At 38.6% G+C, this 548,173-nt stretch overlaps 25 protein-coding genes and 3 long non-coding RNA genes across 54 annotated transcripts in view; 13 read left to right on the top strand and 15 right to left on the bottom strand.

The window, feature by feature from the left end:
- Window positions 1–27,032: 27,032 nt before the first annotated feature.
- kcng2 (potassium voltage-gated channel, subfamily G, member 2) lies at window positions 27,033–62,539 on the top strand. Of its 2 annotated transcripts, XM_079590879.1 has the most exons (3): window positions 27,033–27,451; window positions 37,841–38,721; window positions 59,910–62,539. In XM_079590879.1, exons 2-3 carry the CDS (start codon window positions 37,918–37,920, stop codon window positions 60,744–60,746), a joined length of 1,641 nt encoding a protein of 546 aa, XP_079447005.1. In that variant the 5' UTR covers window positions 27,033–27,451; window positions 37,841–37,917; the 3' UTR covers window positions 60,747–62,539. The 2 variants fall into 2 exon arrangements, with proteins under 2 accessions (XP_079447005.1, XP_079447006.1); XM_079590880.1 differs by lacking the exon at window positions 27,033–27,451 and having other exon boundaries at window positions 37,790–38,721; window positions 59,910–60,877.
- Window positions 62,540–63,510: 971 nt separating this feature from the next.
- slc66a2 (solute carrier family 66 member 2) lies at window positions 63,511–104,033 on the bottom strand. 5 transcript variants are annotated; one of them, XM_079590786.1, is made up of 6 exons: window positions 103,863–104,021; window positions 103,441–103,597; window positions 102,371–102,504; window positions 99,519–99,569; window positions 84,370–84,586; window positions 63,511–65,578 (listed from the first exon to the last, which is right to left on the bottom strand). In XM_079590786.1, coding segments are annotated over exons 1-6 (768 nt in total). In that variant the 5' UTR covers window positions 103,864–104,021; the 3' UTR covers window positions 63,511–65,370. The 5 variants fall into 5 exon arrangements, with proteins under 5 accessions (XP_079446912.1, XP_079446914.1, XP_079446910.1 ...); XM_079590788.1 differs by lacking the exon at window positions 99,519–99,569 and having other exon boundaries at window positions 103,863–104,033; XM_079590784.1 differs by having other exon boundaries at window positions 103,441–104,021.
- A 2,885-nt stretch (window positions 104,034–106,918) lies between these two features.
- septin7a (septin 7a) lies at window positions 106,919–162,893 on the top strand. Of its 2 annotated transcripts, XM_079590618.1 has the most exons (14): window positions 106,919–107,509; window positions 117,109–117,211; window positions 136,465–136,571; window positions 147,347–147,447; window positions 147,592–147,726; window positions 148,876–148,993; window positions 151,300–151,392; window positions 152,081–152,177; window positions 155,097–155,148; window positions 155,781–155,906; window positions 156,357–156,377; window positions 157,226–157,361; window positions 157,787–157,932; window positions 160,481–162,893. In XM_079590618.1, exons 2-14 carry the CDS (start codon window positions 117,202–117,204, stop codon window positions 160,515–160,517), a joined length of 1,179 nt encoding a protein of 392 aa, XP_079446744.1. In that variant the 5' UTR covers window positions 106,919–107,509; window positions 117,109–117,201; the 3' UTR covers window positions 160,518–162,893. The 2 variants fall into 2 exon arrangements, with proteins under 2 accessions (XP_079446744.1, XP_079446745.1); XM_079590619.1 differs by lacking the exon at window positions 156,357–156,377.
- A 6,549-nt stretch (window positions 162,894–169,442) lies between these two features.
- On the top strand, window positions 169,443–196,746 carry eepd1 (endonuclease/exonuclease/phosphatase family domain containing 1). Its single transcript, XM_079589867.1, has 7 exons — window positions 169,443–171,693; window positions 183,802–183,853; window positions 191,976–192,086; window positions 194,830–194,964; window positions 195,542–195,677; window positions 195,930–196,124; window positions 196,277–196,746. Exons 1-7 carry the CDS (start codon window positions 170,861–170,863, stop codon window positions 196,471–196,473), a joined length of 1,659 nt encoding a protein of 552 aa, XP_079445993.1. The 5' UTR covers window positions 169,443–170,860; the 3' UTR covers window positions 196,474–196,746.
- A 4,862-nt stretch (window positions 196,747–201,608) lies between these two features.
- matcap2 (microtubule associated tyrosine carboxypeptidase 2) lies at window positions 201,609–218,139 on the bottom strand. Its single transcript, XM_079591489.1, has 8 exons — window positions 217,853–218,139; window positions 209,848–210,515; window positions 206,146–206,289; window positions 205,432–205,564; window positions 203,213–203,518; window positions 203,025–203,122; window positions 202,663–202,909; window positions 201,609–202,312 (listed from the first exon to the last, which is right to left on the bottom strand). The coding sequence occupies exons 1-7, from the start codon at window positions 217,878–217,880 to the stop codon at window positions 202,709–202,711; spliced, it is 1,578 nt and encodes a 525-aa protein (XP_079447615.1). The 5' UTR covers window positions 217,881–218,139; the 3' UTR covers window positions 201,609–202,312; window positions 202,663–202,708.
- Window positions 209,429–423,695, top strand: LOC306987326 (uncharacterized protein). 3 transcript variants are annotated; one of them, XM_079591485.1, is made up of 15 exons: window positions 209,429–209,642; window positions 419,853–419,864; window positions 419,955–420,056; window positions 420,212–420,268; window positions 420,355–420,418; window positions 420,507–420,608; window positions 420,683–421,028; window positions 421,145–421,427; window positions 421,542–421,775; window positions 421,866–421,957; window positions 422,170–422,274; window positions 422,363–422,562; window positions 422,665–422,829; window positions 422,969–423,213; window positions 423,322–423,695. In XM_079591485.1, the coding sequence occupies exons 7-15, from the start codon at window positions 420,684–420,686 to the stop codon at window positions 423,363–423,365; spliced, it is 1,713 nt and encodes a 570-aa protein (XP_079447611.1). In that variant the 5' UTR covers window positions 209,429–209,642; window positions 419,853–419,864; window positions 419,955–420,056; window positions 420,212–420,268; window positions 420,355–420,418; window positions 420,507–420,608; window position 420,683; the 3' UTR covers window positions 423,366–423,695. The 3 variants fall into 3 exon arrangements, with proteins under 3 accessions (XP_079447611.1, XP_079447613.1, XP_079447612.1); XM_079591487.1 differs by having other exon boundaries at window positions 421,866–421,961; window positions 422,174–422,274; XM_079591486.1 differs by lacking the exons at window positions 209,429–209,642; window positions 419,853–419,864 and adding an exon at window positions 417,363–417,420.
- On the bottom strand, window positions 214,319–216,811 carry LOC306987318 (uncharacterized protein). Its single transcript, XM_079591475.1, has 2 exons — window positions 215,460–216,811; window positions 214,319–215,355 (listed from the first exon to the last, which is right to left on the bottom strand). The coding sequence occupies exons 1-2, from the start codon at window positions 216,615–216,617 to the stop codon at window positions 214,441–214,443; spliced, it is 2,073 nt and encodes a 690-aa protein (XP_079447601.1). The 5' UTR covers window positions 216,618–216,811; the 3' UTR covers window positions 214,319–214,440.
- chtopa (chromatin target of PRMT1a) lies at window positions 218,886–229,425 on the bottom strand. Of its 2 annotated transcripts, none has more exons than XM_079591503.1 (6): window positions 229,010–229,425; window positions 228,157–228,248; window positions 226,468–226,618; window positions 225,452–225,629; window positions 219,849–219,989; window positions 218,886–219,721 (listed from the first exon to the last, which is right to left on the bottom strand). In XM_079591503.1, exons 2-6 carry the CDS (start codon window positions 228,219–228,221, stop codon window positions 219,519–219,521), a joined length of 738 nt encoding a protein of 245 aa, XP_079447629.1. In that variant the 5' UTR covers window positions 228,222–228,248; window positions 229,010–229,425; the 3' UTR covers window positions 218,886–219,518. The 2 variants fall into 2 exon arrangements, with proteins under 2 accessions (XP_079447629.1, XP_079447630.1); XM_079591504.1 differs by having other exon boundaries at window positions 227,802–228,248; window positions 229,010–229,305.
- snapin (SNAP associated protein) lies at window positions 230,841–233,269 on the top strand. 3 transcript variants are annotated; one of them, XM_079590929.1, is made up of 5 exons: window positions 230,841–231,122; window positions 231,269–231,422; window positions 231,713–231,759; window positions 232,733–232,851; window positions 232,944–233,269. In XM_079590929.1, the coding sequence occupies exons 2-5, from the start codon at window positions 231,307–231,309 to the stop codon at window positions 233,049–233,051; spliced, it is 390 nt and encodes a 129-aa protein (XP_079447055.1). In that variant the 5' UTR covers window positions 230,841–231,122; window positions 231,269–231,306; the 3' UTR covers window positions 233,052–233,269. The 3 variants fall into 3 exon arrangements, with proteins under 3 accessions (XP_079447055.1, XP_079447054.1, XP_079447053.1); XM_079590928.1 differs by having other exon boundaries at window positions 230,859–231,164; XM_079590927.1 differs by lacking the exon at window positions 230,841–231,122 and having other exon boundaries at window positions 231,171–231,422.
- smad10a (SMAD family member 10a) lies at window positions 234,939–252,781 on the top strand. 2 transcript variants are annotated; one of them, XM_079591451.1, is made up of 12 exons: window positions 234,939–235,259; window positions 237,702–237,947; window positions 242,649–242,823; window positions 243,015–243,038; window positions 243,685–243,903; window positions 244,002–244,208; window positions 244,701–244,796; window positions 244,911–244,964; window positions 245,538–245,721; window positions 248,074–248,242; window positions 249,085–249,223; window positions 252,204–252,781. In XM_079591451.1, exons 2-12 carry the CDS (start codon window positions 237,711–237,713, stop codon window positions 252,413–252,415), a joined length of 1,716 nt encoding a protein of 571 aa, XP_079447577.1. In that variant the 5' UTR covers window positions 234,939–235,259; window positions 237,702–237,710; the 3' UTR covers window positions 252,416–252,781. The 2 variants fall into 2 exon arrangements, with proteins under 2 accessions (XP_079447577.1, XP_079447578.1); XM_079591452.1 differs by having other exon boundaries at window positions 237,707–237,947; window positions 252,204–252,673.
- On the top strand, window positions 258,639–306,610 carry syt11a (synaptotagmin XIa). The gene is made up of 4 exons (XM_079590988.1): window positions 258,639–258,896; window positions 293,168–294,057; window positions 302,638–302,758; window positions 303,104–306,610. Exons 1-4 carry the CDS (start codon window positions 258,851–258,853, stop codon window positions 303,412–303,414), a joined length of 1,368 nt encoding a protein of 455 aa, XP_079447114.1. The 5' UTR covers window positions 258,639–258,850; the 3' UTR covers window positions 303,415–306,610.
- On the top strand, window positions 310,237–327,069 carry rit1 (Ras-like without CAAX 1). Its single transcript, XM_079591512.1, has 6 exons — window positions 310,237–310,375; window positions 312,304–312,393; window positions 318,205–318,261; window positions 319,743–319,816; window positions 321,810–322,001; window positions 325,363–327,069. Exons 2-6 carry the CDS (start codon window positions 312,312–312,314, stop codon window positions 325,591–325,593), a joined length of 636 nt encoding a protein of 211 aa, XP_079447638.1. The 5' UTR covers window positions 310,237–310,375; window positions 312,304–312,311; the 3' UTR covers window positions 325,594–327,069.
- On the top strand, window positions 327,350–332,547 carry pex11b (peroxisomal biogenesis factor 11 beta). Its single transcript, XM_079591498.1, has 4 exons — window positions 327,350–327,670; window positions 329,226–329,341; window positions 330,080–330,281; window positions 330,998–332,547. Exons 1-4 carry the CDS (start codon window positions 327,615–327,617, stop codon window positions 331,422–331,424), a joined length of 801 nt encoding a protein of 266 aa, XP_079447624.1. The 5' UTR covers window positions 327,350–327,614; the 3' UTR covers window positions 331,425–332,547.
- On the bottom strand, window positions 359,511–362,907 carry LOC306987382 (ras-related and estrogen-regulated growth inhibitor-like protein). The gene is made up of 4 exons (XM_079591585.1): window positions 362,708–362,907; window positions 362,570–362,623; window positions 362,374–362,450; window positions 359,511–360,880 (listed from the first exon to the last, which is right to left on the bottom strand). The coding sequence occupies exons 1-4, from the start codon at window positions 362,820–362,822 to the stop codon at window positions 360,464–360,466; spliced, it is 663 nt and encodes a 220-aa protein (XP_079447711.1). The 5' UTR covers window positions 362,823–362,907; the 3' UTR covers window positions 359,511–360,463.
- thap7 (THAP domain containing 7) lies at window positions 364,756–369,195 on the bottom strand. Its single transcript, XM_079591476.1, has 5 exons — window positions 369,033–369,195; window positions 368,211–368,290; window positions 367,532–367,687; window positions 367,268–367,396; window positions 364,756–366,776 (listed from the first exon to the last, which is right to left on the bottom strand). The coding sequence occupies exons 2-5, from the start codon at window positions 368,288–368,290 to the stop codon at window positions 365,234–365,236; spliced, it is 1,908 nt and encodes a 635-aa protein (XP_079447602.1). The 5' UTR covers window positions 369,033–369,195; the 3' UTR covers window positions 364,756–365,233.
- LOC306987322 (perforin-1-like) lies at window positions 371,742–373,877 on the bottom strand. Its single transcript, XM_079591479.1, has 3 exons — window positions 373,811–373,877; window positions 373,119–373,639; window positions 371,742–373,001 (listed from the first exon to the last, which is right to left on the bottom strand). Exons 1-3 carry the CDS (start codon window positions 373,811–373,813, stop codon window positions 371,795–371,797), a joined length of 1,731 nt encoding a protein of 576 aa, XP_079447605.1. The 5' UTR covers window positions 373,814–373,877; the 3' UTR covers window positions 371,742–371,794.
- On the bottom strand, window positions 384,497–386,894 carry LOC306987323 (perforin-1-like). Of its 2 annotated transcripts, none has more exons than XM_079591481.1 (3): window positions 386,728–386,888; window positions 386,008–386,528; window positions 384,497–385,892 (listed from the first exon to the last, which is right to left on the bottom strand). In XM_079591481.1, exons 1-3 carry the CDS (start codon window positions 386,728–386,730, stop codon window positions 384,686–384,688), a joined length of 1,731 nt encoding a protein of 576 aa, XP_079447607.1. In that variant the 5' UTR covers window positions 386,731–386,888; the 3' UTR covers window positions 384,497–384,685. The 2 variants fall into 2 exon arrangements, with proteins under 2 accessions (XP_079447607.1, XP_079447606.1); XM_079591480.1 differs by having other exon boundaries at window positions 384,514–385,892; window positions 386,708–386,894.
- Window positions 402,344–405,271, bottom strand: LOC306987324 (perforin-1-like). 2 transcript variants are annotated; one of them, XM_079591483.1, is made up of 4 exons: window positions 405,181–405,271; window positions 404,605–404,799; window positions 403,820–404,340; window positions 402,344–403,706 (listed from the first exon to the last, which is right to left on the bottom strand). In XM_079591483.1, exons 2-4 carry the CDS (start codon window positions 404,605–404,607, stop codon window positions 402,506–402,508), a joined length of 1,725 nt encoding a protein of 574 aa, XP_079447609.1. In that variant the 5' UTR covers window positions 404,608–404,799; window positions 405,181–405,271; the 3' UTR covers window positions 402,344–402,505. The 2 variants fall into 2 exon arrangements, with proteins under 2 accessions (XP_079447609.1, XP_079447608.1); XM_079591482.1 differs by lacking the exon at window positions 405,181–405,271 and having other exon boundaries at window positions 404,601–404,638.
- LOC306987325 (perforin-1-like) lies at window positions 411,672–414,088 on the bottom strand. Its single transcript, XM_079591484.1, has 3 exons — window positions 413,899–414,088; window positions 413,147–413,667; window positions 411,672–413,032 (listed from the first exon to the last, which is right to left on the bottom strand). The coding sequence occupies exons 1-3, from the start codon at window positions 413,899–413,901 to the stop codon at window positions 411,835–411,837; spliced, it is 1,722 nt and encodes a 573-aa protein (XP_079447610.1). The 5' UTR covers window positions 413,902–414,088; the 3' UTR covers window positions 411,672–411,834.
- Window positions 423,696–434,610: 10,915 nt separating the features above from the next.
- On the top strand, window positions 434,611–438,387 carry LOC306987256. Of its 3 annotated transcripts, XR_013795125.1 has the most exons (5): window positions 434,611–435,008; window positions 435,719–435,820; window positions 436,579–436,701; window positions 436,844–436,959; window positions 437,935–438,387. It is a non-coding gene; the product is annotated as an uncharacterized lncRNA (long non-coding RNA). The 3 variants fall into 3 exon arrangements; XR_013795126.1 differs by having other exon boundaries at window positions 434,617–435,820; window positions 436,844–436,943; XR_013795127.1 differs by having other exon boundaries at window positions 434,617–435,820.
- Window positions 438,388–439,859: 1,472 nt separating this feature from the next.
- LOC306987528 lies at window positions 439,860–443,103 on the bottom strand. 2 transcript variants are annotated; one of them, XR_013795190.1, is made up of 3 exons: window positions 442,712–443,103; window positions 441,896–442,001; window positions 439,860–441,215 (listed from the first exon to the last, which is right to left on the bottom strand). It is a non-coding gene; the product is annotated as an uncharacterized lncRNA (long non-coding RNA). The 2 variants fall into 2 exon arrangements; XR_013795191.1 differs by having other exon boundaries at window positions 439,861–441,215; window positions 441,900–442,001.
- Window positions 443,104–449,745: 6,642 nt separating this feature from the next.
- LOC306987277 lies at window positions 449,746–451,556 on the top strand. The gene is made up of 3 exons (XR_013795137.1): window positions 449,746–450,134; window positions 450,652–450,725; window positions 451,000–451,556. It is a non-coding gene; the product is annotated as an uncharacterized lncRNA (long non-coding RNA).
- An 8,805-nt stretch (window positions 451,557–460,361) lies between these two features.
- LOC306987197 (uncharacterized protein) lies at window positions 460,362–471,404 on the bottom strand (the record flags this gene model as incomplete). The annotated part of the gene is made up of 6 exons (XM_079591274.1): window positions 460,362–461,556; window positions 461,674–462,194; window positions 462,432–462,500; window positions 467,659–468,796; window positions 468,914–469,434; window positions 471,204–471,404. 6 exons carry the CDS (start codon window positions 471,402–471,404, stop codon window positions 460,362–460,364), a joined length of 3,645 nt encoding a protein of 1,214 aa, XP_079447400.1.
- A 20,628-nt stretch (window positions 471,405–492,032) lies between these two features.
- Window positions 492,033–496,017, bottom strand: s100v2 (S100 calcium binding protein V2). 2 transcript variants are annotated; one of them, XM_079591517.1, is made up of 3 exons: window positions 495,242–496,017; window positions 493,515–493,646; window positions 492,033–492,325 (listed from the first exon to the last, which is right to left on the bottom strand). In XM_079591517.1, the coding sequence occupies exons 1-3, from the start codon at window positions 495,251–495,253 to the stop codon at window positions 492,167–492,169; spliced, it is 303 nt and encodes a 100-aa protein (XP_079447643.1). In that variant the 5' UTR covers window positions 495,254–496,017; the 3' UTR covers window positions 492,033–492,166. The 2 variants fall into 2 exon arrangements, with proteins under 2 accessions (XP_079447643.1, XP_079447642.1); XM_079591516.1 differs by having other exon boundaries at window positions 493,515–493,649; window positions 495,242–495,921.
- Window positions 496,018–506,120: 10,103 nt separating this feature from the next.
- LOC306987329 (uncharacterized protein) lies at window positions 506,121–512,670 on the top strand. The gene is made up of 6 exons (XM_079591490.1): window positions 506,121–506,240; window positions 506,886–507,221; window positions 507,933–508,226; window positions 511,545–511,862; window positions 511,975–512,277; window positions 512,436–512,670. Exons 1-6 carry the CDS (start codon window positions 506,192–506,194, stop codon window positions 512,540–512,542), a joined length of 1,407 nt encoding a protein of 468 aa, XP_079447616.1. The 5' UTR covers window positions 506,121–506,191; the 3' UTR covers window positions 512,543–512,670.
- A 15,291-nt stretch (window positions 512,671–527,961) lies between these two features.
- Window positions 527,962–548,173, top strand: part of sema4ab (sema domain, immunoglobulin domain (Ig), transmembrane domain (TM) and short cytoplasmic domain, (semaphorin) 4Ab) — a 52,915-nt gene continuing 32,703 nt past the window's right edge. For 2 of the 8 annotated variants that reach the window (XM_079591467.1, XM_079591463.1), the window contains exon 1: window positions 544,127–544,443. The gene's annotated coding sequence lies outside the window, so the exon portion shown is untranslated. Of the gene's footprint in view, window positions 528,280–531,436; window positions 531,614–537,206; window positions 537,384–542,272; window positions 542,965–544,126; window positions 544,444–548,173 lie in introns of those variants that run through there. The other 6 variants (XM_079591464.1, XM_079591469.1, XM_079591470.1 and 3 more) reach the window with 6 other exon arrangements.
- Window positions 528,575–532,371, bottom strand: LOC306987333 (uncharacterized protein). Of its 2 annotated transcripts, XM_079591496.1 has the most exons (7): window positions 532,170–532,371; window positions 531,744–532,061; window positions 531,350–531,655; window positions 530,804–530,893; window positions 529,896–529,936; window positions 529,692–529,748; window positions 528,575–528,788 (listed from the first exon to the last, which is right to left on the bottom strand). In XM_079591496.1, exons 1-7 carry the CDS (start codon window positions 532,222–532,224, stop codon window positions 528,762–528,764), a joined length of 894 nt encoding a protein of 297 aa, XP_079447622.1. In that variant the 5' UTR covers window positions 532,225–532,371; the 3' UTR covers window positions 528,575–528,761. The 2 variants fall into 2 exon arrangements, with proteins under 2 accessions (XP_079447622.1, XP_079447623.1); XM_079591497.1 differs by lacking the exon at window positions 532,170–532,371 and having other exon boundaries at window positions 528,618–528,788; window positions 529,679–529,748; window positions 531,744–532,099.
- LOC306987342 (uncharacterized protein) lies at window positions 532,851–542,332 on the bottom strand. Its single transcript, XM_079591513.1, has 10 exons — window positions 542,011–542,332; window positions 537,980–538,143; window positions 537,508–537,825; window positions 537,120–537,419; window positions 536,682–536,780; window positions 536,149–536,176; window positions 536,009–536,046; window positions 535,816–535,856; window positions 535,033–535,094; window positions 532,851–534,928 (listed from the first exon to the last, which is right to left on the bottom strand). Exons 2-9 carry the CDS (start codon window positions 538,035–538,037, stop codon window positions 535,044–535,046), a joined length of 933 nt encoding a protein of 310 aa, XP_079447639.1. The 5' UTR covers window positions 538,038–538,143; window positions 542,011–542,332; the 3' UTR covers window positions 532,851–534,928; window positions 535,033–535,043.

The following is a 548,173-nucleotide window of genomic DNA, read 5'->3' as shown; positions in this document are numbered from 1 at the left end:
TTTTATGTAAATAATCTGTTATACTATATAAAGATCTCACTTATTTACATTACATTCTGTTATAATTTCATCTTAAAAATCGTCAAATTGAATAGTTTTGCTCAGTTTGAGCCTCTTGGCCTCGGATGGATTGATAGACGGACAGACAGACTGATAGGCGGATGGATAGATTACTGTAGAGACTTTTACGCTGCACCACTAAAAATGCTGCTCTGGTAACGTTCTCCTTGGAGGATTCTGTCAAAAACGTAAAACTCTTCCGATATATAGTAATCACATTTGAATATCGTAAGACACAGACGTGGCAGAAGACCCCACTACATGTTTTTCACATCACTAACATACAGTAACTCCTGCTCAATGTGTCTTGAGGCAGAACATTTTGAATGTATGCCATAGAGGTTGTTCGTAAACAGCAGTTAAAATTTTCAGTCTGTTCCTCACACGAAACTATAGGCTACACCAACCGAACGGACCATGGTTGACATATTTGGAGTCTAACAGTAAAAATCAGTGTCCCCTTTTAAATCCCAAAAAGAGAATCTCAGTCATGGTGGGAAGAGATTTTCTTTCATGCTCAATGGAAGACATTCCAAAATTTGTTCCAAAAATTGTAGTTCCAAAATTGTATGATTTTCTGAGTAAATGACAGAATGTTTAGTTCATTTTATCACATTGTTGAAATAGCTTTGGGTAAAGTATTGTTGCATATGATACCGAAATTACATTTTAGTGGTGCAGTATTAAAACCAGAGTCACGTCTTGTTATGAGAGTGTTATGAAAGTATCTGACATCAGTAGGCAAAGCCAGAGCCTGCTTATATATTTTTCAGAAGGTGGTTTAATTTTCATTTTAAAGATGTTTGATTCTGGGAGATTCTCTGCCTTGACTCCGGGGATTTGTGCAGTTATATTGCCTTCCATACTAAACTGTTAATCCAATCTGACAAGCAGAGACCAGTCGTCAGTATCATCAAAAATTATATCACTTATCTTGCACATAGGGCCTCAATCATATTTATGTCATATTTGTTATGCATTACTCCTGGGGCATAAGGTTTGTAAATTGGACTGAAATTCATCATTCAGACTGGAGGCAATGGGTTTATAAACCTATTAAATGTGGATACTGTTGATTACAGATTATTTGAATGACTTATAATGATTAATATTAATATCATTTTATATTACCCAGAGTTTTGTATTTATTTGTCTTTTTCACTGCGGATAAATTTGCTTCCAGCTTACATAAGAAACTTTTACAATTACATATTTTTTAATTATATATGTAAGATACACTAGTTTAAATATGTTTTAAGTACTTGCATCAAATACATTAGAGGGGTCATATGCACTTTTAATCGTTACTCTGAGGTGCACTTCCTCAAAATTTGACTCATATTATGATAGATTCATAACACAATTGACACTGAAATGTGCCATCCGGTTTATTAATAATGGTGTGAAATAATCAGACATCTTGTGAAAATAAGGCCATTTATTTCAGATAATTGCTGCCCCTGAACAACTCTGTGGTCACTTTGCATGTTGTCTAACGGTCTTTAATTGGGCAGTTTTTTAGGCCACAATAAGTTGTGATGACAACTCTCATTCTCATCACAGCTTATTGTTGAAAAATTGGGTTCTGCTGCGAGTCAAAAGTGTGGCAAGATTGGGGAAGGTTTGACAGGCTGTATGTTCATAGTTTCCATCCAATATAGCTCACTTTTAGCATCATTAGACCTTCCAAAAGGCTTTCAGGTTTTGGTCACATGGCTTTCGGCAAGCCCTAAAATGTAACTAACTCAAAGACATGTCCTTCTTTAAAGTGTCTTTCTTTTAGCCACTCAACCATAAAGGCCTTATGTGTGCAGCTCTATCAGCCTCTGTCACTTGTCTGTCAATTATTCGCTCTGCTCAATTTAGTCAGGCAGCCAGAACCTTATAGTGTCCTATTTTTACCATGTTTTCATCTTTTTTACCATGGACATCACCCCTAACAAGATGGTTCAAAGTTTGACCAGTTTTATAACTTTCTAAAACGTTTAAATTAATAACAAGTTCATCTTAAAACTACACTGGCACGATTGTAGCACATCCGACGTTCAAACCACGTTGGTCCAACTAATGACGTCACGCAGGTGGAGTAGTAATAACGACGTCTGCTAATGCCATAGTAACAAGAATCTATACTTCTAACAACAGGTTGAGAGGTGTAGTTCCAACCACACAACTTTTGAGAAGGGTTTGTCTGCGCCCCCAATACTACAAACCACGCCCCTGCAAGTTACCTACTACAACAAGTTCGGCTCCCGCGAAGAAACAGCGTGGATGTCATTGACACATTTTTTTAAATTTTTATTATCTTATATTGCTTTCAAATCTTATGAAGTATGAAACAACAGCTAGTAAAACATATAATAAATTATACTATCAAATTAATACAGACTCGTGGTTATAATAGCTAAAATCCTAATCTAAGCCTTACCGTAAACCTACCCTTTCCATAAAATTTAATAATTTCATAATTAAAATACTTTTAAAAACTGATGAAAACAAACAGGATGACTTTCGGCGTCTGGTGATCTATGTTACACGATCTCTATGCCTTATCAGGTAGTGAAGCTTAAAAAGCGAGCTAAGGGAAATAGAAGAAGAGCAGTAGTGACGACATCAGCGATTTCAGAGGCAGGGGCTCTGATGATATCCCAAATGGCCGTTTCATTGTAGGGGACGTGACTTCCTAGGGGGCGAAATTAGTAGGGGTGTGGTTTGTAGTACTGGGGAACGCAGTCTGACACACTTGGAATTTTCTGGAAACTCCGAATCATAAAACTGTGATGATAATGATAGAACCTTGCGACCATTGTTGGCTATCGATGCTTTTGGGAAATGCACTCCTCAACGGCTGTTTTACTTCAATTATGTGATACTTATCTTTTTAATATATCAATTTCATAACCAATGGTTTGCTGCTCAAGAAACATTTCTTATTATCAATGTTGAAGACAGTTGTGCTGCTTAATAGTTTTGTGGAAACTGTGATACATTTTTCCAAGATTCTTTGATGAATATAAAGTTAAAAATAACAGCGTTTATATATATTTAATCCACCCTTGCTGAATAAAAGTATCCAAACTTTTAAACGGTAGTGTAAATACAGTACACTACTACATACTTGCATAATTTCGTTGACCACTAATCACGAAAATGCGCTTTGATATGTCCACCTGATAACATGTAGGAGTTTATGGTTAAAGCGCCACTAGTGGTCAAAAGCTGTGAATGCATTTGCCTGGGATGGGCAGTACCCGAATGGGCAGTTTTCCTGAATAGAAGCATATGTGATGTTAAGTGTAAATAATGAGAAAAAACATGCTATTACTTTTATGTTTTGTGTTTATTTTGAAAGATTTCAGCAATATGCATCCCACCTTGGTATACTTCAAGTAAATACTAAGTGCACTGATATCTATATTGATTCAGCCGTGTCAAATATGATCGTTGTTTTTCTGAAGTAAACAAACTATAAATATGACATCCATGTAAGCATCTCAATTTTCTAGAACTTTCAATAACAGTTTGGTGCCGAAACCCAGGATAGCATCACAGGATAGCATCACGGAATAAGAATCTCGGATTTGGAAGTGAAAGTGAAAGTGAACTGAATGAAGAGGGCCGATCAGTTAGACGGATGAAAAGGAGGAGGAAAACAATCCACAGCTCAACAATGAAGCTGACTCATTTGGAAAAGGAGATTGGTAAAGAAGCACCAGACTGTGATCAGCTGCGCGAGTTGCTTTCAATGTTATCGACGAAAGAAGAAAGTTTAGTGGATCATGACGGAGGCATCGAAAACAAAACTCCCATGGACGATTTGGCGAGGGAAATGGCCAGCGTGCTGGATTATTAGGACCATATTACCATTTGGAAATCCCTTGTGAGACTGATTGAAAGACAGCGTGAACAAGAGAGTGAACGGTTACGAAATGCCAAAGCAAACAATGACAGTTTGACAAAAAAAGAGTCTGTCAAGCTACCCAAATTAGTTATTGACAAGTTTACTGGAGAAATAAGAAAATGGCAGGAGTTTTGGAGTTAGTATGAAGCCGCAATTCATTCTAATGAGAAATTTTCTTATTTGAAAATGTACTTCGCTGACAGCAGCAAATGCAGTATAAGGGGGTCACTCTAACTGACAGGAATTACGATGCAGCCATCGAATTGTTACAGATCCGATTTGGAAGGAAGGATATTGTTATCAGTGCTGCTCACATGCCTAAACTGCTTAATTTGACTCCTGTAAAGAGATCAGAGAGTCAGACATAAAGGCCGTCTCTGTTGTTCCATGTGACACTTATGGCAGTCTTTTGTGCCCAGTGTTATTGCAGTTGATACCACAGGACATTGATGTAGCATATACTCGTCAGTTGGATTCTGATGGTAAATGGAAAGTGCCCGAGCTTGTTCAATTTCTACAAAAGGAAGTGCAAAGCAGAGAAAGAGCACTGAAACGTACTAGACCAGAAAGCTAAAAAAAGGACAGACAGTTAAATAAGAGATCTTTCACGAAATCGGAAATGACTCACGAACCATGGCTCAAAAAACAGACAATTTCTTCTGCAGCCACCCTGCACACTGCTAGTCATGCTCCCAAGGCTTGTGTATGTTGTGAGAATCTGAATCCTAAAGCCTGAAAATTGCTCTGAACATTCAGTGTCTGCTCAGAAAGACAAGCTGAAAATATTTGGAAAATGTTTTGCTTGTTTGAGGCCTAAACACAGCAAAGTTCTGCAGGGTTAATGGAATTACCTGCTCCAAGTGTGGACGTAAGCATCATCAATCAATCTGTGACCAAAATGACAAGCAGCCTGATGTTAACAATGCCATTGTGGAAGATAGTAACACAAGCTCTGAAGCTGTAGAGTCATCTGTGTCAAGGCTGATGGGTAAACAACTGTGCTGCTTCAAACAGTTAAGGCATGGATAGTGGGTCCGGAAGGTACTGTAGAAAATGTTGCTTATTAGACGGAGGCAGCCAAAGACACTTTGTGCAAGAGAGTCTAGTGAAAACACTAGAATTACCAGTACTGAATAGAAAGACGCTGAATCTTCACACTTTCGGAATCCAACATTGTTAAATTGACACTTGAAAGTATATGGAATGCGAATCAAAGAATAGAAATCGCAGCAATAGGGACTCCTCAAATGTGTACCGCTGTTATGAAAATTCCTTGAGAACGTGCAAAAAAAGCTTGAAGCTAAAGATCTGCAACTTGTGTTTTTTTCTCTCTAAGGACACTAATGATTCTGAGATTTATTAGGAGCAGACTACTACTGGCAAGTAGTATAAGGTAGAGTTGAGAGATTAACTGAATCTGTTGTAGCCTTGGAAAGTATTTTTGGATGGGCTGTACAAAGACCAATTCCCATGTGTAACAGACACAACCTGCATGCACATTTGTTAAGAAGGATGTTTCAAAAAAGTTCTGTGCCTTTTGGGAAGTAGAGTCTTTGGGCATACTGAACAAGACGGTTCCACAAGACGGTGCACAAAATTGCATTTACTGCTGACATCACTAAAGCATTCTTGCAGATGGCTCTGGCAGAAAAGGAAAAGGATGCTGTCAGATTTTTGTGGCTACATGGTCATCCAACTGATGATAATAAAAATGAGCTGTGCATTATGCGCATGTGTAGAGTGGTTTTTGGAGTTTCCCCAAGTCCATTCCTGTTAGCTGCAACTATTAGGCATCACATTCAACAAAAGGAGTCACAACAGACCAAGGCAGAGATGTGCGAATCGCTCTATGTGGATGATTTCATAGTGAGTTCTCGAGAGGTGGATGAGGCGTACACTATCTCAACAGCTGGCAGAGACATCCTATTTGATGCAGGAATGAAATTGTGCGAATGGGTGACAAATTTACCAGAACTGAGAGCAAGATGGGCAGGAAGTGCAATGGAGCAAAACCTAGTATAGGATAGCAGTGGAAATATACTAATAGTATTAGGTTTAGTATGGAGACCAGAGAGTGATGACTTTGTGTTTGATTTCAAGCAACTGTTGAGTTTTTTGGAAGGGAAACGCAATGAGAAATATGTTGCAAACATCACCTTATCTTTGACCCCATAGGGTTCATTACGCCCTTTACTGTTAGAGTGAAATGTCTTATTCAGGAGATGTGAGAAGGGGAACTTAGTTGGAATAAACAGTCGCCTCCAGATTTGACAAAAATGTGGAATCAGTGGTGTTGTGAAGTGTCACAGCTTTGGTTGATAGCCATACCAAGATTGTAAAAAAATGAGATCCAAACTAACGTTCAATAGCACAAATTTCACGTGTTTTGTGACGCCAGTGAAAAGGTATACAGCGCAGTTGCATACCTGCAAGGAGAAAATTAAAGTGGAGAAACCTTAAGCAGTTTTGTTGCTTTAAAGACAAGAGTTAGTCCTTTGAAGAAGCTTACTTTCCCACTTTTAGAGTTAATGGGAGCTCTAATTGGAGCTAGAATAGGACATAATCTGCTTTGTCCCTTGAAGATGGAGAAAAATCAAATGCGCATGTGACCAGATTCAGTAATTGTCTTACGCTGTTCTGCACAGAAATAGAAACCATTTAAATGTGGGTACTTTTACTTTGACTCGAGTACATTTCTAATGAAAAAAATCTCTTGTTACTTTATTTCAATGCAATAAATGTTAAGAAATGCATTGTTTTTTTCCAAGCTCGCTGTCTCTTTTTCCTGGAATATGAACGATGCCCCATTTCACAAATGAATCACTCTTTTGAGTCGATTCTGTTCAAAGACTTAATCAAACAAGTTGGCAAAACTGTCTAAATTGTTTCGCGAATCAGTTTTAATAATTTATTCAGTTTCCTGCACGCACTGAATTATCTGAAGCTATTTCTCTCTGAGTCATAACAGGAAATTTAAGAACATTAAGAGCGTTAGATGACGTGGCCGTAGACCTACAGTGAATTAAAAGTAAATCTGTAAATGTATTCGATTGTTTGCTAGCGATGAAGATCTTTATGAGTTAAAAATCTGCGTATGCTGTATGTGCAGGTATAGCTTCGATTTCAATTCATTCAAGTAATACATTTTACAACCAAACAGAATATTACACCATGATACCACTACTACGAAGTATGACACTACCATTTTTTTGGCCCTTAATTTATACATTACGGTAAATAAGATACCATTGTTCACAGAGTATGAAATGAACACCCGCGGTCATTTGTGGGTATTGCACAGTGGCAGCGACCTGTCCGTCTTGAAAAGGAATTACTTTTCTTAGACACAGTAAACCAGTTTACATGCGCCTGCAGAAATATACATTTTATTACATTCTGGAGAGCAGACAGAAGAAGATCCCTCAATGTTCATTTGATTGTTGTTTGTGTTGAGGTGTTCGGTAGCGGTTATGAGCGCGAGCACACGTGACGTTTTCACTCTTCTTTGTGTCAGTGGTTCCAGTTGTTTCTGATACTGTTCAAATAGCACAAATAAGAGTCGGTGGGCAGTTCTTTTTGTTTACTGCACAATATGAATTACCAAACCCTGTGAACACAGAAGTTAACCCAGAGTTAATCTCTAGAGTGGCCAAACAGTGTTTATTCCTGAGTTTACAACTCAAATACACTACCGTTCCCTTTACATGTCTTTGAACCCAAAACTCTGCAGGTTCACTTTATTTTGACATGTTTTGACATCCAATTGTAGCTGTATACGTTGTTATTATTATTCAAAGCAACGGACATGCTTTCAGGTGTAAGGGTCACACTGTTTCAGATGAGAGAGAAATATTGGATGTCACGTGGCCAACAGCTTGTGAAGCAAATTGTAGGACACTGTTAGCCTGGCTAACACCAGAGCCAATTCTCGTTGAGGCTTGGGTCTGGGAACCACATGTGCATTTTCTCGTATTTGAGGCGTGGTTTACGAATGCCCGGCGCCGTTTATTGGGTGCTAAGAATGTCTATCAAATGCGCCTGTACGTAACTCATAGCCAATCGTTTCCATTATACCAGATGACGTATGTAGATGTAATGGTTTAACGCCAAAAGCTGCTCTTTTTTCAAAATAAACTTGCGTTCTAAACTACTTAGAACAATATCTAAGGCTGCATCAAAAGGTAGCTTCGCGTCTGCTGCCATGTTGAATCCATAGATATAAACAAACTGCTTAGTTGTGTCGCATAGATGTCGTCATCGTCTTGCTGCTCCCTCCCCGTTCTGTGATTGGTTCCCTAGATGAGGCGAAAATCTGGTCCATGGTATCCAGACTGCCTTTCAGCGTGAATAATATCGCGCTGCGCAAAGGCAGTATGGGGAAACCCAGGCTAGGACACTGTCATGATTGACAGCAAATCATCTCAGCAAACTACTGCACCTCTGCCAGTAGTTTGCTGAGTTACTGAAGCACCATGCTTTGAAGGCACTGGGGTAGATTTTGCTGGCCCATTGTGTCAAATCAAATGGTGCATCAAAAAAAAAGGCATACAGTTGCACTCTTTACATGTGCTGTTACGGCGGTACATTAAGAGTTAGTATCAGATCAGACCACAGAGACAAGATTTATAGAAAGAAGAGGTCTTTGCAAAATAATATACTCAGACTTCTGGGTGGCCCTATGGTCGAGATGCACGTGTAGTCGAGAGCTCTGTCTCAGGTCTTATTTTAATTTTTTGCTTTAATCCGACCGATTTTACTGCTTAACTCAAAAGATAATGGCTTCTGAAAACAAGAAAACAAGCGCGGGCACACAAATGAATCAAAAATCGTACACTATCAGCCTTAGAAATAAAATAAAATAAAAACGGCAAAAGACCCATCGGAAGAACAAACGGACCGGGCTGTGTTATTGGCGCTAAAACAGCAAGAGACGTCGATCTGTGATATGATGAAGCAAGTGGTAAAGGAAACTGTTCAGGAAATTTTGTCAGGTGTATTTAAGCAGATGAAAGATGTTCAAGACGTCTATTGCAGCCATCAAACAGCTTACAAAGGAGGGGGCCGAAGTCTTCGACACTTTAAAGATGCAACAAAACGCCATGGATGTCTCGCTCCGCACTGTGAAGAAGGATATGGCTGAACACAGCGGAGAAGTGAGTCAATTACGAGAATGAATTATAAGCCAAGAGGACAGAGCCAGACGTCTTAACTTACTTAACGTCTTAATTTACTGAAGGTAAATCTAACGGAAGGTTCTGACCCAACTGGCTTTGGATAAAAGTTTCAGCTAAATGATTGAATGTAAATGTAAATTACTTTATCCGATGATGGTAAAATACAGAGTGAACCATAAATGGAAAACAGGTTTTCCAAATACACCCTTCCAGCCCACCCCCATTTTGCCATCATGTTTATATACTAACCCATGTTATGCAAATCTTGTGAACCCTAACCATAACCTTTAGTGGAAATTCACTCTCAGAATTAAGTGTTTCAATGTAGCCTGATATAATAACATGGGAAATGAGCAGCGGTGTTGACCGTCTCTTGACTCAGGATGAACTGAAGCTTAAGACCAAGATATTCAGTGGGCCAAAAAACCCTGGCCATTGGCCCAGCGGAAGCCCCGATGAGGCCCGATCAATCCCCAGAACTGACAGTGGAAGCGCGACTGGTCCTGTCATGCACTAGCATGCTCACTTTTGGCCCGACAGTGGAAACACAGCTACTGAAGGAGTGTTAACTTGTTCAGTCATGCTTGTATAATGAGCACGTGTTTCATTTTCTGTGCCTAATGTGATGGAATAATAGTTCTGTCATGTTCAAGACAAATGCCACAGGAACTAGGGGTCTGATTTTGCACAATACCCATGTCTTAAAAGGAGAACAATATGAAATTAAATCATTATCTAACAGTTATTTAGAATGATCGCACTCATTAAAATGTCATAACAACATAATAACAATGTAATACACCATAATTGGAAGTTTTTAATATTATTTTATTTTTTAAATAGATTTTTATTTCAGTCTCCCATAATATTATTGTTGTTTATTTTACAGCACGTGTACTTATAGTGTTCTTGCAGTGTACTTACCCAGGAAAGTGCGTCGGGTAATATAAGGCAACTACATGAGTTGCGATTAGGTTTAGGTTCAGGGTTAATACCTAGTTATAACCCAGTTATTGTAATTCCAGTTATTGTAATAAGTACATAGTATGTACAGAACAGGACTGTAAAATAAAGTGCTACCCTATTTTTTTATGCATCTGGTGAGCAAAGCATTAAAGTGACTCATTCACTTTACAATGTCAATCACTCCACATTTCCATCCACTGCTCAATTTAGCTCCATCAAGACGTCTGTTAAAGAGCGGAAATCAGTCGTCAACTCACCCTCAAGACCTCCGACAAAAGACTAAGAAACAGCTTCATGAAAGCACTCAAGCGCCGAGTCATTATGAATATGACATTTCCCAAGAGTGGAATGAAAAGGAGTGAAATGCTATCACATGGCGAGGCCTAAATGGCCATTGTGTTGCATTACTGCATTATGCTGATAAATTGCACGTTAAAACATCTTTATCTAATAGTTTTGGAAATCTCACACTGTGCCATTGTATACAACTGAAAATGGAAATGAAGCAAGAAAGATAATGTTTGTTGCTAGTATTTGTGTTTGTCAACACACCATTTAAAAGGAATATACATCATCATCATGGTCAAACAAATAGCATTTTTGCTGAAGACAGCATGTGTGTGTTTGCTTTTGCATGTTTATATGTGCACTCCTGCATATAAACATGCATTTACTGTATATGCTTTGTTTACATGTATGCAATTAGCAAAAACGTTTATCAAAAGCTGCGTTTCCACCACAATTACCCGGAACAATTTGTCCCGGAACCTTTTTTTCCCCCAGACCTGTTGCTGTCTGCGCAAGACTGCGCGCGACTTTCCAGTTCCTGCTAGATTCTGTCCTTCGCATATCAACTTAATAAAGCCTGAACCTCGTCGTCAGTCCATCGTATTTTTTAGATGTCGTTGATTCCATTGTTGATTCAAATAGCAAACAAATCTTAATGCATGCGCTGCAACAGACTTTTAAAAATGGTGGTTGAAACAAAATGCTGCGTGGAGTCAACCAATCAAAATGCTGCATGAACTCAACCAATCAGCATGTTCAGTGCCCAAGTCCCACCCCGGAAAGTTCTTGAACTTTGAAAAGTACTACCTCGCGAGCAGGGACTTTCTGAGGGGGACATTTTTACCCGGAACTTCATTTAGACCCCGGTCCCTGCGGTTGAAACACACAGAGTACCACCCCAAAGTTCCTAGATCCTGGAGAAAGTTCCTGCAGTGGAAACATGGCTTAAATTGACTTACATTGCATCCAAGGTACATTTTTCATCAGTTCATTCATTCCCTTATAATCAAACCAATGGCATTGGCGTTGCTACAGTAGTTCCATGCTCTGCTTTTTGAGCTACAGAAAGGCATACAGCAGTTCATGGAAAAATTAACTGGCAAAAATTCCCACATCTGACATTTGAGCTAGCAGTCCATTCCAACAGGAAACTAACCAATGTGATGAAGTTACATAAGAGCTAATTATTCATTAGTGCTCTTTTAAGTAAAATAAAATCTAATTATGTGACTAATTAGAATTTTTTTAGAGCAGACGCTGAATCAGAGATGTTCAGGACAAGGCAAGGGGGGAGCTGAGTCATATAGAGAACAGAATATCATAGAGACTTGGGGGTGGCCTCTGTTGACCACTTAGAGCACCGTAAAAACCACCATAAAAACCACCCACAGCACCTCAGCATTGTTGTAGAGAATTATGCATGTGTAAACACCATTTATATTCTCCAGAAAATGTCAAAATGTAGTTCTATCAGCCATCACTGTAAAGATAAAATAAAGTCTTGCTGTATAGATGACTGCCCAAAAATGAAAATTCTGTCATCATTTACTCGCCATCATGTCATATCAGACCTAATGATTTTCTTCCTTTAGTGGACCATTAAAGAAGGTATTTTGAAGAATGTTGGTAACCAAACAATTTTGTAAGAGTCATTTCTCAAAATATCTTCTTTTATGTTCCACAAAAGAAAAAAGTCATATACTGTATGGTTTAAACAACATGATGGTGTGTAAATTAAATGTATTTATTTTTGGGTGAACTCTCCCTTTAATGAAGGCATCTTTTATGAGCACACAAGCAAGTTTTAAAGTTGGCAAGATACAAGTGTATAACCTTTAAATTGCAACCCAACCCCATACAGTAATCAAAATTATTCAACACCCATTGCAAATCAGGTTTATTGGGAAAATGTACAGACTTTCAGCTTATTGCAATGAACAAATAAAACAAAAGTAATTGAAATAGCTCAACACAACAAATAGTTCAAGTGGTTTCCCCAAACTTAACTGAAAATGCAACTTTTAATGCCTTCTGCAGTCTTAAAATTATTCAACCCCTTCATGGAAAGCATCTTTAGTACTTAGTAGAACACTCATTTGCTGTTATGACCTGCTGCCAACAAGATGTATAACTAGACACCAGCTTCTGGCAGTGCTTCTGAGGAATCTCAGCCCATTCATCATGAGCAATGGCCTCCAGTTCAGTAATATTCTTGGGTTCATTCTGCAACCGCTCTCTTCAAATCCCACCAGACATTTTCTATGGGGTTCAAGTCAGTTGACTGTGATGGCACTGTAGAATCTTTCAGGACTTCTTCAAACAAGCCTTGGTGAAATTTGAGGTCATTGTCCTGTTGGAAGGTCCAATGACTCCCAAGCTTCAGCTTCCTCACTGATGGTATGACGTTTTCTCCCTATTTCCTGATACTTCAATGAATCTATCTTGCATTCCACACAATGCAGGTTTCCAGTGCCAGAGGATGCAAAGCAGCCCCAGAGCATCACAAGCACCACCATGCTTAACTATAGACAGTGTTCTTTTCAGCATATGCTTCATTCTTCTTCCTTCAGACATTCCGCTGATCCATAGGGACTACAAGCTGAAACTTCAGTGCCTGCTGCCACCAAGTCTTGCTGCAGGTCTTTTGCAGTCACTCAAGGGTTTTTCTGAATCTGCCTTCTCAAAAAAAATCTGGTTCCAGCCGTTGATGGCTTCCTTTTTCTGCCCCGTCCAGGTAGTGTAACCGTTGTTCTTTTAACTTTGAACTTGCAAACTTTGCTTCCAACGGTGTCTCTAGGAACATTTAGTGTCTTCGCTATATTTTTGTATCCTGTTCCCTGTTTGTGAAGGGCTATGATATCTTCTCTTAACTTTTTGGACCATTCTTTTGACTTAGCCATACAGTATTTCTAACATGCAATCAAACGTGACACTCAACAAACCTAGCCAGTTCAGATATTTCATGTGTTCTAGCTCAAGCACACCTGGTGCGACTAATGAACCTCTTGATTGGTTGCATCAGGTGTGCTTGAGACAACACCTGTTTTGCAGATTTGTACTGATATTCTTTTCAGGGGGTTATATAATGTTGAGACTACAGAAGTCTTTAAAAGTTGCATTTTCAGCTGAATTTTGGGGAAACCACATTTCAGTTACTTTTGTTTGATTTGTTCATTGCAAACAGCTGAAAGTCTGTAAATTTTGCCAATAAACCTGATTTGCAATGGGGGCTGAATAATTTTGATTACAACTGTATGTAAACCCATATGTGTGCTGAATTGATGGTTTCATGTAGGAACTGCACTATGACCAGTAACTATAAAGGTCGCCTACATCGCTGGCTCTCCATTTGTCGGTCTTCTTGATGGGAGGCAAAGCAATTGACATTAATTACAGTGTACAAGCATCAGAGTACTTGATAAAGATTTTATCTAAACGTTTGTACCCACTTCTTCACATAAATCTGAGGTTATCTGAGTGGACTCATTCCGCTGAAGTAAACATGAAACACAGAGGCACTTAATGCATGAATGCTAATGCTAAATTTGTTAATGCTAATGGAAAAGTGGCCTAAATCAGATTTTGTTGCTCATATATGACACGTCTTATTTGTTTTATAGCCTAACAATGTGAACAGCACAAACCAAATTGAATCTGATCTTTTAAATTTTAATCTGGGCCACTTCCATATGTGGTACTAAAGATAAAGGTCTTATATTTTGCAGTACGACCTTAGTCTGAACAGTCATATCAGAATTCATGCAACTTTTATGTCACTCTTGATCGAATAATTCTGCCCCGATGGACATCACTCCCAAGATTTTACATACCGGTAGTTCTTTGAATATGGAAGACGTCAGGGGAGGGACGGTGAGCTGTTATACTCATAAGTATTTTGTATGACAGCTCTATACAAGCAAAACTTTGCTCTCTTTCTCCTCATACTCGTCTGCGTCCTCCTTATCGCCTGCACATAAATTCGCATGGCTTCCGCGGCACATAACCTTACAAATGAACGCGTAAATGTTGACTTCAGTACCCTCCATGTTTATTGTACTTCCATATGAAAGCATGCTGTGTGCCGTCTTTGTTCTAATTCTTTTGCTCATGCGGGTCAGTTCAGGGTCATAACCAGTTCACACTCAAATCTGATTTTATCCACATTTCAATGATGTGAACAGCCAAACAATGGCTGCGTTTACACTAGGCATTAACATGCGATCACCGTGATTCGATCAAGCCAACCAGGACAAGGTGCGTTTACACCTCAAGTGGCTTCTGTATCTGGATAACAGTAACTATACGAACCGCATTGGCATTTATCTTACATCATCACAAACATGCACAGCGCATGATTAAAAACAGAACGCGGGTCAATATATTGTGTGTTTTTTAATTAATTTGGTGCTTTTATGCGCAGCTGAGTAAACGACACGTTTACTGTATGTGTGTCGCATAAGGCGGCTTTCTGCTGCTTTCTGCTCCTTTTTTCGAGGAGACTGATTGCTATTAATTTGCTGCCCTGATTGCACTCGCTATATGCACGAATACACTGCAGGCTCACTCTCGCTCGTATACAAGGTAAATCATCAACACTTTATCCCTTACATGTGTTTTATTGAAATAAATACATCGTAATTGGCTAAAACGCATGTGCAGGTTACTTTACTTCAGGAAAAAAGTGCGCACCCGAATCTGTGTTGCCTTTACATTCTTACAAATCGCAGCACAGTTTGAGTGCAACCGAACTCAGACCACCTCCTCCAGGTAATCTCTGGTTCGGTACTTTGGTGCACACCCGGGTCAGCATGACAGATTTCATATTAGCAGTTTTTCATGCGGACCGGGGCCCTTTCCGAACTAAACTGCCAATGCAAAGACGCCCTTAGTGTGGTTCATTTGAATAAGTGTGAACGCTGCCATCCGAACCCTCTTGCGCACCAAACAAGAGGACCGAGACCCCTGACAAAGTGGGTCTCGGTCTGCTTCCAAATGAACTTCGACAGGAACATGAACGCAGCAACACTGACCAAAGACATCTAAACGAACCAAAATCAGGATGTGATGTCACCAAATGCGACCCTAAAAAAGGGCAGAATGCTGAGACACACCAGTTTTTTCTCGTCATAGGAGCGGAGTTGCCCATTACAGTTCGGTGCAAGCGTCAGAATTGCAGTCTGCTTGCAGCAGTTCGTCTGTGTGCAACAGAGAAATTCATGCCGCTGTTTTGACTCCTTTACACATTTTATAAACTCTTCACGATTTCTCACCTGATCAAAATGCCATCACACGCACTTTTAACGAGCGCATTTAGCCAGCACACAGCATTCTTTTGGATGTTTGTTATGGTAAGTTCTGTTGCAAAACAAGTTTTGATGTTGTTGTTGAGTCTTAAACATGACAGTGTGAACGCTAAGTGAACCAGAAATAAATGTGTTATTTTCTTTTTTTTAGTACGGATCAAAAGAACCAAGTGAACCGAAGTACAAGTGTGAATGTCAGATTTTTCACTCCGAGTTGAGGTCAGTTTGCTCTATCAGAATGTGTCCTGCACATACACACGAACATGATTTTTGACATGCTATTTCTCCACTTTGACAGTGTAGATATCCACTGCAAGTTTCTCTGGGGTTGACACACAAATGAGACGATAAGCTCATTATAGCTGAAGTTCCCTTCGGCACTGGACTTCAATTTCATAATCAGTCAACGGCATGAGTTTTCCTAGAAAGGCAGACAATTAAACAGCTACACATTCACAGTTCAACAGAGAAGCAGGACAAAAAGATTTTTAAATACAAAAATATATGCTATACATAGGATATTATTATGCACTAATATACTTAGTGTGATGCACAGTAGGATAAAATTGTATATTTACACAGCAATTAAATTGTTTTAAGAAAAATGTTTAAACATTTAAAATAATTGCTCTTATGCAATACACACAGATCATAGCTGAAAATCAAAGCTGAATGACCTCAATTCATCCACATTCACCTTTTGATGTGAAATACACATTTATTGACTGTTTGAAAGTAGTTTTTATTATTATTAAACCTACTGGCAACAACCTTACACTAAAAAACCTTACACTTGTGTCAACATGGTTGGGACTAACTGAACTGTTGGGTTTGTATGATCAAATAATATAATCTGAATATTCTGTCTGTGTGTCGAGCACAAGCTCTGTGCAAATTTTATATTAAGGACTGTCTTCTTGTTTCAAAGCATTCGTGTTGCTTCTGTGTGTCCAGTGAAGCATACAATGGTCTGTGTAGCTGTCGTGCGCACAGTGACTGTTCAGAGGACGCTGTTATGCCACCACCGAAAAAACATTTGACAAGCTGAGAGCAAAAGGAGACGCTGTACAATACATTAAAACTGCACAACATCACATAACCAAGGGTTGGACATTGTGATCAGACCATGAAGCACATGACAGCATTACAAAACACTTCATCAGCTTCTCCACAGCTTCTCGCCCACTTACAGGACAGCACACTACATTAAACTAACTGTATGACTTGTCCAGTGGCAGAACTTGATTTTTCATTATGTGGATGCAAATGAGAAAGGGTAAAGTGCAAGCTCAAGGGACGAGCTAAAGCAATTTTCTCCCAAATAAAATCACCCTCAGAATTTTTTCCTTTCGGTAAACCGTTCTTAAATTAGCCATTTTTTTCTAAATGCGAAGAACACTTTAATAATCCTTTTTCCACTATAAAGAACTTTTTGTGGAATGGAAATATTCCATGAATATTAAACATTCTTCATGGAGCCATTGATGCCAATATTTATTTTTCAGTGTGCGACTTAGCTGTTCTCCAACTTTGATCTCAAGGCATCAGAACTTGAACAAATTGTCAAAAGTTATCAGAAGAAATGATCAAGCAAAAAAGTTTAAGACAAGTTGGCAGGAACTATGGCACTGATACAAAAAAGATTAAAACTCTTGACAAACAAAACATTTGAGTCAACATGTAAATTTGATTAAAAACTGGATTGGAGCGTGAAACAGCTCACATAGCTCTGGCTGTGAATTGTTCAGTGCAGTCAGTAACCTTGGCAATGTTTCTGTCAAACAAGACACATTATTAATTTGTTCACTCACAGGCAATGGTTTATGGAAACACAATGTGTCAGCCGTGCTTACACCCACAACATGCAACAAAAGGCACAATTTATTTTTACTAATTCTGGGGTAGAAAAATAGTTTAACAACAGATCTAAATTATTTACTTGCACTGTAATAAATATAGGCTTGAAAAGAATACAATGTTTCGAATGCTAATCAAATCATGGGTTCCTGTCACGTCACATATCACTTCACATAATCCTCACTGTGACGCTTGATGTATTCTGAGTTCACTTTAATTGAACAAGGTTACAGCCCTAAAGAAAAGCAGCAGAATACTGATATGTATCAGTACATCAGTACTGATATGTACTGATAGTCAGAGTACACACACACACACACACACACACACACACACACACACATACACACTCAGTAGTCGTTCATGTTTACTAGCATAAACCATCACTAATGGGAAGAGAAACCAGCAATATCGCTAATCCCAGATGCAAGAACAGTACCATAATGTCCTGTTCCTCACAAAAATAGTACAGTAGGCAGAGGCTCTCCCAACTGTTGCCCTTTGTGAATAGATTTTAAAATATTTTCACAAAATATTTGTAGCATTTGCTGGTTTTTTTTCACAATCTGATGCCCCACTCATCAGTCACCACAACACAGTCTTTGACAAAGACTAGTCCACATTTTATAAACATTAAAAAGAGAGACGAATTTGACTGTAAAATGTCATACAACTATAAAAACAGCTGTATAATTTATTTTAGTCAACAGATTCACACATTAAACTTAGTTAAATTACAGTAAATTTGCTGGACTGACTTTTCCAGTAAATCTACAGTATCGCATCTACTGTTGACACAATGACTTTCCATGTTTTACCATTACTGTAAGATTCAGCACAAAAAAAAAAAAAACTTTAAACACAACTCCGCTTTCTTCATCAGCTCAGATGAGGAGAAACATTTTAGTGTCAATATCTGTCTAATTTGACAACTTTTTTTATTATTATTATTATTTGAGTGACTGGTGTAAACAGTGAAAAGTAATCGTGTCATCCCCGTCATCACTTCATGATTGGCCAAAAGCAGATTTCTTGCGCCATTTCTTATGTGAAAGCCCCTGTTGGCAGGACATTGAGCACTTGTACATTGTACATGTGCATTCTTAAACTGATTATGCTTAATAAACAGATGACGTGCATAGTCATGTTTTAATTTATCTGTTTAAAATCATAAACATAAATTGATCGACTGAACTAGATTTTTAATCATTACTCTGATTTCACCTTAACCCTCATTCTTTCAGCTTATTGAAGTGTGTGTGTGTGTGATATGTGATAGGAAGGTGTTCTTACTGTGGTTTTAAAATTGCAATGAAACAGACGTATAGGCAAGGCAGGGCAAGGCAAATTTATTTATACAGCACATTTCATACACATGGTAATTCAAAGTGCTGTACAAGGAAACAAATACATTGGAATAAAAATGGAATGCATAAGAAATAAAAATAACAATAAAAGCAGAGAATACCCCTATCTGGATGGAAAAGTTTCAGCTGCTTGTTTTACTTTGAGATTTTCCCATGGTGAGTGTACTGTGTCTGTGGTGTTTTCTCGGTGCCTAAATAATCTATTGGATGTCTTCATCTCTCAATTTCCCAATTAATATTTCAGAATAATTTATGTTTGTTTCTTACATACTTCCCAAGTCTCCCAGCTCTTCCAAATATCCAAAAAATAAAGAATAAAATAAAAACAAGGATAATTAAAACAATTTTAAAAGGAATTAAAAGAGTAATAAGATGATAGATCAAATAAAGTGCAATCAGTTTTGATGTATCACAGTGCCCATTCAGTAAATGCACAGCTAAACAGATGTTTGAGTCTGGATTTGAATGTAGGAGCACACCTGATCTCTTCTGGAAGCTGGTTCCAGCTGCAACTGGCATAACAACTAAAAGCAGACTCACCTTGCTTTGAGTGAACCCTTGGTGTTTCTAGCTGATGTGATCCTAATGATCTTAGTGATCTGTTAGGTTTATATTTAGTGAGCATATCTGCAATGTTTTAAGGTCCTAGGCCATTGAGTGATTATATACCAGTAATAATACTTTAAAATCAATCCTAAATGTAACTGGGGGCCAGTGTAAAGACCTGAGGACTGGTGTGATATGTTCATATTTTCTAGTTCTGCTCAGTAGCCTGGCGGCAGTGTTCTTAATGAGCTGCAACTATCTTATTGACTTTTTGGGAAGGCCACTGAGGAGTCCATTACAATAGTCCACCCTGCTGGTGATGAAAGCATGAACAAGTTTCTCCAAATCTTGACTGGAAACAATGCATCTAATTCTTGCAATATTTTTGAGATGATCGTAAGCTGATTTAGTTATTGCTTTGACATGACTACTGAAACTAAGGTCGGACTCCAGAATCACACCAAGATTCCTGACTTGATTTTTAGTTTGACCCCTAGAGTTATCCATTCACCTTGAGAACTTCATCTTGGTTTCCAAATGCAATGACTTCAGTTTTGTTTAGTTTAACTGAAGAAAGTCTTGGCACATCCAATTGTTAATTTCATCAATGCATTGGTACAGAGAGTTAATGGGGTTGTAGTCGTTAGGCGATAGGGCTAAGTAGATCTGTGTGTCATCTGCATAGCTGTGGTAAGCAATTTGGTTCTTTCTCATTATTTGGTTCAGTGGAAGCATATAGAATAGTTGTGGCCCAAGAATTGAGCCTTGTGGGACTCCGCATGCCATGGATGTCCACTCAGACTTATTGTCACCTATACTCACATAATAACCTCTCCCTTCTCCCTTCTAAGTATGACCTGAACCATTTAAGGACCATCCCAGAAATCTCGACCCAGTTCTTCAGCCTGTCAAGAAGTATGTTAGGATTGACAGTGTCAAATGCAGCAATGAGGTCGAGTACCAGCACTGATAATTTGCCTGTATCCGTATTTAATATCAATACTATATATATAGTAGCAAATATAATTTATATTTTATATTTATGAGCATAAAGATAATAAATTAGAATAGATGCATAACTCTAGGGGCCCTATTTTAACGATCTGAAACACAAGTATCAAACGCGAAACGTAGGTAACTTTGTGGGCGGATCTCGGGCCCTGTACTCTTACGGGGTCGGAAACCAGATTGAAAATAGTCAAAATATCCATTCGAGCTTAAGAATTTGTTCAGCTGATTTCAATGATCTTGCCTAAGGAAGATTTTGGTATATAGCTTAATATCGTCTTTCTCAGGAGGGGCTTAACAACTGCAGTTTTCAAGGAGTTTGGAAAAGTTCCAGAGAGAAGTGAGGCATTTACCACTTCTAGGAGATCTGCTTCTAAACAGTTAAACACACTTTTGAAAAAAGATGTGGGAAGTGTGTCAAGGGCGCAGGTTGATGTTTTAAGGTGCTGTACGGTTTCTTTCAAAATGTTGCCATCAATTTCTTCGAAATCAGACATAACTACTTTCTGAGGTTGTGGTCTGATCTGTCTGAACCCAGTGCAACTCAAGGATGTGCTGATCGCCTTTGTGATATTATTGATTTTCTCAGAGAAGAAGGAAGCAAACTCACTGCATTTGCTGACTGAGAGCATTTCACTGGGAATGTGGCTTGGGGATTTTGTTAGTCTCTCGACTGTAGCGAAAAGAGAGTGTGTGTTTAAGTTGCTGTTTATAATAATTGAGAAGAAGCTCTGTGTAGCTTTGCCTAGTTCCAAATTGAAAGCACGAATGCTGTCTTTATAGATTTTATAATGGACTACAAGTTTCATCTTCCGCCATATGCACTTTGCTTTTCTGCATTGTCCTTTCATATTTTGCACTGTTTCTCCATGCTTTTTGTCTGCTACTCTTCTTCCTGACTTTTACAGGAGCAATATCATCAATTACACTCTTAACTTTTGAGTTAAAGGAATTAAGGAGAAAATCAACAGAGTCTGCAGATATGCTTGGTGTAAAAGATATAGCCTTCATAAATAGCACACAAGTGTTCTCCCTTTAAGCATCTCTTTTTTGACAGACACAGATCTTGCTTCAATAGCAGGAGAGATCAATATATCAAAGAAAATACAGAAATGATCAGAAAGTACATAATAACAATCGATGAAATGTTTAACTTTAGACCCTTACTGATAAGTAAATCTAGAGTGTGTCCACAATTGTGTGTGGGTCCATGTACATGCTGAGTCAGATCAAAAGTATTTAAAACAGTTTTGATTTCATTGCCGTATTGATTTCTGCATTATCTAAGTGAATATTAAAATCTCCAGCAATGGCAAAACGGTCAAACTCTGAGGTAATTGTTGATAACAGTTCTGTAAAGTCCTCAGCAAAGGCTGAAGAGTATTTTGGAGGCCTGTAAATAATGCTAAGTAAAATGCGTGGAGCACCTTTTAACACAATACCAAGATATTTGAAAGACAGGTAATTCCAAATGACACTTGCTTGCATTGATAGACATCTTTAAATAGAGGAGCTACACCCTCATCTCCCCTATCCGCTCTGCAGACACTCATAAAAGTAAAGTTAGGAGGGGCTGTTTCATTCACAGTAAGACTGTTGCTCTGCAGCTGTCTTAGCCATTTTTCATTTAGAAGCATAAAATCCAGGTTGACATAAAATTAAGTCATTGACTAGAAGTGATTTAATTTTAAGTGAGCCGATGTTAAAAAGAGCTAACTTGACAGTATTACACCCCCCTCCAGAAATCTTAGTTTGACGTGTAATAGGCAACAGATTAGATGGGTTTGCTATACGGCTTGAGAAGACCTTAGACTTTCTATCAGTTAATATAACAGAAATAGAGAAAGCTACAGGCACATTGGGTTCCCGCTTGTTCTGTAAACACTTGAGAAAGTTACTGTTATCATAGCGGGCACTCGACACATCACTGAGAGGTGTTTATCAGTTGTTTTTGGTTTACCTCGAGCAGATGGAGGAGGGTGTGGGCCCTGGCGTTGTGGCAGAGGCCAAAGAGCTCTCACAGGAGGAGGGGGAAGGCGAGCTGGGCCCACAGGCTTTGGTGGTTGCAGGGCTCGCCGCTTTTTGGTTGATATCTGGGGGCTCGCAACAATAGAGTGGGATAGCATAGTTCCTGCATACACCAGTTCTTCCATTTTCTCTGAGCACAAAAGTGGAGATGCTGGAGAGAGGGATAACATGTGTGGTGAGAGGGGCTGTTGCTCTGGTGTTACCGGAGGCTGTAATATGTTGTCCTGGCTTCCCTGGCTGTTTTCCAGAAAGTCGTCCTTGGGTGCTGAATCTTGGAGCAGTTCTAATATGTCACAGTCTGTCTGTGGTGAGCTCTGTGGGCAGGGCTCAGCTGAGATTGTGTCCGTGAGCAGAGGTTGTTGTGGCTGCGTGGTGTTATCATTGTCCTTGTCAACCGTATGTCCATTCAGGTGCTGAAATGCAGTCCTGTGTTCATTCGTTCTCTGTCCAGGTGTGTGTGTGCCATTTAGGTTGAGTGGATTGGCACACACGTCAGAAGGATGACGGAGGGAGAAGTAGATATTGTCCTTTAGCACTCTTGCACCAAGTTTGTCTGGGTGGAGGCCATCCTGTTCAAACAGTTGTCTCTGACTCCAGAAAAGATTGAAGTTGCCAATGAAGTTCACTCCTTTTATGTCGCCGGTTTTTTGCAGCCATTTTATTAAGGCCAAGCAACCGTGAAAACCTATTTGTTCCTCTTGCTGGGAGTGGTCCACTGATGAACGGCTGAACTTTCAGTCTTAAGTGTTTCAAAAGGTTACTTCAATTCCCTCTTAAGGAGTTCTGACTGCTCTTTGCGAACACCATTCTTCCCCACATGAATAAGTCGATTTACAATCTTATGTTTCATCAGAATGTTCTGAAATTCCCTGTTTACATCAGAAACTGTAGCATGTGGATGGCAGCACGTAGCTGTAGTCCTGCTACTAATGTTTCTGATTGTGGAGTCATCCACTATCAGAGTCCTGGGCTCGGCTGCGCTCTGAGCTGAGTGCCACTGTCTGCTCGACCCTGAGCGCCAGTTATCATCAGTGTTAGCTACTGGCTGATTCAGTCTGTGTTCGATCACATTTGGGGATTCCTCACCCACATTCATTAATACTTCAAATCTGTTCTCAAGATGTATAGGCGGTGGTAGGAAACCAGTGTTTGAAATCTTTGTCATAGCCGTATCTGGGGTAGAGGATGCTACTGCGGCAATAAGTGATGCTCGTGACAATCTGATGTCACGAGTGCCTTTGGGTCTCACTCCCTGTTTGTGCCATCGATTAGTATGTTGATCAGTTACGGCTTGTTTCACTCAGTATGGCCTGTCGAGGACCACTAGATTCATGGGACTCACCAGCTGTATGCTGAGGGCGTCCATGACGGAGCTCTGTTGTTCCGTCTGGTTTGGTGGTCACGCAAGTTACTTTGTTTCAAGAACTGCAATCCTTTGTAAAAGTCGGTGGCAGTTTTTGCAGCAAGTAGATTCTTGAACCAGAAAGGGCATTTTCTTGCATATCCTTTTGAATGTAGGCAGTTGTGTGTTCCCTTCTCCTTCTCAAGCTGATGGCTTTCAGTGGGAGGCTGGTCGGATAAAAAATTCTGCTAAAATTAGGAGATAAAAGGAGATCAAATATAAGAGCGATAGAGCAAAGCGCGGAGCAGTAAGCAAGAGCATACGAACAGTAGCTAAGCAGGAAGTGCTTTTTTGTAGGGGCATATCTTTTCTTTTGTATTGTGATAGACATCCGAGTGAAACAGATTATCGAAAAGGAAACAAAAATATAGGGCAGGTCAGTTGTTGATTGGATTTTGAGATGTCTGAGGTAAAAAAATATATTAAAAAAATGAAACATACCCTGATGAATTGTTCACAGTAAGACCTATTGCTGTGTTCACGCCATGTCGTGATTACGAGATGACAACCTGTGACATTCTACCCTGAGCTGTTAAAGTCCTTGGACTGTAATCTATGAATCTGCAACGATCAGGTGGAAGTCAGAGCTTTTAGAAAATTCAGAGTTTATAAGTTGTAATTACAACCTGGCGTGAACGTACACTCCCAATCTTTCATGACCCACCAAATCCAGGCTGCTGTAGTCTATGGAAATGTAATGGTTCAGCCATGAAACCCGCAAAGCATCCCTGCAAGAGCTGGGGAATGAGAAATGAGTTCAGCTGTAGGGCTTTAAAGCCTTTTTCATCCAGCTGCGGTACATTTTGAAGTCCTCAAAAAATGCCACTGTGTTGTGCTTACGGGTAGCAGACACTGAAGAGACATGACGCTTACACACGAACACCATTCGGCAGCTATAGTAGATAGTTGATGATCAAACAGTCTCTGCAGAACTGCTACTGTGTGTAATCATGTGCGGAATCACATTTACTCGAATGCACGGCTGTCTAAACATCACATGTGTTTTTCTGTTTCACATGCATGAACGTACACCATTATCGTCTCCGCGAGGATGTTAAGACGGCTACGCCATCCACAGTGCGGTCCGCCAGCAGGACTCACTCGATTGACGATATATGTTTGGACATAACTCTTGCTTTCTCCGTGTATCATTAGCTTGTGTATCTAACATAAGTGATCCCCTCCAACCCACAGCATTGCTGCTCATTATGACACTGTCAGCTGTATCCATCGCCATCGGGACATCAGGAGCAACACTCGGGAGAAAATACTGCATTTGCGTCACTTGTGTTTGTGGGGGCTAGTGCAGTACAGCTTCCAAACATCACTTCAGCTGGGCTCGTACTGTACATGTGCCACTGCAGAACTTACGAGACAGCTTCTGCTTAATCCATTTTCCATTACAAACCTCAGAAATACTGTCCATGTACATTAAAGTGCCCCTATTATGCTATTTTAAAGGTTCCTATAGTTTTGGAGTCTCCTGCAATATGCAATTTTCTCATAATATTCATTGCAGCATCACCTCTTTTCTCACAGAGTCTTTGATCAAGTATCCAGTCTCTCTAAATACCTCCCTTCCTCAGAGGATACTCTGCTCTGATTGGTCACAGTCCAGTCTGTTGTGATTGGTCTACACGCTTACAGCGCATGTCAAAAAACTAAACGCGGGCATTCAATGAAGACCATTGGTATTATGCTATTTTTTTCAAACCAGCAAAATTTGTTCGTGCAGGAAGAAAGACAGACATGACTAAATCAGAAGTTCAGAATCGGTTCTTTCTTTTGGGAGACAATACCTACATTTGTCACTTTGAATATTTGAAACTTGGCAGACCTTTTACATCAATAAACAGCTATAATACACACTACATGAAAGGTATACCATCCAAAAAAGCATAATAAGGGCACTTTACAGGATGTTAGTTTATCAGCACATCACTGTAAGCTCACAAGGATGATGGTTAGTGATTCTGAACAAACGACAGACTTGTTTTTTTCTGCCCAAAAATAATACCAGAATGACTGTTGAGTCACTTTAGAGACTTTAAACTTGCATACAAAAACAATGAAATATTTATAGGCCATCCAATTCTCATCAAAAATTTGTATGGTCACATAACATCCTCTTTGCAGATACAAGAGAAAACAGACAACTTTCGACTTCACAATTAAAATATACAACCAGTTCGCGCTCATTAAACTCAGATGATTTACATAATGTTCAGAGTTTGTTTGGTGTGCAGAAAACAATAATGAACAGTATGATGCTGAGCATCTGACACGCAGACGTGCTTCTACACATCAGCTCTCAGCCTTAATTACAAACCTCTCCTGATACATTGTTAATTTTGATTTCTCTCAGAGCAACGCAACATGATTGTAAACAGGAAATACAGTTTATTCTGAGCTGGTCGTGGGAATCATTATTTCATTCTTTAAGTGCATTGCAGGAGCAAAATGTTTATTAACTGTGCCTTTGAGTCTGTCATTAAAGGCGCTGTAAGGGATGTTTTAAAACCATTTAAAATGTCCCTAGGTTTCTTCCCAGGTTATTCTCAGGTAATTTATAGCCGAATGGATATGTTTCGGTCATGAGACCTTAATCAGGAATTGTTTCCAAGGTGTCATGACGAAAATTTGAGGTAATGGGCACAAAAAGAAAGATGTGAACCTGAGGGGACAAATTGACATTACAGGCCATTGACAGTCTGTGACTGTGATGGAAGAATCGACTTCTCTGTCTCCCCTCAGTGGTCAGACTGTGTCCATTTCAGAAGATCGGACTCACAGAAAAATATGAGAGTGACTGAGATTTTATAATGCTCTTATTCATGTTTTGTAATGTATGCAATCTAATGGTATATGTTTTTTCCAAACCATTTTGGTCAAAACTAGTCTTGAGCTGCGCTCACATTATTTGAAACAGTAGTTTTGTTATTATTTATAAAATGAATAGCCTACTATAATGATATAATTAGATATGCTATATTTATTGATGAATTACCTACACACACCCATGAAAGCTGCTAAAATCTACACCAATGAGACATGATGTGTGTGTAATGCGAAACCAGTGACACAAAAAGTTAAATAACTAGGCTAATGTGTTGAAACTCATGGAAAGACCTTCTATTCCGTCCACATTCACGCGCAAATGAGCTGTTCAACAGGATGGGTTATAATGTCGATAACTTAATGAGTAAACTCGTAAAATTAAATAGAGAGAGAAGTGTTTTATCGTATTTCTGCATGGTAATGCTCTGTTATTACTAAGCAAGCAGACTCGGGGTGAGATGGGGACTCGAGTGTGCGCGCGAGAGCAGCAGTAACACCCATTAACAGATCCGGTGTTCTGACACGAAGACTGAGGAACTTTAGCAGTTGTGAAGGAGCTATGAGCTGGAGTCAGTCTAATGCTGGTATCAAATCATCCAGCAATACGGATAACGGAATAAAAGTATCCTAAATGTGCAAATGCATCGCAGCACAACTTACATGTCCAAGCTGAAAATGAGCAGGGCAGCGCAAAATCAATGGGCTTAAAACGGGTAAGTCGACTGTTCATTTTGTATTTTTTTCGAGTTTGTATTTGTTTGCAATTAGTCTGTTCATATCTGCGGCTCTTGTATGTTTGTTTCTGTATGCGTTATCGCAATAGCAGGTAAATAAAGCAGAGCTTATCCAAAGCTTACGGTGCTCTTCTGACTTCCAAAACGCTATGTTTGGAAATCGCTTGGCTTTAATACAAAACCTTTATTTCATATCTACTGCGTTTCATTAGTAGCCTATTACACTCCTCTGTTTCTCTGTAGATGATATTATAACATGGAATATAGGAGTTTACGATTTCAGGCAAATCAAGATGGCAAACTATAAAGTTACATAACTGAGAATTAATATTAATTTAATAAAACATGGCTTCATTTTACCAGCACATTCATGAATCCATTTCATATCAGCTGTGGGAAAACAATATGATTAGATCATTTTTAAAGCTGCAAACTAAAACCAGGATGACTAAAACACTGTGAGTTTTAATGGCCACTCTATTTTAATATGATTGTATTATAATGCTTTCCAAATTAGTATTTGTACATTTAAGTAACAAGTTAGGGTTGTCATGAAACTTTGACATCATATATTTATATTAATTTAGGCTATATATTCATAAATATCGCTGTTAGCCTATATTATAAATGACTAAGCAAATACAAGTTAAAAGTGTTAGAAAAAGACAACTTAATTAGATGGTTGTGGACAACTGCAATTCATTGCAATGTGTGTTTGATAAAGAAAAGAATGAGGTGATATGCAAGCCACCTATTATTGAAGTGACAATTAACATGTTTTTTTTTGTGTGTGTGTGTGGAATGGATAGTATAAGTCCTTTGGATATTACATGACATTTAGGTTTTAATGGTGCATGTATCATTTGGGTGAGTTGGTGACACAATAGATTACCATCTAACTCATCAGTTAAAGTACATTTGGTACAATGGCTATTAACACAGTCGTTTAAGCATAAAAAAACCTAATAATGTCAGTTTGAAGTATGTCTGAAAAGACATGCATAAATGTGATCTCTTTCTAGATAGTGTGTATTACTTTTTATTGTCACTTAAAACTTATTGACAGTCTTGGTTTTTTGTCCAACTTAAATTCATTCATAAATGTGTTTTTAATACTGAGGATCTGACAGTTTTGTCTGTATTGCTGCTTCTGAGAGAAATGACCCCTTAATGAGAAATGAAACAGACCCCAAACCTGTCGCAGTTATCCAGCAGAGATTTATTTAAATGACTCAATTTGTAGTGTCTGAATGACACTTTAATCTGAGTATGATGTGCACATCTTTTTTTCTTCAATTCTTTTCCAAGCTATGGAGTTATATATATCCTGGTCCTGTCTCTAGCAACACTTTGGTCATAGGTTCCATTCCCAGGGAATTAACTGATAAAAAGAAAATCAACATCTAAGTTTGTTTGATCTAAGTAAGCATTTTGCAAATGCCTAATTTGCATATTAATATCAATTGATTCATTTTAATCAACACTTAAAACCAAACAATCTTAATGTTTAAGATAATATGTTTTTGGTTTGAAACAGCGCACAGTTAATCTGTGTGTTTTGTTGAATGAGAGGACTTGCGGTTTTATCATAAACTTTAAGGGTTGCCTAGCAGCGTAACCCATCACTGGAGACAGAAAAACTGACAGAAAAACAATCCACTTATTGTCTTCCCGTTCGTTTTACAGCACAGCGGCGTGAATAACGTCGCCATATGAAGAACAAATACCTCATGTTGATTCATGAGTGCCTTAATCAGCCTCTACCTCAAAGTGCCGTAGCAGAAATCTCCCCATCAGCACTATTGAATACGCGGGAACACACAGTACAGCACCGCAACACTCATCATCAGCACCATCACCCATACAGACTCCTGTACGCCGTTCCTTTTCATCTCTCACCGCCCCATAGGACCTCAGCTGTCTGTCTGTGCTGGAGAGTTTGTGTGGCTGTGCTTTAATATGTCTATACGGGGACCTTGATGAAGTAGTTCACAAAAAGGAAATCAATGTTACAGGCGTCTTAGAATGGATCTGTGCCGATTGCTAATTGTCATGACAGTCTCCAAGGCAGGGGCAAATTAACGCAAAGGCTGCAGTCTAGGGGCCTACGTGATCAGGGGGCCTCTGTTCAGCGGTTTTTACAAATATTTTATCATGAATCTATTTCTACAGTACTAGTAGCTTAATTACAGTAGTTACTGGGCGGAGGTTTTAAAATTTCAGGCAATTGACGAGCGCACATTGCGGATTTTAGGGGTAGTTCTCATGTCGCGTCTGAAAACGCCTTACTCCTTATTTTCAAAGTGCTCGGGCTTGCAAGCTTACGCTCCCGCTCTCTCCATGACGAAGAGGAAGTTTCAGCAAAGGATAAATGGATTTACAGCACTGAAAAGCGAAACGCTCGTTTTCTAAACTGGCAAGAACAGGTAGGCCTAAGGTAGGACTATGCCCAATGCCTCTAGCTTAGAGCGCTGTCAATCACTGCCTCATTCGATGCCCATTGTTGCCTGTAAATTTGACAACGCTCAACACAATTGCTTCAGAGCCCTGTCAATGCTTTAGCAATGTAAAGACTTTTTACCATGGCAATAAAGCTACTTGAATCTGAATTTATCGATCACTGACCGATTAGCTGACCGATTTTCAAACAGGAGAGACCACACACCAGATCTCGCATTGTGTCAATATTCTTATTACATTCGTCTGACTGATCAAGCTATAAACTAGTATGATGACGAGTAACAAAATGCTTTCTCTGTGTCTAGATTTGAATGTAAATGATGCCAAAACTGACACTTCAAATTAACAAAAAACAAAAACAATCTCAAGTTTGACAAAAAGTAGTCTCTAATAATGTATGCATATAAGCTATATCCAATATATATATATATATATATATATATATACATATATATTTATTTATTTATATACTGTAGGGCTATACAGTTTTCTAGTGGTTACTTTTTGGCAGTACAGATGATAAATGGTTCATAATTTAGAGTTAAATATTAGTATAGGCTACCGTAAAATCCCCTTATATAGCACTTATTTCTGTTTTCCTCTATTAAAAACCAGCGATTGAATCGCCTCACTCAAATAGCCATTAACCTATTAGTGATATTTATTTTTATCACTAATTAGTGATTAGTAATATTTAAGATGATTATTAGTGATACATCATACAAGTCATGCCCATGTGTTGTGTAAACCCTGCAAAAGCACATTTCCAGGAGATGGCACAATAAAAAAAAATAAAAAAATAAATAAATATATATATATATATTATATGCCACTATTATTTGCATAAGTGTCCTAACACAGGTTCATTCATTCAATAGCATTTGTGCGCCGAAAGTGAAAGTGATGTATAGTTGAGTGTGACGAAAAAAGAGTGGTCACAGAAGACGCATTAGAAATGTGTGATAATACCAGGTGTTACAGTCTTGGCTGACCACTTGTGATCGGATCACCGAAAACGCATCTTTCCAGGTGGAAAAAGGCTCTCTCTCACTCACTCGATTTCCGGGATATTGTATATAATTTGGGGGGTCTTCCAGGTCTTTAACTATCGGTCACACAGACCAGCTTCAAAACCAACTTCTTCAATACAGACCCACAGGACTAAAGGAATAGACATTGAAAAAGAAAGAAAGAAAGAAAGAAAGAAAGAAAGAAAGAAAGAAAGAAAGAAAGAAAGAAAGAAAGAAAGAAAGAAAGAAAGAAAGAAAGAAAGAAAGATAGATAGCCGACATACAGCTCTGCCCACACTGTCTCAGTCTGAACACCCTCTTACACTCTTTGCCTTTAGGGAATCTCATCTCAATGTTTTATGTTTTCTCTCCTTTTGTGCATGTATGTGTGTGCATGTTTTCATATTATACACAACAATAGATCTGTATAAAAATTCAGGGTTTGTAAGATTTTTTCAATGTTTTTTAAAGTCTCTTTACATTATAGGTTGATTGAAAAGACAGTAAAAACAGTAACATTGCAAAATGTTAAAACTATATAATAACTGTTTTCTATTGTAATATATTTTAAAATGCATTTTATATTTTATTCCCGTGATGGCAAAGCTGAATTTTAAGCAGCCATTACTCCCCTGCAATCATTTGGACGTTTAATGATCGTTGAAAAGTTATATAACATTATATAAATGTTTTCCTGTAGCTCAAACAGTAGTGAGTTGGCACTTGCAACGCCAAGGTCATGGGTTTGATTCCCAGGGAAAGCAAGAACGAATAAGATTGTAAAATGTGTACCTTGAAATGCAATGTAAGTCGCTTTGGATAAAAGTGTCTGTGAAATGCATAAATGTAAATGTAAATATGTTCTGTGTTACATATTTTTACCGATTTATGCCGTCCTACCTATTTTCCGATGAATAGAAAGTTAAAAAGAACAGCATTTATTTGAAATAGAAATGTTTTGTTGCATTATAAATGTCTTTACTGTCACAAGGAAAAAAAACAGTCTGTCTGGGGAGAGAGACTTGCATTCAATTCAGAGAAGCATTGAGACATAACTGTCTGATCACAGAATGATCCTCAGAGGCCACCGCAGTTTGAGCTTCTCCTTTGAGCGCTAGCTGCCATGAAGAAGTGAATACTCGTTCAGACATTCTCTCAGTTTTTGACCTCTCTGTTACCCCCTATAATTCACAGACCTCGCTTTAATAAAGCAGTGTCCTCAGCACTTCCGGCAGAACCAGAAAAACGCCACTTCTGTGAAGTTGTACCATTTTTATGGACTTTACTAAATAAATTACCATGTGCCATATGGCATTAAATTATCATAATAAATCTATTAATAGTTGCAAGTTACTGTAAAATAACACATGCAATAATGTATGCCGCTGTATAAAACAATATTTATATTACTATATAAAATAATATGTATTATACTACAATACAATACTGTTCAAAAAGTTTGGGATCAGTCATTTTGCTTTGTTTGGTACTGCGCTCACTTGAGCCCCATTCACACAGCACTTTGAACCCGGCAAATTGCCGGCAAATTGCCGGAACGCCTTCTGTGTGAACGCAAACACGACCCGGGTTTAATGCCGGGATCGATGCCGGGTTGGGGACCTAGTAACATTGCCGTGTTCAGACCCGGAACGCGCGCTGTGTGAACAAAAGCCAGGACAAATGCCGTAAGGGGTGTGTCGTAGTGATGATGCACGAGCCTTCGCAATGACGTAGTTATCGTGCGACTCTGTTACTCTGTTAGAAGAAAGTTTGTGTTCGTCATCGATACAAGAAAGAACGAAAAGATGTCTGCAAACTGGACTGAAGCAGAGACCCGAGAGCTCCTTGCAATCCGCGCCGAAGCTGAGATCGTTCGCCAGCTTTGTGGAACGGTACGTGATGCGTTAGTGTACGACCGAATGCCTGATCAGCTGCCATGTTGTTCAAAGCAATGCAAACACTTCCGCTTTTCGACGCGTACCTTATACGTCACATCATAACGTCACGCGTCTATCCGGGACATACCCGGGTTGTGTGTGAACGCGCTCTCTGATTCCGGCAAATCACTGGCAGTGTGAATGAACCATTTTCAAACGAACCCGGGTCAAATCCCGGGTCACTTTATCCGTGTATTTTCCAGAATCTCTGTGTGAAAGGGGCTTTGATGAAAGTCAGATGTTGGAAAGATCTGTCATTCACCTACATTGCTTTACTTTCCTCAAACATATTGAGTAAAAATCATTCATCATCGTACACGTAGCTTCCCAGTGTCATCTTTGGACAAGAGCAAAGTCTGCCTCATTTGCATTTTTCAAAATGCCTTGGTGCCTACTTCAACTGGCACATTATGTGCAGTTTGAGCTCATTCACAGTATGAGCTTCATGCAGGAAATGCTGGGTCATATATTGACTCATTGAGCGGTAACACATGGCATGTTTCAGTTAGACACTGATTCATTTGGATTGACAGAGGCCTCGGTGCTCAGGCAATATGTTGAGCAATAAAATGAAAGCCCAGACTAGACAGAATCATGTATGACGTTCCAAAGTTTCTTTAATTGCTTCTTATATCATAACTTAGAGGAGTCACTCTAAAAGAGATTTCATTTATAATATAAATTAAATTCAAATCGGGATTGGAATAAAAACTTGATTTGATTGAAGTGAGCTTTAAAATTCTGCCTGCTGCTTTTTGAAGTTCAGTAATACTCACCATGATAGCACCGCCTTTCATTATTCATTTCTGACGTCTTAATAAATATAACGAGCGAGACGACAGTCTGAGATTCCTTTCTGCTCAGATATGCTGTTTGAATACACCATGCTTTAATTTAACAAAAGGCTGACTAGCCTTTGTGAGACCGATGGCTTTTTCCCAGAATTACAGATTGAATCCTCTGGCGTGAGAAGGTCTGTTTCATAAATCTCTTATTGCAGTTGCACTAATTACCGTACACCCATGTTCGTTTGAGCGCATTGGACCTTACTCTGCCATTGTGTAGAGAACATGGCTCATTTAGGAACTTATCCATGAATAGAAAAGAAAACATCATAATTAATTCCTCTGCTTTGGGATTCAACTTGTGTTGTGACATGAATTTACTGCATCCCGAGACTCGTGAGCAATTATGACTTCCAAAGCCATGGGACAGATGGAAGAACCTATATTCACTGTTTGGAAAAATATATATGCAAATATAGAGTCAGGAGAATGCGATGTATTAGGAGACAAAGACGGCGAATATATTATTCCCTCTATGCGTTCATTACATATTTTTGAGTATTTTCCCCTTGAGACAGTCAACGTGCTGAAGCTACTTATTCTTAATCCAAAGTTCATGGAATGATGGATTGGAAAGGCTAAATTTTGCACCCGTGCAAAAGTGTACTCATTTTCACTCAAAATCTTCAGCAGGGCAGAGAAAACTGGAAATAATATCATTTAAAAGAATGTACTTGCATGCGAACAAAATTTAATGTTTTCAGAGACTTAATTCCATATTAATTGCAATTAAATGAAAATGTATTATAGTTTAAATGTATTTTAAATGTATTTATCTGAAAGTGTTTTTTAAATAAGACTCAAGAACATTTTTGTATGACATTTTATATATGTTTCTATTGTCATTGTAATATGATTAAGCTGAATGTACTGACAAGAAATTATGGTCAACTAAAATATACTTTTAATGTAATTTATTTTGAAACCTATATGTCATGTATTGAAATATATTTGTAGTAAGGAAGCAATTTAGTACATTTTCCAAACATTAACTTTAAGGCCTGGTTTCACAGACGAGGCTTAGATTAAGCCAGGAGTTGGCCTTTCAATTGACCTATGGCTAAGCCACGCCCCCTCCACTCACTTGGACAAACAGTCAACATTCGGTGACAGGCGCTATGCCAGCTGTCACAGTAGGAGACGTTTCACAGGAGGCAATTGATGATTTTTGGAGACAGAAAGATTATAAATCATCTCGAAGTTCCCCAATTGTAATTAATGGTTCATGATCAAATTAAATATGTACAGGTCTAAGTTGCATACGTTTCCAGGACAAGCCTTTTTACCATCTTTACCGAGAGTAGCCTACCTCTCCGTTAGTTTGATGTTACAGTATTTACATGAATCGTTCAGCACAACATTGCTAACATTTGTTATCTCGGTTATTTACAGATACATTAATGAAGCTAAGTGACATGATGTACAATACAGCTAGAAGCTAACGTTACCGTTTTCTAATGTTAGGCTAATTTTAGCCTAACGTTACGTTAGAGATGTTAAAGATAACGTTCAAATACATTGTTGACTTTCCTTAGAACAGATGTAGACATCCTTGTTAAATTTACCTACGTTTAGTTGGTGTTGTGGTCTACCGCATAACTTAATCCAGAGCAGACACTTATCTCGGTTGAGATGTGGCTTGGGAAAGGGTAAAAAATACACACCGTCAACCAGCCTCTCGGGATACCTAGTGTCGGAGTTGCATGTACCCCATGCACACCGTTTGACGATTTTAAACTTAAAATTACAAGAAAAAACATAAAAATGAATGAAAAGTGACTAACTGCAATGCATTTCAATGGACGTGGAAGCAGAGAATGTCCGAGTGTATTGGGGTAGCTATGCGCACTGTGATTGGCTCATCGCGTTTGGGGGCGTGGCTTAGTCATAGGTCAATTAGGGAATTTAAGTAACTTTTATAAACGTGCCCTGGAGAGAAAAACATTTTTTTGGTTTGCATCTTGAGACAAAACATCGGCACTGACCAATTTTAAGATATGTCAGTGCAAGTTGCTTTCAGTTACGGTAAAACAGCTCAAACATGCATTTTAGTCTAGGACTAGGCTTAAAGGATTAGTTCACTTTTTAAAAAAAATTGCTGATAATTTACTCACCCCGATGTCATCGCATCCAAGATGTCCATGTCTTTCTTCAGTCGAAAAAGAAATTAAGGTTTTTGAGGAAAACATTCCAGGCTTTTTCTATACAGAATGGACTTCAATGGCAACCATCTATCCCAATGTTCAAAAGAAGATTCAAATGTCCGTCTCAATGCAGCTTCAAAGTCTCTACACGATCCCAGTCGAGAAATAGGGGTATTATCTAGCGAAACGATCGGTCATTTTCTAAAAAAATAAATAAATGTATATACTTTTTAACCACAATTGTTTGTCTTGTGCTGGTCTGCAACGTGCCACGTAGTACGTCATCACGTTGGAAAGGTCACGAAAAATAAAAATAAATTAAAACAAAGATGTCGGACGATTTTGAAGTTGGAGGAGAAAATGAGATGGAGTTTTTCGGCCTTCCCTACTTTTTTGATCCGGAGTACACAGACAAATAACATATAGATGACGTGAACGTGACCTTTCCAACGTGATTACGTAATGCGTAGCACGTCACAGACCAGCACAAGACGAACAATTGTGGTTAAAAAGTATATAAATGTAAAAAAAAAAATTAAATGACCGATTGTTTTGCTAGATAAGACCCTTATTTCCTGACTGGGATTGTGTAGAAGCTTTGAAGCTGCATTGAGACGGACATTTGAACCTTCTTTTGAACATCGGGATAGATGGTTGCCATTGAAGTCCATTCTGTGTAGAAAAAGCCTGGAATGTTTTCCTCAAAAACCTTAAATTCTTTTCGACTAAAGAAAGAAAGACATGGAGATCTTGTATGACATCGAGGTGAATAAATTATCAGCACAATTTTTTTTGAAAGTGAACTAATACTTTAAGACTTTTAAGACAAAATGTGATAGTGAACCGGGCATAAATAACACACAATAGTTACACTTAAGTTATATTCAAATACATTAGTCTGTTAGTCAACACGTTAAAATAAGTGTAGGCCTACTTGTGTACGTAAAGTTTTCTGTCAAAGACATAATTTTAAAGTGTGTTAAGAAACAGTCATGAAGGTGTACTCTTATACAGGTGTAAACTTAAAGATTTGAAGTACACTACAAGTGCACATAAAATAATGGGTGCTAATGTGGCTGTCATTATCGTGACTGAATAACGATTCATTTTATTCTGATCCTCACAAAGCTTTTATATGGCTTCAGAAGACATGGAATATACCTCAAGCACAGTTCTTTTGTGTCCGTTTTTGAAGCTTGAAAGGACTAGTCCATATTAATTGTAATTACACAGGGAAAAATAACAACCAGATATATTCCTTTAAGACACAACACAATTGAAGTTGTGCACAGTCCCCTTGTGGTATGTCTAGCTCTGATTGTGTTGTGTCTCATAATGTTGTTGTTTTTGTGGCTTATAGGGTCTGCAAGGGTGATTTTAAACATAAAGGGGGACATTAAACATCTGAAAAAAGAATACAGGGATAAACAGGAAAGTGATGATCAATGATGCAAACATAATTCTATTCTGCAGTAAAGACAATAGTAGTATTATTTAGCTGAAGACAGTTCGGTGTTGATTCAGTTCAGAAGAAAATAGTGCATTATTCACTGTAAGTGAGTTCAATGTTGATTCAGTTCAGTTCAATAACAGTGTAACAGTGCAAAATTTGCCAATTATGAAACAAATTCGAATCCGCTATAAAGCAGCACTGAAATAGTGTTGTTATCATCCAGCTCAATTCAGTTCAAGTTTTGTTCTCATCTAATAGTGTCAGCGCAGTCAAAACAATAATATTATTGAATGTTTTGTGTTCCTAAGCAAGCCAATGTCGACAGTCGCAAAGAACTTCAACTCCATCAAGTGACAGAAATGTTTCTAACTCAGACATTCAGGGAAAAAGTCTAAATAACTGAAAGAGTTATCAAAGCTTGGCCGGCAGACGCAGTAGAAACACATTTATTTTCCTGCACCCTGGAGCAGGAACTATAGCGTCTTCATTATTAATATCTGCCTCTTTTATCTCTCAAAGCTCCGCCATGATGACCGCCGTGACCTGGTAGACTGTGTATTTGTGGAGTGTACGACCTGCACAGCCACGTGGCAGAGATGTACCAAGAGGTGGCTTTCCTAGCAGGCAGCACTGATCATCAGTTTACCTCCTTCCACTTTAAAACTGTGGAGAACCCCCATGAAATCAGCAGCAAAAAGGGTTTGTTCTACAAACGTGTGCAAATTCAGCGCAAGCCCGGCGTGCAGGAGGACGAGGTTCACCGGAATCGAGGGGCTGGAGCAGACGAGGGTGTTTTAGCTGACCGGATCGCCATCATCAATGTGGGCGGCATCCGTTATCGCATACCATGGTCCACTCTTGAGGAATTCCCACTGACGCGCCTGGGGAAGTTACGTAGCTGCAGCAATGCCGAGGAAATCCTCGACCTATGTGATGACTACGACGCGCACTGCAATGAGTTCTTCTTCGACCGAAGCCCCAGCGCCTTCCGCTCCATCGTTACGTTCCTGGCGGCCGGGAAACTCCGTCTTCTGCGGGAGATGTGCGTGTTGTCCTTTCAGGAGGAGCTGTTGTATTGGGGTGTGGAGGAGGCCAGCCTGGAGTGGTGTTGCTTGAGAAAACTGCGTCTTCGGCAGGAGGAGCAGCGGCAGAGGCTCCGGCAGGAGGAGGAGGAGGTCGAGCTGACCTCACCCCAGTCGTATGAGGAGGCGCCGGGTGTCGGGGGCCCAGAGGAGGGTCGTCTGGCGGGGTGCATGCACAGCCTCAGAGACATGGTGGAGAACCCTCACTCTGGGATTCCTGGGAAGATCTTTGCCTGCCTCTCGGTGGTGTTTGTGGCCATCACGGCGGTTACACTGTGTGTCAGCACCATGCCTGACATGAGGGAGGAGGAGGAGAGGGTGAGTGTACACTTACATGATGCAGACTAGGGCTTGTGTGACTCAAGTCACACTGAAAAAAATTACTTTTTTTATTCTTCAGTATTTTTGTCTAATTTTCCAGTTATCTAAACATCCTTAAAAATATTTTCAGGCAATACATATTGATTTTTTTAAGGGTAGCTTAAAGGGATACAAAAATTCTTTCATCATTTGCTTACCCACATGTATATGACTTTCTTACACCAGAAGAACACAAACAAAGATTTTTAAAAAAATAATCCATATCATGCAAGTGAATAGATCCCTCAAAGTTGAGGCTTCAAAAAACACACAAAGTGAACATGACTAATCCATACGTCCCCAGTTTATCAATGTCTTCTGAAGCTAAATGATAGCTACTATAACAATACACACACACATATATATATATATATATATATATATATATATATATATATATACGTTTGCTTGTCATGAATGTCAGCATGCTGTCAAGCATTCACATTACTCTTCTCAAAATCCTGATGACGGCGTTTGAAAGTTGACTGGAAGTGTGTGTTTTTTTAAGCATCAAATTGGGAGGTCCCATACACTTGCATTATATGGAGATGGATTATTTTTTTAAAAAGTAAATGACGAAATCATTTTTATTTCTGGGTGGACTATACCTTTTAAATGTCTAAATTGGGGTCAGTGTGGGGTCTTATGCATTTTTTATTTTTATTTCATTTTTGTGTGTGTGTGTGTGTGTGTGTGTGTGTGTGTGTGTGTGTGTGTGTGTGTGTGTGTGTGTGTGTGTGTGTGTGTGTGTGTGTGTGTGTGTGTGTGTGTGTGTGTGTGTGTGTGTGTGTGTGTGTGTGTGTGTGTGTGTGTGTGGCTAAGGAATGAAATCTTGCATAGCTCCAAAGGTGTGGGTTGCATTGACATATATGGTGAAAAACAGACATGTCCCACTCACTTATAGTTTCTGTCAACCTCAGAGTCACACATGGTTAGTTTCAGGAGTCTTCCAAAAAGTTTTGACTGGTTTTGGACTGTGAACAGTCTAAACAGAAGTTAGGACGCCATAAAGATATAGATGATATATTAAAATATATGTTGGGCTCATACGCTCATTTTATTACACTTTTTGATGGTTGAAAGCTTCAATACTGATTCATTGCTTGGAAAATGAACAACCAGTACATTCTTTAAAATGTCTCATTTTGTTGTTCTATGCAAGAAGGAAAATCAAATGGATTTGGAATGGCATGATGCCTGGATGTTCATTAATGGGTGAACTATCCTTTTAAACGTTAAACTGTAGAGAATTATACTGGACATCAAATTTTGATGCAGACTTCAGTGAACTTACATGAACTTTTCACTTAAAGGAGAACTCCAGCGCAAAATTAACCTTTGGTCTAATTACACATTGTTATCTGAGATTTGTTTTCATGATTATCGAATGTAAATAGTTTTATCTCTAAAAACAGTTCAGCCTATAACGCTATAACCTAAACAGACTCGATCAGTCGATCAACGAAACGCCGATCCAAATGCGCTGAACTGTGTAGAATCTCATATGGTCCAGCGCATTTAGATCAGCGTTTCGTTGATTGACTGATCGAGTCTGTTTTTCAAAGATGGCTTCTGCTTGTATACGTGAAGTTGACTGTATGTATAAAATATCTTCTTATTAAACTGTCTGGACACTGTCAAAGTTCTCAATGCTTCGGTTTGAAGGTAGGGACCCTCATTATGCTACCGTGTTAGTGTGGGGCTATTTTGAGCCTTGTTAGTGGTATTAACAAGCGATTTTTATTTGTCATTACTCTATGCCCCCGTGCGTGCGTGCGTGCGTGCGTGCGTGCGTGCGTGCGTGTGTGCGTGCGTGCGTGCGTGTGTGTGTGCGTGTGTGTGTGTGTGTGTGTGTGTGTGTGTGTGTTTATTGTTTATTGTAAAAAGGATCCCCATTAGCTGTCACCAAAGTAAACAAGCTAGTCTTCCTGGGGTCCACAAAAAAATAAAAATAAAATCACAACAATGTCAAGACAAAAACAGCACAAAATTATAAACATCATTACCACATCATAAATTAATTTAAACAATTCAATACAACCATTATTACACTCATAAAGTAAATAGGTCCTTTCCTTACAATTTTAAAAAATGCATTCTTAGATGGTACCTAAAAGAGTCTTTGCCATTAATTTTTCGTATATTCAATGGGCAATTATTCCAATGAGTGATGGCGCGATAAATAACAGTTTTTTTTAAAGCATTTGATGTTGGGCATGGTAACATCATCAGGCCATCATTTGCAGACCTAGTCAAATGTGAATGTACCTGATCACACCTAACAATTTGGTTATATAAAATAAATGGTTGAGAAGAAAAGACAATGTTTCTAAAAAACTTAGTGGTATTAAAAACCAGCCTTTTCTCCACCATTAACCATGAGAGCTGACAGTGCATACTAATAATATTTGTACTAATGGGACAATGTAAAACCAACCTGGCCGCTCTGTTTTGGACTGTTTGTAATTTCTTTAGTTGACCTTTAGATATAGATGACCATACGGGGGCACAATAATCCAAATGGCATAAAATTAAAGATTTGGCCACCTGCTCAACAATGTGTGTAGGGACATAAGAAAGACATTTCCTCACTATAGCAATACCACTACCCATCTTCTTCACGATGATATTAATATGTTCTACCCATAATAGGTGACTATCCACTATTGTGCCCAGTAATTTTACTTTATCTAACTGTTCTATAGGTTCTCCAGACAAGTTCAAATTCATCTTTGGTATTAATGACAATTTATGACTCGATCCGAAGATAATTGATTTGGTTTTTGAGATATTCAGCACCAACTTATTTTGTTTTATCCAATCAGAAACCATATTTAACTCAGCTGACAAAACATAATCCAGTTCACTGACAGTTTTTGCAGCATAATACAATGTGGAATCATCAGCATACATTTGTACAGTTGCTTTACACAAAACTGATGGCAAATCATTTGTGAAGATGGAATATAAAAGTGGTCCCAGGCAGCTCCCTTGCGGGACCCCGCAGTCCAAAACCTTAGAATGAGACCAGCTGCCAGTATAGTAGACCTGTTGCGTCCTACATGTAAGATAACTCTTCATAAAATCAATGGCAGTTGGACTAAATCCATAGCATTCTAGTTTACCAATGAGTAAATTGTGATCTATGACATCAAATGCCGCACTAAAATCAAGTAAAACAGCACCAGTCATCTTTAAATTATCCATTTCCTTTAGCCAGTCATCTGTCATTACTGTGAGGGCAGAACAAGTTGAATGGTTATGTCTATAAGCATGTTGGAAATCTGTGTTCAAGCCATTTGATTCAAAGTATTCCTGTACTTGTGCATGAACTATTCTCTCCATCAGCTTACTAAGAACTGGTAAAATAGTAATAGGTCTACTGTTCTTCCCAGTAAGTGCTAGTCTCCCATCTTTAGGTAAGGGAATAATTTTACCTTTTTTCCAAATAGTGGGAAAAACTCCTTTCATTAAACAGGCATTTAATATTTGACATAACGGACCGCAAACATAATCAGCTGCCAAGCCAAGTACTTTACTGTCCAGCATGTCAGTACCCACTGAGCTGTGTTCGGGCAGGGACTTCAACAACTTTCTTACTTCCTGCTCCTCTACACCATTAAACTGGAAAGTGCAACTTTTATTTAACATCACATCATCATTTATGAACTTTAGGTAATTAGAATCAATATTGTCCATATTCTGCCTTAAGGCATGTACCTTATTTATATAAAAATCATTAAAATAATTCGCTATATCAGATGGTTTGGTCAAAAACTTGCCTTCTGACTCCACATAGGAAGCCCTTCCAGATGTCCGCCTCCCCATTATTTCATTAAGGGTTTTCCATAGCTCTTTACCATCTTGCTTTACAGCATTGTGTGTGTGTGTGTGTGTGTGTGTGTGTGTGTGTGTGTGTGTGTGTGTGTGTGTGTGTGTGTGTGTGTGTGTGTGTGTGTGTGTGTGTGTGTGTGTGTGTGTGTGTGTGTGTGTGTGTGTGTGTGTGTGTGTGTGTGTGTGTGTGTGTGTGTGTGTGTGTGTGTGTGTGTGTGTGTGTGTGTGTGTGTGTGAAAGAGAGTCTCAGTAGCTAGACTGTGTAGAATGATTTTTTTTTGGACAGAAACAGGCATGACAGCCTGGGGGACAGCATCTCAAGTCCAGGGCCCAATCTCATGAATACCAAATTAGCCATATTCCACAGAACTATTGTAAAAGCCTGGCAGCTGTTCCTCTATCACTAACACACATGTGCTTACTCACTCACTCACACATACACGCCAACACTCATCATTAACACAACTTTGTTTCATTGTATTCCTGAGGACATCTCAGTGACTTCTATTGTTTAAAGCTAATTATAATTACTATTGACCAAATCAACCCCTAAAACACTAACATTTCAGGCTTTTAAACATCAGTGTTTTCTTTATTTATGAATCAGTTTAGCAATTGAAGACATTTCCAATGAGAGTTGTTGTCACTTTCAGGGACTATCCGAGCCCCTAAAAGAACACTGGAATTGTAGACTGCTAAACAAAAGTATTTCTTTATTTAGAAAAGATTTAATAATTTAGAATGTCCTTGAATAGGGAGGTTTTGTCAGATTTAGTAAGCTCTGTTTCTGGGACAAAATCAGATTTATAGTTTCCTCAAACTATAGATACACAGTACACACACTAACACACAAAACTTCTATGGACACATCCTAACATAGATAGAGTCACATATGTTTCAGATTTGAAATACTTTACATAAGCAACAACTCAAATCATGGCTGATTTAAATAGAGTTTGGTGTTAGCATCATGCTAAGCTAATGATCAGCATGTCTCGTTTCTGGAATTACACAAAAAATACACACAAATACTCTGTAAAATTACATTTTATTTCAAACTTATGGCAACAATTTATTTTTACAGTTATGCATGTTACATGTATTTTATTACAGAGTAAATTATGCATAATTACAACAACTAACCCTAACCCTAAACCTACATGTTATTAAATAATATTACTGAGTAGTTGCTTATATAATTACACTATAACAATGACCCTTAACCCTTTCATGCATTCATTATTTTATTTTATTTTTTACACATTTTTCAAAGAGGGGGACCTCTATGCATGAAAGGGTTAAAATAAAGTGTAACAAACTTTTTTACAGTATCAATAATACTAGAATTTTGAATAAGCGTATTAAATACATGTACAGTATAAGTCTCCCACTTCATCCATCATCTTGGATTTATTTTTGACTCAGCTTGTGGTTCTTAGTTTTTCTCAGTGCATTTTGGGATTGCCTTACCTATGAAGCATGCAATGCCACATTATAACTTTAGAGCTTATATTATGATGGAGACTTCTGTTGCTTTTATATATAGCACACTATTATATTCGCCCTAAACCCCACAAAAACATCAAAATCTGTTCCCAGCACACATTCATTGAAAGTTTTTTTTATCTTTGCTTTTTGGTCTGTATTACAAGGAGCTTATTTTCCTAAGCGGTTTAATATTTAATGATGTTTTATTAACAAAGTTCGTGAGGATCACGGTCATATAATCAACCTAATTAGCACAGGAGGAGCACATTCAGTTAATCAACTCAATTAGCGTGACAGGAGGTATATATACAGCAGACTTACCTCTGTCCCACGACAGTTTTCCAGCATCCCTCCACCACCCCATCACCTCACTCATAACTATTCCTATCCCAACCTGGGATGGGTGGAGTACATGGGCTCGGAGCCCTCCCCTCGGACAGCACGCCAAATACGCATAACCTTTACTCAATCTGATTATATGTAAATGTGACCTCGTGAAATTCATTAAAACTGCAACAGTAGAAGAGAATTTATTATCTTCAGTGAACTTCAAATACACTATATATAATGTGCTAATCAAGCCAAGACGTGTAATAACACCAGTTATACGAGCCTATATCTGAAATGCCTTGACTATTAGTGATAATATTAACATCAGATGTAATTAGAGTTGAAGGGAAAACTCAACAACAACATTGATAATCCTATTCCCAGGGCTTGTCGTAGCACTTCTCAACCATTCCAAGTTAAGAGTGTTTGTGTACTGGAGCACAGGCCTCCGCATGACATCAATAAAGACGGTGGAAATTGAAGCGAAGTGAGAGAGAGAGAGAGAAAGAGAGAGAGAAAGAGAGAGAGAGGTGTCTTCCACAATCAAAGGGCCACACTGAAGAACAGCAGGAGGAATCCAGGGAGCTCTTTATCTTCAAAGAGACAATCAATCACTGCCAGCAATGAATTCTGCTCCGGAACCCTCCGCACACACACACACACACACACACACACACACACACACACACACACACACACACACACACACACACACACACACACACACACACACACACACACACACACACACACACACACACACACACACACTGTAACAGACATGAATATTCATGTGAACACATGCATAGTCACCATGTTTTTATGTTTTAGGGGAACTATCAATAGACATAATGATTTTTATACTGTACAAACTGTATATTCTATGCCCTAAACCTACCTAATCACAGAAAACCTTCTGCATTGTTACAATAAAAAAAAAAAACATAATTTAGTACGATTTATATGCTGTTTTCCTCATGGAAAAAATTTCCACATTTCTGATATTGCCATCTTTGTGGGGACATTTTGTCCCCATGATGTATAGGGTTTACCAGGAAACACACACACACGTTGGGTTTCCATGTTCCATTTTTACATTTTCAAAAAACATCATATAATATATAAGCTGATTTCCTCATTAGGACCAAAAAATATCCACACAAAGTCAAAGATATCTGGTATTGCTATCCTTGTGGTGGCATTTTATCCTTACAATGAACACACACACTTGTTTCGTATTAACCTATGGGTCTGACTGAGAGGCATATGACTGAGAGAGATTGTGTCTTCATGTCTGAAAATGGCTAATATACTGTATAACCACTGTACTGCCATAAGTCCAATATTAATAATCACCTAACAAACATTTAAAAGCATCTTTGGAAAAAGAGCAAACCCTTGTGAAAAAGAAGTGCACTTAATTCTGTTGAATGTGATTCAAATCTTAAAAATAAAAAGCTATTATTTTGGATAAAAGTGCACTTTGTAATCATGTCAAATGAGAGCAGCCTAGGAACTGATAAACAACTTGGTGGGAAGTCCGTTTGCCATAGGGTAATGTAGCATTTGAGGCTATAATCTCAGACACAATAAGTGTACAAACTCAACTCAAAGCCTGACCTAACTCTCAATTCATACATTATACAACAGCAAACAATTACATTATCACACAGACACATTATCTGTGGCCTCTGAGGAAACCTGCTGTTATCTATAATGAGTTTGTGGATGCACTAAAATGCCTCAATTAGAGAATTAGTTGAGCAACTCGGAGACAGACTGAAAAGAGAAAACACTTGATGAGTTCTGTGAGTTGCTTTTCTCGCACGGGAGACGATGATGAATGATTATTTCACAGATGCAGTGGCCCTTGTCAAACAGAAGTGCACATGTACACAGCGTACTTCACATCTTAAAAAGTTTTTTTTTTAAACTGTATTTGCAGATAATATAATATGGATGAAATAGAAGGCCACTAAAGGATACTTTAAGAAAGTACACTTTCATGACAATATTTTTAACACACTGAAGTACACTTTAAAACAGTGCATTTTTGTAATGTCAAGTTCCCTTTCGAGAACGGTCACTTCGTATTGTGTAGCTATACGCAGTGGGGAAACTCCTTTCCTCGAGAAATATTGAAGAAAATCATTTAAAACGCAGTGTATATATATATATATATATATATATATATATATATATATATATATATATATATATATATATAATGTACACCAATCACAGGTCAGGATTGTCATAAACATTCGTTATGTAAATGTTTATGTGAATGTGCTTGTATTCTAGAAGCATTTCATAATTTTGCTTTAGGAGATGCTTTAGTTTGGGAAAATGTATTAAAAAAGTATTTTTGACCCCACTGCATGTATGATATCATAATCATTCATTATGCAATTTGTAGTGATCTCTGAGTGCAACCTAGTTTTGCAAGTGTTAGTCCCCCTGTGGTGAAAATCAAGCTTTTAATGTTGTTTATATGTCAATGTGCTGTTTTTAATATGCTTTAAGACAAACCATTGCTGAGTATTTTCTCCATAAAACTGCAGTGAACCAAAGACAGTCTCAAAAACGCGGTTTGAAATCGTTGGTGGTTCTGACGTCACAAACTACCTTGTAACCAATCACGTCGCCTGTAGCATATCATTAACAGCAAAGCCTCGAGAGAAGCCAGGTTATCCTGATATATTTTCAGTTGATATGAACAATACATTTCGGGTACATTTAACAATATAGCGGGTTTATGATGTATATTACAATGTTAAGATGAACTATATGCCTTTCTCCACAGACGTTCTGAGTTATTCAAAGCGTTTGGGATGATTGTTAGAAGACTGACTGAGATGGCAAACAGGAACATGGTTTGTGTAACATAGCAACACATTATTAGCTGTTTGATAACATCGTCAAGAAAAGGCTAATCATATTAATTGAATTAATCACCATACTGTTATGTGTCCGACGTTGTAAAGAGCAATACCATCGTGCAGCGTTTACCTCAGTAAGTTGGCCGAGTGAATCAGTGAGCTGGTGTGAGCGAGTGGAGGCGTGGCTAATTTGCATATTCATGAATCCACATATACTAAATGAAGCAAGGGTGTAGAGTTACATTCAAGCTATTTTAAGGCATTATTCACAGGAAAAAAAACGTTTAAATATGTCGTTTTGATGATCAAAGATGAGTTTTAAGGGATCAAATGATTGACTTTAAGACATAAACAGTTATTGACAAAAAGAATGATTTTACACACACACACACACACACACACACACACACACACACACACACACACACACACACACACACACACACACACACACACACACACACACACACACACACACACACACACACACACACACACACACACACACACACACACACACACACACACACACACACACACACACACACACACACACACACACACACAGGCAACTTGTCCCATCCATCAGCTCTAATGCCCCTCTGAGATCCTGAGCAAGCTCTGACAAAGAGATGAGGGCAATATCATAGTTGTCACTGTCAGTCTATATAGCATCTAACAGAGCACTTGACCCTGAGTTATGATGTCTTGCAGCTGCTGGGACTAAGCTTGAGGGTCCAGTGGGAGAAAGGAGGACAGAAGGTCTCACAAAACATTTTGATCTCATGTGATTCGAAATGAATATTGACAGAATGACACAAGTGAAGCAGTCATGTATGGTGAAAATTAAAAAAATATTGATAATATCATTAAAGCTAGATGATAAAATGGCTCCTGTCGCTCAGCTGTATAGGGTTTTACAGTTAATATATCAAAGCCGTCGGCAACTATAGGACAGGCCAATTATGTGCTGTTGGATTGGAGCTCCAAAATCCAGCTGAAGCACTCAGACGTGCCCACACACTCAGACAGAAGAGCACTGGAAACATTTGACCCTGACTGAGAGAAGGAGAGAAAGTCAAAGATGATTGCCGAATTGCTGCCCGATTTAGAAGGAAATAAACTGATGATGGACAGAAGGCATTTCATCCTGAGAACAGTTACGCAACCAACAGTACCAAAGCAGATTGGGACTGTAAAAACTTTTATAATTGTGAATTCGATACAACATTTAAATGAAACAATTATAAAGTCAATCTCACCAGCAGCACATTGTAAGGGTGAGCATATTTGTTTGACCACTTTGATCAATTTAGGAAACGCAGTTAAAATGCTATGCTATTATTCATAGCTTTGTAACTAGATTGACTGTTATTTGAAACTTTATTTAAAGATTGGGTCATCAAATGTACATGACATTGCCTTTCAAAATGGCAAGAATCTTGGAAAGTTGATCGTCATTGTATTGTACACGCATTTCAGAATATTGCTTTTGGAGATCATTTAGTTTGGGACCATTCAATATTTGTCTTTTTTGACACTTTTATGTTGCTGTTTCCAGTATCCTTTTTCACTAAATGTAAATGTATTGTTTAAACTAAGAAGTGTTATGTTGGACTAATTTGTGCAAAAAAAACATTCTTCCAACAGTCTTCTGGTTCTCTGACAAGCTTTAGATGGGAGCCATGTTGTTTTTGGAGAGCATTGGCTTCCTCCTTGCCATCCTGCCATGCACACCATTCATATTCATTGTTTGTCTGATAGTGGACTCATAAACACTAATCTTAGCCAATAGACCTTATTCAGAGCAGCGCCATGACATGTATGAAAGGAACCGAGGCTGTGAGGGATGGACCATATTTTCAATGGCATCCGCTGTAAAAAGCCGTATACAGCTACTAGCTCACTTATAATTTTCCACAGTTCATGTTGTCTTGAAGTTTTTGTCTACTGAAATGTCTTGAAAATATATTTCTGCAGTGTTTCTTCATTAGAACAATCCAAATCTATCCATCACAGTCATACTTTCATTCGTTTAAAATCAAAGATGGCGCTGCTGTGAATAAGGTCTATGCAAGAGAGTCCTAGCCTATCCTTAGATGTTGGTGTTTTTTCTGAATTTTATACATCTAGATTTTGGTTGATGACCACTTTTAGATTTATCCCATTTTCACACTGATGGCAGACTTTTGTGAACTTTTCAAGAAATCTCTTGAGAAAAAGGGATGTGTGTTCATTTTATGTTTAGGTTTATGTTCTTCAATAGGGATAGGTCTGCTAAATTAATTACAAAAACTGACTTCAGTTACCTTTTTATGAACTGATTATCCTTGAGGTTACTAGAATACACATAGTTTCTCCAGCAAAGACATGTACTCAGATGGATTTCCAGCACAGGGAAGCATCTCTAGTACAAATCCATATGAATGCAGACTTTCAGATATCAGGGTTCAGCGACACACTGACAAGCTAGATGACTTCAATTTATGCAAAAAGTCTTTATTCATAACAAATTAAAAGCAAAGGCAGTGTGCAAATTCACTTGAAATTTGGAAATGAAATCCAAAGAAGCTGTTAGCAGGCAGCTCTTTGAGTTCTGTAGATGACAGGCTTCAGAAAGCGTGGGGAATGTGAGAGGGTCATGTGATTTTTTTCCGCTGTATGGTGAATAACAGTTATTAAAACACTGCAGGGCCAAGCTCTTACTTCTACTAAAAAATAATAGCCTACTCTTACTAAAACTGCATTTGATTCATTGTTACTGTCTTACAACACAGTTAACTGACGTGTAGGTGGTACTGGGACTTTTACTCCAGTGAATATTTCTCTTTTTGTTTTGTACAGATAGGCCTACCTAAAAATATATATATAACCAAAGAAAAAGTTACAGGTTATTTAACAAATGTCAACCTATAACAGGGTAAAATGGTCACAATAGAAACCACAGACACATTTAAAAGAATAAGTATTATAAGCCATATTACACAATATGTATTTAAATTGTATTCAATACATAATTGTTATTTATCCAGAATTTTTAGCACATTTTAACTGATCTTTTTTTATTTTGTAAATGTGGTGTGTAGGTAAATTATGTGTAGGTAAATCATGTTATGTGTTATGTATATTGTGTTGCATCTGTTATCTCGAATGCCCAAGATGAATTTCTCTGTCAGGAGACAATAAAGGCTAATCTAATCTAATCTAATCTAATATTTATATAAAAAATCCTGAGAAGTTCATAAAATTGATCTTCATTATAAAGTTGACTGTTGTCTGAATGTATGTCAGTTTTGATGTGCTTATAATAACCAACAGCTATAGCAAAAATATATTTTTTAGATAAGTGACAACTAGCCCGGTGTTGCTTATGTACTGTAGATTGCAATTTTTTTGATAGTTGGTACCTGGTTTGGCAAACTTTCTGTGCTTATGATCCACAACTGTTATTGTATGGGGGAGAGATAGGTGAGCTAGTAAATCTCTCAGTGAAGTGAATTAACTGAACATATGCTAAATAATATTGATGAAATGCATACAGGCGTCTTTCCCTCTATTTGTTGGGGAAAATGCTGGATCAGCGTATTTCCGATCAGTCTTGTTGAATGATGGCAGCTCATCCTGCAGCGTGATTAAGCCATGTCTTGAGCTTAGAGCGGATCAGGGCTCTGTGTTCGCTCAAATGGGTAATTGTCTGGTTTTAATTTGAATTACTGCGCAAAAGAGGAAAAACAAGCCCTAGCACTCGTCCAAAAAGCTTCCCATCAAAGCAAAACAATAAAACCACATAAGAGCATTTCAGAGAATTGACCTAATGGATTGTAAATTAATTAACACACACACACACACACGCACACACACATGTGTTTTCATGTTTTATGTGGACTTTCCATAGACATAATGATTTTTATACTGTAGAAATGGTATATTTTATCCCCTAAACCTATCCCTGCACGCACGCACGCACACATTTAATTAAACACTACAAAAACAAAATAGACATAACATAATATCTTTGGACAGAACACAATGTAAATGGAAAAAATGGAAAATATAAGAAACACAAATACACATTGAATTACAGATTTCTGATTTGGCCAAATTACGTGCCAAATGTGCCTGGAGGAAACTCAGAGTAAAAGCACTTCTGTATGAGAACATTCCCCTATATACATGTACATATTATGTACACAGTAAAACTTATCCATGCCTTTCCAACACTGATAAAAATGATTTTGTGGTGAAGTAAATACTACAGAAAAAAACGATGTAATTTTCGAACTAGGCAATAATTTAAAAAACGACATGTAGAAATAAAAGCGTACAACATTATAAAATTAAGTAAAATTACTAAACTTTTCTGATACTGGTGTTCCCATCATGCACTGGGCCTTGAATAATTAATGAGGTTGATTTTTCACTGATTTCCAGGTGTATTTACACTGTTTTATCATTGCTTTTGTTGTTAGGATTTGTAACTTGGCATTTTTTAGAGTTCATTTTCTACTCAAAATGACACATCCATCAAATGTTACCGTCATTGTGTATTGTGTACCAAGTAATGAGTTCTCTATTTGGATGTTTCTAAGTAAAGTATATTCTTTAAATGTGTGTCAATGTAATATTGTTTAAGTGAAATATATTGCAAAGGAAGCTCAAACTAAATAGATATTACTCAAACTTTTACTGGCAAAGTTGAAATTACTTATTTTCTTTGTTAATCTTACTTAACTTTGTTAAGTAGAGTTACCTTAATTCATATGTGAAATTTTATAATTTTTTCTTAGTCAAGTGTTTGCACGTATATATTTTAAGTAAATTTTACTTATTTTTTTCAGTGTATTGTTATATATTGTTATAATTGAACCACCCCTCCGAACTTTCTTTGACTTTCTTTTGTGGAACATAAAGTTAGCCAGAAGAATGTGTGTTCTGTTAATCTTTTTCACACAATGAAAGTGAATGGTGACCACATGAAGCTTTCAAGATTTTAGACTCAAATTTCAGTCTGATCACCACTCAAAGCCATCATATTGCTTCAGAAGACTTGAAATATAATCATATGGACCACTTTCATGATGAAATATCCAGCTATTCACTTTCATTGTATGGAAACAAGCAACATGGACGTTCTGCTAAGAATCTCATTTTGTGTAAAATGTCATATAAATATGGCAAATTTAAACTATGCACTTTACCTTGGGGAAACTCCACGAATAACAACTAATTCTCTTCATCAACTCTTTTCATTATTAGGCAATAATCACATTTAATTATACCTTTAAATATTAATGCAGTTCATTAACTGCATGCAAAACCTGATTGTTTTAGAGGAAGCCGGGGATCATGCAGGGCTCGTAAGGAAAATGAAACCTTTTATAAATTAGAAATAGTTTTCTAAACTGCCTGCCTGATCTGTGACGGGAAAACATATTTGTCTGGATGAAGCTCATTAATACATTTCAATCAGGGCTTCAGAGTGGATTGATTATTTTTTCCCCCAGAGTAATTTGTAATTAAACATGGCCTGCAGGATTGTACAAGTCTGTTCCCTCAGAAACAGCATCATGCGTCAAACAGCTCAAGTATGACTTTAAGGTCTGCTGTGTAATTCTTGACATGACCATTAAGCAGAAATGTCAGTTTGATACACTAATCAGTTTGCAGTATCTGTGTCAGTAATATCATATGAATAAGTTATTAAATTGCAAAGGGTTAGTCGCATATGTGGCATATGCATTTCTGTTAATTAGCATTATAAAATAGACATCAGATTATACTCTGTAACTTTACAGATGTTGCAGAGACATTATTATATTTAATCATAATTTTTAAAAAAATCGAGACAGGGTTCTGATATCAGTGTTTGCTATATACGTCTAGACTGATGATTCTGTAGCTGTGATGGCTTTAATAAATATGCACCTTGTGGAATTTTCAAAATTTTGTTTTAGAAAATAAAACCATGAGAATATTTGCAAATGTTGTACATATATAATACCGGTAATCTAAAATGACTAACATCCGTACTTAACAGTAACTCTAAAACATCCAGACACATTTTGTTTATATCCACATGAATTTTATGTACTTTTGTGCCTTCATTTATAGCACCGAAAAAGAAAGAGTGGTAATAAAAGCACCACACGAAAAAGGCAAGACTTGAGATAACTCATCTAAATAAACTTGGACCCCATTTCACCCTAAAAAATGCTGGGTTGTTTCAACCCAAATTTGGGTCAAATATGGACAAACCCAGCCGCTGGGTTAAATTTTTTATTTAAAAATGTTAACCCGACGGTTGGGTTTGTCCATATCTGACCCAAATTTGGGTTGAAACAACCCAGCATTTTTTAGAGTGTTACTTCCACTATATGGGAAAAAAAATAACTAAATATCTAATTTAGTGTTCAACAGGAATGGGAGAGTCAAAAATACTTGAGGGTGATAAATTACAGACTTCATTTCTGGGTGAATTATCCCTTAAAGCCACATTTTAAAATGCATGAATTGCATTATATAACATATAGAAATGCATTATATAACAAAAATTTCAAACCTATTTGCAAAAAATACCACAAGCAGTTTGAGGTAACCTGATCTAATACATCCACTTAAAAACACACCAGCTGATTAGAAGTCATCGTCAAATTGAAGTTGTGAGAAAACCGTTAACAGCATTTGTTTGCAGATGCCACTTGATTTAGTATTTTGTATTTAATGCAATGACATTTAGACATTTTAAATATCCAAAAAGTCTCCACATTTTTGTGGCCACTTTATATTAATACTTGAAAGTGGAAACTGCTGGCAGTAATTTGGGTAAGTTATAAGGTTATAACGTCATTCCACTGTTGCTCAACCGGTCATTTTCTGGGCCATTTTTTAAAGCCTTTTAAGCCTCCCTCTACAATTTCCCCCCATTTTTCAGTCCTGCCGCATAGACACATGTGTGCCAGCGCTGCTCTTCATTGAGGGGGTGTTCTCAGTCTATTGTGTTGTGTGTTTTAGCATGTAGCACTGAAGACAGACTAATCTAAATTGTGGAGTAAGATGCCTTTGGGCAAATTTAAGGCTTAAAGCCTTTCCTCTCTCCAGCCGTCTATTCAGGCTAGATTTCTGTGCATGTATATTATTGCTTCATGTTGTAGAATTATAACTCCTTTAGAGATATATAAACCCTTCGGTATTGTTCATTTGGGAGTCACACTCATGTTGTTCGTGGTCAACAATGTTTAAAGGATAATTCCGGTATTTAACACCTTGAGTCTATATTGTAGTTTGTTTTGGATGAACAAGAGTGGTGGACAACATTTTTTTGACAATGGTTCCTCTCTCGAGTTTTTGACTATAATAGAATTGGCCATGGACCCATTTAACATTGGAGTCAATGGGCATGTCCGAAAATGTCATTAAAACAGCCAATAATGTTCGTTTACAAAACTGTTAAACTCACCGAGTGGTTAGTGGTGTTCGTTGATGATTATAAACAATATATCGTCGCAATATATGATTCCAAACCGTTTATTTTGCTATAGTGGAACTATTTTTTCAGACACTTCACAACCGTGTAACTTCCACTCAATATTTGAATCTGAAGCGTTAGCACACTCACGACCACTTGATGGCGATAACCGATGTTTATGTCTCGCGGGACACTCACGGTCACAGTCGAGTTCAACTTCATATTGCACTGGTCAGTGGTCACGTCTTTCAATATTTTCAAGGTTTTGTTTGTTTATTTCGCTGACTCTCCCGGAGCACAGTTGCTCTGCTCGCTAGCCTTATGAGAAACGGAAGCGAGCAAAAAGATTACATCGACCAAATGTAAACAGCCCCCTTTCAGTTTCCGGTAGCGCATTTATATTAACGAGCACTCAGTCCTTCAACAGAATTCAATGGGATTTTACAAAATGACGAATAAAACACGACAGAAACTGTTTTTCGCAACACTTTTTGTTTCTGGAACATCAACTAACATCACTAATCACTGGGTGAGTTGCACAGTTTCGAAAACTAATGTTAAAGGTTGTTTTAATTACATTTTCGGACATGCCCATTGACTCCAATGTTAAATGGGTCCATGGCCAATTCTTTTATAGTCAAAAACTCGAGAGAGGAACCATTGTCAAAAAAATGTTGTCCACCACTCTTGTTCATCCAAAACAAACTACAATATAGACTCAAGGTGTTAAATACCGGAATTATCCTTTAAATTTCAATGTTTTTTCTTCAATATCTGTTATTTTGTGTTATGAAACAATATTTATATTTAAATTATGGACCATTTATTTCTATATAAAATATTTTTAAAATGATGTTAAAAACACACTTTATATGTAGATAGCCTGGGGGAACAACTTTTCTTGTGCTCTTCCGTGCTTTGTAGCGTCGACCGGGTGCCAACAGTTCAAAGAGAAAGTGACTTGGATGTGAGGGATCCAGAGTGATATTCTGAGCCCTTTTCCTCACTCTGGATGTATACAGTTCTTGGAAGGTAGGCAGGGGAGCACCAATAATCCTCTGATTTTGTAGCTGAGCCAAACCAGACAGTTATGAAAGTGCAGAGGACACTCTCAGTGACTGCAGAGTAGAACTGCATCAGAAGCTCCTGTGGCAGGTTGAACTTCTTCTGCCTTTTTAGCAATAGAGCAAATATGATTTTCCCACTTCAGGTCCTGAGAGATGGTATGCCCAGCAACCTAAATGACTCCACTGCTGCCATGATGGTGAGTGGGGCTAATGCTGGGGTGGAGGCCACAATCATCTCCACTGTTTTAAAGTGTGTTCAGCTCCTGTTTGTAATGACTGCACCAGACAGCCAGCTGTCTTGTTCGTGTACAGGGGGAAGAGCCGTGGGGAAAGCCCACATCCCTGCGAGGCACCCGTGCTGATTGTGCAGGTGTTGGATTTGAATTTCCCCACTCTCACTAGAGCCCCTTTCACACAGCGCGTTGATCCCGGGAAATTGCCATAAAATTGGAGAATACTTGTGTTTCAGATCGTTAAAATAGGGACTTTGGTCCACTGTGCTTTATTAAATCCAGAGTCAATGCAGTCGTCTACCAGGACATTTTCAGAGCACTTCATGCTTTCTTCATTTTCCAGCAGGATTTGCACCTGCGCACACTGCCAAAAGAACCAAAACCTGGTTCAATGACCATGGTATTACTGTGTAATTACTGTGTGATTTCATGTAATATTCAAATTTTCTGGGATTTTGATTTTGTGGGTTTCATAAGCTGTAAGCCATAATCATCAAAATTATAAAAAATAAAGGCTTGAAATATCTCACTTTACATGTAATGAGTCTATATAATATATTACTTTCACCTGTTAAGTTGAATTCTTGAAATAAATCATGACATTCTAATTATATGACCAGCACCTGTATATTTAGAGATGATCAAAAACTATTTTTTTGGCAAAGTTGAAATTTTTTTAAATCTTGATTTGAAGTGTTTTTTTCATCACGATTACAGTCAAACCAGAATATAGAGAAAGCTTTTTGTTACCCATAATTTAATTCAAACATCAGAATTCAATAAAAAATTTAACAAAAATGAACAGGAATCCAGGAATCAGAACTCGATTCATCTGGTTTTGATCTGATTTCAACCTCTTCTGGATCAACTTACTGGTAAATAGCCTCAAACTCCTGTCTGTGTGTGTGTGTGTGTGTGTGTGTACTGTACAGTATAAGTGTGTATACTTATATCCAGAGTGGGTATGTCTTTTTTGCACTTTTGATGTTTTAGAGTTTCACCTCTACTGCTGTGTGCTTTATTTTTTGCATTGTGGCAGTCATTTCCAATGGCGGTAATTTTTAACCGCGAATGTGACAATTTATTTATTTATTTTTTACGACCATTTAGCTTTTCGAAACCAAGAACACCATTTTTTTGTAATCACATAGCAGGTGCCGCAAAAATCAACAAGTTTCATACCATTCCAGTGAAGTAAAAATTTGTAAAAATTCAATATTTTTTTTTTTTTGGGGGGGGGGGGTCGGGTCTAAATTGACCAAGTAAAATCAGGGGGTTAATTTTCTTTTTGTCCTGACACTGGTGGGTTGCCGGTTCTGGGCACATTCACTGTAGTTCCATTTTCTCTCACACATTTACTGATGACCTTCACTGCTTTTCAAAGTATATTCAGTGTGTTAAAAATGTTATTAAATCTTTCTGGTTTCTAAGAACCTTGAGCATTCATGGAACATTTGTTTTTGTCTTTATGATTAAAAATTAGAAAGTAGAATGTTTCTTAGACTCAAGAGTATTTATGAAATTAAATGCAATGCCTCAGCTGCAGACTTCAAGTGGACTCTTGTCAAGTAATTACAAGTCACTGAAGTTATGCAATAGCTTTTGAATTCTATAATTTTTTATTAAAAAAAGCTTGTGTTATAATTTAAGAAATTCTTTTCAGAAACATGCTCTGGTCAAAATGATGTTACTTCGTAAAAGATGATGTCATTATGGAACTGGCTTTTGTTAGTTAAAGGGAGAGTTCACCCTAAAATTCTGTCATCATTTACTAACCCTCATGTCATTCCAAACCTGATAGACTTTTGTTTGTCTTCGGACAAACTAAAGATATCAATATGTAAATCACTTCATTACATTTTTATTAAACCACTGGAGTCAATCAGTAATTTTATGAAAAAAGGTTGAACAAATTGCAACAGAAGCAAACTCAACTGATTTTGTATTCTCAATATGTTCTGAGTAAGGAAAAAAAAGCCCCGAATAATCCCATTAGGGGAAATTTTAGAAAAAGACCCAAATATATCCTAATTATACGCCTATTCATTATTTTTCTCACGTGAATATAGGGTAAAAATTTTAACCTTTAGATATCACCATGAAAATTACTGTTCATTACTTGCATCAAGACAATCAAACAATGTATTACACATTTTTTGAAATAGTTTGTTAACATGGGAAAACGAAGCATAATTAATCATGTATGCGCTAATTTGCATAAATACCAGAACAGATCTAAACATTGGGTATAGCAAGGTGAAAATGTCTTGTTGAATCTTGTTGACATATAACAGTAAAAGACTTAATGTTAAGGTATGAATGGAACCCATTCAGGCTACCCATGAGCATAATACATAGAGGCAGGAAGAAATACTTTAAACCAGTATTGGTTATTGAGTGTATTAAACATTATTATTGCAGAGATGGGGTTTGGGGCTGGGTCCGTGGGACTGTTTCTGGGGGATGAGTCTGAGGGAAGAACAAGGGTAAGGAGAATGCAGAAGACAAAAGGTAGGTAAAATAAAAAAGTGAACCCCCAGAAACAGTCCCACGGACCCAGCCCCAAACCCCATCTCTGCAATAATAATTAATAAAGGCTGTTTAAAGTACTTCTTCCTGCCTCTATGTATTATGCTCATGGGTAACCTAAATGGGTTCCATTCAGGCCTTAACAATAAGTATTTTACTGTTATATGTCAACAAGATTCAACAAGACATTTTCACCTGGCTATACACAATGTTTAGATCTGTTGTGGTATTTATGCAAATCAGCATGTTAACGAACAATTTCGAACAATTTGTATTGATGCAAGTAATGAACAGTAATTTTCATGGTGATATCTAAAGGTTAAAAGTTTTACCCTATTCACGTGAGAAAAAGAATGAATAGGCGTTTGAATAGGCGATATTTGTTTTTTTTCCCAAAACTAATGGGATTCTTCTGGGCTTTTTTTCCCCCTCACTCAGGACATATTGAGGATACAACATCAGTTGAGTTTGCTTCTGTTGCAATTTGTTCTAGATTGACCCCCATTTTGGCTTAAAATTACTGGACTACAAATAGGTTACTTTTCTATGATTCCTTTATGAACTATACTTGGTGCTTGAAAGTTTTGATTATCTAGACTTCCGATGGATGAATAGAAATCTCTTAGGTTATATTAGAATATTTATTCTGAAAACGACGAAAGTCTTGAGGGTTTGTAACATTTGCGTAAGTATTTAATGACAGAATTTAAATTTTAGGTAAACCCATCCTTGACAGAAAAGACAGTGACACTTTATTTTACGGTGTTTGTGATACAGAGTAATTACTTAATTACTTAGTAGTAGACTTTGTAATAACATGTAATAAAATGTAATCAACATGTAACTAAGTTATGGAACAGCCTGTACTTACAGATTGTAACTATGCACATGTAATAGGCAGCTACTGTTACACATATGTAACAAGCCAAGATGGATAAGGTTCATAGATACACATGAAGTACACTTAAGTACATTCTTGATACACTTTATTTTACGAGTAAATCAATTAACTACATGTACTTACTATAGAGTTACGAGTTTGGTTTAGGGTTACTTGTAATTATGCATAATTTACTGTTATTACTACAGTACGTACTAAGTATATGTAGTAACGTGTAACTACTTTACCTTAAAATAAAGTGTTACTTAACACGGTGATGAAGGAAAACTAGAATTTTTTTCTTTTAGAATATAGGGTATAATATTTATCCAATATATTGAGACTGCATAATGACCCTCACATGAAGACTCTAAATGACTCGATGGTTCAACAGAATGTGAAACCCAGACTTCAACTAACATGTGTTTCCTCTATCAGGGTGAGTGCTCCCAGAGGTGCTTCAACATCTTTGTGCTGGAAACGGTGTGTGTGGGCTGGTTCTCCCTGGAGTTCCTGCTCCGTTTCATCCAGACACAGAGCAAGTGCGTGTTCTTGCGCACACCCCTCAACATCATCGATGTGGTGGCCATCCTGCCCTATTACATAACTTTGATAGTGGACTCACTGTCTGTAGGCGACCGTCCCACCGGCTCAGGAAACAACTACCTGGAGAAAGTGGGATTGGTCCTGCGAGTTCTTCGAGCACTGCGGATCTTCTACGTGATGCGTTTAGCACGTCACTCTTTGGGGTTGCAGACGTTGGGGTTGACCGTACGCCGATGCACTCGAGAGTTCGGACTGCTCCTGCTGTTCCTGTGCGTCGCCATGGCACTGTTCTCCCCTCTGGTCTTCCTGGCCGAGAGCGAGTTGGGCGCCAAGCAGGAGTTCACCAGTATCCCTGGAAGCTACTGGTGGGCCGTCATTTCCATGACCACAGTTGGATACGGTGATATGGTTCCACGCAGCATTCCTGGCCAGGTGGTGGCACTCAGCAGCATCCTGAGTGGAATCCTTCTCATGGCATTCCCAGTCACATCCATATTTCACACTTTTTCACGCTCCTACCTGGAACTAAAAGCGGAACAGTGTCGGGCCGCACGGCACAAGCCTGATTCACAAGACAGCACCAAGTCCCAAAACAGTGAGGATTCACAGGATACTGACAGCTCGTTACATGGAATCGCAGAGACCACTGCAGTCAGTGCGCACCATCGCAGATCTGTGGTTGTGGCAAGTCAAGGAGTCCCACAGGTCAGGCGATCTCTAAAGTCATAATGCAAACAATTAACTAAGACTAAAGAAAAATCCCACGTACAAAGACATGCTACAGGTGAGCGGCCATATAGTACCTGTTTAAGCAGGTGACTTGACAATAATAGACACTGGGAAAGGAACATTAAAATGGACAGGTTTGTAGTCCAAAGCACAATTCTTTAAGGAGTTAGTTCACCCTAAAATGAATATTCTGTCATCATTTACTCACCATCATGTTCCAAATGCATGACTTTCTTTCCATGGAACACAAACGGAACTGTTGAAAGTGAAGGAAGACTGGGTCTATAAATTCCAAAAACAATTAAAAAAACACCATATGACTCATGGCACCCTTATTAAAAGCCTTCTGAAGCCATATGATAACTTAGTGTGAGAAAATATGCAAAATTTAAGTTATTTTCCCCCTACTTAGTAGCTCTTAAATCTCACTTTTGATTCAGAATTAAAATGTGTCATGCCAGGTTTGACATCAGTGACACGAAGCAGCATGTTGTTGCGTGTATCATAAACCATCATGTCAAGCCATTTGAATAGGTGTAACTACTGGTCCTACTCATTCAACTCTGGTTTTTCGAACTAGCGTCAACCGGGATGGGTGGCAGGTCCATTAACAAAGACACTAAAGACTGCAGGTCTTGAGGCCAGGGGAGTGAGGTTTACTTGCACAGCTGACTCCGTTACATTCACCTTCCTAAACCTCACACCCATTCATTCATGGCGCCAATGTAATTGGTCTAACTCACGCCACTTCAGAGCGGGATTTAAACCAGCATCAACTGCCATAGGAGGCAGGTGTCCTAAAAAGGCTGAAAGCTTCTGCCCCTACAGTAGCTTGCCTCTTGTGGCCAAGTGAGTGAGATTAACCTGCAAAGCTATCTATTAGCTGGTCTCCCTTATATGTACCTGTATAAACCTCAAATCCATTGGGGTCACAGCAACAATGTAACTGGTCTTACTCCCAGTTTCAAAGCGGGATTCGAACCAGTGTCAACTGGCATGGGAGGTGGGTGCGTTAACAAGTAAACTCAAAGCTACTACCCCTAGCAAGCCCCTTGAGGCTAGAAAAGTTTACCTGCACGGCTATCTACCACCAGCCTAAATCTCACTCTCATACGGGTCACGGCACCAATGCAACTGGTCCTACTTGTACCATTCCGAGTGGGATTCAACCAGCGTTAACCGGCACGGGAGAAGGGCTAGCTAACAAGGTTTTTAAAACTAGTAGCACATAAAAAATGTGTCTAAGGTCAGGGAAGTGAGGTTTACCTGCACATCTCTTAATAGCTGGCCTCATATGCAGCAGTTCTAATGAGATTTGAGAGCTCAACTGCGTTTGTCCCCATTCACTTTAATTGTATAGAAAAAAACTGCATGAACATTCGGTTACACGTCTCCTTTTGTGTTCCACCGAAGAAAGAAAATCATAATGGGTTTGGAATGGCATGAGAGTGAGTGATGATTGATTTTTATTTAAGCTCGTGTACCTGGTAGATGGATGCTCCTACCTGTGAAAACTGTAAGACTGTGAAGATTGACATTTTATTTTGCATCCACCTTTAAGGTAAAATTAGCTTTTCTCTGGTGTAAGAGCATACATTGTTACACTGCTCAAAACAGGCTATTGACCTTTAATTTATGCTCCTATATAGCTGGTTTGCAATAACTATGTTTATGAAAACACATTTAAACATATTTCTGTATAATTCTGCTTTTAGATGCCATAGTCTCAGGATCTGCTGGTTGTAATAAACACAGTGAAATACCCTTTAAAAGAATAAAGGTTTCTTATTTTCAAATTGTCTTGAGTGATAGCTGGTTTTGTAGGATATACGGTACATGTCATTTTTAATTAGAAAGGAAAGTGTTCTCAAACTGAAACCGACTTTCCATATTAGGACAGATGGAATTACTCAACTTATAATGTCAATGTGAAGCAAAATAATTTCACTACTAAAAACTATAAGTACCGGTATTACTATAAGTAACTTACTGTATGTTTTGGACATGGTACCATGGTATTTCTGAAGTACCTTGGACTGCCATGTACCATGGTATATGATTATGGTAATCCTTCGGTAGCATGGTATTACCATCTGATACCGTCAGATTGTCATGGCTGGGTGTTGAAATATTCCTGAGATAAGAATTTAGTGTGTTTAATTTAGTGAGTCCAGAATTGAGTCCTGTACAAACGGAGACCAGCACATCCATTCCTATAAGCGATTAAAAGTATGTTTCAGATTGTTGTGAAGACCTCATAACATTGATCAGTGGTAGATACATCTATATTGATTCCGCTGAGAGCCCTGTGCTCATAAAGGCATTGAGAGATCTGCCAGTACAAACACTGCTATAATGACCACAGCCATAATGAATGCACTCTCAGGTTTCCATTTGAATGAAACTCGTTCAATGCCTGTATTTTGTAAATACAGGCTTAAATGTTCACAGCCTGCGTGACTATATGCTGACTACAGAGAAATAACGCTCAAATCATTATACACCACAGCCACTTGATTAGAAACTTGATTTTTAAACTGTCATTCATGTCAACACACACACAAAAATTCCATTCGATTTTTGAGATTTTTCGTATTGGTGTTGTTCAATGTGAATATGGATTAACATTTTTAAATGTCTGAATTTACAATAGCTTGATAATGGAAAATCAAATACATCTTTGGAGGAACATGACGGAAAAATATTTTAAATTTTTATTTTTGAAATAAATAACTAAACATCTATTAATTTAAATGCATATAAATGAAATGGCAATATCCAAACAGACCTCGTTTAAAAAAAAATGTTTATTAACAAAACTCGCTATAAAAAGTTGCATTGCATTGAAAATATGTGGAGTGACCAACAGTATCCATCATAACACTAACAGAACATTTGGCCAGACAGACACTGAACACCCCCGCCACCCCCCTCCAAAAAAACAGCAATCAATAACTGAGTATCAATACTGTATAGAATGATAGAGTAAACCTATATATGGCTATGGGAACCACCAGTGTACATCAGTTACTTTCATTCAATGGCAAGAACCTTTAACAGAAGACCTTTAAAATAATGGCAATGTAGATACAAAAACGAAATAATATAAACCAGCTATAGTATCAAAATACAGCACAAAGAGAAACAATATATATATATTTAAATGAAGTTGAAGTCAAACACATTTTAGAATCAACCAGGTAATAAAAAAAAAAGACAGAATAATATAGAAAATAGAAATAAATAACAGCAATAGTAATAAAAAGGGATTTTGATCTAAATTGGGAGAGTTTTTAATCATGGATAGTCTTTCATGTTTTTTTGTGATTAAGGAATCTGGATAAAAAAATAATGTCATGACCTTTGGAGGAAGCAAGAGTGGAAATATCACGCCAAAAGGCCATCAATTGTGCTAAACTAATCCCCATTAAACAATTAAACCCGTTTACCTATATAACATTTATAAGCAGCATCTCACTCATAACACAAGAATTGTTTTACTGGCATGTGACATTCCGGACTAGAACTACTGAACCAGTACTAATCTGCAAAATAATCATTTTCTTAAAAAAGTATTTGTCAAATTTTCTAGTAAGACAAAACTGAAGAAAAAAAAGAGATAAAAAAAATACAAAAAATGTTTTTATTTTTTTAAAAGCATAAATCTTTAAGCATAAGCAAAATATAATAATGAGTAAAAAAATCTTTAGGTAATTTTACTGGAAAATTACAAAATATTTGTTTCAGTTAATTGTCATATTCAGGTTTGAAGAACCCCCAAAATGCCACAAATACAAGTTTTATTTAGAGGGTCAAGGGTCAGTATATCTGGTAATTTCCTAATTTGTCGTGCTAACTAAAATGATTGCACGCAAATGAACTTGGACTGCTATTCATATATCTAAAAATAACATTTGGGGAATATGTTTCATCAAGTCTGGTAGATTTGTGAATTGTATGAGGACCGTCTCCTACTACCAAAAGGAGAGTGTTTTTTTTTTTTTTGGTTCAAACACAGGGCTCTTCCTGTTATCTTCATTTGGCCTTAACTGCATGAAACACTACAGCAGGCTAACAGGTAAAAACTTATCCAAATAAAACTACACTAACTGTATTAATCTCTTATAACAAAAGCTTTGTACAATCATCCATCTAATGTCAGATACAATTCTGGTTATTCCGAAAGTCTGTAAGGCAAAAGTTTTCATAAGCATGAATGTTACCCTGGGCTGGGGTGTGTATACAGTATATGTAAATATGTAAATAGAACTGCATATCTTTATGATATTGCATGTAAAGGTTGGTTCTACTAATAGTTTTACAGTGGCACCAAAAATAGTCAGAACACTTAAGCAACACTTACTGTATGAATGTCACTTCATTGCATAAAATATAAAAAAGGTGGCTTTCATTTTATGAAAAGATAACAGAAATTGTGAGAAAAGCTTTAGCATCATAGTTTGATGTTTTGTATTAGAATGCAAGGACATTCAAACATATTTAAGTGTGACTTAAGTACCCAAATGTTTTTAGGGGAGACTGTACAAATATCTTGTATGTATGGTATGCATACATATACATTGTAATATAGATTTGAGCACATTCCTTAATACGTGCGGGCGTTTCATAGGGCCTTGGCGCTGGTGGTATGTGTGGTGTGTGAGATGGGTTTCTGTGGGAAGAGGCTGTAATAGTACACTTGGAAGAGAATTGTGAAGTCCACGCACACCTGAAGGAGGCCGCAGATCCAGAACTGCATGGGAGCCTGAGTCAACAGGAAGTAGCCTGTCTTGAAAGTGTCTCCACTGGTCCACATCAACACCATCTTAATGCTGGAGGCACAGGAAGTGAGAGAGAGTTAGAGTCAGAGAGTGTTATTAAAGTCTGGAGATGTGAGAAAGAGCGGCAGCTTGATCAAAATCACTGAAAATGAGAGAACTGGCAAGTGCAGGATGAGTTACTCTCAAAGGTTAATGCTATAGGGTTTGTTAACCTCAGCATTGAGGTTATAATGAGCAATAATGATTGATGAGGTTGTCGCATCTAATTAATATACATAATCTGTCACAATTGTGAGAGAACATTAGAGCAACACTAGAGTGATATGGGTTTGGACTTTAGAACCATCTCTCTTAAAGCTGAATATTAAGTTTTTAATATGTCATTTGTTGGGAAAGGACAGATGTAACATGGAGCCTGGACAATAACTGTGTTCTCACAGACTGGCTCCATCTGCTCCACATGTGGGTCTCGTGCTCTCCTCCACGCTTTGTTTAGAGGGGAAAAAAAAGCATAAGATCACATTGTCCAGTTTTGAAATTATTTACTCAACATCGTCCTTTCATGGAACACAAAAGGAGAAATTTGAAGAATGTGTTGGTCGCACATTTCCATTGAACTCGTTCTACTATATTCCTACTCTTCTGAAGGCATGCAATTGCTTTGTGTGAGGAACAGACAGACATTTTGGTTCGTTATTTAAATAGATAACCATTGTGAAAAGTATATATTTAATAAATTGTACTTGCAGATAATATATTAATGAAATAAAAGGGGACTTAAAGGCAGGGTAGGCGATTTGTTCCAGAATTGTTTTTTTTTAATGCTGGTTGAAAGTCTCTTCACATCCTGATAGCAATCACTAAGTTAAGTGGTCTAAATGTATTTATATATACACTACACTGGATCATCTGTGGAAGGTGTTAGGCCATAAAATGTTCATCCACTCATTGCATTTGGTCCGAATGTAATGATACGATGTCCTATCTGCCAGTCAATGTATTTTCATACCTCCACGCACCCTGCTCACGCAGACATCACATGACATCAGCGCGTTTCATGCTATGCAGAGTTAGACAGACGTCAGTCACAGAGCACCGCAACTGAAACACCAGTCACCCTTTTACAGTTCCTCTTGAGCTAAAACAAAGAGCTTATACTGCATTCACGTCATAACTACTGTAATACAGAAGAGGTGGAAACCCGTGACGTTATACTCGGAGCGATTCGTGACTCGCATTTATGCATTTCAATGGCAACACTATCAACGGCGAATAAATCTACAGACATTTTTAAAAAGTGCACTTTGTAAAGTACTTGATTATAATTTTAACTGCAGTGTGTTATACAATATTACATTTAAAATTAATTGCATCATTACAAATGTGTAAATGCAAACATATTTAAATACAATTTCTAAAGAAATTACATTAAAATACATTTTAGTTTACAGCAGTATACTGTTTACACCATATTTCAAAGGGTAAACAGCACTAAGTTCAACTAATTGCATTTAATATAAATTTGAACTTTTATATGTTTTATTTAATTGCAATTATGTTTTCTAAAACATTACATCCAGTTCACACTTAAAGGTGCTGTATGTAAGAATGACAAGAGTACCACATCGAAATAAGTACTGCAGTCCAAATTCAAAATACCGTTGTTTCCCCCGCCCCCTCAAACTCGACGCTCACGGGGGTTGCCAGTTTGACAACACGCAACAGAAGCGAGCGCAATTGATGACAAAAACCGTGGAGACTTACAGACTGTAAGTTCATGAGTTGATTTATCCGCGTTTTAATATGCAATCTCTGACCAGTTTGTTTGCTCGTTTCTAAAGCTGTGACACGCTGTGTTTCCTGCCAACTGGCAACCCGGGGTGTCGAAATACTATTGGGTGACAAAACAAAAACAGACATTCAAACACGGAACGCACATTTCAAAGTAGAATAACTGGCTGTAGAAGTGTTTTTCAGAGAAACATGTGAACTCGGCATGTTTAAAATATCTGCAAACATGTTATGGTATTTTTATGCTTTAGTAGAGTAAAAAAAGTTACATACAGCATCTTTAAATATATTATTTTAAAGCATATAATTTTCATAAAAAGATCTTTTAAAATGTATTTTAAACTGTACTTCTTTTTCACAAGGGAATCTTCCCTGAAACTGGATCACTGAGTTGGTGGGTTGAGATTCAGATCAGTCTGATTCAGTTTTGTGAAAAGCATTATTAAGAGTGAATTATTGGAAAAAAAAACCCAGCTCAAAAGCATGATTTGTTCACAAATTGGACATTGCTACTTCTCACATGCTTGTGCCCAAGGAAAACTAACTCATTGTAAATTTTGTAAATCAATGCCATCATATGACATCAGAATACTTGGTTTCTGTCAGGACCACTATCGTCAAATACGATTAACAATTAGCATATAGTTTGGATTGGCGGTGAATCAACATGAATGTATTACAGATATAATTTATTCAAGATTTTAAAGTACAAAATAATTCGGGAATTTATTCTGATTGAAGGGGAATCAGAATGCCAAATCCTGACCGGGCGAGAGGAGGAGCTGGGGATGGAGGAGGGTAATTGGCTCCTGAGAAACGTGATAGCTGCTGATAATACGGAAGGAGCTTATATATGTATACAGTGATAGGCGTCGCATTCCTATAGGTAGACGTGGATCAGCTGAGAGTCAGCTGATGCGAGCTTGACTAACGTGACCTGCCAGAACTAACACTACGTTTGATATATAGCGCATGAGTTATGCAGATTACTTTTTTGGTGATTTGTCATTTTGAAGCTTGACATCCTAAGTCAGTGACCACGATATTCTTCAAAACGTTATCTTCTGTGTTCCACTGAAGAAAGAAAGTCATATGGAATTCATGAGGGAGGGTCATTTTCAGTGTTGGGTGAACCATTTTTAAGATTGCTCCTCAAGTGCAGAAGCCCTGTGTAAACCTCAAGCACTAAGAACAGCTCACATTTTAGGCAGGAGAACAAACAAACTTCCTTTGTGCGGCCATATTTGGTGCATCAGCATCTTCACGCACAACTGCACAGAATTACAGAACTGTAATTCCACCTGAATAAAGCTTTTCCACCATCTTAATAAACAAATAAATTATTCAAGACGTGCATTTTTTTTTTTGACTACCCAAAATAAAGCACTCCACTCTACACCAATTATTCATTTCAGAAAAGGCTTTTATGATGTACTAAAGGACTTTTGCTGCGAATCATAAACGTATGTAAACAAATGATCAGGTTATGCTGCAGTAAGACACACAGCCTGGAATAAAAGGGAATATAACATTAACAGCATCATTATAATAGTGTGTGTCGATTTTAACATGAGTGACTGATTTAGAAAAGTAGGATAAGTTACTGAAACAATATTCCGGTTGCACTACCTTGCTTACCTAAGAAAGTACTGGTTAATATAAGGTAACTACATGGGTTAAAGGGGCTATATGGAACTTTTTTCCCAAAATAAACGAAACAATAGCCTTTTTATTTTACCATTTATGACTCAAACATCTCCTGATGAGCATACTGACACCTTGTCTGCTCACAGTGGGTGCACCTATAAGCCTGTATCCTATTTTTCCTATTTTCTGTCGGGTCGGATTTTTCCCGCGCTGTCTGCGGATGTGACGTCAAGCGCATTCGTGTTAAATGTTTCAGATCACTCAGAACACTATCTCAGACAATATATGTATTTGACTGTTCTTACCTCTGTAAACATAATGTTGACCTGACCTCCTTGCAGCAGATGACTTGTGAAGTGTGCACGTACGAGCGAGCAGAAAGGAAGAGAAGTTCTGTTTTTTGGCCACAGGTGTCAGTCGCAAGTTTAAATTTCAGAAAAACGCATATAGCCTCTTTAAGGATAGGTTTAGGTATAGGTACAGGATTAGTACTGTAGTTATAATAATAATAATAATAACTATAATAAGTACATAACGGGGTCAAAGTTTGTGGGTCAGGATTAGAGGCAGGTTTAGGGATGTAGTTGATTTTAGAGACAGATGTTAGGACTATGTTTTTGGTTGACTGGAATATTGGAATATTCAAAATTATTTAAACATTTTACCAACCTCTAGTCTAAACTCACTGAAACCTAGTTGAGTTTGAAATCTTAAATCAAATTGAATGCAAACACTCAGTGAGGATTGATTTTGTGGAAAGCGAGTTGTAGACACTGGACATGTTGTGATAGGAACGCATTGATTGAGATTATCCTGATGCGTCTTTCGGGCGACTGTCTCAAAAGGATGAGTAAACAACTGGTTGTGAAAAGCAGAGCAAAGCTGGAGAAAAGGAAACAGAGAATACAGACAAATCTTTTCTTGCCCAAAAGAAATTGAGTCAGGTGGGGGGTGCGGGAGGAGAGCTGAGGTAAACAGGGTTTTCTGTTCTTTGTTTGGCTCAGTGTTACACTCAAAGCAAAACTGAGAGGCGGCTTGATCCATGGCATCTGATAAAAGGCCACTCTGAAAGCTTATTAGAGCAGCACGTCCTAAAGAGATGAAAGAGCGCTCTTACTGCCGCCGGGACACACCGATCAGCCTCTGTGCCAGAGCAATAAAGCACTCCACACTCCACACAACAGAAGAGTTTAATGAGTGTGAGCTATGACGAGGACGGGGCCATGATCGGATCATTAAAGCTAAAATAAAAGTTTCCCCACTAGCGACAACAAACCACTGGAATAAAATAAAGATTGTTTCCCGACATGTTTCCCAAACAAGCCCATTGTCTTGTTCAGACAGCTTTTTCAGCACTAGTCGCATGCCTTAACTGTAACCAATCCCATAATGCACTGCAATAAGCTTTTCCACTTCCACTAAAGGATTAGTTCACTTCAGAATTAAAATTTCCGTATAATTTACTCACCCCCACGTCATCTAAGATGTTCATGTCTTTCTTCAGTCGAAAAGACTGAAAGGTTTTGAGGAAAATATTCCAGGATTTTTCTCCATATTGTGGACTTGCAGTGTCAATGCAGCTTCAAAGGGCTCTACAAGATCCCAGCCGAGGAATAAGGGTCTTATCTAGCGAAACGATCGGTCATTTAAAAAACAACATCAACAAAAAAACATTATTTTTAACCACAAATGCTCGTCTTGCACTAGCTCTGCGATGCGCCACACATTACGTACTCGCGTTGAAAGGCCACGCGTGTTCCCATTCCAAAAGATAGGGTAGTGCGAAAAACTCCAACTTCAAAATCATCCGACATCGTTGTTTTACCTTTTATTTTTTGTAAATGGCATTTTACTTGGTCTTTGCACGTTCGCTTTGTAAACACTAGGTCGGTACTTCCACCTAGTTGCATGACCTTTCAACGTTTTTTTTTATTAATTAATTTATTTTTAGAAAATGACCCTTGTTCCTCGGCTGGGATCGTGTAGAGCACTTTGAAGCTGCATTAAAACTGCAAATTGGATCTTCAAACCGTTGCACCCCAGTGAAGTCCACTATATGGAGAAGAATCCTGGAATGTTTTCCTCAGAAACCTTAATTTGTTTTCGACTAAAGAAAGAAAGACATGAACATTTTGGATGACGTGGGGACGAGTAAATTATCAGGACATTTTTATTCTGAAGTGAACTAATCCTTTAGCTCTTTCTCGGCCACTGACGGAATTTTACGTCATTTTTCAGACAACAAAGTAGCGCTTTCTATGAAGCCTATATAATGCATTATTAGGGTATTCTTAATGCATTATAATACATATATGATGCCTTATAAACAACATTATAATGTGTTGTCTCATCTGATAAATAATCATAACAACAGTTAATAATACTTACCTATTTGTGGTAATAACTTTTAAGAGTACAATGTATTATAACACCAGATGAAGCCTGCATTAACAATAAGGGTATTCGGTTACATTTTATTTTAAGGTGTCTGTTACACTGTAATTATACATTCAAGTACTGAGTGATATTAAGTAACTAACTACATGTACTTACTAGGGTTAGAATTAGGGTTTGATTTGGTTTAGTTGCATGTAATTATGCATGATTTATAGTTATTACTATAGTAACTACATGTAACATATGTAACAATGACAGCATAAAATAAAGAGTTATCCGGTATTCTTGATGCATTATAATGCACGCATAATGCCTTAACCTTATAAACAACATACACATCACAACATTTAGAGCGTGCATGTAAGACTTACAAAATGGATAAATGAAACCACCGTGGCAACAAGACAACTGCAATTTTGAAAGAGCACCTGAAGGTCAATGAATGGGAAAACTGGCATGCCAGGAACAAGCCCTGACACATTCTTGGCCACCTATTCCTAACATTAGAAAATACAACCTACATGAATGTGGTTAATAACCAGACTGTAAAAGAACATATTTTTGTGTACTTTTGTGCACCGCACAACTGTAGGCTATTTAACGGTTTATATTGTATATTATAATGTAGCTTTAGAAAGAACAAACATAACCAAGAAGCTGGACATAAATACAAATAACAGCTGCCTTATGTTATAACACTTCTAAATATCAATTGATCAAACATGATTTGCATTGTGAATGTATTGTTCCTTTGTACTTTGCCACACAACTTTGATTTTACCTTGAGGAAAATGTCTTCTATCTTATGGCTGTTTTAAAGAAGACTTAACTTTTGTTACTTTACATAAAGCAGACAAAAGCCACTTATAAATATTATGACCACATTATAAACTTTAAGCAGTAAAATACCACTCAAAAGATGTTGTATGATACTCTGCAGACGTTAAGTAAACAATGTCAAGATTTGAGACTTGTGAAAGTAAAATATATGAATCTATCCGGTTGTTAAGTCGTGACGTAACCACTCTCCGATAATACCGTTTCCGGGTCAAAAGGCCGGGACCTCTCTACCTACCTACCGCTTTCGCCCGAGTTTTACCATGCCGCAGTGCTGTGTCCCGTGTTGTTTAAATAGATTGGAGTTTTAAAAAAACGCTTTCCCTGTGACGAGAAAGAGAAGAGGAAATGGCTGCAGTTGATAAGGTAAGTTACAAATCTTAAACGAATGGAGAAACTTGGCACCAGTGGGCAAAACCAGCCCTTTGAGAAAAAGGCTTACCGGTATGTAGTCTATGTGTTTTATATGTTGTTTGTTGCTATAAACCCAAATCTTGCATCATGTTTCGGTTGTCAGGCCTTGTTCTGTGCCGCCTAGTTAAGATGAAACTAGCTAGCTAAGGCTAACTAGCTACAGTTAGCTTTGGCTATAACATTATGCGTCCATTATAATGCACAAATACCCTTATGATGCATTGTAAAGGCAGGCTTTATCTGATGTTATAATGCATTGTAGTCTTAAAAGTTATAACCACAAATATGTAAGTATTATAATGTATTGTAACTGTTATGATAATTTATCAGATGATACAGCATATTATAAGGTTGTATAGTGCATTGTATAGTCCTTATAATGCATTCATAGAAAGTGTTACCGACAGCGCTTCCCTGCCGTTGACGGAATTTCCGGTGTTTTTACTGTTATACAGTATGGAGGCGCTATTGCAAATCTTCGGATCAAAACACAGGAAAAAAAGGAACAGAAACAAGCGATTAAAGCATTGTATGTTGTATGCATGTGGTATTCTATGAAAAACAAACAAACATGCTTTTCTCAACTTTTTGTTTACAAACATTGTTTTTATATATTTAACTTACCCACATTCAAGTGTTCATAAAAAAAGAATGCATGAAGCGAGAATAAAATGTTTTGCTGTTTAAAAGCAGACGCTCTATTGTTTCTTTTGATATATTGCATGTTCAGATATTCATAGAACAAAATATTCTGAGGCAATTACATTTTTGACAAAAAACTCTGGTAGTGGCAGGTAACTTTTTTTTTCTTTCTTTTTTTTTTAATGCTGCCGGGAGAAAGAGTTAAAGTTTCTATCAAAGATGGAAATACTGAAAGAAAATTGGATTGCAATCCAATGCAATTACAAATAATTACAATTTCATGCACATTAATTCACTTAGGAAGTAACCGTGTAATAAGTGTGATAAAGGTACACTCAGCTTATGATGTTATAATAAAATAAACCCCTTCAGGGTGAAAACAGCCTCTGTGTTGTGTCACAATGTGGTTTCATAAGACGTACTGTACTAGCACTATGAAATACAGAATATTCTGTTTCTCTGGCTGATGAAAACTTTTTTTTGTATATTAACCATCAGATTAATCAAAAACTTGCTATAAATATTTGCTTTTTATATATATAAAATCTGCACTTTGATGTAAAGAACAGGTGGAATGTTTTGGAGATGAAATTGGAGTGTGCCATCATACTCATTGTGGTAAAATGAAGAAAAGAGAGAGAGAGAGAGAGAGAGAGCAGTGATCAATCTTAACAGCTGCCATGGAAACCATCAGGATTCAATGAGGCTGACGGTTGCCATGGGTTCCATGATAGAGTATAAACAAATTCCTCTTTTCATCCTCACTTTGAGCCACAAAGCCAGACTCCGGCAACAGTTACCAGAGAGCAAGGACTAACACAAAAATCAAAAACAAGTAAGTATAGCAGCACTGCAACACTATGTTGGTTGCCACTACAAACAATGATTGGTTGCTTTATTTCACAGACCGAGGCTTGTAATGCCACACTAACACCCACACATTAACAGCCATGAGAGAGCCGAGATGAGGACATGAAAGATAAATATTATTCATATTTAGTGAATGGGATGGCTTTTGTTACTTATTTCTGTTATTTTGAGAAACTAAGATTTTCTATTTGTATTCAGTTCCTGTGTGTAATTATTGGGGTTGGCATTTTATGTGGATGACACTCATAGCATAATATATGTGTTATAATATATGTCTATAAAGGCACTGGACAGAGGTGGATTTCTGCAAAGCTCTTTACTCATATCTCTCTCTGGAATCTCCATATGCGTAATGGTTTTTATACTGTACAAACTATATATTCTATCCCCCTACACTAACCTTACCCCAAACCTAAGCATCACAGAAAACTTTTGGCTTATTTTGACTTTCAAATATATTTAGTTTAGCATGTCCTGCCATAAACAATATTTACGTTGTAAACCATTGTACTCATAAACCATACAGCACACAGACTTTTTTTTTTTTTCATTTTTCAAATGTATTCGTATGTTTTTTTAACAGCTAGTCTTCAGCTAATGTTTTACTAGTGGGCAATATTCACGTTTCACGCATTAGAGATGATTAAAAAAAAAATCACAATACACCCAGTGCAAAATTTCTTACCTTTTGTAAAACGTCCCATCTAGGGATTATTTTTCATTTAGTCAGATCTCATTCCCCCTCTCTCCCTAGTTTTGCAAAGCCAGACTTTTGACTCCTTTTCTGATCACAATTAAAGGATTAGTTCACTTTAAAAAAAAACTTTTTTTTTTACTCACCCCCATGTCATCCAAGTCTTGGTCCAGTCTTTTCAACGTAATTGCGTATTACGTGACGTCACGAACGCGCATCACAGAACAGAGCAAGGCGAGCATTTGTGCTTATAAAACTTTAACTTTTTTATTTTATTTTTAAATGACAGAGCGTTTCGCTAGATAAGACCCTTATTCATCGTCTGGTATCGTTTAAAGCCCGTTGAAGCGGCACTGACACTGTCATTTGGACCTTGAACCATTTGGTCCCCAGTGAAGTACATTATATGAAGAAATATTTTCATCAAAAACCTTAATTTCTTTTCGACTGAAGAAAGAAAGACATGGACATCTTGGATGACATCGGGGTGAGTAAATTATCAGCAAAAGTTTTTTTTAAAGTGAACTAATCCTTTAAGTTTTGTCCACTTTGAACCTTATGCTGCCCAAAAATTACACACTTAAACCATACTGATATGTAAAGTTAACCAACCACAGTACAACAACAAAAAAGTGACAATGGAGGGTAATTATGAAAATATATGAATGTTATATTAGTATAAAATATTAATGCTTCACATACAACTGAATATCTTTCAAAGATTTGCAAACATTATAGTATTTAGTCATGCGCACTGAATTCACTCTCTTCACCCCAAAATGCTGTTTCTCTTCAGTCTTTCAAACAAAACAGTTAAAAATAAACCAAAATAAAGTGAATTTAAGTAAACAAACTCTGAAGAACTGAATCTATTCTTTCCCCAATTCCCCCCCCCCATTTCAGTCTTTCAAACAAAACAATAAAAATGAACAAAACACCAAAACTTCACAAAAATAAATCAAGTAAACAAACTTTGCGAACAGTCTTCCAAACAAAACAGAACATTAAAAAAAAAATATATATATATATATATATATATATATATATATATAAAAAAATAATAATGTGAAGATTAGTAAAAAAAAGAATAGTAAAAATATACTTTGTGTTGTGTGCCTCGGACTGTGGGCAATCAAATGCAGAAGCCGGGCGTACAACAGAAGGCGGTCAAAGCCTCTCTAGCTGAGAGGATGTGTTAGATGTCAACGGCATTAACATGCCACCAAGAGCCTGAGAAACAGGGCGTTCAGCATAAAGCAGTCAACACAAACACACCGCTGTGAAATACTGCTGTCCCGCACAGCTTCTCCTGACAGAAGCACGGAGGGCAACTTCCTTTTGTGGGAGCGTTCAATTCACCCAGCACCTGACTCACGGCTCAAATCTACAGGAACGCACAACTTAATGAATGGTTTGTTTGCAGCCTGTGGATACAAACCAGCTTGCTGCTCAGTAAACACATATATATATATATATAACATTGAGAGTTGCGTAGAATTTCAAGGTGGCCGTGAGATAATTCAGATGACTAAATAAGGCACTGAGGGTTCTCAAACTAACTAACAGGACTCTGGCAATGAACTTGGCTGTGGTGGTCACCACTTTCCCTCCCATTCATTAACGTTCGACTGATGGACAGCAAAATAGATTCACATGAGGTTAGAGGTTCATTCACAGCAACAGTTACCAGGCAAACAATGAAGCAACTAACAATGGCTGAAGAGCTAAACAAAACAAACTAACAATGGCTGAAGAGCTAAACAAAACAAAACAAACTAACAATGGCTGAAGAGCTAAACAAAACAAAACAACTAACAATGGCTGAAGAGCTAAACAAAACAAAACAAACTAACAATGGCTGAAGAGCTAAACAAAACAAAACAAACTAACAATGGCTGAAGAGCTAAACAAAACAAAACAAATAACAATGGCTGAAGAGCTAAACAAAAACTAACAATGGCTGAAGAGCTAAACAAAACAAACTAACAATGGCTGAAGAGCTAAACAAAACAAACTAACAATGGCTGAAGAGCTAAACAAAACAAACTAACAATGGCTGAAGAGCTAAACAAAAACTAACAATGGCTGAAGAGCCAAACAAAACAAACTAACAATGGCTGAAGAGCTAAACAAAACAAACTAACAATGGATGAAGAGCTAAACAAAACAAACTAACAATGGCTGAAGAGCCAAACAAAACAAACTAACAATGGCTGAAGAGCTAAACAAAACAAACTAACAATGGATGAAGAGCTAAACAAAACAAACTAACAATGGCTGAAGAGCCAAACAAAACAAACTAACAATGGCTGAAGAGCTAAACAAAAACTAACAATGGCTGAAGAGCTAAACAAAACAAAATAAAAAAATAACTTTTTATTCCTCAAAAACTTTGTTTTCCTTCAGTCTTTCAAACTAAACCATTCAAAATTGAACAAACCCAAACAAAAGCAAAGCAAAACAACAACTAAAAAATAAATGGCTGAAGAATTGAATAGCTACGGAAAAAAAGAGAACAAAATAGATTAATGAAAAATAACAAGACTGGGAATAAGATGGAAAATGTACCATATGTTTTGATCAGTGCAGCAACAATGACGAGAAAAAAAAGAAAGAAAAAAAACGTAATTCAATTTAGTCTTGTAATTCAAGGCTGTCTCCAGGAGATGAATCATCTGTGATAGTGGTAGGTCTGCACAGAACACGGCGTAGATCTGAATCTGATACGAACGTTTCCCATGCACTGCAAGTAACATAAATTACTCGATGTGACATTCGGGGAACGTAAACCAGATAGAGCAGCACAAGAGTGCAATAAAAGTTGTCCTTAAGTCAGACGGAAGATTCTGAAGATCTCTGGCCTCAACGAAGCAAAGGCAAATCTGTACAACTGTTCACAGCAGTAGCTCATTATTACCACTTACAGATGAATGTGCGTACATGCTTCATTCGAAAATGTACTGTCATATGTGCCATAATAAAGTCATGTGAAAAAGAAAGTACATCCTTTTGAATTCTATGGTTTTACGTGTCAGGACATAATGAAAAATCATCGGGTCCTTCAGATGAACACCAACACATGTCATTATTTTATTGTGCAAAAATAAAGCCAAAATTGAGAAGTCATGTGTGAAAAACTAAGCACACCCTTACTGCTTTCATAAGAATTAAGAGGGTAAGTGGCAGTCAGGTGCTGCTAATCAAATGTCCTTGATTCATTGATCAACAGCAAGCGTGACCAACTCTATAAAAGCAGAAGTTTTGGCAGTTTGCTGGTCTAGAGTATTCAGTTGTGCGTTAACACAATGCCAAGGAGGAAATACATCAGCAACGATCTTCGAGAATCAATTTTTACAAGAGGAAGAAGGCCATTTCCAAACAACTTGAAGTCCATCATTCTACAGTAAGAAGATTATTCACAAGTGGAAAACATTCAAGTCAGTCGCCAATCTTCCCAGGAGTGGACATCCCAGCAAATCCCCCTCTCTAGGTGAGACCGTGCACTGCTCCAAAAAAAAATCCAAGACCAACACATCAGACTCTACAGGCCTCAGTTAACATGTTAAATGTTAAAGTTCATGACAGTACAATCGGAAAAAGACGTGACAAATATGGCTTGTTGGAATGGCTGCCAGGAGAAAGCATATTCTCTCTAAAAAGAACATGCCAGCATGGCTTTGGTTTGCCAAATTGCATCTGAACAAACCTCAAGACTTCTGGAACAATGTCCTTTAGACAGATGAGACCAAAATGGAAATGTTTGGCCATAATGAATGGCCAAAACCAAAACTAAACACCTCATATCATCACAAACACCTCATATCAAATGTCCATCATGATTTTGATGATTTTTGAGAACTTGGGCACCTTGCGGTCATTGATTCGACCATGATCTCCTCTGTATACCAAAGTATTCTGTCAAATGTGAGGCCATCTGTCCGACAGCTAAAGCTTGGCCGAAACTGGGTCATGCAACAGAACGTTCAAACTGTAAACTCTATAACAAGTGTAGCCTATTGCAAGACAAAGATTGCACCAGTCAAGGAGAATGCATTTTGAATTATTTACATTTTTATTAATTCGATTATACACATTTAGTTGCAGTTGTGACAGTAATGTGCTTGCAGATGTACTCATTATTTGGCTAGTAGTCGGGTAAAAACAGAATGATGCGCACCCAGTCAGCCATTACCGCGAGATAAACACTGACAAGATAATACAACAGGCAGATCCCAATAAACCCAAACAGGGAGACTTGAATGATTGTATTATGGGTGAGCTGAAATTGTTTTACCGTATTATTTTAGTAGGTTGTTTTATTATGTTTGAAATTACTTTAGTATGCAGTGTGGAGTGATATGAGAGACATGGAACTAAAATAATGCAAGATCTAACAATTAATTATTCATTTCGAATCAAGCTTTCCAGGGATACCATTTAAAAGTTTAGAATGAAAATATAATTTTTTTTAATTGATCAAGTGACAGTAAAAATATTTATAATGTTATAAATATTTGTTATTTTCAAAAATGTTTTTTTTTAAACATCCTATTCATCTTAGAAATTATTGTTTCCACAAATTTTCTGTCTATTTTAATTTCCACAAAACTATTAACACAACTGTTTTCAACATTAATGATAATTTAAAAAAGTTTCTTGAGCATCAAATCAGCAGATTAGAATGATTTCTGAAGGATCATGTGAAATTGAATAAAGATACTGAAAATTCAGCTTTGCCATCACAAGAATGAATTACATTTGAAAATACATTCAAATAGAAAACTGTTATTTGAAATTGAAATAATACTTTACAATATTACAGTTTTTACAGTTATTTTATCATAATAAATGCATCCTTGGTGAACATAAAACTTCTTTCAAAGAATTTTCTAAACTTTTGATGTATATATTTATATACATGTATACAGTTTTCTTTTCTTCTCCGTTTTAATCCCTCTTTCTAAAACACCCCCACAGCCAAACCTACATACACTACTGTCAACCAAAGCAGCAAACTTTAATTTAAAAATACATAAGCATATACAAATAACCCTGCTTGCATACACACAGATACATACAATACAGACTCTATCGGCAGGTTTGCACAGATGTTTAAATACACACACCCACAGTCGCACACACACAGCAAGCAGCCCTCATCTTGTCAGGTTGGCATGATGCCAGTGGCAGCTCCCCGCCTGTGCCATCAAATCAGTGCGGGTGAATGGACACACACACACACACACACACACACGCACACACACGCACACACACGCGCACCAAAAAACAGAGCACAGGATGGCATCTCACAGTGTGAGATGTTACCAAATACACAAAGTCACACTGACAGGACGTGTCTTTACAGCACACACACTGCCTCTCTCAAAAGGTTATGCAAGATAATACACCTCTTACACGCATACAACGCATCTTAAACAATCTAACAATCACTATGAAAAATTACCTGATCACTATTTTTGTCTGATTCATTTACATTACTGAGTTCAGTTTCTGCCATTGTGACTTGTTTTATTACTTAATTTGCTCTTTGTTTAATTTGTGGTCATACAATCTATACAGCGAAATACAAAATTGAATTAAATTAAAAAGTCCACTTTTCCAGCTAATGTATAAGGTATCTACTGTATATCGGATTCCCGTAGCTTAGCAACAGTGTTTCATAAACCAGTTGAGCAGGAAGTCTGACTAGGAGACATCAAGGAATGACTGTGCCGCCACGTTTCACTTCCCATGTTCCTCTGTTCAAGCACTAGAGCAGTGGAGGGTTCTGTGCTCACTCACTGGCGCAAGATAGAGTGAAAAATAAAATGTCAAAGTGGTCATATCAGAATTTTTTTAAGCAACTTATTTCTTTCCCTCCTAAAGGTCCACCAATAGTGTTAATCAAGGTTTGTCACCATTTTTTTTCATTTCCACTGTCTTTGAGCCTTAGAATTTAAAATTGCGTTAAAATGGAAATAGTGACAGATTTTGTTATTCTGTATTGTGACATATATCCAAGTGTAACATTATCCAAAAATAAAAAAATGTAGGGTGGGACTTGGCTTTATGCATAAGTTGTTGATTGGATGGAGGCAGACCTGAACGCCTGCTTGCAGTTGGTTATAAGAAAGGGGCGGGATTTAAGTGGACACAAAATCATTGAAGAAGTCCAGCATATGTCATCAGCAAGTCTGCAATTTGACCAGAAGATCCAGTTGACATTTTGATTTAAAGGTGCATAGCGCACGATTCTGAGTTTTTGCAGAACTATGCCACCTCTGGCGGCAAGCGAAACTGCAGCCAGAGATGTGCACGCACTAGACAAAAGTTCTTTTTTTTATCTTACGTGGAGTTTGCGTTGGTGTTTGAAATGAACTACAAGCAGGTCTCTTACAATCCATCTTCTACGGAGAATGCCGGCGAATACACAAACCTGCCAGACATAGCTATGTGAGCGTGCCGTGAACGCGCATGACGTCACGCCCAGTCTCAAATTCCGGCCCGAATCCGTCTTATTTATTTTACTTTACAGGATTATAGAGACAATCTCAGTGATCAGAGAAGGGCTCATTCAGTCCATCAGGCAATTGTTTAAGCATGTATGGGTTAGAAAAACGGGTATTTTTAACATGAAAAGTTGCTTGATGCACCTTTAAAAGATTTTTTTTTAAAAAGAAGAAAAAACAAACTTTGGATAGATCAATTGTTTTGTTCATAGTAAATGAGTATATGTAGTAAAAGTAAAATGAGCCTCTTAATTCAGTGCCTTTAAGAGTATGTAAAAACTCGCTTTGTATATGAAATGTAACAATGCTTTGCTGTATGTACATACTGGTTTGTCCCAATAGCCACAGTACGTAAGCCATTAAAGGGTTTGTTCATCAAAAATGAAAAAAATCGATCATAATTTACTCACCCTCACGTCGTTCCAAACCCATAAACCTGTGCTTTGTGTGTGCAAAAAAAACACAAATTAAAGGTATAATATGATTTTCTGCCACTAGAGGGCGCTAAATTCCAAACAACAACAACAACAACAACAACAGCGTAGCTTGATGACGATGTGAAGGAGCGTGGAATGATGGGAACTGTCGTTTTTAACTCCACTGTGAATCAGTCAGACGGGAATCGAAAAATCATGTTCATGGATGAGGTAAAGTTCTATTTTTATAAATGTTGCATTTAATGACATGCTTTTATTTAATTAAAACGAATTAACCGCAAGAAAAGTAAGGTTTAATACTAAATTGGTTATCATAGATGTTACTGTATTTGTCGAATTCATTGTTGTGATAACGCTGCCCAGTTTTACGTGTTCTAAACAATTGTTGTAAAAGTACATTCGAACATACCCACATCATTTGCCAAAAGACTGATTAATCTTTATGTATAACACATGCTATATTTATTTACATGGCCATAAACACCAGACGTGATAAACAATGTCAATAAACTAAACACAAACCTAAAGCAATAATACTTTCCTTACATAAACATAACTATTACCGAATGCTACATTTGGAATATATAAAATTGACCTATACGTTTATGGGACTTGTCTTTGTCGACAGAACCAGCTGCAATCGGTAAAGAATAATTGTGTTCCATAACAACTGCGCGAAACAAGCTAACGTTTGTTGTTTGATAGAGGCTACAACTACAACTTCCGCATTTGTCCAGGACTCCACGCAGTACGAGCAGAAACCGAGGGTAACGCGGATATGACACCATTGACTGGCGACTCCCAGCTCACCCCTGCTCACATGCGCCGTTTCCTTGGTCAAAATCACAATTTTCTCACGATTTAAAAATGGTTGGAAACATTTGGGATATTGTAAGTAATCAACTTAACAAAATATATATAACACTGGCCTTGTGATTTTGGGATATTTTAATGCAAAAACCTTACATATTGTACCTTTAAGGTTTTTTTTTTTTTCAAAATATGAATCTAGCTTTCTGGGGCTTGAAAGTGGTAGTTGCGTAGGCTGCCAATGGAGGAACGGAAAGCTCTCAGATTTCATTAAAAAGATCTTCCTTTGTGTTCCAAAGATGAACAAATGTCTTATGGGTTTGGATCAACATGAGGGTGAACTAACCCTTTAACTCTTTGAGAATTTAACTGCGCAAAATTGGAATATTGCAAAAAAGAAATAAAGCAGTGTTTCCATCCAGTCGAAGAGAGCCAAATCGTCATGTCCCGATAAACTGCCGCTAAATATCACTAAGAAATGTAAGAGAAGCCACTGTATATAAAAATATAACATTTTTGCATATAACAAATTACTTGTGTCTAAAAGCGAGCAGATGAAACACAATACATGCGTTATCTTGCTTTCTGAGGTGGATGCCTGCTGTTTGGGAACGCAGTCGTGTAAGACAGTTCTGGAACGTACCGGTAATTCTACCAAACCACTTTGACGACAGACTTTTCTCAGACGTTTCAGAACAACCAAAACATCATTTCAGATGCTGTGCAAAAAGATTGTTCCGCTGGTTAGTTAAGTTATGCTGTCCTATCGCGCAGTCACATGATTTTTTTGATGCGAATTGAGGAATTTATTTGGTAAATGTGTTCCCATCGTAGTTTAAGCGCATGTTTTCTGATGGATAAAAAAAAAGCACATATGTTTTTTATGCACGCTTTTACAATTTATGCGCTTCTTGGCGTTTCCATCCAGCAGTTTATTATGCGATATCCCCAAATGCGCACCCATAAAAATAGGTGGAAAGGGAATCCAGATTTTCACTGTAATATGGTAGGGGCGCTGTTACGGACCTTCTGAAATAGTAGAGCATATCTGGATCCAAAAACAAGTCCATAAACTGATCTGCATAAACGAGGAGGAGTGATATTGCTTGTGCACAAGTAAGCTAACATGATCATCAAACATTCAACAGCATATCATTTAAAACGGTCTAATGTTATAGTGGAAAAAAAAATGTAAACCAACAAATGTGCAAACATTGATGGACTCGATCTACTCTGTCTATGTTGATTATATGCTCGGAATCTGATCTGAACGAGGCCTTTGACAAAACCTTTTTTTTGTACGAAATGTACCCATATTCACGTATTGATAAAAAAGAATGAAGCTAGGAGCGTTTTTTTAAAGCAGAGGCTCTGTTCTTTCTTTAGATATATTTACGTATTCATACATCAAAATATTCTGGGGGCCATAAAAGTTTTATGAAATGTCGGCTCTGGCTGGCAACTTACAAACAAAATGCGTTAAGGTTAATTAAAATCTTAAAGTATAAAAAAAAAACTCCTGCACAATATTGCTCTGTTGGAGCATCCCAACTTTCCCAACACAGGAAAATTGGCTAAACCAATGGAATAAGTTTGGGGCATAATGTTCAGGAAACCATCTTATTTGTTTCTTTAATTTATTAGTACTAGCGAAAAGAATGTTAAACCCAAACACCAATTCATAATAAATGTGATCTTCAGGAAGACAAACATCTAGATTAAACTATTAATATCACTGAAGAACCTCTGATGAACCTCTGATGATTTTAGGGTAAGAACATTAGCAAAACAAACCTCATTCCTTCAGTGGATTTGTTCTGGTAGTTGCAATAAAGCTGTGGTGTTCCCAGCATGGCCTCCGTGAATACGGCAAGGAAACCCAGGCTCTCTACGAACAGAACCGAGTCCAGAAGCAGGTACGTCACGTAGGTGGCCAGCACAGTGAACGCCAGCACACACTGCAGGTAATCCACAAAATGACTCCAAAACCAGAAGTGGCTCCAGTCGAAGTCTAGAATTCAGAAAGAAAGAGAGCAAGTATTAAAAAGTAATCAGTGCATGAAATACTTCAATTCGTATTGGTTGAAAGAAGTCGACTTGACAACGATAGAAGAGGTTTAGTGGAACTTTCTGGAAGTATTTTGGGAGATCATTTTGAGTTCTGAAAGGTAGTATTTTCAAAATACTCAGATCAACTATTTCAAAAGTTTATGAAAATCTGGATTTAATTCCCCCCCAAATTTTTACCAATGAATGAAATCATTTTGGAATGATTTCCAAACCACAGACCACAATGAAATGGTCTGTTTTTATCAAGTTCCTCTTTCAGCAATACGTTTTATACAACATTGAAAACAATGGAGATGAATGATTATGTTAGTATGGATGGAGGGTTGAATCAATGTCAGATCAAGTTCAGACCAGAGATCCTCTAAGACCCCCTCAAAAACGTAAAGGAAGAGCTTTTTCATGATCATCCAATTGGGAACTCAGCAGGGTTGAGTCTGACTGGTCTCTGACCCCAAATAATCCACTTTCTGCAATTATTTTGGCCTTGTGTTGACGGAGGTTGAACTCAAAAGCCTGCAAGTCATCTCTCCGCACATCTGCTGGTGGACGAGAAGAGCATATCTAATAAAAGCACACTGGGAGCTTCAACAACAGTTACTCTCATAAAGCGGCAATTGAAATGTCGAAGCAACAAAGTGCAAGCGGAGGCCAAAATGGAAGCATGAGGACCACAGAGACAACAAGAGTGTCATGAAAATGTCAGGGCAAGCTAAAGCGAAGAGAATGACAAAAGAAAAGCACTGCTGGGTTTAGACTGGACTGAAGCAAGGGAAAACACATTCAGTGAATAACTGTAGGGCTGGATTAGGAAAACATGATTCCAGCAATTCATTGCTTGGTGCGCATCTCTTCGGATGCCAGCTGTGCTCACAAAACACGATGAAGAGGGGGCGGCACGGCTTAAATACAAGTGTGTTTGGGGAAACTGTTTTGGTAAAGCATTTTACATCCAAATCTCTGCCTCAGTATCTACAATCTTTGTTTACTCCATTACTAAGTGGTGTTCGCTAAAGTTTTTATTAACAAAGTTTGAACAAACTACTAACCCTAAAAACTTAAGTACACAGCGTAGCGATGTATACGAAGCACCACCTACACAGAGGACGCTGCCAAAAACAAATTCATGTGCCAAAGATCAATAAAACAGAACAGAGTGGAAAATCCGCATAGGGAGAAATTCTTCGCCACTATTGAGACTTTATATACCTTAGGAACTGCATAGCAATGCCCCGACTAACATTCAAAGCATTAGATTAGTTATCTACAGCTTTTTGGAAAACTTAGCTTTAAGTTAACTACCATTGGTCCTTGAGATTACGTATTAGGTAGACGCGTTATGTGGCTCTACCTCCTTTGACGTGGAAACATTTTCCAGTTAATTTCTTCTGTTCAGTCCAGCTAGGTCAGACACAAGTAAAAATATGAACACACTGGAGAGCTGCTTTATAATAGAAATCGCAATTGTACTTATTCAAAGCGACACTGACCATGTTTTTTCATGTTTAATACAAAGCTGCCTGCTTTCAGGCAATCTGATGTGTATAAGTGCTATAAATAAACTTGACAAGAGTACTTAATTGCAGAGCTGATGCAAACATATCCACACCGCCAGGGCTTGACATTAGCTTTTTTGCTCACCAGCCACTGTGGCTAGTGGTTTTCCAAAGTTACTAGCCACTCAGCATTTTCACTGGCCACAATTTTGACATCGATACCATGGGGGAAAACTGTAATATCAATATTTTTTATGTTTTTCTATAATTTGGTAGCAGGTCTATTAGGCTGCTGTCACTTTAATACCTGGCGCACAGACCCATTATGCGTTCTCTCTCTCAACTGTTTTCGTTCTCTTAAAAACATAACTGACTGTTTACGTGAATACTCACCAATACATTTTGACATTATTTTGTGTGTAAAAATAAGGGAAAAAGAACTCAATTTAGTAGTTTAGGCAGCTTTATGTGCACGCACTTTGGGTGTGAGCACAAAATCTCTGGGAATGAGTAAAATTATGTGCAATGCACGCAATCCCACACCGAAATTCAAACCCTGTGTAACACCAACAATATTCACACGGAGAAAATGAAATGTGCATTTGGTCTTAAAGTGACATCAAATAAGAAAAGAAAACGAATTTAATAAGAATCAATCTAGGCCTACATTTTATTCATACAGTGAGGAAGACTGTGCAGTGTTTTATTTTTTTATATATTTGATTACTTCAATTCAATTTCTGTATAGTATACTATTGTTGTTATTAAATTGTTTCTTTCATTTGTATCTTTTTTTATTGTATTTTTGTTCGTAATTTAATTATTTTTACTGACTCTTTCAACTCACTGTTGTTTGTTGACAGTGAAACTGCTCTGAAAGAACAAATGAAGAAGTTGAGGGTCATTTTGGGGTTTTTATGAACGCACTGAGAGGGACCACAACACAAAGTTTTGCTTAGGGCCCCCAGAAGTCGAGTGGCGGCACTCAATGCGGCTACATTTGAAATTTTAAAGATTTTCTGTTGTTTAAATTTTTGTGGTTACAATTCGCCTTTGGCTAAGCCACGCCCTAGAATGTAGATTGACCAATCACAGCGCAGCCAAGAACGAGCTCCACAGAGGCTCCGACACTTTTTCACGGCGCTCCATTGACTTCAACGCAGGAGGCTCATATTTTTGGTCTCGGCAGGCTATTACGTCGTCGTTTTATAAAAAATATGGTTAAACGTTGTGCCTGGGGCATTTGTAACACAGATACGCGTTTCCCAGAGAGGTTGGAGGAGGTGTCCGTTTTTTCCCCTTCCCAAAACCGAAGTTAAATACTGACAAGTGTCGTCTTTGGATTAAACTGTGTGGACGTCCTCTCAGTCAGCGAAACCCCTCAAGGATCAACAAACACACTTTTGTGCTCTAAGATACATTTAGCTTTTAACCTTACTGTGAAGTTATACTAGTTAGACATTTTTATGCTGGTTTAGGTTATGATTTCGGTTCTCTGCCCTAATTGTTGATACGCTAGCACACGCTGCTAATAAATACAACTTTATACTCGCGTAGTCCGTTTGCTTTGTAAATAATAACGATTATAGAAGTGAATAGAGACCTACCCAGCTTTGTATGAACAGTGTTTCTCCTGATATTGTTAGTCACAGCCTCCGTCTCGATTAGGATATTCGGTGGTTCATTTTTTGACTGTGACCGTTATGCTTTTCCCTCTATTTGGATGCCTTGTTGCTGCTTGCGTTTCACCGTATGTCTTGAATAAAGCCCTCAAACGCACACTGCAGACACTTTTGCCTACTTCTATCGGACACTTTATTTGCTGCTTTATAAAAGTTTGATAAAATTCCAGCAGGAAGAGCCGTCACAGCATAAGCCATGTTGATACCAAACCAGAGCCCAGATGAAGTTGTCGGAGGTAGCAACAGTAACTAAGGGGGGCGGGGCTTAGCCAAAGGTGAATTGTGCTGAAAAGCAGTGCTCGTGGTTAGGCTACATTGAGCAAGGACTGTGTTAATGCCAGTGACAAGAATACATCGAACTTGTTCATTAATATTCATAAATAAGTTACAATATATATATAGCAGGTACTATGCTAGCTGTTAATTTGAATTGAAGTTGATCAGATTAATTGGTTCATTTGTGTAATCAACTTAAACAATTAAGTTTATGTCACAAATTATGTTCCTCTAACTCAATATAGTTTGTTGAAAATAATTTTGTTGAGCCAGAACATTTGTAGTGTGATCAGTTGCTTAAGCTAAAGGGCAGCATGGAAATAGTAAACAATAAGGAGACACACACACCTGTAGGAAGCATTTAGAGAAGGCATGACTGAGTATGAGCTTTGCATTGAGTATGAGGTCAGCCGTATTACACTAATGAATGTGGCCGATGTGGGACTCTCAGTGAGCCGGTCGTGTCATCACAACCCACACAGAGAACAGCGTGACTGTCGAGCACAGACAGCGCATTGTGATGCCAGAGATTTTCAAATGAGTAACTTTACCACTCTCTGTCATGACTTATTATCTTAACCGCTCTTCACAAGCAATTCTGGAAAATCAACTCGACATTAATTCCCATAATGCAACACTGGAAAACATTTCGAATATTTGATGCGGAGACAATGATAAATGGATAATGAGAGAGAAAGTGAGGTCAATGCTTTTCCAGTCTAAATGTGCATTTATCGTAAACAAAAAAGCAAATCGGATCTCCATAAAGTGTAAGAAATGACACATTCAATATTGAAAAGGATTTATAAAGCATCTCATGATTCTGAATTTATTCATTCTTTGAGAAAGTTTATGCCTGTCCGGCGAGAGAAATATTGCAAAAGTTTAATCATGTTAAAAGAGTTAGAAATGCACATTAATATGAATCTCATGAAAATGAAGCTAATGTCCAGGTCATACTTCACCCTAAAATCAAAATAAATAAGAAAGGATATATATTTTTTAATTTCGCATTGTGATTATTTGTTTAACTATTAGGTCTTATTGTGAATCTAGAGACCTTTAACTTAAGTATTTTGTATGTTTTCCATTATTCTCAATGATGCCACTCATTAAGATTAAGAATGACTATGATACAATTATTTTCTATTCAATTCAATTCAGAAAAAAGGCAGTACAACAAATACTACCATAACAAAAAAAACTACCATTTTGTTTCGAGTTTAAATACTTGTTAGAGGTCACTTTGAAGTAGGTATGTATGTATGCATGTATGTATGTATGTATGTATGTATACAGTATGTGTATGTATATATATGTATATATAGGTATGTATATGTGTATAGATGCAGATAACAAAATAATAATAACATAAAAATTGTTAATTAAAGGAATGTAAGAATTAAAGGGGTAGGAGTACATAAGTTTTACTTCTTCCTACTCCTTTTTGCACATGAGATAGAAGTATGTTCAAACAGGAAAGTAATGATACTTTGTTTGCTGCTTTTTATATTTTTTCTTTTCTTAATGTTTTGGACATTATTGCATCTTTTTTTTCTTTCTTCTTTTCTAATGTTTGAAATAAAGATTTCAATCAATCAATCAATCAATCAAATAATCTTTATAAATATATATTTTTTATTTTAGTGCTGAATTGTCATGAGAATTATGTCAAAAAATCCAAATGTTACAAATTTTTTTCTTTTAAAGATTCTAATATGTTCTTGACAGGTTTTATGAGATTAATCTGTAAAGGTCTAAGATGGAACTGCGATTAAATCAGCAGTTATCTGAGTCGTAAAATGTTATCGTGCTGGCAAACTCAGTTTGACAACATGAGAGACGTTGATTTGGTTATCTAACAAACACACTATCAGAGGAGAACGATAGCCAGTTTATGACATTTCAAACAGATTTATTGAAGTATTGATAATTAACGACACTGACATTTGAGATGACATTTTAAAATCAGATCAATTACTGTGCTTTTGTCTGCGGCCTGACAGACAAGACAGGTGCAGGGAGTGTCTGTGTGTGAGAACATTTTTTTCATGCGAACAAATTAACACATTTTTGTTCATTACCCAACAATTCCACAAAACATAACTTAAGGTCCCATGACTTGAAATTTTCACTTTCTGAGTTTTTTTTACATTAATATGAGTTCCCCTAGCCTGTATATGGTCCCCCAGTGGCTAAAAATTTCAATCGGTGTAAACCGAGCTTTGGATATCTTTCTCTGCCTTTGAGAAAATTAAATCTCAGACGGGCTTATCTTGAATCTTCCCCGTATGACGTCATACAGGGGAAAGGTTATACCTCCCCTTTCTCTGCTTTGCCTGCCCGGAGAATTTGGCCCGCCCATGAGAAAATGAGCTACGCGAGCGCGATATTGGTTTTTCCTCGAAGAGAGATCACGGCTTGCAAACGAGCGAAGCATGGCAGTTGCTCAGTGTTTGGATGTACAAATGAACTCAAAATTATCTTTTAGTTCCTTCATCTGAGCCTCTTATTTAATTAATTTAGTTAATTTTATTTTCTCTGGAAATGCGGCGACAACTTCCCAAAGTTTTGTATGGTCCAAACATTTCACCGACGACTGTTTCCTCAACTTGGGCCAATACAGAGCTGGCCTCGATGAACGTCTGAAAATAAATCGATCGAGCTACCAAGCAACAATTTCTGCTGTGTAATTGTTCCAGTTCAGACAGATAATCTTTCTCTCAAAATCGTTCAATACTGTTTATGCATCAGTAAGACAAGCCAGTGACTAAAATATCAACTTCACATCGTTTCTTTTAGTAGGATGAAAATAATCTTATTTAAATTGTGAATAAATTATATACAGAAAGCAATCAAAGAACAATCTTTCCACACAGCGCGAGTTTATCTGGACACTTGCCAAACTCGTTATGAAATCAATGACGCACGTTACACTGCACATGAAGCTCTTACTGTATTTACATCATCGTGTTTGCATTGGTGAAAGCATTAGTGAGAGTGCAGAAACTGCGCTGCAATGATAAGATCTTCATTCTCGCGATCAACAGACTGTCATCTGCTTGCTCAATGCTCATCACGGCAACATTTTATGTGATGGGAATAGATTTAAATACTTTAAAACTTCTAACGATTCGTTAATCTCGATAGCGGAAATAGTAAAAACGTATAATAGCTGTAATAGTAAAACTATTCGAGAGAGTTTCACATGTAATAAGTATCCATTTCATATGCAAGCATGTCAGCCAATCACAGCAGTGGCCGGTTACACTGAATCTCACACAGACACGCCCCTTCAAACAGAGCGTTCAAATCAGAGGCTAAATCAGGCTAGGAAAAATGCCTTTTATTTCTAAATTATGACTATTCTTGATCTAAAAAACATACTAACATTATAAGGGCAACCCAGGAAACATTATAAAATAATAAAATAACCCCATGTCATGGGACCTTTAATAACTTAGTATGACTTAAAAAAACGTCCTTAGTTGCTGCAGTATTTGCAATACTTTGCATCAACATTATTATTGATTGATGCGTTACATCTTGTCTCTGTAAGGAGCATTGACACCCTTGAGGAAAACCTGACGAAAGAATCACACAATCTCACGCTGACCATTTCACACTGTCTTTTCACAGGAAGCGGCAACTCTTTTCAAAGAAAAGCCTTTGGCAGGATATTTATAGACTTCCTTCAAAATGTGCCAAGCGCTCTGTGTCTGTATCATGTCTGTCATGGTATACCTTCTCCAGTCTCAAGCCCTAATATAAAGGAAACACACATCACATCACTGTCTCTCACCCATCAGTGGGCAATGGCACACAGTACTTGTGTATGTATGGAATTTTGGGCCTGGAAATAGCTTTCCGTGTGGCAGGCATCACTGTAGGAGACAGGATCGTCTGGAACACACAGATAACAGGAGCAACCTGGAAGAAAAGAAAAACCCCTACAGTACACCTGGGCTTAGATGCGTCCATGATACTACCGACACGACACCAGCACATGCCAGACGCCAATCAGCAGGTCTGAGACGGCCAGTGCTGAACTCATCCAACTTCTGAGATGTGAAATACTGTAGGACATTCAACAAGACAATACAAAATTGAAGTTGAATAGAAACTTACATTTTATTCATGGGGAACTGACCAGATCAAAGTGGTGCGAAGTAAATACAAATGAGATCTATTTTGAATTCGTGTTAACTTAACAAGTTTTTTTGTTTTTACACATATCCTGAAAAATTGTTTATATTACATTTTTGGAGAGTCGAACCACATGGCATTTTACAATCGAACAAAGTGACATTTTACAACCTGAACTAACATCATATTTTTTTACAATTATCCTCAATTACCATTTTATAATTATAATTAAATTTTTACAGTCAAACATGACATTTTATATCTTAAACTAACTAACTTTAAAACTAATTAGTTTTTTTAAACAATTATCCTGAATTACCATTTTATAATTATGATTACATTTTTAGGGAGTCGAACCACATAACATTGTATAATCTCCCCTAAACTAATATCAGTATTTTTTATATATATATCATGAATTTACTTATTTTATAAATATCATGACGTTTTCGAGGAGTCGTTCGATCACATTTTACGATGAACATTTCACACCATGAACTTTTATTACTTTTTTTTTACCATTACAAATATAATGTACTATTAGTTTTTTGGGGAGTTAAACCACATGCCATTTTATAACCGAAGCTAATGACATTTGATAACATGAACTAACTTTGCCTTGTCATAAAAATATTATCTGATATTTTAAGAGACTTATTGACCTTAACACGCAGTCAAGAGTTTATATTTAAAAAATATATAATTATTACTGTTATGTTCCTTTTTTTCCATCATAGAAGGGGTGTATTCAAGTGACTTGATGTATGAATTGCATTATGTATTTTTAAAATAAAAGATCAAGAAAACAAAAATGAGTGTCATTGCCAGTTGTAGCTGTAATACTGTAAATAACAAAATTATCTGAATGCAATGAAAATGTGTGTGTGTGTGTGTGTGTGTACGCACAGGGCTCAGGTAAAGGGCTCTTTAACGCTGTAGGCTGTGCGTGTGGAGAGGGCTGGATCAAAGTGGCAGTTGTGCGTGCCACACTGTATCGTGCCTATTGAGCGTTATGCCACTGCTTTACCCCGCTGTGCATGTGCGTATCGCTTCTGCCAGCGGGGCAGTGTGTGGGAATAGACTGCCACGGTTTTTAAACAGCAACCCCACCAAGCTCGTCCTCTATTTCATCTCACCCCCACAGTCCTACATGCACAACGACAACTGCAAAACACAGATACTATACAGCAAACATAGGAGAACGCTGAAAATATGCTGTGAAATTTCTGCCACTCTTTTAATGTATTCTTGGGCAAGCTGGCCAACTAACCGACAATTTAGAGCAACTAAGCACCAATATAGCTGTCAAGACATGGCTATAGAGTTGTTAAGAACTTAAGATGCTGCTATGTGGTTTCTAAGGTGTTCTGAGTGGTTTCAAGCATGTTGCTATGCTGTTATCTGTAGTTGCCCACCTACAAGTCTCTATGATATTCTGGTTTCTATACATATAGCCCAGGTCCCTTCTTCAAATGTAAGTTTATAGGATTTTAAACTCAGTTTATGCACAGATTTCTTGCTGAGTTTGTTGAATATACGGTAATAACAGCACACCTCATCTCAACAAGTCACATGATTTGATGCATTATTCATCTTGACAGCACAAATGGGGTGAATTGATTGCAAAGTTTAATACTTGTTCAAATGCCTAACTCTAGGTATGAGCAAAACTGATGTTTTCCTTAGTAAACACCACAGTCCCTTTCAGAAGATTGAAGTCAAACTTTTTTGAGGTGAAAGAAATCCATACTTTAATTCAGAAAGGACACATTCGTGTTTTCCCAAAAAATATTAAGCAGCGATAAGGATACAAGTAATTTTTTGAGCAGCAAATCAACATTACAATGATTTCTGAAGGATCATGTGACACCGAAGAATGGAGTAAAGGCTGCTGAAAATTCAGCTTTGCCATCACAGGAATAAATTACATTATATTTAGAAAACAGTTTAAATTGTAATAATATTTCACAATATTACTGTTTTTACTGTATTTTATTAAAATAAACGCAGCTTTAATGACCATAAGAAACTTTGTTAAAAAAAACAATAAAAAAAATCTTTCTAACCCCAAACTTTTGAATGACAATGTAAATTGTATGGGAATGTAGGAAGCCAATGGTCACCAGTCATATACTTACAGGAATGATGGCACATGACTATTTATCTTCATAAGCATTACACACACAAATCTTTCTACATGGGTTTCCAAATGGAACAAATAACCTCTTTCCTCTAAAACCTTAATTTTCCCCAGGGTCCGTCCATCTTTTTGTGCTGTCTTCCCCTAGGCCAACAATGAAGTTTCACTCTGTCCATTTATAAATGAATAAAAAAAAATGGCATTCAGGCCAGGGGGCGATAATGATTGACATACAACAGAGTGGCACTATTATTTGTCCATTGCTTCTTTCAGCACAGCTTCAGCCCACATGCCAAGAGAAATCTGTCAGTCCCCTGCTCTAACTACAGCTAAGTGAATAGAAAAGATGTGTCAAAGAGGCCTTTGGATGCTTAAATGAATGACAGTTCTGGTTCTGAAGAGTGCGCTGGTCTTCATCCAAATCCACACAATCTGTTCAATCGCTACTCTATCCAGTATAGACTGCTGCTCAATCCGCAGAACAGTCGACTGACTGTAGCTAACGGCAGTCACCATCAAACGCTGGATTAAGATGTTATCGGGCTTGTATACACCAGACTGAATTCACTTACCAGAACAGGAAACAAGCAATTTGTCTTGCTGTAACAGCATTTACAGTTTGATAAAGTGATTTTCTTGTGCTTTGTGATGTGAAAATGTTTTGATAATTTGTTAGCATTGATAATACATGTAATTAGGGACGTCCTGAACCGATCTCAAGCATTTTTAAACTGACCGGTATCGGCTATCATTAGCCCGACCCTTTATTTTTTGTCAGCTGTCACGCAGGGAGCAGTAGGTGGCGATATGCACCTTCAAGTGGGTTTGATAACCGCTATTAAACACTCTATAAATGCCATAAATGTACTTAATATAAAAGCAGTAAATTATTCACAATTATAAGCAACTAACCCTAAACCAGACTCCAACCTTATTGTAATTAATATTACCAAGTGCATATTTGTGTAATTAAAGTGTAACAACGACACCTTGAAATAAACTTAATTTGATATGTTAATACTCATGATATATATATTGTATTATTAATAAATAAATAAAATTTTATAAGTCAACATAAAATTTATATATCGAACAATATTCACAACTGAAAATGAGAAGTCATGTGCACATCTTAATGTTAAATCTCTCTCTCTCTCTCTCTCTCTCTCTCTCTCTCTCTCTCTCTCTCTCTCTCTCTCTCTCTCTCTCTCTCTCTCTCTCTCTCTCTCTCTCTCTCTCTCTCTCTCTCTCTCTCTCTCTCTCTCTCTCTCTCTCTCTCTCTATATATATATATATATATACACATCTAGATGTATACACACACCATAGCATGCAGAAATTGTGCACTGTAGCTTTAAGAAAACTAATTTTGTGAAAAGCTACTGTTAATCACAGTTTTTCTTACCATGCCTGTTGATTCGTTTTTACCATTTTATTGCACAACGTGATAGACAGAACTGGATCATAAGTTCTTTCAGAGGAGTCTACAGTGGATTATTGTATTAAAAAAAAAAATCTTCCCAAAAATTAACAGTCAGCAAATTTTGGTCAATTTACTGTTTACAGTAACACAGACTGAGCAGTTTTGGGGAAGTTTAAGAATTCATATTTATTTGAAACACACCATTCTCCGATAGTAGTGATTGGATGCTAATTGAGGCGGCTGCGGTCCCCTGTAGGGATAATGTAGCGGAGCCGAGACTGTGTGTGGGAGGGCCGCCCATTTACCTCCATTACCGCACAACCACAAGGACCCCAGCAGTCTGCCCTACATGAAATGCATTTAGAAATCTCTGCCAGCGCCTGGACTGGATTACAGGCAATAGAGCCATCAGCAGTGAACCACCACCACCTGCTTCAGGCTTCAACGACGGACATCACCAGCATGACAAATACGAACGGATAAATTGCGATCTGAACGTATGGACATAAAAACTCATGACTTATTGAGTGCTCGGATGTCATTCAGGAGCACTATTTGTACTGCCCCTCAACAAGCAAACTGCTCATTCCAGCTCGACCTTTGACCTTTGTATGGATTAGAGCACACCTCCATTATTCAGATCCATTCAATCAATGAGCTTGTGAGCAAAGCAGCAATTAGCAAACACCTCTCAGCCTCTCTGTTGAACACACTTCTAATGAGGTGTGTGAGGGGCCGCTGGGCATATTTGATCAATAGAGCGAGCCATGTGAGAGAGAAAACAACAAATCTACTTTTCCATCAACTGCTAGTTACAGCTAGATTTAAAAAGTCCTCTAGCAGACAATTAATAAATCCTCAATGCTGATTTAAACTGACTAGGTACAAATACTAATAAAGTCTAGATAAAGTGTACTATACAGTTGTGCTGGTTTTAACTAAGGGTACATTTAAATTACCATGTGCTAAAAAAAATTATGTTTTTCCTGTGCGTTATTTGCATTCAGACGACAACGATGTTGTTCCCCTTTCATGCAGATCTGCGAAAACTACTAAAAACGCTGTATTATGCTGCAAGGCCAGTAGTTGGCGATGTCACTTTGTAAAGAAAATAGACTGAACATGGAATACGCATGCACATGAAGTCACTGTATTCACAAATCCGTGTTTTTGTAGTTTACACAGAGACAATGGGCCTCATTCACAAACCGTTCTTACGAAGAAATGTGTTCTTAAACCCCACTTACGCACTTTTTACGAAGATTCTGACATTCACTAATACTTTCTTATCTTGGATTTGTTCTCAGCTAAGAACAAAATCTACACACACTCAAGAGCACTCTTACGCACATTTGAGTGATGACAGTTTGCTCCAAATCATTGGTTAAGCATTTTATTTTATTCTACAGTAGGTTTCAATTATAGTATTTCTGATAATTTGTTGAAAAAAAATCATAGTATACAAAGAAACACTAACACTGCAATTTACAGCAGCAATTATGCCGATTAAATAAAATAATATGCCTCGTTTGGCATTTACAGTACCTATTGCAGTAGAATTTCTATTTCAGAATTACTGAAGTTCTTTTTTCGTTTGATGATCGGTGGACCTCCACCGTCTGTGCGTCTTTTGGACATTCTCCAACTTTTTTTTGCACACGGCCCTGAAGTGTCATGTCCTTATATGGGAATTTGCGGGGCGTTTTCTTATGCTAAGGCACAACTGGCACGCGCTTTCAATTACGAAGACGTGGGATTCATCCATCCTAAGAACACGGGTGCGAACAATTCTGCTGTTTAAGAACATGTCATGAATCCAACGTAGACTTTTCTTCGGAAGTTTATTAAGTACAAAGTTAAGAAAATTTGTTAACACTTTATTTTACAGTGTCCTTGTTACTTACCATAGTAATAACTGTAAATTATGTATATAATTACATGCAACTAACCCTCAAACAAATCCTAATCGCCCTAACCCTATAGTAAGTACATGTAGTTGCTTAATATTACTCAGTACTTAAATATATAATTATACTGTAACAATGACACCTTTTAAATAAAGTGAAACCGAAAATTCTTAGGAAGATATTGGTGAATGAGGCCCAATAACGCTATCATTTTCAGAAACTTTCACTTTGAAACCCATTTTTAATACTTTGCATTTTCAGGTAAACAGCCAAAACGCATGAAATCTGTAAAACAGATTTAAATCCCACATGATTTTCAGATAGTAATTTATTTCACTTGGTCACAACACAAAACTGACTTAACTGAAAAATAGACAAGTTCAAGCATAATCATAATTCTTGGGGTTTTATATAGAACCTTAGTGTTATTGACTCTTTTTTAAAGAACCCTTAGTGCTAAAAAGGTTTTATATAAAGAGAAATTTATTAAAATGACAGCATACTTTAATATTTAACAGATTATTTCAACTTTTGTTTGTATGTTTACGACCGTTTAATTCATAACATTTAATTATAATCAATACAATTATGGAAACCCCTAAAAGGTTCTACATGAAGCCGCTGAAAGAACCCTTCAAAGTTCTATATAGAACCTTTCTTGTAAAAGTGTGTTGTCTCATAATAACAGTTCAGGCCAGCAAGTTTGAATGGAAAACAGTAAAAAAATAGACAAATTGCATGTGCTGCTGCTCATTTTCACTTGCGAATCTAAGAGAGATGGTCATGCTCTATTCAAGTATGGAAATTCTTAAATGACTGAACCTAAAACTGGACTGTCGACCCTCACAGATGCTCAGAGAGAGGAGACAACATTAACAGCTGGCCGACCAGCACAGGAACTGAACTTGAAACAAGTGCATCTTTAATAATAACTCCCCCTAATAACACCTGACATATGGCACCTTGTCAATAACAAGATTATTTCTTCTGCAAACTTTTGAATTCTCTCCAAAACACTCAGATGGAGGCCATACTTAAAATAGAAAAACAATCTAAGCGCATGTGTGCCGAAAGTCAGCAGATATGGAAGTTTATGCAAAAGAGTTAGCAGATCTCAGGTGTAAACCACTAGCGCCACCTGCTGTTCACGTGGAACAACGGAAACCAAGGGTGCTGTAGGGCTGTGAACACACTAAGATGCTTTCAATGAAAACATGCCTGTTGGTTAACCGTCATGTGACATTGCAGTTGTTATCAGCTCAGTACCCAAAGCCATGCGACACTCTTCTGAGCGTTAAAGGGTTAAGTCAAAATTCCACAAAGTAGAATACAGCAGTATAAAATAGTACAATACGCAGCAGTGTAACATATTATTGAATTACTGATTTGGCAATCAGATAAACAAGCTGTTAGAATCATGTTAGGTCTTCTTGACTGGATAGGTCATGCAAGCCATACAAAAACTAATATCATTTGAAAAGCAGTTCATGATCATCTAGACTATCTGCATGCAATACTAAAATGTTGGCATCCAACAACAACAAAAACATGCAAAACTGCCTCTATCACTAAACATGCGTTTGTAATTCATTGTTATGCGTCACATGTCTGTTTCAGGTACATGCAAGTGAAACATTAGGGTTAATAGAGAGTTGTGAATTAATGACAGGATTAGATGAGTATATGGTTCAGACGGGTCATTCTGGGAGGAAATGACTGGGGTGGATGATGGGGAAAAAATCTCTCTCTCTCTATATTATATATAATAAAAACTGGTGTTTTGTGGGGAAACACATCAGTACATACCCAGAAACAGCCTCTTAGGAACTTTGATTTCTTCGTCCTTACTGTCTGTTGCTTCAGACAAATAAGACAAATAAACAAAAAATAAGAACATGGGAGAGCAGGAGGAAAAATAGATTGCATCGCTCCATCTTCATGGAGACACAAAAAGCCCTGAAGAGATGGAACTCACGAAAACATGTCCAAGTCATATTCCACCCTAAAATCAAACGTTAAGATACTAAATTTTGCATTAAGTAAACAAAGCATATTTTTTAGAATCACTATTATACTTTGCATTGTGCATTAAAGGGATAGTTCACCCAAAAATGAAAATGTTGTCATCATTTATTCACCCACATGTTGTTCCAAACCCGGAGGAGAAGACACTATGGAAGTCAATGGGTGCCGTCAACTGTTTGGTTACAAACATTCTTTAAAAGATCTTCTTTTGTGTTCAACAGAAGAAAGAAACTCATACGGGTTTGAAACAAAATGAGGGTAAGTGTAATGACAAAATGTTAGTTTTTGGGTGAAGCATATATTTTCCCAACACATTCTCATTATAGGTTTGACTGCATAGTACTAACTAAATAAATAAACATGATTTAAAGGGATACTCCACTTTTTTTGAAAATAGGCTCATTTTACAACTCCCCCAGAGTTAAACAGTTGAGTTTTACCGTTTTCGAATCCATTCAGCCGAACTCCGGGTCTGACGGTACCACTTTTAGCATAGCTTAGCATAGATCATTGATTCTGATGAGTCCAGTAGCATTTCTTTCAAAATGACCAACGAGTTTCAATATTTTTCCTATTTAAAACTTGACTCTTCTGTAGTTAAACCGTGTACTAAGATCGACGGATAATTAAAAGTTGCGATTTTCCAAGCCTATATGGCTAGGAACTACTCTCATTCCGGCGTAAGAATCAAGGAACTGTGCGGCCGTACCATGGGTGCAGCAGGCGTAATGATATGATGAAGCACCTGAAAATAGTCCCCAGCTCGGTAACTTCCAACATGACCGGGACTAAGTTTGTGTAGTTTTTAGGCGGCAAATTAGATTTCCTGTGCGATTAGTTTCCTGTACGGTTCGGGATCAGCACCAAAGTAAATGTCATCTAAATCGTCTCTCACAAATGTCTCCATGCTACAAGGCACGCTCCCTGTGCAAGCAGGTTGTCACGTTGGTTTGTTGACGGCAAGTGCTTCGTCATATCATTACGCCTGCTGCACCCATGGTACGGCCGCAAAGTTACTTGATTCTTACACCGGAATGAGAGTAGTTCCTAGCCATATAGGCTTGGAAAATCGCAGCTTTTCATTTTCCGTTGATCTTAGTACACGGTTTAACTACAGAAGAGTCAAGGTTTAAATAGGAAAAATATTGAAACTCGTTGGTCATTTTGAAAGAAATGCTACTGGACTCATCAGAATCAATGATCTATGCTAAGCTATGCTAAAAGTGGTACCGTCAGACCCGGAGTTTGGCTGAATGGATTCGAAAACGGTAACTCAACTGTTTAACTCTGGGGGAGTTGTAAAATGAGCCTATTTCCAAAAAAAGTGGAGTATCCCTTTAAATAATAATAATAATCACATTACAGTAAATAAGAATGTCCAAAAACAAAACCCTTTTAATTTTAGCAAAATATTATGTCACTTTGTATCTGATTTTGAGTTGAAACTGACTGGTAGTGTATCTGGGTCATAATATTGGGATTTGAATTCCAATAATGGGTCATCTTATCTTGATTCAAATATTTATATAGAAGTGACAACGTCAGCGCTGTGAAGTTAACACTGAGATGTCGTGTCAGTCTTAAGACAACAGTCAACCCATAAAGACAGAGAGGGCTGCAGTACTACTTCACACCAAAAGATAAAAACTGTTTAAACAGGATGTCCTGTGTAAACAGACAACTATTAAGGCTTCATCGAATTTGTTCAAGGAGCGTTTCTAAAGTCAGAATATGTCTGTACCTTTATGCACCGTGTGGTTTGTTCTCTCATAGTTATTGGTTATGTTCGGAACAGCATACTACCATACTCCAATAACTTCAGCAGTATGCATAATGCATTTTCTGTATGCATGGAATACCCACGATCACTCAAAGAAAGTAAAGTAATGTATGACAACAATCATACCACCAGTTTGAACCATATAGGTCTGGTTCCACAAACAGGGTTTAGACTAAACCAGGATTAAGCCTTAGTTCATTTAGGTAGGGCATTTAAGTAGCTTTTATAAATGTGCCTTTGAATTTTTTTTTAGGATTGTCAGTGCAAATTGCTTTCAGTTAAAACAGCTCAAACATGCATTTCAGTCTGGGACTAGGCTTAAGCATGGTCTGTGAAACCAGGGGTTAATTTACACTGCATCACATACTGTTATTAAAAATTAGTATGCAGTATACAGTACATACGTATTCCATTCCGAACATAAAGTTCAGTGTTTGGGCTCATTTATATACAAAATGGCAGTTTGAGTGAAGAACACAACTCAAGTATAAATAAACCTGAGACTGATGTTTACCAAGCAGTCAGCCGGTCAAAGTTCATCCACTTCAAAGGCCCTCCTTGTATGATAATCTTGTGAAACGTGTTTGAAGACAGACCCTGACCATGTGACTATCTACTGTAATTCAATAGCCTGTAAACTCAAGTACCAAACTCAACTAAACAGACTGATTGGGAAAACCAAGAATTAGAGAATTTAGTGGAAAAACAATAAAATAAAGAAAGAAACCAGAAAAAAAGTAAATGATTCATTCATTTGGAAATAAAAAAAATAGTGTTACACAAAAGCTCTCTTCAATATAATGCTGAAAACAACACACATTCGGAGGCTGTAAAGAGTCATAAAGATTCCCACCTGTGAACGAGCGGCGTTTGGTGTTGAGTTCAGTGACCATGCGGACGCTGGTGCACAGGTTCAGCATGATCAACATTGTGATGATCATGATTATACTCTGCCAAAGCAGCGGAGTCTCAAAGTAACGTCCAAACCTGGAAAAAATAAATAAATAACAACACACATACATATATTGGTCAGAGCTTTATCCATGCTTCAAATTGTTACTGATAAATGGATGAGGATTTTTAAAAATCATTGTGCAGATTTTGTTAGGCCAGATTTTATATACTTATTTTGTTGTTGTTGTATTATTAGTGCACAAACCAGACACAATATTTGTGCACCAATAATACATTTAAGCACCTCTCAATATTTAAAGGGTTAGTTCACCCAAAAATGAAAATTCTGTCATTAATTACCCTCATGTCGTTCCGAACCCGTAAGACCTTCATTCATCTATCTATATGATCATTATGTTTCTAGCATGTTATATAATGATGCACCTCTTGATGGAAATAAATGTTGTTTTGTAATTTCCATCAAGAGGTGCATCATTTTTTTGGTCAAGACCTGGTGCAAGAGTCAACTCCTCCAGCACAAAGACTTTCAATGAATTTAAGATCTGGACTCAGAGGTGCCAATTCATGTGTGAAAATTATTCTTCATCTTCATACTCTCTCCCAACCATTCTTTCACAGTTTGAGCCTGATGAATCCTGACATTGTCATCCTGAAATATGGCCATGATGTGTCTTCCTACATGAAAAGCTACACACTCCATCAATTAGGATTTGAAGAACTGCTGCCAAACATATAACATGCTAGAAAAATAATAATCACTCTTAATCACAAATGTGCCTATTTAAATCCAAACAGTGACATTCTTTGGCCAGGCAGTGTATACATATGTGAATAACTGCCTTTAAAAAATAGATTAAAAAAAGAACATTTAGCAAGCGTGTTTCATGCAAAAATCTGAGGACAGATACATATCTCTTTGTAAATACGCATTAAAGTGAATTTAGGCAGTTGAGTGGTAATGTAGGCTATTTACATTGTTTCCTCATATAGCTGTCGTGCATAACTTACCTAAATAGTATTCTTAATATGTTGGCTACCAGCAGCACCAGGCAAACATATGTGGAGAATCCTTCAGCATTCTGAGTCCTGCGGATATCCCTGTACTGAGGGATGTATGGCACAACTCCTCCAAATATGATGGCAACAGATGCGATCCAAGACACCACTTGATGAACAACATACATGATCTGATCCATAACCACTTCATCCATTTTTGAGTGATGTATCTATCTGTCCTTTATAGTTAAATCAACTGAATGCAATTACAAGCTCACTACTTTAATGAAACATAAATCATTACTACTTTGCTATTTTGTTCACATATTAAAATGCAATTTTACAGTAAATGTACTTTCATTGTCCCAGTCACCATCCACTGACTCTTAGAACTAATTCATTCAAGTGTTTCCCTTTTTCCAGGAAATAAATACTTGCTAAATCGATGGGAACGGTTCCTCGGCGTTAGTCCATATTAGATGGTGTGTATCTTCTCTCTTGTGATCTGCGCAAAGATGAATGGAGTGCTGTAAATCATTTTAATGCCGCTGTGATCCTCTCTGCTACATCTGGCTAACGCTCATAACAGTACTTCCGTGTTGCACTACGTCACGAGATGCTCATTAGTATTCATGAGACGCACGGTCCTAATGTCAGTCGTTTTATTTTTCTGACGAGTGATGAAAAAATCAATGATTCGGCAAATGATTAGCCATTAACGCCAGTGTTTCAGCATTTCTAAATGTAAGCAATGAATTTACCATCACATATTAGAAGCACACTTGAAACGGCCTGATCTTAAACTGCTTTATACTTAATTATGACACAAGATTTGTCTCGTTTAATCCCCTCGAAATCCGAATAAAGTTGCCATGTGCCAAATCGACGTTACATAATTCATGAAAACAGATCAAGATTATCAGAACTGTAAATCAAAATAAATTTTCATTAGTGGACTGTAAACAACAAAAAATAATAAAAGGGTTAAATGTGGATGAAAAGGGTTAAATGTGGATATGCCCCCTCCCATACGAACGAGGAAGTCCTTATTCGAGTGAAAAGTTGAAAAGTTATAACGTTAGATTCCTTTTATTCTGATGGATATATTTATGACTGACCAAATATTTCTGAGGTTAAAGCACATAGCCTACTTATTTTTTTTCACACTGGTTCTTTTTTAGTCCAGACAACGTTGCCTGGAGCTGAAACGAACAACTTCCACAACATAAACCAACTCAACAACAAACCTCATGGCAGGATCCGAGTCAAAAGCCGCCAAAGATTTGTCTGCAATGGCAAGTGTACATTGTAATAATTTTTTTTATTTTACAATAAGACAAGACGAGAAAATTGTATAGCCTAATTCAATTGCAGCTTTATAATGTTATTTCACAAATCTGCTCAATTCGTTTCCTCAAACAGGTGGAGACGACAATGCAACAACTTCAGAGCAGGTTTCAGAACTTATCTGACCAGATCATCTCCAAAAATATCTTTTCAGATGCATAATTAAACTTTGTAGAAGTAAGAGATTAGCTTTCCCCCCGCTGTCATAGCACTAGAATGAAATATATTTGTATTTGAGATGTTACCATAGCAATATCATGTTTTGATCACAGACTGTTGGGTAATTGAGTATAGGCCTATCTCCAATCAAAATTCAATCAATGATATAAAATAGCCTAATTCAGTTACCATTGAACTATACCATGGTTTTGCCATATAAGAAATCAATACTTTTATCAAGGATGCATTAAACTGATCAAAAGTGGCAGTAAGGATTTATAGTGTTACAGAAGGTTTCTTTCAAATAAATGCTGTTCTTTTGAACTTTCTATTCAAACACATATTAATGGTTTCACAAAAGTATCAAGCAGCACAGCTGTTTTTAACACTGATAATAAGAAGAAATGTTTCTTGAGCAGGAAATCATCATATTAGAATATTTCTGAAAATTCAGCTTTACCACCATGAAATGTATTAAAGTAAGAAAACACTTATTTTAAATGGTAATTTAAATTTTTTTTTTTTTTTTAAGTATTAGGGCCTACTCCTTTTTGATCAAATAAATTCAGCCAAAATACAAAAAAAAAAATCTCACCAACCCCAAACTTTTAAATGGTAGTACGTACATAATAGTTTAAAAAACATATCTAACATTAGAGTATCATGTTCTTGATAAATGCATTTAGTTTGTCCTTAATGCCTGAACTGGATGAGATGGGAACACGTATAGATGACCTGGAGAACAATGTCGCTGATCTCATGACACAAGCAGGAGGAATGGAAGATCATCACAAATCAAAGCAAGTGCATTGGTTTTATTTCATCTCCAAATTAAAGTTTGCTCAATACTTAGAGACAATTAAAACAACAAATCATGATATATATAATTTAATATTTCTGTTTTTCTGCACAGTGACTTTGAAGAGAGAACAAGCTGGCCAAAACACTGAGCTGAAATGTGCCAAATCAACGTAACTTAATTCATGAAAACAAAATTAAATATTATCAGCACTGTGTAAATCAAAATAATTTTTCATCAGTGGACTGAAAATGACAAAAAAAGTCTTCTCTGCTACTAAAAGGGTTAAATGTGGATATGCCTTCACGAGGAAGTCCTTATATGCAAACAATGAATGAGAGTGAAAAGTTATAGAATCCTTTTTATTATGATGGATATAAAGCTGGCCAAAGAACTGAGTGAAAATATTGCAGAAGCTTGAGATCAACAGTATATTTGTGTATTAAGCTTTGCGTGTATTGTTCACATGTGCCTTATTTTCTATTTCTTTAAGCTTATATGTGATGTGGATCTTGTACATAAAACAATAAACAAACTTGTTTATCTTTTTGTGTAAGATCTTTTCCAGGATACAATAAATATATGTATATAAAAAATAATTAAATGTTACAATATATTCATATAAAGGACCTCTCAACATTAGCAATATTTGAAAACTGTCATAATTGGGACATTAGGCCAAAAGTACTGGTCCCTTTTTAATGTGAAATAGTTCCAAAGGACATTGTAGCAACATATAATTGAATTTAAGGAAATATTAGCTGACTTTTAGTTTCATTTTGCTTGTATTTTGCATTATACAATAAATAGTATAGTGTTTATTAAGGTTTTGTTCAAAATTATCATTATGCGATACTGCATGTGCAACATGAACTTATGTTTGCTGGCAATTAAAAGTAGGCCACATTTGGTATAGACTAATTCACAATTTGTATTTATTTAATTTGCTTTGTCTATAATATTATAATTTTTCACATTAACAAAGTGTCTTTGCAATTTGGAAAAACGTGTGTGAATGTAGGCTACATGTAAATCTGCTTGTATACTTTTTGGCCAACACGTGGCAGCGTTGCTCTCTTCTCACAGCTCTTTCCATAGCAGTAAATTATCAAGGTAACTAAATCTAGGGAATCGGAGTCAGATGTGGGTCTTCATTATAATAAATGGAATTTACTGTGTATCTGTGCATCTTCTCATGACTAGATAAAAGAAAAAGAGCGAGCCTTTTCAGTAAAGGTCCCTTAGACTATTGAACCGCATCCCCATATATACTATTTATAATTTTTCGTTTATAAACATATTTGTATAGACTTGTATTTACTAATATTTAGGTATCGGCTTTGTCAGTGACTTTTTTGTTGCTTTACTGTGGATTTTTTATTTGTTTTATTTTACCCTAGATAATATGTATGTCTATTTTCGTTATTATTATCAGTGAACTTAAAAAAAGGTATCAAACCTTCCGAAATGTGTTTGCAAACACCAACATGCAGTGACATATTCCGCTTAAATGCAATGACAAACTACTCCCCAACCCGCATTTGAATAATAAAAAATCTTCCCCCCCCCCGTGGCTTACATGAAATATCGCGAGATTTGTACGGACGCTATTCACCAAAGATACGCCAATACCGTCGCCCCTGTAGCCGCAAGGGAGATTACGCAAGAAATGTGACGTACGCTTGTCGCGCGTGGGCTGGACCGTGAGTTGGAGAAAGGGAATGTCGGACGGTGAGAGATCGGTTACAGAGGCGTCCGGGAGCGTCAACAGAATGGGTAAGAATTTAGTCCCTGTCGCTTTATTAAACTCAAACTGTCAAACTCTTCTGTAAGTAGGTTTATAGGTTCATGTGGGCAGTGTGTTTTTAATACGCGTGCTTTGTTGCGCGCGGTAGATGCGTTTCCTGAGCGCGTTAATAGACAAATAGATCTGCTCAAGCTCTCGGTTTGTAACGTTAATCTTGACTCTTTCTGTCATATCCTGACATTTACTGTCTCTTTTCTCAAATAAGGCAATTAATTGAGAGGTTTCACTTACGATATACTGTGAGTGGTAAGACAACATGATCGTATCAGATAGTAATGCAATGGAACTGAATCATAAGCATATTCCTGTGCCATGGTATTTTCATTGTTTCTAAGGTACCTCAAAGAATGTCATGATGAACAAAACATCGTGTTAACATAATCATTTGTTCAGAAAACCATGAAAATACTAGCTAGGGTCAACGCTACGACCAGACATTTGTAGCTCTAGTGTTTCCATTTGGAGGAACACCTTCTTGTGTTTGTCACTCTCAGCTTTATAGAAATAACGTTACTCCAATGAGTATGTTGCAGTAGGTCAGGGTCTGGTCCTGCTCCTGGAGCCTGCCTTCCAGCAGAGTTTAGCTCCAGCCCCGACTAAACGCACATGAACCAGCTAATCAAGGTCTTCAGGATCACTAGAAACTTCCAGACAGGTGTGTTGGAGTTAAACACCTGAAAGTGGCCCTCCAGGAGCAGGATTGGACACCCTAGCTGATGTAGAGAATTGATCACTTGCTATTGGATGAATGGAAGTATAGATACTAGATTAAAGGATGAAAGAACGGATAGAGAGATGGATTGACAAATGGGTGGATTGATGGATGGATGCATAGATAGATAGATAGATAGATATATCCACAGATACAAATAATTCACTATACAGATACAATATGTACATTGATTAATCACAAAATTATTTGTTGTTTCATTTAACATTAATTGCACGAACAACTTTTCTTCTTCTTCCCAATTGTCGTTTGGTGACGATTAAGCTAAGTTTGCGTGAACCAGAAGTTGCAGCCGACTTCAGTAATGTGACATTATATTAAATAGAGGGCAGGGCTTGATTTTGGGGCACCTCCTCACCATCTCTAGCTGGCAGCAGACTGACGCTTACAGGTGTTTGGTTAAGGACGTTTTGCTCAAGCCGTCAAACTGATGTCATCAGAGAAGGAATGCCGTTTCACAGGGAAGCACGTCTTCAGATTCTGACCTTAGATTACGAAGACAAACACATTTTCTTTTGTGGATTAACTTGCATGGATTAATTGTTCATTACAAGACTAGTACTGTGTGCTAACAAAGTAAATATGGGAAATTGGGAATCAATTATGATTTCATGCTGACTTTAAGGGGGATCCAGTAATGTAGATTGTCAAGCACAAACCACCCGCAATACACTTTTACTGTACTGAAGGTTAGTCATACTAAACATTCTCCCTTGCTATTGTCTAGTTCGTATTTAAGATGTTGCATCATGTGAATTACTTGATTTTACCTTTAATTTTAAACAACATAACGTCTTGTATGAAGCCTCAGTCTTCATACAGAAGAACTGTTCTATAAATTTGTCTTCTTAGCAACACACAGCAGGATCGTATATGAGTTAGATCTCATGAGATCTCTGGTGGGGTGAAGACCCTGTTGGGCTCTTGTTCAGTGAGAAGAATTCGCTCTTTATTTATTCCCATCATGTTTGGATCACATGGCTACTGCTTGAATCGTTCTTGTCCATTCACATGTGACTCTGTATTTTTTCCCATGGTTAGTCCTGAGGCCTCATTTATAAAACGCAGCCAGATACAATCAAATTTTATTTGATCCTAAATTCCGTGGATTTTATCTTGGCTCAAAAGGGAATAAATCAAGATATAGGCAACTAAGCCAACTGAAGAGCATTTGTAGAAACGTTTTGAGGTCAAATACCAGTAATTAAATTAATAATCTTTTATGAAAATATAAAAATGAATAGCAATCACAATATGCACAAATTATTATGCCTACATGCACATGTTGAACAGAAGTTTATGAAGAGGTAGCATTTATTTTATTTAAAAAATAAAATGTTATTTTTTTGTGTGCAAATCGCTCGGCTCTGTTGGGTTGTTTCCTCTACTTCAATGGTGTCCACACCATACAATTTTATGTAACATTGTTCCCCTGTATTAATTGCTGAATTTGCCAAATTTGTCAAGATATTTGACTGTTTTATTTCAGACATTCTATATAGCTAACAGGATAGCTAATTCACCCAAAAATTAGAATTCTGTCATCATTTACTCATCCTCAGTCATTTCAAACCTGCTTGACTAAATTCTATGGGACGCAAAATAAGATATTTTGAAGAATGTTGGTATGTAATAGTGATGTGACGAGACACTTGTCTCATGAAACGAAACACGAGATTGGGTTCACGAGAACGAGAAAAGATTTTTGCACAAGATTTTATAGAAATCGTCAATGACAAAATTCATGACTGGAGTCTGCAGGTGCATGTTGACATTTTTTAACTAGGGCTGGGAATCGATTAAAAAAGTTAACTAGGCTAATTGCACAATTAGCTGTAATTAATCGCAATTAATTGCATTTCCCCCATGCTTGTAATCATCAATATTTAAACGTAGAATCACCTAGGCCTAATTAAATACAGAAAAAAAGGAACAGAAAATAGCACTATATTCAAATAATATTAAACTTCAATATATCAATATATTATTCTTCATTCAGTTCTATGCAACATACTCCGATTTAACAGATTTTTTTTGTTGTACTTATCAAAATTAAGTGCCTATAGTCCTACAAAGCTATTATTACCAGAGCATGTGATCAGAGCAGGTCATTTTACCATTGTTGCCCAGCATGGCTATACCAGCTCAGTAGGGCTATTTCAAACAGAAGGTACTGAGAAATTTCACGTTATTTGAGCGGACTTTGCTTTTCCAGTGTGTGATCGATACATGATTGGAGTGTTTGGGACGTGAACGACAGAGCAGAACGCGCAGCTCAAACATAGAGCGGAACATTGAGCAGAGAGCGCAGCTCGCCCACACACACACACACACATAACGGACAGGAGCGGAAAAGACCCGCTCGTGAAACCTGATCACCGAACATGGAGAGGCGGGGCGGCATAATTACGGCTTGTATTTTCTGCCTTTTTTCTCTTTTGACCAAAAAACGAAAATGCCATTTTCGGCGGCCGAAAATACGGTGCATCCAGCTTCTATGGTATTTGAATTCAGCTTTGCTAATTGTACACAGCATCCTTGTTTTGTCAAATGCGCCATCAGGCAACTTTTGCTTTCCTCCTAAAACTCCATCCTTGTCCTTCTCCATCATGACAGGGTGACTTGGTCCGGCACATTCGCAATAGCAGCCAACAGGAAGTCATTAAAACAAGCCAAAAAAAGTGCTGCGTCAATTGCGTAATTTAAAAAAAAAAAATGCGTTAAACATCTAAAATGAATCGCAAAGATTAACCCGTTAATTCCCCCAGCCCTAGTTTTAACTAATAATCTTGTAATGAATGTAATTTCAGTTCTACTTTATGAGTATGAATTATCAAATGCATTGAAAGACAGCAATATACAAGCACTGTAAAATGTTTTGCCACAAACTCAACTGACTGGCTTCTATCTTGTATGATTTCATGAGTCTCTTCAGACCTTACTGTACATGAATTCTGCTTTGTGATCAGTTTTTTTTTTCATAGTCTTATTAAGTGCAAACAATAGTGCAACCATAATCCGAGTACTCTCTCAATATTCAAAGTGCAAACAGACCAGAGCCACAAACACAGTCCAAAGATAGGTTTGATATTGGGAGACAGGCTGATTTGATATTGTATGTAGCCTAATTTGCGCGCATCAGGGAGATTGTTACTTTCACTCTCGGATTTGTGATCGCACGTACTCTGTGTATAGGGAGCAGCGATGCTGAGCACGCATTCTACAAGATTAGACATTTATCAGACGTAAATCCTCCGCCATCGTCACGCGATCAGTAAACTGTGATTCCTGCTGCTCTGTGTGGATGAGCAGATGTTTACAATAGTTTACAATGGTTTTTATTTTTATAAAAATAGCAAAACGACACTCAAGGCGCTAATGTGAATATAGCGGCATATTCTATGCTAATTTCACCCTCACACTCTATCATGGCGATATCATGAGACGGATTTTCACTCAACGAGAAATCTCGTCCCATTTTGTGGGTCACACCCATAGTATGCAAGTATGTAACCAAGTTTTTGTGACCATAGACTTCCATTGGACAAAAGTTGGACAAAATAATAGCATGAGGGTTTTTGGATGAACTTCAACTACCCCTTTAATGGCAACTTTGGCAAGTAATCAAGATATTGATTGGTTTACCCACCTCTAAACATAACAGTGTTTGTTTAATAGCCTATATCGATTAGATGGTTTACGTGGGTGGTTCCTGAATAAAAAAAAGATGCTGTGTGGACCAGGTCCTTTGTCAGTAGTCAAAAGTCTGGCTGTGTGGGACCAGCTGAGCTTATGGCTCAGGGTCTGCCATTCTTGTGGATATAAACCTATTTTGGTCCTGAATGCAGATGTGGTAGTGACTTTATTGTGTCTTTGAGTAGGATGTAAAGTGAATAGTTTACAGAATGTTTGTCTGACTCTGAACTGTGGGTGGTCAGAATAGCCTTTATGGAGCGGATTGTCTGACCGGTTTCATTGAGTGTGTGATGAGAAAACCAGGCAGAGGCAGTTGCTGTTGCGATGAGTTGACAAGATCCTGGTTTTCTATGATTTCTGCGAAACATGGACGGAATCGCGTAAGCCAGTCATAAAAATGGAATTTACTGTAGAATATCATGGAATTTGAAAAATGTTGTATAAATAAATAAAAAAACTTTACAGTTAATTGGATCATGATATAGACCAGTGTCTGTGAATAAGAGGTTTTGTCTATTTGTCTATCCTATCTTTAAAGAAATAAAAAATTTTTTTATCCATTTATTAACAGTAAACTCCTTTTGCACAGCATTTGCATCAGTAATTGTTTAATTTTCATTTGGTTACATTTTGTGAAATTATTTGATTATTTATTATTGCATTTAAAATTAACCACTAAAACAGAAATTAAATGGAAAACAGATTTTGGAAAATAAAATGAAATTTACAAAAAATGGCATAGAAATTAAAATGAAAATGGATTTCAATTGGGCCCTCCTTTTTTTGCCTAAATACATGCACAATCTATGGTTTAGTTAAGGTCATTATCATTTTTCTTATATACTGTATGAACTGCAGTTTGCATTTAATTGTGAAGTTCTGGTCCAAAATGTTTTATGTAAAAAAGGGATATCATAACCGTTTCTTAGACCATACTCATTTTCATTGCACTGTCTATCTGCCTTTCTTTTTTTACTGCTTTAGTTTTAGGCTACCACATCTCTTCCGGCAGTTAAGCCACATACAAAAACATGTCATTGTCGCTCTCTCTCTTTCTCTCTCACTCTCTCTCTCTCTTCCCTTTTGATCTCTGCAAGATGAAGCTTTTGGTTAGGTGTCATCTAAAAATTCCTTCTAAGTTGCTGTTCACGTCACTTATTTTGCACACTCAAGTTTCTTATTTTAAAATTAGACGCACGACAAGCAGATGAGCGTTGTGACGACCCAGCTAGATGAAAAATTTCCAACTTTTCAGAATGCTGCAAGCGCAGCGCAGGTAATGTGACAAGAGCCAACCAATCTGTTAGAAGAATTTAAAAGTTATTATCAGTTAGTAATGGTTATTCTACATTGCCTTTTCAGTTCAAATGGTAGTCTAATTACCTCAGACAAATCCAGAGCCGTTGTGCAGGAGAGATGGTTTCACAGCAGAAGCTCTGTTTGCTGATGCTTGGGCCAACACTTTTTAGAAGATCATCAGACTGTTCTTTGTCCACTCTGAAATAGGCCTTGAATCTCTCATCGTCCAGGTGGAGCTCTTGGATTGGTTGGTGAAATTCTCAGTGTTTTCTTGCCGTTTTCCTTCTTTTAGACGCAACATGTGAACTTCCCCTAAGAGGAATAGTTCTCCCAAAAATGCAAGTTCTGCCATCATTTACTCACCCTCATTATGTTCCAAACCTTTATGCCTTGATTCTGTGGCACGTTTTGATTAACTGTTTACATTTATTTCCATGTACTGTATGAAGGCATTCATCTGTCCAATAATAACCCACTTCAGTGACCCAGAATGTAACCTTGAGGTACAGTCGTCATGTATATCATATGTGTGAGCCTTGACATGATTTATTTTTGGTTGTGTTACTCCTTGTGGACCATTTCTGTCAATGCTACACCACAGGAAAATCCAGTTGGGCTTTTTTTGGGTCTCTGGCATGTTCCTCATGGCGGTCTGAGGTTCTTTTTGTTGGTGTGTGTGTGGTTGAGACCATCAACATTTGCATGGGTTCATTTGTTTAGGTTAATTCAGATGTTCCCCTTCAAACATGCTGAGCATCTAATTTTTTATAGTTTTTTAGCCTTGAAGAAGGAACATAATTTACGCCCTCCCCGTTTACCCCGTGAGATCAGACAGCGTGCATGTGTGTACTTGAGTGTTTCTCACACCTCAACACCTGCCCTTGAACACCAAACGGTTACATCAGCAAGAAGTGGTCCAGGACATTCATATCTAGGGATGCAACGGTACACGGTAAAATCCCGGACCGTTCGGTCAGCCCTGAACGGGACAATCTACCCTCGTGTCCCGCGGGACTTCGGTTTTGCCATTGAGTTCGCGCTGATCCTTTTAGTTTTTGCTTTACACGCCATCAGGTGCGTGCGTTTGCCTGTCCAGGCAGACGAAAGCCCGCCACAGTTGCCAACTCTCGCAATGTGTGTGTTTATTTGCGTCTATCATAGCTTACAGCGTCGCGCGCGCCTGCACGTTGAACGTGATTTTTCCTCCAATGAGGGGGATTTGGGGGCGGATTCGGCGGAATGTTTTGACGAATTATGCCACAGCACTTATATTATTGCACTGATTGGCTATAGCTGTGAGCAGACAGTGTCAATCAATGTATTGGAGATTGTGAAAACGGCAACCGTGACCATAGATGTAAAGAAAACGAAGTTGCTTGTCAGATTTTCCTAAAAAGCAACCATATTTTTTTAATAAGCCCAAAAAAAACGCTTGAATATTCTAAAGTGTGTTTGTTTACATTTTGTATTTCATAAGTGATAGTTGAAGAGGTTGTATTACTTGGTGTTGTTCAGTACAGACTAGAGTGTTAATTTATTCCATACCCATTGATGTTCTTCCTACTGTGGCATTCTGTTTATGCTCATAAGAAAAATAAAATATTTTTTGGATGAAATAGCCTCTTTCTGCACAAAACATGTACCGAAACCGAACCGAGACCGTGGTCCAAAAACCGAGGTACGGACCGTACCGTGGGCTATCTGTACCGTTGCACCCCTATTCATATCAGTCTTTCATATTTGGTTTTGAGAAAGAGCATTGCTTATCCATTGTGTGGATGGGTAAAATGGAGTAAGGCCGTGTGTCCAACAAAGCTTTTTTTCACGCGGCTGGCATGTTTTTTCAATTGTTTTCAATAGGAGCGCCGCGTTTTTAAAACACCTACATGAAAAACATTAAAAGCACTGTTTATTTATTTTGTATGTTTGTTCTGTTGTATTTATTTGTGCTATTGCTCGTATTTAATTATTTGTTCTTATTTTATTACTTGTCTTTAACAATATTTGAAATTAATTTATATGAGTTAGGCTAGTAGTTTTTGGTGGCATAAGCTTATTTGTTAAGGTTATGGGTCAAAAACAATGAAAACAATAACCAGGCCTATTTAATTAAATTTGATTTATGTATTACATTTTTGTGTTAGTGCCAGTGAAAATTTTGGCAGGGCTATTGAAAATTTAAACCGCCTTCCTGACCGGGCCAGTAGAAAAAAATCCTTAGCGTTGAATCCTGAATATATTCCGTAGATAGCCTTTTGGTTTTTATTGCTGGATTCTTTATTCTGTTCGCGCAAATTTGTATTCGCAAATTTTATAGAAGTGATTCTCACTTTCTCAAAAATTTTGCTCCATTCCTATCACAAAGCTAACTTAATACTTCAGGAGATATTGAATCTAATGCATGAGTCGTCTGAGCTACCGTAACCTTTACAGTACGTTGCAGCATACTTTCTGAATCATCATCAAACTTGCATCTATTCAGCTGCATACGTGTCCCTCCCTTCAGGACGTTTCCTTTTGTAGTGTAAGCAGAATGAAATGAAGGTTTTGATAGTCAAATGAGTTGGGGGTTTTATGTGCTGCAATCACAGATATTTGATGATTTTCAGTTTCAGAAGAAAGCAATTCTATTCAGAGAAGGCCTGATTTATTCAGTGAGATGATTTTTACTGGCAGCGTAAGCGCTGTGGAAGTCTAGTTCTGAAGCCCAATTGCTGTCCTTCCTGTAATTCTGTATGTTTAGAGAAGTGGTTTAGTTGTTCAGCACTAGGCAAACACTATGTGCTGTACATTTTTGTGGTTTGTATCAGAACTAAAATAGGTTGGGTATTAACAGAAGCTTCCACAGATGTGTTTTGTTCTCAAACTTATTTCATTGATTTGGCATCAGCACAGTAATAGGTCATTAGTCATTTTACACCTGGTATTAACATCTTGTTTTAACTGGTAATAATGTGACCATTGAAGGTGGTTTGGAGACTGTTCACAGATGTGTATCCACTTGAGATTGGATCACCTGAGATTGATGTTTATACCTGGTGTTCTATAATTTATTATTCATTGGCTGTCAATTAAACCTGAGCCAATGATTGTGGTGAAGCTCTTAGTGAATCGCAGACCAGCAGTTTCAGATGAAAACCTCTTAATGCACTTTAGCGGTTATCTATATTTTCTCATTTTCTCTCTTTCTGTTTTATTTTGTGTATGTGGATACCTCTTTCCCTTCCTGGTGGAATCTGATCCGCTTGTCCATCCATTCATCCATCAATCTGTGGAACAACACGATCTGAATGCTCTCCAAAGTAGCAGTAAGTATGCATACAATCATTTCAAACACCTTGACAAAACACAAAAAACATGTCGGTTCAAAAGGGCAGCTGTGTGCAACTTGTTATTTTTTGACACCCACTTGTCAGAGTAGAAAGGAAGTCATACTGTATTCACATGTTTTCACGATGGCAGAGAAAACTCTGCTCTGCTATTCACTGTTACTTAGCAAAATACTCTGTTCATAGGCTCCACCAAGTCGTGGTTATCCATGTGGTTACTATAAAGACATGGGGTGGACTTTTTGTTTTGTTTTGCACAAGCAAGCATTGACATTTTCTTCAGAAAATGTAAACGAATATCGGTTTTAAATGATAATTTGTCTTAAAGCCCTTGCTTTTAACTAATTACATTGTTATAGCCAAATTTCTATGATATTGTTTAAGTGTCAAACCCAATCTTTCTGTTTTTGAAGATTAATCTTGTTAACAGTAATCATGTGTAGTCATGGATTATTTGTAGTGTTTTGTCAGACTAGCATGACAAAGCCGTTGACTGTTTGGTTTTGGTCTACAGCAACAGAAGAACCTTGAGGGGTACGTGGGATTCGCAAATCTCCCCAACCAAGTGTACAGAAAGTCCGTGAAGAGGGGCTTTGAGTTCACTCTCATGGTCGTCGGTGAGTACCTCCTGTCCAGTTCATCCCACTGCTGTCCACAGAATTCCTCTCTTTTTTTTTCTTTTTTTTCTTAAATTAAAGCTCATTTGTTATTTGAGGAGAATTATAACTAAATTCTGCACCAACCTTTTTGGAATATCTGCTAGACCTTTTCTTTAATTTAAAAGTCATTTTTGATAAACCTTAAAAATGGATAGTTCACCTGAAAAAGAGCTTGACATTTCTAATTCACTGGAATTAGAACAGTCTGTTAGATTTCTTCTTTTATGTTTCACAGAAAACAAGGTAATATGGTTTGGTACAACTTTTCATTTATGGGTGAATTATCCTTTAAAAAAAAAAAACGTTGCATGTCCTTTTGAGGTTTGCGACATATGGAAAAAAAGTTATTGAATGAAACTTTAATAAAAGCAGTGTCAAAAATAGAGGGCTGGTGACCCAGCTTGCAGTGCTATGTGGATTATATGCACTCATGTGTCTAGAGGTATACGGTTTCACACGGGCCGCTTCATGCCGGGCGCTGGCAGCTGTGCGCTGAAATGCATTAGTGATGGATTTCACATGGAAGAACAGAACGAGAGACCAGGGCTCAAAGAAACTTGCATTCGAAACAAATGTGCTTCCCATTCTCCCATGGACCTGGGGTTTTTCCCCTCCCTTGGAATGTGTGTGTGAGCGTGGCCTTGTGGGTGGGAAGTTTCCTGTAATCTCATTCATTCAGCCTGGCCTTAGGACTAGTATCTACCTCCACCTTCAGCTCTTCAGACTCCAAACACAACACAACCTGAAACTGTCACTGACGCCCACCTGGGGTCACCTCACGTCCTGCTCATAATGGAAGTAATCCAGAGCAGAAGCTGTTTCTCTGACAGTTTTTCAGGAATCCATCTCCACAGGATTTCGGGAGGAGTGTTGGTGCAGCTACGCCCTGGAGTTTCCCCCTCTGCTGCACACTGGGCAGGAAACTAGCTTTTAGATGGCAATTTGGTGTACAGCGTGTAATTAGAATCGCAGGATAATTGGAAGAAATGCAGCGCTGTCAAACACTTCCAGCTCTTTCTTTGGATGATGAAGACACAGATGTTGTTGTTCAGACCATTCGTCTGTTCTCAGTGGGTCGTACAATGTGGTCTTCTATGGTTTTAGACCTGTCTGTTGACTGGCATTGGGGTAGAGTCATGAGTCTGGTGAAAGTCAATATTTACCAATCATTAACACATTTACCAGCCATTTGTAAGGATTGAAATTGACCTTGATCTTGACTTGTGTAGAAGCATTTCTCCTTCTTCTCCTCCTCCTTATTTATTTTAAGTGCTAAGTATTATGAGCTCTGTAAAGCTTTACTTGCCTATGATTGCTGAAAAATAATAGTTGGATTTGTATTCCAGATTTTTAATTTTCCAGGTTTTTAACTGTTAGACAGGAAGATGTTTTTTTTTACAGTGGTTGTAAATCAATAATCATATTTATATCTAGAGGCAAAAGCGCTTCATTCAAGCTCTTCCGTTCCGTGCGCAGTTTCTTTCTCGCTAAATACGCCAAAGCGCTACAGATGCATTTTTTTCATTTATCATTTATTTTTCATTTATTTTTATAACAAAAGTAGCAGAAACACGGTGAGCAGTAAAATAGATGGATACTTTCGATGATACACTGCAGAAAACAGCAGTGCTGCAAATATAGTTATTTTTTATTTACAACCCTGAACCCACACTATATTTTCTGTCACATAAATATAAAAATAATGATAGCTTGATAAAACCTCTGATCTTACCTTTTAATATTCATATAATGGGGCTCAACTGATAAAAAATAAAAAAAAATAAAAAAGATGGAACCGGAAGTTCTAAAATGCAACTCGCTTTTATATCTATATCTATCTATCTAAATCTATATATCTCTATCCATCTATCTATCTATATCTATATATATATATATATATATATAGTTCACTAAAAGATTCTGTAGTAAACGCTGCATAAATGAATCACTCTTTACAACTTTGGACACATTACGGTAATTAATGTGATTAGCCTTTTGCTTGACTACGTTATCAAACGGCTAATAATGTGTTGCTAATGTTAAATGAACTATGTTCCTGTTTGCCACCTCAGAGTCAGCCTTCTAAAAATCTGCATCCTTAGAAACGCTTTGAACATCAGACAGCAGTGGAGAAAGGCATATAGTTCATCATGACATAACATCAGAATATACATCATATACATAATTTACCCTCTATATCTATACCCTCATATCAACAGAAAAATACTGGGATAACCTGGCTTCTCTTGAGACTCCCCTGCTTCGCAGCATAGTGATGACGATATGCTAAAGCCCGCCTGCATGTTGACGTGATTGGCTACAAATCGCGTTTTTGGTTCACTGATCTTTTAAAATGAAAATACTCAACAATGGTGTTGACTTATGAATTTGCTCATAGTTTGTCTGAAAGCATGCTAAAAAACTCACATAGGCATATAAACAGCATTAAAAATTAGATTTTCACCACAGGGGGTCTTTAAGTATGCGCTTTTACTAAAGCTTTTTTTATTTATTCACAAAATATCTTCACTTGTGCATAGCTCTCTGAATTTTCTTTTTTGAGCGAACTATCCCTTTAAATGTCTCTTTCTGACAGCACACATAAACGGATCTTCTTTCCTGCTTTCTGGTTTTGTCCGAGCCAGTGAAAGTTCTTTGGAAGTTTGTGGTAAACTCTTTCCCTGCCAGCACAGGCCTAAAGCTTTTCCTGCTTCCCAGCTTCCCCCACCCCTATCATTCGATGGGGAGTTCCTCTGGAATAAGCCCCCTGGTTTACACAGCTGTGGGATATTTCCTTTAAAGGAAGCGTGTTGGACCCTTACCCGTCCGCCTGGTGGTCTGTGGGTTGAACTGCTCCAGTGGCACGACTCTCACCCCGCTCTTCTCTGGCTTTCCGTAACACTTAACATCTCTTGTTTAGATTGTCTCCATTGAAATTGTTCGGACTTATTGTAGTGTTTGCCGTGTCTGAGAAGTGTTCTGTAATGGTTAATGTTGTGAAATACAGGAGGCCTGATGGATGCTTGTTGAGTGTTGTTTTTCATCTGCTCAAAGCAGGCCTGTTAGGATCTGACACCGCACAAACAGTGAATTTCGTAATGCACAGAGACAGGGCGGGTTACAGATACCGCAGTTTTGCATTTTTGGGCGGCTGACAGGAAAGCCCTGATCTATCATCATTGTTGACACAGAGTTCAATGAAGGACTCTGTAATTAGCTCTAGTGTTAACATGGTAAACCTTCTGCCCATAGTCACCTTTTTGTTCATTTATCAATGTCTTTCTCTCCTTCCTCAAGGCTAAACTCTGTCTGCATGTACACTTACATCTCTTGCATGGAGCGATTCAGAGTTTAACTGAAAGGAAAAGTTGACATTTAAAATGTTGTCAAAAAAATGTTGTCATTTACTCACCGTCATGTTGTTCAAAACCTATATGGCTTTCTTCCTACAATGGAACTAGAATGTACCTTTTTGTACATTCTGTCAATTGCAAGTAAATGGAGAAAACTGACCAACCATAAACTTTCACATTATTTTCTTAATAACATGTCTCCGTTATGTTATTTTTGCTACAAATATGCAAGAAAAAAACAAAACAAATAATGTAACTAGAACGTACATTTCCAGAAGAAAATGTGAATGGTGCTTGCAGTGGCAAAAAACACGACCCGGTTGCTAGAGTGTGGTAGGCTACATGATTGCATACGAGCCAACAACCATGTCTGTACGATGTTCTGCTGCTGAGATATGGCTTATTCATGTTGTTCGGTTGGTTGCTAGGGTGTTCTGGGTGGTTGCTAGGTGGTTGCTAGGGTGTTCTGGGTGGTTGCTAGGGCGTTGCTAGGTGGTTGCTAGGGTATTCTGGGTGGTTGCTATGCGGTTGCTAGGGTGTTCTGGGTGGTTACTATGGTGTTCTGGGTGGTTGCTAGGGTGTTATGGATGGTTGCTATGGTGTTGCTAGGGAGTTCTTAGGTATTTTGGGTGGTTGCTATGGTGTTGCTAGGGAGTTCTAAGGTATTTTGGGTGGTTGCTATGGTGTTGCTAGGGAGTTCTGAGGTATTTTGGGTGGTTGTTAGGGTGTTATGTGTGGTTCCTAGGGTGTTCTAAGGTGTTGGGTGGTTGCTATGGTGTTGCTAGGGAGTTCTAAGGTATTTTGGGTGGTTGCTAGGGTGTTGCTAGGGAGTTCTAAGGTATTTTGGGTGGTTGCTATGGTGTTGCTAGGGAGTTCTGAGGTATTTTGGGTGGTTGCTAGGGTGTTATGAGTGTTTAAAATCTCTATTAAACGAGTGCATTATAATGAGTGCACGAGGCCTGCGGCCTCGTGCCTATGAGTGAGTTTTTATAGAGTATTTAAAATCTCTATTAAACGAGTGCATTATAATAAGTGCACGAGGCCTGCGGCCTCGTGCCTATAGCCTATGGTTGCTAGGGTGCTGTAACTGGTTGCTATGATGTGGCTATGAAGATTTTAGGCCATTACTTATTGGCTGCTGGATAATATAAATCCTCTGAGGGAGAGAGAGGGGGAGACATGCAGGGGTGTCAGGCCCTTTGTGTCTGTGTGTGTGAAAAATGACAGTTGGGATTTGAATTTCTGAAAATTCCGCAATGTTAAGTCAATGGGACTTTTTTGGCCGCTTTTTCGTCCGCTGTGCGAACATCGTACACCCGATCGCTTAGAAAAGATATAGCACACCTCTCCTCAATGAGCCGGTCGTTTTGACACCTCACTCAGGGGTCTGTGACAAACGGTGCGGGGCGAGTTTCGCGCCAAACTTTGTCCAGAATAAAAAGAAGAAGAAGAACTAGATTAAAAAGTTCGTTGAAACAAACTTTAAGTTGGCTTGTGAAAGTTTGGACCAGATAGTTTGAAAAAGTTTAAAGTTTAAAGCAGTTTAAAATAGTTTGAAGTTTAAATTAGTTTGAAGTTTAAAGTAGTTTGAAGTTTAAATTAGTGTAAAGTTTAAAATAGTTTAAAGTTTAAAGTAGTTTAAAGTTTAAAGTAGTTTACAGTTAAAAATAGTTTAAACTTTAAAGTAGTTTGAAGTTTAAATTAGTTTAAATTAGTTTAAAGTAGTTTGAAGTTTAAAGTAGTTTACAGTTAAAAGTAGTTTACAGTTAAAAATAGTTTAAACTTTAAAGTAGTTTGAAGTTTAAATTAGTTTAAAGTAGTTTAAAGTTTAAAGTAGTTTAAAGTTTAAAGTAGTTTACAGTTAAAAATAGTTTAAACTTTAAAGTAGTTTGAAGTTTAAATTAGTTTAAAGTAGATTAAAGTTTAAATTAGTTTGAAGTTTAAATTAGTTTAAAGTGATTTGAAGTTTGAAGTAGTTTAAAGTTTAAAATAGTTTAAAGTATAGTTTGAAGTAGTTTAAAGTTACTAGGGTGTTTCTAGAGGGTTGCTAAGGTGTTCTGAGTGGTTGCTAGGCGGTTGCTAGGGTATTTTGGGTGGTTGCTAGGGTGTTATGGATGGTTGCTATGGTGTTGCTAGGGAGTTCTGAGGTATTTTTGGTGGTTGCTAGGGAGTTCTGAGGTATTTTGGGTGGTTGCTAGGGTGTTGCTAGGGAGTTCTGAGGTATTTTGGGTGGTTGCTAGGGTGTTGCTAGGGAGTTCTGAGGTATTTTGGGTGGTTGCTAGGGTGTTGCTAGGGAGTTCTGAGGTATTTTGGGTGGTTGCTAGGGTGTTGCTAGGGAGTTCTGAGGTATTTTGGGTGGTTGCTAGGGTGTTGCTAGGGAGTTCTAAGGTGTTTTGGGTGGTTGCTATGGTGTTGCTAGGGAGTTCTGAGGTATTTTGGGTGGTTGCTAGGGTGTTGCTAGGGAGTTCTAAGGTATTTTGGGTGGTTGCTATGGTGTTGCTAGGGAGTTCTTATGTATTTTGGGTGGTTGCTATGGTGTTGCTAGGGAGTTCTGAGGTATTTTGGGTGGTTGCTATGGTGTTGCTAGGGAGTTCTGAGGTATTTTGGGTGGTTGCTAGGGTGTTATGGGTGGTTGCTAGGGTGTTCTAAGGTGTTTTGGGTGGTTGCTATGGTGTTGCTAGGGTGTTCTAAGGTATTTTGGGTGGTTGCTAGGGTGTTATAGGTGGTTGCTATGGTGTTGCTAGGGAGTTCTAAGGTATTTTAGGCAGTTTCTAGGGTGTTATGGGTGGTTGCTATGGTGTTGCTAGGGTGTTATAACACACTAACTTGCTCTCTCACACACACACACACACACACTCAAGAGTTTTTGAGTTTAGAGTTTAGTGAATGCATGAGTTTATGAGTTTAAAGTTTAAAGTAGTTTGAAGTTTACATGAGTCTAAGAGTTCAGAGTTCAGTGTATATTAGCATCCTGGAGTTAGGGCTAAGGTGAGGCACAAGGCCTGCGGCCTTGTGCCTACGAGTGAGTTGTAGTTTGAAGTTTAAATTAGTTCAAAGTTTAAATTAGTTTGAAGTGGATAGAATAGATGAGTTTACATGAGTCTAAGAGTTCAGAGTTTAGTGTATATTAGCATCCTGGAGTTAGGGCTAATGTGAGGCACAAGGCCTGCGGCCTTGTGCCTACGAGCGAGTTTTTATAGTTTTTATTCATAAAAAGTTTAAATTAGTTTGAAGTTTAAATTAGTTTGAAGTTTAAAATAGTTTGAGGTGGATAGATAGATGAGTTTAATGAGTCTCAATGGCTCATATAGTGTATAGAATGGCAGTTTGATTTAGTCTAGGCTTTCAAGGGATTTTGATTTGAATTTTTGGCAGTTGGGGAGTTTGAAAATCTGAACATTCCGCAATGTTAAGTCAATGGGATTTTTTCCGAGTTTGATCGTCATTTATAGGAAAACCGTAAGTCCGATCAGTCTAAAAAGATATAGCAACGCGAGTCAGAACAGTTTGAGTGTCTGGGCCGAGTTTGAAGTATGTAGAGTTAAAGCTCTAGGACGAGTTTGATATAGAAATTTTAGTCTCATAAAAAGAATAATAATAACTAGATTAAAAAGTTCGTTGAAACAAACTTTAAGTTGGCTTGTGAAAGTTTGGACAAGATAGTTTGAAAAAGTTTGAAGTTTAAAGTAGTTTAAAGTAGATTTAAGTTTAAAGTGGTTTAAAGTTTAAAGTAGTTTAAAGTAGTTTGAAGTTTAAATTAGTTTGAAATTTAAAGTAGTTTAAATTAGTTTAAATTTAAAGTAGTTTACAGTTTAAAGTAGTTTAAAGTAGATTGAAGTTTAAATTAGTTTACAGTTTAAATTAGTTTGAAGTTTAAAGTAGTTTGAAGTTTAAATTAGTGTAAAGTTTAAAATAGTTTAAAGTTTAAAGTAGTTTAAAGTTTAAAGTAGTTTACAGTTAAAAATAGTTTGAACTTTTAAGTAATTTGAAGTTTAAATTAGTGTAAAGTTTAAATTAGTTTAAAGTAGTTTAAAGTTTAAAGTAGTTTACAGTTAAAATAGTTTAAAGTAGATTAAAGTTTAAATTAGTTTGAAGTTTAAATGAGTTTAAAGTGATTTGAAGTTTGAAGTAGTTTAAAGTTTAAAATAGTTTAAAGCATAGTTTGAAGTAGTTTAAAGTTACTAGGGTGTTTCTAGAGGGTTGCTAAGGTGTTCTGAGTGGTTGCTAGGGTATTTTGGGTGGTTGCTAGGGTGTTATGGATGGTTGCTATGGTGTTGCTAGGGAATTCTGAGGTATTTTGGGTGGTTGCTAGGGAGTTCTGAGGTATTTTGGGTGGTTGCTAGGGTGTTGCTAGGGAGTTCTGAGGTATTTTGGGTGGTTGCTAGGGTGTTGCTAGGGAGTTCTGAGGTATTTTGGGTGGTTGCCAGGGTGTTGCTAGGGAGTTCTGAGGTATTTTGGGTGGTTGCTAGGGTGTTGCTAGGGAGTTCTGAGGTATTTTGGGTGGTTGCTAGGGTGTTGCTAGGGAGTTCTGAGGTATTTTGGGTGGTTGCTAGGGTGTTGCTAGGGAGTTCTGAGGTATTTTGGGTGGTTGCTAGGGTGTTATGGGTGGTTGCTAGGGTGTTATGGGTGGTTGCTAGGGTGTTATAAGGTATTTTGGGTGGTTGCTAGGGTGTTATGGGTGGTTGCTAGGGTGTTCTAAGGTATTTTGGGTGGTTGCTAGGGTGTCATGTGTGGTTGCTATGGTGTTGCTAGGGAGTTCTAACACACACTAACTTGCTCACACACACACAAGAGTTTTTGAGTTTAGAGTTTAGTGAATGCATGAGTTTATGAGTTTAAAGTAGTTTGAAGTTTACATGAGTCTAAGAGTTCAGAGTTCAGTGTATATTAGCATCCTGGAGTTAGGGCTAAGGTGAGGCACAAGGCCTGCGGCCTTGTGCCTACGAGCGAGTTTTTATAGTTTTTATTCATAAAAAGTTTAAATTAGTTTGAAGTTTAAATTAGTTTGAAGTTTAAAATAGTTTGAGTTGGATAGATAGATGAGTTTAATGAGTTTACATGAGTCTAAGAGTTCAGAGTTTAGTGTATATTAGCATCCTGGAGTTAGGGCTAAGGTGAGGCACAAGGCCTGCGGCCTTGTGCCTACGAGCGAGTTTTTATAGTTTTTATTCATAAAAAGTTTAAATTAGTTTAAAGTTTAAATTAGTTTGAAGTTTAAAATAGTTTGAGGTGGATAGATAGATGAGTTTAATGAGTTTAAATGAGTCTCAATGGCTCACATAGTGTATAGAATGGCAGTTTGATTTGGTCTAGGGTTTCAAGGGATTTTGATTTGAATTTTTGGCAGTTGGGGAGTTTGAAAATCTGAACATTCCGCAATGTTAAGTCAATGGGAGTTTTTTCCGAGTTTGATCGTCATTTATAGGAAAACCGTAAGTCCGATCAGTCTGAAAAGATATAGCACACTAAGTCAGAATAGTTTGAGTGTCTGAGCCGAGTTTGGAGTATGTAGAGTTAAAGCTCTAGGAGGAGTTTGAGTCAGATTTTTTCCGCTCAGAAAAAGAAGAATAACTAGAACGTACATTTCCAGAAGAAAATGTGAATGGTGCTTGCAGTGGCAAAACTCACCACTCGGTTGCTAGAGTGTGGTACATGATTGCATACGAGCCAACAACCATGTCTGTACGATGTTCTGCTGCTGAGATATGACTTATTCATGTTTTGGGTTGGTTGCTAGGGTGTTCTGGGTGGTTACTAGGGTGTTTTGGGTGGTTGCTAGGCAGTTGCTAGGGTGTTCTAGGTGGTTACTAGGCAGTTGCTAGGGTGTTCTGGGTGGTTGCTAGGCGGTTGCTAGGGTGTTCTGGGTGGTTGCTAGGCAGTTGCTAGGGTGTTCTGGGTGGTTGCTAGGGAGTTCTGAGGTATTTTGGGTGGTTGCTAGGGTGTTGCTAGGGAGTTCTAAGGTATTTTGGGTGGTTGCTATGGTGTTACTAGGGAGTTCTGAGGTATTTTGGGTGGTTGCTAGGGAGTTATGAGGTATTTTGGGTGGTTGCTATGGTGTTGCTAGGGAGTTCTAAGGTATTTTGGGTGGTTGCTAGGGTGTTATGGGTGGTTCCTAGGGTGTTTTAAGGTGTTTTGGGTGGTTGCTATGGTGTTGCTAGGGAGTTCTAAGGTATTTTGGGTGGTTCCTAGGGTGTTGCTAGGGAGTTCTAAGGTATTTTGAGTGGTTGTGTTATTAAACGAGTGCATTATAATGAGTGCACGAGGCCTGCGGCCTCGTGCCTATAGCCTATGGTTGCTAGGGTGCTGTAACTGGTTGCTATGGTGTTACTAGGTGGTTGGTAGTTTTCACAGATGGTTACTATGGGGTTAGGGCTAAGGTTAGGCACGAGGCCTGCGGCCTCGTGCCTACGAGTGAGTTTTTATAGAGTATTTAAAATCTCTATTAAACGAGTGCATTATAATGAGTGCACGAGGCCTGCGGCCTCGTGCCTATAGCCTATGGTTGCTAGGGTGCTGTAACTGGTTGCTATGGTGTGGCTATGAAGATTTTAGGCCATTACTTATGGGCTGCTTGATAATATAAATCCTCTGAGGGAGAGAGAGGGGGAGACATGCAGGGGTGTCAGGCCCTTTGTGTCTGTGTGTGTGAAAAATGACAGTTGGGATTTGAATTTCTGAAAATTCCGCAATGTTAAGTCAATGGGACTTTTTTGGCCGCTTTTTCGTCCGCTGTGCGAACATCGTACACCCGATCGCTTAGAAAAGATATAGCACACCTCTCCTCAATGAGCCGGTCGATTTGACACCTCACTCAGGGGTCTGTGACAAACGGTGCGGGGCAAGTTACGCGCCAAAAAAGTGGCAGAATAAAAAGAAGAATAATAACTAGAACGTACATTTCCAGAAGAAAATGTGAATGGTGCTTGCAGTGGCAAAACTCACCACTCGGTTGCTAGAGTGTGGTACACGATTGCATACGAGCCAACAACCATGTCTGTACGATGTTCTGCTGCTGAGATATGGCTTATTCATGTTGTTCAGGTGGTTGCTAGGGTGTTCTGGGTGGTTGCTAGGGTGTTGCTAGGCGGTTGCTAGGGTGTTCTGGGTGGTTACTATGGTGTTCTGGGTGGTTGCTAGGGTGTTATGGATGGTTGCTATGGTGTTGCTAGGGAGTTCTTAGGTATTTTGGGTGGTTGCTATGGTGTTGCTAGGGAGTTCTAAGGTATTTTGGGTGGTTGCTAGGGTGTTATGTGAGGTTCCTAGGGTGTTCTAATGTGTTTTGGGTGGTTGCTATGGTGTTGCTAGGGAGTTCTAAGGTATTTTGGGTGGTTGCTAGGGTGTTGCTAGGGAGTTCTAAGGTATTTTGAGTGGTTGCTATGGTGTTGCTAGGGAGTTCTGAGGTATTTTGGGTGGTTGTTAGGGTGTTATGGGTGGTTGCTATGGTGTTCTAAGGTGTTTTGGGTGGTTGCTATGGTGTTGCTAGGGAGTTCTAAGGTATTTTGGGTGGTTGCTAGGGTGTTCCGGGTGGTTTCTAGGCAATTGCTAAGGTTTTCTGGGTGGTTGTTAGGGTATTTGGGTGATTGCTAGGACATTTCTAGGCGGTTGCTAAGGTGTTCAGGGCGGTTGCTAAGGTATTTTTGGTGGTTGCTATGGTGTTACTAGGTGGTTGGTAGTTTTCACAGATGGTTACTATGGGGTTAGGGCTAAGGTTAGGCACTCGGCCGCAGTATTTAAAATCTCTATTAAACGAGTGCATTATAATGAGTGCACGAGGCCTGCGGCCTCGTGCCTATGAGTGAGTTTTTATAAAGTATTTAAAATCTCTATTAAACAAGTGCATTATAATGAGTGCACGAGGCCTGCGGCCTCGTGCCTATAGCCTATGGTTGCTAGGGTGCTGTAACTGGTTGCTATGATGTGGCTATGAAGATTTTAGGCCATTACTTATTGGCTGCTGGATAATATAAATCCTCTGAGGGAGAGAGAGGGGGAGACATGCAGGGGTGTCAGGCCCTTTGTGTCTGTGTGTGTGAAAAATGACAGTTGGGATTTGAATTTCTGAAAATTCCGCAATGTTAAGTCAATGGGACTTTTTTGGCCGCTTTTTCGTCCGCTGTGCGAACATCGTACACCCGATCGCTTAGAAAAGATATAGCACACCTCTCCTCAATGAGCCGGTCGATTTGACTCCTCACCCAGGGGTCTGTGACAAACGGTGCGGGGCGAGTTACGCGCCAAACTTTGTGTGGAAGAATAAAAATAATAAGTATGCAAGATAACACTAATGTTGCTTTGCCTATAGGCAAGCACCATTAATAAGTATGCAAGAGAACACTAATGTTGCTTTGCCTATAGGCAAGCACCATTAATAATAAGTTTAAGTACAATATCAGTAAGTTGGCTCTCACAAGCCAACTTAATAAGTTTAAATAGGATTTCAGTAAATTGGCTTTCACAAGCCAACTTAATAATAAGTATGAGCAATAACAATACTGTTGCCTTGCTAAAGCAAGCACCAGTAATAACTGTTTCAGACACAGAAAGTTAACCTGCACCACTCACAATTGCTTTGCAATGTGGTTCCTGATATTTTCATTTTGGAGGCTTAAAGTCGGCATGAAATCAAAATTGACCCTATTTACTTTGTTAGCGGATATTACTAGTCTTGTGGTGAACAATTAATCCGTGCAAGTTAATACATGGAAATTTTTTTGCCGAAGTTATCTTTAATCAAAGTCTGAAAAGTTACTTCCGGGTCTGGAATGGTTCTTTTTCTGATGAGATAGGTTTGACGGCTTGGGTTGGTTAATCGCTTAACCACCCCCCTCAAACCGTTACTCTGCTACGGGCGAGAGATGGAGAGGAGGAGCGCTAAAGTAAAACCCTGCCCTCTGTTCAATATTCCGTTTCACTCAGAAATGCGTCACAACACTTGAGAAAAGTCGTTTGCAACTTCCGGTTCACGCGGACTTTAATATCACGTATGGATCACCGGAAGATCCATGAAAAAAAATATTCAGACATCTTATAGAGTATATGCTTTTGATGGTAAAAATTCAGCTCAATCAGATATTTTCTTTACTTGTAGACACAAATTTGCACACATCAGCATTGGTCAGACTATTATTCTTCAAATCTGCGGATTCTGATTGGGTGTGAGGGTTTTTATTCATCAGCTGAAAAAAAAAAAAAAACGTTCTGAAAGTTATTCCAACAATTTCATTATAGCTATTGTGGACTTTGCTGCTCTGATCAGGCTTTTATATTACCACTGTGTATCAAGTTTTGTTAAGGTTGTGTTCAGTACATTCATGAATAACAAGTGACACCAGGCCATTTAATTCACTAATAACTTCGCTTCTGTGAATCAGAATTAATTTGATCACTTTTTGCCACCACTATCCCTTGCTGCTGTGTGCCTAATTTGGTGAAGATCTAACCAGCCTAGGAGGAGTTTGAAAAAAAATTCAAATAGTCCGAAAATGTAATGGCGTGAAATAAAGTTATGATCCAAATTGCAGATCGCCTTATAGTGCCTTTAGTGTCAGGTGGGTGTCTGTCTGTGCTACTGAGTAGTGGTGCATGATTAGAACCTTCCTGCCAAGTTTGGGGGTCTCAATGATTTGTAGTCTCTGATACCCATTAGGGCTGTCAATCTTCCTCTATAATACTATTCGAATTTCATTCCTTATTTTATTTAATATTCGAATAATATTCGAATAGTAAATGCTCAAATTCATCCTATTATTAATATTTGCGACATTACACAGGCTTGATTTGGTTGTTGTTACACGTTCTGTCCACTAGAGGGACAGCTAACATTACAATAAACATTTAGAAACGGATGATCGCGTTTTTTTTATTAACAATAAAACAGCGGAAAAAATGAATGACTTTAATTTGGCAACTTTAATGGACATTTTTCCACTGATCAGTTGTCTGCTGTTGTGTCAGAGTTTCACAACTCTGTCAGTGATTGTTGCGCGGCTAGGAACCGTGTAGCCTAACCATTGCTCAAGCTCGTGAATAAAATCTTTTTTTTATGTTGATCGGTCTCATATCTTTACAGATAAACCGTGTCAGTTTGTCTGTAATCGCCTTTTGGCAGACAGCTGGTAAGCCCCGTGATGAAGAGAGAGGCAGAAAAGAAGTAGCCTAATTCTTGCCTGTTTTAGCAGCGGTTCCTTGGACAGATCGCCTAGTTTGTCAGGGTGTAGCGTTGTCAGATGTGCCGTTAATGGTGCGTTCACACCGGACGCGAATAGCGCGTCAGGCGCGAGTGATTTCAATGTTAAGTCAATGCAAAGACGCCTGGGTTCACACCGGACCAGGGACGTGCAGAGAGTTCCTCAGGGGCAGGGGCTCAAATATAAAAAGGGGCATATATATAAATATGTGCTTTGTATCACAGAAATAAATTATATTTTTAAAGTTAAAAAATTCTGTATTTTTGATCAAATAAATGCAGGCTTAAAGCGCATTAGGGACTTCTTTTTAAAAAAAAATAGTAATTTGTGTGTGCAAAAATGTTAAAATAATAAAGTCACCATTTCGCGTGTTGTTGTCAGGCAGCCTACACCTCACATAATAGGCCTACACTGTAGGCCTGGGCTTCATTTAACAAACTAGTTTCATAATGTAAACGGTGTATCAATATATAGACTAGGCCTAAATTCAAGTGACTTGAATACTATACTTACCATTAATGCTACTTTTGGTGCTGGTTTGTAGTCAATTAACATCCATTAGTTCAACGACGGAGATTCAGATCACTTCAATGTAAATTCGTCTGTCCATGTAATTTTCAAATGATTTATTTATAAATGACCGTCCAATGATATTTGAACTTCTTGTGCCAGATGACGATTGGTCGGTGTATTATGCATGACAAACAGGCTTCAGCGAATTAAGTAATATTTTAAAATATGTGTTATGTGGATTTTTAATTGAATCGACACACAACCTTTTATTATAAAAAATAATAATAGTAATAAAAAAAAAGTTTTTTTTTTTTTTTTTCCTGCCGTCGAGCATAACGTTACTCACTGAAAGACGCTCGAGAGCATCGGTTCCCAAGCAGACTGTGTGGGATACCTACGTGTACACTAATACATTTTCATTTTAAAACGCATAACTTTTGCTACGGTTATGCCTGCCGCCCACACACTACTCCGGAGTATTAGAGCCTCGAAAATGGAGACCGTCAGTCAAGACCGAAGCAAGACACGCACAACTTGACGCAAGTGACGCAACCCATAGCAACGCATTATAGCAACGACACCTCAGACTGACAGAAACGTAAAAATAAACGTGAATTTAGGCTACTTTAGTCTTGTACACATTGTCATGTAAATTATAAGCAAATGCATTTTGTTTTATTGACCACAATATTATCATTGATATATGTTTGAGAAGGGCACTTTTGATTAATTTTGAAAAAGGGCAGGGGCTCGAGCACCCAAAGCCCCCCCCTCTGCACGTGCCTGCACCGGACGCGGGAGCGGCGCGGAACGGAAAATCACGCGCGGCCCGGCGCGTGCCTGTTCACACCAGACGCGTATTCTTCGCCGAGGTCGACAAGCGCTTCTGCTCAGTTGTTGTTAATTCAGAGCTATTTTTTACATCATGGTTAAGTAAATAACCTCATAAAATGAATACACCATGTTTCTGTAACCAAGAAGTTTGTACACATCTTTTATTAATCCGTTGTCGAGACACACACGCAGCCAGAGAGAGAATATGGTAGACAGTAGTGTAGATATAGCCTACCGTTGAAATATAGTCTACATCCTCTCTTCAAATTTTTTAAATCTATTTTCCTGTTTCCCAGTGCGAGTAATTTGACATCATCCATTTTCACTTATCAACTCCTGTCTGCATCTCTCTCTCTCTCGCTGTTTCCCTGTTTGTTTGTGTGTTCTCGCAATATTTTAATTAGAAAATTGACGCGGATCACTCGCGGCTCGCGCAAAAAATAGACCAGACGCCGAAACTGGCGCTTCACGGCGCGGGCCGGCCGCGGCGCTCCGCGTCTGGTGTGAACGACACCATAGGTTAACATGGGCGCCGAAAGGAAGCGGCCTCCGTTCCGCGCCGCTTCCGCGTCGCTCCTGCGTGCGGTGTGAACCCGGCGTCTCTTGACGCGCGAATGGACAGTGGTCAAGCGTATAACTAGACGCGGCAGGCTAGAATTTGACGCGCTATTCGCGTCCGGTGTGAACGCACAGTAAGGTTGCAAGTTGAGGAGTGATATTTCATTCAGATTTAGCATATTCTGCAAATTGCCAGTCTTCTTTATTTGTGATTTTCCCATTTATGATTTGAAATCCAAATACCTTCTCCACACATCGCTTCTCAAATTGTCAGGAGTGGTGATCTCCGTTTCCATGGAGACATTCCTCGCCGCCATTATTGACAGTTATTGTTATGACGATGCAGCGTGGATAACGCGCACAATTGTGTTACGATAAAAAAATGTATTGTTTATCAGACGAAACAAAAGCATTTCATTTTCACATGCGTGTGTAAGCCAAGTTGGCGAGAAAGGCTAGATTGCATATTAATAAAAAAAAATAAAAAAAAGCAATATTCGAATAGTAACTTCAGCATTCGAATAGTATTGATTTTTTAAATATTCGAATTATATTCGAATTTCGGAATTCGTTCCAACAGCCCTAATACCCATACACTTTTGGGGCAGAAAAATAAAGGAAAAACTCAGTAGGGTACCAGTGTGTTCTGTGCTTGGACCACTAAATATACAATCTACTCCTGCAACGCTGCCAACCTGCATGAGCTTGTGTTTCCGGTCTCTCGCATTCACATGCATATGAATGGAAGTCAATGGAGTGAAAAGTGTAGTGTGGTTGCCCTTTACAGACTAAAGCCAATTGTTAATCTTATCTGATGTTTGCTTTTTTTATTTTGAACCCTGCATGGATCACAGAAGCAGCAGCAGAATTTTTACATCGTTCCTTTCCATACAATAAAAATGAATGTTAATGGCTTCTGTTGAATGCCAAAAAGGACAATGAACTCATGGATGCAGCTCTCAAATCTTATTTACACATTACTCAAATCTTACTGACACAATATTCAAAAACAACATATTTTTACACTTTTTTTGTTGTTGTTGTTGTTGTTGGGAGAAACAACGTAGTTTAGCGTAATTGCTGCAGCATTTATCCTTTTTGGAGCTTGGAAGCACTTGTCAACTATCATTGAATGGAAATGAACAACGTGAAGAACATACTTTTTGTGTGGTAGAAAGTGAGTAATACAGATTTGAAGTGACATGAGGATGAGTTATTCAAGTATAATGTTTATTTTTGGTAAACTATCTGTTTGAAGATTTTGTACTAAATTAGTGTCCTTAAACAGCTGCAAGTTACGATACCATAACTCCTACAAGGCACATTTCCATAAAATCTTCTGCTTTTTATGTGGATTTCTTGTAGCAAGGAAATTCTTCACTCTGGCAGCCCTATTATTCAGTATTATGTGTTTTCCAGCAGTAACTCCACCATTGTGGCTGTTTTTCTGGTCTCTCAGCTGCACTGGTTCCAGTGCAGAGAAGGGCAGAAGTGCATCCCAGTACCCGCTTCGCTCCGCCACTCGCTGCCTGCTTTTATTGTTTCCCTAATTCATTATGACATTTTAAAGAAGACCATATTTCACTCACTGTTTTCAAAGACCACATTCAGAGAGCAAAATAAATCCTGTTGGGTTTGCCCTCGTTCTGCTCAAAGACAGCAGTTGGTTTTTGCATCCCTCCAGGCTGTGAGTGGAAGATGTTTCCTTCACAATGGTGAGGTCACTGTTGTTCTGCCCTTCTGGAAAACATTTAGGATTAGAAAAGAAGCTTTTCTTTGTTTGAAGGTTCTCCCTGTTTTACGTGCTGCTTTGGCTGGCTGTGGAAGTGGCACAGGGTTGGGCACTTGTTAAAGGTCAGGAGAGAAGCCCAGCGCTGCTCTGTGCCAGCATGCACCCAGTTTCCTTCACACTGTCCTCTTTGTTCCAGGCCTTACAGGAACCACGTTGCCACGCATCCAGTTGATGGATTGCTCACGGATGCTTGGAGGAATTGTTCTGTGAAAAAGTCAATTGTTGTTGGAGACGTGCATTGTGGGGAAGCACTTGAAGTGTGTGGAAATCAAATGCCATCAATATTTTTGTTTAACACAGAGTGGGATGTTACCTTTTTGGGACATCACAAACTACATTTATACATTTGCTCTGAGTAATTTTTGGGTTAGTCCAGGTGGTTGCTGAGGCATTTCTAGGTGCGTGCTACTGCTAGGCTGTTTTGTGTAGTTGCTTGTTGACATACACTACCGTTCAAAAGTTTGGGGTCAGTATTATTATTATTTGAAAGAAATTAACACTTTTATTCAACAAGGATGCATTAAATTGATTAAAAGTACAAGACATTTGTAATGTTACAAAAGATTTCTATTACAAATACATGTTGTTCTTTTGAACATTCTATTCATCAAAGAATCCTGAAAAAAAATTATGGTTTCCACAAAAATGTTGTAGCATAACGGTTTTCAACATTGAAAATAATAAGAAAGGTTTCTTGAGCTGCTAATCAGCTAATTGGAATGTGAGACTGGAGTAATGGCTGCAGAAAATTCAGCTTTGCCATCACAGAAATGTATTACATTTTAAAATATATTCAAATAGAATACCATTATTTTAAATTATAATAATATTTCACAATATTGCAGCCTTGGTGAACACAAGATCATTCTTTTAAAAAACACTTAAGTCTTACGGACCCCAAACTTTTGAACAATAGTGCAAGTCAAAAGAGTTCACCCTCGTGATGGGTTTATTGTCTACTAGGTGAAAAATCATAAGTCTGGTTGGTTAGAAAAGATACCGTGTACCTTTTCTAAACAACCAAGGTAATTTTAGTTATTCTTATCCATAGCACACACTTTAGCATTCAACTAATCCAGCACAGTTTAACACTTAGGGTTAAAGGTTAAGTATGAAACACCACTTGAAAAGTTTGTCTAGTTTTTTTGCACATTCTCTGTTTTTCTTGGTTCTCGGCACACCCTCTGGTTCTTCTCCTGGTTTGTACTTTATCATGTTGAGTCTGAGTTTCAGACTGTTTAAAATTTCTCCCCATCTATCCAGATAAATAGTTGTATTCTCTTGTGGTTCATGGAATTTCACAAATCTCAGATGCTCTATGCGATTCTCAGACTCAAGCTGGGAACAACCCCATATAAGTTCATGTCAAAGCTGATTACATTCTGCCACTCCTCTAGACTGATTTCCTGTTTTTGGAGTTAAGTTTAAAAAGCTGAAACATCTCAGACATTCCATGTGCTGAGTTTTGGTAGATTTGCAATGATGTGCCTTATAGGGCCCTATGATTTCCGTCAAAGCGGAAAATGCAGACAGAATCGTGGAATCCAGTTCTTAAAATAGATTTTATTGTATAATTTATTGTGTATTAATAATCAAACCTCCATTGTGCAGTACTTAATTTGATACAAAGTATTTTGTTAAAGGAATTGGTTTATTATTTTATTTAATTACATTTTAAAAGATTGATGCAAGTGAATTAAAACTTAATTAAACCATTAAAACGGAAAATGGAATTTGTGAATAAACAAATAAAACATATGTAATTGGACCCTAGCTTTAGCAAGCACCTTAAGTTGCTCAAAATATTAAATCAAACAGGCATGTAAGAGGAGAATGTGTAGAACATTGTGAATGAGGGCTGTACATATTGTGTGAAAATCTGCAGACTCAAATTCCACACAGTCCTTGTTCACAAACAACAGAAGTGATGAGTGAGTCACGTCCTGACGTAATGTCTTATTCTCTGTCCTGCAGGAGAATCAGGTTTGGGAAAGTCTACACTCATCAACTCCCTGTTCCTGACAGACTTGTATTCACCAGAGTATCCCGGACCCTCTCACAGAATCAAGAAAACTGTTCAGGTAAGATCCACTCAGTATATGAATATAAAGCGCTACACTGGTGACATTTTGTTGGGCAATCTAAAGCATGATTATAAACACAATGAGGCTGTGAAAGTGGATTTGTTAGTAGATGAGTTTAACTGTTCGGTGTGATGCTGTTTAATGTCCCAGACAACCTCTGTAGTCCCATTTAGACACTTCTTAGCACTAGCAGCCATGCTATTACTTATATATTTTATGTCATAGAATAAAATGGGAAAATATCTCTAGCATTAGTCGAACACAGACCTTATTTCAGGCATTTAACCAAAAACCCATTCAAAAAACCCATTGACTTCAGGACAATGAATTCAGAAGTGCTAAAATGTGTTTGGGTTTTGGCCTACACAAATATGTCATCCTGCAGCATTCTGTAGAGCCGTTTCTCACATCTGGATCACATATGCCTCAGTCTGCCATATGTAGGGCTGAATCTTTTTCAGAATCAGCAGTATTCTAGCATCAGCCTAGTATTAAACTTTTACTTAGGAGCTCATGCTAAAGACAGCTTCCCATTTCTCTAAAGGCGCTATTCCACTGCAAGGTACGGGTCGGTACGGCTCACTTTTTGGTGCTCTTCCATTGCTTGGTACGGCTCACTTAAATGGTACCACCTCGGTTGATGTTCCAAACGAGCCGATAATAAAATGTGATGTGTAAACACTACAGATCACTGATTGGTCTGAGAGAATTGTCACTACTAGCGTTATTGGATTTGCGACACGAGACGCCAAACCCAAACGAACAAATAAAACAAACTTCTTCGTCTTGCAGTGAAAAACATCCACATGCCGAGAATCAAGAAAACCATTCCATATATATGCTCCATTGCTTCTGTGTTGTATGTTTGTTTGTCTCGTTTACGATTATGTCACGGCAGTTGAGGTGGCGCAACTATAACGATTAGTCTATACTCTTTGATGCCGAACCGTACGATACAGTGGAAATGCACCATAAAGCAGGGGTTTCCAATTCCGGTCCTCGCGCCTCCCCGCTCTGCACAGTTTGTATGTCTCTTATCTGACACCTGATTCAGATCATGAGCTCTTTAGAAGAGAGCTCCAACTTGGGTGCGTCCCTATTGAAGGGGTTCCCTACACAGTGTTCACTGCTCACTACTCACTTAGCATGGGATATCTGTTGCAGTTCAATTCACTAAACAAAATCTAAATTCACTAAAAAAAGCAAAACTCTGCGTTCATCAAACACAGACGAAACTCAAAGTTACGCATATTAGAAGTTAGTTAGGATTAGTTAGCTTCAGAATTAAAATTTCCTGATAATTTACTCACTGCCGTGTCATCCAAAATGTCTGTTTTTCTTTCTTCAGTTAAAAATAAATTAAAGTTTTTGGGGAAAACATTTCAGGATTTTTCTTCATACTGTTGATTTCACTGGGGTGCAACGGTTTGAAGGTCCAAATAGCAGTTTCAAAGCAGCTTCAAAGGGCTCTACATGATCCCAGCTGAGGAATAAGGGTCTTATCTAGCGAAACGATCTGTCATTTTCACACAATTTTTTAAAAAAATTGATATACTTAAAAACCACAAATGCTCGTCTTGCACTAGCTCTGCGATGCGCCACGTATTGCGTAATCACATTGCAAAGCTCATGCGTAATATAGGCGGAAAACTCAATCAAATTTTCTCCTCCAACTTCCAAATCGTCCGACATCGTTGTTACCTTTTTTTTTGTAAAGGGCGTTTGTAGTCTTTGCACGTTCACTTTGTAATCACTAGGTCGGTACTTCCACCTGTCACGCGTGACCTTTCCAAGGTGATTTACGTAATGCGTGGCACATCGCAGAGCTAGTGCAAGACGAGCATTTGTGGTTAAAGTATATAAATGTTTATTTTTTTAAATGACCTGCCGCATACAAACGCCTGCTTTGGATTGTAATCTCCCTTAATGCTAAAATACTCTTTAAAGTTCCCTTCGCAGCACATATATGGTTGAATGAAACCCACCCCTCAACTGAGAGTATTAGATAAGAGAGACATGCAAAATGAAGAGCGGGGAGGAACAAGGACTTGAATTGGGAGCCCCTGCTCTAAAGGAAGGAATATGTGATGTGGCCTGCTGCTAAAATAGCAAACAGCATCTGTCAATCCAGTGAGCATTAGAACTGGATTGACAGGCATTGGCAATCTCTATCAAACAAAGGTGTGACCCATGATCCCTCATATGCTTGTGTGGTATGTGGTTTTTCAGCTATTGTAAAGAATGTAGTGATTACAGTGCCACACTCTTCACACATTTCTGGTGTTTTTGCAGTCAACTAGACATGGTCCAGGTCTTAGTGGGTGTGTGGACCAATTTCATGAGGTCTTTTATTTTATTTTATTTTAATCTTAAACATTATAGATTAGTACATCTGCGAGGAACACTATGCAAAAGATTGAGATGATGTTGCATTATGCAAAAGATTGAGATGATTGTTGCATTATGTAACTGTGTCATCATATGACTGTCATGACAAAGATCGGTTTGCACATGATGTACTGAAATCTTTTGCAGTCTCACAGAAATCAACCCCATTTACTTAATGTTCAGGCAGTTAACTGTCCCAAATAGCATTACTCTATATAATGTAATGTGGCTAAACCACTGGATTTTTCTGATTAAAACTGCGACTGCAGTAAAAAAAAAAAAAAAATACTCCAGGTTTGCCGTGCTTGTTTACAGGGCTTTATAATTTGGCCAAAATGTTGTGTTATTATATATCAATGGCTAAATGGTAGTAGTAATAATAATAATAACACTGGCAGATAACACGCTGCTCACATGTAAACGAACACAGTGCTGCGCTTCACTCTGAAACATATATTTAAATAATGAAATCGCAGTCTTTGAGATTTGGTAATCGCACTAAGCCATATCACGATTTCAGTTTTATTTCAATTAATTGGGCAGCCCTAGGCTAAACAAATTGATCTCTAATCAGAATGTTTCCATTGAGTCTGATCATGTCTGTGCTGATAGATCAGGAAATGATACTTTAGTAGAAATGGGTCAGTTTTGATATCATACTGCTCTTGGCTCATGTCAGGTGAAGGATTAGGTTTATATCTGGATTAATTTGAGGGAAACATGGTTTCCATTTAGATGCCCTTTTAATCTAGTCACCACTGCCACACATCTGATGAGATGTTCATATCTACAGTGTAACGACATGTCATGTTATTCAATCAGTATGTTCAAGTAGATTATGCATTAGCAACTGTTGCTAATTGCTGTGATACATCAGTGTGTCTGCCACAATGGAAAGGTCAAATTCTGCCCATAAATGCGTGCAAGTAAATTGACAGATGCAGTGTGTTATTAATGCTTCCCCCCATAAAAACGTGTAACCATGGCAACCACATCATTGGTCTGATTACAGAATGTGCAGTTTGATGGAGAATAATACAGCCTTGAGTTTTAACTTGATTTTTCTTAACTAAAAAAACGTATCACTACATAACAGAAATCTTATGTACAGTAATTACTTTAATTAAATACTGGGCCGATTTAAAAAGTATTTGTACTTGGAAATCGATCATAATAATATAAATATATATATATTACAAGCATAATTACAACAGAAGTAAAAATCTACTGTAAATCTGTTTTTTGTTTCTTGAGCAGCAAATCAGCATATTATAATGATTTCTGAAGGATCATGTGAGTGAAGAATGTGTAATGTGAGTAATGGCTGCTGAAAATTCAGTTTATTACAAGAAATGAGTTTACATGCTGATAAAATACCAGTCTAAGAATCTGAAGCCTCTGCTGTCAGATGAAACTGATCGTGTATCTGTTCTATCCTGCACAATGAACTTGTGTGTGTGGTTGTTGTTTGCCTTAGAGAATTCTGGGAAGTGAGTCAGAAAATCAGCATGTGAGTGATTTGTGCAGGAAGAGAAGCTTCATCACTGACGTTTCACACTGTTGCGTCACTCTTGTCAAACTGAAGAGCTCAAGATATCTGTGTGTGTGTGTTGTGTGTGTAATAGCTGTGATTATGATAGCACACGTTAACCACTGGCATTAGTGTCCTGACTATTTCAGACCTGTGTGTGTTTATTTGGCAGCACTCATTGAGACTAGTTATGTTGTTAATGTTAAGTGTTGGCAGCTCTAAATGGATATGTTTGCCATTGAGATGTGAATACATCGTGACAGGCTGAAAGATGAGTGTGTGTGTGTGTGTCTGTTCAATCCCTCAATACAACAGTTTGTCTGTTTATTTTAAACTCAAGTAGTATGTCAATACTGCTAATCGACAGTGAGTGAACATGTCTGGCAACATTTGGAAGGAAATACTAGTGGATAAAAAGTACTGCAGACTTTTGTGGTCAGATATATGAGTGTGTTGAAAGCTGAGGGTTTGGCAGAGCAGTGATGTGTCCAGACCTTCATACCTGCGGACATCTGAACCGTGTTTTTTTTTTGCCCTCTGTGATATCAGACTCTGACGAGATGCTTGAAGGAGCAGTGAAGCTCTTCATCACGTCTTTATCCTTCATTCTGCTCCACCTTTTCTGTGGAGCATGGATAACTTAAGTACTGACCTCTTTGAAAGACAAAACAATGACATCTAGTTCATTTTTGTTGTGACTTTAAATGCACCAGTTTTACTCTTTCAAATGAGAAGTCCTGAAATGCATTGCAAATGTTTTTTTTTTTTACTTTAAACCACACCCCAAATTACTAACTTCATTGGGGCTGGTGTTGATTTCTGACACCATGTGTCAGACAATTGCTTGAGATATTTATCCAGACTATCTCACCACCTCAATTGCCTGCGTCAGGTCAGGTGAGAAGAGGACAGCCCACGCCAGCTGCTGACAATTTGTGGCTTGGCGAAAACAATCACTTTTTCATCAACAAAGGAAGTACAAAGACCAATCAAAATCTGCGGATTTGGTTTCCCACTCTAGTCCAGTCACAGACGGAATTTTAGACGGTTATGAAGCCAGTCAAGATGTTCTCACCATTTGTGCTCCGTCGCTGAGTGATTACACTGGTGTGGTGCAATTATCAGGATGATATCATTGATGTGGAATTGTTTCATAAGACAGAAGACATGGGCTGGGTGATCACACCTCAGATTATTGTGATGCTTTTTTCAGGAATGCACAGCTAACGTTCTAGGCAGATCTTGACCACAATTCAATATTACTTTGCCATATTATTATATACATATAAGTTATTTCAAAGGTCCCTACAGACTACAGCAGCAGAAGAACCAAAACCTACAAAGACCTTTATTTGAGCAAATAAATATAACGCATAATATAGGAAAATTACAAACTATTTCCTTGATTTTCCAACTAAATCCCCTTTTATTATCTATGAAAAGCAGGTTTTCTCCCGCTCTCACTCTCAAACGCACACTCATGCAGTACAGACACACGGAAACTTGTTGTGTGCTGTTAGTCCTGCACACATGAGCATTTTATGGAAAAAACCTGACAAATGTCTCAAAATAAAGTATATCTGAACAATGTCTTGAGTTATGATAACTGTAGTATAAACGGAATAATTGACTGGGTCGTTGACTACCGTGACCGCATTACTACCTCGGCTGTGCATTATTTTTTTAATAATTCAACATTCCGTCGTCAATTACTCTTTACAAATTTCACAGTTCTGGCTCCTTTAAGTCATTTTGAGGACTAGAAAATGTATCATTTTGGAAAATAATTTCAGATTTCAACAAACAAATTAGAAACAAATTTAGTTAATTTCTTAAAGATAAAACAACAGATTTAACTGTTTAGATATATTATAGTTTGCCAGTTTGCTGTCTATCTTAACATACGTTGTATTTAGTTTTATTTCTCTTATGTCATTTGCCACGTCTATGAAACTGGATATATACATGAAAAGGCGTGTTTACAAAGACTTTTAATCTTAAGAATCAATCACATGCTTGTTTGTTGAGTCACATGCTCAGACAGTCTTGAAAATTGACTGGTAACCGGTAACTCAGTAACATTGTGATTTCCAGGCCTTTAAAAGTCATTAAGATGAGTTAACCATGAACTACCGTACACATTTCTTTTCACTTTTTTTCTATTTTTCTGTAATGGTTCATCAGCTAGTACAATCTATATAAAATTCTTGTCTAGTAATCTAAACGACAAGAAAAGTTAAGGGAAATCATGGAAATTCTCTGGTCAAAGGGTGAATGTTTTTAAAGCTCACTTCACAGTGAGCAAGTCCAGCTGCTTTCTTGAGTTACAAAGTCGAGTGTTGTTTCAGGCTGCCAGGTCTTAAGACGGGCAGCTCTCAGAGGTGTGATAAAAATCATAAGACAGAAAGTATCATGAGGAAGTACCATTGACTGTGTTAGACTTGCGGTTTCTTGGCAAAGGCAGGTTATGACATGGCATGGTGAATATCGAGCCCATGCAGTTATTTATGTTCTTTTTCCTTTTCCAAACATTGTCACCGTAACGTGAATAAACAGTTGAAGTCTTCAGATGTTAAAACACCAGCTCATGTTTGAATAGACGTCACAGCTCCACAGTTTCTCTGTCAGAGCCTTCTTTAGCGTCAAGCCCAGGCAAATGTTTTTTTCAGTGGTTGCCTGTAGCATGTGTCTTTACTCATCTTCACTCATTTGCAGAGGAATCAGAGGGTTGCAGAGGAAACGCTGTCTTTCTGGTTTCTCAGCATAGCTAAATAACACCGGTGCTATATCATCTACATGTCACTGCATGCTCATTTTTGCTCTTCCAATTCGTACAGGACCCATATCACTCCATAACTTCTACTTAAATTCATCAGAACAAAATGTGATGTCTGCAGTGTATTCGTACTGAGCGTAAGAATGTGTGCGATCCTTTTTAAAGGGCGTGGAAAGGGCATTACAATTTCCAAAAGGACAACTGGACCCGCCTGTCTGAAATTCTCATTGCTCAAAAAAATACCAAACTGAATTGGAGCAAAACTTTGGTTACCCTTTTTATTTTTCTCTCTGCACCCTTGCAATGCCTTAATCAACGGATTTGCTAAATGTCTTACTGAGCATAATGCTAGTAGGCACTCTTAGGGGCCTTTCTCACTGAATGCGTTGGTTCAGAGTTGCTGGAAGTAAATGGGGAAAATGGTGTGAGGTCTTGAGACTTGTTGGACTTATTTTAACTTGAGCACTGCTTTATTTATTTTTAATTGGATGCCACAAAATACACAAGCACAATGGTCAGACATGCATCTAGCCATGTAGAAAAACAATGTAAACATGCACTAAATTAACGAATTTTACCATTGCTCTTGCGTTCAACTTTCAAAAAGACCTTTTTCCGTTACACAGCTGGCATCTTGCAAAAATGTGTTCTGTGTGAATGGCCTCCTACGGTGTTGCCAGCCATATTGAGAGCACTTTACTTCAACCAAAATACCTAATTTGTTGAAATGAGTCAGTTAGGCTCAATTTATCGAAAGGAATTAGACTGTTCTCAGGGAAGTGAACCCTTTTTGAAATGTGTACCCTCTAGCTTGGACCACAGCTTCTGCTTTGATGTTTACTTCAGTGCCAAGGGATATTAGCCCTGCGTAGGATGCCATCTTCAACCACTTCTCTTAAATATCTCAATGCTGTGCTAGATTCAATGCTTTGAACTTCAGAAGCTTCATAAAATTCAATGACTTTTTTTTTTTACCTCTCACTTGGTTACTGCCAACAAAACTTGTAAACACTGGACTAATATAAATGTATGCATTAGTCAGATTGTCAGTCAGTTAGAGGAAGTGCAAGGGGGAAAACTTTACCCCGTTTCTCAGACCGTTAGCTACTTTTTATTGTGGTTTGTATTGCTTTTTTTTTTCTTTTCTGAGAGACGAATGGTTGTGATGAAATGTAGTGGTATGCGTCTCATGGTGGTCAATGTGGTCAGCTGTACAGACGGAAGACGTTAGTGAAGACTTTATTGGTTTGTTACTGGAGCAAGGTGTCTCGTTTGCACTGTTTTACAGGCAGGTGGAGAGCCTTACTAGGTGATAAATCACAATTAAAAAGCTGTCTGTCTTTGCATGTGCCATTATTAGCTCAAATGTTTTACGTGCCAACCCAAACTTCACCCCAAATGTTCTGCGGTACACCTCCGTGAGTGCCTGTTTTAGTGCCATGTCAGCACCCCCCCAAAAAAGAAAATATATATATTTTTTTTTAATGTTCATGTCCAGCCAAAGAAATATGTGCTTTTAGTTTTAAATGGTAATGCTAGTGATGGACTGATATACATTTTTCAATTTAATCACTGTAACAAAGGTTTATTGATAAGGGAAGAAGGAGGTGGGGACCAGCGAACGTTCAACGTAACTTTAAACGCAAAATAAACAAACAACAAAACAAAAGTAAAGTGGCAGCCCCTCACGGACGACTGCCGCATAAACTAAAACAAAACAACAACAAAAGTCCAGGCCTGGTCCTCTCTCATCCTTCACTGTCACTCCTCCTTTTATCCTTCCGGAGATCCTCTGTGGGACTTACTTGTTGAATTTTATAGATGCACAGTTCTCTGCATTTTTATCAGCATTAAAGGTCAGAGGTCAGCAGTATGATGTATGTTGGTGAGTGCTCATGGAGATCACCGTGAGACATGAGTTGAAAGCTCACCAGAACAGTGTAGTTTGATGAATCTGAGGTCACCTGCTGACCACAGACAGTAAAGCGCTCAGGAATCCGCCACACGCCCAGCAGCAGGTGTGCGGCAGCAGCCATCGTCACGCTCGCCTGGAAAAAAACACTGTTTGCATTCCAGAGCCGTCGACCTCCTGAGAGCAATTTCTCCTAAATTCCTAGCCCCTAAAATCATTTCTACATGTTTTTTTCTTTCCCTGGTTTTGAGGAGTTGGTAATTTACTGAATGACAGATCTTTGGTGGCTGCACGTACGCCTTAGCGCATCGTGTTTCTCATGTTTCCAAAACATCCCCATGGCCTCTCAGATAGTGCTAAAGGGTTCGAAAACAACACCTCGACTGAGAAGAAAGAAACTTAGCCAATGTGCTCTCATGTTGTGTGTTTTTTTTCCTCGGTAGGCTACTACGTTGCCTGAGGGAGTGAGAGTGTGTTTAGCAAGAGGATATTCACCCAAATTGTCTGTCTTCCGTGGAAAACAAAAATATATTTTGAAGAATGTTCACGCTGCCCTTTTCCTTTCTAATTCTTTCAAATAAGCCATTCAGTGCTTTTGTGAGGATTTACGTGGAATCAGATTATAGTTGTTGTTTTGTTTTTATGGCCGATGCCAATATCTTGAAGAGCAGTGTGGCCGATGGACCATATAAAGATGGCATACATCACAATATTTAATCCAATTACCTGATAGTTGTTGAAAATTGGCAATAGATCATTTTAAAATCAATCAACTTTAAAAAATCTGTAAAATATTTTACTTCACACAGTCTTAACACACAACATTAAGGACGGATGTCATCAGTTTAAACTTGCACACTCTCTAAAAACAGCCTCGGTTCAGAATAAGTGTAGATCCTCCATCCCAGTTGCTTGGAAGACGACGTTGGCCACATTTCTTTTTTGGGGGTTGTGCTTCATGAAATGAATGTCCTGCACTTGGCTTAGTGGTGTCCGTCCGAGCTGTGGAATGTGGAGGGCTGTTTAGGAGGAAATCATAAAATGCAGCCCTGAAAAACCCAAACCCAGAAGCCACAGTCTCAGACCACAGTCGCTTTATGGTGCACATGGAAAGGTGTGGGCTTGAGCTTGTTTTAGCTGAGGTTACACACATGGGCTGAATCTGTTGAGCTCGGACTGTTTGAGAATGTTTATAGGGCTTAGAATTTCCTATCATTGATGGAAGAGTAAGACTAGATTTCTCAACTTTATTTGAGGTATCATTCTTGTCCATAGAGCAAGTTATGCCAAAGTTGAATGACTTTGGGTTAAGGTTAGGGTCAGGCTTAATGCCAATCAGCTGTTCCACACTCGTACCAGAAGCAGAAAATCATTGCTTTCCCTTTTTTGTGGCTCTTAATTGTGCATCTAAAAACCTCTGAATGGTTGTTTTGAGCCCTGCAGACCCTGATATTGACTTCATGATTGAATGGAAACCTGAGCATATGTGCTCATCACGAGTTGTGGCCCTCATGCTGTTTGCATAACTGCTTCAAATCCATTCTCTGAAAATAGCTTTTTCATGTAGATCTATTTGGGGTTTTCTTTATTTTGTGTCAAATATCATTCAGAAACAGTGCTATGTTTAAGGACTAGTTTTAGCATCATGATTGTAAGCTAAAGGTCTGTTTACGTCAAGTCTGATTTTCATATCCATTTTCATTACAACTTTTTAAAACAAAAAATAACCTCTTATAACTAGTACAAAAACATGTCAGATTTCAGATCATGAGTCCAAAACCGTCATTCATACATTCATTCAAGAAAGAAAGACATTGTGCTGAACATGTTGGTTTTTGAGTACATTGAGGCTATAAACAATTGAAGTGAAAATAAGAGATATGACAGTATGACAAGCAATTGCTGACTATTTTTAAAAGAATATAATAAATGCAAAAAAATACTGATTTCACTTGCATAAGAGTGTGAATGCAAACTTTTCCCCGAGAATAATTAATAAATTTGCATCATAATTAGCGTGTGTTTTGGTGACATTGGATTTGGTGTGAACAGTCCTTAAGTTGTATGATTTTGTGCTTTTTATTTATTTATGGGTTTTGCTAATAGTGATTTAATTTATTGTTGCTTTGTGGTCACGTGACTTATGTTGTCATGTTTTTTGTCAGGTGGAGCAGTCCAAGGTGCTGATTAAAGAAGGTGGAGTTCAACTGCTGCTCACCATCGTGGACACGCCAGGCTTCGGAGATGCCGTTGATAACAGTAACTGGTACGTGTGATTTTGTGTATTTTCTGCATCTCACGTTTAAACAGCTGAGAGCCCCCTCATATTGTCGTTAATGAATGAGGGATGGCTAATTTGTTTATATTACATTTCCATGTTAACTCTCAATGTTGATTATGTGTTCTGTAGCTGGCAGCCTGTCACCGACCACATTGACAGCAAATTTGAGGATTACCTCAACGCGGAGTCACGCGTCAATAGACGCCAGATGCCCGACAGCCGAGTGCACTGCTGTCTGTACTTCATCGCTCCCTCTGGTCATGGGTAGGCACTCCGTTTCAAGCCTTAGACGCACACAAATTCTGTATATTCTTTTGCTTTGGAGGGGCTTTTAGAAGTGAGCTCTAAAGTGATGCCAAGTACAATAGGATTTATTGCACTGTCAGCGTTTTCAGACTAATTTGTCGTCAGATTACTTGAGTAGATTTTACTTGTACAACATCCAAAACATAACCTGGCCTAAACCTTTCCCTGGCTTAGTCGTGCGCTGACTGTTTTTGTCTGCTCATCCAAGAAGTCAGAAAAAACTGATGAGTCAGGAAAACACAAGTATATTTATCAGTGTTTGTCAGGCAGGCTACTGTTGCCCTTACTTGAAGTCCCTAAGTTTTATGTCTCAAAATGATGAACATTTTGTTTTGTTGTTGTTGGTTTGTTTGTTGGTTTGCCTAGTGTTTTGTTTGATGTATTATTTTTTGTTTTTGTTTAGTTTAGTTTTGTTTGGATTAAATGTCCTCTTTTGGGCCATTTCACAACCACATAGCAAAGTGCTACAACCCACCTTAGCACACTTAAACACTACTCTGAACACCCTAGAAACCACATAGCAACGACCTTAACCATCAGTCAGAACACCTTAGCAAACCCATAGCAATGTCTTGGCAACCAATCCGATCTCCCCAGTACCTTAGTGGTTGGTTTTGCATGGAAAGGCACCATATGTCGCACACAAGCGTTTCTCAGAGAATGAAATGGCAAAAATCACTAATCCTTCCTTTGAAATCCTACCCCCAGTTCCTCAGAATGTCAATCTGGAAAAATGTCACAGTGCCCTCTCCTATTGAAACTCTAATTTAATCAAGAGACCAAAAAAAACACCATTTCACCTGCTGATAAGAATCCAGCGTGCATTTGTGTGTGTGTAATGGCTAAAGCTGTGAAAGTTATACTGGCCTGAGTGGACAAGCACAAATGAATTTCCTGCCATTTATTTATTGCTCTTCTTGCAGCACATGTGGCTTTACTACGAGCCGAGTTACAAGTTCAGCCAAGCTGCCAAACAGCAGTGTAAATGTGATACCTCACTACTGCACTACAGAGGAGACCTTTGCGGCTGTTTTTGGACTCATTCTCAGTGTTTAGTTTGAAACGTTAAACCCTCATGTTCTTTTTCTCTCTCTCTCTGTCTGTCAGACTGAAACCACTGGATATTGAGTTCATGAAACGGTTACATGAAAAAGTGAACATCATCCCGCTCATCGCAAAAGCAGACACACTGACTCCAGAGGAGTGCCAACAGTTCAAGAAGCAGGTGAGTGTGCTAATGCCAAACACTGTACCAGACACTTACTGTATAACAAGGCTTCTTGTCCTAAAAACATAACATTATAACTGTTTTTTAGAAACATTTTCCACCCACTCTATGAGTCTTAGACATAAACTGGTTGTAAACCGAGTTTAACGTCTTTGCCATGTTACTGAATCTTGAATAGGTGCTGGGTTCAGTGCTGCACAATTATTGTGCAGGTGAATAATTTCAATTAATGTGCATAATTTCATAATTAGTTTCTTTTTTTTTCTTTGTTGTTAAGGTGGAGGCTTTAAATAAGCCCTTTTTGTTTTTCTGCCTCTCCCTGCACAGTATATGGATTCTACTTTCTTGTTTTATTGTATATATTTTATATTTGTGTAAAAAAAAAAAACTGAACAATTATTTTAATGAATTGTTCAATATTAAACAATAGATGAAATGGAATTGAATTTTTTTTTTAGATTTTCAGCTGGCTCAGAACGGTTTGCTTTAATTCTGAGGTGCAGGTCACTAAATAATGTGCATTGGAAAATGCAAGGCACTCCAGGTTCACATTTTACAAATGTGGCATCGGAACATATTGAGGAACATAATACAAAAATGTTGCCAACTGCAAACAGAAACACAAGGATTTTCCTTCAGTTATCCGCCAAAACTCAAAGGTAAAGGTTTAATGAGATCACCTAAGAATTCTGTGTTAAAGTGAAGCATCAGGGTTCCTACAGGGTTTGGAAAAGTATGGAATTTGATTTGAGTAATTTCCAGGTCTGGAAAAGTATGGAAAAAAGAAAGCGGAGTATGGAAAATATTTGCATTTCCAGACTATTGCCCCCGTTTAGTTTTCTATAATAGAAAATCTAATGAATTTCAAAATAAAATAAAAATGCTGTGCATTCACGAGTTCACTCACACCTACATGAAATCAGATATAGTAATTTATCCCCCCTTTGACTGGGATAGAAAACCAGCCAAGAGTGAGGTGATGGGGTGGTGGAGGGATGCTGTGAAACTGCCATGATGGGACACGGGTGATACCGGCTTAAATACACTTTTTGGGGTGAAAATACTGACATGCCTAAGACTTTTGCACAGTAGTGTATGATAAACTTTTTTGTGCCCTCGAGAAACTATTCACATGTGCACGGGAATTGTTTTGCATGCTTGCGCATTACAATTTCTAGTTTTATATATAACCTATGTCTACTGACACTACAGCAGAATAAAATAACTGGCTTAAAACCATTTTTTTGGGGACTGAAAATACTAATTTTGCTAACATAACTCTACACTCATTTAGTATATGCTGATTCATGAATATGCAAATTAGCCCTGCCTCCACTCACTTGCACCAGCTCAGAGATCCACTCGTTGATGATCACACGTTGACGTGATTGGTTACAAGGTTTGAGACTGCCTTTGGTTCATTGCAGTTTTAAGGAGAAAATACTCCGCAATAGTGTTGACTTATGAATTTGCTCATGGTTTGTCTTAAAGCATATTAAAAACAGCACATGGACACATAAACATTTAACAGCTAGATTTTCACCACAGGGGGACTTTAAACATTTAATCACACACACACACACACACACATTAAAGGGGTATATACTACGAAAAGGTGCGTTATAGCTCAATCTGCGAGATTCCTCTGCTTAAAGACACAGATATGCATATGTACAGCTGGCTAATCAGAGGTCTTTAATCTGGGTCTGCATTAAAGGTGTTTGAATATGTTTCAATGCATGGATCATGCTGTGCGTGCTATCAGGTGAGCAGCTATTGAACCTGTCTGTGAGATAACTTAAAATGCTTGGCAGGTTTTGAAACAGATCCCATGTGTACATACATAGTACATTTAAATGTATTTATTTTAAAAAAGCAAAGAAAATCTTGTTGTTTTCTTTATATAATCCCTTTTGCATGTGCATGAACAGACATTCAGCCTCTGTTCAGTTTGGTATTGACTGACCTCACTGATGAACAGCCCTACATAGAGATGCAGGAGTTATGTCAGATCATAGCACCATGAAAGCATTCCCAGCGTCTCAAATGATGCATGTGGGACAGTTTAACATCTGCAAAACATCTGAAGTGACTGGTGTGCTTGTCACAGCGGCGGCAGTGAGAACGCATCATAACACGAGCGATAAATCTGTCCACACATGGTTTTTGCTGACTCCTTTGAGAGTATATGCGATCACAAACCAGTGACACTGAGAGCCTTCAGAGCCTGCTGGGAGATTCCAAGTCTTTTTACTTGTCAGCACCAATTTCATTCTTTATTTTTCATCCTGTCCTTTTTCCAGATAATGAGAGAGATCCAGGAACATAAGATCAAAATCTATGAGTTTCCAGAGACTGATGATGAGGAGGAGAGCAAGCTGGTGAAGAAGATTAAGGTTTGTGTGTTCACGATTGATGATGAATGATTATTTCCGCTCTGACACTGAAATTGGCTAAATAGTGGGTTGTTTGAATAATTAGATACTGTTAAGGCCCTGATATACTGGCCGAAACGAAGATGTCTTGGAGTTTGTTTTAGTGGTTTGAAATAGTTTGCTAGCACGAGTAAAAGCATGAATTGTGTAGTCTTTTTATTTAAGTTAAATTTCAATATGTGTTGTTTTATATAGTTTTAGTTAACTATAATAACCCTGTTCAGGTTGCACGTACTACTCAAATATTGACTCCCTAATTCAGCCCATCAGGGAAATAGGTCAAACATAGACACTCACTCACACTCTCTCTCTCTCTCTTTCACACACACACACACACACACACACACACACACACACACACACACACACACACACACACACACACACACACACACACACACACACCCATTAAGAGTCGATATCAGCCATCTGACGTTCCCATTCTCTCTCTCTCTCTCTCTCTCTCTCTCTCTCTCTCTCTCTCTCTCTCTCTCTCTCTCTCTCTCTCTCTCTCTCTCTCTCTCTCTCTCTCTCTCTCTCTCTCTCTCTCTCTCTCTCTCTCTCTCTCTCTCTGTCTCTCTGTCTCTCTCTCTCTCTCACTCTCTAAACATGTCTGTATGTTACATGTATGTGTGTTTTTGTCCCTCAGGACCGTCTGCCCCTGGCTGTGGTCGGCAGTAACACCATCATCGAGGTCAATGGGAAGCGTGTACGAGGGAGGCAGTACCCCTGGGGCGTGGCAGAAGGTAGGGGGTGAAAGGTCACCTCCCCGTGTGTGTGTGGGAAGGACAGACCCTGAGGGTTGTTGATCTACTCTAGTACACAGCAGATCTTTCCCATAACACAGTGATGCTGAGTCTGAGAGATGTGTGTATGAGCTAAATGTAGTTGTTTGGCTTCATTAGTGTTGTTTGCCAAGGCTTTTGTTGCCGTTCTGTACAGTTTGCGCTATGGACAGTAATGGACCTCTTATTGTGCAGTTTGAATATGATAAAGCAGTCCATTTGATCAATGACAGCACAGAAAGCTTTAACTTGTCTATGTCTATCCTCCAATGAATCATTCTGGATGGACTCTGCCAGTGACAAATATAAATCATTTCATTGTCATAAGTAACTTGTAACTTGTTAAAGTAACTTGTAATTATCAATGAAGACCAGCAATAATGATTTTCTTTTTGATGGCATCGTAATAGCATTATATACACATCATAGTCAGATGTGTGTGATGCCTGATAACTGTATTTTAAGAATATTGGGTCATAATTTTATTTATAATAATTTTATTTATAATTCAATTCTGGGCTTTCCAAATTGGACTGGAACTTTAATGATTAATTACCTTGATAATTAATGAAATCATAACAATGTAAAATTAAAACATAATTTAAAAAATATTTATTTTTAAATAAACCACACATTTTTTGTATTTGATGTAATTTAATTATCACATGACATTAAACTATTGAAACTATTACTTCATATTAATATAAACAAATGTAGTTTAGAGATAATTTATAATATTATTTGTGTACTATTCGTTTTTTATTGATGTTTTGAATTAGCGTTTTGAATTTTTAAATATTTCTAAATAATTGTAAGCCTAGACATTTTTATTTCACTTATTAATTTTAGTACTACAACGTAAACTTGACAAGGCAACGTTTCAAAACATTTTTAATCAAATATTTATATTTTTCAGCTTCATTTTAATTAGCAAAGTTTCAGTTAAAGCTGCAGTCCGGCACTTTTTTGGGTTTAAAAATATCAAAAAAGACATTTTTGGAAAAAAACGTAACCAGCCAGTGTTCAAAACTATCTGCTTGCCTTACCTCGATTCAAAACGGTAAGCTTGTAATAATGATTTTAATTCCAGTGGTACTGGTGGATTTCCGCGGGAATTTCGAGCATGTCTTTGCGTCATTACGTCACTTCTGTACACATAGAGAAGGAGTCCCCGGCTAGTCGGCTATATAGCGTGTGTGTGGATGATGGTGGAGATTTAACTTAGCACTTGGTATGGCGGATCCCGAAAGTTTAAAGCGACAATCACCAGTGACAACTGGAGATTCACCAGTTGTAAAACCCAAGACTTCAGACTTCAGAGTGGCTACAGAAAAAATATATTTTTCACGTTTTGATGTGATATAAGCAATCGTTAGATTTAATCAGCATGATATAGCCTAACGTTACTGCAATGCTTCCCCCCACCCCCCGAATTTGGTCAGAACAAACGTGAATGTTACTTACTTGTTCAGATGACATTTTCCGATGAAAATTCTAATGTTGACACTTTCAAAAAGTATACTCTGAGATTGCTGATGACAGTAGGCTACAGTATCCACAGCGACGCGGCAGCCTCAATACATTGTGTTCATCCGCGCTGTTTCATGCCGATTTACTACCCACGCACAGTTAATAATTCCGCGAATAACTGCAATTGCAGATTTCTAACAGAGATGGCGACAAAGAGGAAAAACGACGGACTGCAGCTTTAACATACACTGTACAACAATAGTATAACTACATTGGTGCAAGTTAATTAACTAAAGTCCTCTTACTGAAATGAAAGAATAAACAAGTGACATTTAAAAATGTAAGACAATGAAGTGATTGTCTTCATGGTGTGTTCAGGGTCATCAACTCTCGCTAGGCTACGCAGTGGGTTGGGCAGTAAAGTGAAAGCCTGCTGATCTGCAAACAGGAAGTGTGTGTCTTTTGATGTTTCATCAAGAGCTCCTGTAGGGCCTGTCACGTGTTACGCCGCAAACATAGTATTACATATGAGCATGAATGAAGCTTTGTAGATGAAGTTCCAGCTCATGCATTTCAAGCAGAAGATCGTATGCTGATTTGACTGTCTGTTCGCTCATCAAAGCAGTTTGGCTGGAGTTGATGTGAGGGCGGACTTCCTCTTCTTTTTTAAACCCTTAAATCTCTGATAACACCAGAGTTGTCAGGCCAAATCCTCTCAAGCGACCCGTACTGCGAGCAGGGTTATTGTGTCTGAGCTCAGAGTTTGTCAGCTCTAGACAGTGTGAGTGGGAAGGCCATGGGTTTGATTACTGTATTTGAAAGCAAGGGTTATCTGTTTTAAGAGGGTGAGTTTTGAATGCCTGAGATACTTTCAGCAGCATGTAAGCACACAGATGGCATGTGGTTTGGAAGGAAGGAGAGGTCTGCTTCATTCATTCGATAAGTGACGCACACGCAGCAGGAGACACAAGTCAGTGCCAGATCGGGTGCCACCTGCTGGTCAGTTTATACATTACAGTAGCAGGAATGATGAATGCCAGTTTGTGCCCATCAGTGTCAGAACTTATCAAAGGATTTTGTTTGGTTTACTTGTTGTTGTTATTGTTGGTGTTTAAATTAGTGGGTTATTTTAGTTAATTTTTGTTTAGTTTGGTATGTTTGTTTTTTTGGTTTTGTCTTTTGTTTTTGGTTTATCTTTTAGTTTTTTTTTGTTTTTGGTTTATCTTTTAGTTTTATTTGTTTTTAAAGCATGTAAAAACATGCATTTTTCCTTACATCTGTGTATAACTTTTTTTAGAGACTGAGTGTGTGGTTTTTGATCCATATATTTCGCATTAGAAAGTGGTGGATATTGTAGTGTGATGTTGTCAATGTTTCTGTATTCACTTTTAATACTTTTTTTGTTTTTAGTGGAGAATGGGGAGCACTGTGACTTCACAATCCTACGAAACATGCTCATCAGGTATATAATAAATCTACACCAGCACTAATACCTGATGATGGAGGTTGGATTCTTATTTCTCTAAACTGTCTTTTCAAAAACATCATCGTCCATATTAGAGTGATTCATCTGTTGCCTTCTGTAATACACTAGTGTTCAAAAGTTTTGGGTCTGTAAGATTTAAAACATTTTTTAAAGAAGTATCTTATCACCAAAGCAGCATTTATTTGATCAAAACTACAGTAAAAACATAATCTTGTGAAATATTATTACTATTTTAAAAAACTGTATTTCCTATTTGAATATATTTAAAAATGTAGTTAATTCCTATGATATCAAAGCTGAATTTTCATGAGTGATATTAGAAATCATTCTAATATGTGGTTTAGATATGTTATGTTATTATATTCTTATTATCAATGTTGAAAACACTTGTGCTGCTTAATATTTTTGTGGAAACCATGATAAAAAAAATCAGGATTGAACAGAAAGTTCAAAAGGACAACATTAAATGTCTAATGCATTTTAATGCATCCTTGCTAAATAAAAGTATTCAATAAAAAAAATCTTACCTAAAACTATTGAACAGTAGTGTATATGTCTGAGATATGTATCTGTTATTTATTTGTTTTCTTGTATCTCCTCAATCACAGAACTCACATGCAGGATCTGAAGGACGTGACCAACAATGTCCATTATGAGAACTATCGCAGTAGGAAGCTGGCTGCCGTTACTTACAACGGCGTAGACAACAACAAGAACAAAGGCCAACTCACAAAGTGAGTGTTTCTCACTAATACAAGCTCGAGAGCCTATTTTAAGCCATTCTTGAAGTGTACATCAACATCAGCAGCACTGTTGTCTGAGGTCAGTTTACTGTACATGAAACCTGGAGTGTTAACCTGGACCCCAGAGCTAGACTAACACACGCTGATAGTGCGGAAGTCAGTGCTGTGACACTGATGATCAACACATCCAGGCTTCCTAACAGCCACAGCTGTTCACTCCCAACACAAGCCTGCCACTAACCCTCAAATACAGTCCAAACGCTCGCTAACGTCCATTCACATCCACCCTCACGCGTACACAGCTCTGTCTAAACTAAGAGTCCCCATCTTAACCAAAGCATAAGAGTGGCTAAAAAAGTACAGCTGCTAACATTGTTTTTCTAACACATGATGCACTGTGAGCATGCTAAGTGTGTGTGTGTGTGTATGTTTTTATTTTAGATCTGATTCAGTTGAAGGCATGTAAGTGTCACGCACAAGTTCACATTTGTCTTGTCCTCTTCTCTGCTCTCGGTTTTCCTCCTTTCTCCTTGTTTGTTCACGTTCGGAGTCGGGCATCCTGCTCAGTGTTCCTTTCTGTCGGCAGCCCCAGCTTTGTGTTAGGAACCTGTAGTGTGGTACCTCTATGTCCTCCTTTATTTAGCCGTTTAAGGAGGTTTATCCTGCTTTCCATTAGCTTGGCAGTCTTGATACAAAATTAAAAGGATTTATTAAGTGTGTATAAGTGTGTATTTGAGTAATTTCCAGGTCTGGATGAGTATGGTTAAAAAAAGAAATAAAAGAAAAGGCTACTACCCCCTTTTTTTTAGTTTTCTAAATAAATACATTTATGATTTCATGATAAATCAGTGATTTCATGCCAAAAGTTCAGTGATCATTAATTTTGGCAAACCTTTGCTCCATTTATTCGCATTAGACTTGGTATACAGGCTTTCAGTCCTCCGTAATTCAGCTCTGGATTATCTGTTTGTAATCTTGACTAGTTATTTGTATGTAATTTTGCAGGCCCATGTTAATTAGCAGGTTAATTTGCTCATATTGTTTGATAAGTGACTTTGTGGCTCCCTGTGCTATCTGAGCGGTGTTGATCTTGCGGCCTCACACTAACACAGCCGCGATTCAGCCTACTAACTCCCATTCCTCACGACTGCACCGCACTGGGTCCTACAACCTCTCCCTCCAGGGTCCTCTCTTCCACTGCTGCTCCTTTGCTTTTAATACTCAAAAGTGTTGGATTAAACTGTCTAACGAATGTGCTTTTGTGCATCTGCCCGTGCGTTGCTTTTGCGCGTGTGTGTGGGTGTAAGTAGGAGCCCCCTGGCACAGATGGAGGAGGAGAGGAGAGATCATGTGACAAAGATGAAGAAGATGGAAATGGAGATGGAGCAGGTGTTTGAGATGAAGGTCAAGGAGAAGATCCAGAAACTCCGAGACTCTGAGGGAGAGGTACCACCTCACGTGCACACACACAACAAAACCAATCCTGTGTTTGTCTCCTAAAGATGAGCTCAAGTGTATTTGTACTTGTATATACTTCATATGTTTCTGAGCTACTGAAAACTGTTACTGCAGTATGCATATTGTGCACCTTTTTTTTTTGGGATGAAATACTGGGTGTACTACATTATCCCTCAATGTAATAGGTTTCAATTTTACATTTCCTGTATGATGAATGAATGAAATCAGACCATTTTAGCATTATTTGATCTGACAAAATGTCATTAATATTGTAGAGTTATTGTGTTTTCAGAATGATATGGGCTTAATGAGGTCATATGACAACAATGTACTGTAGCATGTCACAGTTTATGTCATATGCTGAATACATCATGAATGATTCTTAGTAAATTTGTTTTGTTTGGTCTGTTCAGCTGCAGCGGCGTCATGAACAGATGAAGAAGAACCTGGAGGCCCAGCACAAGGAGCTGGAGGAGAAGAGACGTCAGTTGGAGGAGGAGAAGGTCAGCTGGGAGTCCCAACAACGCATGCTGGAGCAGCAGAAACTGGACTCTTCCAGGTACACACACTTTTACTAAACTAGTGAGCTGCATAAGGGAAAAGGACTGCATGCATCCTTCATGAACAAGGACATTCTAGAATGCATTGGGTCAAGCTTATTATTATTTTTGACATTAGGTAACACTTTATTTCATTGTGCTGTTGTTACACGTTACATGCATTTATTATAGTTATAACAGTTAATTATGTATAATTATAAGCAACTAACACTAAACCAAACCTTAACCTTAAAATAAGTACATGCTGTTAATGAAAGTGCTCTATTGTGCTTTTCAGATATTACTTTAATGTAGTGTGTTTTATAGCTGTTTGTGAATGTAAAATGTCTGCAAAGTTTCAAAGATCAAAGTGCGCAACAAATGGAGTTATTACGGGCGTGCGGATCGGAGGAACCTTTTCATAGTTCCTGTAACTAATTGTGGAAGTACCCGCTTTTTGGCGTGTTCGCACCGCAGGAACTGGGAACGATTTTAGTTCTAGGAACTCATTTAGCTCCTACTTCAGAGTAGGGTCTAAACCAGCACTATAGGAACTACCAGTGACGTAAGTGTATGCTGATTGGCCGAACGCACACGAAACACCAGCACCCGCCATTTAAACAAAAACTGTGTAAACGCGCAGATTATAGCCTATATATTTACTCCAGAAACGTACTCCACGAACATGGAAAACTGTGATAGATGGGCCTCTGAAACTTTACGCTGAAGAGAAAATCCAACGCAAGTTTGAGGGGACCAAGCGAAGCAGGATTATGTATTTCTGCTCAGCAAGCGACGTTGGACATCATCCACACAGCAAACGCTAATACTTTTTCATATACTGTCTACTTTCTTTGTATTACAGTTCTATCTGTTAAACGGATCATAAACTAACGAAGACTGAGAATGGGAGCTCTGGCATTCTCAGCGCCTTCAAAATAAATGTCCGCCGCGCCGTCAAAATAAGTCCCAACAAACGTGGCATGAGTTCCTATTGGCGATGCGAATGCAACCAGGAAAATGGCTCTAGGGAAACATTTAGTTCTCGAGGAACTGCCCCGTAGCGAAAGCCCCTATGGAAAACCGTGATAGATGGACCAACGCCGATGTCCAGGCACTTCTTAACCTTTACGCTAGAGAGGAAATTATTATGTATTTCTGCTCAGCTAGTGATAATGGGCATCAACCACACGACATACCCAGATCATAAACTAATGAAGCTGAAGAAGTGTGCTCTGGCTAAATCATTCTTCGCACCGTCAAAATCCCGCACAACAACCAGAGCGGCAGGACGTAAGTGACACCACTTGCGTCACTTCTAAGTACCAAATGCGGGTAACAGGTTCTCGGGGGACTGCTCTGGTGGCTAGTTCCTATAATTTAGTACCTATAACTACCCGAGGCGAAAGCCCCTTAATGTCTCCCAAAATAAAGAAACTATTCTGAACTGCCTGAAACAAGTCATCAGTAATTTTAATCTTACTTCCTATACAAACCTACGTAGGTTTGTAACAAATTAGCATAATGCCAGCCTGTGATCTTCATTGGCTGCCCAGGAATAATGATTACTTTGACCTGCCCTCAAATGCTGTAGTTGTAGCTGAGGCCTGGAGGAGTTTTGTTTGTGTTTTCAACATGAGAAGATTCTATTTTCAAGTCCACTTAGAATGCATTTCCTAAGGATGAGGACTCGAGCACAAATAGACCTTAGTCAGGTTAGACGACATTTTGAATTTAACGCAGATGAAAACGAGAATATGAGGGGTAGATGTACAGTCTTTACAATGACACGCGCTGTATAAAGGTCCTGGGTCACGTCATTTTCACAACTTTTAAAACGGATTAATGGAATTTTCGTATTCAGAAGAAAAAAAATATCTGAAATATATATCGTCAGGTGAACATTTAGGATTGTTGTTGAACAACAGTACAATCCATTGAATGTACTTTATTCTGTCCCTCACAACTCTTGTTCTCATCCTGAGAACTGTCAAAAATGTAAAATGGCACGACCATTACTGAGGTCTGTTGATACGGTAAAACCAATGACACTGTGGATACAAGCACTGAAGAAGCCTCCAGAGCTGAAATTCAGATATGGTAATGGACATTTAGTTTTTCTGACACACACTGAAAGTGGTAGACCAATCACAACAGACTGGACCATCTGACCAATCAGAGCAGAGTTGGCTCTTTTGGAAAGAAGGGATTTAGAGAGACTAAATTTCAGAAACTGTGAGAAAATAGGTGATGCTGCAGTGTATATTATGTGTTTTACAGTGTGTGTGTTTTTTTTTGTCCTTGGATGCATGTCTCCCTGAACCTTTAAAATAGCACAATAGGGGCACTTGAATATTACTCAGTGCTTATGTGTAATTACACTGTAACAACAGCACATTAAAACAAAGTGGCTTATTTTTATTAAATGCATGTTATATTCAGTTGTAAAAAAGCAAGTTCCATCTAATTAAAACATTGTGCAATCCTTGATATTTTAAACTGTTATAAAGTGTGAATGGCAATGTTTAATTTCTCTAATTTCCTTTTTTCTCATTTTCAATCCTAAAGGACCTTGGAAAAGAACAAAAAGAAAAAGATCTTTTAAACCACTTGGACCATCACCACATTCTAGTTGCCAATTATACCAGCCTGGACCCTCAGTCAGTCTGTCGACCAAAATCATACATTTATATAAAGCCCCGTTTAGTTTTGTTTAGTTTTTTGTGGGGACAGTGTGCCTCTGTACTCCCCGCTGACCTGGAAACATTTAACACTGTCCACACATTATGCTCTTTTTACGCATCGGTTCATTTGCCAGACCTCACAGAAGCTGAGAGCGCAAAAGCGCACTTAATCTATAATAAACAAAAGCATAAAAACTTCTCAGAGATATGCAATATTGTACGAAAGGTTGTTTTGAATTTGTAATACATCATATTCCCCTCCTGCATCATGTGTTTGTTTAGTGTTTTTAGATCCAGAGGTCACTTCCTCCTCTCCAACTGCATATTGATTGGCCACATCAATAAAACCTAAAGGCTGAATCTTACCTCAGGCATTTCTGTCCTTTAAACAACTTTTTGTGTGGCTTCTTTTCCCTTCCTGAAATGTTAAGCTCTTCCAATATTTGTGTAAATTAAATTATTTAGCCATGGACCTTAGCCATTCATGAAATGTTACTTCGGTTACTATCATTTTGTCATGTTTAATTTGTTTCTCATATAATGTTCCAGTTCACTGTTTGTTTGAAGCGGTAGCAGATTGTCATCTACAGAGCCTTTATGAACGTCACATGATTTGTCTATGGATCCTCCTATTATGAAGTGCTGTACGACATTATCAACATTATGCAAAATCTACCAAAAGGATACATCACACATTATGTGACTGATTTGTTTATGTCTGTTGGCTACCGTCGGGTGCGTTTCATGTAAACTGACCCGGAAGCAGTGCGCTGGCGTTCTTGGCCAGTGTTTTTTTTCTTCTTTTTTTTCTCTCTCTCTCTCTATAGGCACAGAGTTCCACCAGAGCTGGCCTCCCCCAATACCACACTTAGCTTTCAGTCATGTACCTCTGCAGCTCCTTTTTATAATTTTGTTTCTCTTTGTTTTGCTTTTTCATTTTTACTGTACAAAATCACATAATAAACTTGTGATGATGCCATTTGAATAGTACAAGTTGTTTTGTTTTGATGTATTCAGTGGAGTTTGTAAGCATCAAATGAGATGCATTAAGTTATAAAACAGCATATGTATGTCTATGAGGTAAAAATACAATGACTGGGCCATTAGTGGCTATTATAAGTGCATTTCATTTCACACTGAGGAGTCCAATGTATTGTTATGATATCTGACAACATGCCACAGATGCTGCTCATTGAGCTCAGTGAATGCATATTATATTCTAAACCTTGAACACAGACACAGTGTCTTGTTAAGAAACCGATTTGACAGGAAGGGGGCAGCAAAGACTGCATGAACTGTTGGTCTGCCTTGGTGTCAAACTCTTATTGCTGTCTTGTGACTGAATTCTTCATTTGTACATTCATGATCTTCCATACACACACACACACATATATATTTATATTCAGCATTATACTAATAACTTAAACCAATCTGTGGACTATCACTTTAAAATCAAAATCTTTTTTAAAAAGTGGTTTTGTTGTGGGTTTATATGTCTATATAACCATATTTACTAATGAAAATGAAATTGACTAATGCTGCCTCTAACTGAAATAAGTGGGTTTTGTTAAATTTGTTCTATTTAATTTCAGTTCAAGTTTATTTCTAATGTACTTAAAACATTTTTTAAAAATGTGTGCTTTAATTTAATGAAAATAATCCTGGACAGAAGGAGTGTACTAGATTCAATAAAAGTTAAGCTCTGTGGACAGTATCTGTGGCATACTGTCACGGAAAAATATTGATTTTAATAAGTCTTTAAATAAACAGAAGTACCAAAGGTACATATCAGCTTAGACCCGAGGGCCTTCAAATACTGTCTTCAACAATGGAGTCAAACTGCCAGACTTACATATGCGTTAACATCAGATTAGTGTGATTCTTTACTTCTTCTTTACGGCAAAGTTTTATACGAAATCTTTAAATGCATGTAAAGAGGAACTTAAAAATATATATGCAAAAGTAACCGTTTACATGAAACAAAGTTATTACGTTACGTTAGTGGTGCATAAGTTCATAGAAAAATAGTTCCACTGCTAAAAGGATGATTTAGATTTCAAATAGCATCATTTTTTGATTGAAGAATTCATTCATGTTTTGTTATGAAAATAGGACGTCCTATTTTTTTAATCTATTTTTTTTAGGACGTCCTATATGTGCTTTCCTGTTCACTGTTGGTTGTTTTTTATAAACTGAGAGTCCAGTGGTAATCAGTGTGTTTAACTCGTATTATCATGGTCTGTCTGATGATTCTGATTGGCTGGAAGGTGTGCAATAAAACCGTTTAATGCACAGGTATTTCTGTCACCGAGTCAGTTTAATCACTGTTATTAATGCGCTGCTTTCAAATTTCTGTTATCACTGTAAAGCTGCTTTGAAATAATCTATAAACCACATATTGTTAAAAGGGCTATAAGACTTGACTTGCACACAGTGGAGATAGTGCTGTGCACACAGAAACATTCAAGCACAGAAACGTATCAATGCTGCCGAAAAAAACTTCGCTACTGAATCGCTACATTATATTGATCAGCAAGAGGGTAACATCGCTGGTTTTGAAGTAATTCAGTCAAATATTGTGCTGCAAACATCAATGACAACTTTAAGTTGTCAATTCTGTCAAATGACCATGGTATAAGTCATAAGTGGGATAATCCACATTCCCAGTACTAGTATTTTCACCCAGAAATGGTTTAATTGCAGTCATGTGATCTCGTCAGGCTTGACAACACAACACAGTCTTGAGGTCTCTGCTCTTCGAGAAGCTCCTCCAATACAGTAGCCTACATGACATTTGTGTGCGTTTGATCGTTCCTATCACGTATGACCTCTGTCCCCGTTCTAAGTGTAACGTTAACTCTCAAACAAATGGAGAACTTTGAACTAATGGAGTCTTGCAATAATCGGCGGGAGGATTCGCTCATCAGGTGATGTGACTTATCCTGATTCTGTGATTGGCCCACCATTATCCCGGATCATCAAGATAGATGTTGTTTCAGCCAATCAGCGCTGACTCTCATTTTTTACATCATAGGGTAACTGGAGAGAGCAGTGTGGACAGTGACTGAACGCTTCTCAGCAGTCTGATAATACATAGAGGTGCTCTCTGAAGACATGTGGGGTAAAGATTTCCTAGTAAAATCAATGCGCCTGTAAATAAAATCTGTGTTACAGTAAGACAGTGTGAGCTCAAACTGATATGAGATGTTGCAGCTTTTCACACTAAAATTTTCACACTAAAATGTCAAAAGTCACAGTGAATCAGTAATTATCTATTAATCAGATAATTTGTTTAGTCAGTGCTACCTGGTCAAACTCATGTATACGGACCAGAAAGATTTCACAAAGGGAAAGACAGAAAAAAGACCAACCATGCAAAACAGAAAAGTGGTTCCATCAAAATATGTTTAATTCTGATGTAGTACTGGGTCCAGTCAAGGTAATATTGGCACATAAAAGTAATGTTTATTTAGATTTAAACTTATATTAAATGCCTGGACAAACTCTTGCAGAATCACACAGTTTCAAGTTTGCCTTGAAATAAATTACACATATTTAAAAAAAAATATTGCCAACCCCGTAATATTCCATGTTTAGAGGTTGAAAGAGAAAAACATTTTCTAAAAAATAAAATAAAAACTACAAAAATGAAAATACAATTTAAAATTTTTATGTGAAATATATATTTTTTCAAAACATGTTTTACTCCAAAACTGGGAGAAAAATCAAAGCCATAAATCTAAACAAGCTGTGTTCAAAATTTGAGATTGATATGTCAAAAAATTTGCTTTCAGTAAAAATTAGTTTGTGCTCGCATTTCCAATAAATTCATCTCCCATTCATTTCCAATGCGGTCATTTTTGACCGCGAACAATACAAGTGTGAATATTTTTTTTTCATGACCTTTTAACCTTTTTGAATCAGGTCCATGATTTTTTTTTCTCACATAGCAAGTCCCAAAACCTTTATCAAGTTTTGTACCATTCTGATGAAGTAAAAAATTCAACAACAAAAAATAACAACGTAACATTTGACCGACCAGCACCAGAGGGTTAAGTAGAAAATAAGATACACAAACAATTAAATAATTGTGTTCCTGTAGCTTAAGCAATAAATACCACTAACAGTGCCAAAATACACAGACCGGTTTGAATCCCAGGGAATGCATAAACTGATCAAATGTACACCTTGAATGCAATATAACTTGCAGTGGATAGGTCAGGGAGACAAATGTCACTGTGTCCTGAGAATGACCCACAGTAAATTACATTATTTTAAACAGCTACACTGATGGAAGCCATATCATTTACTGGCCCCATGCTTGCCTCTTGCACACAGAGTGTGTGGTAATATAGGCCTACTCTATAAAGTTCACCTTAATGTCTGATTAAGCTTGTGTCCATGTTGGCAGCTGTGTTAGTCTGGAGGCTGTACTATGTGAGAGGTTGTTAATGTGTTCCCTCAGCGCTCTAAAGCCCTCTGGCTGATCACTCTTATGTAACCAACACAACGCTCTTTATTTCATGCCAAGGCTGGACACCTCCTGCCAAATACAAGCCCTTACCATGACATCTCACTGAGCAGGACAGACAATGGCTTCTGCCTGCCGCTGTGGTTTGTCCAATCCTAATGTCCTGCTTAATGGTGACCTCATTCTCATCAGGCTCGGTGCAACATGACTGGCTGGCAGAAAAATCTGCAGACTCATCAACCATTGATTCAGATCTACTTACTTTTTACAGACACCACAAACTTTATATTTGTGTAACTACTAACAGTTACTGTAGCATGAAGTCTTTATTTGCATATTAACTCCATGCTGTATAATATGAAACGCTCTAACATCCAAAGGTCTGAATCCACAAGGATCAGTTATGTCATATTCATGCCTGTCTAAATTAGGTTGCACCACCTGTAGTCTCTCACCATGGATACAGTCCCTTTTGTTACCAAGAAATATCATTACATCACCTAGTTACATTCATTTCACTTGTTTCTGAACCCCCTGAACTCAACTCACACAAACCCAGAACCTCAAGTACACTTGGAAGTCTATACAAGGATTTAGTTGGTAAATATTTGCTTGCAGACACAGAGCCACGCAGTGGATTGTTTATAGTTTATAGAATGCGAAAAACAGTTTGCCAACAGAGTAGTATGTCCAAATACATAGTATTCAACAAACAGCAGAAAAGTAACCGGATGATCTATTACTTCCGCCGAGATTCTGATGCGTCAGATGGACTTTACTATCTCATGTACTCTCACAAATTGTGAATGGCGGTGAAGTGAAGCAATTGATGCGGAAGATCACATGACAGTAACAACATTGTGGATGTAGTATGCCTGAATTTCATTCAAGCTACACACATTCACTCCATATAGACCATACTTTTTCAAAACAAATGTAGCACATACTACTCGGTATGCGCTTTTGGACAGAGCGATAGTGTAGGATAGTATGCTCACTGATTATTGGATAAATCTCTCTTATGCCAATAGATGAATTAATATTATTATGATATTTCCTAAAATTTGTAAAATTATATATTACATTACATATATATATATATGCCATTTTGTAGTATAAATAGTGCGAGTAGAGTGTGCACTTTAAATACCCGGATGATGAATTTAATTAACTAATTAATTAGTTTTGTGTCCCAAATTCAATTCAATTCAATTCAAGTTTATTTGTATAGCGCTTTTCACAATACATATTGTTTCAAAGCAGCTTTACAGAAAAGTATAGTGCAAATGATGCACTATACACTATAACTTATACTTTACACCATGTACGCAACTGTTTAGTGTATAAATAAGGCTATTTTGTCGACGTCTGAGTTCTATAGCCCTTCCCACTCTAAAGCTACGACAGTTGTGAGCATGTGTAACGGCCAGTAAGAACTGTGCATGTAAACCTCACTCCCCTGATCTCAAGAGTCGTGCTAGCGACTGATGCTAATGACTGTGGTCTTTAGTGTTCTTGTTAGTGTGCCCGCTGGTTTGAATCCCGCTCAGGGCGGATCGAGTAGTTTATCGAGTACACATAAAGTGTAATTATTAATTCGGTTAATTAACTGCATCATCTGGGTATTTAAAGTACAGGGATTGGGACTCACCTATGATCTTATTATTGGGCGATGCCAAGGTACGCGGCTTTATTGGAGAAAGCAAATGGCTAAATTGGATCAAATGTGACTTGATAACCAATCACATTACAGCCTTGACTCCATTGAATTTCTGTCAGAGTCGTGCGACATTCACGCTGCATCTGAAATCAAATACTTCTCTGTATTCTATGGGGAAAACATCAACAGAGTATATCTGAATACATAGTATTCGTAGTATAAAACAGTAGGCAAAAAGTACCCGGATGACCTACTACTTCCGCCGAGATTCTGAAGTGCACATTTGATGGACACTTTACTACCATAGGTCACGACAATGACAACAACATGGCAGAAGTAATACGTTCGAATTTCATTCATACTGCACTCATTCAGAATATATATTAATATGAATGAGTATAAAATAGTCTTTTAATAGTCATGAAGTAAGATTCAAAACATGTAGTACCTGCTATATAGTATGTGATTTGGGACGCAGCGTAATTGTTTGTGGATTTCATATAAATGAATGAATAAACTGAATCCTATCTGTTGATTCAATAAGTGATAACCTATTTCCTCACAAAAGCAGCTTATTCAGCGTGATGAAGCCTCCCCTCCATTGACATCTATTCAAAAAATGGCCTCTGGTCTGCTTGCCTGTGTACCGCTGCATCACATTATTCTTTTTTTCCTTCTTTTTTTGATAACATTGGAGGCTTGGCTTACGCAGCTTTGACTTCATGCACTCAACTATCACCGATTTATTTGCGTAGCGGAGGGACTATCAGACTCTGGTGGATGACAAAATATTATAACATTCATACACTAGACGGTAGAGTACTTGGTACATAAGTGCATAGTGTATAATCACACATAGTGTGTGTGCGACACAACTACAGTCTTGCCTACTGGGGATTTTGCCAGTATGCCGGTTATGCCAGTAGATGGCGAGAAATGACACAAGTGTCTTTATGGTTGAAAAAGTAACGAATCTTTTACTAAACTGATTCGGTGAAAAACATTGATTCATTCAGGGACACAATCAATGACTAATGAGATAATAAGATTTAGGCAATATAGCGAATAAACTTAACCTCATGTATAAACACAATACTTAGATCAAATTGATGTGATTAACTCATAATTGGAACCAAAATCTTAGTAAAATATGGGGTGTATGGTGATTTAAATCACAATAAACATGTAAACACGAATCGCATCTATTCCACTCTGAAAAAGTATGCATGCTTGACATAAATATGCGGATGGATGATGTTCATAAACAGCCCTAAAGGCATCCGATTTTTTGGATTGCTGAAGAAACTGAGTTCATGTTGACAACATTGCACGACATAAATATATTTCAGTATATCGATGGTCGAAAACATCGAAATGAAGACATTTTTTAGCTGTGTCACCATTAAATCCCATACGTCCAGAAATGTGTTTTGTATTTGACATAAGTCGATTAAAATAGATTAATAATAGCCAGTAACACATACTACTGTGAGTTCATCATTTGTGCTGTGCATTGGGGTATATGAATAATGGTGGTTAAAAGAAAATTCTTTGTGTATAGAATAAAGAAAATTGCATGTAAATGGGAGTGAAGATGTTTGCTTGTGTTCAATAAAAAATATGGCTCTAAGTTGGACTAAAGGTCATTTGTCTTGACACTTCATAACACATATCTCAGTAGCCTAGTTGAGGAATTGGGATCATTGTCACATTACCTAAACTAGTCAACATAGAGAATGCCAGAAATGCGAGCTTAACACATGATCACCAATGTCTGTCTAACCCCAAGCACACCTTGTTCCAGAAATAGTTTAGCAGGGAACATTTACACAATAGGCAATTTGTGCAACAGAATGCAAAGTAATATATTAAAATTCATATCTATAGCACAAATAATTAGTCAAATAATTAGAATCAAATAAGCACAATAGCTCCGTGTCATATTGGGAGAGTCACAGACAATAACCAACAATAAAGACAGGAGGAAACGCCCCCATCAGGTTTGATGAGTGCTTTGAAAAAGCTTTGGGAAGTGCGATTCATTTAGAGAGTCGATTCGTTCGAACAAGCTGGTCCGTTGAGTCATCGCTCGAAAGCGCTTATCACTGTGTTTTTATTATTATTTATCATTATTAAGTTGCATAAATTCTAAATATATTGTGCGTATAAGTCTAAATGTTCCAGTTTGATTATATAACCCTGTCTCTGTGAGTGTGTGTGTGTGTGTCTGTGTTCCCCAACCCCCTATCCTACCTTTGAGACTATTATGTTGATCACGGTTCATTTATTTTTTCTCACAGAAAGTTCATACCAAGAACAATAAGATAATTAACTCGATAACATTTTAACTCGACATTTTAACTCGATAACTGCGCTGCAGTTTTGTCGTGGATTCTGATTGGCTGTGAATGTTTTTATAGTTCAAAAGCTGGTCAAATCGCTCAGAAAGTGATTCCAACGAAATTATTCCTCTGTGTAGTTATATACCTGTGCAGCTGTCGTGTGCACTTTCCTAATTTCTTAGAATTAGAACGATTATTAAAACGTTATATATTAATTCTTGTCCACTTGAACTAGCATTTAAAGTCCAGTGATTCATGAATCCTTCTTTAATTGATTCGATCGAATCATTAAAAAGAGTCGGTTCTGGTTCAAAAGAACAATTCGTTCGCGAATCGGACAGTACGACATAGAAATCGCGCTAGGGTTCACTTCAGTTCAGTCTGCCTGGATGCGCGTTGACATGGACGCTATTCGTTCTGCTCCGAGACTGAGAAAACATGGGGATTTCTGCAAGTACTGACACAGATAAGAGAGATTACAGCGATATCTGTTCGTGTATGTTTAACGAGAAGTCGTTAAAGAAATTACAGCTTTAAACAGGGACGTGCAGAGAGTTCCTCAGGGGCAGGGGCTCAAATATAAAAAGGGGCATATATATAAATATGTGCTTTGTATCACAGAAATAAATTATATTTTTAAAGTTAAAAAATTCTGTATTTTTGATCAAATAAATGCAGGCTTAAAGCGCATTAGGGACTTCTTTTTAAAAAAAAATAGTAATTTGTGTGTGCAAAAATGTTAAAATAATAAAGTCACCATTTCGCGTGTTGTTGTCAGGCAGCCTACACCTCACATAATAGGCCTACACTGTAGGCCTGGGCTTCATTTAACAAACTAGTTTCATAATGTAAACGGTGTATCAATATATAGACTAGGCCTAAATTCAAGTGACTTGAATACTATACTTACCATTAATGCTACTTTTGGTGCTGGTTTGTAGTCAATTAACATCCATTAGTTCAACGACGGAGATTCAGATCACTTCAATGTAAATTCGTCTGTCCATGTAATTTTCAAATGATTTATTTATAAATGACCGTCCAATGATATTTGAACTTCTTGTGCCAGATGACGATTGGTCGGTGTATTATGCATGACAAACAGGCTTCAGCGAATTAAGTAATATTTTAAAATATGTGTTATGTGGATTTTTAATTGAATCGACACACAACCTTTTATTATAAAAAATAATAATAGTAATAAAAAAAAAGTTTTTTTTTTTTTTTTTTCCTGCCGTCGAGCATAACGTTACTCACTGAAAGACGCTCGAGAGCATCGGTTCCCAAGCAGACTGTGTGGGATACCTACGTGTACACTAATACATTTTCATTTTAAAACGCATAACTTTTGCTACGGTTATGCCTGCCGCCCACACACTACTCCGGAGTATTAGAGCCTCGAAAATGGAGACCGTCAGTCAAGACCGAAGCAAGACACGCACAACTTGACGCAAGTGACGCAACCCATAGCAACGCATTATAGCAACGACACCTCAGACTGACAGAAACGTAAAAATAAACGTGAATTTAGGCTACTTTAGTCTTGTACACATTGTCATGTAAATTATAAGCAAATGCATTTTGTTTTATTGACCACAATATTATCATTGATATATGTTTGAGAAGGGCACTTTTGATTAATTTTGAAAAAGGGCAGGGGCTCGAGCACCCAAAGCCCCCCCCTCTGCACGTGCCTGGCTTTAAATATCAAGTTCAATCAAAATTAGTCTATGTGCCACCCGGATCCGGACGGGTTTCATTCTCAGTTCCCGAACTGAATCACCGAGACACATGGGTGGGAATCTCGGATGCCACCGGTCCATTCCCAAGGACCCCACGGATTTCTGCCAGGGCAAACGCAAGTTCAGCGCGGCATGCAACTTCAGCCACATACTAGTGAATCAGGAGCGGCTGAACATCAACACCGCGACCGAAGAGGAGCTCATGACTCTGCCGGGCGTGAACCGCGGGGTGGCTCAGAACATCGTGGAGTACCGGGAATGCATCGGCGGATTCAAGAAAGTAGAAGACCTGGCGTTAGTCAGTGGAGTCGGTGCAACTAAATTAGAGGCGATTAAACTAGAGATCTGTGTGTCGAGCAAGAACAGCTCGTCTAATCACTCTCCTTCATCCCTGCGCAAAGAGCACGAGCACCTGCCGTGCACCGGCGTGAACATAAACACGGCCACGCCGCCGCAGCTCATGAGCGTCCGCGGCATCACCGAGAAAATCGCCAAGAACGTCGTAGAGTTCCGTTCCGTGCACGGCCCGTTCAGAAGCATCGAAGACCTGGTCAAAGTGGCCAACATAAATTCATCCTTGCTGGACAGGATCCGTTTCCAGGTGTTCGTGGAGCGGTCCAGGACTCATTCCACGAACACGAACGGAGGGTTCACGCACCCGAGCCCCACGTCCTTCAGTGTTCGCAGCGATGAGATGGACGTTCCACTCGGAGGACCACCGCTCGTCACATCTGTCCGGCCCTGCGTGGAGCCTCCAGCGGGCACGCGTGATGGAAAGCCCGTGGTGCGAGTGGCCACCTGGAACCTGCAGCGATGCTCCAGTGAGAAGGCCAACAACCCTGGGGTCAAAGAGGTCGTCTGTATGACCCTACTAGAAAATGAGTGAGTAAACTATTAAGTTGCAACACTAATGTCTTTTTTAGACAAGTAATAATACCATCATTTTTTCACACTACCTTATTATTCTTTGAAGTAGCCTACCTTTATGAGTCATGATACCATTTTGTACCATCATATAATCATATTTTGACACTACCATGGCAATAGCTTGTGGGCATGCATGTTTCATGGTAATACCATGTTTTTGGATGTGTACCATCCAAATAGCTTGGACTTGTAGTACACTCATATTACCATGTTTTCGGACATGCACAATGTGTTTTGGACATGGTCTATATTATATATATTTTTAAAGACCATTGATTACCATGCAAACTACAATGATAGGCTACATGAGTATGGTAGTCATTCAGTACAGTTACATATTAAAGGACCATGGTATTATTATCTGATACCATCACAGTACTTCTTTGTAAAGGTATTTGGACATTTGGACCTGTTTACAAGTGAATAATAGTGTAAAACATTTAACTAGGGATGTCCCGATCAATTATTTTGTGACTCTAATTCGAGTCATTGAGTATACCGAGTACATTTTAAGTTATTAAAATCAATATATATTGTAAAATTGGAAATTTGGTTAGATTTAATTCATTCAAATGATAATTTCTGAAGTCACAATTTAGTGAAATTGAAAAAAGAACAGAAAATGGCAATTATCCATTGAAGAAGTAACCAGAAAAAAAAAATGAAATTAACTTTTGGTTTTTTTTTTTTTGTTGCATTTGCACTGTATGGTCTGAAAACTAATTTGTGAAGCGTTACAACCTCTGAGGATTTCTTTATCCTCAAATCACATACTTAGTTTTTTGCAAGTGCTGAAGAAACGGTGTGTCAGGTTATTGCTGTACTGTAGTGGATATAGGCAGTCCAGCTGGCGTGTGTTGCAGTGCTGGATCACATGCAGTGAGGCACTGAGGTCTTTAGTGGATGTTCATGATAATCTGACTGCACGTTAGAATTCAGCACTGCCCATGTTTTATTACGTTTTATCGATTCTAGAAGATAAATGTTTATACTGTTGGTTGTTTTATGGTCCATGGCATGCACACACACATATTGTAGGCTAATTCACTCAGGGTGTTGCTGAGGTACATGCCCTCATTCTTGTCATGACTCTGGGAGGGTTGTTGTATAGTGTGTGTGTGTGTGTGTGTGTGTGTGTGTGTGTGTGTTAAAGGGGTTTGAAATAGTAGTAGTATCGGCAAGGAGAATATAGTGTTAGTGTTGTGAATTACATCAGTGCTGAAAGCTGTACACTGTTACAGCAATGCATGTATAATAAAGCAGGGATTCTCAACCAAGAGGCTCATAATATGTTCAAGATTTTTTGATTTTGCTTTGTTTCATTAATAAATTAAAATAATTATTTGTGATTGCTAATGTTTGTTTGTTTTCTTTTTCAACAAAGAAATCAAAACGTGAGTAAATTGTGTGTAGAGAACACTGGTAGCAAAATGTTTGTGATATTTCAACTATCAATAATTGTTTTGCTTGTTATAAAATTGACTAAATTATATCTATTGAGTTAAGAAAAAACTTTCTGGTTTGGTGTTGAGGAAGCAGTGCTGATATCATTAACTAAAAAAAACATGACATGGATTTTTATTTTATTTTAATAAGTTCCTTGAGATTCACTTATGTTAATTCACTTATGTTTATTAATGTTAATAAAGTTTTTTGCTCAAATAAAAATATATTTGTGGAAAAGGTCTGTCTGAGGGGGCCTTTACACAGTGTCTCCTTTAAGTCTTGTCAGTAAATGGCCACTGTTATGATTGACTTACACCATTGCATAGGAAACGGTATCAACGCCCTCTCACTATTGCACGTGAGTTTAAAAAACATTAAAGCATAATTTACGGACAAAGCATTGTGAAATCATTTACTTACAGTTTGCGACAGCTGCTGTCAGATCCAATACAGCTGACTGCTTCATCTGTCAACAAAAGTACTTGGCCAACTCTCCATTACACTGTGCCTCGTTTACAAAACAATCTGCAGGAAAAATTCTCAGAACAAACACATAATCCTCCGTCCCGGGACCAGGACGCCATTCAAAATAAACCATCCACTTACTCATGACTCTGGTATCCTTCTGGAGTCTCTGCAGAAATTAGCAAATAAGCTGTTTAAAGGATTAGTTCACCTCAAAATGAAAATTTCCTAATAATTTACTCACCCCAATGCCATCAAATATATCCATGTCTTTCTTTCCCCAGTGGAAGAGAAATTAAGTTTTTTGAGGAAAACAACTAATCCTTTAAACGGCAAATGTTTAATTTTACGCTTAAATTTTTCTCTTCCGTTTGTCTTCTTGTCGGCAGACTCAAGCGCCTGGAGTGCGTCAGAGTGAACGGGCATCTGTATGCTGTATCCATCTAGTGTAGACAGCGTCAGTAATTGTAATGGGTAATTTGCTTTTGATGAGATGCGATGCTCGCATCCTGTGTAGACATTAGACAAGTGTCAGCCATAAGGTGACTGAACTCCAGTGGGTTCATACAAATACAAACATGTATTCGCCAGTGTGTGATGTCATAAATCCCACAATATCCAAACGAGCTGTTTTTGGAGCTTGATTAAATAGACGCTTTGTTTATATCAAGAAGGACGTTTTAAGCTATGCAACTTGCAGGATATGTCAAAAGATCAAGGATTTGATTTGTCATGTCATGACCCCTTTAAAAGGTTTTTTTGGAAATTGAAATAAAGCTGAAATAAAATACAAATATTAGATGAAAAACTTAAGTCAAATCGTAAATGAAAATTTAGAAATAAAGCAATTAAAAATAAATAAATGATAATAAATTAATTAAAGCCAAATGGAATTAATAAAACAACGTAAACTACTAAAAAAGACAGAAGTACATAACGATAAAACAATATATAATAAAACCTCATTCAGACGAGTAATAAATAGAATAGTTAAATAATACTAAAATAACAATGTGATGAAGCGGTATTTGAGCCTTACACAGGGCAGAAAAGGTTGGGAAACACTGTTCTACAGAACCTGATTCTACCGGTGCAAGGTCATATGCAGATACTTAACTAGTATTGCTGTGGTAGATTTTTTTTTTGATGCTCCAGCATATTGCGGCATTTAAAAACTCGTCAGCTTGCAAAACTGCAACAAGAATCTCTCGAGGTTGGTTTATCACTGTTGTGTGGATTTTGGTGGAACATCTTTACAAAATTACAAATTCCATATTTTGAGAACTCACATGGGGTTGTAATGTCAATAAAACTGTATGAAAAATTCAGTTAGATCCAAACAAACCTTGAATAGGAAATGACTATACTTTCTCGAAACCCTAAATCAAACGTCCTATCAGATGTTTATTTCTGCAGGAACCACAGCGCACTGCGCACATGACTCGTAACACTGAGCTGAGATCAGCCACTTTTCTGCTGTCTGTGGAAAATCCAGGTCTCTAGTGATAGAACAATGGTTGGAGGGAGAAGACGTGAGATTTAACATGAAGTAAATATTGATACCAATAGTAATGATTTAAAGCAAAAGTGTCATTATCTGTTGATACATATACGGTCTAGTATAGTGTATAAATCGCTTGAGAATCTCTACAACCATTCTGGTGCTTTGACCTATTGACTAGATAACCATGAAAACTCACTTTACTGTCTGATTGGATTTGGGGCTTTTGAACAGATAAGTGAAGGTCATGAGGGATGTCATGAGTTTTCTTGCCAGTGCCATTCCCTAAAATATTACATGAAATGGTCAAATATTCTCCACAATCGTTTGCAGCTACATCAGCACGGAAAGGTTAGGGTCAGTAAGTTTTTCTGAAAAAACGTTCGTTTTAAGTTTCACTTAAAACTGAAGAATTGGCTGATGAAAATGTAGCTTTGCCACCACAGAAATAAATTGCCTTTAAAATATATTAAAATAGAAAAGATTTACTTCAAATTAGATTTTTCGCCCATTTTGTCACATTCCGTAGAAAAGTAATGGCCTAACTCTTCTCAACAAGCTGCATGATTTGCAATATCATTCATTTTCATAGCCAACTGGCACCAAAGCATAATACTTAGTGTAAACATCTCAGACAAACATCTCTATCTAGGAGTCACTGCAGGTCACCCAATGCCACCAGTCTCCAGTCATCACAACTGAGCCAGCCGCCAGTGTGCTCACCACTGCTGTGTAACACAACAAACTCCTTTAGCTACTTATCTGGTCTCCAGTTTGAGTTGTTTTTGTAAATTTAACGCTACCTGGTAGACGTCTGATCTGCTATCAGGGTAAAAGGACATATTAAAACCCTCTCGTCTCTTAAACACACAGGGTGGAGGAAGCCATCAGACTGCTTGATCAGAGGTTACTATAGTTCGTGCAAAAGTGTAGGCAGAGACGGCCTGTAGTAACCTCACTGTACACGCACCAAGCCAAACAATCCGACTCATCTGACTAATCTGTCAACTTTGTGACTGTGGCACACGTCACGTGTTTAGTCTCCATGGTGCTGTACTACATTATGATGACCTATCTACAAAAAGACAGTTTCAGATCTCTAATCTCCTGTCCTGAATGTGTAATTTTGGTTTGACTGGAATATCAGACTGACACTATATTTATTGGAGCAAAAGAGTAATGCTTGTCTGTGCAAAAGCTCCTCATTTGACTTAATTCTGCTTCCCTCTCTCTTTCAGTTTCTGCTTTTTTTTTTTCTACTTCTGACATTATTCTGTAGTTGTAATTTTTTTTTCTATTTTTGAAAGCAGCATCTATAAACGTGGAGCAAATATACCCGATACTCTGTACTACCAGTACTACTGAAATGCTGGTACCGGCAATTTTTATTTTTTATTTTATTTGTACCGACTGGTACCTGTAGTACCAGTACATTTGACAACCCTAATTCAGGTACAGAGATGTAAATAAAGTAATCTATGCAAGTAAAATAACACATGAATAAATTAAATGCAGGTTAATCCTTACAACTAAAGTTATTAAATCAAGAGCAGTGAGTGATTTTTCTCTTTGTCTTTTGTTGTTTGATTAACATTTATTGGCACAGACAACAGCAGGTATATTAGGCTGCTGCCACTTTAAGAGCTCGGATCCAATATCCTGTCTGTTCACATGCGTTTTCTTTTTCAATTGTTTATCACTAAGGTATTACAACTGTTTTTACGTGAATACTCGCCGAGGCGCCGAGGGCGGGCATTTTGACATAATTTTGTAAGTATGTGATTGTTTAAGTGCAATAATCTGCAAAAACAAACTCAATTTTGTACTCTCAGGCTTTTTGAGAGGCGGCTTTATGTGCGGCTACTAAATGGTTTTAAATCAATCGCAAGTGAGAGAGACGCGGTAGCTGGTTTGTGAAATTACATCACGCATAGTTTTCAAATTACTGATTTGATCTGACAATCTGTGTGTTTTTAATGTTCTCATTCAACCTACACTGAATATGTTTGTGGGAATTTCCCGCATCATAAGTGCGGAACCTGTGGGAGTTAGTAAAATGATGTGCAATACCCACAATCCTGCACCAAAATTCAGGCCCTGCCACACTACATAGGATGTTGAGTGTCACAGTCAGTTTTGCAAGAGCTTTCATTTTTATTGCAAAATAAATTGGGTTTTGAAAGGTTTACTTGCAACAAAAACAAGGTGTTGACTGACATGTTTGGGTTGTGGAGAGTTTGACAAGAATGAGAGACTGTGTGAAAGAAGCAGTTGCTGTTGATTTATTTCCAAGACTGACCTCAGGGACACACGCGTTCGGATCAAAGTCGTCATTTTCAATTCTCTGGAAACCTTTCCATTTCTGCTGACACAAAACGGCTTAGCAGCATTATTAAAACAAGTACTGGAAGAGGCACAATGTGACAGGATGTGTAGACCTATTTGTTGGTGTGTGTGTGTGTGTATCATAGCATAGGACTTTTTCCATGCTTTTCCTTTAGTGCTGTAATGAACTGCCAAACACGTTAGGAACTGCAGACTCGCCAGTTACATTTTGACAGAGTTGAACCTTGTCTGAGTCGTGCTCTTATTGATTGAACTGTCACTATTGTTGTATTAGCACTGAGCAGTTCATTTGCTGCTTCGGTTATACTTGTAGTCTTGAGAATGGTCTATAATACCTGGAGAAACTGAAAGCTATCCGTTAACATTACATTACCATTCTTTCTCAATGGCAGATGCTCGACTTGTATTGGAACCCTTGGATAAATTTGATTTGGAATCTGCTGTCTTTCCCATACAGGATTTTTAATGTCAAACTTGACGCAGAAATACCATGTGACTAATCATTTTAGAGCCTCAGTAAAAAATAAAGTAATTACTGTCTGATTGGTGGGTTTATCTGACAGATTATACAACACAAATAGGTCGCCGTTGAAAACGACTAGTGATCTCTCAATTTTTTATAATGTCTCTTGGTTTACCAAAGTCTTTTTTTTTAATGTTGTACAGCTTTACATACTCTACACCTGAAATAGCATCGTACTGTTTGATTAGGACCAGGCTGTTGCGCTATATGCTGCACAGCCACGGGTAACCTTTGACCCGGTCTATAACATGCAAAGATTTGAGGAACAGGGTTGTTTGCTTATGTGAAAATATGCTAATTTGTCAATATATGTAAATAAAGACTCAAGAAAACAGAAGAATGTGTTGGAAGGTTTAGATGACAAACTGGCCGAACAAGACCAGCTCAGTCCAAGTGTCATTTTAGTATTATTTATATATTATATTTATTTTAAAAAATCAGTTTCAGTTCCATTTTAGTAATTTTGTTATAAGCATTTGTCATTTGTAATTAGTTTTTTCTTCTTCTTTTTTGGTAGTTTTAGCACTTCAACTTTTTAAGAAATGCAATTTTATTCACCAAAAGCAACAGTTCTAATTTTTGTTTACGTTTTGAAGTTTATTAATATTTCATTTCAATTGACGAAAAAAACAAAAATTAACAATAATAGCACTGCTCAGAACAGTGACTGCATCTACAATAGAACATTCTTTTAATTTTAATTTTAATTTAAATAAGAATCTGAGTAGTTTTACATGGCTGTGTGACCTTTTGAATGGAATGAGATGAGTTTTGCTTCTATGTAAACACCTTCTTTGCATGTGAATTTGTGAAATGAGAAACAATGCTTTCCGAACTTCCCATTTCCTCCTTATTACGTCACTTTGAGTGAACGGGCAAAGATGCTGGCCAGCAAACAGGCACTGCATGCTGTCAGAATGAAATCCAGTAACTTTGGAACAAGATGTTTTTTGCATGTAGTTTAACAAATCGTCCCCTTGGAATGATAAGGTTCTATCTGACATTTTTGTAAAAATTTAGTTATTCACATATTCTTATTCTGTGACCACTTTATATTATGTGATGTTGTTTTTTAAGTTGTGTACAATTTGGAACTTTTTATTTAGAAAATAAAAAGCTTCTTTCTACACAGTCAAATGGAATGCAAAAACTTTAAAGCTCAATATCTCAAAACCAGTCAGAATGCAGATAGAACCTTATAATTCCAAGGTGGCGAAATGCTGTTTTTAGACAGGAATATTTAAGAAAAATATATGCAACTCTTATTGAGTAGATTGTAGATTCTTCTTTTTTACAGGTGACAAATTATACCAATAGAGAAGGTCATTTACAAAGTTTTTCTCAGATCTATCTCTGCAAATGCTTGTTAAACAGATTTTATCATCATAAGAACTGCAACTCATTGATACATTTTATTTGCTTAAGAGGAATTGTTTACCATTAACTGTGTAACTTGCTTTGTGTGCCACCGTGTCCGCATGATGTAATGCACGTGCACATCAGATTGTGCACTAATGCCAAGAGGTGCTCTATTGCACTTTTCCAAGTGGAAAATTCTGAGTTGAATAGAATGCAATATTTGATGCAACAAGACCACAAACAAGATGAAGAATTATGTGAGGGAACATATGACTCAACTGGCATGGAAAGAGAATATACTGTAGATTATCATACAGTAATACAGACCAAGTTAGGCAGAGGAGTAACATGAACCAGTAGCCCACTGGGGTTTGACCTCTGCAGGGAAACACCAATAAACCACTAATAAACACCACCACGTTCTCCATTATCTGGCTAAAATCTCATGAATCTGTTTGACATTGTGATGTAATTGTGATTACATTGAATGAGAAGTTTGGCCGCATAATTTCATCATACTCAATTGTATTTGACAATTAACAAGCAGAATAAAACGCTGTTCTTCAATTTATCTGATGTGGTATTTTATTTAATTTTTTAATAAAACTAAATGATTTTTGGTGAAAGGAGCATTGCCTTGGTAGCACTTTGTAATGATGTTATATACATTAACATTATTTAATGCAATAACTAACATGAATAGCTAACTAAAGATTAAAAAGTACCTTTACAACATTCATTAATCTTGGTTAATGTCCATATACATATGATATACTTTAGTTCATAATACATTAATGTGAATTTGTACAACTTGAAATGTAAAAAAAAAATAGTATTTTTAAATGTACATTAATCTAGACTAATACATGCTGCAAAGTTAATTGTAACTGTGGTTCGTGATCCATAAGTCATTAACAATTGTAACAAATTATTTTAAAAGAACAATTCCATGGAAAAAATAAAATGCTAAATGCATGGATTTATGTTTTATAACATAGCTGTATTTGGCTGAAAAGGTACGCCAGTCCTATATTATCAACAGACAAGTTATGTCATGAAACAAACAATTGTGTTGTGCAAACAAAAATCAAGTCATTTTACTAAATCAAAAATAAAATCAGAAAACAATTGAATTCATACTGTAGGCACTCACTCCCTCCTCAGAGTCGTATAGACCGTACAAATAAGTTAATGCCATTTATGCCTTGTACACATGATGGTTCGTGATCATTTTAAAATGTTGTCTTTGTTAGTTATATAATAATTTTACTGCTTAATGTCCATCAATGTTTATGAGATTTTATTATTATTATTTTATGAGTGAGCAGCTGCTTTGTTTTCAATGTTGAAGTTTATTGAACCGAGTTTTGATAACTGGGCAAGGTATGAAAAGATCATAAACTTTTTATAACACACGTAAATACCAAATAAACACACACACACACACACACACACACACGTCTGGTTCGCTATCTCTGTGGGGACCCTCCATAGACACTGACACTAAACGTACCTATCACAGAAAACTTTCTGCATTTTTACATTTTCAAAAAACCTCATTATGTATGATTTATAAGCTTGTTTCCAAATGGGGACCTCAATTTAGTGACTGTCTGTGTGCATTCAGGGTAAAGTCCCCACCGGGATAGCAAAACACACACACACACGCACACAAACACACCGTGTGCTCACCTATGAGGGAACTGGGTGTTGTCTGTCTGACTGTTTGTTCTCAAAACAGGATCTGAGTTATCAGCTCCAGCATTGGCTGGAAAATAAAGATGGACTTTCTCCTGTCGTATTGCTTTATTTTCTCTGTTTCTCTTTCTTGATCAGTCACCATTTTACAAAAGGACAATTTTAGGAGAGTATTATCAGAGGTAAAGCATGCTGTAATTTACAGTGGTGGAAAGTTAAGAAGTATTTTGCCTTTGTTACTGTACTTAAGTAAAACATTTCAAGTCTCTGTACTTAATCTGAGTATTTTTATTTTGGGAAACTTTTACTTCACTACTTTCCAAAGCATAATATTGTACTTTTTACTCAACTACATCTGCTTAGTTTTGAACTGAAGAAATCGTCACCCGTTCAGTGATGCGATAGCGCTGTCCGAATAGTGAACGAGCTGATTCTTTTCATTTAATCTGTTCTCAAATTGCACTGAACGATTCATTCATGAATTGCACCGATCCGATTTTCATCCGTTCTCAATTCAACAACTCACTGATTCAATGATCTGTTCAGAGTGAGTCTCCAGTTAACATTTCACTGAATTCACAAATCTGACTTAAAATGAGGCAAGATCCCCGGAGCTTGAGTGCGTGCCTCTGATGCCGCGAAAAGTAAGTTACTAATGCCGATTTTTATTTTATTTTTTTGTAAATGAAAATCATTTAGGTCACGACTGTCAGTTGTTTGTGAACTAAATTCTCTGTAAAAGAAAGATTTGTTTAAGCTCACTGTATGAAATGCTTGAATGTGCACATGTCCACATTTGTGTATAACTGAATGAGGTTTTAGAGTAAAAACAAAAATCATAGGGCGGTATTACTGATGTATTTCATGCCGTTAAATAAAACGTAAAATATTTTTAACTTGTGATATCCACAGACCTTAGTTAAGACCTTATGCTAACTGCATAAGTTGTGATTGGAACAGTGTTTTAACATCGAAAAAATTAAATGCTTTAGGATAAATGTTGCACTTGTATTTGACAATGTAATGAATTGCTGTGACAGTGAATGCAGTGAACTCGGGTAAAGCCTGCAGGAGTGTTCTGTGCATCATGACCGTACAGTACAGTATAATTGATTTGTGTATAGTTGGTTTCTGAGCTCTGCTTTGTGGCTCCAATTTGAAGTTCTAAATGGCTTCAGTGTAGATAAACATTCCTGTAGAGACAGGGACCTCAGAAGAGGTCTAAATGAAGTTATGCATATGCACTGTAGTATTCCGTTGGAATAAAATGGACAATGAATGTGTAGACTATGTGTCTTAAAAATTTGACCAGCATGTCATTTATATTGTGTGTCCGGTGTCAGTGGACCTGAATCGTGTGTGTGTGTGTATGCGTGCCAGTCCCTGAATCTTGGGTATATCTACCACGAGCCGAATTCCAGTCAGTCGTGCCATCTGCTCATGAATATTAATGAGTGTTAGGCAAAGCAGTTAAAGTGAATGGAGTGGGAATGATGGTTTAGTGGACAATAAAGGAACTAAACTAAACTAAAACTGAAATAAAAATAAATGAAATCTAAAAAAAAGACCAAATTACTAAAACCTCAACTAAAATTAAAGTGGAAACATAAAAATATGAAAATTCATTCAAAGTTTTGATAAATGCTATAATAGTGCATAATTAATACTAAAATAACACTGTCCTGGGCAAATTCTCAGAAAGGCTTTAAAAAAATCACAAGGCAGTGTTGTACTGCATAAAATGCAACGTGCTAAAATGTAACTTGGTGTCTAAAATATGTCTAAATGCTGATATAGAAATGCATCTCTGACTGCATAAGTTGCAATTGGAACAGTATTATAACATTGAAAAAATTAAACAATTCTTTAGGGTAAAAATATAACAAAAGTGCAGTTAAAGGCCGAAGTTTGTCCTGGAAGTGCTGTCTAATCCATATGGCATGAAAAAAAAAAACTTCTCAATATGACGTTCTCAATATGTCTGACTCTGGGCAGAGACAGTTGGGTTTGGGGGACCGTGAGTTCTTAAATATGTAAAAGGTGTGTCCGGTAATAAAGCGGACTTTCCTAAACGTTTTGTGAACAACAGCACATCTGAGGGATGTAATAGCCATAGACATTGAGATTTAGTGTTCATTCACTGTGCTGTTTTCAATGGCAGATTGTCACAATTTTACTTTTGGTCCCACCAATTTTGCATGTACATGCCCTTTTTTGTGTGTGTTTGACAGTTTATAATATGCAATCTTAACTTCCAACACTTGTTTAATGAAAAGCACAGCTTTGAAATTTTTGCTTGTGTGTTTTGAGTAATTATTTCTGAAATATTCATTCACAGAACCATCTGCTGTTTGCTGTATTATATTGTTTGAGCAATAACCAGGAGAATTACCTTCGAAAACAAACGGCTCAGTGGTTATTAGGGCTGTAAACATCAACACTGCTTCCAGAGCTTTGTCATTACCTCCACTGTCGTCACCTTGAGTTTGTTCTTGTGTTTGCAAGATATATAATTTATGCTGATGGGATCCGGCACACAGCAGGAGGTAAAAGTGCTAGCCGGCGGATTTAAATGATGCAGTTGAAGACGTTATTGATCTGTTTGTGGGGTGGGCACCACACCTTGAATACAAACAATCTTATTGTTAATTTGTTTGATTAAATATTCAATTATGTTGATATACTAGTGGTCTCACATGCCTTGTTTTTCTCTCCCTCTCTCCAGCATTAAGCTGCTAGCGGTTCAAGACTTGGCCGATCGGGAGGCTCTAGACAAGGTAGTGTTACAATTTAACAGACAACACACACCTCTTCCTTTTATCACAACATTATCTCATTATCATAACTATAATACCCATCGTCAAAAGCAACGCTGTATAAAGACACTCGTCTGTGTATTTAAGGCCGGCGCTTATTTTAATGTCTCTCGTATCACACCGCGGAAGTGCTCGCTCTCGTTTCATTCAAACAAAGCTGGTGTATTTTGCGGCCCAGTTACCAACTGAATTTACTGTAAAATAAAACACTGTAATGGATTATGAGATAATAAACAAGATTTTAAAACATTTTCTTCTCGAATCTGTATTTCATGTCCCAATCACCATTAATGCTCGTTGGTTTGTCTTGGCTTGGCTTGGCTTTTTTCTTTTGTGGAAGCTTTGCATTTATTGAGCTGGTAAAATATTTAAACTCAAATCAATATTTTGTGTCCATTTACTTACTTATATGGCAAGTAGCCATGTAATAAGCGGGATACTGTCCATCCAACTGGTTGTTATTGCAAAATAAACCCCTTCAGGGTGGTTCGAGACTCCTGCTGGGGGTTTATTTTACGATAACAACTGGCTGGATGTACATTATCCCTTATGTGTAGGATTTTGTTGAAGCTATCAGCCCGCATTATTTCATTTACTTAAAAAATAAGTTATTTAACTGCGGAATTCCTGGGGAAGAACTACATTATGATTTTGCAGAGAATTCTTATCCAATCAACGAATTGTGACAAGTAAATCACGCCAAAATAGATCTCAGGATCTGTCCCCTCCCATGAAGCCAAATGTCGAAAAAAGTAAAGAAAATCATGTATGGTCAAACCAACGTATGGTCTTTTTGTTCAATTTTCGAAAAGACCATTATGACCATGTACACAAATAGCTATGTGTGTTGTGTGTTTGAGGTCTTCTCCGCAGTGTCTGACGCTGGGAATAGAGTAGTAAAGTAGGTTAGCAGGGCAGCAGTTTGTCAGTGAGAGGACAAGGGCAAAGTCAACCAATATTTCTCCCATATCCTCTTTCACTGCAGACTGGAGAGGTTCTTACTCTCCTACTTGTCTTTCTTGGACACATCATGTTTATTTGGTATGGCATAATGGGAATATCGGGGCTGGTGATTGGAAGGTTGCTGGTTCAATCCCAGCAGTGTGTGAGCTATGACCTGATCACCATTGCGCCCTTGAGGTCCAGACTAAATATTCATGCAAAGAGGCGTACACACTGACAGTGATTATCAATGACAATGTGACCTGAAATAATTATTTTTCAATAAGAGTGGGTGGTTTAAGACAACACGAGTGACCTTTAGCTATGCTGCAAAGCTGAGTTTAACTTAATATAAATGCGCAGTAATTTAATCGCTCAATTGTTGTGACAACAAGAGACAGTAAAAATTGGTTAACGGTAAGTTCCCTTACTCTATATGAAAAACTGTAATAGATCTGATGGGACATTTTATGTAATTATACAGTAAATCACTGTTAAATGTACATCTTTTGGAAGTGAAAAAGAACCAAGTCATCTTATATTTTACAATAAATAAAACGTAAAGTGACATTCCCAGCATTCTCTGTTACACTACATTTGTTGGTTTTTAATATTTATGTTTCTAATTAGCTTTTAGATACAAGTTATTTGCATTAGGGATTTGTTACATTTTATGTTGTTAAATGAATGTATGTTGCTTTATTTTAGTGTTACATGTGTCCGTGATAGTGGTTTGTATGTATGTGAATGACACGGAGCATGACACTGTGAAAGCAACTTCTATATATTAGTATTTACCTCGGAAAAGCTACTTATGAATGTTGAACTTTTGATTCATCATGTGACTTTCTTTTTACCAAGGTGGATGTCAATATATTATAAAGGTAAAAAAAAAAGATTTAAGTAATTGGATATTAGCATAATTTCAAATAAATATTGCTATTTAACAATAAATATCTGGCAACCACAACTTGTTCATGGATTGGAATTCATGGATTGTACTGTAGAATGCGTTATAAAAGTGTCTGGTAATGAACTACTTTACTCAATTCTCTGTTTGCAGTCTTTATTTGTGTTCCTTCTCCTTGAGTTTATTCTTGATGCCATTACTGTGTAACTGGGAGTCATATGGGCCATGAATGACTGATTTTAACAGCGCTACTCTCTGCTGGTGTCATGCCGCAGTGAACCCGAAGTGCCGTTCGCAAGTGCTGACTGGACAGACCGAGATGGGAAGGCATGCTTATTTGACTTTTGGCTCAGAATGAAATGACATCGTGTTCTGAATGTCTCTCTGAACTCCGGCTTAGTCTGAGATTAACACTGTTTAGACAATGTCTGGAATTCCATCATTCCCTAAATGATATTCATGGAATCCTGACACTTCTAATTCATATTATGACTTCAAAGACAGCATATTATCTTAAATTTAATTGATTTGTCACATTTTTAAAAACGTTGAGCAGAAAGTAGTAGATTAAAACCCCAATTTCCTTTGCTGACAGATTTCTTGTTGAAACAGTAAGTTGTGCTCGCATTTGTATTAATAGCCAGTAGCCTCGTTTTAGGACACAGCCCAGCAAAATCATCATCTTGCTACAGCTATTGCTAGTCAGTTGTGGGTGGTATGATGGTAAGGACATTTGTATTTTGAAGTGCGTTTTATATGCGCGAGCAGATTTCAACAATATATTCGGTCTGTTTGCCCTGAGGAAAAACGGTAAAAGTTGTGATGTAACGCAAGTAGCAACAGATCTTTTCTTGCGTATTGTGACGCCCATCTGAGTGTAACATATTATTAAAATATATATATATATATAGGCCAGGACTTGGTTTTATTAAAATCAGTTTGAAGGAATTAATTCAATGACTCGCTCATAAATACTTCACTGTTTTCATTACTGGATGAATCTGCGTGTTTGAACAAATCTCTTCAATGAATGATTCAATGACATTTTTTTTTTTTTAACCGCTTGATTTGTATAACGCTTTGTACAATACAATCGGTGTTTAGTTTAAGCAAACTACATGATTGCAGAAGTCCAGCATAAGTCACAAAAGAGAAGTCTGTGCTTTCTGTTTACACAACATTGTTTTCAACTAAAATTGAAAAAAAAAAATGTGTGCGTTTTGGCTGTTCATTTACACGATAACTGCGCTTTGCGGCGCCTGAAAACGCAAACTTGAAAACAGGCTTCAAAGTGCAGGTTTTTGAAAACGATACAATCATCACTGTGTAAACTACAAATTGTGAATTTTTTAAAACCCTGACGTCATGCACATGCGTGTTATGTGTTCAGTCTATAGTTGCATAGTTCTTCTTTACAAAGTGACCTCGCCAACTACTGGTTTGGCAGCATTATAAAACATTTTAGTTGTCATCTGCACACAAAAAAACGCAATGGAAAAAAACTTTCTGTTTTTAGTATATCGTTGTCGTGTAAACATGCCCTAATAATAACATGACTTTAGAAAATAGAGTGAATTTCATGTCTACTGTTGGTCTGGTGAATTTTTTTGTTGAGTACACTGGCATATACATTGGGGAGAACAAGTATTTGATACACTGCCGATTTAGCAGGTTTTCCCACTTACAAAGTATGTAGAAGTCTGTAATTTTATCATAGGTAACTCTTCAACTGTGAGTGACGGAATCTAAAACAAAAATCCAGAAAATAACATTGTATGATTTTTAAGTAATTAATTTGCATTTTATTGCATGACATAAGAATTTGTTTCATCAGAAAAGAACTTAATATTTGGTACAGAAACCTTTGCAATTACAGAGATCATACGTTTCCTGTAGTTCTTGACCAGGTTTGCACACACTGCAGAAGGGATTTTGGCCCACTCCTCCATACAGACCTTCTCCAGATCCTTCAGGTTTCGGGGCTGTCGCTGGGCAATACGGACTTTCAGCTCCCTCCAAAGATTTTCTATTGGGTTCAGGTCTGGAGACTGACTAGGCCACTCCAGGACCTTGATATGCTTCTTACGGAGCCACTCCTTAGTTGCCCTGGCTGTGTGTTTCGGGTCGTTGTCATGCTGGAAGACCCAGTCACGACCCATCTTCAATGCTCTTACTGAGGGAAGGAGGTTGTTGGCCAAGATCTCGCGATTCATGGCCCCAGCCATCCTCCCCTCAATACGGTGCAGTCGTCCTGTCCCCTTTGCAGAAAACCATCCCCAAAGAATTATGTTTCCACCTCCATGCTTCACGTTTGGGATGGTGTTCTTGGGGTTGTATCCTCCTTCTTCCTCCAAACACGGCGAATGGAGTTTAGAACAAAAAACTCTATTTTTGTCTCATCAGACCACATGACCTTCTCTCATTCCTCCTCTGGATCATCCAGATGGTCATTGGCAAACTTCAGACGGGCCTGGATATGCGCTGGCTTGAGCAGGGGGACCTTGCGTGCGCTGCAGGATTTTAATCCATGACGGCCTAGTGTGTTACTAATGGTTTTCTTTGAGACTGTGGTCCCAGCTCTCTTCAGGTCATTGACCAGGTCCTGCCGTGTAGTTCTGGGCTGATCTTCACCTTCCTCATGCTCATTGATGCCCCACGAGGTGAGATCTTGCACGGTGCCCCAGACCGAGGGAGATTGACCGTCATCTTGAACTAATTCCATTTTCTAATAATTGCGCCAACAGTTGTTGCTTATACTTATGCCTACTTATGCATACTTATGTCATGCAATAAAATGCAAATTAATTATTTAAAAATCATACAATGTGATTTTCTGGATTTTTGTTTTATATTCCGTCTCTCACAGTTGAAGTGTACCTATGATAAAAATTGCTGACCTCTACATGCTTTGTAAGTAGGAAAACCTGCAAAATCGGCAGTGTATCAAATACTTGTTCTCCCCCCTGTAGATCTTCATAAAGCTAATAGACATGGACAAAAAGCCACGACACTTGGACTAAGATTTGAAGAACGCAGAGTGAGTGTTGGGCTGTTTGTTTATAGCTTGTCTTGGTTTCCATGGAGTTTGTGGTTTAGCTGTTCCTCTGTTATAATGCATATTTCCACTGAACTCCTCAGAACCAAAGCGACTTCCCTTAGACACCAGAGCTGTGCTGTGCGTCACCGCAGTTTATTAGCGGGCAAAAGAACCTCTCGAAAGTATATAAAGGCACTCCCTCTAACGTCTCCTCCTCATCTTGCTAAATTTCTGTTTGTCACCCTCAGAGCACATTGCATGCTCTCATGGAAATTGTCAGTCAATCGCCTAGTGAAGCTAAGCATTCTTTGTGTTTGCCACATACTGTACCTGTAGAGTGAGCAACTCCGTAAAGTCTATGGCTCAGGTTCACTCCTTCAATGTAAATATGTGGGGGGGGGGGGGGGGGGGGGGGGGGGGGGGGTTTATCAATAATGCATGTAAATATAGAATTCTGAAAAAAAAAAATAATAATAATCTGAAAAAAACTGTACTTACATTTTCCCAGGAGTGAATGAACTACTAATTTCTTGAAACATAATAAATATTATTATTTTGTCATTCAGAATACGTATTATATAATATTATTGATTCAATAACCTATTTCACAAGGCCTTAATAGTAGTGGCTGATTCCTGCTGAGCTCTTTTGCATTGATTTTACCATTAGTAACAGCAGCGTTTCTGCATTGTTAAAATAAAAACTGTTGAACATTTTTGGTAATGAAATAAATAAAGTTGAAATAAGATGATAAAATGGAAAACAAACAAACAAATAAAATTAGATAAAAACAAACTTGAAACATTTAAATGAAAATTAGAATTGTTGCCTTGGCAACTAATTAAAATAATTTTGTTGAAGTACTAAAAAGCAGCATAAAAGGACATAAAATTACTACAACTTGAACTAAAATTAAAATAAAACTTAAAATTGTAAAATAAAAGCTATATAGTATAATGGTATATAGATTCTGGGTAAATTGAGAATCACTGGTTTCAACCCCCAAAAAGAGATCACGATTCTGAACAAACTGTTTAACAAAATAATGTAATTTACTAGAGGTTCTGACAAAATGTTAATTGCTGCCATCTATTTAAAAATGTTTAATTAATTTGAAATAATTTTTTTTTATTAAATCGGTTTTATTGAATGATTCAACGACTCACTCATTAATACTTCTCTTGTTTCAATACTGGATGAATCGGCGTTTTTGAATGAATCTCTTTAATGAATGATTCAATGACAAATAGTCACTCGTCGCCACCTACTGGTGTAACAATACAATCTATATTTAATGCGTCAAGTTCTTTTAAAAAGGTGATTTACTCGATTTTGATAACTTCTGTGGACAACAGTGTTTATATCTGAACTATAAACTTTTATGTCAGTACTTCTGTGATAATTGAAATATTTGTAACACAGAAAGAACAATACTGTGTGGTTGAAAAGAGGCAGTGCAAATGAAGATTTCAATGTTTCTGGTTTGATTGTCAAAAGTTTTAATAGACACAGGTGAATCATTTATGAATGATATTAATCGTGAAGCTCTAGTATATAGTAGTATATAAATACTAAAATAACACTGCTTCTCTGGTATATCTCTCTTTAAGATTATAGGTGATGGTTCTTCGCCAAGAATTCAGCTATTACATTTTTTTTTTTGAATGTCTAGGACATCATTTTTTGAAGTGTTGCAGATCAATCACTTATGAGGGTTAGGATGCTAGACAGCTGCCAGTGAATACAGTAATTGTTCATGATCAACAGCTCAGTGCTCACGGTTCACCATCATTTCCGTCATCATGTGTGGGAATCCTCTGCTCGACTTCCACAAGTGGTTTGATCTTGTGGTAAATTAGATTGTACAGACCTTAGCGAATCCATTGACAAACACAATGCCAAAGTCCTCTTTGACGTCATCACCTGTATTTAGTTACAGTGACTACTGGGCGCTTGTTCCTCATTGTGCTATTCACACTGTCTCCACTTCCCTCTAGAGTTGCATTATTCTGGATTAACTTTTTTTTTGGTTCAAATAACGATTCTCCCACGATTCTGACTGAATCTCTTGAATGAATGATTCAATGAGAAATCTTTTTTTTTTAAAGTCAATCAATGCGATCGATACTATAGTTATTTGAAGCGCCATGTTACTTTCAAAAGGTGATTTTGCTCTATTTTGATCGCTTCCGTAGACATCAGTGTTTATATCCGAACTATAAACTTTTATTCCAGTACTTCTGTGATAATTTGAATATTTGTAACATGGAAATAACGATACTGTGTGGTTGAAAATACATAATTGTACATAAATGATAACTGCTTTCTCTTGGTCAACGTGCAAAAAAAAATGCAGATTTGAATGCTCCAGTGTAATTTTGTCAAAGGTTTAATAGACACAGGCGAATTGTTGTCATTTAGGAATGAGATCGTGTGGATTTGAATCGAGATTGCATTGTTTTTTTAGTGATTAATTGTGCAGCTCTATTACCCACAAGCCAAGACATATTTGGCACCAGGACTGAGGTATTTTGGGGGGAGTTTGTTTTAACGTCAATAGAGAGGTTTGTTGCATTAAACGTCTCTCTGTCCTGCCCACATTCCTCAAGCGCTCTTTACAGATCAGCTGATGCTAGCGCAGCTTCTGGTTCTGTCCCCTGGTACCCTGCAGGAAACTCTCCCCTACTGCTCCTGGTTAATTATAGGACCTAACTGGGGAGGGGTCTGAGGTAATGGGAATGACACATGTAGTTATCAGATTTCCCAGCTCCAGTGAGCATGCTCAGCACGTACTTGGATAAGGCCAGGTTTTGTTTACTAGAAGATTCAGAGGTCTATCTGCAAACTTACAGATGCTTTGGTTTGTCTGCTTTGAGGAAATCAAAATGTAAAACGCACGACAGCATCAGAAAGTTGCATCTCCATCAAAGGCATTGTGTTTTAGTAGGAAAGATGACCCTAAACTCTTCGAAAAGCACCCTTTTTCTGCATTTGACTGAGGTGGCAAGCAATAAAGTGCAGATCTAAATCCCACTGAAAGGGATAGTTAACCCAAAAATCAAATATTGTTAGGTTTCCAATATCTGACTCCGTTTTAAACAATTAAACAATTCCTGCCATCCCCAAAACAAAGTGTAATACTTTTTTTAATTTTTCACTGCTAATCAGCTATCCTTTGTGTTTGTTTGTGTCAGTTTTGTGCAGAGCTGAATCAGCCCACTCTCTGCAGCGTACGCAAGTGGAAGAGTGCCAGAGGCCTGTGGAAATGTGCCGTTTCAGACTGTCCCACCGGACAGTCCAGTAATGTAAGTTTAGACCCCTGCACCACACATATGCAAACGTTAAAAATGTTCAGGGTTAAATGATATGGGGTTAAAGGTCCAAAATGTTTACCAACTGCCTTACCTAGCAAATATCTGCTGTTGCATCATACAGAAAGCTGTCCACTGATTCGTTCTCCTTTAAGGCAACACACTAAAGGTGAAATAGCAGATGTCACCATACTTTCCCAGTTGATTAATCACTGTACTTTAAGAAGTTTTCTGAAAAGTAATATTTAGAGGGTTAGTTCGCCTAAAAATTAAAAAAATTTGTAGTAAAGGCATCATAAAAGTAATTACTTTTACTCTGTGGATTACTGTGGATAACATAAATCTGAATATCGGATAAAGCCAGGTTCAACTCTCTTGTTTCGTTTTATTGATTATTATAGGTTTTTTTTATAGGGTAGGGATTTTTATTGAGTTATACATTTTTACAAAGGGGGTTTTGGATATCTCTTTTTTTTTTTCCTCTCTCTCGCTCTATAAATCAGACAATACCATCAACAGGCAGTAAACATAATCACCATGTTTTTAGAGATAACGTTACATAAATCAGGCAAATGTTATATGAACAAACTTTCAGAATATACAGATAGGAACAAAACTGGTGCAAGTGCTACTGAAGTGGAGATTTTGGGCTCAGTAAATGAGAAAACCTTTCAATATATTTATTGTAGTTAAAATCTACAGACGCAAATAGACAGTGTAATAAAATAAAACTAGTCTGAAAAATGACAATATGTAGGCAAAAGGCCAAAATCTTGAAAAAACAAATGTCTTGCCTGTAATGTCTCGCCTTCAAACAGGTAAATGATTCAATAAATAAATGAAATACAGAGTTCATGTTTCATCTGAAACTGCATTTTAAGGATTGAGAACATGAATTTGAAATAAAAGCCTTACACAATAGTTAAAGACCTTGACCATGTCTAGAAGTGTCTGGCCGAACACAAGATGTTCTCTGGATAGCGCTGTTTACACACACAGGAAACATCTTACCGGTGACATGTGGCAGATTTAAACTCCACAGAGACTGTGCCTTCACGTAGGACAAATGAATGAGATTACGCAGGAGAAATGTCACAGAGGTCTGCTCTTCATCATGGAGCATTACTGTAAATATTAATATTAATCGATGTATTAGAGCAGATTTTTTTCCTATAGTGGAGCTATCTGTGAAATCTGATTACTGCAGTGTGCTTTTGGAGAGAGAAAGTGTCTATAAGCCCTCATGTGCTTTTACATTTCACATTAGGAATTTTCTTATAATTCAGGTTCCTGTTTTTAGAAGTACATGTAAGCTGAATCCTGGTTCTCATTTGCACCTCAATAAGTACAATCACCATACACTTTCAGTTCAAACTCTATTAAAGCCACATCTGAAGACACTTTCAGAAGACATGTGTGTGATGCACACATACCTTTCCCCTGATCTCTTAGCTGTGCTTCCTCTGTGCATATAAATTGGACATCAGGCACATAAATTGGACATCAGGCACAAAGGCTGTTAAACCAAACTAACACACTCCAGTCATGATGATGCAGTGGCCTTTAGTTAAACACACAGCTCACACAAACAATCCACAATTCATGCACTCTTTTTATCTATGCAAATATGGAGTCGCCGTGTCTTGTTGTGCTGCAAAGAAACACTTCACTTGTCCTATGCAGCAGCCATTGTTATAAAGGTTAATGGACCAGTGTTATTTTACTGTTATTATTTACTATTATAGTAATTATTTATATTTTGAATTGGCTTTTATTTTTGTATTTTCAGTATTCATTGTAATTTAAGTTTTAGTAATTTGTGTTTTGTGGTGGGTTTTTTTTCTTCAATCTAGCTTTAAATTTATTTATTTTAATAATTTTAGTTCTTATTTAATTTGTAATTTTGCTGTTATTTTGTAGTTTTTCATCTAATACTTATTTTTTTCGGCTTTATTTTTTCAATAAATGAATTTTTTTTTAATAGTTTTAGTTCATTTAGTTCATTTTAGTGGACAACACTGTTTTGGATCAATTTAATTCAGAAAATTTTGTAATTACCTCAAACCTGTATATTTGTTAATATTCTCTGGAACACAAAAGATGTTTTGCTAAATGTCTTGGCTGTGCTTTTTCATACTTGTGTTCTTAGGGAAGTAATACTTACATTTCAGCCTTTTCCTCACACAAAACTTGAAAATAAAGTGCAAGAGTTGTATTATATATTTAGTTCAGTCATGAAACTCTAGATGGCGCAGGCTGATGGGTACTTTACATGCAATATGCAAGCAATCACATCATTACGGCATGTCACAAGCTGATTGGCCTCTGCTGGCCTTGCAGCCAATGAGATTGCTTACTCAACATTTAAATGGTGTAGTTCATTGTTTGCTATAAGCTAGTCCTGCAGCGTGGTATCAGATTTACTCTGGAACCTTCCACCTCCCCCAGTTCCACTTGTCTAGATCTGCTATGGGATTTATGTACGTCTATTTATGCAGCAACAGCAGCATATTTTACACACTCACAAAGCGTGTCTGTGTATGTTGTAACAGTAGCGAGTCAATGCTCACTTGACAAAATACATTAACATTAATATATTTAATAAAATGCTCAAATATTCTGAGACTTGAGTTGTCATGATTAAAATGCCTTTTCTCTTTAATAATGGGTATGGTTGTTGGGTTATGAATGTTACTTGGCAGATCCTGGTCATTATGGTTTTGCTGTAATTTTGTAGGTTGCCGAGTACTCCGGTTTCCTGTGGGACAGCTCTTCTGGGATTGAAATGAAGGATGCCACTGTCTTGGAAAATTCTGCATCTAATGGTAATGGGAAGCATCCTCATCCTCTGCCATACCTGGGACATTTTTATGTAAGTAAACTTGGAATACAGCTTTATCTGTTACCAAACAATTTGTTTTATGCAGTTAGTTCATGTAGTTCACATACAGAAACGTCTGCGGTCAGTAAAAATAAATGATGGAAATGAATACTTTTATTCAGAAAGTTGAATAAAATAATTTTAAATAAATACTTTTGAACTTTATATTCATCAAATAATCCTGAAGAAATGTGTCATGGTTTCAACAAAAATATTAAGAAGCACAACTATTTTTAACATTCTTGTGCAACGAAGCGGAATATTAGAATGATTTCTGAAGGATCATGTGACACTGAAGACTGGAGTAATGATGCTGAACATTCAGCTTAGTCATCACAGGAATAAATTACATTTTAAAATGTATGAAATAGAAAACATGTATTTTGAATTGAAATGATATTTAACATTATGAAAGTTTTTTTCTGTATTTTTGATCAAATAAACAGTTAAATATAGTTCTTTAAAAACAGAAATGAGAGAACTTTATTGACTCTTTCATCTCATCTAATTGTATAACAGGTAATGTTCACATTTGAATGATTTCTCACCCAATTTTCTCTGTAAACAGATTGGATCTTCTGAGCTCACGCTGATCAATTTGCACATGACAGCAGCACCATCGCCGACAGAACAGAGAGGAAAAAACACTTGTGATGAGCTCAAGGCTTACAGGCTGAGCTCTGGTATCCAGGAAACTCTCAAAGGTCTGTTTTAACATGATACTTAGTGCATCATTGCAGGAGTCACTCTTACAAGAGCTCCTTATCTGTTATGTGTCCGTGTCAGCGAGCTCCATGGTGCTATCAGGTGGAATCGTAGTCTTTATGGTCGTATGTTTGTGCTGTGTATTGACTGATACTGTGTGTTCTAGTGCAAGGAGAGAAATGAACAAGGCTTGAGGACATGAATGATGCCAACACCCCCTCAATATTTCTCTGTTGGTGTTGCTGGTGTAGGTGAGAGAGAGCTGCTGGTGCTGGGTCACTTTGGCATGGCTCCCGACAGCCCTGAGATGGAGTGCCTGAGGAAAGAAAAACTCTCTGCCCTCCTCGCGCCATCCATCTTTACGAACATCAGCACTCGCACACCGCAGGGTTCACACTGTCTGGACAACATCTGGGCCAGTCGCTCCCTCAAAAAGATCTACACAGGTGGGTGGTGTAAGATTTAACATTAGATAATATTTACTCTTAAAACAAGTCGGCTCTGCCTCTTTGGAAAGCATGAGACTTTCAAAAACAACTTTGATTCCACACTTTTGACTGAAAGTGTTATGCGTATGTGTTTGTGCTGCCCCCTTCAGGTCATTGCTCGGTGGTGCGGAAGGGCCTGACCAATCCATGGATTCCCGATAACTGGTCGTGGGGCGGGGTGGCGTCCGAGCACTGTCCTATAGTTGCTGAGTTCTTCGTGAACATCATCCTGAAGGAGCACCTGTGCAGTGGCAATGGCGTGGCAGTGGTGGAGAGAGGAGACACCATGTCCAAACATGAGCGATGACCTTTTACACGCGTCTGGACTAACACAATGACTGACTGAATATAAATGAAAGAATGAGAGAAGTGCACCATGATTGCCTTTTGTTTTGTTTGTTCAATGTACAGTAGAGATTCTAAAGCAACAAACATTAGATTTTAATATAGAACAATATAATGAGAGAGATATTTAAACAGATTTATTAAACATGTACATAAAATTAAGTGAAATGAAGAAGCAAATGTCAAGTGTGCCAAAACTTTTTAAGTGCAAATAATAAATCAATATTTACAACCTAAGTTTGTCTCATATGCGGTGATTTAGGTACAGTAACATGAGCCGTTAGGAATGGCATAATAAGTTTCAAAAGTTTGAGGGTTTTCTTTATTTATGTTTTGATAGAAATTAATACTTTTATTCAGAAAGAATGCATTAAATTCACATATTAACATTGATCAGCGAACATAAACAGAAGCTCAACCGAACCTGCTTGGTGCACGAGAACAAACATCTCGCGGAAGCTCAAACATGCAGCGTAGCACATGAGAAGTGAACAAACCGCATTGGTTCTTGCGGAAGTTCAAACGTGCTGCGTAATGTGAGAATTAACCTTATTGGTTCTTTCGGAAGCTCAAACTTGCTGCGTAACACGAGAATGAACCTCATTGGTTCTTGCAGAAGCTCAAACATGCTGCGTAACACGAGAACGAACCTCATTGGTTCTTGCAGAAGCTCAAACATGCTGCGTAACACGAGAACGAACCTCATTGGTCCTTGCGGAAGCTAAAACATGCTGCGTAACACGAGAACGAACCTCATTGGTCCTTGCAGAAGCTAAAACATGCTGCGTAACACGAGAACGAACCTCATTGGTTCTTGCAGAAGCTCAAACATGCTGCGTAACACGAGAATGAACCTCATTGGTCTTTGCAGAAGCTAAAACATGCTGCGTAACACGAGAACGAACCTCATTGGTCCTTGCAGAAGCTAAAACATGCTGCGTAACACGAGAACGAACCTCATTGGTTCTTGCAGAAGCTCAAACATGCTGCGTAACACGAGAATGAACCTCATTGGTCTTTGCAGAAGCTCAAACATGCTGCGTAACACGAGAACGAACCTCATTGGTTCTTGCAGAAGCTCAAATGTGCTGCGTAACACGAGAACGAACCTCATTGGTTCTTGCAGAAGCTCAAACATGCTGCGTAACACGAGAACGAACCTCATTGGTTCTTGCAGAAGCTCAAATGTGCTGCGTAACACGAGAATGAACCTCATTGGTTATTGCAGAAGCTCAAACGCACTGCGTAACACGAGAATGAACCTCATTGGTTCTTGCAGAAGCTAAAACGCACTGCGTAACACGAGAATGAACCTCATTGGTCTTTGCAGAAGCTCAAACGCACTGCGTAACACGAGAATGAACCTTATTGGTTATTGCAGAAGCTAAAACACACTGCGTAACACGAGAATGAACCTCATTGGTTATTGCAGAAGCTCAAACATGCTGCGTAACACGAGAATGAACCTTATTGGTTATTGCAGAAGCTAAAACACACTGCGTAACACGAGAATGAACCTCATTGGTTAAGCTCAAACATGCTGCGTAACACAAGAATGAACCTCATTGGTCCTTGCAGAAGCTCAAACATGCTGCGTAACACGAGAATGAACCTCATTGGTCCTTGCAGAAGCTAAAACATGCTGCGTAACACGAGAACGAACCTCATTGGTCCTTGCAGAAGCTAAAACATGCTGCGTAACACGAGAATGAACCTCATTGGTCCTTGCAGAAGCTAAAACATGCTGCGTAAAACGAGAATGAACCTTATTGGTTATTGCAGAAGCTCAAACATGCTGCGTAACACGAGAATGAACCTCATTGGTCCTTGCAGAAGCTAAAACATGCTGCGTAACACGAGAATGAACCTTATTGGTTCTTGCAGAAGCTCAAACGCACTGCGTAACACGAGAACGAACCTCATTGGTTCTTGCAGAAGCTCAAATGTGCTGCGTAACACGAGAATGAACCTCATTGGTTCTTGCAGAAGCTAAAACATGCTGCGTAACACGAGAATGAACCTCATTGGTTATTGCAGAAGCTCAAACGCACTGCGTAACACGAGAATGAACCTCATTGGTTCTTGCAGAAGCTAAAACGCACTGCGTAACACGAGAATGAACCTCATTGGTTCTTGCAGAAGCTAAAACATGCTGCGTAACACGAGAATGAACCTCATTGGTCCTTGCAGAAGCTCAAACGCACTGCGTAACACGAGAACGAACCTCATTGGTTATTGCAGAAGCTCAAACGCACTGCGTAACACAAGAACGAACCTCATTGGTCCTTGCAGAAGCTAAAACATGCTGCGTAACACGAGAACGAACCTCATTGGTTATTGCAGAAGCTCAAACGCACTGCGTAACACAAGAACGAACCTCATTGGTTCTCCCACGTCAAGCTTCTGGTCAATGTATTTGCATCTTGTTGGAGGCTAATGGAGTTGTGTAAACTGAATGCGTCTCCTTTTAATAGATATGATGACAATCATTCTGTTCCTCTTTACAGTGGTTCTCTTCACTCACATTGGTCACATCATGACTCACTTCATAGGGTTTTAGCAAAAAAACAAAAGTAGAAGCATGTAGAAGTTGAAAAATTGCCTAAAGATTAAAGTCCTCTGCCATACTGTCTATCTGCTTTTAGACTTCCGCTATTTATCTAGCAAACATTCACCTGTTTGCTGAACGGCAGGTTCTGACACACATGATCAGTGAACTTTACTCACTCAGCAGAAGATTTTGTGTTGTAAAGCATGTAAAATGCAAGCCCTTGTTTTATTTAAACAATGTTATTACCTATATAAATTAAAATATTAACAAGTATATATTCCCCTTCATATTTGCAAATTTTAGCACACCAATAACATGAAAATGTCCAGCCTTGACTACTTGTTTCACAGGAGTATAAATATGAGTTACAAATTCCCTTAATCATCCATCACAAAAGGTAAAACCAGAGAATAATGGTTCTGTGATGTGCAGCAAAAGATTGTTGAGCTTCACAAAAAGTGGCAGTAAGAAAATAGCTAAAGCATTGAAAATTCCCATGTCGACCATCAAGGCTATAATTTAGAAGTTCCAATCAATGGATATTTTTACGAATCTGCATGTTAGAGGACGTGTGTCTATATTGTCTTCTGTGAGGAGGATATTTCAGCAGCCAAAGACTCTCCAAGGATCACAGCTGGAGAAAATATTCTGGGGTCAGAAAGCCTAAAAAAAAAAAATCAAACAACGCCTACATCCCCACAAGCTGTTTGGGAGGGTTTCAAGAAAATCCTCTGCTCTCATCCAAAAACAAAAAAACTATTCAGTTGTCGGACATTACTGGACCTTCAAACAGGACTGGTTTCTATGGCCAAATACCAACAGATAAAAAACATTTTGAAACTTGACAGCCTCTGCTCATCTTAAAATAGGCCATGGTTGGATCTGCTATCAGGACAGTGATCCAAAACAAACATCAAAATCAACACAGAAATGGGTCGCTGAGCACAAAATGAAGGTTCTGCCAAGGAAGTTCTAGTCCCCTGACCTGAACCCTATTGAAAACTAAAGAGGAGAGTGTATCAATATGGACTCTGGAATTTGAAGGATCTGGAGAAATTCCGAATGGAGGAATTGTCTCTGAACTCTTGCCAGGTGTTCTCCAAACTCACCAGGCATTATAGAAGAACACTCAGGGCTGTTATCTTGGCAAAATGAGGTTGCAATAAAGTGTTGATTAAAATAAATAAATAAAATTGATTTCATGAGATCTATATATCTATCTATCAACACACGAAGATAACATTGATCAGCAGCTATCCTGTTTTATAAAGTTATAAAGACAAAACAATGATAAAATCAGTTGTTAAAAGTATATTTAAAATAATTTGAATTGTACACAAGGAAACTATTTGAAAAATATTTAAAATCATTTAATTTCAATTTAAAATCTGCTTGGGGCATGTCTGAATATTTATTGCACGATCATAACATAGATTAGCAGCTATCCTGCTATATGGACATAAAAACATGTATGGGGTTTTGTTTCTTGCAGTGCAGTGAGGCTGTCCAGTGTGTGTCCTCTAGTGGCCACTTACCTGTACTGCCTAAACTGACGTTTCAGAACTGAATGGCAAATGGATACAAAAAAGCAGCTGTCAAAATAAAACGTGATTTATTAATGTAGTATTTAAATCTGAATATTTTTAACATGATTTAAATAACTTTAATTGTAAATTTGTAAAATTCCTAATTTATTTACATTTTAATTTCAAATGAATACATAATCGATTATTTTTTAAATTGGTACTCGTCCTTTATTCAATTGTGTCCCTGTGAGTGTTTTGAGTGCCTGTGATTTGCATGTTTATACAATATTAATCTGTGCTGATATAACAAGGACAGGATGATTTTATAGTCTGATTATTATGTGATTATGAAGATAACCCATCTGCACGCAGAACAGCAGTGGCAGATATATATAAGCCTCGGATTTCCACACACACCACCATCATCAAGTTCTTTTAAATCCCAGTAAAAATATATTGCATTTCAACATTTATAATGTTTATATGTTTATCATAAGCATCATGAACGTCCACATGATCACACACAATCCCAGTTTAATCCCACAGATTGCAGGAAGTGTGAAAGCTAAAACTTCAGAGAGATTAATCAGCCTTGACATGTGTGTGTGTGTCGGTCGTGAAGCGCAGCTGAAAACAAACCCTTTGTCCGTCCTTGTAGGTGTCAATCCGCAGGATCTGCTTACAAAGACATGTGAGAACAAGACACCCGTGGAAAGAGTTTGCCAAAAGATCACTTACAGTGTGTTTGAGAGGGCATTGTGGGAATGGAGATTGATCATTGCTCACTTGTAAACAATGACCATTCTTTGGCAATATTACATCCTGTAATCAATGATCGAATGTCCTATGGTCACATGCAGTGTGATGCTCATTAAACAGATGATTTATAAGTAAAGAATTATAAATCATAAACAATCAGGAAGACACAAAGTAGAAAGAACAAACTGAATCTGCTTCCCATGACCCAGACAAACACCCAATCTGTAACGTGCTTTAAAGTGAACACTTGAGCAGGGCATTCTGAATTAATACATTTATTTTATTAATTTAAATATAGTAAAATCATATTGAGAGGACGTTTTCATTGGTTATAAAGCGTTTTATAGACAACTGCTATAGTGCTTTTTTGATCTATAGGAAAATGGCAGGAACAGAGCAAGGTCAAAGGTCAACAAAACAGTCAAGGTAGAGCAGCTGTGTGCTAGTGAGAAGTTATTCATATACTGTATATTTAGTATGTGACATTTAGGACACATACTGTAGGATTGTCTACTTCCACAGAGGACACTTTTAAACAAAGGTTAACATCTTGGCACCCAGATTTGTAATCATCAACTTTTCGATTATTGTTAACATTTGATTATAAGTTATATTGTCAAACACATGCCATCGGAAAGATATAAACATTTATATCACACAAGGAGCTTATAACTCAGGGAATCAGGAAATAAACAGTTTAAGGAACTTGTAGTACATATAAACATACGGTATATTTGGCAATTTTTAAGTGATGTAATTTGGCTTCTCTTTTCAATATCCCCTCAAAGGAGAACACACACGTCCTGACTGAGAACTTTCAGAAGGGTCTTAATGCTCTGCACTGGCTAAAATTGACCCGAGAAAAACAAATACAGCTCTATAGCCCCTTATATAGACGGATCACTTTATTTTCCAATCCTCCTCAGAGTGAAAGTCACGAAAACATGTCAGGGTCACATTTCACCCTAAAAGAAATAAAAAAAAGCTAAATTAATTAATTAAATAAAATAGAACAAATTACATTTTGCTTTTAGAGAGAAAGTTAAGTCTACTATTCAGATTTTTTTTCATTGTAACTTTGCCACAATGTAATTTTGCCATATATATATTTAAAAAAATGATTTACATTTTGTAATTAATTTTCGCATTACAGTAATCAGAATGAGATTTTTGTACATTTACACTAATTGGGATATAGGAATTACACGAATTGGAGGCCGGAAAGGGCCTTAATTGTCATGAAAACAATATAAAAATACAAAATATTGAATTTTGTCTTTCTTTCTTTAGTAAAAAAAAAAAAGTGAAATATTACCTTGACAGGTTTCGTTAGATTCACCCGTTACCACGCCAGCTTTTTCCTATCTAACAACACAACCGTCCATGCCGGAGGTCACATGTTCAGGAATAAGCGCGCACAGCTCCTCATCGGTTAACTGGTTGACCTCCATGATTTTATGAAGCTGCTCCGTGTAGCGCGCTTGATCCTGCAGGAAGTGAGGGATACGCACATGATCCATCAGAGCCAAACCCTTCAGACGCTCCACATCCTCATAGGACACCTGCACAACCACACACACACACACAAGTCTGTCGATTTTGTGCGTTCTGAATAAAGTGTGTGCACTGTTCATCTTATAATTAAAGGTTAGTTTTGAATGTTGACTCCAAACTAACCTTTCCCAGAGCCAATAGCAGCTGGAAGTCAATCTTGTCTCTGTGTCTGAGGATCTTCAGGATGCCATCTAGATAAACCTGGTCCTTACTGAAACAACCTTAATAGCAAACATATTTTATTATTAACATGAATAGAAACAATGATAGTTATTTGAGACGTCATATTTCTGAGAATCAGGATGTGGCACCTGGAAGTGCCGTGTCCGTCTGTCCCCGTTTGGCTCTGACGCAGTAGTCCCATCGTGTGTTGGGGTCGTGGACGAATCGGCCCAGGTTGTGGAACAGCTGTGAGAAGGACATGCGGCTTGCCTGGTAGACGGTGTAGTAGAGCAGGGCGGCGCGCCACAGGGTGGGGTCCTTGCGGAAGAGCACGCTGTGGATACTTGCCAGACCCTCCTCCGTGGGGTTGATGGGACGCAGACCATGTTTCTTTCTGCCCCCGCCGCTGCTCCACGGCTGGTGACTGTTGTTGATGCCGCGGAAGTAGTGCGTACCTGAGCCAAAGATGTAGAGAGGTTTACTTTACCAATCAAATCAGAACAATCTGGAACTTGATCAAAATTAAAGATCAAATGAAGATCAAAAGTAATAGTAATAGTTACCAAGACCCTAGATTAAGCTCATTGTTGTATACCCTTGTGAGAAATAAATGTGCTTAATTGTATTAAATGTACACTTGTAGTGTAATTGAAATCTTAAAAGTATATTTTTTAAAAAGTATACTTGCAGATAATATATTATATTAAGTAAAAGTCCACTTAAAGGTACTCATTTTCATGACTTTCTTAACACACATACGTACACTTAAAAAAAAGTGTACTTTGTAATAATGTCAAATAAAAAGTGTACTTTGTAATAATGTCAAATTAAAAGTATAACTATAAAGTTCATTTTAAATAATGTTTTAAACATCTTTTGTCGTGCTGTAAAGTACACTTATTTGGATGTGTGGACTTACATACTATAAGCACATGTAAAGTACTTGACTACAATTGTAGTGTGTTATTCATACATACATTTTGATTATTATTACATTTGATGAATATTATTACGTTCGACAGTACACTTAACCATATTTCAAAGACAATATATGAAATTACAAATAAAGATTATTTAAGTTCTACTTAAGTGGGTCAAAAAAGGTCAGCTTATTGGATGTAATACATTTTAATTGAATTGCTATAAACATGTAATTAAGAGTCTGAAAACAATACATTTAGTTAGTTAGTCATTAGTTATTACTTATACTTAAGTCAAGTCACCTTCATTTATATAGCGCTTTTAACAATTAATATTACTTCTATTTTGTCTTTGAAATGGGGTTAAAGGTTCCAAAAGGGCTGAAACTTCCTCTAAATGTTATATCTATGGAAACTTGTATGTCATGTATTTGAAATGACATTTTAATGATGAAGTTGCAGTTTAGTACATTTAAAATATATTAACTTTAAATATTTCTGAATCAATCGTTAGAATTATAATCAAGTACTTTACATGAGCTTCAGTGCAGTGGCGTAGGTTTGATTTTGAAATTGGTGGGGACGGGGACATCAATATATAATATATTTTAAGTTTTGATCGAAATTATTGCTAGGGATATATCAGTGTCACTGCTAAAGGATACGCCCCTATTCGGGTCAACACATTAAAATAAGCGTATTTAAAGTGTATTCAAAATAATTCTGTTTTAATATTCTTTAAAAGTACAACTTTTAATTTTACATTATTACTTTTTTTTAAAAGTGTACTTAAGGAAAGTTCATTTTCTTGACTGTTTCTTAACACACTTAAGTACACTTAAAGGGATAGTTCACACAATTTCGGTCATCATTTACTCACCCTCATGTTGTTCCAAACCCAAAACCAAATGAAATGGGTGAGCTATCCCTTTAAGTGGTCTTTTATTTTAACAATGTCATATTATCTACATGTACAGTTTTTTAAAAGTATACTTTTAAGATTTTAGGTACAGTACAAGTGCATATTTAATACAATTAGTCACACATTTTCACAAGTGACTCTCTTGTGACTAAAAATGTCTTAACAAAAACATTATAAACAGCGCTAACCCCTAGGCTAGGCCATGTCTCCAGCAGCCGAACCCTGAATTGTGTGCAGAGAAAGTGAAGGCGAGAGAGAACACACAGCGTGGGAGTGTAATTACTGTGTTCCTGACACTGAGCTCTGATACGCTCTGGGTGTAATAGTCCCTGACAGCAGGAACACAAGCTGTGGCCGACACGGATCGCTGATTTTCATGGGGTGACCGTGACATGATCCAAAGCACAGAACACAAGTGAGTGGAGCTGGTGGATCATGAAAGTCTAGAATGGGTCTTACTATTCTATTCAGTTATTTAATATGAGCCTCAACTGGCTATCAGACGCTCTCACACACAAACACACACCGATTTCATGCCTCAGCATCCCCTCCAGCCACTGCTCTCTGGCAGTAGAGATGTTAATGGTGAGTGTAGGTCTGCTGTTCACCACAGTCATAGACGCTCTGGACAGGAGGTCATCAGTAAGATGAACCACAATCTACAGAGAAAGACATTTCTAGATTTAAACTTCATAAAGCTCTCAAGATGAGAAAAAAAAAAAAATCAATAAACTACACTATCGTTCAAGTCAGTAAGATTTGTTTTGAAGGAAATTAAATGAACACGCCAACTTTTTGGGACTTTAGCTTATTCACCATATCCCCCAGAGTTAGATAAGTCCATACATACAGTTTTCATCTCCGTGCGTGCCGTAACTCTGTCTGGCGCACCCACCGCTATCAAAGAATCTTGAAAAAATTCCACAAAAATATAATAGTAACTGTTTTCAACTGTTTTGAGCAGCAAATCGGAAGATTAGAATGGTTTCTATAGGATCATGAAGTTATTTTAAATTGTAATAATATTTAACAATTTTACTGTATTTTGATCAAATGGTGAACATTATAACTTATTTCAAAAACAACTTACTGACCGCAGGCTTTTGAACATAAGTGCATATTGTTGTGTATTTTTCTCAAATTTTTGAGGTTAGTATGCTTTTTAGGGTTAAATTAAAAGTGCAGTTAACAAACTGAATATCCATCTAAACGTTTCTTTCTAAGTACCTCACTCTCTCACCTCTCCTATACATCCTTCCTTCTCCATGTATTTCTTGACGTGGTACCAGATGCGGCTCTTGGTGAGGAGGTTTCCTCCTGTAGCCTGCTCAAACTTCTCATAGGAACCGTACTTCTGTAGGGCCAACTCCATGATCCTCACAGCCTGAGACATCAGCAAGCACTCAGTCATGGGCAATAAAAGAGAACTTATAGAAGATTTTAGAACAAAGATAAATACACCAAAAGCAAGGCTTCACTGATGATCAAAATGGTTCCATGTCTATGCCAGAGGTCATTCTGTTAAAAAAACAGGTACCCACTTATCATTTTGAGAAGTGATTCTAATGTAAATGATTAATTTTACAAAACTTCAGACTATTATTTAGAAGATTTTTTTTAACGCATATAATTAATTTGTATATTAATGTATATTATTGTATAGCCTAGGCTAGTATTTATATGATAGGATAAAATGTTGCCTTGGGTAGCAGGGGGCCGGGACCCACTAGGGGGCCTTAGCAAACTTACAAGGGGCCGCAAGTGCCACAAAAGTATTTAAATGAATGAATTTTAAATATAACTTTAATCTAAATTACAATACTGTTAATATATAAATGCATTAAATCAAGATGTAAACTGAAATAATATACATTTTCATTTACCCTCAATAAACATACAGATCTAGAACATAACTTCTAGAATCACAAAAAGAATTGTGGTTAATTTTATATTAATTGAATATATTAAATTAACCATGTTAATTAATTTGATGTATCAGGAAAAAAATGGATAGGTTTAGAATAGAATATATTTCAGAAATATCTGTATTTAGAGGGGGGGGGGGGCTTTGAATATTGTGTTGGATAATAGGGGGCCTTTGAGTCAAAAAGGCTGAGAACCAATAGAGTAAGACAGTCTTGTGTTCAAGGTTATGAAGCTACTGATATTTTCTTTAAATACATTTATCCATTTTTCAATAAGCATAGTAACAAAGGTTGAAACTGTAAGATCAACTTTTGTAGCCTAAGTGAGCCTAAGTAAACTAAAATTCCCGTTTTAGCTTTCAGAATTATAGTTGGGCTGATATTTGGGTGTGCTGTTTGGGCTTTGAGATGAAACACTGGCTGCAAATAAGACATGCTTGCAGAAGCATGACTCAAAATGATTCTCAATTGTTATGTCATGAATGTATAGACCTCAGTAAATAACTAGGCCACAGTTGGGGACTTTTGGTGCTGAGTGTGGATTTATGAGAACTGATTTGTGAACCGTCAGGATCAGCCTGAGGGTGATCCACAGTGAGCTCAGCACTCTGAGACAATCAATATAATGCTCTGAAATGACTCTGCTCCAGCACATAGAGCCCTAATACAGACACTTCTATACTTTCTTTTAAACATTATCTAACCTGTAACATATAACTTGATATGTTGTTGTTATCTGCTGGTTGAGTCAGGAACACTATTGTGGGATCTCTTAGGCTACGCCGTATACAAAGTGCTCTGTAATCCCTTTCCAAACTCCCCTCGCAGTGTAGTTTTGGCCTTGTTAATAGCTAGTGGGAAACTGAATTAAATTGAATTAAATTAACTCTTTATCTTTCAAAAAAGGGTTTATTAGTCTGATTGTGTTGTTGGTAACATGTTGCTTTTGAGCTGCTGGATCCAGGTTTGTAGTACAGAACTAAAGAGTCAGAAAGTTTCTTTTCAAGAGTAATTCCATTTAATCTCATTTATAGGGCTGTGACCTTGCGGGACGTGAATAAGAGTAACTAGCACAAAACCTTACAGAAGATATCAGGATAAAAGAATGAGGGGGAATGAATGCAGGTGCTAAATGCGGCAGATCGTGGGAGAGAGTGAAATAAAGACCTTGACGTCAGATTTGCTGTGACTTCTGGCACACTGCAGCACTTTAACCAAGTTAAGACGAGGTCAGCTCAGAGATCTCAGACAAACATGGCAGAGTCCTTATGTACATCTGCTAATTCTCTCCCAAATACTTCTTAAAGGGGTCATCGGATGCAAAATTCACTATTATATGGTGTTTGCATATAAATGTGTCTTTGCAGTGTGGACACAACCACTATACAATAAAACAAAAAAATCCATTCACTCCTTTTTTTATCCTCAAAGAGTCTAAACACTCTCAATAATCAAGCCATTTGGATTTTCTGAGCAATATGATGTCATATTGCTCATGCTCCGCCCACGACCGCTGACGGACTGTCCCGTATTAGCATATTTCCTGTATTAGCATATTTCCCGTATTAGCAAATTTCCGCTCTCAGCCATTTGTATAGCCTACTGTCCGCCAAGGCATCACTTTACGTGTCTTGTGTCGAGGCGCCCCATGGAAGAGAGGGGTGGGGTGAGCTCATTATCATTTAAAGAGACATGCACCGAAATGTGTCACAGTGAACAGAGCTGTTTTTGAGGAGGTAAAAAGGGTGTTGCTTTACACAACCATTGAGGAATTTTAACCAAAGTATGTTACAAACTTTACATGAAGATACATTTCTTCCACTGTCATTGTTGCTGTATTGTTGTGTGCTTATGTTGTTATTGAGAGGAAAGTGCGCAGCACATATACATATTTATCTAAACGCCGCTCCCAGCAGCGTGGGCGGTGTCAGGATGTGCAGTACTTCAATTAAATTTTTCCTCTAAGCGAAGATCAAAAATGATCTTGATATGATTCGCCTTAATTGCTGGTCAACACATAAGGAAAACAATTGGAGAAAATGCTATTGACCCCTTGAGGCATTGGACACACCTTTGTTGTAGCTATATAAAGGTGCGGTCACAATAGTGAAATCTTACCAAAATTTTGTGGACAAAAAAGGTACATTGTGTAGTGATGCATTACTGTACATTCACACCGCCGCCGGCGAGAGCGCATTTTGCCCCTCTCGCCGGCGGCGCCGTGAGATTCAGGGACTTTCTAGTGCTCTGACGTAGATTTTAGAATGCGTGATTTTTTAAAAACTTTATTTAAAGGAGCCGCAAAGCAAATAAGAACTGAACATAAATCAGTATCCTATTTTGTGCATACTGGCCACACGTAGGGTATAAGTTAACCTATTAAAATCTTTTAAATGTGAAAGTAACAAAACACCAACAATTTCAGACACCTTTTTCCATTCGTCGTTCTTTTTATTAATGTCCCTGTATGTAAACAGGGACACGTCGTACAATAACGGGAAACCCGCAACAGAAATAATTAACTTTTCCTCCATTTTGCTTAGGAACTAATGTGGTCGGAACCAAAGTTTACAGGATTGTGTTCTCTGGTATCCTCTCAGGCGGAGGACTTCTACATTCCGATTGGTTGCCGCTGGTTGCCGCCGAACCGCGTCATAGCTTATTACCATAAAGTGGACAAATTTCAACTCTTCTCGCCGTCCAAGACGCGCCGCGCCGCCCTCGCCGGAGGTCGCCGCTGGCTCTCATTGAAAATGAATGGCTTCCGGCCAATTTGACGCTCTCGCCGCCGGCGGTGTGAACGTACAGTTAGGCTAAGCTCACACAGAAATCCCTCTCAAGCATTGTTGGTCAACACAGCAAATTTGTGTGACAGACTTGAACCTGAAAAGCGGAATCCTCACACAAAATAGTTTGTGACTATTATGATGAATACCACAGGTTACAGTATACACATTTTTTTTTATTAATATGAAAAAGGTTCTTAATATGATATTTATGAGAGTATTGGCACTTACCTGTGTGAGGAAGCGGTCTGAAGCATTGCTGTGCTTTGCTAGTACTTGTGGTGGCAAAGGATTGCTGTACTCAAACTGAGGGTTGTATTTAAAGTCTGATTTGAAAAACCTGGCCTTCTCCTTCTCCACGTTGGATGGCTTTATGGCAGTGAGGATGCACAGCTTCTTGATTGAGTTCTCTCCATCACGTGCAGTAGAGAGCACTCTGGAAAGCTGCGGGAGTTTTGTGCCGGCTGGGCAACTGTTTTTGGGCCTGGGGATGGGGCAAGGGGACAGACGGATGGCACTGCCCAGCACAGTGATGCTGTTCGTTTGCTTGGAACTGTTGGTGGAGAAACAGGAGAACACAGACTGAGCGTGCCTGGTGTCTCTGCAACCAAAAGCCAGCCCACTCATTGTGAGAGGTGCAAGGGTCGGCAGGGATTTGTCGCGATGCGTTGCCGTGGAGACTCTTTTCGGGAACTTGTAAGATGAGCTCTTAGGGATCTCCTGAGCATCTGACTCTTTCTGCAGCAGTGTGTTGTAGCTGCTGGTGGTCGTGTTAAACAGGTCCTTTAGAACGCCAGAGGATACGTGCTCCAGACGCAGCTGACTGGGGCTCACAGGCTTCTCCAAGGGGCTCAGGACACAACTCTTAGATGTTTCCAGCCCTGGCCAATGGAGCAGTTCTGGAAGGAAATATCACAAGATGGAATACTACAATAGTCTCTAGTGGCTCTTTGAAAAGGAGGCATAACAGGACTATGTCTTGAAGAAACAAACATATGTGGTTCATACTTCTTTTATATTTTCTAGAAACCATTTAAATAATATATACTGAAGGTGTGCTACAATATATTTCAGTGTTGTAGTAGTCAAGACCAGCACACTCAAGTACAGGCACAGACTTGAGTGAGTCAGAGTCAAGAGCGAGACTAGAAGAGGGTCACATCTGAGTCAGGACAGAGACCAGAGTCCACATTAAAACGACTGAAAACGCGGATCATGTGACCATTCACCAACACTGGGCATGCGCGTGCCGGTGTAAACAGGCGCATGTAGACAGTTATAGCACTGTAAAATGCAGAATTTACTTGCACAACAGCTGCTAGCAAAGACATCAACGTCAGTAACACTTGTAATTCGTTATCCATGTTGCAGTCACTAACGTTACGTAGTCCAGGCTGTTTTTGTATGTTTTCTTCCCGGGGACGGGTCATGTGATGGGTGGCTGACGAATCAGGGAAGGATACGCCAGGACTGATGAAATCCAATTATCCTGGGGCCTCATTTATAAAAAGTGCATAAACACAGATTTGAACAGAGTACGCTAAAATCCACACAAATGTTCAAATTTATAAAAACAGTGTTTGACGTGGAAAAGTGCTTAGAGCCACGTCAGGGTCTATGCAGACGTACGCAGTACGCTCTTTTCCTTGTGGCAGAGAGTCGAGGTACTGCAAGTATTTGGAAATCTAAGCAATTTTTGCCGCTCGCGATTCTAAAGGATTTGGACATTGACTGGTGGCCTTTTATGTTAATGACATTAACTGGGCTGATTACAAGATGCAGATCTGAAACCATTAATTTATGATTTATACATTTCATATCTGGAAGAGAGGTGTACGCACATTTTTTGTGCGTACGTTCGTTCTCTGAATCAATCGTACAGATATTTCTCGTACAATGAATGTAAGATTAAATGGACGGTTTCTAAGCAACATTTTAGAAATGAGGCCCCTGGTCTCGAGTACTATATGGCTTTACTTTGCGAACGAAGAATTAGGAAGGGTGTTGTCTGTGTTTGTGTATGTGTATGACGAGGCCAATGCGAGACAAGCACATCCGGCCACAGAGGCTACAATAGAAAGACTGTAGTTCAGAGTTGCAGTGACATGATTTTTGCAAAAGGGATTTGTCTTCACGACTGACTCAAAGCAGCTCAAAGCAGTTGACAGCCTGATGAATGGTATGTCTCCAGGTTACCTGATCGGAGGCTAACTGAGACCATTGGTGTTTGTCAATTTGACACGCACCAGGAGATTTCTTCAAAGAGTCTTTAAACTTCTTTATTGGTGCTCCTTTGTTGCGATGACCAGTAGCAAGTTCACTATAGAGCACGATCTTGGGTAGGCGATAGTCCTCCATCCTGGAGATTTGACCTACCCAGCACAGCTAAGTCATCAACAGCATGGCCTTGATGCTGGAGACTTCCACCAGTTCGAAAAAATAAATAATAATAATCGAACCAGTGGATGATTTGGAGACAGCACACTAATCTTTGTACTCTTCTCCAGGTGTTTGTTTTTTCAGACTCTTTTGTACAGTCTGCCAAATGCGCTGTTGGCCTTTGACAGCCTATTCTCAATCTCTTTTTCAACCATGGCATCCAAGTAAAGTGATAAACTGTTTTCAACTCTGTCCCATCTATGGTGATCTGAGGAGGATGGTTGACTTCCTGTGGTGTGGGCTAATAGAGAAATCTGGTCTTTTTCAGTAAAACTACTAGGCTATATTGTGAATCTTAGTTGTGCCTAACAAAGGTTTAGCTGTTACCATAGTCAAAGTATCACAGCCTCTTGTAGTGTGAAATATATTATGAGGTCCGAGAGCAGAGAACACCAGGTGGAATTTCAAGTAAAGGAATCTTGAATCTACTCTTGAATTTGAGACCAGTCGCGCCATTGTCAGTTCAGTGTTGTGTCCCCATTTCCCTGGAAATAAAATCTCCTTTGCCCATTTACCCTTGACTTCAACAAAAGACAAGAAACAGATCCGAACAGCATAGTGAAATTAAGCTTGTTGAAAGCAGCTCTTTCACTGTCTAATGAAGGCTGATTTATACTTCTGCGTCGGACCTGTGCCGTAGCCTCTACGCGTCGGTTTTCATAATTCTGCGTCGCAATTCCACATGCAGAGGGAGAATATGTAACCCATGAGAGAGGGGTTCTAGCAGACCAATCACAGCGTTTGCGGTCCACGTAGAATTGACGCGTTGTTACATTTTTGGAGAGCTGCACGTCAAGCTACGCCATAGGCTACGACGTAGCTACGGCGTGGGTTCGACGCAGAAGTATAAATCAGCCTCGAGTTGATTTCATAGACCAGGTTAATCCTATTAGAACACAAAACAAAAACAATTTACCATTCAGCATGAAAGGTACTGCTGGATAATCCTGCCCTGCCTCCATTCAATGATCCTGCAGGCTTTTATTTGTTGCTTTGGATAAAAGAATCTGCTAAATCATTAAATATCAGTGTTTGAACTGTTTGTTACTCTATCAGCTCAGGAGGATAGACTAAGGATACATCAGTTACGTCAAGCAACTCTGTGGCACACGCCTCTGTAAAATACGCTTCATCAGAGAACAGGCCTGACAGGTGCACTGAAGTAGAAGGACCACCGCCTCCTCAGCATCAAAGAGCCAAACTAGCCAAGAAGCAAAACTGTCTGTGTATGTTTAGATCTGTGGGGCTTCATTGGCTGATGTAGCATGCATAAGTGAAATTGAAAAGCCCATTTAACCACACTAAACATGAATGTCAGTGCATTAGATACAAAAAAGTGATAAACCATTGCATCAGAACAAAATTTTCCTTTCAGAGTCTTTATTGCAATTAACGGTGTATCAGTAATTTTAGTGAACGTATCAAAGCAGGTTCCTTTCAAGTTCACGGGTAGTTCAAAAGGAATTATGTTTTAATTAAATGCACTTCAGTTCCTTAAAGCAGTGGGTCATTGAAATTCATTGAAAAACATTGTGTTGTAACATTAGCGTAAACTGACAGATTTAGCAGTTCCGCATCAACTTCCGTACACTAAAACTCGCTTCCGGGCACGTAAAAACGTCAGAGTGACTCTTAACAGATTCAACCAATGAACTTTTGATGTGTCATTTACTGGAGGAGGGTGTTATCTTCGTTTCTTAGCTTTGATTGGTTTATTTTTGGCCTATGAAATGCTCGTAAAAGGCAATTTCCTTGAGGCGGCGCGGTGTGGGGAACTATGTTACATGTCACAAGATTCCGTACAGTCATTGTTTGGAGCGTAACATGAAACCGTACAACGGGCCATCATGATTTCGACGACGTGAAGGTATCGTTTTTATATAAATTTATGTGAATTACCTTAACTTTTGCTGTTTGTTACGTCATATGCTGTGTATATTATCTGTTGTCAGGCCGAAATAACCGATTTGGATGTGTATTTAGTTTCAGTATAAACTAAATACAATAAACTTCACGATCTAAACTTCTTCTGCTGTTTATTATTTGATAGGCTGTGTGTGTATTATGAAAGATTGTATCCTCCACCAAAAGTCCTTCATTTAGATCATTATTATTATTTTTTTTAAAACAATAAGGTAAACCCGTCAATGATGGTTAATGTATCAAACATGGCTTTAGGTTTTAGGAAACCGTGTAGCTACAAGAAAACACTGATGCACTTTTGATTTTGATATATGTTTTAGGAACATGAACATATTTATTAAAACAAATAAACAAAGAATGCAGTACATATATAAAATAGAACATATAATTGATATATATATATATAAAATAGAACATATAATTGGTATATATATATATATACAAAACTATTTATTAACCTATTTATATATCATGGCTCATGGCACACTCCCTGCACAGCCATGCCTCCTCTGGTACCACATGAGCGACACACTCAGTGTGGTACCAGAGGGTGCAATTTTCGCATTCTACCCACTCCACTATCTCCGTTGCAGAACCTGGAGGACTTGGCTGCTTGCAAGCGGCGCAGATGTCTTTCTGGAGCCGCTCCTGCTCCCTCTCTCTCCGTAGTCTTTCTCTCTCTTGTTCCCTCTCCCTCTGCTTCTCTCTCTCTCTCTGCTCCTTCCCCCTCTCTCTCTCCCTCTCTCTCTGTTCCTTCTCCCTCTCTCTCTGCTCCCTCTCTCTCTGCTTCCTCTTCTTCTCTTCCTCCATCAATGCTCTCCTTTCCTTGACTTCCTCCATCCTCCTTCTCTTCGCCTCCTGCTTCTCCGTCTCTTCCCTCTCCTTCTCAGCTTGGTGAGCTGCAAACTCGTCACTGGTTATGCAGCGTGCTCCGGCAGGAACCTGCTGCCGCCGCCTCCGGGCTGACTGGTCAAACCGTGGCGGGACCAGGATGTGGGCGAGCCCCTCTGGGATAATTCCAGCCGCGACTAAAGGATTTGGCGGCCGATGGCAGGTGGGGCACTCTACACAGCCAGCAACAACTGGCACTGAGATGTCAGGAGGAGCCATGGCGATGGTGGTGCCAGGCGGGGCTTGGTGGAACTGGGCCGTGGCGATGGTGGTGCCAGGCGGGGCTTGGTGGAACTGGGCCGTGGCGATGGTGGTGCCAGGAGGAGCTGGATGGATCTGGGCCATGGCGATGGAGGTGCCAGGAGGAGCTGGATGGATCTGGGCCATGGCGATGGTGGTGCCAAGAGGAGCTGGAGGGATCTGGGCCGTGGTGATGGTGGTGCTAGAAGGAGCTGGATGGACTGACACTGGAGGGATGATCATCATCTGAAATGTAAGTTAGAGGAGATAAAGTGAATTAAGTAAATTATTGTTTGCATTGTTTCTATTGTATCTATGCAGTGTCTATTGTTTTGTTGTTTTGTTTGTACCTGATCACTGTCCTCCAGTGCGTGCCTGTTCAGGGGGAACAAGCCTGTCAGCCGGAACCCCTTCTTTATGTTCTCCACGGTGGCCGCCTTTGGGTAAGCAAATTTTATGATTGATGAAAAATGCTTTTTCCCCAGGACAAGGTCCCCCCTGACCAGGCCCATATTTGTAGCCAGCTTGGTGAAGGCCTCTTTCAGTGGCCCGAAGAGGGACACATCGAGGGGCTGAAGGGCATGGGTGGTGTGGCTTGGCAGGCACACCACCTCCACACCATTGCCCCGACAGAGGTCCACCACGTCCTTGGACATATGGGTCTCGTGTTGGTCACAAGTTAGCAGGAGTGGACGCTCTGCCGGAGCATGCTTCAGGAAATGCTCGATCCACCTCACGAACAGGGGCCCGTCCATGTAGCCCTTCTCGCTGATGGCGTACAGGGCGTTGGGGGGGCCATCTAGCGCATAGCTATTACTGGGCAGGCATTGGGCATATATTATCATTGGAGGGATGCTCACACCTGCCGCGCTAGCACAGCAGTGGACGCTGATGTGCTCCCTTGTTAGGACTGTTTGTCGATACACATGTTTTTGTCCCCTCTGTGCATACACCTTCTCCTTCCTGCTCTTTTGTTTATCCCCAAAGCCTGTTTCGTCACAATTGAATACCAGGTGGGGACGATCATGCCAGCTCTTCTCACCAAACATGGGCTCCAGTATGTTGAAGAGTGCCTCCACCCGAGGCACCGTCACACCGAAGACCCTCTGCCGGTCCAGGGAGTCGGGGGTCCTGGCCGACAGCTCCGGGTGGCGCTCCCGGAAACGGCACCACCACATACGGCTCAGCCCATGTTCGAAGTTCACCGTTGTCTGGCGTCCCGAGGCCTTGACGATACCAGTGGCCATCAACGTCGCTACGGCCCTTGTCACGGGGAAGCCGTGCCTGCCCATCCAAATGATATAGGTAACTAAAGAGGCCTCTTCCTCCGGGAGGAGGGCGCGGCTGGGGTGGGGCTGGTAGGTGTAGCGGCCTCGCCGATGGTCCTGAAGAGTGTTGTGGGGGATGTCGTAGCGGGCCCCCACCGTTCTCAGGCTCCCCCCTGCCTCCAGCTCCTCCAGGGCCGCCTTCATGTCTTCTTTGGACCATTTTTTGTTGTGTTTTGGCATTTTCTGAAAACACACACACAAAAGACTTTGCGTTTTCTGTTTTGTTTGATTTTAAAAAATAAATAATAAATGGTTCATTAATTCTCCTGTTCATTAGTTCTTTGAGATCACTGGATTGAAGCAAAATGTTTATTTTTGTCCTGGGTGGCTTACATTATAACTATGTATATAAACTTAATAAAATGTGTATAATACTGTTCATTCATGTATTTATTAGCTAGTTCTTTGAGATCACTGGGTTGAAGCAAAATGTTTACATTTGTCCTGGGTGGCTTACATTATAACTATGTATATAAACTTAATAAAATGGGTATAATACTGTTCTTTAATTTATTCATTAGCACTAGCTAGTTCTTTGAGATCACTGGGTTGAAGCAAAATGTTTACATTTGTCCTGGGTGGCTTACGTTATAACTATAAACTTAATAAAATGGGTATAATACTGTTCATTCATGTATTCATTAGCACTAGCTAGTCCTTTGAGATCACTGGGTTGAAGCAAAATGTTTACATTTGTCCTGGGTGGCTTACATTAATGTTCATTCAAGTGTTCAAAATAGCGCACGTCAAAGTGCCCGTCAAAGTGCAGCTTCTTCTGCTTAGTTCTGCTTAGCTTACTTACTTCGTTTATGGACACCCTGCCTCATCGTGCAGGGTGTCTTATAGTAGTTATATTTCATTATGACACAATTTACCTCACATTTGAGTATTTGGTTGACTTTAATGACCTTATATCGCTGATCTGCAAAATATTGTTCATTAAGAAAAATGGCGCGTTCAGTCACCGCAGGTCGTTTTCCAAGACCATCGTTTTTAAACCGCCGTTTAAAAGGGGGTTTTATTAACCTTATAACACACATTTTAGGTTAAAAATATTCAACACGAATAACCATAACGTTTAACTTCAATACTATAGACCACATGACCAAAACTTCATTCATTTCATTCGCTGACTCTTTTCCCTCCTTCACTGGAGTCAACGCGAGATCTCCGCCCACCGCCATTTTTAAATGTCACTCGGGTGTCACTGTACTTACCGGTGAAATGTCGTCTTCAAAGGGCGTGGACTTCGACGATGTGTGAAGAATATAAAAGAGGACAAAACACAGTTTCCAAAGGTATATATAACTTTATTTGACCCGGAAGGGATTCATTGTACATTTGATTCAAAGCGTCACTGTACGGATTCATGTTACGGAAGCGCCGCTGTACGGAAGTTGATGCGGAACTGCTACCTGTAACTTCAATGGATTCAAGCATCATCTCGCTCGCGCTGTGAACCTCAACTTTTCACCCGTAAAGCAAACGTTTTTATCTAAACCAATGAAGCTCCCAAACGACACGACGAATATTCAGTGACGCTGTGATAATATCCTGCATATGTCCAGCACAGAGAAATGCTGTAGTTTGCAAATCTCCGCTTGTAAGATCTGACCGCGCGCAATCTCCGACTGCACTGCCGCTCCGGTCTGGACACTGAAGCAAGCGCATAAGAGGGTTGCCATGGTGCGCTGTCAACGTCACCCAACCCAAAACGTCAGTTCCGTTTTGAAGAGGCTTCTGTCGTGTATAATTTGTAAATGAGTATTTTATTGAAATACTTTTTAGTAAAAGGTTAATTTAATAGCATATTTCACAGTACTGACCCAACTGTAAATATATTTTAAGATAATTTACAAATAATTTAATTGTAAATACTTAATACAGAAGTCCAAATGCCTTCAAGTATGTTTAACGTTTTAGTTGCCATTTGTCATACAGTAACTCTTCAAATTCACTGTGTCAGTCATTTATTTTTATAAAGCATAAGTCATCTTCATTTATATAGTGCTTTTAACAATGCAGATTGTTTCAAAGCTGCTATAAAGAGATACACGTATAATTTAAAATAAGGACCTTGTTTTATGCTTTAAGGAAATTTATAAAAAATGTAGGTTGTAAGTTCTGATCTCATTTTGACGCTACAACACTCCTGTGTACTGTATATTGACACGATATTTAATATTTCTGTGAGACCACTGAACACATTTAGACACTTGACCCACCGAAATAACCCCAGTTCTCATTACAAATGCACGCATTCATACTCCCCAAAACATTACATTGTGCTTTAGAGAGAAAAAAGCAGCATTTTACCTCCATCTAGTGGAGATACTGAACATATGAAGGTGTTAAGACAGTAAAAAAAAAAACACGAACTTGAATTTTAGAAAATGCCTAGCAAGGTAGTGTTGGTTAAATTGTTTGGGAAGTCACTGCAAGCACATGTCTCATTGGCAAAGATTTATTTGAAACCAAAAAAAAAGAAAGAAAAAAAAAGTGGGTTACAATATACTTTTAAAACATCTTATGACATTGACAAAAAAAACAAAAAAAAAACATATCAAGATTGCGTATACCAAGTAAAAGTTCTACTTTTTAAAACGTAATAAAAATACAATAATAAAAAGGTAAATGACATTTGTAAGAACATTGCTGTAATTAATGTTCATCTATATAAACCATGTTTTACCACCAGATCATTCACACAGTTCCTCATACATTGGGTCATTTTCAGAATTTTGGCCAACAAATAGCAAGTACAAACTCTTATTATAGTTCAATGGAAAACATTTTTTTCCTTCACTTCACGGCCAAAACTTTACTAAGAGGACCTGCGTTTTAGAACCATAAATTGTTGTGAGGCTTTATGGATGGTACAGCATTCAGTTTAGGAAATGCGAGTAGCGACTCAGATGTTTGAACATAACTGGGATGGATACATAACTTTGTACAAACTTCAAGTTTAAATGTCTCATCAGGGAGTGTCCAAGAGCAACAGCATTTATGGTTCTGTATGTTGTCAGTCAGTCTATTATCTGCAGATCTTTGGGGAGCTGCTCTCTCTCAGCTCAGCTGCGGTTACTCCATGCTCTCGGGGTCGGCCTGGGCCATATATGCATCTAACTCGGCATCCAGGTGGCCCTTGGTCTTGGACATGTAAGCATCAAGCTGGTTGTCCAACTGCTCACGTGTGACGATGGCACGACCTACTCCTCCTCGGCCTCTGCCGCGTCCACGACCTCTTCCAGCAAATCCTCCCCGACCTCTCAGACCCCCACGGCCTAAGAGAGAACCATTGAGACAAACACTTAAGCATGCAAGAGAAATACAAAAAACACTAATCGGCAAAAATGTGTATTTAACTCCACTTAGACAATCCAGCAAGAATCTACTAATATTATACATTACCTATGCCTCTTCCTCCAGCTGCTCCACGAGCTGCACCTCGGCCACCAAAAGCTCCTCGTCCTGTAGGTCCTCCGCGCTGACGCATGCCTCGACGGAGACCGATACGCCCAGGACCACCCCTACCTCTCATCGGACCTGCACCTAAGAAATAACAACAACAGTTTTATTTAATTAAAGGTAAAAATACTTCCAGAATGCACAAGGGACTGCTTGCAGTTAAGTATAGCTAATTAGTATTATAAGTTGAGAATGCAAAGATCAATATTGGCTGGTTGGTGTTTTAATGCGTTCAAGAAGAATACAGTGTTGCAGCCTAACCACCATTAATCGCAGTCTTGCTACTTTTGATGAGACCGTCATTTCAAATTATGTCCATTTTATCACAAAATAAACAAATGCTGTTTTGACGCCCTTTAATGTGGCGTGAACGATCACTATATAGGCGCCTCAGTTTAAGCAGTGCGAGTGAACGCGATCAGATGTTCATTCATGTTTATTAGGAAGAGATGAAGGCATGTTGAACGATACAGTACAATTTACTGAAACGTATTATATCTCGTCTAATCGCTCATTCAGTATTTCAACGGCGGAATATCCCATGCAGCATTACATTAGGGCTGCAACGATTAGTCGACATTGTCGACAAATATCTTTGTTGTCGAGTAGTCGTTTGATCTCACGTGACCAATGTATGAGCCTGCAATGTCGCATTTTGACCGCTACGACGCTGTAGCGCTTGAGTGTAATGCAGCCGTTAAATGCTTTTGCGGTAGAAGAAAAAACAGCGCGAATTACATAGACAGTAAATAAACGGCGAATTATGGCGGAGTGTAAACTAGTTCGGACCAGTAAGGTGTGGGAAAGTTTCACAAAACTGCCAACTAAAAATGCTGTCATGTGCAATACATGCAAGGCTGAGCTTGCGTTTCACGGGAGCACAACATATGTTGGAGCACTTAAGAGAAAGCATCCCGGATCAAAAGGAGCCGGTGAGTGTTCAATCTCCAGGTGAAGCTAACTAACTAGTTGTAAATCTCTTTATTAAGAGAATGCAAAACTACCATTAATAAAAGTAATATTAAAAATTATAATATAAATACAGTAATGTGATTATTTATTTTGCATAGAATAAAGCTTGATTGAGCTTAGGAGTCAGGGCTGTTTTTATTATTGTAACACTATTAGGTAAATACGTTAGCTATTACATTAATATAAACAATGAACTAACATGAACAAAAATGTTAACAAAAATGAATAATGTTACAAATGTGCTGCTCATATTAGTTAGTTCATGTTAGTAAATACATTAATGTTTACAAATTAAACTGTTACCTTAGTGTGAATTGCTTCTAGATTTCAAACTAAACACCCAGTAAAGATGATGACTAAACAACAGTTTAACCACTAAGAGAGTTAAAATAAAATGTTTTTTCTTTGCAAAAAAGATCTTTTCTTTGCATTCCTGCAACATCCACTCCAGCTGAACGGATCTTCTCAGCTGCAGGAAACATTTGCTCACAAAAAAAGAGCAAGCTTGTCACGTGAACATGTTGATATGCTGACCTTCATTTTAATTCAGCACTTATTTGAAAATCCAAAAAAGCCAGTGCAGAAAGGACACGTGTTACTTACTGCTTTTCATTAAACTAACTGAACACTTGGTTTTAGAAATAAAGCTCTTAATACTGCTGCCAAGAGATATTTACATTCACATATTCAACATATTTTTGTCTGCAATGCAGCTGATTTATTTTTGTTGACCTGTTTAGTTGGAGGTACATTAAAGTTCATTAAAACACCATTTCAAAAGCTGAAGTGATTTTTTTTTTCTTTTTGATTATAATATGTATAACTCAATGTTTTAACTTATTGAAAAGGCTGAATAATCATTCCAAACTTACTGATTAGTCGTCAATATAATCGGTGATTAGTCGATTAATCGGTCCAATAATCGTTAGATTAATCGATTATCAAAATAATCGTTTGTTGCAGCCCTAAACCTCAGGCAAGTCATTCAGTGTCCACAGCTTGTTAATCAGCAAGAGAAATTAACTCTTTCGCTAAATATATGCAATATATCAGCCTATATATTCATTATATTTTACTTAACCTGTTAGTGATGTCTTGATTATTTAACGTACGTTTAAAATATCGGTCATGAGAATGACAGCCAGGGTGTAAATTATTACATTAACAACGAATTTGAGAAGTTAATGCAAAAACTGCCGTAGTTAATAGTTTGGGCTCTGTTGTGAACCTTTAATATTATAGTAATGTGCAAGTAAGGGCTCCCTATATAGTTAACACCATTAGCAGATATCATTTTATCCTTAAATTACAACTGAATTAATTTAAAAGACACCATTTGTTCAGTAATCCACTGTCTAATAATAAAAAGAAAAGCAGCAATTTAGGTTCTCTCATGGCTCCTCGAGGTGGCGCTCAACACATGAATGAGGGAAACTTGAACATAAGTTAACTAGCCCAACTTGCACAAACCACGTTTAAGTCTAAAGTCTGGATGCACTTCGGCTTTTATACCATTTATAGGACGAACATGTTGTAATGGTAAAGCTTTGACGCTCAACACAGAGTGCTCTGTGAAGGATTTTTTTTTTTTAATTAATCATAACTAACATTCCTTTTTATGCAGAATGCTTTTGAAACCTAAAATGTCCCCTAACACTTTGGCCTAAATCAGTGTGTGTCTGAAGAGGACATGAAACTAGACATTTAAAAACTTGTGACTTTTGAGTAACAAAGTGAAGTAATTAAGAAATCAGGATTTGCTTTTACCTAGTAAAAAAAGGGTTTGCTGAATTATACATATGATGAACCAATCATATTGTAGAAAAATTATGTAATGAATCATTTCACTATTGCCATGCTCCTATTTTATAAAAACTGTTGTACTCTTTATGCTGGTGGGCTTCTCTCTGAAATTGGTCTGAGGTCCTCCGGCCGTGATTAAAGCATATTCGAAGGCATTGTCAAGGTGTGCGACATCACGTTTTTTGATCGTGGACGATTCAAATGGCTCCACAATCTGCTTTTGAAGAAATATAGTATATATAGTACAGTGCATTTTGTCAGTTCAGTTCTGGCGCCTCCATCTCAACGCGACATACATTCACACATCACATGTTAATGCAGCGGTAGAGTTACACTCACGGGACACTGCAGTACATAAAAGTTCATTATTTGCCTGTACATTAAAGCTTTGCCTGTTAAACATTTAATTTGCGTGCTGTTGCGCAGTTCTAACTAACTTGCGCTTTTCTGAGCAACATGAAAGAATCGTGATAAAATCGTTAATCTCCAAAAAAAAAAAAAAACTAGATATATTTTTGCCATATCGCCCACCCCTGGTCTGGAGTAGAGCCCGACCAATATATCGGCAGGCCAATATTAGGCATTTTCTAAACTATCGGTATCGGCATTTATAATGGCATTTATAAATAAAAAAAGACGAAACAGCCTTCAACCATGTCATGAGTGTTGGCGTTGTATAGTTTGTCCACCAGAGGGCATATTACATGCGCTTCATGCGGTCTATTGCTCTCTCTCCCTCTCTGCCGTGCACACGCTACCTCGCGGGCGCGCTCGCTCTAGATTCCGGAGATTTTAACTAATTCGCGGGCATCAGTGAGCCGCTATCAATATGTGGGAGACTCCCGGGAGGCAATTTTTTTGGTGCCCCCTCAGCTCTTGGTGCCCTACGCACAGCGCGTGATGGGAGCGGCGGCACTGGTTAAGCGAGTTCATGGTGAGTTGGTCACGAGACATACATTGCTTGAACAACAATTAAAAGAACATCCCCATCAGTTGTCTTAACTCAAATAAGCATGACAAAATTTGTGACCATCATGTCCAGTTTTGCTGCTGTTAAATAAGCCGAGAGTGAAGCGGAATTAGCTAGTAACGTTACGTTGTTACAGTGTAGTTGACCGACTGTCCTTTTAACTTTTGACAATGTGACTGAAGTATTTCTTTAATAGCGTGACAGTTATAGCAATGAGACGCATCATCGCTCCTTGGCCTGTTATATTGAAAATGTATGTTTTACAATTTGCAGTATGGCGTTATCCATTGCTAAATTATGGCTCATCATAGACTAGCTAATGCCACTATCAGTGGAAGACCGCTAACGTTAACGAGCTTGGAAACCACAACGAACTTATTCTGCCTAAATAAAGTAATGAATAATGTATTTATAACTAGCATATCTCTAGTTAGAGGCCCTGCATTGTAAAATGTAAGTTAGACTTGCGAGGAGTGAACATTTAGACAGAGAAAAAGTCTCAAACGTGTTTGTGCATAAAAGTTAGCTTTTCTTTTACACGTGTGTGAAATGCAATGACGCCAAGTGTGCGTTGCAAACTGTCGTTCAGCCGCAGCATTAACGAGTCACATAATGGATTTAGATCGCTAAATAGTAGGTTTTAGAAGGCAGGCAGCAACTGATGATTGAAAATGGTTTGATGTAGCTTGATGGAAATAATTTAAAAAGTGCAGGTAAAGGGATAAGCAAGCTGACATTGTAGTACAGTACACAGACTGTTAAAACCAGCTTCAACTGGAAGTAAGTAAAAGTGTTAAATGTTTAAAACCAGACTGTTTTTAGATCATTAAAAAAATATATACTTTTGAGCCTAATGGAAATGCAGATACTTATGCTTAGATTGTTAATGCATAATGTTTTTGAACGGGTGACATTTTGTGTTTTGGCCCTTTAGTTGAGTTCAAAATAAAATGGACAACGAAATAAACACTTGATTTTGTTATTATTAGTCGTTTAGACTAACCGAAAAATGTGTCGTTAGAAAATTAGTCATTAGTGGCAGCACTAATCATTATAGGATTATCTAGCAATATATTGAATATCTCAGAATTGCTGTATCGTGATATCATCGGTATCGTGAGCCATTTATCGTGTATATTGTATCGTATCCTGTGATTCCCACCCCTACTATTGGTAACATAGATGCACTTCTCTCAATACCTAAAAGAGAATTTAGGGGAGGCAATGAGTCAACTGGATAAAATTAGTAGATACTCTTTAAACTTCATTATAGCTAAAAAAAAAAAAAAAAAAAAAAAAAAAGCTCGTTTGGTCATCTACACTCCCTTATGGCAACAGTAGAGCAGGCTCAGCTGTCTCCTCCTGTTACCACCTAGAGACTGAACAACAGGTGCAGGAACTATAAATCTAGTAGCACACCAGGGGTCTCCTAACAGCCATATAATGACAGTTTAGCCCAATCAGCACGACGCAAAGTTTAAAGAGAGGGTGGCTAAACGGCTGAAAAACATTACCACTGTAAAACATCATCTCAGCTGTACTGCAATGATTGACAGTTCCAGATGAAGAACAGATTTCTTTTGACATGTTAAGAAGCTCACACAGCACTTACAGCAAAGAAAGCTTTATTCTGAAAACGCGTGGATGCATCTCTTCCTCAGATTTAAAACTACAGCGAGCCAGAATAAATGTATAAATAGGATGTGTGGCTTTTTATTAAATTAATGCAGGACAGCATCTGATAAGCTCACTGTAAAATGGGAAATAAAAGCAGTAGTGTCATGTAAAGACTGTTTGTCACCTCTAAGAGAGAGCGCTCCTCTCATGGAACCGCCTCTCACTCTTCCTCGCAGTCCTCGTCCAGCTCCACGCAATCCTCCAGGAAAACCCCGTCCTCTGCCACCGCCCGGCATTAATGAGCCGATGGGCCGACCCAGTCTGGCCTGGATGTTGCTCTTCCCAAGTCGCTGCTTCAGGCTCTACAGGTGATATAATGGATTGTTCCTTTACTAGGCACATCACATTTATTAACATTTAAAGCCAAAATGAAATGGCTTTCGTAATCTATCTGTAATGCATTACAGAATACAGAAACAGGGAAGGAAAAAAAGGCGAAGGTTTTATATTAGAATGACCGAACACAATACAAGCCTGCAATTAAACTTGGTTTCCTTTGAATACTAGTCATTTGTGCAGAACAAGAAGAATATTTCTTAAGTGTATTACAAAAGTAAAAAAAGACCGTTTTGATTACTTTCATGATGACTTTAATTGTACACTACCGTTTACTACGGGGAATTTTTTTTCTCTTATTTCGTCTTTTTGCTCACCAAGACACAATTTTATAAAAAACACAGAAATATTATTAAATTATATTACAATTTAAAATATTTTTTTATTTTAATATTTTCAAATGCAATTTATTCTTGTAATGGTAAAGCTGAATTATCAGCATCATTACTCCAGTTTTCAGCATCACTCATTTGCTGCTCAAGAAACATTTCTTATTTGAAAACTATTGTGATGTTTTTGTGGAAACTGTGATAATTTTCAGAATTCTTTGATGAATAGAAAGTATAAAGAACTTCCTATTTGCATGATAAATGTCTTTACTATCACTTTTGATAAATTTAATGCATCCTTGCAGAATAAACCTAAATATTATAAAAAAAAAAAAAAAAAAAAATCTTACTGACCCCCAACCTTTTAACAGAAGTGTACATATTAAATACATTTCGTTTTCAAATACGGCGATGCAGCCATCAGTCGATTTGCGACTCCAGCTATATAACCTGAATGTCCCATTTCATCTCGTACCTGTTTGTGTTGCAGGGCAGCCTGCACAGAGGGCCTGTTCTCCATCTGCTGAGCGAGCCGGCGGTTGCGCGCACTGGCCATGTGCTGCTGCTGCATGGTCGCCCGGATGCTACTCGCTGTCGGCTGCTTGTTCTTCAGCATGTTTGTGAAGCTTGTGGAACAACAGAAGGAGGAGACAGAGAGAGAGAAAGAGGAGGGAAAGGGGGATACGAGGAAAGGAGGGTTCCAAATCAAATCATTTCACACAGCATGGACGCAGCTACAGCGGCTCGTGTAGCAATATAGTGAATGCCCTTTTTAGACCACACGCGCTTTTATTTACTCTCTCTCTCGGATACATGTGGAGACACCCCAACAAATCAGTAGTTTGGTTTAAACTGAATGCTTATAGTATGGTTTTGAGAATATAGGGATGGCAGAAGAGAAGACAAGAGGCTACATCAATATTAATACAGATACTTTTGAAAACAGCTTTTCCCTCAACATTTCAGTTTTCCTTCCACACCGATACAGATAGTTTGTCCTGTAAAAATGGAGACTTTTGAAAACCCTTTCACAAATGGATAAATTTGAAAATGCTGTTTTTTGCCACATTGTAGTGCGGACGATGAAAAGCGTGGTATTCAAAGACTCATGTGACCCATTGTACCCGTGGATATCTAGGATTATACCGGCAAAGCTGTGCCTTCTATTAATTTTCATAGTGTTGATAAAAATAAAGTTACTTTGTACAATCTTCATACTACATTCCTGTTAAGATGAAAGAATTTCTTTCCGGTGGTAAAGCATCAGGGCAATAGCGTTTTAGACTATACACGGAACAGCGATTGAGTGCGACACCAGTGGGGAGATATATCATAATGTGCCAGAAGATGCTTCTGCAATAAGATGATTGCAGTGTACTTTTGGAAACACTAGTTTTGAAATGAAAACGCCATTTTCAAATGTATCTGGATTAATGTAGATGCAGCCGGAGACAGAAAAGAGGCAGGTAGATTTATTTCAGAGTGATTGCCACTTACAGGCCTCCATCAACCTACTGTGATGTCATCAGTCCGAGACACCACACGGTGAGTTGGCCCAGGGCTAGAGGGGTGTCTGGCCACCCAGCCACTTACAACCAAGACCGTGACCTGGTACATTGCTCTGTATGCTTCTTCTGAGAAGAAGGGAAGGGGGTTGGGGGACAGGTCACGTCTTAAGTATGGACTGGGCACCTTTAATTCGTAGACAGAGAGAAATTGAGAAATGCAAAGGAGCAGAAAAAGGCCATCTAAGAGAGAGAGAGTGTGTTTTGTGTGAGAGAGGGCAAGAAATATGGATGGCACACATACCATCCTGCACTATCAACTCATTCCCATGGTCGAGGATGCTCTTCTGCAGAGAACTCAAGTGCAGTCGGCTTACCTCACCACCATTACCCTCTCACCTCCAGGTGTGCGCTGCTTACACAAGAGACGCCTCGCCAAACATGGCACATTATTAGATCTTATACATAATCAAGTAACCGACGTCTTGTTGGGTAAGCAGAGCACACCGTGCGGGCAGTCTAGCGTCCACGTCAGATCTGATGTCTCCCCCTCAATGACCTCCATAGTACACGCGTCTTGAGGCTTCATGCCTTAGTTATCTCTGTATGCTTTTCCCCCCGGCCTTGAGATAATGCTGTCAGGATGCGTAGCGCCTCACCGCTCATTCAGGGACACCTTGGTGGTGCTTTTCAGCACGACTTTTTGAGAAGAAGGGGCGCTCATGTTTCTTCAGACTTGCAGGGATCTCTCCTGTAGAGGAAACACAGCAGAATAAAGATGTAAGATAGCTTTACTGCATGAAAGTTTTAGACAGACATAAGGACGTCATTGGGGACTTGACATCATATACAAATTGGCTGTATTTTAAAACCTAGCAATTTGACTTTTAGATGCCATTAACTCACAAATGTGATCATCCTCGTGTGAGGGACCCCCATCCTCGAATTTAAATGAAATCTATATGGGTTCTTGTATAAAATACGAATTTATACCGTGAACATTTATATTATGAACGGGTTTGGTTTAAATATTAATTGGAAAATATTTAGTTTCTATTAAGCCATTGTATCTATTTATTTTTGTTTGCTCTTTTTTTTTTTTTAAACAATCCCCGGACCCGCGTAAGTTAGTCTGAAACCCCCAACCTAACTTAGGCATCATTTTTGTAGTTATTTGCAGTTTGTAACATGATGGTGTAAATGATTACCAAAGATCTTGTGTAGCAGAAGCATTGGTTTGAAAACACTTTTTAATTCATACCAAACGTCAACATAATGAAAAAACAACAACGAGTTTTACCGGTTTTATGTAACGTTAAACCAATGCAACGTTAACGTTACTTAACGTTACATAGCTAGCCTAACTGACTGTGCACCACCCATAGTAATATCACCGTAACTCACACAAAACTTATTAGTATAACGTTACACATATCAACCAATTCAATAACACACTCATTCATGTTTAAGGCATATTTAATATGCATAAATGTTTAAAATATATTAACTTACCTTTTCTCTGGACGACTCGTGCAGTTGAGTCAGGGCAGATCTGTTAGCTGTGAGGCTAGCGCGTCGCTGAAGCAGCAGACTGACTCGACAAAATCCCTAGTCAAAACTTAATTTGACGGCCGGAAATTGTATAACGTTAACTATCGCCCCTCTTCTAAATATATTTAAGAACTAAAAACAAAGCAATATCCCACAGAATAGGTTATTTAACACCAGTCTACTTAAATCTGCAACTCTATCTGCCTACCCTCCCCTCATTCATCACAAAATGGTGCTAACAACTGCGCGACTTCGGAAAATGGAGCACTACTTACTACGTCATATATCGCGAGATTTAACCGTGAAAGGCTGTGTCTCAAATAGCAGCCTACTTCCATGCTAGTCGGCCTTTATGCATGCACAAACCTTAGGAGGCCTACTAGTATGGAAGTATGCTGCTATTTGAGACATAACGTTAAAGGGTTAGTTCACCCAAAAATGAAAATAATGTCATTAATGACTCACCCTCATGTCGTTCTAAGCCCGTAAGACCTCCGTTCATCTTCGGAACACAGTTTAAGATATTTTAGATTTAGTCCGAGAGCTTTCTGTCCCTCCATTGAAACTGTATATACAGTCTACTGGCCATGTCCATAAAGTTAATAAAAAGATCATCAAAGTAGTCCATGTGACATCAGTGGGTTAGTTAGAATTTTTTGAAGCATCGAAAATACTTTTTGGTCCAAAAATAACACAAAATAAGACTTTATTCCGCATTGTATTCTCTCCCGGGTTTGTTGTCAATCCTTCACAGTTACGCTGCTGGCGTAAGACGCTGATGACGTGTTATCTGGTGCGCCCGAGCTTCGTTTACAGTCTGAGGGAAACGCACGCTGTAAAAGTGTCTCATCCGCGACATGCACATTTACGCACCATTAAAAAAATGATATCCACGCAAACAATGTAGAATAGCTTGAATATAGCGTGCGTCTCCCTCAGACTGTAAACGAAGCTCGGGCGCACCAGATAACACGTCATCAGCGTCTTCCGTCAGCAGCGTCACTGCGGAGTCCTGAACGCAGATTGACAACAAACCCGGGAGAGAATACAATGCGGAATAAAGTCTTATTTTGTGTTATTTTTGGACCAAAAAGTATTTTCGATGCTTCAAAAAATTCTAACTAACCCACTGATGTCACATGGACTACTTTGATGATCTTTTTATTAACTTTATGGACATGGCCAGTAGACTGTATATACAGTTTCAATGGAGGGACAGAAAGCTCTCGGACTAAATCTAAAATATCTTAAACTGTGTTCCGAAGATGAACGGATGTCTTACGGGCTTAGAACGACATGAGGGTGAGTCATTAATGACATTATTTTCATTTTTGGGTGAACTAACCCTTTAACGTTTGTAACGTTATACTGATAAGTTTTGTGTTTTAAGTTTTGTGTGGTTAATTTTTCTGTGGTAAGACAACATTTTAAGAATGAAAAATTACAGATATTGCATGTATGTATAATCTCTAGGATGATAGGACCCCCGACCCCGCCAAATATGATCATCTTTGTGTGAGGGACAGGACTAAAAAAAACAAACAAAAAAACAAAGGCAGCCACTGTACATATTGTATAATGTATGCTGTGATATTTTGTTTAGTCTATGGCTGTGATATGAAATATTATGTTGAAAAAAATTAGTTTCTATTACATTAATTTTTTTTCTTTCGTACTGTACTTTTTGATGTATTATTCATTTAAATATAACTTTATTTATTTATTTTAATCATTATTATTATTATTATTTTCATTTTTTTTTCTAAACTGACCCCCTGGTAGTAGTACTAGCGGATCCTAGTATGGACTCACTGACTGACTGACTGACTGACTGACTGACTGACTGACTGTATCGATATCATTGATTAAAAAGTGTATAAAGTGAGCCTAGTCATTTAATTCACTGCTTGAAATTTCAAGTCAGTTACACACTATTTCTACAGTATACGGCACATCATACAATGTATACTGCGTCGTCGTATGTACAGCAGTAGGCCTACGCTATTTGAACCATAGTCGATGAATTGCAGACTGCTGCAGTTTCCCGTGTTGGTTTCAAGAGAGAGACAAGAAGGTGACCGCTGATTTGAACACAGCCATATGTGTGACGCAGAATGTACGGAAACTTGGAGATTCGCTGATTTACAAATCATCACACAGGCCATATGGCTCATGTGCGGTCGGTTGCTGTTTTTATATATGTCATAATATGTGTTAAAGGCGCAGTGACTGTTGTATCAAATTAAAGCGCAGTAAAGATGGCAGCGTTAGCAGTTGTGGAAACCCCATCAGGGAAAGATGCTCTCGCGGAGGGAATGTTGGACCTCTTGAGACCCGCTGTACAGCAGCTTGACTTACATGTGCACTCAGTCAGGTAGTATATTTTGGGAAACCAAAACCCTTTTAAACCCTATAAATGTTTAATTTACAATAAGCAGTTCTGTTTGCTAGCATGCTAATCACTGTCAACATGACAGGTCTTGTGACTCAGAGATGCTGCGACCATATTACATGTAAAACAGTGACAGGTCATTTATTCGTTTGTTACTGTAAGCAGTTTCGCACGATTTATGCTAAGATATGATTCATTGTCATTTATTTTAAAGCGTGCATAAATATGGACAGCTATATCGTTTACTATATACTGCAAATTTATCTTCACAGAGAAAGCCAAGTGGAACTCAGGGAACACATTGATAATTTGGCATCTGGTAAGTTATGACGTGATTATGCATTTGCAGTTTTTCTCGGTCGCTTTGGTTTAATTCTCAAATTAGATTAATTTTTTTCCCAAAAATGAAAATAATAAATTCAGATCTCTGACCAATTAGTAAATGTTAGTTAACACCAGATTTGAATTTCTTATCCATTTAAGACAATTAAATTGCATGTGTTTTGACACTAAATGCACATGGAGTTGATTCTCTGTGAAATTGTCACAATCTGCACAACTTCTAAACCTTAATTTATTGTGTGAGCCATCAAATGCAAAATTATCCATTGAGTTATCAAAAATTGGTCAATCATACATGTATATTCTGTAAATATTTATAACATGTTTTTTTTTTTGTTCAGTTTATAGTAGGTTACATCTAGGAAATGTGTGAAAATGGAACAATTTTGTTTACATACATTGCTACAAAAATAAATGTACTGTATACATACAAATGTGCATATTTTTTTTTTTAGTGTACTTCAATATTGACTTTTCCCAGTAAACTTTTACTTAGGCCACTGTTGATATCTGTTGAAAAGCTTAATGTGATACAGAATAGCATTCAGTTAGACAAAACGTACATAGTATAGAAATATTGTATAATAAGTGGCCATTGTCAACAAAAGATGAAATTTCCATGGTGAAAAAACATACAAACATTTTGACCAGTATGGCTTACATGATGATACATAAAGGTTCATTTTGGTGGCTTTGTTCAATTTCCTTTGAAGCATGAATTAAATGTTTTGGGTGAGTTACTACATTTTGCAGACATGCGATCGAGTTGTGATGTCCAGTTGTGACAATTTCACTTACAGTTTAGAGAAAGGTATGACTGTTTAAAAAAATTAGTCAATGCAACTTATGATTATGACTGACTCTTTTGTCATAATGTAAGAACGATTTCTGCAGAATTCATGAATATTGTATCATCTCATGAATGCTGTGTGTGCACATTTCATCTGCAGAGTTGTGTAGGATCAACGAACACCAGAAGGTGGCACTAGACTTAGACCCATATGTTAAAAAACTTCTTAACGCCAGGAGAAGAGTGGTGCTTGTCAATAACATACTCCAGAATGCACAGGTGAAAGACACAGAGACGTTGAATATAAAACATCAGTCAAGCACATTATTGTCCTGTGTTTTCTACTTCATCTTCTCAAATGTTTGTTTCAGGAACGTTTGCGGAGGTTGAACCATAATGTTGCTAAGGAGACAGCCCGAAGGAAGACCATGCTTGAGGCATCAGGAGCATTTACCCCACGCTCTCCCAGCAAACCATGATGTCCTGTTGCTCACATTTTGAGAATGCACCATTACACTGTGCTCAATGCCAAGGACCAACACCGTAGATTCACAGAATCTTCCTCACATTGTTAAAGGGCACTGGGCTATGCAAAGCATCTTCATTTAAGTCGGGGAGACAGCAGTGTATATATGTACTCATTTCTTTGTTCAACATGTGACTTTTTGAATAAAAAGATTTGTCTGTATGAATGTAACTGGTACTGAAAAATGCTCTTATTGCAGTGCTCTGGATTTCCTAATTATTTGCAAATTTATACAATTATTTATCATTAATGTCAGAGATAGAATCCAGTTTAATGTACCAGATAAGGAAATCTCCTCCTCCCAGTCTTGATCTAATCAGTGGAAGCAGATTATAGTTTAAAGTTTTTGCTCACATGTGGAAAGCAATTATTTTCTTACCATATATATATATACATATATATTAGTATTATTTTTTATATATATATATATATATATATATATATATATGCAAGCTTGTTTCTGTCTAATAATAATAAAAAATGTTTTTGGGACTTTTTATCTTACAATTCTATTTTGTTCTAGTTTATACTTCACAATTCTGACGTTATAACTCGCAATTGCCAGTTTATGCCACAATTATGAGAAAAAAGTCATAATTGGGAGAAAAAACAGTCAGACTTGTGAGATAAAGTCACAATTTGGGTGAACTATCCCTTTAAAAAAACAGAAAACAATTTAAACATTTAAAACTTGTACAATTTAAAATAGACTTTGCTAATAGCCTTCAGTAGACTAAACACTTTGTTGATGTTTATTATTAATTTTATTATAAAAAATAATAAACTGGAGTGTCATAATTTACATGATTGAGGTTACAAATCATAGACCAAGCGTTAAGTGTTTAGAAATACAATTTGATGGAAAAAATGAACTTCCCCAGAATCCATAGCATTGCATTGCATTATAATTGAATCAGCAGTAAAATCTTAGGTATGCACATGTCGTTATAGTGGATGCTTTGTAAGAGGATATCAGAAAGGGCAGATGAAGGTGACCTCTTGTTTTAGCTGAAAGGGAGAGGGTTAGGAAAAGATTTCAGGACAGGTGAAAGGTCAAGGGAGGGAATCTATCAAGGAGGAAGTTGGAATTACACGAGGGGCCTCCTAAAAGTCGCTTTGTTGATGAGAGATTAAACACAGATTGCTGGAAATCAAGTAAAACGAAAGAGTAAAGGCCATTTGGAGTCTGTTTATATTTAATGGTGACTGCAGGCAAACTAGACTTAAAGATTATACTGCATGCTACTGTATGTTGTTCCTGAAAAATATATGGGGGGAAAAAACGCTGGATCATCTGACCTTTTGTACAAGTGTCTTCACATGCTTAATGTTACAAATTTATACATACATATTTATAATATTAAATTTACAGTATAAATTTAGTCTTTACAGCCTATATGAAATATATATATATAGATGCCTTTTAAATTTTAGGATGGGGGGCCCTCGGACCAGGATGATCTGGGGGCCCGTGGCATCGGAACCCCCCCAGATATAAGTCTTTATATTTTATTTCTTTGTTTTATAATCCCTACCATTTTTTTTTTCAGGTTTAAATGAACGAAATCAGGGATTTTCAATATGGTCTCAAACCATTGGGCCCCATTGCATATAGTTTAGTCTTTTATTAAAGCTGACTAAAGAATATGATACAAGTGTTCTACTGCCTATTACATGCGCCACTGGGGAGCTAGTCTAAAAGTAGCCATCACTGGCTGTTGTAAATTTCAATCATCGATGGAAACTGAGCAGGGATGAATGGGGCGGGGTGAGTTGATATGGGGCGGAGTAATCTCAGCGGCGCCACCTTAAAAAAACAGTCGCGCCGATATGTCAATCCAGACGCGACCCAGACAGACCTCGGCCCGGGGGCCCAGCCGTGAGAGCCGCGCCGCGATTGGATGAGCGCCGCCATCCTTTTGAGACTCGGCCTCCTATTGGTTTGAGCCGGACGAGACGCTCACGCGCACAATGTCTACCCGCTTTTGTTATTGTAGCGAGCGCGAGGAGAGCGGCAGGATGCGCGGACGGAGACAGCGAGCCTGATAGTCCGGTATCGACTCAAATTAGATGTTGGAGGGGGAAGGGGACGCGGATTTCTACCTCTCCGTCCTTGTTCAGAAGACTGCTTTTTGCAATTCTCTAACAATACGACCGATGTGTGAGTATTTTTTTTGTACATGTATGTGCTTATTTATAAAATTTTAAACGCACGCTGCACCATTCGAGACCTTATTGGAAACTGATCAGGACTGTCGATTTGGCGATACATTTCCCTCGTTTTAAACATATTACGTCAAAGATGTGCCTTCTCGTGTCGTAATAATTCATATTTGCCCTTGTCTGAGCTTTGAAATATATCGTTACTGTCTAGCATTTGAATACTGCCTCGAGCCACTGACATATGTCCACCTTCTCACTGCAAGTTCTCGACCAAGAGTCTGTTCCTTCAGCAGTTCACCTTGATTTTATTGATCCGAATTCCGACTAGTTAGTTGGAATGCACAAACGGGTTGCATGTCATCTCAACTGTGCTCATATCCAACGGGAGCTCGTGAAATGTTTAGACGGCGGACTCGATGACGTCATGTGACCAAATATGGCATCTGCGCCGCTGCATTTGTTTGCCCGCAGAGCAGTCAACAGTTTGGCTTTAACTTTGAATGACATTTTTATGAATACTAACTGTTATTCTACAGTAAGGGGGGATGTCTTGGCGAATGTCTTGTAGTTTAAGCATTAGGGCTCTGTTGTTCATCTCCCCTTAGAATTAGGCCTGCTATCATTCTTATTTCATGTAATACAGATCTTTTTGTATGTTAAATCTGTTGATCAGAATCAGTATCTCATGATGGGATCATAAACCTTAGGGTTTCATCATACTATAGCTGATATATAAAGCAATGACTGGGTTTGAATGTCCTCTAATCAGGCCGCCATGCATGCTTTACTCAAGCACACTGTTCTATATATGATGAAATAACAGAGTAATACTCCCAGAAGAAAGGAATAATGCATGACTGTGTCAGTCAAGACTAAGAAGCCCCTTTCTCAAATATTACAGTGCATGAAATCCGTTACTTCATCTAGTATTGTACATTCTGTCTTAATGCAAAGTGGTTCCTCTGGCGCTCATGCCTCAAGGGCCACTTGCGCAGACACGGAGAGCATCACTGAGTCTGATAATAAGGGTCTCAGAGAAGCTCCCCCCAGATTAGAGTTGATGATGCTCAGAGATCTGAAGTGCCAGGATCCGTCAGCGCTCCACCAGCTCTCAATTACTGCACTCCAGAAATCTTACACTTCTGCACTTGCAACATCTTATGCTAAGATCACAGGGGTTTTTAGCAGCTCCATGAAGTTTTGCTTCTTATGTACAAAATACGAATTTAAATTGATCTTACTTCAGTAGCTAATGCATAAGCATAAAGTGTTTTTGGATATTAAAACGCTTTCTGCTATCCCAGTTTATTGTGGATAGAGAATATAAGTAAGCTATTTGTTGGTTGGATGGCTCCCCGCTACAAATGCTGTTGCTTTTTGGCTCTTTCAAACATTGGCCTGCTATTTTTGGACATGCATACTAATCTACGACTACTCCTACTATTTCTGCTGTATACAGTATGTATACAGTGCAAAGTATGCACTTTTTCTTTATGTATACATGAAGCAGATAACCTATTATGTTGTCAAACATGTGCAGTAATATGACAAAGCACACTGCATTATGGAATACTGTATCCCGTAGTCCAATACACTCGACTTGGTCTTCCATAACAAATTATCTCTTTTTTGATCAGACTGATAGAAGTAAAGACATTTTACAAATTGTAATTTAAAAGACAAAATTACAGAGCCTTGCACATGACACATGTGCAAGGCTCACGAACTAAACAAGAAAACAAGAACTAAAACGAGGGAAAAAATAAGTCAAACTTGGCCTCAATTTAACATGAAAACAAGGAAACAAGTACAGTACAGTACGATTTAATTAAATCGAGGGAACGAATTTGTACAAGGAGCCCATGTTTTAACTAAAATGAGGTAACAAATTATTACAACATGACCACTATTTATTTAAAACGAGGGAACAAATGTGTACAAGGGGGGCACGTTTTAACTCAAATGAGGGAACAAATTGTTAGTTACTTACAACGTGACTACTATTTATTTAAAACGAGGGAACAAGGTCGCTACAGTTTAACCAAATGAAAAAGAAGGGGGAACACATTCATAATTTGTGGCCATGTTCTTGGCTCTGTATAAAATAACCTAATAATCTATTTCCAAGATGAAAACACAATGTCACTTACATGCAAGGCAATGATCATTTAACATAAATTTTATCTATTGTTTGACAGGTTTACCGTGGTTTAATTCCCACTGTTTCGTAATCTATATTGAGCAAATAGTTGCAGTATTACGTGTATACTATACGTGTATTATTTATATTACAAGGGATTTATAATGGATATATTATAAGGCATCGTACCGTTAATTTCCATGAAGCATTACTACAGTACTGACTGTGTGTTAGCATACGTCATGCAGTGTGTAAGAGTATTGTGTATTGATGCTGCTGTTCTGTTTTCCCATCTGTCAGAGCAGCAGGATGTCCGTGAACCCTCCCAACAGTAATGACGCCTGCCTCAGTATCGTGCACAGTCTCATGTGCCACAGGCAAGGCGGTGAAAACGAAGGCTTCGCCAAGCGAGCCATCGAGAGCCTGGTCAAGAAACTGAAGGAGAAGAAGGACGAGCTGGACTCCCTCATCACCGCCATCACCACCAACGGAGTCCACCCCAGCAAGTGCGTGACCATCCAGAGGACGCTGGACGGACGCCTACAGGTGAACCGCAGTTACAGTAATTGACGTTGAACCATTAACATTTGCTTTAATGCTCTTAGAAGTGAATTACAGGAATCCCTCCAAATGTTAATGCTGAATGTACTGAACGGATGAGTCATTTCCTCATTTGGCAGATTTTGTTTTTGTCTGCTTTACTTGGTGTTAGATCGGTTCTTCAGACATGGACGAATCGCTGTTTGTCATTCTGTTATTGTGTTTGATTGGACATGACACAGTGGTAAAGGTGTTTTTAGAGTTTCATGGGACCGGTTCAGTGAGCGTGTGTGTGTATTTGTCACAAGGCAAAACTAGCAATAGACTTAATAGAACAATAATAGATTTCCCAAGCTGATTATTTGATAAGCAAATAACCTTGCCCTCTTCCCTGCTGGTTTCCGCTTGTGTCTGTTACGAGAGTACTGTCAATAAATAATGCACACTTCTTGTTTTAGATTTGATATAGCCTATAACATAATAATAAATAAACATCCCATACACACCCATATTTCATGGAGATCAACGTTTCGGTCAAGCTTCCTTTGTTTCATTAATTCTTAATTGTTTTCTATAGCAAATTGTTTCTCATTTGAGTAAATATTAAATATCAAACTGTATAACATTACCATTCAAAAGTTTGGGGTCGACAAGTCTGCATTTATTTGATGAAAAATACAGTAAAACAGTAATATTGTGAAATATAAAAAAAAAATTCTACTGTATTTGAATCGAATTTGGTGGCAAAGCTGAATTTTCAGCATCATACCTCCAGTGTCACATGATCCTTCAGAAATCAATCTAATTTTTTTTTCAGTTATGCTGCTTAATATTTTTTGTGGAAACCATGATACATCTCTTTCAGGATTATTTGATGAATAGAAAGTCCAAAAAAACTGTGTTTAATTGAAATAGAAATCTACAAATGTAAAATAATAAATGTCTTTACTGTCACTTTTGATCAATTTAATGCATCAAAGTATTAATTTCTTAATTTCTAGCATCTAACCAATCCTGAATTTTTAAATGGCAGTGTATGTTGGTATTATATTGGTCATCAGCAGCACACAGAACCACACATAAAACTTATTTTGATAGATAATGCAAGTTATCATCGTTAGAAGTGTTTAAATCTATACCACACAGACCCCCCCCCCCCTCCCCCTCAAAAAAGGATGGCACAGAAAATGAGAGAAAGTTTGTAGATTGTCTAAGATTCATCGCCGGTCCTGCTCTCTAGATATCGTTTTTTGGCATCGGCCGTTTAAAAAACCCATATCGGTCAACCACTGTATAAACTCTTCCCTCTGCCTAGACAAACGTTCAACATTGTTCACACAATTGTGTTCCCCCCAATCTATTTGTGAATCCTGCGATAAATAAAGCTAGACAATGTAAATAATCAAGGCATTGTCCATTGAATAAACTTGTGATTGGGTGTTGCTTTGGGGCCCAATGCTAATCAAATCCACACCACCCACATGTGAACATACGGCTTTCATATGGGAGACTGATGCGGTCGAAGCTTCAACAATTCTAATAGCTTCCTGCCTGTAGCGTCAGTGTCCATGGATACTAGATGATTGACAGCAGCTACAAAGAGAGACATTCATCACAAGGCCTTTTGACTGTAAACCTCAACAACCTCAAAGTTAAAGTGGTGGTTTATATGGAGTAAGGACGATGTCTGCGCAGTTTCCCCACCCTTTCGTATGGGCAGATTTAGAGGGAGGGCTGGAGGAGAGGTTGTGAAGGTTGTTTTGTCTAAAACACAGGAAAGGGGCTGGGTTAACTTAAGGCCGTTTATTTTTTCCTCTGTGTAGAAGGGCTGCTGGTTGATAGTACGCTTTATTCTTTACACACAAGATGTGATGATATTCAGGCAACACAAGTGAAGAAACTGTGTGTGCGCAGTAATAGAAAACCTAATGCTATAAAACCAAACTACTGAGCGAGACGTAATGTGTTACCTTTTTTGACCTTGCCAGAGACAGTGGGCCTCATTTATAAACTGTCCTACATGCGTGTGATTCAGAGAACGAACGTACGCACACAAAAAACTTGCATACGCCTCTCTTCCAGATGTGAAATCTATAAATCGCAAATGATCTTGAAATTGTGCGCAGCTGAATGGTTTCAGATCTCCGCCTTGTAAACACCGCCTAATTGATGTCATTAACATTTAAAAGAGCACCAGTCAAAGTCAAAATCCTTTACTTGAGAATGGCAAATACCTGCAGTACTCCAACTATTTGCCTCAAGGAAAAGTGTGTACGTCTGCACTATTTCATGTCTAAGACCGTTTTTATAAATTTGAACGTTTGCATGGATTTTAGCGTAAACGCACTCTAAGATCAAATGTGTGCATCCGCACGTTTTATAAATGAGGCCCAGTGGGAGCAAAAAAGAGAGACATTTAATTTACAATTGTAAAATAGCTATACTATGTACGCATAACATCCTAAACCACATACAAAGTCCTTGATTATAAGTTTAGTGTGTCTGATATTCCATTTAAAGGAAATATAATACCGGTATATTTTAAATGTACTAAATTGAAACTTAATCTTTAAAAAAAGGTGTGATTACAAATATATTTAAATCCATGACAAAAGACATACATGACATTAGTTTAATTAGAAATTACATTAAAATTTATTTTAGTTTACCATAAATGCTTGTCAGTACATTCGGCAGTACACTTGTTTCAAAGACAATAGAAGTAATTATGAAATTGCATATAAAGATGTACTTAAGTCCTACGTGGGACCCCTTAAGTGGGTCAAAAACACTTTAAAGGTCAGTTAAATGCATTCAACATAGGTCTAAACTGTAATACATTGTCTTGCAATTAAGTGTCTTAAAAAAACATTACATTCAGTTCACACTTAAGTATATTTTTTTTAAACTTCATAATTTCTGTAATAAGTACTGTTTTTATTTTAAAAGTAGGCTAAAGTCTACTTCTTTTTTGCAAGGGGCTGTTGACACAATAAAAGTCATAAGTCATGATGTTTTACACAGATTTGATCACATTAAGGTCTCTTTCTCATGTCCTATTGTTTGACATTGATATTTATCAAGATATTTCATACCATTAATTGGGAATGAAATGCATTCCACATGTTTGTTCCACACAGAATGAATGTAATGACTTTTATTAACTATACATTTATTAATTAACTATACTGCCCGATACATGGCTATCAATGTTGTTTTATCACCCAGCCCTGTGTTAAGGGGATTTTAGGCACTCTGTAAAGCATCATGCCTAACAACATCCTATAACCGCAGTAAAATCACTAACATAAGAACGTGTAGGTTTTCTAAACACAAATTATAGTATTTAATAACTTAAATGTTTTTCTGAAATCCTGTTGTGTAAAGGAGGTCCACCTGGACCTCAGCAGCTCTCTTGTCCCCTCTGGGGTTTGAACCCTGGCCCTTTTGATTACCAGCCCCACCACATTTCTGTCTTTGTTTCAGCCCGTCTTCAGTCCTAAATGGCACTGACAGCTGGATTTATCCCTCTCCTCAGCTCTAGTATCATGCTGCTAGCGCACAACTGTAGTGTCATGCCTTTAGTGTTAATCTACAACGGATTATCATATCACACACACGTCCTCCCTGCTGTTCTACTACACTAAACAAGCACAGGCAGCTGTGATACGCACTCAAAACTCAACACATGACCTTACGCTCACTGTGTTTTCAGGATCATGTGATGCTCTTTTGTCATACTACTGCATACCTGTCAAATAGCTGCTATGGTAAAACGTTTTGGTCATGTTGCTGTGTCCTTAGCAGAAATATGACCGGCAGTGGCATCACAGTAGGTCATGTGATCCAATGCTCAGTAGCTGATCTCGGTTTCAGTCTCTCTAGCCATTCAATAGACATAAAGGCCAAAAATACAATTTAAAACGATGCTTATGCTAAGGCGTATGAGGAATCCATTGTTAGCCAAAACTGCATTATATAAATTGCAATGTATTTCACACAGTTTGAATATGCTACTGAACCAAATATGCACTGAAACATGCTAATGTGTATTCAATACTTGAGGTTAAAAATTCATAAATCTGACATTAAAATTAAATGCGTTGAACCAGTTGTTGTTGTTGTTAACTAGAACTAAAAAATACACAAAAATTAGAAATTTTAACTGAAATAAATGCTTTTAAGTTAAATTACTAAATTACTACAACTGAAATAAAAATTAAAGCTATATATATATATATATAATAAAATAGAATAACAACATTTTCTGAACTGAAAATACAGAAATAAAATAAATACTATAATTAGTATATAAAAATACTAATATAATGCTGTACTGATCAGAATTTAGTAATTCTTATTATTACTAGTGTTGCTAAAGCATTTTTTTATAATTATGAAATGTATCAAATAATCAAATTAAACCAAATCATGACCCGATTTCAGATATCATTATGTATCGCTGCATCATTTAATTAATAGTTTAGAAAATCAACTCAATTGATTTGTGTCAGTGTCAGTCAATTATATTATAATAATGATTGGAACATTTTAAAGTTTAATATTTGACTGGTGACTGGTTAATATCTATGTTGTTATTTGTGAAGTATTAGAGATTGTGCTGTTTTCCTTTAGTATTATTACACTATGTTGTACTCCTCATGAACATTTCTTTTACTCTTCTCTTCTTATTTTGTCTTTCTGCAGGTTGCCGGTCGTAAAGGTTTTCCTCATGTAATCTACGCACGGTTGTGGCGCTGGCCCGACCTTCACAAGAATGAGCTCAAGCATGTGAAATTCTGCCAGTACGCATTTGACCTCAAATACGATAATGTCTGTGTCAACCCTTACCATTATGAGAGAGTGGTGTCACCAGGCATCGGTGAGTCTGCTATCCTTTTATTCATCACCATGAACAAAGACATTACTGAGCTGTGTGCAGCACATTCTGTGTCTCTAAACTACAGTGTTATGCTTTTTTTTTTTTTTATCAGTGCAGGAAAACGTTGTTTGGTCAATTTGCAATATGATTTTCTCTTGTTTTCTCTCTTTTTTTTTTTTTTGCTCCTCAAGTTGGTCTCAGTCTTCAAAACACGGGTAAGTTAATGCAGATATTTGTCACTATTTTATTTGAAATAGTTGTTTTTTCCATAACAATATAAACATCTTTTAAATGTTAGTATATATAATGCTAACATTCAGAGATATTTACATTGTTACAAAAAATACTGTTTAAAATAAATGCTTGTTCTTTTGAACTTTCTATTTATCAAAGAATCCTGATTTTATTTTTTTTAAGGTGGTTTCCACCAAATCAACATGTTAAAATAACTTCTGGAGGATCATGTGATACTGTTGAAAATTCAGTTTTGCACAGGAATAAATGTTTTCAAATATAATAAAATTGAAAACTTCTAATGAATTATAATAATATTTCACAATATTTTTATACTGTATGATCAAATAAATGCAGTTTGGTGAGCACAAGAGGCTTCTTTAAAAAACATAAAAAAAACTCACTGACCCCTTTTTATTAACAGTATACATATTATGATTTAATTTGGATAATTGGTATCTTAAGAATGACAGCATTACTCTTAAATAAACAGTGAACAATTCCTTACTGTTCCGCACAGTTTCAAAAAAGGTTTACTGATTTGATTAAGCCCCAAATGGATCAGTGAATTGTTAACTGAACCGATTCAGTAAAAAGAGCATAATTTGTCCTCTGGCTGGTGTCTAGGTCCCACTGGGAGACTGATAAAGGAAGAGTACAGCCACGACTGCATTCAGATGGACATTCCCCCATGCCTGCCTCCCCAGCAGGACCACCAGGGGGTGATGAAACTCCCCCCTCCAGACCACTACGGCCAGCCACTGCCTCCTCTACAGCTGCCTTCAGAACCCACCCGCGCACCCCCACCGGTCACCCTTTACTCTAATATGCCCCTCTCCCCCACCGGTAAGTGCTGACCTTTGGCCATAGAGGACTCTGGGAGGTTAAATTGTGCAGTTGTAATAGCGTTGTTGTGTCATCTTCCAAACTCTCATGTCTTTCAGCTTCAGGCTCTATGATGCCGATGCAGGGAGGTCATGGTGAAGGCTTACTACAGATTGCATCTCCTCAGGGTCAAGTCATGACCCCTACACCTCCCCCCTCTACCCCCACACATGGACCCCCACAGACCCCCGTCCCACCCCAGCCTCCACCAAACCAAAATGGCTACAATGGCTCCAAACACTCCCAGACACAAAGCTCCTTTCACAGTAAATCACACTTCTCATTACCAGTCACAATATCAAATGATAAATCATGTTTATTTTAATGTGTTATTTTTTGATCCGTGTTATTTATATACTATTATAGTGTTAATCTAATATTAAATCAGCTTTAATTGTAGTTTTTTTATACTTCTATTTAATTTACATTTATTTTGTTCATTTTTGTAATTTCACCTAACGTTTATATTTTATATAAAATATTTATTTCAGCTTTATTTTAATTAATGACAATTTGTAATAGTTTTAGTATTATTAACAACTTTACAAAATGTCTGTTTTTGTAGTCCTGCCCACAGTGAAATCCAATCAGTCTAAATCCCACAAAGCTGTATATTAATAACCTTCATTCAATATATTCTAATTGGCTGTGGTTTTGGAATGTTGCTTGGTATTTTCTTTTTTGGTGTAGACATAAAATTCTTGTCACATTTTCACTGCTTCATATACAAAACATTTTGAATCTCTATATTGCTGCAGCAACCTGGACAGGCAGCAGCACAGCCTCCTACACTCCTGTAGGACCCCAGCAAAATGGACGTGGCCACCAACCTCCTCTCCACCACCCACACTACTGTACGTTTGCCTTAAACATTACAACGAACACTTCACTTAAATGTGCATGTATGCAAATATACCATTATTTCATATATAACTAATTTAATCCATTATAATATCTTCCTCTATCAGGGTCTCAACATCACAGTACAGCATCTTTCCCTCCTCCAGTCTCCAACCATCCAGGTTTCTACTTTATATAATCTCCACTTTATGTAAACAAAAAAGTTAGATTTTGCTTGAAAGAAATTAATACATCTATTCAGCAAGGATGCATTAAATTGATCAAAAGTAACAGTAATTAATAAAACATTTATAATGTTACAAAAGATTTCTGTTTCAAATTAAAGCTATTCATCTGAGGATCCTGAAAATAAATGAATCACGGTTTCCACAGAAATATTAAGCAGCTCAACTGTTTTCAACATTAATAATAAGAAATGTTTCTTGAGCAGCAAATCTACATATAAGAATGAGTTCTGAAGGATCATGTGACACTCAGCTGAAAATTCAGCTTTGCATCACAGGAATAAATCTTAAAATGTATTACAATAGAAACCAGTTCTTTTAAATTGTAATCATATTTTACTGTTTTACTATATTTTGATCAAATAAATACATTTTGGTTAGCATAAGTGACTTTTTTCAAAAGCATTAAAACATCTCTCTGACCCCAAACATTTGAACGGTCTTGTACACTTTAATTTCTACTGTATCTATGCTCTCAGACTTACAGTTCAATATGCAATGCATCAACAGGTCCTGAGTTTTGGTGCTCCATCTCTTACTTTGAGATGGACGTGCAGGTTGGAGAGATGTTTAAAGTGCTGTCCAGCTGTCCGGTGGTGACGATTGACGGGTATGTGGACCCCTCAGGAGGTGACCGCTTCTGCCTGGGTCAGCTTAGTAACGTGCACCGCACAGACGCCAGTGAGCGGGCCAGGTATGTGTGCCGCAATCCAACAACTGTTCCAGTGAACAAAATATCTTAGTGTGGTTGTCAGAGCTGGGTGATATACTCTATATTTATGATTTGTGCAGTATTATTTTGTTGCAGGTATAAAACCTGCATTGTGAATATGACAATTTTAATGTGCTTTTTATTTAGCTATGAAGTTTTCTAAAAGACCAGTGCCAGTAGATTATTTCCATATTTCTTCTTTTAGTCAAGTAACTTTTATTTATATAGCGCTTTTTACAATACAGATTGTATCAAAGCAGCTTCACAGTCATTTTATCACAACTTTAGAGTGTGAAAGTGCTAAAAATTGAGATTTAATGGCAAGAATGGGTGTTAGTATATACAGACAGTTGTCAGCTATTAAAGAAAGACATTTTTGGACGAGAAGGAGACACGCGCTGCATCCGAAATGGCATGCTGTTGAGTAGGTACTGCTGCATTGGGATTGGGATCTTAGTGGAGGCGGGGCTCATTTGCATATTCATGGTTCGGCGTAAACTAAATGAAGCAAGGGTGTAGTGACAAGCTATTTTAAGCTGTGAATAAATAATGTTCACAGGAAAAACCTTTTTAAATATGCCTTTTTGGTGATCAAAGGTGAGTTTTGAGGGATACAATTATTGAATACAGGGGGACTTTAAATATATTTTAAGGCTCCACTAGATGGGATGTTTTGTTTTAATAAAAAGCTGGCTGAATGTGTTTGTCATTTGTGGTGCTACCGTGCTAGCATTACTTTATCTTGTGCTCAGTGTAAACGCAATTTCTGTTATTCTGAATGTTTAGCATAGCCCTAATGTTGGTGTAATTTTTTTCACAATTTCTACAAGCTGTAACAGAATGTTTGAGGGTGCGGGCGGGAGTGGAACACACACGTTGCGGGAGTGGGCGGTAATGGTCAGAAATTCAGCGGGAGCGGGATTAAGAAAACAGTCCCGTGCAGGGCTCTAGTAGGTACTACATTTGAATTTGAATTTACTTCGCGACCATTAAGAAACTATGTTCTATATAGTATGAATGTGGGTACTAGTATGGATGAAATCCGGACGTACTACATCCGCTATGTACTATGTTACTGTCATGTGACCTACCAGCGTCAGTTGCATCACTTCACTGCCATTCAAAAAATGACCTCACGGGATAGTAAAGTATCCATTAAATGAATAATGGAATCTTCAGAATCTCGCCAGAAGTAGTAAGTCATCCGGGGACTTTTTGCTTACTGTTTTCGAATACTATTCATTCTGATACTTTATACTCCGTTGGCGTACTGTTTTTTACATACTAGCCTATGTAGTAGCGGAGTATTTGATTTTGGGCACAACAACGATTCATTTTTTTTTTATTGCTTTCGTGTTTTTTAGTACTTAATCTTATTTATTTAAGCTAGTTGTCAAGGCAATATTTCTAAACATTTCAAAATTTTAATTTAAGTTAAAAAATTTCATGTAATATTTATACTTAATTTGATTTCAGCTTTATTTCAATTATTTTTTTTAATAGTTTAATTTTTACTTAATGACAAAACAGCTTGAATTAAATAACTAACAGTGGTGTTATTGTTTACTAAAACTATTACAAATAATTTTAGTTACGTAATTGAAATAAAGCTGAATTAAAATGAAATATAAATATTAGATGAAAAGGTTCAAATTTATTATTAAAATTCAGTTAGTTGCCAAAGTACTAAAATTACTAAAAACTAATAAAAATGACAAAAGCACATACAAAATATTAAAACTTAAAAAGCATAAATCTTTTTTTTTTTAAATAAAATATATGAACCATAATTAGAAAATGATGTGCATGTAAACATGATATTGTTTATGGTGGTTAATCTATTTGGCAGCTATGGCCAAGGTTGAAATTTTGTTTCTTCTGTGGGAAATGTATGTTTTTTTTTTTTTTTTTTTTGCTGTAAATATTGCCATAAAACTCCTAATATCGTCAAGAGGCTGAACAATATTAATATTACTGTCCAGACCAAATGGCTATATATATATGTGTGTGTGTGTGTGAGTCTTTGTTTTGTGTATAGATGAATTTCACAGGTTTGATGTTTACCTTAACACGCACTTGCAAAATCTGCTTACTGTGCCAGAACGACACTGTGATGAACAATAATAAACAAACAGATTACTCAAGGACAACAATCGGGAAATTACTGTTTTTAACAACCTGACAAAATAGAATGCAAGCATGTCAACGAAAGGCGCATCTGGTTTTGGTTATGACACTCGGTGGGATGTGTTAAATTGTGTTATGTAACTATTTGATGTTTGATTTGATGTTCCAGTCATTGATTCTGCAGCTGTCTCCTCATCCTGTCTGCAGGTTGCACATAGGTAAAGGCGTGCAGCTAGAGTGTCGTGGAGAAGGCGACGTGTGGATGCGCTGCATGAGCGATCACGCCGTCTTTGTGCAGAGTTACTACCTGGACAGAGAAGCAGGCCGAGCGCCAGGAGATGCGGTGCACAAAATCTACCCAGGGGCCTACATAAAGGTAAAAGCTTCGAACCCACAAATACTGCGGATGTCACAAATGAAAAGCTTAAAGGGGGTCATCATCCTGTTTTATAAATGATTTACGAGCGGAAATAGTGCAACGTTATGATTAGAATTTACTTTTTGTAGAAAACTCAATTGTGGGCGATTAGGAGTTTATTCGATTTATGTTTTGCTTTTAAGAAGTAAAAAAAAAAATACAATTAAAAAAGCGTGTTTATTTTATTGTGACATGTAGCTATATTTTAAATTTTGATAATAAAAAAACAATAATTCAAAAGAATAAATAAATCACTTTTCAAATTTAACTACATCTTGTCAAAATATATCTGTTATTTTGAAAAGCAATTAATTTCATTTTTTTTAATGTTTTTTGTTGTTAAAATGTAGTTACATGTAACAAAAAAATATAATTAAAAAGCATATAATTAAAAATTTTAATAAATCACTTTTCAAATTGATAAATAAATGGATAAATTTAGACAAGTTGCTTTAATTTTTGAAATACCTCTTTTGTGCTGCAGTGTTTAATATTATCATGTATATAATTTTCTTAAAACTACATGTTATTATTAAATTAAAGATCAAAGAAAAGTCCTCATAATATGACCCCGTTAATGCCAGACCCGATGGGCAGTAAATACCTTTGTACACTTGAGAGCTCTGTGTGTATTTTTGCTTCCTGTCACATTAGATTTGCTTGATCCAGAGCTTGACTTTTTTCAAGCCTGTCTAAATGATTTCTCATCAGCCATTGTTTTAGGACACGGCAGCGAGGTCTGTGTGCATCAATACTGTGCTGGAAGCAGAAAGAGTTATTGTGGTGTTTTGTTCCTGCAGGTCTTTGACCTCAGGCAGTGCCACAGGCAGATGCAGCAACAGGCGGCCACGGCTCAGGCGGCAGCGGCAGCGCAGGCGGCAGCAGTAGCAGGGAATATTCCAGGACCAGGAAGTGTTGGTGGAATAGCGCCTGCAGTCAGTGAGTGTCTGCCTCATTCACTGCAAACCCATGAGGTCAAAATGAGATGTCTGTTAGCTTTGAGGTCATCAGGTAAGGAATAATGTACATCCAGCTGGTTGTTATCGCAAAATAAATCCTGTCAGGGTGATCAGGTCCCTGCCATTTATTTTGCAGTAACGACTGACTGGATGCACATTATCCTTATTACACAGACACTTGCCACAAAAGTAAATCACACGAAATATTGATTTGAGTTGAAATATTTTATTAGCACATTAAACGCAAAGCTTCTGCTCAGAAAAACAGTTCCTAGCTGCAGCTTTGAGCCTAGAGGAACAAAAACATTTGAGGGATAATGTACAGTCCTATTACTTAGTACACAGCTTTTCACCACATAAATAATGACTGGGTCATGAAATATTGATTTGAGAAGAAACTGTTTTAAAATCGTAACTCTTTATTATATTATAATACCGTAGTAGGCCTATTATTGGAGGCCTACTATTAATACTGAAGTCCTGTTATTTTACAGTTAATACAGTCGATTGCTGATACGCAAGATGCACCAGCTGCATTTAAATGAAATGAGAGGGAGAGTGTAATACGAGAGACATGAAAGAATCACCGGCCTCAAATAACTGGATGACCGACATTATACAGCGATGCTATTGTATTGACCACAGCAGAGATTGTCTTATTATCCACCTTATTTTTCAATGCGGAACTAAGCTATTTTCTGTGGATGTGCGATACTTCCAATTCATTAGCCGGTAGCCGCTATAGGGAAATAACGAGAAGAATAACAAAGTACAGTAAATGGTAAAACTGTTTGTGCTAAAAAACAGCATGTTTATAATTAAGCCACTACATTTAAATAATAGGGTAAGAGATACCAGTTTGCTATATCTAGCAGCATAACAATTTTTTTGTGCATCTAAAAATAACTGGAAGCGGATGATACCGGAAGCCAGACACATTAAATTTACAAATGGCCGCTCCTGCTCTTACCTAAAAAATGAGGTGGATAGGGAGATGAGAGGGTCTGTATCTCTTACCATTGGAGAAAGCGTAACGGCTAACTTGGATAACGTGAGGTGCCTCAGCCTATCGTATAAAGGCAGTGACGTCAGTGCCCGCCGTTCAAAGTGTTATGACAGTCAGTTACAGTTTACGTTTATCAGTTTCTTGTGGGTTGTTAGCGTGTCGTCTTGTGAATAAATGTTCTATATTTGGTGTTATATTGCTAGTAAACATACAGTAGGATTGCATTGTTTATGGAATGTGCTTTACTGTGGGAAAATGGAGCGTGAATATTTCTATTAGCTGCAAAGTAGTCACTCCAGGGCGCATAAAACTACATTTAAGTGTACACTAAACTCTAACTTAATTGTAATTTAATACATATTTAATTCATTAAAATTATATGTATTTTTACCTTTATTCATTAAAAAACATATTAGACACAGCAGTCATAAATCATTGCAATTGTTGTAATAGTTATAAAAGTCATTACAATTCAAGTCTGATCATAACTGGTAAAACCTGAAAGACAAAGAAAGAAAGAATTAGTATTTTTTACTTTCTTTAAACAATACAATATCATTCAATATTACTTTTAAAGTCCACATGATATCAAAATTGACCATATTTACTTTGTTTGCCTACATTGATCGGTTTGTGGTGAACAAATTATCCATGCAAGTCATTCCACAAAAAAATTTTTTTTTGGCTTCGTAATCCTTAATCAAAATCTGAAAATGCCCCTCCCCTCTGCATTGGAGGACCTTCCCTGATGACGTAGGTTTGACGGTTTTGGTGTCTGCTTAACATCCGTAACCACGCCCTTCCAACTGACAGTAGACAGGCTGAATGAAACACCTATTTTTCTAGATCCAATCAGGTGCTAGTTGGGGAAAAAAGCGATGCCCACTATTTTTTCCTCATGTAGTATTCCGTTTCTCTCGGAAATGCGTCACAACACTGAGATTAAAGTCGGTTGCAACTTCCGGTTCACGCGGACTTTAAATGCTATGGTAATGCCGTAAATGAGACCAACTTGTCGCAACATTCCCTTCGATGCCTTCTCTTATAAAATAACCTTTTTTATCATAGTAAAATCTACATATTGCTCCCAACAAAAGTATTGTTTAGCATAAAACATGTTGAAGACTAGCGGACAGGCAGTCGATTCATCAAGTGATAAGCTATTTCCTCACAAACGTGTTTCATTCAGTGTAGTGAAGCTTTTTCTCCATTAACATCCATTAAAAAAAAAACGGCCTCTGCTTTCCTTCCCTGCGTACTGCCGTAGCGCAGCGGTAGCATTAGCTGTTAAGCTTTTTTGGCTAAAGGTTGCAAGGCTTGCCTTCTAGTGGCTTTTCAGGGAATAACTGACCTCAGAATGTTGTGACGGACCAGCTAGAATCTACCATTTCAGAGAGCAGTAATAAACTATGCCAAGCCTCCAAGGTTAGCAAAAAAAAAAAGCACAACACCGCAATACATGGGAAAGCAGAACCCATTTTTTTAAAATGGGTGTCAATGGAGGAGAGGCTTCAGTATATTCTGCTTTTGTGAGGAAATGGCTTATCACTTAATGAATTGACAGCCTGTCTGCTAATCTTTAACATTTTGGTCTATTAAACATTTGTTTTGGATTGATCTGTGTTAAGAGTTTACAATGAAAAAATTGCTGTTTTATTAGAGGGGAAATTCAATGAGGTCAAAGCTGTAATGTGATTAGTTATCAAATCACAAGTGATCCAAGTTGGCCATTACGCTTTCTCCAACGGTAGAGCCGCGGACCATCGTATCTCCCAATAATAAGACCATCTCTGTAATAAATGCATCTAACTTACTGTTTCAACAGGAAATAAGTCAACATAGGATAGAAAACCGCGTATAATGGGGTATAATGTATTATTAGATAAAGTTTTTGTAGAATCAGTGCAAATTCAAAAACTGAGTGGTTGGTGAATTTACGAATGTTTATTTCCAGGCCTCTCAGCGGCAGCAGGGATTGGTGTGGATGACCTCAGGAGGCTGTGCATCCTGCGCCTGAGCTTCGTGAAGGGCTGGGGCCCTGATTACCCCCGGCAGAGCATCAAGCACACCCCCTGCTGGGTGGAGGTGCATTTGCACCGCGCACTGCAGCTGCTGGATGAGGTGCTGCACACTATGCCACTGGCAGACCCTGGACCAGCTAACTGAGAGGGAACAATACACAGAAAACACTCACAACACAGATACTGGACTCACTACAGTAAGCGTGCAAGCCACATTACGTGCTACAGTGTGGTTTGCTCTTTTATCAGTCATTAGAATCCCAATGAAAACAACACACAAATTCACTACTCTAAAATTCATGTTTTTGAAAGATATTTCAGTGCATTTTATTGTTCTATAGTGAAATGTTGCATTTCTTTTCGGGTGAATCTCACAAAAACATGTCTAGGTCATATTTCATTCAAATATAAAAAATTATATTTTGCTTAAAGGGTTAAATATTTTTATTTCTGTCATTAATTACTCACCCTTATGTCGTTCCAAACCCCCAAGACCTTCGTTCATCTTCGGAACACAAATGAAGATACATTTTTATGATATCCGAGAGCTTTCTGAACCAGCCATAGGCAGCCCAGAAAGAGACATTGCTAAAATAGTCAATGTGACTAAGAGTGGTTCAACCTTAATATTATGAAGCGATGAGAATACTTTTTGTGTGCAAATAAAACTAACAAAAACTACTTTATTCAACTATTTCTTCTCGTCTGCGTCAGTCTTCTATGCTGTTTATGTTATAAATACAGCGCAGCGCTTCCAGGTTCTACGTCAGAACGACTGCTCCGTATTATAGAAAAATGTCTTACGGGTTTGGAACGACATGAGCGCGAGTAATTTTTCAGACAGAATTTTAAATTTTTGGGTGAACTAAACCTGTAAAGAGAATGAAGCCTGTTTTCATGATTTTTATTATTATTGTGACATTATTTTTAATTATGCATTTCCCCCAAAATTTACATTATTGAAATGTTTCCAGACGTTTTATTTTTGAGTTTATGCAATGGTGATTCTGATGAGAGTACTGCATATTTTATTTTATTTTATTTTTTTAAACTAATGCAGTGATTCTGTTTTATTAAAATCATCATAAATTTAAAGGCAATCCAACATATTCTACAATGATGTACAAATACTTAATTTAAATATATATATATATATATACCGGTATGTATATATATATGATTTTTTTTAAATAACTTTTAATGAGAATCATATGGGAAATGCTTGATTATCATGAAAATAATGTTGTAATGACAAAATCTAAAATAAGCAGAGGTGTCCAGGTTCAGAAAGTAAAAGTCTTCCTCAGTATTTTGTTCCAATCACCTGGATTTGCTAATTAGCACAGTTTTTCAGCCAGGAGATAGAATGGCAGGACTTTACTTTCTGACCCCTGGACTTTTCACCTCTGGAAATAAGTAACTTTCACTTTATACAAAATATGTTTCTATTACGTTCTCTTGACTTTATGGTGAAATATGATCTGAACATATTCTTGATGGGATTTGTGAGATTTATCCATTCAAATTAGATGTATATACCTTAGCGCTACAGGTCTACTAATGAATGCAAGTTTACACAGGGTTGATTGCAGATTAAGTTCAGGGAAATAGCTTTATTGTTCATATGCCTTTCTAGCTTTGCACATCATGCAGTTATACTAAGAATATTAGAGCCTAATAGTTTTGCAATACTGGTATAAAATGCTTACACTCTGTCCTTGCAAGAAATTAATTTATGGGTCAGTGTCTGAACATAAAACAAAGCACGAAAAACTGCCGTTTTTGCAATGGCCTTGGTTCCGGAAGTATTTTTTCCATTCACTTACTCCATAAAGTGTTCTGATCCTTGAACCAAACCAAATAGCTACATGATGGAACATTACAAAAAAAAAAATGCATTGTGAATTTAAATCAGCTTGCATACTATATATTTGAAGTTTGTTCTAAAATATTTGTTCAAATGTTCAATTACTTACTGTATTGAGAGTGCAGCAAGATTGACTCTAATTCTTTGTGAAGAAAATGAATGGTATTTTTACTTGCGGAACATTGTGTTGTGCTCTATTAGACTCTGGTATCACACAAACACACACATACACACAACACGACACAAGTGAGGAAGAGACTGTTCAACCTCCAACCAAGTTTATTGCATAAAAACTCAGAATATCTTGCGATCCACGGGTTTGGTAGCACTAAATGCCTCCGAGCATTATGTATATCGCTATGTTGGCGCTGGTCACTTCAGGAACCGTTCGAAAGGACCAGCTGATGTAGATGCAAACCTGCCTCTGGGAGACAAACTGTACCAGACAGATAACAGGACAAACTGTCAAAACAAAACGCTCCTCGTCTCTGTGCTTGTGCTGTGTTCCTCTACGTGTGGACCTCAACTCAGCTATTACGCGGCTTACTATCCAGGCATCTTATTAGTTAGACTTGCAATAGCCTTCCAGCTCCTTTATTTTCATACCAAAAAAAAAAAAAAGAAGAAAAAAAAAACCCAAGCCTGAATTGTTCAGCTTTAAAATGGTGGTATTAGTATTGTGACGCAGTTCGGTGTTTGTAACCAAATCATTTGCCATGTGGTGTAACTCACCAAAGCCAGAATACCTCATGATAATCAAGCATGAACCCAGTGGATTTTTCTTTATGCCAAAATGTGTCTGGAATCTTCTACTTTCCGGACGTCATGCTCACCTCATACTTTAACCAAATCAAAACAAGGCGCGTCTTGAACCGAATGTAGAGCCTTGATGCACCGACTGACCGATTTCAAACAACGGGTTTTTGCCAACACCAGTTGCTCAGCTTTAGCATTTATCTCGATTGGGAGCGGAATTCAGTCAGTCAGCCCCATACCACTATAACCTTTTGCAAACGGGTAGAACATCGAAACTTCGAGCATTAAATATCATTGTTTTGCTGCCTTCCCAAATTGAAATGTCTATATTTTACTGTACACTTACAGGAAATTATGCATTTACCGAAAGACCCTTTTTATTGGTTTATTTAGTACGTGTATCCAATACAAATGCAAATCTAATAATAAAAGTGGAACCTCATTATAGTATGTTAAAGTCAACATGAAATTAAAAACATTAAATTCTCTTACATAAGTTTTGCGTTTCTCCGAGAAACTTTGTGTTCATTCACAAAAGCACTGAAGTTTAGTTTTTCCTCCAGCATCGTATTATTTCCATCACAAAAGTTTTGTGAGCGAATGCTTTTCCAAAGCATTTGAAATATAATTTTTCCTCCCACCTTTTTTATTTTATTTTACCATAACCATGTCCCGTTTAGGGGCTCTGTAGGTTTTACTGTATTTTTGATCAAATGAATGCAGTCTAGGTGAGCATACAGTAAGAGACTTTTGCAACCCCCACTTATTACAGTATTACACTATTTGGCTGGGAAATATGTTACATTACAGAAGAAAATGAGTTGCGAATGCCATTTCATGTTGACTTTAATCAGATCCTCACTATTTTTAGTGCTTGACAAGTGTTCGCTGTGGTTAATGACAACTTAAGAGAAACGATTTAGTAGAGGATTGTATGATGTTCTGCGTTCCCAGTAAAGTAATAATCTTTGTGCCTTTCCCTTTGTGCTCCTTTGTTTGATAGATTTTGAAATAACTAAAAAGCCCATCCCAGTTATTCTCACATTGATTATAAACTTAGCAAACCTTCTATTGGTCTGAAATATTCCAGTAGTTTTAAGCAATGAATTACGTCAGGGATGTTTTAGTCGTCTTACAGTCAGTGTTTTTTTTCCGGGTTTCGTTTGGACCCTATATGACGTTTGTAAATTGGGCGATGCAAATTCTACATCTGCAGGATTGATCACATCGGCTCAGGTCACGTTGAGAATTATGAGCCTTTCGGGAAACTTTATTGTCAAGCATAATGCCTTGTTTTCTTTTCTTTTTCTTGAACGTCAGTTGCTATAAAACACATTCGATGTCAGGTACACTCATTGTTTTTCGATGAGTGCCTTTGTGCTGTATTTCAATGGATACGTGTTCCACATACTTACACTGCAGATTAAAGGCTAATTACAGTAAAGCTGTAGTTTTAATGCAAATTTCAAAGGCACTTTGGAATGTACGCAATCAGTGTTGACTTATCTTTAAACCGGTATGCTATCTTGAGGTCATTTTGGGTGAAATAGATTTAAGCTCTCGCATTACACATCCGATTAACATGATAACATATTTGTTGTATTTAAAGATAGGAACATTTATAAAAATAGACTTAGACAAGTATCTAAATGTCATTAGCAATTTCAGTGCATAGCTTGATTAGAATCACAGGTATGATTCGAAGCATTTTTGTTGGTTTAAAGAGTTTGCCAAAAAATATCACCAGTGTTGGGTACGGTACTCTAAAAAAGTAATTAGGCTACTAATTACATATTCAACAGTGTAATTAGATTACTGTACTAATTACTCTTTCCCCCCTCCAAAAAAATATCGTATTACTTTTTACTAATTACTTTCTAAATCCCATATCAACCTCCTTGAACAAAACAAGGACCGACATGAAACCTCTCTTTTAAATAAATATAAAATTGCATAAATTATTCTTGAACTGACTGAAGTATTTAAAGAGAGGTTACATTTTAACACCAGATGTTTCATTTTATTTGTATATAGAATTGTTACATAGTCTGTACAGTATTTAATGCAATTACATCAGAAGTAACTGTAATTAAATTACAGAAAAATTAAGAGTAATACATTACTTTACTTTTCAAAGGGAAAAAGTAATTAAATTACAGTAATTTATTACACGGTGCGAAGTTATCCGTTGACTTAACTTAAAAAAAAGTAAGGAAACCCATTGCCTTAATTATTAAGTTTATAAACTTCATGCGTAATTGAGAAAATGTATTTATGTGGGATTGTCAAGTTCACGTAACTTAATTTTTTCTATTAAGCACAAAGTGTATTAGCTTAATTATTTGAAGGCAATGGGTTTCCTCACTGTCAACTGATCACTTTTTACAGTGTACTAATGCATTTACACCCAACACTGAATATCACATGGTCCTCAGTCATTGGATGGTTATTTTGCCTTAAAAACAGAAAATATGTTACAATTGACCCCAAAGGTCATCGTGACATAGACGTGTGGTTACTATTGTCATTGAAGAGTAACTTCAATTTACTTCTCTTTCATTAGCTACTGTGTTCTGGTCTGTAATTTTAGATTTTCTTTCACTGTGTCAAAGGTTTAGAAAATTATTTTTGTTCAAATGATGCCCCCCCTCTCTCAAAAATATGTGGCCTAGTCCCTTGTAACACTTTAACTTCTAGAATTTGTGTGTTTTCACTGATGGGCATACTGTATTGTGTAAGGTTACTACATGATGAAGCCAACATGTGTGTCAGTAACATGACAATCACCCAACTGGAAGTCAATCAACAGCATTCCATATATGAAACCTATTTCTTACAAGTATTTATCAGTATGTTATCCAGTGTGAATATATTTGAATTGACTATTTTATTGATATTGTCATTTCAATTATTGTTGTTATTATAATTATTCTATTGTTAAAGGACATTCTGCTCCTGTATGTTGACTGTACACCAAAGTAAAAAAAAAAAAAATCGTTTTGATACATATATGTTTTGAGTTGTATTTTTTTGTGTGACATTTAGTCAAATGATGCCTATACAGAATCTGCAGTTATATCATCAAAGGTTATGAAGTCATGGAAAACCAGACATGAAAATATCCGACGATTTTAAAATAGTGCTTTTTGTCCATTTAAATAATAGAATATTGTGTCATACAATTCTATACATTTGCAGTCTCCATAAAATGAGTTTTAAAAATACGTATATAATAATTACAAACAGCTAAAAATGAATTAATTAGTGAAAAGGTTAATATTCAAATCAATATCAAATTCATATTTAATTTTATACAATAAAATCATTAGAATATAATTTTAATATAAAAACACAAATGCTATATAATTACACAATTGTATTTTTAAATTAAATATTAATGTTTATAATAATAGGCTATAATGTTCGAATAAAATATGCAGTGCAACACTTCAGGTTCATCATAGTGTTGTCTGTTTTTTGCACTGTAGGGGACGCTGAAGGGCTTATATTTAAATAAAAGTTCAGTCGGCGCTGCAGAGCCAAATTACGTCCAGCTCCCCCTCTCTGGTCGTCATGAGTGAAGCTTGACCTAGCCCAGCTCCATCTCTGTTGATTTAAAGCCTTATGTGTAGGGTTAGGGTGTGGTTGAACCTTCTAGCGCCACCCGTTACTCCCAGATTACATTCTAAGAGGGGGGGCTGGACGTCACGCTCCACCCATTGGCTCTGCAGTGAACAGCCTCTCCATCACACTCGCATCTGGAGCGGAGGAGGAGGAGGCGGGAGCGCGGGCGCGTCACCGAGCGCATCTATGAGGAGCGCGCAGGCACAGAAGAAAACATCCTACAGCTCGGCCACCCATTCAGCTGGAGGATCGGCCTGAAGAAATTCATGGAAATAAAATAGAATTTAATTCCCTTTGCTTTTTATTTTTTGTTTTCTGATCACACCCAAGACAATGGACTTCAAAATGGCCGAGATTACTAATTTAAAACCAACCTATGGTAAGTGAATGGGTCTATCTATATTTACGTAATGGGCTTTACTGAATCTGTATACTATAGGCTACGCTATTGAAACTGCGATGGTGTTACTAGGCTAAATGATTCGACATAATTATTATTTTGTTTTTAATTTATTTTGGAGTCAGATATTAGATTATGTTTTATTTTAAATAGCTTACATTCTGAGCAATGTTTTCTGGGTATAGTTTATTTAGCGTATAACCTGATTTACAACTTTATATTATGTATAGTGAGTTAGGGCAAGTTATTTAGGTAATAACTGATAATAAAATAGATAGGCTACTGAAATTTTTTATTTTCATCAAGCAAGAGTAAAGTGCAGCACCGGAAATAGGCTACGCACATGAAGCCTACATGATTCACCTGAGACAGATTAAGTGTGTTTATGTACACACACATGCTGCGTCATGTGATGGTTTATTTCATTTGAATAAGTCTCAAAGTAGCAATAAATGTACGCCTACTTATTTAAGGAAATGCACGTTTAGATACACTAAACTCTCGCATCCCTGAAGACACTGCGTGCATGACATCATGTCTGTTCACTGCGCGAGGCGTCAGCTGGATCAGTTTGTGCCCTTACACAATACATCATGTATTAGCTATATATTCATAATAATATAACACAATCTGTATTGCAATTAAGCCTACATGTTTTCAGAAGGGAAAACCACAGTCAAATTACAGTTAACCTATATATTAGGCCTACTTGCCTATTCATCATATAGCCTAACTATATCATATAACTATTTAAAGGTCTAACTATGTATGTGTAAATACAGTCCCTATTTTATTAAAATTGTGGTGATTATAGGCTGTGTTATAAGACATTATAGGCTATATTATAAGACATATATGTATAATGCACATTTGTATGCTCCAAGACTTCAAGTATAGGGTACCAGTGGCCTATGCTATTCCCATTATTATAACTATCAAATTTGTGACATGCCACAAAGAATTTATGCCCACATTTTATTAGTCATCACAGTATCATTATCGGCCCTATTTTTTTATACCACGGATCATAGGCTATATGATTTTAACATGATTGAATAGATATGAGTCTTAACTGTCAAAAACACCACTCATTTTTGAATAGCAAAAATTAATATTAAAATCTTCTGTCTATTTTATAAATAGTTGTTGTTACTTGCCCTGGTAGCCCAACTCACTAAAATATATACAATTATTAAAAATATATATATAAATAAATAACATACTGTCCAGAAAATACTGCTCAGAATATTTAGTGAAAAATAAACCACGATCCCATTAATAACTGAGTTCAAAATAAAATGTTAAGTTATTCAATGGTTTTGAAATCAATGGTTTTAAAATCATTAACCGTCAGATTGATCAGCTGTATATTAGGGGGATTATATCACACGGGGAGGTGGACAGTTTTGACGCGTTTCCTGGTGAATGCGTGTGATGTATTTTGGGTCAAGTATTTTAGGAACACGTCTGAGGCATCTTGGATCACAACCCACCACGTGGGAGTTGCTTGGAGACAGAATCAGCAGCAAGATGTGTGCTCGAGAAGAAAATAACCAGGACTAGTCCAGCCTGATAAACACAGATTTAGGGTTACTGAAGCCATGAAGGAAATAAAACCCTTTACTCCTTCAGTATTACAAGTTTCCAGGGATTTGTCTGTCCTCTCTCAAAGAGAAAATGCTATATGATGTGACAGGGCAATATAAAATCAGAACATGTTGTATGTGTGTGCATGTACGGTTGTGAAGTGGGATTTTAGACAGTTGAGATTAGATGGTGGGTGAGGCTATCAAACACAACACCACAGAAACAGAAACAAAGCCACTAAAACATATATTGTTGCTTGGAAATCCTGCTGATTACCTTTATGGAAAAGAAATGTGCATAATTGTATTGAATGTACACTTGTACTTTAGATATTAAAAGTATACTTAGAAATATATCATTGAAATAAAAGGCCACGTAAGTACTTAAAGAGAGTTCACTTGCATGACTATGTTTTAAAAAAGTGCACTTTGTATTAATGTCAAATGATGAGCTTTACTGTAAAGTACATTTTAAATCATTATGTTTTAATGATCTTTGATTTGTTGACTAAAATGTTAAGTCCTTAATAATAGCCTAATTTTAACTGTAGTGTGTAATGCGACATTATTTTGAAGTTAATATAATTTAATTTACTTTATCATTACAAATATATTTAAATACATGACATAATATTATGCAATTAAGTGTTGAAAACATTAGGCTACATTCAGTTCACCCTTAATTAGATTCTGTAAAAGTATAATTCTGTATAAGTACTTTTAAAAAGTATGTTTAAGTGCACTTTTCACTAGGACTGGTAGCTTTATATAGATTGCTGATATATGACATCAAACAAGCTTGTTTATCACTGTGTCTTAATCAGGTCCGACATGATAAATTGACGAACGATAACAGATATCGATGCCACAAACTACCAGATATATTGGAATATCATTGGTCCAAATCCCATTCTGCATAACTGTATATTACACTGCAACTATGTTCTGATTTTGTTGCTTCATATAGCATTGTTGGTTTCAGTGTGAAAAGACAAATCACACCTGGTCAACAGGGTGTAAATGATTGAACATAGTAAAACAAGAAACTGCATGGTTTCTGAATTCAAACTGAATACTGTCAGATTAAGGCTGTATCAATATTAATCTTATGTCAAGTCCTCTCAGATAATAACATTGCCTTCATTGATTAGGCAGAGAGTCGAATGACCTTGCAGGACATTATTTTAATGGGCAAATAGAATCAAGAAAGTGCTTTCAGGAAGGAAGGTGACCAGGTCAAGCCTCAAATGTTATAGCATCTCTCTTTTGCTTGTTTTATGGATATTCACAGTCTAGTTGGGATTATTACTATTGCAGCAAAAGTACATACTGTAACATAACATTCAGAAATAATTATCTCTAGTGCGCATTTCTGTTGGGTTAAAGTTAAACCCTTAAATTTAGTTTTTTTTTAGTGTCTATCCTAATGTTTTTATGTTGATTCTGTGATAATATTTTTTGCCTTGAATTAAATTAAATATATTATTAAATTATGTAATAATTATTACACTATTAAATATATAAATAATCATTTTGATGTTACCACATGAGGCACAATTTTAGGTGAACATTTTTGTAGTCAGATTTCAGTAGTTCAGAGAGTGTTGCAGGATTTCTTATGTGCTCAGACCCAGCCATGTGTGTGTGTAATGGAGAGGTATTTTATTTTATTTTGGAAAAATGAGATTTTTTATTTAATTAATTTTGGACTGCAATTAAAAAGAATCGTGTTCCAACTCCCTTTACTGCAAACCGTGCAAAGTAAAAAATCATTAATAATTCAATTCAAGAGTTGTTTTTGAAGACTAAGAGGCTTTGAAGTGATGTTCTAGCCTTGACTATACTTGATCTCAGCTTATCACACGTATCTGGTATCTAAGTGTATATGCTCTCCCTTTCTCTCTCTTGTGTGTGTAGGGTGTGTGAAGCTGCAGTGATTGAACAATGGGTTGATTTATGCGTGTGACTGGTGTCAGAGTGACAAGTCTTCTCTGTCCCTGCTGAAAACCAGCACACAGTGTCTCTACAACACGACTGCTGGTGATACTCATTTTCACCCTGCTGGTACTGACATACTACCACTGACAGCAGATATAGAAAGGGAACCGTCTTAATATCAGCTAACTAAACCTCTTTGTGGTCCTGTTGAACGGAGAGCAAAACTGTGGGTGGCGTATAAGCGTAAACAAAAGAAAGGGTGAAAACTGAGAATCCGGCAGTGCTGAGCATCATTATTCACACCTGTCCGCTTCGTGACCAGCACATCCTTTTTTCTCGACCTCATCATTTTCCTATCCTGCTTTCTCTTAATTTCCACTCATCACAAACCCCACCCTGCTGTAAAGCTCAGTGGTGACTACAGACAATGGGATCATTTCTCATTTGTGGGCAATTTTGTCCAGCTTATTAATCATGTGGGCTCACACGCACACACACTCATATTCAGCACACAGTCGTGTGTACTTGTGCAACTGACGCACATTATGGAGCGTGTCATAATCAGTCGTGTGTTTGGTGCAGGTAATGTATTGGTTTTTTGACAAATGAGCCGTGCTGACGTACATTCAAATCTGTTGAGATAAGCGCCACACATTTTAGAGCGTTAAAAAAAATGTCAGATTTAAAATTCTAATTTAATGGGGGAAAAATACACAGATTAGAATTTTTTTTTTAAAGAGATGTTTGCCTGTGAAAAAGTTGCCATCACTATGCTATGTGGTTGCTAAGGTGTTCTGAGTTATTTTAGCATGTTGCTAAGTAGTTGCTAGGGTGTTCTGGGTGGTTGCCAGGGCGTTGTTATGTTTAGAGTGATTTTAGTGTTTTACTAAGTGGTTGTTAGGGTGTTTGAGGTCTTCGACCACCCAGAAGACCTGATATTCTAGCTTGTAGAACCTTGTGAAAAGAAAGCACACTTTAGCATACATTTAAAAAGAGTATCTATTATGGAAATAATATATTTAAGGGATGGTTTACATGACACCGGTTTAAAAAACGTAAAACTTTTTATACGTTTTGGCCGTTCATTTACGACAATGCTGTTTGGGGGGCCCGAAAATGCAAACTTTTAAATTGGGTTTCAACGTGCAAGTTTTTGAAAACAATACCGTTATTGTATCTGTGTAATCTACAAACGTGAATTTGTGAAAACAGTGACTTCATGTGCATGTGTATTATCTGTTCAGTCTAGTTTCTTTTCAAAGTGACATCGCCAACTACTGGCCTGGCAGCATAATACAGGTTTTTGTAATCGTTTTGACGGATCCGTGTGAACGGGGATCGTTACTTTAGACACTAGAGTGTTGTCTGTACGTGAAAAATGCAAAGGAAAATGTTTCCGTTTTTGTACTTTACTATATCAGTCAACACATCAAAATAAGTGTACTTCTTTTAAGCATGACAAAAGATTATTAAAATATAATTGTACTTAATAGTAAAACTGTAATTTTTTTTCATTATTGCAAAGTGCACGTTTTGAAAGTGTGTTAAGAAACAGTAATGAAAGTGTGTTAAGTGCACTTAACTGGCCTTTTATTTCATTAATATTATATTATCTGCAAGTACAGTTTTTAAAAAAACACATAGCCTACTTTTAAGATTTGAAGTACACTACAAAAAGCCATTCATTACAATTTAGCGTCCTTCTTTTTCACAAGGGATTGGTTGAGTCCCTCCTTTAATGTAAATCTATGGGATTTTTGCACACATTGCGCACACGTTTGATGACATTACTATAACTGAAATGTAACAGCACATTTTTCAGTAATCTGCATAATTTGATGTCTCATTAACAGAAACGGTGCGGCGTAATACTCACGGTTAGGATTTTGTTCAATCCATTACTAAAATATGAGCAACAGTAATAGTATTAGCTTGAGCATCCACTGCTAATAGTTATTTCAGAGATCATTTAGATACTTATTACCTAGTATGTCAGATTTCAGCTTGAATAGTGACACCAATTTATCATTTATGAAGCAATTACCAGAGCGAGAGCTGAGTGTATCAGCTGGCAAAATGATTATTTTCCTGTGCTTCTTCTCTCGGAGGGGTCGTTCCTAAGCAACAGAAGCAGCTGGCTTTAAAACATGCAGCCAAAAGTGACATCATCTGGCCCGGAATCCCTCCGGGGTGGTTGAAGCGGCGAGGGGTGCAGCCTTTGTGTGGACAGAAAAAGGGCGGGGTCGACCGAGGCTGGCGGGTTGGTGGAAAAAAGACATGAATGATAAAGCAAGAATAATATAGGTAAAATGTCAGGAAATATAAAGCCAGCAGGGTCACATTATAGAAAAATGACAGATACAGTTTTGTATCAAAGATGCTGGATTCAATCAGGAGTTTCAAACATCTTATGTCTCCCTGTTCGTTTTAATCAACACCCTTCAAAAAGAGGTTCTTCTGGGGTTTATATGGTACCTGAAATGAACTTTAATGTGTAAGGCAAGCATTACTTCTGCTCATCCTTTACGGATTATTTAACCCTCAAATCATGTTACTTAAAAAGGGGAGGTGTAATGTTATTTTGTGCTGTTATTTTCCTAAGCGAATTGGTTTGATTTTTAAGAAGTACACCTCTGATGTGTTAACTAACATACTAAAAAGCACTTGTAAAGTCCTTGATTATAATTACAACTGTAGTTCATCCAAAAATGAAAATTCTCTCATTAATTACTCATGTTGTTCCAACGCGTAAGACCTTCGTTCATCTTTGGAACACAAATCTTTCTGATAGACTGCAACGTTATGACCACTTTTAAGGCCCAAAAAGCTAGTAAAGACATCGTTAAAATAGTCCATGTGACTACAGTGGTTCAACATTAATGTTATGAAGCGACGAGAATACTTTTTGTGTGCAAAAAAAACAACAAAATCACATGACCAGCATCAGCCAATACTGAGCCGGCGTTCTGATGTAGAACCCGGAAGCGCTGCACTGTGTTTACTACGTGAACAGCAGAGGATAAATTGTTGAATAAAGTCGTTACTTTTGTTGTTGTTTTTGCGCACAAGAAGTATTCTCGTTGCTTCATAACATTGTGTTCCGAAGATGAACGAAGGGTTTGGAACGACATGTTTATAATGTCAGAATTTAAATTTGTAGGTGACCCTTTAAGAGTAGGCTGTTTTGACCTAGCCCCATAATAAGTACCCAGAATACCCTAACAACCACCTAGCAATATGTTAACACCTCTTTCAGCTGTGCTGGTTCTGGAAGATATTTTTTTCCCATAAGGATATTAAAATGGTCTTCCCCCTCTGGTGCTCTTTGAATTTTGACCGCTCTTCGGTAAAATGTTTTTCTTCTTCATCGGAATGGTACGAAACTTAGTAAAGGTTTTGTCACTTGATGTGTGGACACACAAAAAAATCATGGACATGATTAGAACAGGTTAAATGGTCCTGAAAAAAATTGTCTCACTTGTACTCTTCACAGTCAAAAATGACTGCATAGGAAATGAATGGGAGACGAATTTCACCTAGTGAAAGCTTTTGGTACTGCGGCCAAATAAAATGTTACTGAAAGCTATTTTTTTTAGATATCAGGCTCTAGACTCTATAAACACTGCCTAGCAATGCCTTGGTAACCATGTTGACAAGCTTTTCATGAGCAGCCATCATTCTTTAACTAACAGCCGCCCTAAATGAAATCTTATTGTAATAGAGGTCTTAGGTTTTCATCCCTCATTTTCAGGAAACCATAGCGTCTTGGATGTGTCACTCTTGAGTGGTCGGTAAGCTGCAGTAATAGGCAAGTTCTTTGGTAATGCAGCACAATATCTTCCTCTCAGATTGAGGCCAGCAGAGCATTAGTGATGTTTTACATTAAAGCAACAACGCTGTCAGTAATCTTGTATGAAATGTGGGGAATGCTATGTGGGTGAAGGAGTGGGTGTGTGTTTGTACATGCTTGCTATAGTTTATAAAGGAGACTAGTGAGGCTTAATAAATGTTTTTTATGATAAACAGTTGAATAAATCTTAGCTATGGTGAAAAGTAAAATATTTTTCAGAAATCAGGTAATTTGTTTGCATATAATATAGGGGTCCACCAAAGTATTTTCCCCCCAAGGCTAGCGTATTTTCCCAATTGGTTTCAATGGGAGGGCCGCGCTTGTTAATGGGAGCGCTGCGTTTGGTAGCAGCATGACGATGCACTGAGTGTCTATTTCACGCTGAGCGCTCAGCGGTTTTTTCTGTTGGCCGAGAGTTGAAGCGATCATCGCTGTCACTCTTTACCCAGCCGTCCAATCCCAGTGGAGGAGGGACAGTGACCAACCGTTACATCCCGCTTGGACAAAGGCAACAGACAACAAACAACAGGCACAACAATGGAACAAAATCATTGAAAACAAGAGCCAGAGCAAATACTTTACATTGTATCGACGTTTTTATTTCCAGAAACAAACTATATGGGAAATCAGTAACACTTCGGCGGATATTTCATATATATTGCACATATAGCGTCTTAAAGCAACACTAAGGGAGATTTTTAACCTTAAAATAATGTTTCCAAAATCGTTTCAGTGGTTCATCAAGTAACAGGGTGAAAGGCATTTATGCCTCCGCTTTGCGGTCCTTTATCTGATAACCACATTATGTAAGATTGCCAGATTGGGTCGCGTTTCTGTAGTTCTAATGAGACATAAGAAAACTACAAATTTGACTTGCTTTACGTCAAGCGTTACAATAGTCATTATTTATTTTTTCTTCGTTTCTGATGTCGCAATACATCATACTTTCATGAAATCGTGCATCATACTCTACCTTGTCTGTGGACATTGTTCATTCCAAAGCCGGTGCTGGATAAACAGCGAGCGTGCCTGCGACGGTAGGCTAAATTATTTACGACAGCGGTAATGGACAATTCCGCTTCCAATCTGTAGGGCGACCGCAGAGGAATAGTTCCTTGGTGTTGCTTTAACTGGTAAAAAAAACTCCAACACTCTTCTGAAAACACTTAAGAGCGCTGGCCTCAAGGTTTGGTCACATTTACAGCTGTCCAGTCGAATTCCAATTGGAGTCCACGTGATCTGGAATTTTTCAATCAAAAATTGCGCACGTTGGTCACACAAATGGGCCATGTAGACCAACAGAAAGCTGATCGGTTATAAGGTTACTTCTGTGTGATTTATTATTATTTTAAATTACAAAGGACACATTTGACTGGGATATTTCGTGACATACACTCTATAAAGGTTCCAAAAGAGTTTTCAAAGCAATGCCACAGAAGAACCATTTTGAGTCCCTAAATAACCTTTCACTAAAAAACATTTTTTTTTTGCCATAAAGAACCTTTATTTTTTAAGATTGTACATTTTTAGCAGGTGGCTTGTCTCCCTAAACTTTATTGTTGTACTTTGTAGCTGGGGCATGTGGTTTGTTTTTGTGTTCCCATTGGCTGGCATTTCCTTAAGGAGGCTGTTGTGTGTAGCAGGAGAGCACATCCTGTTCTCATCAGCTCACTGAACCCGGGCCCAACTTAGAATTCCAATCAGCTCTGACCGGCATGACGAAAGAATGGGACCTGTTGTTGCCACGGCGACCTGAACACTTCACCACCCAGGCCTTTGGAGTTTGGCAAGAGGAAAGAAAAGATGAGAGAAGTGGAAGGGAGGAGAGAGGGGCAAAGAAAGAGGGGTGTAAGACTGTGAAATGAATATAACAAAAAAAAGATAGGGAAGAGTGTCAAGTAAGTAAATGGAGAAATGAAAGAGAATGAGTCAGACAAAGCAGACTGCAGAGGGAATGGCAAAGAAAATGGAGTCTGGCAGTGAATCTATCAAAGAAAGCTCTCTTAAAACTTACCGTGCTACACACAAAATGAACAAGTTAGTTTCCATAAGTTAACATGAAATGCTCCATCTATAAAGCAATAAGTAGTATCTCTCTAAAACAACAAATTTTCTGGTGATGTCATTTTTATAAAATTTTATGTTGGCAGCGTTGAGAACTCTGCGCCTGAGTGCAGATGCACATTAGCACCCATTGTCAGTCTTCATTATTTACTATCTTTGTTGAACAGTTCTGTCTAATAATAGAAAGGCAAACGCTATACCACTTTTTCATGTGCTGTCAGCATTCAGCAAATATGCATTTATATCATATAAACAAGCCTTTGAATATCTAATAAACATTTAATGCCACAAACCTCGCAAACTTCTGCGAATCCATCTATTATACTGTATCTTCGGGTGTGCGTCTATATTACAGATTTTTTTATCAAGTTCAAATTATTTTCTGAAGTTGATTTACAAATAATTGCAAATAATATATTTCTAATTATTTTAGTAAATATTATGTAAAATAAATGTGAATTTAAAGGTGCAGAAAGCGGTTTCTGTCAAACACACCCCTTACCTAAAAGAAACACACCCCTTCTTTCATTGCTCCGCCCCCAAAATAACGACCATGCAATGAAACACAGGCAACGACCAGCGCGTATAAATTAGAAGCAACCTCAGCTTTTGTTTTTTAAAGGAACACTCCGACTTTTTGGGACTTTAGCCTATTCAACGTATCCCCCAGAGTTAGATAAGTCCATACATACCTTTTTCATCTCCGTGCGTGCTATAAGTCTGTTTGATGCACCCACCGCTAGCCTAGCTTAGCACAAAGACTGGATGTAAATGGTTGCAGCTAGCATACTAATCCAAATAAGTGACAAAATAACGCAAACATTTTCCTATTTACATGTTGTGATTTATATAGTCACAGAGTGTGCAAAAAACAGTCACATGAAACACAGACATATTTTAACCGTATAAATACTGGGAACTATATTCCCTGAATATAGGGCGGAGTGATAACCGCAGCGCACCTGAGACGCGCTCTGAACGAACTCTCTGCTCCTCACCACGGCGCGTCTCAGGTGCTGCGGTTATCACTCCGCCCAAGTAGCAGTGCTTCGCCTTCAGAGAATATAGCTCCCAGTATTTATACGGTTAAAATATGTCTGTGTCTCATGTGACTTTGTTTTTTGTACACTCTGTGACTATACAAATCATAACATGTAAATAGGAAAATGTTTGCGTTATTTTGTCACTTATTTGGATTAGTATGCTAGCTGCAACCATTTACATCCAGTCTTTGTGCTAAGCTAGGCTAGCGGTGGGTGCGTCAAACAGACTCATAGCACACACGGAGATGAAAAAGGTATGTATGGATTTATCTAACTCTGGGGGATAAGTTGAATAGGATAAAGTCCCAAAAAGTCTGAGTGTTCCTTTAAGGCATTCTCGCAACATCTCTCCAGTGCTGTAAAGCTTAACCAATATTAACGCAGGTCCTTTCTCTTGTCTGATCAAAACCCTTCTTTTTCCAACTACATTTCTCAGATCTTTTCCTCTTTGGTCTAATCTCAGCCATCTCTCTTTCAACAGTCTTTCTCTCTTACAGTCTTTCTACTATTGTCCCGCTTGCTCACTCTCTCTCCTCCCCCATCTTGAGTGGACACGCCCCCTATTGCTGATTGGCTACAAGAGTGTTTTAGTGCTCCATGGACATCCACTCCATTTGTTTTTCTTCTCGTTTACACAGCCAGGACTATAAAAAAAATATTACAAAACACAAAATTCTGCACACACACAGAGCAGACATATAGCAAATATTCACACAATTGTTTGTTTGGGTGTTGTCTCACAATCTTAATATTTTTCTGTGTAATTAGGGCCCAAGCCTTGAAAAGGCGAAGGCCCTATTGTTTTTCTTCGGATTATTATTTATTATTATTATTAGGGCCCAAGCCTTGAAAAGGCGAAGGCCCTATTGTTTTCCTCCGGATTATTATTTATTCTTCTTCTTCTTCTTCTTTATTATTAGGGCCCAAGCCTTGAAAAGGCGAAGGCCCTATTGTTTTCCAAAGGATTATTCTTCTTAACTATTATTATTATATTACTACCTTTTGGGCACTTTTGGGGGCCTTAACGTGCTCAAAAACTCTTGAAACTTTGCACAAATGTCAGAACCCGCGGCCATTAGAGCCGGACTGAAGCTGGTACCCGGGCGTGGCAGGGGGGCTCGACAGCGCCCCCTGGAACGGGGTCCGAAAACTTGGTCCATAAATCAAACACGCTTGCGTGGAATAATATGAAACTCGGTACACTTATAGATCTCATCGGTTCATATATCCTTCATGCTCTGACTTTTTACCCCAGCCCAACAGGAAGTCGGCTATTTGGCGTAGTTTAAAAAACACATGCAATGGAATTTAAAATACTCCTCCTAGACGATTCAACCAATCGCCACGAAACTCGGTGTGCATGAAGTCAAGACATGGAGGATGAAAAATTGCCAGGGGATTTTTGATATCTCGAACGGTTTGGCCGTGGCGAGGAAACGAATTTATGGCGAATATTGGAAACAGGAAGTGTGTTATAACATCCTCATACATTAATTGATCTTGATGAAACTTCAGCAGTGTGTTCGTTGTAAGAGGCCGATCACATGGATGTGACTATTGTGAGTCAAAGTTATAGCGCCACCAACTGGCAGCAGGAAGTGTGTCACTTTCAAAATGCTTTGAATTCACCCTCTTATTTTTACCCGATTTGCTTCAAACTTTATGTGTATAATGTAAACACACGGCAGATGTAGACCTGTGAAAGAATCATTGATATCTTAAATACTGTTGCCATGGCAACGCTTTAAACTTTTATATTCTTTTTGGGTGCATTTGAGGCTCTTAACATGCTTCAAATTGCATGAAACTCAACATGCATATCAGATTTATTAGGTACTAGGTATGTGTGAAGTTTCAGAAACGGGCGTGGTAAGGGGCTCAGTAGCGCCACCTTTAGTCAAAAATGGAGTATTAGTTTTACCTACAGTAACAAAAATCGGTATTTATATGTATCTCCCCGAGCCGGACAACTTTCTAATTTACAGTCATTAGCTCCGACCAACAGGAAGTCAGATATTTTGGTTTGAATGTGATTTGATGGGAATTTTGCCAGTCTCTCTCAGGGCCCTATCTTGCACCCAGCGCAATTGACTTTGAACACCGACGCATGTATCATTCCTATTCTGCACCCGCGCACAGCGGACTTTTCCCTCCACAGACGCACGTCGGTAAATTAGGAAATGAACTTGCGCTCGCGGGGGCGGTTCAGCGCAAAGAGGAGGCGTGTTCCGGCGCAAAACTTCAATGGTGCTATTTTCCAGTTTTAGAAAGCAATTGCGCAACTGACCAGGGAAAAAACAGTCTAAAGACAGTGGCGCGTTGCGCGTTAGTGATGTAGTATTTTAAGGGCGCGTGCTTGCCATAATGTTAACCCGCATCCACTTTGATTCTCTAATATAAACAGATGCAGCAGTTTTCATTTTTGCAAATCATACATTATTACAAGGAAAAATATTAACACACGAGGGAAATCATTGTTGTGTCCGTGAAGATGTGAAAAAGATCTATCTAGATAAAAAAAAAAAAAAAAATCTAGATTAGGCTACACATTTACTACCCAAATTATATGCCTGTTTAACCGAAGCTAATTTGGGTGGGTTTCTCCCATCATCCCCAATGTCACTTCTCTGTTTTTTACGGCCCTGACGAGAACGTCGGTTTCCTCGGCTGTGAATCGCTCCTGCGTGCGCCTGGCAAATCCGCCGTTATAATAGCAATCCGCCATGGAACAAGCGCGTCTGCTCTTAAAGGGAATGTGAGAGGACGCTCTGATTGGTTTATTTCACGTTACGCCCAAACCACACCTATGAATAATGAAGCTACTTCAGACCAACCCCTTTTAGATTTGCGTCGGGCGCAAGAGTCGTTTATCCGCCGGGAAAATAGCAACAGCGCCGGGATCCGCCCACAAAGTTACTTGCGCTTTGCACTTTGACACTTGCGTTTCAGATCGTTAAAATAGGGCCCTCAGTGTCTGTGTGTGTGAGAGAGGAGGGGGGCTTTATTTTAACCCTTTCTCTGCTGTGTGGGACTTCTCGGGCACTTTTGGGGCCCTTAACGTGCTCGAAAACTCTTGAAACTTTGCACACAGGTCAGAACCTGCGGCCATCAGGGCCGGCCTGAAGCTGGTACCCGGGCGTGGCAGGGGAGCTCAACAGCGCCCCCTTGAACGTGGTCCGAAAAACTTGGTCCATATATCAAACACGTTTGCATGTAATAATATGAAACTCGGTACACATATAGATTTAATTATTCTTCTTCTTTATTAGGGCCCAAGCCTTGAAAAGGCGAAGGCCCTATTGTTTTTCTAAGGATTATTCTTCTTCTTCTTCTTCTTTATTATTATTATTATTATTATTATTATTTTACTACCTTTTGGGCACTTTTAGGGGCCTTAACGTGCTCAAAAACTCTTGAAACTTTGCACAAATGTCAGAACCCGCGGCCATTAGAGCCGGACTGAAGCTGGGACCCGGGCGTGGCAGGGGGGCTCGCCAGCGCCCCCTGGAATGGGATTCAAAAACATGTCCATATCTCAAACACGCTTGCATGTAATAATATGAAACTCGGTACACATATAGATCTCATCGGGCCGAACAACTTTCGTGCTCTAAGTTTTACGCCAGTCCAACAGGAAGTCGGTTATTATGGGTTGTATGGAAACGCATGTTCTGGCATTTGAAACACTTCTCCTAAAGAATTCATCGGATGACCACGCAACTCGGTGTGCATGAAGCCAAGACATGGAGGATGCTAAATTGCGAGGGGATTTTTGATATCTCGAACGGTTTGGCCGTGGCGAGGAAACAAATTTATGGCGAATATTGGAAACAGGAAGTGTGTTATAACATCCTCATACATTAACTGATCTTGATGAAACTTCAGCAGTGTGTTCACTTACAGCGAGTAAGAGGCCGATCACATGGATGTGACTATTGTGAGTCAAAGTTATAGCGCCACCAACTGGCAGCAGGAAGTGTGTCACTTTCAAAATGCTTTGAAATCACCCTCTTATTTTTACCGATTTGCTTCAAACTTCATCTGTATAATGTAAACACACGGCAGATGTAGACCTGTGAAAGGATTATTGATATCTTAAATACTGTTGCCATGGCAACGCATCAAACTTTAATATTCTTTTTTAAAGTTTTTGAGACTCTTAGCATACTTGAAATTGCATGAAACTCGACAGACACTTTACATTTATTGCCTAGTACACTTGTGCAAAGTTTCAGAAATGGGCGTGGTAAGGAGCTCAGTAGCGCCACCTTTAGTCAAAAAGGGGGTATTAGTTTTACCTACAGTAACAAAAAACGGTATCTATATTTATCTCCACGAGCCGGACAACTTTCTAATTTACAGTCATTAGCTCCGACCAACAGGAAGTCAGATATTTTGGTTTGAATGTGATTTGATGGGAATTTTGCCAGTCTCTCTCAGTGTCTGTGTGTGTGAGAGAGGAGGGGGGCTTTATTTTAACCCTTTCTCTGCTGTGTGGGACTTCTCGGGCACTTTTGGGGCCCTTAACGTGCTCGAAAACTCTTGAAACTTTGCACACAGGTCAGAACCTGCGGCCATCAGGGCCGGCCTGAAGCTGGTACCCGGGCGTGGCAGGGGAGCTCAACAGCGCCCCCTTGAACGTGGTCCGAAAACTTGGTCCATATATCAAACACGTTTGCATGTAATAATATGAAACTCGGTACACATATAGATTTAATCGGGCCGAACAACTTTCGTGCTCTAAGTTTTACGCCAGTCCAACAGGAAGTCGGCTATTATGGGCTGTATGAAAATGCATGCCCCTGGAATTTGATATACTCCTCCAAGAAAAATTATCCTATCGCCACCAAACTCGGTCAGCATGAAGTAAAGACATTGAGGACGCTAAATTGCGGACGGATTTTTGATATCTCGAACGGTTTGGCCGTGGCGAGGAAACGAAGTTATGGCGAGAAAAGAAAAACACAATGTGTTATAACGTCTTCATACATTTATTGATCTTGATGAAACTTCAGCAGTGTGTTTGTTGTAAGAGGGCGATCACATGGATGTGACTATTATGAGTCAAAGTTATAGCGCCACCAACTGGCAGCAGGAAGTGTGTTACTTTTAAGATACTTTTGACTAAAGTGGGGGGGGTATTTTTACCTACAGTCACAAAACTCGGTCTGTATATTGTGCTTATCGATCCGGACAACTTTCTCATTTACAGTCATTAGCTCCGGCCAACAAGAAGTCAGATATTTTGGTTTGAATGTGGTTTTGTCTCTCTCTGTGTGTAAGGAGGGAGGGAGGGCACACACACAGACAGCCCCCCCTTTTCTGTAGTGTGTTTGGAGGGGAGCAGAAATACTCACACTGATACAAGCTCTAAAGCAGACTTCTTCTCGACAGTCAAAGCGGGGTTACGTTATTGCCCGTCGTGCACAGGAACCCGAAAGACAACGGGGTGGCGGCTTTTTATATATATATATATATATATATATATATAAAAATAAATATAGCTGCAAGCAGCGATGGAGGGCCCAAGCCGGTGGCAGCGCCAGCCCGGTGCCTTTAGTGTAACTAAAGGCACCAGGGTGGCAGTGCCACCGGCTTGGGCCCGTAATCGCTGCTTGCAGCTATATTTATTTTTATATATATATATATTTAGGGCCCAAGCCCTGAAAAGGCGAAGGCCCTATTGTTTTCCTTCGGATTATTCTTCTTTATTAGGGCCCAAGCCTTGAAAAGGCGAAGGCCCTATTGTTTTTCTAAGGATTATTCTTCTTCTTCTTTATTATTAGGGCCCGAGCACCGATGGTGCGAGGACACTATTGGAATTGCTCTGTTTATTATTATTATTATTATTATTATTATTATTATTATTATTTTCCGCATTTAATCGCATTTTTGAGGGCCTAAACATGCACGAAAACTCACGAAAATTTGCACACGCGTCAGAACTGGCGAAAATTGACATCTGATATGCGTTTCACAATTGGGCGGGGCAAAATGGCTCGATAGCGCCACCTATAAAGGTTCAACGGAGTGCGCCTTCCGCTACGTTTCACGTATGTGTACGAAATTCGGTACATACATGTAATGACCCAATACCTACAAAAAAGTCTCTTGGAGCATAGCCTTAAACACAACAGGAAGTCAGCCATTTTGAACTTCCTCTCTGATTTTTGTGCAGTTTTTGCCATTTTCAGGCCTCGTACTTTAACGAACTCCTCCTACAGTTTTAATCTGATCATCTTCAAATTTGGTGAGTGTAATCTTAAGGCCTTTGCGACGTTAAATTGCGAAGATCTAGAGTTTTCGTCGAAGGGCGTGTCCTCGGCGGCCTGACAAATTTTGATGTTTCGCCATGAAACAGGAAGTTGCTGTAACTCAGGCAAACAATGTCCAATCTGCCCCAAACTTCACACGTTTGATAAGCGTTCTGTCCTGAACACATGACCATGCTCAAATTCAGTTACAGTCATAGCGCCACCTGCTGGCAACAGGAAGTGACATGTTTAACACTGTTTTGGACTCCTAATAACATATAAAAAATTGCCAGCAAGTGCTAAACATGTTAACAACATACTAGAAACATGCTAAAACATGCTAGCAAACATTAGCTAAGTGCTAAAGCATGCTATTACTGCAATTAAATAGGAATTTGCTGTAACTCAGGCATTGAATGCCCAATCTGCCCCAAACTTCACACGTTTGATAAGAGTTCTGGTCTGAACACATTTACATGAGAATATTCAGTTATAGTAATAGCGCCACCTATTGGCAACAGGAAGTGACATGTTTAACACTGTCATGCTGTACTAGCAACATATTAAATAAACCATTGAGTTATAAACATGTTAGAAACATGTTAAAACATGCTAGCAATTCTTAGCTAAGTGCTAAAGCATGCTAATGCAATGAAACAGGAAGTTGTTGTTACTCAAGTAGGCAATGTCCAATCTGCCCCAAACTTCACAGGTTTGATAAGAGTTCTGTCCTGAACACATTTACATGAGAATAATCAGTTAGAGTAATAGCGCCACCTGCTGGCAACAGGAAGTGACATGTTTAACACCATTTTGGACTCCTAATAACATAAAAAATTGCCAGCAAGTGCTAAACATGTTAACAACATACAGGAAACATGCTAAAACATGCTAACAAACATTAGCTGAGTGCTAAAGCATGCTATTACTGCAATTAAATAGGAATTTGCTGTAACTCAGGCATTGAATGTTCAATTTGCCCCAATTTCACACGTTTGATAAGAGTTCTGGTCTGAACACATTTACATGAGAGTATTCAGTTATAGTAATAGCGCCACCTACTGGCAACAGGAAGTGACATGTTCAACACTGTGATGTTGTACTAGCAACATATTAAATAAACCATTGAGTTATAAACATGTTAGAAACCTGTTAAAACATGCTAGCAATTCTTAGCTAAGTGCTAAAGCATGCTAATGCAATGAAACAGGAAGTTGTTGTTACTCAAGAAGGCAATGTCCAATCTGCCCCAAACTTCACACGTTTGATAAGAGTCCTGCCCTGAACACATTTACATGACACTTTTCAGTTATAGTAATAGCGCCACCTACTGGCAACAGGAAGTGACATGTTCAACACTGTGATGTTGTACTAGCAACATATTAAATAAACCATTGAGTTATAAACATGTTAGAAACATGTTAAAACATGCTAGCAATTCTTAGCTAAGTGCTAAAGCATGCTAATGCAATGAAACAGGAAGTTGTTGTTACTCAAGAAGGCAATGTCCAATCGGCCCCAAACTTCACACGTTTGATAAGAGTCCTGCCCTGAACACATCTACATGACACTTTTCAGTTATAGTAATAGCGCCACCTACTGGCAACAGGAAGTGACATGGTTAACACTGTGATGCAGTACTAGCAACATATTAAATATGCCATTGAGCAATAAACATGTTAGAAACATGTTAAAACATGCTAGCAATTCTTAGCTAAGTGCTAAAGCATGCTAATGCAATGAAAGAGGAAGTTGTTGTTACTCAAGAAGGCAATGTCCAATCTGCCCCAAACTTCACACGTTTGATAAGAGTCCTGCCCTGAACACATCTACATGACACTTTTCAGTTATAGTAATAGCGCCACCTACTGGCAACAGGAAGTGACATGTTTAACACTGCGATGCATTACTAGCAACATATTAAATATGCCATTGAGTTATATACATGTTAGAAACATGTTAAAACATGCTAGCAATTCTTAGCTAAGTGCTAAAGCACGCTAATGCAATGAAACGGGAAGTTGTTGTTACTGAAGAAGGCAATGTCAAATCTGCCCCAAACTTCACACGTTTGATAAGAGTCCTGCCCTGAACACATCTACATGACAATTTTAAGTTAAAGTAATTGCGCCACCTACTGTCGACAGGAAGTGACACGTTTTAAACTGTGATGCATTGCTAGCGACATATTTAATATGCCATTGAGTTCTAAACATGCTAGAAACATGCTAAAACATGCTAGCAACACTTATTTGAGTGATAACGCATGCTATTATCCCCATAATAAAGGACATTTTTGTAACTGACTTTGACATACTCCTATATTTACCTACTTAAATGCACAATGCCCACCGTGCTCTGTCTTCCTAAATCCACCGGGTGGCGGTTGGCACGGGTGCGAGGGCCCTTTCATCGCTGCTTGCAGCTTTAATTATTATTATTATTATTATTATTTTACTACCTTTTGGGCACTTTTGGGGGCCTTAACGTGCTCAAAAACTCTTGAAACTTTGCACAAATGTCAGAACCCGTGGCCATTAGAGCCGGACTGAAGCTGGGACCCGGGCGTGGCAGGGGGGCTCGCCAGCGCCCCCTGGAATGGGATTCAAAAACATGTCCATATCTCAAACACGCTTGCATGTAATAATATGAAACTCGGTACACATATAGATCTCATCGGGCCGAACAACTTTCGTGCTCTAAGTTTTACGCCACTCCAACAGGAAGTCGGTTATTATGGGTTGTATGGAAACGCATGTTCTGGCATTTGAAACACTTCTCCTAGAGAATTCATCGGATGACCACGCAACTCGGTGTGCATGAAACCAAGACATGGAGGATGATAAATTGCGAGGGGATTTTTGATATCTCGAACGGTTTGGCCGTGGCGAGGAAATAAATTTATGGCGAATATTGGAAACAGGAAGTGTGTTATAACATCCTCATACATTAACTGATCTTGATGAAACTTCAGCAGTGTGTTCGCTGTAAGAGGCCGATCACATGGATGTGACTATTGTGAGTCAAAGTTATAGCGCCACCAACTGGCAGCAGGAAGTGTGTCACTTTCAAAATGCTTTGAAATCACCCTCTTATTTTTACCGATTTGCTTCAAACTTCATCTGTATAATGTAAACACACGGCAGATGTAGACCTGTGAAAGGATTATTGATATCTTAAATACTGTTGCCATGGCAACGCATCAAACTTTAATATTTTTTTTTAAAGTTTTTGAGACTCTTAGCATACTTGAAATTGCATGAAACTCGACAGACACTTTACATTTATTGCCTAGTACACTTGTGCAAAGTTTCAGAAATGGGCGTGGTAAGGGGCTCAGTAGCGCCACCTTTAGTCAAAAAGGGGGTATTAGTTTTACCTACAGTAACAAAAATCAGTATGGATATTGTTCTCCTCGAGCCGGACAACTTTCTAATTTACACTCATTAGCTCCGACAAACAGGAAGTCAGATATTTTGGTTTGAATGTGATTTGATGGGAATTTTGCCAGTCTCTCTCAGTGTCTGTGTGTGTGAGAGAGGAGGGGGGCTTTATTTTAACCCTTTCTCTGCTGTGTGGGACTTCTCTGGCACTTTTGGGGCCCTTAACGTGCTCGAAAACTCTTGAAACTTTGCACACAGGTCAGAACCTGCGGCCATCAGGGCCGGCCTGAAGCTGGTACCCGGGCGTGGCAGGGGAGCTCATCAGCGCCCCCTTGAACGTGGTCCGAAAACTTGGTCCATATATCAAACACGTTTGCATGTAATAATATGAAACTCGGTACACATATAGATTTAATCGGGCCGAACAACTTTCGTGCTCTAAGTTTTACGCCAGTCCAACAGGAAGTCGGCTATTATGGGTTGTTTAAAAACGAATCCCCCTGGAATTTTATATACTCCTCCCAGAAAATTATTTCGATCGCCACCTAACTCGGTCAGCATGAAGTAAAGACATTGAGGACGCTAAATTGCGGACGGATTTTTGATATCTCGAACGGTTTGGCCGTGGCGAGGAAACGAAGTTATGGCGAGAAAAGAAAAACACAATGTGTTATAACGTCTTCATACATTTATTGATCTTGATGAAACTTCAGCAGTGTGTTTGTTGTAAAGAGGCCGATCACATGGATGTAACTAATGTGAGTCAAAGTTATAGCGCCACCAACTGGCAGCAGGAAGTGTGTTACTTTCAAGATACTTTTGACTAAAGTGGGGGGGTTATTTTTACCTACAGTCACAAAACTCGGTCTGTATATTGTGCTTATCGATCCGGACAACTTTCTGATTTACAGTCATTAGCTCCGACCAACAGGAAGTCAGATATTTTGGATTGAATGTGGTTTTGTCTCTCTCTGACAGAGTTCCCCCTGCCATTCTCTCTGTGTGTGTGGGGGGGGGGGGGGGGGGGGGGGGGGCACAAACACAGACAGCCCCCCCCCTTTTCTGTGTGTGTTTGGAGGGGAGCAGAAAGACTCACACTGATACAAGCTCTAAAGCAGACTTCTTCTCGACAGTCAAAGCGGGGTTACGTTATTGCCCGTCGTGCACAGGAACCCGAAAGGCAACGGGGTGGCGGCTTTATATATATATATATATATATAAATAAATATAGCTGCAAGCAGCGATGGAGGGCCCAAGCCGGTGGCAGCGCCAGCCCGGTGCCTTTAGTGTAACTAAAGGCACCAGGGTGGCGGTGCCACCGGCTTGGGCCCGTAATCGCTGCTTGCAGCTATATTTATTTATATATATATATATATATTTAGGGCCCAAGCCTTGAAAAGGCGAAGGCCCTATTGTTTTCCATGGGATTATTATTTATTCTTCTTCTTTATTATTATTATATTACTACCTTTTGGGCACTTTTGGGGGCCTTAACGTGCTCAAAAACTCTTGAAACTTTGCACAAATGTCAGAACCCGCGGCCATTAGGGCCCGACTGAAGCTGGGACCCGGGCGTGGCAGGGGGGCTCGCCAGCGCCCCCTGGAATGGGATTCAAAAACATGTCCATATCTCAAACACGCTTGCATGTAATAATATGAAACTCGGTACACGTATAGATCTCATCGGGCCGAACAACTTTCGTGCTCTAAGTTTTACGCCAGTCCAACAGGAAGTCGGTTATTATGGGCTGTATGGAAACGCATGTTCTGGCATTTGAAACACTTGTCCTAGAGAATTCATCGGATGACCACGAAACTCGGTGTGCATGAAGTCAAGACATGGAGGATGATAAATTGCGAGGGGATTTTTGATATCTCGAACGGTTTGGCCGTGGCGAGGAAACGAATTTATGGCGAATATTGGAAACAGGAAGTGTGTTATAACATCCTCATACATTAATTGATCTTGATGAAACTTCAGCAGTGTGTTTGCTGTAAGAGGCCGATCACATGGATGTGACTATTGTGAGTCAAAGTTATAGCGCCACCAACTGGCAGCAGGAAGTGTGTCACTTTCAAAATGCTTTGAATTCACCCTCTTATTTTTACCCGATTTGCTTCAAACTTTATGTGTATAATGTAAACACACGGCAGATGTAGACCTGTGAAAGAATTATTGATATCTTAAATACTGTTGCCATGGCAACGCTTTAAACTTTTATATTCTTTTTGGGTGCATTTGAGGCTCTTAACATGCTTCAAATTGCATGAAACTCAACATGCATATCAGATTTATTAGGTACTAGGCATGTGTGAAGTTTCAGAAATGGGCGCGGTGGAGGGGCTCAGTAGCGCCACCTTTAGTCAAAAATGGGGTATTAGTTTTACCTACAGTAACCAAACTCGGTACGTATATTCTTCTCTTCGATCCGGACAACTTTCTAATTTACAGTCATTAGCTCCGACCAACAGGAAGTCAGATATTTTGGTTTGAATGTGTACTGTTTGGAGCATTTTCCCTCTGCCCCTCTGTGTGTGTGAGTGTGTGTGAGGAGGGGGGCTTTATTTTAACCCTTTCTCTGCTGTGTGGGACTTCTCGGGCACTTTTGGGGCCCTTAACGTGCTCGAAAACTCTTGAAACTTTGCACACAGGTCAGAACCTGCGGCCATCAGGGCTGGGCTGAAGCTGGTACCCGGGCGTGGCAGGGGAGCTCAACAGCGCCCCCTTGAACGTGGTCCGAAAAACTTGGTCCATATATCAAACACGTTTGCATGTAATAATATGAAACTCGGTACACATATAGATTTAATCGGGCCGAACAACTTTCGTGCTCTAAGTTTTACGCCAGTCCAACAGGAAGTCGGCTATTATGGGCTGTATGAAAATGCATGCCCCTGGAATTTGATATACTCCTCCAAGAAAAATTATCCTATCGCCACCAAACTCGGTCAGCATGAAGTCAAGACATTGAGGACGCTAAATTGCGGACGGATTTTTGATATCTCGAACGGTTTGGCCGTGGCGAGGAAACGAAGTTATGGCGAGAAAAGAAAAACACAATGTGTTATAACGTCTTCATACATTAATTGATCTGGATGAAACTTCAGCAGTGTGTTTGTTGTAAGAGGGCGATCACATGGATGTGACTATTGTGAGTCAAAGTTATAGCGCCACCAGCTGGCAGCAGGAAGTGTGTTACTTTCAAGATACTTTTGACTAAAGTGGGTGGGTTATTTTTACCTACAGTCACAAAACTCGGTCTGTATATTGTGCTTATCGATCCGGACAACTTTCTCATTTACAGTCATTAGCTTCGACCAACAGGAAGTCAGATATTTTGGTTTGAATGTGGTCTTGTCTCTCTCTGACAGAGTTCCCCCTGCCATTCTCTCTGTGTGTGTGTGTGTGTGTGTGTGTGTGTGTGTGTGTGGAGTGGGCGGGAGGGGAGGGAGAGAGGGCACACACACAGACAGCCCCCCCCCCTTTCTGTGTGTGTTTGGAGGGGAGCAGAAAGACTCACACTGATACAAGCTCTAAAGCAGACTTCTTCTCGACAGTCAAAGCGGGGTTACGTTATTGCCCGTCGTGAACAGGAACCCGAAAGGCAACGGGGTGGCGGCTTTTTATATATATATATATATATATATATATATATATATATATATATATATATATATATAAATAAATATAGCTGCAAGCAGCGATGGAGGGCCCAAGCCGGTGGCAGCGCCAGCCCGGTGCCTTTAGTGTAACTAAAGGCACCAGGGTGGCGGTGCCACCGGCTTGGGCCCGTAATCGCTGCTTGCAGCTATATTTATTATTTATTATTATTATATTACTACCTTTTGGGCACTTTTGGGGGCCTTAACGTGCTCAAAAACTCTTGAAACTTTGCACAAATGTCAGAACCTGCGGCCATTAGAGCCGGACTGAAGCTGGGACCCGTGCGTGGCAGGGGGGTTCGACAGCGCCCCCTGGAACGCGGTCCGAAAACTTGGTCCATAAATCAAACACGCTTGCGTGTAATAATATGAAACTCGGTACACTTATAGATCTCATCGGTTCATATATCCTTCGTGCTCTGACTTTTTACCCCAGCCCAACAGGAAGTCGGCTATTTGGCGTAGTTTAAAAAACACATGCAATGGAATTTAAAATACTCCTCCTAGACGATTCAACCAATCACCACGAAACTCGGTGTGCATGAAGTCAAGACATGGAGGATGAAAAATTGCGAGGGGATTTTTGATATCTCGAACGGTTTGGCCGTGGCGAGGAAACGAATTTATGGCGAATATTGGAAACAGGAAGTGTGTTATAACATCCTCATACATTAATTGATCTTGATGAAACTTCAGCAGTGTGTTCGTTGTAAGAGGCCGATCACATGGATGTGACTATTGTGAGTCAAAGTTATAGCGCCACCAACTGGCAGCAGGAAGTGTGTCACTTTCAAAATGCTTTGAATTCACCCTCTTATTTTTACCCGATTTGCTTCAAACTTTATGTGTATAATGTAAACACACGGCAGATGTAGACCTGTGAAAGAATTATTGATATCTTAAATACTGTTGCCATGGCAACGCTTTAAACTGTTATATTCTTTTTGGGTGCATTTGAGGCTCTTAACATGCTTCAAATTGCATGAAACTCAACATGCATATCAGATTTATTAGGTACTAGGTATGTGTGAAGTTTCAGAAACGGGCGCGGTGGAGGGGCTCAGTAGCGCCACCTTTAGTCAAAAATGGGGTATTAGTTTTACCTACAGTAACAAAAATCGGTATATATATTTTTCTCCCCGAGCCGGACAACTTTCTAATTTACAGTCATTAGCTCCGACCAACAGGAAGTCAGATATTTTGGTTTGAATGTGATTTGATGGGAATTTTGCCAGTCTCTCTCAGTGTCTGTGTGTGTGAGAGAGGAGGGGGGCTTTATTTTAACCCTTTCTCTGCTGTGTGGGACTTCTCGGGCACTTTTGGGGCCCTTAACGTGCTCGAAAACTCTTGAAACTTTGCACACAGGTCAGAACCTGCGGCCATCAGGGCTGGGCTGAAGCTGGTACCCGGGCGTGGCAGGGGAGCTCAACAGCGCCCCCTTGAACGTGGTCCGAAAAACTTGGTCCATATATCAAACACGTTTGCATGTAATAATATGAAACTCGGTACACATATAGATTTAATCGGGCCGAACAACTTTCGTGCTCTAAGTTTTACGCCAGTCCAACAGGAAGTCGGCTATTATGGGCTGTATGAAAATGCATGCCCCTGGAATTTGATATACTCGTCCAAGAAAAATTATCCTATCGCCACCAAACTCGGTCAGCATGAAGTCAAGACATTGAGGACGGTAAATTGCGGACGGATTTTTGATATCTCGAACGGTTTGGCCGTGGCGAGGAAACGAAGTTATGGCGAGAAAAGAAAAACACAATGTGTTATAACGTCTTCATACATTTATTGATCTTGATGAAACTTCAGCAGTGTGTTTGTTGTAAGAGGGCGATCACATGGATGTGACTATTGTGAGTCAAAGTTATAGCGCCACCAACTGGCAGCAGGAAGTGTGTTACTTTCAAGATACTTTTGACTAAAGTGGGTGGGTTATTTTTACCTACAGTCACAAAACTCGGTATGTAAATTGTGCTTATCGATCCGGACAACTTTCTCATTTACAGTCATTAGCTCCGACCAACAGGAAGTCAGATATTTTGGTTTGAATGTGGTTTTGTCTCTCTCTGACAGAGTTCCCCCTGCCATTCTCTGTGTGTGTGTGTGTGTGTGTGTGTGTGTGTGTGTGTGTGTGTGTGTGTGTGGGAGGGAGGGAGGGCACACACACAGACAGCCCCCCCCCTTTTCTGTGTGTGTTTGGAGGGGAGCAGAAAGACTCACACTGATGCAATCTCTAAAGCAGACTTCTTCTCGACAGTCAAAGCGGGGTTACGTTATTGCCCGTCGTGCACAGGAACCCGAAAGGCAACGGGGGTGGCGGCTTTTTATATATATATATATATATATATATATATATATATATATATATATATATATATATATATATATATAAATAAATATAGCTGCAAGCAGCGATGGAGGGCCCAAGCCGGTGGCAGCGCCAGCCCGGTGCCTTTAGTGTAACTAAAGGCACCAGGGTGGCGGTGCCACCGGCTTGGGCCCGTAATCGCTGCTTGCAGCTATATTTAGGGCCCAAGCCTTGAAAAGGCGAAGGCCCTATTGTTTTCCTCCGGATTATTCTTCTTAACTATTATTTATTAGGGCCCAAGCCTTGAAAAGGCGAAGGCCCTATTGTTTTCCTCCGGATTATTCTTCTTAACTATTATTATTAGGGCCCAAGCCTTGAAAAGGCGAAGGCCCTATTGTTTTCCAAAGGATTATTCTTCTTAACTATTATTATTATTATTATTATATTACTACCTTTTGGGCACTTTTGGGGGCCTTAACGTGCTCAAAAACTCTTGAAACTTTGCACAAATGTCAGAACCCGCGGCCATTAGAGCCGGACTGAAGCTGGTACCCGGGCGTGGCAGGGGGGCTCGACAGCGCCCCCTGGAACGCGGTCCGAAAACTTGGTCCATAAATCAAACACGCTTGCGTGTAATAATATGAAACTCGGTACACTTATAGATCTCATCGGTTCATATATCCTTCGTGCTCTGACTTTTTACCCCAGCCCAACAGGAAGTCGGCTATTTGGCGTAGTTTAAAAAACACATGCAATGGAATTTAAAATACTCCTCCTAGACGATTCAACCAATCACCACGAAACTCGGTGTGCATGAAGTCAAGACATGGAGGATGATAAATTGCGAGGGGATTTTTGATATCTCGAACGGTTTGGCCGTGGCGAGGAAACGAATTCATGGCGAATATTGGAAACAGGAAGTGTGTTATAACATCCTCATACATTAATTGATCTTGATGAAACTTCAGCAGTGTGTTCGTTGTAAGAGGCCGATCGCATGGATGTGACTATTGTGAGTCAAAGTTATAGCGCCACCAACTGGCAGCAGGAAGTGTGTCACTTTCAAAATGCTTTGAATTCACCCTCTTATTTTTACCCGATTTGCTTCAAACTTTATGTGTATAATGTAAACACACGGCAGATGTAGACCTGTGAAAGAATTATTGATATCTTAAATACTGTTGCCATGGCAACGCTTTAAACTTTTATATTCTTTTTGGGTGCATTTGAGGCTCTTAACATGCTTCAAATTGCATGAAACTCAACATGCATATCAGATTTATTAGGTACTAGGCATGTGTGAAGTTTCAGAAACGGGCGTGGTAAGGGGCTCAGTAGCGCCACCTTTAGTCAAAAATGGGGTATTAGTTTTACCTACAGTAACAAAAATCGGTATTTATATTTATCTCCCCGAGCCGGACAACTTTCTAATTTACAGTCATTAGCTCCGACCAACAGGAAGTCAGATATTTTGGTTTGAATGTGATTTGATGGGAATTTTGCCAGTCTCTCTCAGTGTCTGTGTGTGTGAGAGAGGAGGGGGGCTTTATTTTAACCCTTTCTCTGCTGTGTGGGACTTCTCGGGCACTTTTGGGGCCCTTAACGTGCTCGAAAACTCTTGAAACTTTGCACACAGGTCAGAACCTGCGGCCATCAGGGCTGGGCTGAAGCTGGTACCCGGGCGTGGCAGGGGAGCTCAACAGCGCCCCCTTGAACGTGGTCCGAAAAACTTGGTCCATATATCAAACACGTTTGCATGTAATAATATGAAACTCGGTACACATATAGATTTAATCGGGCCGAACAACTTTCGTGCTCTAAGTTTTACGCCAGTCCAACAGGAAGTCGGCTATCATGGGCTGTATGAAAATGCATGCCCCTGGAATTTGATATACTCCTCCAAGAAAAATTATCCTATCGCCACCAAACTCGGTCAGCATGAAGTCAAGACATTGAGGACGCTAAATTGCGGACGGATTTTTGATATCTCGAACGGTTTGGCCGTGGCGAGGAAACGAAGTTATGGCGAGAAAAGAAAAACACAATGTGTTATAACGTCTTCATACATTTATTGATCTTGATGAAACTTCAGCAGTGTGTTTGTTGTAAGAGGGCGATCACATGGATGTGACTATTGTGAGTCAAAGTTATAGCGCCACCAACTGGCAGCAGGAAGTGTGTTACTTTCAAGATGCTTTTGACTAAAGTGGGTGGGTTATTTTTACCTACAGTCACAAAACTCGGTCTCTATATTGTGCTTATCGATCCGGACAACTTTCTCATTTACAGTCATAAGCTCCGACCAACAGGAAGTCAGATATTTTGGTTTGAATGTGGTTTTGTCTCTCTCTGACAGAGTTCCCCCTGCCATTCTCTGTGTGTGTGTGTGTGTGTGTGTGTGTGTGTGTGTGTGTGTGTGTGTGTGTGTGTGTGTGTGTGTGTGTGTGTGTGTGTGTGTGGGGAGGGAGGGAGGGAGGGAGGGCACACACACAGACAGCCCCCCCCCCCTTTTCTGTGTGTGTTTGGAGGGGAGCAGAAAGACTCACACTGATGCAAGCTCTAAAGCAGACTTCTTCTCGACAGTCAAAGCGGGGTTACGTTATTGCCCGTCGTGCACAGGAACCCGAAAGGCAACGGGGTGGCGGCTTTTTATATATATATATATATATATATATATAAATAAATATAGCTGCAAGCAGCGATGGAGGGCCCAAGCCGGTGGCAGCGCCAGCCCGGTGCCTTTAGTGTAACTAAAGGCACCAGGGTGGCGGTGCCACCGGCTTGGGCCCGTAATCGCTGCTTGCAGCTATATTTATTTATATATATATATATATATATATATATATATATATATTTATTATTATTTTACTACCTTTTGGGCACTTTTGGGGGCCTTAACGTGCTCAAAAACTCTTGAAACTTTGCACAAATGTCAGAACCTGCGGCCATCAGGGCCCGACTGAAGCTGGGACCCGGGCGTGGCAGGGGGGCTCGCCAGCGCCCCCTGGAATGGGATTCAAAAACATGTCCATATCTCAAACACGCTTGCATGTAATAATATGAAACTCGGTACACATATAGATCTCATCGGGCCGAACAACTTTCGTGCTCTAAGTTTTACGCCAGTCCAACAGGAAGTCGGTTATTATGGGCTGGATGGAAACGCATGTTCTGGCATTTGAAACACTTGTCCTAGAGAATTCATCGGATGACCACGAAACTCGGTGTGCATGAAGTCAAGACATGGAGGATGCTAAATTGCGAGGGGATTTTTGATATCTCGAACGGTTTGGCCGTGGCGAGGAAACGAATTTATGGCGAATATTGGAAACAGGAAGTGTGTTATAACATCCTCATACATTAACTGATCTTGATGAAACTTCAGCAGTGTGTTTGTTGTAAGAGGCCGATCACATGGATGTGACTATTGTGAGTCAAAGTTATAGCGCCACCAACTGGCAGCAGGAAGTGTGTCACTTTCAAAATGCTTTGAAATCACCCTCTTATTTTTACCCGATTTGCTTCAAACTTCATCTGTATAATGTAAACACACGGCAGATGTAGACCTGTGAAAGGATTATTGATATCTTAAATACTGTTGCCATGGCAACGCATCAAACTTTAATATTCTTTTTGGGTGCATTTGAGGCTCTTAACATGCTTCAAATTGCATGAAACTCAACATGCATATCAGATTTATTAGGTACTAGGCATGTGTGAAGTTTCAGAAACGGGCGCGGTGGAGGGGCTCAGTAGCGCCACCTTTAGTCAAAAATGGGGTATTAGTTTTACCTACAGTAACAAAAATCGGTATTTATATTTATCTCCCCGAGCCGGACAACTTTCTAATTTACAGTCATTAGCTCCGACCAACAGGAAGTCAGATATTTTGGTTTGAATGTGATTTGATGGGAATTTTGCCAGTCTCTCTCAGTGTCTGTGTGTGTGAGAGAGGAGGGGGGCTTTATTTTAACCCTTTCTCTGCTGTGTGGGACTTCTCGGGCACTTTTGGGGCCCTTAACGTGCTCGAAAACTCTTGAAACTTTGCACACAGGTCAGAACCTGCGGCCATTAGAGCCGGACTGAAGCTGGTACCCGGGCGTGGCAGGGGAGCTCAACAGCGCCCCCTTGAACGTGGTCCGAAAAACTTGGTCCATATATCAAACACGTTTGCATGTAATAATATGAAACTCGGTACACATTTAGATATCATCGGGCCGAACAACTTTCGTGCTCTAAGTTTTACGCCAGTCCAACAGGAAGTCGGCTATTATGGGTTGTATGAAAACGCATGCCCCTGGAATTTGATATACTCCTCCAAGAAAAATTATCCTATCGCCACCAAACTCAGTCAGCATGAAGTAAAGACATTGAGGACGCTAAATTGCGGACGGATTTTTGATATCTCGAACGGTTTGGCCGTGGCGAGGAAACAAAGTTATGGCGAGAAAAGAAAAACACAATGTGTTATAACGTCTTCATACATTTATTGATCTTGATGAAACTTCAGCAGTGTGTTTGTTGTAAGAGGGCGATCACATGGATGTGGCTATTGTGAGTCAAAGTTATAGCGCCACCAACTGGCAGCAGGAAGTGTGTTACTTTCAAGATACTTTTGACTAAAGTGGGGGGGTTATTTTTACCTACAGTCACAAAACTCGGTCTGTATATTGTGCTTATCGATCCGGACATCTTTCTCATTTACAGTCATTAGCTCCGACCAACAGGAAGTCAGATATTTTGGTTTGAATGTGGTTTTGTCTCTCTCTGACAGAGTTCCCCCTGCCATTCTCTCTGTGTGTGTGTGTGTGTGTGTGTGTGGAGTGGGGGGGAGGGGAGGGAGGGAGGGCACACACACAGACAGCCCCCCCCCCCTTTTCTGTGTGTGTTTGGAGGGGAGCAGAAAGACTCACACTGATACAAGCTCTAAAGCAGACTTCTTCTCGACAGTCAAAGCGGGGTTACGTTATTGCCCGTCGTGCACAGGAACCCGAAAGGCAACGGGGTGGCGGCTTTTTATATATATATATATATATATATAAATAAATATAGCTGCAAGCAGCGATGGAGGGCCCAAGCCGGTGGCAGCGCCAGCCCGGTGCCTTTAGTGTAACTAAAGGCACCAGGGTGGCGGTGCCACCGGCTTGGGCCCGTAATCGCTGCTTGCAGCTATATTTTTTACTTGTTATTTTAAAGAAGAAACAATGTCCAAAACAATCAACCTACTAACAAGACACTGCAACAATGCAACAATGACCGAAGTCTGCTCTTTCAAGTCCTCCTGGGATGTTCATGAGTTTGGAAGTTGTAATTATAACCTCAAATCATTCATATAAGTATTCAAATCATTTTAGTCAAAGCAAAATGGTGATGTATCTTTTCTACATAAAATAAATAAATACATTTCATCTACAAAATGATGAATAAAGCGCATTGGTTGCGTTTTTGCTATATGTTTTTATTCAATTTAAGAAGGTGCTGTAAATATAATTGCTATATTCTATTGAGCTTGTATGCGGTATTTTGTACATGCAACTTACTGTAGATGTCTTATTGTAAATGAAAAAAAAAAAAATTATTTTCAAAGATTTACCACTGCATCCATTCGGCCCCACGTTTTCTCACCGACTCTCCCCCAACTCGGAAACTCCAGATGAAGGGCGACAGCGCAATATTTGACCTCTGAATGCCATGGTTGACCTGTCGGAATCAGAGTCAGCATTCACAGGCCATTCTCCCACAAAATTAGATGTTGTGAAACACCAACGTTTGTAGAACTATCGATCCCAATTAAGAAAATATTATTGAAGTAAAATATGGTGATTGTTTAATTTTGTCCTAAAGCCATTGTGTAGAGCCCTCCGGCCAATGGCATGCTACTTTGTCTGTTATTAAAGCTGTTTGGGCAAAGGGAGCACACAGTGTGATGTTTCCTAATTGAATGCCCTGCAGCATAGGGCAAAAGAAGAACCTGCCAGCTCCGGTTAAGCTTGTTATGGTCTGTTTCTGACATTTGAAAGTTTCAGGGGAATTGTTTTAATGAGCCAGATATACAGCCATATAAATGACCAGATTCTGTTGGCAGTGTCCGTTTTGTCACCTTTAATGAAACAGAAGAGATGTCTGGGTGTTGAGATTAGGTCTGTGTGAATAACAGTAAATGCTCCAGCCAGGTGAATGTTACTGCTGTGCTGGATCTTCTCGTGGGCTGTAATAAAGAAACCGTGATCATAAATATAACCGCTGTGCTCAGCATCAGCCCCATTAGATAGCAAATGGTTGTGAAGCAAGCAAGAAATACAGTCATGAATTAAACAGGAAAGAATCCCAGCTGCAGCCAAGAGCAAGAATTATCCTGCAATATACCCAGAAAATTGTTTTTCATTACCACGGATCATTTCAATAGGCTACCCCTAGAAAGCTAATTGTTTAAATTGAGTGAGATTTTTCTCTCACAGAAACAAGTATTCCATAAATCTTTTTTTTGCTGTTTGTTTTTGCATTTGCCTGTACTGACCTGAAGCACTCCTGCTGTTTTTCTCTTGTGTTCTCTTCCCGGTTTCTCTCTTTTCTAACTGGGTCAGTCTCTCACGTACCTCAATTTGAGGCCATCGGTGTTGTTCTGTTTAATTCACTTTCAGACCAGATGATTTTCTCTAGAAACCTCATCCAACTCCACATCACCCACAGCTCTGTGTGAACGTGGGCCACAATTAAAATGAAACTATTATGAGTTATAAAGAAAAATTATTTGTGCACAGTATTTAGTTAGATTTAGTTACAGTCCTGCCGCAGTAATGCTGCTTTTTGGATCTATATTTTTCAATGTAAAAACGCTTTCAGCATAACATGAAGTTTGATAATGTTATTCATTCTTGTTAAAATTGTTCTCTGCACACTTATTTTGTATAAAGATTCATGAATAGACAAAAGGCAAGACAACATGGAAATATATTAAATAATAACAAATTGAAAATGATTTCTATAAATATCCAAAATGCATATTAAAAGTACAAACCAGTACAAATCAGTATGAATGATTGTTTTGCTCTGTTTCGGCAATATTCTGGCATCTTGTATCTGCAGTCTGATGGTAAAAACTGTTTCTGTGCTTTGCGATTTTTATTATTTTATTTATTTAGCCTATTCAAGGTCACAGAAGGTAGTTTGCTTTTAGTACTGTAGAAGCATATTTTATTACCATGAATGCAGACATGTTCATAGTACTCTGATATAGAGTCCAAGTCAGTATCAAATTCCCTGTGGTAATAGTTTTATAAATCTTTTCGCTCGCCAATTTCATGCACTTTTAGGAATTTCCTTGTTTATTACATAATTTATATAAAAGAAAGCATATCATGGTGAAAGATAATTTTCTTTAATACAAATTCAGATTGATAAATTAGTGTTTATTCATTATCTAGGTGCTATTCCCTTGAAAAAATGAACTTTTAGCTGTGTTTTTTCTTCTGTAGATGTTCACTAAACAGGAAAGTTATCTTTGTTATCCCTATAGTAAATGGGTGGGTAACTGAGGGGAGACTTATCCTTGTTAGTACCATTCTCTAAAACTGCCCTAAGTGTTTGACATGTGGTCACCTGTATTTATACCTTTCTGTGGCAAAATTTCCACAAGCAGTTTTTTAAAAACAGAGGCTGTGCTATTCTTGTCCAATCCTCCATCATCCTTGACATAGAGTGTCAAGAGACTCTCTTTTATTCTAAATGTCATGTTATTCAGAAAATTAATTTAACACTTTCTCTCGAGTCTCTAATTTGGTGTCCAAGTCAAATTTAGAGTCAGTCAAAGTGTCAAAGAGTCAAAAATGTGAATTTGAGACTCTCTTCTTGAATTTATTATCATGATGTCCTCTGTGTAAAATAAGGATACTTAATTGTATTGAATGTGCACTTGTAGTGTAAATTACGTCAACACATTGAATAATGCTGCACGCTTCAAGGCACTTTAGTAGGCCTTTAATATACATTTAACCTATAATACATTTCCATATAATTGCAGTCAACATGCAATTAAGTGCCCAAAACATTACATTCAATTTGCACTTATATAATTATAATAAAATATAATGCTAAAATGTATTTCTTTTCCACAAGAGGTGATCTAATTTCTTGTCTTTGTCTCTTTCAGATGTGTCCCCAGTGCTGGCAGGTTTTCTGGGTGCAGGGGTCTTGGTTGTTTCAGTGACAGTGGCCGTTTTCCTGTGGACGTGCTGTCAGCGGCGATATGGTCAAATGGCAGGTGCGTACAAGCTGACCAGTGGCCCCTACGACCCACCCGTTGACCCCCCCTACAAGTTCATCCACATGCTCAAAGGCATCAGCATCTACCCCGAGACCCTCAACAACAACAAGAAGATTGTACGGGTGGGCCAACGCTCAGGATCGAGTTCCTTGTTTAGAGAATGGAGTCGTGGATCCCGAAACGGTGACGTGCTCCTTGTGGATGCAGATCCTGAAGGTGGTACCACGCACCTACAGATGAACCACCTGGTCCCCCCTATGGGTCCTCCCAGACTGGAGAGGGCGCTGCCCATCCGGGCGGACTACTGCTGTATGGAGAGCAGCTCAGGAAGCAGCAGTGAAGCACCCAGTAAAACGGCATCACCCTACAGTCTCAACTCGCCCTCTCTGGGAACGCTCAGTCTGGCCATTGACTACAACTTCCCCAAGAAGGCCCTTGTTGTCACTATCGTAGGAGCGCAGGGACTCCCCGCGGTGGATGAACAGGCGGGCAGTTCTGACCCCTACGTGAAGATGACCATCCTACCCGAGAAGAAGCACCGGGTGAAGACACGTGTACTGAGGAAGACTCTGGAGCCCGTGTTTGACGAGACGTTCACCTTCTACGGCATCCCGTACAGCTTGCTGCCTGAGCTTACGCTGCACTTCCTGGTGCTCAGCTTTGATCGCTTTGCACGAGATGATGTCATTGGGGAGGCGGTCGTGCCGTTGGTGGGCGTAGACCCCAGCACGGGACGAGCCCATATCACCCAGCAAATCAGCAAGAGGAACACACAGGTGAGTGTTTCTTGACCTTGCACAGGATTGTGGGATATCTTAGGCCACGTACGTACACACTGTAAAGTTTCAGGAGTGACAACCGCATTTAAATATAGAAGTGAATCACCTAGGGTAACGGAACACGACTCAATCCTTAAATTGTGATGATTGACACTGTGGTAACCACAGGAAAGTTCTGGCGTCTTGTGTTTGGTATCTAGTATTTTTGACCAAAATAATAATTCAGCGACTATATAGTATACTTATTTTTTTGTTAGGAGGTGCAAGTTGCGATATTTTTGTCTTGTTTTCATATAAAACATTTGGATTTCTTACTGTTTATTTTGGGCTTATTCTTATTCGCTGTTTTTTTTTCTAACAAATTCAGGCCATGAGAGTCAAAGTTCATTCCTCGTGCCCTGTGATTTTTTTTTCCAGAATTTTTGTAGAATGCAATTGTTACTTCTGTAAATCACAAAACTTTGTGTGTACAGAACAGGATTAAGCACTAAAAGTTGAATTGACAACCGAATTTAGCTGCAGTATGTGTATGTGGCCTTAGATGTCTGTAATCTTCATAAAACCACACTTAAATCATTCGGAAGCATGAGAACATCAGTATTGGGTGCTGCTGGCCCTGCAAACGGCATCATATTCCTCGGCTGTTATTCGACGCAGCAATCGTTAAACTTGATCATTCCCATGAGATGGCTGCTGGAACCTTTATGGATCTCCCTAGATGTTTTACGGTTAGCGGCAGTCACTGTGGGTGAAAGGCTTTCTTTAGACATAAACCTGATATAGGAAATAAGGTAAAAGAAAAGATTTTGCCCCAGGTTAAGTGTGACTGTGATTGATACAAGGAGTTTCAGAGTGATAGCGCTGCCATCAATTCCAGTTAATTGAAGCTATTATCCCACAGCTTTCCTTGAGATCAAGTCCCAGAGGTGTTGATTTTATTGTGTTGACATTTTGAACCTTTTTTTTGTTTTGGCATTTTAAAGGATATATGACTTGTGATTTTTGAGACCTTTGTAGCTTCATTTGTACATTTATATTTATGTATTTAGCTGACGCTTTTATCCAAAGCAACTTACAAAAGAACAAAGCATTCATCTTAGAGCCAGCAATCCTTTTTGCAGAAGTGTGTGTTTGTAAGTGCATTGGTGCATAGGTGCGTCTTTAGCTGCTTCTTAAAAGATGTGATGTTCTCAGTAGTTCAACTGGAGATTGGCGGCTCATTCCACCAGAGAAGAACAGAGAGAGTGAAGTTTTGGAAAGTGACTTTTTGCCTCATTGTGAGGAAACAACAAGATGTCGCTCATTCAGTGAGCTGGCAGGAGGGAGCATACATTTTTAGTAGTGGGTTGAGGTAGGCCTGAAAGCCAGCTTTAGAACATTAAACTTGATTCTGGACTCAATTTGGGAGCCAGTGGAGTGAGATCAGGAGGGGTGTGACGTGGGTTCTCTTGGGCTGATTGAAGACTTGACGAGCTGCTGCATTCTGGATCATCTGCAGAGGCTTATGGTTGGGAAGACCAGCTAGTAGAGAAAAAAGTCCAGTTTCGAAATGACAAGCGCTTGGATGACTAGCTGTGTTGTATATTATGACATTAAGGGTCAATGAGTTTTTTTTTTAACAAAGTTCTGGAAAATTACATGGATAATCTACCCAATCAGCACGAGAGGAGGCTTATATATTGAGCCGACTTGCTTCTGTTCCATGACAGTTTTTCTAGCATCCTCCACCCCAACTCCTCACTCTTAATTATTCCTGGGGGGAGTGCTCTGGATTCAGGCCAAAATCCGAGCTCTGAGGCCTCTCCTTGAACAGCACGCCAAATACACATATTTTATTATTTATTCTAACTTAGATGTTAGTGTGAACTCGTGAAGTTTCCATTTGTTAACTGTCAGATTTTAAGGGGAAGCTTTTTTATTCAAGTTAGTGTGAAAAAGAAGTACCCTTAAAATGTACCAAGCACAATGTTCTCTCATCATTCCTGATTTCTAACATGCACTCACTTCATTCGCCATGGTCTCGCGGCTGTCAGAGCAGGAACGAAAGCTGCTGCTCTCTGTACGTTTTTCCATCGTCTCCTTTCGCGTTCAAATGTAAATTCGCACAAGCTTATTTCGTCCATTATATCAAAAGATCAGGAAAAAGCCCATACTTTTATATTATTATAAAATTATATCGAATTATAAATTTTAATATAATTTCTGATGAAACTTTTGTCATGTATGTATTTGTATGTTATGTTACATGTATTTTTAATCACACATTTGTAGCGATGAAGTTATAGTTTAGTCCATTTAAAATATATTAACTTGTAATATCGAATAACACTGAAAATGTTCATTAGTATGTTAACACATCAAAGTAAGTGTAGGCTACTTCTTTAAAAAATGACAAAATATGAAAACATTTATTTAAAATGTACTTTAAAAATAAAAGTTTAAATTTACAAAGTGCATTTTTTAAAAGTTAAGAGTCTTGCAAGTTTATTCTCTTTATGTACTATTATTTAATTAATATGACATTATCTACAAGTAAAGTTTTAAAATATATATTTTTAAGATTTGAAGTACACTACAAGTGTACATTCAATACAGTTAAGCACACTTTTTTTTGTTTCTTTTTTTTTTTACAAGGTTTGTTAAGTTGCTATTACTTTTGTAATTGATGATGGGAAGTTAGATGTGGGGGTGTGGAATTAGAAACCACTTAAAAATCACTCAGAACCACCTAGACAGTTTTGTGCGTACAAACATCAACCATATTTTCTTCTAAAATCATCCTGTGTTTCATCCTATAGATATTATATTATGTAGCTGTATACCATTGTGCTCCTTACATGTATGGGCTGGGCTTTATGGGTGGTGAGAGCGTCTATTGATCCACGGCCCATTAAAGTGGCATTATGCAGACAGAGAGTGTAGCCATAAAGGTTACAGACTGCAGGGGGGGCATCCATCAGTACAACCATTTGGAAACAAGCACTAATACTCACATCATTAGCAATGATACTCACAAACAAAACAACAAGCATCTTCAGTTCTTCACTTCATGAAAATTATTGATACTTTCTATGCTTCTGTAGTTTCCTACCCCTGTTTACAGATGGTATTGATGCCTTTTATTGATGGAAAATGCGTTTCCTGTAACCACTTGTGATTGTATTTTGAAGGGAGAGTCTCTGGTGTTTTAACTATACTGTATATACAGTTTGGGGTCAGTAAGATTTTTTTATGTTTTTGAAAGAAGTCTCTTGTGCTTTACCACGGCTGAACATCCCCCAAAATTATATTATAATATTGCAACAGCAATATTTTGAAATATTATTACAATTTAAAATAACTATTTTCTATTGTAATTTTTTTTTAATGTAATTTATTCCTGTGTTGATCATTTAGAAATCATTATAATATGCTGATTTGTTGCTCAAGAAACATTTTTTATTGTAAACAGCATAAATTTGAAATAGAAATCTTTTTTAACATTATACATGTCTTTACTGTCATTTGATCAATTTAGTGCATCCCTGATTAATAAATAAAAACTGTAAAATCTTACTGATGTCAAATCTTTTTAAACAGCATTGATTCGGCACACTATTGCTTAAAATATACCAGTTTCAAGTGGAATGCTCATTGTTATTTGAGTTATTAGTGATATTTTCTTAATATTGTCTGGCATCTGTGTTATGAACTTAGGTTGTGCTTTACATGATCTGTACAACTGTGTGTTGATGTGGAACTTCTCACCAGGCTTATATGTTTGGTTTTTCCCATATTTAGATTTTAATATGGGCTTTATGGGTAATGATAAAGAATGACATAAAATTTAAGTTTAAAATTTAAACCCTCTGTTTTAGTGTAATGGATGATTGAGAGGTGACTAGGCATTTACTGTAATGTCTGAGAGACATTAGAGCAGATCAGTGTTTACACTCCACTCCACTGTGATCACACGCATTTTTGACTACCTTGAAATATACTTAAATTTTTGATCACAAAATTTGTTGAACCTCTTTTACACCTATATTTAGAGCACTGATTTTCTGCCTGTGATGATCAGGTCACACAAGTCAGATAGCAGGTGTAAAAGAGGGCTTAGTGAACATCCATTGAAATAGAGAGAGAGAGCGCGATTGGGTTATGATGAAGGCTTTGCAACCATTTTCACTCAAACACAAGCAGAACACTGTTAAAAGTGGTTGCATAACACGTAATCATAGTCTAATACACTGCTGTATTTCCATCAAAACAGGAACAATAGCATTATACGCGATGTTCATAATCTCATTCTCTCTGGCCACAAGGAAATCTTAAGTGCTTGGAGGCAAATAAGTATTTGAGCTTGTGTTCCCGCTTTGTAAATCAGTACACAGAATATGCAGAGTAAGCTTGTTCAAATCAGAGAACTTCCTGTCTGCCTTCTTCTATAAAGAGAGTATCTTAAATTGAATCAGTGCCCATGGCTCCACAAGACAGGAGCATTAGGGTGTTGGCTGGGAGTGGTGGACAATCGATTCAGAGAGAGAGAGGGGGGGGATTATGGGAGAGAAGGAAGGAGAAAAAGCTCAGGAAACAGATGGGGTGCAGTTTGTGCAGTGAGAGAGAGATGGGTGATTATGAGGAGTGAGTGACATACTGCGGCAGCGCCATGCTCGTTACGCTCGCTTAGTTTCATGGAAGAGAAAAATAAAATGATTGTGAGCTAAGAGGAGCTAGGGTGACCTCAATCAAATTCATAGGTATCTGTTTTAAAATATTCATGTATATATTTGTATTTGATTAGACACTTAAATATACAATATCAATGTATTGACAGCATCTAAAGTGTAATCCCTTTTATGGAACTTCAACTAATCCTGAAATTAACAGAAAGCACCAAGTTCTCATTAGTTATTTGTCCAGTAATGTTTGTGTAAAGTTTACATGGGTTGTAAAGTCCAGGTTCAGAAAGTAACCATGACAAATGCTTATTAATAATTTATATATACAAATGAAATACAGCTATTTAGACTCCTTGCATGGATAAATTGGATTATCATAAAATCTCAACAATATAGCATACAAGTGAGACATGCTGTAACATTAACATGCACAAACTGTTAAATATTTCTGTGTAAAATTACAGTATATTCCAGGTTAATAATTGCTCCAGGATGCCTCCTAATTCAAGTTGCGATGGTGATGACCAGGAGCAGGACTGGAATCTTTACTCTCAAAGAAGAGAAAAACAAAGACGGAGACGGCAAGAGAAAAACAAGAAAAAGAAAAGGCAATGTTGTCTAGCGATAGAAGTCTCTGTATATGATGTGGAAGAAGGTCTGTGCCACAGAAAACAAATATCTTTACTTTTACATTTCTTTATTTAGCAGATGCTTGGATAAAAAAGTGACTGAGGAAAAACACGGATAAAGAAGCCAAAAATATTAGCAGTCACAATATGCTATTTAAAGAATATAACAGAAGAGCCCTAAACATTTAAATCTTCATCATTTTCTTTTTCAATCTGTATTTTTGTCTTGTTGTCCAGAAAAAAATATCTAAACATCCTAAAAACAAGATACATTTAGGCTACATGAGTCGAAAAATTGTATAAGACAATACAACTTTAAAGAAAATAGGTTGAATTATGTTCATTCTTCTTATTTAAACAGTTTAAAATAAATGTACATATTCTTGTTTTGAGCATAAATCTAACAGCAGGGTTAAACTTAAAATAAGGTCAAACTATTTGGCATATACTCTCTGAAAACCTTTTTGTTCATCAACAATTGTGCCCCTCAAATATATTTCGATATTTTTCCTGGAAAATAAGGCAACAATTATTTGTAGCAGTGTAGACCAGAAATAAATGTGAAGAACAGTACTGAAAAGGATTTCTTTTTATATGGCAATAAGTGGCTTTATTTATATCTAAAGTTGTTTTTTATGATCTCAGCAACCGGGTTAAGGCTGGATGCTTGTTCTACCATTGAGGGACAGTGAAAGTTCAGCACTGAAACTAAACACAGTGACTGTACTAAGTACCTAAACTCTTAATGAGGAAAGCATTAAGACAGTTTATATTTGGTTGCTTGTTGCTAAACAACTTGCCGTTACATTTAGGAACTGTTTTAGATTTGAAACTTGTATAACTGTAATCACAATTTTCTATTAACACTACCTTTACTATATGAGGGAGAGCTTAATAACTCATGATTAAAATTCTGGGTTAAAAGTCACCTTAAGCTGTTTTAGGTGGTTGTTGCTGAAGGTTTCAGTGCTCATAAGTGTCAGATTGCAAGACTGTATTCGCAGAGACAGGGTTAGAAATGAATGTCCTCTGGGAGTTGAAGCATGGCTTGCAGAGATGTCAATGCTCCTTGTCTCCTCTTCTCTTGTGACAATGGACAGGTGCCTTTGATTATTCCACCTTGCTTACCCACATGAACATATGATCACCATTGCCCAGGGAGAACTGACAGGTGCACAGATGGCTCACCAGTTCTCCCTCACACTTAGAGAATAAGGCCATTTAATATATCATGTGAGCAGGACAAGCTCTGGTGTATTTGCCGTGAATGCTCTCTCCTCCATTTCACTGCCTAGGATAGAGTTCTCAACGGGTCGGGTCGGCCCGACAAACCCGATGGGACCCGCGGGGTCGGGCCGGGTTCGGGTCGAAAATATAAGCAAATGACTCGGGTCGGGTCGGACCTCGGGCTTAATCTTTTCCGCTCAGTGAAAAAAAACAAACATTTATTAATCATCGCTGCTGTTCACCGTAAAAAGTCTGGCTGCTGCGTGTGCGTGTAACGTGGCGTGCATCATGGAGAGGGGTGCGGGCAGACCTGACGCCTGCGTGCGCGCTGCGTCTCCTTTAGCCAGGAGAAGAAGATGGAGTTGGTGAAAAGTAAACTTGCCGCAGGTGAATTCACCATCGCTACTACAGGAGTGGGAAATCAGAGGTCTGGAAAGTGTTTGGACTGGTGCTGGATTCTGATGGAAATTCTACAGGTTATGTAGCTACAGCCCGCCCACTGGCTGGGTACATGTTTGAGTTCTTTTTATTTATTATTGTGTGAAGATTTTTATTTAGACTAAGGCATATTTATATAGCCTATTTATATATTTAAAGTTTATTGTTTCAGTTGTTTGTATTGTTAAAAGGCGTGGACATTAAAGGTTGATTTGAATTCCCGTCTGCTGGTCAATACGTGTATGAGAAAAAAAAATACACGGCCGTCAGGCCGCGGGCCGGGTTCGGGCAGATAATTCATGTTGTTGATGTGTCGGGTTAGTTCGGGTCCGGGCTTTAAAAGCCACGGGCCGGGTCGGGTCGGGTTGTAATTTTCAGGCCCGTTGAGAACTCTAGCCTAGGAGATAAAGTAGGTTTTTCATCTAGCACCCAAGGTGGATAATGACTTCATCCAGGTTATCAGAGATGTAACATATGGGATAAGGTAGGGACCCCAATGCATACTGAAAGAAAAGCCCCTGTACACCCAATGCTCCCAGTTTTGGAGGACCCTGACTTGAGGTACTTGGCCAATATTTCTGAAGACTTGACACCAGCAGTGTTCATATGCAGTCATCCTTTTGGCCAGTTGAATCCCATTTCAGTTCCAGAGATCCTACAGAGTTTAGCTACAGTTTGTCTCAACATACCTTCCTGGAAATTTCTTATAAATGTTATTTACCTTGGTCCAGGTGTGTTCAATTGGGGCTAAACTCTGCAGGACAGTGGTTCTCAAGGATGAGGATTTGACCAGGGGACCCTCCAAAGACAATTTCCAAAAAAACATCTTACTTTTAGTCTGGTTTTGTCCCAGAGGTCAGGAGTGCCAGGAGAACACAGTGTTCCTGTATTGCAACACTTCCTTAGCTCTTAATATAACTTGCAAACCCTACCTTGTCCCAGAATCAGGGGTACCATTAGGTCTCTCAACAATCAGACACTGACTTGGCTATGATGGCCATGGGCATTGAAGCACTTGGACAAGGTTGTAGTACTCAACACCGGCCTCTGCCTGAAGTCTGAGCTCCAAGATCATATTTTCATGGTCTTGGCCTTGTCACAGACTTGGGAGCATTTGGATTTTGCCTTGAGTCAGACTCATTGGCAATTTGTGCATATGATGCACTCTATGGTGCTATCGTGTTTCTCCGCAGGAGTGACATAGTGTGACACTGATGCAAAACCAAGTTTTATTCACCCTGAACTTATTTACACTGTCTGAATCGTTCACACCCTCTTCAGGACTCTGTATGGTATCTGACTCAACCCTCTTCTAGTCTTGGTCTTGGCCTTGGACTCGAAAGAGCTGGTCTCGACCACAACACTGGGTGATAGGCATCCTCCTCTTGTTAGAACTGCTCTAGGAAGTATGGATAGTTGGACTAGGCTTACCTTACTATGGGACAGAGTCTGAAAGGGCTGAGTATCATGAGTCGTTGGGGCAATCCTTTTACATCAGTATTGTGTGATCACCGACAGGTCATTTCGGGTGGCTCATCACTATGATCCTTTGTCATTTATCTGATGGACTTTTGTGTATGCTTACAAGCATTTTTTTCAATTTCTGTTCTGTTTCTCCATAGTGTGAAAGTCGCGGGGAATTGCTGGTCTCACTGTCCTACCATCCTGTTACTCACAGGCTTAATGTGGTGGTCCTTAAGGCCAAACACCTGCCAACCATGGACATCAGTGGTCTTTCAGGCAGTAAGTGCACAGCACACATATACAGTACACAAAAATACACACTTGGTTTGCAAATATTGAATTTTGGGTTCCCCAAAGAACATTTTTTTTTTGCTTTTTTTCTTATTGTGAAGATTTTTAATAATTGTAATATTTATTTTAATAATCTGAAGAACTATTTCCACTATAAAGAAAAGATGGAATTGAAAGGTTCCATGGACGTGAAATGTTCTACATGGAACCAGGCACCAAAAAAACAACAACTTTATTTTTAAGAGTGAAGATACTCAAATAATCTCATTGATGATGCCAAAAAGGTATCAGTATCTAACCTCTCACATCATTATTTCTCTTCTCTACCTACAGACCCTTATGTTAAAGTGAACGTCTTCTACGGCCGCAAGCGCATAGCCAAGAAGAAGACGCATGTCAAGAAATGCACACTCAATCCCGTTTTCAATGAATCCTTTATCTACGATGTTCCCGCTGAGCTAATGCCGGACATCTCTGTGGAGTTTCTGGTCATTGATTTTGACCGCACCACGAAGAACGAGGTTGTGGGTCGCCTGGTTTTGGGTGGTCAGAGCCCCATTCCATCAGGGGTAACTCACTGGAGAGAAGTCTGTGACAACCCAAGGCGGCAGATTGCCAAATGGCATAACCTTACAGAGTACTAGTGTCTGGCTAAAACATTGGGAAAGCAAAGTGTATTATTCCACTTCCTTCCTGTCAGCCCCTCTATAGAAAGAAGCCCATTTAACAATCTCTCATTTTCCCTATATAGATAGGTGAATGAGTGGATGAGTATGTGTGTCAGTACAAAGGACCAGGAGCAGTCTAACGGAACCACTTAATAAGTTTTCTAATAAACTTATAGCAAAAAAGTCTCAGTCATAGAAAAAAGAAGAAGAAAAAAAGTAAATTATGGCTCTGAATACCTGTATGAGAGTTATACTACAGTATCCTCAGAGCCTTTCACCAGTATACAGGCATATTCACAATATACATACGCTACTTTCAATTAGCCGCATGCTAGAGATAATGGGACACTTTTATATTTAGCATAAAGGAGGGCGGTAAGAAAAAGTGAGCTTCTAGCCCACTTTTTATGAAAATAATGGGGTGAATTTTTTCATAGTAAATACGGATGTATGGTGATATAAACTGGACGCCATCATGAACATTTTTTTGCTAACATGCTAATATTTACCACAGAAGGAAAGGTAGAAATATGGCTATTATTTATATCCATTTAAAAGTTTTTATTAATGCTTAGTCTTTTGATGACGCTGAAATTGAGATGTAACTTCTCTGAAAAAAACGAAACAAACAAACAAAATAATAAAACTCTAAATATCTGTTAAACAATGCTTGGTTTTAAGGCAGAGTTTCCAGCCAACCACCAAATAAAAAAATAGTGATCGTCAGCTCAGGATTAAAAATGTATTTAATTTATGAAAACACTCTAATGTCCCATACAGTAAAGCTAGTCTACACTGCATCCATGCTGTAGCTGCTTTATTTATTTGTAGCTGTACTTATACTTTATTGTTTATTTCTCCATCTTGATGACAAAGCACTTCTATGACATATTTTCTGTTGCATATCTTAACATATCTACTATTCATTGACTGATTTTTATTTTCTTCAGGCATATCTATGCACATTTCCATTTTACTGCAAATTACTTTTTGACCCAGTTGCTGTGCTGCCATAACACAGAGATCAGGGAAGGTTCGTTCAAAAAAGTTGGAGGGAAATAAAGATTAATTAAACAGTCAAAGCCAAATGTGATAGATATTAGCATATTTGAGTATTGTCTGCAAATTTGTACATTTTAAGTGTACCTAACATCACAGTTTTAATTGCCATCAAACTTGTTTTTTTAAGGCCACACTTAATTCTTAAGGCAATGCAACTAATTCTTAATGTCTTTGGTCAAGATGTACATAATGTATCATAGAGTGTAACACATTTTTTTTATTTTCTTAGTACAATTGAATATCGCCAAATATACCGTAAAAGCTTTGACATATAAAGGGTGTCATGACAGAAATTAAATTTGGCAAGACTTTGAAATCTTAATAATTTTAGTAACCTGTTAGGTTATTCAGTAAGTTAGTCTATATGAATTAAAGCAGATATATGCAGATTCAGAACAATTTTTGCACTTTCGTAGAGTACTGTATTTATTTTTATTATTTGTTTTCAAAAGAAAGAATAAATATATATATATGGTTACCTTATCCCATGTATATGGTATATCAAAAACCTAACAACTATGATAACTAATAACTGACCATTTTAGGATTTTGGCATGAGCCAGTAACCATGAGTCAGCGCCAGCTGTCGAAAACTAACCAAAGTAGATGGACCGACGTTTTGTGGTGTGTATATCGCACCCCTGAGAAAATTGAGCGTTAGGGACCGCAATGAAGCATCTCACAATGCAGTCTCACTATAGGCCCAGAGTCTATGTTTGAAGGCATGCAATGTGGATGTGGATGTGTTCCTAATTATATCATTCGGTGCCCACAGCCCCTGAGGCAAATTTAAATGCCATTTTCCCAGTGCGAATGAGCGCATATTAAGTTAGTAAGGCAGAAAGTGGGAGGGTGAGAGGAGGAAAAAGAAATTGACTGGCTCATTAGAGATATTTCGTATTTAACATGTGAAATTAATATAGCAGTAAATTAGGCCCAAGCATTCTCTGCAGTCAAGCTCATTGTGAGTTTTAAAGACCACATCATGAGATTAACCGTTGGTTATTAGGAGAAAATGAATCACATTTCAATCACATTTTCATGCAAATCAAAAATCCATGTGCCCATCACCCTAGTCCAGACTTGCTATTTCACTTCCAGGCTATACATTTACAATAGAAGAATGAACTTTTCCACCTTCGATAGTGTTTTTTTTTTTTTTTAACCCTGCATGCATTCACTATTTAAATTTCTGCTTCAAAACTGGTGTATATATTACAGATTTAGTGGTTTATATATGACAGCAAAACCCACTTTTGTAAAAATAAAGCTACCCAAATTACACAATGCAACCTAAGTGAAATGATACATGCGTGATTTTCTTTACTTTAACCCTCAGCTCCTTGTGTTACTTGGGAACTTTTTTGATCTCTTGGGCATAAAAAGCTTGTTTTATATAAATAATTACATAAAGAAGAATATAACCAACTGTAAATGAGTGTTTGTTCCAATGCACTGGTGGGCAGTAGCACTTTCTGCTCTTCTTGTATCTAACTGTTTTACTTGGAATGGAAATGGTTTCTTTTTGTGTAAACCTCATCTTTTTATGGAGTACTATCTGCCCCTCTTTCTCTCTCTGCCACTGGTCCCTAACAATCCCTCAGTTTTTTGCTGTTGTGTGTTGTACAAATACATTGAAAGCTGAACAAAGAAGAAAATGAACTGAGAAGAAAATTATCGTAATACATATATTAGTCCATTTGGATTACCGCAATGTCGATATGTGAAGGTGGAGTGAAGTTAGTGATTCAGCTTTATTTTAGGTGTCCCTAAAACGACCTAGATGATAAACAGTGTTAGTTCACCACAACTGTAGTGTGATTCATGTTGTTACCTGGCCTTTTCAATATTTGTAAGTACAAGTTGTCTATGTATAACGTAAGTACAGTGTAATAACATGTACTTTACATATCTAGCTTAATACTGCTCATTTCACTATCTTCAGGGACATCTAACATAAAGTATAAAGTGTAATGCTTTTGAGGGCAAATGATCTGCATACTGCTGTGAGTTTATGCTAAATACAGTATGTTACACTAATGCTGACTTGTACTGTATGTTGAAGTTGTTAACACAATGGACGTGCAAATAAAATAAAAACTGATACACTAGATTTTCACCTCTTTCTCTGCTTTAAAGATGCATTGTCAAAATCACTTCAAGTTGTAATCTATCATCTACTCACCCCTTATTTTGCTCTATTTACAACAGCAAGTTTTCCATTATAAGGGAGTGGATCCACTGTAAAACCCAACAAGTTAAGCTAACTCATTTTATTTGAGGAAACCGATTGCCTCAATTAATTTAAGTTTATAAAAAACAATAGTTAGGAGTACTCTGAACTTATTTTAATCAAGTTCACTAAAACAATAATATTTCTTAATACACAAATAAATTTTACACTGCATTTAATACTGTATATAGCTGAAACTTTGTTTTCTTGAGTAAAACAATGAAATAACAAACTTTAAATGAACTCAGAGCACTTGCAGTTCCTGCTAGCTCACAATATCACACACAAAGTCAAATCCAATGAGTTAAGCTAACTCATTACATTTGAGGAAACCGATTGCCTCAATTAATTTAAGTTTATAAAAACAATAGTTATGAGTACTCTGCAATTATTTCAGTTGAGTTCATTAAAAGTAGATATTGCAGTCAAGAAATTAAGTGATTAATTAAGTGATTAATTAAGAGATGATTGAGCATTAGTGATGAACACCTGCTGTTAACAAGCAAAATCACTGAAGGAAAGAGGAACACAAGAACTACAACTGACTTCAGACACAGTCTTAAATGAAATCAACTGAAGATAAAAGAAGACATTAAATCTGTGAAGATCTCAGCAGAGGAGGATTGAACAACTCCACAAACAACATTACCAGCTTCACTTATTACTAACCAGATTGATTTGATTTCTACCATGCTTCTACAGAAGTTGTTATTGTGAATGAGCAGAGGTTTAGATGAAGATGATTTATTGAGTTTCATTTAAAGACACCATGATAGTGGTCAGTGTTTGCTTTAGTTGGGCTCTTGACCCTTGACTTTACAACACCAGTTTTTCCTCTGGCTGCTATAACAGTGTTTATATAACACATTTGTTATGGCACAAAAGCCAAAAGAAAATGTAAGTATTTGATTGTGTTTTGATGATGAATTATGAAATGATAAATCATCATTTGGTGTCTTGATTCTCTGACCTTTTCTAGAGACTCACTGATTAAACAGGTGAGATATAACTTGTTTTATTCATTATAAAATAACTGTGATTTGGCCGTAAGGCCCATTGTTACAATCAGATTTTAAAAAGCTCTATGTTATCATGCTGTCTTACACAGACATCAAGAATCAGTATATGAATCTCAACAATGGTGACCATTAAAAACGATTCATGCTGCAATGCATGCTGGGAGCCATGGATAATGTTTGTATTATGGTAGTACCCAGCATGCATTGCTGTATGAATATTTTTTTAATAGTCACCATTGTTGAGATTCATATGCTGATTCTTGATATCTGTGTTACTTTTGGTGATGAATTACATTTTCTGTAAAATCCTTCATACTCTGTAATAGTCATAACATTGCTAGTTCTTATGATGTAAAATTGTAGTTTCAAATACAACTAATAACATAATCAGAAATTAGACGCTGAATGAAATCAGTGAATCAAATCATTAGGTGATGATTGTCATCATCAAACCCTGACCATCATCACCCGAACATACTTTTCCTTGAATATGGTGCTATAAGAAATGTTTTATAAACACTCAATTACAGCAGCCAAAGAAAAAACTTGTACTCCAACATACAAGGGTCAAGAGCCCAACTAAAGTACACGCTGATCTCCATTCTCCATCATGGTGACCTTAAACCTTGTATTTCTTGTGTTTCTCTTTCCTTCAGTGATTCTGCTTGTTGACAGCAGGTGTTCATCACTAATGATCAATCACCACTTAATTGATGATTAATTAACTTAACTATACAATTATTATTCAATTATCATTCTGGGATCCAGAAATGTTCTATAACTCATTCAGTTTGAGTTCTGTTTCAGTCCTTCAAGCCACTTCAAGTTTCGGTATTATTTGAGAGCAGTGAACTGTTAATATTACTGTTTGGTTTTACAGTGTATCTTTCTTATGATACAGACTTACAGTCATCATGAAATCAAAATTGACAAATCTTTATTAATGGAATATTGCAGTATTTATTATAAACAATTTATCCATACATATCATTTATTTGTAATCAATTCTTCATATTCCTCATATTCTTCTAAATAACTTGCCCTCCATCTAGCAGCATCATCTCTTCTCTGATGTTTACTGGTGGGGGAACCTGTCACTCACATGAGATCACAGCAAAAGCAAACCACAACCATCCAGTCATTTCCCGATAGACCTTTTTTTTTCTTGTTTGAGAAGCTGTTTCACTTGGATATACATCACAATAGGGAAGAAAAAACTATGACAGCTTCAATTTCATGCTATCTTAAAATATAGGGTTCTACACACAAGGCCTTGATAATAACTACATTACAAGAAAACTGTTCACTAACCATGGGTTTTTTTTGGGGGGGGGGGGGGGGGGGTACTTATAAGTACATCCACGGACACGGTACTTATGAAATACATTTGAGCACCACTTAAAGGGATAGTTCACCCAAAAATGAAAATTCTGTCATTAATTACTCACCCTCATGTCGTTCAAATCCCATAAGACTTTTGTTCATCTTCAGAACACAAATAAATAAATTAAAGAAATCTGAGAGCTTTCTGTCCCTCTGTTGAAAGCTATGCAACTACCACTTTGATGCATCAAAAAGTTCATAAAGAGCTCGTAAAACTAATCCATATTAATTGAGCGGTTCAGTCAAAAGTTTCTCAAGAGAAATGATCACTTTATTTGATGAACATATTGAATTTAGCGTGCTTATGTGCAGCTGAATTAGTTGCTGATGAAGAAACTATAAAAAATTATTGTAATACTAATATGTTGCGCAGCTATCGACATATCACACGGTAATTTCGATCTTCAAAGTAGTCTACCAATAGAGACCAAACGTGAGGTTACATTGACCGTTGGTTTGATGATAAAATACACAGTATCTAAATAATAATAATAATATAATTAAAAGATACTACACAAGACAGTAAATCATTCACACAATGTTCTGGGATGCTTATTTATAGATCAGTTAGTCTATAAATGAATGCAGGAAGTCCGTTTTAAGGTCTCTTTCTGTCTTGACCACTTTTTTAACAGCAATAAAACCATCTTATCTGATGGTAGTCATGGTTCTTTCCATAGTTGGGGGGAAGGGACCATATATCCCAGAGTGAGTTTTAAAGATTATTTGTTAAATATAACAAATAATTGTGTCTGATTTGTCTCAGTCGTTACAGCTACATGACCAACACAGTATTTTAGCTACCACTGTCATCAAAACACAATTTATACAAGATAAAAATGTTTCATAAAGCTTTTTAAGATGGAGATTATATAGCCTACCATATATTTATTATACTGTATATATCTTTACTCATACACTTTTAATTTATTATAGTTTTACAGAAGTAAAAATAACTGTACTAACTAGCCTAGTCTTTAATTGATTTATGTATGTACATTTATTTATGATAATATTTCATTCTATAACTTATTATGTTAGGGTTCTACTTTGTCATTGTCAATGGCCTGTATGTAATTTGCGGGCTTTAGGACCCAGCATCTGCACGCTGCTCCAGTCGTCCATGGCTTTGTATGTTTACAGTGAGAATTGTATGGCAGGAATTTTCTAACATCAAATATTTAAACATAATTTGCATCGATACAAAAGTCCCAATGGAGACAGAGATACTGTGACACAGGTAAGCCACCAAGTAACTCACTCGGCTTCTAATCATTGTTTTATCATGTACAGAATCACACTTTTAAAAGCAAAATGACTGTAACGTCGGCGGCTAACGTTACTATGTTTCGTTAGTTTATTTTATTTTAACGACTCGCTTGCTTGTTTTGAATAAACTGTCGCTGCAGTATAAGCTTACTCACCGATGAATTGTGGGCTGTTCTTCAACAACTTCTAAAGAGTGTTAAAAGTTTCGCGGCGATTTTGATGATTACTAAAAGTTTATAAAATAAACGTTGAAATTATAACTAATAAAGTTATTTATACACATGATGCATTGTCAAAGGTTAACTCGATGAATGTCGTCGAGGCGTTCTGTCTATTAATATCACAAACTATTGCATTGCAGTTAATCCAGTTCTGTCGTGCTGTTCATTTCAAACTCGGTCATGGAATAATTACTAGCTAACATATTCATCTTTTGGTAGTTTTAAATACTCTTTTTTTCGTGGTTGTGCAAGTTTCCCTTTTAACTTGGACATATTTAACGCGGTGGATTCAAGGTTCATTTGTGCCACTCAATGACAAAAGGCCTTTATATTAAAGTTCCCTTTCAAACGTACTATAGTAACCATAGTTTCCGCCAACATACCTCGTTACACAGTTACAGTAATAAAGTAGCTACAATAAAACTGTCAGTTGATTTTGAAGCTCGAGGCAGAAACTAAGTAGCTGCTTTATTTCTGAAAAATTTCTGGGTTTATATTTTTTCCAACATTGTTACCAAAATTTGCATCATATCTGAATAGTTTAAAACTAATATTTTTGTGTTTTTGCAATTTTCAAACAATAAACATATTATAAAGTGTAAATACTATAAATTATATGTAATATATGGTACCCCAAAGTTCACTACGGTAAATAAGGGGCAACAGAATGTCCAATATAGCTACCAGCCAAAATTTGGAAACAATAGGTTGAATTTATGATTCTCATGACTGATCGAAATTACAATAATAGAGGGTGTAGAATAATGATTGTCATCTTAGATAATTGAAACCCTTTTTGGTATTTATTCGATAATAAATTGCTGAGCCATTTATTATCAACTAACAATGTTAAATCCAATGTTGGACACCACAAGAGCTGCTCAAAACTTTTTCTTTCATGAATAACATTTTAAATTGCTTTCCCATAAATAATCACAATCAATTATGACAGCAACACAAAAACTCAAACACACAACATATTATCAAACAAACATCATATACAAAATGAGAGTAAGGGGAGTTGCATTTAACAAATAGAGTTGCTCAAAACGTAAAAAATGCTACTCAGGTCTAGTGTTATTTCCACTGTTGGAAATCACATAGAAGGGCTGCCTGCTCTAAAGTAACTAATGCAACATCACAGTCAATATCAATGGAAAAATGCATCAGACAGGGGTACACTGGCAGATAATCTATTATTGACCGTGGTTAATGTAACACCCACCCTTTGGATGCTTCGCTTTGTCACATGAATAGCTCGACATAATGACTCACTTCCTCTTCTCCATCAAACAGAAGCTTGGGTGTCAAATGCAGCCTCGACAAGTGCTTTTTTTCTGGCTTTTTTTTAATGTTCCGCTACAGGGCCGCATTCATGCAGCAGTGCAGCTGTGGAACAAGATACTGAGTGTTCTATTGTTTATTATGATGACTTGACAAATCATCAAGGAACGTCTATCTATCTATCTATCTATCTATCTATCTATCTATCTATCTATCTATCTATCTATCTATCTATCTATCTATCTATCTATCTATCTATCTATCTATCTATCTGTCTGTCTGTCTGTCTGTCTGTCCGTTCGTCTCTAAAGCATACTTTAAACTTAAACCTTTAATCTTAAAGTTTTTCAAATTAATTTAAACAAGATTTTGTTTTGTGTGATGTGTGTTTCAGTGATTTGGATGGAGTCCTCACGGAGCACAGGGGGTCACTCCCGCGAGTACAAGTTGGTGATGTTAGGAGAGGGTGGTGTGGGCAAAAGTGGTAAGTAGCGTAGTTCTCTCCCCCTCTCTCTTCTTCTCTCTCTCTGTTGTTGATCTTTCTTTCTTTCTTTCTTTCTTTCTTTCTTTCTTTCTTTCTTTCTTTCTTTCTTTCTTTCTTTCTTTCTTTCTTTCTTTCTTTCTTTCTTTCTTTCTTTCTTTCTTTCTTTCTTTCTTTCTTTCTTTCTTTCTTTCTTTCTTTCTTGCAGCTTTACAAAAATGTATGCTGTTATGTCTAGGTAATGCATTAAAGTGATAGTAAAATAATAAAAATGGTCATCACTTACTCACCCTGAAGTTGTTCCAAACCTGAATGAGTTTGAGTTTGATTACCAACATCCTTCAAAATATATATATTTGTGTATGTTCAGCAGAAGAAAGAAACTCATACAGATTTGGAACAACTTGAGGAAAAGGGTGAACTATAATTTTTGGGTGAACTATCCCTTAAATCAGGGGTCACCAAACTCGGTCCTGGAGGGCCGCTGTCCTGCAGAGTTTAGCTCCAACCCCAATTAAACAATTAAACTTTTAAGTGATGTCTTGGTATAGAAATATTTTTAGAAATAATTTCTACATTGTGATTTCTTTCCGTACTGAGCTTGAAAATTTCTCATATTGTGTTAAAGATTTTGGTCAAATAGCCCACCTCTTTAAGTAGCTTAAATAGGGAGCTACTAGAAAGGCACTTGATAATGCTCAAATCCGCCAGTGATCGAGTCAGAGGTGACTGTGGCAAGGAATGACATTTTGGATTGTAGTGGCAGAAAAAAAATCTCTCCCCCACTTTATTGCTTTTTTTGAGCGTTGACCGACGACATCGTTTTTTCAGTGGGCTCTATTCGGATGCCATTGTTTGTTTGTTTTTGGCCGATTCAACATTTAGAATCGGCGTTGGGCCGTCGGTGAGAGCGAGAACTCTGATTGGCTGTTCAGTTTAGCAAACAAGTCAGTGCACGAGAATAAGAGCAAAAATTATGAAAGCGAGCACAGAAGTCATGACGGCCCAGACAGAAGGCTGTTCTAATTTTACGTCATCTTACTTGAGCATTCCACTGCACGAATATTTTCATAATAACACGAGCAGAGTGGAATAAAGAACGCGATCAGCATGATTGATATTCAAAACGGAGGCGCTGCTTTGTTTATGGTTTGTATACTGCAGTCTTAGTTTTGCTTTCCCTTTTTGAATGACGAATATATCTGCTTATATAGAGATATTTTCTTTACACGCAGGCATAGAACGCGCATGCTATAGCTCACAGTCGCCAGTAGTCCTTTCGGTGTGTTCAAGCACAGATTTTCCCCCAACGCGAGGCAGGAACAAAATTGGCTTTTATCAGCGCTAGTTCTTTGGTGTCTGTTTGGTCTCCCTACCTTTTGGAGCATTAGGCTAAAAATGTGAATTTTTTTTTTAAAGGGCACCTATTATGCCCCGTTTCACAGGCTGAGAAAAACGCACCGTTTTAGTGTGTCTCCTTTAAAAGTTAATGAGATGCGGTTCCACACACAGGGGGCGGAGCCTAACCTGCTCGCACACAGAGCCAGGACAATCTCATCTACATCTACATTTACATTTATTCATTTAGCAGATGCTTTTATCCAAAGCGACTTACAAATGAGAACAATAGAAGCAATTAAACTAGCAGTAGGACAACAGTATGTAAGTGCTATGACCCTTCGCAGTTCAATCTAACGTATTTTATTTTATTTTATTTATTTAGATAGAATAGAGGAGAAAGTGTTCGTATTACTTGATCAAGTGCTGCCGAAAAAGATACGTCTTCAGCAATTTCTTAAAAATTGGACTGGTTGAGTTAGGCAGACCATTCCACCAGCAGGGAACAGTCATAGTAAAGGTCAGAGAAAGAGATTTTGTGCCTCTTTTAGATGGCACCACAAGACGCCACTCGCTTGCAGAGCACAAGTTTCTGGATGGCACATAAGTCTGAAATAATGAGTTAAGGTACAAGGGAGCAGTGCCAGTGGTTGTTCTGTAGGCAACTGTCAGTGACTTGAATTTGATGCGAGCGGCAACCGGCAACCAGTGCAATTTTGTGAGGAGAGGAGTGACGTGTGCTCTCTTTGGCTCGTTGAAGACCACTCTAGCTGCAGCATTCTGGATCAGTTGCAGAGGTTTGACAGTGCAAGCTGGGAGACCGGCCAGGAGAGCATTACAATAGTCCAGTCTGGATAGAACAAGCGCCTGAACAAGGAGTTGTGTAGCATGCTCTGATAGGAAAGGCCTGATCCTTCTGATGTTGTACAAGGCAAATCTGCATGACCGGGCAGTGCTAGCAATGTGGTCTGTGAAGATCAATTGGTCATCGATTACAACTCCAAGGTTCCTGGCTGATCTTGATGGAGTTATGGATGACGAGCCTAGCTGAATGGTGAAGTTGTGATGAAGTGCTGGGTTAGCCGGGATTACAAGTAGCTCTGTCTTTGCAAGGTTTAGTTGAAGGTGGTGGTCTTTCATCCAGCCAGAAATGTCTGTCAGGCAGGCTGAGATGCGAGCGGCTACCGTCAGATCATCAGGCAGGAATGAGAGGTAGAGTTGTGTGTCATCAGCGTAGCAGTGATAGGAAAAGCCATGTTTCTGAATCACAGATCCTAGTGATGTCATGTAGATGGAGAAGAGAAGTGGTCCAAGCACTGAGCCCTGAGGCACACCAGTAGCTAGATGTTGGGTCTTAGACACCTCACCCCTCCACGACACTCTAAAGGACCTACCCGAGTGATAAGACTTGAACCACAGGAGTGCAGTTCCCGAGATGCCCTTCATCTTTAGGATTGACAGGAGGATCTGGTGGTTAACTGTGTCAAAGGCAGCAGACAGATCTAGCAGGATGAGGACTGAGGACTTGGAAGCTGCTCTTGCCAGTCTCAGAGCTTCAATTACTGAGAGCAGGGCAGTCATCTCACAGAAAGATGATGATATCAAAGCAGAAACTCACAGTAACGGTGTTCGAGTCGGACAATAATGCCCACAGAGCTAGAGAATATATGCTGAATAGAGATAGAACAGGTATGTTTATTTTAATTACGTTTATAAATAATTTATATGCCATCTGCTCCACTATTAATACAAGCCTGCTGTAGTACAACCCGTCTGAATGATGACCAAAATATACTGATGAGTTCAATTAAGTTTATTGTACATCACACAAAAGATGAAGCATTAGTTTTACTGCATAAAATCACTGTAAGAATAAACACAGTATAAGAAGTGTGCATTAAGTCTTATCTAAACTCTCTCTCTCTTCCTTTTTTTATCATGGAACATAAAGTTACAAAGCGAAGTACACAAAACACTCGTTACAACTAACCGTAAACAAATATATACACACCTTTTCAGTGGGTGCTTTATAAACTGGTAAACTGTATATCTATAAAACGACTCGATGAGCTTGAGCTGTCATAAAGTGCTCGCTCTCACTTTCATTTCTGCCGTGATCAGAAACGTTAGTCCTGTCGCTCCGGAGACTGTAAGCTGGATCACGAGAGCAGTTGTACTGATCAATCCTCGAGTAACAACGAGAGTAAATGAAGACTGCTATGTTTATTCTAACATCCAAAAAACAAAACACCTCAATCGCTTTCGGAGACATTCTACAGCTGCTCCAGCGTCAAAACAATGGTGGACTGTGTCCAGCTCACTCAGGGAGGGTCTATGCTCAAACTGCAGTGTCAATCAACAGTCGTGGGCGGGGCTTGTGCAATTCTACGTCACATTGCATTGATTCTAAGAACAGCTAGTTCTGAGACAGTGCTTATAATTTATGGGGATTTTAAAAAAAAAACACTGGTTGGATTTTTATCATTGTAGTAGAGTGGTTGTGTACACACACTGCCAACACACATTTATGTTCAAACACCATGTAAAAGTGAATTTTGCATAATAGGTGCCCTTTAAAGCCTTTTTTTCTGTGTCAATTTTGTGGAGGCTCTCAAAAGCATAATATTTTTCATTTTCTACTTCAGTGGGCGATGACCTTTGATTTAGCTTTGATTTTATATATATATATCACCAAACGGTGGGGTGAAGCTTATCTTCATTTCTAATTGATCTTTTTGTTTTAATTATTTCTTTGCACATACAAAAAGACCTGAACCGGAAGCGATGCAACCTGTCTTAGGGACTATGGAAGTTTTGTTGCGCATAACCCCCATTTATCACGGTTCTGCAAGAGAGAGAGAGACGACCCAGACGCAGAATGAGCAGTGATGTTTTATTGACAAGATTGTAGAAAGGGCACTACAAGGAGAGTGAGGCGTGACAGTTCAAACAGTAGGGCAGGGCAGGGTAGGGCAGGGCAGGGCAGGGCAGGGCAGACAACATGTTGACAGGCAGGGAGGGTGACCACTTAGACCAGTCCTGGCTGGGTGACAACAGGCTTTAGGACAGGAGAAGAAGAGTCAGAACACAAGGAACCAGAGGCTAAATGATCTCTTCAATGTAGCACTAATCTTACTGCCAGGCAGAGGCTCACAGAACCAGAGGTTTGACACTTAAAGGAGAACTCCGGTCAATTTTAACATTGAGCTCATTTTTTTGTAAATTTGGAGTGCTGTCAATACAGAGAACAACGACAAAAATCGGTGTTACCTACTCTGTGTTATCCTCTTTTTAAAATGTGCTCCCTGTTGACTTCAATGGGGCAAGTTTTAAACCTGCTTTTATCCTATTAACATCCTTGATGTGTCATACAAGTGTCCAGCCATGTTGAGGGATTCCTTCAGAGTGAACACGAGTGAATCTGACTGCAGTAGATGTGAAAGATATGATTAAAAATGATGTTATTTCAGCCAGCGCAAATACCTGTATTTACATCCTGTTTTCGGTCGAAGTCCAAAGTAGTCAATTGTCGAGTTCACGCGCGTGATCTAACTAAACCTATGCGCATGAACTCGACAACCGACTACTTCACTCGTGTTCACTCTGAAGGAATCACTCAACATGGCTGGGCACTTGTATGACACATCAAGGATGTTAATAGGATAAAATCAGGTTTAAAACTTGCCCCATTGAAGTCAACAGGGTGCAAATTTTAAAAAGAGGATAACACGGTGTAGGCAACACTGATTTTTGTCGTTGTTCTCTGTATTGACAGCACTCCAAATGTACAAAAAAATGAGCTCAATGTTAAAATTGACCGGAGTTCTCCTTTAAGAATCAGACTGCTGATTGTCTATGCTATATTACAGCATTGGCAAGTTAATATGATCATCATTTAAAATAATGGAAATTATGAAAAGAAATTTCATAATTCCTTTGAATTCAACATGAAACGTTTTTGTGCGATTGACCCTTGTGTCTAATTTCTTCATGCTCTTTTATTGGGATATTTTCCTCCGTTCTCTTTCACTGCAGCCCATTATTGTGGTCAGACAGTGGGCTGGTTTACAGTTGTAGACATACAGTCCCTGGCAGCCAGACAATAAAAGTGTGGGTGTTGGCTCAGTGCTTCAATCTGGTCGTTATGAAGGCGCAGGTGCCTAGCAACTTCCTTCGCCTCCAGGAGTCTGTTGCCTTGGAGATGAGCGGAGGTCACCTGGTGAGGATGCATGAGCTTTGCTCTCCTTGTTTGAGAGTGCACTGCAGAAGGTTCTTTAGGGTGACTGATACTCTCTCTTTATATCGCTGTCTCCATGGGAACAGAGCAGAGAGCGCATACAGAGCAAATACATGCCGACAGCAGGGTGTGTTTGCTCCGCATGAGGGAGAAGGGGGAGATGTTTACAATCCTTGTTGTATTTCATGATACCACAATTATATAAGAACTCTGCTTGTCTCTTTCTCTTTGTCTCATAGCCATCATCATGCAGTTCATAAGTCACAGATTTCCAGAGGATCATGACCCTACTATCGGTGAGGAAATATATAACATGTCGTCTTAACTTAACAGTTAGTTATTATATTACTTTTCATATTGATATTGTGTTACATTTTTGTGACCTCATATGTATAGATGAGCAAAGTATTTTCAGAAAGAATTATGGTGAATTCAGGATGACTGTCAAAAAGTGGCCCATTGATCCTTAGCCTAGATGGATGACATATTTAATTTGATGCAAATTAATGGAAATAATATAAATACACACATATATATACACATTTTTCTTTTTAAGGTTGTAATAATTTCTGCTATCCAAGTTGAATGAGCAACCTGAGCAATCAGTCATTTTCGGTAGTGTCACAGAAATTACACATTTTATGTTTGAGGTGATGTCAAATTTAGTTTTACAATGTAAATTGGGTATTTTACAAGCCAAATTTTTTTTTTTTTTGCTATGTTGAATCTATTTTGCTGTCTCTGTCTCATACACCATTCAAAAGTTTGGGGTCGGTAAGATTTTTTTACATTTTAGAAAGAAGTATCTAATGCTCACCAAGGCTGCATTAATCGCACACTTATCGTGGAATTAACCATACACTATTTATCTTTTTAACACGTTCATTTTGTCATAATTTGCTATATCCATCAAAGTTACTATATCCATCAAAGTAAACCATTAGATTGAAGGGGGATTCTCACAAAACTGTTCTCTGCAAGTTTTTTTTAGGTGTCTTTCCAAAAAAGGACACCTGGAGACTCCAAAAGGACACCAAATAACCAATATAAGGAGTTCAAATAATTCATAAATTTATGCACACACCAAAGCACCCATGAAAAAATACATTACAGAGAAAAAAACTTTTCAGAATTCACAGTATAGTATGTGTACAGTGCAACAGCAAAGAGCTTGTTTACATTTTAGACAAGTCAAGTTGCGATATCGAACAGAACCACATTGTCAAATAAAAACCTAAACCATCCGCCTTGACCTGACTGCATAATACAGTACATGGATCCATTCAGAATTACTAAACACAGCAACATACACATGACAAATCAAAACATTATACTGAATGTGTGTGGAAACAACATGAATGTACTGAAATGTGACACATAAATACAATGTGCGATCAGTGCGTCGATGTGCGTTGAAAACTTTAAGAGAGAAGAAAAATTTAAATTAAGAATAGAATAGAAATAGTTTATAATAAAAAAAATCCTCCTACCAAAGTTACAGGTGCTTGCGCCATTGTAGATGCTCAGTGTGATACACTCCTGACTTCTAAGATCATGTAACTGCGTGACATAAATTACGTTAAGTAATTTATATATATATATATATATATATATATATATATATATATATATATATATATATATATATATATTACTGACCCCAAATTTTTGAACAGTAGTGCATATTCTGTCTTTACTAAATGCACCTGTTTAATGTTGTTGTGATCTCTCATCAACCATTGCATTATGTTCATGCATGTGTTTTTACTGTTTTTAGAGGATGCCTATAAAACACAGATCCGCATTGATGATGAGCCAGCAAACCTGGACATCTTGGACACAGCAGGACAGGTAGGCGGGACGGGTGTTGTGATAAAGATGAGCACATGGAAAACGAAACAAGAATCAGACAGACAGTGAAGTGCAACAACCTCTGTTGTAAAGTTTAGAGAAGTCAAGTCAACTTAACACTCTATTTTGCAGACTATAAGAAGGTCGTTCTTCTTCAGCAATATGTCTCGCTTCCCTTTTTCTGTTTTCATCTTTGCGGCCGTCACTTCACAAGACACAAACGCACACAGGCACAATGTTTCTCTCTTGAGTCAGCTGCTTTTTCCTCATTGGATCACTCAACACTGTTATAAAATACATTAGTCATCTCATCACGAGTTTAATGAAATTTTGCCTACAGTATAATAATCTAGTTTACGTTCAATTGGTAACATTGTTGAAACATTCAAGGAAAATATATACAAAAATAAATTAGTATTTATTCTTTTATTTCCTTATTTATGTATAATTGTATTTTTTCCACAATTATTTATTTTTTCATTTATTTATTTCCCCATTTATGTATATTTGTTTTGATGTCTACATTTATTTATTTCCACATTTATTTATAGATTTATTTATTTCTACATTTCTTTGTTCGTATGGTAATGAGGGGGGCGTGGTTTACCTTAGACATAGCAATCAAGCTCAGAATGGCAATGCTGAAGCTTTGAGGCCACAGTGAAACCTTCGGTGTGACCAAACGAAACGTGAGCCTTTGCTAGTCACACAGGAAATGAATGACTTATGGGCAATATGGCCAAAATCTTATATCATGGTTTCAGTAATTTAATATCACCCTAACTGTATGTGTATTGGGTGACCATACATACTCTTCTTTATCCTGAACATGGCCGTAAAACGGTTGGGTTGGGATTTCTAAAATGGCTTGGCACACATGAACAGAGACCACATCTTCAACAGATCTTATAACAGATATTTCTACATGGAAGCATGTACATGTGAAATTATCCACTATGGAAATAAGTAAATGTAGACATAAATACAAATATACATAAATAAATGTGAAAAAAATATACAATTATACATAAATGTGGAAATAAATATATATTTTTTTACATTTCTTTGTATATTTCTTTATGTATATATTTATGTATTTTTGTTTTTTACATTTCTTCATATATTTACTTATGTATTTATTTATTATTATGTCAGCTTCGGAATTCGGAACACTAATGTGGTAAAATTGCTTAATAACCTCTGTGTCAAGTTATATACTGTATAAACTTTCAACTCCTGTCATCAGTGCTTGAAGTGGGCTGTACCCTATAAAGCAGGGATAGGCAACTCCGGTCCTGGAGGGCCACTGTCCTGCAGAGTTTAGCTCCAACCCTAATTAAACACACCTGAACTAGGCAATCAATGTTTTCAGGATTACTAGAATAGATACAGGCAGGTGTGTTGTTATCAGGGCTGAAGCTAAACTATATATATATTTTTTTTAAGTTTTATGAAAGTATCTCATTGATCTACATTATAAGCTATCAGAATTTCATCTTACTTTTTGGCCAAATAAATATCAGCAACTGCTGCAAATTGCATGGTAGAGCCTCTGAGCTCCCTATTTTCACTATATCATGCTATATTTTGATGCATGATGTGTCAAATATAATACTCAAAGAAAAGCAATATGACCAAACTTTTATTTTAACATGTTTTTATATTTTTTGTCTAAAGATTCAACAAATGGTTCCATTTAAATATAAAAAAGAAGATTTGTCTTATGTTAGGTTTACAGGGTTAATATTAGATGTATTTACTCAATAGACTTCTATTGTAAATTAATAACTATAAATATGATTTTTGTTGGTTTACAACTTGAGGGAGGAGTTGAAACTGTCTGTGGTAATTGACAACGTGCCATACATGCTATTGACTGAGCTGCATTGATGGATGCATTGATCTTTGGAATATTTCTATAATTTATCAACTGATGTTGTCATATTCATGGGTAGGTGGATGAGCAAGGCCTCATGTATTTGTCTTAAACCAGGCGGAGTTCACAGCGATGCGTGATCAGTACATGCGAGCAGGAGAAGGTTTCATCATCTCGTACTCCATCACGGATCGCCGCAGTTTCCAGGAGGCACGGCACTTTAAGCAGCTGATCTACCGTGTGAGACGCACCGTGGACACCCCCGTCGTTCTGGTGGGAAACAAGTCTGACCTGGTCCACCTCAGACAGGTGAGAAAATGCACCGGAGACCCCTGTACCTATAGAAATAGTGTTTATATAAATATTCACCCCCCTCAGATTCTGTTGCAGTGTTACGTTATGGAACCATGATGTATCACATCAACACAAAATTATATAGGCTTTAAAATGATAGATATTTTTGGCAGCAGTTATAGAGCACTGCAGTGATGACGTATTTTTGTAGGCCAACCTGTAAGTTCACCTGGGTTCCTCGACAAAAACCTGAAAATGCAACCAACATAAGTTTATGATTCTTGCACATTTTGTTAACCATGATAATCTTCACAAATGAACACAACTTTAATGAATCCTAAAGTAAAAAGCTAAACCTAGTCTCTGACAAACTACATTACGGTTGCATAACTTCAAAGTCACTCTCTTTTAGTCTTCATTTCAAACCATTTTCCCTAAAAGTGTGAATTGGAATATAACAAGAGCGTGATTATAAACACAACGAGGCTGTAAAAAGCGGACTAGTGAGTAAATGAGTTTAAGGTGTTCAACGTGATGATGTTTAATGTCCCAGACAACCTCTTTAGTCCCATTTGGACATTTGATAGCAACTGCCTTTTCCAAGACAAGTAAAATCACAAAGGGATATTACTGATGTATTTTATGTTGTAGAATTAAACATTAAAAAATCTTGCGCTTGTGTTAACCACATACCTTATTTCAGACATAGAAAAAAAAGAAAAAAAAAAGCATTAACTTCAGGACGATGGAACCGGAAGTGCTCAAATGCAACTCATTTACAGGTTTTGGCCAACAACAAAAAAACATCTGGGAGCATTTCTTATCCAGCTGGAAGGGTTCCATTTATGAGGAGCAATTTAAACTGTTCCACCAGTGCTCAGTATTGGATTATTTTATTTTGACTAGGACTTTAATCTTTTTCATTTTTAAGTCATCTTTCAAAGTCATTGCACTGAAGGCTATTTTTCTGTTCTCAGCTCCATCCATGTTCTTTCTGTCTTTATGATGTCTCCATTGCCTGCCAGAGGGAAGAATCCCTAATGCACAATGCTGCCACCTCCATGCTTCACTGTAGGGATGATGTGTCATTGTGATGTGCTCTGTTTGATATGCGCCAAACATAGTCTAGTATTGTGCTGTCTGAGAAGAACACATAATCTTCCTGGCCTCCACATTGCCTTTGGGCGAACTCTAGCCAAGATACCATGAGTTCTTCACTCTTTCGTACAAGCATCTCTGTCATGGAAGAGTCGCTGTAGGCTTCTTGATGGCCTCGCTTTCAAAGGTTCTTGTTGGCTGTATACATGATTTGGTAACACTTTAGTTTAGGGTCCAATTCTCACTATTAGTTTCTTATCAGCATGCATATTACTTGGATATTGCATGGCTGTTTTTTAGTACTTAAAAAAAAAAGCACATATTAATGCCTTGTTCTGCATGACCATATTCTACATCCCTTAATCATAATTCCTAAACTTAACAACTACCTTACTAACTATCAATAAGCAGCAATTAGTTTATTGAGGCAAAAGTTGTAGTTAATAGTTAGTTAACTTAATAGTGAGAATTGGATCCTAATCTAAAGTGTGACCCATGATTTTAAAGGATGTCTCAGTCTGTTCACATTCAGTTAAAAAGTACTACATTTTCTCAGCTTTTTACTATAGGCTGCATTGTGCATTTGGGATATATGAAGCCCTGGAAAGATTCTTACTCTACCTTAATATAACTGGTATATTTTCAAAACCACTGAACAACCAATTCTAGAATGACAATTCTAGAACCAATTCACCACAGTGGTTGTGAGGGCGTTGCTGTGTGGTTGCTAGATAGTGGTTGATTAACATTAACATTAAATTAACAGATTAAGAAATGCTGTGAAAATGTTTTATAGTACTCAATATATTTTTGGGTTACACTTTATTTCACAGTGTCCTTGTTACATATGTTACATGTACTTACCATATTAATAACAGTAATTTATTCATAATTACGTGCAACTAACCCTCAAACAAATCCTAATCCTACCCCCTATACAGTAAGTACATGTAGTTGCTTAATATTACTTAGTACTTAAATATATAATTACACTGTAGTACACACAGTGCTGAAGTGCCAACTAGCCTCTCCCTATGGAGGATCCTTTTGCCACTCTACAGATAAAGCGTTGTGGGAAAATTCGGTCCGCGTACCTACCCCGAAGTGATAAAATAAAATAAAATTCTGTATCAAAATTTATAGGCAAGACAAGTAGTTTGTTAAGGCTTGGTTTGTAGGGAATTACAAACCTGCACACATATATTCAAACGCACATAACTATAGAATTAATTCTTGATGCGCACGTGAGCGCCATCTGCGTTTATCACAGGTTCGTGTTTAAAGTCTGTTTAGAGAGAACGGTGTCTTCTTAGCGGCCCCTAATTTAATAACAAATTATCATTTTGACGGAAGTGAATCAATCAAAACTAACTTTAGCTGGAAAATAACATTATTCAAGAACCGCTATAAAGCCAAAACAATCTGTTACCTTAAATTATCCGTTTATCTCTGTAAAGCAGCTTTGAAACAATCTACATTGTTAAAAGCGCTATATAAATGAAGATGACTTGACTTGAAACAATGACATTTTAAAATAAAGTGTACCGTATTTTTGTACTTTTATGTATAGTATATATATATATATATATATATACAATGTATACCTTTCAAAAGTTTAAGGTCAGTGAGATTTTTTAAATAAATTAAGACATCAATAATGTTATGAAATCATCTTTCTGATTTCAATTAAATGCTGTTCTTTTTAGTTAAAAACTAATCAGTTTACACAAAAATACTAACCTGTTTTCAGTATTTTGTATTAATTTCTATGTTATTCAAATGAAGTTATTTCAAATTAAAATAAATAAATGTAATTACTATATTACAATATTACTGTTTTACTTTTTAAAAAAAATCAAATAAATGCAGTCTTGATGAGCAAAAGAGACTCTGAGCCCAAACATTTGTCATATATAACTTTTATAAACTTATATATATATATATTTACTCGGGTAAATCGAATGCAGTTAGTTTATTAAATGAATAAACTCTCAGGAATAACAGAAAACAATCAAGGACTTCAGAACACTACCTTATACCGACGACGACCAACAAACACTAAGGGAAAACACAGGGCTTAAAAGAACTGGGGTTAATGGGAAAATTAACAAGATGCAGGTGTCGGGAATTACTAATTAAACAGACAGGGAAAAACTAACAGGACTAAACCAAAAATCACAAAGACGGGGAAACAAGATCACAACACAGAACAAAACACATTAACAATGTGACACTATTGTTCTACATGTATTCATTTATTTTGCCCTTACACTTTCAGGTGTCTGTCGAAGAGGGCAAACAGTTGGCGAGAGAGTTCCAGTGCCCGTTTTTCGAGACCTCCGCAGCGTTCCGTTATTACATCGACGAGGTGTTTGCCGCACTGGTGCGTCAGATCCGCCAGCGCGAGGCCGAGATGGTGCGGGGAAGCGAGAGGAAAACCCGACGCAGCCATTCTTTCTGGAGTCGCCTTAAAGCCCCCTTCCATAAGAAACAGCAGTCCGAGCACTGAGAGTGCCACAGAGAAGAGCATGCTCGAAAACCGTGGCCTTCCGGATGATGGTTCTCTCACCTACAGCTGTATTAGTCCCACCTCTTTCAGATGGTTAGGGAACTGTATTTATAGTTCATATTTGATTGTTTGCAATGATGCGCTCCCAATCATTTTGGTTAGACTACAACCCTTACTGTGCAGGACACACTCACTCGTCAATGGGACGTGGGCTGATTTACTGATATTAGAGATTAAGAAAGAAATATTAAACTTGACAGTAGTTTTTTTCTTTTCTTTTTTAGACAGCATTATACTTTGTGAAAGTGAATGTCAGGGGGAATGTTGTACCTCTTTTTAACTGATGGGATGTAGAAAAAAACACGGCATGGAAGGATTTGCCACACGTGTTTTGAAAAGACTGAAGTGAATAGAGGTAAGGTCACGTCAGAGAGATTTGCTTGCAGGAAAATATGAAGGTCAAATGAGTTTAAGAGAGCAGAGAGCATGTGCAGAGTAGAAAGAAAGAGCGAAGTGTGTGCAGAGGTTGGTGAATAGGCAAGGGTTTATGGTAGAAATATGAATCTGCCAGTATATTGAGTACTGTAAACCATTCCTTTAACATGGCTGTAGTTCTGTTAGATGCTTTTAAAAACAATTGCTGTAGTTTTAAAATGAAAATGAGGGTTTAATTTGCAACTCTTATTTATAGCTTTTCAAAAACTACATCTTACAATAAAATGCCTGTCACATTTCACCCCCCAAAAAAGATTCTTATTAGATTCTAATTACTGTAATATTGTACAATTTAAATATAGATTTCATTCATATTACCGTAACAAGAATTATCTTTTTTTGGGGGGGGATTATGGGTAATGCAAATTAAAAAGGGGGAATTGCTTTATAGTCATGAAAATAACGTCCCAATGCAAAAATGCTCCTAAAAAGCCATAATCTTCTTGAATGAAAATATAATTTATTATCTGAAATATGACTTGGACATGTTATTGAAGGTTCTGTGAGATTCAGTGCGTTTGATGGAGACTGAGCTGTATGATGTAGCTGCAAAATACACTGTATGAATGACTTTGTGAAATCTTGCTGAGCGGAGCAAAATTCAGGTCCACCTTTTAGCACATTAACAGAATTACTAACTTGATTACGATGGAAAGCAAAAATGTTTCCTTTTTACACAGGGTCATTTTTATTCCAGTGGTTTCTGTAGTCAATGTCAGAAATGAAACACCTTATTGTGGCTTAAGAAGGTGAGTCCTTATCTGGATTTCCTCGTTCACATGCTGTGCACTTACTACGCATCAAATTTGAATGGTATGTCTGTTCATTTTGGCATTTCATGGAAAATTAATGTTATTACTTTTTTTGTGTGATTACCGGTATTAGATTTTATTTTAAATTTTTAACCAGAATGGTTTTACTATATGTTCCTTTATTTATTGTCATCTGAGATTCTCAAATAAAAATCACGTTACCAATCTATTAAATAGTCTGATTATTATTATTATTATTATTTCTACTAGTTATAGTTGTGATCTGTAATATTAAATCTATACCTTTTAATTTTGGCGACCCCTGGTGGCTAGTCGCCAGAAACTTATAGTAAATTCATAAAGCTTTTATTGTTTCATATTAAAGCTTAACTTGTCGTTACAAATTAAAGTTATCTAGTTTAATACAAAATAAATAGTCAGGTTATTTTCTTGCCCTCTCTGACTTCTCAACCCCATCTGTCAAAATGCGACTCGCCGTGTTATTCAATGACAAGTGCATGATGCGATTTTAATCCAAACGCGAACGGCGTGTCCCTCTTCAGCTGCCGTTCACGGACGAACTGTCAAAGCGACAAAAACATCAAGTGCAACAGAGCAAGTATGCAACATACCTCCAGCACCAGACTGCTCTCAAAAGTACGTATTGTCTGAAAACAACAAGGATCTTAACGGTCAGCTTGGTTAACCTGTATCTGGCGCCGGGAATATCAGTGCATACGCGCGTGAAGGACGCACAGGCCCTGTGTGTGCACGATGGAGTCATGGGTGAGATTCAGCTCGCAGAGTCAAGCCAAAGAACGCGTGTTCAGGTACACAAACACTCACTGCATGCATGCTTACATGCTTACAGCACTACCACTACATGTACGTACTACATGTTTCCTTGACTACGTGAACTTTGAAGCCTGTTAAGATACTTGAAAGTGTTGTATTGGAAGTTGGAGTCTATATTTTTTCCCCATCTACCTAACAATTAGTAAAACTAACAACAAAGCACGTGTTGAACAATGTTTTTGATTATGGTATTGTGCCTTTAAGTCCCGGTCCAACTCATTCATTTCAAAATTACCTCCGTAACTTTCATGTGTACTATAATTTTACTATAAAGGCATAATTTACAAAGAAAGAACGATCATATCACCAAGCAATCAGGCATTTGAGCGCAGACGCCACTTGTTATGGTTCCTAATCAGGCAGGGGTTTTCAAACTGGGGTCTCTCGGCCCCCAGGGGGTCCACAGAAAAGTTCAGTATTTTTTGTATAAAAAAAGCTGATAGTAATAATAAAAACAGGTTGCACTTTATTTTAGATGTCCTTGCAGTGCAATTATACATTGAAGTACTGAGTAATCTTAATTAACAACATGTATTTACGGTTGGGATTAGGATTAGGGTTTGGTTTAGGATTAGTAATTATGCATACATAGGCTATGTGTAACATGTTACAAGGAAACTGTAAAATAAAGTGTTACCTAAAACTAAATAATTATTACAAAATAAACTGTTACAGAATGACATTATTGCTGTTTTATTCAGATTTCTAATGACGGATTTCTAATTTTCTGAATTTTTTGAATGCTGATATTAATGGCTCTTTTTTAGTTTATTATATTTTATGTTTCTCTTTAGGTTCATATTTCTGGTGGGTAAAAAAAAAAGGATACAGTGTCAAATTAATTAAAAGTAAGAAAATAAAGTATTTTTCCAGACAATATTTTACGTATATTTCTTGCATTTTGTTTTTATAAATACATTTACAGTTCTGCTCATACCTTTTTAATATAGTTATGTATGAATCCCTCAATTGTCCTCAGTGTGCAGTCATACAGTCACTTATGGGAACGGGTTCAAATATACAGAAGATGGTAGAAACGGTGCTCAGTTTAACTGCTCTGGACTCATGAACAACTATCACAAAAAAACCAAACAAACAAGAAACAAGTCATGGATCATCCAGGTAAAAACTAACAGTATTTAGATTCAAGGGTATGTACACTTTTGAACAGGGTCATTTGTGTAAATTCAGCAATTATTTTATCTTGTGGACTACATTTTGACATCAGTTCTGTAAACCAGCTTATTCAGGATAATACAAAAAGAATATGACCCCTCTCATTTACAATAAAAAATATTATTAGCATCTTGCATATTCCGCAAGGGTAGCTATGTAAACTTATGAGCAGAACTGTATTTGAATACTTCCCTCACAAAGGGAACATAATTTTTAGGGGTCCGTTACATCAAAAAGTTTGAAAACCCCTGATCTAATGCAAAGATATTCAGACATTAGTAAGGATGTAACTGTCCAAATGAATGTTGGTGCAGTGCAAATGCTCATTTTCAATAATTGATTGTGTCTGAACAGGGCTGCCCAGTACGCCTGCACACTGCTGGGCTACACGCTGCAGAGAGGAGGAGCCAGAACAGAGCTGCTCAGCACCATTAAACAGCTGGAAGCCCACATGAGCCTTACCAGGAAGTGTACGTTTGAGAGGCAGTGGTCAGAAGTCTCTTTTGACTTTTGGGTTTTGATAAGAGAATTTGAATTGACAGAAGGCTGGATTGGAATGGCAGGGGTGGAATTTACTGAATTGCAAATTTTCGTAAGAGAAAGTCCAATGCGAGTCTGCTGTAAAATATAATTAATAACATTATTAACCCTGAGAGATGCAGAATAGCAGCGTTTGTAAAAAGCATTATAATACCCAATTTTGTATTAAATATGGGTAAAAACTACACATAAGAGTAGCTGACTCTTATCAAAATGGTTTGCATATAACAGTAACTGCCATTATGTAATTGATTATTTGGAATAGAAAAATAGTAATTGACATCGTGTGTAAGTGTGCGTGTGTGTGTGTGTGTGTGTGTGTGTGTGTGTGTGTATGTATGCATGCATGCATGTATGCGTCTGTGTGTGTGTATGTGTGTATGTATGTATGTGTATCAATGAAATTTTACAACCCTAAATTGCATACGTTTTTTCTACATTAAACCCCAATGTAATTTTTGCCTAAATTAAATATATCTAATATCTTCCTAAAGATATTAAAGGTTCTCTGAGGGTTAATTTAGATGTATTATGCCTACCAGTACTATTAATAAAGTGGTTCCATAAAGTGTCCCCTGTTGGCTAATGTCTTTTTAACTCACAGAATCTAGTTATGTTAATATGGCTCAGTGTTTGATTGATGGAGTCTGTCCGTGTGTTTGTCTCAGTGATGCGGTTGGGGAACTCCGCTGAAGCTCTGGAAGCAGCGAAACGCACTGTGCATCTGTCCGACTGCGTGCTGCGTCTCTGCATCACAGTGGCCCATCTCAACAGAGCTATGTATTTTGCCTGTGATAATGTACTGTGGGCCGGCAAAACAGGACTGCTGCCCGAACTGGACCAAAACAAATGGAGCCAGAGGTCGTTTAGGTGAGTGCTAGTTTCAGTTGTTTTCATTGCAAAATCAGCTTTTTAAAACTATTTCCTATTAAAATAATTAAATACACACACACACACACACACACACACACACACACACACACACACACACACACACTGTGTGTGTGTGTGTGCGTAATTTTAGTGTTTAGTGTTATTTTAGTGTTGATATACTGTTATAGTTTTTATTAATATTTTGCATTAGTTTTATATTTTCTGTTTTATTTCAATATTAGTTCGTTTTAAGGTCCTTGCACACTGAGTCCGAAATTCGCGTCTGATGCACATTAAAAAGTAAATGCAAAAATGTCGCACTCAGTGTGCAAGGACCTTTACTCATTTATTATTATTGTTATTTTTTTTTTAATATGCCTGTATAGTTTTTATACATTTTTATTTTGGTTTTAGTACATCAGGTAAACTTAATAATAATATAAATACGTTATATATATAATTTATTTCTTCTTTTTTTTCGGTTGAAGTTAATTGTATAATATTTAACAATCATAATGATAATACACATACACGCATTAAGTTAGGCTTTGCGTGTGAAAATTTGATTAACTTCTGTGAATTTGCATCACCCTGTTTTACTAAAATATATGGTTATGGTTGGATTTTTTATTTTTTTGAGCACAATGCGAAATGTTTTTATTTGTATTATGTTTAATTTAATAACCTGACTTTCTCTCACTTCCTGTAAACAGATACTATTTGTTCGCACTCATCCTCAATTTAACCCGAGACGCGTATGAAATCCGTCTGCTGATGGAGAGAGAGTCCCGCAGCAGTTCAGCTAAAAGCTTTAACTCCAGTCCGTCTTCCCTCACGCCGACCCCAGAGAACGGAGAGTTCCCTTTAAGCCCGTCTCCTTCCTCAGCGATGTCTCCCCTGCCTCCCCTCCCGATGCTCACGGCCAGGCTCAACAAGCAGTTCTGTCTCCTGATCACTGTGCTGCGCAACAACCCTCCGCTGCTCCTGGACCTCCTGAAGAACCTGTGTGACGTGTTCATACCGCTGGACCGGCTGGGTTTGTACCCCACGGGGTCAGGCTTTGTGGGAGCCTGTGGCCTCACGTCCTCTATCCTGTCCATTCTCACTATAGTTCACCCCTGGCTCAAACTCAAGCCCTGAGGGACACATCACAACTACATATCCTGTTGCTTTGTTTCTAAAGAGAACCTCTCTTGAGGTTGTGTTGATAATGGAAAGAAGAATGTGTGCTCCTTTATACCAGTTTAATTGCACATTCAAAACCGTTTTTCTTTGTGGAAAAACTGAAAACAAGATCTGGCCTAATCTGATTAAAACAAACAAAAAATCTTTGTTAAACAGATATTAAAGTCTGTTTAAAGGAATGTAAGTCTGAAAATGTCCTAGTCTGTCACCATAACGGTGTAGTTTTCAGTTCTAGTGTGGTAAAAGCACAGAACTACAAATGGTACGCTTACTATACTTACTATTCAGAATCATACGTTTCTCTGACTGAAGGGTGAATCACGTGAAGAAATGTCATGGTCACGTTTCATCCCAAAATGAAAAATGTTTTTGATTTAATATCTAGTACAATAAATACTATCATGACCTTTACAAATGTACAGCAAAAAAAAAAAGGATTAACCTTGAGTAAGACTTGGTGTTCATTCCCATGCCCCCCCCTTTAGATTTGTTAAAAAATCACCCAGCTAATTTTTTTAAAATATATTTTTTATACTGTTCTCATGAAATTCACCCTAAATTACAGAGCTTAAACCATTTGCAAACCCCTTTGTGTCAAAAACTGTGCTTACCAAACATTATTGTACAATGATAAAACGGTTACGGTTAAAAATAATTGTTTTGATCCAGTAGATTCTTTCTAAATCTGTATCTGTTTGAAGCTGTTTCTTGCTTTTCACTTCCTGCAGATGTGAACCTCGTCATTTTGTTATCAAAGTAATTTAAAAACTAGGAGTTTACTACTTTTTTGTTGTTGGTGTGATTAACGAAATATCAACCAAAAAAGATTTGGAAAATTATACAATAATTTGAAAAAACTACATCACTGACACTGCTGTTATATAGATGATTTTGTTTTTGTTTTGTTTTTTTAGCCTTGAGCCAGGAGCTTATGTATATGTGACTTATGGACTGTTTTCTTTTAAACTTAATATTTTGAAACTTCCTAAATGTTAATACTATGCACCACTGAATGTTGACATGATGGAGCTGTTTACCGGTAATCTAACTTTTGAAATAAATAATGCCTTGAATTTTATTCTTCTCTACTCTGACTTTCCCCTAGTTTTCATTGTGCATTAAATCTCAACCATTTTAAACATTCTATCGAATCAAAGTTCCTTGAACTTTCTGGCTAGAGTCATAGATTTGTTGCCAAAGTTATTTGAAGCCTGTCAATGATTAATCTGTTCTTGTGTTGAATCCTATTTTTTTACAGTCTATGGTTGAATCACTGCATTGTCGTTTCTTGCTATGCAGCATCTCACCAGTAGAGGGAAACATAACACAACATTTACTACCGGAAACCAGCAGCTTTCTGACAAGAAAATAAGATAAATAAACCATATAGCTGCGACCGAATAGTTTAAGTACTCAAATACTTTTTGTTTGAGAACACTGAGACGGCTTTGTTGATGTGAAATGAGTAAGATAAACATAGCTAAGTGTGAAAATATAGTCCTGAATTCATGAATTGCATAAAAATGTCCCAACTAAAACCATTTAAACTGAGTTTAAAACCGCTGTAGTGTTTAATGTTGATCGCATGCTTATGCATTGTCCTTATGGAAGTTTGTAATTGATGTGTTTAATGGCACAGACTGAAAGCACATTCCCTCCTGCTGTGAAAGCTGCAGTGGGGGTCTGTCCTCCTACTCTCTCATTAGTTACATCACACTGATTCAGATGCTGTGTCACTCCCACATGGCTGCATTTTCGCATTACCCCCCCAACCCTCTCGTTCTCTCTGTCAGGATCAAAATCACTTTTAATTATCCAGACCAGAAGCCTACATGTTTGCTATACTGGGCAGCGTGCAGATTCTCAAGAGAGGGCGTTGGTGGAACAGATATGAAATGCTAGGTACACGTGTCTTGATTTTTGTATTGATTTTGTGTGTTTTCAGTAGGAAGCTTATGACATAAATGATGACCAGGATGTGAAGGGGGTAAGAGTGGTCATCAAAACCACCCACACAGTCACCAATAACAGATGCTCTCTCGCTCTCTAGGTTTCTGTTTATATCTCATTCTACATCCTTGCCTATCAGGCTATACTCTTTATAGTTTTGTTTTTCTCTTTTACCTGGTCCATAAACAGACCCTCTTTATATTAAGTGTCTTTAACTCCTATATATTAACATTTAAATTAATCGTATGATATAGTGTGATTATATGATATTATTGTGTAGCCTACATGCTTGTTTCTATGTTGGACAAATATAAAATACTCTTAAAATAAGGGTTCACAAAGGTTCTTTTTTTTACAGTGATGCCATTGAAGAACTATTTGTGTACGACCGTTACCGCGGGAGACAGTGATTATAGTTTAAAATGTTATAAATATGGACATTTTTTCTTACACAAATGCATTGCTTCACTTCAGAAGGCCTTTATTGGCACCCTGGTGCCGTATGGATTCCTTTTATGATGGATGGATGTGCTTTTTGGAGCTTCAAAATCTCAGTTAGCCTACTATTCACTCCCATTATAAAGCTTGGAAGAGCCAGGATATATTTTTATATAACTCAGATTGTGTTTGACCGAAATAAGAAAGTCATACACACCTAGGATGGCTTAAGGGTGATTCAATTATGGGATCATTTTCACTTTTTGGTGAACTAACCCTAAAATATTTTTTTTCCACTATAAATAACCTTTTGAGGAATTAAAAGGTTCCATGGATTTGAAAGGTTCTTGGAATCATATATGCCAATAAAGAACCATTATGTTTAGGAGTATTACACTGTTGACCCCTTCCCTTCAACCCTTTAACCCAAACATTAAACCCTCTTAAACCTAACCATGCCACAAAACCTGTTACTAATCTTCTCTTCTGAGGCCTCTCCTTGCATAACACCTGCACACAATAATAAAAACCACATAAACTATTATCGTGTTAGGCTCCCAAAATGTGTTAGTCATAGAGACACTGAATGTGATTGAGATCAGCACAACAACTTCCAGTGAGGTCTAGGTCTGAGTCTCAGACATTTGCACCCCACCAGCAAAGATCTGGACACACACAGTGCCACAGACAGTAACATTAAACCAGGACACACACCATTTTTGATAAAGATGATGAGAGAGAGGATGAGTAATGTTTGGCTCGTCCCAGCAGTGCAAGTCTCACTTCATGAATCTGCGCCAAGAGCTTAATACTGTGTTAATAGACAACTGATTGTCTCTGAACTCCTTACATAAGCTCAAGTTTGACCTCTTAAACCAATCACGTTATCACCAAACAAGGTGGTCTATCCCCCCTAAATACTGTCTGTAGCAAATGGGCATTAAAAAGATGTTTTGATAGTGGTTAGAAATCGAACTGCAATTTTTAAATAATCTTACATTATTTTTAAAATCCTAATTAAAAAATAATAATGGAAAAGTTATGAATCAGCTAGAAATTGCTCTTCATCAGTGCAATATCTATAAAATGATTATTCATACATTCATTACATTCTTATGAATGTTATACATTCATTACATACATTCATATATATATATATATTTTTTTTTTTGGTTTGTTTGAAACCAAACAAACATTTGGTTTGTTGTTAACATTCAAATGAATGTTATACATTCATACATTCATTACATACATTCATATATATATATATATTTTTTTTTTTGGTTTGTTTGAAAAGGACTAAAAGGACTAAATTCATGGACAAGTCAAGGAAAACAAGTTATGGAAATCAATAACAATATTTTTTCTGCTAAATATTTCTAAATATTTTTCTACTAAAGCTCAGCTCGAAATTATACTATCATAGAAATTACTCTTTGTCAGTGCAATAAAATATGTATTTACTTTTATAGTTTTTCTATTATGCTCAGTTCTAAATTATTTAATAATCCATCCATCCATCCATCCATCCATCCGAGAACCCTAAATATTGTTTAACTAACTTTTCTGGAAAGATTTTCGGAGTCACTGTCCTTCCCATGAGTATTCCCTACACAGATCATTTTATGATACACTTGACTGGACTTCCCCACCACACACTGTACGTTGTATAACGTCATATTATCTCTCCCTCCTGAACAATAATCAGCCCTGAGGTCTGTGGTTTATCTTTTGTCGAGAGCTGATTCATACAGAAAGTGTTTCAGTGGATGGATCATGTGTCTTTATTATGCACACAATCCTATCAGATGTGTGAGATGATTCGGATCAGCCCTCATGTCCCGTGCTTGCATATGAACCGGATACGTGCTGCAGGGGGAGTGAAATACAGGGGAGGGCACGGGTCGTGCTTGACATCAGTCATCTCAATGCAGAAGATAAACACAGCGCTGTGGCATTATCAGGACGCCATTGTGCAAAACTCTGTATGACAGAGGGGACGTCAGGTGAAGTGATATGAAGACCTGCCACATTCAGCTGATCTAGATACATCAACAGTATCAGCATCGGAAAGGTCAACATGTCATTGTTTATGGTTTATATAATATAGTTTGTGCAGTTCAAATTGGACAAATCTGTTTTATATACTTTATAGTCCATTATAAGTCATTCATTATAAACACAAGGTTATTGTTTGTGTGCAAGGTTCATTATCGTTCAAAAGCTTGGGTTCAGTAGGATTTGTTGTTTTTAAAAGAAATTAATACTTTTATTCAGCAAGGACGCATTCAATTGGCCAAAGTGGCAAGACATTTATAATGTTACATTTGTAATGTTTATAAAGATTTATATTGCTGTTCTTTTGGACTTTTTATGCAAGGAATCTTTTAAAAAAATTATCGGTTTCCAAAATAATATTGAGCAGCATGACTGGTTTCAACATTGATATTAATATGAAATGTTTCTTGAGCAGCAAATCAACATTTTAGAATAATTTCTGGATTATTAGAGACTGGATTAATGATGCTGATAATTCAGCTTTGACATCACAGGAATAAATCACATTTTTAAAATAGATTACAATAGAAAACACTTACTTTAAAGAGTAATATTAATTCACAATATTACTGTTTTTACTATATTTTTGATCAAATAAATATAGCTTTGGTGAGCATGAGTGATTTCTGTAATAAAAAAAAAATAAAAAAAATATTTCTGTTCCCAAACTTTTGAATGGTTTTGATATCAAAGTAATATGATCTGAAACCCTAACTTTACCATGGTAAAGTCACAGTAACTTACAGTATGACTTGTTTCTAAACATGTGCTAGAGCTGCATGTTTGTCAGGGTTTTTTCTTTTTCTTCCTCTCCTTTTCTTCTCTGTCTTTTTTATAAAGCAGCAGCATCAGTTGAAAAAAAAAATTGGTGTAGGATTTACTTCGAAACAATTTACAGTAAAAAAAATTGCTATACATTTTACAAACAATTACAAAGAAAGGGCAAGTAATTAAACACATTATATTAATATTGGCTTTTTATATTGGCTATTAAATGTGAGATTTTAAAGTAGAAGGACTGAAATAGTATTTTCTTGTAAAACATACTCCAGTAATCTGTTTTATTATAACTTTGTAAAGTAAAATATCAAACCAAGTTGCATCTGCAATCAAAGCACGCTACGTGTTCCAAATACATTTTTTGGGGTCACATTTGAATTGCAAAACATGCAGGGTGACATGTTTAGACTGAAACAAGACGAACCGCTTAAGCTGTTTCCTATTTGAACGGATTCAACGGCTAATGTTATAAACCACTGCTTTTATCACCATAACAAGTGTTTCATTCATTTCCTGGACTACATCACAATCACTATGCTGAATATTTAAATTTCCTTATTTCCCACATGGTGAAATGAACTGCAGCTGAAACATTCAAATACTAACAATGCTGTTGTGGGCCGTGGGGTTTACAAGGGCAGCTGTTTGGTATGAGACGTACGAAATGGCCTCAGGTCCCTGTGTGGGCCTGGCCCGGCAGTAGAGATCCCTCTGGGACTGAAGAAGGGGAGTGAAGACCAAATATGCCCAACACTGCTTGACCTTCTGTCACGGGGGAGTAAAAATACTGCGGATACGTGCTGCCCGCCGAGCCTCCTTCTCCAATGCAGCGTGTCCCAGAATCCTCTGGGAGAGTTTGTGTATGGCTGGATGTAGTGTCTGCACTTTATAGGGCAGAGTAGGGGCATAAACACATAATGGAAATCAGCAAAGCAAAAACAATACACAATGCATGGATGCAATTAAATGAAAAACACATTCAAGCAAGTGTTAAAACAGATTAATTTTGGTATTGCTTTATTTAAATTAATTAATCATTTTTTATGAATTTCATTTGTAATTTGTAATTTAAATTCCATTTTTACTGTTTAATTTGAGTGGATTTAACCCTTAAATTTATGTATGTTTCACCAATAACTATGACATATTCGGGTCTTTAGCGACGCAGATCTATATCTAACACGGATGGATCTCTACCTTTTGTGATAATATAAAACTGTCCTGATATTAGAGTAACAGTTAAAGAAGAATAAAATAAAGCATATTTTGTTACCTTTTGGAGCCTATAAAAGAGTTCAGTTTGAGCAGATGTTTTATACCATAATCACTCTCCTTATCAGAGCTCATTTCCTAGTACATTCAGAATCTGGCTTATATTCGCGATCTCGAACATTCTCAAAACTATAATTTTCAACATCTTCCAAATCAATATTTTGATCGCTGACAGCTTCTTCACCAGATCCACCATCAAGTGACAGTGACACTAATATTTGATTGTGACTTGCTCTGCAGTAAATCGCTGAGCCATTTCTAGTTTTGCTGATGATACTTCCCATTCTTTTGTTTTCTGCCTGCAGTAACTATGAATGAGACATCACTTCATCATTGTGTATCAGACATTGCCACCTTGTGGAATAAAGGTGACTTGCACTTATTTAGTCGTCAAAGATTCAATTATTGTTGTACAGAAAAAATATATACTTGCACTGTTACACACCTCGGGTCGTTAGCGATCCTATACAATTTATACAAAAAATTAATGGGAAAACAGGCATTCTATTATAATTTTTTTTATTTTATAATGAATTGATTGAAGAATATTAAAAAAGATTGATGTCTAACTTAAAAAAATGAATAAGGAGTGTAGTGAATGACGTCCCGGGGCAAGGGTTAATTAATTTTAAATTAAATAATTTCTAAAAAGAATTGTTATTAACTTGTGAATATTTTTTTAAATAAGTATTAAGAGTTTATACATATTGGCTTGGTATGAAAAAACAGATCAGAATACAACATATAAATATCAAATGTTCCATGTGCTTCACTGCAGATTTTAATAAAGAGCATTTTTCAAAGGATGTTCTGGTGTTCTGTGCATCCAGCTGGCCTTTGTCACTAATCTTGATAAACAACGTATCCTTCTTTGAGGTCTGTGAGGGTGAAGAATGATATACTGCTTGATATAAAAGCCTGGCTTTGCCTACGTGAGGTCTGAGGCTCAGCGCTGTCATACAGAGACTCAGAGATAAAGCAGGAGAGGAGAAACGTGGAGATAACAGACGGACTGCCAATGACACTTTGACTGCTGTTGGCAATGGTGCCACTGAGCTGAAACTCTGTATAGATGCTTAGTGACTGTTGATTTAACATCAGCTTAACTCTCTGGATCATACTAGGAAAATATACATGCAGTGCAATATAGTAGATGCCCACATTAGAGCAAAGAAAACGAAATATACAATCTCAAATACTGAGGATGTGGCCTAGAGTAACCGATAGTCAACCCGCTCCAAGTAGGATTCAAACTTGGGTCGCCAGCAAGGACGCTAAAGATCGCAGGTGCATCTTGGGGTCAGAAGAGTGAGATTTACACACACAGCTCTTACTGACCTACGTACAATACACTCAACCCCCTAAGCCTAACTCCCATCCGGGTCACGGCACCAAATGTAACCGGTCCTACTCGACCTGCACTGAGCGGGAATCGTACCCGGGTTGGCGGCATGGAAGGCGGACGTGCTAACAAGGACGCTAAAGACTGCAGGCGCTTTGATGTTTTACAGACATATACAGTTTTCATTTTTATATTAAATACATCTTTATATATGTAACACCCTACTCAGGGTGCATTTTTAAAAAGTGTACTTAAATGTGTTAATAAAGTAAACTCCACTTAAATGGCCTTTTATTTAATTAATATTACATGCAAGTACAGTTTATTAAAATATAACTTAATATTTGAAGGACACTACAAGACAAGTGCACATTCTGACAGTCAAGTGCACTTCTTTTTCTCAGAGATTTTCAGAGTGAGAGCAAACCTACAACCCATGAGTAAGAGCTGTCATTCATTTCACATGTGTTGAATGTTTATACAATAGTGTGAAGGCACAGCAGCAAAAAATGGCTCATTTTAACCTCGGGGCAAAGAGTAGGTGGAAAATCGTCATGCAAAACTAAAATATGACTGTGGTTGTTGGAAAAAAACAAACATTGACTAACAATATAAGTGGAGCTCACAGCCAAAAATGGAATGGTTTAAAAAAGACAGTCCTGTAAAAACCAAGAGATTTGATGGTTTTAGCTTTATTTGACCATTTATTGAATCGATGAAAGACTCCCACAAACAGTATATTTCATTCTCTCTCATTTTCTGTTCCTCATCCCTTGTTTCATAGCCGTTTTTCTTGTCTGCTTAACTCAGCTCCGCACGGTTCAGCCTCACCACCCCTGAATGCACAGATACTTTGGCATGGCTGGGCAGAAAGCCCTAAAAGGACCAACAGCAAAGAGGTCTGGATCACACACACACACACACACACACACACACACACACACACACACACACACACACACACACACACACACACACACACACACACACACACACACACACACACACACACACACACACACACACACACACACACACACACACACACACACACACACACAGTATTGCACAAATCAAAGATCTCATGCAATCTGAGAATGTGCTGTTGTCTGCTGTTCTCCATGTTACACAGGGACACAGAAAAAGCCATTATTGTCTCGTTTTCCAGAGCTCGGCTCATAGAAAACAAGGACGGCAGCCACTGGACACCTGGGAGCAGTAATGAAAACTATGAAAAGCAGCCAAGAGATGCAGGTCAGGAGGCTGGTGGCTCTAATGAGTATCAGTGATTACATTATACAGCACTGCTCAGCTGAGGGTGGTCCAGCTATGGTGGTCAGTCAAACTCAGGCCTCTGTCTTAAAGAAACAGTTCATCCAAAAATAAAAGTTCTGTCATCATTTACCTTCAGCCTCATGTCATTGCAAGCATGTTTGCATTGGGGTTTTTTTGTCCATGCAATTAAAGTTTGACTTTGTATGCACATATTTTTAAAACATCCTCGTTCAACATTCTTTCCAATAACAGCTCATATCCGCTGGCAGCACAGTGGCAGGGTGCACGTACTTCATAGTACACAAACATCACGCACATCTCCATTATATTTAGTAAGGAAGTATTTCTGTTTCCTGGGAATGAGGTGCCTTTTTGCACTGTTTCAGACCCAGTTTCATTTACTCAAACCTTAACCTGTGTATATTTTAAGAGCTAGTGTAATTCTGGTCTCTGATCACACCAAAGGGTGACCTCACACAAACTGTTCCTTTCCCATGATCCAGCCAGCCAGCCCCAGCTGATGTTACCCTACCAGACCCCATTTGTCAATACAACGCCAGATTATCATGGAAAGTTTATTTGAGTGGTTTTGTACTCTGAGAGCTGTTCTATTTGTTTCTAGAGAGAGAGAGAGTGAGAGAGAGAGAGAGAGAGAGAGAGAGATAGAGAGAGAGAGAGAGAGAGAGAGAGAGAGAGAGAGAGAGAGAGAGAGAGAGAGAGAGAGAGAGAGAGAGAGAGAGAGAGAGAGAGAGAGAGAGAGATTCATTGGACAGTGGGATATACTGTATAATATGGTCATGTGCCGAGACTAAGGTGATTAGAATTCTTATTTTGAAATCCCTTTGAAATGTTTGTGAAAGGACGTCAAGAAGCTGGTGTTAATGTGGAGGTTATGCATATCTTTAGAAAGATTTGTATGCACTAATCACATTAGCATGTTGGAGCAGAAATGACTCGTACATTCAATTCCCATTTGATTTTTAAAAAGAACATTTTGCTGAAAAATGCTGGAATGTATTAAATCCCAAGCACTGTTTTAATTTAATTTAATGATTTAATTTATATAATTTTGATATAAAAAGTTGAAATTATGACATACTAAGTCATAATGATGACACAAAGTATATATTATGACAATATGTTTTCATACTTTTTTCTTTTTCTGTGAATTTTAACCTTTTATCTCATAATTTTGACTTTTCATTTCATAATATATCATAGTATGTCCAAATTTTAATTTTTGCATCTCCTGATGACTTTTTAAGTCATAATTTCAGAATTGTATCTTATAATTATGGCTCATAATTTAGATTTTTTTTTAAATCTCATAATAGACATCTTATAAGTTTGTCTTTTTCTCTCATAATTTTGAATTTTTATCTGATATTATTACTTTTATATCATCCTTTTGACTTTTTTTCTTCATTTGAACTTGAACTCATACACTGTAAAAAATGTGGCTGCGATTAGTTAAAATTTGTTGAGATAACTTAAATATCCAACTTAACCAAACTAAACTAAAGTTAACTAAACTTAATATTTTAAGTCAAGCTTGAACACATACTTTTTAAAGTTAAAACAATGTTGGATTCTAAGTTGTGCTAAATAATCGCAGCAATTTTTTTTACAGTGTACTTTTGACCTAATATGTAATAATTTAAACATTTGAACTTGTAATTATGACTAAGGATCTCATAATTTTGACTTTATAAAAACAAAATTTCTTTAGGTGGTATACACTTCCATGATATGGAGAACAAAATATGGCGTTTGCTGAAGCCTTTTGCTTTTCCAGTTTACCTTTCCTATGGTCAGCTTTACAACATTCCCAATAATTCTTGATAAAATGTAAAAATGAAATGTAATTAAATAAATAAAAATCTCAGTTTAAAAAGACCATGAATGTGATGTTTAGATCAGAGTCACGTTTCTCTCCTCAGCATGCAGTGTTATTAATTCGGTTTAATATCTGAAACACTTAACCATCTAAGAGGATTACAAAAACTACTGCTTTATCCTTTTCTTTACCCCCTTTAACTTTTGCTGGATTTTACAGCAGCAGGAATGCCTTTAATCTGTTCCTACCTTAATATTTATTTATGGCTACTTATTCCTGCTGTAAACCTTTTTATTTTTATAGCAACACGTGAGTGGTCTCGTCGACACTTTATGTGACCCTTCATTTGAATCAAGTCAGAAGGGTCTGGGATCGTATGGAAAAAGACATTAGTCCCATAATTCAGCATTAAAGCCCTACTTTAGAAGCTTTCATTCTGTAGACCCTGTAGACGTCAGTTTTAGTTCACTATAATGAAGGCAAGGTAAACAATCGTGAGGGGCTTGATAGTAATCACTTAAACTGTATTCCACTAATTAAGACGACGGATAAGACGGCTCAGGTTAGAGGAAAAGGTATCGAAAGGTATTAAACATCAGGTTGGGTAATAGTATTCTGTTGAAAAAGGTTTAATTTTCAGTGGAAATTTGTTGGTATTGTTGGAACTTTGCATGGGTTATGTTAGCATAGAAAGATTTTGAAAAAAAAAATTGTGCACAAAATAAGTTTAATTAATATATTAGAAAAAATAAAGGTAATGAGTAAAGGTAAACCAATTTACATAAGATATCTGTACATAAAATTGTTTTATTTCAGACAGTAATGTTCAACACGACTTCCTGAATGATCCTAGGTGAACAAAACAAGCACATGTAGTAGACGACACTTCTCTAGGGAGGCAGGAATGAAACGGAAAGGCTTTTCAGACTGAGGACAATGCTCTGATCTTGCACGTGTAAGACATGTGTAAGACATGCTGAGAAAAACCAATGGTGGCAATCTGGAGTGAGAATGCAATGTTAAATCTGGCAGCCATTGCTTTATCGATTTTGCTATCACGTTTCAGCTGGAGACACATGCGGAGACACATCTGGCTAAATGCAGGTCTGCTACAGTTGGTGACATTATTCACGCTGCTTTAGCACAAATACACGTGGGTCACTATGCGCTTTTGAGCCGGTGTGTGTCTGCAGGGTGTTCTGACACACACTGGCTGCCGTCGCATCATCCAAGTGATGGTATAGTTAAGGAGCTTTCCTCCTTCCATATGTAAAGCACTTTGAGTGTCGAGAAAAGCGCTATAAAAATGTAATGCATTTTTATCAATTATAATCTAATCAATAACGGATAAGTCTGCCATATTGACCCTTACAAAAAAGAAGTTTATCCAAGTGTTCTATTAGTATACTTCTTTTAAACTGCAATTAAGAAAGTATAATTTCAATCTACTTTATATATAGAGCTATCTCAGAAATATAAATAGTAATGCACCTCTCAGAAATACTTAAAATTATACATTTAAGTATATTTGATTTACATTGACAGAAAAGTCTAAGTATTTGTAAGATCTTTCGATCGAGTATAATTAATAATTCTAATACTTGGCTAGTAGTTGTGTTTTCTCTTTTGATTGAGTAGCCTGTTAAATACTTTTTCATATACCGGTAGTTTTACAGTTTACTGCACTTTGATATATTCTTCTCGTTATTTCCCTATAGCGGATAATAAATCGGATTCTCTCGCACATTCACAGAAAACACCTTACTTCTACGTTGAAAAATAAGGTGGATACAATAGATTTGTTTGAAAATGTATTTATAAAGACATTAGATTAATAACTAAAGATTTATAAAGATTAATAACTAAAGATTTATAGATATGTTCCTAAATTTAAGCATGAACTTATAAATATACGTCATCAAGCACAGTAAACACCAGTAAAAGACACAAAGATCTACCTTTCATTTTTAACATTTGAATGCTCACTAATCATGCTTGTTTGATTTTGATGTGATCTCGGTAATATCTAAGTAGCTGAGTTGTTTACTTTTTAATTAGTCTTCCCATAAACACCATCATAATGTTCATTCAGACTGATTCGCGAACGCACACTGAAACAAGAGGCGGGATTTATCGCACAAACCAATTATATCCAATCATAACCAATCAGATCCAATCATAGAGCGATGGAGGCATTGCATCCTCTCACATGACTTTCCCCCATTCATTCTCAATTACCCCCCACTGAACCCACCGCACACTTCAGGGGGGTCTGTTAAAAGTCATTGGGCTCAGGGGAGGCAAGAGAGACGAAGACTCCCGCTGTAACTTTACCTGCGGGTGTCACTGTTGGTTTGTTACATTGTTACGTTACAAAAACGAGTGATTTATACACATTTTGTAATGTTTGAGTTGTTTTATTCTTGTAATATGGATTTATTTTCTCATCCAGTTTTCTGAGGAGGCACTGTCTCTCTTGCCTCCTCGTGGGAAACGCCACTGCTCAGGAAGGTCTGGAGGAGGGCATTACATTAAAGTACATAGTTCACCATAATTACTTGTCGGTATGTTCTGCAGTACACTTTAACTAGCCTATATTTCAAGGGTAGGGGTAATTATGAAAATATGCATAAATACGATCTACTTAAAGGGATACTTCACCTCTGGAAAGATGAATGTGTATTTAAAATGGGTCATTTATGTAGAAGAAATGTGAAATTATTTTTGAATTTGGAGCCTTCTAGACTGAGAAAAGCCAGAAAATGTATTTTTGGCTTATGGGGATGAAAGACAACAACTCCCAGAATGCACTTGCTTCGCTGCCCTAGGAGGCCACGCCTACTGGTAAGAGCACAGCTAAACAACAAGGCTATGCTACTAGTGAGTCTCCGTGAGTCTGCCTGGTATTTTGATGTCGCCCAACATGTCCAGGATTCGGTTTTGCGTTCTACAGACTTCATTATGTTTCCTGTGGCGAGCAGGACGAGACTGACGGCCGCGGGAGAACGACACGAGGCCGGTGGCGTGATTACTGATGAGCGGCACCTGTGAGATGCACGCAACGGTCTCGTATCTCTCACGGAGGAGCGGGAATTTTCTTAGCAATGCTAAAACGCACATCAACCGATCACTTGTTTAGCGTTCATGTAAACACTACATTCAGATTCACCAATCGGAATGAATTCAGTTAGATTGAAACAAAAGGTGTGCATGTAAACAATGAATGGCGACTGCAGAAAGCAAAAGCCGAATCCCGGACATTTTGGACGATCTCGACGGCTGGACATGTCCGGGAAAAAGAAGATGGTAACCCCTACTACTCAGCTTTCTCCACAGAATAAGAACCTGTTAGCTTAGCTTCCAAATAAAAGATGGCTGACACTATTTGTAGATTCTGTGAGTGAGATCCCTCCCTCTATGGGCGGGTTGAAAATATGCAGATTTTTGCGTCATATGAGGATTTTTTCCAGACTAAAAATATATAAATCTCATCTCAGGGGGATATAAGGCAGGGGGGAGCACGGTAACTCAAAAATAATACTGGCTTTCTACTGATACAAAGCTTAATGCTAAATCCTGAAGTATCCTTTAAATGAGTAAAAAAAAAAGCAATTAAAGAAATAATTGCATTTACTATACATTTTATTCAACTGCAAATAACGTGCTATAAGGTGTCCAAAAACATTATAGTCAATAGACTTCAAAGACAGTTGGCTTGTGGCTCTGCCATGTACAAGCAGGCCTACAACATGCTGGACATCACGCTGCCTCAGTGTTCTAATATGTCGAATCAGTGAAGCATATGAACGTTTAGCTTCACTTGTCAACCTCTCCACGGGGCTGATATTGGCCTACTGCTTATGAGTTACTCCAGACTGAGCTGTTACAGGTCACTCTCTTATCAAATTAAAATCGGACAGCAGGAGGACATCTCGCACGTGAGTTTAATTTAGCAATCAGCGGCGGCGATCAGCAGCACAGGTGCGCCGAGGAGTGAGCTGTCATGTTGAACAGGTGCACGGGCTGGTGAGAAGCCAGCTCTGTGCTGTGCTGCCTCGCTCTGTACAGCATTTGGGCTAAAATGAATGGAATTCTGGATCGGAGGGGGAAGAGGTGGAATGCCAGGAATGCCCGTCTCAAATACCATCTCAGCACACACCTGCCTACAGTGCTTCAGTGTGTGCAGACATACTGTAGGCCTCAGGTGTGTTTTTATTTGCAATAAAATTACATCTTGGTTTCGGCGGACACTGTGGAGGTCACAGCCTGGAGAATGCTCTTTAATGGCTCAGGAGACGTAATGGACTTAAAACTAAAAACATGTTAAGAAACATGAAATGTTTCCATCCCAGATAAATAAGTATACTTTTCTGCTATTTTTATGACCCTGCAGTCTCTGAGAACCCAAAAAAAGCATGGCAGTTAAGGAAAATGTTTGCATTTGATGTCCATTTAGGCTTTGAGAACCAACTGAGATAATGATGAGATACCATTTATGATTTTTGTCTCGAATGGGAGCCCTTGTGAAAAAGAAGTACACTTAAGTAAAAATTTTAAACAGTACTTATTATGGAAATAAAATTGAAAAGAATACTTAAGTGTGAACTGAATGTATCATGCAATGAAACGAAAATGTATTACAGTTTAAATGGATATACATTTAGCTTAATTTTAGTGTCTTTTTAGGCTCTAAGCATATCTAAAATCTATTCTATTGTCTTTGAAATATCGTGTATTTCAACTGTCAAATATTCAAATGTACTTCAAATGGACAAGTTGCCAGTTTTTACGCACACTCTAGTGCACATTCAGTACAATAAATCACACTTTGAATTTATCACGGTTAAGGCCCTTAATGTTTGTCACACTCATGATTTCTTAATTTCTCAGCAAGGAAGTGTAGTTGAGGTCTGGTTTGATGTGAACTTTGATTTAATTGTGCCGGCTCAAGTTAATAATGTGGTTGTAACTGTAGTCTTAAGGGTGTTATTCTTTGTTAGAGGTTAAACCTTGACTGAGAGTCTGTTTTCGGTTGGTTATTCATTTCTTGGTCAAACTCTAAACATGAAATGTTTGGATCCCCTGCGTAGTTTGACAGGGGGCAAAGTGCAACGGTTCTCAGCTAATATGAATCTGCTTTAAAGGCAAGATAAAGGCTTTGGAATTTCGTCAGAATTGCAGCAGAGCATGGAATGAAAGGAATGCTTCCTATTTTAAGTCAAATCATTATGACCTCACTGAAGCCAAAAGAGTCACTCCTTTACAAAACACTTAAACACTTAAACGTGCAGCTGGAGCTTATCTACAACATAACTGTGCGTTCACACCGGACGCGAATAGCGCGTCAAATTCGCGCCTGCCGCGTCTAGTTTGACGCTTGATCACTTTGTGTCCATTCGCGCGTCAAGAGCGAAATGAACGCGCGTAAAAACAAATTTGAGGCGAAATTTACGCGCGTCAGAGGCGAAAGTTTCAAAAGTTTCGAAACCCATTGACTGCCATCTTTTTACAAGATGTGTGATCTTGATAGATCATTTATCGAGAGAGTCACCGCTCTGTACTTGCTCTGGAGAGCAGAACAGCGGCGTAGGGGGATCATCGTCGCCGTATTTGGGTCCACCAGACCCTTCGGAGGCGATCCCAGTTTGGCGAGTTTCACCATTTGCTCCAGGAGCTGCGCCTGGATGACGGCCGCTTTCAGCGGTACTTCCGCCTGTCTCGCACACAGTTTGATGACCTGCTGTCCCGCATCGGAGCGAGGATCACCCTCCAGGACACCAACTACAGGCGATCTATCCCAGCTGCGGAGCGCCTGTCCATCTGTCTTCGGTTAGTAAATGTATGATACTTTAAATACAGTATATTCAATATGCTAACATATGCTATGCTATCAATGTTCTTTAAAAACTGTGGTAACGTTAGGCTACGGATACCACTGTTGGTGCTCTTTCTAGTGATACTCAGTTAACTATAACCTAACGTTAGACATAACCTAGAAATTAAAATATTATCGTGGCAGACGTAATACTGTCATGTTTTTCTGTAAACACAGTGATCTTTCTAGTGATACTGAGTTAACTGCTAACGTTATAACCTAGACATTAAAATATTCTCTTGGCAGACGTGATACTGTCATTGTGACATCCTAAAATATGTCAATTTGTGGTTCTGGGTGAAATTTATTTTATTTTATTTGCTCATTTTAATAGAGCATTATTTGGGTCTGAGAGATCGGGACTTTTATTTTAAAAAGTGAACTGAGGACTGTGACGGAGGAGCTGTAACGTCATTGCGCCGGCGCCCTCACAGCTGCTGGAGATTATGTGCGACGCATAGGCTACACGTTTGCTTCTGTCTCTTAAATTTTTCCTGTTTTCACAGGTATGCCTTTCGCAACAACTAAACAATATGCATATGAGTTATGTGAGATCTTTGTGTATGTTCATGGTGTAATATTTTGTGCATAAATGTTCTGGTTGGTGAAAATAGTGAATGTGTGTAGATTGTCCGCCATTTTGTGGACGCTGTGATATTTATGTAACTCGTGTAATGCATTATATTAAATTCATACAGGCTCCAGTTACCAGGTATAGCGTTCATTTATTAGTTAACTTGTATTAAATTTGTGTATTGGTTGATTAGAGTTCATGTGTATAAATATCCATGTATTTCTCCAGCCAAATGTTTCAAACAGCCATTTCAGTGCAAACGCATGTAAGTTAATACTGTTCTATTTCCTGGCAATTCAGAGGTAACAAACTAATGCTAATGTAACATGATGGCAGTGCTGATTTTAAAATCAGTAACTATAATGTTTACGTATGGGTTACATATATTTCTCGAGTTTCTAGGCCTTACATGTTTAGTCATGTGTTGATTTTATATAAAATACCCTTTGGCTCATTCTGAGTAGATTTAAAGGAGCCATGTGAAAAGCTATAATGTATAATTTTGTGTGGAGAAAAAAAAGGAAAATGTAAATGTGAAATGTGCATTGTTGTGATAATAGAGAAAATGAAAGAATGACACTTATGCACTAATTAGAAAAAAAATACTTTATTTGAAAACAATGTGGAAAAAAACCCAATTAAATAGACTGTTGCTGGAGATTATGTGCGACGCACACACGTTTGCTTCCGTCTCTTCAATTTTCCCTGTTTTCACAGGACTTTCTAATCTGTAAACAAGGTTTTCTGCATGGGGCCTGCAACATCCTGTTGTTCTGTATAAACAGTGATCTTTCTAGTGATACTGACTGAGTTAACTGCTATAACCTAGAAATTAACCTAGAAATTAAATATCTCTATCTGTAAGCAATAGTGCTTGATTATTGGCATTTTAATATACCATACAGCATTTAATAGTATACTTGTTGAATATGAAACTACAAGTGTACTTGTAATAATATTTATAACAATGTTTTCTAGGTTTCTTGCCACTGGGGACTCATTCAGGACGATAGCGTCCAGCTACAGGGTTGGTGTCTCCACAGTGTGCCAGATCGTTGCCCAGGTAGTGACTGCCATCTGGGACTGCCTTGTGGAGGGCTACATGGCTGTGCCCACCACCGATGACTGGAGGTCCATCGCAGAGGGGTTTCAGGAGCGGTGGAACTTCCCTCTGTGCGTTGGAGTGGTGGATGGGAAGCATGTGGTGATAAAGGCACCCCCCAACTCAGGATCCCAGTTCCACAACTACAAGGGAATGTTCTCCATCGTTCTACTTGCAGTTTACACAACATGCACATGTATTAAGTTTAAACTCTGAGTCACTAACCTTTTCAAAATTACAGGTTTTCCATGTTTGTATACAAGGTTTTTTTTTTTTTCAATAAATAAATGGAGCCAGCCTCCAAAAGTAATTAACCTTTTTTTGTTGTTGTTGTTGTTGGTTGTCTACATTTGTGGCAAAAATGTCTTTTTAAACATCATCACTGCGTAAGAGACACTCTGAATCAAATGAGATTTTATAAAATTATTTATTCTTGCAAGAAGTTCCCCGTCAGCCGTCACCACACAGAAGTTACACTGTGAAGTGAGTGAGACCCAGAAGTGGAGGGCTGCGCACATTTTATACCCATTTCAAGGTCTTCAGTTGCTCTTCCTAGTAGTTTTCCACAGACCAAGGACTCATTACTGCTAGCTTCAATATATCACTAGTTGACCCTTAAGCCCCCACCCAAACTAGATGACCTCTGCCCAGCCGTTCTCAGTGTCTTGCTCCTTCACTTCAGGTGTATAAACATACATTCATTTCATAAACAGAATCTTCTCTCACTACAAGTGAGAGACACACATCTGTCATTCTTTGAATCATCTATATTTTACTAAAGAGCAATGAATATCATAAAATTGCCATCACACATCATACAATGATGTTTCATATAATCTATATTTAGATATGGAATAAATAGCATTAAATACAAAATGAATACGTCTCGTATATTAAAAAAAACAAGTTATGTGATACAATATTAGCTTTGTTGTGCATAGTACCACACCAGGCATTTAAACAGATTGTAAAATAATTTATTAAGGAAAATTGTAAAATAAATAGTAAGAACAGAAAAAAAATTAGAGACAGGAATAAAAAGGGGCTGGGGAGACAGGAGAAGGAGATATGGTTCAAAAGCTCTGATATGGTTCTGTCAAGAAAATATTAATACGACACATTGGTAACAATACTCAGAGAGATTACATTTCTTCATCTGTAAACATAACATATAATATGCCTTGTAATGTGTCTTTATTGGAAACACACCTGTCACTGTCTCCCCTGATTGTTCTTTCGGGTGTCCCTGGTCCTGGAGGTGGTTGTCCTCTCCGATCCAGGCCTCGACCAGGCGCGAATTTTCGCAGAAGTTCAGATTTTTCAACTCGGGCGGCAGACGCGAATTCGCGTCAAACGCGTGAATGCACAAAAAGCACTACATAAATCATTCGCGCGTAACGCGCCAGACGCTCAATTTGCGCCATTCGCGCGAACTTGACGCGCTATTCGAGTCCAGTGTGAACACAGCATTAACGCGCCAGACGCTCAATTCGCGCCATTCGCGCGACCTTGACGCGCGAATGAGGCGTATTCGCGTCTACCGCGCCGCACTCTACGCCTCATTCTCGCCGCAGGAATTTTTTACGCGCGTAACGCGTCTTTGCATTGACTTAACATTGAAATCGCTCGCGCCTGACGCGCTATTCGCGTCCGGTGTGAACGCACCATTAGAAATTACATATTTAGGTGTTATAGGAAGAAAATGACACCATTTGGTTCAACTTAAAAGGGGGCACCCATGAATAAGCTGAGTATGGAACAGACAGACATAATAAATGCATGAAAATTTACCCCCCTCCAATAAATGAGTTCAACTCAAGTTCATAGAAGTCTTCACATGCTGAGAATTGGTTAAGGGGTCGCAGTAAACTCTTTCACAAAGTCTGGAGTTTGACATTATTAGTTTGTTGTACAAATAACAGACTTATAATATTGCAATCTGCACAGTATGCACGGAAAACCTAGAAGACCTTCTTAATTTGTCAATTTGAACAGTAGAGCACATCGCACAGAATTCTGTATGTATCCCATGATGCAGTATGCTTTATGTGATCTTGGATCTTCCATTGAGGGTTGTAATATCTAATTCGTAACTGATAATTTGATTAGACTGCCAAAATAATAAAACATTTTACTCAAACTAAAATTAAAAATGCAATATATATATATATATTATTCAAATAATAACTGATGCCACACAGCAAATTGAAAATGTAGAAGATGTAATGATTCTGCAGCGAATATTGCTGTGGCAGAGATCCCAAGGTTGCTGGCAGTAGATCAGTGAGATCCCATGCTGGTGAAAAGATGTGAGAGTATATTTAGTATTAAAAGATAAAGAAACCAAATCCCTCTATTCATTCAGGCCTGCCTCATTTCTCAGTGGAGTCCTGAAGAAAGGACACCACAATGATAAAAAACGATGGGTAAAATAGAAACCTTGAGAATTCTGAGGACACAACCTTATATCCTGGGTGACCCTGTGACAGGGACACTGCGGCTTTAGCAATGCTGTAATTTCTTTCTGCATGGCCACATTTGTTCAAATGTGAATTTGCAAATGAATGTGGATGTTAAGGTTTAATTGCCTCCTTTTCACAACTAATGAATTAAGACCATAAAAGAATGTTCCAGGTCCAATACATGTTAAAGCTGTAGTATGCAGTTTTTCCTCTTTGTTGCCATCTCTGTCTGAAATCTGCAATTGCAGTTATTTGCGGAATTATCAACTTTATGTGAGTTGTGCCTCGAATCCAATGTTTTGAGGAGAATGTGCGGCGTTCAGACATTCTAGGTGGATGGCATTCGCAATCACAGATTCTACTTTTTGGAAGTATGACCAATATAAGAATTTTCACCGGAAAATTAACAAGTAGCCTAAGTAACATCCACTGTTCTGACCAACTAAGGGAAAAAAAGCATTGCAGTGAATCACGCTGATTAAATCTAACGATCGCTTATCATATCATGTAAAACCGTGCAAATTATACTTTGTTCTCAAATTGTAATGTTAACATCATCAGCATTGCGTGACTACATTTAATGCCCTTCCGATATCTATCCTTGTTTTCGCATGGGTCCAGTTGCAGTCTTTTTTTTTCTGTAGCCACTTTGAAGTCTTTTGCATTTTACATCGGGTGAATCTCCAGTTGTCACTGGTGATTGTCGTTTGAACCTTTCTGGATCCATCTCCAACATCCTTACACGCAATAGCCTGCTAGCCGGGACCCCTTCTTTATGTGTACAGGTGTGACGTAATGACGCAAATACATGCTTGAATTTCCTGTGGAAATCCACCAGTAGTACCACTAGATTTAAAAACATTATTACAAGCTTACCGTTTTGAATCGAGCTAAGGCAAGCAGATAGTTTTGAACACTGGCTGGATATGTACTTGCTCAAAAATGCATTTTGGATCATTTTTAACCCAAAAAAGCTACGGACTGCAGCCTTAAAGCTCTGTCAATAGCATTAATGTAAATGCGATTTCATTTCTTTTTATAAACCAAATGATGTCAAAATATGTCTAGTGATATTTAACAGCATGTTCAACGCTATCTCACGACCAATTCGTACAAATTCATACGAGTGATTAAAAGGTGGCTAATTCGTACAAATTCGAACTCGTACGATTTGTCTAAACCCACGTGACGGTTAGGTTTAGGGGCGGGGTCAGGGTCAGGGGTAGGTCATTTGTACGAATTAATACGAATTGAGCAACTCGTAAAATATGAACGATTTAGCAAAAATCTTACTAATTCGTACGAATGAGGTCGTATGAATTCGTACGATTTAGCCACCTCATAAATTTCATACAAATTGCCGTGAGATTGGGTTGGCATGTTGGATTGTTCTAAACCCAGAATGGTCTTCTCAAAATCTGACTTTTTCCTTATTATTGTGTTGTATTTGCGTATTGACTGCTGCATTCCCAAGGATTTAGCATGGAGTTTAATCATTAGTTCACGCTGCTTGAGGTCCATTACACTCTCAGGAGGGCAAGATTTATAGCTGAATCAACATTAACACAATGAACTTCGGTGATTTACTATGGCTTTGAGCAGAAGAGTTCAGAAGCTTTATTACAGGACCCTAAATATATTTCTATTTCCTTATCACCTCAGTCATGCTTTGAATTGACCTGCATAGCAAACTTGAAAAGAGAAATGCAGCCGCGATAACAGTCAAAATTACTGCACAACAACAGCCATAAAGCTCTGAATTCAAGAATCTTATTTGTAGTATATTTACCAATTAAAAAGTTTTTCTTTTCCTACAAAATGGTTTTCAAAAGTTTCCTGAGCAATACCAGTCCATTGCACACTGGTGGATGTTAATGAGTTACACAGAAGTGTTTCCAGTAATTTTCCACTACAAAGCAAATACGCAAGCCCAAGTACACTCTGCTAATGGCACTCCAATGACGTGACTCATAAAAGGAACAAGCTTTGATTTGGTCAGCTTTTGTCAGAATTCCTATCACATTCCTGTGAGTCAATGTGTGCAGGGGATACGATGACCATAAGGCTAAGGTGAAAAAGGTTTACACGTATATGCCTCCCACTTGGGGTCAAAGGTCAGGGCTAAATTCTCATAGCATCTTCTCATTGCAACTTATAGAACTAGGATCAGGTTTCCACTACACAAATATTTATTTTGATAACATACATGACTTGTAAATATCACTAATTTAGAAACGGTGCTGATGTTTTAAATGTGGTCTGCAGTCTTAATTTTTGTGAGTATGTTGCCTTGAATATATTACTGTAATGGAATCATGAAATCACTTCTAAAGCTTTTTAAAGCACAAAGTTAAACCCAGCATCATAAAGTTATGTGTCTGTAAAAGGTCATGGGTCTACATCAGGGCGGTGACCCTAAAAACATTTAGGAATGGTAGAAAACAAACACTTGACTGCCAGCAATGAGTACAGGTCTAATTCCCATTGCATACCATCGTCATGGAGTTATGGATTATGTGTTTTACCCCCCTAATTAAAGCTTACCTTTGTGAAAATAGCATACTTTTAAAAATACTAATTATATAATATACTTTAAAAGAATATACTAAAGTGTGAACACAATGTTTTTCGTTCACTTAATTCTATGTTAATTGCCATTTAATTTGATATTAAACGTATTTAGCTAAAATGTAGTTGTTTCCAACCCACTTAAGGACTTAAGTACATCTGTATATATAATTACAAAATTACTTCTATTTGAAATATGGTTAAAGTGAACTGCTGCATACTGACAAGCATTAATGGATTTTTTTGTGTCACTTGAATGCCACATATTTAAATATATTTGTAATTACACATTTTTATGAAGTTGCAATTTAGCATGTTTAAAATACATAAACTTTAAATACTATATCGAATTGGACACTAGAGTTCAAATTATAATCAACTACTTTGCATAAGCTTTAGTTTGCTAGTCAAAACATTAAAATAAGTGTACTTCTTTAAAGCTTGACAAAAGATTGTTAAAACAATGATTTAAAATGTATTTTAAAGTAAAAAAATTAACCTGATATTATTAAAAAGTGGAAACCAAAATATATGCTTAATTTCAATGTTACACATCCTAATTTGCTTATTCATTATCCCATAAAGGAAATGATGCACACGTCGTTTCTAGAGACTAGTCTTCCTCTTTTCAGCTCTTATGGACACAAACCACAATGAAGGATGGATGGCCCAACTGTTGGAGGCTTTATTGCAGACGTTCACAGGGCAAGAAACAAACACAACAAAACAGTTTAAGATATGGGAAAACCAATACTTCAACGGATGGAAAGACACAAAGAAAGATGCACAGAGGAGCACACTGGTAAGATCCAAGGTAGGTTATCCACAGGTTATGCTCCTACAGCAAACAAAGTAGGAAACACTTCAGGTAAATAATGCAAGGGAGCAGTGAAGTCACATGGTGAGACTTGTAATGCACAGGAGTTTACACAATGAGCTGAAATGGGTTGCAGGAGTGTCTGATTAGAAGACAGGAGAGCAGGAGCGAAGAGTGGAATAAGATGGAGAGCCGACATCAAGTTGAGACATTTTACAGTGAAGCACAATATCCGGTAATCAGGCCTCATTGTAATGCCATCACCCAAATTACTCTCCCATCTCATCCCTCTTATTAAATCAAACCTTTCAAATCCAATATATGTACTGCACACATCTTTTCTACATCCTTCTGTTGTAGTTAATATGAGCATGACAGTTTCTTCATCCCATCTTCCCTGAAACCACCAAATCATAATCTTAGTATAATCTCTGCTCATTGTGTCAGAGATATTCTGGAGCTTTATGTGATTTATACAAATAAAGTATTGTACATTGTGCATTGTTTATGTATTGTTAATTTAGCATTTTAGATGTTCATGCAATGATGTTTTTTCAGATCGTTCCATATGATGAAGATCGGATGATGGGTGTGTTCACACGACAGGTTTGGTTCGATTAAAACACACTCTGCTGCGACTGCTCTGTTAGTGCGGTTCATTTGAATAAGTGTGAATGCTGTCATCTGAACCCTGGCATGCATTAACAAGCGGACAGAGTCCTACCTTTTAAGGGGGTCTTAGTAAGTTTCCAAGCGAACTCTGGTGCGGTTTGACTGAAATATGAATGCAACACGGAGGGAAAACATCTAAGCAGATATTCGTATATGTGCAACGAAGGGATTCCTGGTGCTGTTTGGACTCATTTTATAATCTGGTGAAAATACTATCATATTCACACACAAACAACAAGCACATTTAGCCCATGCAGCACACAGCAATGTTTTGGATGTTTGGTAAATTCTGTCACAAAATAAATGTCATAAAAGCTATTTTTTGTTATGTATCTTTATGTTTGGTGTTAAAAATACGCTTTTTGATGCGAACCAAAAGAACCAAGAGAACCAAACTACAAGTGTGTACACACTCTGAATCTTCCTCAGATAAATGGTGACAAGCTCTAATACGCAGTAGCAGTTGTGCTCGATTCAAGCACTCTTCCTTCCTGAAGAGCCCTTGACTCCGTGTTCTTCATCCGTACGTACATGATCCCACGTACGCAGTGTTCAGAGCCTGTCTGTTCCCACAATCCCTCTTGTCCCTGACTCACCTCACACACTTCACCGTGCGCTGAGGTACTAGACCACCAAAAGCCCGAAGGCACTCTTTATCTCTTAAAATGAAATTAGGGAGAGCAGCAAAAGGACAAAGTGAGAGAAAGAGACAGACAGATAGAGTCGAAGAGACATCTTCATTGTTCCCCTGCCTCCATGGTCGGGAACCTTGAGATGTTGTTATCTCGCATAAGGGCAAATGAGGATGCAGACATGGCCTTGATATCGGGGCTTTTCTACGTTAGAGAGAGAGATTTCAGAGATTTTATCAGTTTAAATGTCAAAACATGAACACAGGCTATGAAAGTAAAACAATGTTTTAGACATACATTTCTCTTACAATGTTTATTAGTTTTTCATGCTTTTGCGAAAAAAGTTTTGAATAAGAAAATTCATGGGTTACAAAAGTTGTTTTGAGTTATAATGTGTGATTTAGTAAAAGGCTAATACGATCAGCATTTATATTCTTAGAATGTGAATTCCAAACACACTGGGATGGGGCTGAAATAATGGTGTTCTTCTTTAAGCTAAATGTTTTTAAATGGCAATGAACTGGAGATTTTCATCTGTTTTCTTTTCTTTTGTGATACACATATGAAATGTCGATGGTTGCAGTCGTTTTTGGAAGTTTTAAGTGGGCTAATATGTCACGAAAGAGAAGTCTATTGTTTTACCAGGAGATTGAGTAATGACATTTTGATTAAACATTACAAGTTTTCTTTCTTTTTTAAAGGAAACATATACATGGATGAATTGTTAATAATAAGATATATAATATGCATTTAAATAGGATTCTTGCCACATATTTTGGATCAGATATAATAGTTTAATAATTCTGATGGGGAAAAAAATCCCCAGATGTGGACTCCCAATGTTTATGATGCTTACAGCCCTGGCATTAGGTGGGAAAATATGATTTCCCGAAAGCTCAGAGGTAACCTTTTCAAATGAAACGAGGAAATGTTAAAAAATGCCACCATTTCCTGAGAAAGACCCTCTTATTGTTGCCTCTGCTGTGAAAGCATGATAAAATATGCCAGAAAATGATGCCCCATGGCACACTGTGAATATTCATGCGTATGCTTGTGTAAACGTTAGCGTACACATGGTTGTAGGAGGAATTCAGGCTGGTGTGTCACTGAGGCGTACTATATGGACAGAGACACGTTTGTGTTAGTGATGTCATTATCACTGACGAGGGTTATTGTGGTGCTCATAGCAACAGCTTTCACAGTCTCAGTCAGCTCCCCCGCAAAGCGCCCACTTGGCTGGAGGGGGGCAATGTCAGAAAGACCCAGCTCAGCTGCCCCTTTCTCAATCTTTTTCTTTTCCCTTTTCTTTCTTTTCCCTTTTCTTCAATTGATATATAGTCACATACTCTCATTCACTATTATGAATTGTTTTTTCTAAAGCGTGGACAAGCAAATTGGTTCTTTTTGCCTCCTCAAAGCCTTTGAAATGTGGAAAACGTGCATAACAAGTACTGTTAATGCATTAGGTTTCATATATATATAGAAAAATTACTGAACTTAAATATACGAGCTTAATAAAAATTTCAGATGGCACTTAGAGGCTTTTGCATCTGAAGTCTTCATATATATATATTTAAGAGTCAATACATTGGTCACAGTCTGGTATATATGATACACATTTTCATTGCACTAATTTTTGGTGTCATTACCAATCGAAATGCTAATCATGTGTTGATTAGTCATATTTGTGTGAAGGAACAGTAAAGTCATGTATACATAATCGTACATAACTGCCAGCAATGGACCATACATGTGATCTGATCCGCTCTGAACTTGCTTACATGTGAATGAACATGTGATGCTCAGGTGTCTGAACGTGGGACACAACAGCTTTACTTCCATTATAGGGCCAGGAAGATTACCTCTTTATGTACAAGGGGAAAATGGGTAGCTTTGCAAAAGTGCTCAGGTGACAAGAGGAAGTGACTTCACAGAACTAGGATTAAGATTGACTGATCATGGTAACTTATTGAGTCGTTCGATTTCGATCCTTAATTTTACCCTAAGTCATTCACATAATGTGTGATGATCTTGATCTTACAAAAAAAAAAACGAATTTAACAGGTGAGAAAAATACAGTGCACAATAGGTTAGCTAGCATAAAATAGTAAGTGTAAATATTAATATGAATAAAACTGACAACATGTGGTCTTTGCAAGCAGATTGAGTGTCAGTCTTTATAACAATTCAGTTCTAAACACATTTCAATCACAAGGTCCATTTTCCAGGATTTTTGCTTGCCAACCTTGTGGATACCAGTGCATCACCACAATCTTGAAATTATATATTGATGATGTAATTGTCAATAGTCTGAATAGTGACTAATCTTAGAGTTATAGAGTTATTAGCTGGACACAAGCAAACTGCAGATTCTAAAGGCTGCATTACTGCTTTTTGGAATTACATTTGGCACGATGCAATATCACATTTTAATGGAACCGCATTGTGTTGTAAATATACCTAAAAAAGCAACAGAATTCAAATATTTGTCATGTTTTATTATAAAACAATATTATTATATGGTTTTACACTTGCAATATATACAATCATCTGTGTGTTTGACAGTTAGCAACACCAATGCATCGAATGAAACTGATAGGACTTTAAAAAAAATAATTTTTACTCAAAACTGTCAAGGATCAACCATGGGAAAAGTGGGCGTAATTTTGAAATAATTAAATTTCACATCAATTTATATGACTAAAAAAAAATTACTCAACTTTCAGTATTTTATTGGACCATTATGTATGGACTTAGAAACAAAACAACTTAAATAATCTAAAGAGTTCACACACAAAAAATGCTACATTGTCAAAATATTCATGTATGGTGTGTTGGAGGACACATTTTACAACCCGTCTCATTTAATTGCATAGGGGCTAAGAAGCATTGAGTCGACAATTGCACTTATTAGCGACAGTAAAAATGATAGAAGTACAAGGAGAAAACTGTCAGATATAAAAAACAGTGAGCAATGAGACCTAATACTACTATTATACTTCAATCTAACTTGAACATTCTTAGAACATTCAGGAATTTGGGGCCTTTCACACAAGACACGTTTCTTCATTCAAAAACAGAACGAAGCAATAAAACATGAGGGGTCTAGAGACATTTAGTTGTTGAACTACTTTTAACTTGACACACTTTAACAAAAAGGCCAAAGATGTCTGTCCATACGTAGGCCAACCAAAAACAGCACAGACGGAACACAGTGTGAACGGCCCCTAAGATTGTCAACTTGCAAAAATCCAGTTGAGATCAATAGTCTTTGCTCCAATATGGATTTCATAAAGGGATTATCCATGATTCTTCCACCACTTAAAGGGGAAATGTGAAACTATTCAGTCCGCTTCCTTCCGAATACGGCCGACATGCTCCTCACGATACCCTTGAAGCCTGCGGTGCCCTTCTTGAGTGCCCTTGCCTCTCGGATGAGCTCAAACAGTTCGTGAAACACCATCAGCACTCCGTGGTACGTCTCAGCAGCGGAGACCTCAAAAAACCCACAGTCCGCCGAGAGCGCCAGCAGCCGGCCCTCCTCACTTGACACTGTACGTCGGTGCTGGAGGTCTCTCTTATTCCCCACAATGATGATCTGAGCTGTGCTGGCCAGTTTTTGCTTGGCTTGTCGTATGCACTGTACTTGTTGCCGCACAACATTGAAGCTGGCGCGGTCACAGATGCTGTAAACAAGGATATAGCCATCCGTCCACTGCAGCTGTCTGTCGCTAATGTATCCTGACTCCTCTCCATTCTGAAATAAGGGAATAGAATTAATGGATAAATCTCTTATGTACTCCAATTGTTGATGGTACAGATTAGACCCCGAAGCCGCCGCCAGGCGCCGCCATTTGCGCCATTTAGAATTTCAGCCGCCGCCAGCCAATAATTTCGTAAGCCAAATTGAGCCGCCATCTGATAAAGTTTGGCTGAGCCGGTATTATTTGCATCAAATAATAAATCTATCACATAGAGACATACACACACGAAATATAAAAACAATACACGATATCTATTTCCCCACTGGATTCATCAGCACAGTCTTGTGCTCGTTGCTACGATACACAGACTCACAGTGAATTGACGACCAATTAAAATTGCTCGTTTTCCGTACAGAAGAAGCAGTGCATTTTTTTCTCGCACTGAGGTGAAATTGCGGAAAGAAGCAAGCAAGGTAATTTTGATCTCCCTTCTCACATACTTTCCTGATTCCTACTTACTTTTTTTTAAACTTAGGCCTACCCAGACTTTTGTTAAATCTTCAGGGTACGGTTGCACAAACACCTGAATCAAAGATTGATGTTATGAACCAAATATTCTGGAACGGAGAGATTTATAGCACTGAACGTGATATTACTGCAGTAACAAACCACCGTTTCCACATTGCTAATTCACGACGCATGCTTCAGTGTACATTGAAGTGAAATGTGCAAAACTTTGTCCAAAATAATACTGATAACAGTGTGTGTTTATATTAAGGCGAGACACGGCAGGCAAAAACATCGTTTTTTTTTACTGGTCAATTTTGAGATTTTTGGATATTTGTCTTCAATAACATGTCTTCTTTCAGACTTGTGGTGAAAAAAAGTGCGAAATACACATTTAGGTCTTTATTTTACTGCACTTTGTCTGTTTGCGTCTGTAGATTTCTCATAAATTCAACAAAAGTTTGCATTCTTAATCAACATACTTCTCCGCGATCTGGTGTTTTCTTTATTACATTGTATTGCATTTTGTATAAATATAGTGTAAGCCATGCATTGCTTGGAAATATTGAGATCTAGTAAATCAGTAACATATAGACATCTGTAGACACGAAGTGGCAGCTTCAGCCATTTGCAGCTATGAAAAGTTTGGCGGCTGCAGCAGCCATTTAGGTTTTGGCTGAGCCGGCTAGCCAGCCAATAACTTCATCAGCCAGCCATTATTCTCAAAACAAATGGCTTCGGGGTCTAGTACAGATGTCAGCTTTACCAGCAACTATTCAATAGGTAGGCTACTTTCTTAGATACCATCCCCCAAAGATACTATTCTAATTAGTCATTTATTAGGCATTCTTTTTTTTAGATGCTAGTACACATACATCCCAAATGATAGTTGCAATTGATTTATTTAATAAAATGTATAACTAGATAAAGATATATAGTTGATCGATTTAAGGAATAAATGTTAAAATGGCTTGCCATACTGCCGTGTAAAAAAAAAAAACTTTCAATCATTCTTTGGAATTGGCAAAAAGATGCTTACCTGGTGGCAAAGCGAGTCCCATATGTTGAAACAAATATCACGTCCGTCGATCTTGTCAGTATGGCTGTATATTGATTCTGTAAAATAAAAAAATAAAAAAGTTAAGCAAAACGAAGGGTATTTTATACAATTAAATTACATGGGTAAATTACAATGGGGATCAAGACAAGAGTGTGATCATCAATAATCTGTTTACCTATATCTCCATATTCTCCAATGAACCGCCTCGTTAGAAAGCGCACGGTGAGGGCTGTGAAGAATAAACAGAGAGGTTGTTAGAGCTGTAATTCACACTGTAAAATTAATGTGCAGGCAAGGTTGTTGCAGAACTTACCAGATTTCCCAACGTTCTCTGCTCCAAGTAACAAAATGTTGGCCTCCACTTTCTGCTGGTTGCCTTCCATGGTTTTGCTGCTGTAGCGAATGCGTGATTTCACTTGAACAACCATTGGTAGGTAGTATAGGCTGTCGGTAGAGTCCTACAGTGTGCAGGTGTTGAGCGTACAGAAGCGCACTAGAAAGCGTGTTTAAATAGCCTCAATATGCCTGGGCGGGGCTTCCTCTCTAGACTGACCAATCAGAGCGAAGAGCATCTGTTGTTTTTGGCTACAATTTAGTAGAATACATTTTCTCTACGCACAACACAGGAAAACATTATTTTTATAAGTTCAGTATAAATAAAAGCAAAAGAGACATTTTTTATCGAATGTACCATTGTGAAGTAGGCTACACGAAATAGCTTATGCATATATATTTTTTAATATCAACAATAAGAGGCTACATTGATTGGTGAATAACATAAATTATTATTATTATTATAAATCAGGGTTCATCATATTTCAGCAACATTGTAAGTAACTGAGGCTCTTGTCAAGGCATGCCACCAATCCAGTGAAGGGCTATGAATTGCAAATGCTTCTAAATGAGATGATCTTTAGCAACCAATTACGACTACATTAAATTAGCAATACAACACAGACATATAGCCCTTCTTGATCTGCCATGGCAAACGCTTTTTCATGACAATAAGCAGTTCTCTAGCTTGCCTTGTGAAGGGTCCCTTATCTGCCACGGCCTTCATTAATCGATAAATGACCATTTTCTTAAAATTACATTGTTCAGATCCTGCTCTAAACCTCAGTGCTGTAAGCACACTATGAATGCTGTCATCGTCTATCTGCAAACTCTGTGTCCAATTTTTTTTTTTTACATCAACATACTCTGAGTCTCTGATAATGATTAAAGAGCGACGCCAAGTGGTATGCGAAATGTCTACTTCAGTTAGAACCATAAACGGGTATAGTAGGCCTCCTGGTGGTCACATTAACAAATGACGGGGAATGGAATCGAGCATATTTTAGAAATGGCTGCAACAGAACAAATGGATACATTTAAAATCATACTAAATTTAAATTGGTCTAAAATACATTAGCCTATACTGCAAGTGAGTTTTTGAGTTTTAATGAGAGGAAATTCACATTATGGTAATAGGGGCCATTATGTTAATGTTGTCCATTGTTACATTTAAATTGACCTTACGGTCATTATGTCCTATATGCACCTTCAATGAAATAGACATGCTTTATCTCATTTATTCAGCAACTGCGGACTGACAGTATTCACAGAATTCTGAAGAAAACCGAATCAAGCCAACTCCACATCAAACAACTCAACTAAAAAAGGCCTATCATATATCATCAGATTGTTTGGACTATAGCCTAATACTGATAACTGAGATGTTCTGCATTTTTTGCTGGGGTGATAATAATATAATGGAGTGTTTAAATTTTAAAGCTGGGTGCTGAGATGTTGACCTGGACAGAGAGAAAAGATCCCAGAGCGGTTGTGGGTTTTATTCTAATTTGAGGTCATTTGTAAATGCTCAGTACCTGAGAGAGAGAGAAAGTAACAAACACATTGCAAATGGACAGTTGTTACAAAACTACCAGCAGAAAAACATGTAAATTGAATGATAGAAACAACTTGATTTTTTTAATCGACTACATCTCTCTTGCTTTGTGAATTGAAGAACAAAATTAGGTAGGCTTTTTACTTTAATCACTAACCTGCAAATAAAGTCTGCCTTATTATAGGCCAAAAGTTACATTGTCAATGAAAAAAATTCCCTATAAGATGTTTACAATACTACCAATCCAGGATTGGTAAAATTCAAGTCTCTCCTGCATTTATTTGATCAAACCAGAGTAAAAAGAACATTAATAGTGTGAAATATTATTCCAATTTGATGCTGATTTTGTGCTCATGAAAAAATTATTAAAGTTGAAAATAGTTGTGCTGCTTAATATTTTTGTAGAAACTGTGATACGTTTTTTTCAGGATGTTTTGACATACAGAAAGTTAAAAAAATATATATATTTTTTTCCTATTCTTTATGAAAGCAAAACTTGATCATTATAGTTGAGGGGAAAAACAATTGTTTCAAAACCTACTACATAATGGATGTTCGTGGGTATGAATGTATACAGTATAGACAGGGAAGAATAATGGAGTAGGTTTCAAACTTGAATAAAAATTAGTTCGTTTCCAAGTTCTTTTAGCTTTAAACTGTAATTATGGCCTTTTTGAACACAGTCTAACTGCAATGTCAGATTTTTATTTATTTATCTGTATTATTGAATCCAATTACTAAACATTGCCCAACATACACATTTTAGTAGCCAAAGAGTTTTATTGAATTATGACTTTCCAATTAAAATACCAATGTATTAAATGTCTTTTAATCAATATTCTGCCAAAATATGAAAATGATGCATCTTAGCCAAAGTCAACTGAAGAGTCTGTGCATGTTCTGTACGTGGAGAATAAAAACATTAGATAGTAATATAACAACAGAGACGTATCAGTCAATAAACTCGCTGCTAAGCTGAAGCTGAAACCCCTCTAAATGTTCCTTCAGTCTCTCTCTGACATCCCCGCCCACTGCTGTGTGCCTCAGGTCCGACTGGTGCGTGAGCTGTCCGTTTTCCCACCCAGTAGATGTCAGTATCATGGAATCACACTTCACAGTCACTCCATCCCTTTCTTCAGTGGCCTTTGACTGAAATCGATCCAATATGGCCTGAGGCTGCACAGTCTCAACGTCGACTCTGTTCCTTTCCCCCGTTTCAGTAACAACTGGCATCAGTAGGACATGATCATCAGTCTTTTCCTGTACCCAGAAAAACTGCTGACCCTCTCCCTGCTCGATTTCCGTTTGGCTCTTTTCCTTTGTGGCGGGGTCAGGGAGAAGAAGTTGTTGATGCGGCTGAAGCACTTGGATTTGCTGTAGCTGGAATGGTGAAGAAGTTTCCTGTATTGTTGCTGAGTATTGAATAGGTCCAGGCGCAGTGTGCATGTCAGTCTGTGGATGAAGTAGAGCGAGTTCCTGGATTGCTTCTGCGTTATCGTGGAGCTCAAGAGATGCTTCCTCCTCGGTGTTCAATTGATGCGGTTGCAATTCCATGGTGACCATCTGCATTGTGTCCTCATTCTCTGTGCTCTCACAGTAATACAAGTAGTAGCTTTGTTGCTCCACAGGTGCCACAGCAGCCCTAGAGTTCTCTGGCTTTTGTTCTTTGAGCACCTTTGCTTTCCTTTTGACTTCCTGGATTCTCATAGGTTTATGTCTTGCTTGAGATCCTTGAACCTCATCAGGTCCTACAGTTGAATCTTTGTAAACACATATTTTGTTTCCTTCATTGTCCCTTCCGCAATAAAAACAGCACCCTTCTTCTTCTTCCGCTGTGACTTTTGCCCTCGTCTGCCCCTGTCCGTTCCATCCCTCAGCGAGAAGATCTATTTCATCAGTTGCGCCTTCATTTGCACTCTCCTCCAATCCCTCAAGATTGCAACCTCTGTCCACCTTCGTCCCTTGTCCCTTTTGAGCAGTCCAGCTTGAAAACCTACCTCCTCTGGCCTCCTTCCCTTTCACCCCGTCTCGTGAGCGAGACAGGGTACTCCTAAGTCGGTTCTCTCTGAGGCGCAGCAGTGCGTGGCGTAGGCGGTTCTCCCGACGGCGGGCGGCACTCAGAAGACGCAACGCTTTTTCCAAGCTGTCGATTGCTTTGTCGTATCGCTTTCGCCACACTAGAGGGCACAACTGAGCGTAGTTGTGCTCTTTCGGCAAGTAAAAGCCAGGAGGCGGGGGGAGACGCTTCATGTAGCAGGATGGAGAAGGTGGACGTGGAGAAGGTTGAGGAGAAGAGGGGTCAGGAGGTTGTTCATCTAATAATGTCTCTTCAGAAGTTTGAGGAGCCTCAGATGAAGGCTGAGAAGGAGGCTGCCCATGCTTATCCTCCCCTTCGCCTTTTTCACACTCATTATCTGCTACTTTTTGCACCATAGTCTCATTGTTGAAGATCTCCTGGCTTTCTGATCCTTCATTATCATTGGAGTTTTTGACACTGAAAAAAAAATTAAGTACAGGTTTATGTGTAATTTGATAATTCTATTGTCTCTAAAATATGGTTACTGCCCATTGTACTGATGAGCATTTATGGTAAACTTAAATATAATTTCTATTATACCATTTCTATTAAAACTTGTATGTCATGTATTTGTATGTGTATATATATATATTATATATATGTAACTACACATTTGTAATGATGAAGTTGCAATTTAGTAAATTTAATATTGAATAACACGTTACAGTTTAAATCAAGTACCTGTATTTGAGTACATATTAAAAACTTGCGTTTTTGTAAGAAACGTATCAATAATCAATATTTGTAACTTTAAAACCTATAATAACTGGCTTCCGGTAACGTGATGTATCGACGAACGCGGAAGCGCAGAGGATAGAGCAAAACAAAACACCAGTTATGAATTAGACTTAGACTAATTCTAGCACAATAAAAAGAGGTGATTTTTATTCCAGCTTTAGGTAAGATACCTGATACGTTTATCCACATTTCGAGGTCTGCCTCTCCGTTTTGTTGCACATTTCCCAGCAGTGCCTCTTTCATGAGGCTGAATTTCAAATACAGTGGGAATCGCATCATCCTTCAGTCTGCGGTAGCCACTAAAAAATAAAAAAGGAGGAATCAACATTATTTTATAATCTTCAAATATTTTGTATTTTAACAGCAGAATTAAACGTAAAGTTTTTTTTGGTCATTGCTTTTATGAAAAGTTACGAGTCTGATAAGCAGCAGACCTGACTCCAGAGAGTTCAAAGCTATCAGGGGAGAAGTGTTTAGAACAGAAATAGATGAAACCACTCTGGGGGTCCCACTGGCCTTTTCCCTCAGGGCCTTTGCGATGAGAGTTGATAATCCAAGTTGTTCGGCGAGGGTTTCCCTTCTTTGGCAACCTAGAAAATGATAACAATATTGACAAGTTAAGATAATTTAATTACCCCCTTGAACAACTGCAGCTGAGACATATTATTTTACACTCTTTTTCAACAGACAAAACAAGAATATGAACAATACGTTGAGACCAATGCAAATTATTATTAACAATCCCATGTAGTTCAGTGAACTGGTCACTAGGAGGCAGATATGAATCATTATAGTTTCTCTTGAGCTGACCAAAATGTTGCATATTTTGATTCAGAGGGCATGGCAGTTCTCAAACTATTAGATTGTAATCACATACACTTTCTATTGTAATTGTCATTTTAAAAATCAGCTTTTTAATGCTTAATCAAAATTAAACCACCTGTGTCAGTGTAAATATAAACATGTTACACGGTAGTTGTTCAGCTGGTTCCCAACAGGTCTGTTCTGTTAGGGTCATGAGCAGCAGGAAGAAAAAGGTCTGAATGCAAATAATAAAATATTAAGTCAGTTTTTCAGCATGGTCACTACTGATGTGGAAACATTTATATGCACCTGTGAAAAGTGATTCCAGATTTCCGGACGTCTTTTGTGTCTCTTGACTTGCAACCTACAGCAGAGCAGTGTCTGGGCATCTAGGAGGGGGTAACAAACACAAAACTATTTTTTACTCTTTTTAACTTTTATAAATCACACACATTTACCTAATGGCTTTTAATTATCCAATTAAATTAGATTAGATTGAATTAAATGAGATCAGATCTAACTTTTCAAATGTTAGGCTACTACCACCTGATGTGGTTAAATGAAAAAAAAAAAAAAAAAAACATAAAACATAAAACAAACAAAATCAGAATACAAGTTAAAAATAATATAAAACTAAATGAACATAATTATAATCATAAAGATAACACCAATAATAGTAATAAATGAATAAGTAAAAACTACATCAAATTTAAAATTCAATTCTGCATGCATCATATTCATCATCATCATCAGTCATTATATTTATTTATTTTAGATTTTCAGAATGAACACGTTTTCCTGTTTTGAAAATTGCATGCCAGTTCATATGGTGGTAAAAGGCCCTATATCGTAAACTCTTCTGTGGTATCAGTTTTTCAAGCAGCCGACTATCGGCGACCGATCGCCCGTATCGATGTGACTTGATGTTAGCTCACGTATGTGATGTGTTTGAGGCTGCAGTGTGTCGTGTTTAGGTAACTACATAGCATGCTGCTAAAACAGGTCAACAGCTGACATGTTGCTCATTTGAAAACAATATAAACCTAGACTACAGAATAAAAATGCGGGCTACTTTTCTAGCAAAGAATATTCTCAGCTATTTCTGTCTTTAAGATCATCATTTAAACTCACCACAAAGGCCTGCGACCTCACGCAGATGGCCGTCTTCTTCTTCCTAGGCGCTGTAGCTTAGACCCGCCTTTCGGCAGCAGCCAATCACAGCTATGCATTAATCTGACGTTGCGATTGGACGTAAATTTGCCTTTTGAGGGACAACGCTGATCTGGTAAGCTACAACGTCAGTCACTAAAAACAAACCAATTTATGTGATTTGCTTATTGGCATGTTAATTTGGAATAGTTTTAAAATGTTCTTTTAAAACAAGGAACTACAGAAATAGGCTAACTAGTTAATGGGTAGGCTACCAGTAACTGGTATGCTTGGATTAACCACAACAAATTGTTGAACAATTCAAAATAAATTCCTGAGTTTCTGTCACAATTTTTAAACAAATGCCGTTTGAGTTTATACTGATCTTATTACATTTAAAATGTAAAATATTCCAGTCATTTGTAGGTGGCATTGTGGAACTATTGCCAGTAAAATCAGTGATGGTGAATCTTTTGTGAGACTTATTTTCAAAGTCAATATCACTATAAAGTGCCTTTGGTGTCCTCATCAGAATCACTCAGTCATCATGAACATAATGCAAAATAATGAAATTCTGAGGTTTTATTATAAGTGGCCAAACATTTACACACATACAAGTACAATGATAAGTCTCTTGAAATGTGTTTTTCTGATTTTATACCATTTTCTTTGATTGGATATATGTGATTTTGTAATGTCCCACATGCTGCTCAGCTAACTTCAGTGAGTGTAAAAAGTGGTTAAATGACATAAAATTAAAACACTATTTGAATGTACTTATTGTCCTCAACAAGTTATTTAATAAAACAAGTCATTTTGATTATTTCTATTTTATTTTCATAATAATATTAAGCATTTTGCATGTGTCCCTGAAATTGCCGTCCACCCTGTCATTATGGGGTTAACACCCCTTTAAGAAACCAACTGATGTTCTCAGTGACACCCCCTCCCCCATTTGGTCTTTCTTTAGTGGAGGTTAAAACATCTGCTGCACACACAGTACGTATCTACACTTATATTTCCAAATTTTCATCATATTGTGTTTGTAGTTGTGTGTTGTCAAGCTTAACATGTCCACCCTGTCATTGTGAAATATTAATTAATATAAAAACTTTTCAGAAATTCAAAATATATATTTTAAGCAGTGCACAGTCAGCTTCAACAGTGAATGACTTTGCTAACTGCATGTACACCATGTGCTAATTAAATGCTAACTTTAGCCAAAAATGTCCACCCTGTCATTGTCCACCCTGTCACCAAGCCTGTGTCCACCCTGTCACCAATACATATTTAGGCAGTAATTTCATTATTATCAAAAAACTTTTACCATTAACTAAAATGTTTTGTTGGGAAAGGGACACATTATCTTTCTGTAGATCTACATTTTATAATCCCTAAGCAATGAAAATGTATTTATTCTACTTTGAATTTGTCCATGACAGGGTGGACATATTTTATGGTTTGCCCGTATAGTGTCAGATTGCAGTTAATTTATAAAAAGTGATGGAGCTTGACCAATATGAATTTCTAACAGCCTAAGGTCTCCTTAATACAACACATATTAAGTTAAATGGAAAATCTCAGATTTTTATTTAGGAAATTGTGAGGTCTCAAAGGCACTTTATGGTGATTTTGCACACGTGTGTGGCTATCAATTCTCACATATATTAGCGTGTTTGCATTTCTTAGTACTTAGAACACAACCCCCCCCCCCCCCCACACACACACATAAAAAAACAAACAAACCAAACATTGTGGTGTGCATGATACAGAGAGGTTGCTGAATGCACTTCAGCTCAGCTGATGTGTGAAGTGCTGAAGCTCAGAAACATGTAGCCTAAAAACCACAGACACATAAATGTATCACATCACGTCAATAGGCCTACTTAGAAATACACAGGAAATACATGGGCATAAGCAAAAATATTAATTGAATAGTATTTCAGTTTTTCTTGCATTGTTGATGAATTAGAGATGTGATGGATGAAGCTAAAGTTTAGTGATTTAAGGAGCGCAATTTATATATACACACTACAGTAACTAATGAGACCTAAACTTCATTATGTAGCAGAATTTATTAATAATATTTTTTTATTAATTTCGTAATTTCTGTGATTATTGTTAACCAAAGGAAAGCACATGCATCCAGAAGATTATTTGCTTGAATGTACGGCAAAGTCCTTCCACATAACTGACCAGTCCACAAAACTGTCCTTGATCGATTTAAATATAATATTCTGTGAATGGCTGAAGATTATAAATAAGTATATAACTTGTATTCCATTTTAGCTGCCTATGTAAAATATCTGGAGAGAGATAAGTTGGCATTCCAATTCCATCACAATAATAGGTAGCAATATACATGCTCAAGTATTTGAGCCACCACCTGAGAAGTGTCATGTGAGTGATTATAATGAGGTATATTAGAACTCATTGCAACCGACAGTGAAAAAATGTCTATGGCTGAATTAAAAATAGCATACTGGCGATGTACAAGAGTTGTATTCAAATTCAATATCTCTCTACCTGCAAATGTGAACCGTGATAGTGAAATATGATTGTGTAGTACAATATATATAAGAAAACATATTTTGGGGAAGGACTGTAGTATAAGTGCACTGTAAGTTGCTATTACATTTTGCATGTCTAATAATAATAATAAACCCAAAGAACACAAACACACAGATCTGTCTTTAAAAATGCTTTTTAATGCAAAACACACACACAACGATTCAAGATGCAGGTCACAGCAAAAATAGCTTTCCATAAGTACTCTTGAAGTTTAACTTATTTGAGTTATTGCGAGCTAATTCAAGCCTGGGCATATCTTTAACCAGAACACCATTTCTTGAGCTGAAAATGTCAGCCAGAGGGGCATCCATTGGAGAAGGTTTGTGTTCATTACACTGTGGGCCATTTAGACTGGGAGCACATTTCACTTCATAGGTAAAAAAGAAGGTGCCATATTTAAAATAACAAACCTTACTTACAACTCCACTTCTAAGATCAAAAGAGCATTTACCAAGGAGGTCACTGTTCCAGTAGCTGTCTACATCAAACACTTCAAAAGTTAGTCTATTGGCCATGCTAATCTTAATAGGACCAAACTCAAATGTTTCTGGCCAACGTGGATTGTCATTATCATAAATAGTCTCAGTGCGCTTGATTTGTGTGCCATATGTAACTGTTACAGCACCATCTGTTTCAGAAGTTACATCTCCATACAGACCTTTGGCACTGAGTCTGTAGACTTTCAGGGTGGCAAGTCCTTTTTCAGGTGGACAGCAGTTAGACTTTATAATTTGACTGCTTTCACAAACACAAGCACATCGGTCTCTTGCACTGCACTTCTTGCCAATCTTGCAAGGCTCTGAGCAAACCTTCATAAGCGCATTTTCTATTATGTATTCTTCAACAGCTCTCTTCAGTCCTTTCCTGGCAGGGTGTTTAGTACTCAGTAAGAAATGGAGGGGTTTCAGAGAGTAGTGCACAATGTCAGGGAGGCTCTTCAAAGACTCAAGCCAGTTCTTAAGGGAATTTGGGTGTGATGAACCAGAAAAAAGCAGATCTTCTCCATTTATGTTTCCTCCGATAATCTCTGTCTGACGCTCATTGAACATGGTGCTGAACTTTTCATTTGTGCCCATCTTCTTTTTCAGTTCTTTACAAAAATGGCTCTCTACCTTCACAGTCACCATATTGTATGAACCAGAGGCTTCAACATCCAAACAGTCTTTCACTGCAGTGTCTGTAAGCCCACTCACTGCTGCCTGACAGGTTTTGATGGCTGTTATGGCTTTCATTTGCCCCCCTAACTTGACACCTGTGATAAAGTGAGTGCCATATGTGGTGATCAGGTTGCGGTAGGCGTCTGGATCGTAGGATGCAGGGAGTGATTTGATTGCTTCAAGAAACTCTGCATGAAGAGGAGGCTTTCTAGCTAGACGATATCTGTAAAGAAATAGTAAACAAACTTGAATTCAGTGTGACCAAAGAGGGAGCAGATTACAGTTAAAGTTAAAATATCTATATTTTTTTGCATGAGGAAAAGCTACCCAACTCTCTCACCTGTAAAAGCTGCATGCAACTTCATGTTTGGTGAAACTGTATTTGTCTTCTTTAGATTTTGTCATTCCAAATTTCGCTTCCCTGGAATGAGTGCTTCCGACTGCAGCTCCGACAGCTTTTACATCTAAACCAACTTTCCAGCCGACTGAGAGTGCTGATGATGAATCATTGACCAGTGCTTCACTTGATTCAAAGATCTGACCGGAGACTTTCATTGAACACTTTGGCAAGGTCCTCCAGAACACAACTGCAGCTGGTAGCTTCTGTTTTATTCCATTCATGTAATTGTTCTTGCTCAATTTACAAGTGCCGTTTCCTAAATCCCATTCCTCCATTTTGATCACATAAGATCCTTTTCGCTCCATGGTCACAACATCAAATCCCTCTCCAGCAAGATTGTGTCCTGGAACAAAGGGAGCATCCTCACACTCTTTTGATGCACCAATGTCATCCTCTCCAGAAATGGTCACGAGAAGCAATGCCCAGAAAACAACAAGGTAAATCTGGAACTGCCCCATCATCTGTAGTGAGATAAGAAAATGTTTTGAAAAGTTCTGTCAAATTATTATATTTTACATAATGATAATGTCATCATAAAATTAAACATTATAAACATATTACAAAATGTAAAACGATAATTATGGTTCCTTTTAAATCATTATTTATGTGATACATTTTTCAGTTTTCTTTACCATTAAATTCACGGGTGAGCTGATCAAATGAATCTGAAATATGTTGTCTGCTCTTTTTATATGATGCTTGTGTAGACTTGTGTGTCAAAGGTTTGTATTATAAATAATATGTGATGTGAGTCTCAGGGTTCCGCCCCACAGGCCTTTTTCTGTGTTGATCATAAGAGCTCCTCTTGTCTTGTCTTGTTTTCCCTTTGCGACACTCCTTTTTTTAGTCCTTATGCCTTCTTTTTTTGGTTATTGTGCTCACCTGTTCCTTGTGAATCTTCCTTCTTATTTATTATGTTGGCTTGACCATAAACATATAATATACATAGATGCCTCATTGGCCGCTTTGGACCATTGCTGCGATAAATATTAATCCGGGCAAGACCGCTCTTTAACCAAAAGCAAATCAATGGGGAATTGTGGCTTTTCTGGACAAAAAGTGCAATAAAGTTTACATTTCTCAACTGATTTCAATGGTTAATGATCTGCGTGGAGTACCAAAAAAGGTTCTGTTCAACCTAACACTTTTTGACCTTTTTTCAGTTTGTGTAAATGCATTTGGGGTTCAGAGCATTCATTTTTTTCCACATTGATTTCACACGTCTAGTACAATTATGTGGTTTTGTTTCATTAATAGAGTGTATACTTTTTTCTTGATTTAACCCGAAAGACTGGAAGTGAAATGTGACAACATGCCCCGTAGGTGGGGTACATTGTAACGTGTGAGGGCAACATTGTAACATGACCATATGGCAGATTAAAATGTTATCTGATCTAATAAAAAAATAAAAAAACAAGACAAACTAAAATATTTGTCAATAAAATACAATTATTAAATTAATCATTAAAATAATTTTAAATGAAAAGAAAAAAACGTCTAGGCCTACAGCATAGTTCAAACCATAATAATGAATAATTTCTGAACAATGACTCTTTATTCACATTTTTTTGTCATGGTTTCATATAATTTATAGTTCTAATAGGGGCACATTGTAACGCAGTGTTACAACATGCCCCATCTGCGCAACTAGGATTTAAACCAGGTTAGTGTCTTCTGCTGCTGGTTAGATCAGCATTAAAGAACTATCTCAACTGTTAACAGATATAAGATATATATTATATTAAAATAAACACAAAACAACAGAGATGAAAAATTAACTTCAGTAAGAAATGTACTTTTGCTATGGTTAAATAAATGTTCAGTGATATCTTCCAAATATTTTTTAATTTTGGTGCAATTTTCCTCTATATAGTGTTGATATGCAACTAGCAAATACACCATGTTTCGCCATGCTGGCATGTGTGAAAAGTTTTTAATCATGCGTGTTACAACTAGCCCTGTGTTAGGTTGAGCCCCTCACACCCCTACTCAGAATCTCGCTAGGTAGAACTTGACAATTATTCATTGTCAAAAGGAATTGTGAAAACTCACACTTGTCAAGTACAGAGGTGGTTTATTTTTTTGTTTAATAATTTTGCAGATGTCCCTAATAATATAATTCAATGTAGGCTACATGAAATGTGCACCTCTTTTTTAATTGTGGAAATGGCTTTTTCTGTCTTCAACGCCGCCATTTTAGCTTTTTGTGCCTTTAACTTTTTCTCTTCAATCACACCATAGAATGTCACACAGGACAATTTCAAATGAATGTAAAGATAATTTGCAGCTCAAAAACTTATTTAGCCTATCTTTATCTTTTCATTTTTATAATTGATTGCCTCCTAACCTTATGCTTGCATTTTAACTCACAAATGTTTGTTTTATTATTCATACCACAACAATAAATGCCTTTTATAGAAGTTTTATATTATAGTAAAAAAATATATAAAATTGTCTCTTTATTTTAAATGGACAGCATTATATTGTATTGTGTCTGGCAACTTGATGTGAAAAAAGGTGGTTACTGAGTATAGGTAGGAACCTTCCTTCAGGTGACAGGTGTGGCTGGAGGGAAGGTGCTAAGTTGTGCTATGCCACGCTGTGCAGAAGGAAATCTGTACTGGTGAAGGACTTGCAACTGTGGATTTATTAACTGTTTGTTGGACTGTTTGCTTACTTGAAATGAAGACCAGTCACGGTAATAAATCTACAATGTAAGCATATTAACTTGTGTGTGGACATTGCAGTGAATGACAACCAGAGTGTGCGCGTCCATTAACAAGCACCGTCCAGCAGCCCTCAGCTGCTTTAAGTAATAGACTTGGCTGCTTACATTTTGTGTTATCCTGGTTCCTCTGGCTAAAATGGGGAAAAATATAAATGAGCCAACTACAACTAGATGACAAGCAATCAAAACACCTTCTCTTTGCAGTTATGAGTCGGTTTAGTTATCTCTGTAATTCTGACGGCCTGAGCTAACGTACGATTCAGCGACCAACGAGGTTTATGTATTTTATATGTATATGACTATGGACTTGACAAAGCCAGCATACTGATTTAAGCTATTTCTTCTTCTGAGCCAAAAATGTAAACAGTATCTCCTCATAGAGTTTTACAGCTACAACCACTAAACTCGGGTCAAACTTTTAGACCGTTCTGACTCGGGTTGCCATATCTTTTCGAACTGATCCTATTCCCGATTGTTAAATGGACGATCAATACTATGAAAAGTCCCATACCCTTTCACTGAGGGGTTCAAAACTTTTATAAAATAAATAACTCTATGTAAGTTTCATCCACTATATGTATCTATCACTAGCAAAGCCTAGGACATGCTAGCAATGTGCTAAATCATGCTAGCAACATGCTAATTCATGCTAGCAACATGCAAATTCATGTTAGCAATGTGTCGAAATTCTGCAGCAGAGCGATAACATCTCAGATCATTACCTAATCTTATGTAAATTTAATTTAGCCAAGGCTGCAAAGCCGACTCTGTGTTATAAATATGTTAGACCAATCACTTCTGCCACTAAAGATTGCTTTTATTAATAATCTTCCTGATTAGTTTCATCATCTCAGCATCCCAGACAGCATAGAAGAACTCGATATTGCAACGGAAACTTTTAACTCTCTCTTTTCCAGCACTTTAGACACAATTGCTCTTTTGCGCTTAATTTAAGCCCACCGGCAACTATAGTTGCTGCAGTGTATAGTTGTCATTTTCCTTTTGTAAGTATTTTTCTAGATGTTATCCATGTTTAATGTCTCAATGACATGCAAGCATACAACCAAGTAAAGTATTTCAAGAAAAAAAAGGCATTAATTTCCTTCCTGTCACATGAGGCTGTCAACTTCCTGCCCCTACTTCCAGGAAGCATGGCGAAGGCAAACCCTCTCAAAGAAAAGTCATTTTCATGTTAATAATACGATTTTTTTGTTGACATATATATATATATATATATATATATATATATATATATATATATATATATATATATATAATCATGAAGGTCTCTAGAATCATTCAAACAAAACAAATCTCACAAGAGATCTATAGTTTTTTGTATACTTAGTCAAAAGTCCAAGCGGCAACTAGTTGCCGGTGGGCAAATGCATTGTAGATCATGGGAAAATGGAGTTTACTGTTAATAGGTTAATAAATCAAGGTTATTGGTCTTGTTTAGTGCATAAACATAATTTAACCCTTTAAATGACTGTATGCACTGTTATTTTTGCTATTTGCCTTTTTTTTGTTTTGTTTTTTTGTTATATAGATATAATTTTTTCTTGAATGAAAGTTCATGTTCAAAGTTCAGTTCAAATGTGGGTCAAAAAGACACCTAACAGCGCACAAGGTTTAAGACAATTGGATTTATTAGGGCCCAAGCCTTGAAAAGGCGAAGGCCCTATTGTTTTCCTCCGGATTATTATTATTATTATTATTATTATTATTATTATTATTATTATTATTATTATTATTATTTTTCTTACGACTATTCGGGCACTTTTGGGTCTCTTAACGTGCTCAAAAACTCTTGAAACTTTGCACAAATGTCAGAACCCGCGGCCATTAGAGCCGGACTGAAGCTGGTACCCGGGCGTGGCAGGGGGGCTCGACAGCGCCCCCTGGAACGCGGTCCGAAAACTTGGTCCATAAATCAAACACGCTTGCGTGTAATAATATGAAACTCGGTACACTTATAGATCTCATCGGTTCATATATCCTTCGTGCTCTGACTTTTTACCCCAGCCCAACAGGAAGTCGGCTATTTGGCGTAGTTTAAAAAACACATGCAATGGAATTTAAAATACTCCTCCCAGAAAATTCAACCAATCACCACGAAACTCGGTGTGCATGAAGTCAAGACATGGAGGATGAAAAATTGCCAGGGGATTTTTGATATCTCGAACGGTTTGGCCGTGGCGAGGAAACGAATTTATGGCGAATATTGGAAACAGGAAGTGTGTTATAACATCCACATACATTAATTGATCTTGATGAAACTTCAGCAGTGTGTTCGCTGTAAGAGGCCGATCACATGGATGTGACTATTGTGAGTCAAAGTTATAGCGCCACCAACTGGCAGCAGGAAGTGTGTCACTTTCAAAATGCTTTAAAATCACCCTCTTATTTTTACCCGATTTGCTTCAAACTTTATGTGTATAATGTAAACACACGGCAGATGTAGACCTGTGAAAGGATTATTGATATCTTAAATACTGTTGCCATGGCAACGCAGCAAACTTTAATATTCTTTTTTAAAGTTTTTGAGACTCTTAGCATGCTTGAAATTGCATGAAACTCGACAGACACTTTACATTTAATGCCTAGTACACTTGTGCAAAGTTTCAGAAACGGGCGTGGTAAGGGGCTCAGTAGCGCCACCTTTAGTCAAAAATGGGGTATTAGTTTTACCTTCAGTAACAAAAATCGGTATTTATATTTATCTCCCCGAGCCGGACAACTTTCTAATTTACAGTCATTAGCTCCGACCAACAGGAAGTCAGATATTTTGGTTTGAATGTGATTTGATGGGAATTTTGCCAGTCTCTCTCAGTGTCTGTGTGTGTGAGAGAGGAGGGGGGCTTTATTTTAACCCTTTCTCTGCTGTGTGGGACTTCTCGGGCACTTTTGGGGCCCTTAACGTGCTCGAAAACTCTTGAAACTTTGCACACAGGTCAGAACCTGCGGCCATCAGGGCTGGGCTGAAGCTGGTACCCGGGCGTGGCAGGGGAGCTCAACAGCGCCCCCTTGAACGTGGTCCGAAAAACTTGGTCCATATATCAAACACGTTTGCATGTAATAATATGAAACTCGGTACACATATAGATTTAATCGGGCCGAACAACTTTCGTGCTCTAAGTTTTACGCCAGTCCAACAGGAAGTCGGCTATTATGGGCTGTATGAAAATGCATGCCCCTGGAATTTGATATACTCGTCCAAGAAAAATTATCCTATCGCCACCAAACTCGGTCAGCATGTAGTCAAGACATTGAGGACGCTAAATTGCGGACGGATTTTTGATATCTCGAACGGTTTGGCCGTGGCGAGGAAACGAAGTTATGGCGAGAAAAGAAAAACACAATGTGTTATAACGTCTTCATACATTTATTGATCTTGATGAAACTTCAGCAGTGTGTTTGTTGTAAGAGGGCGATCACATGGATGTGACTATTGTGAGTCAAAGTTATAGCGCCACCAACTGGCAGCAGGAAGTGTGTTACTTTCAAGATACTTTTGACTAAAGTGGGTGGGTTATTTTTACCTACAGTCACAAAACTCGGTATGTATATTGTGCTTATCGATCCGGACAACTTTCTCATTTACAGTCATTAGCTCCGACCAACAGGAAGTCAGATATTTTGGTTTGAATGTGGTTTTGTCTCTCTCTGACAGAGTTCCCCCTGCCATTCTCTGTGTGTGTGTGTGTGTGTGTGTGGGGAGGGAGGGAGGGAGGGCACACACACAGACAGCCCCCCCCTTTTCTGTGTGTGTTTGGAGGGGAGCAGAAAGACTCACACTGATACAAGCTCTAAAGCAGACTTCTTCTCGACAGTCAAAGCGGGGTTACGTTATTGCCCGTCGTGCACAGGAACCCGAAAGGCAACGGGGTGGCGGCTTTTTATATATATATATATATATATATATATATATATATATATATATATATATATATATATATATATATATATATATATATATAAATAAATATAGCTGCAAGCAGCGATGGAGGGCCCAAGCCGTTGGCAGCGCCAGCCCGGTGCCTTTAGTGTAACTAAAGGCACCAGGGTGGCGGTGCCACCGGCTTGGGCCCGTAATCGCTGCTTGCAGCTATATTTGTTTGTTGTGTTTTCATATTCAAGAGATTATAAGCTAGATGCAGCTTTTTTGGGTTCGCATCAAATGTTCTTCGACTTTTATACATAATACAATTTGTTTATAAATAAAGATTGATCTGTTGAAAGCAGTTATTTTGAGAGAGATAATAATAATTCGCTACATTTATATCTTTATCTGCTTTATCTGAGACCTTAAAGCGCTTTAGAAGGGGAAATCTCCTCAACCACCACCACCAATGTGCAGCATCCACCGGGATGATGCGACGGCAGCCATATTGCGCCAGAACACTCACCACACACCAGCTTACTGGTGGAGAGGAGACAGTGATGAAGCCAATCAGTATTTATGAGGATGATTAGGAGGCCATGATAGACAGAGGCCAAGGGGCAAATTTGGCCAGGATGCCGGGGTTACACCCCTACTCTTTTTTGAAGGACATCCTGGGATTTTTTGATGATCACGGAGAGTCAGGACTTCGGTTTAATGTCTTATCCGAAGGACAGTGCTCTTTGTATAGTGTCCCCGTCACTATTTAGGTGGACACCACGCGTTAGGACCCACACAGACCACAGGGTGAGCGACCCTGCCAAATGTTCTCCTCCTATTCATATTTTTCATTGAGGGGGTGCATACAACATATTTGACCACAGTTGCCGCACATTCAAATACGATTTTCAAGAAAAAAAAACAAAAATCTGGGGAAAATAAATGCAGAATATGTTCATATAGGACACTATTAACACGACTATATGCATAAAACCATTCAGAAAAATGTGGCCACAAATGGGTTAATAATGGATCCATTGATCCACATCATTGAATCTGTAACTTCATTGTGATTTTTTCTGTTTGAGCAACTACTCTATTTCGCTGAAATGTCTAAACTGTTTAGAATCATTTTTAGTTTAAATTTAGCATGTTTGGGTCACAATTTTTTTTGTCTAGGTTTTAACTCTGTGCCCCCATAATTTGTTTTTAATTCATGCTCTGCTTCATTAAAACATTAAAATCTTTAGTAATAAGTTGGAATTTTGGTTATGCTATAAAGCTCTTCAACTAATAATAATCCAGAAATTAAATGTTTCCCAAAATCAATCTCATTTTGAAAGTTTTTCTTTCGCTATTTTAGCAAATGGAAACACCTAAACTTTAGTATATTTAATGTAGTCATTCATTCATCGCTATAGAAGTTTACCCAATTATCTATTCGGACCTAGTCCGGCAAAGTAACTTATCACCCATTCTCTCTTATTAGAGAACAACTATTGCAACTATTCATTTTTTTTAGCGTCTGATGTCTGCATTAGAATTGTAAAACCCTCAAGTTTCTTCAGTAATAGTCCCTTGATTTTTTATTATTATTTTGACAGTAATGTACCTAGTTCCTATTCTCTACGGAATTAAGAGTTTTTCCTCTTTTCAATTTACATGGAGCTGATATATTTTCAAATAAATCAGTAATTAATCAAATCACGAGATCTATCTCAATACTCAGTACTACATTATAGTTTGATTGAACCAAATAAAACATCAATAAACATCACACAAATTGATTATTTGAAATAATAACAAAAATAAAACAAACTTTTGTTTGATCCCACTGGGATTGTTCCCAACTTCTAACAAAGTTCTGGTAGCATTCGTTTTGGATTTTTTAGACAAAACTTCTAGAAACATTTAAGGCCATTTAAGGATTGTAAGGCCAAGATGATGAACAGTCCGGACTGTAGTCTTATACTAACTAACTAAATAACTGGCATTGTAATCTTTGCCATCAAACTCTGTGATGGTAAATCTTTTGTGAGATTCAGTTATTTTGCTTATAGTCTAATAAACATGTGCACAAGTGTGGCTATTGATTCTCACATATGTGGTTGTTTGCATTTCTTAGTACTTAGAACACAGTTAAAAAAAAAAAAACATTGTGCCAGCTTAGCCTAAATCTTAAAGTGGTGTGCATGATAGAGAGAGGTTGCTAAATGCGCGTCAGCTCAGCTCAGCTGATGTGTGAAATGCCAAAGCTCAGAATCATACTTACTATAGGGTGACCATACGTCCTCTTTTTCCCGGATACGTCCTAGTTTTGGACCTAAAAAAATGCGTCTGGCAGGGATTGGCTTTTGCTTTCTACAGTCGCCATTGATTGCGTGCCATTTTGCATTGTTTTAGGTCCCGCCTTCTCGCACCCCACCAAAGAACATCAGGAGAAATGAAGCTCTGGCGTTAGTTCTGCCGGGAAGACTCAATTGTTACGTAACTTATTACCTTCTCATCTATCCAATCATATCCTAATACTTTTGGTATAAAAGGTTGGTACTTACACACGTCTGAGTTCGCAGATGCTGTCGCTCCATTCACCTCCACCCTCCCCACCACCTCCAAGATGGGACCTTCCCTTCATCCTCCCCAACACCACCAAGACGGGTCCTTCCCTCCATCCTCCACATAACACCAAGATGTCTTTCTGCTACATCCACCCCACCACCACCAGATGGGCCCTTCCTTTACTTCGCAGGGGGTCGGCTGCGCCCCTGCCTTTGTCTTCAGGCAGGATATGCAGAGTCCGAACCCTAGGATTGTAAGCTACGGACAAAGAACTTGATTTCTTGCTGAACTCTTAGTAAATGTTAATTGTCACAGTATTTATTCTCCCGAGTCTTTCTGGTAGAACTGAAAATGTTCTTTACTGAAATTGTGCTTTTTTTTTATGGCAACTGTTTGTTAAACTTATTTTATTCTATAGCCATGAAAAAAAAAAAAAAAAAAAAAAAAAACAGTCATGTAAAAGGTGTTAAAGGGTTAGTTCACCCAAAAATGAAAATTACCCCATGATTTAAAATGGGGTGATGCTCAGGAAATCATGTCGTTTATTTTAATACATGAGCATAAGCAATTATATGAATTGCATAGTGGTTTGGTTTGTCTTGCATTATTGATGTATAAGAGATGTGATGGATGAAGCTAAATGGTATTTACTGATTTAAGGCCAACTAAGGTCAGAGAGAGTATACTTTAGTGGAGTAGGCATATAAACACTACAGTAACTATGAGACCTCAACTTAATTATCCAGTACTAGTATCATTTATTAATGACATTTTTATTCATTTCATAAATACTATGATTATTGTTAACCAAAATAAGATCATAAAGCATATTCATCCAGCAGAGGTGGACAGTAACACATTACATTTACTTGAGTACTGTACTTAAGTACAATTTTTGAGTATCTGTACTTTACTTGAGTATTATTTTTTTCTGGAAACTTTTACTTTAACTTCACTACATTTGAAAGACAAATATCGTACTTTTTACTCCACTACATTTCTGTCCAGGACCTTGAGTAGAAAGTAGTAACGTCAGGGATGATTTTGGTCGCAGGGGTTGCATTTTGGCTGGAAATGAAAGTCTGGTTGACGTCAGAACTCAACTCAAGATTTTCAACCACAATACAACGTCTGTCCAACGTTGGAGATTAACGTCAATCTGACATTGGATTCTGACAGCAACATGATTTTAATTTTCAACATTGGGTTTGGTCTTCTAAATGCAAATTTTGCCATTGTTTTGTAGCACACTAGCTTATAACAAGGCTAAGATATTCATACTAAAAGCCAAAAAAACTGGGAACAGCCATTTGGGTGTCCGAAACCATTGTGGACGTTATTGAGTACACTTATTCAATCCCACGACTGGAACTGTGTTATAGAAATAAATGTGATATTGATATGAGGGTCTGCAGGCATAGATTCAGAGGCATAAGATACTGTAAATTGGTTATTACATACAATGCAACAATAATAAAACAATGAATTGACATTTACTTTTATACTTAAGTACTTTTAAAAATGAGTACTTTTACTTAAGTAAAAATCTGTCTTTACAACTTTTACTTGTACCGGAGTAATATTTGACCAGTAGTATCTGTACTTTTACTCAAGTAAGGAAGTTGTGTACTTTGTCCACCCCTGGCATCCAGAAGATTATGCGCTTGAAGCCCTTCCGCATAACTGACTAGTCCACATAACTGTTCTTAATTGATTTAAATATATTATTCTGCAAATGGCTGAAGATTATAAATAAGTATATGAATGTGTATTCTATTTCAGCTGCTTATGTAAAATATCCGGAGAGAGATATCTGTTTGCATTACAATTCCATCTCAATAATAGTTAGCAATATACATGCTCAAGCTGAAAGTTGTCATCTTTGCATGTAGTGAGTGAGTCTATAGCTGAATTCAAAATAGCATACTAGCAAACTACCATATGGCACAAATAGTAAGAGTCCAAATTCAACCTATTTCTCTCTTTCTGCAAATGTGAACCGTGATAATGAAATATAGTAAATGTATAAAAAATACATTATGGGGAAGGACCAGCACTGCCTGCCTGTAGTTAGTGCACTGTAAGTTGCTATTACATTTTGCTAGTCTAATAACAACAACAATAATAATAATTATAAACCGAAAATAACACAAACACACAGATCTGTCTTTAAGAATGCTTTTTAATGCAAAAACACAGAAAATAAAACAGAAAAGCAATGGAAAAAGAACCAAGCAAAGGATACTAATTCACTTATTTTCTATCCCAGATGAAAGTGCTGTTATAGGCTATATTAAGGCTATTTTTTATGCATAAAGGATGAATTCAAGATGCAGGTCACAGCATAAATAGATTTCCATAAGTACTCTTGAAGTTTAACTTATTTGAGTTATTGCGAGCTAATTCAAGCCTGGGCATATCTTTAACCAGAACACCATTTCTTGAGCTGAAAATGTCAGCCAGAGGGGCATCCATTGGAGAAGGTTTGTGTTCATTACACTGTGGGCCATTTAGACTGGGAGCACATTTCACTTCATAGGTAAAAAAGAAGGTGCCATATTTAAAAGCACAAACGTCACTCACAACTCCACTTCTAAGGTCAAAAGAGCATTTACCAAGGAGGTCGCTGTTCCAGTAGCTGTCTGCATCATACACTTTAAAAGTAAGTTTATTGGCCATGCTAATCTTAATAGGACCAAAGTCAAATCTTTCTGACCAACGTGGATTGTCATTATTATCAATTTTTGCAGTGCGCTTGATTTGTGTGCCATATGTAACTGTTACAGCACCATCTGTTTGAGAAGTTACATCTCCATAAAGACCATTGGCTCCAAGTTTGTAGACTTTCAGGGTGGCAAGTCCTTTTTCAGGTGGACAGCAGTTAGACTTTATAATTTGACTACTTTCACAAACACAAGCACATCGGTCTCTTGCACTGCACTTCCTGCCAATCTTGCAAGACTCTGAGCAAACCTTCATAAGGGCATTTTCTATTATGTATTCTTCAACAGCTCTCTTCAGTCCTTTCCTGGGAGGGTGTTTAGTACTCAGTAAGAAATGGAGGGGTTTCAGAGAGTAGTGCACAATGTCAGGGAGGCTCTTCAAAGACTCCAGCCAATTCTTAAGGGAATTTGGGTGTGATGAACCAGAAAAAAGCAGATCTTCTCCATTTATGTTTCCTCCGATAATCTCTGTCTGACGCTCATTGAACATGGTGCTGAACTTTTGATTTGTGCCCATCTTCTTTTTCTTTTCTTTACAAAAATGGCTCTCTACCTTCACAGTCGCCACATAGTATGAACCAGAGGCTTCAACATCCAAACAGTCTTTCACTGCAGTGTCTGTAAGCCCACTCACTGTTGCCTGACAGGTTTTGATGGCTGTTATGGCTTTCATTTGCCCCCCTAACTTGACACCTGTGATAAAGTGAGTGCCATATGTGGTGATCAGGTTGCGGTAGGCGTCTGGATCGTAGGATGCAGGGAGTGATTTGATTGCTTCAAGAAACTCTGCATGAAGAGAAGGCTTTCTAGCTAGACGATATCTGTAAAGAAACAGTAAACAAACTTGAATTCAGTGTGACCAAAGAGGGAGCAGATTACAGTTAAAGTTAAACATTTTTGTTGTCATTCTGAGGAAAAGCTACCCAACTCTCTCACCTGTAAAAGCTGCATGCAACTTCATGTTTGGTGAAACTGTATTTGTCTTCTTTTGATTTTGTCATTCCAAATTTCGCTTCCCTGGAATGAGTGCTTCCGACTGCAGCTCCAGCAGCTTTTACATCTAAACCAACTTTCCAGCTGACTGAGAGTGCTGATGATGAATCATTGACCAGTGCTTCACTTGATTCAAAGATCTTACTGGCGACTTTCATTGAACACTTTGGCAAGGTCCTCCAGAACACAACTGCAGCTGGTAGCTTCTGTTTTATTCCATTCATGTAATTGTTTTTGCGCAATTTACAAGTGCCGTTTCCTAAATCCCATTCCTCCATTTTGATCACGTAAGATCCTTTTCGCTCCATGGTCACAACATCAAATCCCTCTCCAGCAAGATTGTGTCCTGGAACAAAGGGAGCATCCTCACACTCTTTCGATGCACCTATGTCATCCTCCACAGAAATGGTCACAAGAAGCAATGCCAAGAAAACAACAAGGTAAATCTGGAACTGCCCCATCATCTGTAGTGAGAAGAAAATGTCAACATTTCTATCAAATCATTAAAGGTGTAAAATTTTACATAACGATAATGTCATAATAAAATTGAGCTATCATTTAACATTATAAACAAATCGCAAAAACATATGTAAAACAATAATAATAATATTTTTCTAAATCATAATATGATTTATATAATTACTTTTTTTCAGTTTTCTTTACCATTAAATTCACTGGTGAGCTGATCAAATGAATCTGAAATATGTTGTCTCTCTAACTGCTCATTTTATATGATTCTTGTGTAGTCGTAGGTGTCAAAGTTTTGTGTCACGTTTTAGGTGTTTGTTTCTTGTTCCTGGGTTCTAGTCTGTCATGTGATCCCCATTTTAGTCATGTGAACCTGCCTAGTGTTCCCTTGTCTGTTGTGTCATGCTGTCATTGGTTGATTGTTTAAATGTTCACAGGTGTCCCTTGTCTCATTGTTAGTCCTGTATGTATTTAAGCCCTCATGTTTGCCCTGTGTCCTTTTTGAGTAGTACTGTTTCCTAAATCTATATTTGTGTTCCTGCTTTTAGTCAGAGTTTTCAAGCTTTGCCGTGGTTTTGTTTGATGTTTTTTTTTTTGGTAACTAAATTGTGTTTGGGTTCTCACTAGGGATGGGGAAATAAAAAGCTCTGTCAGATGAAGAAACCACAAGACACTCCATAATTTAAATGTTATGTGTACAAATAAAAGCCTTACACGTTTGTGTTTGATTTGTCCATTAAATAAAATATAAAATGAGCTTATATGATTCAATAAGATCTATTGTAGGCCTTCTGTATAAGGCCTGGTGAATAAGGACATTGTGTGATAGGATCGCTTTGCTCCACAGCACTGTCCAACAAAAGCCAAGAAAGAAGAAGATAGGTTTCCACGAAAAGAAAAGAATAATTTTATTGGGAGTGACTGTACATGTACATTGACGGAATATAAGACACATAAACGGTAAACAATTATAAAATACAATAATAAAAAATACATTAATAATAAATAAATATAATAAATACATATATATTTATTTTTTCTTCTTCTTTTTTGGAAATGGATACATTGGAAGATATAAGCTCAACATATTTGCTCACGTCACATCTACGTCGTCAAGCTCAGTTTGAGTCTGCACTCTAAAAAAATGCTGTGTTGTTTCAACCCAATTTTGGGTCAAATATGGACAAACCCCAAACGTTGGGTTAAAAATGTAACCCAACGGCTGGGTTTGTCCATATTTGACCCAAAATTGGGTTGAAACAACCCAGTATTTTTTAGAGTGTGCGCAGTACGCCCAGCCATCAGGAAGTGAGTGCTTCTAATTGACTTCACTTTTCTCCGCTGAAAAGAACATTCTGTCTATGGTGTCTACGGCTGTGTCTTTAGACAAGATGGCCGCCTGTGTCTACACCTGTGTCTTTGGACAAGATGGTTGCCTGCGTGTACGCCTGTGTCTTTGGACAAGATGGCCGCCTGTGTCTACGCCTGTGTCTTTGGACAAGATGGCCGCCTGTGTCTACACCTGTGTCTTTGGACAAGATGGCCGCCTGCCTGTACGCCTGTGTCTTTGGACAAGATTGCCGCCTGTGTCTACGCCTGTGTCTTTTGACAAAATGGCCGTATGTGTCTACGCCTGTGTCTTTGGAAAAGATGGCCGCCAGTGTCTACGCCTGTGTCTTTGGAAAAGATGGCCGCCAGTGTCTACGCCTGTGTCTTTGGACAAGATGGCCACCTATGTCCATGCCTGTGTCTTTGGAGAAGATGGCTACCTCTACGCCTGTGTCTTTGGACAAGATGGCCGCCTCTACACCTGTGTCTACGGACAAGATGGCCACCTCTACGCCTGTGTCTTTGGACAAGATGGCCGCCTCTACGCCTGTGTCTTTGGACAAGATTGCCGCCTCTACGCCTGTGTCTTTGGACAAGATGGCCGTCTGTGTCTACGCCTGTGTCTACGGATAAGATGGCCGCCTCTACGCCTGTGTCTACGGACAAGATGGCCGCCTCTACGCCTGTGTCTACGGACAAGATGTCACGTTTTGGGTGTTTGTTTCTTGTTCCTGGGGTCTGGTCTGTCAGTAAAGCACAAACACTGTCTTCCAAACTCGATGAAAAGCAGAGGAGTATGTTACTGGAGTCTCTGATTCTTTGTTTTTGAGGTGATGGGCGTTTACAGGCCTGCGTTCCTTCACATGGACTATTTGCATGTCAGTCGCTCGTGCGCTTGGGTGTGGTCACATTAGAGTTAATGAGGGCGCGTTTAAGAAACTGTACATGTCGTTGCTTTCATACGAATTACTTAAAAACAAATATTATCTGTTTGATATAATGTACATAATTTAAAATAGAGACTCCAAACTTTGTAAAGACATACGTCTCAAGTCTGTGTGACAAACATTCGCTGAGTTACAGGTCATTTTCTGTTGCGTTTCAGAATGAACTTCACATTGAGAGAGACGGCAGAACGTGCATCATGTTTATTTTCTTTATTTTATGAAAAACACAACATTTTGTTTTTATTATGTGTGTACCCAAATAAAAAAAAGACATTTAACTGTTTTGAATGATGTATAACACTTATACTATGCAAGATCAAAATCAACAGTATTTTGAGTCTCTTTTGCACTGATAAGAAAAAACCCCAGAGGGTTAACCATAGGTTATGAGGTGTGGAGAGACATCATGTATCATTGGAACATGAACAGACAGGGACCAATTTGTAATAATTTAAATGAATACAATGCAAATAATGTAAACTTTCTGACAGTGTGTGGGACATCCAACTACTCTCCAAGAAGGGGCGCAGCTGATTTTCAAATATCGCAATAAAAATGTACAGGAATTGAGGCAGTAGCCAATGACAACACTAGGAGTAAAAGCTGCAGGATTATGTACGAGTATACAAATATGTACAAGTATGGTACGAATTTGACAACTTGTTAAATTTTGTGAATTATTAAGATTTTGAGACTATGTTCGTGATTGGGCTATGGGTTTTGTAAGAAAAGGTTTAAGAAACAACAAATGCTTGAAAAAAATTTGATTTAGGGTTAAAACCAACACATACATACCATTGTGAATATTTGCCTTTGCAGCTCCTCCGTTTACTTCTCGTCAAAAATAATGGGCTGACTGAGTCAGAAAGGCCCTTTTGGTAATTTCAGCTGAAAAAAGAGAAAAGAAAATATCATTATGTATAATAGGATTATTTAAAGGAACAAGTACTGATTTACCTTACAAATATTGGTGGATCTGTCTGCTGTCTGCTGTCTTGCTGGATCTGTCTGCTGCCTTTGACACAGTTAACCACCAGATCCTCCTGTCAATCCTAAAGATGAAGGGCATCTCGGGAACTGCACTCCTGTGGTTCAAGTCTTACCTCTCAGGTAGGTCCTTTAGGGTGGCGTGTAGGGGTGAGGTGTCTAAGACCCTACATCTAGCTACTGGTGTGCCTCAGGGCTCAGTGCTTGGACCACTTCGCTTCTCCATCTACATGACATCACTAGGATCTGTGATTCAGAAACATGGCTTCTCCTATCACTGCTATGCTGATGACACACAACTCTACCTCTCATTCCAGCCTGATGATCCGACGGTAGCCGCTCGCATCTCAGCCTGCCTGACAGACATTTCCGGCTGGATGAAGGACCACCACCTTCAACTAAACCTTGCGAAGACAGAGCTACTTGTAATCCCGGCTAACCCAGCAATTCATCACAACTATTCAGCCATCCAGAAACTTGCGCTCTGCAAGCGAACGGCGTCTTGTGGTGCCATCACAAAGAGCCACAAAATCTCTTTCTCTGACCTTTACCATGACTGCTCCCTGCTGGTGGAATGGTCTGCCTAACTCAATCAGAGCTGCTGAGTCTGTAGCCATTTTTAAAAAACTGCTGAAGACCTATCTTTTTCGACAGCACTTGATCCAGTAACACTAGCTCTTTCTCCTCTATTCTATCTTTATAAAAAAAAAAAATCAAAAAAAAAATCCGTTAGATTGACCTGCGATGGGTCATGGCACTTACATACTGTTGTCCTACTGTTAGTTTAATTGCTTCTACTGCTCTCATTAAGTTGCTTTGGATAAAAGCGTCAGCTAAATGAATAAATGTAAATGTAAATGTAAATATTGGTTGTTACATTATTAGGCATTAAAAGCCTGCTAAGTGTTGTGGTTAATATGCATTTACAACAAATATCACTTCAAAACTACCAATACTGTAAGATGGTCAGTAACCACAGAACCTATGGTAAGAACTGTTTTTACCTTTTACCACACCAATCACAGTAAAACTAAGGTTACCTCAGTTTAAAGCATGGTAAGTTTTGTGGTTACTGACTTTTTACCACACCTATCAAAGTAGAATTAAGGTTACTGTGGTAAAAGCATGGTAAGTGTTGTGGTTACTGTGCATTTACAATAAGTATAACATTAAAACTACCAATAGTGTGGTAAAAGCATAGTAAGTTTTGTGATTACTGTCCTTTTACCACACCTATCACAGTAAAACTAGGGTTACTTTAGGGTAAGTATCACATTAAAACTGGGTGATAAAACTGCGTAAAAGCATGGTAAGTGTTGTTTTTACTTTACTTCTACTAGAAGTACAACTTTGGAACTAATTGTACTACTTTAAACCTTCAATATGAATATGATAAACAAACTGTCATGATTCTGCCTTAGTGTCCTTGATTTTCCCTGGTTGTAGGGCAGGATCATGACAGAATCATGTTTTGTGTACAAGTGCATGGCCAATTGTTTGGGCCATGTGCTTGTGTTGTCTCGTTATGTAACCCCGCCCCCTTGTTATCCTCGTCTTGTGATTATTGTCTAGTCAGTTTCACCTGTCCTTGTCATTAGTGTTCCTTATATAATCCCCATGTGTCTGCTGTCCTGTGCTGGTTCATTGTTTGATGTTACCGTTGAATACCTTGTGAGAGTCTTGTCTAGTAAGTGCCTTATCCTGTTCCTGTTGTTGGTTTATTGTCAAGTTTGTCTAGTGTGTTTCAAGTTTAGTCATCCCTTGTCAGTCTTGCCCTCGTTTTACCCCCTCGTGGGTTTTTGTTTTCCCCTGTTTTTTTGTTGTAAATAAACCTTGTTTGAGTTCATACTGTCTGCGATTGGGTTCATCCTTCCACCTCCTAACAGAATGAACCAGCCAAAACCGAACCCAGCAGTCAGTATGTCCTCCCAGTTCCGTAGACAATGTTGGTTGTCGGCTCCCACTGACAAGAGGGTCAATTGTCCAGTTCCACCCCAGGGCGAGTGGATCCTGAGGAATTATGCCCGACTCTGGGATCATTTCTCTCGGGAGGAGCCGCAGGGTCCCACCGTGTTTTCGCCGCCAGCCAAGCTGCCCGTGATCCCGGAGGGTCGCGTTCTCGCCGTGGCTACGTCTCGCCGTGGCTACGTTGACTCTTTCCACCTCGACTCCCGAGGCGTCATCCACAGTTTCTACTCTTCGCGGTAAGCGGGGAAGACGGCTGTCATGGGAGTCGGCATCGGAGTCCTCTTCGACCGAGTCTACCCCTCCTGGGACTGTCCTCCCAGAGCCTGCTACGGTTCCTGCGGAGATCCTCCAACCGGTCACTGTTCCAACTACTGTCTCGGCACCACGACCTAGGAGAAAGAGGAGGGGAGCCCCCTGTCCTTCGTCTCTGCCTGGAGTAGAGCCCGCTGCAGCAGTGATCGCCGTCCCAGAGCCCGCTGCAGCAGTGATCGCCGTCCCAGAGCCCGCTGCAGCAGTGATCGCCGTCCCAGAGCCCGCTGCAGCAGTGATCGCCGTCCCAGAGCCCGCTGCAGCAGTGATCGCCGTCCCAGAGCCCGCTGCAGCAGTGATCGCCGTCCCAGAGCCCGCTGCAGCAGTGATCGCCGTCCCAGAGCCCGCTGCAGCAGTGATCGCCGTCCCAGAGCCCGCTGCAGCAGTGATCGCCGTCCCAGAGCCCGCTGCAGCAGTGATCGCCGTCCCAGAGCCCGCTGCAGCAGTGATCGCCGTCCCAGAGCCCGCTGCAGCAGTGATCGCCGTCCCAGAGCCCGCTGCAGCAGTGATCGCCGTCCCAGAGCCCGCTGCAGCAGTGATCGCCGTCCCAGAGCCCGCTGCAGCAGTGATCGCCGTCCCAGAGCCCGCTGCAGCAGTGATCGCCGTCCCAGAGCCCGCTGCAGCAGTGATCGCCGTCCCAGAGCCCGCTGCAGCAGTGATCGCCGTCCCAGAGCCCGCTGCAGCAGTGATCGCCGTCCCAGAGCCCGCTGCAGCAGTGATCGCCGTCCCAGAGCCCGCTGCAGCAGTGATCGCCGTCCCAGAGCCCGCTGCAGCAGTGATCGCCGTCCCAGAGCCCGCTGCAGCAGTGATCGCCGTCCCAGAGCCCGCTGCAGCAGTGATCGCCGTCCCAGAGCCCGCTGCAGCAGTGATCGCCGTCCCAGAGCCCGCTGCAGCAGTGATCGCCGTCCCAGAGCCCGCTGCAGCAGTGATCGCCGTCCCAGAGCCCGCTGCAGCAGTGATCGCCGTCCCAGAGCCCGCTGCAGCAGTGATCGCCGTCCCAGAGCCCGCTGCAGCAGTGATCGCCGTCCCAGAGCCCGCTGCAGCAGTGATCGCCGTCCCAGAGCCCGCTGCAGCAGTGATCGCCGTCCCAGAGCCCGCTGCAGCAGTGATCGCCGTCCCAGAGCCCGCTGCAGCAGTGATCGCCGTCCCAGAGCCCGCTGCAGCAGTGATCGCCGTCCCAGAGCCCGCTGCAGCAGTGATCGCCGTCCCAGAGCCCGCTGCAGCAGTGATCGCCGTCCCAGAGCCCGCTGCAGCAGTGATCGCCGTCCCAGAGCCCGCTGCAGCAGTGATCGCCGTCCCAGAGCCCGCTGCAGCAGTGATCGCCGTCCCAGAGCCCGCTGCAGCAGTGAACGCCGTCCCAGAGCCCGCTGCAGCAGAGAACGCCGTCCCAAAGCCCGCTGCAGCTATGAACGCTATTCCTGAGGTTACAGCTGTGGGCGCTGCAGAGAGGGCCGAGGCCGATTCAGCTGCCAAAGAGGTTTTGCAGTCGGTTTCTGCCCGTCAACGCATGCCAGTCCTTGTCGCCGCAGAAACTTTGTCTGAATACCTAAGAACCCTTGTCAAGATCTTTGAAGTCCCTGTCAGTCCTGTCATTTTGCCCTGTACTGAGTCCTCAGCTAATGTGAGCGCTGCACCCGATCCTGTCCTTGTGAGCACTGCACCCGATCCTGTCCTTGTGAGCACTGCACCCGATCCTGTCCTTGTGAGCACTGCACCCAGTCCTGCCCCTTCGCCTGTCATGTCCCCCGTCAGGAGTCCTGTATCCTCTTCCTCTGTGGACACTTGTCCCCGGACTATTTCCCCGTTCGTCTCTGTCGCTACTAGTCCCCGGACTGTTTCCCCGTTCGTCCCTGTCACCAGTCCCCGGCCTGTTTCCCCTGTCACCACTAAACCCTGTACTGTTTCGCCCAAGTTCCCCCCTCGTGTGTCTCCCTCCAAGCCTGCCCGGATTCCTCGTTCCTCGCCCTCATCCTGTGGTCCTAAGACCCCCAGCCCCCCCGCCCACCCTGGAAATTCCCCCATGAACTCTGTTATTCCTCCACCTCCTCTGCCGTGTTTGTTGTTTTTATTGTTCCACCCCAACCCTGTCTTTATATTTTCTTGTCTGCCATTGTTAGTTTTTGTCATGTATTGTTGGTTTGTGTCTTTGTCACAGTCTGTCATGTCCCGTGTTTAATGTTCCCTTGAGGAGCGTCTGGTAGCCGCTCCTTAAGGTGGGGGTTCTGTCATGATTCTGCCTTAGTGTCCTTGATTTTTCCCTGGTTGTAGGGTAGGATCATGACAGAATCATGTTTTGTGTACAAGTGCATGGCCAATTGTTTGGGCCATGTGCTTGTGTTGTCTCGTTATGTAACCCCGCCCCCTTGTTATCCTCGTCTTGTGATTATTGTCTAGTCAGTTTCACCTGTCCTTGTCATTAGTGTTCCTTATATAATCCCCATGTGTCTGCTGTCCTGTGCTGGTTCATTGTTTGTTACCGTTGAATACCTTGTGAGTCTTGTCTAGTAAGTGCCTTATCCTGTTCCTGTTGTTGGTTTATTGTCAAGTTTGTCTAGTGTGTTTCAAGTTTAGTCATCCCTTGTCAGTCTTCCCCTCGTTTTACCCCCTCGTGGGTTTTTGTTTTCCCCTGTTTTTCTGTTGTAAATAAACCATGTTTGAGTTCATACTGTCTGCGATTGGGTTCATCCTTCTACCTCCTAACACAAACTGATTGAAGGTCTAGATCACCAAGGATTGTTGTTGTGCCGTGTGTGGTGTCTTAGTCGCAGGGTAAGCCATGTGTTTCCCACATGTTTTCACTTTAAAATGGATGCTACAACTTGGATGAAGGTGTAAGGCTGGAAAAACTGGAAGAGAGGGCAACTCTCTGAGGAGACAAATTAAATTAACATTTGAACTCACTCTTATGCACTATCGAGACGCAAGTCACCTCAGAATCATCTTAATCTACATTTCTTTCCCTCTTCCCCCATCCCTTCTCCCTCATGCTGAGATCACCAAAATTCACACAAGAATCTATATAGTTTAATGTGAATAATATCATACAGTCTTACACATGTTTGATCATTTGAAATGTCTCAGTGATACTGGTACAAAGGTCTCATTCCCAAAGAAGTAAAACATAAGGTAATAAAGTTTTTTTTAAGGTTAGAGATAACTTGCGCACAAACGAGGGTGAAATGGCCTCCTGCTCTCAAAAGGTGTAAACTCACTGCAAATTCTCATTGTTAGCCAATGTTTCCATGTAAATCATCTTCTGCCCCCAGTAAGTCTGGGACGGTGATTAATGAAAATTCCCCCTGTGAACTCATGTTTACATTTGAAAAGAGGTTTCTGCCTTGGTCTGTCTATAAAGAAATGCAACAGGAGGCTCGTTGCGATTCTGTAACCCAGATCAGCTCGTGATGCGAAGTGTAAGCAAAACACTTCACATCATGGAGATGCTGGAAAGACGGAACGCGCAAGAAACCTTCCCGTGTTATTGGATACCCTCATTGGACCAATATAGCGCGGCTTACAAATTGGTGACCCCGACGTGATGCAAATTACATGAGGCTGGAAGTTTCGGTCACTTCCAGCCATCACGGGCCAGTCTAGATACAGAAAAGCCCAGATTCCTCTGCTGCATTCCATTAAATAGCCAAAACCTCTTTCACATGCTAACAATGGGAATTTACATTCCGAGTTGACACCTTTTGGAGGTAGGAGACCATTTGCCTAGAGACCAGTCTTCCTTTGTGTGCCAGTTTCTCTAAACTTCTCAAAACCTGATTTCTTTTTGTTTAATTAAGTTGGAAATGAGACATTTGTACCACTCACTCTGAGACATTAAAAATGATACTAAACATAATCATCATTCATATTAAACCACATATATATTCTTGTGTGAGTCTTTGGTGTGAGAGGGAGTGAAACTGTATGGGGGAGGTCAGATGGTAATTTCCAGCAAGGTCCTTTGTCCAGACCAGTCTATCTCTCTAACCAGTTTCTCCAGCCTTACAATTATATCTGAACTGATGATGAAATTGGCATGATACATTTACCTGACATAATAAATTGTCAACATTTTATTTTATTTTAATCGACTCTGACATTATTTTCAGTAAAGAGTTAAAAAGAATAGTCAAACATTTGCTCACATTTAATGATGCACAGATATCATTAAAACCTTTTCATTTATGGAGTCAGATGAAATAACGAGTTAATACATGAGAAAATGTATTTCATTTAATCAAATTTCTTTGCCACGAGAAAAGAGCATTCCTTCACCCACTGATTGGATGCCTCCATTGGCCCGATCGAGTCGGGCTTACAAAGGTGTGTGGCTTATTATTTGATTTAGAACATTTAATAGTCGGTAGTGTGAGGGCAGTGTGCCAAAAAAGACTATTTGATGATTATTGCTATAAAAAAAACTGAGGTAAATACTGTTGAGATTGCTAACCTCTTACAATAACAAAGGTGTAGGTTGATGACGCCTAAGCGGAAGTATGGAACTTGTCGCCATGCCGATGGATCTAATAATGTTTATGGATGAGTGAATACATTCATGCTTTTTAACATGAATGTGGTACGAAGCAAGGTGCGGCACTGCGATTGCTAATGAGAGACAGATAGCAACACCACACGCGAGTCCCGCGGATATAAAGGAATAAGGACATTTCATTATACCGAACTACCCGCAAGTGCTGAATTACTACTCAGAGGTCAGTTTATTAGACTAATGAAACTTGTGAGGTAACGCAGCGCTGTTTCACTTGGTCTACACTATCACACTAAACTGCATTTGAGTGTGTTGAAAGTTATAATGTTATTCTATGTGTTAGTTTGTTGGCTGTATGAGACTAGCAGTAAGCTAGATCAACCTTAGAATAACATACTGATCATATTCAAACATTTCATCATGTTGAGCTATATAACATTGATTAGTTTTATGTACTGTACATTTACTCACCTGTCTAATAAAGTACATGCAAGAGCGGTGGCTCGTCAAGTCGAAGTTAGTCGCGGACGTGGAGCTCTTGGCATCTCAAAAAAACGCCACACTGATATTGATCCTCGTTTTACTTCCCCTTTTGTCCCAAAGTCTGCTTGCCATGGTCCATAATGTATGAACGAAAAAAAATAATAGCGTGAGCGTGCCGCTAGACGTAACGCAGTTGTCCACGTCGGTCGCCATGGTTACTATGGCAGAACGAGCGGAAACCAGGGATAACGCGGATATTACGTCATTGACAGGCAACAATGACCAGGGACGAAATAGGAATTTCTCTGAAATTACAAATCTTTGGGAACTTTTGGGATATTGCAAGTAGGCAAGTCAAGGCAAGGCAAGGCAAGGCAAGGCAAGGCAAGTTTATATATATAGCACATTTCATACACAATGGTAATTCAAAGTGCTTTACATAGAAGAAATTGAAATAATCAAAAAAAAAAGAAATAAGAATAATTAAAACAGTTTAGAGTAGAGAAATTAAAAGAATAATTAAAACAGAATAAAATTTCAAATAAAATACAGTGCAAACAGTCAGGCTAAAAGCAGACTCTCCTTGCTTTGAGTGAACCCTTGGTATTTCTAGCTGATGTGATCCTAATGATCTGAGGGATCTGTTAGGTTTATATTCAGTGAGTATATCTGCAATATATTGAGGTCCTAGGCCATTAAATTATTTATATACCAGTAATAATACTTTAAAGGGTAACTAAACACTAAACCAACTTTTTTTAGTTAATGATCTGTGAGAATGGAGCTTCATAAATGCTGTTCATTGATTCGAGTACTTTTTTTAACATTTGAGTATAAAGTGTTTTAATTTTCAAATATATGGTGTAAAAACGTCTGAGTGCTGCCCTCTTCAGGTCAAACGGAATCTCCTGAAGTAGGGGTACTCTCTGACGTAGGGTACTCTGTGACGCTACTCTGCCACGCCCCTGGCAGCCCCTGGTATAAAAGCATCTGGTTCCGTCAAAACCACTGTAGCGAGTCAGGAGTTGGAAATTGGAATTACGAGTATTGAAAACGATCAGGATAGCGTATTTTAGCATCTAGTTAGCATAGCATTTATATAGTTATTTAGATTATTTCGTGTAGCCTAGCTAGTTATTTAGCATAGTTGTTAGTGTTGTTAGAAGCATAGTTAGTAGCATAGTATTGCATCAGTTAGGATAGTGTAGATTTTTAGCATTAGCTTTATCTGTGTTTAGTACAGTGGTTAGGCTGGTATAGGTGTAATGTTGCCGGTAGCAACAGCACTGCTGGACTGTATAACTTTCCACCAGACTTGGAAATTAGGCGCCAGTGTTTACATGCACTTGTGTGCCAAACGCTGCTCTTCCTGCATGGACTCCACAACCGCCGGCGCGTTTTGCTGGATATTTTTTTTTCACATAGCGGCAAAATATGCTTAACGTAGGTCAATAGTAATAATAATCCACTCAGATACTGGCCCCATTCTCTCTTGCGCGGCTGCTTCGCTAGCATCGTCGGATGCCGATCGCGATGCGGGAGTTAATGCGATGCGACACCGCAGTTTGAGCTCGCGGCTCGAATTGATATGGTTTTGGCTCTGTGTCCACAGACAATTCGTCCACTTCTGGGGAAGGTGGGGGAGAAAAGTCCTCGACTTCAAATGACCGCTCTGTTGTAAAGCTACTTGCGTCACTCCAGTCACTCTCCATCTTAGCGAGTCTGACAGCAGCTGTCAATCACTGCGTCACTGCGGGTCTGTCAATCACCCGCTCAGCCCCGCCCTCGGTTCGTCCGTTGGGCTCTGCCCACTTTTCCAGCATTTTTCAAATATTGCCAGTGGGTGGAGTCAGGCTCTGACCAGGGGTTTAGTTACCCTTTAAAATCAATCCTAAATGTAACTGGGAGCCAGTGTAAAGACTTGAGGACTGGTGTGATGTGTTCATATTTTCTGGTTCTGCTCAGAAGCCTGGCGGCAGCGTTCTGTATGAGCTACAACTGTCTTATGGTCTTTTTGGGAAGGCCAGTGAGGAGTCCATTACAATAATCCACCCTGCTGGTGATGAAAGCATGCACAAGTTTCTCTAGGCCATCTAATTCTTACAATATTTTTCAGATGATAATATGCTGATTTCGTTATTGATTTGACATGACTACTGAAGCTAAGGTCTGACTCTAGAGACACACCAAGATTCCTGACTTGATTTTTAGTAGTTTGACCTCTAGAGTGAAGGTATGCATTCACCTTGAGAACTTCATCTTTGTTTCCAAACGCAATGACTTCAGTTTTGTCTTTGTTTAACTGAAGAAAGTTTTGGCACATCCAACTGTTTACTTCATCAATGCATTGGAACAGGGAGTCAATGGGGCTGTAATCATTAGGCGATAGGGCTAAGTAGATCCAACCCGATCTCACGGCAATTCGTACGAATTTTACGAGGTGGCTAATTCGTACCAATTCATACGACCTCACTCGTACGAATTTGTACGTTTTTTGCTAAATCGTACATATTTTACGATTTGCCAAAATCGTATGAATTCATACGAATGACCTACTCCTGACCCCGCCCCTAAACCCAACCGTCACGTGGGTTTAGACAAATCGTACAAATTCGTACGAGTGAGGTCGTACAAATTCGTACGAATTAGCCACCTTTTAATCACTCGTACAAATTCGTACGAATTGGTCGTGAGATAGCGTTGGTAGATCTGCGTGTCGTCTGCATAGCTGTGGTAAGAGATTTGGTTCTTTCTCATTATTTGGCTCATTGGGAGCATGCACAGGTTGAATTGGAGTGGCGCAAGAATTGAGCCTTGAGGGACACCGCATGTCATGGATGTCCACTCAGACTTATGGTCTCCTATACTCACATAATAACCTCTCGCTTCTAAGTATGACCTGAACCATTTTGGACTATCCCAGAAAGCCTCACCCAGTTTTCCAGCCTGTCAAGAAGTATGTTGTGATCGACAGTGTCAAATGCAGCACTGAGGTCGAGTAGTACCAGCACTGATAATTTGCCTGTATCAGTATTTAAGCGAATATCGTTTATTATCTTTATGAGCACTGTCTCTGTGCTGTGATCGGAAACCAGATTGAAAATAGTCAAAGTATCCATTTGAGCTTACGAATTTGTTCAGCTGATTGAAGACAACTTTTTCAATGATCTTGCCTATGAAAGGACGATTTGTGATTGGTCTATAGTTGCTTAATATAGTCTTATCCAGATTGCTCTTTTTCAGGAGGAAGTACACGACTGCAGGAAATATATCACACTTTGCAAGTGATTTATGGATATTTTATTACAAAAATCTTACATATTGTACCTTTAAGAGTACTTCAGTGAATTCTACCAAATGAATGTTCATGTTGTCTGAACTACTTCTGCTGTAAATGGAAAGCCAATATGCTATGACAAGGCATCAGTCTACAGGTTATACACAACTGAAGTCAGTTCAAATCTTTTTTCCCCAAATTCCTTACAAATGACAGTGATTAACAGCTAAAACTCTAAATATTATGGCGCAAATAAGAGAGTATTTTATTGTCACTATGTATTTTTTATATATTTTTTTTATCTTATTTATAATGCAAAAAAATAAACAACTGTTTAATATCAATAACAAAAACTCCAAACCCATGATTATAGTTTATAAAGTTTTGAATATGGGTATTTTCCTTACATTAACGCATGACTTCACTTCAGAAGGCCTTTATTAACCCCCTGGAGCCATTTTGATTACTTTTATAATGGATGAATGCAGTTTTTTGGGCTTCACATTTTCTCCATCCATTCACTCTCATTATAAAGCTTGGAGGAGACAGGGCATTTTTTAACAAAACTCTGATTGTATTCGTCTGAAAGAAGAATGTCATATACACCTAGGATGGCTTCAGGGTGAGTAAATCATGGGCTAATAAATTTTTTTTGGTGAACTATCCCTTTAAGGTCCTGATGTTTACAGGTGACACCACTGTCATTGGCCTTATCCACAACATACAGACAGTTGAACAACCGGCTGTCTGGTGCAGTCATAACAACCTGGGGCTTGGCGTGGCAGGTCATGCAAATTCCACACACCAATTTCATTGGCCTTTTCTGAAGTATAAGAGGTGTTTGGGGCTCCCAAGACTGACCCCTAATGTCGTCACTTGACACCACGTCAGGGAAAGGAGGTTACAAAAGTAACCAAGACGTTTTTACCTACGTTGGTTTGTGTTCCTGCTGCTTCAATATAAAACGTACCTGCATTTGAGTCTCTCTGTCACCCTCACCTAACAAAATGGTTTTTGCTTTGGAAATTTTGGCTGCTGGTAGTAAGCTTTTTCAAGTGAAAATTATCCACCATAACTAAGTTTAGTAATAAAGCACAGTTGCTTATGTACTCTACATGCCTGGGACCTACAGTATACTATGAAGCTGGCCTAGGATGATAGCTGTAGGTATGTTTCAGTTTATTTTGTGACAACCCTGGTTTTAGGCACTATGAAAGTGTATCGGATTTTAGCAGGGTCAACGCCTTAGAAACTTGTGCTCCATGGGCATTGCTCTAAATGGCAGGTTATGTTGTAAGAGATCTAAACCGAAATTTGACCAATCAGCTGTGAGCAAAGTGACACATGTCTGACGCAATAAAGTCACTCCCAGTTTCTCTTGCTGTTAATTTATTATAATTATTTTATATGGTTTATTTATTATTTATATTGTTATTATTATTATACCTGTAATCCATTACCCCGGAGCAAAGCTCACATTAAGGATTTAGTTTAAATAAATATAAATTTATAATATTTAATATAAAAAATATTTGGAATTGACAAATAAAGCTTTAAAAATAACTACATGTAAGCTGTTCACTCTAATACTTATGTACATTATCAAAGGTCACACTTTATATTGGTGTCTATAATTACTATGTACTAACATCCAAAAAATAAGTACAGTGTTCACACTGATGTCACACTTACATGTGCATGTGCTTAATGAACTCAGGATCAAAGCCTGAGTTCACAGAGCAAGTGGATGCAAGCCTGAATGGATTGATTTTGTTTCGTAAACTCAAAAATAATCCTGTAACCCTGAGTTTGTTACCATCATGGTAAAGACCCCTGATTTAACTTGACACAAAGCATGTGACTGAACTTGCTTTATGATTTTATATTCAAATTAATCATTCTAACCAAACAAGGATATAGTATGCCTCCAGGAAGAAGGTTTTAGATACAGGTATTTTGCATAACAGTTGTCAGTTTTAGCAATTTTAGGAAGTTTTTCTACCCAAAAAGTAAATAAATCACACAAATCAGGTTTTATGAATGCTTTAAAGAAACAAAATAAAAAGACAAGTAATATGAATTAAAAGAATTGAGCAAAGTTTATACTTAAACATTTTAAGCATTTGATTATCAGAAAGCTTTGCAAGATTATGGCTTTAATGCATAAGGATTTGAGATCCTTCTAAAGTCCTACAGCTTTACCTGTTTTCCATAAGCGCTCTTGAATTTATTTGTGAAATTGCGAGCTGATTCAAGCCTGGGCATATCTTTAACCAGAACACCATTTCTTGAGCTGAAAATGTCAGCCAGAGGGGCATCCATTGGAGAAGGTTTGTGTTCATTACACTGTGGGCCATTTAGACTGGGAGCACATTTCACTTCATAGGTAAAAAAGAAGGTGCCATATTTAAAATAACAAACCTTACTCACAACTCCACTTCTAAGATCAAAAGAGCATTCACCAAGGAGGTCGCTGTTCCAGTAGCTGTCTGCATCATACACTTTAAAAGTAAGTTTATTGGCCATGCTAATCTTAATAGGACCAAACTGAAATTTTTCTTGCCATTCTGGATTGTCATTATCATTAATAGTCTCAGTGCGCTTGATTTGTGTGCCATATGTAACTGTTACAGCACCATCTGTTTCAGAAGTTACATCTCCATACAGACCATTGGCTCCAAGGTTGTAGACTTTCAGGCTGGCAAGTCCTTTTTCAGGTGGACAGCAGTTAGACTTTATAACCTGACTACTTTCACAAACACAAGCACATCGGTCTCTTGCACTGCACTTCCTGCCAATCTTGCAAGACTCTGAGCAAATCTTCATGAGGGCATTTTCTATTATGTATTCTTCAACAGCTCTCTTCAGTCCTTTCCTGGCAGGGTGTTTAGTACTCAGTAAGAAATGGAGGGGTTTCAGAGAGTAGTGCACAATGTCAGGGAGGCTCTTCAAAGACTCAAGCCAGTTCTTCAGGGAATTTGGGTGTGATGAACCAGAAAAAAGCAGATCTTCTCCATTTATGTTTCCTCCGATAATCTCTGTCTGACGCTCATTGAACATGGTGCTGAACTTTTGATTTGTGCCCATCTTCTTTTTCAGTTCTTTACAAAAATGGCTCTCTACCTTCACAGTCACCACATAGTATGAACCAGAGGCTTCAACATCCAAACAGTCTTTCACTGCAGTGTCTGTAAGCCCACTCACTGTTGCCTGACAGGTTTTGATGGCTGTTATGGCTTTCATTTGCCCCCCTAACTTGACACCTGTGATAAAGTGAGTGCCATATGTGGTGATCAGGTTGCGGTAGGCGTCTGGATCGTAGGATGCAGGGAGTGATTTGATTGCTTCAAGAAACTCTGCATGAAGAGGAGGCTTTCTAGCTAGACGATATCTGTAAAGAAATAGTTTAAATTCAGTGGGATCAAAGAGGGAGTAATTTACAACTAAAGGTTTCTTTTTTTTTTTTAAGTCATTCTATGAGGAAAAGCAACCCAACTCTCTCACCTGTAAAAGCTGCATGTAACTTCATGTTTGGTGAAACTGTATTTGTCTTCTTTTGATTTTGTCATTCCAAATTTCGCTTCCCTGGAATGAGTGCTTCCGACTGCAGCTCCAGCAGCTTTTACATCTAAACCAACTTTCCAGTCGACTGAGAGTGCTGATGATGAATCATTGACCAGTGCTTCACTTGATTCAAAGATCTTACTGGAGACTTTCATTGAACACTTTGGCAAGGTCCTCCAGTCTACAACTGCAGCTGGTAGCTTCTGTTTTATTCCATTCATGTAATTGTTGTTGCGCAATTCACAAGTGCCGTTTCCTAAATCCCATTCCTCCATTTTGATCACGTAAGATCCTTTTCGCTCCATGGTCACAACATCAAATCCCTCTCCAGCAAGATTGTGTCCTGGAACAAAGGGAGCATCCTCACACTCTTTTGATGCACCAATGTCATCCTCTCCACAAATGGTCACGAGAAGCAATGCCCAGAAAACAACAAGGTAAATCTGGAACTGCCCCATCATCTGTAGTGAGATAAGTAATTTTTCCATATATCTGTCAAATCATTATTGTGATTGTTTAAATTAACATAACTTAAAAAGTATCTGTTGTATGTTAAAAAAGTATCTTAAAAAACAGTATCGAATTGTAACAATAATACCTACATAAAATTTGCAATATTGTTATTTTTTAAAGCAAATACAAAATAAAAAAAGGATGTTAAGCAGTAATTGTTTCTTTAAAATAATAATATAATTAATTTAATGTGTTTTTTTTAAGTTACCTACCATTAAATGTAGAGCTGAGATAATCAAATATAAGTTATAGGTTGTCTTTCTAACGATGGTTGAGTGGTTGTGGGTGTCAAAGGTTTGTAGTGCAAATGATATGCCGTGACGTGGCTGTGACAAATCTTCTAATATTAGTTTAACACATTGCCTGGGAACAAGGGGGCCTAAGCTGAACAATGCTATAAATATGTTCTATGAACAAAGAAGAACAAATACAAGTTATCAGATGTGACAAAAACTTCTGCAAATGGATGGCAGTGTTACAAAGAAGATAAACAGTTATGCTTAAGAGTTGCATTTTAAAAGATGACCCGTGCATCTATTATTCCTTTACATTATCATTTTAATTATTAATTTAATGCTAATTCATGAAAAATAGGTATGACACTGGCTTAGATTGTTGTTGTTTTTCAGAACAATTGTTTTTATTGAGTAGTCAGTTCAATATTGTCACGGTTTTCAGATACGAACCCAAGCGCAGACAGTATTCAATAAACACAGTTTTATTGACAAACAGAAAACAAAAACCCACGAGGGAGCAAACGAACATTAACAAGGCAAATAAATACTCACAAGACTAGACGCTGAACTTGACAATGAATATACAGTAAATCTGACAATACACTAGACTGGTTTACTCAGACAGGATACAAAACAAACAAGCAACAAGTAACAACCACAAGGAGATTATATAAGGGAGACAATCACAAGGGCACAGGTGACACTGATGAAACAATAATGACTGAAGGAGGAGAACAAGGGGGCGTGTAAAGACACAAGACAACGCAAACACGCAGCCCAAACAACAGGCCATGTGTTCGCACTCAAAACATGAGTCTGTCATGATCCTGCCTCAGAACTAGAATAAAACAAGGATAGAGGACAGAATCATGACAAATATACAGTAAGAAACAATCTAAAACATATTAAAGTGTACCCCCTTGAATCCCAGGAAACTCCATATGCCCGAAGTGCAGATCTAAAGTGAAGATAGGCTACATGAAAAAGGAAGTTCCTGGTAAATTAAAGAGAGCCTATGATTTCAGCCCTTTGTCATCATAAATGTCACCAAAGCAATTTACTTTACATTTAACCCATTGTGGACAATGAAATGGTTTCTTTCCTGATAAAAAAATATAATTATGGAACAAAGGTGAATGACAATGCCAAATCAAATTTGGCTTTATTTTTCTGGTCACCGTTCTCCAAGTAGAAATAAACCGATTGTCTAGAAAAAGCAATATGTCATCTGCAAATTAGGATATGTAATCTGAGGTGTTCCTAACCAATATAGGAAGTATACATTCGGACTGACATACAGCTTGAGCAAGAGGGTCTAAAGATGCAAACAGTAAAGGTGAAAGAGGACAACCCTGACGAGTGCCTCTTCCAATCAGAAAAGATTGTGAACTTACCTGGCCAGTAAGAATGGTAGCTGAGGAATTAACGTACAATATTTTAACCATATTTATAAAGTTAGAGCTAAAACATAGGTGATCTAGAACTGCCCACAAATAGTTCCACTCCAAATGGTCGAATGCTTTCATTGCATCTAAAGAGAGAATTGGAGAGGGATAAGTCAATTGTTCTGCTGAGTGAATTATGTGAAGCAGTCTTTGCAGGTTATCTGAGGCAGAGCGAGATTTGATAAACCCTGTTTGATCATGATGAACAAGCTTGGTCATAAAGCATTCTAGACGGCAGGCTAAAACTTTTGCATATATTTTAACATCTGTACCAATTAGAGAGAGTGGGTGATAACTAACATAATGTAGAGTCTTTATCTTTTTTTAGCAGAAGAGATATAATAGCCATGTTCATATTTTCCGGAAAGGATGCTTGATCAATTGAATATTGCATCATGTCTAGCATAAGTGCACCCAACTAGGCCCAAAAGGTCAAGTAGAACTCAACTGGTATGCCATCTAGACCTGGGGATTTCCCCTTGCTCATTCCTCTGACCAATGATCCTAATTCAACAAGTGATGTAGGTCTAGCTATAACTCAGAGTCTGATTCTGACAGTTGCAGAAGAGTACGAGATAAAAAGGAAGTATAGGATGTGGGTTCGCATTTAGAGTTAGAGCTGTATAGTTCACAATAAAAGGAACTTCTATTTTCTATTAAGTAGTCTTAAAGCCAATAAATGGCTATGTCTACCATGAAAATAATAGTTTTGTCTGGATCTTTGTATACGAAATTCAGCACTGTATTTATATAATAAATAATTCCTAACAGTTTAAATTTTAGCTGTATAGTATTATCAGACCAGCAGCACTATACCAGTTCTAACCTTGGACCAACAATGAATTTGTGCTGGTTTATGCTCGATTTTCTGCTGGGCGCTGTGGTTTAACTTGACCCAAAGATCTTGCTTCAGCCACTATTTTGCAAAAAGAGCCTCATTAAGTGATATTTATTTAAATGATTTTATTTACAAACTAAGTTCTAGACAGAATATCAAGAATATTAAGCCTAAAAGTTATGCATCGATTCGGTCTTCCACATATAGTCAAATTTTACATTACAAGAACGAAGACATGGTATCGTAACAATTACTACGCCGAGTGCCAAGTTTTGGCACACAAAAAGTATTTTCGTCACTTCATAAAATTAAGGTTGAACCACTGTAGTCACATGGAGTATTTTAATGATGTCTTTATACCTTTCTGGGCCTTCAAAGTGTTAATTAAATAGCTGTCAATAGAGCCCCCCCTGAGCCATCGAATTTCATCAAAAATATATTAATTTGTGTTCCGAAGATGAATGAAGGTATTACGGGTTTGGAACGACATAATTAATGACAGAATTTTGCTGAACTATCCCTTTAAGCCTTGTCTGTGAAACCAGGGGCACATCTACTGAATTAATTTGATTAAATTAGCATTGAGATTTATCTTATTTTCTTATCATCTTATATCTTTATCTCATTATCTTTTGCAGAATCACTTGGCAATACCCTGTAATAGCTGCACAATCTTGCATTACTTCCCCTCCACTAGTGCTTAAACCAGATGCTATCTATACTGTGGGCCAATGGGTTTACTTTTTTTTTACTTCATAAGTTGTGTCCACTTAAGTAAGCTATGTTGGTAAATTATATCTCTAAAAATATATTTGCAGGGCAGCTGTCTGACAGTTTCAGTAAGTTTCTCTTCACCAAAAACAATCCCACATGTCTGTATGTGAATGCTTTAATAAAACAAAATACAAAGAAAAGTGCTTTTGAATTAAAAGAGCTGAGCAAAATGTAAGCATTTTAAGCATCCAATCATTATGAAGCTTTTTAAGATATGATGATATTTAAAAACATAAAGGATCCTATCTCTTACTATAATCTTAGTTATATATATGCTGTCTACAAGCACTCTTGAAGTTAATAGCGAGCTAAATTCAAGCCTTAGCATGTCTTTAACCAGAACACCATCAAGTATTTTAAGGTTGAGCATGCAAGCTTATTGAGTCAGCAGGAACCAATCAGCCTTCCTGTGCCATATTTTATGACATAACTTTGTATCATTATAGTTATTGTTCTTGGTGGGAATGGACCTTAACAGGTCAGTTAATTTAAGATAGCATGGACAGAGAACACGTTTCACATTTCAGTATCATTATTGTATTAACTAAGATCATTTATTTTATTTACCAAAACTGGCAATGATCCATTGAGGTAAAAATATTATAAAGCTTTTTGAAGCTGAATGTGATGACGCACATACTGTGATGAAGGTCTATTCTTACTGCCTTGGACTTGCACAGTTATTGACTCTATTGCCTTTGCAGAGTTATCATTGTTGTTGGAGTATTTCCAATTTCGGTAAATCATTTTTGTCATATTTATATCTAAAATACTTTGGTTTGGTCTGTTGCTCAGCAGATAGGGTCAGGGACAAATGATACATAACATATCAATGAATAGTAACCAGTGCAATTTAAAGTAGTCATCAAAGCTGCAACTGTTTTTTTTTTTTTTTTTTCAGCCTCTGTTCAGCAAGTAATTGTAAACTATGACTCGCCATTAGTGCTATAAGACCACAATAGGAAATGGACACAAATGGAACCTGTGACATTTGATAGGTGTCAATTATTCATGTCAAAACAACACCAGCTTTATCAAGTTGTGATATTAATGTGGAAATCTAATCTATCACAATCTATCACAACAACATTTGTTTCTTAAAGGGATAGTTCATGTGACAAGGATAACATTAAAGAAACATGAACTAAAATTTGAAATAAAAAAGTTTGAAATCGCACCCATACCCTTATTCACTATTACTCCACTAATATAGCCCACTTAAAGGACTGAATGAAAATGTGAGAGCAAATTCAGACACAGTGTTGGAAGGGCTGCTGCTTTTGCTTAGTTTGTGCTTGCTGTTTAATAATCATTTGAAACTTAGCGAATTGGCAGCTCAAGCAGTAGTGAAAAGATTGACCTTGAACTCTGTCATGGAAATGAGCATGTATAAATCTTAATTAAAATTGTATAATTAATTAAAAAGGAATGTATACCTGTATGATACTATGCTGTACCCTCATTAGACCAGCAGTTTGGAAAATGGCTAAATGGATGATTCAGCTGCAGTGCCATCTTCTGGCGAGATGCAGGAATTCATTCCCTCACAGTGCATTATGGGTAGTCTCTAGATGTCGAGTGTACATCAGTTGTAGCCTACACTAGTTATTGCTGTGCAGATGGAAAGATTGCACTCAATAACATCCAATATGGTTTCGGACAACACAACAAATGGCTGTCCATTTGACTAATCCCAATGAAACCAATATGGTTTAGGCCCGGAGTGCCATAAACATTATTTAGAACTTTTTGGATGCAGCAGTGGTGGCTGAATCCATCCAAATCCATTCATAACCATGTTTGGAAACCTTAAAACTGATGTAAACTTGATGTATTAATTTCATACTTATTCAGAGAAATACGTATTCTCAGTGACAGCTATATGTAGTGCAACATCTTACACAAATTCAGCTGTTATAGACAAATTCATATATGTATGATCTTTTTCCATCATGTTTGGACTATGTATGTTCAGACTAATGCTGCCTTCATGTGCTATCGGAATTATCATAAATACGAGTTTCCTAGTTAAAAATTGGACATGAATGCCCTCTCAAGTCATATTTACCACTGGAAAGTTTGGTGAAAAACCCACGTTCCCGAGGTGGGTGGGCCACTATCTTTAAACATGGCGGAGAATCTTTTTGCAGCGTTTTTATATATTTATTAAATATTCTATAAAGGTTATTATATTTGAAAATACATTACATCTTTTTTATTTATTGAGCATAGCGGTGTAGTTATTGTATAGTTGTATAAGTTGTATAAGTCTTCTATTTGCCTTCTGTTTGTTGTTGTTATCTAATAAAATGCTGTCAGTGTCAGTCAAAAATTTTGTGTCAGTATGGTTATACTGTGTCAATTATTTTGTTTACTATATTTTTGAGCCTTTTACCTTTACTCAGAAAGGACAGTGAAGAGTGACTGGAGAGAGGTGGGATCGGGAAACGACTGCGAGTCACATTCAAACTTGGGTCCCCTGTGAGTATGGAGGACCAAACCTGCAGAAATTAAAAATGAATAAATAAATGAATAAATAAACAAATGAATAAATATGCGAAGAAATGTAAAAAAAACCCCAAAAAATTATACTTTCTATTTATACTTTTATTTCCTTATTTATGTATAATTCTATATTTTTCCACATTTATTTATTTTTTCATTTATTTATTTATGCATTTATTTATTTCCAATTTTATTTATTTTCACATTTATTTATGTATATATGCATTTATGTCTACATTTATTTATTTATAAATGTATTGCTCTGTATGCTAATGAGGGAGGCGTGTTTTACATAGCAATCGAGCTCAGAGTGGCAGTGCTGAAGCTTTGAGGCCACAGTGACACCTTGTGGTATGACCAAACAATACGCAAGATGTTTGCATTTCTGTGCAATGCAATGTACAATCCAATGCGTGGCCAGTCATGCAAATTCCACACACCAATTTCATTGGCCTTTTCTGAAGTATAAGAGGTGTTTGGGGCTCCCAAGACTGACCCCTAAAGTCGTCACTTGACAACACGTCAGGGAATGGAGGTTACAATAATAACCTTTGGAAATTTTGGCTAGTGGTAGTAAGCTTATTCAAGTGAAAATTATCCACCATAATATGTGCACAAAGTGGATAGGCACTACTAAAGTGTATCGGATTTTAGCAGGGTCATCGCCTTAGAAACTTGTGCTCCATGGGCATTGCTCTAAATGGCAGGTTATGTTGTAAGAGATCTAAACCGAAATTCGACCAATCAGCTGTGAGCAAAGTGACACATGTCTGACGCAATAAAGTCACTCCCAGTTTCTCTTGTTCCAAATTAAAGGTCACTACATAGTAAAGATTTTTTAAAGAAAAAATTGTCTGAATTTTAGCAATGATCATTTATTATAATTATTTTATATGATTTATTTATGATTTATATTATTATTATAATACCTGTAATCCATTACACCGGAGCAAAGTTAAACAATTATTATTCAGCATTTAGTTTAAATAAATATAAATATATACAGATAATATTTAATATAAAAATATTTGAAATTGACAAATAAAGCTTTAAAAATAACTACATGTAAGCTGTTCACTTTAATACTTATGTACATTATCAAAGGTCACACTTTATAGGTGTCTATAATTACTAACATACAAAAAATAAGTACAGCCTGAATGGATTGATTTTGTTTCGTCAACTCAAAACTAATCCTGTAACCCTGAGTTTGTTACCATCATAGTAAAGACCCCTGATAGCTCTGATTTAACTTGACACAAAGCATGTGACTGAATTTGCTTCAAGGACTTTTTTGCAAAAGGTGTAAAAGTTTATATGATTTTATATCCAAATTAATCATTCTATTCAAATAACCACAAACACTGATATGGTATGCCTCCAGGAAGAAGGTTTTAGATACAGATATTTTGCATAACAGTTGTCAGTTTTAGCAGTTTTAGCAAGTTTTTCTACCCAAAAAGTAAATAAATCACACAAATCAGGTTTTATGAATGCTTTAATAAAACAAAATACAAAGACAAGTAATAGGAATTAAAAGAATTGAGCAAAGTTTATACTTAAACATTTTAAGCATTTGATTATCAGAAAAGCTTTGCAAGATTGTGGCTTTAATGCATAAGGATTTGAGATCCTTCTAAAGTCCTACAGCTTTACCTGTTTTCCATAAGCGCTCTTGAATTTATTTGTGAAATTGCGAGCTGATTCAAGCCTGGGCATATCTTTAACCAGAACACCATTTCTTGAGCTGAAAATGTCAGCCAGAGGGGCATCCATTGGAGAAGGTTTGTGTTCATTACACTGTGGGCCATTTAGACTGGGAGCACATTTCACTTCATAGGTAAAAAAGAAGGTGCCATATTTAAAAGGACAAGCGTCACTCACAACTCCACTTCTAAGATCAAAAGAGCATTCACCAAGGAGGTCGCTGTTCCAGTAGTCTGCATCATACACTTTAAAGGTTAGTCTATTGGCCATGCTAATCTTAATAGGACCAAAGTCAAATCTTTCTGGCCAACGTGGATTGTCATTATTATCAATAGTCGCAGTACGCATGGTTTGTGTGCCATATTCTACTGTTACAGCACCATCTGTTTGAGTAAATGTATCTCCATACAGACCTTCGGCTCTGAGGTTGTAGACTTTCAGGGTGGCAAGTCCTTTTTCAGGTGGACAGCAGTTAGACTTTATAATTTGGCTGCTTTCACAAACACAAGCACATCGGTCTCTTGCACTGCACTTCTTGCCAATCTTGCAAGGCTCTGAGCAAACCTTCATGAGGGCATTTTCTATTATGTATTCTTCAACAGCTCTCTTCAGTCCTTTCCTGGCAGGGTGTTTAGTACTCAGTAAGAAATGGAGGGGTTTCAGAGAGTAGTGCACAATGTCAGGGAGGCTCTTCAAAGACTCCAGCCAGTTCTTAAGGGAATTTGGGTGTGATGAACCAGAAAAAAGCAGATCTTCTCCATTTATGTTTCCTCCGATAATCTCTGTCTGACGCTCATTGAACATGGTGCTGAACTTTTGATTTGTGCCCATCTTCTTGTTCAGTTCTTTACAAAAATGGCTCTCTGCCTTCACAGTCACCACATAGTATGAACCAGAGGCTTCAACATCCAAACAGTCTTTCACTGCAGTGTCTGTAAGCCCACTCACTGTTGCCTGACAGGTTTTGATGGCTGTTATGGCTTTCATTTGCCCCCCTAACTTGACACCTGTGATAAAGTGAGTGCCATATGTGGTGATCAGGTTGCGGTAGGCGTCTGGATCGTAGGATGCAGGGAGTGATTTGATTGCTTCAAGAAACTCTGCATGAAGAGGAGGATTTTCAGCTAGACGATATCTGTAAAGAAATAGTTTAAATTCAGTGGGATCAAAGAGGGAGTAATTTACAACTAAAGGTTTCTTTTTTTTTTTTTAAGTCATTCTATGAGGAAAAGCAACCCAACTCTCTCACCTGTAAAAGCTGCATGTAACTTCATGTTTGGTGAAACTGTATTTGTCTTCTTTTGATTTTTTCATTGCAAATTTCGCTTCCCTGGAATGAGTGCTTCCGACTGCAGCTCCAGCAGCTTTGACATCTAAACCAACTTTCCAGCCGACTGAGAGTGCTGATGATGAATCATTGACCAGTGCTTCACTTGATTCAAAGATCTTACTGGAGACTTTCATTGAACAGTTTGGCAAGGTCATCCAGTCTACAACTGCAGCTGGTAGCTTCTGTTTTATTCCATTCATGTAATCGTTTTTGCGCAATTTACAAGTGCCGTTTCCTAAATCCCATTCCTCCATTTTGATCACATAAGATCCTTTTCGCTCCATGGTCACAACATCAAATCCCTCTCCAGCAAGATTGTGTCCTGGAACAAAGGGAGCATCCTCACACTCTTTTGATGCACCAATGTTATCCTCTCCACAAATGGTCACGAGAAGCAATGCCCAGAAAACAACAAGGTAAATCTGGAACTGCCCCATCATCTGTAGTGAGATAAGTAATTTTTCCATATTTCTGTCAAATCATTATTGTGATTGTTTAAATTAACATAACTTAACAAGAACAGTATCGAATTGTAACAATAATACCTTCATTAAATGTGCAATATTGTTATTTTTTAAAGCAAATACAAAATAAAAAAAGGATGTTAAGCAGTAATTGTCTCTTTAAAATAATAATATGATTAATTTAATGTTTTTTTTTCAGTTACCTACCATTAAATGTAGAGCTGAGATAATCAGATATAAGTTATAGGTTGTCTTTCTAACCTGTCGATGGTTGAGTGGTTGTGGGTGTCAAAGGTTTGTGGTGCAAATTATATGCCATGACGTGGCTGTGACAAATCTTCTAATATTAGTTTAACACATTGCCTGGGCCTAAGCTGAACAATGCTATAAATAGGTTCTGTGAACAAAGAAGAACATTTTAAGTACAGATGTGACAAAAACCTCTGCAAATGGATGGCAGTGTTACAAAGATGATAAACAGTTATCCTTAAGAGTTGCATTTTAAAAGATGACCTGTGCATCTATTATTCCTTTACATTATCAATTTAATTATTAACTTAATGCTAATTCATGAAAAACAGGTATGACACTGGCTTAAATTGTTGTTGTTTTTCAGAACAATTGTTTTTATTGAGTAGTCAGTTCAATATAAAGTAAGAAAAAATATACAACATTAAAGTGTTAAAAGAGATTATTCAATAGCCCTTAGCCCACCATGAAGTCGATACACTTGGTCTAAACCAGATTGACAGTGCATGGAGAGTAAAGGAGTCAGCGTATAACTTGGGAAGGACCAACCCCCATCTGTTCTGCTGCGCTGTTGTCATGACTGGTAGGAAGGATGGCGGAGATGAAAGTAGAATTAACACTTTCTTTAATGAAGTAAACTCAGGATACACAGGAACAGGTGAGACAGCATGTAAAACACAAACAATACCAGACACTGAACTGATAACAGACAGGAACTTAAATACGCTGTGATGGGGATTACAAATGACAGGCAGCTGTGAGGAAGGTGATCAGTGTCCATGGAAACAGATTGGTGGCGGGAAACAGACAGGGAAACACAGGTGATGAAATGAAAACAACTGAAAGTCTAGGAACTGGACATAATGGTGACAGCTGTAAAGTAGATAACTTAATTTTAATAACAGATATTCTTGAATGGAAAGAAGTAGGAAGGTGCGTCCACTTTGCATGATCTGAGGTGACTCTAGCCAAGTTGTTGTTAATTTTTTTAAAACTATATCCAGCAGAGAAAAAGTATTTGTCCAATTAATTTTATACCCAGTTAGATTACTAAACTGATTAAATACATTTAAAACGCAGAGAACTGATTGAACTGGATTGTCTAGAAAAAGCAATGTCATCTGCAAATAAGGATATAATGTGAGGTGTTACCAACCATTATAGTAATTATACGTTCAGAGTAGTGTAACACATTTTTTGCGCCTAAGCTATGAAATGTTATGTATTCACGCGTTCACGAGAGCACCGCGATGCATGCGTGTGGTGATGACTCAGGAGCTGGCGTTCTGACATATGACCCGGAAATGCAGGGTTGGCACACATAAAGTATTCTCGTCACTTCATAAAATTAAGGTTGAACCACTGTAGTCACATGGACTATTTTAATGATGTCTTTATACCTTTCTGGGCCTTCAAAGTGCTAGTAAATAGCTGTCAATAGAGCCCCCCCTGAACCATCGAATTTCATCAAAAATATATTATTTTTGTGCTCCGAAGATGAATGAAGGTATTACGGGTTTGGAACGACATTCAAGCCTTGGAGCCAAATTCAAGCCTTAGCATGTCTTTAACCAGAACACCATCAAGTATTTTAAGGTTGAACATGCAAGCTTATTGAGTCAGCAGGAACCAATCTGCCTTCCTGTGCCATATTTTATGACAGAACTTTGTATCATTATAGTTATTGTTCTTGGTGGGAATGGACCTTAACAGGTCAGTTAATTTAAGATAGCATGGACAGAGAACACGTTTCACATTTCAGTATCATTATTGTATTAACTAAGATAATTTATTTTATTTACCAAAACTGGCAATGATCCATTGAGGTAAAAATATTATAAAGCTTTTTGAAGCTGAATGTGATGACGCACATACTGTGATGAAGGTCTATTCTTACTGCCTTGGACTTGCACAGTTATTGACTCTATTGCCTTTGCAGAGTTATCATTGTTGTTGGAGTATTTCCAATTTCGGTAAATAATTTTTGTCATATTTATATCTAAAATACTTTGGTTTGGTCTGTTGCTCAGCAGATAGGGTCAGGGACAAATGATACATAACATATCAATGAATACTAACATATAAACAGCGCAATTTAAAGGTCGTCATCAAAGCTGCAACTGTTTTTTTTTTTTAGCCTCTGTTCAGCAAGTAATTGTAAACTATGACTCGCCATTAGTGCTATAAGACCACAGTAGGAAATGGACACAAATGGAACCTGTGACATTTGATAGGTGTCAATTATTCATGTCAAAAACAACACCAGCTTTATCAAGTTGTGATATTAATTTGGAAATCTAATCTATCACAATCTATCACAACAACATTTGTTTCTTAAAGGGATAGTTTATGTGACAAGGAAAATCATAACATTAAAGAAACATGAACTAAAATTTGATTCAAAAAGTTTGAAATCGCACCCATACCCTTATTCACTATTACTCCACTAATATAGCCCACTTAAAGGACTGAATGAAAATGTGAGAGCAAATTCAGACACAGAGTGTGTTGGAAGGGCTGCTGCTTTTGCTTAGTTTGTGCTTGCTGTTTAATAATCATTTGAAACTTAGCGAATTGGCAGCTTAAGCAGTAGTGAAAAGATTGACCTTGAACTCTGTCATGGAAATGAGCATGTATAAATCTTAATTAAAATTGTATAATCAATTAAAAAGGAATTTATACCTGTATGATATTATGCTGTACCCTCATTAGACCAGCAGTTTGGAAAATGGCTAAATGGATGATTCAGCTGCAGTGCCATCTTCTGGCGAGATGCAGGAATTCATTCCCTCACAGTGCATTATGGGTAGTCTCTAGATGTTGAGTGTACATCAGTTGTAGCCTACACTAGTTATTGCTGTGCAGATGGAAAGATTGCACTCAATAACATCCAATATGGTTTCGGACAACACAACAAATGGCTGTCCATTTGACTAATCCCAATGAAACCAATATGGTTTAGGCCCAGAGTGCCATAAACATTATTTAGGACTTTTTGGATGCAGCAGTGGTGGCTGAATCCATCCAAAACCATTCATAACCATGTTTGGAAACCTTAAAACTGATGTAAACTTGATGTATTAATTTCATACTTATTCAGAGAAATACGTATTCTCAGTGACAGCTATATGTAGTGCAACATCTTACACAAATTCAGCTGTTATAGACAAATTAATATATGTATGATCTTAATTGAAAATACATTACATCTTTTTTATTTATTGAGCATAGCGGTGTAGTTATTGTATAGTTGTATAAGTTGTATAAGTCTTCTATTTGCCTTCTGTTGGTTGTTGTTATCTAATAAAATGCTGTCAGTGTCAGTCAAAATTTTTGTGTCAGTATGGTTATAATGTGTCAATTATTTTGTTTACTATATTGTTGAGCCTTTTACCTTTACTCAGAAAGGACAGTGAAGAGTGACTGGAGAGAGGTGGGATCGGGAAACGACTGCGAGTCACATTCAAACTTGGGTCCCCTGTGAGTATGGAGGACCAAACCTGCAGAAATTAAAAATGAATAAATAAATGAATAAATAAACAAATGAATAAAAATGCGAAATATATATATATATATATACTTTCTATATATACTTTTATTTCCTTATTTATGTATAATTCTATATTTTTCCACATTTATTTATATTTTCATTTATTTATTTATGCATTTATTTATTTCCAATTTTATTTATTTTCACATTTATTTATGTATATATGCATTTATGTCTACATTTATTTATTTATAAATGTATTGCTCTGTATGCTAATGAGGGAGGCGTGTTTTACATAGCAATCGAGCTCAGAGTGGCAGTGCTGAAGCTTTGAGGCCACAGTGACACCTTGTGGTATGACCAAACAATACGCAAGATGTTTGCATTTCTGTTAATGCAATGCAATGTACAATCCAATGCGTGGCCAGAGGGGCGGACTGGCCTTAGGGAGCACCGGGACATTTCCCGGTGGCCTGACGGTCGTTCTGGCCTGCCGGCTGCCAAAAAAAAAAAAAAAGGCCTGCCGGCTGCCGCTGTGCAGACGATCAGCCTGGCATGTGATAGGCTGGTGTGCAACTACGAATTAATTGACGGATCTCTCAATCGACGAATCATAATGGCGGAGTGAAAATGACAATCCCACCCAACGTCACGAAGCACTGCGTAATATCTGACTAAATAGTTCAAAAAATGGAGCGTAAACGCAGAGAGGGAGCGTTTAAAAAGGAAAAAAGCCCTGGCCACAGACGCAGCAAGCTGCTGCAAAATCTCAGCCATGTTCGCCAGTAAGGGAACAGGTCGGTCAAGATTACATTTACATTATATTTGTAATAATTTGGCAGACGAACGCTTTCATCCAAATAGTGTTAATTTCGTCAGACGAGACGAGACTAAAAATGTTCGTCAACGACCTTTTTTTCCATGACTACGAGACGATGACGAGACTGCACCAATGTCCAAAAACGCTGACTAAGACTAAATTAACATTAACATGCATTATTGTTGACGAAAAAAGACGAGAATGTTTTGCATAAAATAAAAACTAAGATAAAATCTCTCTTCATTTTCGTCTCCAATCGTCTCTACTTGCCATCATCAGGAGATAGAATATTCATCTGTTATGAACAGATTAATGTTAAAAACTAGTTGCATTAAAAAAATCTATTACATTTTTTTCAGGTAATTATGAAATTTAACCAATATTTGAGATGTGTGAAACACTATTTGACTGAAATGGTTATCAGAAATAATGTCAGAAATAATTTGTTATTTAAAAAAAGACTAAAATGTTTTAACTAAAACTTAGAAATATTGAGTTTCTTTTGACTAAAATTAGACGACTAATTAAAATTTGACTAAAATAACGAGACTTTTAGTCGACTAAAACTTGACTAAGATACCTTGAGTTCTCTTACGTAGAGTTCTCTCGTACTGCGTCGAAAGACGCTTCGGGAAAGATTTATTTTCCGAGATTGAAGCCTAAAAATTAATCCTTAAAGGTGCAATGTGTAATATTTCTGACGATCTATTGACAGAAATGCAATATAAGATCCAATACTATGTTTTCAGTGGTGTATAAAGACCTTACTTAATGAACTGTTATGTTTGTATTACCTTAGAATGAGTCATTTATATCTACATAAGCGCGGGCACCCCCCTCTATGAAGCGCGACATATTGTGACGTCATTTTTCTACCGTAGCCGAAAGCGAACAAACAGAGCTACAGAGCGCGTTTCGTCACTAACTTCATTGAGAAGCACTAGAAAAAGATGCAGCGGAATTTTGCGAATATGAACGACCACAGATATTGTTTAGAACAAGAGCCGAAGGAGGGTAAATCTGCTTCAAAGAAGAGGAAGTATGAAGCCAGAAAAATAAGGGACAAAAGACGGCAAAAATCGCGGGTCAACATCGGTGTGGCTTTTGAACGATGGAAGGGTCTTATGAGGGAAAAAGGCTTTCAAAGCGACGCCGAAGTTGCCTGTTTTCTTCTGGACAGGTTAGGTATTCCAACTTTAACTATGCAAATGAAAACTGTTGTTTCATAATGTTAGCATTACTAAGCTAGCCATAGACACCGTGAGAAGTGACTGTTCCCTTGTCAGTGCAAAATATGTAGTTATATTGTTTCATGTTACTTAGTTCTTCTCCCTTGCTGTGTTATGGCTTTGCTATGTGGGGATAAATGTGCTGGTTAGGTTCGTGAGATAATCAGCTGATTAGTATTATTATATTACATATTAAGACCCTTTATCCTCACCTGACTATGGCTTTGTAAACGTTATCCATGATGTGGTTTATAATGGACTGTGGTACTGAAAGTTACAAAGTTACACACTGTTGGCTTACGTTTTCCATGTTGTCTGTCGGTGATCATACTTACACTAGATGTGACAGTTTTTGGGATGTTCAGTTTATTAGCCCTACCAAGATGTAACACATTATGGATTACACTAGAGTAATGTATTACAGTCTTATGCGACTGTGTCATGTAGCATATTGATGCTTCTGTTGTTTCTCCAGGAACGAGACGGGTCCTGCAACATCGACTCCCTTGAAGAGAAAACCTTCGCAAGTCCCAGCTCCAGCATTGTCTAGCATTGGTGCTTCTAGTGGAACAGACAGGTAAGTCATGCTAATATATTATTTATTTTCTAATATCTTTGTTTATAAAAATAAACTTTAGGATTAGTGTGTAATTTTATTTTATATTTGGTCTATATCTACTGCTGAATGATAATATGTGGGATATACACCTAAACTCTGGTTATTCTTTACAGAGATGAGCATATTGATGTCATTCCAGAAGCCACTGAAATCCAGGGCCTTGAACAAAGGTAACATGTACACATCATAAGTTTTAGCCGTGTATCCCTTATTTCCAAATTTTGCACAATAAATATTTGTAATATGTTTTTTGCAGCTTACATGACATGAGCATTGTTGAGGACGACTTGGAGGAAAAATCTTTCAACGACCCAATGAATGTAAGTAGTACTTCCTAATTATATGTATTATTTTTCTACAAATTTACTTGATATCTTGTTTTTACATTAAATGTGTCATTATATACAGAATTGATTGGGCAGATGAAGCTTCCCATTACTCCCTTGAAATAGATGATGGACAGAATGGTTTCAGCTCGGATGAAGAGTACCTTCCACCTATTTCTATACGGTATGTTATTTGTCATTCTTAATTTGCAATTGTTTTGTGATGCCTGTTTACTACAGATTTATTTGCGTCAACAGAATGGGTGGAGCACTGAATAAAGCACACTCTATCGATGGACTTCCTGTTATTGGAATCGACGAGACTGTGCATGATCTGCCAGCACATGAAGACCCTCCTGATGAGCCTTTTCCCTGTGATCATGACCCTGTTTTTCCAGAACCACAGAATGTCCTTTGTGAAGATGACATCATAGGTGTCAGAGCCTCCATAGTGTACGAGAACTGCTTAAGACAACTGGCTACATTTCTGATCCTGCCTGTGGATAAATGCACTGGCCTTCTGAGGACTGGTGCGCCGTGTGACTCTGTTGCACCCTTTGAGATCAACATCACAACCAAGGGCACAGCAGCTACTATCAAATGGGTAAGTCCAGACAATCACAGAATATCACAACTTAAAATTAGTATAAAATGAAAGGTTATACCAAAAGCCAGTGCTGTACATGACAAAAGCAAATGTTTTTTCTGTGTGACTTTTAGATCTGTCCTAATGGACACAGCTTGTGGAGGTGGAATTCACAGCCTGCAATGAAGTTTGGTATGCAAGCTGGAGATTTTCTCTTGTCCACCAACATTTTGTTGTCTGGCAACAACTACGCAAAGGTTGCCCTCCTGTTCAAATTCATGAACATGGGGATGGTGAACAGGAACACCTTCTTCTCCATTCAGGACACTTACTGCGTCAATACAATAAAGGACTTCTGGGAAGAGAGAAGGACAGAGGCTCTTTGTCGGCTTCAAGGGAAAGATGTTGTTATCCTAGGTGTGTAGTTGATACTGTATTATGTATCAAAGCTATTGAATACACTAAACAATGACAGTATGGAAGCAAGTAATTACTGTTTTTCTGTTGAATTATATATTTTTTTAAATTCAGCGGATGGCAGAAATGACTCTCCTGGTCACTGTGCACAATACTGCAGCTACACCGCCATGGAGAATGAGAGTAAGGAGATCATTCATGTTGCCACTGTAGACAAGCGGCAAACATCATGGAATTCTGTCGTCATGGAGAAGGAGGGTTTCATCCAGACTGTGGACAAGCTTACATCAGACATAAAGCTAGTGGAGATCTGCACAGATGCTCATGCCCAGATTGGTGCCCTTATGAGTAAGTATTCAAGTGATATATTGTATGAATGCATGTGTATAACAGCAATATAAATATTATAGTACCATGACATTATTTACCACTTCATAGACCCAGACAAAGGCAAATACAAGGCTTTTGGAATTCATCACAGTCTGGACATGTGGCATGGTGCAAAGAACATTGCCAAAAAAATAGCAGCAGTAAGTGTAATAACTGGCTCATGTTGTGAAACATTTATTACCCATAAAGTTTCTATTCTGTACATCAGGGTTATTGAACTATGTGTAGTTGAAGGATGACAGTATGGACGTATTGCACTATAAAGAGACAACAGATGTTGTCAGACTCTTCACACAGACTATATTTAAATGCCTGTATTTTACAGTAATATTTCTGTTTTTGTCTTTTCAAGACAGCAAAGATAAAAGGACAGTCCATCCTCTTCAACTGGCTTAAGGACATAGTCAACCATTTTTGGTGGTGTTGCAAGACTGCCGACACACGTGAGGAGTTTCTTGTAAGCACACAATTTCATTATATCTTTGAGTATTTTCATTAATTGCTATATTAAGGACATATTTTTAGTGCATTTTTATGTTTTTCAGGCATTATGGGTAGGCATCCTTCACCATGTCTGCAACATTCACACCTGGACTATGGGAAGCTGCAAACACGGGCACCTTGAATCGGAGCAAATGCGGGGAAAGATGTGGATCCAGAGAGACTCCCAGTGCCACAAAGCTTTAGTGGATATAGTTCTCAATAAGAGGTGGCTGAAAGATGTTCACAAATATCTGCGATTCAGGTAGTGTGGCTATACTTTTTCACACTGATATATATATTAATAATATTTGTGCTTACTTCTCATGTACACAGAAGTATTTTATTTGTTTGTTTGTTCTATTAGATCGACTGCAGACCTAGAGTCTTTCAACAACCATATCCTGATGTATGCAAGCAAGCGCTATGCTTTCAGCCCACCAGTTTACGAGACAAGAGTTCTGCTTGCTGCTTTGGACTACAATTTTCACCTGAACCGACCAACAATGAAAACGTTGGATGGCAAAGAGATGTACGTTTTACAATTATATAATATTCACATTCATAGTACAATTTTCAGCAAATGTTTTATATGCAATTGATTGTCTTAACACTCAAGGTTGTTTCTTGTTGTACTTAAAAACCGATGGTTTTAAATTGTCTAATTCCAGTTTTAAAAGATTGTATAAGAAGAACGCTAGAAGATACAGTGTATATGCCTTGAAATCTGAAAAAACCTACGGATACATTTCCGAGGTACAAGAAAGGATTGTGAATAACAGACTCACAAGCAGAGTGGGGATGCCTAGAAGGAGGAGCCTTCGACCAGATGACCCCAGACAGCTTGGTTTGGTGCCCCCCGTACCTGCACCAGCCACAACAGACTTGTTGCAGAGACAAGTCAGAAGAGGTCTAGGTAAGTTACACAATTTGTTGAATATGTTGTACCATATTACATGTCTTTGAATGATATTTACATTACAATATAGTCTGTAACTATGTTTGATGGCACTGTCTTCAACAGGACCGTTATTCCAACCAGCATCCGATGTGGAAAGATCCACATAGGAGATCAGCTTGCATGTGGCCTGGTACTTGTCAGGCAGGATCACGAAGGAAAGAACTTCAGTTCACTGACAAAGTCAAAGCTTGCAACTAGTTTCATCTTATTCTGCTAAGTACACTGTGACCGGCGCATATTATTTTCTGTAGGTAGCCTAAATTAAAGTTTACAATTTTGAACAGTAATGATAAGTAAGGCTACAGCTGTCACCTATTATGTAAGTATAAATAACTAAAATTGTTATTGAAAATGTTTTGTCAAAGTTTGAAATTGTCATATTTTTCTAAACACATGTTCAAATGTATATAATGTAAATAAAAACACCATATCCTTCTATTTCATAACTTTTATTTTTTTTAAAAACCATAGAACTGTAGTTGAACAACTATAACAAAATATATATCTATAAAACAAACATCAATTTTAAATAAAGAGGGGCAAAATATTAATAAATATATAGTTTTCTAATAATAAATAAAATGTTAACTATGTACATTTGTTTGAAGCCTTGATGATCCTGAGGCAGATTTGTGAGTACTTGTGTGAAACTGTATGAACATGCCAGAGAGCCTAGAAGAAAATTCACAGTCCAGGAATAAATCCAGTGTAGTGTCCTTGAGGATCAGGGAACTTGTCCCTGATCCTCCAAACACAACAACTGGGGATGACAAGTCAGTTTCTATGGCCTAATGCTCCATGTTGCCAATATATGAAGTGTCTATAGGCACCATAGCGGTACTCTCTGTTGTCATCCCCAGGCTCCCTGATGTTGCCTAATGCCGTAATGTCCTCCCGGTACTGCCTGTGAATGCGAATAAAGCCTTCTTCAAGGCAGTACTGGGAGAAGTGGGGCAGTAGGCTCACACAGTTAACTTGATCCTGGCCACAGCATTTCCTCTCCTGGTCCGTAGGCATTTCCCTACAGTTACCACAAGTACACCAAGGTACTCCTGGCACTCCGGCAGAAGGTGGTGCACCATGTCTGCGCTGATGCATCATCAAGGCATCAAAGACCAGAACTGGCTGCCTCTCCAGCAGAAGGGTGGAGAGCTCTCTGTGTTCTTCGAGGGTCATCTCCTGAAGAAGTCTCTGAAGAAAGAGGACAAAGGGAAAAATACTCAATATGCAATATTCTCTGCTTCAATACTCTGGTTACTCTTGGTCTCGATACATTGTTTTTTAAAGATTGTATCCACTCAAAATGAACTATACCAGTACTCATTATTACTATTATTAAATTTAATTATATCAACTTACCTACTTTATATAGTTATTTATTTTCCTTAGTATCTTGACATGCAATCTTAGTAAATGTGACCAAGAATTTCCCCTCAAGTATCAATAAAGAATTTCTGATTCTGATAAAATATGGCTTTTTAAGTTGCATTACATTATGTTGGCAATATGGTACTGCATATTAGGGTTTGCAGGCTGGACAATGTTTGCTCAACTTGTATAATATGGCTTCATATAATCATTGTTGCCCAGTAAATGACAGGTTACACTTTGAAAACATTTTGTTACTAAATAACGTTACTGTACCAGGGGTACATGTGCACAGAGTTGCTATGTAATACACGTTATCACTGTGTGCTGGGGTTTTTGACATAAAGTGCAAACAGGTTGGAATATAATAATGTTAAAATAACTTTATAAAAACAAACCTCTGTAACAGCTCTCCGGTCCCTTTGGAGGGCTTCCACTCTTTCATTTTCCTGTAATGAGCCATCACTCCGGGTAGGTCCTCTGCCTCTCCTTTCCCTGACTGCACCTCCAACACCTCTGCCTCTCTGCCCTCTTCCTCTCCCTCTCCCTCTTCCTCTTCCTCTTCCTCTCCCTCTCTCTCTACCAGTTACCTCCGGTACATACTCAGGTTCTCCCTGACTCTGCAAACGTGGAGAAAAATATGCTGTCTGACCGACGCCTCGTACATCGTAACGTTAGCTATTTCCCCTTACCTAACTGCTTTGATGCTTTTATCTTATACTAACTAGCATGGAAACAAGCTATGGTAAAGTCAGTGAATAAAAGACTAACAAAATGATGAACAAGTAAAAATAACTATTGCAATAACGTGGTTTTACTGAAATAAAAAAAATATATATATATATAATATCATTTTATATAAAATATAATATAAAGAAACCTCAGTGCTTGACTTTCTACTCTCTGCTGACTCAGACTCAGACGACGTCATCTTTTATCCTACGTCGGCCACCGTAGCTTCTCCATAGAGTTTGAAAAGGGGGAGATATGCCGTAAGTGATTGTCCATTTGCAATTCGCAAGGTTCACCACTAGATGCTGCTAAAAATTACACACTGCACCTTTAATTTTGTAAAATTTGTAAAACGCTTTTCTGTAGCATACAACCTTAGGCAGAGCAATTCGCGCGCCTATTGGCTGCTCCGCCATGAAAAGCACAGCCTATGTGAGGCCAGTGACGCTTGACCAATGAGGGTGCTTCGCGCCCTCTGCGTCACCTCCTGCCGAAACGGGCGTGGTCTTGGCCTATAAATACAAGCATAGCTGTCTTCCACTCTGATTTTCTTATTCTTCACGAAGCTACACGCATCGTAGGACTGGATTCGAGCCGCCACAGCCGTCTGATACAAGCACCTCAGCAGGACGAGCCCTTTACCTGAAGCCGCTGGTCTTCGCCGCGTTCCCTGCTGCGCTTCTCCGGCGTGGAATATCCTTTTCAACTTTTTGTGTGTTTTGTGTGTGTGTTCGCCGCTGCGTCACACATTTTTTCATCACAAAAGAGTACGAGTGTCTTTATCAAGATGCCTTGTGATTCCTGCGGCTCCTGCCGAGCCGCGCTCATCGACGGGGACCACCACGTGTTGTGTGTTTCCTGCTTGGGCGAGGAACATGCAGCTATCGCTCTCGGTGATGGCGGCTGCCATCACTGTGATATGATGCCCATCGCGACTCTGCGGACTCGCCTCGCATCATTCACCGAAGCTGCTCCACCACCCCCTTTAGCGCCGCGCCGTAAAAAGCGCGCGCTCAGCGGGTCCCGGAACCTCCCTCCACGAGGAGCTCGCCGCCGCCGCTAGCTCCTCTCACCGCTTCGTTGGAATCGCTCACCGACGGACAACGGCCGCAGCCCGCCGCCTTGTCCGTCATGGACGACGACCAGCAAGCCTTATCTGAGGGGCATGACGACTGCTGTTCGCTTCTCGCTTCGGGAAGCGAAGGATGGGCGAGCTCCGTGGACCTCCCCTCCCCCACTGTTCCGGAACGCCGAGGAGGGAAGATCAGCATCGAGGCAGAGCTGATGCGTCTGCTCTCACAGGCCGTGTCGAGCCTCGGCCTCGATTGGTCGACGCCCGAAGAGCCTGCTTTCAACCGGCTGGATGGCTGCTTCCTCTCTGGAGACCGCGCTTCGCCTCCCTCCAGACACGCCCCGTTTCTTCCTGAGCTTCACGAAGAGGTGGCAAAATCCTGGAAGGCGCCTTTTTCAGCCAGGGTACGTACCTCTGCCTCGCCAGCATTCTCAGTTGTGGACGCAAGCTCTAAATTCGATTCGATTTCGATTCGCAAGCTCTAAATTCGATTAGATTTCGATTCGCAAGCTCTAAATTCGATTCGATTTCGATTCGCAAGCTCTAAATTTGATTCGATTGCGATTCGCAAGCTCTAAATTCGATTCGATTTCGATTCTCAAGCTCTAAATTCGATTCGATTTCGATTCGCAAGCTCTAAATTTGATTCGATTTCGATTCGCAAGCTCTAAATTCGATTCGATTGCGATTCGCAAGCTCTAAATTTGATTCGATTGCGATTCGCAAGCTCTAAATTCGATTCGATTTCGATTCGCAAGCTCTAAATTCGATTCGAGTGCGATTCGCAAGCTCTAAATTTGATTCGATTGCGATTCGCAAGCTCTAAATTCGATTCGATTTCGATTCGCAAGCTCTAAATTTGATTCGATTGCGATTCGCAAGCTCTAAATTCGATTCGATTTCGATTCGCAAGCTCTAAATTCGATTCGATTCGCAAGCTCTAAATTCGATTCGATTCGCAAGCTCTAAATTCGATTCGATTGCGATTCGCAAGCTCTAAATTCGATTCGAGTGCGATTCGCAAGCTCTAAATTCGATTCGAGTGCGATTCGCAAGCTCTAAATTCGATTGGATTGTGATTCGCAAGCTCTAAATTCGATTGGATTGCGATTTGCAAGCTCTAAATTCGATTGGATTTCGATTCGCAAGCTCTAAATTCGATTCGCAAGCTCTAAATTCGATTGGATTGCGATTCGCAAGCTCTAAATTCGATTCGCAAGCTCTAAATTTGATTGGATTGCGATTCGCAAGCTCTAAATTCGATTGGATTTCGATTCGCAAGCTCTAAATTTGATTCGATTGCGATTCGCAAGCTCTAAATTCGATTCGATTTCGATTCGCAAGCTCTAAATTCGATTCGATTGCGATTCGCAAGCTCTAAATTCGATTGCGATTCGCAAGCTCTAAATTCGATTTCCGATTCGACTCGATGAATATAGATTTAATACAAATCCTATATTTATTTATTTTTAAAACGGTGAACATAAGTTTACAATTGGTTAATTAATAAAAAGAAATTAAGAGCCACAAAACTGTATATTAAACTCATTTTATTTCAGGTACACTTGCATGGGTATATTAAAACCCAACTTCAAATGCAAACAGTGAATATACAGGATTTTGATGCAAGATGAAACATTTATGCTGAAAATTGGACAAGTCAGAACAGTCGCATGCCTTGATCAATCAGGATCAGGTTATTTTGTGTCTAAGAGAAAACTAGCATTGTCTGTAACATGGAGGCTGCAAGCCTATGAACCGTAGGAAAACTAATACTGGCTTTTGGGGTGATAGATAAATAAATATGGGGCAAAAAAATGATTTTTGGCCTTTGAGAATCGATTTTGAATCGACTACATTTTAAAAATCGATTAATCGAAAAATCGATTTTTTTTGCCCAGCCCTAGTGCAGAGCGTCTGCGTTTTTTAAGTTTATGCGGACATTATTATAATTTTTTGTTTCAACGCCTGCACCTTGGAACCTGTTTCAAGGTTTCCGTTCTTGAGCTGTGTGTGTGTGTGTGTGTGTGTGTGTGTATGTGTGTGTGTGTGTGTGTGTGTGTGTGTGTGTGTGTGTGTGTGTTTATACTGTATATACACGCATGTAAAAAAGCAAACTGTAATCATGAACAGAAATCTGAAGTGTGTGTGTGTGTGTGTGTGTGTGTGTGTGTGTGTGTGTGTGTCAGTATGTTGCAGAGCAGCTGCAGGTTCAGAAGCATCCAGTGGTGTGTACGTGTTCGGGCGCAGAGATCCAGGCCGTTCTCTCGGCTCTCCTCACACGCATTCAGAAGTTGTAAGTCACACAATCACAGAAACGACTCCGCAAAACACACTACACACACGATTAACACCTTCAGCACTTCAGCATTTATTCAAGCAAAACACAGTCGAATGGAGCGGTGAAATAAAACTGAAATGCAAGCATTTATAAATTAAAAAGTGTTTGTGTTTACCAGTCAATCGATCGAGCTTTAGATGAACTTTGGCCCGGTGTCATGATTAGAGGTGTGTGTGTGTGTGTGTGCGCAGCTGTAACTGTAACTCGTCGATGCCCCGGCCGGTGAAGGTCGCAGTGGTCGGTGCTCAGAGTTATCTGGGATCAGTCCTGCAGTTCTTCGTCACTCAGCTGGCCAACAAGACTTCTAAATGGCTCAATCACATTCGCTTCCTGGTCGTGCCTCTGGGTAAGAAAACACACCTGATGACATCATCGAGAAATAACCATTACATCACATACACAGTGCTTGGCATGAGTGAACACACCCATGCTAAAGTTGAGTAAAAAGAGAAAAAATAATAATAATCTTAATGCCTCATTTAAAAAAATGAGGAAAACTCAAACCTTTAAAGGGATAATTCACCGATTAGCGTTAAGCTTTGTATCAGTAGAAAACCCCCTCATGTCCTCCTAAAACGAGAGATTTCTGTATTTTTTGTCTCAAGAGTGGAAGCTGAGTAGTAGGGGTTCCCATAGGTCCTCTTTTTCCTGGACATGTCCGGCCGGGATTGCCTAGTTCAGAACTAGTTCAGAAGTTGGTGCCTTCTACACTGAGAAAAGCCAGAAAAATTTATTTTTGGCTTATGTGGATGAAAGACACCCACTCCCAGAATGCACTTGCTTCGCTGCCCTACGAGGCCACTCCTACCGGTTACAGAGGCCAGAAAAAATCTATACAATAGGCTACTAGTTGACTCGAAACTGAAAAGACAGAGTTTTATTGTAAACCTCCGTGATGAGTCTGCTCGGGCTCTTCCTCCCGACCGCCAAGCAGGTCTCGCTCCTCCGGCCGCCTCCTGCTCCCCATCATCCGCGCATCGGATCCGCGCACCAAACCTCGAGATTTCCCAAAATGTCCGGGACTTGGCTCCCTGCTTTCCACAGTCGCCATTCACTACACCGACATTATTACATTATTTGACACTGACACGTTCGTGCCAGCTTTACAGGACATGCATTCTGCTTCACAATGTTAAAACGCACATCAACTGATCACTTTAGCGTTCATGTAAACTCTACATTCAGATTCACCAATCGGAAGTTAAATTGAAACAAAAGGTGTGCATGTAAACATAATGAATGGCGACCGCAGAAAGCAAAAGTCGAATCCCGGACATCCCGAAATCCGGCGCGCGAATCTGACGCTCGAGGCCGCCCGCACGAGCCGCAACACAGCGATGAACAGCCGGAGGGAGGGACCAGAGGCGTCCGGAGGAAGGGACCAGAGGCGTCCGGAGGGAGGGAGCAGAGGCGTCCGGAGGGAGGGAGCAGAGGCGTCCGGAGGGAGGGACCAGAGGCGTCCGGAGGGAGGGACCAGAGGCGTCCGGAGGGAGGGACCAGAGGCGGGAGGGACCAGAGGCGTCCGGAGGGAGGGACCAGAGGCGTCCGGAGGGAGGGACCAGAGGCGTCCGGAGGGAGGGACCAGAGGCGTCCGGAGGGAGGGACCAGAGGCGTCCGGAGGGAGGGACCAGCGGAGGGAGGGAGCAGAGGCGTCCGGAGGGAGGGAGCAGAGGCGTCCGGAGGGAGGGACCAGAGGCGTCCGGAGGGAGGGAGCAGAGGCGTCCGGAGGGAGGGACCAGAGGCGTCCGGAGGGAGGGAGGCCGTAGCGACTCACCTTTGCCCACCCTCTGCGGGACGGCGGGCTAAGGGAGTCCTACCATCTAAAGCTTGCCGCACGTCATCAGCTTTAAACGGCCGCGTGTATTCCGCCGCCGGACAAGCTGCATCGGCGCTGCACACCATGGCGCACCATGCTGCACACCATGGCTTCAGATCCACCAGGCCAACCTCCTCCGCAAGCTAGACGAGGAAGGCCGGGCGCGATCAACGTGCCGGATTTACGTAGCGCCACAGACCTCACTCTTCGTGCTACAAAGTCCACCGCACACGCCATCGGTAGGATTATGGCCTCAGCAACTGTTTCCGAGAGACACTTGTGGTTGACGCTCTCTGAAATGGCGGAGTCAGAGCGCTCTGCGTTCCTCGACGCTCTCTTTTCAGCGACTGGCCTCTTCGGATCGTCCGTCAAAGACTTCGCGGACCGATTCGCTGAGGTACAGAAGACATCGCAGGCCATGAAACATTTCCTGCCGAAGCGCTCCAGTTCCGCAACAGGCTGCCCTAAACAGCCGTCTGTCCGAACTCAGCAGCGCCCCGAGCCCGCCGTGCCAGCTCAGCAGCAACAGGCCCGAGAGAGACCACGGTCTCGCTCCGCCGGACGCCGCCCGCCGCCGCGTGGACCTCGGCCTAAGATCTCAATCAAGCCCGAGGCCTCGGCGCCATCCTAGCCCGACTAGGAAAAAGACGGTGTTCGGGTCCCGCTGCGGCCGGACTTCCACCAAAGATTCCCGCTTGTACAGCCCTAAGTTCCGCGTTTGTACCAGTGTACTCAGCAGCCAACAAACCGGCCGTAAAGCCCGTTTGCCTGCACACAAACGCCGTTTTCACGGCGACCCAGATAAATCTAAAAAAGAGTTTAATTTCTGGTGTTCCGGCCACGGCCGATGGTGTAATGTGTGTAACTGCAATGCCCACCCAGTGCCCATTCATTCACACAAGCACAGCCCCGTACAACACAGGGTCTGCACCAGTGTTGGGTGTAACGCGTTACTTTGTACTTTGTACTGTAATAATATTACTTTTTTCAGTAACTAGTAGTGTAAGGCATTACTCGTCTGAAAATGGTAATATTATTACAGTTTTCCCGAGCTAGTTACTTGCGTTAAATTTGCCAGTAGCACCATCACACTTAAGGCACACAACACCGAGAACAGAAGGGAAGGGGAGGAGGGCGTGAATGTAACAGTGATTGGTCTGGGTTTGGCACGAGGTATCATTTACCATCACCGATTGGTCGACACCCGGCAGTCAGCCGCAGAGCGGCATCCTCAAAGACAGATGGGGGGAAATGGAAGCGTCAACAACGGCAAGCTGAGGAAGGTTCCCAGCAACAGAAAGCTAGTTTCGACGGGTGGAGATTCAGTAATTATTTTGAATATGTTCAACGGAAGGAAAATAACTTGACGGTGAAGTGCACACTCTGCCCGGGGAGAAAGCTGCTCTCCACCGCTTCCGACAGCACGGACACATCAAGCTCGTTGCGAAGCGACAGAGTGACATGAATGAGCAGCCCCACAAGCAGCAAAAAGTTTAGACTTGTTATCCCATACGGAAATGTAATATATGTGTTACAGGCAAAGGTCATACACAGACAGGCAGTCAAACAAAGAAACAAACAAACAAACAAAACAGGCAGGGACCAGAGGCAAGAGAGTAATCCAGGGACCAGAGGCAAGAGAGTAATCCAGGGACCAGAGAATGATATCCAAAAACCAAATGACAAGAAACCAGGGAAAACGCTCGGAATTGCAGTGAAACACTAGACAAGACTTCGCGGTGAGTGAATGAAATAACATGGTATAAATAGACAGACTAACAGGATGATGAGACAGGTGAATGCAATCAGTGAATGAGGTACAGGTGAATGTGATTAATGATAAGTGATGATGAGTCCGGGGAGTGAGTATGGGAAATGTAGTTTGTGAGTGATAGTCTTATGTGGAGTGCCCTCTGGTGGCTCTCAAGGGCACTCCAGCTGGTGACCGTTACATAGCCCCCCCTTTAAGGAGCGGATTCCAGACGCTCCAAAAACTGTCCAGGAGGGTGGTGTAGCGATGGCGGACCCCCCTAAGCTAAACTCAAAAATGGCGGATTAGGTGAACACTCCTGAAGCACCTGCTCGTCTGCAAACAATACTGCGCTTTAAATGGTATTTAGTTGGCATTTATATGGGCAAGTCGAAATATAACCTAAAGTAACAGTAGCCTACAGCGTATGGACGCTCCAAATATCACGAGAGGAGATAGAAAAAGTTGAAAGGAAAAGTTTCCGCGTCGCTTCAGGAACAAGTAGGCATGGGGACGCCGAGGGCTGACAACGTTGCCTTGATTGCCGAATTAACTGAAGTTATTTCTACACTAATGGACGATAAGCTAAAAAAAATTACCGATAAACTCACAATTGTAGTGGCACAAAATGAGCAGAGACTTCAATCGGCAGAAGAGCGGATATCAACTGTGGAAGATTCCGTTAAGATACTTCAAACTAAAGTGGCTGTAATGGAAACACAGCTGAAAACAGCAAACGACAAAGTGATCGAACTGGAAAGTCGAAGTCGTCGGGACAATCTTAAAATCCTGAATCTGAAAGAAGGAATTGAAGGAACTGACCCGAAAATATACCTTGAATTTATGCTCCCGAAACTACTGGGCCTTCAGACTGGCAAGGGCAGGGTGAAGATTGATCGGGCTCACCGCGTTGGACCCAAGCAGGATGACAGACCGCGAGCGATGATCATAAAATTACACAATTCCAGCGACAAAGATTTGATTATGCGTGCTGTGAAAGCTAAGGGGCTACTGATGTTAGAGAATAAGAAGCTGTCCATTTATCAAGATTTATCCCCAGCTGTCCGTGAACAACGACGGGGTTTCAACGAGGTGTGCGAGGCGCTGATCAAAAAGAATATCAGATTCAACATGAAATTTCCCGCAATACTTTGCCTGTCACACGGAGAAGATCGCCGCTCATTCAGAAGCCCAGCTGATGCACGCGAATATTTGACTACACTCAAGGACTAAACTTTTTTTTCTTACCCCCATTTATTTATGGATCCAGTCGAACTGAAGGGGGGTGTTTTGCTGGAAAGGTAGGACCCCCTGTTTGGGTTATATAATTTTCTATGCGTGAAATTTCAAATAGGAGGACCACTTTATTTTAACATCATGGATAACAGCATTGCTTATTCCTCCAAAGGATAATGTACTGGACTCATGAAAATACCCTAAGGCATATTCTTGTTAATCAAAGTAGCCTATTATGTTGGAATGTGGCTGGAAAGCCGATTGTTACTTGTTTTGTTTGGACATTGATTGAAATGTAGACGTTTATTTATTTCATCCAGCCAATTAATTATCTTAAGGATGTAATGACGGGCGGGTGCTCGGAGCGCTCTTTTTTATTGTTTTTCTCTTTTTTTATTGTTATTTTTTTCTCGTTATTCTAATGCCTCTTGTAAAGAGGTTTTGTTCACTCTCTGTTCGTCTTGTAACGTTATGCTTGTTTTGTGTGTGGCCGCGTTTGTGTGTAGGCTATGTGTGTGCGCGCGTGTGCGTGCTTGTCTCTTTTCGTGGGATCCTGGGAAAATGCTTTCTTTTTATCTTTTATGGGATTTAAAGACTTGACATATGATGGAGATGATATACATCACTGTATCGATGTTGAAAATAACATAACCTGTAAATACTATGATCCTGAGCATGTAAAATGTCTGAATATAGTAAATAACTTCTCATTTCTGCACTTAAACATAAGAAGTTTGAATAAACATCACGATGAGCTTGTCTCCCTACTTTCAAACACTAAAAGCTGCTTTAACATAATTGGATGTAGTGAAACGTGGCTAAATGACAAATCGTACATAGATGCCTTAAACCTAGAAGACTATAAATTATATCATAAGGACAGATTTGGCAGATCTGGTGGTGGGGTATGTCTCTATGTACGCTCGAACATGCATGCCGATGTTTGCGATCTTGCTGTAAATGACAATCACACAGACTCTCTTTTTATTGAGATAAAAAATGACAAAGGTAAAAGCATTATTGTGGGTGTAATTTACCAACCCAGTCTCACGGCAGTTCGTGATATGGTCACGTAATTTAATCTATTGATTCGTGGCACGGGCACGTTAATTTCGTTATTTTCGTAATTCCAGCACGTTTTTTAAAACTAATGTATTTCAATGGGAAGCATCTTTCGTGATCAAAGCACGATTCTATCTGCCTATCGGGCTGCAGTAGAGAAGCTGTTTAATCAACATTTATTCACGAGATCTTATCATGGTTTATGTATTTATTTTAATTATATTATTTCGTTCTTATTGCCAGGGAAGCTGGATTGCTTTGCTGTTTATTGATATTTAAAAAAAAATATTTTATTAGTAGGAAATCGCGCTGAAGAAGTCTCATTCCGAACACCTCGCGATATTTGGCATCAGTTCACGTGTGCCAGATGTTGGTAAGTAGTCGTAAATACGCTGTCCTAATAATGTTTGATATAATGTATTTTCTGTGTGTCGAAATTAATCAGATTAGCTCAAGTTCAGTCACTGCATTATATCTGTCATCTCAACGGAGGCTTTGCGTTTCATTGCTTTCTATGAAAATGGTTTCTATGGTGATTAAACACTGTCTGTCACGTGATGTGCTATACAGTAGGCCTAGAGTAGACCTTCAATCAGTTAATCATATTCATATCAGGTTTTTAAGTTGTACAATTAGTTCCAAAGTTGTATGTGTAGTAGAAGCACAGTAAAAACAACACCATGCTTTTACCACAGTAACATTAGTTTTACTGTGATAAGTGTAGTAAAAAGACAGTAATCACACAACTTACCATGCTTTTACCACACTATTGGTAGTTTTAATGTGGTACTTATTGTAAATGCACAGTAACCACAACACTAACCATGCTTTTACCTCAGTAACCTTAGTTTTACTGTGATGGGTAGTAAAGGACAGCAATCACAAAACTTACCATGCTTTTACCTCAGTATTGGTAGTTTTAAAGTGATAATTGTTGTAAATTATGCATATTAACCACAACACCTACCATGCTTTTAATGCTTAATAATGTAACATCCAATATTTGTAAGGAAAATCAGTACTTTTTCCTTTAAATAATCCTATATATTATACATAATGATATTTTATTTTCTCTGTTTTCAGCTGAAAAGACCAAAAGGGCCTTTCGAACTCAGTCAGCCCATTATTGTTTGAGGACAAGTAAACGGAGGAGACGGACCGCTGCAAAGACAAATATTCGCAATGGTAGGTATGTGTTGGTTTTAACCCTAAATCAAACATTTTATCAAGCATTTGTTGTTTCTTAAACCTGTTCTTACAAAACCCATAGCCCAATCAGTATGAACAGTCTCAAAGTCTTAATAATTCACAAGATTAAACAAGTTGTCAAATTCGTACGATACTAGTACATATTTGTATACTTGTTCATAATCCTGCAGCTTTTACTCCTAGTGCTCATTGGCTACTGCCTCAATTCCTGTACATATTTATCGCGATATTTGTAAATCAGTTGCGCCCCTTCTTGGATAGTAGTCTGATGTCCCACACACTGTCAGAAAGTTTATATTAATTGCATTGTGTATTCATTAAAATTATTACAAATTAGTCCCTGTCTGTTGTGTTCATGTTCCAATGTCCAATGATACATGATGTCTCTCCACACCTCATAACCTACCTCTGTTTGCAAGAGTGGAAAAGCTAATCTGACTTGTCACATGACATCAGATACGCGATTATTTTGTCGTAATCAGATCAGTTACACTGCTGATAACTGTCCCGTTTGCATGTAAATCATGTTATTTTTAAACGAGTTCATATGATTATTGCTTGCTATTAAAGACATACTTTTATTCATAGAAATGCCCACATATCAGTGAACGTATAACATAAAAATGCTTTTAACATTTAATTATGCAACACTCTTTACAGAAATATATCCTACAGTTGTATAACTGACTGCTTGCATGTATGGTGATATAATTACCTTCCTTTCTGTATTGCAGGATTACTTTGTCCTTTTTTTTTAGATCTCTACAACATCAAACTCAACAGCTCTTTTAAGAGCCAACCCTCACAAGAGCTACTAGTGAGTCGCAGCGGATCTTGCCGTGATCAGCCCTTCCCAGGTAAAGTTTCTAGAACATTTCAATCAGTATTTACTCATCAAATGCTCTCTCCTGAATCGTAAGGTAAATTATAACTGTCTTAATTTATGTTTCAAGAACAATAGTAATTGCACGAGTAAGTAGATACTTTCTTGTTTTACAGCAGAGAAGGAAGACCAGTCCTTATATCAACACAAGCTAATCGAATAAGTCCTTTGTTTCGGGTGAGGAAGGAACATCTGGTACCCAAAGAAGACAGAAAGGTGCGCAAATCCATTGGTATGTCTTGTATTGAAACAATGCTGTAATATGTAGTACATAATTTGATGTTGACAATTTTACATTGTACAGGTTACAGGAAGCTCTTGAAACAAGTGACAGAAGAGTATGTTGTCTTGAAAAAAATCAAGCATCACTTGCAAAGGCAAAAGAGACCATGCCTTTCTTAAAGATATTTTAAAATAGGTTGCTGTTGATATGGGTAAAACATTTTTTGTTCAGTACTTCGCTTATATAATGTGCTGAAATATTATATATATATATATATGTATAAAATAAATCAATGTGTATATTATATAATGTACTGACTGCTGCTTTGTAAATTTAAATCAGGAACGGGCAACTCTGGCCCTTTTGCGTTCTCCTTTTTAAGGTTGAGAGTTTACCTCCAACCCTAATTGAGCACATATGAAAGTCTTCAGCTTTACTTATAGACAATAGGCAGGAGGGTTTGAGGTTGGAGCTAAATCTGCAGGACAGTGGATGCTAAGGGCCAGAGTAGCCCATCACTGCTTAATATATCGCAGAACATAGGCCCCGTTTACACGAAGTGAAGACACTGATATTTCCCTGCGGTTTGGCCTCTCATTTACACGAAAACCGAGTTTTTATCACAGAAAATGATTATTTCTAAAAACTCCGGCCAAAGTGGAGATTTTGGAAAACTTTGTTTGCACGTTTGCATGTAAACTGAGAAAAACTGAGTTTTAGGCAGCGACGTCACAATATGAGACTATTTTCGGGATTCTGATTGGCTAACGTGGGCTTGAGCTTCTCGTTACACTGCCACCTACAGGTTTGGCATGCTCTGGACGGCATATACACGGGTTCGTGTGCACAATGTTATTTTTGAAAACGAAGAGGGGTGTCCGTTTATGAAAATAGCCGTCCACGTGTAAACGTAGCCATAAGCTGACCTGACTGTCCATTAAACAACTTAATTTGTATTGTTTGTGTTTTTTGCTTTACTTTCAGACCAGGACTGGAGAACGCCTGACAATGGGATGTTGAGACTTCTTCCTCTGGTTGAGAAAAAGCTACACCACATCAGTGATCACATCTTCTGTTCTTCTGTTGTACTGTAGGGTACACCTGAACAAACTGTTTAGACGAGGAAGAAGAACATGAACATGATAGAGACATGTACAGGGAAGAGCAAGAAACTAGTTTAGTGATAATGAATCATTATTTTCCAACACAATATCAAATCTGTTTTCTGTATCATAGGTGACTGAATATGATTCTCTGGCACTCATTTTGTGGCTCAGCAGCTGTGAATGGATTAATATGATGTTAATGTATTTTTGAAGACACATTTTTATTTATCTTGAATCTCATTGTCTTTATGCTACTTTATCAACTTTATGCTGTGTCCTCCAATAAAGTGTTGTGTAATAAAGTATGGTGAATATTGTTTATTGAAAGTGGTGTTTGGTTCAGTAAATAAAAACAATATTTGAGAAATTTTAATTTCTTATTTCTTTAGTTTAGTTCATAATTTAAAAACAACTACATATAATTAATTACCATGATTCTTTTTCTTAGGACATACACATTTAGATCTGGTTAATGATATTTGGGACAAAAGTTGCAACAAAAGTTGCACATACTTGCATGTATAAGCTGCAACTGCAATGTTTGCAGTGAAATAAAGGGAAGCTATGTGAATAACAAGAGGCTGCAGTGGCTATCTTGCTATAAACACTTCAAGCATAATTGAAGATGATCCATGTTGATCATTCTAGTACATCTACTAGCCTACTGCATTTAAAATGAAAGCATAGACATGACTGATGTCAGGCATATAAGCAGCAATCAGAGGGGGTGAAAAGGAAATGTAGGCACTGTTTTGTTTTGTTTTGTTTGTTTTACTGAATGGTGCATTATCCCTGTGTAATAGTGTGTGTAGATCTGTGTAGATTGTACTGCACTTCCACCCCCAAGGGCCCAGCGGCCCCCAGAAGAGCAAAAAACTGCACATTTCAAATGGCTGTAACTCACAGTCTGGTTAGTGTATCAAAGAGAAAATCGGCAGGACAACTGCTTATGCTATGTTTACTAAATAATGTTGGGCCCAGTTTTCTGACATATACGGAAAGCTGGCATAAAGGTTATTTTTAAAGTGCTCACAGTAAATTATCAAATTTCAGCCTGTCCCTCATATATGTCATAAAGGTTTGCACAATGAACAAATTTAGATATCCAGTTGTCCATTAAAGATATTATGTATTTAACATTTATTGTTTCATTACTAAACGTTTTAAACTACATTACCCACATATCTCTGTCATGCTATCAATGGAACAGGAAACATTGTCCTGTAGTTCATTGAAATGTGCAGCCATGCTTAGGGTTAGGGTGGGGATCTCAGTAAAGGAGCAATTTCTCACAAAACAGAGACACTTTATCATTAACTTTATGTATAACTAACGCAATAATAACAACAAAACATACTTTGTAACATGAAGCGCCGTTTTATATGGGTTAAACGATAGTCCAATCACAGCGAGTTCTGCGATAAAGTCACAGCCAATAACAATCCAGCTGTACACATGCGTCACACTTACTTGCCCATTTATGGTAAATGATGACAGATCTCTTCTGGTTCCGGCTACAGGGATAGATACCTTAAATATTTCATATTTAAACCCAAACAATATTTGGGCTGTAATGTATTAATTCTAATTAAATTATAAAACTCACATTTAAAAACAAAAGACTCATTTGTGTGGTTACCATCCAAAAACGAGATCACATGATCAATGACACAAATGTTTTTATTTGATTAGACTAATGAAAGATAAACTTTTGCCTACAGCAGGGGTAGTTTTGCAGTATTTTAATTAAATATAATTACATATACTAAAGTGCTTCTAACATTTAGGCTACAGTGTATGTATAGTATATCAAAGGTATATCAATTATATTCAAATAAATGTAACAAAATCACAATGAATGCACACAATTTTGAAAGCATATTCCAATATTTAATGTCAAACTGTTTAAAGACAAATGTAGTGCCAAACCTACTGCACAACAGTATAAAAATAAGTTAATTATATAAAAAAAACAGGTATAAGATACAGGGGCAATCTATTATAGGGACATATACAGTAACGTTAAAACAAATCGCTATGATGAAGTTATATTTTTACAAACCAAGAGATGAGATTCAACTTTGTTATGTGAAAATATATTTGTTTCTTCGCTTTAAAGAACAAATAGGCAAAAACGTAAGCACAACGTTTTACATTCTCACCTTTAATTCTATATCCTTGTGATCATTAATCACTTTTATTGTCACTAAATGAAAGGCAACTTAAAATAGTTAATGATTATAAACGTCAGTAAGAAAATGCTTCAATAAAATACATTCACGGATATATTACATTTACATTAACCAGGTAGTGATGTAATGATGATACCATAGATGTAGTTATGGTGGACATTTACTATAGTGACCACTGTAATAAAAGGCTTAATGAAGCTAAATGTAAGACATTAAGTCCATCTAAATGTAAAGGTAACAAACTCAGAATAATGTCCATTATGTCAAGTGTCTCATTTCTGTAATATTCTTTCAGCACCAATAAGATTTCCATAAATATGGATTGTTTTCTAAAGGTTTTCCTGAACACTCTCACTATCTTCAATTGTTCGGACAAGCACCTGCTATACACTTGCAGAAATATACATGTGTCTATTGCATCATGAAGTCACTGCATGACTAGAACTAATGGATGGCAATGAATATGTCCTTTAGCAAAACACCTGATGCGCACTGACGCTTCTTTGATGAAGGCATTAGGCAGACATCAAGCACAGTTTATGAAGCTGAAAAGAGAAAACAAAATGCTTTAACAATATGGAAAAAAGATAAATCACTATTTTCAATATTGGTTCTGCATATATCAAAGAGATCCTGAGGAGGAGTGGGACTTCACATGAAGACTTTCAGAAACTGTGACAGAGCAAAGGGTGCACCTCGCTGGACACATCCGACGCATGCCCAAACAACACCACCCAAAGACAGTGATGAAGTGGACACCACCAGGAGGATGCAGGAGACAGGGAAGACCAAGGAAGACATGGAGACAGATGTTTCACGAAGACCTGAACAATGTCAGTGTCCCATGGGAAGATGCGGAGAACTTGGCCATGGATCGAATACGTTGGAGGACACTTGTTGCCCAATGTGCCCAGCACAGGACATGATGATGATGTTGGGAGTTTATCCATAACTGTGGGATATATTTCTGTAAAGAGTGTTGCATAATTAAATGTTAAAAGCATTTTTATGTTATACGTTCACTGATATGTGGGCATTTCTATGAATAAAAGTATGTCTTTAATAGCAAGCAATAATCATATGAACTCGTTTAAAAATAACATGATTTACATGCAAACGGGACAGTTATCAGCAGTGTAACTGATCTGATTACGACAAAATAATCGCGTATCTGATGTCATGTGACAAGTCAGATTAGCTTTTCCACTCTTGCAAACAGAGGTAGGTTATGAGGTGTGGAGAGACATCATGTATCATTGGACATTGGAACATGAACACAACAGACAGGGACTAATTTGTAATAATTTTAATGAATACACAATGCAATTAATATAAACTTTCTGACAGTGTGTGGGACATCAGACTACTATCCAAGAAGGGGCGCAACTGATTTACAAATATCGCGATAAATATGTACAGGAATTGAGGCAGTAGCCAATGAGCACTAGGAGTAAAAGCTGCAGGATTATGAACAAGTATACAAATATGTACTAGTATCGTACGAATTTGACAACTTGTTTAATCTTGTGAATTATTAAGACTTTGAGACTGTTCAAACTGATTGGGCTATGGGTTTTGTAAGAACAGGTTTAAGAAACAACAAATGCTTGATAAAATGTTTGATTTAGGGTTAAAACCAACACATACCTACCATTGCGAATATTTGTCTTTGCAGCGGTCCGTCTCCTCCGTTTACTTGTCCTCAAACAATAATGGGCTGACTGAGTTCGAAAGGCCCTTTTGGTCTTTTCAGCTGAAAACAGAGAAAATAAAATATCATTATGTATAATATATAGGATTATTTAAAGGAAAAAGTACTGATTTTCCTTACAAATATTGGATGTTACATTATTAAGCATTAAAAGCATGGTAGGTGTTGTGGTTAATATGCATAATTTACAACAATTATCACTTTAAAACTACCAATACTGAGGTAAAAGCATGGTAAGTTTTGTGATTGCTGTCCTTTACTACCCATCACAGTAAAACTAAGGTTACTGAGGTAAAAGCATGGTTAGTGTTGTGGTTACTGTGCATTTACAATAAGTACCACATTAAAACTACCAATAGTGTGGTAAAAGCATGGTAAGTTGTGTGATTACTGTCTTTTTACTACACTTATCACAGTAAAACTAATGTTACTGTGGTAAAAGCATGGTGTTGTTTTTACTGTGCTTCTACTACACATACAACTTTGGAACTAATTGTACAACTTAAAAACCTGATATGAATATGATTAACTGATTGAAGGTCTACTCTAGGCCTACTGTATAGCACATCACGTGACAGACAGTGTTTAATCACCATAGAAACCATTTTCATAGAAAGCAATGAAACGCAAAGCCTCCGTTGAGATGACAGATATAATGCAGTGACTGAACTTGAGCTAATCTGATTAATTTCGACACACAGAAAATACATTATATCAAACATTATTAGGACAGCGTATTTACGACTACTTACCAACATCTGGCACACGTGAACTGATGCCAAATATCGCGAGGTGTTCGGAATGAGACTTCTTCAGCGCGATTTCCTACTAATAAAATATTTTTTTTTAAATATCAATAAACAGCAAAGCAATCCAGCTTCCCTGGCAATAAGAACGAAATAATATAATTAAAATAAATACATAAACCATGATAAGATCTCGTGAATAAATGTTGATTAAACAGCTTCTCTACTGCAGCCCGATAGGCAGATAGAATCGTGCTTTGATCACGAAAGATGCTTCCCATTGAAATACATTAGTTTTAAAAAACGTGCTGGAATTACGAAAATAACGAAATTAACGTGCCCGTGCCACGAATCAATAGATTAAATTACGTGACCATATCACGAACTGCCGTGAGACTGGGTTGAATTTACCGTCCCCCAGATTCTGATTTAAACATTTTTAATAATAAACTTGAAGAAATTGTATTGCACATAAATAAATTAAATAAAGACTGCGTCCTCCTTGGAGACTTCAATATTGATGTCTCCAAGGACGATGCAGTCAAAAACGACTTCATTAACACATTACACTCCTCCTCTTTCTTTCCAACTATAAATATATCAACTAGAGTTACAAATACTTCTACAACTGCCATAGACAATATTGTCACAAATATACGAAATGTTAAGCTTGAATCAGGAGCTTTACTTTCTGATATATCTGATCATTACCCAGTAATACTGTATTTTAATCTTGATTATAAATGTTTACCTTTATGTCACTCGGTAAAAATTAAAGTAGTAAACGACAGAACAATGCACCAACTTAAGGCAAGTCTGCAAGCTAAAGCATGGAGCACTGTTTATTGCTGCTGCGATCCTGACACTGCATATGATTCCCTGGTAAAAGAAATAACAGATTCCATTCGCTGCTCCATTCCTATAAAAACTGTTACACGCAGTAGGGCAGAACACAAACCCTGGCTAACAAGGGCAATCTCTAACTCCATCAAACAAAAAAATAAACTTTACCAAATATATGTCAAAAAAACCAAATATAGAGAATAAAACTAAATACAATGTTTACAAGAATAAATTGGTATATATAATCAGGAAAAGTAAATATAGTCACTATTCTGAACTTATAAAAACCTCGCAGGGAGACTCCAAGAAATCATGGAAAGTGCTGAATAATGTTTTGAATAGGGGCCATAAAGACACCGTGCTCCCAGATACAATAAATAATACTGATCTTGCAAATGAATTTAAAGGGCATATTGCAGGTTAGAGTACCCAGTGCGCCAATGTATAGAACAATAATGTAGGAACTAGATTTAAATATAAACATATACTTATAAAACGCTATTTAGGCTTCTGGAGTCATTTTTGTGAGAAAATTTTACTTCCGCATTTGAAAACCGCCAAACCGGAAGTGACGTAGCATGGGGGAGAGCGGTCAAAGTAAACAATAGGAAAGCAATGGATCGCAATGACAGATCGGACGCTGTGGAAATTGTAGCCTAAATGTTTACTCGTATGACGGACCTCAGCCATATAATTATGAGCCTTATATGAAGCCAAGAGAGTAGACAGGTCAGGATTAGACAAAACAACGGTCAGAGGAGACACATTGAGCTGTGATGTGAGGAGAACAGGACAGGAGTCGGGTCTCGATGAGAGAACAGTGTTAGCTTATAGATGTATTCACGTTAGCCGACGATATGTATAACACTATGCTCAGATCACAATTTTGTAATTATTTGTCAGGCAATAGCAAAGCTAGTATTTAGACCCTTACCTGCATGTGTGTGTCAGCCATTAGGAGACAGTTTCCAGAGAAAGAGGGACATTATAAAGGTTTTGAATGGCCCCACTTGGTGATAATGAATAAAAAAATAATCACAATCACAACTTTCTTACTGTATAAAAACTTTATATGTAGAAACAGCCAACACAAACATTAAAATTCGGAGTACAGATTGAAAATGAACATAATTATATAATAATAATAATAATAAGTGTCGGCTGCAGACTTGCAAGACATTACAAGTTTATGGAGTATACGTTAATGAATTAAATTAAGACAAGGCACATTTTGTAAAACAAATGTACAATAAGTGATCTCTGACGGATCCGTGAGCGTCATGTTTCCCACCGGTGGCCGACCCACATGCTGACGGCGGACCGGGCGACCAGATGAAGGAGCCGGGACAGTGTGCACATATCGCCGTAACCAGGGATGTAGTGGAGGCTAAACGCACGTAAACGCCGTTTGGGCACCTCCAAAAATTCTGAAATAGCGTTTATCCACCTCCAAAGTGCGTTTATCCACCTCTAAACTGCGTTTATCCACCTCTAAATAGCATATAGTTCCTAAGCCATTTTAAATTAAGCAGGCTATGTCGTTTTAGTTTCATATTGTTCATTATTAGTTTCATTTGTTAAACCTAAGACGAAGTCTTTCATATTGCGCTGCATTACTGTCAGTAGCCGCGCGGGTTAAACCATAATAATACAGGACTAGCCTAAGATTATCACAAATAAACACAAGATTTTGACGCATATCCAAGCGTTTGTGGAGTGGAGTGTGAGCGCGCACTGCATGGCACGGACGCGCGGGAGCGAACACTTATCAACAGTGAAACAATTTAAAATACTCTATCATTTCTGGTCATACAGAAAATAATAATACATTATTCGCAACTACTTTTATTTGTGTAAACTCGCAATAACAAGAAACGTTGTGCTTTTGTCAAATAAAATAAAACAATCAGGCGCGCTTTCATGATCTCCGTGAACTGGAGCGCGAGAACTGAAACTAAATATAGCCTATATGTAGGCTAAAGCTTGAAATGTCCACTTCAAAACGAACAAATTCGAATCGAAAGCTAATACCTTCTGATTATGTAATGCGTATGAAAGGTGCATTTCTCTCTAAAAGCGCACCCGCTTAACAGCGGAGATGGAGATGTTTTTAACCGACACTGATTTAGAAAACAATAGTTTATTAATAAACAATTAAAATGCCTCGTTATTTTTTCAGACACATTTATTATCATTAGGCTAGCCTATAAATCACCTTTCTGTAGGCTGTGGTTCCAGAGACATAGGCTATGGCTCTTCTCATTCACCTTACCGGGTGACCACGTCGTGGTTCACCAGAATTTATAGTTTACCCACCTCTTTTTTTACCACTACACCTCTGGCCGTAACGTTAACTCATCATATCGCCGGGATTATAATCATGCAGTCTATAGTGAACGCTTAAAAGCAGACGCAGAAGCGAAGTCCCGTCTCTTACCCTGCACAAAACGCACACAAACACGGAAGATAGCACCGTCCTTTATCTTGTTCGGAAACCTGTGGACTCGATGTCCTGACAGGCCATAATTCACAGTCATTTATCACGATAATTATTAATTGAAATACAATAACCACCGAAAACACACTGAATCACGACCGCTTCAACATAATACCAGCCTATTCTGCACTGAGCGAACGCAGAGCCCGGCAAACGACTCCCCGTTGTGACGTAATATGACGCGATGGTGAAAAAAAAGCGCTTTTTCAACACGGTCGAGGAAACTGTCACGTTTTCTACTAAATTTGTGCCCTTATGTCTGGCAAAACAATTTTTAATCATGCATTTACTCTTCATATGGTATTTTCACACAAGGTTATATATTAATTCTGAAAAAAAAAAAACCTGCAATATGCCCTTTAATAATTACTTTGTATCAATAGGGGCAAATCTCTCAAAAAATATCACTCAACCACACAGTGTCTCTTACAAACAATATATGTCAGGCAACTATCCAAACTCCTTCTTCCTAAAGCCTACAGACGCCACTGAACTTTATAATATCATAATGGCTTTGAAGAGCTCAAATTCTACTGGAGAAGATGAAATTAGCAGTAAAATATTAAAAAGTATTGCTAAAGAAATAATTGAACCACTTACACACTGTATTAATCTCTCACTGCTCACAGGAACTGTTCCCAAAATGACAAAAATTGCCAAAATAATGCCGATCTTCAAAGCTGGTGATAAAAATGACATAACAAATTATCGTCCCATATCCATCTTACCAACTCTTTCCAAAATATTGGAAAGAGTGGTTTATAATAGACTTAATAATTATCTTAATACATTGAACATACTCAACCCATCCCAGTATGGCTTCAGGAAAAAACACACTACCTGTATGGCGATCCTTGATCTTACTGAAAAGATCAATGATGCCATTGAAAAGGGGGAATATGGTATCGGTGTATTCTTAGACCTTTCAAAGGCCTTTGATACCATCGACTTCACCATATTATTGTACAAATTGCACCATTATGGAATTAGAGGTCAACCACTGAATTGGTTCAAGAGTTACTTACACCAGAGGCAACAATATGTAACTATTCACGAACAGACATCAGAAAACAAACACATTAAATACGGTGTTCCACAAGGATCCATATTAGGTCCTCTCCTCTTTATAATATACATTAATGACCTGGAAAATTCCTCAAAGACCCTCCATAAAGTAATCTTTGCAGATGACACTAACTTGTTCCTATCACACAAAAATAAATTTGTACTTCAACAACTCCTTAACAAAGAGCTTCAGAATGTGGATAATTGGTTTACAGTAAATAAACTATCTATAAACACCAGTAAAACCAACTACATAATATTCTGTCCAAATAAAAAACAACCTAATTTTGAGGATCCAAATTTCAAGATTAAAATAAAGGGAGAGGAACTAAAGAGAGTGAAGATGACTACATTTTTGGGTGTCTTTATAGATGATCACCTAAACTTTAAACACCATACTGAATACCTTGTCAAAAAGCTATCAAAATATGTTGGTCTGTTCTTTAGGCTTAGACACTTGCTTCCTCATGCAATATTACTTACTCTTTACAAAACCCTCTTTGAACCCCATTTAAATTACTGCAATATTATATGGTGCAATACTTATCCTACTCACTTAAAAAAATTAGAAATTCTACAAAAAAAAATAATTCGCGCTATATCATGGTCCGATTTCAATGCTCCAACTCGTTCTATTTTCTCTAGGTACGGTCTTTTAAGACTTACTGAATATAATATATTTCACAATGCATGTACTATGTATCAGGTGGTCTTTGGTTTGAGTAACAGCTTGTGTGAGCTTGTTCCCATCCGCTATCCCCGACACACTTACCTCACTAGAAACATGCATATCATTACTGGTAAAAAACGGAGATTAAAAAGCACTAGTATGAGTGTAGTGTGCCGGGGGCCGCGGATCTGGAACGAGCTGGATGAAAATTTGAAAAACTCGAGCTCTATTTTTTCTTTTAAACATAATCTCAAGAAACAATTACTAAGCTTGTATACATCTTCCTGATGTACGTACTACTTCTTACTCTGCATGTGTCAGTAATAATCTTTCAACCTCAAGGTAAACTGTTAAACAAGATTGTATTTGTTTAATGGGATCTCCTACTTTTTGTTGTATGAATGAGATGTATGAAATGTGTTATATGTTGGCCACACATTTTTCATTTTTCCTTGTTTGTCATGGCCCCCGAGCATAAGCTTTAGATAGCTTCTTTGGGGACCAGTTCACATAAATGATCTGTGTTATTTGTTTTATTTCAAGTGCATATGAGTGTTTATGTGAATAAAATATGTATTCTCTCAAAAAAAAAAAAAAAAAATTTATTCTCTCAGGGGCGGGATGGAGGGCCAGGCCCGTGGAGCAGAAGAGGGCCTGGAGATTGAGGCTGGACAGACGGCCAGAGCGGAGCAGGCTGTGCAAGAGGCCAGGGTGGAGCAGGACCCTCGGGCGGCCACGGCGGCGAAGACCCCTCGGGCGGCCACGGCGGCGAAGACCCCTCGGGCGGCCACGGCGGCGAAGACCCCTCGGGCGGCCACGGCGGCGAAGACCCCTCGGGCGGCCACGGCGGCGAAGACCCCTCGGGCGGCCACGGCGGCGAAGACCCCTCGGGCGGCCACGGCGGCGAAGACCCCTCGGGCGGCCACGGCGGCGAAGACCCCTCGGGCGGCCACGGCGGCGAAGACCCCTCGGGCGGCCACGGCGGCGAAGACCCCTCGGGCGGCCACGGCGGCGAAGACCCCTCGGGCGGCCACGGCGGCGAAGACCCCTCGGGCGGCCACGGCGGCGAAGACCCCTCGGGCGGCCACGGCGGCGAAGACCCCTCGGGCGGCCACGGCGGCGAAGACCCCTCGGGCGGCCACGGCGGCGAAGACCCCTCGGGCGGCCACGGCGGCGAAGACCACTCGGGTGACCACGGCACAGGAACAGAACCAGGAACAGCGACAGACACCGGCTCAGGAACAGCGACAGACACCGGCTCAGGAACAGCGACAGACACCGGCTCAGGAACAGCGACAGACACCGGCTCAGGAACAGCGACAGACACCGGCTCAGGAACAGCGACAGACACCGGCTCAGGAACAGCGACAGACACCGGCTCAGGAACAGCGACAGACACCGGCTCAGGAACAGGCTCCAGGGATATGGTGGGCATCTTTTCCGAAGACACAGGCGTGGAGTCGGCCATCTTGCCCGAAGACACAGGCGTGGAGTCGGCCATCTTGCCCGAAGACACAGGCGTGGAGTCGGCCATCTTGTCCGAAGACACAGGCGTGGAGTCGGCCATCTTGTCCGAAGACACAGGCTCAGAAAGAGGAAGAGGAACAGATTCAGGTTCAAGCTCAAGCACAGATTCAGTCTCGGCGGGACGAGACTCTGGATCGGCCTCTGGCTCTGGCTCGGCAGGACTGACGTGAAGCTCTGGCTCTGGCTCGGCAGGACTGACGTGAAGCTCTGGCTCTGGCTCGGCGGCGGCCATCTTGTCCGGAGACACTGGCTCGGCGGCGGCCATCTTGTCCCGAGACGCTGGCTCGGCGGCGGCCATCTTGTCCCGAGACACTGGCTCGGCGGCGGCCATCTTGTCCGGAGACACTGGCTCGGCGGCGGCCATCTTGACTGGAGACACTGGCTCGGCGGCGGCCATCTTGTCCGGAGACACTGGCTCAGCGGCGGCCATCTTGTCCGGAGACACTGGCTGCATTCCAAACCGCATACTTCCCTACTATTTAGTATGGGAAAAAGAGTAGGCGAGCGAAAAAGTATGTATGAATCCAAAAGAGTAGGCGAGAATTACCTGGGTGACGTACTAATTATCGCGAGATTCGGACTTAAGTGCGTTCCAATATGCCTACTTTCCTACTATATAGTAGGCGAAAACAGTACGTGAAGGAAGCAGTACGTTCGAAACATCAGTATTCATAAAAGAGTAGGCGAGAAGTTCCCGGATGGCTTACTGCTTCCAGCCAGATTTTTGAGTGCTCAACCGGTGGATACTCTTCTATCCCAGGAGGCCACGCGAGGGGATACGTCATTATCAAACATCACGGAGATCAGCGACGCGCGGGGTTTCAAATGTGAGTAAACACGGTTCCTTGTGTTAAAATTGCATGTGTTAAACTACTATAGAGTAAACGTTTTAACTGTTGAAGGTGTAAAGGAGTTAGACAGTATAGTATGATTGTGATTTGGCTGTAAAAACACGTTTTATTATGTATAACGTTAGCTCTAGCTGACGGGAGCTGCAGTAAGGACACGTAAGTTACGTCTCTAACGTGGATTTACATAACCATAAACATCTTAAAGACGCTTATTTTAAACGTCTATTTACATCTGACAGGAACATCTTTTATAAGTATTGCAGAAGAGCACATCACAACATGAAATATCCATCTGAGTGATATGTGTGCTATTATGTAGAACATATCTATAAAGTAACTAAACATAAGTTATCTATTTTATTTGTCCATTAGTACTGTTGATAAATTGAGGAACATGTATGTTGGATAAAAAGTTAAAACAACCTCAACATGTAAATGTAGTGTTGAGCTCATAAATCACAGAGGTTATGGGAGTCTTGTCTGGATGTTGCAGGGACAGAAGAACAGATGTGTGTTTATCCGGTGGAGAGAGGCTCATGAAGCTGATGCTGTCATCAAAGGCTTTGAGTGAGTATACTACAGAAATTAATAATAATTTAAATATTAAGTTGTAGTTTATTTTAATTATTGTAATTTCAAACAGAGTTATTACAGCACCTTTCTGATTCTTGATTTCTGTGCATTTGCTGCTCAGCTGTTGTGGTGGAGCAGGACCTGCAAGGAAAGATGATGGTGGCATTTGTGGAAAAAAAGTGTTCTTGTCTGCTAAATAATACTGAAATCAAATGACATTGTGCTGTTAAAACTACTGCTTTTGTGTTATGTTTGTGCATTTTTGTAGGATCTGAAATGTCAGCAGACTGGTGTGAGCACTGAGGATGAGGAGCACAGAGCTGAATCCTGGAGATCGTGCCATGGACGAGACCCTCCATCACTCCACCGGCCCTTATTGCCTCAGATCGTGAAGCGCAACACATCACGCAACAAACTCCGGCACTCCGGCACGGCTCACCTCTGGCGGTCCGCTGGTTCATCAGAATAAAGCCGCAGAATGGGAACCGCTGTGTTGAGATGGCAGTAGATGTGGTTCAGTGCCTGTAGCCTATATACATGATTGTAGTTTGAATAAAGCTTTGTTTCATGTGTTGACTTGCATTTGTTTATTATGTGATGGTGACTTTCATTCATTAATTTACTCCTTTATTAATATTTATCATTGTTGTCAGTAAATCAAATATCATTATTTAATTAATTGTTTGAATGAAAATGTAGATATGTTCACAATATACACATCTAGAGTGTATTCATGCATAGCTATGTCATATGACATACATTACATTTTGTTTGTTTTATTGATTTTTTTCAGTAAAAAGTAATATAATTAAGTATCGGTCAGTATTTGTCACGGTAAGTCACTTTTGCTTGTGGATGAAAATGTTTGGATATAAAATAGGCTAAAGAAATTAACAACATATTCAAGAGATGACAATTTTGGGATTTCGTAATAAAAATAAATAATATCGTTAAGGATAAAACGGTGGGTCACATGAGTAGGGTTAAATATAAGAACTTAAATCAACCCTAAATGTATTCTCAAAATAAATGGGCAGCAGTTTCTTTAAAAAGACCATAAAATGAGCAAGTTTAATCAATATCAAGATATTTACAGATAGATGAATTAAACGTGTCGTTCAAATCTTTTAAGTTGTTGCACTTGTGATAACGCGTCGTAGGTCACATGATAACGTCAACATGGCAGATGTCCGGTTCGCATTCATACTTAACGAGATTTGGCTATAAAGTACCTACTCTTTTAGCGCTCGTTAAGTAAGTACTTATTGAAATTAAGTACCTACTCATTGAGTATGCGGTTTGGAACGCAGCCACTGGCTTGGCGGGGGCCTCAGACTTGACGTGGACAGTCTCTGGATCTGCAGACGTGACGTGGACAGGGTCTGGATCTGCAGACGTGACGTGGACAGGGTCTGGATCTGCAGAAGTGACGTGGACAGGCTCTGGATCTGCAGACGTGACGTGGACAGGCTCTGGATCGGCAGACGTGACGTGGACAGGCTCTGGATCGGCAGACGTGACGTGGACAGGCTCTGGATCGGCAGACGTGACGTGGACAGGCTCTGGATCGGCAGACGTGACGTGGACAGGCTCTAGATTGGTGGTCTCTGCGGAACGAGACTCTGTTCGGACGGCCCTCTTGGCCGTACGTGCTGACATCAGCGGTGGATCTGTCATGTTAGAAATAAGTCCTGGACTCCCATAGACCGATCTAGTGGCAGGCTTTATGGTTGGCGTGATGTGAAGATTCTCAGGCTGGGCAGGCGTGACGTGAAGATCAGACTGAGGGGATACTGCAGGTTCACCGAGCTCCTTCTCCTCCATGCCCACAGTAAACGATGAACCGCTCAACAACAGGGCCAGGTCTATATATTGATCTAATGTCCCGTGAGGATCATGGTCGGGCATCAATGACCGGAGCGGTTCAGATAATCCTCCGCGGAAAAAGATCATTAAGCACTCGGTGCTCATTAGCGTGAGATGTGCCAGTTCAATAAAATCTGCGACGTAATCTTCGATGGACTGATTCTCCTGACGGAGACGCATGATTTGGACGTCTGGACACATGGTTGGCATGGCTGCTGGATCTCGGTGTGGCGAAGTCTTCTGTTACGAACTGCTCCGAGACGAGGTTTTAGATCCAAACGCAGCTTTATTGTATGGGGCAATCCAGAGGCGTAATCCAATGTACAGGCAAGGGTCATACACAGACAGGCAGTCAAACAAAGAAACAAACAAACAACCAAAACAGGCAGGGACCAGAGGCAAGAGAGTAATCCAGGGACCAGAGGCAAGAGAGTAATCCAGGGACCAGAGAATGATATCCAAAAACCAAATGACAAGAAACCAGGGAAAACGCTCGGAATTGCAGTGAAACACTAGACAAGACTTTGCGGTGAGTGAATGAAATAACATGGTATAAATAGACAGACTAACAGGATGATGAGACAGGTGAATGCAATCAGTGAATGAGGTACAGGTGAATGTGATCAATGATAAGTGATGATGAGTCCGGGGAGTGAGTATGGGAAATGTAGTTTGTGAGTGATAGTCTTATGTGGAGTGCCCTCTGGTGGCTCTCAAGGGCACTCCAGCTGGTGACCGTTACAATATGTACATATATGAAATATACATATATGAAATATATCCACATATATAAAATATACCATATATATGCCCATATATAAAACCTATTAGAAAATGGAATAATTGACATATAAAACCAGCCCATATATTTTATGTATGTATAATAGTTTTTTTTTACATACATGTCACATATATATAATTATCAGTTTTCAAATATAATTTGTGTAGTATTTGTTTTGTTTTTATGAGCTGGTTAAGAAGAGGTAAAATAATAATAAATAATACATTTTTATTTATAAAAGATTCGAAAATGAAATGTGGATATGTAGACTTGATCTGTAGACTTGAAATAAATAGTTAAATAGTAAATAGTTTGGCATATATAATAATAATTTAACATTTCCGTATGGGATAAATTGACAATCAAATTTATTGATTGTTTGCACCAGACGGTGTTTGTTAAACATTGAGTAAATTAATACTTGTTTTTTGTACTTGATTGCACAAGGACAGTTGTTTGTAGTTATTTGTGCTAGACAGTGCCAGTCTGTTGTTGGCGTAATAAAGACCCTTAAGAACACTCCTCCTTTGTATGTTCTCCCTCCATCTGACGCATCTCAGGCAATTATAAAGTAATTAAGAATTTTTTTTTAACTAGTAATATAACTAGTAATATAACTAGTTACTTTCTCCAGGGAGTAATAAAGTAAAGTAAGGCATTACTATTTTTGAGAGTAATATGTAATATGTAATATATTACTTTTTTGAGTAACTAGCCCCAACACTGGTCTGCACACATAAAATCGACTCATGTCGATTGTGCTTTACATGTAGTGAGCGTGCCCGCTGTCCAGTGCCCACAACCACTACACACTGCACGTTTCGCGGTTTCTGTAAAAACAAAACCAACGAACGGTCAGTCAGTTCACAAACACAGTATTCCCGGTGTTATAGATGTGCCCGCTACCAGGCGCCCACATTTATTCACAAACATCCCGCGCGCTCTCTCTCAACTCAGAGAGTCGAGCGCGCGCGGGATACCCGCTGTGTTAAACGTGCCCCCCGCCCCGTTCGAATTCTGAATTATTTGGACGATTGGCTGATTCTAGCTCAATCACCTTCAGAACTCACTCGCCACAAGACCCTAATACTCAATCACCTCGAGTGCTTAGGTCTGAGAGTCAATTGGGAAAAAAGTTCACTGTTTCCCAGTCAAAGGATCTCCTTTTTAGGACTGGATCTGAACTCACTGTCTATAGCCCCTTTCACACAGAGATTCCGGAAAATACACGGATAAAGTGACCCGGGATTTGACCCGGGTTCGTTTGAAAATGGTTCATTCACACTGCCAGTGATTTGCCGGAATCAGAGAGCGCGTTCACACACAACCCGGGTATGTCCCGGATAGAAAAGCGGAAGTGTTTGCATTGCTTTGAACAACATGGCAGCTGATCAGGCATTAGATGTTGCTGTTCAAACTTTGTTGTTTATGTACAACATGTTTCGTGGTCAAATCACAATTTTATTTTCGATTTTGAGTTCTTTTCAACGTGTTAATTCGATACGGAATACGTTCGTACACTAACGCATCACGTACCGTTCCACAAAGCTGGCGAACGATCTCAGCTTCGGCGCGGATTGCAAGGAGCTCTCGGGTCTCTGCTTCAGTCCAGTTTGCAGACATCTTTTCGTTCTTTCTTGTATCGATGACGAACACAAACTTTCTTCTAACAGAGTAACAGAGTCGCACGATAACTCATTGTCATTGCGAAGGCTCGTGCATCATCACTACGACACACCCCTTACGGCATTTGTCCTGGCTTTTGTTCACACAGCGCGCGTTCCGGGTCTGAACACGGCAATGTTACTAGGTCCCCAACCCGGCATCGATCCCGGCATTAAACCCGGGTCGTGTTTGCGTTCACACAGAAGGCGTTCCGGCAATTTGCCGGCAATTTGCCGGGTTCAAAGTGCTGTGTGAATGGGGCTTATGACAGCGCGGCTGTCATCACAGCGCAGGCGAAACACCCTGCAAATGGGGAAATCCTTCTGCAGCGGTCATATAGTGCCGCTCAAGAGATTTAAAAAAATGCTAGGCCTCATGGCCTGCTGCGCATGCGCCCACTGCAGTTCTGGCTGGGAGCGCGTGTACCGCGCCGAGCATGGGTTCACGGTCGTTATCGCCTCAAGGTCAATCAGGAATGCATTTCAGCCCTGACACCATGGAGAGCGTCAGACTGGTACCGGTCAGGTGTAAGCCTGGGGACTTCCTCGAGCCTGAAGGTGGTGTCCACGGACGCGTCCACCTCAGGCTGGGGAGCGCTGTTCGAGGGCAGACCGTTCTTTGGCCAGTGGGCAGAACGAGTCAGACTACCGCACATAAACTGCCTGGAAATGATGGCGGTGGACTTTGCGCTGAGGCGCTTTCGTCCTCGGATAAAAGGGCACCACGTCCTGGTCCGTTCGGACAACATGTCGGTAGTAGCCTATATAAACCGCCAGGGTGGCGTGAAATCCCGAAACCTCTTCAGGCTGACGGAACGCATCCTGGTATGGGCCCAGCACAACCTGCGCTCGCTGAGAGCAATGCATGTGCCAGGTCACCTGAACGTAGGCCCAGACAGACTCTCACGGAACAACGTTCCGACAGGAGAGTGGTCGCTACACACACAGACAGTGCGCCTGTTGTGGAGAACGTTCGGCAGAGCGGAAATAGACCTGTTCGCAAACCAGGAAAACGCTCACTGCCCGGAATTCTTTTCAAAGAGCGTGAACGCGCTGGCCAGTGTCTGGCCCCGCCGTCCGCTCTATGCTTTTCCTCCTGTCTCACTCCTGCCTCAGGTGCTGGAGCGAATCAGGGAAAGCGGATGCTCAGTGCTACTTGTTGCTCCATACTGGACGAATCAACCTTGGTTCCCAGTTTTGATGCGGCTGAAGAGCACTGCCCCGTGGCCGATTCCAGTGAGGAGGGACCTCCTCTCGCAGGCCAAGGGCTCGATTTTGCATCCTCGCCCGGATCTCTGGTCCCTACATGTGTGGGCCATAAACGGGTACCCGCTAACCTCCCAAGGGGAGTGTTAGACACGATCGAGCAGGCTAGAGCTCCGTCTACTAGACGGCTCTACGCTTCCAAATGGTCTGTGTTTTCTGGTTGGTGTTCAGACCAAGGTCTGTCACCCCTTCAGTGCGGGGAAACAGAGATTCTCTCCTTCATGCAGGAGCTATTGGATAAGGGTAGAACACCATCCACGCTCAAAGTCTATGTGGCAGCCATATCAGCGTTCGTTAATCCAACGCTTGGCCGTTCACTGGGCAGAAACGACCTGGTGGTCCGTTTCCTTAGAGGAGCCAGGAGGTTAAATCCTCCAAGGATTTAGGTTAAATCCTTCAGTCCCCGTTTGGGACCTTTCTACGGTGTTGAACGCTATGAAAGGGGCCCCTTTCGAGCCTATTCACTCAGTTGACATGAAACACCTGTCTTTCAAGACCGTGTTTCTTTTGGCTCTTGCTTCAGTGAAGCGTGTGGGGGATTTGCAAGCACTCTCAGTCAGAGCGTCTTGTATGGAGTTCGGGCCTAACGACTCTGTAGTCGTGTTGAAACCGAAGCATGGGTACGTACCTAAGTCCCTCAACACACCGTTCAGGGCTCAGGTCATCTCCCTGTCGGCTCTGCCGGCCTCTGAGGACGGAAATAGCTCCCTTTGCCCGGTCAGGGCATTAAGAGCTTACGTGTCCCGCTCCGCTGTTTTTCGACAGACGGAGCAGCTCTTCGTTTCGTTCAGTGGGCGCTCTAAGGGGCGAGCCGCGACGAAACAGAGTCTGTCTCGGTGGGTGGTGGACGCCATTGCGTTGGCCTACGCATTTAGAGGTTTGGAATGCCCTCTGGGCATCAGAGCACATTCTACGAGAGGCATGGCCTCTTCGTGGGCTTGGTATAGCGGGATCTCGTTACAAGATATCTGTATGGCGGCAGGCTGGGCCTCCCCATCTACATTTATAAGGTTCTATAACCTAGAGGTTCCTGCGTTGCAGGCTAAACTGCTCTCGGTCTAGAAGACTATGTATGGTGTTCCTGCCCCGCGCTGCGGCCCAGGTCATTTCAATGTTTTAAGCATCACTCACTGACAATGTGTCCCATGAGCATGCGATGACCCCTCAAATATATCTATTTATTTACATATATATGTTATTATGCCCTCAGGGGCACTATTATGAAGGGATGATGCTAATTCTAGCCGCTCTCCCTATACATTCTTGGTGTAGGCGCTTGTATGCCAGGGCGCGCGCGCCCTTGGGTGTCTGTGTCGGTCCAAGAGCACGCACGGCGTGTTACAGGGGTTCCCGTAGCGTCTTTCGACGCAGTACGAGATAACTCTACGTAAGAGAACGTACTCGGTTACTAACGTAACCTCGGTTCTCTCTAGAAGAGGGAACGAGTACTGCGCCTCAGGCCGTGCGTGCCCACGCTGCGTCGCTTCAGTGGCGAAAATCAGAGTGGAAGACAGCTATGCTCGTATTTATAGGCCAAGTCCACGCCCGTTTCGGCGGGAGGTGACGCAGAGGGCGCGAAGCGCCCTCATTGGTCAAGCGTCACTGGCCTCGCATAGGCTGTGCTTTTCTGGCGGAGCAGCCAATAGGCGCTTGAATTGCTCCGCCTAAGGTTGTATGCTACAGAAAAGCGTTTTACAAATTTTACAAAATTAAGGATTAATTTTTAGGGTTCAATCTCGGAAAAGAAATCTTTCCCGAAGCGTCTTTCAACGCAGTACTCGTTCCCTCTTCTAGAGAGAACTGAGGTTACGTTAGTAACCGAGTACGTTTCTTTTGACTAAAACTAGACTAAAATGACGAGACTTTTAGTTGACTAAAACTAAGACTAACTTAGACATTTGGCATAATTGACAAGATGGCAGAGAGCAGTGAGCTACTGCGTTGCCTACTGGTGTACTCAGGGCCGGATTAACCATTAGGGCAACTGGGCAATTGCCCAGGGGCCCAGGACATCTAAGGGGCCCTGGGCACCGTCAAATATTATGTCAAATATTATGATTAAAATGTCTCCACGATCTGCTTTTGAAGAAATATCGTAGGATCGTGCATCTATCAGTTTGCAGTTCTGGCGCCTCCGTCTCAACATACTGTACAGCGCGACGTATATTCACATGAAATGCAGAGGAACGGGACACTGTAGTTTATAAAAATTTATTATTTGCATGTGCTTTAAAGCCTTGCCGGTTAAACATGTCGTTCGCTGCTGATGCGCTGTTCTAACGGGCGCTTTTCTGAGCGCAATAACGTTACACCCGCCGACGCGCACATGCACTAAAAGCCTGTTAACAGCGTCTGTTACTGGACTAAGTTATCTTTCGAGTCTTATTGCTCTAATACTGTCAAATACACTCAAGGTTTACATAAACAAAGTTGGTTATGTCTAAAGTGAAAGAACAGTAGAAAAAAATAAGAAACAAATCTGCTTGTCAATTGCGTGTAGACGCGTCGCGTTCAGATCTTAAAGTGACAGTAGCCCTAATAGTAAACATGCATCCGCTTGTCCTTAAAGGGATAGTTAAAAATGATGTCATCATTTACTCACTCACTCTAATGTTGTTCCATACCTGTATTAATTTCTTTCTTGTGCTGAACACAAAAGAAGATATTTTGAGGAGTGTGGCTAACCGGGCGGTTGCTGGTCCCCATTGACTACCATAGTAGGAAAAAACTATTATGGAAGTCACTGGGGTACATCAACGGTTTGGTTACCCAGATTCCTCCAAATAACTTTTATTTTCAACAGAAGAGGGAGACTTATTTGGGGTTGAAACGGTTTGAGAGAGTAGGCTAAATGATGACAATTAAAAATTTCCCTGTTAATAAAACAACAAAATACAAAGAGCAAATCCCTCACTCTTGACTGAGAACTTTAATAGTAGCTTTAATAAGAATCAATGTACAATTTATACAGTGAAGTCTATGTTGTGTTTTATTTTCATATTTCATATCATTTAATGACTTTCTTCCATGCTGTTAAATACACATACTGTAGCTGAAAAAATAAAGCACTGTTTATTTTAATTGTATATTAAGTTGGGAGTTGGGAGTTGGGGGGGGGGGGGGGGGGGGGGGCTGGGGGGGGGGTCCTACAACCGAAATTCGGACAATCAGTTGTGAGCAAAGTGACACATGTCTGACGCAATAAAGTCACTCCCAGTTTCTCTTGCTCCAAATTAAAGGTCACTACATAGTAAAAAAAATTTAAAGACAAAATTGTCTGAATTTTAGCAATGATCATTTATTATAATTTTTTTATATTATTTATATTATTATTATAATACCTGAAATCCATTACACCGGAGCAAAGTTCAACAAATATTATTAAGCATTTAGTTTAAATTAATATAAATATATACGGATAATATTTAATATAAAAAATATTTGAAATTGATAAATAAAGCTTTAAAAATAACTACATGTAAGCTGTTCATTTTAATACTTATGTACATTATCAAAGGTCACACTTTATAGGTGTCTATAATTACTAACATACAAAAAATAAGTACAGCCTGAATGGATTGATTTTGTTTTGTCAACTCAAAACTAATCCTGTAACCCTGAGTTTGTTACCATCATAGTAAAGACCCCTGATAGCTCTGATTTAACTTGACACAAAGCATGTGACTGAACTTGCTTCAAGGACTTTTTTGCAAAAGGTGTAAAAGTTTATATGATTTTATATCCAAGTTAATCATTCTATTCAAATAACCACAAACACTGATATGGTATGCCTCCAGGAAGAATGTTTTAGATAAAGATATTTTGCATAGGCTAACAGTTTAGCAGTTTTAGGAAGTTTTTCTACCCAAAAAGTAAATAAATCACACAAATCTGGTTTTATGAATGCTTTAATAAAACAAAATACAAAGACAAGTAATATGAATGAAAAGAATTGAGCAAAGTTTATACTTAAACATTTTAAGCATTTGATTATCAGAAAGCTTTGCAAGATTATGGCTTTAATGCATAAGGATTTGAGATCCTTCTAAAATCCTACAGCTTTACCTGTTTTCCATAAGCGCTCTTGAATTTATTTGTGAAATTGCGAGCTGATTCAAGCCTGGGCATATCTTTAACCAGAACACCATTTCTTGAGCTGAAAATGTCAGCCAGAGGAGAAGCCATTGGAGAAGGTTTGTGTTCATTACACCGTGGGCCATTTAGACCGGGAGCACATTTCACTTCAAAGGTAAAAAAGAAGGTGCCATGTTTAAAAACACAAGCGTCACTCACAACTCCACTTCTAAGATCAAAAGAGCATTCACCAAGGAGGTCGCTGTTCCAGTAGTCTGCATCATACACTTTAAAAGTAAGTTTATTGGCCATGCTAATCTTAATAGGACCAAAGTCAAATCTTTCTGACCAACGTGGATTGTCATTATTATCAATTCTCGCAGTACGCATGGTTTTTGTGCCATATTCTACTGTTACAGTGCCATCTGTTTGAGTAAATGTATCTCCATACAGACCATTGGCTCCAAGGTTGTAGACTTTCAGGGTGGCAAGTCCTTTTTCAGGTGGACAGCAGTTAGACTTTATAACTTGACTGCTTTCACAAACACAAGCACATCGGTCTCTTGCACTGCACTTCCTGCCAATCTTGCAAGGCTCTGAGCAAATCTTCATGAGGGCATTTTCTATTATGTATTCTTCAACAGCTCTCTTCAGTCCTTTCCTGGCAGGGTGTTTAGTACTCAGTAAGAAATGGAGGGGTTTTAGAGAGTAGTGCACAATGTTAGGGAGGCTCTTCAAAGACTCAAGCCAGTTCTTAAGGGAATTTTTGTGTGATGAACCAGAAAAAAGCAGATCTTCTCCATTTATGTTTCCTCCGATAATCTCTGTCTGACGCTCATTGAACATGGTGCTGAACTTTTGATTTGTGCCCATCTTCTTTTTCAGTTCTTTACAAAAATGGCTCTCTGCCTTCACAGTCACCACATAGTATGAACCAGAGGCTTCAACATCCAAACAGTCTTTCACTGCAGTGTCTGTAAGCCCACTCACTGTTGCCTGACAGGTTTTGATGGCTGTTATGGCTTTTATTTGCCCCCCTAACTTGACACCTGTGATAAAGTGAGTGCCATATGTGGTGATCAGGTTGCGGTAGGCGTCTGGATCGTATACAGGGAGTGATTTGATTGCTTCAAGAAACTCTGCATGAAGAGGAGGCTTTTCAGCTAGACGATATCTGTAAAGAAATAGTTAATACGTTTAAATTCAGTGGGATCAAAGAGGGAGTAATTTAATTAAAGGTTTCTTTTTTTTCTTAGTCATTCTATGAAGAAAAGCAACCCAACTCTCTCACCTGTAAAAGCCGCATGCAACTTCATGTTTGGTGAAACTGTATTTGTCTTCTTTTGATTTTTTCATTGCAAATTTCGCTTCCCTGGAATGAGTGCTTCCGACTGCAGCTCCAACGGCTTTTACATCTAAACCAACTTTCCAGCTGACTGAGAGTGCTGATGATGAATCATTGACCAGTGCTTCACTTGATTCAAAGATCTGACCGGAGACTTTCATTGAACACTTTGGCAAGGTCCTCCAGAACACAACTGCAGCTGGTAGCTTCTGTTTTATTCTATTCATGTAATTGTTCTTGCGCAATTTACAAGTGCCGTTTCCTAAATCCCATTCCTCCATTTTGATCACATAAGATCCTTTTCGCTCCATGGTCACAACATCAAATCCCTCTCCAGCAAGATTGTGTCCTGGAACAAAGGGAGCATCCTCACACTCTTTTGATGCACCTATGTCATCCTCTCCAGAAATGGTCACGAGAAGCAATGCCCAGAAAACAACAAGGTAAATCTGGAACTGCCCCATCATCTGTAGTGAGATAAGTAATTTTTCCATATTTCTGTCAAATCATTATTGTGATTATTGTTTAAATTAACATAACTTAACAAGAACAGTATCAAATTGTAACAATAATACCTTCATAAAATGTGCAATATTGTTACTTTTTAAAGCAAATACAAAATAAAAAAAAGGATGTTAAGCAGTAATTGTCTCTTTCAAATAATAATATGATTATTTTTAATGTTTTTTTTTCCAGTTACCTACCATTAAATGTAGAGCTGAGATAATCAAATATAAGTTATAGGTTGTCTTTCTAACCTGTTGATGGTTGAGTGGTTGTGGGTGTCAAAGGTTTGTAGTGCAAATTATATTCCATGACGTGGCTGTGACAAATCTTCTAATATTAGTTTAACACATTGCCTGGGCCTAAGCTGAACAATGCTATAAATATGTTCTGTGAACAAAGAAGAACATTTTAAGTACAGATGTGACAAAAACCTCTGCAAATGGATGGCAGTGTTACAAAGAAGATAAACAGTTATCCTTAAGAGTTGCATTTTAAAAGATGACCTGTGCATATATTATTCCTTTACATTATCAATTTAATTATTAACTTAATGCTAATTCATGAAAAACAGGTATGACACTGGCTTAAATTGTTGTTGTTTTTCAGAACAATTGTTTTGATTGAGTAGTCAGTTCAATATAAAGTAAGAACAAATATACAACATTAAAGTGTTGAAAGAGATTATTCAATAGCCCTTAGCCCACCATGAAGTCGATACACTTGGTCTAAACCAGGTTGACAGTGCATGGAGAGTAAAGGAGTCAGCGTATAATTTGGGAAGGACCAACCCCCATGTGTTCTGCTGCGCTGTAAAGTAGATAACTTAATTTTAATAACAGATATTCTTGAATGGAAAGAAGTAGGAAGGTGCGTCCACTTTGCAAGATCTGAGGTGACTCTGGCCAAGTTGTTATTATTATTTTTTTAAACATCATCCAGCAGAGAAGGATAGATTTCTATCCCTAAGTATGTAATCAATTAATTTTATACCCAGTTAGATTACTAAACTGATTAAATACATTTAAAACGCAGAGAACTGATTGAACTGGATTGTCTAGATAAAGCAATATGTAATCTGCAAATAAGGATATTATGTGAGATGTTCCTAACCATTATAGGAATTATACGATCGGAGTAGTGTAACAAATTTTTTGGGCCTAAGCTATGAAATGCTATGTATTCACGCGTTCACGAGAGCACCGCGATGCATGCGTGTGGTGATGACTCAGGAGGTGGCGTTCTGACATATGACCCGGAAAGGCAGGGCTGTGTTTACAAGCATAGGAAGACAAGCATTGGCACACATAAAGTATTCTCGTCACTTCATAAAATTAAGGTTGAACCACTGTAGTCACATGGACTATTTTAATGATGTCTTTATACCTTTCTGGGCCTTCAAAGTGTTAATTAAATAGCTGTCAATAGAGCCCCCCCTGAGCCATCGAATTTCATCAAAAATATATTATTTTTGTGCTCCGAAGATGAATGAAGGTATTACGGGTTTGGAACGACATTCAAGCCTTGGAGCTAAATTCAAGCCTTAGCATGTCTTTAACCAGAACACCATCAAGTATTTTAAGGTTGAGCATGCAAGCTTATTGATTCAGCAGGAACCTATCAGCCTTCCTGTGCCATATTTTATGACAGAACTTTGTATCATTATAGTTATTGTTCTTGGTGGGAATGGACCTTAACAGGTCAGTTAATTTAAGATAGCATGGACAGAGAACACGTTTCACATTTCAGTAGGCCTATATCATTATTGTATTAACTAAGATCATTTATTTTATTTACCCATTTGGCGATCCATTGAGGTAAAAATATTATAAAGCTTTTTGAAGCTGAATGTGACGACGCACATACTGTGATAAAGGTCTATTCTTACTGCCTTGGACTTGCACAGCTATTGACTCTATTGCCTTTGCAGAGTAATCATTGTTGTTGGAGTATTTCCAATTTCGGTAAATAATTTTTGTCATATTTATATCTAAAATACTTTGGTTTGGTCTGTTGCTCAGCAGATAGGGTCAGGGACAAATGATACATAACATATCAATGAATACTAACATATAAACAGCGCAATTTAAAGTAGTCATCAAAGCTGCAACTGTTTTTTTTTTTAGCCTCTGTTCAGCAAGTAATTGTAAACTATGACTCGCCATTAGTGCTATAAGACCACAGTAGGAAATGGATACAAATGGAACCTGTGACATTTGATAGGTGTCAATTATTCATGTCAAAAACAACACCAGCTTTATCAAGTTGTGATATTAGTTTGGAAATCTAATCTATCACAATCTATCACAACAACATTTGTTTCTTAAAGGGATAGTTCATGTGACAAGGATAACATTAAAGAAACATGAACTAAAATTTGAAATCAAGAAGTTTGAAATCGCACCCATACCCTTATTCACTATTACTCCACTAATATAGCCCACTTAAAGGACTGAATGAAAATGTGAGAGCAAATTCAGACACAGAGTGTGTTGGAAGGGCTGCTGCTTTTGCTTAGTTTGTGCTTGCTGTTTAATAATCATTTGAAACTTAGCGAATTGGCAGCTCAAGCAGTAGTGAAAAGATTGACCTTGAACTCTGTCATGGAAATGAGCATGTATAAATCTTAATTAAAATTGTATAATCAATTAAAAAGGAATTTATACCTGTATGATATTATGCTGTACCCTCATTAGACCAGCAGTTTGGAAAATGGCTAAATGGATGAGTCAGCTGCAGTGCCATCTTCTGGCGAGATGCAGGAATTCATTCCCTCACAGTGCATTATGGGTAGTCTCTAGATGTTGAGTGTACATCAGTTGTAGCCTACACTAGTTATTGCTGTGCAGATGGAATGAGTGCACTCAATAACATCCAATATGGTTTCAGACAACACAACAAATGGCTGTCCATTTGACTAATCCCCATGAAACCAATATGGTTTAGGCCCGGACCGCCATAAACATTATTTAGGACTTTTTGGATGCAGCAGTGGTGGCTGAATCCATCCAAATCCATTCATAACCATGTTTGGAAACCTTAAAACTGATGTAAACTTGATGTATTAATTTCATACTTATTCAGAGAAATACGTATTCTCAGTGACAGCTATATGTAGTGCAACATCTTACACAAATTCAGCTGTTATAGACAAATTAATATATGTATGATCTTTTTCCATCATGTTTGGACTATATGTTCAGACTAATGCTGCCTTCATGTGCTATCGGAATTATCATAAATACGAGTTTCCTAGTTAAAAATTGGACATGAATGCCCTCTCAAGTCATATTTACCACTGGAAAGTTTGCTAATAATTTTAAAACCCACGTTCCCGAGATGGGAGGGCCACTATCTTTAAACATGGCGGAGGATCTTTTATCAGCGTTTTTATATATTTATTAAATATTCTATAAAGGTTATTATATTTGAAAATATATTACATCTTTTTTATTTATTGAGCATAGCGGTGTAGTTATTGTATAGTATAAGTTGTATAAGTCTTCTATTTGCCTTCTGCTTGTTGTTGTTATCTAATAAAATGCTGTCAGTATCTGTCAACATTTTTGTGTCAGTATGGTTATACTGTGTGTCAATTATTTTTTTACTATATTTTTGAGCCTTTTACCTTTACTCAGAAAGGACAGTGAAGAGTGACTGGAGAGAGGTGGGATCGGGAAACGACCGTGAGTCACATTCAAACTTGGGTCCCCTGTGAGTATGGAGGACCAAACCTGCAGAAATTAAAAATGAATAAATAAATGAATGAATAAACAAATAAATAAATATGCGAAGAAATGTAAAAAACCCCCCAAAAAATTATACTTTCTATTTATACTTTTATTTCCTTATTTATGTATAATTATATATTTTTCCACATTTATTTATTTTTTCATTTATTTATTTATGCATTTATTTATTTCCAATTTTATTTATTTTCACATTTATTTATGTATATATGCATTTATGTCTACATTTATTTATTAATAAATATATAACGAGGGAGGCGTGTTTTACATAGCAATCGAGCTCAGAGTGGCAGTGCTGAAGCTTTGAGGCCACAGTGACACCTTGTGGTATGACCAAACAATACGCAAGATGTTTGCATTTCTGTGCAATGCAATGTACAATCCAATGCGTGGCCAGTCATGCAAATTCCACACACCAATTTCATTGGCCTTTTCTGAAGTATAAGAGGTGTTTGGGGCTCCCAAGACTGACCCCTAAAGTCGTCACTTGACAACACGCCAGGGAATGGAGGTTACAATAATAACCTTTGGAAATTTTGGCTAGTGGTAGTAAGCTTATTCAAGTGAAAATTATCCACCATAATATGTGCACAAAGTGGATAGGCACTACTAAAGTGTATCGGATTTTAGCAGGGTCATCGCCTTAGAAACTTGTGCTCCATGGGCATTGCTCTAAATGGCAGGTTATGTTGTAAGAGATCTAAACCGAAATTCGACCAATCAGCTGTGAGCAAAGTGACACATGTCTGACGCAATAAAGTCACTCCCAGTTTCTCTTGCTCCAGATTAAAGGTCACTACATAGTAAAAAAAATTAAAGACAAAATTGTCAGAATTTTAGCAATGATCATTTATTATAATTATTTTATATGATTTATTTATGATTTATATTATTATTATTATACCGGTAATCCATTACACCGGAGCAAAGTTAAACAATTATTATTAAGCATTTAGTTTAAATAAATATAAATATATAAATATTTAATATAAAAAATATTTGAAATTGACAAATAAAGCTTTAAAAATAACTACATGTAAGCTGTTCACTTTAATACTTATGTACATTATCAAAGGTCACACTTTATAGGTGTCTATAATTACTAACATACAAAAAATAAGTACAGCCTGAATGGATTGATTTTGTTTTGTCAACTCAAAACTAATCCTGTAACCCTGAGTTTGTTACCATCATGGTAAAGACCCCTGATAGCTCTGATTTAACTTGACACAAAGCATGTGACTGAACTTGCTTCAAGGACTTTTTTGCAAAAGGTGTAAAAGTTTATATGATTTTATATCCAAATTAATCATACTATTCAAATAACCACAAACACTGATATATGGTATACCTCCAGGAAGAAGGTTTTAGATACAGATTTTGCATAACAGTTGTCAGTTTTAGCAGTTTTAGGAAGTTTTTCTACCCAAAAAGTAAATAAATCACACAAATCAGGTTTTATGAATGCTTTAATAAAACAAAATACAAAGACAAGTAATAGGAATTAAAAGAATTGAGCAAAGTTTATACTTAAACATTTTAAGCATTTGATTATCAGAAAGCTTTGCAAGATTGTGGCTTTAATGCATAAGGCCTGATTTGAGATCCTTCTAAAATCCTACAGATTTACCTGTTTTCCATAAGTGCTCTTGAATTTATTTGTGAAATTGCGAGCTTATTCAAGCCTGGGCATATCTTTAACCAGAACACCATTTCTTGAGCTGAAAATGTCAGCCAGAGGGGCATCCATTGGAGAAGGTTTGTGTTCATTACACCGTGGGCCATTTAGACCGGGAGCACATTTCACTTCATAGGTTAAAAAGAAGGTGCCATATTTAAAAGAACAAGCGTCACTCACAACTCCACTTCTAAGATCAAAAGAGCATTTACCAAGGAGGTCGCTGTTCCAGTAGCTGTCTGCATCAAACAATTCAAAAGTAAGGAAATTGGCCATGCTAATCTTAATAGGGACAAACTCAAATGTTCCTGGCCAACGTGGATTGTCATTATTATCAATAGTCGCAGTACGCATGGTTTTTGTGCCATATGTAACTGTTACAGTGCCATCTGTTTGAGAAGTTACATCTCCATAAAGACCATTGGCTCCAAGGTTGTAAACTTTCAGGGTGGCAAGTCCTTTTTCAGGTGGACAGCAGTTAGACTTTATAATTTGACTGCTTTCACAAACACAAGCACATCGGTCTCTTGCACTGCACTTCTTCCCAATCTTGCAAGGCTCTGAGCAAACCTTCATAAGAGCATTTTCTATTATGTATTCTTCAACAGCTCTCTTCATTCCTTTCCTGGCAGGGTGTTTAGTACTCAGTAAGAAATGGAGGGGTTTCAGAGAGTAGTGCACAATGTCAGGGAGGCTCTCCAAAGACTCCAGCCAGTTCTTAAGGGAATTTGGGTGTGATGAACGAGAAAAAAACAGATCTTCTACATTTATGTTTCCTCCGATAATCTCTGTCTGACGCTCATTGAACATGGTGCTGAACTTTTGATTTGTGCCCATCTTCTTTTTCTGTTCTTTACAAAAATGGCTCTCTACCTTCACAGTCACCATATTGTATGAACCAGAGGCTTCAACATCCAAACAGTCTTTCACTGCAGTGTCTGTAAGCCCACTCACTGTTGCCTGACAGGTTTTGATGGCTGTTATGGCTTTTATTTGTCCCCCTAACCTGACACTTGTGATAAAGTGAGTGCCATATGTGGTGATCAGGTTGCGGTAGGCGTCTGGATCGTATACAGGGAGTGATTTGATTGCTTCAAGAAACTCTGCATGAAGAGGAGGATTTTCAGCTAGACGATATCTGTAAAGAAATAGTTAATACGTTTAAATTCAGTGGGACCAAAGAGGGAGTAATTTAATTAAAGGTATCTTTTTTTTCAAAGTAATTCTATGAGGAAAACTAACCCAACTCTCTCACCCGTAAAAGCTGCATGTAACTTCATGTTTGGTGAAACTGTATTTGTCTTCTTTTGATTTTTTCATTGCAAATTTCGCTTCCCTGGAATGAGTGCTTCCGACTGCATCTCCAACATCTTTTACATCTAAACCAACTTTCCAGTCGACTGAGAGTGCTGATGATGAATCATTGACCAGTGCTTCACTTGATTCAAAGATCTTACTGGAGACTTTCATTGAACACTTTGGCAAGGTCCTCCAGAACACAACTGCAGCTGGTAGCTTCTGTTTTATTCCATTCATGTAATCGTTTTGGCACAATTTACAAGTGCCGTTTCCTAAATCCCATTCCTCCATTTTGATCACGTAAGATCCTTTTCGCTCCATGGTCACAACATCAAATCCCTCTCCAGCAAGATTGTGTCCTGGAACAAAGGGAGCATCCTCACACTCTTTTGATGCACCTATGTCATCCTCTCCAGAAATGGTCACGAGAAGCAATGCCAAGAAAACAACAAGGTAAATCTGGAACTGCCCCATCATCTGTAGTGAGATAAGTAATTTTTCCATATATCTGTCAAATCATTATTGTGATTATTGTTTAAATTAACATAACTTAACAAGAACAGTATCGAATTGTAACAATAATACCTTCATAAAATGTGCAATATTGTTATTTTTTAAAGCAAATACAAAATTAAAAAAAGGATGTTAAGCAGTAATTGTCTCTTTAAAATAATAATATGATTAATTTAAATTTTTTTTTTTTCAGTTACCTACCATTGAATGTAGAGCTGAGATAATCAAATATAAGTTAGGTTGTCTTTCTAACGATGGTTGAGTGGTTGTGGGTGTCAAAGGTTTGTAGTGCAAACAGTGGCGATTTTAGGGGGTGGGCTGAAAGCTGAAAGCTCATTGGCCACCCCTGTGGCCACCCCAGATCTGATAGGTTCGTCAGGATAGCATGTTCGTCAACACAAGAAACAAGAGATGCTGTCAATGATGACAGCCTGATGACAGCCTGAGAGAGCTTTGGTGCCAGAAGTAAATTTCCCATTAATTTCTCCCATTGACTTTTGGAAAAATCTGTATCTAAAGAGTTTTAGAGCATGTCTGAGGATAACCAGCTACGGCTGAACTCATAAGCATACAACATATCATTTCGAGTGAAAAAACGAAGAGAAAATCCAAAAAAAGGCAAAGGTACAAGACTGTGTACATATTTTCATTTCCAAGTGAAGGAACTACTCATCCCATAAACCACCGCGCCTCACTGAAGTCGACTGAAGCCACAACCGCGAAAGAGTTCGAGTGAATTTTATATAGTGAATGTGTAGTCAATAGCATTTTTTTCAGTAGTAATTGTGTAAATAAAAACAATAGTGTTTTATATAGGTATTGTGTATTGAATTTTATATTTATCATCGTGTATTTTATATTGTGTGCGTGTGTGAAAGCGGTTAACGATAACGTTAGCAACATGGTGCAGTGCTTAGTACCTGACTGCAAATCACCTCGCTCAGTCGTCAACACATATGTGTTCAGTCAGTGTGTAGTTTGTGTGTTTATTTCAAAGCCCTTATTGTCATGACTAAATGATGATGGAAGCAAGATGCAAGAAACTCAAGTTTTAATGACGTGAAAACACAATACCACGAGAACAAACAATTAACAGTCCAGAACCCAAAGCAACTGGCAACGCAGGGACTAGATGGTCAGTGCTGATGAAGTGATGCAAAGTCCGGTAGTTGAAGTGATCCAGGTGATTTCGTGAGCGGTGAAACAATGAACAGGCAGGATTGAGACCACCATACAATATATCACATCACATGACATCTTCCCCTTTTTCTGAAAACAAAGTCTGCTGTATTCTCTTCTCCTCCCTTTTCTTTCAGGAAAACCCTTGACAGTAACATTATAATACAAAACAAACAGCTTGTAATCAGCTTACGTAAACACCTCTCAATAACATGAATTTGAGCAATGTAACTGTTACTGTACTATTGAACAGAACAAACACTTAACTACTGTAGTACAACTAGTTACGGAGCATATAGTTTCCTGATACTTTACAGGTCAAGCCTGACAACCGGTTTACTGACTCTTCCTGACCTGGTAAGCAACAGTCCACGCTTTGGAGTAGGAAATGTTTCCCTGCATGGTTGGGTCGGTACAGTCCCGGTCGTATCAGTATCTGCAGGCTGAATGTCCACAGTCCCTTTTGTTTGTGGTGCAAGTGTGTGTACAGCCTGTTTTGTTGTTAATGTTGGTGTTGGCACTGCTTGAAGATGACGTCGGTTATGCCTTAGTACCGCTCCTTGTTCCGTCTCGATGACATAGGAACTAGGTGTTACACTTTCATGCCTGATCACTGCCGGTGAAGCCCAGATCTTCTCGTGGTCCAGCTTGGTAAGAACAGTGTCACCTGGTCCCAGTGTTGACAGATTCTTAGCTCCATTGCGACGATTATAGTAGAAAGCTTGTCTGTCTTTCTCTTTTTTGTCTTTCAGCATGACAGACTTCCTATTTGGCCACCTGGGTTGAAGATTCTTCTCTAGGGTTGGAAGTGTTGTTCTGATTTTCCTTCCCATAAGAAGCTCTGCTGGACTAACTCCAGTAGTGGCACAGGGAGTCGATCAGTAGCACGAGAGCTAACAGAGGATCTGTTTGCTTCAGAATTCTTTTGCAATCTGCACAGCCCTTTCAATGTGACCGTTACCCTGAGGATGGTGAGGACTTGATGTAATGTGTTTGAAATCCAGTCGCTTGGCTAGTTCTCGAAACTCTGCACTAGAGAACTGAGGACCGTTGTCACTCACCACCTCCTTTGGAATCCCGAATCTGGCAAAGACAGCCTTCAACTTTTGTGTGACATGAGATGTCGTTGTAGAAGGCAGTATCTCTAGAAATCTGGAATAGTAATCTGACACAATTAGATAATTCTGTCCACGATGTTCACAAAGATCAGCTGCAATTCTTTTCCAGGGTTGTTCTGGGAGTGGTGTGGAGATCAGGGGCTCTTTCTGCTGTGTACTTCTCAATTCATGGCATATCTGATATGACAGCACTATGTTCTTTATGTCCGCTGAATTTCCTGGCCACCACACAGACTCCTGTGCTCTCTCTCTAGACTTTGTAAGACCCTGGTGACCTTCGTGAATCTTTTCCAGGATCTCTTTCCTCATCGCCCTTGGCACAATGATTCTTCTTCCCTTGATCACTAAGCCCTCATGCTCTGAGAGCAGACATTCTTTCTCGATCTGTGCGTATCGGGTTTCTGCATCAGTAAGACATCTTGAGCAGTATGCTACCGGCTTCCACCCTTCTTTGTGTAGCTGCAAAAGCACCCCCCCAAGTCCATAACTGCTTGCATCAGCCGAGACAGCAGTGGTCTTAGTGACATCATAATACGCAAGAACTGGGGCCTTTATGAGCAGCTCTTTTATGTTTTCAAACGCTGTCTGCTGCGTGTGTGTCCACATCCACAAACTTTTATGTCAGAGTAGTTCGTACAGAGGCTGGCTGACTTTTGAGAGGTTGGGAATGAACCTCCCCAGGTAATTCACCATGCCCAGCACCCTTTTCAGTTCCTGCACATTTTGTGGTGGTGACAGCTGTCGGATGGCATCCACCTTATCTGGATCTGGCTGCACCCCTGTCTCATTAATATGTTGACCCTGGAACCGAAGTTGGCTTTGTCTGTACGTGCATTTTTCAGGATTTAGTTTTAACCCTGTAGACTCCACTCTCTGAAGCACTTGCTCTAAACGAGAGTCGTGTTGTTCCAGGGAGGACCCGTAGACCAGTATATCGTCCATGAAGACCTCTACCCCCTCCAGCCCTTGAAGCGTCTCCTGCATTTTCCTCTCGAAGATCTCTGGAGCGCTCGAGATCCCGAAGGGAAGCCTCCTGAAACAATATCTCCCAAATGGTGTGATAAAGGTGGTAAGTCTGCAGCTATCTAGATGGAGAGGGATTTGCCAGAATCCGCTGGCCGCGTCTAAGGAAGAGAAAACTTTTGCGCCGCTCAGTTTGGCAATAATCTCCTCTGCAGTAGGTAGCACGAAATGTTCTCGTTTTACTGCTTCGTTCAATCTTTTGAGATCCACGCAAATGCGTGCTTTGCCATTTTTCTTCAGAACGGGAACCATCGGTGCACACCATTCAGTCGGTTGTGTCACCCGCTCTATGACGCCATTTTTCTCCATCCTTTGCAACTCCTCTTTCACCTTTTGCAGCATTGGTATTGGAACACGCCTCGCTGTGTGTGTCTGACATGGCTGTGCTGAGTCTTGTAACTGAATTTTGATGGGGTCGGTTTTTAGTGTGCCGTGCTCACCAAACGCATCATAGTCAGAGGCCACCCTGTTCGCCTCCTCCACTCTCCTTACCAAGTTCATGTCAGCTGATAGAGACCGACTCAGCAGGTTGTTGACTTTGTATCCACGGACCGTTTCCACAATAGCCACATTTTCCATGACTGTCAGCTCGGATTTTGTCCTTAGGCTTGCGCTGTCCCCTCACAGGTTGCTTACTTGTGCTGACAACTGCTCTGACCATGCTCACCGTCTCGCCTTGCATGCTGACTTGTGTGGCCACCTCCTCCGATTGACGAACAGTCTGGATTGTTTGTGCTAGTGTGAGATCAGTGATCAACTGCAGCCTACGAGAGAGACCTTTATCCAAAATGCCGACCACAATGCGGTCGCGAATCGTTTCGTCTCTCATGGCGCCAAACTCACAGTGCTCGGACAGCTCGTACAGTGCTCTGATAAACGCTTCTGCTCTTTCGCCGGGTTGTTGCACTCGCTGGTTAAAGCACGCACGTTCGTGAATGACATTTCTCCTCGGGAAAAAGTACTCGTTAAACTTTCCCAGGACTATTTCAAAGTCGTTTTTCTGTTTATCCTCCGCAAACACGAACGATTTATAAATGTTCTCTGCCTCACTCCCCATGGCGTAAATGAGACAACTCACTTGCACTTCTCCGTCTTCTTTATCAAGCTTTGTAGTTGTTCGGAAGCGCTGAAATCTTTGTCTCCAATCCATCCACTCCGTTGGCTTGTCAAAGGAAAAACTCGACGGTGGATTAAACTTCGCCATTAACCGTCACTTCTGACACCATGTAAAATGACCGTAAATAGGCAGTTTCTCTCACATTGAACGTCCGTTTATTAACATCCAGCCATAACTCTATCTGGTTCACATATACTGATTTCCCCGCTTCATCCTTAAACACACCCCCTGATGATTCACGTCACACAGACCTTAAAGTAACAGTGTTGAGACCACCATACAATATATCAAATCATATGACAGGTACAAAAAAGGAATTTATTGTTTCAGGTGATTTTAATATAAACTGGGCGGAAAAAGCTAAGAGATATCAACTTAAAAGTATATCAGATCAGTTGAATCTTACACAAATGATCCTTGGCCCAACTAGGATTACTCAATCAACACAAAGTCAGATAGATTTAATTTTTACTAATAAACCTGTTACCTGAAAGAATTACAAAATCACTTAATTTGGTATGTTGTGGCAAAAACAATATTTAACAAACGCAGCATTCTCAGGCAAAAGAGACGTCAAGATCCAAATTGTATTTAAAAGAAAATATACATTTATTCTTGCAAGAATAGTTCCCATTCTAGCCACACAGGCCAGCTGCAGGCTGGGGTGAAAAACCCCAGCCTTCACAGACAGTTTGCAGTAGTAGTAGCCTTTATTGTCACTTAGTCACAAGTACCAGCGAAATTAGCCATCAACCTGTCCATGCACAAACATACATACAATATGACAATGGGGTAGACAAGACAGGAAGACAGAGGATTGAGGAAAATAATACAGCATGACATGAGGATAGGAGAGGGAAAAAAAGGCAACTCCCAGACTATGCTCCTGTGAGGAGTACAGTCTGGGAACAGGAAAAAAACACCTCAGCAACGTTAGCACATAATCAGTACTACGACATGAATCCACAAGACTTGCAACAGGGGAGGGGAGTGGGGGATGGAGGTCACCCAGCACAGGCAAGCAGCCATGCGGTCCTGCAGCCATTTTCGGCGCTGGTCACAGACCCGCCCGCCAGGCTGGGGGGTACAAAGCGGTGAAGGCGAGGGATGTGGGGTGGGTGGGTGATTGCATATCTGTATATATATGTAAGAGTTTGTGTATGTGTAGGCCTGGAGATTCGCTCCGCCTGGCATCCAAATCTCGGTGCCTCTGTCCGCAGGATGTTATAGCGTTAGCACAGCAAGTTGCCATGGAGACGACCTTGATTAGGTCCCAAACAGAGTCAACAATCAGCAGGAGTCTGTGAGAAATGGGGGAAGGAACGCAAGAGCGGCTCACTGCAGTGCTCTTCCGGGGGAGTTGTTGTTCCAACAGCGGCCTTGGCCGAGGCCAGTGCTGGTTGAGGGGGGCCGAAAGCAGATAAGATTGGGATTGTTTGGTCTTGGGGCGAGTAGCCGCATTCCTTTGAACTACTACTCTCTTAGTCCATTCTGGTCCATCAGCTTTTGCAAAGCCGTGAGCTTCTCCATGATGTTATCCATATTTCGGGTCACCTCCCTGTTGTTATCCATAATGCGGTTGATAGTCCCAGCCTGAGTGCTGACCGCTCTGCCCACTGCTTCAATCATGACGGGCAGCATTGTGGGGCTTTGGACAGCTGTCACCGTCTTCTTAATTTCTTGATAAACAGTCAGCAAAAGACCTGTTATCATGGTTCCGAATAGATAGATATCTTCAATGTCCTCCACGGAAAGAGCCGCCAGACAAACGACCCGCCACTTCTCCCACGCGTCCATCGTGTAGCCAGCTGTGAACGTTCCGGCAGGGCAGTCAGGTTCCCCCGAACCCAAGCTTCTCGTCGAGAAGATGGTGTCAATTGCGTTGAGAGACCAGTTGATCAAATCCATGATTTTTAGTTTGGAGAGCAGTGCGGAGAGAGTCTCTCAAAGTTAAGACATAAGACTAGACGAGAGGAGCGAAGCAGGGAAGGTAAGGGGGAGGAGAGGGAGAGAAAATGCGACCGCCTTCGTTGAGAGCCAGAAGAGAAAGAGTGAGACCCAGATAGGTGTTCTTTCTGGAGTCTAATAATGTTCTCATCAAAGCATTCTTTAAACATCCACCCCAGAGGGCAGGAACTGAGGACCCCCCATGGTTGTCTCAACCCCTCCCTAGCCTGGGGTCTTCTCAGTGTCACACATACAGCTGTATCAACGTTACAACATAAAGCTCAAAATACAGAACACATGGCATTCATATTTTATCATTGAGAAAACAAAATAAGAAATAAAAGATTAAAATTGCTACTACAGGTAACAGGTATGTCAGACCACAACCTGACCTTAATTGTAAGAATGTTGACAAAAAAAAAAAGGGTTTTTTTACAGACAAGAAGGCAAAAGCTTTTTTAATATTATACCAAAATCCCTAATTGGCAAATTCGAGGAGAAATTAAAGCACCTGGACTGGAATGATATTATGCAGTCTGGTGATATAGAACAAGCATTTATCTGTATGATGGATAGTTAATACGACTAAAAATGAATTTAGTAAAAAAATATCTTACTCGAGTAAAGTACATCTGCCATGGTTAAATGAACAGCTCTGGAAGCTAATGAAGCAGAGAGACTTGGCATTAAAGGCTGCTCTAAAATCTAAATTACCACATGATAAGAGAAAATTCCAGAATTTGCGAAATAAAGTAGTAAAACAATTAAGACAGGCCAAAGCTAATTATTTTATTAAATTAATTGAGGATTCTAAAGGAAATAGTAAATTAATTTGGAAAAATATTGATAAAATTACAAAGACGGAGAATAAAACAGTTCAAAATTGGATTATACGGGACCAATCGAAATTAATAGAAGATAAAGAAAAAATAGCTACAATCTTTAATTCCTTCTTCTTGAACTCTGTACAGTGTCTGGCTAGGAAATTTGGTGCTAGATCTGGAGTACTAGAACCCATAAAAAATGAAACGCCTGTCTTCACTATTGAAAATGTCTCAGAATCTATTGTATTGAAAATAATTGATAATTTAAAAGGATCTAGGTCTAAAGAGGTTTATGATACTGATGCACAATTTTTTTAAACTTATAAATCAATTCTTTGCAAACCTCTAACACACTTGACAAATCTGTCAATAACAAATTCCTATTTTCCAAATTGCTGGAAGGCGGCAATAGTGACACCTATTTTTAAAAGCAGGTAATAGGACTCTTCCATCAAATTATAGACCCATAAGTATCCTTCCAATAGCATCAAAAATTGCAGAAAGAGTAGTTTGTGATCAATTAATTTCTTATTTAAATGAAAGTGAAGTGAATCTACACCTAATGCAATTTGGGTTTCGAAAAAAATATTCTACCGAAACTGCTAATTGTTATTTTCTCAAACAAATTAGAAGTCAACTTGACAAAGGTGGTGTTGTTGGAGCTGTGTTCTTAGACTTAACAAAGGCATTTGACACAGTGAATCACAACTATTTAATGTCAAAACTTCAGAATTTTAATTTATCAGATGCTGCCTTGATGTGGATGAAATCATACCTCAGTAATAGAAGTCAATGCACAAGAGTGGCTGATAAATGCTCTTCATTTGCTAGCTGTCCTACGGGGGTTCCTCAGGGGTCAATTTTAGGACCGATTTTATTTAGTATTTATATTAATGATCTGCCTCAAGTATGTCCAGGTGTAAATGTTATAATGTATGCAGATGATCCTGTGCTTTTTACTCATGCAAGAACCAAAGAACTAGCTGCAAGCAAACTGTCATCTGCAATGGTGAAAGTCTCAAATTGGTTGAATGAGTCTTGTTTGTCACTAAATTTAAGTAAAACTGTATGCACGTATTTCACTGCACGAAAACAAAATTCTGTGAATCCAGATATTATATTTAATGGTGAAGCAATTAAATTTGTGACACATGTTAAATATTTAGGAATAATAATAGACCAACACCTGTCTTTTAAAACGCAAGTAAAAAGGGTTATAAATAATGTTAAATTTAATTTGAATCATTTTCTCTCTGAATCAGCTGCACTTCTTTTAGTACATACTCTGATTCTCCCTCACTTGTCGTATTGTATAACAACTTGGTCACAAGCAGATGCAACTACACTTAAGCCTGTGTACTCCCTTCATAAACAAATCATGAAAGTGTTAGATAAAAAACCAAGGGACTACCGTCATTGTACTATTTTGAAAAGGTTACATTTAAGTTTTAATAATTTTGTATTTTATACTGATGTGTGCCTGTTGTACAAAATTATTCATAATCTCGCTCCACCCCCTCTTCAGGGATGTGTGACCCATAACGGAAGTGCAGGTAGGACTAGAGCATCTGTCAGGGGAGATTTGGTACCGCAGTTCAGAAAAACAGCCTTTGGGCAAAAAGCTTTCTCAGTTAGAGTAGTGGGGCTGTGGAATTCCTTACCTACAAACATTCGAAGCCTCAATAGCTTCTCAATTTTCACACATAAAGTATTCTCGTCATTTCATAAAATTAAGGTTGAACCACTGTAGTCACATGGACTATTTTAATGATGTCTTTATACCTTTCTGGGCCTTCAAAGTGTTAATTAAATAGCTGTCAATATAGAGCCCCCCCTGAGCCATCGAATTTCATCAAAAACATCTTAATTTTGTGCTCCGAAGATGAATGAAAGTATTACGGGTTTGGAACGACATGTGATTAATGACAGAATTTTGCTTTTTGGGTGAACTATCCCTTTAAGCATTGCCTGTGAAACCAGGGGCACATCTACTGAATTCAGATTTATCTTATTTTCTTATCATCTTATATCTTTATCTTATTATCTGTTGCAGAATCACTTGGCAATACCAAGTTATTTTTTTTACTTCATAAGTTGTATCCACTTAAGTCAAAAACAAAATACAAAGAAAAGTGCTTTTGAATTAAAAGAGCTGAGCAAAATGTAAGCATTTTAAGCATCCAATCATTATGAAGCTTATGTTCGTAGATATGATGATATTAAAAAAACATAAAGGATCCTATCTCCTACTAATCTTAGTTATATATCTGCTGTCTACAAGCACTCTTGAAGTTAATAGCGAGCTAAATTCAAGCCTTAGCATGTCTTTAACCAGAACATCAAGTATTTTAAGGTTGAGCATGCAAGCAAGCTTATTGATTCAGCAGGAACCAATCAGCCTTCCTGTGCCATATGTTACGCCCCGTCTAGGGCAAAGGACATAACATGAAAGAAAGAAAAGTTATTTTTAGGTAGAAACGAATGAACAATATTTATTGAACCTTAACAGGTTAAAATAATACAGTTGGGTATTTTACCTCAGGAGCCGACAGAGCCCAAAATAACAAACAGAATGACTAATTTTATATGTACCTCTTGCTGCCCTACTCCACAAAAAAAATACAATTACTTCCCCAACTCCATAATCAAAACAGGCAATAAAGATCAAAACAAAATGTGGCGTCGGTCTCCCTACCTCCCAAAATAAAATAAAACAAACACAAGTATAAACAGGTATCAGTGCAAGGGTTATCCAGAATCCAGAAGTCATTAAACAGGCGGTGGTCGTTATCACAAATATAGCAGTTCTTAGGATCAAACAAACTCTCTCTCACTTAAACAAAAGCTCTCAACAGACATATCAATGTACCAAGAAGCAGAGTCAGGCAAGACAAAGTTTTATGACAGAACTTTGTATCATTATAGTTATTGTTCTTGGTGGGAATGGACCTTAACAGGTCAGTTAATTTATGATAGAATGGACAGAGAACACGTTTCACATTTCAGTATATCATTATTGTCAATATTTACTAAGATCATTTATTTTATTTACCAAATCTGGCAATGATCCATTCAGGTAAAAATATGATAAAGCTTTTTGAAGCTGAATGTGATGACGCACATACTGTGATAAAGGTCTATTCTTACAGCCTTGGACTTGCACAGTTATTGACTCTATTGCCTTTGCAGAGTAATCATTGTTTGTTGTTGGCATTCTCAACATGATTTTAGGGCAGCATTAAACCAGGAACTCTATACTTTTTGGGCTTCTTTTTGGTGTAATTTTATATATTTTAAATATTTTTTGTCATATTTATATCTAAAATACTGTACTTTGGTTTGGTCTGTTGCTCAGTAGATAGGATTAGGGACAAATGATACATAACATCAATAAATACTAACATATAATACAATTATATGTACAAATACAAACAGCGCAATTTAAAGTAGTCATCAAAGCTGCAACTGTTTTTTTTTGTTTTTTTTTCAGCCTCTGTTCAGCAAGTAATTGTAAACTATGACTCGCCATTAGTGCTATAAGACCACAGTAGGAAATGGACACAAATGGAACCTGTGACATTTGAACTGCTAGGTGTCAATTATTCATGTCAAAAACAACACCAGCTTTATCAAGTTGTGATATTAGTTTGGAAATCTAATCTATCACAATCTATCACAACAACATTTGTTTCTTAAAGGGATAATTCGTGTGACAAGGAAAATCATAACATTAAAGAAACATGAACTAAAATTTGAATCAAGAACTTTGAATCGCACCCATATACCCTTATTCACTATTACTCCACTAATATAGCCAGGACTGAATGAAAATGTGAGAGCAAATTCAGACACAGAGTGTGTTGGAATTAAGGGCTGCTGCTTTTGTTTAATTTGTGCTTGCTGTTTAATAATCATTTGAAACTTAGCAAATTGGCAGCTCAAGCAGTAGTGAAAAGCATGTATAAATCTTAATTAAAATTGTATAATCAATTAAAAAGGAATTTATACCTGTATGATATTACACTGAACCCTCATTAGACCAGCAGTTTGGAAAATGGCTAAATGGATGATTCAGCTGCAGTGCCATCTTCTGGCGAGATGCAGGAATTCATTCGGCATAACCCTCACAGTGCATTATGGGTATTCTCTAGAATCTACAATAACTAGAATCACACAATAACTAGTGTAGGCTACAACTGATGTACACTCAACATCTAGAGTCTAGATGTTGAGTGTACATCAGTTGTAGCCTACATAGTTATTGCTGTACAGATGGAATGAGTGCACTCAATAACATCCAATTTGGTTTCGGACACCACAACAAATGGCTGTCCATTTGACTAATCCCCATGAAACTTTAGGTTACTTACGTAACCTCGGTTCTCTGATGACATGAGTGAGGTATCTCACTATGGCAGGGGTAGGGAACGTCGGTCCTGGAGAGCCATAGCCCTGCAGAGTTTAGTTCCAACCCTAATCAAACATACCTGAACCAGCTAATCAATGTCTTTTGGACCCCCTGGGGTCGGCAAACGCGCGGGCGCGTTTTGCTCGTTTTTTTTTACATAGCAGCAAAATAGACCTAAAATACTCAGTCAGTTTTGGTCATACAGCCTTAAGAAATATGAGAAAATAAGCTGTTAAATGTCTACTTTTTTATGTGTCCACTTACAATCGAAATAAAACATTGTGCTTTTGTAAAATAAAGAAAGTAAACAGGGAGTGCTTTATGCCTCTCCGTCTCCGTGAACTTTTTTTCTGAAGCACGTTTCTAAATTTAAACAAATCTCAGCGAATACTATTCACTCAGACATGAGCTATATATCTCTATAATCATTTAAGTGTGTAGTTTTAAATTATCTAATTCAAAACTAAAACAAATATTCTCTGTTTATGTAATCTATACAAAAAGAGCGAGAGATCAGCTGTGCTCATTATCGTTCTGGCACCTCATTACTCCGCTAATGTGACACGCCCATCGAGAGCGCGCGCGCTATTCAAATTCTAATCTGAAGCAACACATGCAAACCAGTCAACGCCCACAACAGCTGGACAACACGCTCGCTGTGAGGAATAATAATATCGTGATAATTCTGGAAATTTTACCTCAAACGTGCTGGAGTAGCCGAACAACGGATCCAGCTGCAGATCATCAGTAAGTGCTTTGTTCTAATCGCGATATGAAATGGTGTCTGTAAACCGCAAAAGACTGTTTAAATTTGAATCGCGTTTCTGTGTTTGAATGAATGAACGGCGCATGCTGTTGTTTACTACGGCTCGCGCGAGTTTCGCTTTTAGCAAACTATCTATATTGCCTACTCGGATGAGTAAAAATCGACTGAATACGTTGAAATAAAATGTATTTGTATAAGCAACATATTAAACTGCAAATTAACATTTATGCCCTAATATATATTATAAAAGACCATATGTTACAGACGAAATATGAAAGACAGAATTTCGTTTTGGATAGATTATTTATAAAGCTTTTACTGCCACATCAAAACCTAATTTACAAGGTGCAAACAAAATCTTAAAAGGTCAATATAATCCTTCTCTATAAATTATTTTTGTGTTTTATTAGTGACAAATTTGGGGAGAGGATAGCCTACATAATCCAAAACTTTCTGAAAATACGAATGAGAATTAACTGCACAATTACTAGAAATGTTTACCTTGGATATTATACAATTTGCAAGCATAGGCCTACACAGTTTGTGGAAAAATACACTTTTTTTCAAGATGTTTCCAACTCTGAACCAATTCTGTAGTAATATATATATATATATATATATATATATATATATATATATATATATATATATATATATACCGGTATATATATGTATGTATGTATATATGTATGTATATATGTGTGTGTGTTGTCTTTGCATTTTTTCTTGTAGCCACAGTGACACCTAAGGCTCATTAGTATGCACTGCAGCATTAGCAGGTCTTTGTCTTCAGGTGTGAATGAGGACATTATTCATGACCTTGTTGGATCATTCACGCCCACCTGCATATTGCCTTTCCAAACAAAAAGTGTCTTACAAAATTTAAATCAATCTATTGTTTAATGTGAACGATTAGCCCGGATGATTTTCAGATACTCTAGCCGACAAGATCCATTAGTCAAAAGTATTGTGGGAATATGTGAAGTTGGTCGTTTGTGGTCTTATATCAGAACATTTAAGTTTGAGTTTTTTGAATAACCACGCATAAATAATATTCTCTCAAAAATGCAAACATGTACATATATGTTGCTCACATATTATGATAGCCATGTTCGTGCTAAATAGAGTGTAATTACACCTTTGCCATTAATATGTTTATAAGCAACTGAAAAAAATACAAATATCAGGGCATGTCAAAACATCTCAAGGACCCCAAAAACACCTTAGACTCCAGAGGGTTAAGGCTACAATCAGGTGAGTGTTTTTCAGGGTTGGAGCTAAACTCTGAAGGGCTGTGGCTCTCCAGGACCGACGTTCCCTACCCCTGCAGTATGGGAAACGCCTCTGGGCGTGACAGATCTGGAAGAACCAATTACACCACGTCTGTCAGTTGACAGACCAATCTCGACAGTGATGCGGGAGTCCCCTTCCCACATATTAACCACTGCCAGTGGTCCCTACTTCATTCTCTGCATATCTCTTCTCCGTGCTGTGCACTGCAAGGAGGGACGTGTGGTGAGATACCTCACTCATGTTATCCGAGAACCGGGGTTACGTAAGTTCTCTTTCAAACATTCGCTCGGTATCTCACTATGGGATATAGACAACTCCCGTATTGCAGATATGCTATCCGAAGCAGGCATGTCAACTAACTCAGTGATGCATGTAACATAACAATCCACAAAGAGTGTTTTTTTTTTTTTTTTTTACACACTTAAGACGGAATGAGCCAGTGATGGCTCAGTGACATCCAGTCTATAAAATCGGACAAATGTGTGAGGCGAAGCCCAACTTGCTGCAGCACATATGTCCTGAACTGAAACGCCTTTAAACAGTGCCCACGAGGTAGCCAACCCTCTGGTAGAATGAGCCCTCAGCCCTTCCGGAGGACAGAGACCACTGCTATTATAACCTAATATAATAGCTTCCACTACCCAGTGGGACAGGCGCTGACGCGAAATAGGTTTCCCCTTATGAGAATCAGCCCATGAAACAAACAACTGATTACTCTTCCTTAGCGCTCTTGTTCTGTCCACATAGTGATGCAACGCACGGACAGGGCACAGGCAATGAAGCCGCGCAACCTCTGACGAGAGAAAAGGCTGCGGATGGAAAGCCCGTAAATTCACCTGCTTACAGGCGAGAGCTAACTCGCTAACTTTAGGGACAAACGCTGGATTCGTTTTGAGAGTTACTCCCGAGTGGTCCATAGCGAACTGCATACAGGACTTATGCACCAATAATGTGTGAAGTTCACTAACCCGCTTAGCGGTAGAAAGAGCCAATAATAAAGCAGCCTTTAGCGAAAGGAGCTTTAATTCAACACTCTCTATAGGTTCAAAAGGAGGCTGAGATAGTGCATTAAGGACCACCGACAGATCCCACGGTGGAATCAGTGGCTTTGAAACCCTGTTCAAATGCCGTGCACCCCTCATAAACCTGCATACAAGCGGGTGTTGACCTATAGTGTTTCTTTCAATGACACGCAGAAATTGCGGCAAGATAAACCTTAACAGTTGAAAAGGCTCTGCCCTTATCCAAAAGTTCCTGCAGAAAACTCAACATGTCCGCGACAGAACAGAGAAAAGGAACAATATATCTGTGTCCGCACCATCGCTCAAACACAGCCCATTTCCGATCATATGCCGAACGCGTTGAAGCAGCTCGCGCATTCTGAATTGTCTCAATCACCCTCCGAGGCAAACCTGTCACACTCAAGTTTAACCTCTCACGGGCCAGGCCCAAAGAGCCACTTTGTCTGGGGCTGGGTGAAAAATCTCCCCGCGCGCTTGCGAGAGAAGGTCCCTGCGCAACGGGAGGGGCCAGGGCTGTGCGTAAAGGAGCTGAATTATCTCCGTCAACCACAACTTCCATGGCCAGTTCGGGGCAATCATTATGACCGAGTGACCGCACTCTCTTGTCCTTCTTAAAGTTGGAAAGATCAGACTCAGTGGAGGAAACGCGTACAGTAGTGCGTTTGGTCATGGGTGCGCCAGAGCATCCACACCCATAGGCGCACCGCTTCTCGCCAGAGAGAAGAACAGAGGACACTGAGTGTTTTCGTGCGAGGCGAAGAGATCTACAGCAGCCCGGCCGAACCTCTCCCACAACTGGCTCACTACCTGAGGGTGGAGAGTCCATTCTCCATACAGAGGATTCCCCTTGGACAAGAGATCCGCCCCCACATTCATTATTCCCGGGACGTGGGTTGCCCGTAGTGAATGAAAATGCTTCACGCCCCACAAGATTATTTTCTGTGCCAGACTGTGAAGCAGATGGGAACGTGTGCCTCCCTGGCGGTTTATGTATGCCACCGCCGTTGTGTTGTCCGACCTGATCAAAATGTGGTGGTTCCTTAGGAACCTCACAAAATGATTCAGAGCCAGAAAAACTGTTAACAGTTCCAGGAAGTTTATGTGTGCGTCTTGTAGCGAGACGGGCCATTTTCCCTTCACTATCCTGCCCTTGCACACTGCACCCCAACCTGTGAGCGACGCATCCGTCGTAACCACCTTTCTCAGAGGAACTGCTCCCAGTGGAGTCCCTGACTCGAGAAAAGAGCGATCTCTCCACTGACGGAGAGCGCGCATGCAAAGTGACGTCACTATCACTTTGCGGTTGAGGTGGCGTTTTGGACACAAGCCCTGTGCCGCCGTCCAGTTCTGAAACTCTCTCATTCGCAACAGTCCCAGGGGAATGACAGAAATTGTCGAGGCCATCAGACCCAGAAGACGTAAACACAGTCTGAATGAAACTCTGTTTCCTTTTTGAAAAAGGGATAGACAGCCGCGAATTGACCTGATGCGCTCCTCGGACAGAAAAGCTGGATATAGGTCTGAGTTCAGGTAAATTATCTCCTGTGTAGGCACCAAGCAGCTTTTTGTTTCGTTTATCTTGAAACCTAAGCTCTGCAAATGAGACACGAGCATTGTTGACTCTCTCTCTGCCTGTTGCCATGACGGCGCGCACAGCAGTAGATCGTCCAAATATGCTGACACTCTTAGACCCATTATTCTCAGCGGTGTGAGCGCTGCCTCCACACATTTGCTGAAAACCCTGGGCGCTAAAGACAAGCCGAACGGGACTGTCAAAAACTCGTAGGCTGTGTCTCGATAGGCAAACCTGAGGAATTTTCTGTGTGCTGGGTAGATGCTTATGTGAAAATATGCATCTTTCAGAACGACTGACGTAATCCAGTCCTTGGGACGAATAGTTTGAGATAACGTCTTTAAGGTCAACATTTTGAACTTGTATTTCCTGAGGTGTTTGTTGAGGTTCCGTAAATCCAGAATAGGACGGAGACCACCCCCTTTCTTGGGAATAACGAAGTACCGGGAGTAAAAACCCTGATGGCTGTCCTCCGGCGGCACAACTCGAATAGCTCTTTTTCTCAATAAAGAGGCTATTTCTTCCTCTACAACCTGAGCTGACTCCCCTTCTGCTGCTGACATTAACACACTGTTGAAAAGTGGAGATTTTACAGCAAATTGCAGACGATAACCCCGGCTTATTGTGGATAAAACCCATGGGTGTACTGCGCATGCGCGCCAGCTCTCCGCATGAGCAGCGAGCGGACCGCAGCAGCTCTCGACCACTAGCCACGCGGTGGCGCCCTCTAGTGGTGGAGCTGGGGACTGCAGCTCTGATTTTGACAATTTTGTTTTTGTGTGTGTTTTTATTTTCAAACATAGCTGTGCCCTTGGCCCACTGCCTGAATGCACAGGGAACGTGTTTATTATTTCCATAGCACACATGTCTTTTGGAAAACAGCCCTCTGCCCTCTGTTGTAACCCCGTGGGTGGAGGGAGGGAAACTTTTTTTGTGAGGCACTGGGGGAACTGGTGCAAATTTCACATTTGAACTGGTCATTACATAACTCGTGAACAATTCCCCTGTCCGACGCCTTCTCTTGGCGGGAGGGGGAGAAAATGACCGTTCTCTTTGAGGGAGGATAGCAACAGATACTCCGTGAGTGCTGTTGCTCATCCCTTTGTCCTGAACCTGACGAAATACTAGGTTGCTCGCCGTTTCTTCCCTCCCTGAGGGTTTGCTGGACGGTGTCTGGCTGCAGCCGCTGCAAAGGAAGGTTTACCCCTCGGCTGAGCTGGCTTAGACTGCGGCTCAGAACGCTGAGGCTGAGAGGGTCTAGGGCCTCTGAAATCTGACCGACCACTCCCTTGAGGGGCTTCAAACCTGGGCCGTGGTGGTTGAGAAGTCCTAACGGTGGATCTGCGAGGGAGGCAAGTCTGGAAAGCCTCGCCCTCCTGCTTCTTTCGATCGCACCGTTCTCTCATAGCAGTGACTGATGCCCCGAAAAGGGCTTTGGGCTCAACTGGAGCATCCAAGAAATCTGCTTTCTCTCTGTCTGACAGCCCTGACAGCCCCAGCCAGAGAGATCGCTCGCCGACCACTGCCAAGCCCATGCTGCGGCCGCAGCTCTGGACCGCACCCCTGGAAGTTCTCAGGTTGAGATCTGCAATAACGCAAATCTCTTCCCAGAGGGCTGGGTTTGGTGACCCAGCATCCATTTGCCTCCCCATCTCTTCCATAAGCTCTGCCTGATAAGCAGTGAGGAGAGAGGTGGCATTAAGAGCTCTCACAGCCAGTGCAGAAGAGCAATACATTTTCTGAAAAACTGATGCCGTTAGACCAGAGGTACTCAACAGGCGGCCCATCGGCATTCATTTTATGGCCCGCGTCATGCAAAAGATGAATGCACTTTTTTTTTCTTTTTTTTTTTTAGCTCAAACGTGCGAATATTAGACAGTGTGACTTATATGTAGCCTATGCTTTGGATAATCCGTGGGTCGATTAATAAAAAATAACATTCATGTTTAATGGGACTCTATAGCTACTTGATATCTCCGAAATGTACCATAACTTTCAACAAAAAAACAAAATTTTCTTAAGGGTGGGCATGCCCCCGGACACCCCTAGAGATACCGATCGAGGTCCACCCACAAAAGTACTGTGGAAAACACAGTAGGCAATATGTTGGTATATGAAAAATACAAGTTCAATGATCTTTTTAATAAAATACTTCATCAGAATTTTACCAACTCCGCCTAGTTTTGAGCCAGGAAAAAATCCCTGCTGCAGCGATTTGGATCGATTCCGATCATTTGATTGGCTGAAAAAATAAGGGGGTGGTGTGGCCGGGGTGGGATGTCCCCACCAAAGCTGAGACCAAACCTACGCCCAATATCGGATGTGCATCAGTGCAATTGGATGCTTACTCGGTCTTAAAGTGACAGTGCGTAATAAACCTAATGCCTCTGTGCACTTAATATTAATCAAACAACAAAATAAAAAGAGAAAAGCATTCACTGCTCTTTAATGAGTAATAGCTTGTATTTGCTCAATTATTTTCTTCATACATTTTGAGGTTTTTAATACTCTGAGTATGAACTCATTTTTTTTGCATTAATATCGCAAGAAAATTGTTAATACACTTTTTGGTTCCAGATATTTTTTTTTTCATGTTCAGTATTACTTTAAATAGGACAAAGACTAGCAAGACTTACCTAGCAAGATAGGTAATGAACTGCATTTCTAAATAAGTAAAAACTGAAAATATTGTCATAAAGTTTTACAATGCAAGTTGTAATTTGTGGCCCTTCACATTTTATGTGGTTTACATGTGGCCCCCTTGGCATCTGAACTTGAGTACCCCTGCGTTAGACGATCACTGCGACCTATCAGTGAAGCTGAAGCCGAGGAAAAAGCTGTCCTGCGGTTAGGGTGGAGATGATGTGCAACCGACAGCTCGACAGGAGGGGAATTTGACATCCCTAACTCCTCCATTTTATCCACATCCAGCCTAGAAAATCCCTTTACGGGAACTCTGTGAGAAAATGGCTTATCCCAGAAACGTTTCATTTCCGAAACGCACGCGGGGACCGCTGGAATGAGCTGCTTAGCTGGTGGGGCACGTGACGGCAGTCTCTTACCGTCATATAGATCTCTCTCCGTCCCCTGGCCCATCTGCTGTGATGGCCAGTCTATGGAGAGTTTTGCCGCCGCCCTCCGGCACATTTCCAGTAGGTCGAGCTCCGCCTGAGCCGGGGAGGGTGAACCCTCGCTTAACGCGCTGTCTGGCCGGGATGGATTTGGCGGAAGGATCGCATCTTCGTCATCATCCTCATCGTCCTCTAACATACGAGCGATGGCCTCGTCGTCCTCGTCATCCTCCTCTCTCACATCCGTAAGTCATACGGATCCAAAGAGGGGAGGTAGTTGCGGGGAGAATTCGTCCATGTATTCGCCCCAGCTGCAGGACGCCGGAGGCTGTTTCGCCTCCTCCGCGTGTGACGGAGAAAAGCAGGGATCTCCCTTATTAGTGGCCGCGACACGCACTCTTCTCTCTAACACCCTCGACGGGAAGAGAGAACAGTGAGGGCAGCCCTCGGGGTTAGCAAGGGCTGCCTGTGCGTGTCTCACCCCCAGACATGAGATGCATAAAGGATGAGGATCCTTGCCCGATATCATCGAGCCGCACGCACACGGGCGAGAAGTTTCTGCTTTCGGTCCGCCGTTTGCAGAACTTGAAGTTGCCATAATAATAGTAATCTAAGCTCACCGTAACGTGCAACTCAGAATAAGGGATATCTAAGAGAATTCGCCGTAACACGTTAATTCTCTTAAAGTATACCAAAAAACAAATAACACTGCCAACAAAATAGATGCGTTCAGCGACGTACCTTGACGGCTCGTCGAACTATTTCAAGACAGGTACTGAAGGATAGCTTCCAATTTGATCTTCACGGGGAAGAGATCGAAGAATGAAGTAGGGACCACTGGCAGTGGTTGATATGTGGGAAGGGGACTCCCGCATCACTGTCATGATTGGTCTGTCAACTGACAGACATGGTGTAATTGGTTCTTCCAGATCTGTCACGCCCAGAGGCGTTTCCCATAGTGAGATACCGAGCGAATGTTTGAAAGAGAACCAATATGGTTTAGGCCCAGACCGCCATACAAATTATTTAGGACCTTTTGGATGCAGCAGTGGTGGCTGAATCTATCCAAATCCATTCATAACCATGTTTGGAAACGTACTTCGTAATATTTTGGATTTCCAGTAAGTTATGTTGACAATGTTCGCGGTCAACGTTCGCGCTTCAAAAAAGCCATAGTTTGCAAGCTCTGCTATGTTCGTGTACCATATTCCACTGGCAGCACGACTAACGTGGCAGGGCATCTCCGCAGGCACCTCAAAAACATATTTATCTGTTAAACCAACAACTGTTTGTTTGTTTGTTTTGTTGTGAACTTGAATGTCATCTTCTGTGAATGCCAGGTTATTTTGCTTAAGTTTCCAATTGACTGAAGATATTGTTACATTATGTTGTTAATACATGTTTTAAATTTGACAATGTAGTGTGGTACATTGCGAACCAAGGTCAGATATTATATTGCAGATTTTTTTTTGTCTAAAAATGGCATAGCAAGCTGTGCTTTAAAAAAAAAAGAAGTAAAAATCGAGAATCGAATCAAACCGTGACCTTAGAATCGAAAATTTAATCGAATCAAGGATTTGGAGAATCTCGACACCCTAGTCTCCACCTTGTTCAGCTCCACCTCCATTGGCCGGCCCCCAGCTCTGTGTCTCATCTGCTTACTGCTATGGTGCTGACACTTACATTGTAGTCAAGGAATACAATTTATCACTTCATGCATTCTGGGAATTTAACCCAAGACCTTGGTGTTGCCTCCACTTTCTAATGTTTGAGCTACAGGAACACAAAAGGAACTCACTCACTGGTTTCACATATGACTTTACACTAAAGTAGATATTTTGAAGAATGTCTTACGACAACATTTTACCCTTAGGGGTGCAACAGCTTTTTAATGGGGAAGTACTCTCAAAAGGACGTCCAGCCTGCCTTATTCAACAGCAGACGATGGTCTGTATGATCAAGATGCAGAGCTTCCCCCATTTTGGCAAATTAAAGTTTATGGATAAATGCATTGCACTGGAGACTGACATTAATTACTTGGGCCCCCTAAATTTGACCGAAATCAATGATTCAATCGGAATAGTGTTTTTGTTGGGCAGTGCACTACTGGTACATCTGTGTTTACCTTAAAAATACAATACTTTAAATTTAAAACAGTATATATGGTTCATTTTCACTGTACATAGATGTAGGGGAGTGCAGGATGAAAAAAAAAGCATGCAAAAGTGTAAATTCAAATAGGCTTATAAGATAAGCGTTCACAGACCAAAATGCTAATTCTGTGGAGTTGTTTTGACAGAATATGTGGTGAAGGGAAAAAAAGTGTCTACTCCTACTGTGAAAATTTGCTGTGGTGAATTTAAGTACAGTACTGAATTAAGACATCCTTGGTCTGGTCGCCTGTGATCCTAGCTTAATATCTAAATGCAAATTAAGACAGATCAGGCTTAGCAACAGTTGCAAGAAGTAATACTCCAATTCATCATTTTACAGTCTATACTCAATGGACAAGTGTAGAACTGCCTTTAGGCATTTTTCAATACATGAGAAAAGGAAAGGCATTCAGACCACATAGGTTTAAAAAAAACAGATACCAATATTAAAAGACCTGATCATTTTTCTGTGGTTGCGTTGTTTTCTCTCAGAAAAGACCTTAGTCTTTACAGTAAGACAGATTTATAATTATTAATATTTGTGTTTCACAGTGACAGGACAGTTGATTCTAAATGAAAATTACAATTGGTTTTGATTCAGAAAAAACAAGGGATGTTTTTTGATGTGAATTTTATTAAACAATAATCCAGGGTGTTATTGATTTTTGGCCATACAAAACAGTATTACAAAATATAAATAAAAGTTGTTGATGTTGATGTTGTTTTTGTTTGCCAAAACCACTCAGTACATGTCTGTGTGTAAAAATAAACACACTTCAGACTATTATGGCAGTAAGTTTAAATGTAGTGTTATTACAAAAATAATAGTACAAAAATATTTTTTTTTACTGAGAAACACTCAATTCGTGTTAAATTTAGTTGTGTGGGAAGCTGTAACTTTACTGAACTCCAGGTTAATTATGAAATATGAAGTAGTTAGTTAACTTGTCTGTATATACGATTTACTTGATACTTGATTACTTGATACTTGATTGAAGAGAGATGATCACTGTAATGCTTGACACAATGTAAAAAAAAAAAAAAAATTAATGTAAAGACATCTTGATGTTTATTTTGTCAGCGTTTTATTGGAATGTTTAGGAAGGAAAGTTAGTGTTTTGTCTGGAGATGAGTGGTTCTGGATAACTGCAGAGATACAGAGAGATCAGATCTTAGTGGCAGATGCAGCTGAAGTCTGCGGCTCATAGTAAAAGGCAGGTGCATTTGGACAACTTCTCGTGGCTGAGCAGACCATGCTGGGTTGTGGCCAAGTTCTGGATCAGGCCCCAGAAGTGTTTGAAGCTGATGCCTTCTCCATCTTTCACACCCATTTGCTTCAGCACTTCTCCAAAATGATCCGACTAGAGGAAAAAAAAGAGAGTGGAAATCCTCACTGATGTTCATGTATTCTGTCAAATGTGTTATGTGCCCCATTTAACATGTTTTTTCTCTTTTGCATTTGAACATTTGCACTTTATCGCCCTCATGTGGCCGTTGGTTTGTCTGTATTGCTCAGTAATAAATATTATTTTGAGCCCATAAATCCCCCCCCCCCCCCCCTCCTCTTATGTTCTTTAATAACTCTGCAAGTTCAAGTACAATGAGTAGATTCAAACTTTAATTTATAATCTTTTAATATAATCTAATTAAATAAAACATTGCAATGTTTGCATATTCATATATACAAGATTGATATTAATTTTGTGCTAAGAAATTATTCTAAATCTGTACAGTGACAGTCTATATAATTTTTCATTCTTCTGTCACTAACATGTCACGACATGAACTGTGAGCACAATTACATCCACACTGAAGTACAGTTCAAATGTTACAGTATCATTTACCTCAGAGCATTTGCTCTTCATTCAACTAAAATAAATATAAACTCTTCTATGTCACAGGTTCTCCCTGAAGCAGTAGAAGACCTGCCATAACATGATCTGGAGCCGACTGTAACTGAAGAGCAGGAGAAACTATTTAGATCAACGGCAGCCACCATTTTGCTCCCTGAATGGAGCCACACCCAGTGTCCTTCGCTGGCTCAACCTGAGTTTAAACTGATCTGTGTAATCAGACCACGCCTCTATCTAAGGCAACAAACTATGGGAAACAGTCTCCGTGAAACCAACCAACCCTTCACAGAAAGCATACACAGGAAAAATGTTAAAGTATGGTAAAGAAATGGCAGCTGTGGTGAACAGACCTTTACTATAATAAATATGGTGACAACTGCATTACAGGCATTAGGGGAAGGTGTGTTTTTTACACCAGCTCATACACTGTTCCTAAATACTGGAATAATGGACAGATGATAATAAATAAAACCTGTACGTTAGCTGCAAAACTGCAAAAGCTTATTAAAAAAAAAAAAGAGGCTGATCATTATTGTTATCATAAGTAAAACTGATTCCACTGTAGCATTTTCACATTTTCCCCCATTGAAAGGATTATCAATTGTTAAGCTGCAACTTAATACAGTCAACGGACATGAGTAATAACAGTTTTTAGACATCCTTATCTGCTGGAATGAATGACAACATGGGTTTTTACCTTGACTAAGGTTGGCAGCTGGGAGGAGAGAAGGTTCTTGAACTCGTCTACCTTCAGCGTAGGCCGATTATCAGGAGAAGCAGCATGGAAGTTTGTGACCAAGGTGTTGATGGCCTTCTCAAGGTCAGAATACTGCTGAATTAAGAGAGTGTAAAATGTTGTGTAAATATATATATATATATATATATATATATATAGGTGGAGGTTCTACTGGAGGTATACGTTAACATCTGTTGCTTGGTTTTTATAATGAAGAACAATAAATATGCGATCAAGTTTTATATTGATCAAACAACTCTAACAACTCTTGTGCTTTTCTTCACTCTCTTCAAAACTATCAGAGCACTATTCAAAGCTTGCTCACTCTCACACAATTAACTAGATTCTAAAGTACCTGAAATACCTGCATGTCAGGCCAGGACAGCCCGCCCTCTGAGCATTATTTACCTAAGCTGAGCCTTTTATGACGGAAACCATTTCCCTGTTTTGTTAAGACAAAGGGTTAGGGTTTCATTGTTATGGCTCGAAATACATTTACTGTACGCTGCTGAAATAATACATAAAAATCCTGTGGCTACAATAATAATAAAAAAGAATTAAAGGGATAGTTCACCCAATAATTACATTTTTGTAATTTACTCACCCTCATTTTGGTTACCAGACAGTTGACTGCACCCATTGACTTCCATATTTTTTTTCCCTGGAAGTCATGGGTGCCATCAACTATCTTCTTTTGTGTTCAACAGAAGAAAGTAACTCATACAGGTTTGTAACAACTTAAAGGGCGAGTAATTAATGACAAAATTTTCATTTTGGGGTTAACTATCCCTTTAATATCTATCAATAATTGCAGCCTTAAAATTTCACAACCACCCTGGTCTACAGAGACAACCTTCGTCTTGAGACGCAACAACGCAAGAGTCTGATTGATTCCCCGTGCTTTCCATTTCTACATAATGGCTGTATGTCAAAACCTTGTGAGCTGCCTGCTTAGACAGCATTGTTTGGCTATCATGCGCGACGGGGGTGGTTAGGGTAGGAACGCAGGCAGCTCACTAGGTTTTGACACATAGCCTAATGTGTCGTTTAATTGCATATATAAAATTGCGAACGTTTCATTGAAGCGATGGTCTGGACTCATATGGCTTGAATATCTCGCTCTATTTCTAAGATTCTTTCTTTGTTCGGGTCACAGGGCGAGTTTCTGCATTCAAAAACAAGACTCACTCAGCGCAACGGGATGCCAAGAACGCACATCCTCGAGAAGAGTTTTCGAAATTCGAATTTCTTTTCAACATGTCCTATACAACGCGGTGGTTATGACACGAGACATAAACAACAAAGACAAAGACACGTCCGCATAAAAACAACCAGCCAACCAAACAAACATAAAACAGCACAAACGAGGTGCGTCAGTGGCACTTGGGAGTTATTAACTGAATACAAAAAGGAAACAGAAGCAAAGATCGCTGGGGGGGAAAACACTTAATAACATTTATAGAAAAAATGTTTTCTTGTTTTAGTTTATTTGACAGCAGAATCTACTACAGCATCTTGACACCGTTTCGGTCAAGTGCGGAAGATTACCGAGACTGACAAACGCAAAGTTTCAAGAGAAAAAAAAAACTAGGAAACGCAGCTTATGTAAAACACTCATAAACTGCGTGAAACCCAATTTAAATGTAAAGAAGCCATCACAAATATGTAATACAATGTACACCACATACCTCTGCCGCCATTTGAAGTGAATTTATTTTATTTTCTTGCCTCTAGATAAACTTTACTGTTCCCGTCGTGCAGTACTCCTACTTTACACTCTCAGCGTCCCATCGCTTCTGTCACATCTTGGCTGACATCCTGAATCCTCCCACTCAGGGGGAAAAGAAAAAAAAAGAAAAATCAAACCCACCTTCCGTGTCAGTGACCGCTATGGGAAAAATGTCTCCTGTAACTTGATGCTTTAGGACAGTAAACCCAACGGGGCGGAGTCGATCGGGTTTCATACGCTCCACACTCTGGAAAAAACTCTGGAAAACCAGGTTTTCGTATGACACATTTTTGTTGATGGATGAAACTATTGGAAACTATTAGGCCTGCTCCTTTGGGAACACATCTGGAAGCTCTCAGGATACAAATTCCTTTGCGCAACAACAGGCCTTCAGAACGTGTGATTAGGTTTGCATTGGCCTAGTTTTTAGTCTTGTGGCATGATGTCGTAATCGTATTGTTCTAAAAAACTGATAAGTTATAACGTGATAGATATTCAATGTGCAGTTTTGGTCAGCATTACTTTACATTTTTCATGAGATTCTTTCCAGGAAGCTATCAGAAATACTATATAGATTCTCATTGAGCAAGGCGTGTCCCTGTACAGATCAAAATTCACTGACTGGCTGTCTTCCTCTCCTTGTTTTTTTGAATTGTTCTAGTAATGCACAGGCAAGGGCATGCTTAGCATTTTGGGTGGGTGCACTGAGATTACGACACATGACACTCCTTTGACAGCATTACAGCAGCATATTACTGCAGAATATAGGGCAGCATTGTACATGTGTAAAAGCACACAGATTTACACATAAACAAACTGAGCAATGAATTAGTCAGCCTGTCCTCATCTTCAAACAGTTACACAACCCTCTTAACTGATTCACTCACACTATCATATACATATTTCAGGTGTTCATGGACCTTTTTACCCATACACAGACACACATGAAAATGGATTATAATTTTTTTTAGTGTTGTAGTGAATTTTACAGTTAAGCCTTACAGTTAAATATAATTTACATGTGCTTTAGTCAATAGGCTACATCGAAATAAGTGGATTTCTTTAAAGCATGGCAATATTATTAAAACATAATTTAAAATGTACTTTAATGAAAATTATATATTTATTTCATTATTTATTAATAATATATTATTTGTATAAGTACAGATATACTTTTAAGATTAGAAGTACACTACAAGTAGACATTCAGTTCAATTAAGCGCACTACTTTTTCACAATGGAATACAAAGGCCATTTGTTTCTGTCTTATGAATTTTTTTTGTAAGTTGTCTTGAGTGCATGTTGATTCTGGTTTGTTACTGGACAATGTCCATTTGAAAACATCAGGGTTTGCCTGAATTGTCACATTTGCATATCTTTTGGGTGTGAGCACAAACAGCAGTGTTTCCCACTGCAGATTCAACTCAGTGCAAGTCTACATTCTTCACATACCACATTTTTATGGCAAACTGCAGGTAAAACAGGCAGTTTGCAAATGGCAGTCTACCTCAAATGTAACATACTCACAAAGAGAACAAAAAAGAAGAAACAGTACTTTGTATGTACAAACTCGTGTTCACACTTGTATAATTGTGATGCATAGATTATGCATGCTTCAGAGTCCAGAGTCAAGTATTTGCTCATGAGTGTGTCATCATCATCTGCTTCAATCTGCTGCACTCTCATGGCAAACTAAACAGACAATAGAATATGCACTGTTCAGCCACACCATTAAATCCACTGACAGGTGAATTGAATGACATTGATTATAACATTACAATGGCACCCGTCAAGGAGTGTGATATATTAGACGGCAAGTGAACAGTTGGTTCTTAAATTTCAAATGTTGGAAGCAGGAAAATGGGCAAGCCAAAGATCTGAGCGACTTTGACAAGGGCCAAATAGTGATGGATAATGGCAAGTCTTGTCAAGTGTTCTTAGTATGCAATGGTTAGTACATACTAAAGGTGGTGCAATGAAGGACAACTGACATCAGGGTCATGAGCACCCAAGGCTCATTAAAGCATGTGGGAAGTGAAGACTAGCTCGTGGGATCACATAGAAGAACTACTGTGGCCAAACTGCTGAAAAACGTAATGCTTCCTATTATAGAAAGAACTCACAGTGCATCGCTGTTCGCTGTGTATGGGGCTGTGTAGCTGCTGACTGGTCAGAGTACCCATGATGACCCTTGTCCACCACCAAAAGTGCCTACAATGGGCATTGTTCAAATGCCCATTGTTCAAATGCCAATGAAATTTGTTCAGAAATGGTTTGAGAAACATGACAAAAAGATCAAGATGTTTCCTTGGCCTCCAAATTCTGTGATTGAGCATCTATGGGATGTGCTGGACATGAAAGCTTCAGTGTACTGTAGATTCTACCAGGAAGGCTCTAATGTCACGTCATTCATTAATTACATCGAGCTAATTAAGTCAACACTATATAACAGAGGCGGCTGCTGGTCTTTTAAATAGGGGAAGCTCATTTTCGGCCTATACATCATAAAAATTGTCCATATTTATACATAAATTCTGCCCTACGTTCCTTTTCAAGATAATGCTCTGTGACCCTGTCGTACCAACTAGGCGTCTTTTCCAGTGACTTGACCAGTATCCTCTCAATGGCCAGCAGAGCTAGGCTGCTTAAACGGCTTTGGCCCATTGTGTTACGGGTGTAGGACTTGAGCCGCTTTAAACAGGAGAAGCTCCTTTCTACACCAGCAGATGTAGCTCCAATTGTTGCCAGTAATGAGAACAGTTTGTAAAGCGAATGAATGAACAAACTAACTAAAAAAAAGATATTAAACTTGATGGAGGAAATGTGGGAATTAGGTTAAACTGAAACAAGGAATGTAATGTATAATTGTGTGAAATGTATGATGAAAATTGGCTAGCTTAAATTTCACCAAGCAAATACCAAGAAATAGGTTGCAGCAGTTTGTCTTTCGACTACACTTGCAAAATCCGCGATGAGACTGAGCTCGAATAGCTTTAGCAAGTGCAGTGTCTTTTTATAGTACAAAATCGCTGTCAATCAAAAGTAGATGCAGTCTTTCGACAGACCCTCCAATCATCACGCAGAAGCCCGGAGTCCAGGCCAGCCCACTCCTCCATTCACCCCCAGAGACGCTGAGGGTCTGTGGGCGGGACATAATCGCAGCATTTACCCAATGACCGTCTAGTTTCGAAGCACTGAAAAAAACTGTTCAAAGCAGCCCCATTGAAGTCAATGGACGCTAGTATTCAACAGGGAAATGCACTGACACTACGGGAATGTATGAGAAGGAAATCGAGTCAGCCGATCTGCTATAGCTGAATGAACTCGTCTTTGAGATGAACTTGTTCTAACGTATTTTTAGTCAATACAATGTTAACACAATAGTACATATTTGACCATTCATTTTTTGGCATTATAGGGGAAGCCAAGCTTCCCTTGCAGTCTTAAAGAAATCCCCACTGCTATATAAGGCTCACCCTACTCTCTCATTTGCTGATCATAGGTGACCTGGCGAAGTAGCCCTCCATCTACCCCACCATCACCTCCAGATTGGCCCTTTCCTCCTGTCTGAGGTTGACCAGCTTACATTAAGACCTGGACTAGGGTCAAATAACTTTGTTATAGGACTGTAGCTGACACAAATCCAAATGTAATTGTTTTTAAAAATCTTTCAGAGAATAAAATTATTGAATGTTTATCTGCCTACTGAGTCTTTCTGGTACAACAAAAAAATCTATCCATGGAGGCCTCACCTCGCAACTTGCAGGGCTTAAGGCCCCGATATATACTCACAGTGAAGTTCTTTTTTGTTCTTCACTTTGGGGTAAAAATAAATGCGCGACCAGCGGTATACTATTGTCATGAAACTGCACATGGAACAGACAGTGGTGATCCAAATGCAGGCTTTATTGAGAGGAAGATCCAGAAACAGGTACGAGATAACAGGCAGAAGTCAAAACCAGGTAAGCAGTCCAGATCGGCAATCATACAATGCAGGGAGAAGGCAAACGGGAAAACCAGATACAGGCAGGGAGTCCAGGAACTGTGAAACTAGGAAACACTAAGGAACTGGGAAAACGCTAGGTAATGCAGTCAGACACATACAATACTGAGCACTGGTACAAAGGGCCACTCAGGCTTAAGACAGGTGCGCTAAACAAGATAATAAAACACAGGTGCATAAAATCAACCATAATCAGTCCAAATCAAACCATAAGAAGTAATGAAAAATAGAGAAGGAGTGCCCCCCAGTGGCTCAAGCGGGCACTCCAGCCGCTGATTGTCACATAACCCCCCCACTAAGGAGCTTCCAGACGCTCCTAAGAGCTCCGGGGGGAGGTCAACGGGGGATGGGATGGAGGGCCAGGCCCGTGCAGGGGAACGGGACCAGGACACAGGCAAGGCGGGCCTGGGCCGTGGAGCGTGGGCGACCAGGGCGGAGCACACTCAGAAGGGAGCCAGGGTGGAGCACACTTGGCAGGAGACCAGGGTGGAGCACACTTGGCAGGGGACCAGGGTGGAGCACACTTGGCAGGGGACCAGGGTGGAGCACACTTAACACAGGACCAGGGCAGAGTACACTTAACAGGGGACCAAGACGTAGGGAGCACAGGGCTGGACAGGACCAGTGACATGGTAAGCTCAGATGGCGGCAGTAGAGCAAAGGTCCATGTAGACGCCGCCCCCATGGCCCTCTCAGGGCATCTACTGGCAAAGGTCCATGTAGATGCCACCCCCATGGCCCTCTCAGGGTACATCCTGCCCCCCCCCCCCCCCCCCCCAAAAAAATACTTGGGGAAATCTACGGGAGGAACCTCTGGGCTGTAACCGGGTTCAACAGAAGCCTCCTGGAACTTGAAGGCCGCAGGTAAGGCGAGGCGCAGAGGCGGGGCGGGCAGGGCGAGGCGCAGAGGCGGTGCCAGCAGGGCGAGGCGCGGGTTCGACTGGCACGCGCTCAGACTCAGTAGAAAACTCCTGAGGCAGGAATACAACGGAGCTCACGTGAAGTGTCAGAACGTCGGGATTCATATGTTGCGTGGATACGGCGGACCCTTTACGAAGCGCTGGTTCAACTGGGCTTTCATGTAGCGCAAACTCGGCGGAGCACGTGTGAAGCGCTGGTTCACCGGGAGACAATTGATGCGTGGATTCAGTGGGTACCTTGTACAATGGCGAATCGTCGGGTTTTCTGTGAAGCAAAAGTTCCAAAAAATCCACAGTAAAAAGCGAACCGCTCATGGAAAGGGCCAGGTCAATATATTGGGTAAGAGTCCAGCTTGAATTCGGAAACGGTATAGTAGAGCCGAGCGGTTCAGACAGTCCTCCCCGAAAGAACATCATTAAACAGAAATCATCCAAGTAGGACTGACGAGAGAGCTTAAAAAAATCTGTCACAAAAACCTTGAGAGGACGTTCTCCTTGACGGAGGCTTACGATCTGCGCTGTGGGATCCATAACGAGGTCCGTGTTTCTCTCAGCCGCTGGATCAGTGGTGGCTCAGTATTCTGTCATGAAACTGCACATGGAACAGACAGTGGTGATCCAAATGCAGGCTTTATTGAGAGGAAGATCCAGAAACAGGTACAAAATAACAGGCAGAAGTCAAAACCAGGTAAGCAGTCCAGATCGGCAATCATACAATGCAGGTAGAAGGCAAACGGGAAAACCAGATACAGGCAGGGAGTCCAGGAACTGTGAAACTAGGAAACACTAAGGAACTGGGGAAAACGCTAGGTAATGCAGTCAGACACATACAATACTGAGCACTGGTACAAAGGGCCACTTAGGCTTAAGACAGGTGCGCTAAACAAGATAATAAAACACAGGTGCATAAAATCAACCATAATCAGTCCAAATCAAACCATAAGAAGTAATGAAAAATAGAGAAGGAGTGCCCCCCAGTGGCTCAAGCGGGCACTCCAGCCGCTGATTGTCACAACTATTAGCTAACATCCCGATGCTGCCCATGCTGCTGAAAGTGGCGTTTAAATGAATATGTAAATATGTGCCGCACTTTGATTTGAACAAAATAAACAAACTAAACTCCGCAAAAATGACAGCAGTGAGAAAACAGCAGTTAAGAAAGCATCTGATCATAGCGATGTTGATATGTTTACTCCAGATCTACAATTCAGCACTCCAGTCAAGTCACAGGACTCGTCATGTTTATTTACTCAGTAATGTTTTTACTTGCAGACGTCTGACCTTGACAGATTGGACAGGAGACATGAAGATTTCCACATCATAAAAAGGCAAAGCCCCAGAGCACACCTACCTACCTATAATGTAATTACCATGGACCAATGGGGGTTCGAAGATGGTCACCAGCCATAGCAAACTTTTCCGGAAAGTAACATCACACCAGTTCATTCTTCGATTTAAAGTATATCGGTGCCTTTAAAGGGGTCGTGAACTGGCTTTTAAAAAAAACATATATTGTTGTCGTTCGCTTGGTTTTTACATTCAAAAACATCAATATTAATAAGTAATAGGCAATTTTTTTTACCCTGGTTTTGAGCCTAGCTCCTGAAACACTCTTGGCAAGGCGACTTGGAAATAAACGCCCACTGCTTGCTATGATTGGATAACAGTTTTGCATATTATAATGAGTTTCACGTAATGTGCGAATCGGTGGGTGGGGCTAAACAGGCAGTGTTGAAGTAGGCGTTGATCTTCTTCAGCGGAGGCAGTGTTTGATATCCTTTGACATCATAGGTCCCCAGTCCCCACGTCGTTCGGTGTGCCTGGTGTCAATAGAAGCTTTTATTGGACTAACAAGGAAGTTTTCAGTTCTGAAACTTACAGGATATTCTTATAGTATGATGACCTCTTGGGCCCTATCTTGCACCCAACGCAATTGACTTTGTACACCGACGCATGTATCATTCCTTTTTTGCACCCGCGCAGAGTGGACTTTTCCCTGCACAGACGCACGTCGGTAAATTAGGGAATGAACTTGCGCTCCCGGGGGCGGTTCAGTGAAAAGAGGAGGCGTGTTCCGGCGCAAACGTTCCCTGGTGCTATTTTGCAGTTTTAGAAAACAATTCCGCCAATGACCAGGAAAAACCTAGTCTAAAGACAGTGGCGCGTTGCGCGTTAGTCATATGCTATTTTAAGGGCGCGTGCTTTGCCATTATGTAGCGTGTGAACAACACGCATACATTTTGATTCTCTAATCTAAACAGATGCAGCAGTTTTAATTTTTGCAAATCATACATTATTACAAGGAAAAATATCAACACACGAGGAAAATCATTGTTGTGTTCATGAAGATGTGAAAAAAATAGGCATAAATCTAGCTTACACATTTACCTAAATTATTATACGCCTGTTTAATATCCCATCCCCTTACAATGTCACCTCTCTGTCTTTTACGGCCCTGACGAGAACGAGAACATCGGTCTCCTCGGCTGTGAACCGCTCCTGGCGTGCACCTGGCAAATCCGCCGTTATAATAGCAATCCACCATGGAACAAGCGCGCCTGCTCTTAAAGGGAATGTGAGAGGACACTCTGATTGGTTTATTTCACGTTACGCCCAAACCACACCTATGAATAATGAAGCCACTTCAGACCAACCCATTTTAGATTTGCGTCGGGTGCAAGAGTCATTTATCCCGCCGGTATAATAGCAACAGGATCCGCCCACAAAGTTACTTGCATTTCGCGTTTGATACTTGCGTTTCAGATCGTTAAAATAGGGCCCATTATGTCAAAAGCTCAAGGAAAATTTTATTTCTTAGTTCATCACCCCTTTAAAGGATCTGCTGCTAATGTCTTGGTGCATTAGAGCTGAGGGGGGCGTACACAAAATTAGGCAGGGAGTTTTAATGTGTGGCTGATCAATGTATACAACATTAAAACCACCTGCATAATATTGTGTAGGTCCCCTCGGGCTGCCAAAACAGCTCTGATGCGTTGAAGCATGGACTCCACAATACCTCCGAACGTGTCCTGAGGTGTCTGGCACCAAGACATACCAGCAGATCCTTTAAGTCCAAAGTGGTGCTCACTGCAGACTGAGTCAATGAGGTCTAGCGTGAAGCTCTCTCTGGACAACTGATGGGCTGGAGGGAGGGATCGAGTTGCGGGTTGGGTTAGGATGTGGTTGGATATTCTAGCTCCAACCATTAAGCCCAAATTACATTCGCTCCTCATCGCTAGACGTCTAGTGAGGGGGAACTAGACGTAAGCTCCACCCATTTGTTCTGCAGTGAGCAGCCTCTCTTAAGTCCTGCAATTTTGGAGGTGGGGCCTCCATGGATCGGATTTGTTGGGACAGCACATACTCAATCAGATTGAGATCTGGGGAATTTGGAGGCCAAGGCAATACCTTGAACTCTTTGTCATGTTCCTCAAACATTTTAATATACAGTATAGCAATATTAATTAAAGTATTTTGGGGAAAATAGCTTAAGCTAAACCAATATGTAATGAAAATTTTAGGGCCAAATTTCTATTATTTTTCATTTTGTAGCTCTTTGATGAGGACTTTATTTAATTTTCTAGAGCTTATGGTTAACATTTCTTTTTGTTGTTGTTCCAAACCCACTAGCAGCATCAATCCGTAGTCTTTTAAGAAATTATATCAGGGTGCCTTCCAACCTGTTCAGTTTGTACATATAAAATTATACAGAAAAGCAAGAAACCAAGAGCACATTCAGTAGGATTAGTTCCCTGTCATCCCAACAAGGGTTGAAACATAACATGACTGATTACGAATTTACTCTGCCTAATCTGATGCCAATGTCACAATACCCTATCCTGTTCAAACCTGTGCTAAACTGAATCTACTTCTGCCCTGCCTTAATATCTCATAACTACTGACATCACAGAGCCATGACTCTCCCTGTATCCGTTTTAACCAGGGGTGTTTCTATCCTTTCATCATTACTGGGACAAAGTGTCCCTTTATTTCAATTGTTCTTAATCAGTGGACCGGGGCCCACTAGGAGCCTCTAGGAGCAATCTTCTAATGGGACCCCAATATGACTTAAGATGACTTAAAATAAGACAAAACAAACATTTTATAAATTATAATAATTTTCTATTTACATTTGCATTACCATTATACATTATATTTTATATGTTCTAGTTATGCAAAGTTATAAAATAAAAATCCTTATTCTTAATCCTTGTTCAGTAAATCTCAAACTGCTGGAAAAGTAATAGGGCCTTTGAATATTGCTGAATGGGTAATGTTCATCTCTGTGGCTCAGGAGACCTTTTAGAGTTTTCGATGTAATTCCTCTAGCTTGCCATCACCAGCTCCCTTGATAACAACACCCTGAGGACTCTGTTCCAGATCGGGGCAAATTTCAACCACCCTATTGACCTACCAGACACCACAGGGCTGGACTGGAGGGAAACCTTGATTCGTTGTCTGGAGAGAGTTGAGTCCCGGTCTGGAACCAAGCCCATCTCTGAGTCCATTCCAGAGTCTTGTCCCATCCCGTCATGGCCGCCATTCCAGAGTCTCGTCCCGTGCCATCATGGCCACCATGGCCACCATTCCAGAGTCTCGCCCCGTCCCGTCATGTCCGCCATTCCAGAGTCTCGTCCCAATATGGCTGCCATTCCAGAATCTCTCCCCGCCCCGTCATGTCCGCCATATTTCGATACTAAAAAATACCCAGTCTTCCACCATCATATTTATTATCTGTCTGCCTGGAACTGTCTGTCAGTCCCAATTGGGTATTGAGTATTGAGTATTAAGTATTATTATTAAAGGTAGAATTTGCATCTGTAATCTGAGTCTTCAGTCTCTTCCAGAGATAATCAAAATTCTCAAGAAAATTGAAAAGCCATGTTGAGGATGTCACTGTGAATATTTAGACAACTAACATTTAAAGCTACACTGTGTAATTGCTAAGTTGATTCTTAGCAAAACACACTTTGTTCTTTCAAAATTATATGTGCTCATTAATGTATAATTACTTCTACCAACTAATCAAGTATTCTCGTAAGTGTAGAATCTGCCATTTATAATACATACGAGTGTGTCGATCGAATGGCAGAAGCCATGTTATGCCTTCATCTTGAAAATACAGTAGCCAAAGAGGGACATACTTGGAAATTCAAGCTTCGCCTTTCGCGTTTTTAAACTTAGTGGCACCGTGACGAATGCGAGGGGGAGATTACTCGCGACTGCCGGCAGATTTGAAATAATATGGCCACCGTAGGAGTTAAAACGCCCTCGGAATGGGAGGGGCTAGAAAGTAATATTCAGTTGGTAGTCATATACAATTTCACCGCTAGATGGGAGTAATTCCTACACAGTGTAGCTTTAACACTGTTCCAGCTTTTAACTTCAACAGATATTAACAGAAGTTTAAAAAAAAAGTGCAATGGCATATACTGAGGTCCTGCATTTCAGTCAAACTGTTTATGATACCAATCTCACTGCATTTTAAAGGGACAGTTCACCCAAAAATGAAAATTCTGTCATCATTTACTCACCCTTAAGTTGTTTCAAACCTGTATGAGTTTCTTTCTTCCTTCTGTTGAACACAAAAGAAGATATTTTGAAGAATGTTGGTGACCAGACAGTTGATGGACCCCATTGACTTCCATAGTAGGAAAAAAAGATACTATGGAAGTCAATGGGGTCCATCAACTGTCTGGTCACCAACATTCTTCAAAATATCATCTTTTGTGTTCAACAGAAGAAAGAAACTCATACAGGGTTAAAACAACTTGAGGGTGAGTAAATGATGACAGAATTTTCATTTTTGGGTGAACTATCCCTTTAATGCTAACTAGACTTGCCATAGTTTTAAGTTTTCTGTGTTCTCTGTATTCACTGACTACTGTGATAAGACCTATCACAGACGGCTGAAAGGAAGACCACGTTTTTGCTGATCAAGACAAATGAAGGCTAGATTCAGTTGTGTGATAGTCAGACATAAAACATGAGCATCTGGCTGATGATGATCTGGGTATCTCTCACTGTGGGAACAGGTAAAGAGATTTTACTCATTTTGTAATGAAGCAGTTTGTTAAATGAGAATTTTAGTCTCTAGAAATATACTTTTAAATTCATTCAAAATCAAGTTGGTAACACTTTATTTCGATAGTCCACTTTAGACATTCTACTAACTAGAAGTAACTTGTCATCTACCTACCAGTCATTAGAGTATTAGACTGTGTGCTTTATTTTGATGGTCTCCCAACATACCCACTATAAGTAACTTTGCAAGTATACGTCAACTTATTCTACAAACCGTATCCTAACTGTTTACTAAAACTACTAAAATGAAAGTTACTGTAGTTGACATGTAGTTGCAAATTAATGAGTTGGTTGGCATGTACAAAAGGTACAAAGTTACTTATAGTAGTAGAATGTCTAAAGTGGGCTATTGAAATAAAGTGCAATCATCAAGTTTATTGAAAGGTACTAATGTGCTTCAAAGGTTAACATTAATATTTAATCTGCAAATTATATTTGTTTGCATATTTGTATTTTGTAAGGATGAATTTAGCAAACATAGGCGGGTCGGCATGATAATTTTGTAGTTCTTTACGTTGTTCAATAATCTGCTGTATAAAAGCCCCAATAGGAAAGAGTCAGAAATATGAACAAACATTACAATATTTCTCATCTAGCGACAAAGCCGTCCATTGTGACACAGTGGCCGACAGTTGCTGAGGTGATGGCTGGAGAGGACATCATTTTAAAATGCAACATTGTGGAGTTGTACTCCCCGTGTTCCACGGTGGTTTGGCTGAGAGTCATTCCTGAGAATACAACAATTAGCCTCACTGACAGACTTCAAATCGATCCTCATCAAATCGATCCCCATCCCTTGTCCAACCAGTGGACCAGCATTTGTACGGCTGTTATCACCAATTCAACAGTGCATGACTCCAGTATGTACTATTGTGCAGCTGTGCAAAGCCGCTTTGCTCACATTGGCAATGGATCCAGGGTTATTGTGAAAGGTGAGTCCAATTAAATATAATAATAATAATAAAAATCTCTTATTGTAAATTAATAATTTTGTTTATAGTAATATATGTACACAGAAGACAAAAATTTCATTATTATTGGTGGCACCATCGGGTCAACTTGTATGGCATTTTTTGTAATTTACTCCATAAAATGAGTGGGTAATAGTACATTAACTTTATAGAGAGATTTAATAATGGCATTCATATCCAGGATTAAATATTTACCTAGAATCAATAATTTTTCAGTTTTTTAATATAATGTTCCTTTTTATTCTTGTTTTTACACGCTGAATTATCCATGACTCCCATTTATACCACTTACTCTTAAAAATAAAGGTTCCAAACGGGGTTTTTGTAGTGGTGCAATAGAAACAGCATTTTGGCTTCCCTAAATAACCTTTCAGTCCACATTTCTGAAAAAAAATACTTTTTTATTTTCGTACAGTGTGAAGAACATTTTAATAATCAAAATAACCTTTTTCCATTATAAAGAACCTTCAGTGCAAAGGAAAGATTTTTTTGGAACCATCAACGCCAAAAAAGAACCTTTATTTTTAGAGTGTAGCCTATGTGCCTCACACTTTTAATACAACTGATTTACAGTAAACCCATTGAATAGCAACATAACGTTCTAAAAGTCTTTTATTGATGCTTAGTATTTCTCTCCATTATAACCAACTGTTTCTCCTAATCTCTTTCCAGAACACACTGTGTTTCCTGTTATTGATATTCTGACACCGTTGATCCCAAACGGTCCTTTAGTCCCTCTTCATTGTGTTGTGACCGGTGTTGAGGCTTCTCAGATTCAAATGTCCTGGACTGTAGAGAGGAGAAAAGAGAAAGGTCAGGCAGTTTTTACACATGGGAATGATGGTGGCATCCAGATCACCAGGAACCAAATCCTGATCACTGCTGAGGAGTGGGACAGGAAGGTGAAGTGCGTGTGTGTGGTGAAGTTTAGAGGACAGCTCTATACCAGGACCCTTCAGCGACATGGTACAGTATAATATCTCTAAAATATACACTACTGTTTAAGAGTTTGGGGGAAATTATAAAAAACAGGATTATGTGACACTGAAAACTGGAGTGATGGCTGCTGAAAATCAGCTTTGCTATCGCAGGAATAAATTACATTTTCAAATATATTGAAGTACAAAATACTTACTTTAATTGTAATAATCTTTCACAATTTTACGTTTTTCACCGGATTTTTGATCAAATAAATCCAGTCTTTGTGAGCATAAGACTTATGTCAAAAACGTTTAAAAAAAAATACCGACCCCAAACTTTTGAACGGTAGTGTTTAATTAGTTCATACAATTTTTTTATTCATAATCTGTTTTATTTTTTCTAATGTACTTTTCAATATTTTCTCTCTCTGCAGATGCATCAAATGTGTGCTATGCTGTAAAATACATATATCTGTCTCTCTGCTTCATTTTTGGTCTCCTGCTTCTGATAACAGTGATTGTTTATGTTTATAAACTGGGACGAAAAACTTTTGTGATGATGTGCCTATGCAAAAACCTATCCTCTTCTTCAGTCTGACATTTCGCATCACCGTTTCCAGGTCCAAACGCTCTAGATGCCCCAAGAAAACAACAAACGGTAATATACCATCACGTTGTGATGTAATACAAAAAATTATAGTCTTAACCTTAATCTCCATACCGAAATCCCAAATGGCCAGACAGTCATTCATCTGTTATGAATCCTTAAAATACTTGTGTTTGGGACGCCGTGAGCACAAAAATGTGTGTGCATATGTGTGTATGAATAAATAGTGCTCATAAACGGCTGTTGAAATAATATTCTCAAGTGAAACGAGTAGAGGCTTGGACCCGGAAACAGCATTACGACTTAACAAGCGGATATTAAAATAGTCAGTTTATCTATATTTTGCTTTGACAAACTTTTATTTGTCAAACTTATTTTGGTGTTTGGTATTTCTGTACATCAGATGAAAGATGGCAATAGTTACTAACATACTAATATTTGAAATAAATTAGCAAGCAGGATCTATTTGCAGGAAGCATATGTTTCATGAGTAATAGTGATCTTTTTGCTTCAGATTTTTATTAATGTGTATTTGATGTTTTGAATAGTGTGTTATTTTGTGAAATGTCAGTTAACTGAAAGGATCAATGTAGACTTTCACCCAATCTGGGCTGAATATATATTAATTTTAACACTTTGTGTTCTCCTTTTTGGAAACAGTCACCATTATCCCACTTTTTGTTGAATAAAATATATACAAATTTATAGTTTGACCCACTTTTAGGAACAAAGAACCAGCAATAAAGAGAATTGTGCCTTAATGTGATTTCGGTTATGTGTGGCAAAAATCAGAAGTGATTTTTTTCTTTCCTTCAGTGTTTTGTTTTTCAGTGTCCTCTTTATTGTGTGGTTGCATGCACCACATGAGCAAAATGGTGATGTGGACCTCATCTCATATTGGTTAATGTCCACACTTTGCTTTGTCAGCGGAAAAACTTCAGTCTCAAAAGTACGGCAATGAAACCTCAGAGATGCATGATTCCAAACCTGAAGTCTTTGGTGCAAGAACAGAATTGCTGATTTTGTTAAAATGAAGTAGGGCACAAGTATGTGCCACACTGCTTTAGTCTTAGATTGCATTCATGTATTTGGTAATTATGATCTTATTGTGTTAAATGGATGCCAGTTTTTGTGTTATGAATCAAAAGTGCAACAGAGATTGCATGATTTTGCCACTTTACTTACCCACAATTCGTTCAGCTCTCATGTGAAATTCTTTCAGGTTTAAAAGTATGCCTTGAAAAACCATGATGCCCAGTTTCTGTCAAATATAATATGGTTACACTTATCACATTATTTATTTTAGCAATATTGCAAAAGAAAGACTGCTGTCATTCCAGGTGTAAGTACAATGCCACAGGTTGATAGCTGTGCTGATATTTATGATTGTAAAACTTGTACTGTATGCTATAGTTCAATAGATATTATAGAGTAACGAACATTTATTGCCAGTTTTTTCCCATGGAAAATTTTGGCACATGTATATGAATGAAAAACGTTCCTTACCGCAGAAAAAGCACAGTACATGCTGCAGTTGGCAGATGAGGAATGGTTTGCAAGGCATACAATGGCAGACATCTTTGCACAACTTAATGAACTGAACATACGAATGCAAAGAAAAATGAGAATTTGCAAACTAGCACAGACAAATAGTGTGGATTCAGATCAAAGCTTGCTATTTGGCAATAACATGTGGAAAGAGCCCCTCTATAAATGTTTCCCCTTGTCCAAACTGGACATTCAGACAGCACTGCAGCATTTTGTGAGGTCATTTCTTGCATTAAAAACCCCTTTGAAAAAATGTTTGTCTTTTATTTCCCCTCAACCTAATCCAAAGCCATTGACTGGGTAAGAGACACATTTAGCTAATCTGAAATGGATAAAGGAAATGGACTTTGAAGCAACAAGAGCAACTCACTAAAATGCATGAGACAAGACTGTGGTTTAGTGACCTAACTTTTGGAGGGGTCTTGAATCAGCCTGAAGGGGTTATATTCGCTATAAAAACCGCCTCGCTATACATTATCCCGCTTATTACATGGCTACCTACCAAATAAATCAATAATTTGACACAAAATATTGATTTAAAAAGGAGTTTATTGATTTAAAAACGATTGTATTTACTTCTGTTAAAGAATACAGTGTCCATGGCAACGCTCTGTTTTGGAAAGGGTGTGTAATACTTAGCATTCTAAATTAGAATTTAACCAAGCCATGTAATAAAATAAAAAAACATAATAAATAGGGATAAGAGCTTAACTGATGTTTTCATTTCTTTCGATTTTGGGGTTTTTGTTAGTGGTTAATGCTAAGATGCTGCCTTAGTAACTAAACTGTGGTTCAATCAATGCAATTTTGTAATGGGTAGAGAGTTAGGCTATATCATGAATAAAACTGAAGACAAGAAATTAAGTTTAAGGTCCACCCCAGAATCTAACCAAGCTTCAATGTGTATCAGTTTTTTTATCAACAAGCTGATGAAACGGCCGTGGACAGACAGGAAGAGGTGTGTGATATGTCAGACTCTGCACATTTCTCTCAGTTGCTTTGGCCTGTAAAGTCTTCAGACAGCATGCATGACCTGCTTTTTCTTGTCTTGTTCTGGTTCATTTTACCACACGGTAAGCTACAACAGTATTTTTCTCTTCATTTATGCATTTTAGTACATTTGTAACTACAACTAATTGGTGGACCATCAAAGTAGCATTTATAATATTGTTTCATTTTTCACACTTTGAGGTCTGAATCCCTTTGCAGCGATGGTGGGAACAGTTTATCAGTTTCCCCCGTCAGTGAAAGTGAGATCGGGGGATACAGTGACCATGCACTGCCAACTCAATGAGGTGCAGTCCTTCTGTCACACAGTGGCCTGGGTCCGAGTAAATCCAGTGAGTGGAATAATAGACATTCTGCATGATACAAACATCCGTCCTCAGACTAAAGATGAAATGGAAAACTCAGTGTGTCATGCTTCCATCAACAACGCAATGGTACAGGATTCTGGGACATATTACTGCATCGCTACAGACCGTGAGCATATGTACCTTGGGAATGGCACATCTGTCACTGTACATGGTACTGTATTAGAACATGGTGGTACTCAAGGTTTGTGTTGATAAAAAGCTCATTTTTTAATTATATATTTATGCTTCAATACTTTTGTTGGTTTATCTCTTTCTTCTTGCAGCTGACAGTACTGTTATGCCGTCTGTTGATATCATGGCCTTTGCCAGCAGCAACAACCACGACTCTGTCACTCTTCAGTGTACAGTCGGGGGATCTGCTCCATCACAGGTCTTTGTGCACTGGCTCATAGGTAGTAAAAAAGAAAATGGACAAACTTTGGTTGTTTGGAAAGAAGGTGAAGAGAACTCTGTGAAAACTCAGAATAACGTAGCAGTCTCAGCTGAGGAGTGGAAGATGGAAGGACAGAGCACCTGTGTTGTGAAGTTTGGTGGATGGACGTTCAACACAACTCTTCATCATTATGGTAAATAACTTTTCATAATCTATATCCTCACTAAATTAGCAAAAGAAAGGTTTTTATTATCAGTCCAAAACGTTGATTAGTATGATTTATTGACTGAACTGCTGTAAAAACGTTTGATTCCTTTCTCACAATACTTTTCATTTTCTTCTTTTCCTCAGATATTCAGGACACTTGTTATCCTCTCGTCGGTGTTACTAGATTTTTTGCACTTGTCGCTGCTCTTCTCTTTTTCATGACCTCATTAATATTAGCAGGACGCTTCTAAACCACAGATATTTTGTATTTGATTCTATGACCTGAAAACATAAAATAAATAAATACAAATTGTTACAAATAAATATTTTTGCATAAAACTTGAATCAACTTTGCTTAGTTTGGTTTTATTTTTTACATTGGCAGGGATACAAGACACAGCCTGCTGTATTAATTAACTTTTAACTTTTAATTATTTGCTTATTATGTTTATGTGAGTACATTTTATGCAAATGTGAGAGGTAAAATGAGTGAATGGGTGAGCCTTTTCTGCATATGTTAAAGATTACATTTGAATAAAGGCCTACTGCAACTTATAATAACAAACATTCTAATGTGCCATCCAGTTTTTAAGTTAGAATGCAATGTCAAAAAGGTGAAAAATATCTTTACAAATATAGGCATGAAAAACATGAATTATGAATAGTGATGTGCTTGTTTGTCCAAGACAGAAAGTAAAGAAATACAAAATACAAATATGTTCAGATACATCACAAAAAAAAATGTGTTTGCCGTTGATACGGATGTCTCCCATACTGTCCATGCATGTCCAAATGCTATACAAATAATTGATCAACCATTTATTGATTAAAATTAAATCTAAACAAACAGATTTTTTGTAACAAATTTACCAATGATATTTTGACCAGAGTGTTGCTGATTAATGTAGAAATACACCTATTTCATTATCCTTTGTACTCTGTTTTATGTTTAATTATCCTTTAAATCCTATATCCTATATGTTTTATAATCCTACTCTAAGAGAAGAACACCGGAATATCTAGTAAGATTACTGCCATTGTAGCTGCAGTAGAACTGGCCTGTGGCTAAAACAACCACAACATGGATCTTAGAGAGCTTAGAACTGTGAAGGGCCCTCGTGTGGTGAACACAAGGAATTGACCAACACGGATGTTTTTTTACTTCGGGCGTTGTACATAAACTCATTTAAAAAAAAGTTTCTGTGCATTTAAAAAGTATTCCATGCATCAGAAAACCATCCATTAAACAGCACGTGAAACAATCAAGACATTATAATTTCAATAACAGAAATCCAATAAAAACTAAATGAATACATTTTATATGGGATTTTGTTAGAATGGTTTAGAACGAGTTTAGAACGCTAAAGTAAGGCTTCGGTGGGCCACTCTTAAAAGTAGCGCACAAATCAAATGTTGCTACTCTATCACTCACTTTACAAGGCTGCTCGGATGCCTCAGAATTCTGTTTTTATCGCAGTTCATTCCCAGAGTAAATGGAGGAGGGAACGAATTTGAATGCAACTTTGGAGAGCCCACTGAGTCCACACAGGTGGGTTTATTAGGCTATATTGTGGTAAATGTGTCTCTTCATAATACGTTCCCTTTCGAAGGGAACTCAACAATACGTCATCGACGCTATGGGGAACGCCTCAGGCGTGACAGGTGTCTGAAATCACAATCAAATCACGGCAATCACATTGACCGGCGACAGTCCGTGAATCATTACGTGAATGATTAACGTGCGACCTGGAAGTATATAAGGGCGCCTTGCAAACATGACAAATTATCTTTTCGTCTTCAGGGACTGTTTTGTCTGTAACCGCTTTTGAAAATCAGGTATTTATGAAATGCACTGAGAAGGCTGAGTGAGGGATCCCAGATGAAGCCCGCCGATCGCCTTGAGAGGGGTATAATCCTCTCAGGCGATGCGGCGGCTGACGAGATTAAGCAGTGAGTGCTTTTCCGGACAAACAGGAGATGGCTGATGAGGGTGTTGATAATCAATCTTCTCAGCCACCCTGCCCCGTGTATGCTGAACTGGTGGTTTTATGGTAACGTTGGGGGAAAGATCGCTCACTATGAGAGCGTTTTTTCCCCAGTCATAAAACCACTAGCTCAGGTGAGCCTTTCATTTCTTCCCGATCTCATACTGAGATCGAGAGGACATGGAAGAACCCATACTCTGCTCGTGTCCACCGACATCAGCGGGCTAGTCTCACTGATGTTGAGGTGATAGGAGAGCATGGGTATGTGTCGATGCCGCCCATTGACGAGACGTTTGCAACTATCTCGTGTCTGGACAGGCGTCTATGAGAGCTCAAACCCTGCCAGTTGAATGGCAGAGCATACACGCCAGCGGGTCAGGCCGGTGCTACCCTGCACATCATGGCGGTGTTGCAGGTACACCAGGCCAATCTGCTGGGGGATCTCGTCCAGGGGGTGGGGCCCCTGAGGCGGTTACTGAGCTGCGCCACGGAGTGAACCTGGCCGACATCGGGGAGAAGAGAGAAAGTCTTTCTCCTCGATTCGCTGCTTTCGCCCTCTGAGCTTTTTGGCACCTCCGTGTAGGCGGTGGCTGGAAAGTTCAGAGAGGCGAGGGCGCGCTCAGCTGTATTAGGACAAATACATACCGCTGAGATCCGTATCCACACCCAGACAGACGGGAGGGCCTGGCCCATCATGGTCCGGGGACCTTAGACAGGGCCAGAGAGCCAGTGTCGCCTCTCGTGCGCCTCCTCCGTGGAGGAGTAGATCGCAGTAGAGGTGCAACTCCCGCAAGAAGAGGGATCTGAGGGAGGTGATCCAGCACGATTGCACACAGCATCGGCATGGATCACCTCCCCTGAGGGCGTGATTATATCTAAGCCCTCTCCTCTCTTCCCCGACTCCCCAGACGCTTTCTACATCAGGCCTGAGGCTGGGCTCATGGTTAGAACAATGTTCTGTTGGCCTGCCTCTGCTTGGTTAGGAGAGTGCCTCTTTCAGGCATGTAAAGGTGGTAGACCCCATGTTCTTAAAGAACTGTCTGGTAAGTCTTCACTTCGCACGCCGCAGGTGAGCTGAGTGGTCTTCTTTAGAGTAATTTTGTGTGCAACTAACACTAAAATTTATCTCTCTACAGACCTCGTTCCCTGTATAGAGCTATGGGGTCATGTAAGGTACATTTTTGGATTATTAGGGCCCTGAAGTCCCCCTTTAGGTGCCTAGAACGACTATCTTAGCCCACGGGCTGTTAGCCACCTCAGGGTAGGGTAGTTGGTCTCCCTCCCATAGGATTTTCATCTTGGAGAATAGACTGACGCTAGTGCTTCAGATAGATCTTATGTCCGGTCCATGGGACCGTCTGACTTCCTTCCTGAGTACATTGCCCCCTTGAGCTCTGTTTGGGTTTTCAGTGGGCTGAGCGATTCTGCAGCCAGTTGTATGAAATAATAACTATTTTTCTAGTAAGGCTGTGGCTCCTCCGAGCCCTCAGGTAGATCTATGCTTGCAGGCTGGCCCCCACCAGGGCCGCCTCTGTAGCTGGCCTAGGCTGTGCCAGGGATCGTGGAGGCGCTCTGCTTAAGCATTTCTGCCTCTGAACCTTCACTGTGTGAATATAGGTTCCTAGCATCCCTGTATGACAGCCTCCTCCAATGGGAGTCGTTAGGCCAAGGCCCGCCCCCTTCTCTGCATTCTGGGGCGACAAGAGTAATGCAGCGTGGTGCAGAGGCATGTTTTGTAAAGATCCTGGGTTAGGCCTCAAATAGGCCTCTCCGGTACAATGTGTCTTTATTGAGCAGGGTTAGGCCGCCTTTCGCCTCACGAAGAGGCTGGGTCTGTCTGCCCGACCCTGCCGTGCAGAACTAGCATACGGATATGGGCTGCCAGTATAGGCTTTACTCACCTCGCTGAGCTACTGCATCGGGCATCGGGTTGTAGGTGGTTGGCTCACAAACAAGCCCCACTCCCCTAGGTTGAGCACAGATACTTTTTCTGTCACCCCTAGAGCCACTGGCGGGCCCGCACCCTGGTAAACCTCAGGGTGAGGTGGAGAGTATTCCCCTGTGATACAGGGCAGGTCTGAGTCCTTCACTTTCAGTTCTGTATTATCCTACCTCGCACCACTATGGCTCGGGTTGAGCGGAAAGTTCTAGCCTTCACTTCTTTTTTGGTCGAAGTACGCTCCCCTGAAGCCAGAGCATTGCCATGAGCTGACGCCCATGCTTACAGATGGTAGGCCCCTGGCTCTGGGGCCTCCATTGAGGCAGAGTGGCGTATGTTGTACTCCCCTTGCTCAAAGGGTGCTAGCGCTCTTGCTGAGTACACTGCCATGGGCAATGTGATTAGGTACCAGAATGCTGTAGGCGCTGTGTAAACAGCTTATCTGCCAACGAAGGCTGCGCCATTAGGTAGTAGGCCTCAGCAGGCCTCCTGAATGGGCAGCTCCCTAGAGGGCGCTGTAGGCCAGCTCACCTCATGTGGCTGGCCTTGGTGGTTCGAGCAGTTGACTCACTGATGGGTGGTAGGCCCTAAACAGGCCTCCTCGGAAGTGAGTCCCAACATTGTGGGACATGCTTGTTGGTGTGGTATGATTCCCAACAGTGTACCTTTGGAGCAGATTGACTTGCTGTCAGCTAGTAGGCCCAACCAGGCCTCCCTGATAGGCGAGTCCCCAGTGGGCTGGCCTTAACAGGCCGCCTTCGAACTGTCACCCAGATTCAGGGCTCATAGCTACCAGTTGTTTAAGAGTACTATCAGGTAGTAGGCCTCCTCAGGCCTCCCTGAAGGTAATTCCCACTTACGGTGGCTATCAGGTAGTAGGCCTTACCAGGCCTCCCTGTAGGCAAGCCCAAAGGACAGGCAACTGGACAGCTAGCCTGACCTACTATCAGGTAGTAGGCCTCACCGGGCCTCCCTGAAGGCATGTTCTCACATATGTGATTATCAGGTGGTAGGCCGCTCCGGGCCTCCCTAAATGTGAGCTCCCAAGTATCGTGGCTGTCAGGTAGTAGGCCTCACCAGGCCTCCCTGAAGGTAGTTCCCACATACTGTGGTTATCAGGTTACAGGCCTCACCAGGCCTTCCTGGTCATGAGCTCCCACATGCTGGGGTTATCAGGTAATAGGCCTCACCAGGCCTCCCTGAAGGTGAGTTCCCACATACTGTGGTTATCAGGTTACAGGCCTCACCAGGCCTTCCTGGTTATGAGTCTCCACATGTCAGGTTACAGGCCTCACCCGGCCTTCCTGAATGTGGGCTCCCACATATTGTGGTTATCAGGTTACAGGCCTCATCCGGCCTTCCTGGTTTTGAGCTCCCACACACGGTGGTCGCTAGGTTACAGGCCTCACCAGGCCTTCCTGGTCATGAGAGCTCCCACATACTGTGGTTATCAGGTTACAGGCCTCACCAGGCCTTCCTGGCCATGAGAGCTCCCACATACTGGGGTTATCAGGTCACAGGCCTCACCAGGCCTTCCTGGTTATGAGCTCCCACATACTGTGGTTATCAGGTGGTAGGCCTTGCCAGGCCTCCCTGTGAGTGGTTCCCCAACGATGCTGGGTTCTGGAAGCTAGTGGCCGCTTGCTATCAGTTCAGCTGGCCTTATTAGGCCGCTGCTAAAAGCGAGCTCGTGCCCTGGCTCAACTAAAGTGTTCGTCCTCTGCAACCGGTTCCCTCCCGGAACTTCTTACTCTGCCTACAGCCTGGTTTCCTACCAGTCGGTCCATTGCTCCCCTCACCGAGGGTCTCTATGAGTGTTTGGACTCCTGAGTCTGGTCAGACGGTCGTAGGCCTCTCGTGAGGCCTCCCAGTTAGATCAGCCCCTAGGCCTTCACAGGCCTCCTCAGTGTTTCAAACACAAACACTGGGTAGATCCGTGGATCGAGTAGAGAAACTCCCCTCTCTAGCAAGGGTTGTAAAGCACTATGCTGAGTCATACTCTCCGGGATATCCCGTCTCTGAGATCCGGGCTGAGGTTCACTGCCAGCTTCGCAGTCCCTCGGGTTGGATGCTTTACCCAAGGCAAATGTCCAGAGGCTCTGTCTCCGGACAGACAGGAATTTGGCCAGACTGTAGTGTCCGACGTAGTGACACCAGGTCAGGCCGTCCTGGTGGCATTTCGGGTGGTATATTCCCCCGTATAGTGACTGGCTGGGGTTCCCTTGGGTTCCCTAGCCACATTCCCTAGAAGGGACCCCTTCTAAATTGAAGTTGTGGTCCTAGGCCTTTGAGCAGGCCCAGGTAGGCCTTCGGATTACATATTTGGAGTTCCTCCTGTTAGGCTTATAGCTTGGGCTATGACCGTAGGGAATGCTGTCACTGACAGCCCAGTGTGACCTGAGGGTGAGTGGTTCTTGCATTTCTTTTGAATTTGCTGGTTCTGACAGTTGTCACTGCCTCCTGGCATGCACTCCCCTTAGCATGGCGGCGTGGGTATATCGTTCCCCATAGCGTCGATGACGTATTGTTGAGTTCCCTTCGAAAGGGAACGTCTCAGGTTACAACTGTAACCTATGTTCCCTGAGAACAGGGAACGAGACAATACGTCTCCCTGCCATGCCTCGGGGCCTGCCTACCAAACAGTCCCTTCAGACGAAGGATGATTTGTCATGTTTGCAAGGCGCCCTTATATACTTCCAGGTCGCACGTTAATCATTCACGTAATGATTCACGGGCTGTCGCCGGTCAATGTGATTGCCGTGATTTGATTGTGATTTCAGACACCTGTCACGCCTGAGGCGTTCCCCATAGCGTCGATGACGTATTGTCTCGTTCCCTGTTCTCAGGGAACATAGGTTACAGTTGTAACTTGAGACGTTTTACAAATACGAAGTTTGGGAGTACAAGGAGGCCAACTATTTTTTTCTCTTTGCATGGGCATCAGGGGAAAGTATATGCTTACCATAAGATTTGACTAGCTACTCAGTTTGTGAAAGAATGACTGTTTTAACTTGAACTTTATTTGAGAAGTCATTTTGTAGAATTACTGGTCAATCTTTAAATGTAGCCTACCAAGTCAGCGACCATGCACATTTGCTGTAACGTTAATTCTGAATAGTGATTTTTAAAAAAAAAACCATTATGGTCCTTTGCATACATTTAATAGGTCGGCCGAGGTCCCAATCTAATATTCTTTTTTCAACATCACTTATTGTGCGTTCCGAAATGTCTGTGGAAGTGTCTGTCACTCATGTGCTTTGCTGTGGAGGATACTGTCAGTGCATATACTTACATTAAATGTTGTTGGTTTTGTGTTTGTGTGGTGTTTGTCATATGTTTTGCAACCCAGCCAGTTGTCACTATATTCCACTTAAAGGGGTATGTCCTATTGTGCCCTTTTACGAAGTCTTGATTTTATTTTTGGGGTGTACTAATTCATGCATAATTATTAAAAAAACTAATTATTTTTCACATATTTAACATTTTTACAGCACCTCTTTCCCCAGTCTGGCTCGAACACACCATACAGTTCCTGTTTCGATGAAGCCCTTCCTTCCGAAATCGAAATGTGCTGTGATTGGTTAGCTGCCCCAGTGTGCTGTGATTGACACCGCTTAAAGGTTGTGTAGGTAAGAATTGTCTAAAGAACTTTTTTTTAAATTGGCCTTAAACTGTCTTTTTATACCAATACATAATTAAAATGTAAGTACTTTGAAAAAGAGAGTATAAAAATTGAGTGACTGTAGTGTATTTAATCTTCAAAAAACACAGCTCATTAATTCCTACCGGGACGAAACAAGTGATTGGCTTGCGTGACTGTCACTCTCCGTCGCCATGACTACCGCTGTTATTATTGGCTCTGCGCACCCGTTTTTAAGTGGGAGTGAATGGAATTAATGAGCTGTGTTTATTGAAGATTAAATACACTAGAGTCACTCAGTTTTTTTTACTCTCTATTTCAGAGTACTTGCATTTTAATTATGTATTGGTATATAAAGACAGTTTAAACAAATTTGAAAAAGTTTTTTTAGACAATTCTGACCTATACCTTTAAGTAAACATTAGGCTATATCAACACTAATGTTCGCTAGCAGGTGAGCGGAGGCAAAGCTTTGCTCTTTTTACATCGTAGCAACAACATAAAACGTAGCTATAATTGGAATTATTAATAAAAAACGCAACTACAAATAATAAGATTTACAAGTTGTGATCCACAAACAACAGATTGTCCTAACAAAGTAGAAACTGCTCCATTTCAGTTGAAGCTTTTGTATGTAAAGCCTGCATCACTCTCTTAGGTTCTGGAAGCTGTCCTCCGTAAAAGGTGCAGCACACAGATAAACATTGGGATTATAATGTTCAGGAGTGTTTAAAATCCATTTTAACCACTCTAAGTCGGCCTAGGTAAAAAAAATGTGTTTAGGAAAAGGGATGGAAAAAACGGTGTCTCTTTGACCTAGCAGCAGCTAAACCAGCCCTTGCCATTTTTTTGCGTATTCTGTGGGCAGGGATTATTTAAATGAGTAACATTGTTACTGGACAGCCTGGAAAAAACACGTTGTAGTCCAAAGAGTCGTTCATTGTAGTTCTTGGAAAGTGAACTCTGTTAAATAAAAGATCTCCCTTTGGAGTGGACTTTGAACTTTGTAACCTTGCAGATCTTTATGCTCAACTAAAGTTGAAAAAGTGAAAAAGCACAATAGGACCCCTCGAAGTGCACACCGATTGTGTGATGATGCAATTATTTGTAATGAGGATTTGCATTTTATTACATTTTTATTTTGGTGATAACTATCACACTCACTGTGCTGTTTGCTTGTTGCATTTCTTGTCAACTGTAACTTCTGCAGGAGCCTACTTTAGAAGAGAACACCAGAAGCTATGCTAATAGTTTACGTGGGTGAGAGGGCCAAGGTTCAAGAGTCAATGTTCGCTACTGAAGAGTACAGCCAGGTATGTAAATTAATTTGGGATTGAGGAGTAAGAGCAAGTTGTCATGATTATGTTGTTAGTTCCTTCAAGCTTTGGCAATAATAATGTGTGATGAAGAGGGGGGTAACTGAGTCCGTGAGGATGTAAAAAAATGATGGCGCACTCGCAGAAGCACTTCGTGCAAGGTGGAATTTATTTACAGTGCCAATAGGGAAGATAGTCCATAGTGAAATATATACAAGTGTCCATTAAATGACACACACAAAAACCCAAAGTACCAAATAAACAACAAAGGGGAAAAATAAAAAAAAACCAGAAAATACTCCAACAAGGCAAAACAGGTATCCACAGTCAGAGGTGGGTAGTAACGAAGTACATTTACTTCGTTACATTTACTTGAGTATTTTTTGGGAAAAATTGTACTTTTAAGAGTAGATTTAAATGTGGGTACTTTTTACTTTTACTCGAGTACATTTCTAATAAAAAAACGGTACTTTTACTTCGTTACGTTGAGCGATGTTCCTCTCGTTACTTTATTTTAATGCAATACGTGTTGTTAAATGCGTAGTTTATTCCAATCGCGCTGTATCTTTTTTCTGGGCATGAGCGATGCTCAATTCACAAATGAATCACTCTTTTGAGTCGATTCTGTTCAAAGACTTCATCAAACAAGTGGGCAGATCTGTCTAAATCGGTTCGCGAATCAGTTTGTATGATCTGTTCAGTTTCCTGCACGCACTGAATCGTCTGAAGCGCTTTCAATTCACACTCGACTCGGAGTCGTAACAGGAAGATTTAAAAACATCAAGAGCGTTGGATGAAGTGGCTGTGGACCTACAGTACAGTCAAGTGAACGCAAATCTGCAAATGCATAATTTTTGCCAGCGATGAAGATCTCTATTATCTTCGTATGCTGAGGACGATATATCCTAGCTGTGAAATATCGTTCCACTGGACGATATTCGATTTAATTTCATTCAGGTAATACATTTTACAACCAAACAGATTATTACGATATGATAGCACTACTTCAAAGTATGACATTACCCGTTTTTTTTTTGACATATACATTACTTTATACAATAAATAAGCTACCATTGTCCACATATGAAATGAACACCCGCCATCCCGCGGTAATGTGTGTGTATTGCGCAGTCGCGTGCGAACTCAACTTGAAAACGAATGCCTTTGCCTGCCTTAGACACTGTTGACCAGTTTAAACATGCTTGCAGAAATATACATTTGATAACATTTTGGAGAACAGACAGAAGAAGATCCGTCGATGTGCGTTTGATCGTCGTTTCGTTTCAGATGTCCAGTAGCGGTCAGCGCGAGCACATGTGAAGAGTTTGAACTCTTTCTTCTCTGTGTCAATGTTTCCCTTTACATGCCTTTAAATGCAAAACTCTGCAGATTCACTATATTTCGACATTGTCTACTAATCCAACTGTAGTAAGTTACTATTATACAAACCAAAGGACAGGCAATGATTTTCGGGCTACAGATGGCAGAAATAATGCTTGTCTGTTCTGTTTTTGTGGCAAAGATAGCCTATCTAATTATGATAATAATAGTCATTTAAATAAAAAATATCTAAATAATATCATGTTTTATATATATATCATAGTATAGGCCTATGATCCGAAGTAACTAACTATAGCTACTTGAGTAGTTTTCTCATTGGATACTAATTATGATAATAATAGTCATTTAAATAAAAAATATCTAAATAATATCATGTTTTATATATATATCATATATATCGGCCTATGATCCGAAGTAACTAGTAACTAGGGATGGCTGACGCGAAACAGTCGTTCCGAAGCTTTGTGAGATCCCGAAGCGCAGATGATTCGAAACACTGATCCGAAGCGTGATTCAAAACACCCATGTCACGTGACTATGGCCAAACGAAGCCTCGAAGTGTTTCACCAAGTGTTTCATCAGGTGTGATCCGCCGAATCAGCGTTTGATTGACACGGTCGGGAACAGACCACACAAGCGCACATCTGTATAAAAGTGAAAGCAACGCATATTGACCTCGTGGGTTTTTGTGAGAGTAGTTTGATTTTGAGATAGCGGATTTTAGACATTTATAGTGCGATTTGTTTAGTTATATTTAGGCTTACATTTAAATTTACACAACACATTGACTGATAGGCTAGAGGCAGAGAGTATACATATAGTGACACATTAATAGATACATAGATATAAATATAGACAGCTAGATTAATAGATAGATAGATACATATATAGATAGATTAAAGATAGGCTACATATATAAATACATAGATAGATTATAGATACATCTAAATACATAGATAGATTATAGATACATATTATATATCTAAATACATAGATAGATTAGAGATACATATATCTAATTACATAGATAGATTAGAGATACATATCTAGATAGATTTGGATAGATAGATAAAATGGAGGCTCCCCAGAAGAGATGCCGTACATCTGTGGTGTGGGAGCATTTCCATTTAGAAACCCCAAATAAAGTGAGATGTGTGTATTGTGATCGGCAGCTTGCCTACTGCAACAATACATCATCCATGATGCGCCATTTGAGGAGCTGATGCCACAGTGGAAGTGAAAAAATACATCAACGATGCGTATTTGCCCAGAACTCATGATCCACTAACTTACTGGAAAGAGAGAGCAGTAATCTTTCCTCATTTGTATGTCCTAGCTAAAAAATATCTTTGCATGCCAGCAACAAGTGTCCCTTGTGAGAGGATTTTTTCAAAGGCTGGAGAAATTATCTGTAAAAAAAGAAGTAGGCTAAGTCCTTCCACAGCAGAGAAATTAATATTTTTGAATAAAAATATCTAAAAAAGTGAGACATTGTGGCTTGATTTATTTTATTAATATTAATTTTGCAGGACCAAAATAACATTATGCATAGTGAGGAGCCTAGGTTACAAGCTTCACATATTAGAAAAATACAATAATAATTAAAGCTGCAAGCAGCATTTATCGGTGTTCAAGCCTTTAAGGCCTTTGAGCACATTAAAGCATTTAAGACATTAAGTTGTATTTAGCAAGCTTTTAACCACTGACATAATAGATAGAAAAGTCCATTTACCATGATTTACAATTTACCATACATTTAGCATGATTTACCATAGTTTACCATGATTTATCAAAGTTTACCATGATTTACCATGTTCTAGTATGATTCACCATGATTTACCATGACTTACCATGTTCCAGTATGATTTACCATAGTTTTCCATGATATACCAAGTTCTAGTATGATTCACCATGATTTACCTTGTTCTAGCATGATTTACAACAATTGAATACATTCTAGTTTGATTTAATATGATTCTAGCATGATTTACCATAGTTTACCATGATTTATCTTTGTTTACCTTGATTTACCATGTTACAGGATGATTTACCATGTTACAGGATGATTAACCATGATACACCACATTCTAGCATGATTTACCCTATTTACTGTGATTTACCATGTTTCTAGCGTTATTTACCATGATTTACCATGTTGTTAGCAATAATGTGAAGCATCAGAACAAATGAAGTGATAAACTCTGACAAAATATGATTGTGTTATAATAGTAATCATTATGTAAGGGATTTTTTAGTGTCTAAATATATACATGTAAAATGAAAGTGAGCCAATAAGTGGTCTTCTACTGCCCTCTGCTGGACATTCTACTTATTAATAGTCTTTTAACATGTACTTTTACAAGTCTTGATTTTTACCAGTATTTTGCACTAAACCAAACCAGTTTTTCCATGTTAACTCCATTATGCATGCTTACACACATATTACACGTCCATCAAAATAACAAAGATATAGCTTTAAGCATTTGTTTGTTAGTCAATGCTGAAAGCTGATAAAAAGATTACAAATATAATCCTGCTGCTCTATCTAGTGGACAACACTGGTATTGCAGCCTCTATCTTACAGTTGAAGTGAATGAATGAATGGAAATTTGGTTTTTCACTTATATTATGGGAACGAGAAGGCGAAAAAATCTGAAAATCGGAGCTTAGATAGTGCTCGAGGGGCCCTGTGTAATGAGACCATCCTGGTGTTGGTGGGCGATTGGGGCCGGGAGTTATTCCCGTTCAAATGCAATCCTTTTTTGGCTTATATCTCGGGAATGCCCGGGCCAAATCGCACCAAAATCGAATCGAAGTTCCTGAGCTCCGCGACAATAGATTTCAATTAAGAGCCTGGAGAGGACCTTACCATCAAAATTTGAGCGCGCAACGACTTTCCGTTTTCGAGTTATGAGTGAATTTGTACTGCGGGGGGCGTGGCCTAAATGGCGGCCTCCGTTTCACTTCCACAATTCCCATTTCTCAGTGTGATACAATTGTCAATAGTAATACTCCAATAGATGAATTTTGTCAAAATGTGATTGTAAATGTTAAAATAGTGATTTTATAAAGTCTAAATATGAATTATAGAACAATATTAGTGAGTAGTATGACCAAATGACCAGAAGGGGGCAGTATTAAACCACTTATGTCAATATGACTAGTTTGCAAAAGTAGCTTTTTAACATAATAGCAAATATTTAATGAACAATTTTATTGACAGTAGTGGTTCTTGAGGCAAAGTTGTTCAGTATGAGGAGATCTATCAAAATATATGCATATTATGTGGATGTTTTTAACACCACGTGATTACAGAGATGGAAAATACCATTTACAGCCAATACAGGCAAGTCACCATAGGGAATACATGGTTTTCAAAGCTTTTTAACAGTTATAGCGCCACATATGGTCCGATCTCCATGAAACTCGGCGTGCTTCTTCAGCATGTTATGACACATATGCCTACCAATTTCTGTGAAGTTTTGAGTTTTTGTTAAGGATTTATAGGCTTTTGAGTGTAATTTGCCACGCCCATTTTTTAAAATGACCCTGTTACAGCCACCCAAAGGAAAAAGTTCAACTTTTTTTCAATAACTATTGATCTAGAGAGTCCAGAGAATTGTCTTAGACTTGTTTGGTTCTGATTGGGCGAAAAACCAGGGACTAGTTCGCAAAAGTAGGTTTTTAACATATTCGTGAATATTTAATAAACGGTTTGATTGACAGCAGTGGTTCTTGAGGCAAATATGTTCACCATGAGGAGATCTATCAAATGATATGCATATTGTGACGATATTTGTAACACCACGTGATTACAGAGCCTTAAAACTCGTTAGCGCCAACTAGTGTCCGATTTCTTTCAAAACTCTTACAGACCTCTGGGGCCATGAGTTGAACACGCCCACCGAGTTTCGTTCTGATTGGCCTCCGTTAACCTTGTCTAATAGGTGATTCAACTTAATTGGCCAATGGCGGCCATGTTTTTTGAGATACGCCAATATCCTTTTACACATACATGGGGCCTTGGGCCAAGACACTGCATACCAAATTTCAAGTCAATCGGACAAACGGTCAGGTGTTTATATGTTTTTTCTGTGTTTTAGCGCCACCATGTGGCCAATCGACGCAGTTTTTTTATCGTGACCTCAGATTGACCTTGTACACATGTGTACCAAGTTTGGTGAAGTTATCTCATTTACTACTTGAGTTATAGGCGTTTTAGTAATATAGGCTCCGCTTACAACGTTAATTTTACGCCCCCTAGCAACCGTTAATCGATAATCGAACTTTTTTTCAATAATTATTGATTATCAGACTCCAGAGAATATTTCTGCACTGGTTTGGTTCCGATCGGGTGAAAAAACCTAGGGCTAGTTTGCAAAAGTAGGTTTTGAACAAAATCCAAAATGGCGGAAAAATTTGCATACCGGAAATGAAAAACCTCCGCGATATTTTCTTCGTCTTGAGCCAAGGATTCCAATGATATAAGACACTTGAGTCTAGGACAAAGGGTTATTGAGATATAAGCAAAAGAGTGTGATTTTTTAGTTTTTTGCGCTATAGCGCCACCTATGGGCCAATCGGGCTCATAATTTGATAACCTCTCCTCGATTTTTGTACTACCTACTGGCAAAGTTTCAAGTCTCTAGCACTTACGGTTTGGGCTGCACGATGCGTTTTACAGGAGAATAATAATAATAATAATAAAAATCGGTACAATTACAATAGGTTTTCAGCACTTCGTGCTTGAACACCTAAAAAACAAAACATTTTTTTTTAATGGCTCGTCAAGGTTGTTTCAGATCAACACCTGCAAGTGACCACTAGGTGTCACCGTGGAGACGGGTGTCGGATTGATTCGAAGCCTCGAAACAATATGAACCATTTGGTTCAACTGTTTCATTGCTTCACGAAGCCTCGATCTGCCCATCACTACTAGTAACTAACTACTTGAGTAGTTTTCTCATTGGATACTTTTTTACTCTTACTCAAGTAACTATTAAGATTGTTACTTTTACTTTGAGTAAATATTTCTAGAAGTACTTGTACTTTTACTTGAGTACAGTTTTTGGATACTCTACCCACCTCTGTCCACAGTATACTGACGTTTGCTTGAGGCACCGCAGTTGCACTCTCGCTCCGACTTGGTTAACAAGTGCTGACTTCAGGTTTGGCTTTGGCTTAAATAGGCCAAACCCCGCCCCTTTTTGGGCCAGACCAATTAAAGGGACATATAACATTTATAAACATACAAATATTTAAGCTATTTGATCATCCATAATTATTCCTTTATATATATATATATATATATATATATATATATATATATATATATATATATATATATATATATATATATTATATATATATAATAAACACATAATCCATTCACACATAATAAATCTAACACATAATTCTTGCATTTAAAATGCACACACTAACACATATTCACACTAGACAATGGTTTCGTCAGCTTCCGGTTTCGATGCGCAGACGCGACCCGGCCGTGACGTCATAAGCGAACGTCGCTCGGTCGTTCGGTTTGGCCGGCCCAACTTTCCCGCGGGAAGACTGACTACACCACACAGACAAACAACACAGGGACGAAATGACAAGACAGTGCACTATAATTGTATGAAGTGACCGGGAAATTAACATTGCAGAGAGAGTGAAGAAATGGATGGATGATCATGTGCTATCATGATCGCGTGGGCACCCGTTCCTATGATAGCGGCAAAGGCAGGGAGGATCGAGATGGATGAATGAGGTCAGTACATGTGCTTATGTGTGTGTATCAGTGCTGCTACCCAACGGTGGCAGATAATGTGACATAATGTAATGCAAAATACAAAACAAGCCCCTTGTTCTCTATTTCGAGTTTTCCTAAACCATATAAAAGCTATAAACAGCGTGAAATATACGTCGCTATTCCCTGAAAATCTTAAAATCTCAAATACAATTTATGCACATGCATATTCAAAAGAGGTTCCTCAAGAATCTTAGCACCATAATAAAAGTTGACTTCCTAACAAAGGATTCAAAGGCAGAAGGCAATTTCTGTTGCAATTCCAGCTTTTAAAAAGTAAAAATATCTTTATTTGGAACCAAGAGGAGACATAATCAAACAATAATACAGTTTATTCTTATAATTTTGGTTTAACAACAACTTTGGAAGGATGTAAATTTCAATATAATTAACTTTCATTTCAATGATTGTTTGGCATACTCCAACATTCATTTACATTCCTTTCAATAACACTGATCTCCATTGATGCCCTGAAAAAGAGGACAGATTATCTGAAGAAAATCTGACAGTGGTCTTCACAAGGCTGGGCTGTGCAACGTGATCTCATGATAATGCGCATGCCGTGTTTCAGTCGATGTACAGTTGAAAATGGGAAATGTGCGGCCAGAGAGCACTGCGACTGCAACACATCGTCATTTGAGCGACTTTTGGTACCGCTTTTGACATTTTCGCAATAAATAAATATTTTGTGATTACACTTGACTGTCTTGTTATGTTTTCTTCATAACTTCATGTAGTTTTGTAAGAAATTTAGGAGTAGGATTGGCAGCTCAAAATTTATTTGTAATGCTATATTGTTACTAAAACTGTAATTTCCCTACATCTCTGTCCATTACGTTTTATTCTTTTTATATTCTGCATAAAATGAGTATGTTTAGGTTTGGGAGCAGGGTTAAGAGATCTTACATTTATCTATAAAATGGTAAAAGGGAAATTATACAAATATCTTTATGATATGAAAGATTCGTAAATCTTTAACGCTTTGTAGCTGTAAAAACCTAATAACGCTACATTTAAATGTTGTAGATACGTCCATATTATACGTTTCAGCATCTATCCAAGTAAAATAAAGTAGCCTACGTTTTGTTGTCTTTGAAAATTACGTATTAATACCTACGTATTACAATGAGACCAGGCTGCAATGATTAAATACTGTTTCACATAATTCATACACTCTAAAAAATGCTGGGTTGTTTTAACCCAATTTTGGGTCAAATATGGACAAACCCATCTGTTGGGTTACATTTTTAAATTACATTTTTAACCCAACATTTGGGTTTGTCCATATTTGACCCAAAATTGGGTTGAAACAACCCAGCATTTTTTAGAGTGTATGATTACAGTCAAAAAGAATACATACATTTTCTTTTTACCTTTATTTTTTTCTTGTTGGACTTAAATTCAGTCCTAATGGGATCCACAGGGTAAAACTAGACAAAAAATGAAGTGTAATATCCACACCAAAACTATTATTGATTCTACTTGACAAATCATTTTGACTTGAAGTATGTTTTTTTCAAGATTTAAAAAAAATAAAAAACATATTTACATATATTATTAGATTATACCATGCTTACCATTACAGATGACATTTCTGCAGTCACTGCACTCTGTTTACCTGTTAAAGGATGATAAATACAATATATTTAATAAAAAGATACATTCAATGCAATTATGTGCTATGATGAAGCCACTGGCAGATTTAATGAGCTAGAAGATGACTACATGTTTATAACATAAGCACAGAAGCATGCAGTACAGTTTACAGTAGAATACTTTTTGAGTGATAAAAAACTCTCTCAGACTGATATATCATGTAATTGTGTTGAAAGAAAAAAAATTGATCAGTTTTGACATTATTTGTTGTTTAGATATTCCTCTTTATAAGAAAAAAGTATCCGCTGTATGTAAAGAGACCCACGTTTGGTTTTTGATGACTGAAAATGTGCACAATTTACTCATGGAGCTGCATTAAAATCTCCATCAAACCATACAGGGCCAGAATGAAGATACTGTTATACTGAACTAAACTGAAGATATTGTTTATACTGAAGATATTGTTAAAAAACTAAATCTAAAAGTATATTACGATATTTGTAATACTTCTTGAGTTGCAGTCATGCGAACTTGTGCAGTCATGCGAACAAGAAGTGGTTTTTCCCATTTTTGAACTTTCACTGTTGGCATATAATGCAACAAAGATTGCTAAAGTCAACAACAGATTTTACTTCTAGATCTACCAATCTCTGGGTATAAATGAAATAATTATACTCCCATCTTACTGCCACGTTTTTTCCAGCTATTTAAGTTTTTTTATACGCTTTGTTCCTGTGAATTGTGTATACTGCAGATTACCTAGACTTGATAAAACATGTTAATATTGGTAATAATTTCCTCAGATGTGCTGTTTCTTTTAGTTTGAATTAGTTTTACTTTTAGTTATAATATTTACAAAAAATAAAAAAAGATTGATTTAAATCTTTACCTTGGCATAAACAAATATAAAAGACCACCATAGTCAGGAATGCTGCCCCAAAGCCACAGTACAGAGGCAAGAAAGTCCTTTGATTCAATCCTGAAAGATTAACCATCACAATAAAATGAATAATTAATATTTAGTTCAATAGTGGAGACCGATGTTCAGTCCTTTGGTATTCTTTATATAGACCTATATATCTTGCTTGAATGTACGAAAATGTATTATTTAGTTCACACAACAGAGATTCAATTATAATTATTTAACTTATCCTTCTTATTAGGCCTTTTCTAATAATTTTCTAATCACTTAATCAGGGTTTTGATAGGTGTTTCTAACACACACAAACCACTGCCTTTTTTTTAAATAAAAAATTAATAAGGCCGTAAATGACCTTTTTGAATCAAAAAGTTTTAATTAATATGACAAACTTTTAGTGCAACAACTAATCTTATCTCTGATTTTCTTTTAAAAATCTGAGAATAAAATGGGGAAGTATAACACTAAACGTTTGTCCGGATATGTTTCTCTGAGACTTTCATAATTTATACACACCGTATCGCTTCAGAGTTTTGGACATGTTCTTGCCCTTATATTCAGCAAAGCATTGGATTTCATCGGCTTCTGTCCACTCATCTGCAGAAATCGAGAGATGAGCACGCGTGTATTCTGTGGCTGAATCAGTGGAGTCTGTCCAGGCGGATTCGGTCCATCCAACATGCGCTTTCTCTCCAATCCTCCAGAACACCTGCACTTGAGACGGGACATCTCCGGTCACCAGACACTGCAGCGGTACCGATGATGAGCCAGTTTCTGGTGGTGAGTATAAGATGTATAGTTCTGGTTCCACAACAGAGGGATCTGCAACACATATCATCAAGTCAGAATGTTATTTGTTATAGTGACCGTGACCCATAGAAAAGTTGATGAGATTTAACCCCAGATTTACCTGTTACGATCACCCTGCTTCCACTGCCGACAATAGCCATTGAGTTATACTGGCTAATGCAGTAGTACAAACCTGAATCATTCTGTTTTACATTTGTTAAAGTAATAACGCAAGTTGTAACATCACGTTGAAGTAAATCGGACTGAGAGCCATGCCTCGCCGGTGTGAGTTCACCAGTCCGTAGGTTCAGCTTTTGCCATGTTACAGCAGAATAGCAGTAAGGAACTCTTTGCTCAAATGTACATCTTAATTGTACAGTTTCACCAACTGAGACGTGTGTGAGTCTCGGTGACTGAACCAGGAGGAATGAGTATGTTGCTGAAAACGAGAGAATAAAAGCAAGTTTAAAACGAATATTCAACATGATGAAATATCAACGAGCTGAGATAAATGTGATGACATTCTTAACTTGCATAAAACACTTACTTTGTAAAGCTGAAATGCAAAAACATAAAATCCAACAGCACATCCAAGTACTCATGTTAACGGTTTTAAGACTCGGATGCACCTTTTAATGTCACATTTAACGGTCGCAATCTTAATACCAAAAGGTGCCAGTACACAAGAGTTTCATTGACTTGCAAAAAGGTTAAAAATAACCTCTCACCAGTGGGTGGACCTTCCTAGCATTTAGAAAACACTGTTGCAAAGCATACACTGAAATACTAATCTCTTTATGTTGCAAATTACACTCTTATAACTTGTAAGGTAACTTATTATGCAGGTAATGATGCTTTAAGCAAATAAGCTGCAAAGTAGCACTTATACTGTGTCTGTGTGTACCTGCTGAAAAACAAGCAGTCTATTTCAACGTGTCCTCTACAATTATTTGATTAGTTAGTATTTGTTTCTCTGTGTAGCAATCAATGCAAACTGAGAATTTGTTCTTGTCTGTTAACTACTCTTTTTGACAGTCTGCTGTCACAAGTTTTTATCTCACTACATGGTGTGAGATGAAAAGAGCAGTATGGCGTAAGAACGGACAATGCTGAACGCCCACACCTTCGCTCACAAGCTGACAATACCGTTTCTCCACACTGCACTTCAGATAGCTATACAATATGCCACGCTAGAAAATATACTGAATTAATTATGTAACGTCATGTTAAAATATTCAATGCATATTTATTTGTATAGCACTTTTCACAATACATATCGTTTCAAAGCAGCTTTACAGAAAATGCATGTCTACATTACAATTATGAGTGATTTGTTATGAGATGACTGTGTCCAAGTTATGTATCACACAGTTAGCTAACAATGTTAAACAATGTATTAAAATTAAGGCAGAAACAATGAGCTCATTGAAGTAAAGAATGCATGTTAACAAATTATTAGGATATATGAAGTCTTTTAACAACAATAGTTAAAAAAAAATTGTTAACACAAATATGAAAATTAAAAATACTTCAATCTTGCATGACTTTCTTCAGTGGAATGTTTTTGGCTAATGCAATGCTGTTATTGACCTCATATGGACAAAACAGTTGAAATATAATATCTTCTTTCGTGTTGCACAGCAGAAAGTAAGTCATACGGAATGGCACGAGAGAAAAAGTAAATGATGTTTGGGTGCCCTTACAAAAAAGTTCATTCAAGTGCGATATTAGACCTATTCTTGAACTCAACTCAATCTGCATGTACATATATTTATACAACAAAATATTATGGGGGCCATGACATTTTTGTGAAAATGATCAAAAAATACTGCCGCTGGCTAGCAGATTTAAATAGAAAAAATAAAAATGCTGGTGGGGAAAGAGTTAAAAATACAGTTGAATGTACATTTCAAATGTAAAATTGAATACCTAAATGAACAGTAGTATACTTATAGTTAACTGTATTATAGTTAGTGTAAGTTATATTATATTATAGTGTACTGCACTTTAAGTAGGCCTATGTTAAGTTAAACCTATAAGTTCACTTGTATGGTTGCAGTCCAAACGAAAAACTATTTGTAAACTAGTACTTTAAAGTTTACTGTAACACTTAAAGTATACTTTTATACACTAAAAAGTGGGCCAATTTAGTTCCAAGTAGTATTAAAATAGTACAATAACAAGCATATTATAGTACATATTACATGAAGTATGCTTAATTAAATTTCAAATATATTTTATGAACTTGAAGTATACCTATTTTTTGTAAGGGTGTACCCTTAAGCTTGACATTTTACCAAGTAAAATGGACAAAATAAAAGCATACTCAATTAATAGTGTGAAATCAGAAATACAACATTTTCATTTTTTCTTAATTCTTGCATTATAAGATCTGTAAATCTGCATAATGCAAAAGAGGAAAACAAATGTTGCTGATGTAATATTCACAACTTTGCTCTCTAAGCTGTTATCATTAAGTATATTTGTTATTATATTCCAAAATATATTCAAGTTATTTAATACAGATTTGCAGTCTAATTTTATTTATCCTCAGACCAAGTTAATATGGTAATTTATGTCATGTAGGGATGACAAATGAGAACATTATATATCAATACAAAGGTGTTAGGTCCAACATAAACAGTTTCAAATCAAGGCTTAAGTAATGTCAGTGGAGTTGCTGCAAAAATGGACCGTAAAAGCAGGTGTGCAGTTCATCTCATCTAACATCCTGTTATGCAGTTTATGTCTAACCACAAGCACTACTGAAGGCTACAACAAGAGACCATACATTGTCTTTTTACATGCACTGTGGTTTTTCAACCCATCACAGGAAAATATGCATACATTATGAACACAATCTCACGGGCTTATGTTTTACTTTACAAAAAAAAGCTATAGAATTACAAAAGACGATTGGTGCCACTCTCCTCATTTCCATGCCCTTATTTTGAATAGCAGGATGCCATTAGGGTTGTATTTTGAATCAGTTTTCCTTTAGTACAAATATAACTCATAAAATATTTCACATCATATGAACTAAACTGGTCTAGAAAGTGTGATGGTCTACAAAGAGGCATGATTTAACGCAATTTCAAGAGGACCGGTTTTTATTAGGAAAGAAAAAGTACAAAAACAAACTTAAAATAATAATTCAGGAAAACCTACATTTCCTAACTAATAAATATTCATGATTATAAAACAAGAACGGGTCATCTTATTGTATTAGGACAATATGCTTAATTTTCTAACTTTTATTTCAGTAATTATTTAACATACTCCAACATGTCCATCTCCACTAGCACCCTAAAAAGAAAGAAAGAAAGAAAATCTCAAGGCCATGTGAGAATGATTCTTAGTAACTGTTTGCTGTTGCACATAATTCATATAAAATTCTGCTTTTGCTTTACCTTTATTCTTTTTATGGACTCGTGTCCTGTCCTTGACTGATGAGATGATCCCCAGAGAAACCCTGGACAAAATGTTAAGATCATAAAATATAATTATTTAAAGTTAGTACAAATTTTGTTTTGTATGTCAAATATTTTGTCTAATCGAATCTGCTGTTCAAGCTTACATGGTTTACTGGTCAAAAACCACAAAATAAATCCTACATACTAAAAGGAGTAGAAACTAAGACACTAGCAAGACTTGATAAAGTTCCATCACAACCTTTCTTTCTTATTGATTGAAGTTTATCGGTCATTAAACATACATTTTTAACTGCTCATGCCACAATTGATCAGTCGAAATCAAATCATCTAGAGAGTCATGATGTAATACATAACAAAAAAATATATTTTAAAAAAATCTGCACACAGCTATTTTCCATTCCACGACATTCATAGTGCCAAGCGCCAATAAAACTTTTAACCAATATAACAAACAAGCGCACACACACAATGTCAAAGGAGTTTTAACAAACTTGCAGGCAAAAACTATTTTGTTCAAATTTCAATAACCACATACTAATTTTTTTTTCATTTAATATTATTGCAAGCCTTGTTCAAATTGTATAATACATATTTAGAGCTTGCTTATTAGTTAATTATTCATCTCACTAGAATTGTCTGCTGATTTTTTTAAAAGTGCATTTATGCAACATGAACCTGTTCTAAATAGCACCCATTAAATAGTTAAACAGTCATTTTCAGAAGACACACATGCAGTAAAAAGTTTTCTGTGCCTCTTACCATAACAGATGAACTCTCTTCTCTCAGTGTGTTCTGTTTGCCTGTTAAAGGGAAAATAAATATAGACACTTTCATTTTGCGTTTGCAGGTTTATTTTTCTTGACTCTTATTACTTTACAGCTATTATTGCATTTATTATATATTAGAATACAGCATACCACGTTTTAGTTTTAGGTTGGAAAGGAAACATTACCATATGAAATTTTGCGGTGGGCATCTTTTCTTGTGAGCCTAAAACAAAAATAAAATAAAAAACAGTTTGGTTCAGTTGCTTCAATTACATTCATAAAATACACTTTTTGAAGTTTAAAGGGTAGAAGTTGAAATACTGACCCTCTGGTTTTTTTGTTCACCGACATATCTGAGAATTTAATGGGTAAAAAAATATGTATTACAGAATATATTATAAAAAAATATGCCACAATGTATCATATATCGGCTGAACATTTTTACCAAAGCATGTGATGTTGCTATATTTTAAAATATATATCCTGATAATTTTGGTTCGGCATTTGTTTATGAATTGTGATCCTTACATATTTTCTCCAAAATATTGAACCACATGAATATTCTGAATGATTTCTTATAAGTAAAAGGATAATATGGAATTTCTGAAGACGTACACAGGCATATTTCAATAAGCAATCAACATTGTGAGCATGCAAGGTTATGTTGGATTGTTTGTCAGACAACTTTACTCATCAAAGTCCAATCAAACAAACCTGAAAAAGGCCCAGCCAGCAAAACAAAACACATTTTTAGGCATTTGTTAATTTTGCAAATTCAAACCTTAATCAGGGCAAGTCCCAACTATTTAGGACGTATATATTTAAACATCCTCAAAATCAGAAGCACCAAATTCTCACCTCGGTACAATCCTACAGACATAATGACTGTCATTAGTATGGTAAGGAGCGCTGCCACGCAGCCGGTGTACAGAAGCCAGGAGTAGATCGGTTGGGTTCCTGAAATATAGCAATGAGCAGATTAATTAAACTAGATATAGATATGCCTATAGGTAAATGAATAACTAGAAGCAAAATGTGGGCAGTGTTCTGTATTCTGTAAATACAGTTATCATCATTTGTTTACATTTCAGTTGTTTCATTTCATGAGTTTTCAGAGTTCCAATGCAACTTTCTTCTATGATAATAACATAAAAAAAATCAACTTGAATAAAATCAATTTAGTCAGTTGACATTTTTAAACTTAAAAAAAAAAAAAGACTGGCCAATAATAGGTGTAGACCTGTTATTTTTCCTGATATGTTTCTCTGAGACTTTTATCATTTGGGCTATACGCACCGTATCTCTTAAGAGTTTTGGACATGTTCTTGCTATTATATTCAGCAAAGCATTGGATTTCATCGGCTTCTGTCCACTCATCTACAGAAATCGAGAGATGAGCACGCGTGTATTCTGTGGCTGAATCAGTGGAGTCTGTCCAGGCGGATTCGGTCCATCCAACATGCGCTTTCTCTCCAATCCTCCAGAACACCTGCACTTGAGACGGGGCAACTCCGGTCACCAGACACTGCAGTGGTACCGATGATGAGCCAGTTTCTGGTGGTGAGTATAAGATGGATAGTTCCACAACTGAGTGATCTACAACACATATCATCAAGTCAGAATGTTATTTGTTATAGTGACCGTGACCCATAGAAAAGTTGATGAGATTTAACCCCAGATTTACCTGTTACGATCACCCTGCTTCCACTGCCGACAATAGCCATTGAGTTATAATGGCTAATGCAGTAGTACAAACCTGAATCATTATGTGTTACTTTTGTTAAAGTAACAATGCAAGTTTTATCATCATGTTGAAATAAATCGGACTCAGAGCCAGACCTCGTTGGTGTGAGTTCACCAGTCCGTAGGTTCAGCTTTTGCCATGTTACAGCAGAATAGCAGTAAGTAATTTTCTGCTCAAATGTACATCTTAATTGTACAGTCTCACCAACTGAGATGTGTGTGAGTCTCGGTGACTGAACCAGGAGGAATGAGTAAGTAGCTGAAAATGAGAGAATAAAAAATTATGACTTAAATATTAAAGAATATCAATTATCACATTTTAAAGAGTAATTTTACTCTTTAAATTTAAGATGAGCTACTTAAAACAGAATGTTCTCAACTGAAATTTCAGGCAAAAATTTAAAATAACTTACTGTGTGAAGCAAACATGCAGAAACAATACAGTATCCAACAATGCGTCGAGGTGCTCATGTCTGCAGTTCCAAAGATCTGAGAGAAGTTAGATGTACCACTTTTAACTATAGCCTACATACGGCAATCTTACATTCAAACGACACCCAGTTTGGCGGAAAATGGCCTGCAAGGAGAAACAAAAGAGGAAAGAAAGAATCCCTTACAAGTCGTCAGTGGGTGGACCTTTGTGCAAAAGATACACCAAGATTGTAGATGGAAAGACATGTTTACATTGTGCATTACAGTTTTCCCAGTGGTCTGCAACCCTCAAATGTGCTAAATAATTAGTCAACTAGTTAGTAAGAAAACATGTTGCAGATGTAATAGCATTTTACTACTTGCATTAACTTTAGTGTTTCAGGAAATAGGGCCATGGGACCATATCACTTCTCAGGCCTGCTACAGAGTTTCTCAAACCTGTTTGGGACCCCCACCATTGCACATTTTGGAAGTCTCCCTCATCAGACAAACCCAATTAAAGCTGATGAGTTGAATCAGGTGTGTTAGATGAGATAGACATACAAAATGTGTTGTAGTGGGGGGGGGGGGGGGGGGGGGGTCCTGAGGACAGGTTTGAGAAGCACTGTCCTAGAATGACTGCTTAATGCAGTTCTCGGTTACTAACTTGGAAATCAACTTGGAAATGTGTCAGTCCGCAGAGGCCTGCCACTATTCGTTCCTGATGTTTTGGATGCCAATACATGAGGCCAAAAAGGAAGTTGTGCTGATATGGTATTGCTAACATAGATAAGAGCTCAGGTTGGATTTCTCCAGTTCATATATTTCAGGTATCATCCATAAAGTCACTATTGCATATTGGTGTGGCTTAGTCTGTATTGCTCAAATCTACAGATGTTTATCCTGAAAGGTCAACAGAATGAGCAGGTGTTCTTTTTGTCGGTTGACTCTACTGTGTCTGGCAGTCTGCTGTTATTCTGGATGCTGTTACTTGTTTTGATCTAACCTCACGGGTTTGAGATGAAAAGATGGTGAGAGAACAACGACCAATGCTAAACGCCCACACCTTCGCTCGCAAACTGAGTAAACATTTCCCCACCCTGCACTTCAAATACCTGTCATATGTGCAACGTCATGTTAAAACTACATTTCTTTAAATAGAAACAAAATTAATTTTATCATGCCTGTTCCAAGTCAAGAGTTTCGTGATATGAAAAATATTTTTTTGAATTTAGATTTTCTTAAGGATAAGCGAATCACCAAAATATACAGATTTTTACAAACCAGCTTGTAAAGCTATTTAAGTCTATAAATAAGTAAATAAAAAAATAATCCATACATCACACTATATATATTTAATTATGTCTATATTTATGGTTTAAAAAATGCATGTTCAAATCATTACACCAGCAATTTGTTTATTTAGAATTTATAGGGATGGGAGTACATGTATTAAAGTGATTGTTTGCTCCATTTTATTTGTGTAAATATTTTGTATCAGTGAAATGTTTTATATCAATGTTGTAATGCCATTGGGTCATTGTGAATGGACAGCTGTATGTGAAAGTAAGCAGGTTCAGTTCAGTCAGTCATGAGACCCTCGTGTGTAACATCCTGCTGTGTATTGCACCTCTTTACTTTGGTTTAACCACACGTGTTCAGATGACAGCAGAAAGGCTACAGCAGAAGGCCCACGCATTGTCTTGTTGGGATGCAGTGTGGTTTTTCAACCCCTCACAAAAGTATAGCATACATATTCACAAAATCTCAAATATAAAATCTCAGATATCTTTTGATTAATAAGTGTTAACATTGTAGCTTGTTTTAACATATTTTTTTCAAACTTAAGCCAACTTAAAGTTTAAATGTCTTTCATCTAATTCTGGTTGCCATGCCGTTCTCATGTTTTAACGCCAAAATGGCAAGACCGGGAATGGTTGTAACACTTTTTGCTTCAGCACCTCTAACGCGCTGAATTTTTTAGCTTGAGTTCTCAAACTTTTATACAAAGTAACCACAATTGTTTACTACAAATGGAACCAATTCAACCCTCAACAAGAATATCACAGACCTCGTGAGTTGATGTCAAACACATGCTGGGGTAAGTTAATAGACAAGAAGTAAAAATGGATGCCATACCATATGATATTGTTCAAATAAAAGAACAATGTCTCTCTCTCTCTCTCTCTCTCTCTCTCTCTCTCTCTCTCTCTCTCTCTCTCTCTCTCTCTCTCTCTCTCTCTCTCTCTCTCTCTCTCTCTCTCTCTCAGAGTGTGTGTGTGTGTGTGTGTGTGTGGGGGGGGGGGGGTGCATCACATATTGCCTAAGAAACTACTATTCAATCTAATATAAGTCATACAATTGTATCTGCAATAGTACAGATACTAAACAAAATAGTATTGGTCAAAATGTTTACTTTTTGACCTCAAAATAATGTTTTTCTCTATATTCTGCATGTGCCTGCTTCCAGCCTTGACAATCACCACGCTGGATCGGGGAGGAAGTAGGAAAATACTTAAGTGATCACAATGCTCTCTTATCCCTAATTGGTGGAATTGATAGTGTTTCAACTCTCCCCATGTTACAACCATCCCCGTCTCCCCTACAGCTTAAATAAGTGAAATGTAATTTAACAAAACTATTACAAACTGTAAGCAGGCCTAATTCGCTGTCTTTCAATAGATAAACGCTTTTGTATCTATAAATTCACTAACAATACCATTCTGTAAGAAATTTTTATGTATTTGAATTTATTAAATAAATAATGGAGAAATTAAAAAACGACAGGGTCATTCTATGGAAATGTCTATATTTTTCTGTCCCTATAGCAATATTACACTTAAAAAACACTTTAAAATTACAATTTCTTTACATTTTAAAATAAAACAATATGTTATTTGAACAATTACTCCTTCTTGAGCCATCAAGTGGCAATATTTGATTTTTTTTTTATTATAATTCCAAGCACCGCAGAAGTGTTCGTCCCCAGTCATGTACAGAGGAAAAATACTTTATTTTGAGGTCAATAATATAGGTTTGTACCATTTACACCATTTAAAATACAATAATGTATACATAAGTATCTAATATATTATGTAAATGACATAAAAAAACAAAATGCAGAATAAATATTATAAAATTTATAATGAAAGTAGTGGTCCCCTGGAGCTGTGTCACTGGTGTTACCGTAAAACAAAAATCTCTCATTTTGAAATAAAAATCACTGATGACATCACATGACTTCCTTCTTCCAATTTCCTGAACTATGAAGAAAGGCCCATAGTAAATCCACTGTCTCTTTTCAGTTATCAGAAATGTTCTCATTTATCTCATGATTTCATATGAAGCGTTTAGTTGAAGTCACTGGTATGACCTACTTTATTGTTAGGGAATTGTACAAAAAAACTAGAATACAAATGGATTAAACTACCTAATTTAGTTAGTAAACCATGATTGACAACATGTGGTTTAATACCTTGCAGCAGCCATTTTGTAAAATGAATTTTTCATTCTGTGTGACTCCCAGTCAGATCAACTTTATTCAAAGCTATATTTAGTTAGATTGTATGCCAAATGTAACAATTTAGTCTCATCTACTTAATTATAGTTGATTAATAATTATATTTGGTCTTATGGATTCATTGTCACTGGGGTTACTGTCTTTTTTTCTGTCACATTAAATACCCATTTAATTCTGCTACACTCAAAAGTTAAGATTGAAAGGATTGCATCAATACTTGATTTTAACTGGCTTCCAAATATTTTCATTGTTATAGCAAATACATGGTTGTGCAAACAAACTAACCTCATTCAAGGACACTTTTAACAAACCTGATTAAAAAAAATAAAACATAATCATCTTATGTGTTGCATTATTATTATTGTTCGGTAACTCTGACTACATGTGCTGAAACAAAATTGAAATAATATTTCATAAAAACCTTTAATATTGCCAAAGTAAGGTAACAGTGACAAAAAAATGACTCGACACACGTAGGCCTACCTTTTCCTAAATACATTTCTGTTCACTCACCAGACCTAATAGTCCGAACTCATGGCATTTCTGATCAATTCTGGAATATTTTGGTGTCCAAACACAACATTCCTTAAACATGACAGCTGTAAATGGAAATGTTCAACGAAAGAAAAAAGAAGACGGATTCAATCCTTGCAATCCTCGATTATCCAAACTTTCAGAGTGAACATCACCAGATACTGAAAAAAATAAAAAAATAAATAAACAGGTTTTATTCGACCACGTTTATTTTTTTATAGCCATTAATAAACTACACAACAGAACGTTCGCGTTGATAAGCGCAAGGAACCATTTGCGCGCAAAAGCCAGTTTTGAGGTCGGCGCTAAGCTAAGCTTCAAATCTTCTTTGCTCATATTACTAATCTTACTACCCGCTCCCCTGTCGTGCTCGATCCTGACCTACCTATTAGCCTATATCAGTGAAAGCCTGAGACGACAGTCTTGGTGATTATTGTTGAACATATTGCTTGAATAAATTGCTCTGCAAATGTTGTTTGAATATGATAGCTATACCAGTCGGGAGTCTCGGGACATAGTTTCAGAGAGCTGTAAAAGTAATCACTTGGTTCTCAAGTGAATAATGAGATCTACATTTAGGCTGCTTAAATCCACACTGAATGCACAGACGGGACAGGTGCGATGACAGGACAACTCTCACCGTTCCGTTCCCTTGAGGGGCGAATATTGCTGCGTTGTAGTGGCCAGATTTGATAAACATTCGATATCACGGATTCGGTGAGTTTTAGTGTTGCTCCTAGATAAGACATGCCTTTATAGGCCTATGTGTTTTAGTTTAGATGACTGCGAACGCTAAACTGAGGTTTCCAACCCATTGGATGTCCCTTTATAAGCAAATAGGCCTATATAGCCTATCATATGTCTCTGATAAGCAACGGAGAAACTGAGGCCAATAAATTTCGAACAGTGAACTTGCTGTCTTGAAAAAGTCAGGTAAGTGCATGTTTTTTTATTTATTGGATAAATATGCCTTTAGCTATGCACTGTAAAAAATAATTAAAATTTTATTTCAATTTCATTTTTAAGTAAAATCAACTTGGATGTAATTAGGCCTACATTAAACTGACTTAAATTAGTTGAATATCATATTGTATAACAAAAACGTTTAAAATTGCTTAACATATTTTTTTAAGTTAAATCAAAATGTAAAACATGTTGTCACAACTTATTGATCATAATTTTTTGGAGTAGGCTATATGTATAGGCCAAGTAAGATTTCAATTCTATAGGCTAGGCCCACATGCTGAGTCAGATTGTACATCAATCACATTGCAGATTTTTGTACAGCCAACAATTCTCGTTTCTGAGGTAGTTCATAATGCGATGCATGTTGTTAGGCTATTTAGTAGTTTGACAGCATACTCATTGCACAATGCCCGGCCTAGGTAATTATCCACAGCATTAATAACAAACCCTTTGTAAACTTGTCACGTAGACCTTACTGTTTTGGCTAATACGTGACATATTCCTGTTCACAATGTTCCGAAATGGTGAAACTGGGACAGTATGCCATGTTTGAGTCTACATTGAAAAAGAAGAACAGGTGACTCGACCCCCACAACTGAAAACCCCTCCCTCAAAACCCTTGCCTTTTAAATATAATTTAGTTACTAAGGAACTGTAAGTTTATAAAATACAACTAATTAATTAAAAAGGGGGATAACTTTGGGTTTGTATCGGGGGACTAATTTATTCAGTTTAGGCCTTCACTCTTAAAAATAAAGTTATTTATTGGCATCTCTTTGAAAACTTTCCATTGCACAAATAGTTCTTTATAGTGAAAAGGGTTCTTTAGATGATCAGAATGTTCTTCACACTAAGAGAAAATATATATATATTATTTTACGAACAGTTCACTGAAAGGTTCTTTGGGGAACCCAAAATGGTTCTTCTTTGGAATTATAGCAAAAATCAATTTGCAATGGTTCCATTTTCTCTCCAACTTTTATTATAAAGAGTGAGTGTAAAAAAGTTTATTTCATTTTTAAAACGCTTCTCACAATAAGAAAACCTCAAAATGGTTATTCTATGAGTGAAATTCATGCGCCCCTTTTGCAACCTTGATTGTTTTATGTTGTTCCGTGTCTTATGGCCAGATGGCGCTGTTGTGTAGCGGTGTAATGTCGTTGACCTGTATCTTCCCCTTGGCAAAACGGCGTTTACTGATCTACAGCACAGCGTGGACACAATAGATAGGGAGAGACGAGCGTTTACATGAGAACGAGCTACTTTAGAAAAAAGAGGATAATTCTGTCAGTAAACGCAAACTATGCTTCAGATTTTAGATTACTTCGAGTAGTAGTAACGTCAGTTTGGGGGTTGTTCTTAATTCAGAAACGGTAATACACGTACTGAGGACTCATATCAACACTGGAGCGCTGCATAACAGATCACGGAGAAGCACATTTTGATGTGAGTACAACCGTTGAATCGTTGGAGAGCCTTATGGAGTGAAGTAAATGCGTTGTTCAGTGTATTTAACGATAGAATGGAAATGACATGGGCAAATCCCCAAACTATATGGCGATAATTGATAGCATGTTTGTGCTGAGCATGTATCTAAATCAATGCAGATTTGAGTTGTACAGTGAAAACTTTTCCGTGAAACGAACATTGACTAACGTTATTTTGTTGCGATGGGTTGAATGAGGTATGTTTAGTAACATTGTAGAAACTTTGCTACAAAAAAAAAAAAAAAAAGAGAGAGAGAGAGAGGAGAAAGAGAGAGACACGTGCTTTTTCACCCTGTATTTCTGTGGTGGTAAGCAGGACGGGTTTTTTTTCAGTCTTGCCTGTGTAATTCGCTTGATCTGTTGTAACGTTGAACATTTTTATGATTGTAAAGTCTAGTTTAACGTTTTTGTGCTTTCTTAAACTTAAGTTGTTCAGGTCTTGAGTAGATGCATCAAATAACACATCAACAGCACATCATGTTTGTTTTTAAAAGGCATCACTTCTAAGTTTACGTTTCTATTTTAGAACCCTGTATCAGCTTCTTGTGATCTAATCTACTTCTGAATATCTAGCCGGTGTTTTCGTGCACATTTGTTTTCTGGACCTGCAGTAATAAATACACACTTGTATAGAAATTATGTTCAATTATGCAGTACTGGTATAGGCCTTCAGTGTTGAATTACCAGTGATTGAAAGACAGTTCTGACCATTTTTAATTAAAAACATTAAAACATATATTATTCTATAATTATTGTTATTAGTAGTTTTATTGTTGTCTTTGTAATTATTGATTAACTACACTTTTACATTAACTACACTTTTCTTTTACTCACCCTCACATTGTTCCAAACCTGTGTGAATTTCATTCTTCTGCTAAACACAAAAGAAGATATTTTGAAGAATGCTGTTAACAAACAGTTGATGACATTGACTTCCATTGTGCGTGTTTTTTCCCCATTAAAACTTTTATTTTTGGGTGAACTATCCCTTTAAGACACTGTATGAACTTGAGGAGAACTGACTTCATGCATCCACTTCCTTGGTATTAGTTGGTTAAAAGTCATTGCAAATGGTTTCGGAAAAGTGTTGTGTTTGAGGAAGCTCCAGCTGTGTATTTAGTGCAAATGAAATTAATCTGAGCGTTGCCAGATCTGTCTGTCCTCAAAACATTATCCAGAGACTCATCACCTGTACTGTGCAGATTGTGACTGGATTTGCCTTTTTTGTTTTCGTGTGTTTTCATTCCTCTCTCAGAACAAACCTTACATCACAACCTGCGTGGCGTAGTATCGCTGGCTGTTTTTTTATTTTATTCGCTGGATTCAACAAACACACTTAAAATAATATGTGGCATTCTCACACTGTTCCTTCACATGACAGCTAGCATTATACTTTAGTGCATCAGCAGCACTGGCTCACACACACCTCATAACTCGACTGAAATCACATCATCTGTAGTCATGGCAACTGCACATGGGAATGAAAGCTTTCACTGGGAGAGCGATTTTCTTCTCCTTCACTGACTCATCGCTTTTCCTCCATGGACTGAGATGTGTAACCTGCTTGCACGCAAATGCCACCACCAGTTTTCCTTAATACTTAATGTTGTTCTGGAGGCAGATTTTTTTTTTATGCTTCCCCTTCACGCAAGGCTTATGCTGTGCCAGTTGTTTTCCCCTTCATACTGTTTTTCTCTCTTTTTGTGTGTCTTTGTGATTAATAGTTTTTGCAATATATTTGTTAAGCACATTCAACCTTAAATTTTCATTATTGTAATGAAAAACAATTCTAATTTTCATACTCTCTTTGTTTATTAATTAATAAATATATAATACATCATGGTATTATTTGTCATGCTTTATTTATGCTATACTATTTTAACATTATATAATAGAAATAACATTATAACATTATCTTTTTTACTCTAATACAGTAAAACTAGGCTACTGTTTTAGAGTAATGAATAATCAGTGATAATAATGGGAATAATAAAAGTAAATGAGTTGTGATAATAATTGGGAATAAATTGTCCTAAAAATGTCAGAGTGCAAACAATAATTAATAAAAAAAATAGGCTTCACTTTTTTTTTATGTAAAATGTATTTTCTTTTTGATTTCATGAGATCCCTCCTAGACATTGGGTAGATCGGGCTTTCCCAAATTGGGGTTTGAGAGTTGATTAAACGCTAATAAAAAAAATTAAATTCATTTTATTTGTTTACCTGCATGAGTGCAAGTGTGACCATTAAACAACATCAGAGAACCATGAACATGTGAATACATGATCAAATTATTGAAATATTAGCTTAAAATCTCAGGGGCTTCTTGAGGGGCTGTTTACATAAAAAAACTTTTTATGTGTTTTGGCCGTTCATTTACACGATAACAGCGTTTTGGCGGCCTAAAAATGCAAGCTTCAAAGTGCAAGTTTTTGAAAACAATACCGTTATCATCTCCATATAAACAACAAAAACGTAAATTTGTGAAAATGGTGACATCATGCGTATTACTTGTTCAGTCTATTCCTGTGCGTGTTTCTTTACAAAGTGACATCGCCAACTACTGGCAGGGTAGCAGAATTAGGGTTGGGTACCGAAACTTGGTGCCGTCTACTGTATACCGAATCAGAACACAGATTTCGGTGCCACTTAAATGCCTGAGCTGTGCATTTTTTAACGCTTTTAAACCGTTCATTCAACGAACTAGTTCAAAAACATAGATTTATTCAAAGAAGATAGATATAATGAAAAAAGGTGTTGAAGTTATTTTAACTTTGAACGCCACTTTACAAGGCTCGACTGAGCAGCAATGTGCCGCATGGGCAACACTGAAACTTATGCTTCACTTCAGATTAATGGCATTGATTGATTTAATGCATTGACCAGCGCTGACACCAGGAAATACCCTTAAATGATTATACGACAAAGATTTCACATTCATTGGATGTGGCAAACTTTTCTCTTTTTTTTTATGAATATAGGCCTATGACTTGACCTGAAGGACAGGCGCAGGTAATCGCACGCGCAATCAATCTCTCTCTCATTCACCGCCTACCTAGGCTAAAGTGCAAAACCACGGAGCCGTGATAAACACAATCTTGTTATCATTATTAACTTATTTAACATTCAATACACATGAAGGGTAGCTAAAATAGGAACAAGGTACAGTTTTAAAAGTAACGATACCCAACTCTAAGCATAATACAGCGTTTTAAATTTTCTGCAGATCTGTGTGAACGGGGATAATTACGGCAACTTTTACCCCTTTAAGCCTCATGCATTTGTGTGAAATGGAGAGATCATTTTGTCTTCACCTCATTAGTGACCCACCCTCTCTTCAGTTCTCTTTTTTTTTAATTGCCTTTCTATCTTCTGCCTAAGTGCGACTGAGATTTAAGAGAAAAGGGAACCTTTTTTGCCCCATGCATGGGCAGCTTCAGAAGTCTGCTTCCTCATGTTTTTAACACTAGACTTTTCCACTCTTTGCTCATCTTCAGTCCCTAAACAGTCAGACCTGCTTTGATCATCACGTTCAAAACAAAAAGGTTTTTACCCTCAAATTTCCAATGAAAAATGTCCCTGATTGGATCTCAGGGACATGTCAATTCTTCATTTTAAATATTGCAAGGATTCCTAATGCAATAAGTCTAACTAGTTAACTGTTAACAATTGAGACCTTATTGTAAAGT

This window comes from Phoxinus phoxinus, assembly GCF_949152265.1.
Source record: "Phoxinus phoxinus genome assembly, chromosome: 19".
Lineage (NCBI taxonomy): Eukaryota > Metazoa > Chordata > Actinopteri > Cypriniformes > Leuciscidae > Phoxinus > Phoxinus phoxinus.
This window is presented reverse-complemented; position numbering and strand designations above follow the sequence as displayed.

Bases quoted from the DNA above. Each gene is read 5' to 3' on its own strand.
- chtopa (XM_079591503.1), bottom strand. From the start codon at position 228,221: ATGAGCGCCCCTTCTTCTCAAAAAGTCGTGCTGAAAAGCACCACCAAG. The intron at 226,619-228,156 runs GTGAGGCGCTAC...TTGTTCCACAAG, and splicing joins AAGGTGTCCCTGAATGAGCG to CTTCACAAACATGCTGAAGA. The intron at 219,990-225,451 runs GTGACAAACAGT...GTTATTTCTTAG, and splicing joins AGGAGCGCTCTCTCTTAGAG to GTGCAGGTCCGATGAGAGGT.
- snapin (XM_079590929.1), top strand. From the start codon at position 231,307: ATGGCAGCGTTAGCAGTTGTGGAAACCCCATCAGGGAAAGATGCTCTC. The intron at 231,423-231,712 runs GTAGTATATTTT...TTATCTTCACAG, and splicing joins TTACATGTGCACTCAGTCAG to AGAAAGCCAAGTGGAACTCA. The intron at 232,852-232,943 runs GTGAAAGACACA...TGTTTGTTTCAG, and splicing joins ACATACTCCAGAATGCACAG to GAACGTTTGCGGAGGTTGAA.
- LOC306987333 (XM_079591496.1), bottom strand. From the start codon at position 532,224: ATGAGTACTTGGATGTGCTGTTGGATTTTATGTTTTTGCATTTCAGCT. The intron at 532,062-532,169 runs GTAAGTGTTTTA...TCTCGTTTTCAG, and splicing joins TTGCATTTCAGCTTTACAAA to CAACATACTCATTCCTCCTG. The intron at 529,749-529,895 runs GTAAGCATGGTA...TTTTTTGTCTAG, and splicing joins CAGAAATGTCATCTGTAATG to TTTTACCCTGTGGATCCCAT.
- syt11a (XM_079590988.1), top strand. From the start codon at position 258,851: ATGGACTTCAAAATGGCCGAGATTACTAATTTAAAACCAACCTATG. The intron at 294,058-302,637 runs GTGAGTGTTTCT...GTTTCTCCATAG, and splicing joins TCAGCAAGAGGAACACACAG to TGTGAAAGTCGCGGGGAATT. The intron at 302,759-303,103 runs GTAAGTGCACAG...CTCTACCTACAG, and splicing joins CATCAGTGGTCTTTCAGGCA to ACCCTTATGTTAAAGTGAAC.
- pex11b (XM_079591498.1), top strand. From the start codon at position 327,615: ATGGAGTCATGGGTGAGATTCAGCTCGCAGAGTCAAGCCAAAGAACGC. The intron at 327,671-329,225 runs GTACACAAACAC...GTGTCTGAACAG, and splicing joins GCCAAAGAACGCGTGTTCAG to GGCTGCCCAGTACGCCTGCA. The intron at 330,282-330,997 runs GTGAGTGCTAGT...TCCTGTAAACAG, and splicing joins TGGAGCCAGAGGTCGTTTAG to ATACTATTTGTTCGCACTCA.
- matcap2 (XM_079591489.1), bottom strand. From the start codon at position 217,880: ATGATGCTTGAATCCATTGAAGTTACAG. The intron at 205,565-206,145 runs GTGAGAGAGTGA...CTTTCTCTGTAG, and splicing joins AGGAAGGATGTATAGGAGAG to ATTGTGGTTCATCTTACTGA. The intron at 203,519-205,431 runs GTGTGTGTTTGT...TCTTTGGCTCAG, and splicing joins GATGCTGAGGCATGAAATCG to GTACGCACTACTTCCGCGGC.
- slc66a2 (XM_079590784.1), bottom strand. From the start codon at position 103,643: ATGGATGAAGTGGTTATGGATCAGATCATGTATGTTGTTCATCAAGTG. The intron at 102,505-103,440 runs GTAAGTTATGCA...TATTTTTTCCAG, and splicing joins ATATTAAGAATACTATTTAG to GTTTGGACGTTACTTTGAGA. The intron at 84,587-99,518 runs GTATGTACTGAT...TCTGAATTCTAG, and splicing joins TCCTAAGAGGCTGTTTCTGG to ACTTCGACTGGAGCCACTTC.
- LOC306987322 (XM_079591479.1), bottom strand. The intron at 373,002-373,118 runs GTGAGAGAGTTG...ATTTCTTTACAG, and splicing joins GTTGCATGCAGCTTTTACAG to ATATCGTCTAGCTAGAAAGC.
- LOC306987325 (XM_079591484.1), bottom strand. The intron at 413,033-413,146 runs GTGAGAGAGTTG...ATTTCTTTACAG, and splicing joins GTTACATGCAGCTTTTACAG to ATATCGTCTAGCTGAAAATC.
- LOC306987323 (XM_079591481.1), bottom strand. The intron at 385,893-386,007 runs GTGAGAGAGTTG...GTTTCTTTACAG, and splicing joins GTTGCATGCAGCTTTTACAG to ATATCGTCTAGCTAGAAAGC.
- septin7a (XM_079590618.1), top strand. The intron at 151,393-152,080 runs GTTTGTGTGTTC...TTTGTCCCTCAG, and splicing joins AGCTGGTGAAGAAGATTAAG to GACCGTCTGCCCCTGGCTGT. The intron at 155,907-156,356 runs GTGAGTGTTTCT...TTTTTATTTTAG, and splicing joins AACAAAGGCCAACTCACAAA to ATCTGATTCAGTTGAAGGCA.
- LOC306987329 (XM_079591490.1), top strand. From the start codon at position 506,192: ATGAGCATCTGGCTGATGATGATCTGGGTATCTCTCACTGTGGGAACA. The intron at 506,241-506,885 runs GTAAAGAGATTT...TTTCTCATCTAG, and splicing joins ATCTCTCACTGTGGGAACAG to CGACAAAGCCGTCCATTGTG. The intron at 507,222-507,932 runs GTGAGTCCAATT...ATCTCTTTCCAG, and splicing joins ATCCAGGGTTATTGTGAAAG to AACACACTGTGTTTCCTGTT.
- eepd1 (XM_079589867.1), top strand. From the start codon at position 170,861: ATGGGTGGGAATCTCGGATGCCACCGGTCCATTCCCAAGGACCCCACG. The intron at 183,854-191,975 runs GTAGTGTTACAA...TGTTTGTGTCAG, and splicing joins ATCGGGAGGCTCTAGACAAG to TTTTGTGCAGAGCTGAATCA. The intron at 194,965-195,541 runs GTAAGTAAACTT...CTCTGTAAACAG, and splicing joins CATACCTGGGACATTTTTAT to ATTGGATCTTCTGAGCTCAC.
- LOC306987324 (XM_079591483.1), bottom strand. The intron at 403,707-403,819 runs GTGAGAGAGTTG...ATTTCTTTACAG, and splicing joins GTTACATGCAGCTTTTACAG to ATATCGTCTAGCTAGAAAGC.
- LOC306987318 (XM_079591475.1), bottom strand. From the start codon at position 216,617: ATGCCAAAACACAACAAAAAATGGTCCAAAGAAGACATGAAGGCGGCC. The intron at 215,356-215,459 runs GTACAAACAAAA...CTTACATTTCAG, and splicing joins CACTGGAGGACAGTGATCAG to ATGATGATCATCCCTCCAGT.
- LOC306987382 (XM_079591585.1), bottom strand. From the start codon at position 362,822: ATGGTTGTTCAAGTGAAATCACGCATTCGCTACAGCAGCAAAACCATG. The intron at 362,624-362,707 runs GTAAGTTCTGCA...TATTCTTCACAG, and splicing joins AGAGAACGTTGGGAAATCTG to CCCTCACCGTGCGCTTTCTA. The intron at 362,451-362,569 runs GTAAACAGATTA...TTTATTTTACAG, and splicing joins TGGAGAATATGGAGATATAG to AATCAATATACAGCCATACT.
- LOC306987342 (XM_079591513.1), bottom strand. From the start codon at position 538,037: ATGAGCACCTCGACGCATTGTTGGATACTGTATTGTTTCTGCATGTTT. The intron at 537,826-537,979 runs GTAAGTTATTTT...TCTCATTTTCAG, and splicing joins CTGCATGTTTGCTTCACACA to CTACTTACTCATTCCTCCTG. The intron at 537,420-537,507 runs GTAAATCTGGGG...TATGTGTTGTAG, and splicing joins AAGCAGGGTGATCGTAACAG to ATCACTCAGTTGTGGAACTA.
- thap7 (XM_079591476.1), bottom strand. From the start codon at position 368,290: ATGCCCAGACACTGCTCTGCTGTAGGTTGCAAGTCAAGAGACACAAAA. The intron at 367,397-367,531 runs GTCTGCTGCTTA...TTTATTTTTTAG, and splicing joins TTTGAACTCTCTGGAGTCAG to TGGCTACCGCAGACTGAAGG. The intron at 366,777-367,267 runs GTATCTTACCTA...TTTTTTTTTCAG, and splicing joins AATGTGGATAAACGTATCAG to TGTCAAAAACTCCAATGATA.
- rit1 (XM_079591512.1), top strand. From the start codon at position 312,312: ATGGAGTCCTCACGGAGCACAGGGGGTCACTCCCGCGAGTACAAGTTG. The intron at 312,394-318,204 runs GTAAGTAGCGTA...TTTGTCTCATAG, and splicing joins GGGTGGTGTGGGCAAAAGTG to CCATCATCATGCAGTTCATA. The intron at 322,002-325,362 runs GTGAGAAAATGC...TTACACTTTCAG, and splicing joins ACCTGGTCCACCTCAGACAG to GTGTCTGTCGAAGAGGGCAA.
- s100v2 (XM_079591516.1), bottom strand. The intron at 492,326-493,514 runs GTAAAAACCCAT...TTTTTCCTCTAG, and splicing joins AGCTGCCAACCTTAGTCAAG to TCGGATCATTTTGGAGAAGT.
- smad10a (XM_079591451.1), top strand. From the start codon at position 237,711: ATGTCCGTGAACCCTCCCAACAGTAATGACGCCTGCCTCAGTATCGTG. The intron at 237,948-242,648 runs GTGAACCGCAGT...GTCTTTCTGCAG, and splicing joins CGCTGGACGGACGCCTACAG to GTTGCCGGTCGTAAAGGTTT. The intron at 249,224-252,203 runs GTGAGTGTCTGC...GTTTATTTCCAG, and splicing joins TGGAATAGCGCCTGCAGTCA to GCCTCTCAGCGGCAGCAGGG.
- LOC306987326 (XM_079591485.1), top strand. From the start codon at position 420,684: ATGGGTGGAGCACTGAATAAAGCACACTCTATCGATGGACTTCCTGTT. The intron at 421,776-421,865 runs GTAAGTATTCAA...ACCACTTCATAG, and splicing joins CCAGATTGGTGCCCTTATGA to ACCCAGACAAAGGCAAATAC. The intron at 422,563-422,664 runs GTAGTGTGGCTA...TTGTTCTATTAG, and splicing joins CACAAATATCTGCGATTCAG to ATCGACTGCAGACCTAGAGT.
- kcng2 (XM_079590879.1), top strand. From the start codon at position 37,918: ATGTACCAAGAGGTGGCTTTCCTAGCAGGCAGCACTGATCATCAGTTT. The intron at 38,722-59,909 runs GTGAGTGTACAC...TTCCTCTATCAG, and splicing joins TGAGGGAGGAGGAGGAGAGG to GGTGAGTGCTCCCAGAGGTG.